The sequence below is a fragment of the Pezoporus flaviventris genome, unplaced genomic scaffold (assembly GCF_033815535.1).
Source record: "Pezoporus flaviventris isolate CSIRO_AGI_PZ_B2104156 unplaced genomic scaffold, CSIRO_AGI_Pfla_v1 ptg000002l, whole genome shotgun sequence".
Taxonomy (NCBI): Eukaryota; Metazoa; Chordata; class Aves; order Psittaciformes; family Psittacidae; genus Pezoporus; species Pezoporus flaviventris.
In genome coordinates, this window is record NW_026892550.1 from 37,220,615 (window position 1) to 37,765,497 (window position 544,883).

The following is a 544,883-nucleotide window of genomic DNA, read 5'->3' on the forward strand; positions in this document are numbered from 1 at the left end:
AGGAAATACAATGAAGTTTTCTGAAGAGCTCACAGTTCTCTTATGTCAAAACTTTTAATGACATTATCTTTCTAACTGTCAGTCATTGCAGTATTGCAGTGAAAAACAAGCTGTTACGGTTCCTCTTGAAATATTCTAAAACTCCAGCTTCTTGTCCTGAGGGTATGAATGAGATATCTGGTATCACTGAAATTTAGCAAAGGGCTGAAGTTCACCATTACTGATTAGAATAATCTATAAATGCCCAAAAAGAGCTGCATCAAATAATCCTTATCTGAATTCAACACAATTGCAACGATAAAAATATAAGATAAATAAAAAAGAAACACAAGAAAAGGAAATTAAAGGAAGAAATGTTTTTTCTTCATTTTGCTGTAAGCATTCTTCCTAAAATTACTGCTGATCTCCCACTCTTCCTTTACATGAAACTACATCACTGCAGCATATGTTGCAGCTCTGGACCAGTCTGGATTAGCAACAGCACCACTTATCATCAGATTGTGGCTCAACACCACAGTATTTGCTTTTATCATACTGAGCAAAGGCAACATGACTACCTACCTCTACCTTTGAATGTAGATTTCTGCTTTCATCTTACTCTATTAAAACAAAAAATGTATTTACTGAGTATTTTTCATATAACCTTTTTAACTATATAACTATATGTGCTACTAAGTACTGAAGTTAGAGAAGGTAAGTATATGAATAGCATATTATGTTGTAAGTGCAGGGGAAGGAGGTTTGTGGCAGTCTAATTTCTGTGGTTATTTAGCCGCATGCCTGACTGGCCAGAAAACCGTATGACATCCGAACACACAAGCTTCACAATGTCAGGCAAAGAAAGTTTGCTTGACAGTTTGATGGCTCTTATTTGAGACGTTAGTTGGTTGTTTCGATACACCATGGAAAATGTTGACTATCAGGGTCAAAGCAGTAATATAATTCAAAATTCAGTACGAATTTTAGCAGAGAAGGGGCAGCTTGAATGTGGCACTGATGATCTGTGAGGCAGAAGACATTTCTCGGTAACATTTTGTACTGGATGGTGCCAAAGTATGGCAGGCTTTATTTCCTATTGTACACAACTGAGAAATGATAAAGTGTGAATAACTGATGCCATATTAATATAAAGTCTTTTAAACCACCTACTGAAAATACTTACTTGTAGATGGGGACAAAGTCCTTTGTTGAAAGATCACAAAAAACATTGTACAAAAAATATAATCCAATTATTTTCCTTTATTGAGTATCCTAGACTGTATGCAGTTTGTTAGTCTAACACATTTGTGTCTATACCTAGTCCTGCATTTATGTAAATCCACTTACTTTAAGTAAGTTATTCATAGCTTCCCATTAATGAAAATGAAATCAGAAGAGAGTTCCACTTTTTATGTAAACATAGGTAAACATGCATCTGTCTACAGTGCTATGCTACGCATCAGTCCCAGTTTACTACAGTTGTTCAGACCCAAATTGTATTAATCCTTTCCCCACGCCACCAAAGGCAAAAAGACAGATAAATGGAATAAGACTTTAACCCTCTTGCTAATAAACAGCAACAGATGCATACTGAAGTAAGAACACTATGCTTCACTTTTGCGGTGGTGTGCCAGTAACACATCAGCTGTGCTATCAAACAAATTCTGCCCAGCCTGAGCATTAGCACATAACTCTTTCCCCTTCCCCCCACAAAAAGGAAATGTGTGATATTTAGAAAGAGAACAATGTGAATTAAATGTTCCATGTACCAAGCATTAAGAGCCCAGCCCAACTCTCTCTGAAGTCAACAGGAAAAATCTCGTAACTAAATGTTATGTTATGAAATGTGATGAAACCGGGCATAGTCGCAGTAAAGCCACTTTTAAGGCACAGCCTCTTTCTGACCTTGATTCTTACTGAAGGAGAATAAATCCTATATGAAAATGAAAAATCCTGTCTGAAATCAGTTCAGACAACATTAAACTGTGTCCATACACACTCAATAGCTGATACTGCTTTCATCATATTTTGTCAACCGCCATGGTAGTTAGGACTGATACTTACCAACTTGCTTAAACATCTTTACTTCAGCACAGTGCTTCTATAAAAAATGCTTTGGTGGCCAAAAAAAAATAACTGTTCTAAGCAGGTTATCCTTATTGGTTTTTTTGTTTGTTTTCTACTTTCCTTTTCTGCAAAACTGGCAGTTCTTCAGGACTCCATGCTGTTACCATTCACATTCTCGCCATTTATTGAAAATCTGCCTGAAGGCTGAATTCACAAGTATGGCAGTAGCACTATTTATTTACAAGCCTTTTTTACAATGCTATTAGAATTGCAGCACTAGCACAATCTAAACAATTTATAGAGTGAATTGAGAACCCTAGCTTGTCCAAATAAAACATTTGACTGAAAGCAGGTAGGACAAATGGCTCATGACCCACTGGGAGGATGTGACTAATGTGTGGCTGTACCACTGCCCATTGCTGGATACAATTAAAACAGGTTGCTTTGTATCTCTGGCCCAGAAACTGCTAGTTATAATCATCACTTCATCTAATTTCTTGATGTAAATATTTTAGGGAAAAACATTCATTTCTTTATTTACTTATGTGGTTTAGGGGTACTTTTTTTCATCAGGTTATTCTATTTCTGCATCCAATAATACACAATACGTTATTTGTGCTTGCCCTGGAAAGAAGTCCCAAAAGGCTCTAAAGTCCACCACAGAAGAGCTGATCAGGGCTACTAGTATTACTGCATACTACACAGGCACTGAGTTGTATCCTCCTGCAGAAAACTTCAGTTAGCTGGGACTGTAGTGAATTATTTACATCCTGCTCTCTATTTTACAATTCAGTTAACCCCAGGGAGAAATAAAACTCCACCCCTCCACTCCCATAAATAAAATTCTCCAAACCCTCTTTATTTTCCTTTTCTTTTTCCTATTATTTGGGCTGCTCATAACTTATGAAAGTTTTCACATAACATCTGTAATTTCCCTTATATCCCTGTTCTCCTGTGCTCTCCTCTAAATCAATGTGCAATTTGAAATTTCTGGGCACCTTGTATGATTTTCTCTCCTTTCACATCCTATTGACCTTCCCTGCAATCTTTTGTTTGGCTAAGTCCACAGCATCATTTCACACCTTCAAGGCCTCAGCTGGGGCCAAGAAGCCTCCTACTTTCTATTTAATGGGGTTTTTTTCTTCCCATTAAATGAATGTGACACTGTCAGAATATTTCTTTCAGCTATATTTCTGTAACTGCTCTGTTATACCTTGGTTATTGCACCTCCCTTTCCTCTTTCACTGCTTTTTATCAATGCCTAAATTACAGTTTCTGATGGAATCCACAGAAGCTTTTGTAGCTATGCACACTCTTACCAGACATTTGAGCAATTAGACCTTTGCTCGTTCATGAAATCCATAGAAATGGGCTGTCTGGATAGCAAATGTAAGTAACCTAAACTGGATAAATAGATTCAAACATCACATTCTGTCAGAGACATGTGAAACATGAAGAATTTCTTCACTTATGGGTCTTCTATTGTGCTAAAAATCTGTTTAGTTCAACTCTTTGAATACCTGATTTCAGCACTGACAACATGAGAAACAAAAAGCAGGCTCAGAATCTGCCATTATTACAAAGCCTCAATAAGTATTTCAATTTTGTCTTAAAGAATGTCTTTCAGGTACTCTGTCTCCAAGGCAGTGCAGAGATGGCTGCTGGCAGGAAAGTTTTTAATTCTGATTCAAATTGACAGTAAAACTTCCTCACAGTTTGGCAAGGTTGAACACTGTGGGGGTTTAGTTCATATTCATCCTTCCTCTGAAGAATATCTGCATACAGCATTGTCTAGAAAAGAGCTGCAAGCAGATTTTTACATATTTTAAATTGCAAAACATTTAAAATAACAACCCTCTCCAAACAGCCTTTGGGCTTTTTAGGTCATAAGAGACCATAGAAGGCATTTATAGAATAACCAGAATTTCAGCAGCAATAGATCAAATGTTAAAGATTAACTGATTAATTAAGCAACATCTGTTCTATTTTCATGATACCCCATCATCAACTTGGCACCTCTTTCTTATGCACTTCTACCAGTATTTGCTATTTCAAACATGAACATGGGCAGGAGATGCAGAGATGGTGCACTACATGTAAGGGAGAGGTTTGATTGTATAGCCCTTACTGTTAGTGATGTGATTGAGAGCCTCTGGGTAAGGATTAGGAGGGCTGGAAAATAAAGGAGATGCTGCAGTGTATATCTATTACGCAACACCCAATCAGGATGTAAGCACTGCTGAATTACTCAATAAGCAATTTGGAGAAATTTCTAGATTGGTAACTCTGGTCCTTATGGGAGGTTTTAATTTCCCAGACATCAACTGGGAATATCATATTGCTGTGACGAGCAGGTCTTGGAAATTCTTGAAGTTAGTAGAAGGTAACTTCTTGTCACAGGTACTCAGTGAGCCAACTAGAAAGATGCCCTCCTAGGCTCGCTATTTGTGAATAGGAAGAACTTGTGGGGGATGTGATGGTAAGTGGATGTTTGGCTACACTGCTCATGAAATGGTTGAATGCATGCACAGCAATGGCAACATGGTGAAAATAGAAGGAAAGGTTATTTCTGGGAAAAGCCTGGGTAAAGATTATAATTGTTCTCCAAAAATACATTTTGCCTTACAGTAATCATTACTTTTTCTTGCCAAGAACTTTCTAGGTTATGAGAATAACAAAAGTGGAACTTAAATACACAAAAATAAATCCCTCAAAACAGATTATATATGCGATATATGCAGCACAGATATGTATTACAACGTTTAATGGCAAAGTTTGAAAAGAAAAATAATTATGTGCTGGAGTTATTCATATACTATAAAAAGCTACTCAGTTGTTTGAGTGCTTTTACAAGTAAAGGCTCTAGTTGTCTTTGGAAGAAAAAAAAAGGATATATAATACCTGAAATGCAACAAATTGCTTTGAAAAAATATTTCCTATCATTAATCTGTATTCAATAAATGAACATTCCATGTATGGCTGAAATAAATACATAATAAAATATTCTAGTAGGACAGCTAAAGCAGCAAGCTAATACTCTGCTCTGTTGTTCAGTTAGATACTTCTTAGATTACCTGCTCAAAAGTTGTTGCTTAGGAGCTGCACTTAGAGCAATCCATTAGTAATAAGAGTATTTATGGCAAATACTGTCTATGTGCCATTTTAAGTGTTATTCTTGTTTAGAAATGCAGAGACAATTGATTTATGAAGTGTGAAAGAATCAGTCCCTTATACTAACTCATAACTATGAGTTAAGAGAATCAGAAAGTGACAGCTTATGGTAATGTACTCCATATCCAGCTACTCAAAAAAACAAATTCTACAATCAGATTCCATTTTTTCTGTCAACAGCCAAAAGCAAAACCAAATCCAATACAAAATACAACTCGGTAACAACTTGTTCCGTATGCTTGCATAAAACCATCACTGCCACTTATTACTCTTTTGAGGTTTATATACTGTCTAAGCTATAAAATGTGGATATTTTTTTCCCCTTCAGGCCCGCTACTTTAGTGGAAAATAGTAGACATTAAGAAAGGGAGTGTCTCTAGCTCTACTGAAGAGACTTATGATTATTATCATAGGATCATAGAATGGTTTGGATCGGTAGGGACCTTAAAGATCATCTAGTTCCAACCTCCTCTGTCATGAGCACGGTCACCTTCCCCTAGACTACATTGCTCAAAGCCCTGGCCAACCTGGCCTTGAACACCACCAGGGATGGGGCAGCCACAGCTTCTCTGGACTACCTGTGCCAGTGCCTCACCACCCTCACACTGAAGAATTTTTTCCTATCTAGTCTGTATCTACCCTCTTTCAGCTGAAAGCTATTCTCCCTTGTCCTGTCACTACATGTACTTGTAAAAAGTCCCTCTCCAGATTACTTGAAGGTTTCATTTAGGTATTGAAAAACCATGATAAGATCTCCCTAGAGCCTTCTCTTCTCCAGGCTGAAGAAGCCCATTATTATAAAAATTGCACTTCCACTTTCATTGACTAAATTGAATTATTCCCTAAGTCAAATCATATTTTCCTGTCAGTCCATTCTGTCTGTCCTTCAAGGTAAATCTGGCGTTAGTTTTAATATTCCTTTAGACTATTAGATGAGAGTTCTAGGCACTGAAGCTTACCATGAGTGGGTAAACTTTAAGGCAATATAGTGATAATGATCTTTACTTTTTGTGATGAGTGGCTGTAGAAATATTTGGCGCACTAACAGAGAATATTTATTGGCATTTTTAAACAATGTCACCTGTCCTTTTTCTTTTTTTTAGAGGACTGATTTCTACCCAGATCGGCTGAGTTAAGTTTTAAGAGGCTTCCTCATATAAAATCTGCAGTGAAAACCTGTCTGACAGCTTTTATGAACTTCCTTTTACAACTTCAAAACCAGGAAAACACACATCTGTAAACACAGACTAGGACATTGCTAGAAGCTAACAGTTTGGATTTTGTCTCTTCACTGTCAAGCATGACTCCGGGGTATGAAAGAAAAAGCAAATAAGCAAATTAGTAGTTAAAAACCAGTAAGTAATCAAGCTTAAAACAGTGTATCTATCTGATGCAGTTTATATATAAAGTGACTGAATTATTAAAGGGAATAGTCAATGCTGCATTAAAAAAAAATAAATGCCGAGGTGACAAAATGTCATATCATACCAAGTTATTTAAGTTTGTAATGTCCAGAAAAGACTGTAGGAAAGTGCAGAAAGACCTAAGCAAGAGAATTAAGATAGCATGATGGAGTATTCAATACGCACACTAAAGAGCAGACACATTTAAAGAAATATATAGATAACCCATGCAGTTTAATGGTATCCAAAGAGATGTGCGTGTTACTACAGAAAGCCCAACAAACTGCATTAAAAAAATACTCCCCAAATCCTAGTAGTACCACAGACAATACATTTCTATGAATAAACAGCAGAGTCTTGCCTGGTGTACTCTGCAGGTACTGAGCACCTACCCTGTAAAAATATGTATTAGAATCAGAAATAATTGGTTATCGACAAAGAAAAATGAAAGGATGCTGTAAGGATTTGTACTTTACATCAGGAAGAGGACATAAAGTATATCATGTATATAATGAGTGGAATACTGAGCAAGTATCTCTGACGTGTGGCAGGAGAGTAAGGATATACAGTCAAACAAAAAGAAAGTAAGTTCCCTACTGGTGAGCTGTATTTTCACACAAACAACTAAAACTAAGGAACCTATTGCCAGAGGCTGTCAGATATCTACCAACGCGCATGTCCTGGGTTCAGCAGCAGCAGTCATTTTTCTCCTTCTTAGTAGCTGGCGCAGTGCTGTGTTTTTAACTTTTGGCCTGGGAACAATGCTGATAACACCACTGTTTTCAGTTGCTGCTCAGTAATGTTTAGTCTGACCAAGGACTTTTTGAGTCTCATGCTCTGCCAGGGAGGAGGAGAAGCCGGGAGGAAGCAGAGACAGGACACCTGACCCAAACTAGCCAAAGATGTATCCATACCACAGCACGTCATGCCCACTATATAAACTGGGGGCGGTTACCTGGAAGGGTTAGATTGCTGCTCAAGTGAGGCTGGGTATTGGTCGGCGGGTGGTGAGGTGTTGTATTCTCTTCCCTTGTTATTTTCTCTTATCATTATTATCATTGGGGTAGCAGTAGTGGTTTGTGTTGTACCTTAGTTACTGGCCTGTTCTTATCTCAACCCGTGAGAGTTACATTCGTTCAATTCTCCTCCCCATCCCACCAAGAGTGGGGGGAGGAACAGGGAGCAAGTGAGCAGCTGCGTGGTTCTGGGTTGCCGGCTGAGTTTAAACCGCGACAGTTCTTTGCGGCGCCCAACGTGCTACTCGAAGGGTTGAGATAACGGCAGATCTGACCAGAGTTTGTCTAATTGTATTTGTGATAAGCATTCATTGTTTTGGATTAACAGTCACATGTCACAATGCTGATTTATTGGCTCTCAAAGTTGTTACTCTTAATCTCGGAGTTTCATCATGTCACACCTTACTTACAGATAGTATTTGCTGTTTTAGTATCTCTTGGCTGTGGGAGGCTTGGGCTAAAGTTCTAGGAACCCGCATCTCTCTGTGCTGCCCAGGCTACACTGCAGTGGCTATTCACAGGCACGATCCCACTACTGACTGGCACAGGAGCTGGATAGATCAGACAGATCATCTCTCAATTGTTTGAACTCCTGAGACAGTCTTTCCACAGCTGAACTAATGGAAGGGGTGAGATTGTCTTCGAACTATCGGAGTTTATGAATCATTCCATCCACTGTTGGTGGTACTATGTCATTCCCGGTTATTGGCGCAACCTCGTTTTAATATATATATGTGTATATATAAAATTCTGCTTGATACTTCATGTATTTTCAGACATCTAATATTTAAAATCATCCTTTATCTTTGCTAAATTACCTAAATCAATACAAAATTAAGTGCAAGAAAAATACCAATTCACATAGTTTTTGCCAGTAATACACAAGGGACTGTTCAGCTTCTCACATTTACAGCCATTGAGGAATTTGGCTTTAGAATGACCAAGGGATGACTGTAGAATGTCTAAGATTAGTCTCCACTCTCAAAGGGCTTTGCTGAACCGGTTGAGTACTATTTTTGCTGGAAGTAACAAGTGGTCAGTAGATCCTTGGGTTTCAATCACCACAGCAAACAGAAGAGAATACAGCCTGCAGATACAGGATGTCAATGTGACAGACGGCAGTCCCTACACTTGTTTTGTGCAAACTCAGCACACTCCTAAAACAAAGCAGGTGCACTTAACTGTACAAGTTTCTCCAAAGATATACCGTATTTCGAGTGACGTTGTGAATGAAGGGAGGAACATTACCCTGGTGTGTTTGGCCATGGGGAAGCCAGAGCCTTCCATTTCCTGGAGACACATCTCTCCATCAGGGCAGAGATGCAACATACATATGGCCTCATGATCGAGGGGTGGACTTAACAATGGACATTATTGCTCAGGTTATTCACGAGTGTGAAACGTGCTGCAATTAAGCAAGCTAAGCAGTTAAAGCCTCTTTGGTATGGAGGACGATGGCTGAAGTACAAATACAGGGAAGCCTGGCAGATTGACTATATCACACTCCCACCAACCCGCCAAGGCAAGCACCATGTGCTTACCATGGTGGAAGCAACCACCGGGTGGCTGGAAACATACGCTGTGCCCCATGCCACTGCCCGGAACACTATCCTGGGCCTTGAGAAACAGATTTTGTGGTGACACGGCACCCCAGAGAGAATCGACTCAGACAATGGGACTCATTTCCAGAACAACCTTATAGATATTTGGGCAAAAAAGCATGGCATTGAGTGGGTATATCACATCCCCTACCATGCACCAGCCTCTGGGAAAATCGAACGGTACAATGGGCTGTTAAAAACTACACTGAGAGCAGTGGGTGGTGGGACTTTCAAACATTGGGAAACACATTTACCAAAGGCCACCTGGTTGGTCAACACCAGAGGATCTGCCAACAGGGCTGGCCCAGGTCATCAAGAACTTTTACATATTGTAGAGGGGGATAAAGTTCCTGTGGTGCACATGAAGAATTTGCTGGGGAAAACAGTCTGGGTTACTCCTGCTTCAGGTAAAGGCAAACCCACTCGTGGGACTGCTTTTGCTCAGGGACCCAGATACACTTGATGGGTAATGTGGGAAGATGGAGAAGTCCGATGTGTACCTCAAGAGGATTTGATTTTAGGGGAAAAGCTAATGAAGTCAATTATATGCTGCTGCCTGCTGTGTAATACTTTTATAGCCCATCAACTAGATGTCTTCAGGTCACCAGCGACTGGCCCTGACTCCCCTCCGACCATCATCCCAACAAAGAATGAACTTTGATGAAACTAGACGAGGTCTGCGGTATCGTCAGCAGGCAACGATCCAACACTGCACACAGCCTCTCCTGCTCTGAAAGACTGTTACAAGAGATGGAGCCCCACATCATGGACCAGATGAACTCAGCAGCTTTATAGGGATTGGTCCATGCATCTCTCTCTTTGTGTGTGTATGGATGTATACATATATATATATACACAAGAGTGGTGATATATTGAAAATGTGGGATCTGAGCATGACATGAATGGTATGGAATACGGGGTGGATACTGTCCTGGGTTCAGCAGTAGCAGTCATTTTTCTCCTTCTTAGTAGCTGGTTCAGTGCTGTGTTTTTGACTTTCAGCCAGGGAACAGTGCTGATAACACCAATGTTAGATAACAATGAAGGGTTAGATTGCTGCTTGGGTCAGGCTGGGCATCGGCTGGCGGGTGGTGAGCAGTTGTATCCTCTTCCCTTGTTATTTCCCTTATCATTATTATTGTTGGCGGTAGCAGCAGTGGTTTGCGTTATACCTTAGTTACTGGGCTGCTCCTATCTCAAACCTTGCGAGTTACATTCTTCCGATTCTCCTCCCCCTCCCTCTGGTAGCAGGGGGAGGAAGGGGGAGCGAGTGAGTGAGCAGCTGCGTGGCTCTGGGTTGCCGGCTGGGTTTAAACCATGACAGTGCAATAGTTAGACTGCAAATTTGCATTCCACTAAAGTATCAAGTGGCAGCATAAGACTGATAAAGATCTTGGAAAGGACATTAGATCTGTTACTTTACAGACTTGGCCAGTCTCTAAACAGAGATCAGAAGCCTCAATAAAGGAGAAATCTGCCAAGCTCTTACAACTTTCCTTGAAGGACCAGGCACTGCTGTCACTTATTTGATGAAGAGCCTAAATCTAAATGACAAGTCTTGTATTCACCAGAGGAAAACTCAACTTGAACAACTCTCTGAAATTCCTAACTCTGTCCATAGGGTACACCTATGGACTTGCAGTTTTACCCAAGCATGGCAGAGCAAGAAATAGTCCCCAGAGTATTTTATTATTTTAAATATTGAAAACTAGCTTCTTGATACTTTTTCTAAACAACACTGCTTTTACCCAGTGCAGCCTCAAAGGAGCATGAAACATAATTTCTATAGCAGTCTCAAAGGGAAAAATTACAAGACCAAACAAAACCAAACACAAAACAAAAATAAATTAAAAAAAAGCAAACCAAAACTTCAGAGTAGTCCTGTCAAAGAAGTGACAACAGAAAAAGCAGTCAGGGAGAATAGGGAGAAAAGGAGCTGACCCACCTACAGATGCTGAGCTCTCATACCACTGTTAAACGAAGATAATTACTGCAAGTCACCAAGTGTCCTACAGCTTCTTTTGTGGTGGTGTTTTTAGTCTATATTGGAGTCAGTCTTGAGTTCAGGAAATGTAAGCAAGAGGGAGAACCACCACAAGCAGGTCTTCAAGTATCTGTTACATTGGACTTGGAAAATCAACCACACTTTTCTACTTAATCAGCTGATGGCATTGAATTCTTTATTCCATGTATCACATTATACTTTTTCCTTTTAGTCACCTTTCCTAAGGGCTAAGATTCTTGAACATCATCATATACACTGCTAAAGTAATTGCTCTAGGTGTACAGGTTATTGGGTAGGTGCGGTCCAGCTGCCTATTGCACAGAGGGAGGCCCAAAAGGTGTCCTAAATGTGAGAAGTCTTGAGATTTGATAAAAGAAGCCTTCACTTTGCTTCCAAGTAAAATATAATTACATATTCTTATCACCAGGGCATTGGGAGACATTAATATTTCCTTTTGATTTTCAGTCCTGTGGAGAACTGCTAAATGTCTTCATTAAGATGTAATAATAAATAGAGCAGCCTTTTACCAATTATTATTTCATTGTTGTGTTTTAAATATTAAGCATGTAAAAGTCATTTCTGGCTCTAGTGTAAATATATTAAACTAAGAAAAGAGGGAAGACCCTCATTCAAGATCTAACCCTACTTCCTATCCTAACTTAAGTGGGAAAGATGGGCATCTTCTCTGCTGACTAAAGGAGGATGTTATCAGGCAGCTTTTCATATTCTCCACTCAAATGATCACAATTCAAGTTATCAGAGGAATGTGTATGACAGCTTGAAAGCTACCCTCACTTTTCTGCACAAAACTGAGCTGTGATCACTAATCAGGAAGGGAAAAGGTCAGAAGGGAGAAGCAGAGGGCAAAGTGCCTAGTGTTGGCTCTGTTCAATAGGAATTCTCCTGACTCGGGCTGGTCATAGTGCTAGTTTTAGGACTGCTCAGTGCAGCATACAGCAGTCACAAAAGAAGTGCAGGCACAGATTTATCAAACACAGTAAGTTTTCCTCTTTAGATGTAGTTTCTTTGCCTTTTTTTCTATGTTACATCTAGAAAATCAAGCTTTTTATTGTTACTAGGGACAGAAGGTACACTTTTTCCCGAAGAGTGTTTAACACATGAAGATCAGGAGTTGTGTACTCCAGCATAAAAACAGGGTCAGAATAATTCAGTGATGAATAAGTAACAAAGCATCCATGAAACCACTCGGCATTTTGTCTGGAATCAAAAACCAGAATTTAACAACAGAGTCTATTTTCTCCTTTGTCATCAAAAGTTGAAGTGTGATTTTCCCATTTTGGTATTAACTCCAGTCTTAAAACTTTATTCTTTTTCACATGTATTGATATTGTGAAGTATATTCTCAGTATATTGAATACTAAACACACAGATGTTACTATCTGTTATCTTATTAACCACATATTTCAGGCGTAAAAGTAAACGGGAACCTCACTGCAGGGCAGTAAGATGCACTCATGTAGAAATTCCTTTGTTCATCTGTTTCATCTTCCCACCTCGGGGAAGGAAATCTTTGCAAAAATGGCTGCCATCATACCCCCCATCTGTATGATGATCCCTAGGGGAAAAAGTATGCTTTGGGATATGATCCCACAGTTCCACATGAAAAGTTTGATTGCGATCATTCACCTAACGTGCCAATACCAGGCTAACCAACCAGCTCTCTGGATGTGTTGAGGTTATTTAGAGTACTGCGAAGACCAAACTAAAAGCTTTGAGAGAAATAATGAAGAACAGATGCACTCCATGAAGCTATTTTTAATACTTCTTCAAAAATAGCTATAAAGTCATTTAAAATCAGACTCCATTATAATTGAGAAACACACAAGAACACCTTCAAAAAAAGTGATTTTTTTTTTTTTAAAAGATTGATTTTCACATGCATGATAGATTCCTTTATTTGAATTTGAATATTTTGCTATTTTGGATAAAAAATTATTCATCTTATTTGGGATTGCTGACATTAAAAAAGAGCTAAAGAAACTCAAATAACATATTTTTAGAAAACCAAAGCAAAGTGAGATTAATTACGAATATTCAGCTATAAGATCTCAGATTTCTTTTGTATTATTCTTAACATCCACTTTCTGTCATTGCTGGTTTTGCCACTTTTCTCTACATCAACCCATGACTCATTGTTGCTCGCAAATCTGAAGCATTTAATTTTAGACAACGTTTGTCTTCCGGGAATCAGTCATAAATGACTATAAAACCAGACAATCTTTTAAGCCAAAAATGTCACCTCCCTTCAGAGATGTTCAGCCTTATTCTCCATGCTCTTATCTTTCTGTTACTCCATTAATTTCTGCAGAGGTAGTCTCAATTCAGATCAGCCTCAAAGAATAATCAAGTCCATAATTTCAAGGCTTAGCAAAGAATACCAGTTAGCTAGGAATAATGGCTTTAAACTATTTATTTGGTCTGTAGTAATGATCTATTATCAGCAAATGCTATTTTAAGAGATTTTGCACCTCCTGCAATAGAAATTACTAAGTCTCAAACCAAAGCGATAACATAAAGAACAGTAATACTCAGGTTTATTATTTTAAAAGTAGAAGCAAGATGTTAAGAGTGGGTTAAATGTGTATGGTGACTCCTCCAACAATTTGCATATTTGCCTTCTAAATAATTTTAAGCTATGCTGTTTTTCTTTCCCCTGCTTTGAAACTGAGCCAGTGATTTCCTGGTTTACTGTGATACCCAGCAAAAAACCCACTGGGATATCACAGCTATTGTGGAGTTCTGCCAAATGAGTGAGCCCACACAGAATGGCCCAGGTCAGTGCTGTCATAGGAAATTACATTGATGGCTTTAAAAAAGGTACATTTTTATCACATTGCAAAAGACAAACTGCACATGTGGTTTCTTTGACTGTATATATGGTGGTCAGGCTGGGTGCATAAATACATCATGAAGAAACAGAACTCCATGAAGACCAAGGCCAGAGCATACCTTTACTTTAGATCCCATTCATACTAGCGCATCACAGGTTATCCTGGGTGGTATGATACATCCTGATTTTTCTTAAGAAAGCATCAGCGTCTTCACAATTTTAATGCTCTGAGACTATAAGAAAGAAGACAGGCTGTGTTTCAAGAGGATTACCTTACAAAAAGGTAATCCTTGAGGGCCATGGAAGACAACAGAGGAAGAAGTAAAAACTCTGAGGGATGGAGGGAATGTCATCAAAGCATATCCATTGAGGTTTGGGTCTTCCACTGCCCCAAACAGCTACTGATGTGGAGATATCAAAGCCAAAGTGGTGACAGGGGAAGAGAGGACAGAGGAAGATACATAAGAATGAGGACAAGGGATATGGGGAAAAGGAATAGTGGGCCTAGGGAGAAACATGGGAACAGGCGAAAGAGCTCAAGGCAGCAAAATTACAGAAATCAGAAATTAAATGCAATCAATGAGGGTTAAAGTGAAATTCACAAAGAAAAGAGGATCTTTAGAAAGGAGAGGCTGAGAAGGCAAGGAGAGGGATTTGCCCTCTACATGAGAAAGTGGTAGGAATGCACAGAGCTCTTCCCAGGGATGGACATGAGCCACCTGACAATTTACAGGTTAGGATTAGCAGGCAGACCATCATGGGTCACATTGCAATGGGCATCTGCAGCAAACTTCCCATTCAAGAAGAATTAAATGCAACTGGTTGTTAGCCTATGTGAAAACCTGCGAGCTCTTCAGAGGCTCTAGGTATGTAGTCTTGTGACCAGAGTACACTTAAGCTTCCAATTTAGTCACCAGGTGAATACATTAAAGTCATAAAAGAGATGGCTACTGGGTATACAAATATGCTGCTTTTTCTGTGTGGGCTTTTTTTTTTTTAGTAGTAGTCAGGCACACCAAGGCAAACTCAGACCTGCTCCAAATGTCTTTGCAGCTTAATGGGAATCTTTCCATTGGCTCCAACAAGATCTGAATAATAAATATTGCACCAAAGATGTGCAAGGCAGGCTCATTGTGCACTATATTCATAACAGTGACATTTTACTGAGCTGCAATGGGCCATGAGTCATGTACTCTGAGATGTAAGAATCTGAAGACAAAAAATTTTGTACAATAAGGAGGGGGAGGAGGCATATGAATGTTGTGCAGAATAACCAAGTTAGATTCCTCCAAAAGCCACAGAAACCAAAATATTATCCAGCCACAAGTGCATTCAAGGGTATGACAGCAGTGAAATTTTAAAGACCCAGTAAATTAGGAATGTGGGAATTGCCCACCCAGCCATCTGGGATAGTTATGTCTTGCAGTATCTATTCTGAGGTGAAGAAATTATCGCCTGATAAAAGCCTCTTGTTTTGCAATAGGTTCAGCTATAATCTATAAATTTGCTAAATATAGTCCTGTACAGATTCAATATTGTAATGTACATGACCAAGTACAGCTCTGTAACAACTCCTTAACCACAGACTCATGCATGTAACCACTAAATACAACTATTTTAGTGAACAGGATCCAACTAAGGCTGACGCTGCCTCAGATTTCTTTTTAATATTTCAGGGACTGAATCAATCCATGAAGTGGTAAATGCTCTATCCCTGGCAGTGTTCAAGGCCAGGCTGGACAGAGCCTTGGGCAACATGGTCTAGTGTAAGGTGTCCCTGCCCATGGCAGGGGGTTGGAACTAGATGATCTTAAGGTCCTTTCCAACCCTAACCATTCTATGAGTCTACGATTCCATGATCCCAACATCCATAGGCAACATCCCTTTGTCAACTAGGCTGAATCTAAGTTTCTCTGACTCATTCAGTACACACTTATAACAGTGTACAGTGAGGGCTGGCTGCTCTGTAACCAGAGCACGTGGGAAGTTGGGAGCCAAGCGTGATGCCCAGCCAGTAAGGCAAGCATCTTGCCAGCCGGGGCCTAGCCCTATGGTACCCAGGCAAGGTGAACAGGGCAGGACAGATCCAGAACGGGCAACCAGGCTCAACCAAGAGTCCAGGCAAATTCACGGTGACAAGTCAAGGCTGAGGTCAAGACAGAAAATCAGTCTTCAGGTTAGCGTCTCAACCAACACAGCCCATGGCTAGACAGGGCAGGGCTGTGGCTGAGCCAGAAACCAGCAAGTCTTCCAACATCGCTCAGGTGGGGACTGGAATGAGGAAAGCAGGCTCCTGGGCCCATGGCAGGGTGTAGGCAGAGGTCCAAGGTAAGGCTGGTCAGGATCGTCAAGGTCTAGGAGTACCCCGATAAGTCCATTTTCCTTCAGCAGCAGCATCTGATCTGAAGATTGAAAACACAGTTAAAATTTGCATGTAATGAGCACAGCTTATTGTTTGTTGGACACTTCAAATCAAAAGGCTAAGAACAGCGATGACCACACTTAGGAATAATAACCAGAGTGACCAGTATTAATTTAGTGTTCATTTAGCAGTGACAGATTTGGGACCATCTTTGTGATCATCATGAACTAGGAAGAAAGCTGACATGCCATTCATGTTTCACAAAGGTTGCTTTGGTGTGGTTTTTTTTTTCCTGATGCTTATAAAACATTATGAACTACTATATATGACAGAATTGCAGTTTTGCAATAACTGCTTCTGTTACATGCATAAATTTAATCTTAAATCTGCATATTTATACTTCACTTCTTCAGTTGCTAAGCATATAAATGTTCCATGAAATTTTGACCCTGCTGAAATCGATGATCGCTGTAATTCTCCTTTATTAGAATTAGGTTTTCAGGTTTTCATTCCTTAGTATTTTACTGAAAATCAATGGATAAAATAGGCAATTCTTGCTACACTGACTTCTGGCTCAAGGTTTCGTTAAAATATTGTTAAAATATTAGACAGATGGATTAACTGAGACCAACCATTACCCCATATAAATTAACCCTACAAATACAATGAAAGCCCTCTTTCACACATGCTACTATAAAGCCTTTGTTAATAAGAATTCCCCTTCTTGGATACTCAAAATGAAGTATTGTTCATTGCCATATGGCTCGTATTAAATACAAGCAAGCGAACAAAAACACAGTAAGTCTTTGACATTTTAATGACCATAGATCAGCTACTCCTACCAGAAGCTGCTCTATTGGCTAATTATACTCCCTGCAAAAAGAAATTAACTTTGTTTCAAACCTAATTTCAGCTTCTGCCTTTTCCCACTAATTCTGAGTTCAAATCTTGATGCTGGAGAAGATTATATGCCTTAGCCCTTGAAGACCACATCTAAGATGAGGGTCCCCTTGGCATAGTTAGAATGCAAAAGAAAGCTCTTGAATAAGACTGATTACACAAGACAGAAGGAGAAAAATGCTGAAAGTGAAGGGACATCACAGTGCCTCCATTTCAGGATATGGAAGAAAAGGTTTTCATAGGATCCATGCTGGTGGTCTGCCTGGCTCTGAGAGCTGGTCAGTAAAATTTCTCACAAACACAAGCTTCCCAGTAATCTTAGCCTTTATAATCCAAGTGAATTCCTGAATGGTGCCAGCTCCTACTGCTATCAGGAGCATTTCTAGGTTTGCAGTAGTTCATAGGATCCTCTCTCAATCTCCATTTGAAAAGTAGAAATTTGCTACTGAATATAGATGAGACAGAAAAGATCTTTCCAGTACAGCATTGTGTTAAATGTAAATGACTTATCTTTTGAAGGACAGACTTAGGAAGCACCATCTGATTAAAGAAAAAATTGGTCCATACAGAATGGGAACAGAGTAATTAATTTAAGTCATATGAAAGTTAAGAGAAAGACTGTGGCATACAGCAAGAACAGAAACACCACTGGATTGCTGTCTACCATGATGTCAGAGTACCAGCTTATACTAGCAGAGATGTCCTGTCAAATGAGGACAAAATCACAAAACAATGTTACTACCTAATTATGAACATTCTCCTGATATCAGGCCACTCACAGTTGCCACCTTCACTTGTAGACAGTCCATATTATGTGGAGGGAAACTGACAAACCTTCATGCATGTACACACTGAGTCTGAGTACCATGGATTTATGGCAGCGTATCACAGATATGAGAAGTGGAGTAAGATTAAAACATTTCTCACACTGCCACCCTATTAAAATATTTTAAGGCTCTAGGTGATCCCACATAATTATTTGGAAAGAGGACAGATTCCAAGAGAGAAAATAGACTCTTTTCAGTAATTCAAAGCCACGCAAACAGAATGATTTTTCTAAATAATAATGTTGAGAAAACAAGGCATAGATGATATGTGAATCTGATGGTGATGAAGGCAGCTGCACAGACACATGACTAGGGCTGCTAAAAGCTTGGAACTCAGGTAACATACCAACAATTCAAACAGGGAAGTCTGCTGGCATCGTTCTCTGTACCCTTACGTTCACTCTTACAAATACACACAAAAAGACCTATTAGCTGCCTCCCCAGTCTCCTCTGAAAGATGATGTTGACAGTTTTTTTCCCATTAAAAACCTTATGTTATTTTAAGTAAAACCAAGGTAAATGGAAAAGATTACATCTGGACTTCACAAAAGTACTAAAAAGATAAGCATACACCTCCAAAGGAACACAATGACTTTCAGCCACTGAGTTGCTCTGCATGGAATATTAGACATGATGGAGGAAATGAGCACAAGAAACAGGTAGGTATGAAACTGGCAAAAATGAACAGTGATCTGTACTGAAAGTGGAACTACTTGAATGAGGGACAATTCTTAAAGGAGGCCCTTCAAGGGTCCATTTTAGGGTGAGTCTTTTCTTAATATTTTCATTGATGAACTGGAAACAAAATATATATATACTAATAAACGTTTGCTGATGTTAAAACCTGGGAACCAGCACCAGTCTGGCTTAGGACCAGAATATCATACACAAAGAGCTGTGTGACCTTGCAGACTGAAGATTAAATTTTAATACTACAAAATAGTGTTATGCACTTGAGGGCTGCTATGAAATATAGACAACCGGAAGCAATATAGGAAAAGGATGGCCTCACAGAATACCCAAGACACCCATTTGATACATCTGTGAAAAAGCCAACTGAAATCCTACGATGCATCAGGAAAAACTATTTTCAGCCAAGAAAAGTACAAATGCCATTGTATAAAGGACTTTCGACATTGCAGCACAAATGCAGTCTACACCTTCCAATCATCTATGCTAATAAAAGATACATTCAAACTGGATCAGATGCAGAAATGTCTTCCAGGATAATCAAAGTAACAGAGAGATTCCCTGTCTTCGGGGGGGGGGGCGGGAAACAGAACTCAATTATGACAGCACAACTGCATTGGGTTTGCATGGCAAGGTTTTGTCAATGGCAGGGCTACAGGAGTGGCTTTTGTGAGAAGCTGATGGAAGGTTCATGTCCAATAGAGCCAATGCGAGCTGGATCCAAGATGGGCTTGCCATTGGCTGGGGCTGAGCCCATCAGCAACAGTGACAGCACCTCTGGGATAACAGATTTACATGTTTAAGAAGAGAAAAAAAAAAAACACCACCTGATGTCATTTCTGAAACCAGAGCTGAAGACTACACTTCATGACACTGAGATCACTGCAGGCCTCTTTCCTACGTCACCTATTATGATCCAACATTTTAACCCACATATGCATACGCTTTAATGCACATATGCATATGTAAATGCATAATTTACAAAGTAATTATGGACTATGGTTGGCATCACAGTAGGTGTAGCCATGAAGTAAAGAGCTCTTCTGCTCCAACTTCGCGTGACTGAGCAAGTGAGAAGAAGGAGTAAAATGCCTTTGCTCAACTTCTCAGTAGTTGACATTTAACATTTGTTTTTTTCCCCCACCTAAATGTCTGAGCTTATTTCAAGTCACCTTATTGAATAAATACACTTACATTTAAACAATTACCTTTTTCTACAGCTAGGTCACAGAAAACAAAAATACAGGACCAGTCCCAGTTTGTGGCTGGAGTGGAAGAAACAGGCACTGCTTGGGCATCCACTCTTGTTTGGAAAAAGCAAATAACATCTGCTGTCATCTAAATCGCTTTGTATATTTTCTCCTTTGTAACAGAGACTGTGACTAACTTTATGAAAGGATTCAAAATAGCTGATAAAAAAACAAAATAATAAAGCTGCAATCCTGCTGCACTGCTTTCACATTCTACAGTCTCACTCTACAGTCTCCTCGTCTTCACACAAATAACTGATTTACCCAATAGTAACTGGGAGAAACTAGGATTCTCTGGAAGATCAGCTCTTTGAAGCTTTAAAAAAGCCTTTTTTTTTTTCGCATTTCAGTAATTTAGAAAACATATGTGGATGTAATATAAATGTCACAAAGCATAAGCACAGAAAGATAACGATGAAGAATGTACCTATAATAAACAGCAATGTACACGGGTTAGCGTATATACCCCTTAGCTTGTAGGAAAGTTGCCGTGTGAGACATACATGTATGTACAATAGTTAATGTATATCAGAATTATTTATTACATAACTTGTTTGAACAAATTAGAAGAAATTTAATAAAGGATTTTTGAAACTATTTTCTGTAAAAAAGCTTGTTGTTTTCTTGATCCTTTCCAAATATTCACCTATGTCTATGTGAACTGGAAAGCCTTCAGAACTCTGTAATGAGCAGGAGTCTTCTACTTATATATGCCACAAAGTGACTTTATGAAGAAGGTTAAATGTTTATAAGCATGACAACAACAACACAGAAAATTAGAACATTTCATATTGAAAATCAGGAAAAACAAAACACCCTTTATAAAGCTTAAATTCTTTAAATGTAAGACACATGCTCAGCTAGAAAGCTACAAAGTTAATAATTGCCTTAAAGAAAATGCTATTCCAAAGGCTCAACGAAGTCCTATAATGCTTCAAATGAATAGTTATGAGAAGGAAAACCAGACAAATTGCATGTAAATGTCCCTCACAAAGCAGAACATTGATTTATTAGCACATTACCTTGTCTATTATAAACAATACAAAGCAATTGCATTAATCTGCTTTTAAACTCAACACATTACTGGAGGAAGGAAAAAGATTATTTTAGATTGAAAGTATTTGTGCTCAAATGCTCTGAAGTACTATTTATGATTCCTTGAGAGTCTATGTAGGCAGTGACCATCTAGGCATTGGTCTCATTTAAAAGGAAATTAAATCAGAAACAAGGAGACTGGTTATCAAGACCTATGGACTCATGTGAGCAGAGGCTTTTGAAGACATGCGAGTCATGCACTGAAACTGCTTGAACAACATCCCTCTGCAGAGCGGAAAAGAGGTATTGCAATTACAGCAGTAAGATCAGGGTTGACATTTCTGGTTTTATGACAAGAACTCATATTTCTTAACAAAGTTTTCTTTCTCCTTCCCTCCTCTCTTGTCAGTATCCGAAGCCATAAAAAATTAGTAACTCCTACTTTGAAATTAAGTTTGGTGCAAAGGCAGATTCTTTCCAGTCCTTCCATTTGAACTGAATTACAAGACAGAATTTATCAACTGAACACTTCAAAATAGGCATTTGAAAAAGTCCACAGTATTAGTTCTCCTTTTTGCCACTTAGTAGCATGAAAGGGGGGAAAGTCAGAGAAAACCAGCGCACACATCGTTCACTATCCTGACAGTAAAAGTCCAGCATCAAAACAGATTTATAACACTGTCTTTGTAAATGCAAGGTCATTTGCAAGTCTTCACTTGCATCTTTTAAAATCTTTACTAATGAAAACTATGCATCCTTTTCAACATCAAGAAGGAAGGAATGAAAAGGCAAACTGAATTAGTCCAATTTCCATGTATTGCCAGAGTATTTTTCACAAACATTTATGAAAAAAAACCAACAAAACAGTTATTTGAGGAAAATGCTTTCTTACAGATAGATCATTTGTTACAGATGCAGAATACATTTTTTTATGAATTTTTTAGATCTGATCTTGCCTCTGCTGTTCTGTCTCTATCATAGGATCTGGGAGCACCTGTTATTTCCTGGGTTCAAGCACACATGCCTGTTTCCACAGCAGCATATACATTACTGCTTACGTGTGTGTTGTTTTCAAAGAGGAAGGCATTTAATCATATGGTTGAAAGGGTGTCACAGCATACTCCCCTTTCTTAGCGTCAGAAACCTACATGTGTTTAACCTGACCTTCTGACCTGGGGAGCATTTCCTAATCATGGGAAAGTAAGAAGAATCAATGTTTATAATAGGTGCTACTGCAATATTTTGGATCACTATGCTGGCACTTCTCTCCCAGAAATATAATGTTTGTTTCACATATATTATTGCAAATATATATATATATGTATGATATATATATTCTTTATCCAGCTGGAGCAACGGAGCAATGCACACCGATAGGTAATGCTAAAAAAAGTTGATTGATGTGTTGCAGAAGTGAATCTAGAGTACTTTCTCATGACTGTCTCAGTATCTCTATATAAAAGGAATGCAAATATTTCTGTCACAGTAAAAAGATGATAAACAGAGAAGACTGGAAACTATCACTTCTCAAAATATGCTAATAAACCAAATATCTAGAACTGGTGGGTTTGTAACAGCTACTAGTAGTGATTATCTAAATAGAACAATTGATTAGTATAGACAGAGCTGCTGAGACCTGGGATTCAGGTTGAGAATCCCAAGGATCTATGGAATGCCAGTTATACTGTGAGCCATCATAGCAGAAGGGAATGGTGAGAGTGGCAACAGTATGTTATCAACAGATTCAGAAAGACACAATTTCATATGCTGCATTTGGATGACCAAATATAAATTGACAAAGGTCATTCAGATCAGGGATCCAAAAGTATTCAGATTAATCAAAGCATTTATTTCACGTGCTGGTAGTTACAGAATCTGGTTTTCAGACAGAAAGGGACATTGACTGTTATGTAGATCTTGACGCCATAAACTATAAAAAATGGGTTGAAAGGAAAAGAGGAAGATCATAGAATAGAATCATAGAATCATAGAATAGTTAGGGTCAGAAAGGACCTTAAGATCATCAAGTTCCAACCCCCCTGCCATTGGCAGGGACACCTCACACTAAACCATGTCACCCAAGGCTCTGTCCAACCTCCTTCGACCTGCTCGTCACGCTCCTTTTGATGCAGCCCAGGATACGGCTGGCCTTCTGGGCTGCAAGCACACACTGCCGGCTCATGGTAAGTTTCCCATCAACCAGCACCCCCAAGTCCTTCTCCGCAGGGCTGCTCTGAATCTCTTCTCTGCCCAACTTGTGGCTGTGCCTGGAATTGCTCCGACACAGGTGTCGGACCTTGCACTTGGCATGGTTAAACTTCATAAGGTTGGCATCAGCCCACCTCACAAGCGTGTCAAGATCCCTCTGGATGGCATTCCTTCCCTCCAGCGTATCAACCGAACCATACAGCTTGGTATCATCGGCAAACTTGCTGAGGGCGCACTCAATCCCACTGTCCATGTCAGCGACAAAGATGTTGAACAAGACCAGTCCCAACACCGATCCCTGAGGGACACCACTCATTACTGGTCTCCAACCGGACATTGAGCCATTGACCACAACAATTCGCATGCGGCCATCCAGCCAGCTCTTTATCCACTGAGTGGTCCATCCATCAAATTGATGTCTCTCCAAGAGACAAGGATGTCCTGTGGGACAGCCTCAAACACTTTGCACAAGTCCAGGAAGATGAAATCAACTGCTCTAACCTTGTCCATCAGTTCCATAGCCCCATCGTAGAAGGCCACCAAACTGGTCAGGCAGGATTTCCCCTTAGTGAAGCCATGCTGGCTGCCACCAAACACCTTGTTGTTTTTCTTGTGCCCTAGCATGTCTTTCAGGAGAATCTGCTGCAAGATTTTGCCAGGCACAGAGGTGAGACTGACTGGTCTGTAATTCCCTGGGTCATCCATTTTCCCCTTCTTGAAAATGTGGGTTATATTTCCCCTTTTCCAGTCACCGGGAACTTCACCTGACTGCCATGATTTTTCAAATATGATGGACAGATAAGATAGATAAGAAATTCTAGATCATATGAAGTTAATAAAAAAGTGTATTTTTACCTACTGTCATTGCAACAACACATTTTCATCATACTTTTAACCTTGCATAATATTTATTGCTGCTAGCATATGAAACAGCCAAGCAAGATGATTTTTACTGGGACTCAAGATAACATTTATTTCTTGAATAATGTTGGCAGTGGTAAGAACTAGCACAGAATAGTACAAGCTGCAACAGAAGCATCTATTTCCTTCCACTACCCCACTTTTGGGTACGTTCTTAGGTTAATAATTTTGAACCTATCTATGCCCTACACCTAATCTCAGAATATTCGTACCTCAGATACCAAAACATCATAGCCTATATTGCTACATTGCTAGCAAACTCCATTGTCACTATCTGAATCAGGGGCCATCCTTAAGTTACTACTGCAGAAAGGGTAGAATTTTAGCAATGATTTTTCTGGATACTGATAATGGCAGAACCTTTCATCTGCACATCATAATTCAGAGCTGGTGTAGCAGTATGAATGTAGTTCAGTAAAAGCTAGCCTCTGTGAGATGAATACCACACTGCAAATATGACAGCATATTTCAAAATTGAACAAAGTCACAGCTTTCCAAAGTTACCCTCCCTATTGACAGGGAGTTTAACAAATATGAAGTGAACTGTTTCGCTCCGTTAAGACATATTCCTCCAGGATGAACTCCTGCTTTATAACCCTTTCTTAGCACCATCAGAGCTTTGTAACTCCTGTATCTAACTCCAAGAGCCAACAGAGCATCTCTTTTCAGCATATTATACACCTGAAACTAAGAAAGGGAGTTAAAAAGTATCACTTAATCTCAAATAAAACTTCAATTTATTCAAAGGCTATTTAGTTACAATATGCCAGCAGAGACCTATGTGAGTTTTTACAAATTTGATCAAGTTTTGACAAACGCAAGTAAACAAAAAGGATGCTTTCTACATAAATATTGACAGAAAAGTACATAAACCTTTTGGAAAAATAGAAATCATATATGAGAACTTTTTTTTTTGCATTCCCTACCCATCATAATTTTTTGTTGAAACCACTGTAAAGATAACACAAGTAACATAAAATCCTGACCTCTGTAAGACAGCAATTGACTTCTTGCAAGGAAATGACAGACTGCAGTCTAAGATTTACCAGTGCAAAAAAATTTTTAAACAGTTCTTTTTATCACCCAAGTTGTCTTGTCCTAGTTAAGCCAGAAGTGTCACAACTGGAATATTTAAGATATACATTCAAATTACATGTTTTCTTTATTCTGTCCCAACACTCAGAAAAAAATGATTCTTGCTCAGTTTGCAAATAATTGTCTCAGGTCACCTTTGTGCATGGTGCTTTGTTGGAAAACCAAGAGTTAACGACAGCCCTTGGGCCTTTTTAACAATTTTTGAAGGTGAAAAATACAAAGGTGAATATAGATAAAAGAACAGCATTCCAGAAAGACAATGTCTCCTTTAGACATGCAAGCCAGTGCTGAAGTTCTAGTAGAAATAGTAGCATGGGATTCCATGGTAATGTTTCAGTCACTGTATTATTGTGATCTGCTGTAACTGCTATATTCATATATTCACAGTAGTGAATTATGCTGCAGTTAAAATCATTCACTATCTGGATGTGTCTTAGGGGACATTTACCTCATGGCTGAGCTGTTACCACAATTTATATAGCACACATACCTGCTTTTAGCTCGTTCGGATAACAAAGCAGCCATTAAATGGGTTTTTAGCCTGACACAATCATCCATTCTGATACTCAACTCTTTCATACTCAGCACTAAATACCATTGAACTGCTATTTTTAAGGCTCTGATGAGAATAATAAGGTATCACCTCACAAACTCTGTTTTGTCCTCCAAGGGACATGTATTTGAGTAAGGGTAACATAAAACAGACTCTAAATCAATCCTGAGTTAAGGGCCAAAAAGCAGGAATCCAATTAGTTTGTGGGTGAAGTCTTACATCTCCATTTGATTTTGTAAATACATAGGAGTTTTACAGATACTTTTAGAGAAGTGGTTAGACTACCTGCCCTCTTCAGAGAGGCAAATATATCTGTACACAGACCTCTGTTTGAAAAAGAACTTGGCTGAGCTTGTGGTTGTAGTTACCTTACACCCAACCTTCACACAGGTTGTTTCATGGATCAGTTATCTTCTGAAGAAAAATTATTTAGGGAAGTAAACACAGACCCTCTCCTCACTCTTCTCAAGCACCTGTGCAAAACTCACTCTCCACCCTAGCATTTTCTGTTTGCACATCATTTTTTCACTAAGCTAATATCTGCTTAAAGGAATGGTATTTAGGGAGTCTCACAGAATACCAGCCACTTGACTGGGTCCACTGATGTGCCTCATGCATGCAGATATTTGACAAGAATTGCATAATAAGCATTATTATTTGGTTTCTGCAGACCAAAAAGGGGAGTCCATCCTTTTGAAAGCCACAATATACCTGTATTTTTAGCATTTTTACTTCCAGAAGGAAGGACAGATTTACCAGGGGAGCACATAAAGGAGCTACAGTTCCTGCTCAACCCCATTTGCTCTACACAGATTGATGTGCTCTCCATGTCGTATGACAGAGGATACGTTGTGCTGTTCAACAGCACCCTTATTCACATCCTGACTGCATCCAGCTCTGATGCATAGGAGTACTGTGTGAACAGATTGCTTTCATGACAGTTTTGAAGGAGCCAGTTTGAATTTTAATTTTATTTTTAACTATCCTGCAAGTGATGTCTACAATCTAAGACACAACTGTCTCTAACATGATGCCAGTGTAAATAAGTGGACGGATCTGAATGGTTATCTTATATACCTTTAACGGGCAAGGCATGACCCTGGAGAGATTCAGAAACCCAGTACTGAGTTAGCAAACAGTCTTGTCATTTCTTTTTATCTCCTGACTTCTTTCTGTTGTGCTAACTGCATAAAAATGGGATGAATTTAGGAAACTGCTCAAAAAAAACCAAAAACATGAAGGACACATGTGCAGCTTGAATTCTGGATTCCTGGATAACCAAAATAGTCTGATTCAGAGGACTTGATAAGCTTTCCAGTCATCCATTTCACAGAAGTACTTGAAGTACTTTTTAAACACTTCCAATTACAATTGTGTGATTCTTTTAGCCCTTTGCACTTACACTGTGAAATACTCAAATTAAACAAGATTAATTATGTATATTCTCTTTGCACAGGATGATGCTTATCTCAAGTGGTATAATTGGCACGTTGGTTACGTGTACACCATGTAATGCAGTGTAATACAGACATACAAAGCTAACAGGAAAAGAACACAATCGTGATAATTACAGCAGGAGTGTAGACAATGCGGAAGGGAGGAGAACTTGGAGTACAACTATCTTCCGGAACAAAACCTCCTTTAGCTTCCATGCTTGGGCTTCTCTTAACAGCTTTAGCGTACTTTTTACCAGTGAATAAATCAAAGTGCCACACAGTAACTGTCTTTGAGAGACACAAAAAGATGTTTGTATCTCATTACTGGATCCTACTAGAGCAGCTTTCCTTTAATCAACCAATTCCAACTCCTCTACTAGACAGAAGCCCAAGTCTTCCTGAATAAATGGCCACCTGATTACACAGTCTCTGGGGCCTTATTGCTCTGCCCAGATAGTAATTACCCCATCAAGGTTTCCATGACAACTTTCTTTGTTCATGATGGACCCCAAGTAAAGCCATTCATTTAAAATGATAGAACACATTTTGGTTCAAAGCTAGATGCAATGAACTTTCCATCTTATTCTATCTATTCCAATGGGATACTCACAAGGGATTCCCAGCTTCTTTACCACGTGTTACATTCTCCACTGAATTACAGCTCCTGCAAAGCGTAATCTGCTTTCCATTTGCGGAACAGTTCAGTGAAATCCAAAGCTACTGTCAGGACTGAACAGGAGAGAGGAAATAGATAAATCACATGGAAATAAGATTACATGCACTGACTATATGTGTGTAGGAAATGACAGATACCACATCATTTACGCACTTCTTTCCAAAAGCTCGTGGACTCATTCACAGCTGTGCTTCATCCCATTAGAGGCAATATCATACAGGCAGAAAGAAAAAACCCATTCTGGGGAAGGATTCCTGAGAAAAGCAAGGAGATGGCAATTAGCTACAAATTGCTTACTTAATTAATGAAGAATAAAATGATGCCACTAATTAATCTTGTGATAACAAACTGATTTAAGAATCTCTGATAAGTACTATTCTTAGTCAGAAATGCTGCCATGTTATACAGTATTTTATTTGCTTTAGAGAAGATGAAACTAAGATAAGAGGATAATGCTCTTTCTGATTTATAGAACTTCATTTTATATAGAACTGCTTGTCTCCAATTACCATTAACAGCCATCAGGTTAAATCACCATCTTTATTTTAAAGAAAAATAAATTCTTTATTTAAATTCTTAATTTCTCTTGCAACAGAACTGTCCATTTTGTGCATGTGGGATTTTGTCTCATACTGCAAAACCCACTGATTAGGATTATGATACTATGCCTATAATTGCTAATATGATGAGGGTGCAGTCAACTGTAGGGCAAACACAACTGTCTGCATTTGTGCTTTATAGCTGTTTTCAAGTGTATGTACACACCATGATAACTGTGTAATGATCCTGCCTATTTAAAATTATGTTTCTGCTGCTTTAGTTGACTCACTCTGGATTTTTAATTTTTCTTCTTCCCGCCCCCCCCAGTGAAGTAAATTAAAAAACTTTTACATACAATGTCAACTGAAATGTTATGATGGGAGTGAAGAGGAGAAAAAATATATTAGTCATATCACAAAGCAAAGTTCACTTATTAATGGTGGACATGAGAAGACAATGGCAAAGTTAAACAGTAGCTTGTTACAAAGTTTACAGGTCAAATTTTATATAATTTTGTAATGCCTCTCACATAACTGGCTGAGCATGAAGCCTGCTTTGTACAGGAGTCCCTGCCTGCTCTGTTGGGCAAAATTAAAAGAAATACTGAGAGGAAAATTTATGTAAATGGTAAGCTTCGCATAGCATGCCTGTTCCACAGATCTTGAACATTCTGCTGTTCAAGAATCACTATGCAGACAGCAGTGCTGGGCTGCACCAGCTACCAGAAACCTCTTAGCAGTCAGGAGACCATCAGGGCAAGGTAGAGAATAGGTATCTTCTGAAAGTTTTAATGACAAAGATGAGTTTCAAGCAGGTACTTTGTTCTACCTCCAACTCCCATCTGAAGTGCAAGTCTAAATCTCTAGGTTCTCCTTAGTTCTGACTTAAGAAATAAGTCACTAGTAAGTCAATTAAGACACTGCAGTCTTCTCAGCCCCATCACTCTCCTTTGGATTCTTGGCTATTAGCCCAATTGGTACTTCCATCAAATTTGGCCCCTAACAGTAAACGCTGCTGTCCTAGTAAAAAGTCTGTATAGTATTAAGAAGACTAATTTACAGGTTTTTCTTAGGAAACCTGCCTCACTGGACAAGTCCTTCTCTTTGAATGACCAAAATTACTCTTGACCTATTCTTTAACCAGACATACACAGCAAGTGCTTTTCTACAGGGTTTCTGAGATATTATTCCTCAATTATATATAACCATACTGTTTGACAAAAAATGTCAAAAAAAACTATTTCATTCAATGGTTTAATGCTAGGTGGTCAGCTAAAAGTCACAGGAGTCTCTACACATCAGAACAAGAGGTTTTGCTACAACACCCTAAAGTACAGATGCCTACATTCTTTCTTAGGCAATTAAAATAATTACTGATCATAATATGATGCTCACATACAATAAGGTATATCATATGGCATTTTAAAATACGCTGGAATTAACTCACTAGTCAATGCATCTCTTTGGAATGTCTTATGACATTGCGTGGATGTGAACATCGGCCCTGGAATATCCACATGGTTGAATATTTCTGGGTGTGGCAGTAATACCTTTGGAATCATTTCTTATTTATGTGTACCTAAGTCCCTCAACTTGTGCAATTGCTCAAAGCTTTGAATAACTCCCTATCCTATGCTCACAACACTTTTATGCATTCTTTCTGCAGGTCACATTTTGCCAACTTCTTAAATCACTGACTGTAACTTGTTTAAGGGATGAATTACACCATAGAGTTTACCATTCCAGAGGACATCCTTTCCTTGTCTGACCATAGTAGTGTTTTGATGATGATCAGGGAAGTAAGTTCATGGAATACTTTCAGTAAAATACTACAGGAAGCCAGCAGAAAACAATTTTAGCATTTTGAATTCTGTTAGGAGGCACCATGCTTAAGCCCTATGTTGATCTGTTTAGATATCAGAGAGATGATAAAGTAATGAAAAATGACCATGACCATGTTTTAGTTTTTGGAAAATTGTAAAAACTGTAATTGTAAAATGCTGACCTCCGTGAGAATTACATTTGAGAATGAAATAAAGAAAAGCAATGGAGTCAATTACTACACAAGGTCTTTTTCATTCATGTTGCTATATACTATAGTTTGGTTTTGTTTTAAAATTCATGTGTATTATATTGCTGAACTATAAACTGCTGCAAAACCCATAACAATGAGCGATGAGTTTGCTTATAGAAGTCTGATCCTGAAAGGTCTATTGAACCTACAATTCAGGTTCCTAGAACCTTGCAGAAGGTATCGAAGACCCAAACTTTTCTAGCAAAAGGGAATTTGCTTTTAGGATGTTTGATGCTTCAGCTTAAATTCCATGCTGTTGGCTGCACCAACACCATGAGGGCTTTATACATGACCGATGATAGAAACTGAGCATATTGCTTACATGGTGTATTTAGGTGCTAAAATGGGTAGACAAACACTCTAAAGACACCGAGACTTTAAACAGTTTGCATTAAAAAGTGTGGTTTGGAATATATATTTGCAATATGCAAGATTTATTTCTTTATAGCTGAGACCCTGCAATCCATCAGTCAATGCTTATACCTTGGTAAGAGCACATCAACATAAGAGAACAATGCACCATGGTCTAATTATAGCAAAAGTGGTAGTTCAGCAAGAGTTCATACAAGTCCTACTTGCAACATCCATCCCCTATTTACTGCTTTTCAGTACTATCCTTTTCCTTAATTAATTCCCTCTAGTGTCACAGAATTATTTGAATGATAGAACCAATATAAGAAGTATTTCTATAAGCTAGCCCTGGCAGTGTAACAAAAACAAATAAATGAGAGGCAACTGCAGATCGATGAGCACATTTTCTATGATGAGGTCCCTACCTAGCTTCCTCCCTTTCTTTTTCAGTGGAAATTCTACACTTATCACTTCTAATAGGCAACAGCAACAAAAAAAGAAAGATAGGGTAAATAAAAAAAACAGAAACAAGTAAGGGGAAAACATGGAAATTATGCAGGAAAGAAGCAACTATGTCAAGTTATACTACATTTTGGGGGGCACTACAAATTCCTTAAGCTATGTCCTGCTAAACAATTCAAAACCTTAAACCTACTTTTCCCAGTTATACCTGCTGAAAACTGGAAGCAGAAATGCAGGTGTTAAATGGTCAGGTAGCAGGTACAGCTGAAACCCTGCAACTCATCAGCCAATGCTGACACCTTGGTAAGAGCGTATCTACATCAGAGCACAAGCCTGTTAAGAAGAAGTCACACAGCTTTTACCGCAGAGTCACAAGCTTCAGTACACATTGGATTTTTTCTCTCTTACAATGGTAAGCTTTTTCATTTAGAGTTGCTTGGGTTTTTAATCTGCTGGGATGTCTAATTTTTAAGAGGTTTTATTCCGTTTTGCTCTGAGAACAGTGGAAAAATTGAGAGCTTTGTCTAACAATAGCTGGTGTATTTCTCTTTTTGCTAAGCAATAGCTGCTGACTGGTAGTGGTACTAGCTGGGTTGTGTTGAGATGGAGTGCTGGTTGGACTTCTTTATGAACTATGAAAAAATATTTAGGTTGTGAGGGAGCTGAATGGTAAGAGCTGGGTTATGTGGCTAAAGTGTAGCAACTGGCTCTAAATATAACATAAAAATGTCTTGTTCACTGAAATTATTTTGTAACTAGTGTTCTTAAGCTTTAAAAGTATCTTAAAAATAGAAAATGCTAACCATCAAGTAGTATTTTTAGTGTAAATACAGAATAAGAAGCAAAACGAGTGAAGAGAGAACCACTGCCCTGTAGTTCAGTGATGCAAGTTGGAGAGTCTGTTTGTTGCAAGTGTTGAAATTGATGATAAACATAAGATAGTTGCTGGTCTTTGAACTAGAAAACTGATTTCTCTGGATGTGGAGAGTTGTATCTATGCAATACCTGATGAGACTCTTATCTTGGCTTTTTGTGTGGTAGTATTTGGTGATTTTTGGTAGTGGTGTGAGGGGTTTTTTTTGGTGGGTTGTTGTTTGATTTTTTTTGCTAACTGGAGATCTTTTTTTTAAATGCTTTTTCTTATTTTGGAATTTGGGGGGGCACAGAGGTATTTTTTCTAGAGTCATCTTGGCTAGCTCATACTAATTGTTAAACTTGAGAGTCCCTGTAAGGGGTGGCACATTAGCTTTCAGGACAGAGGCAAAGCATGTGTATTTTTTTGCCAGTACTTTATGGAAAACAAAATGAAAACCCAAACCAAACCAAAAAACCCCCACAACAAAACAAAAATCCACCACAAAAAAAAAATCAAAAAAACCACAAAAAAACCAAACCAAAACAAAACACCCCAAACAAACCAACACTTAGAAGTTTATACTGTGCTGGTAATAAAGTTGGTGGCTTGCAAAGCTGGCATACTGCTACGGGTAGATGACGAAATGCAGTGATAGGGATATTCATGAGTATACTGAAACTAAGAGCAATGGGTGTTTGTGGCTTGTGGAAAGTAGTACATACCAACAAAGACTAAGCTTAATTTTATAACAGGAAACACTGATGATGCTAAAGAGAAAATCCTATTGTGAAAGGAGCATTCATTATTTCTTGGGGCTGTTAACCTTTTGTTTGCTTTTTTGGTTTTAGTTTGGTTTGTTGTTTTTTTTTCTTTTTGGGGGGGTGTTTTGTTAGTGTTGATACTAGAGCTGTGTAAATTACTTACATATATTTTGCAAATCTGTACAAAAAAAATTTGGGCCTTAGAGAACTGATGTTGGCTAAAACATGAGTAAGAAATATACTTGCTTCTTGAAGCTGAAGACGCATTTAAGTCTCTTGTGGTGTGAAGTCCTGGTCTTTTAGACATGCTGCATTTGCAGCTTCCCAGCGGAGTCTTTAGTAATTCAGTTACTGTATTAGGGGCAAATTCAGCTGTGATGTGAAAGCAGCAGCAAGCTCTGGGCTGCAGCAGAATTAGTCATGCTTATAGACAGAAAGCTAACTTATTTGGGAACAGACTGTGCTAATGCAACACAGCTCTAGGCACTGAAGCTGTTAGCTGAGAATGGCACAGTGAGAATACACCAGGTTGTGTTACTAGCTAGAAGTCAACAGCAGAAACCTACTGTACTGTTGCACAAGAAGCCGTATGGAGTGGAAACAACCAAGTAGATCTGAGGGAAAAGCCTTAAATATGAGCACAAGTCCAAAGTCAATGTTATAAATCTTGGAGGCAGCACTAAAGTATGCTAACCCCAGCTTTTGTTCCTTTAAATACTTTGTGCTTGCTGGGGTGTCCAGAAAAATGCAAAAAGATATGTTTCTTACGGAAGCTGCTAAATATAATTGGATTTTTCACCCTAAACCATGTACCAAATACTCATATTTGGGGACTCTCACAGCAGTAATGACTAAAAAAGTTACTATTTGAGAATGGTTTACCTGTGAATGTAAACTGCTTCCTCTCAGGAAGTTAAAATACAAAAATGGATTTACCCTGTTCCTAGAAGAGTCTTGCCAGTCAGTCAGTTATAGCCAGCAAGTCTCTGTTTCTAAAGACCAGATAATAGGAGTATGATCAAATTGCACAACTTTAGACCCTGAGGAAAAAAGAGAGAAGGAATTAAACTGAGTTGCTTGCATACTGACTCACTGTAGCCTAAGCTGAAATGACTCAGAGCCACTGTTTTCCACCCCTCTCACCCCACTGTCTGTTGGGGGAGGAAACCAAGGCATATATACTAAATGAAATGTTAATGTCATCAGTCAACACTTGGTGAATGCATATTGTTTCATTATTTGTACTGACTGTCACCCTGACATCTGGTGAGAGCAGAATGTGAATTGTTCTATATGCTAGGACAAAGCCTTGCTGTTACACTGCTTTTATTTTTCTGTATTGGACCAAATTGGTTTTTTTTCCACTTATTGCCTCCAGTGGCACCCATTTGACTGTACATGCTTTCATGTGCCTTGTCTGTATGCTGTATTTTGTACATATACAGGGAAGGTTTTAAGGTTAAAAATGGCAGATTAAAAGAAGCATGATACCCATAAATGACAAAAAAAAAACATAACTAGAAAAATTAATCTTGTACCTAGATTACCTGACTCAAAGAACTACCCTACCGGAAGTAAAACTGGATTAGACCTACTAACTCAAAGGTTCTGCTTTTGTTGGGGGAAACACTTTTGGAGAGGTGTTCACACTAGCAGTCCCTTAGAGGAGTAGAGTCTTACAGGAAGACTCTAACTTCCTGGGATAATACATTCAGCTGAACTGTGCCTCACTGCTCCTTTGAACATAAACAGTTGTGCTTCCAAGTAAGCTAGGCAACTTGCAGTATTGCAGGCTTATGGCGAATGTAACTGGTAGGTACAGCAAATGGTCCTATATAAATCACAGTTCTGTACAACTGCAGGACTAACAAGTAATTTAAATGGAAAATAGCACAGATATTCTGTGTTCCAAGCCCTAATTTATGTGGGAAGGATGATTTCCCTATAATCAAAATGGAGCAGAAAGAACTAAGTTTGGCTTTCAGTAAAGTACTATTGCCACCTTAAATTAATAGTCTACTGCTAGCTGCCAGATCTAAACAGTGGTTCAAAATGCTGGATTACAGCAGTACCAAGCTGTGAGTTTGCATTCTTGTCAAGAGCAGCTATTGCAAGGCTCACTGAATTAATGCCAAAATAATATTAATCTCTATAGTAATACACATAACTAACTACAAGTGCTTTCACAGCAAGATTACTGTGCATCTTCACTCATATTCTGTTTTAAACATTCACAGTAAAAGCAACCTGGAGCCTCCAGGATTCCTCAGGAAATATGTCCTGCAGTATCCTGATAAGCTTTTTTTTTCCAGTGACATTACTTTTCCTCCACCACCTCCTACTGTACTTTCTTCTTTCATCCATCCTGATGTATATAGCCTACCCTGCAGAACTGCAAGGGGAGCTGGCGGGGATCCAGGACAACCTGTCAGCACAGGCAGCAATGAGGTGGTGACTCAGCAGAGGCACTGTGTGTCTTTGCGGTCTGCTGCAGCACTACTCACTCCCAGCCTTCCTGGAGGCAAATCTTGTCTTTGACACTGAATGTGTCCACAGCTTCCACTCGTCCTTATTTCGGTGGAAGGGAGAATGTGTCCTCCTCTGAACCTGAAAACACAGAGCTGCCCTACAGAGGCTAATAACCCAAGGAACAGAAGCCTTGTGTGATTTGAGAATTATTTAAGGCTTAACCTGAGAAGACTGCTGGCAGTTTTTTAAAGCAACTCGTTAAGACTCAGATCTTCACTTAAAGTGCAGTATAAAAACTGTTTTAAAACAGCATCATTTCACTGCATTTGTGCCAAACTGAATTCTGTACAACCCAGCATAACAGCTGACACATACAAAAACACATTTGCTACACATGCTGGGATTACTTAGAGTAAGATTAAATTATCTGGTGTTCAGAAACAAGCTGTCTACTTTTAAAGGGGTTATACTGAATGGTATAAAAGGACATCAATGTGGCCAGTCACGTATTATGATACTATTTGGTTTGCCTTCGTTCTTCAACTGCCTTTTTAACGACAAGAATTTAAATGGCTCCCTCTTGCGGCAAGAAAAATGCAGCATCATGATCTTTGGCAAAAATTAGTTGAAGAGAAAATAGGAATTTATATATTTACAGTTACCTTTCAGTTGCATATGCAGCAGGGTAGGGGAAAATAGAACCGACTGCACCCCATCATACTTGTTAATGCAAAGTAGACTTTACTGTGTCTCACAGAGATCTGTCCTTATGTCTAAGTCTCTGGAATCTCTCAGCACAGAATATCTGGATTGCATAGCTTAGTTTTATTTCTGATGGTTTTCCACATGTGAAAAAAACAAATCTGAACTTTGTAAGGGGTGGGAGGAAAACAGTCAACTCTGGAGGAAGGCTATGAGCACAACAGTCAGTGAATGGCAGTGAGGAAGCATAAACTGAATTTCAACAACCTTGCAAGTCTTTCTTCCTTCTCTTTGGTATCTACTAGCCAATAAAGCTTTCACTTGGGCTTTTAAGTCATGAAGGCTTTCTTCACAAAAATTAATAGCTATAAAACTCTGAAATTAAGAACTGAGACTTTGTCATAGTATGGGGCATACTTTGGTAACTTTGGATATAAAGCCATAATCTTGGAAACTGACACACTAAGGTTTTGGTGACCTCAAGGGGCAAATTAAATGTGTACACAAGATGTATCTACCATAGCAGCTGAGAAAGCAGGTCTGAAAAGCTTTGTTTCAAGACAACAGACTCCAGATCTGTGGTTTCTCATAAAATCTGTTACTATAAAGATGTAAATTAAAAAGAAGAAAGGTAATTTTTCTTAGTAGGACTAATCATACGGACAGCTTTAAAGCTTGATAAAGCTACTTGGCCGATTAATCTCTTGAGAGAATCTCCTTTTATCCTGATTCAGAAGGCTGATGGTACAGACACAGGAGGCAATGTTTACTGGTTGGAAGGAGGCTTTAAACTACTGTATTGTAAACTCTGCTTCAGTTGCTTACCTTTTGTCATAAAGTCTTCCATGTTACAGCCTTACTGGTTGTTAATAGAATGAATGATGGTATGACTACGGATATCAAATTACATATGCTTTTGAAATCTAGGACTTGAAAAGTGAGAACAAATTATTTGGAGGTAAATGCACACAGGTGGAGTTACTTTTTCACAGAGGAAAAAAATAATATAGCACACTGAATAACCATTCAGAATCTTAGTTTCTCTTCTAAGGACTCGTATAGTGGCACCGCCCAGTCTGTTTCCAAATTTCAGTGAACTGATGAGAATGGACTTAAGAGTAAATGAAAGGGTTAAAAACCTAACCTGTGTACTTAACCTCAAAATTGCTGAACTGAAAACATCTTATCAGCTGCTACCTGGCACTAGATACATCTAACCTCAAACATGCAAAATTAGTTTTCTGAACATAACCACCATTATGATCTTAATGGAATCAAGCTAACTGCCTCGTATTTCAAGCCTGCCTGGATAGGATGAGGCAACTGACCATTTTATTACCTATTTCTCTCAAAGTACTCATTCCAAAGCTGGTTGGAAGATACCTAGGAAAGGATTATAAATTACAGTATATACACATACATATAATATTTTTAAAAGCCCATTTTATCTTAAATATGGCAAAACACTGCTACTCTTAACCAATAATCTAGTGGCTGGGGTACCTGCCTGGGAAGTGTGAGAAACTTGAGTTTCTCAGTTGGAGAGGTTTTAATATCTTCCCCTCCTAGATCTTGCGTCTTTCTCTCCTGGAGTATCACCACACTGCAGGCTCTCTAATAGCTTGTGTGGAGAAAAGAACACACACAAAAAAAAAACCAAACACTAATCAACTGATCAATAAACTTAAAGGAGCCGTCTTCCGTGAAGTTGTAAAGGCACTCCATGTTTGGCTGTTGAGCTTGGACACTGATATTAAGAATAAACCAATATGAGTATGCTTCTAGTTCACCTGCATTTTGCCAACATAGCTTTGCCTTGTGAGATATCAGCATTCCTAAAATGGGGCCACTACAAGTTAAAAAAAGGTTTTGTTTTCTTACTGACCTAAAATAAAGGAAGAAGCTGTCATGCTGACTTCATTTACTTGTTTTGTAGCAGAAGACTAATGTAGCAGGAACACACACTTGAGACTCTGGGTTAAGGCATGCTTGGGCTATTCTTCCCATGTCACTTTTAATGATTGTGCAAACGGTTTCTTTCAGTAACCCCTGAGAGAAGGGCATGATAAGCATCTGCAAACCTATAGGTTAATTATGGAATTAACCTCACCTTGCAATAGGGAAGCTTATCCTGAAATAGTAACGGGTGACAGAACTTGGAACTTCTTAACTTTAATACTGAGCTGGGAAATACTGGTGCATTTGGTGTCCATTTGCTGTATTTGCAAATGGTGAACCCATTTGCTGCATGAGGTTGGAATGTGGGTAAATTAAGCTTGGGCATGTAGTAATAATTGTGATGAGGCTAGGGCAGGTATGCCTTCGTTCTAGAAAGCTTTTCACCAAGCTGCGGAGGAAGATGTCATTCCTTCTGGTCCCATTTTGTCTAGCCTCTAGTACAGTTAAGGTACTAGAAATCATGGAGTGAGACAAATACTCAAACATTTTCGCAAAGAAACCTCAGGGCACTACTTCTCATGCTTTTCAGGAAGAAAATTAGGCGTGGGGTTTCTGAGTGAGCTTTAGTACCTCATTTCTGTTTAACCTCAGGTGCTGAAACATAATCCATCCCTTAAGGTTTGGATTTGAATCTTAATATTCCTTTGTGCGCACGATTTCAGTAAGCAAACAGTTTAATATGTAGATTTAAATAACAGTCCTTCCAGCTGAAGGAGCCCATTTTGTCACTGGTTGTCCTGCATCCACACAGTATCAACCCATGGTTTCTATACCATGTCATAGATGCCCTTAAAATTATCAAGCTTTTGTGTTGGTCATATAACTCTCAATGTCAGCAGTGGTTTTCAAAGGCACTATTATCTTATTCCTAGACCTAAGCTAATAGTCTATTCTGCAAATATTTACAGCTTTAATGGACTGCAAGATAAAACCACTGAAATTTATGCCATATATACATCTTTGCTGAACACACATTGCATACCAGAAAGAATTCCTGTAGCTTATGCTTCTTTAAACATACCCACTGCAATCCAAGTTAATGAAACAAAAAAATGAACGTTTATATATAACCAGCTTCCCACTGCCTCCTGTGCTATTGGCGTTCTAGGCCTTTTCCTATGCAAAGCACTTCAGCAGTATACTTAAATTGAAAGGATGTTGCATAATATGATCATGTGCTTTTCTAAACTGAGGAATGTGTCCCTCTTGCTGCATGTTACACACTGCTGCCTCGATTTGCGCACTGGAACAGAAATTACATGATGACATTTTTATATTCCTGGCAGCTGTCAAATGCTGAAGTGCAGGCTGAGAGGCCTGGTTTTTGGTTTGCTTTTTTTCTCTCCGTCCTTTTCCTGTGTACTGAAAAGTACTATTGCTTCCCCTCTTTTGTATATCTTTAGTTCTGAACAATTCCATCTGATTCAGTGTAACTTTTTATCAGTGTCTCACCCCAATATACTAACCTAACTTGTATTACAGGAATCTGCACGTATTATGTAATTAGGGTAAAAAAAATAAATAATAATCCAGTCTTGAAAGCGTTTATGGGCAGTCCTGAGGTGACCTAGCCTACCACTGAGGACACGCGGCTGTTAGGTCCCAGGGCTTATCTCTATCACCCACCTCCCGCCATAGCCGTGTGCGCCATCAAGAGCTAACCGCGTTCCTTTTCTCCCCACCTCACTCCCCCCTCAGACGCTGTGGTGCCTCCTCTGGCCCGGGGCTAACCAGCCGACGGGATACCGTTGTACCCCCCACTAACCCTCTTCCTCTTGCTCGCAGCTCCGTGCAGGCGCTGATGCCTAGATACAGAGCTGCGCACCGCCGTTGTAACGGCGCTTATTCACCTTGCAGCAAGGTGTCCCGGGGGCACGGAGACGCTGTGCCCCACCGTCGACCCGTCCCCACCACAGCCCAGCCGCTGACGTTAACGGCCCGCTGCGTGACCGACCGGGCGTGCGCCCACGCCTCACCGCTCTGCGCACGCGCGGAGTCGCGGGACACGACCTCGGAAGCGGCGGGGCGGGCGCGCGCGCTATGCGGTCGGCGGGAGCATGACAGGTGGCGGGAAGCGGCGGCCGCGCGGCGCGGCGGGCCCGGCCGGAGAGCAGGTGGCCGTTAGCGGGAGAGCGCAGGGCGGGGGTGGCTTGAGGCGGGGCGGTTGCTGAGGAGGCCGAGCCTGAGGTGCCCCCGGGGCTGGGGGCTTGCTCCAAGGCCTGCATGGGGCCGGGCGCTTTGTGAGAGCGCCGGGCCTGTGCCTCATTGCCCCTCGTTCTAGTGAGCCCCGTAGACTGCGGAAAGGCCCGGAGCCCTTCGTTCTCCGACGCGGGAGGCTCGCCTCTATACCCGGGCTTCTCACTCCCACCGCGGCGTCCCAGGTGCGCTGTAAACAGCGACAGCCTCAGTGTCCAGGGTGACCGCGGCAGGAAACGGGTGCTGCTGGTGTAGTTACCTATCTGATGGCAGCCTGCTTCGGAGGTGAAATGTACCTCATTGTACTGCCCTAGCAAGAGAAAAGAATCCTTGCTTTTCTTCATCATGTTCTTTAAACCAAGGGCAGAATGAGTACTACCAGTTCTTAGAGCCTTACATGGGATGAGTAGTTGAGGTTGCCACTGGTGTGTGTGCCTGGATGGATCATTTCCTAGCGTGTTCATGTTACATCACTTGTTTTAAAACAAGTTAAACCTAAAATTACTTTTAAGAGGCTATGCTGTAGATTGCACCAGCTCAGATGCTGAATTGAGTAGTCCAGATAGTGCAGACTTGGAATATTTCTGTAGTGTCATTTAACCAGATGTGCCAAAACAGTATCCCTACTTCCAGCTCTCTGTAAAACACGTGGGTTTATTGGATGCAAGTTGCCGTGTGATTGGAAACGGTCCTTTCAAAGTCATGTAGAACTTAGATGAAACTTTGGTATTGCTTAGTCCTTTGCTTGAATAACTAATTGAAGAATGGGGCTGACTGAAGAATAGGGTTGTAAATAAGTAACCTCGAGGACGTTAGGCTTTGTTAGCAACTATAGAGAAAAGGAAATTACTAAAATAAGCTTTGCCAGAACCGCCTGGTGATTACTGCTATGACTGATATGACAACGATCCTAAAACGAAGTGATGAAGAAATAACAACCAGGGGTCCCAAAGCCCACTGCCACATTTTAGTGTGCATGCAGGAGGGCTTCTCTAAAAGTATGATGTAATGTATGTAATTTCATGAATATCTATGTTTAAGGACAATATAATCACAGCCTGGTTGATGCTTGGAAGAGACACACTTGGAGGAACTATCCCCCATGTCTCCCGGCGTCCCAGTAAAAACCTGCTTGTCAACTTAAAACTTTGTTGGCGAGTTCCTGGAGATTTCCCCGAATCACTAATAAAAGTGCTTCTGTTGATTATACTGGCCCATTAATATCAAAGTAGCAGTTGGCAGTGTTTAGTGCATGTTTCCAGATAACGCGCTTTTGAGGGAATCTGTCCAAAATAGATGTTCTAATCAGTACATAAATGGTTTTAAGTAACAAGTGTGACTTAATGCTCTCAATCATTGTTCCTTTTTTAATACAGAAGCTTTGTAAAATCCTTTGGTAGAACTGACAGAAAGCAACTAAATAACTTTGGGTTTGTTGATTTTTAAACCGCAGTGTGAAAAAAATGGAGATATCAAGAAGAGAAGGTCAAATCAGGCAGATACCGCTGACAGTCTTCATCAAGAAGCAGAAACATGTTATCGGCTTACGCTGCCTGAAGATTTCTACCAGTTTTGGAGGTTTTGTGAGGAACTAGATCCTGAGAAACCAAGTGGTGGGTTTTGAAATTTTTTTTTTTTCATTTTCTGACTCATTCTCAAAACCAGTCTGAAAACAGGCCAACTGGAGGTGCTCAGATGCTTTCTAATCCCAGAATCACAGACTGGTTTGGGTTGGAAGGGACCTTAAAGATCATCTAGTTCCAACCCCCTGCCATGGGCAGAGACACCTTCCACTTGACCAGGTTGCTCCAAGCTGCATCCAGCCTGGCCTTGAACACTGCCAGGGATGGGGCAACCACATGTTCTAGTGTCCCACCACTCTTAGAGCAAAGAACTTCTTCCTAATGTCTAATGTGTATCTCCCCTCTTTCAGCTTAAAAACATTCCCACTTGTCCTGTCACCATATGCACTTGTAAAAAGCCCCTCTCCAGATTTCTTGTAGGCCTCCTTTAAGTACTAGCAGGCTGCTCTAAGGTCTCCCCAGAGCCTTCTCTTCTGCAATCTGGAAAAGCCCAACTTTTGCAGCCTGTCCTCATAGGAGAGGTCCTCCAGCCCTCTGAGCATTCTTGTGGCCTCCTCTGGACTCACTTGAGCCACTCCACCTTACACTTGTGTTTGGGGGCCCAAGAACTGTACACAGTGCTTCAGGTGGGGTCTCATGACAGCAGAGTAGAGGGGCAGAATCGCCTCCCTCGACCTGCTGGTCACACTCCTTTTGCTGCAGCCCAGCACACAGTTGGCTTTCTGGCCTGTGAGCACACACACCAGTTCATGTTGAGCTTTCTGTCAACCATCACCCCCAAGTCTTTCCCCTCAGGGCTGCCCTGTCCCTTTCACCCCAGCCTGTAATTGATACTGGGGGTTGCCCTGATCCAGCGCAAGACCTTGCACTTGTCCTTCTTGAGCCTGATGAGGTTCACATGGGCCCACTTCTTGAGTTTGTCCAGGTCTCTCTGCATGACATCCCTGCCCTCCAGCATGTCCACTGCACCACACAGCTTGGTGTTTTCAGCAAACTTGCTGAAGGTGCACTCAGTCCCACTGTTTCTGTCATTGATGAGATATTAAGTATCTACAGACCCCTGAGGGACACCATTTGTCACTGATCTCTATCTGGACACTGAGCCATTAAACACTACTTATGAGAAGTGTAATAACTGAACTCTTAATCTAAGTAGAAGCATGTCTCAGCTTTCCTTGTCTGCAAAACAGAATGTTTTTTCAGATTTCTGGAAGGTTTTGATACCTTGGTGACATAGGCCTTCAGTTTAGGTATGCACCCACCAGAAAGTGAACCACTTCATGCTTTGCTTTTCAGATGCACTTGTGTCAAGTGTTGGACTTAGGCTGGTTGGGCCATATGATATTCTTGCTGGAAAACACAAAAAGGCAAAATCAGCAAATCTGGACTTCAATCTTCATTGGAGATTCTTCTATGATCCCCCAGAATTCCAGACTATACTTGTTGCGGATAGCAAAACACAGTATCACATGGGATATTTCAGGTATTTATATATGCTCTTGCTGGTGTTTTTAGGTCTAGCTTTTTTTCCTCTTTTTTTTTTTTCCACAAGACAAGATTTTAGGGTTTTGCACTATGACCAAACAATTTCTCTCTCCTGTAGCAGGATATTAACACATGGGTTGGTATCATGTAGTAAAAAGGATCACAGATACTGGAGTTGAAGACTAGATTTAAATATTTATTGAACTAGCCCCTAACCCTCATTAACCTTTAACTCTTGCTATGATACCTAGGAAGTAAAAGTCAAACCTTATAATATAAGGGGAATGTGTGTTCTCTCTGCAAATATCGATACAAGTTCCTTTCAAAGCCATGCTGTAAGGCTTTAGGGCTTTAGATCTAAGGGTGTTTGATGTTAGGTTTCTGAATGAGACGGCAGCATGGTGAGGAAACAAATTAATCCCACTTCGAAATATGAGAAGTGAACACAACTTGACTATTTGTGTGGGTTTTTTTCATAAATAGGGATGTTCCAGATGAGCTTCCAGTGTGGGTTGGTGCAAATGAAGCTAAGAAGAGCTGTGTGATTTCACAAGTTGGTGATAATGTCTTTGCTGCAGTCAAGTAAGGTTTTTTGTTTTTTTGTTTTGTTTTGTTGTTTTTTTTTAAAGGGTAGAGTGAAAGAAACTATTAATTGGGACACAAGAATAATGCAGCTAACCTATTATATATCCTTCTTTCTCAAGAAATCCTCACTCTTCTGCTCATGCTGGCAAGTCCTAAGATACTCTCAAAAGCATTAATAGGCTTCTAGAACTTGTTTTGTTTTTACAAATATGTTCATTATCTCATTCTTTACATATATTGGCAAGGATATGCTCTATAGGAAAAAAAATTGCCCACCAGGTATGTTAAAATATTTTGTAAGTAGAAAGAGCATCTCAAACAGTGGTGAAGGAAACCTGGCTATTGTACTAAATGAGTATCTTGTAGCTGTTGTTCTTGCCTACAGAAAAATATGTAATTTTCATATATAATGAGTAGCTACAAGAAGTACCATTTCTGACCTGGGGCAGGGTAACATTTATGTGGGCATGTAATTCAGTATGATTCATGAAGGTTTAAGTGGTCCTGCATCATGAATGTAAACAAGATTTCATCAACTGTCAGTAAAAAAAATGGAAAGCTAAGGACAGATGTGTCAGTAACTGAAGAACAGCTTCTGCAGAAGAACCCGTGGGTACAGCAGAGTTAAATGAGGACATTTGTTTTGAAAGCACCATTGATGAACCTCATTAAATATGTATTTGTGTGTGTGACTTGGATGACAAAACTGAAGCAGCAAACTGAGTTCTTAAGATAGTAAGATGAACAGCCACTGACTTCAGGAGAATCTTGAGCACCTGCAGATTGCATGAACTGTATTGTAATGCAAAAAAGGTGGGAAATGCCAAAGTACCATCTGTGACAAACTTGTTTTTAAGAGGCTTGCATTCCCAAGTCCCATAAACCCATGACTGCCGATCTTCATTATAAGATTTGGAGGTTTAGTGATTAGAAGGCTATATGTTTGTTTTCTGTTAAGCTCTTTTAAGATGTGTTTCTTCTGTTTGCAGATTATTTTTGTCAAAGAAACTTAAGGAAGTGACTGATAAAAAGAAAACTGCTATTTTGAAAGACATAGATGAAAAACTAACAAGAACAGCAAAAGAGCTGGGTTATTCTCTGGAACAAAAAACAGTGAAGATGAAACAGAGAGATAAGAAAGTATGACTTTCCTCATCCACTGGAGAGAATTAAGTTCTGTTACACTTCTTAATTTACTTGCTTGTTTCTTTTATTTACTTTTTTATTCAATTCCTTCTAGTCAGTAGGGATGCTTTGTTTAGGAATTTCCAGGGCTAATCAGCGCTTTCAAACTTTGAGAAAGGGGAGATCAATACAAGTGTTGCAAATAATAGGATTAAATCGGAACACTTTATTCTTGTAAACCATAGCTTGGCATTCCCATTAAAACAAAAGCCAGGGATATAATAAAAGAAAACTATAACAAAGGGGGAGCATGGAGAAAACTGCTTTGAAGTGAATATTCTTGTAAACAGTTGAGTTGGATCTGTTGGAAGCAGAACCATTAAGGATGATATGGATAACAGAGGTTTTTGCATACTTGTCAGAAATAATTATAGTAGGAAGTGACTAAATAAGTATAGTATGGTACTACACAGGTGACTACAAGGATTTCTAGATTTCAGGATGTGACTGAAATGGAGTTTGCAGTTCTTTTAAACTTCAGTACTCAAAAGTAACTTCCATACAAATTAAAGAATTCCAGGACATAAAATTAACTTCATGTCGTGAAGCCTGGACACTGTGTTTAGGTTTGACCACCAGCAGTCGGGTGTTAATGCTGTTTAGTAAGGTGAGAAGTTTTATGTCACATTTTTAACTTAGAGCACTGTATCCCATTTCCTGTCTCTTTAGGTGGTGACCAAAGCATTTCACGGAGCAGGCCTAGTTGTTCCTGTAGACAAAAATGATGTTGGATACAGAGAACTTCCTGAAACAAATGGTAAATATCTTGGTTACTCTATTCTTTGCTTTACTGAACAAGCCTCAGTCATAAAGCTACTATGCAAAACCAAAACTGCATTCATATTTCCTCCTGGAAAGAATATGAGTGATTGGAGTAAAGAGCAGAAGTCTTAATGCTTTGAGTTCAGGTATGATTTTTTTTTTGTTTTTAAATGACTCAGATGGCAATCAATGAACCATGCTAAATCTAAAATAATAATTCCTAAAGGAGTAGTTTAGATGCCTTTCTCTTTTGTGTTGGCACAGCCATGCAGGAAGTAGATCCAAAAAACAGGGATTTGTGGATGTGTTTCTCATCCTCTCCTCCCAGTGTTCTAACCGGAATCAGTTCGTTCACACAAGTTCACCACACAAAAGCTTGTCTCTATTATGGGAAACTGGGACGGGTGGGCATAGGGCAAGAATGAGCAGCGAAGGAAAGGGGGGGAAAGCCCTTTTACCAGCAACTCAGGGTGTGCCCAATTGGATGTCATGTAAGTATGACACACAGGTATGTTTTTCCCACAAAATACCTCTGTGCAACATTAAATTTCTCTCTCTAAACATCTAAATATTTCTGCTTTTGTGTTTTGCAGCTAATCTGAGGAGAATTTGTAAGGCCATTGTTGATGCTTCTAGCGATGAAGAGAGGCTGAAGGCCTTTGCACCCATTCAGGAAATGCTGACCTTTGTTCAGTTTGCTAATGATGAATGTGACTATGGGATGGGCTATGAACTGGGTATAGACCTGTTCTGCTATGGATCACATGTGAGTACCACAGCAATCCTATGTCACAAAATTACCTGGTGGTTTGTGCATGGACTGGGAGTTGTTTTGTGTTGTAGATCTTAATTCCCAACTCTATTGCATGATTGTCCCCAAGAATCATGGAAGCCTACAAGAATACTCTTGATTTGTGAAGACTGTTTAAAAAGTCACACTTAGGAGATCATACCATGTTAAATTTAAAATTGCTTGTATGAAAGCACAATCTTGCAATTCACAAGCATTTAAACAGCATTTAATTGTTGTGATTTGATGTAAGACAATGAGTTCTCATTTGAGTCCTACAAGTGCAGAATGTTTGACCCAGAGACATTGAATAACTGTAGCCTCCTGTCCCCAGCTGCTTGTGTAGGCACGAGTGCTATATTCAGCTAGGTCAGGAAACAGACTGATGTGTGTAGTAACCCCAGCTGGATGAATCTGAACCTCAGCCAGCTGCTTGGCTCCAGGGAGAGTTGCATATGGCTGTGTAAGAGACCTCCCAGTGTGTGTCTTGTTCTGGCTCTTTTGGCAACAAATGTCATAAATACGCTGATGGATTTACCAGCACTTAGTCACATGTAGAAATTACACTGAATGCTTTTTGTGTGTGATTAGCCACTGCCCTAATGAAAAGGGTCATGCCTGTAATAAATCCGTAGCTAGGAAATAATGTACAAAGAAGCTTCAGCATCACTGTGGAAGAATGGCTGGTCATAGAAAAACCTGTGAAGAAGAGCTGCTTTTAATAAAAACATGATTGGCTAAGGGCTGCTCCAAAGTATCATGTAGAAAGGTGAAAACCTCGAAGTGCTAAATATAGGCCCAAAAAAAAGCTGTCCTAAACACCAATTAAAATACTTAGCCACTGAAACAAAGGAAAATTCTCTGATCTTTCCACACAGTTAAATTACTGATGTGTTTCTTAGGCTTCTTGCCCTGCAGCATTTGAGAATGTGTTTTGTTTTCCTCTGATACCCTACTTATTTTAGACCCTTCAGCAATTTGCTGCTTCTGCTGCTTAATTCCTTTGTACATCTGAAGGGGCAGTGAAGACAACAGTTATTTCAGCTGGCTGAGTAGATGAAGACAAACCCCTGTCTTTGATGCTTTGTGCTTCTCGGCACATGAGATTAACCAGTGACCAACTCCTGCCATGATAAATTTAAGTCTTCACAGTGCTGCAACATATCCTGAGATTTATCTTAGGCAGTGGTTTGAAACAAAAAGCTGTAATTTAGTAACTTTTCTAAAAAGAGAAACCTTCCTTCATTTTCTAGTTTAGTAAACAAAGAAAAAGCAGTGACTTCACACACAGCTTGCAACAGTGGTTTGGCCTGTCTGTAGATACTTTGAGCTTATTGGTTCTGGCTGTTCCCTTGCTTGCAGAGCCAGAAGGAACACCCACACAGTAGCTGCAGTGGAAGACATGGGAAAGAACCTCTTCCCCCTCAAATGGGAGATAATAATGGTTACAAGTACAGTAACTATCACAAATTTTAAATACTCTTGTTCACTGGAAGCACTTAAATGGCTCCTGTATGTACCATCCTCATCCCCTTGAGCTGTGGAGTGCGACAGGATGTGGGGCTTTAGTCAGAGGCTGGGCAGCTGTGGGCCTTAATGCTTGTTGTCATCTTGTGTGCTGCTGAAAATGTATGTCCATCTCTCTCTCCCTTGCAGCAGTTGAGGTAACCCAGCTTGACCTTTCTGTGGTGGTTGCTGATGTAGCATGTGTATGTGCTCTGAGTATTGGCTTTGCAGCTGAAGAGTGCAGCTTGCCCCAGGCCCAGCCTGGAGGCTCAGTGCCTGTGGCTGCGAGGGCAGAGCCACTGACCGCCGGCCGCTCTTGTTTTCCCTCTCTCCCGCAGTACTTCCACAAGACGGTGGGCCAGCTGCTGCCCCTGGCCTACACGCTGCTGCAGCGGAGCCTGTTTGCCGAGATCATTCAGTCGCACTTGGCCAACCGGCGGGAGGAGCCGCTGGACCAGCTCGCTCCCTGACCCGGGCGGCCGCCTTCTTTGTGTCCCTGTCCGTGTGTCCGTGTGTCCGTCCGTGCTCTTCTGTACGGCGCGGCCGCGCCCCGCGGTCAGTAAAGCTTTCCGAAGGCAGGCTGCTCCCTGTGCTGCTCTGAGCGCCGCGGGGTCAGGCCACGGCGGTGGCGCACCGTGCGCATGCGCGGAGGGCAGGAGGCGGGGAGGAACATGGTGCAGGGCAGCGCTGGGGCACCCTCCCGGGAGCAGGGGCGCTCCACAGCGCCCGGCTGCGGCAGCCTCGGGCCGGAAAAGCGGTGGTGCAAGGAGCGCCGCTTGTGCTGGGCTCGCTGCTGGCCGTTACGAGGCACGGAACGGGCTTGCCGCTGTTGTTACGTTTCCTAGAGACACGGGGGGGGGGGGGGGGGGGGGGGCGGTCCTTCCATGCATTGGGTGGATGCGTTGGTGCAGTAGAGTTGCTACCGGCCACTTGAATCTACCCAGCCCCGTTTCTTTGGTACAACTGAAGTCTGCCCCACCAGGCAGGTAAACCTTCGGTGTTACAGCAGCGTTCCCTTCTGCGTGAAAACAAACTACTAAATCGGCTCCAGCAGCTGCATCTGGCTGTGGGTTACCAGGAATCAGATGGGATTAAAAACCAGCTAACTGATGTTACCAGCTAAATCAAAAAATCCACTGCAGCTGAGAGAAAGCCACTCCCTGTTTTCACTAATCGGGACACAATCGAGATCAAAATTGTTTCTAAGCTCCTTGGTCTGCTGCTTATTTCCTGCTACTGCACATAACAGTTTCATCCTTGAGCAAATGCTTGAAGTAACAGTCAAAAACCAGGGGAGAATAGTGCCTGCTCTCTTGCAGGCTGCTAGTATACAGTGACCTGTCCTGTAGCAGGTCACATCGCTGCTGCTGACAGCAGCACTGACAAGGATCACAGGCTGGTAGCAACATGCCCATATTTCAGAGCTGTCACTATCTTTTTAAGAAAACGTTTGTACTTCCAAAGGTCCCTCCCATCCAGCATAAGCTAATTCACAATGCAGGCTGAGTTCTGCAAAAGTGTCTGCAGTTTTAAATGAAAAATACAATCACGTGCCACATCTTCTTTGGTATACTTGACATCCCCACCCTTTCACTCAGCATAGAAGTGTTCCATTTATTCAGACAGAAGCACTAGCATATATGGACACTTCCATGGGCCCAGAATTTCATGTTTTATAACAGGAGGTACTTCCTTGAAACTTCAGTCTTGCTCCTCCTTACTTTTTAGGTTCCAAGTATAAACGACCTTTATATGAATGCCCTGTAACTCACAGAAGTAACAAGAACTTTTTTTTTTTCATTTGCTTACTGGTTTTGTATGTAGAATTTCTAGTGGTTAACTTTTTCCCAGGGAAAACAAATACAGAAATCAACACACATACTGGTGGTGAAAACAACAGCAAAACATGACAGAACAATAAATGGTCATACAGAAGTTTTTAATGTTTGATTAAATCATCACAGTAATCAGAATTTTTACTGCAATGATATGCAGCTCTACCACACTATTATAAATAAAAACATTAAGATCAATATTAAATACAGCCCTAGGCAACATCACAGATTAACAAAGAATGCATTCTTCATGAACCAGTAACTGAACGGTTTAAAGAAAACCTAAAAAATGCTGACATTTCCCCTCCCATCCACCACATTCATATTTTTCCAAATTGGTAACTTGAGTAAGGCGCTGGAAGCTGTACGGTTGAGAACTTTGTGTTGCACAGCACAGGCAAACAGACATTATTATAAGAACCTCTTAAGCATGTTTTAAATGTCAACAGGGAAAGCGCAGCAAGTAAGAAAAGAAAAGAGATGCACAACTGCTGTGCAGCACTTTGCATCCATACTGAAATTCTGGGTGTGAACTGCACTTCAGGTGGTCTGCAGAATCATATGGACAGCTGTGTTTTATGAGAACATCAGGCATAGCAGAGGTTTCAAAGTGGTTTAAAACAGGGTTTATAGGTGTAGTGTGTTTATTCTTACAATGTATAAAAAAGTAAAAGACACCAGAACTCAGCAGCATGGACAACTTGCAGAGTTGCCTCTGGGAATGGCCACATCCTACTCATTATGTAACTTCCTCTGCAAAATTCCTTCAGGAACTGATTCTGAACCACAGACACTGACTTCATGTGGAGGAATACAGCTGGTTCTGCCACCCTCCCACCTTAACACAGCTCAATGCCCTGTTTCAGGGGCCTTCTTAATACTGGGGCTGATAACCACGAGCCCACTGGCACATTTTGCTTCCTACTGGTTCCCATTGCTGCACGAGATGAGATGATGGCTGTAGATGGCAGTTTTATACTCAAAAAAATTGTTAAAACAGCAGAGCACTTAAGCACAGGCATTGTTTTAGATTTGCCAAAAGTACCAGAACGCCAATTCAGTATCTTATGTTTAAAATCTACCATGTACTTGCAAATAAAGACATTTGTGGTAACCCTGCTGAATGCCTTAGAGATACCTAGGATTGTTATTGTGGACTTTTACCATTTATATGCTTACAACTTTTGCAGTCTTGGGAGTGTAATTGTTAAAGAAGGAAATTTTACCTAATCCCATACTCTAAAGCATGATTTTTGTCAGCCGGATTTCTTGATTCTCCCCCTGCCCCTGAGGCTCACAGTATATTGCCTTTTCTCCTCTGCATGTGCTTGTGGTGGCTTGTTATAATGACTATGAAACAATCTAGTGCTGGGGAAAAACTTAGGGACCTGCCAGTTCACCTGCCAGCATGTGTGCTGCTGCTGAATGGTAAAAGTCCTGCCAGAGTTTCAAGTACTAGATTAGGTTCTGCCCCGCTGCTCACCTCCTGTAGCTATGTATCATTTACACCTCTATACACTTGAAAAAGAGAAAAAGTCAAAAGCAATCTAATACTTACAGTTGCTTTCCTGCTATTATTTTTAAACCCTGCAATTTTTAAAAATAAAATTTTACTATTCCTCTTCCAGTTACCTGCTACTAAAGGGAAAAGGAAACCTCAAGGTAACGGCAGTGAGAGTTGTATCTGAAAATGATCTTGCGTGTGTTGGATCATAAAGAAACCATTTTGTTTCAACCCTTCATCTAGTTGTAAACATTTGTTAATCCTCTGTTCCATGCAGAGGATTCTGAATTATTCTACAAAATCACATTAAAAAGGTAATTAGTTATGTGAGATATTAACTGATTCATATTTAATAATTTTTAATCCATAAAAATATAAATAAAGAATGGGAAAACCTCAAGAAAAATAATATACATTTAGTGCAAGTTATGAGTTACGTTTCTTCCTACCATGTCAGCAGTGGAACAGCTTTTGTGGAGAAGAGAAAAATAAAAATGACCTTTCTCAAATTTTACGGGGGGGGGAAAGATCTCCAGTGTTGTAGCATGCAGTTTTACCAGATACACGTATACAGAATTGTTCCAGCTCTTAACTAGTAGAATAGCAGTATTTATCCTTATACTGCACACCATTGGTATATATCATGTGTTTTTAATAATACAAAAATTGCATAAGACCAGGTCACATTATTGATATTTTCTGCAGCAAAACCAGTATCTTCATTTGAAACACTCATTTTGCCCGGTTTTAGTTTTTCTCCTACCCCAACGGCACATGGGTTGAAAGGAGCCTTGCACAGTTCTCACAAGGTATTACCTGTTCAGTCTGGTTTTGTCGCAGTGCATCTGTACCGCCCCAAGCATTTCATGATGTACAAACTTACACGATTAATGGCACAAGAAAAACCTCCCTTCTTGTGATCAAACCTCAGTAACTCACAGTACATCTCAATATGAGAATCAACTGCTTTGAAAGGGCACACCAATTTTAAAGAGGCTTTGTTACGGCTCAGGAGAGAGAGAAATAAAGCTCTTCTGGAATGTAGAAAGGTGACATGTAATAATTAATACATTTCATGACTTAACACAACAGTTTCAATGGTGAAAAGGGCAAGACCTTTCAGTTTCCGTAAGATGGCTCGAATCGGAATGATCCCTCCAGAAACAGGGATTAAGAACACATCTCTTCAATGCTGAAGTACCAGGCTGGGGCTGGAGAATTGTGCCACCTCGCACGGCTCACCCACTGCACTATCATGGCAGACCTGACATCTCGGGACGCATCCAGTGCAGGACAGCAGCTCTCCCTTCCCATGCTCCCATCAGCCTTCCTCCTCCTTGCCACATATTCCCCCAGACCAACTCCTGATTTCCAGCAGCACTGTCACACAAAAACCCAGCTCTCATCTCTGATCTTGGAAGCATCCCCCAGACTAAAGTGTTGTGCTATTCAACAAATGAACCTCCTCTTCTGTTTCCTCTCTCTCCTCAGCTATGGGTTTCAGTTGAACATTATTGAGGCGGGGTCTTGGTTTGCCGTCTGGGCCATATGACGGAGGATATCTTTTTTTGTTATAATGCCAAGGAGGCGCCTGAAAAGGACAAATGGAAAATCGGCATTAATCCAAGCAGGAAAAAATAATAAAGCAGAACAAATCTGTAGCCAAGTCCTTTTTGTTGACAGGAATAGAGCAGAAGTAAAAAGCCTGATTTTCTTATTCAGACAAGAACATTTTATTAACTGAAATACTGAGGAACCACCCGTTTGTTAAAAGACAGCAATGCTGAGACACTGTATTGGATGGTCTCTGACAGCTGTAGTCTGTTTTGATGAAATATAAGCAGAGCCCATGACAATATTTTAACTTTTTGTGTCTACAAAAATGAAATTTTGATTAGCGTATGCCAACAAAAAAGTAACAGAAGAGGGACAAAGAAAAAAGAGGCATGAAAAAAGAAGTGATATTGATCCTGTTTCATAAGGGAGGCATGTTCCAACCTAGCCATCACAAGTAACATACCACTTGATGGCCCAAAATCCTGAGAGCAAATCAAACTCCCCTTCCCTCCATTTGTAATTTGTAATGATCCTGCCAGTCTGATGCACTGGCTCAGGCTGAACGTATTCATAGGAGCACACCATATGGGCCACAGAGGTTTTGTAAGACAAACATGTTAACCAGGGTTTGGAGTTCACTGCTTTAGAAAACAAATTGAGAATAATAAAATAGAATTTTCATTTTCCAATTCTGACACTGTGCTCTTATGACAGGGTCTTCATGGCTTTAGAATTGTAACTCTGCAAAATACCAAGAAGGTTGAGACTTTCCAAAAGGATAATATCACAGGAGAAGCAAAGAGCAGAATGAATGAGCTGTTGCCCTCGTTACTGTGGTTAGTACATTTCATATTAAAGGACGCATGAAATACTTGTGAAATATTAGCATAAAATGAGAACATAATTAGCATGTTTTGCACATAAGCAGCTAAACTTGGTGGGTATGTTTAGTAGAGAGGTAACTAGAAACCCATGTCCAAATTAAGACAAAGTCTACCATCTTGCTAAGGTTAGTTCACAACATCATGGTTAAAACAGTATCTATCAATCAATCGACTGAAGTCAACAGTCAGTACAGTAGCTGCCACTTGGTGGCTTAGGATATCAGTGAACATTTTATAAAGGAGTACATGAATTGCTGCAGGGAACAGCAGCAGAATCACAGGACTTTACATAATATCACAGAATTCACTAAAAATAAGAGTACTTTTAAAAATACCACATTGATCAAGGGGGATTACAGGGAAGATCTAATGCTGCGGTACATTAAAAACGTGCTGGGTTTTGCTTCTCAAAAGACAAGACACTTTGCTATCTGACAGCTATTTAAAGCTGTCAAGGTCAGAAAAAGAAATTGGCATATATGAAAATCTTAATTTCCATTATTAGTCACGGAAGAAGTATTCCTAGCTGTGTGCTTTCCCACCTGGGGAAATCAGCAGATCAACTATGTTACCTCAAGCACAGAAGTATCAGAAAGTCTATTGTTTAGTTTCCTTTAATGTTGTGACTAACAGTACACCCATATTAACAGCTTCATTTCTACCAAAGGATTTTGCACATGTTGTTTTATGGCTTAGTAGAAAGGTTTAGCGTAAGATGATTTCATTGTTCATCCGATGTCATAAAAGCCCTGAACAGTTCACAAGTTTCATGCTTCCTGACTTCTAATGTGTCTAATTATGAGATCTGATATATCTAATCACCAAGGGTTCGACGTGCTGCTTTAGTTGCTCGAGATGCTCTAATATGTTCTTCTTTGTGATGATCCCCAAGACAATCCTGAAACAGATCATGTTATGCTAATAACTGTGTGTGAAATCAAATAAAAAAAAGTTCTATAATGAAAAAGGATTAGAGCAAAATAGAAGAAAAAGAATGGTTGCAGGAAAGCTAATGAGATGATTCAATGAAAAATGATCTGAAAGTCAGAACCCCTTTCCCAGACTTCTCCCAAAATGCTGAATACAACTGCATCTTCAACCACCCCAGAGTAATATGTTTCTTGTAGCAAGTACATGGCTTCTCCCTTCTCCCCACTTTTACATCTCTTCAGGTTTTAAGAGGCCCTGAAACAAAAATCTCTTTATTTCCTTGGTTTAGTAGTTACTTCTCCTCACACATACCGATATTATTCAAAATTTTAACAAAGCATAGTAAATGAACACATTAGTAACTGTGTAAAGTCACAGCAGTTTAGGTTTGAAGCTGCTTTATACAGCAGTGTTACCTGGTATGCCTACAAACAGACAAACTCAGACAAATTTCTAATTCTTGACAGTATAATCAAGAGCAACTTCCTGGAATGTGTATTCTGGTACAGATACAGGAAGAATGAGACTCAGTCTTTATGTAATTCTCTGTCACCAGCACCAATTTCTGCACGGTTCCTATTCCAGTCTGGAGTGGAATCAGTACATTGATGTGTGTCTTTACGTGGGGATGTTCAATTTGCAGGGAATTTGCCAAAATATAGGTTAGTCCTTGCTGTCCACATGGCTGTATGCCATGGCAAACTACCCCTAGTGCTTTACTTATATGATCTTTCAATGGACAGCAGGCTCATGGAACATCACAAGGTCGCAAACTGAAGCAGGATAACAAAAAATTAATGTCTGAAAACAGCAAATTATTAAAGCCATCCATACTAGCTGCTGCTTTATCATAAAACAGTTAAAAAATTGAAGTGCAGTTTGACATAGCTTTGCACAATTAGGCTTTTTACAGAGCTGATTTTAACATCAATGTCAACGTTCGAGCACTTAACCATGACAGAAACTAAGAAAAAAATCATCATAGTAAATACTCTTCATTGAAGTTCTATCAGTTCAGTTTCCCTCCCCAAAACAAGAATAACTGCGTGCCTGCACTGATTGTCAGATCATACATCCTCTCCCCATGTGAGAAGGGTTTTTAAAGTCACCTATGCTTCTGAAAGCATGCACTTGCCGTTCAATACAGGGATGCATTGAAGAGAAAAGCAGCAGGAGAACATTTAAAATAAATTTGTTTTAAAATACACCTGAGAAAATAAACTTGTAAACCAATGTGGTATTTGAGTATTTGCCACTTATAGCAGCTATCCTTTTGCCCACAGCAAAGGAAGTCCCATCCCTCTTTAGGTTTCTTGAGTTTTTCCCATTGACACTGATCCTAAATAAGGTGGATTAGCAGACTGTGTTTCACTCCCCAGGTGCCTTCAAAGACATGCTAAAGAGAAAGCAAGACACTGTGGTAGGAGGTGCAATGTGTGTCAAGGAAAGCAGAATGTTAAAGGAACAGCTACACAGAAAAAGATCATGTAAAAGAAAAAAAGTAGTAGTTTAGATAAGAGACACTTATAATGTTATAATGAACATTTATGTTTCCATGCTTGGGGCTGATATATTTAGTAGGTAATCACATGACAACTCCCTATAGTATCATTACAAACATTCTAAATCTTAAAATTAGAATAGAATCATAGAGTAGTTTTCTGGAGATGCTTTGAAGTGTAGAAACAAAAGGTGCACATCGAAGTTCCAGAACTAGCAGCAGTTGCTTAGTTGTTAGTATTTTGAAACCAAGAGCTTGGTGGTAATCACCATCACTGAACTCCAGAAGAGGAGACAAAGATTGAATCATTATCTCCCACTATTTTTTTTTTACAAACCCAGGTATTTGTAGCCGTTCAACAGCAGACACATTGCACAGAACACAGATAAAAACAAGGAAGTGCAGGCCTTGGACTGTGTACCACACAACTAAATTGTCTTGTGTGGTGCACACACATGTGGAGGGGTTGTGTGTCCTCCACATGTGTGTGCAACAGCAAGCTGCACACACAAAACTTGCTGAATGTGAGTTTTTAACAGAACATCTTAAAATAACTGAGATCATCTGCCTGCTTAGATGGAATATGAGGGCGAAGTAAGAATTTAAGAGCTGTGTCACAGCACAGCACCTTCTTAGCGAACAGTTAGGGCCCTCAGTTGCAGTACCAAAATTAGGGGTTCCAGTACTGTCATCCTGGAATATATCCTGGTTCAAATACTCTGATCCTGGAACTGAAAATCAGTGTATCTAACACAATGAACAGCATTGCTGCCACTTAACTTACCCGTTGTGTGTTACAAGGCACTGCCTCAGACCCAGCTTCCGGAAAATATCCACCACTATTTCCATTGGGGTGTGGTCTGTCACGGTGAAAGGGCTCATATCTAGTATGCTTCTAAGTTTCAAAGGCCGAGGGCTTTCTGCTGGAAGCGATGGGGTATGCTGGGCAAAACAGACCCTGGAGCTGCCAACAATCCCTTCCTGCTTCTTTCTAGCACTTTCTTTAAGAAAAAGAGGGAGGGGGGAAACGGGAAAGGAGGAAGAATTTATATTCTTGGAGTAAGGTAAGTTAGTGCAAACAGACAGATCAATCAACACTACCTGACTCTGATCTTATTCTCTAGATGCTGAGACTCTGATATACGCTATTTTGATGTGTTTCCATAGCCCTAATGAGTGTGCAGAAATCACAAAAGCCATCTACCATACAGCTTTAGCCATTCTTCAGCTACTACCTTCCTCACTCCAATAAATAACTTTTATTTACTATAAAGAGGTGGAAGGACTTAAAGAATAACGTGCAGGAAGCACACAGCTGCTAAAGAAACTGTCAAGGGGAAAGCCAATCTCAGCTGACAGTTCCCCTGTCACGATTCCAACGGCTGGAATTACTGTGGATTTGAAACCAAAGAACTCATTTCTGAGCACTCTGAAAATGTTGTCTTCTTGTTTACAATGAATTTATTTAGATTCTGAACTGCCTCTGCCTTTTCACACCTTCATCACTTGGGTGACAACAGCTTCCCTCCCCATACCTAAAACTTTTCACACAAGGACTCTCTTAAGCCAGACAAAATCCAAGACTAAGCAACTTGCACCATGTGATCTCAGCATGAGCAGCTGAAATGAGTCCTACCTGTGAAAGTGTATTATTAGATGAATGTTCTGCTATTACCCCTTTAACTCTTAGGTAAATGCAAACTTAAACCAGTATGATGTCTGAATCACTTCTCAGTTTTGGATGCTTCTGTGCATCCTACGCAGTGTAATACTATGGTATACACAGTATTAAGAGCATAGGCAAAAGTTTTACTGAAGTAAACAGTGTTGTGTTCACAGAACTTTTGTGGTTTTAAAGTTTCAGGAGACTTCTGTTTCTCAAGTGTCTGTTAAAGAGATAATTGTCAATGTATGATTTTATGAATAAAAAAATAATAAAAGAAAAAGTAGTTTATGATGCAATTTCCATCACTGAGTTCATGCACCAGAAGTTACAGTTTTGTAGCGTTTCCTTACATAACAGTGATTTTTTCCTTTTGTTATGATAATGTCCTCAAAATCCACAGCATTTTTCTTAGCGGTGCACAAAGCACTGTCACAAGGGTCACACAAGTTCTAATACTCACCCAGAGAATGAGGGCCCAAACAGGGCTTGTTTGCTCATGTGCAAACTTCCCATTACACAAATTGAAAAGCAGAAACCTAAAGTAATAAATATTGCGCTTATCTCTCCGTAGTACAATTTTAGTTGTAACAACTGTCACAGAGAAGTGCAGCGTATGTTTAAATTTAAAAATGACTTGAACATTTTTAATTCCCCCAGAATCCTGCTATTTGAAAATGAGTATTACCCAATTTTAAAGAACAGTGTTAGTGCAGTGCCACCTGAGGAAAAGAGGTACTAGCAGGCCAGGCTGGATGAGGCTTTGAGCAACCTGGTCTGTGGAAGGTCTCCCTGCCCATGGCAGGGGGGTTGAAACTGGATGATCTTTAAGGTCCCTTCCAACCCAAACTGGACTGTGATTCATCAAAACCAACAAAAATACTGGACTAGATGATGTTTTGGCCTACTTCAATATGGTGTGGTTTTATGACAAAGAGATTAGTATTTTCTCCACTTCAAAGCTTGCCATTGAAGGTAGTCATATACCTCCATAAAGAAACAGCCATAAAGTCATATACCTCCATAAAGAACAGATTTTGCAGGGTATCTGAACCTGAAGTAAGTCTAGTAACATACAAAGTAAATTGTGTTTTAAGCTATAAAATCATTTAAATTGGTATATATAATCATGCAAGACTGTTAGATAATTACCTATTGCAATAGTTAAATCTCTTCTTAGAGCAAAGCCCACTAGTCTCTGCGATTCTTTTGACATAATAACAGGAAAACCATTATAGCTGGTTTCGTTGATCAAGTTTTCTATGTCTTCCACTGTCATATTATCCTGCGTCAGAACTGCTAAAGGTGGGTCGCTTCTTCGAGGTCGCATAACGTCAGCAGCCAGTGTTGTGTGAGTAAATTCTTCCTTTGCATCCAAGAAAGGATATCCATTCAGTCGGATGTGCGCCTCATATATGCCTTCCCTACCAAAGGCATCTCCTACCCACTTACTGGTCATGACTGCAGCCATTAGGGGCACAATATATTCCAGACCTCCTGTTAGCTCAAAGACAATAACTACCAGGGACACAGTCATCCTTGTCACACCACCTGCAACAAAAAAATGGTAAATGGTAGCCAGTAACATTCTGGTATCAAATAATGATGAATTCAGAATTTCCTGCCTTCCCATTGAGGACTACAAACATAACTTTGTCATTAAAGATCATCTGACACGCACCATTATGTATACTACAAACAAAAGCAGACAGGAAAAGTGAACAAAAAGCTGTCAGAAGTAAAAAAAAGAGCTTTAGTTCCTAGAGAGAATTAAAGGATTCAAAAAATATGTGCAATTATTTCATGTAAATTAAGAATAAAAGTGTATTTCTCCACACCACGCCTACGTTAAAAATATTGTGAAATTCAAGGAAATCCAGTAAGGTGAGAATATGGTAAAAGAATGGAACGAATGCACGGAAGTCACAGGTAGCAATTCAACAGCTATGTTGTCCAAAGGATTAGGATATTAATGCTGTTGTTGAATCATAAAACCTAAAGAGAATTCTGAGCTGACAAAAAGAAATGTCTTTGACAATGAGAGAAGGAAGGGATTGTATTTCTCTTTTGTTAGTACTCAAGATGTTTTTTCTGCCAAGGTTTCTCATGCCATATCTTAATTTAGGGAAAGAATATGTTCTTTCTTTCAATGCATTCAAAAGTGATTCAAGTTGAACTATTAAAAAAAACAAACAACTTCTCAAAAAACTGCATTTGTACCACTAGTTTACTTCATCACTCAAATGCATTTTATGTTAAAGAAAAGGTCTTCCTTTTGTAGAATCTGTACTAATAGATTTTAAGCTTAATTTCTAAAGCAATGAAGTTGTGAGGACAAGAGAAGGCCTTCAAAAAACCTGTCCTAGTTTAGGTGCCCAACTTCAGCCTCTTTCCATGAAGCTGACTTTCAACAGTTTGTAAATCAGACTTGTTAAAAACCCCTCAAGCTGGACTCCCCAAACCATCGGAAACCTCTGACAGTTTTGTCTGGATTATGAATCGCAAGAACTTTTTTTGCACATCGTGTAGGTGTGGCAGCTGATCATGCACCTCCTTGTAATAATTTCAACAGTACCTGACTTTGCAAATCCTCTACTTCATACATTTCATGAAACCGGTTTTTCAGACTGGTGTGGTCGATACCAAAGACAGAAAGCAAACACTGCTGTTTAAATGCTTATCAATTTAAATTTCACATGTTATTCCTCAGATCACAAGGATCTGAGTCTCGTGTAGAGATGTGAATGTCTTATTCTGAAAAGACAGAAGTCCATATAAAACGGTGTTCCAAAACTGCACATTTATATCTCCTTTCATTCCTTAACCACTATTTTGGCAACATACATATAAGAAATCAAATACTTATTTGTTACATTTTACTTACCTAAGCATGCAGCAGCACCAACCATGGCATAAAGACCAGGCGTAATACAGTCAGCTCCAACTTCACACCACTCCTTGAAAATGAACCAGTCATGGTGGTAGTAAGCCAGCTGCTCCACTGCAATTCCTACAATCCTTCCTGCTATTGCTCCAATTGCCATGCTAGGTATGAACAACCCAGACGGAACCTGTAACAAAACCAGAAGTACTGCTGTCATGCTTACGGGAACATACCTGATGCATCATTTTACAAGCTTGGTGTTTTTCCAAGAGATACAAATGCTCAAACTGTCAGATTAGAACCACCTAAACTGACCTTGCAAGGTTTGTAAAACTTGCAACTATTGATACCTCTGATCAATTTCTGGCCTATGGAAGACTAGCATTTAAAAGACACACCAGATTTCTCTTACCCATTGACTAACGTGGAAAATAACTTCAAATGACAGACTGTAACATCTTCTAAAACATCAACACATAAGAAACACAATGATATTGTTCTATCAGTTACAGAATGACAGAATGGCTGTGGTTGGGCCTGACCACTCCAAGTTGTCTATCTGTGCTCAAGCTGGGTCAACTACAGCAGGCTGCCCGGGACTGCAGCTAGTCAGGTTTTGTGTATCACCAAGGATGGAGTCTCCACAAGCTCTCCGGACAGCCTATTCCAGTGTTCAACCACTCTCACAGTAAACAAGTGTCTTCTTATGCATGCAGTTACATGGAACAGCAATGTAGACTGAAAAGTTCAATAAAGCCAGTTTTAACACAAATCCTGCTTAATGAACACATTTGTGTTAAGACATGACTGATAATGACGCAGTTGCAAAAGCCATGAAGAGAGCCGGACAAGACAGAAAATGAAGGCATGACAGTTATATGTCATTCAGAAAACTGCCACAGCTTGGAGAGAAGCTGAAGAGAGCTCTAAAATGAACAGAAAAAAAAACCATGCTGCTTTGCAATGGAGAAGAAATTCCCATTACAGTCACAGGACCAAAGCCTGCTTTTTAGTCATGACATGCAATGCTGGAAAGTAAAGAAACTACCATTGGCTCCCTTGGACAGTCTGCAGTAATGATATCCATACAATACATGAGGAGAGAAGATTTAAAAAACCAAAACTACAAGCTGATCAAGAGGTATGGTCTTTTCTCCTTCCATGTAAAAGGACTAGGAAACCCGAGTGGTTATGTTTGTGGTTTATGTCTCTCAGATATTTTAGAATCATCCTTACTGCTGAATCGGGCCCATACAAACAGCCATCCATGCACCCCGTTACTGTTCCCTATTAAATTTAGGATGTTTCTGTTCAGCTGAGAAAAAGGCTTATATACTGTTTAATACTGTTTTCTACATTACTTGCCTATTAGTCAACAACAGAAAGACCTTTTTAAAAAGAAATACACATTAAGATTTCTATACACAAAACTACTAACTTTGTGGATGGAAAATGAGAAAGGCAATAATTAAATTATCACAGCAGATGATCCAGCCACTGCATTCACACTTACCTTGATACCAAAGGTGAAGACTGTCATGATTATTTTAAATATGAGTGCTAAACACAACTGCCATATAGCTGAATAGACTCCAGTGCCTGCTGGACGGTCAGGAATATCATCTACTATTTTGCTCGCATTCATGTCATTTCTGTAGTCACACAGGGAGGAGGATTCTAACGGCCCACAGTCTGTGAAGAGCTCTTTAATAAGCTCACTGGTGTTTAGCCTTGTATATGGATTAGGAAATGCAATGACAGCTGTTATTGCTGCAACAATAATAACCTCCAGGACAGGATACTTCCCAAATTTTGTAGATTTGCGCCGACGACACCATGCAATATTTGCTCGGATGAAAAAAGCTCCCCAGAGCCCACCAAATACTCCCAGAAGAATAAAAGGAAGCAGTTCGAAAAGGTACCAAGGAGTGTGATATTCCACATAAAAAAGAACTAGGCGGCTATTACCAAAAGGATTGATGGACCTTAAAACAAATGCAGCTACTAAAGCAGCAAAAAATGATCTCCATAAAGTTTTCAGTGGGAAATAGTAACTGACCTGTAAAAGGCAATACATGAGAATTATTAGTGATTCAATTAAAAATACTGGAAAGACCATTTTATGTATGTTTTACAGTACTGCTACTGACATGGTAAACGCTAAAAACCCAGTGCTCTTACATTATCAGTTATTATTCTCAACCCTTGGAGCACTGGCACTTCAGCACATACTACATCTTTTAAAAGCTTGACAGCAATTCATACTTACATCAATACTAAAGCACTAATATAACCACTGCTGTTTTACGACTGTTAGGAAATAATGTGTAGTAATTTATGTTTGAAAGCTTCTCTGTTCGTAAGTATCTCTTCCGAGCATTCATGAGAACCAGACTGTGTACTAGCTGCCCTCTCAAATTTCCTGCTAATGCTGTTTCATCTCCATTCAACCTACAGTGAAAGGTTTCTGGCAGATGTTATTTTTATGAAGTACAACTAAAACAGAAGAAAATACAATCCTTAAAACAGAACTTGTAATTTCATACTTTCAGCCCCACACTGCCCAATTTGAATTTCAAAAGAATTTTCTTCTGGAAGTGTTTTTTTTGCACCAACTGAATTCCTCAAAACCCCCATAGGATACAGCAAAATTTACACAACGGGATATTTTGCTTCCTTTTTTTCAATGTACAGACTTTTAGTTTTCTTTAAAAATGCCGATGATCTAAATAACGTTCTTGCGTACTTTTAAAATAACTAATGAAAACTAATTTAACACAAAACATTTCTTGGAGAAGAGAGTTTGGTTGCCTTGGCAGTCCATTTTATGGCATAATTGCCTTTTAATAATTAACGTCTTCAATTATCGTTAGTGCCTGAAACTTTGAGAGAAGTTTAAAAACGTTTAAAAACTTGCTTCCTACAACTGTCAAGCAGGTTTCGAAAGCCTCCTTCAAAGTGGAAAAAAAGAAAAGAAAGAAAAGCCTGATTTTTTTAAATACACTCCTACAGTGAAAACCAGCTGGATCTCTATCTGTACGCAAACTGTAATTATTAACTGACTCAACCCTTCTCCAGAAAAAATATAATTGAGAACAAAGCAAAGCTGACATTCATCCAAAGAAAAGAAACGGTATCTTTAGGACTTTGTTGGTAACAAGACTGTTAACTTTGAAAAGAAGGTCCAAAAATAATTTCCTTACTAAGAAAGACTCCGCAGCTTAAAGGAGTCCAAGATTATTCATGCTGAAGAGATTTTTTAAAGTATCTATCCTTCAGTGCCACCTCTTGACATACCTCCTCCAGACTGAAAAGGACTCCACCAATTGGGGCACCAAAGGCTACAGATACTCCCGCTGCTGAGGCAGCTGACAACACCTGGAAAACAATGGTGAGGGAGTTTTTTACAGTCTGTGAAATGCTTTAAACATGAAGACCAGAATCTCATTACATTTACCAATTTCTTCTGTATTTCTATCACGGACTCACAGACTTGCTAACAGAAAAGCATCAAGTACATGTATCAGAATGCTCGTAAACTCTGGCCAGTCACCGCAGCAGCCACTGACCAGGTAGGAGCCATAACTAAGCCAAGGACACTGCTCAAAGCCTCCTCAGAATAGCACCCAAAAGAGTCTATACTTCAGTATGAAATTTCTGATATCTCATTTTCAAGAAACTCTAGTAAGCTTTCCCTGGACTAAAACAAGGAATTCCACTGTGTCATAAATTAAACAAGCGGAGCAGAAGAGCAGGTGGGACAAACATGGAACTTCTTTTGGAGCTCAAGAGGAAAAAAGAAATTGTATGATCCCTGAAGCAAGGTCAGGCTTCACAGGAAGGTTACTGAGCCGTGATTCATATATGCAGGAAAAAAGCCCACGGAAGGCCAAAGCTCAATTACACTTAACAGAATCCCAGAATACAAGGTTGGAAGGGACCCCAAGGACCCAACATTGAAACCAGCCAGTTCTGTGTCAAATAAAAAAAAAAAGGGGGGGTGGGATTTTTTAAGTACATTAATAGCAAATGGAGGTTTAAAGAAAACACTGGACCAATACTTGTTGAAGATGGTCATCTGACTAACAGGAATTAGGAAAAAGCATAGGCATTCAATGCAGTTTTTGCCTTAGTCTAATAACACTGACAGACCTCGGGCTGCCCAGTGCCCTGAGTCAGAGGACCACAAGTGCAGGAACAGCAACTTTCCATTTGTGGACACTGAAATTACAAGGGACCAGCAGTATCACCTGAATGCTCATAAATTCATGGGGCTTAATAGGATTCCTCCCAAGTCCTAAAGGAGCTAGCGGATGTTATGGCAAGACCCCTCTCGATCATATCCCACAGGTCTAGGGAGTCTGGGCAGGCTCCTGCTGACTGGAAACAAGCCAACGGTATTCCAACCTACACGAAGGGTGCTGAGGGAAAACCCAGGGAACTACAGACCTGTTAGCCTAACCTCAGTTCCTGGGAAAATTATGCTGGGTGCTACTAAAAGGCATTTACAGAATAATGCAGTTATCAGGCATATAACTAATGTGCTATCCTTCTATAAGGATCCACACACCTAGTGGATGTACTGTCTTTTTATTTAATAAGGCTTTTGATACTGTCCCTCACAGCATCCTTCTGGACAAGTTGTTCAGCTGTGGGATGAACAGGCTGGGTGAAGAACTGGCTGAATGACAGAAGACTAAATACTGTCTTATAGAAAAAATATTGTCCTTTAAACAAACCAGTGTAAATACATAGAAATGCAATACATTCTAGAAATGCTTTTACAAGAACTTACCTCTCTTTTTTTAGCTTCATTTGTGCTGTACTTTGGAAAGAGGTAAGAAAAAATATTCCCACAGCAGCAGGCAACATGTACCAAGGGACCCTCTTTTCCTAAACTCAAACCTGATGCGACAGCCAAGACTAAAGTAATTGTTTTTATCATCAAAGTCCACTTCCCCAAATAACCTCTGATGATGAAGCCACTCAAAATAGTTTTTATCTGGAAGAAATAAAAAATATCATCTGTTATTGTATTCTGCTTTCTTCAGAAAATAATTAATTTCATTACGTTAGCTACTTAAGTTCAAAAATAGCCTTTTCATCAAATGGCTACCTTTATCACACTTTAAAACGTATTCATATTGCTACATTGAGTCCATCTGGTTGCCAGAGGCTTTCCATTTGCAACTTATTCTAAAACACTGTACAATAATATAAAACATGATTATCAATTACATTTAGCGGAAACTTACTCTGCACTAGCTTCTAAGACTGCATTCATTGGTTTATGACATAACTTACATGCAAGTTGGAAAACTCCCAAAGAATAAACCTGAAAAACTACACTCAAGATCATCTATTGTAGTAATACCACATTTGCACCCATTTTACCCCTCTCTGTTTTCTCCTTATGTTTTACCATCTCCACATAAAAATTTACCAGTAGATTCCTTGACATAAGGGTGGAAAAGATCAGGCTTTTTCAAACAGAAAAGATGTGCCACTTGTCTAAGGTATTACTTTGCCTAACAGTGTCGTATTATTACCCTGGAATACATGCCCAGATACAGCAAATAATATAGTTATCACAGGAAAGGACAACCTGTCTATAAATACAATGTACACAGAACACTGGGCAGCAGTGACTAAAAGCAGAGGTTAGCTAAATTTGGAAACCAATTTAGAATGAAATCTCTTCTGGAATAATGGCACAGAATTATTCCAGGCTTATTCAGAGACAGGATTTGTCCTTCAACTTCCACAATACACATACATAAAGAAGTATCTACAGAATTACTAGACTGATCAGACTTTGTGTTTTTCCCTCCCATTCTGTGTATAGTACAGACAGCAATTCTAAAACCAGTAAAGTTTTGAGGATATTACACATTTCACTGTGATTGATGGTGTGATTTTGAGTTAAGGCAATTAAAGCCAGTGCCACAATACATCAATTGCTGCACCAAAGGAACCAAATTCTGTGAATGAACAGCTACTCTCTTATCACTGTTGGGCGGGTAAGGATTTGGGTCAGGTTTGGAAATCACTCTTCAGAAGTACACTCTCTTAAGCTAAATGTGTCCTTAAAAAGTAGTCCACCCAGAAGCAAGCAGCAAAATCTACAAACTCAGGAGATTCTCTGAAATTTGGAGTACTTTTCTCAACAACAATTAGCACAATTAGATTATTTCAATTTGAATACTTGTATTTCATCAAAGTCACAGGGCGCTCCCTCTTGCCTTCCCTCTGACCCTGCAGGAATTTTCACATCAATATGAAACATCTACAACAAATATATTAGATCTCACCTCAGGTATCCCTGAGCCACAGGCATAGGGAGCAAATACTTTCACCAGAGAAACTGCTAAGAAGGCAAAGCTCAAAGCCCAGAAAATGTACATAATATAGTTCATTATGTACGAACCCGGACCCTAAAAACAAAAAATCAGAATATAAATTTGAGCAAAATCACCACATAAAGTAGCCCAAAAGTACCCTTGCTGCATGTACACTTACGCACACATTTTGAGGGATGGTAATTATTACCAAGCCAAGAGAGAGTTTTGTTTGAAAAGCATGAAGTCATGACACACATCAGAAAAGACTGGCTTATACAAACTAGAAAGTATTCTAACACTGCACCTTAAACAGAAAAAGTAAACAGCACAGTCTGGGTTTTATTTATAGTTATTAGCTGCTAAAATCTACTGAACACCGGGTAAATATTCTTTATTTTAAAAAATGTGGGGTAAAAAATAAAACTAATCTATTCTTAGTTATCACAGAACTCCACAATTTTTTTTTTTTATAGCTATGATCAGGAATAGAAAATCTTGTGAAAAAAAGCTACAGTTCTACAGTATCATAACTTCCTTATCTCTGCAACACTCCAAGCACCCTTGCAGTGCATGGAATGCATATTTACACTATAATCTATTTAAATGCTAAAAAATGGAGCAGACAGTACAACCCAAATCTGTTCAGTACCATTAAGCTTAAGAACATTATTTTTCTTTCCATGCTGAGGCAAGCTGTTGAGCAAGGCCATCAAAGAACAGGTATATACTTACTTCTGCTTGCCCAATTATTAGTTCTGCCCACGTTTTCCACTGTGGACATTTATCTCTCTCTTCAAATGTGGTCTCATTGGAACCCCAACAACACTGTTCATGGTTAAACCACAAAGCACTAAGGCAAATGCCTTCCTTTAAGTCAGTCATCCAGTCAGCAGCAATGTCAATTAATCCTGCCAATGCCCCTGTCATAGAAACAGCTCTGTATTAATATTCTGGTACGCAGGAATAACACACACAGCTAAAATGAAGAAATGTGCTGCTATTAACTGATGTAAATTTAAGTTACAGAAAACCTAAACAAACAGACATTTAAATATTACTGATTTGCAGGAATATTTGTGATCCAGTAAGATTAGGATTTGCTGAAGGATCTATAGCACCTTGTGCATTTCCTGAGTCAAATGCATCTTTGATTTTTCTTTGATTTTTCCTATGCCAGTTCTCCAACAGTCCACTGAAACTAAATAATAAATAATTCTTACCTTACCAACAATAGTTTTAGAACAACATAAATCACCAAAATAAACACTGATGACATTCATGTGATCCACATAAAAAGACTACTGAATTCTGTAACATGGGGAGGGGAAAAATGAGGAGACAGTACAACACAAATCCATGCCCTAACCTTAAGACCACTCTTTTTAATTAATTCTTACTGCAGGTAACAAACAGTATAAATACTTAGCAGTTCCTAACCTCAAAGCTTAAGAAGGATTCTGTATTGTACATGCAGAAAGCTTGCTGAAGAGTCCCCAAAGAATAGGTAGCAGTATACTGAAAAACTACTTCTAAAGTCAGTATTTTTGTGAACATGTACAACTGTTAGTTATAATTACCTATTTTTAATGTATTAATCACTACCAGAAATAGCTGTATAGAGACAGCCACAATTTACTTGTGTAGTAGATTGGTAGTAGAAAATTACCTCTGATTTACTAATTCATATTTGCTAATCTTGACAGACCCTCAGTTTGAGATCCTGGGCCAACTAAAGTCAAGAGTCAAAGGCAGTATTTCAGTAGGACAAAATTTCATCCAAATTATTTAAAATTACATAAACGTAAGATCTTACCATGACTTAAATCAAGGCTGACCAATTTAAGATTCACTAGACACATTCAACAAAAAGCAAGAAACTGAAAAACCTGGAAATGTTCAGAATTTGCTCTTTGATGCTCAGAAACATAATAAAGTACTTTTAATATACATAGCAGCTTGGGGGGTAGAAGTACAACACAGCACATTCCCAACCAAATTATCATAAGCAATTTACAGTAATTACACACTCCCAGATTGAACATTCAGAGCTATATAAACATGCTAAAACTTTGCATATATATTAATTTATATGTGATTTGTGAAAGTGATTATGCATATATCTAAGTAGTAATTATACAGTTACCATGCTATACTCTGCAACTAATCCAGGGACTAATCTGCTAGGGGAAACCAAACCGAACAAAACATACACACACAACCCACCACCCCCCCCAAAAAAACCAAACTCATAGCTGAAAAAGCAATCTAGATCAATTAATACATTTTCACAAGAAATCCCACAGGAAAACAGCACAATTTAGCAGAAAGGAAAACATCGATCTCAATCACACAATTAAAGACCTTTGATAAGTAGGTAAAAGGTCAGTAACTCTGAGAAACTCTCACTAAATTCAGTGCCAATTTTGTTTCCCTTTTGATTAGTAAACCCGCCCCTCAAAACACTAAAGCCTGTAAATCAACCTTTTCCTTCCCAACCTTTTTCCTTCCTTATGGTAAGCAGTCTGAACCAGCTCTCATCCAGGTTGGGTGGTAATGCACACATGAAAGACGCAGTAACTATACTTGCTGACAGATGTAAGAAAGAAACCCTTTGGTTTTTAATTTACCTGATGCCAAACCAGTTAGTGTGACTACCAGCCATCCTGACCATGCATCGTACAAACTTTTTGTCATCTCCCATGCTGATTCTTTCTTCTTGCTGTTAATCTGCAAAGAGAAATCATCATGTATTTGTATGTGTTTCTGTAATATGAATAGGAGGAAAAAAGTAAGTATGACATACAAACTGTATGATGCAAGCTACAGGTAAGTAGATCCTCTCTTTAAACTACATGCACTCTCATTGTATGTAGTGTTTTACAGCTTGGTTACTCAGACATCAAACAACTGACACAGGAAAGTAAATGTTCTTCATTTAAAAATCTAAATACCAGAAAATGCATTATTAGGGTAAATGAACAATTTACAGGATACATATCTAAAACATCTAAAATTGAAGAGTTATTTCTCTCCTAAAACTTATTTTTTGCTGTACCTTAAATAAACAGGGTAGTGCTAATAAGCTATTCCATACAATTCAAATTCCTAAGCTTCAATTCCAAATATATATATTTCTGTATTTGTCTAAAAATCACACAAAACATATACTAACAATCACACATAAACTCAAAAACTGGGTAACTACACAGTAATACTTCTAGACAACTCTTACTAATGACATCTAAAGTTACTGTACTAAAAAAAAATGGTAATTCATATTTTAGCCTGATTTCCTTTATGCACTTGGCTGAAATTTGTGCATAACTTGTTTATGTTAAACCTTTATGATGTAATTGGATCCTATTATTATGACTTTTTTATACTGTAAAAGGGGGGGAGACAGTATGTGCAACAAATAGGGAGAAAAAAAGAAAAAGCCAACCAACAAAGTGCAGTATTAGACAAGGTAATCTGAAAAAAACCAACATTCCTAAAGCACTCCTAAAGGGCTGGAAAGGACCTTAAGATCATCTAGTTCCAACCCCCCTGCCATGGGCAGTGACACCTCACACTAAACCATGTCACCCTAGGCTCTGTCCAGCTTGGCCTTGAACACTGCCAGGGATAGAGAATTCACAGCTTCCCTGGGCAACCTATTCCAGTGCCTCACCACCCTTAAAGTAAAGAACTTCTTCCTTATATCCAATCTAAACTTCTCCTATTTAAGTTTGAACCCATTACCCCTTGTCCTATCACTACAGTTTCTAATGAAGAGTCCCTCCCCAGCATCCCTATAGGCCCCCTTAGATACTGGAAGGCTGCTATGAGGTCTCCACGCAGCCTTCTCTTCTCCAGGATGAACAGCCCCAGCTTTCTCAGCCTATCAAATAAATAAATTTTATAGTTTCCTCTGAGATTCTCAAACTTTTTTCTTTTTTAATAAAAGTTGTTTCTACAGTAGCATGTCTTTCAAAAACTCATTCCTTCTTCTTTCTACATCTTTGATTACATACATGGCCAGAGAGTCTCCTGTCATTCAGGACATATTTATAAATTTCACAGTAGTCCTGTGGCTATAAACTGAATTGTCTTGTCTGACTTTTCTGTCTCAGACATTAAACTGCCTAAGAGCTTTGAGACTTCACCCCAGCCTGTTTCCCAGGATTTGGTCAGGCCCAGCATGTTATCCAAAGGTATATCCACTGGACACTGACCTACACACCTGCAGTGTAAAGACGGCACTGTGTTAATTACTGCTTTGACATCAAATGGTAAAATGAAGTATTCCACGGAAAACACCTTCTTAGTTTTCATTAAAAGCATTCAGGCAAGGTACATGTTCTCAGATGCAATGTCCAAGTATCACTCTTCCTTAGAAAAGCACTAGATAGTGTAATTGCGGATGTTTTGTTTTTTAAACTAGTGTAGGATTATTTTTTTCAACCATGTCAAAGTAAATCAGCATATACACCCTACATTTGCTTCCACAAAGTTAAAAATGGTGTTTCCAAAGAAAGCAGAATAATGCTACAGTGTTGTACATGAAGGAACCTCTCCTCTGCCCCTCTACACACAATTCAATCTTTATTAATTTTGATAAGTTAAAAATATTCTAGGAGAAATCACATCTCCAGATCTGTTCTGGTTTTAAGGTTAGTTAAGGTAAGTATCCCAGAAGTTTGGCAGTAAGGTTCTAAATAGCATATTTCCTCTTAAAATTCTATTAAATAAATTTATTACATGAATGACAGTATCAAGAATGTTACTGACTAAAAAACCTAGAGTCCATTTCATGAAAGAACTCATTGCAGAGTGCACTGATAAAGATGAATGGTCTGAACTCTCAAGAAATCATGAGACAAGAAAAGCAAGTTCTGTGATGGGAGAGTAGAAAGGACATTTAATATACATACTGAGGCTACTTTTTTGTTAAGCATATGTACACCAATATAAATGTTTTAGGTGTGAGAATTTTCACTTCCCATAATCCAAACAACCACCACACTACACTGCATTAGCACAGATACATTTGTCACGATAAAAGCAGCACACATCGGTGCTTACTTTTCTGTACAAGTATTACCATAAGCACTGTTGTACTATAACAAATACATCTACACTGGAAAATCGCCTTAACTATACTAGCATGAAAAAAAGGCAGTAATGTAAAAGTGTCACCTGGATGACAGAGAGCTCTTCACGCTTTAATTAATTACCATTTCCTTTCCAAGTTGTAATACCGGTGCAGGACTGCAGGTATAAATGAAAAGGTGCCTTTTTAATAGCACTGTAGTTCTACCTAACGTAACCACTTACAAATTTAAAGTATGTAAATATTGGTATGTGTTCCTGGATCAGACCTGAATTCTAAAATCCAACAAAAAACATTTTCCAATTACTGTTACTGATCTTAAGTACCCGTCTATGCCTTTCCCTGTCTTTGCACTTCTCTCGAACCCAGTCAATGGTATGGAAGTCATCGTATGTTCCTACTCCAGGAATTGGTTCATCCAGCAGATCCAGTAAATGTGTTGAACTGTTGATATTTCCTCCATTTGTCATTGTATAATGAGTTCCTGAGGCAGAGAAAAGGCAGGAATTAATTAATGCTGCAATAAACAAAGTATTCTAATGTTCACAACACTACTGCATATAAAATTTCTGAACAACTAGACACTTCCCATAATATGTGTATTTTACTTCATGCAGGTCTCTCCATGTTTGATGTCACTATTCTTTTCTGTCACTTATCTGCAGGTTAAATGAATGTACCAGTCAAAGTGGGTTTTTTACTTTGTGTGCAGATTCCAGAAAAACTTCAACAGAACAGCAGCTCTGACACACATTTAACTTAAAGTTTAGTTCAGTTTATAAACTACCAGAGGAAAACCTCTTTGTAAAAAGGCAAACCCAGATGATTATATATGAAGTTCACAGCACTTCCGTAAGCCGCTAATTATTTTTACATAACCACACCACTGATTACCAATCTTTCCTACATGTCTAATTCAAACCCAAAATACATTATCAAAAGATTATCAGTGCGGCTAAAAAGTAACAGAAAGCCAAGAAAATATAAAAAAAAAAAAAAAAACAACAAAAATTTCTAATTTTACTAAAAATATATGTATATTGTTTATGGTTTTGATGGGGAAAATTCAAATTTTTCCAAAATCGAAGATCTGCATTTTATTTCTCTTTCTCTGGTATTACCTGACAACATGGCAGTAATAGGTATGACCTCATTAGAACAGTTGTTATCACAGCTTACAACCATTTTAGCCAGTTGGTGTAGCGGCAATTCAGTCATCATGGATCCCAACTCTGTGGGTGCTTCATCCCTGGCAGTGTTCAAGGCCAGGCTGGATGGAGCTTTGAGTAAACTGGTCTAGGCAAAGGTCTCCCTGTCCATGGCAGGGGGTTGGAAACAGATGATCTTTAAGGTCCCTTCCAACCCGAATCATTCTATGAGTCTATGATTGTATAAAGCACAGAACAGGCCTCGGTCATGAAAAGTTAGAAATACTGTATAAACTGTCTTCTACTAATCCATCATCACCAGCTAGTTCCTTCACAAGCAGCAATCATAGTAACATCCCCAACAGTATTTTTTTAAGTGATCAGAACAAGAGCAAATACTAGGAATTTTTCCCTCTTCACAAGCAATCAAGAAAGTTTTGGGGGTTTTAAGTTTTTAAATGTCAGCAATTCTGTAATACCTTAGCTTTTTTGAGCTCCTGTGCTGTATTTGTAGACCCCAAGTATAATTTTCTGCTGGATGGTTGCCTAAATACAGCATGGCTACCATTTGCTCACCCAACACAAACTGCTCCTGCAACAGCAATTGCTACAAAGGGAACATCTATAACGAGGTTAACAGATAATGATTTAAAGAGCAATTACTCTCACTTGTTTGCCTCAGAACAAAATAACGTGGCAACAGCATATGGCATACCACAATAATCTCTGTTCTTAAAGATGTGGGCTCAGGTGGCCAAGACTTCTACCAGTTCACTCTGATGATCTTCAGTTCAGACTTCTAATCAGTTCACAGGCATTAGAATTCATTTCACTAGACTGACCCACAGATGGCTAGAAAGGTGGGGCAGGGGACTGAGTTGGGTTTTCTTGTTTGTTTTTTTTTTTGAGTTTTCATAATTGCAAGCTCAGCTTCTAAGTGCTGTCAGCAGGTATTTCCAAATTATCAAAAAAAAAAAAAAAAAGATTTTCAAAGTGCCTATCTGCAAATTTCCAAATACTGCAAAAGCCAAGTTTACCAGCACAAGCTTTCACCAACAACGGCCAGACTTATGCACAGGTAAATTGTGTCTTTTCCCTTTAAATCTGTGAAGTCTGAGATCTAGCAGAAGCAGTGTGGCATCTGGCATTATATTCAGACCCAAAGGCGTGCCTCAGCCATCTACTGCTTGAGAGACTTCATCTATGCCTGCTGTGGTTACTCTGACATTTTCTTAATGGTGAAGACAACAAACACACAAGAAAATAATACCAAAATCCTGTTAAGAATAAATACAATCTTAAATTTTCAAGACACACAAACTAATGTTCATTACATATACACATAACATATAGAAAAGCTTGAAAGTCTATTAAGATTACTCTTCTTTTTTTCTTCTAATCTTAAAGTAAGAGAATGCAAATGGATGAAAACAACTCCTCAACAATGCTAGTAGCATTCTCTCATAGACAGCTAGCCTGGTTGCTGTCTTTTTTAATACTGTTTTTTCCCCAGTCTATGCCATACCGAATTTTCCTTCATCTACTGATCATAGATAAGACCTGTAAATCTCTTCCCTGCTAGTCTCTCTTAAGGCAGATGCAAAGAAGCATTACCTATGGTTCCATTAATAAAAGGCTAACAACAACAAATTAAATCAGATTTGCTAATACAGGTGATTGTGAAAACCTTGCTTTAGGGTAAGGGTTTCAATTCTCTTGCCATTTCCAATTCTCGTAACTAGAAAGGAAGTGTAAGATGCATGTCTGGCTAGCTGAAAGAAAAAGCTGATCTTATGGAAGAGGTGGTAACAAAATTCATATTGTAACGATTAGTTTAGGTATCAAAATTGAAAGGATAACGGAAAACATTATGAAAATGTTATTTTTACATGAAATTAACCTCCTTCTCAAAGCAATGGGACATATATTAAATTCAGCCACAGTTTAATTATTAATCTTCTACAAAGTTACAATGTGAACAAGCAGTTTCCTGAACCTAAGGAAAGGAAAAACTTGCCTTTGTCCCAGGGGAGTTTTATGCCCTGCTATATATGAAGAAGTACCCAAGCTATAAGGAACATGCAACCCTATGCCACAAAAGCAAAGGAGAGTTGAGAGTTATAAATATATCACAAACAGTAAGATACGACGTTATGCATATCAAGGTGCTGAACTGGAATTCTCTCCAGGGAAACCACTGCACTAGACCTCAAGCAGAACTTTGAACAGACTGCAAAGAATGGTCATTGCCTGGATACAATAAAAGCCCCAAATGAAACTGTGCCATGTTCCTACTTTGTCACCAAATACTGGAATATAAATGATTACTGTATGATGGGGAGGAGACAGAACAAGATGTGAAGCTGAAGAGGTGGTTTTGCTGAATACAGAGCTGCCAAGAATGCCTGATGCAGCTGAGTATCTATAATCTCATACCGAGAAACCCTGCGTCAGTGTGTGGTAGAAATGCTACCCTATAGAAGACCATGAAGAGGACAACTGTACAAAACCCAGTACACTGTATCTAAGATGAACACGTCTGACAGCAGTGGGAAGAGGACATTCTCCAGCTAGTATTATGATCTATGAAGCAGGAGAATTTAAGCAGTATACCTTTACCAATACTCAATACTTTCCTAAACTTCCACTTTTTTCTTCCCTTCCTTCTCTAGTATTTCATGCAGCAAGACGCTCCTTCCAGCTATGACGATAATGATTCTCATCAGCATGAACTGGCATTTGTTGCCAATTTCATCATTGTTATTAGATTTATTTTCAACTCAATAGATTTTGTTAGAATCCTTACCATAATATAGATTTCTCATCACATTCTAACCTCCAAGCAGGAAATCATCATTACCCTGAAAAACTGCAGCATTTAGCAAATGCAGCCTTCTAGACATTTCCAATATTCAGAGCGTATTTCTCCTTCCTTCCTCCCAGCCTTTCCTCGTCTTCAAGTTTCAAGACTCATTCTCAGGCTACAACTCAATGCAAGTGCTTTTCATCAAAATCCAAGCTGCCTTAGTCTTTAAAAGTAGAAAAAGTACCGAGCACACAAGGTATACAGGCACAGCCTCTAGCTGTGGTAAGAGAACACCTCCAGTTTCTGTATGCACACTTGTGAGCCATTCTACAGCTGTCAGAAAATGAAGTCATCTTTTTGGTACGTATGAGTTTGCTTAAGGCTTTATTAGACTGGGAAGCTGAAGTGGCAGGAAGAACTTTCATTATTATTCCAAACTAACCCATGTAACTACAGGGAGGGAAATACGAATATACTGATCCTTTCAGAGGCTCAATACAACTCACAGAAATCCTTACAAAGTAAATTAAACACAATCTTTCCAGGGTAGCTAGAATCCCTTTATTAGCACACTGTTCTCCAACAGCATCTTTAACAATCCTGTATGCTCACCACGTAACTAGTGAGCTGCTGCAATCACAGACTGCAAGCTTCTAGACAATAAAAGTCTAGAAAAAAAGACAGAGAAAAGAGATTGTCTCTTTTAGGTGGTTCAGTCACTGTAGGTCTTGCCTGAATTGCCTTCTAGGAAAGCAGCTGACTTTTGTTATCCTTCCATGCATGTAATTCCAACCCTTCAGTACAATCCTTCCTCAGCAATCAGCTCTGGTAGTGCTGAAGAATTGCTTCAAGTGAAGTTGTTAAAAAAACCCACCAATGAAAAACTAACAGTAGAACACTGTACTTTGGGACACCTGACCAGAATGAAGTACAGCAAAACCAAACAAAAATGCTACATGGACAAAACCGGAATAGAAATAGCAGATTCCAACACCATTGTTGTTGGTGGTTTTCTTTGCGTTTTGTTTTTTTTTTTTTTGTGAGAATGAAAAAATACAATCAAAAAATTGCTTGAGAGGACAATAGGTCTGACAGAAAAAGTAGTCCGTACCATATTGCTCTCATTCATTTCCCTCTGAACATGAAGTTATAGTGCATGTTAGCTCCCAACACTGACCCAACCGCCTGCTTTGCTTAGCTAGTCCCTCCTGACATAAAGCAGGAACACAGAAATTACAGAACTAATATTTTGCTATACATACACAAGCTGCTTTATGTATTATGGATTCCTCCTTGCCTTATGTCCCCCCTAAGGCAAGGAGGATCTCTTCTTTCATATTCTATATACGTGCCTCATACAAGCAGTCTTTAATCTTGATTGATGTTGGAATGATGATAAACATGACAAAAAGCTGATTCATGTAGCATTTTTCAGGTGCCATGCACAGCATTTTCAAAGGCTGCCTCACCTGCTCTAGTAGTGATCTCCTACTCCTTTCTCCTTTTGCAAATCAGTAGTTTCCTTTCAGATTTGAAAGCTACCCTGGGCAACATGTAGCTGATGAAAGTTGTGGATTTTAAAACTACTTGGTAAGTTTTTAGCTAATTCATTTAAAAAGAAAAAAAAAAAAATCACATCAGCAAGGACTTACCACCTTTAAAACACGAGCAGACCACTACTGACTATTCAGTATAGTTCGAAAAATTTCACAATAAAACATTCTAAAACACTAACAAAGCAAAACATGAGTTGCTGACATCCATACACTGTTGCACTTTTCACCTCTTAGATTTTATGGAACAAATCCCCAGTGAAGGAACCTAGCAGATCACAAAGATCTTTGGGGCCCTACTATCCTGTCCCTGACATGAAGAAATGAAGAGTCAGTGGACCTCTGTTCTCACTTCTCCTTGATGTTCTCTCTTCCAGGGAGGCAGTGGGTTTCACACACCCTACAATTTTAATTAGATAGCTTTCACTCTCTACGATTTTAAAAATCCCACTGAAAGTACACTTAAAATACCTTGAGTTAAAGAAGTAAGGGAGCTAGTGCTTCAGTTAATCTAAATACAGTTTCATGCAAGAAAGGGGTTTTGCAACATGTTTGATGCTCCTGATTCCAGCGTAACTGTTTTAAACAATCCCTCCCAACTCTTTCCTTGTGTGCAGCGTTTTTTCTTACATAAATAATGAGAAACATCAAGATATAAGAAAAATGCTGCATCCTAGGTAACCGAATGATGCACAACAGATTTTTATGTGGCTCTCCATCAAGTGAGCATCTGAATAATTAGCCAGTATCACCAAGAGAATAAATCCACACAGTTGCAGCCTCCATAGCAAATAAGGTACAGAACAAGACACGAATATGCTCAAGGGGGTAACTAGAAGAGTTAACAAGAGACAGTAATTTCGAGACACAGTTTAAGAGCCCTTCTATATTCTATGCAACACATAATATACATGTTATTATTATACGTATAGGACGTATATTTTAAAGACACCACTGTGTCAAACTGAGCATATATGAGCTTAATCCATTGTATGAAATGAGACATAATCACAGACTAAGGCTGACCTGATCTGCTGCCACCCAAACAGGAGATCTTACTCCCCCTATTTCTCCCTGGTCCTGGTCACATACTCCCACTCTCCCCCTTGGATTAGCTCTGTCACCTTTGGATCCGACTGCACAGTAAACCAAGCAAACATGCTAATCCAACTAAGCAGATGAAAATACCAAATAAAAGATCTACCATTATATAGAACAAATCAAGCTTCTGTGCTGTCAGAGGAGAAACAGCCAATAGGAGAGCAAGAACTGAGAGAAGAGGTAGGGAATGACAAGTTCACCCTCTTTCACAGTAACTGTCAGACTAGTTATACTGAAATACATAAATGCACCCTTGGGATCTTGTTAGATTTTAATTACATCTTTCTGCTGGAAACCATTCAAAACTTCTATATAAATATTAATATCCAGACATGATACAGTAATATCCATTTCATAGAGCTCAAAACTCCCAAAGGTGGCTGTGTCTGGAAACACTTCAGAGTTGTGAACACAACAACAGATAAACAATGTCGACATTTGAGTTAGCAGCAGAGCAATAGTAGGACCAAATTTCTCAAAGGTATTTCTCTACAAGCTACATAATTTCTAATGCTTACAGCAAGAATACCCTAGTTTGCTGCTGCTCACATATCTATCCCTTTTTCTAGGCAGTGCACAACCACACAGCAGTCCCCTCAGCAGCCATCCTTCCGGCTGGCAGCAGTGCGTGTTTCGTTTGTGCTACTCTGAGCACTGTGAAAGGAGAAGGGAAAAATAAATGCACCTCTGAGAGTGAAAATGAACCTAATCAGTTTATACCAAAGGCTGAAATAAGCTCTCCCTGACACGACCATCCAAACATGCTGAGTGTTAAAATCAGCAGGGGCTGCAGCTCTGCGGAGGCCAGATACTAATCCAAGGCTTTGCTTCACCCGTGTGTCCTTGGGTATTAGGTGGCAAGGGGAATGGAGGTGGGGAAGCACCCTGAATGCAACTCACATCATAAGGATCATTTACGCGCGTAACAAAGAAGATTTGTATACAGGAGATATGTGCTAGTGCCTCTGCTGCTTTCTGTCTCCCTATTCAGACATCAAAATACAAGGCTTTCAATTAAAAAAAAAAAAAGACAAGAAACAGTCATCAGTTATTTCAATTTGCCTGTAACTGCTCAAAAAGAGTCATTAAGCACCGTTGTCTTTCCCTGGCTAGAAGCAATTGTTAAACCTCAGAATCAGGAGCACAGCACACCAGGCCAGAGTGCCATCATTCACTACTGTTGATGATTAAGAATTTTAAAGTCTTTGTAATCAAGTAATACATTCTTCTGCATAACTATGAATTTTCAGCCTCTCCAGTTGGCTCTTCTGAACTGCATCAAAGGCTTACAAGCACAAACTGGTCTCTGTGCTACAATAAAAATGCATACAAAAATTACAAAAGTATATACACATGAACTGAAAAAGATCAGCTAGAAAAACATCGGATAGGTGGGAAACGGGAAAACTCAGAGCACACTTTGAAGAACAGGATAAAAAAACAAATGCTTTACCAAAGTACTGAATAACAAACCCCTCCTCTCCGATTCTCCTACCAAACAAAAAAATAAATTCTGTGTTTACAAATAACCCTCAAAAAAGCAGGAGTTAAATGAAAGTTGAATATTAGCACCTCAGAGTTAAACCAAGACTTTTAAAGACTTGAGTCTCTACTGCAAGTGCACAGGAGTCTGAGAAGGCAGCAAAGCAAAGGTCAAGTACTGCTCAAGTACTGTTATCAGACAGATAACCTGTAGCTACCTACAAAGAACCACAGTTACATCTCATGGCACTTTCTGTTAATAACCAAAATAAAATCTGTTAAACTCATAACTGAAAATTCCTATCCCCTTTTTATACTAGAAACCTTAAACCAAAGGGCAGCAGAAATTCAGTGCCATAACCATGCTGAGTTTCTCCAAGTAATGCTTTTTCTCAAAGCACTCAATGTTGGACAACTATAATCATCTTCATCACATTTTCTGTCACGAACATGTAATTAGTCTAAAACTCAACTTTATTCCTCTTCCTCTGCTACCAATAAAATTTCAGGAATGAACTCCACCTCTAAGCATGTGTACGCAACTTTCACACCCATTTACTTCAAAGGTCACACTAAGAATTCCAGTCTTTTAATGGCTTTTGATTTTTTATTAATTCTTAAACATGAGGCTCATAAGATGAAATGCAGCCTAAAGCACAGAAGTATAACTTTTACCACGTAGAGGATATGACCTGATTCAGCATGTCTCTGACCCAAAGTCTTAGTAGGATATTATCGTATTATATATCCTCTGCCCCATGGCTTACCACAGGCAGGTGAAGCGGTTTCCCTGATGTTACTGTTAGTAGTATAGTCTAAGCAATAGGAGTCGCACCTCCATAAAGTGGTGACTGGTGCACAATAATGGAATTATGAGTTATCTTTAAAAAAAAAATTAGGTTTTCTAAACCTAAGTAATCAGTAAACTTACTGTGCTCTTTCTATGTGTAATTTTCACATCTCCCAGCTACCGACTCAATCGCAGATTATTAGTTGACCAGCATTTCATTAATGTTGCTTGAGGACCTTCAAAATCTAAAATCTAAGATATGCTTATGTATATGGAACAAATAAAGGGGAGATAACAACCCTCATAAAAGGAAGTTAACAACCCTCATGCTGAAGCTCAATTTTTGCTGCTGGTAGCTCACCACTATACTGCTACTGCTCACATTACAGACTTCTAAAGAATAGCAAAATGAATGCTTATTTAGGAAAAAAAAAAGGGGGGGGAGGGGAATCAAAGAGTGTGAGCATGTCTGCCAATGGCTGAAGACAAGCCAAATGATGATTTGGAACTTTCAAAAAGCAAAAATGATGAAAAAATAAATCAAAGGGCAAAGAACTGAGCTACACAAATGATTTTTTACACCACATATACTCCAGTATATGGCTATTACATAAAAACTTCTTAGGAAAAAGTGTGTGTGTCAGTTGCTTATAATATACGCAATCCTAAATCAGGACTTTAAAACCATTTCTGAGGAGAGAAGTAGTACTTTCAACTCTTCTAGTTACCAGAAGATACAGTAGAAGTGAACTGTGTTCCTGCAGTTTCATGTAAGTGTACCAGGGAGGATAAGGAGGTCTGGAACTATGTATTTAGTACCATGTAAAGAGCAGCCTCAGGACAGAGCAAGGTAAAGGAACTCCTGATAAGAATTATTCTATATCTTTAATTTTTTCAAAGAGGTGATGATGATTAACCATCATTAAAAGATGAACACAATAAATATGTATTTTAAAATCTTCCCATTTAATGTTTCACCGCATATCTGCGCTCAAAAAAAAAAAAAAAAAGCATCATCTAAATGCAAAACAATGGGTCAGGCTTTTAATAATAATGTAATAATGTATTATAATACTCTGTATTTCATCCCACTGAATGTTAGTAAAGGCCATTAATTAAACCTCAAAGACCTGTAATGATTTAAACCCTCTTTTCATCATTGCTGAGGTACAGCCACTTCGGGTAAGCCACTGCAGTCAATTAGTGCAACAAACGCTTTGATATCACAGAGCAGTTTTTCGTGACGTGATCATTACTCTGCAGGGCAGAAGAGCTGTCAGTATGTGAATAAGGGGGAAAAAATCCACAGGCTTCAACAATTAAGCTTGTTTTCTCAAAATATCTTAATCCATTTTGTCTTGGCTTGTTATTAAAGTGCTCTGAAATCTGCACAAGGGGAAAAAATTCTTGGTAGTATCCTTTTCTAGACCCACAGATAATAAAGAAATGTCAAGAATTTACTTTAAATTTTTGGTTTTGTCTGTTAGCATTTTAAACCTTACTCTGATAGCTGGATGACAGTAACAGATTACTGTCTGTGGTGTTGTGAATCAGCACAAAATACCCACTAATTTTGATTCAATCTATAGAGCAAACTGGTCTGGAGACTCTATTTTCATGAGTTATATGCACTTGACAAATTAAGATTTGCAAGAGATTATGGTAACACTGTTGGGGTTTTGTTGTTTGCTTTTTCTTACTCTAAACTCACTATAGCAAATGCAAGAAGTACCAGTAACACTGGTTTTGAAATACAGTATTAGAATATAGGAAGTAAAAGCACTAACGGAATTCAAGGAAACTGCAAAAAGGAACAGGTCATAACTGGGAATTCTCTTGGCTCCAAGGGTTGTCATCACAATGGGAACACTCAGCTGAACCTTCATCACAGTATTTGTAAACTGCATGTTGAATAGCAATACTCCAATGTGCCAGACACTATTTTGCACTGCAAATCTCTGCTTTTTGTATTACAAAATCAACTACAACCTGGCAAATTCCAGGAATATACAGCTGATCACATTTCAATATCTATAATTTGCGAAATCTCAAAGTGTAATATCATGGCTGTTTGCAGTTTTCATATTTAAATCTACCTACAAATCTAAACCCACAGAGCGGCTGAAGTTGGCAGGGACCTCTGGATATCACCTGGTCCACGTCCACCCCCCGCTCAAGCAGGGCCACCTACAGCTTGTTTCCCAGGACCATGTCCAGACAGCTTTTGAATACTACCAAGGATGGGCATGTCATAACCTCTTTGGGCAACCTGGTACAGTGTTCAGTCATTCCCACAGTATAAAAATGGTTCCTGATGCTCAGAGGAAAGCACCTGTGTCTCAGTTTGTGCCCACTACCTCTTGTCCTGTCACTAGGTACCACTGAAAACAGCCTGGCTTTGTCTTCTCTGCACCTTCCCTTTCTGTATTTGTAGAGCATAGATAAAAAGATCTTCAATTCACACCTTGCAAATGTTCAAAGAAAATACCACCCTAAATTTCTTAGGAGTGACTCTAAAATCTGAGTTAGAAAACTATCCAGCACTTGCTATATAACAATGACTGGGGCAAAGAAAAATTTGCTTGTCTTAAAACAAATCATATTGGAACTTACTGATATTCTTAAAATATGCTGAAAAACATTTTAAGAATCATAAAAAGCAAACAATTAGCCTTTTACGTAAACTACTAAAACACAGATGAAAATTCCAGATGAACATAAAAAGGTGTGACTGTTGACAGAACATAAAGGTGTGATTACAGAACATAAAGAGTTGTGACTACAGAAATAAGACTTTACAAGGAGAGGTGAAACAACACACGAAGATGGAGAGAAAAAATAATTCTGTGTAAAGCATCTCTTTATTCTCAGCCTGCCTCCTCTCTAATGCCATCATAATGTCATAAATGTTGATAACTTTCTAATTTTAGATTAGCCAATTTAAACAAAACTCAAGTGAGAATGTTCTTCATTTACTCTTTTAAACACCAAGGTATAACCATAAAATACAACCAAGAAAAAAAACAAACTATTTATATCGTCAGAATCTGAATGCATAATTTTAATTTATTCCTACTACAGCTTCTCTCAGTACAAACGCAAATCTTCATAGAAGATTGTTTTCAATTTGCAGTAGGAAACAAAAGGCAAGCTCAAAAAAGGATTCCTTCCCTGAACACTAACAACTGTGTTTTCTCTTTAGATCTGTTTCCTTGCAAGCAACAGTGTAAAGAACCCACCACAAAGCTCCAGTTTCTTAAGAGCTCGTCGGTATCGGCTTAACTGACATGTTACAATTGTCCAGCTTTGCCTTCAGGTAGCAAAGACGTCAACAAAGAGCTAAGTCCAAAAGCACGTATGTACAGAAACTTCAAAGCTAGACAAACACAGTTCCTATTCAAGTTAGTGAAAGGCATCAAAAACATCCTACTTATTAAACTCTTGCCAATCTGGTCATGGTCATTCACAGCCGCAGTGCTGGGCTGGGTTTGGTTTGTTTTTTTTTTGTGTGTGTGTGTTTTGTTTTTTGTGCACGAGATCATTTTATTGATTAAAAAGCAAAAAGAGAGAGGAGAGACTGCCACATAAGGAACATGGAGTCAGAGGCCAACGAGCTGTGAAGCAGGGGGGATCTGCCGAAAACACAATCACTGACAGCACAGGAACCACGCAAAACTGAATCCTCACCCTACAAAAGGCACCGGGATGGCAAAACAAAGCAATGTGCTAATTAACAAGCCTCTACAGCTCTGCTTCAGATCCGAACAGCAGTCCCGCACGTCCAGATATGCTAACAAGTCGCTCCAACGTAAATTCGGCATACCTCGTTTGTGCAACTCCCTGAGCGGAATGCCGTCTCCTCCCCCGCCATCGTAGGGCAGATACGGATCGGAAAAGGCATCCATGGAGATGACGAACCGCAAGCCCGCTGGCGGGCTCAGAGGGGCCGCAGCATGTCTCCCGCAAGGGCGGCCGCGGGGGCCGCTGCCATGTTTGCCCGGGACCCGGCTGCGCGCCGCCGCCCTGGCGCAGGACCGGGGCTTCGCTGCCGCTGATGTCACCGCTGGGCGGCCGCAGCCGCTGCCAGTGGCTGCGCGGGCGGCGGGCGCGGCCCCGCTACCTGCGCCTCCCGCTGCGTGCGGGTTGTGCCATCTGCACAGGAAAACGAAGCCACGTATCCGACCGCTGACAGGAAGAAGCGGCGCGGAGCCCGTTCCCAGCTTACGGAAGAGGTACAGCCCTCCGGTGCGCGGCTGCCTCCGGCCCCTTCGCCACCCCCGCCTGGGCTGGCTGTCAAAGGGTGCTGTCCCGAGAACAAGCACACCGCCGGCGGGACGAGTTCACCTGCACAGGTGAAGCTGCCAACGCTGCAGCCTCCAACAAGTGAGCGGTAGGAAACCGGCTCCGTTAAAAAGGCCAACCTCCAACTAAAGACATTCGCCCTCCCTTTGTTCACCTCTCTGAAGCCACACGAACCGAGGCTTTCTAAACAGTTATAATCACATTGTATTTGGAAAGGATAATTCATGAATTCGTGTATTACCCTGAGGGGGGACGGGACTGATTCCTGATGATTTTAGTTAGTCTTTTCCAACATCAAAACGATTACCACCAAGAAAGTACAACATAACCGGCTATCAGCCGGCCGCTATGCTCTGCTGCCAACTTCCCCTTCCCTCCCCCTCCCCCCCGTTGAACTTCTAATTTAGTGAGGAGCAGATCTGAACACAGGTGATCACAAACGTTAAATTTAATTACACAAGGCCTAGCTGGAGGGCTTAGAGCAACCTGGTCAAGTGGAAGGTGTCTCTACCCGTGGCAGGGGGTTGGAACAAGATGATCTGTAAGGTCCCTTCCAACCCAAAGCATTCCATGCATGATCCTACGATGACTCTACGATCTAACTAAAACGGGCCAGTGTCTTCTATATTTTTGTGATGATCATGCCGATGTTACAACTACATAACATCCGTACTCCTATTAAAAAGCTTAGGGGGGAGGAGATCAACCATAACACAAATCCCTAATTCAGCTTGGATTACATTACACATTTACAAAACATTTCGAGTCCCTGAAAAGCCACAGCCTCAAAATAGGCAGCAACCCACATGAATGCTAACCAAGGCATCCATGTGACACAACATCAAACAGTAACTGTTACAGCTTTGGCAAAACCCAAGCACTTCACATAACCAGCATCTAAAGACAGGAAATCTCAAACTGACCACATAATTGCCTGCTCTTGAAACAGCTGTTATTATATATTGTATCCATACATTAACATATGTTGACTGTATGATCACATACTGCTCCTATTTTGCACTTACTGATAAGACAACTATTTTATCTGAGGTTTTCATAGTTAGTTTAGTCGTATGGAAACAAGTAAGACATGAATAGTTTTTTCTTTTCCCTCCAGCAAGTAATATAGAACTACTGTCTCCTCAGTCATTACAAGTGTTCTGCTTCAGTAAAATGTCATGCATTAACCACACTACCACTTCAGCTGCAGAGATTCATTTTTGTCAAAATACATAAAAGAAAAAAAATGCTCTGAAAATGGATGTGCAAGTCATTCACCATACTGCATCCGTGTAACAGTTCTCTGTGTGTGTATGCACACAAACGCACACGACTGACATTACTGAGGGGTCCTCGCTGAGTCTGTTCACCCTTGGTGAAGCTGAGAATACTGCATGCCTGCAGCACCAAGGCCCAGCTTCAGTTTCACTTAAACAAGACACAAGGACAGAAATTGATTTTATTATGTATGACTTTTCCCTCGTGGAATTGTGACAGACAACTACTTTAGCTTTCAAATACATTAGTTTCTTACATAATTTTCCAAGTATGGTCTTGAAAAAGTTACTTATTTTAGAAGCCAATGCTACAAACTGTGTACTTCAAATAATCTTTTTGAGCACAGAGTAGGGCATAAATATTAAATTTACTTCACAGATTTATCAAGGTATTAAATCTTAAAAATATGGCTCCAGTACAAATGTTGAAAATGCCGGTATCTTCACAGATGTGAGAATAACATGGGGAACAAAAGAGCATGCAGCAAAATAGGTTTTAAAAACTTACAGACTATCTATGTCCAAGACAAGGGGAACCCCTGAGCCACAGTTACTTAGTTCTAAATTACTGGTGTCTTCCACCAAGTTAAACAGGTATTTCCATTTCCTGTCTCTATCCAAGGAAATGCTCCCTGAAGAGTGGCCTCATACAATCACCTTTTTAACAAGAGCAACAGAACTTTAAGATCCTGAACATCCAAAAGTGGGTTTCAGAACTGTGATGCATTCTCACCATTTGTTTTTGCCTCTTAAGGAAACAAACCCAAGTACCTCTGAACTTTAAATTATTCACATGATTTTGATCTAAGGAGAAGTACAACAGAAATCCCATAGCATTCTCAACTCCTTATCTCAACAGCACTTGCAAAGAGTCTGTAATATTATTGTAAGGCTCTAAATAAAGTCATTCACAGCAGGAAGAAATATAACAACATTTGTAAACTGAATAAAGAATTAGTACAGAGTGAACTGTGAGTTCATTTTATTGTATGTCAATTATAGAAGACAACACTATAAATTCAGCTTCATATTTGACAGAATATGAAATAAAGGATATAGAGGACTTGTATTAACACAGTATAGAAGATCACCAGCAGTTTAAGAGTTTGATGTGGTTACTGAAGGCCTGGAACATCTCAGAACTGATTATAATAATCAGTCACAGCAAAGAAATGTCTAACTTGTTAGCCTAAGCTTGTTCACTGGATTAAGGCAAAATTTCTACACAAGTCTACAACTCAGTCCGAGTTGGAAAACACAAAGGGTACAACTAGTTGGAGGGCATAGCTAATGAACTTTAGATATGAGGAAAAATAATGACAGTCTGCAGCATAGAATGGATACAACTTATTATATAAATTTCAGGAGTCCAGCTAATATGAAATTACAACTCTTCCAAGGTCACTGCCTACAGACTGGCTGCCAAATACAGTCCTTTGTCTAGTCTTAAAAGGCAGAAGTAATTTTCCCTTCTCAATTATCAGTAGCTTTTGTTCTCATTGTTCATAACCACTACCACTGTGTGTATACCCTTTCTTAAAATACCATGAAAGGTGAGTGGTTGTTTCAGGAGAGACAGAGAAAGATACTATGCATACTAACCTGACCTAGTTAAGCCAAACTTTAAAAACAAACAAGCAAAATCTAAAAGTCTATACAATTTAATCTTTCCAACTTTATCTTTTTCTACCTGGTCTGAAGTACTGTCTGACTTTATCTGTCTGACAATTTTATATTCAAAATGGTATGTCAGTTATTTCTGCTGTGAAGTTCATCAAATTCCACAACTGTAGTTAGTGAAATGGTGTCTCTTGTTAACTACGTGTTTTGGGTATTATGGAGTACATAACATTATGAACACTTGCTGTAAGGCCAAAACTTAGTTTTACAATAGCCTTATTTTCAATGACTGAGAATCTCTTAAAATGGCCAATTTAGGACACAGAAGAGCTCCTGCCCAAACAGCACATTTGTAAAGCAGTTTCCTTTCAAGAAGATTCCACCACAGTAATTATAGACTAAGGCCTCAATCCCAGAAATCCTCCATGCCCAAATAACTTCACACATCTGAGTGCTCCCATCATTCTCAACATGCACATACTGTTGTACACCATCACTTACACACATCTATCTTAACAGAAAAGGGCTTTAAGTCCATTGCTCAAAAATATCATAATATATATGGGTGACACACCTTTAAAGCATACTAAGAATGAGGAAAGACACCTTAATCCTCCCTCCACACCTTATATTTTCCCTTTTAGGGAGAGAGAAGAAACATGCTTGAAGTATCTGAAAACATAAGAAAAAGTCAGAGGTCAGACAAAACACATACAGCTAAGCAAAGGTGTCTTGATGTAACAGAACAAGGCCAGTAAAAAGAGGAGTATCACGGCCGTGTGACAGCCTGCTTATCTAAGGATGGAAGGAAGATCTTAATTCTGAAGTGCTATTCCACCATTTAATTTTATGAAAAAGCAAGCCAGGTTTAAGGAAGACAGCCAAGCACCTTGTTACATACAAGCCAAACATATTCTCCCAATTCCCTCAATTACTTGGTTTATTTTGGTGACCATCTAGTTTCACTGCATGAGGTAGTGAAAATTAAAATTGTGTCTTCTATGAAATTCCAAATGCAAGATTGGGGATGCTGAATGATTTCATTTAACAAGAGATGTCAAAAGTGTGTCTGAAGATTACAAATGTTAGAATGACTCATACAAAAAGACTTTGGTGTCTCTTAACTGTCATTTTTCTCTCCTATTATTATTCAAAACTAAAGCTTCTCCTTCAGCAGAGCTAGAAGATAATGTTCTCTTAAAAAATGCTACATAATAAGAGCACTCCTCAAAACAGGTACCACTCCAACCATTCTGAACAGAATTTAACTCCTATGCACCCACAGTTGAATGTTGGGCCTGGAAGCATCCATTTACAAGTATACACACAGTGTCTCAAAACCTACTGTGTCCCATTCCTCTTCCTTACATTCACTTTCTTTCCAGCTTTATTCTCCTGCCTTTTTTTATCCTCCCAATTTTTTCTTTCATTTACCCTTTTCTTAACCCATGCAGCCAAAATTAAGCCCAGGTCTAATCCCTCTACCATCTCGACACCTTTTCTTAACTTGTGTCAGTTTACTAATCTTGCAGCCCTTAGCTCAGACATGGCCCAGGATGAAACAAACATTATAAAGAACTCTGTGTTTGATCAGTGGTGTTGACAAAAGGCTCCCAGCTCTGTATCAGACTACATACAGAAGACTCCATTAAGCTATTTCCGCTGCCACCTCATCAAAAGCCTCAGTAAGGCAGACAGACAATGGCAGGAAAAATTTCAGACCAAATACAATGTAAAAGCAGAAGTAAACAAATTTACAGCATATGTTGTTAAATAGCTCAAGGCAGATGGGATTTAAACAAGACAGGAGTCAAAAAAACCCAGAGGAATGTGCTTAAGAGTAATACACAGTAAGATTCTTTTTCTATTTGCATTTTATTATACAGAAAAAAAGTACCTTCTTAATCACAGTTTCTTTTTTCGTAATTGCTTGTTTCCCACAAATTAGTTAGTTAATTTTGCTTACAATCATTTCACCCAGCAGAGAATGCTTTATTCCAAGATGCTGAGTAATATGATTGTTTCTTCACTGGCCAACCACAGGTTCTTGAATTATGCTGCTACAGTATTATGTAACTTCCAGTGGTGCTTTTACTCACTGCCCAGACACTGAAGATGGTAACTAAAGTCAAATCCAACCAGCCAACAGAATGCAGCAGAGCAGGTCATGCAGCCACAAGCATGTTGTATAACCAATTCTAGGACTGACTTCCCCACAGCATGGCTGAAACCACTGTGAATCAATAAAATAGGAGTAAATGCTCCCCACTGCCATGCAAAACTGTAGGGCAGGAGAAGAAAGAAACAGAACAGGAAATAATGAAATCATGATGCAACACTAACCCCCAAAATAAAAAATAAACTGAAAAAAACACACAAGCCTTTGGTCTCTAAAGACTGCTTTGGCATCTCAGCTCAAAACACTGAAGGCAAGACTACTCTTTTCAGTTGACTTTTCGCTTCTTTCTGGGGTTGTCCATCAAGCTCTCCTTGACCTGTAGCCTAACAACGCTGGAAGAAAATCCCTGACATCTGCAAACTACATATAGCTATCAACTGTAAGAGGTGGTGGGCTTTTTGTTTTCTTTTTTCCTTTTTTTTTTTTTCCCCTAATTGATCAGCTTTACAGAGACACTAAAAATATATATTTTGTTGTACTAATCAGAAAGAAAAAGCAGGATAGTTTCTGCAAACAAGTTGCTTTCTCTGATTCTAAGAGCCTCTTAACTACTTCCTACCTTTTTTCTTTTCTTTTTCTTTAGAGTAGACTTCTACTAAAAAAGTAGTCCTGCTGCTTTTTCACCTTTGCATACCTGTCCTTTCCTTGCACTCCTATCTGCTAAAACTCTAGTTATAACTTACCAACAGGAAAATTTGGCATCCTTAGTAGAAAGTGATCCTGGCTTACTCAGCAGCTTTCTGAAAGTTTACTTCTCCCTTTCCTAGGACTATTCAGAATTCTGCTAATGCCAGCATTATTTTTCCTCTTATCTGAATGCATTTAAGGAAGTGGGTTTTATCTGCTATAGACTACTCTTATTCTGGTTTAGGACTGTTTATTTTTGGCTACTATTTCCAACTTGCTGTTCAAAGTATGTGCAGGAGATAAAATTACAACACCAACATGTATTCCTCCCTAGACATCCTTATATATTAAGCTTACTTTCTATCTTCAAGAATATCTTCTCCATATAAGCTGTGTGAACATAGTGCCAACAGCAACATTGTATGTTGTTAATACATAATACTGTACTTTGCCAGGCATATTTGAATTCCATGAAACTGAGCTCTGTACTCAGCAGAGGTCAGAATAAAACCGGCTACTCCGTTTCCATGACATATCCATATTCCAAATACTGTGTGAAGTTCTGATCCCTTCCCTTAGTTATAGAAGACATGAAAAAAGGCTGAGAAAGGGGCAGTGAAAAGGCTCCAAAGCATGAGATAGCTGCAAGGTCCAACTGAGCAAACCAGAAGTCCTTAGCCTAGAAAGGAGATAACTAAGGAGGGAAAGAAACAAGCAGCGTAAGAAAACCAATTTTCACTACCTGTTTCCAGTAATAGAGCTCTAAAGATAGTTATTGTTTTAGATGATCAAAACCTTTACAAGTGACAAGAACAAGGACAACAGATTTGTGTTAAAGTATACATTATATACAGGCATAGCAAAACACAAGCTATAAACAATTTAATACCTCACACTGGTCATTAATAAATATACCTGCTTACTAATTTCCTGTAATTAAACCATTGCTTTGAAACTCGAGATTGTAATCCATAATTCTCTCCTCTTAGAAGTGGGAGAGAGCCTACCACCTTTCACAGTGACAGCCCCATGCTGTCCAGATGTTAACCCTTGTTATTTTCTACCTTCAGATGGGCAATGCATGACACACCTTATCAGACTTACAAGACTGTATTTGGCAAGACCATTAAGTCATCCTAGTTTCAGGTCACCCTGTCCTAGTTTCATATGAAACCTTTTTGTATCAAAAGCAGTTTCATTTCAGGAGGCTAATAATACCCCCTAAGACCCTTATGTATCAGCAGAGATTTTTCACAGCTGCAACTATCAACAACAGCAAAAAAAATACAAAAATAATAAAAAAAAAGCTTAAGCTTTTTATTCTGCACAAGGGTGAGTGACAAGGAAGTCCATGTGTCAGTCGCTGCTAAGACAATGTTAGGCGAGGCAGGACTCTGGCAGTTGTAACTGTTCTCAGTAGTATTTATATCTGAATTTAGGTTCAAAATAAAGAAAAAAAGGTGGCTCTTCACATAAAATATAGCTAAGCTGTTAGAGCTTGCCAAAGGATAGTGTGGGCGCCAAAGAACTTCAACAAAAAGTCAGTGGAAGAAAACCCCACTGATAAGGACTAAAACTCTAAAAACCACCACTTGATTAAGAGGCTGTCAGCTATACAAATCTGCTGTACAAGTACTCAGACGCTTATCACATACTCTGTTTTTACCCTTCCTTAGGCACTGACTTTTGACCCCTGTCAGAGACAGGCTGCTGAGCTAGGTGGATTTGTGGTTTGACCCAGTACAGCTGTTCCAGTGTTTCAGGGACATCATGATACCCTCTTCCAGAATGACATCTTTGTTTAATCCAAGCAGATGAAAAGCTTTCACTTCACCATGCTGGTAACCAAGAATATTCTCAAAGGTAGAAAACAAGAGTGTAGCCTGATATCAGTTTGGTTTAAATCTCATATGCCTCCTTTGGTTGACTTGAAAAAACAAAGGTAAAATGAATAAATGAAATATTAAAACTGTAGTGAAAATTGTTTCTTTAGTACCTGGAGACTTTATGGTCATATTGGATTTAATTATTTTATTGTACAATTCAGACTCTTCTTTCTACATACCTATATATATATGCCATCACATTTCCTCTGCTTTCATCCCTTCATCTTAATGCTATTCATACATTGAGCCTGGGAGAAGGACATACTTAGAACGCTACACCAGGCTGTCAAATTGAGGATAACTGCCTTAGCAGCATCTGTTAACAAAGCTAGCATGCTTTAAGCATTTCAGCAATGCTGCAGAAGGAAACCAAAGAAATTATATAATATCGGAAAGATGGAAAGAATAAATTACTAGTAGTACGATTCATCTTCTTCCTGAGCAGCTGACTGGAAATGCACATGCTTGTGTGTTTTGCAAAATGATGAAACCTAATTTAGTAGATGGACAAAATTAACATCATGCATTACTAATAAAAAAAGTAAAAGAAAATGTGGTTCTGTGTTGTCACATATCCTGTGTTTAGCTGCATTAGTAGCATGGAGCATACACAAAGTGTCTGCAGCTATATACAGTTCTACAGGAAAAAGTAAATTATAACCAGTTACTGACAACTTAACTAGTTAAAATAAACTATGCCCCACGATTCCCCTTGAGCAAGTAATGTTATTTTATGCTTCAATTTGTATGGCATAATTTGAGAGCAAATATATTCCTTACTGAAGGAGAACAGTAAGCCCATTAATGCAAATATTCCTAACCTGGAAAATAGGTTGTATGTAACTTAGGAAGAGATATGTCAAACTGTCATAAGGACTGTGCAGTCAAGTCAGTTTTATACCATATGCATGGAAAACACAAGCAATGCCAATGGTGCAAAATGATTTTGAAGACCCTTCTTAGTATCAGTTGTGGACAACAGGAAGAATCCGTTAATGCAATTTCAATGCATAAAAAATATAACAGGAACTTCAGCTCTTTATGCAGGAAATAAGTTATTTTATTCTTCTTTGTATTCTTTCTTGTTTTTAAAACCTGTAATAGCTAAATAGAAGCAAGCATACATGTGAAAGAACATTCAGGTACTGTTGGAAAAGATAACTATGTCTAGATCTTGCTTGAACAATTAACATCTGATGTGGTATGAATTTCTTGATTATATAGAACCAGCCGCACTTGTTAAAAATGACATTCTGTTTGCCAAATAATACCATAATATTAGTTCCCTATATTGTGAACTAATATATATGTGATGTATTTTTAATGTCAGTATTTAGGGCATTGAAGATTGACTGGTTTGGTCACTCAGTTTAAGCAAAGGACTAACTCCTGCGTAAGGCCAGTTTAGGACTGCTGCAGTGTTTCACACCATGACCTGTTGGCATAGTCTTTTTTTTGGTGGCACTGCTGTCACTGCAAGGAGATAGTAGCAGCAGCTTTTGAATTACCAATTTACAGGTTGTCATATTAAGGTTAACTATTGCCAATTTTATGTTAACACCATATGCCAGACTGTAAACTGTCTCCACACTGAAGTCACAATATAAGCAACTAAGCTCCTTCAACTGAAGAAGGAATCACTATAGCTATTGAAAAGAATGCCAAGCACATTCAGGACTCAGAGTCCCACAGGAAGATCAAAGTACCTTGAGATGTGAACACCAGTGAGATCATTTGTTTGCAAACCGTTTTTCCTGAAAATACGGTTTAATCATGATTTCAGTCAGTGCCCTGAAAAATTTTCAGTCCGACATTACCAAAATCTACCTCCTACTGAGCCTGCCCTACACTTAAAAGACATAAGAAAAAAAGTGAACACTGATGCAGTCCTCTCTCGCATTCCCTAAACAGCCCTCAATCATGAGTAAAATTATGAAGAGCTCTCAGTTTCACCTCACTGGTTGGCTAACCCTGAGTCATAAAAGGAGAAAGTTTGAACTTTTGAAGACACTTGTTACAACCTTCAAGCCCCAGCCAAAAGCCTAGAATTGTGTGTCTCAAACTTCAGAGACAGGCACAAGACAATACTGAGAGAAAAAGAACGGATTAGACGTTTCATCTTCCTAGTCATATTCCCCAATTAAAACATTAGTCTGATAATAGATGTAAATTCTGGAGATTTCACTTCTGGTTAGAAGGAATTCTTTTTTTTTTCCTCTGTTAGTGATGGAAAACGAACTATCCTAGTGTAACTGATTTTTAAAAACTAAATAGCATAGATCTCCTCCTGTGAAATTTAAACCAGTAAATATTAGCTTACATGGCTTAACTATTAAAGACCCGATAGCTCTTCAGTGGTAAGTATAACATGTTTAAATTGACCTAGCAAGAAGCAAGGCAAACAGTCTAAAAATAAAACATAGATAAGCCACAATGAAAACAATCTCCACATTGCTTGCATGGAAGTTCATTGCATGTACAAGCATTGGTAAGATGTCCTCCCTACAAAGAGGCAGATACTTCTGTTACCAGTATAATGTCACCATACTTCTCATTAAACAGCAGTTTAATAAGAAAAAAAAACTGACTTAAGTACCATACAGAGATTAGCTTGGATAAGCAGCAAAAGCAAGTTTTGATCAAAGCTGACAGGTAGTATTTCTTCCAGGCAGGGCTTTGGTGCAAATCATTCAAGCTTCCACATGCACAGCAGTTTAATTATCTAGCATGTTAAAACACACACTACAGTCAAAAGGATTTACAATGTCATTATACTTATTTGTTCTCCCTAATGCTGCCACTAAAAGTCTGAAATTTGTGCAAAGAAAATGGCTACTGGAGAATATAACAGACATATGATATACTATATATATTTATACATAAGAATACATTCAGTATATAATACTACATATTCACAATTTCTGTATTCTCATATGACACAATAAAGGAAAGTCATATATATGCTTTCAGATGTTGTCAAGAGAAAGAAGATTGTTGTACATCACTGTTTTGTAAGATAATGGTGAATCCTCCACATGGAACTCCACAAAACCACTTAAATTGCTAATCAGAGATAACACAAAAAACGCACATCTCTATCAACTAAATAAAAGTCTACATCAGACCTCCTGAATACCATTTTTAGTTAACAGTCACTTGTTTGGTCTCCTATAGTATCAAGGAATTCCCTACATAAGACAAGCAGCGTATATATCACTAGTGTTCTTTCCCAATGTCATCCCATTTCTGCATGCTTTCAAGAAAAGGCATATTCACCACTGAGTAACAGCCCCAATGGCTTTATAAGCCTCACTTAAGTACTTAAGGGGTAATGTGAATGGCAATACTGTGCTGGCTTTACAGAACTGCTGTCCTGACAGCCAAGGGACTTATGAAGCCTACTGAAAAAAGCAGACTCCTTCCATTAATCTACTGCCCTCTGAATGAGGGGGGAAGACAACAATTACTTTAGAAATTCCGTAATGTTAGCTTTCTATCTGCATAATGTATGTGCAGTTTATGGTTCAATTTTCATTAGCCAAAAAAAAAAAAAAATTCTTAATCTTCATTTTCTGAAAAAATTCTGAAATTCTGTATTTTATTACATAAACTGTAAATTTACATTGAATATTATTGTCCATGGCAACTTATCCAGATTGGGTAAATTCATCTCTGTGCTCATTTGTACTCCAAGCTTATATTCCGCAGCTATGCAGCTTTCAGTTTAACTACATCATTTCCACAATCATTTTAAGTACAGATACATTAATGCCATTTTTGGTCATGTTGCTAAGAAACCAGGGTTACAAACTCTTCCAGTCCTACAGACTTAAAAATCACAAACTACATGTTTAACTAGAGTTCCTCATTTTGGAAGGGCTCACCAGCTAATGCACAGAGCTAGCCCTAATGCTCCTGGCATTCACATCATGCTTGGGAGCGCTTGCTGTATTGAGAAGCATGGGATCATCTAGTTACTGGGATAGTCTGCCCTTCCTCAGGAGGTAGAACAGATTCTGTATAGTGAATGCATCTGAACTTAGACTAGAGTAAACAAAATACATCAATAAAGACATGATTAGAGGATATAAGTATTTTAATAATAATTAAAACAAACAAAACAAACAGTTGATGCTAAGTGAGTCATAGAGGACTGTAAAAAGGACACATGCAGTCCAGCAAGAAAGTGCTTGGTCCTGTCAAAATTTGCTTATTTAAAAACACATAAGAAAAAGCACCTTACATACTTGGAAACCTAAGGAATGAGAAACACTGATATTCACCTCCTACATGGAAGTTTATTTAAAACTTTTTTTGGAATTATGTTCTTGCCACTTTGAAATAAAAATTTACACCAGATTCTGAGCTAAGATATTTACTATGATTTTACACAATTCGCTATGATTTACAAGAAATACCTCTTATCAAGCAATCAGAATTGGATCTAACATCTATTTGCTAATGCCTATTAGAAAAAAATTCAACTCCAGGAAAAAAAAACACAACTTAATATTTATGTTCTAGTGCACATACTAATACTTCAGCGTAACAATGAGAGAGGGGCTGCTGGCATGTGCAGCAATTAGCATTGCTTTTGACAGTGCAAACAAAACAACGATCTCATCTGTTTGGATTCAATTTAAGGAACTAATTTCACAAGAAGGGCAGAAACTCTTTGTTTTATTGCAAATTAATTTCCCCTTCAAGCCTGAAGTGATGGAGAGGATTTATATAAATGATAACCAGAGTAGCTTCAGACTTCCAGCACAAGTTGCAAATATTATGTTAAACAAGTAAGGCACTCACTTTATTAGAGGTGCCAGATATTCACAACAAAATATTACATATGGAAGCCAGCTGTTCACTTAGTAATTTCCAAACTATTAAATGCCTGACTTCATCGTGCTGGTGTTCCCCAAGTAATTTGGCAGAAGACATTTTTATGTAGACTGAAGATGTCCTGGCTCTTGGTACCTGTATTGGTATACAAGTTAAATAACTGCACATTCAAGATATATCTGATTAGATAGAAGGCACAGAGACGAGAAGAATGCTTACAACAATACGATGCAACTACCTAGTACAATGCCAACATCCAATTGCTAAGTATGGCAAAGGGAAAATGCATGAAGGAAGAGACCTTGCATGGAAGGACAGGAAACAGTGATAAGAAAACTCAAGATGCTGAGTTTCATTTTAAACAAATTAAGAGGAAACGACAAGAGTATATATTTACCCAAGTTTACCATCTCAAACAGAAATTACTGTCTCTCCCTCCTTCTGTTCCCCTCTGACCATTGGTAGGAGAACGTTAACGCTTTCACTCCATTAACTGTTAATTAAAAAACCAAACAAAAACAAGGAGGAAGAGCTTCCCAGTCCTTTCTCCTTTGTATTACCTCAGTGCATTTATCAGTACTCACAGTAGAGAGCTTTCTTTGCAACCTTTCACCTAGCTGTAAGTTCGACTCACATGGTGTTATCTGTTGCTTTAACACCACCTCTACTTTAAAAGTTTTGTCTCCATTTTACAGATCTGAAGTCAAACCAAGTTGAAACAAATTTATCTCTAGAAGTAATGATTTAAAGAAACTGACAATTTCTGCCCCAAAGAAATATTTAAGACAGTGATACTTGCAAAATCCTGCTGCAGCAGAGAATGGACAGGTAGCTGCAAAACAGCCATCCTTCCCCTACTTGACAGCAGGTTTGTAATTTGTCAGAAGTTACTATCTGCCTTGTATCAGAAGTCAGCCCATACAATGTAACTATTAGGCAAGCACACTGAAAAATGCCCAGTCACTGTCAGTGTTAAGGCATCCCTCTGAAGAGCAGATTAGGTAAAGAGAAACATTAGTTAGTAATGATAAAGGGTTAGTTTTGTTTATTAAAAACAAGAAGAAAAAAAACACCACCATGAAACCACAAGAGAAAAAAAGAAAATGTTAAGCTGAAATGAATATTAACTTACCAATCGATGCATCACCATCCAAGAGGTTGTCATCTTCTGAGGTCTGAAAGTCCATAATTACACCTGCGCCATCTAAAAGCTCCTCATCACTGCTTGCACTAGTTATACTGTTGTAACTATTTCGATAGTAGCCTCTATGAAACAGCTGTTCAGACTCCATTTAGCTGCTTTATGACCTATATAAAGAAAATCAGTTATGTTCCATTTGAATATGCTCAAAGGATTGAGAAGTTTCTATCAAATAAAATAAAAGTTTATTTCATGCTTTGAGGAGCATATAGTAAGGTCACAATACTACAAATTACAAAAAACATAGCAGTAATACAGAACATTTTACACAGAGAACATTTTACACAAATCTTGAGTAATTTTTTTACTGCATGATACTTCTTCATCCCCTTCCTTGGGCTCTCCTTAGCCCAATGCCATCATCACAGAAGTATTTCAGTATTAATGATTTATTGTTATATTTGATGCATATTGAGGGCACGGCTAAAGTCTGCTTAGTCTTTAATTACTGTACCAAGTTTGGAAGTCACATACAGTCTTTTCATCTAATAAAGACATTTTCCTGTAATAGTCTCAGCAGAAATATTTATTGGAGTATAAAGCTGGAACACTATAAATGTTTTGTGTTTTTTTTTTTTGAAGATACAATTTCCTTTATGTTAAACTCTACAGCCAGAGTTAATCTGACTGCAAACCTGCTATTCAGATTAAGCGAAATAACTCTCCCTTTGGATGTCTTTTAAATCACATTAGATAAATGTCACAGCAGTGGATTACAGATACAAAATCTTTCAGTAACTAAGAAAATGCTTTCAGATTGGGGCTACAGCGGAATGAAGTTTTCATCAATTAGTAACTGACAAACAAACCCAACAGACTCTCCAGAGCAGTAACAAGCATACCATGAAGAATCCCTGCATCATGTCTCCACAACATGATTTTACATGCCAATTCCTCTGGCATACACATGCCTCCACTCACACAATAGGCATGACACTACAGGCCTTCTCTTGTTTTGAAACACTTCATGTATCCTCCTGCAGAAGTATTGCTGCTGACAGACCTCTCCATCAATCAAGCAAAAGTTGTAACACAGAATGGTCTGGGTTGGGTTTGGGTCCTTAAAGATCATCTAGTTCCAACACCCCCACTTACAGGCAGGGACACCTTCCACTAGACCAGGCTGCCCATCCAACCTGGCCTTGAACACTTCCACGGATGGGGCAGCCACAGCTTCTCTGGGCAACCAGTTCCAGTGCCTCACCACAGTTAAAGAACTTCTTACTAGCATCTGATGCAAATCTCTCCTCTTTCAGTTTAAAGCCATTCCCCCTTGTCCTGTCACTACAAGCCTTTGTAAAAAGCTGCTCACCACCTCTTTTGTAGGCTTCCTTTAGGTACTGGAAGGCTACTAGAAGTCCTGTCTGTAGCGTTCTACCAAAACCATTCATTTTGAGGACCCTAACCAAGATTTTTAAGAACTGTACATTTATTCGCTGCATTCCCAGAGAGTCAAGTACCCCAACTGCTTCATATTTGACACAGTGTTACACTGTCTTACAGCAGCAGCAATGGCAGGAATGCAGGAAAATAAGACCATGAGAATGTTAACTGTTCAATAAGCTTCATGTAGGACTCAAAGTTTGCTTCTTAAGAGCATGTCAGTCACCAATTTTTATAGCACTAATAATGGGGGGATGACACAACTTACGTCAACGTACAACAAATTTCCCTGCATGCCTTTAAGAAAAGGGTTTGTTTAACAAAGTAGGACACAATATTAGGGGTGCACGACCTTCAGCTGTACGCAACATTCAAGATAATTTAAAATGTATGCTCATGCACCTTTAAGATACTGTAAGCAGGTGAGAGAGATCTGCCTCACTTGAGAGAAGGAAATGGAGTGATGTAGACACAGAGTAGACTCCTACTCAGAAACAGATTGTTGGGAACAGCAATAGTAAAGAAAAGGAAGGCTACTGCAGTTTTCTGCACAGTCTAGTACCTCAAGCATTTTTCTACTCTCAAACACCAAATATCCTGCTTATCTTTGAAGCTCTACAAATAAAAGGTCAAGCAGAAAAGCAAGTCAGATGAGGGAACCACTTCCAGTGCAGAAAAATGCCTCTGGAGAACACAGGAGTAGAACAGTAAGAAGTCTGATTTACAGGATGTTTGTTGTCAGGTGATCTGACTAATCTGTAGATCTTGGATATGCGCTCTGTTGTCCATAAAAACACTTTTCTGTATCTCAAAGGAGCGGCAGGAAACAAAGGCATCTCAAGTTTGTTATTTCCCCAGGAGGAAATTGAAAACTTAAAAGTAATCCTCCAGATTACAAACCTGATTTAAATAGTTGGAAGTAAATAATCAAACCAACCAAACAAAACTGAGAAGAATCTTGAGAAACCCAAAAGCCAGCATAATACTCAATTTTTCTGTTCATTACAACTGACCTTCCACAAAAACTAATCTAGGCCAGTGTCCTGGGTTCAGCAGTAGCAGTCATTTTTTCTCCTTCTTGGTAGCTGGTGCAGTGCAGTGTTTTGACTTTCAACTCAGGAACAGAGCTGATAACCGCGATGTTTTGGTTTGGCCAAGGACTTTGTGAGCCTCATGCTCTGCCAGGGAGGAGGGGAAGCCAGGAGGAAGCAGAGACAGGACACCTGACCCAAACTGACCAAAGAGGTATTCCATACCACAGCACGTCATGCCCAGGATGTAACTGGGAGTTAGCCAGAAGGGCTGGGAGTCTGCAGGGTTGGAGGAGGTATCTGTCGGAGCTTGGTTGGACTGGGGGGGCGAGTTATCGGTCGGCTGGTGGTGAGATGATGTATTCTCTTCCCTTGTTATTGCCTTTATCATTATTATCATTGGTGGTAGCAGTAGTGATCTGTGTTATACCTTAGTTACTAAACTGCTCTTATCTCAACCCGTGGGAGTTGCATTCTTTTCGATTCTCCTCTCCGTCCCTCCGGGAGTAGGGGGAGGGAAAGAGGGGGGGGAGTGAGTGAACAAGTTACCTGACTGGGTTTAAACCACGACAGCCAGCACCTAGCGAGATAAATGTTAAGCAGACAAAACAAAAGCAAATGAACTCAAAATTAAGACTACAGTCTTCACAAATAAGAATGTGTTCTACAGTAGAGGAAATGAAGTGATAGCAACAGAAAAGTAATATCTTGATTTTTTTTTAATTGAAGAATTTTAAACATTTTAACTGGTAACAACCTTCCAAAGTGATTTTTATAAAATAGTCAGGAATTCTATATACATCATCTTATTAAAAGAAGCATCCAACTATTATACTCTTTAAAAACAGATAAATAATGTGGCAGAAACATTCCCCACCCACACTTCAAATAAAATTTTAACATATCCCATATATGGGAATATATGTCAGAACAACTGCCCAAAAGATGGAAGCAGTCAAGAAGCTCTGAATGCTTAATTTCAAACCTCCCATATCATGTTAACCCAAAATAGTGCAATGTCATAATTTCTATTTTTTAAATAAGCCTGTCCTTCAGAAAAAAAATGTAGAGCTAGTAAAGAACAGACTTTTACAACCATTTTAAAACAAAGACCATGTTGTGGCTACTTTTTTATCCTTAGGCTCACCAGTGCCAAAATTATACTCCCATTTTCATCAGAGAAACAGCATATATAGCCTCTATTTATTTATTTTGCCTGTCAAGATAGTTAAGCAAGATGAGAACATCACTCACTTTCCAAACTTCAGGTTTGGAAAAGGGGTGAATGAACTGAATGAACTCACTTTAATTTTTAGGTCAGTAGGAAACTAATTCATAAACAGGCTCAAAAAACACACTTCAAACCAAATACAGAAGGGAGGATGAGTGAAATAGCAGCCTTCCTGAACTCTCTCAAGTCAGCTTAGAGTGTCCTTAAGCAAAATTGTTAAGGACACTCAAGAACACAAACTGTTTAAGAATTAGGGAATGCATATGCTAACCTCACAAAAAATAAATATACTGTAGCACTCAAAACTTATCCAAAACTAAACTAGTTTCAAGAACAGGACTACTCTTACTGCAGTCATTTAATGAGATGACCAACACTCTTGGTTAACTTTTAGGTTATATTTAGAAAAAACAAAGTCATAAAGGAGCACTGGCAGTTAACTGAAGCTATTTGAGTTAAAAAAAAATTATCTGAGTTTATGTAGTAGGTTCTCTTGGAGTAGAAAATAAAAAGATAGTTTCTAAAAATATACATAGGTAAAGCTTAGTCTAGTTCATGCACAGCTAATCCCAAAATAAAATTACATTTTTTGGATGAAAGAAACAAATATTATTTAAACAAGAAAGGAAGCAAAGACAAGCCCAGAAACACAGACAAAACTACATGAAAAGGTAATACTTGTAAAGCACAAAGACAATCTTAGTCTTAAAACTGTATTCATATCTACTTTCTAGATTCTACTGAATTTCACCACTCTCAGTTACAAAAGCTTAACAGGGTTTTTTACTTATACAATACATACCAATACAGAATATCACCACTTTATCTGATCTTCACAAAAGCAGAATCAATAATAAATACCCATGTTTGATAGCACTTTTAATCTTCTCAGCTTTAAAAAAAAAAAAAAAACAGAAACTGCCAGCCTAATTACAGGATGAATACTGAACTCATGCTTTTAGTCATATGATTCCAAACATTAAGGGTACTGGACTTTAGTTTGTATGAAGTACTCAAAACTACCTCATCTCTGTTCTCTAAAATGTCTTAACCATGGCTATCCACAGTTGTAGCAGTTCAAGACTTACACCACCTGGCACAAAGATATTAGCCTACCTGATGGGATTGCTTCTTTCATAATCAAATTACTAAAGTAAATACTTTTTAATTGCTTTCAACCAAAACTGACTGGATTCGCTAAAAACTCAGATTTAATCTTACTAAACTAACTTCATGTATTGATACACGATAAATGTATGATACATCATAGAAAAAACTCTGCCATCAGAGCTGAAGTGCACACAGGCACACCAATAGCTAGCTACACGAGTGGCAGGGTCTTTAAGGGGGTTTTAGGTAACAATTTTGGAAGAAAAAAAGAAAAAAGCTAAGAACATAATCCCTTAGCATGAACTTGAACTAAATATAAAAGCAAATATAACTCAAAAGCATAAGCTTTATGGGCAAATAACAATTCCCAACCAAGTCATGGTAAACAACACACGTATTTATGTGCAGTTACCTTTTATGTACTAACGCATTAGCTTAGAAACTAATATATAACTATAGCTGCAAATACTAGCTCCAGGAAAAAAAAAAGGTGGAGAGCCTCCTTAGCAAAAAAATCTATTATGCTCCTTCTGTGATCATATTCAGGTAAGAATAACACGGATATTTTTTGAGACAACTGAAAGGTAAACCCCATACTCCTGAGGGGCAGCAACTATGACTTTAGGTTCTGTTGTAGACAACGTAGCTTTTGTCTGTGGAGTCCTTGGCCATGATGCTCATTTTCTGTTTGATGAAAAGACACAGCAACAGTATGCAATCTTCTCTTTACAATTTTTAAGATTTTATTCCTTTTTAATGAGGACTTGCGCTGCAGTCATCTGAGGGTTATACAAACAATGGAGCAAAGCTTTTGCACACCACCACAACAACCAGAAATCTTTTTTCGTTTTATCTTTTCAGAGAAATGTACTGAACTGTCTTTAGCTATGCGCAGAGATTCATAAATTCAGGGTCACACCTGAACTAGGTAGCTTTCAGATAATTTCATTCAAGTTCAAGGCATTTGCATCTGAATGATCTGAAAGTACTCAAGGAATGAAAGAGAGAGTTTAATATAAAGGAAATAAGAGCATCATAGAAAGGAGGCTCTGCAAGCCAAGACAAAGAGCATATGAGAGCAGACTCCAGCAATAAGAGAAGCACATGAAAAGTATTCATTCTTGATATGCAAAACTGTAATTTGGGATTTTTGAACTGTAACCTGAAAAAGGACCACTATCCCCAGTTTAGCTCTAAGCATCTTCTCAATAACAGCAGCTATCACAGATTTTTAAGGTCCTTGCACTGAATTCCAGTTTCTTTATGAACGCACTAAAGCCCCTGAGATAAAAAAAAAAAATAAAATCCTATAGAGCTCTCCGAAACAAAGCACAGGCAAAGGACCACTGCTAATGAAATCTTGTGGGGACCTCTGGTGGTTCCTGCTTGCTTACTTACTCACCCTACTCCTGATTTTTAAACTTCAAGGAAGTGAAGGAAATCCCAGCTAATGAGGTACTCTGGTCAGAAAGTACAAACCTTTGGTCATCAAAAAGTAAAAAAAGCTGAAGGCTCTTCTTGATATGTGTAACAAACAGATAAAGTGACAAGTGTGCTATATAGAGCTATTCAAACTTGAAGGCTAGGAACTGTGACAACAGGCCTGCTCTCTGCCTGGATCCTCTTGAGCAACAGTGTTAAGGCAGCAAGGCGACAAAGGACTGAAGTGATCTGCAGTCAACACCTAGCCCTCGCTAATGGCTGACCTTCTTGGCTAGACTAGACATAAGCCACCACATCTTTGTAAATACAGCATACCCAGTGTTACTGTTTGCCATCCTGGTGATCTTCAAAGGATTAAATAAATAAATAAATATGTGGAGAGACCTGTGAACCTCTGATATTAATTAATAAGATTATTAAAAAACAGAAACAAGCCACTAAAAAAAAATATACACTTACAACAAACAAACAAAAGGCAGTGATGTACAAAGATGTACAAACACCATCAAAAGTGAAGCATTCATTATGTCAAGTGTGTGAGCAGTTCTGAATGCACAGAAGTTCCTTTCACTTGAATATTCTCCTCTCCAGCTGTAAAATCTAGTGGGCTGTTGGGCAAATTGAACTTCTAAAATGATGTGTACTTTGTCAGGGTCTACAAATGGTAGACAAGTTTCTGGCAGGAGACTCTGGAAGGAAATTATTACTGTTAAATAGAGGTATTAAGTTGAAAGCAAGAAACAAGGTAGGTATTTTGAGGCAAAAAGAATGTAGTTTTGCGGTAGATTTTCAATTTTGAAAATTACAGAACAAAGATTCAGTGATACTTTCCTAAAAGGCTTCTAGCTAACAAGAGTACACCAGAATGTCAGATAAGTTACATGGAGACAAGGCCAGTTCACTGGGTTCATAGATCAAACTTATTAGAAATAACCCATCCTCTACCTATTCAAAAAACAAAAAGGTTTTTTTAAAGTTTGTTAGAAAGGAATAAACATTGAGATTTGTATAACTATGGTAATAACATGAATACTCCCATGCACAGGTTGTTAGGTCTCCCTGAGTGTTCTCCAATCTTATAAGCTTTGTCAGCTAAGTTAAAGGAATATTCATGTACTGGCACAAAAAGAGAAGAAAACTGGTAAGTCTATAAAACTCATATTAATTTTAAATGTTTAGTCATTCTTGCAGTTTTCCATATGAGAATAAAAGTTTTCTGCGAGACAAGCAGCAAAATGTCAAATTATCTAAAAAGCCTTCAGTTTTCTTTCATAGAGAGACCCCCTTTGGAAATTTGTAGATTCACTTTTCAGATCAGAAAATGAGCATGTTTGGAAGCATATTGAGAACTGCTTTCTTCCCCCAACATGTACACAAAACAAATTATTAGCAGAAACCTCAGGGGAAAAGCTGCAGTAAATCAAGAACTGCTGAAAACACACAAAAAAAAAACAACAACCAAATCTGGAAGACAACGCTAATTTGGAGATAAAAGCGGCAGGAACTCAAACACAAACTTACCTTTCAGAGAAAAGAGTACTTGAATTTTAACTGTCAGGATGTCAAAATACTAGGTCAACTCAGTAGCTCTATCTGTAATTTAATTTTTACTATTTCAATTATTCTTCATTATTCTTCATTACTGTACTGCAGTATGAACACACAAAATGCGCATTTGAATATTTCCTCTTTCATCAACTCTTTAGAGAAATTTATCAAAATATACCAAAAATAAGAAACAAATTAACAACAAGGTTATTTTTATCAAAGTGTCTGTGCTTTAGGACTGAACTTTTTAATTTACTATTCCTCCTTTCCCTCCTATGGAACCTGCTCCTGTAACTGGAAAGTCTAATCAAAATGCTTAACAAACAAAAAAAGCTCAATGTCTAGGAAGTTCAAGGGGATATAACTGACTAGACTCTCTGCAAATCATTAATAACAACCACTGGTACCCACTGTGAAGTTATGAAGTCTCTTTCCACTGATTTTCAGGAACACACATTCAAGATCACTTACTACACAATATAAACAAATCAGGACACTTTAGATGTAAGCAGATTTACAACTATTTTAACAGCTTTGTCTAGAATCCCAGACAAGATGTCAGGAAGCCAGGGAATTACTTTGTCAACTCTCTTCTCTCTGATACTATTTATCTCATGTTATCTCATCATTAAGTGTAACCACTATCTCAACATTGAGTTTTTCAGTTTCTATCTTTTTAAAGCAGAGAATAATTTTCAGTCTGTTCACAACCCTCTTCCAGAATTAACGTGCATTGTTTTGCCTAAACGTTATTCACTCAGATAGCTTACAAAAGCCTTCAAAATTCAAAGACAAGTTTCAAGTTTAACACCTAAGAAAATTTATGATTGTCAACTTTCTCATATTCTGAGCATCTTCAGTTACCAGAGCCTGGCACATAAGCAAGTAGGAAGTATTGTGTAGCAGAGCCTGAAGCTGCATACCTTATTCATGAGCACAGTTAAAAAGATGGCCTGACACCTGAACAGCTTTAAGGAGTCAGCCAACGCAGAACCTGCACCTTCATGTAATGACAGAAGGGAAAGACTGACAGTGGGAACCCAGTACTGAGAACCTGCTCTCAGAGGACACAGGTCTAAAGTCGAAATCTTAGTCTGGGGAAAATAAGCACAGAGGGCATATAAGCAGTTTCACATGCATGATCACTGCTACTTCTGATCACCTTCAGAGATTACTGGGTTACTGCTGCTGCCAAGGAGGTGCCAAAGCAAGAAGTTTTGGAACAGACAACCTAAAGTCTGAGAACTAGCAAATTAACATTTCAAACAACTCAAATTGGCACCATCATTTCTGGCACAAATCTCCCCAACAGCAGAGCTTCTTTTTAACATTTTTATTGTGACCTAGTTAAAAACATTCCTACGGCCAAATTATTGTAAAACTTCACCCTGAAAACTTGATCTGCACAGTAACACCTAGCCAGATGCATATGAAGTCGCTTAAATAAGGCGGGGGGAAATCTGAGTGTTCCTAGAATGCCTTCTGCAATGGCTGTGAACACAGAACAGTTGTCCCAGCTTTAGTGCTTACGTTCAAAAAATGCAACTCTGCTGTTCAAATACCAAGCTAAGACACACAGCCCCCAAAGCAAAATGTGTGAGAAAAAAAAAAAGAAAAGCCAAAGTGTATATTCAGTGAATGAGAGAATATATATTATGCAGCTAGATGTAACTGTTCATAGAATAAGCAGTGCACAGCACGTTGTCACTTGCAGGTTACTGAAACACCAGTTTGTGACAAACATTATGCACGGAAGAGAACACAACAGAAAGTCCAGTCACAACAGAAAGATGCAGGCATACTCATAAAGAGGCTCACAGCAATGTAGTGATGAAAAGCAAAGACCAATAGCTTCAAGTGTCTTTCGCAGCTGAGGATTTGGACAGGCTTATTCTTATTACAAGTCAATATTAAGCAAGAGAGAGAAGAGATTTATCCCAAGATTATTTTAACTTGCAAGTATGGAAGGGATACAGAGAGAGAACAGTGGTACTGTAAACCACTCACAGAGAGGATGATGTAAAGATTTGGGCAAAGACAGCCTCAGGAATCATAGAACAAGGAAAATATATTTGTAGAAATACTGCAATACACATTATGCATGACATCTACTATTGTCAGGCAAAGAATTTCTAAGACTGACACACCAATACTAAACAGAAGCAAAGAATGAACAAGCTCTGGTTTTCTAGACACTATACACCTTTTATTTTCCCAGGTGGTGCAGACAGATGTAAAGTAAATTTTTTTCAAGCTGTGAGCTTCAACCTACCTGCAGCTTTCCCAGAGCAAAGCTGCTTTCCATTTTGGCAACCTACAAGTACTGAGCGTCAAGTTTACATCTGCTTGCCAATCAAAGAGACATCAACTCTAAAGCAGTTAGCCAGTAAAAGACTTTATCTTTGAAGAAAAATGGTAGTGACAGTTGGCGAGTTCTCTAAGGGCTTATTTTACTTCACAAAGGTATGTCTCCTATAATGCACAAATCACTTCTTTCAATTTTATTTTGCTGCATATTGAAGTTACCTTAAATAAAGAAACAGTACTTGTAACTATCTGCTTTCAAATCTGTCATGCCAACACGTCCTTCACTCAAATAGATGTTTTTGCAAAGCAGCATCTATGTTGCCTAGGGATACAGAAGAGAAATGCCTTCACAGGTCCACCAAGAAAGGCATTTGAAAGCAAAAAGCACCAATACACCTGACACTTATTAACAAACTTCATTTCTTTCACAAACTCTCCACCATGAACCTCTGAGGTCCCATAACCTTAAATAGGAGGTACAAGTCCAAAAACCCAAATGACTACCTTATAAGGATTATTTTTCCAAAAAGATTTTTTAGTGTATATTCTAAGAGTTTAGCACCAGAAATGTTTCTAATTTGTTTTAAGCTGGTTTTAAGGCCTTGTTTTACCTAGTTTAGTACTTTAAAGTGTGACACAGCAAATTTACTAATCGACATTATTTCACATGATTTTCTACTGTCACACTTGTAGCTGTTCATTTTAGGTGAGAACTGATACATATTTGGTTTACAGTATGTTTCACGTTTCCGGATAGGGAAGGATTCTGGATAAGTAGAAAGGATAACATGAACAAACTCAATCTTCAGTTCCAATCTCGCTGACCTGCACCCTCTCATTTAATTAAGAGGCTCCAGGAGCAGCCTACCACCCCCCTCCCTTGCATAACAGCAGCCTTACTAACCAAACCTGTGAGCCAACTCGAAGCAAGCAGCAGCTTGAGCTGAATTATTACTGCTAACACTGTTTACATGAGGAGACTCTGGATCTTCGAAGCTGCAAAGCACCTCAGTTTACGTGAATGAGAGTTACCACACACGAGAACCGAAATCGGGTGACAAGAGACCACACGCTGTGTAAACTTGCGGGGAACTGCCCCTCACCCCGGCACTTCCCGTTTTGGAGGAGGAGGGCAAATTATACTGAGGGTCCACGAGGAACCGCCATTTCTGACCCTTCCCGCCTCCCGGCCGCAGGACGAGGCGGTCTCGCTTGCGAGAGAGCAACAGCCGTCCGCGGGCGGTCCGTGCAGCGGGGGCTGCCTTCTCCTTTCCTTTCCTCTCCTCCCCCCATCCCACCAGGGTCGGGCCAGAGCCACCACCTCAGCCGCGCTCGCCCTGACAGCAGCGGGCAGTGACCGAGGGGCCCACCAGCGGCCCCTCCCGTCACGCCGCGAGAAGGCGAAAGCCAAGTCAAACCTAACCTAACCGAGCCCAGCCCAGCCCGCCCCGCCCCTACCTGTCCTGCCGGCGCCGCCTGCTGCTCCCCAGGGAGGCGCTGGCTCATCCTCCCGCCGCGGCGGGGCGGAGACGCCGCGGACACCGGCTCGGCCCCCGGCCCCAACGGTCGCTCCGGCAGCCAGCCCCGCCCCTCGGCCGGGGGGGGCGGGCCCCGCCCCTCGGCCGGGGGGGGCGGGGCTTCCTGCCGCGCACGCGCTTCACCGGTATCTCTTAGCGCCTGCCAGAGTTAGGGTCACCGCCGCCACTTCCGGTTCCCTCGCGGGTCGCTCGCCCGTGCGCGCGGAGGGGCGTGGCTTGCCGGCGGTCGGTGAGGAGAGCGGCAGTTAGGCGCGGGCCCGGTGAGGTGAGGGCGGGGGGGAGTACTGCGCGTTTCGGAACAGGGAGGAGGTGGTTTCCCGCCGTACGTCGCCGCGTCATCTGGCTAAAACCAGGAAGCGTCTAAGTTTCACGGGCGCTACGTGACTGTAGGGCCACAAGAGCTCCAAGTGGTGTGTATCTGCAGCTGAAATGGCAGATCTCGGGCAGAGCACGTAACTCCTGCGTGCTATCTACATGAGGAGGGTGTGAGGCGTTTCAGTGCCTGCCGAGAGACTGAGGCCAGTAAAGAGTTTACTGGCCATACATCGACAGAACAGAGCTTCCAGTAAAATACTGTGAAAGGTTTGATGAGGTTTTTGGTTTATTTTCTTTTTTTTTAAAACGGAACATGATGGAGTATCTGCAGGTTTGTGATTTAGCCCCTCTACTCTTACTCTCGTGAGACCCCATCTGGTGGGGGATGTGGACCTGCTAGAGCAAGTCCAGAGGAGGGCCGTGAAGATGCTCAGAGGGCTGCAGCACCTCTAGTATGGAACAGGCTGAGAGCTAGGATTGTTCAATCTGGAGAAGAGAAGGCTCTGAGGAGACCTTATTTCAGCCTTTCAGTACCTAAAGTGGACCTACAAGAAAGCTGGAGAGGCTTTTTACGAGAGAGCATGTAGTGACAGGACAAGGGGGAATGGCTTTAAATTAAGAGAGGGGAGATTTAGATTAGACTTTAGAAAGAAATTCTTCACTATGAGGGTGGTGAGGCACTGGCAGAGGTTGCCCAGAGAAGCTGTGGCTGCCCCATCCCTGGCAGTGTTCACGGCCGGGCTGAATGGGGCTTTGCACAACCTGGTCTAGTGGAAAGTGTTGGGGACTGGAACTAGATGATCTTTAAGGTCCTTTCCAACCCAAACCATTCTAGTATTCTAACAAAACCGAACAGTGCTTCCTGCTGTGCACACAGGGCGACGTACGAAGACAATCAGAGTAAGAACGAAAAGGATCGTTGTGAATCACAAGCCGTTACTCGCACATGCCGTTAACCCGCACTCTGGGGAGCGGAGAAGCCACAGGGGCCCTGAGCACCCCGACCCTCCTGAATGCCTCCCCCAGGCATCCCGCCCCGATGAGGTCCCTGGGAAGACACGTACCGCTGTAGCCAGGCTGCGCGGTCTTGTGGGTCATGGCTGGCCCGGGAAAGGTTTACAGCTGTTCCCGTTTTTCCCCCTGGAACGCGAACTCACACCGCTGCTGGACGCCCGTCCCGCTTCGTGGCGCGGCGGCCGGCAGACCCCGCCCGTCCCCTGGCTCGTGGCGGCGCGTTACTAGGGTGACGTGCCGCTAACGCGGGAAGGGCGGTCAGGCTGATCCGCTGCCCCGCCTTGGGGCAGGTCTGCCAATGGGGGCTGAGCTGAGGGGCCGGCCCACCAATGAGACCTGAGGGGGCGGGTCCGCGGCGGGTGTGAGTCTCGGCTGAGCGGCCGTGGCAGCGCTGGTCGGGTGCAGTAGGGAGGTATGGCAGGAGTGGGGAGGGGGTCGTGGGGCCAAACAGGTGGCGGGTCTTCACTCTCGGTCGCCCTGGGGCAAGGTGGCTCTGGTTTGTTGCCCTGGTGGTAGTCTTGCCCAGTTGTGTAGGGGTGGCGGCCTGGCGGGGCCCGGCTGAGGCCTCTCTTGCCGCCGGGCTGGGGCTGGCTAGCGCTGTGCCGTACAGCTTTCCTTCTGCCCAGTTGCGGCTTGGCCGTGTGGTTCGGGTTTATGGCCCTGTTTTCTTCGTGTTTAGTGGTCGGGTTGTCTTGGGGTATGACTTACGCCCCGGCGCACGAGCCGCTCTTCTGCGTGTCGGTGACGGACAAAATAACTTCTGCCCAGGGCTGGAAAAGCCAACGCCCTATCAGCGCTGATGTCCTTTTTCAAGATTCGTATTTCCCATGCCACGGTTAAAAAGAGGCCATCTAACTCGCACAAAATTGTAAACCCTCTTTGAACTGTACCTTCTCGCCCACAGGCTGCTTATCGATGGTTTGTATTTGAAGAAAATAGCGTGTAGTAGGAGCCCAAAGCTATGCCTAATGCAGCTGGCTTGGCTGTAGTAAAGCATAGGTTGTGTCATAAATAAACCAGGGATAGAGAGAGAATGTAGTAAAGTCATGTGAAGTTAAAATTATGTCCTGCCTGCTAGTTTAAGCATTGCCCTAAACATAATATTGCTGTTAATACTGAGTATGTGCAACTTTACACTATCTTTCTGTACTTGGAGGCAAAAATACCTGTTTCCAGTCAGAATTAAGGTCACATGTTAAATAATGATTTTAAGCTAAAGGGGGGGTCTCTTGAATTCAGTCCATTTTTTGGCTTCATTATCATGACTAACTTCCAAAATAAAAGATCTAGTGCTTCTTAAGAAACAACGTGTAGGGATTCCACACACACACTGTTGTAGTTCTTCCAAGTAAAGGCAAATGAAAGATTGTTAACGCGGTGCAATAGCTCTGATGATGATTGTGTGCTAGCTGAATCAGAAGTTATGGCACTGACTGTGTGCCTTTTTGAAAGATAAAACACTTTTTTTTTTTTTTTTTTACTTTATAATGTGTCAAGTTGAAAGATTAAACCTGGTTGCTGGTTTTATCAGTACAGCCTTTTTTCTATGCCAGGTGAGCCAACTGTACCAAAATAAAATTAAGAATAAGAGTAGACGGTTTAGAGAAAAGCTGCAAAGCATGTAATGCAACTGAAGAGACAAATGGTTTGAATATACCATGACCTAGCAGGCTAGGTGACTTAAGTACAGCTAACCAAATATGTTCTGTGGGTTTTTTTTTTTCCTAGTACCCAAGAAAGAATGCCTTAAGAAGATAACTATGGATAAGTATATTAAAGTTCGAAAAATTGGAGAAGGATCTTTTGGGAAAGCATTTCTTGTCAAAGCTAAAGAAAATGGCCAACAGTATGTTATTAAAGAAATTAACATCTCAAAGGTGAGTGATTATTGTTAATTCCTGACCCTTTTTTTTTTTTTTTCATTTCTTTTCTGAGAAAATCATTATTTTCCTTCTGTAGATGTCAAATAAGGAGAGAGAAGAATCAAGGAGAGAAGTCGCTGTATTGGCTAACATGAAACATCCAAATATTGTCCTGTACAGGGAGTCATTTGAAGGTAAGGTTAATTAACACATTAGAATGTGAAGTAACGATAGCGACTGTTTGCGCACTACTTATTGTATTTAATGTGTTTTCTCTTTAATCAGTCTTTTTAATACTTCCATTACTTGGTTCCTTTGAATTGGTTTGTTTTTTTTTTCCACAATTCCCCTGCACAGTTTAAAGTAATTGTAGTTTTTTTAAAACTGCAACAATTAAACAGAAATTTTCATGCCTCTTCCTTACATGCATCAGTTTTGGTTGATGCTTTAATGAAAGGGTTATGATGTCTTGTTTCTCCACAGCGTAAGTCTCCTTGTGTAGATCCTAACAGCTTGAATGCTTGTGTGTGTTAAATATGAGTACAGTCTGAATTTGGGTATTGATAACCTAGCAAAAGTGATTTTATATCAAAGTCTGATATCTTAGAATGCAGTCTTCAGTAATTGTAATCATATTGCTGCTTTCAGAGCTGGAAGAATAGATGTGACTTTATTTCATCAAGCTATGAAGGATGGAGAAACATAATCCCACGTTGGTTTCACTGTTGTCATGGTTTAAACCCAGTCAGACAGTTTTTTCACTCACTTCCCCCCCTTCTTGCCCTACCCCTACTCCCGGAGGGACAGAGAGGAGAATCAAAAAGAATGCAACTCCCACAGGTTGAGATAAGAGCAGTTTAGTAACTAAGGTATAACACAAATCACTACTGCTACCACCAATGATAATAATGATAAAGGAAATAACAAGGGAAGAGAGTACAACACCTCAGCACCGACTGATACCTCCTCCAACCCTGCAGTCTCCCAGCCCTTCCGGCTGACTCCCAGTTACATCCTGGGCATGACGTGCTGTGGTATGGAATACCTCTTTGGTCAGTTTGGGTCAGGTGTCCTGTCTCTGCTTCCTCCTGACTTCCCCTCCTCCCTGGCAGAGCATGAGGCTCACAAAGTCCTTGGCCAAACCAAAACATCGCTATCAGCTCTGTTCCCAGGCCGAAAGTCAAAACACAGCACTGCACCAGCTACCAAGAAGGAGAAAAATGACTGCTACTGCTGAACCCAGGACAACTGTGAATGTCTGTGGAAATGAGCAGAACAGATAAAATATTCCAACAACCTATCATATAAGTTAAAATATTATTCAAAACCCTATTACTTGAAATACTATTCAGGAACACTGCTTTCCTTCTTTTCTGCTGACTGTCTTATGTCTTTTGGAGGCTTTTGGTTTTTGTTTGTTTGTTTGTTTTTTCTACTTATTAAATTAGAATTTGATGCCATAGTTTTATTGCACAGCCAGAGTCTTCTGCTTTATAAATTCACTCTTCTGTCTTTTCTTTAATAGAACTATGTTCTTTAAGACTGCCTTTTTCTTTTCTTTGTTGTTCTTACAAGGTAGATCCTGTAATCTGTAGTTCACAAGAGTTCATGTTGGATCTTTATTGCTAAAGCACTTTGACTTTGAACATGCTGATATGGTTTATAAATGAGAATTATTTCAGCAACAGGTCTGCAAGAAATCCAGGCTCCTGTTTTTTAAAATAATACCAGTTACAAAGCTTAACCAAGATAAAAACCACTGTAAACAAAAAAAAGAAAAATCCTGGGTTTGCTGTTTTTGAAAAAAGATTTCAGAAGCATCCTGTAGGAGTGTGTTTTAAGTGACTTAGAGTTAAAATTAATTACATCATCTATTTAGGTTTTTTAAGTGCCATTGCGAGCTCATAAGAGTTTTTTCTTTTGAGTACCAGAATTGATTGATTTATGCATTTATTTAGCTCTTCTCAAAATCATTCCTAACATGTGAGTAATGTAGTTCTTGTGGTTTTGCTAACTTGCAAATTGCTTCTGCCTAATCTTTCTTTTTCATCGGTAACTGGAAAAGATTGCATTGGAGAGCAAAGCTGTAACTTTGAATTAAATATATATATATTCATACCTCCTAGTGGAAGCTTGCATAGGACTTTTGGAAGTCTCTCCAAATTTCACTCAAAAATGACAATTGTTTCCATCTGTCACTGTCTGCTGGAAGTTTAACTGGGAAATGAGCTGTATGTCTGGTGTGAGTGTTGATGATTGCCATGTTTTTGCACTTAGTATGAGTAGTAGTACCTTGTCCAGGTAAAACTCCAAGAAAGAATTAGGCAAATAGTGGCAGATATCTAAATTGGAAGTTAAGATCTCTAGGGTGGGGAATCTATGGGATGTTTGAAAGCACAAGAAGAATGGGTTTATATTGCAGTCAGTGACATATTTAATTTCATAGTGGGCATTGGTTCAGCAAATGTCATTTTTCTTCTCTCCATAATAAAATAGTCTGATGTTGCTAGAAATGGGAAACTTCTGTTTTACAACTCAGAATAATAAAAGCATTTTTGCTTCAAGTTAGAAAAAAAAAAAGACTAATAAATGGTATTTGAAGCTGCATGTGAAAAGGTTAATTTTTGATTGCTTTTCTGTGACTGCAAAGAAGATATTAGGAGAGTTATGTTAAAGCTTGTTGTAGGGTTTTTTTGTGGTTTGCTTTTGTTTGTTTGTTTGGGTTTTTTTTTGTTTGGTGGGTTTTTGGGGAGTTTTTTTAAGTAGTTTGTGTTTTATTTTACAGAAAATGGCTGTCTCTACATAGTGATGGATTACTGTGAAGGAGGAGACCTATTTAAAAAAATAAATGCCCAGAAAGGAATCTTATTCTCTGAAGATCAGGTAACAGCAAACTGCTGCTGTAGTGTTTTGGTGAATGATAATTTTTCGTAAGTTTTCAATTGTTTTGGTTCAGTTTGGTAGATATGGTTGGTTAATCTAAAAGGAGGTTCTGAAATATGATTGTTGTTGCCGTTGGTCAAAGTAGTCTCTTAAAGGGTGGGAGGGGAATGTAGCTGAAAATTATAGGTATGTTATTTGGGCTTTTCTATGTGTAAGATGCTCCAAAAAAAGTTGGATCTCTTGCAAAGTAAACCAAATCTGAGAAATGAAAAATACTGAAGGACACCATAATTATTTTTAAAACTTTTAAAATTAATATTTTTTTAAGATATAATGGCATGAGGTTTTTGTTTTGTAATACTGATTTTCATTTATCAGAATTACAATAATATTAAATATGGCAATATGAAGTTGACATGATTCAAAAGTTTATTTTTCTATTAGGAAAAAAATTAATATTGTAAGTAGACCAGCAGATTTTCTACAATTCTGGGTATAAAATCATTTGTACTGTGGAAGAATTTAATTTGGAATAAATAAGAAGTTTTTATGTGCAGTTTTGTTTTTGGTTAAGTGAAAATAGATTATGTAGGATACCTTTTTTTTTTTTTTTTTTAGTTCCAATTTGGACTCACTTTTACAGGAATACCTTAAAGTGGAAAAGTGACAATTACATCTTGCATTTTACTGTAGTTTTGACATGTGTGTACTTCTAAGCTGAGAATGTGAAACCAGTATGCACATGGAAAAGTTCTTGCCGTTGGTCACTTCTGTATTGTGTTTTCTACAGATTTACAAAAATAAAAAGGAGAATTTTGGCTCGTTTATAATATTCTAATTACATGTTGTTTGTTGCTTTTCTCATTGAAATCTGCTTTGTACCTTTTTTCAAAAGGTGGAATACTTAAAATTATTGTATGATAAAATAAGTGTTGCTGTAAACATCAGCATGGCTTTCTAAAACTGTTGATTAGCTGACTGCAACAAGGCTTGTTGTAATGGTTGCAGCAAAAGTACAATGTTTAAGATGCAAATTCCAAGTTTCAAACATTTTAGTCAATTAAATTCATATTGCAAATTTTTGTTAGGCTTATAATATGTAATGAAACTAGTAGCCTCAGACTAAATATCTAATTTTAGTAATACGCACCTTTCATTAAAATGTTTGCATTGTAGTGACAGTACTTTTACATTTTTAATTATTCTGTGGTATAAATAAAGACAGGTTTGTGGGAAGAGGGTAAAATCTTGAGTTATAAAACTGATTTTATAAGATTTTTATGTAACTGGGGAAGTTTTCAAATAAATATGCTGATGTTGCCTTTTATGTGTAGATTCTAGATTGGTTTGTACAAATCTGCTTAGCACTAAAGCACATACATGATAGAAAAATCTTGCATCGGGACATAAAGTCACAGGTATGTGGGTAACTTTTTTTTAAATTGAATTTACTTTCAAAGTGATTACATTCGTATCTTGCTAGTATAAGTTGGCAAATTATGGAAAATAGTCTTTTAACGTAAACACTTCTAACACTGGAAACACTTTTTTTCCTCAGAATTATCTGGAGGAGGTTTATATGATATATGATATAAATATACAATATGAAAAAATGGATGTGGCTATTTGATGAAGCTGCATGAATGTTATTCATGTTTCTGTGTGGGGACAGAAGAGGTCATGTGTTAGAACAGTGTTTAGTGTGTTTAATTTTGATCAAGTAGGACTTGAGTAAGTCTGGTGGTTCACAGTAGGCAGTAACACTACTACTGCTTGTGACTTCAGAGTGATTGAATAGTAGAAAACTTTATGCTTTCCAAAACATATTGAGATCAAAAAGCTTGTAATTGTATGAATGTTTTAATTCTTCTTAAAATTTGTATATCAAGAATATATTTTTAACCAAAGATGGAACAATACAACTGGGAGATTTTGGGATCGCCAGAGTTCTTAACAGGTAACTCATTTTCAATGCAGTTTTCTCTGATTTAATTTAAATTGCTTTGATCTGTGCACATCACGTGAGTTAACTAGTTAACATTCATTCTTACTTTTTTAGTACTGCAGAGCTGGCTCGCACTTGCATAGGAACACCATACTATTTGTCTCCTGAAATATGTCAGAACAAGCCTTACAACAATAAAAGGTACTAATAAGCATTTAATGAAACGTTTTTGGTCAGGAGAAGAAAGTGAGTTCTAGAAATCAGAAGCTGTTTTATGATGATGAACAGTTGTTAGTTCATCTCTTAGCCAAGAAGGTACCAAGACTCATTACACAAGAGGGACCTTAGTAGGCATGTGCAGTGCAAAGCAGTGTGATGCAGAGATGACTTAGCTTAATGCTTTGAGTTCTAGATCTAGCCGTGTTTTTAATTATGGCTCTACTTTTGCCTAGCTATTTGTGCTGCCTTAATTTATGTAGTACGAATGTGATACTGTTATGGATGAAATCACAAACACAGTAATTGAATTCTCTAAGCGTGTGCATAGATAGGCGACTCAGCTTGCTTCAGGTAACAAAGTCATACTGATTCCTTGCTTATGTTTGCTGTCCTGGCAGTAGGCTATATCTGGTAACAGTGTCCCTTACATTTTAATGTAATTAAAATGGTCATTATCAAGTTAGCCTTACACTCTACTAAGTTGCTGCATCTATTGCTGTGAGTGACTTAGACTAATTTCAGTTGGTTTCTTAAGAGATACAAATTACAGTTCCTTGCCCCTTTTATTTCTTCATGGGATTTATTATCCAATTGCATTCTAACCAAATTCTGTAATCCTGTAATGAGTGAGGATAAAGTAAGTCAGTGTTAAACAGTAAATTGACTTTGAGAATTGCATTTGCTGAATTAGGTGGTGAGTTTTGTTTGGGTTTTTCATTTAATTCAGATGAAAAGGCCTAAGTGAAATCTGAAGCCAGAATATCCTCAGCTGGTTTTCAGTTGGCCTTATTTTTGGTGGTTGAATTCTTTTTTTGTTTGGGGGATGGAAGATGTATGTACAGAGGAGATTTTGCGTACTCAAAATGCAACCTTTTCCGTTTCAAAGATAGACTTCCCAGATGTAAGTTGCTTGGCAGTATTATACCCACAACTAATTCTTGGGATACATTCTCTTCTTGATTTAGTGATATCTGGGCCCTTGGTTGCGTTCTCTATGAAATGTGCACACTTAAACATGCGGTGAGTAGAAACTTCTTGATTTCAAACAGAATATTTTTTTCCTGATATTATGCAAATGTATGTCAGTTAATGAAAGCCTTTTGTGGTGGCTGTTTAAAATAACCTTCAGCATTTCTATCTCCTCTTCCTATACTGACCAGCATTTTCCATCTCTGTTTTGGTTTACACTGATCTGTTCAGAAATCTTAGCATTGTATATTTTGTTCACGATTGTAGGTTTTTAATGAACTGTATTAGCTGAGTAAGTTGTTTGGTATTGTAATAAGTGATACTGTGGATGGTGTTCCTTTCTTTTAAGAAAGTTGACATTTTCATTGAAAATCTGAATTTGGACTGTCAGCTTTTGTGCAGGTGGATTAATGCATTTCTGTTTAGAGCAGAACTATTTCTTAGACAATATCCCAAGCTCGGAGGGTTGGCTTTTGTTTGGTTTTCATTTCGTTTTCCTCTGTGTATGTGTTGTTTTGAAGACTGTATCTTTATCATACATTTTCCAGTTAGGAAGAAAAGGAAAAAAAATATTGTTTTTAATGTTTTGTTTCAGGTTTTTTTTGGGAAGGGTATTTTTATTAAAAGAAAAAATATTATAATGACATGAAAATCAGGAGGGATTTAATGTCTAACTTACATAATTTCTTATTGCTTGCTCTTTTCTGTGGCAGCAATGCTAACAGTGTTTCCTTTCTGTGAGTTGATGGCTGTAGGTTGTTTTTTGTGAGCTGGGTGATACGCACTGTTTTTATTGTCACTAAAAATTGAAATGGTGTGCTCTGTTTGGATTCCTTTGGGTTTTACACTGAATGAATGTTAATGCTCTACATTCTTTCATTTGAAACGTGGCTTCTAAAAAGGTCAGAAGGCATGTGATGGTTGAAAGTTTTTTGGGAGAGGAGATCAAGCAGAGAATGATACAATTATTGTATTCTTAATTACATATCATTGTCAGTCTAGATCTGAAGGGAAATATTTATTTGTTAGCAAAAAGTATATCTCAATGGCATATCTATTATGATGTATTTTGAATTGGAATACTTGGCAGCAAGTTATTTTCAACTGCTGATATAAACTGTACATAGCCTTCAAAATTTGTTTTGGCATATTGAGGCAAACATACCTTTTCGGTTTTGTTTTCCTCATCATCTTTATATACAGGCTTGCGTTTGGACAGACAGTAAGTAAAATGCAGTCACTGTTTTCTTTCTTGCATGATACAGTTTGAAGCTGGTAACATGAAGAACTTGGTACTGAAGATAATATCTGGACCTTTTCCTCCTGTTTCTACGCATTATTCCTATGACCTACGTAATTTGCTCTCACAGTTATTTAAAAGGAATCCTAGGAACAGACCATCAGTAAACTCCATATTGGAGAAAAATTTTATAGCCAAACGGGTTGAAAAATTTCTCACACCACAGGTATGGAATTAGTTTTAATTCTAGTTTTGCTAAAGGCATCATAGGACTTCTCTTTATTCTAATATTAACATACAACATAAGAAATTGGAGTAATGGTATTCCCAAGAGCTTTTATAGGGATGCTTTAGGTTGAGGAAAGAGTTTTACTATAAACTGTAAAGAAAAATCTTAAATTATTTAAGTATGTAGACAGAGAAACAGCAAGGAGGAAATGAATGCAAAAGCAGACCTCACTAAGCATAAAGGATTCTAATGGATTCTAACTCAAAACTAAAGTGATTTCACAAAATGGCCATATATAGTTGGATCAGTAAGAAATTTCACAGGTCTGCTACATGTTGCGGAAAGCATCAGCTTTGTTTTACTCTAAACCTTCCTCCTTATATTCAGTCATACCACACTTATAATGGTATTATCATTTGCTGTCCTTGTATGTTTCTCTGCAAAATCACATGTGGCATTCTAGACCTGTCACATTGCATCTCAGTCATCTTTTTATAGGTTGTTTGTTATTTTACTGCATCTTTTCAACACTTTTAATTATGTTTGAGCCTTTTTAATTTCTGCTTGAGAAATGAAACTCTTTGAGAATGATACTCTTGAGGTATTGCGTTCAGAACTGCCTACAGTATTTGAGATGATGGCCTGTTAATGTTTGGTCTTTGTCTAGACTTCAAGTAAGGCTGTTTTCCACACTTTATTATGCTGTTTCGATATGCCTGATAGCATGCCCTATCTGTTGTTCTTGGATATCTCTATAGACAACTTCCCATCTTGAAAAGGATAGAGAAACTTATAAACTGCAAACATTTTTAAAGGACTGCTTTTTGACACAAGCTAACTGAGAAATTGAACTTTGGCAACTATACAGAAATCTGAAATGTACTATGCATAAAGCTATGTTGATACATTAACTTTCTTCTAGATTCTTAGCTAGCTCATAAATGAGGTAACACACCACCCAGAAGTCAGACTAAATCAATTCTTCAATTATTTGGGTAAATGCACCAAAAATGTTTGAAAACACTGAATCCAGCTTCCTATTCATGTTTGTGATACTAAATTGAATACATAAGGTTGAGTATTCATTTAAAATTAAGATACAGTAAATGCTATTAGATGCTTACTGGGAATGGCAGATTTCTCTGAAAATGTGTTTTTCTTATCTTCAGCCATAAGTACTGCTGGCTAACAACTTCAGTTCTTTGTTTAGCTTATTGCAGAAGAATTCAATCACAAAATCTTCCAGAAGTTTGCCCAACATGCTGCACCAGGTAAGTGCCAGTGCTGAAAGCACTGGCAAGACAGTGTATGTGGTTTTGTTTTTACTTGTGGTTTTGGTGTGTTCTTATACCTGATCCTAGAAGTTTCAGGAAGAAAGAGAGAGAAGCAATTTACCTCCCTCCCTTGGGGAGCTGGGTGTATGTAGGGTACAAATGATAACTATGGTCCTGTACTGTTATAGTTGAGCTTTTTCCTCTTGCAGTATGCTATGCTTCCAGAGTTTAAGGGGACAGTGAAGACTACGAATACATAAAAAAATTTATGTCTTGCTATTGAGCATTTTTTCCACTTAGTAATGAGAAATGGGTGATGAGAAATACCATTTCCTCTAAAAAGGTGAGAGGTTTTGTTAGAGATTCCTGGATTAAGCCCTGACTTCAGACCAAAGCAGTAGAATTTCTGCTACTGGTAGGAAATTAGATAGCGGTTTGTTTTGTCAATATAGTTTTACCTTGCTTCATTTTCCTGCATTAGTTTACTCTACTTTTCCTGGATTTTTTCCACTTTTTTTTATTTTATTTCCTCATAATTACTTGAAGCTGTGGCAAGTGCTTTGGTGTCTTTCAACAATGTTCTGTGTTTCACTGCTGTCATTACATTCTGTAGTAAGAGAGCCCTGCTAACACAGAATCAAATCCACAATATTGGCATATTTTCAGGAACTCTACAGGGAAAACTTTATCCCTGAAAGCCACTGAAGCTCTTCCAGAACTCATCTTCTGCTGACATTAGTGTTGTAGTCTAGTGTTGTTAGTGGTGGGGAGCCTGTCCCTCCATTCTATTAGGAAAACTTTTCCCTGTGTCCATGACAACTGTATGATAGAGCATGGAAGCTGAAATAAACTTCAGTTCTCCAGTTTGAAGTATTGAGAGTGAAAGGCTCAGGGATTGTGTTTTGCTGTTATCAAGCATGAAAGTAAGCTGTTTTGGACAACTGGGTGTATTGCACTTTGCATCAGCTGATGTGAATGAAATGTTAGCAGTTTGCACTTTTTCCTCAGCTTTGCTGTTCCAAGACCTTGGGAAAGGGAAATATGGTACACTGGCTAGCCTGGATTGCTGTAAAAGAGAGTTGGATTTTTTGTTTGTTGTTTTATTTTGTTTTTTTTTTTTCATTTTAGCTAAAAGGCCAGCTCAAGAACAAATACTGGCTTCAGTTGCACCGGCTCAGAAGATTACCAAACCTGCTGCAAAATATGGAGTGCCTTTAGTGATGAGGAAGCCTTGTGATGTACCTAAAAAGCCTAATGATAAGAAGCCATTGGCTAAATCTAGACAGGTAAGAAGCTAAATTACTTAAACTGTTTTGCTCATACCTTATTTAAATGATATGAAAATATTATGTATTCCTTTTCAAAATGTATTTTATGTGGGGACATGTATCTGCAGAAGAAGTAGTAGTCATTCAAATGCTTGGTTTGCTTTATTACTGAGGTTTTTGTTGGTTGGTTTTGTTTAGTTGGTTTTAATAGAATAATTTTCGTATACTGCTGCCTTAGCTTTGGGTTTTAATTCCACTGCTGAATTAGATGTGCTTTGCATGTTTTCATTTCCTTTGTTGGTGTTGACCACTCCAAGAAATGTGGAAAGTCTTGTCAGGTATACCAAGGTCATTGGATAAGAATATTTGCATTTTCAAAAAAACAGAAAACTTTTTTTAGTCATTTTCAGCCAGACAAATTGTGTAATTGGAAGAGGAGTTTCCCAGATTTAATTTCATAAGTTAATGAGAAATAGTCTTCTGTATACCTTCATATGGTATTTTCAATCTTTCTTGCTGTAGTTTTCTCTGTGGTACTTATTATATAAAACTCTTCTTTCCTCCTTCTCCCCATGGCACTTCAAGCAACATAATACGAAGATCACTGTGCATCTGTCAAATTTGACAGGTGGATAGAAAATTTGAGTTATAAATTACCCTTGAGGTTCACAAATTATTGGAGGTATAGGCAAAAGCTTATTGATCAGCAAGCTTTATTGGCTTGTGATACACAATTTGAAAAAGCAAGAAGGGAACAGAATTCTTGTGTGTGTTTATGAGACTGAGGTTTTTATGTTTTAAGGCTTGATTGTGCAACTGTCTCCTAGTCTGCTGCGCTTTATAATCAGTATCACTAGCCAACAGTGATCTAGCTTGCACAGAGACTCAAAGCGGCAGGATAGAGACTGAGGAAATATCCTCTTGCTGCATCTAAGAAGTCAGTAGTGCTGCAATTTTAAGACCTAGTGTGTGTGGATGGTACCTAGTGACAAGGGATAAGATGCAGGATAGAAATAATGGCTATGGTGTGATAAATTTTCTTCTCTTTGCTATTGTTCTAGAGTAGTTTGAGCTTGCAGCTCTCAACTGGCTTTTCAGAGGAGCATGTATTAATCATCTCCTGTATTTAGTGATATTAAATTGTTGTAGTTGAACTATGTTGACTTAAGTCTCTAAAGGCTTCTGTCTTCTGAAATATTTAAAGTACTCATTTGATAGGATTTTAGGTTGCCAGGAGAAAATATTCTGAAACTTTTCATGTTTCTGTGTCGGGAAAAAAAAAAAAAGGGTTATAATATTAACTATCACTGTTTTGAGAAGATTAGAATAAACAGCATGGTTTATTATGTATAGCTGCTTCTTTGTGTAAGGTATTTAATAGTGGCTGAATTCTCGTCTTCCATAACTAATGAGAACTTTGATTAGAGTTACACAAGTGGAAGAGCCTAATGATAATGTAATAAATCTGTTCTTTAAATAAGAGAATCTTAAAGTCTAGAGACCTTCAAAGACTTATAATGGGAAAACATTGTCATGCAGAATGGTATTGGTGGAGAAGAAAAATTAAGACAAAACAGTGTTAAAAATTACTGCCTTCAGCTTTTGAGGCGTAGCTTTTAGTAGAGGATGAGCAAGTACAAAAGCGTTTACTTCTATATCCTAACAGTTCTTTTCATTTAAAACCTCCTGAGTAATTATTTTAAACCACATTTTGGACATACTAAGTTGTGGGTTTAAGATGCAATTTTATTTTTTCTGATGACAGTTTTTCTTGCATTCTGGCATCATGCTGTCTAATTTGAAGTTTCACCTTTTATTCAGGCTTTTGCAATGAAGAAAATGAATCCAGGAGAAGAAAGGAGGAAAATGTTTGAGGTATCATGAAATTATCTGTTAATTTTCAAACTAAGCAAAAGCTAAGTCCACAGCAAGAATGACAAAGTAAAACCTTCAAACCTTTCCTCCTTATCTATCTTTTCCAAACATTATGTAACTGTACTTTTCTTAATCTTCATGGACATATACCAGCAGTTGGAGCACTAACCTATCTTGATAGAGATTTCACAGATCATAGCTCAGTAATAAATACCAAATTATATGCTTATTTTTCAGGAACCTTCAAAAAAGAAAAAGTTAGAATTGCCTGAAAAAGAAAAGCGCCAGAGAGATCAGGTAGACAATATTCTTGAAACTTTCTTTTTCCACCCATAGTAATTTTAATGAAATACCTTGTGGTGTGGTGTGTTATCTGTTGTGTAAGAATATGGAGTAGTTCAATTTCCCAGTTACTAAAAATGTTTAATCCTTACACATTGCAGATCAGTTTACTGAAGGCAGATGAAATGAGAAGATCAGAAAAAGAAAGGGTAAAAAATGTTTAAAATGTGTTAATAGTGAAGTTCAATTTTTACCTAGTGATTCCTTGAATTTTGTTTTCCTGTATTGTTTTCTTCTTCAGATGGAACGAATAAACAGAGCCAGGGAACAAGGATGGAGGAATGTGCTTGGTTCAGGTGGAAGTGGTGATGTTAAGGTTGGCAGCAGATGCAGAAATGTGGTGTAGTCTGATCCCCCACCTTTGGTTATCTGGCATGGTCTTCTCTTTTCAGAAAGATCTGCTCTTGGAGGTCAACTCTTGGGTCTGCCCATTATTAATCTGTGGATAATTTAAGAGAAACTGTATAACAAGATTCTCTTCCCTGGCTTTTTGGAGATAATGTGCAATTTTCATTTCAAATACTTACTAAATTTATGAATCTCTTACCTTTCTGTCAGTAATGGTTTTCATTCACCACTTTCTTTTGTCCACTTCTGCTTTTGCTACTTTTCCTGTGCTGAATCTGTGCATGAATAGCTTTTTTCACATTCAAGTTTGCTCTTGAATTTTTTTGTTGAAATCTTTTTCCAGGTTCTCATCTTATGATAATGGGCCTCTTCTCCAGTATTAAACACCTGCTTCTAAGCATTCTTTGTTATTTAGCAACACAAGTTGATGGGGGGGGCGTGCTGAGGGTGAGATGTGTTTTCTGAAAGCAGTGAACTCTTTAGCTGTTCACTTACTACATAATGTAGATAATGTACATCTGACTCCTATGACGGTTTCTTTTGTTGCCTGTTCGTGTATGTCATAGTTTCATGGGAACGTAACTGTTCTGTCTCCCGAAGTTAGTTGAACATAAAGGTCTGAGTACTTTCATCAGACAGAGCCAGTGCAGGAATTGCAAGTATTGCTGTGTAAATCTGTCTGACAATAGAAAAAGGATTAAAACACAGCTTTTTGTTGTGGTGGTAGGGAGCCTTACAAAAATAGTTGGCCTTCGCAGGTTTAGTAGGGCTTTTGTAAAAAATCTCTGAGCAATAGAGTCAACGTGAATAGATGTTTTATTTTCTGTTCGTTGCACAAGAATATGAAGATTACATTGATCACATTTCAGTAGTTGCTTATTAAATATATTATTTCAAAATAGACATCATCTTTAGATGTGTACAACACATCACATAATAAAGCATAGTTAAAAGCAGACTTAAGCATACCAGACTTTAAAGACTACCAGGTACTGACTTAATGGAAAAGTCAAAACCTGTCATTTGGTTCCTATGCCATCCTTCTCTTTTTCAGGATAAAACTGTCAGGCACCGATACAAGCTTCCATACAACACAAGTAGATGAGCATTGTCACATTTGGATGAGAGCTATGCATGTTCCTGAAAACAGTTGTATGTCTATTATATGTATCATAGAGAGCTATTGATGGGTGTTGAGCAACTGAAACTCAGAACGTGAGCTAGATTCCACTCTCAAGTATAATCTGTTCAGGAACTTCTAAGTAGGCAATTGTAAACCTGTCGCATGTGCACTCACATGCTTGAATTTATTTAAAATACTTTAGAACACACTGGAAGGAACATTGACGCTATTGTTCAAACAGATTCCATAGATTCACTACCATGGGCTATTTGACCACTTCCTTCTGGTGTAAAGGAAACAATTTTATGCATGTGCTGACAACCTTAACCTTATTTTGCCAGTTTCACATTTTCTGCATCCATCCTTGGCTACTACTCTACACAGCTGCTTGCAACATGTTTTTTATTATTTTCACATGAATATTCTGTAGGAATTCTAATTGTTTGAGCATGACAGATAATTTGCATGAAACATCTTAATTCTGGTGATAAAACCAAATTATAGGTTGGTAATGATGGTGATCCTCAGGTAGATCTGCACTTAATGCCACTTGCCAACTGTGCTTAACTGTTTCCAACTTTATGGAAAAAATGGGGTTTTGTTGCAGAACTTGTTAATGTTTTTATTCTGCCGATGAATTGAAAGTTGGAAGGGCTTGTTAAAACCAGTATTTGAGATTTCCACCCTACCCTTTTGATTTCCAGGCACCATATTATGGCGGTGGAGGTGGTGTTGGTCCGTCTCCTGTGTCTTCCAGAGGACAGTATGAACACTATCACGCTATTTTTGATCAGCTGCAACAACAACACGAAAACATTAGAGTAGCTGAAGTGAGGGAAGCCAAATTGAGGGCGAGACTACAAGGCCGGGAAGTTTTTGAGAGGTATGGCTACATTGCATTGGAAGTTGCATGTGGTCTGCTTCAGATGAAAGTAATGAAAGTTGCTGTACGTATTTATCTACAGAGGAATTCCACCTGGAATACGTCCAGGAGTTCCTAAGGGGCCTGCAGGTCATCACCATTTACCTGATGCTGGTGCAGTTAGGAAAAAAATGAAAAGATTGAAGGAGGTGTCTAAACAAGCCAATGCAAACAGGTTGGACTGTGATAATCCATATGTCCCTATGTGTTAGATTCTTGTTCTGTGTCTTGTTTCATTTAGTCGGACATGTTTCAAAATTACTTTTAGCCATTGGTACTGTGCTGTCTGTTTGTGTGTTAGTCCCCTGCAGACTACAGTTCTTCTAGAACCAATGGAAACCTTGGCTTCCTCAGTAATGGAAAAAGTAGATTACTATAAACTGTAACTAAGCTGGATCTCAGCCAGAATTCTTGGCCTAATGCAGTTGCACATAACATCATAAGCCTCCTCCTTTGCTTTTTTCATAGTTCCACTTTTTGTGTTACCTGCTAAGATGCTTCCATCTCATGCTAACTGCCTTCTCTGCATCTAAGTGTTTGACTGTCTAGCACAGAAGAGTGTCTAGAATGCTCGTGGAATTCTTAGGTACTGCTTATTTATCAGTAGAAAACTCCTAAGAGTTTTCCTCATTGAGATGCGAATGTAAAGTGTTAGAGTGGGGTGCAGCTTCCAATTTGGTGATGCTTCTTCTTTGTAGTTACTATAAACTGAGTATTTTATATATAAAAGGGTAGCAAATGAGCACTGGGTTGGTTTTGTTTTGTTTTTTTTAATTATTTCATTTTTTTAAGTAGCTTCTTCAAAATTTCTTTGGCCTTCTCCGAATCTATTAATAATTGCCCAAAGAACTGTGTCTGCACTTGTGATCAGTAAATGGGAAAATATATTTTTTTCTAGAAGTTTAATTCATGAGTGTTACTAACTTTCTTAGAGGGGCAAATTTTCTCATGCATTATTTAAACTTCTGAAAATCCAATGATGTATGCTATGTAGGAAGAAATAGATGGAGATAATATTAAGAAAAGGAAGTGGCCAAAGAAAATGTTTATTCTTCTAAACTAATTTTATTCAGTTTTATGTTTTAATATGATATATTTTGCCTTTGTAGATATTTTTCTATTTTAAAATTTATGGCAATAACACATTTAACACCAGTGCTACAGTTTTGCAAGCTACAAGGTATATTTTGGTTTTTCTAGTCATTTGGGCTCTTGTGAGCTAATTAAAATTCTTCCTGGTAAAACCCAGTACTGGAAGGTGTATTTTACCAGCTGATGTAAATGCCTATTTCCATCCTGCTCTATTTATTCTCAGTGCTTGGCGCAAAGTGCCGCAATTTTATTTTTTATTTTTTCTTCTATTTATAAACTGGATTACGTTTAGTCTTAAATTGAGGTGCTGTTTCTTAGCATTCAAAATGTGGTATTTGTACTTTATCATTATCTAGAAGCCATTTCATTCTTACAGCTACATTAGTAGTACTTCCCTCCTGCATTTTATTCTTTCAGCTAGAGATGAAATATGAAGATAAGCATTCAGGGTGTTTAGCTCACAGAATATAAATAACTGCAACTTTGTTAAGGTGAAGTAATTTAGAGTGTATGTTAAAGAAGTGGAGAAATCCTCAAGTTTCAATCTTTCTGCTGTAGAGCTATGTATATTCAACATCAGCAATCTTAAAAAAAATGTGTCTCGGACAGAAATGCAGCCCAGAAGAAATCTACTCGAAATGTTTTAGCAAAACAAGTCACTCAGCTTCAGAGTAGAGAAAACCATTTTCATAAAATTTAGTTGAAATAAGTTTTTCCTGTGAATTTGGTTTGAGAGAAATAGGTTTGGGTAGTTTTGCTTTGGACGCACCTCTCCTGAAACTGTAAGCTAAACTTCAGCTATTATGATGTGGATTCAGGCAGATTTCAGCATTCAACAGTTGAGTTCATATGCAGTTAGAGTAAAAATCTTGTGGTGAGTCAAATACAAAGATTATCAAGTGTTTGTTTCTTTACCAGTACCACCACAGGGATCATCTTGCCTTTTTGGAGGAGCTACAGTGTTTGTTCTATTTCATCAAAGTAGTTTTATCTCTATCTACCTCTTAATGAATTGAAGCATATGAAGACATTTCATTTCCTTGTTGCTTGGGAGAGTGATGAGGGCAGAGAAAAAACAAGATGCAAGGATATCTAATTAGTGTGCTAATTCATTAATGAATTACTAGCAATAGCTCCTTTTTTCCAAAACAATTCTTTCTTTAACTGTCTCAGCCTGATAGGTTATTGTTATCAGTTTATTCCAATTTCTTCCTGCCTGTTACTGGACTCCCTCAGTCAAACAGGGCTGGGGGAACTTTGGAAAGAGGATTGCCTCATCATTCTGCCTCATCATTCTGCCATCTGTTATAATATTTTACACAATTTCAGTGTTGTTTGTTTGGGATTTTTTTGTTGCTTTTTGTTTTGGTTTTGTTGTTTTTGTTTTTTTTTTTAAATTTATGTACAAGAAAGCTTTCTCAGAGTTCACTTGTAACCAAATTGTCAGAAACTGCTTCATCTACAGAACAATCCTATGTGTGTACTAGGAGACTTGCCAGATGCTCAGTTACAGTAACTTGAACATAGCCTTCTTGTCTAGCCAAGCAGGTCCTTGACCTGGGGTGGAACATGTATAAAAAGCCATCTTGTTCTAGTTCGTTCTAAGGTTGGAAAATTCCTTCACCATATCTTTAAAAAGAAACAAAAATCCCTCCAAGTTACACACACGCACACCCCCAAGGAGTTGCTTGAACACTCTGAGAATACTAGTGATGTACTAATTATTTAAGTGCTAGAAGCCTTAGTCCAAACATAGGTCAGTCTTGAGAGACTTCTGTAGTATTGACCTTACTGATTGGTTCATGTGATGAATTCTTGCTCGTTGATGAAGGAAACCTGGAAGAAGTAAGTCTTTTTTTCACAAATGATGACAACAATGAAACAAGCTGAGACATTTTCAGAAATAATCACACTGAGATTGTGGTTTGGCTTTTGTTTTGGGCTTGATGACCAGGGTCTAGAAGGATAACATGATGTTGTTTGTTTGTTAAAATTGTTCTTCTAACTTATTTGAGCCTATTTTCCTCCATTTTGTGGAAGTCTGACTTGTATCTTGGCTGATGAAAGGCATTTTTTGAAGATGCCTTACTTATAGAAAGTTACTCTTTTTTTGTGTGTGTCCTAGTTAGAATAAATGCAGGTGGGGGTTGAGTCTTGTATTTCATAGCCTTTCATCTTGCTATGTGTTGTAATTACTCAGGCATAAAGGATGGATAGCTGCAGATAGAGCAAAGCAAGTTGAAGAATTCTGGCAACGAAAGAGAGAAGCCATGGAAAACAAAGCTCGAGCTGAGGGACATATGGTATGGAATCTGGTCTTTCTATATGTATTACTGTTTCAGCATGCTCTATGAATCTTTGAAGTAGCATAATAACTATAAAATGCTGACTAAATAGTTTCTTTAAGTATTAAATATAAAATAATGGGAGGTAAGTTTTTTTGCATTGTTACTGATTTTATTAAAATGTTACTGTGCAGTACATTTCTTATTACTGTAAACTTACTAAGAAAGGAAATTACTTTGGGTTTGCATGTGTCTAACTTGATATTGTGAATTTTAGAAAGTCATTTACTTTTTTTTCTGTTCATAGCTTTAAAGTTTTGATTAAAATTAAACTTCATGTATCATTCAGTAGCTTGAACCTAAAATGAATTTTGATTAAACTGATGCATTAGTGTGTTCTACAAAAACCTTCTGTTAATTAAGAAGGTATAAAGACACACATCTTTATCAAGGTTGATATTTCTAAAACCCGTACTCTTTAGAGATTAGCTAGTGGACAGTGTCACAAAATGTTCTTTTCTCTTGTGCTTGCAATTCTAAATTCAGTATTCCTTTAGGAAGTTTGTTTTGCAGAAAAAATATCTTGGAAATGACTCATTCGCACTAGGACTTTGTGTGGTTTAACTGGGTGTTTTGTTAATGTAGAGAGTTCTGCTTTTTGAGTGCTTCTCCACACTGTTCTTATAGAATGCAGTAGCAATACCACTGTTAGTCGCTGAAATTAAACTGACAATGCTGGCGGCATTCCAGTGAGATGAGACCAACCTCAGATGTATAGTAGTATCTTCTGAGTTATATCTGAGTATCGGATCATGATTTACAGCCAGGTATTTGTTTCAGGGATTATTTCACTTACAGTAAGCAATTCTTAGGTACTTTGATTCACTGCTTTGATGGTGAAACATTCTGATAATAGTATAGATGTTGCAGAGAACGAATCTTCCACTTCAAAACTGGTTCTGTTGGGTTTTTTTTAAACTTCCAACACCAGTAAATTTGAAAAAATAATTCTTTTAAAGACTGCCTTGTTAGGTGAGTCCTTAGTAGTACCTGCTTCCATTTTGTTCTTGACTTTGTTGGCATGAATATGAATGTACAACATCGATTAATGCAATATACTCAAGTATTCAGGTTAATGTTTCTTGTGTTTCTCCAATATATCCAACTGAGCCCACATGTTTTAGTTTTACCTGGCTGCTGTAATAAAACGGGGAGCTTACTGACCAGTTGTAAATTCCAGATGTTTGACACAGCTGGTAGCCAGGGTTCCAAATTCATGTACTGTCATTTGCCATTGATAGAATGAAGTTGCTAAGAACTTCTGCTATTTGTGCAGGAAAATGGTTTGACTAGTTGGCAGTAGTTTCATGTAGGGATGGGCCTATTGCCCAGACAGTGATGATCTGACAGGAGAAATTAGTAGTAATCATCAATTAATATGCAGCTCTTTGTTGTAAAAAGACATTTAAGCCAAATAACTTGCACTGAGCTACCCTGCTTCTGTTGAATATAGTTACTATCAATTTTAATTTTCAATTGGCAGTCTAAAGTTTGACTCAGTTGAGTTAATGATACTTTCAGTCATCTATTCTTGAGACAGCTGGTGATTTAATTTGCTATTCACTGTAGCTGTGTGGCATTGCAGGACATGGAGTCTTGGTATTTGAAAACTTTTAATATAGGCAGATGAGTAAAAGTTTACAATCTACAGAAAGAAAATCAGTTCCAAAAAAAACCCCAAAATCTTCCAGTTTCTTTCTTTTTAAGAGCAGTGATATAAATCTCCATCAGTTTGATGAAAATACCTAAACCAACTTGAATGCTAAAATGAAGTTGACCTCAGCAGTGCTAGTTAGCTTTTGTAAAACTCAGGAACATGCATTAAAAATAAAAAGTAAACCCAAATACTTTCTAAAAAGGTGAATATGGGAAATACTGCTTTCCATCTTGTATGATTTGATCGATTTGGTTTCTTATAAGTGAACAGTTGTTGGATAAAGCAGGTAGTTTTACTGCTCCAGCCACCTTAAATTTGATACCATTAAATGGCAAACAGGGTACACTGCAAAACGTGGCAGATATCTATGGAGGCAGGCCTTTTTCTGCAAGAGGAAGGAAATCCAGAAACAAGGAGGAAGAGGTATGCTTGCCGCATGTTTGCCACTTTGCTCATCACACAGATAGCACTGTTTTGACCTTGACTGTGCCTAGTTTCCCTGCATGGTTCCATCTGTGTAACAAAATAAAAGGACTTAATAAATCCCTAGGAAATACTTTACCATTGAAGTTCTAGAGTTCAGGTGTGTTTGTGTTGGTGTGTTTTGGGGTTTTCATTTTTTTTGATACATCAAGTTGTCTACATCAGTCTGTCTCAGAAAGCTTCTTGAATGTGCGTACATACAGATATGACTTGGTATATCTTAACCCTGTTGTGATAAATATAACCATTCTTAGCCTTCAATGATAGAAAATGAAATTACAGCTTCAAATTGGGAAACATAAGTTCCAGTTTTCTTTATTTTCATTAGATGAGGGTTTTTCCAGAGATTATTAAATGCTAATAGGGTGAGGGTAATAGTGTGGGGTTGGGTTTTATCCATCCATCTTGGTTTTTTTTTGTGGAATTTTATGTATTTTTAAGTTAACCATACTAGGGACAGTTTCAGTGTAATTGAAACTTAATTCCATTTTTTCCCTTAGGAGTATTTGGCAAGATTAAGACAGATTCGGCTACAAAATTTTAATGAACGTCAACAGATTAGAGCTAAACTTCGTGGAGAAAAGGTTTGTTTTGAAAAATAATCTTAAATACTTATGGAAGGTGGCTGTGGGATGTACTTTTACTTCTGAAGGAAGACTTTTCTCATCAGCAGTTTGAGATGTATAGACATATATTTTTGACATTTGATTCTGTTCCACACTTCCGTCTCTTCTTGCAGAATATGCAAAATCTGTTTGTTATTTCAGTGATGGGGGTACAACTTCAGTGCTTGTAAACTAACAGTGTTTTAAAACCAAGACAACAGAAGGCTACATCTGAATTTTACACTTAAATTTCTCATCAAACCAGCACATTTATATTTATTTGCTTTTAGTTAAAGGAACTTCTTTAGAATTCACTTTTTGACAATGCTCACACAGAACGCGTATGAAACGATTATTTTCATGTATTCTGTAGCTGGTGTATTGAAGTTGGACACTGCTGGCATGGGCTCAGTTTAATTAATAGACTTTTATCAAACCTCACTCTTCTGAAGTATGTTCGTAATAAAATCAAAATAATATTTTCACAAAGTACATTCAGAACAAGCACTACTTAAGGTGTCAAATGAATAATCCAGGGCAAACTTGGAAGCAATCCATTTACTTGTTTAAAAAGGTTTCATTTGAGGGCCAATCTGCATAGTAAATACAGTCCAGAGTTTGTTTCCATCTTTTCATTAAATTGCTATATGATCTTGTACTCCTGTTTGTTCTTCCCCTTCCCATCTGTTCGTCTTCATATTGAGTGTTTGATTTCCTCAAGTGATTACCTGTTTGTATATGCACATTCTACTTTGTGATTTCAAATAAGAGAAATGTTCCTGCCCTGCTTTCCCCTTGCACCTTTAAGCACCCATATGTATCTTATGCATAGTAAGTAGACACAGAATGCAAGAGCATGCCCAGTACTATCCTGTTTCTTTGGATCACTGTCCCAACTAAACAGAGTTCTGCCTTGCTATAGGTTCTGGAGGGTTTTCTAATGCTAGAATAATCTGGGGGTTTTGTGTATTACTGACTTTTTGTGTATGTATCTCACTGATGAGATGCAAGAGAGTCAAACTCAATCCTTTGATTGAGGTGCAAAAATTCTTCAGTTTATCAAGGAGGAACCCATGTCCCTTTAAATGTAAAAGGAATGATTGGGAGCAAGAGTCACGTAAGTTTCTACCTGAGAAGACTGTATAAACTTCATAAGATAGCCTAGTGGCTAAGTCTGTCATGGGACCAACATGGGCTGTTCTCCTAAGTTTGTCTTATGGAGCATGAGAAAAATCAAGGTGTTGCGAGTCTATGAAATTACTGTAGAGGCTGTGAAGTTTATCACTAGTACTGACTCACATAAAATGCTAAACTGATGCACCATAAACCCATGCTTAATCTTAATTTCCCTCTAAAGAGGCCTTCTAAATAGTTTTTATTTTAAATAAAAGGTATGCACAAGTTGGTCATGAGCAATAAAAACCTGTCAGAACCTCTGTGTAGCTCTGTCGGTCTGTCCTGTAAGTAGGAATATGCAGAAGCCGTGGAAAGAAATAAGAGAGATTGAAAACAGAGATTTCAGAGGTAGATCTTATATAGTCTTGTTACCGTATTCCTCCCTCACCCATGCCACCTTCTTTGGAGCACATACAGTGGAAGAAGCTGGAATTCCAAAGCATCAGACTTTCTTGTACACCTTATCTGCAGGAAGAAGCTGGAATTCCAAAGCATCAGACTTTCTTGTACACCTTATCTTCAGGGCATGCAACAGTAATGAGGGGTGGCAGGTGAGAGCCCAGCATTGTTAGGTCGTTTCCTTTGCAACATTAGGCACATTACTTTATTCCTGGCTTGTAAAAGCTTCGTATTTTTTTAAAACTAGCACCCCAACCCACACCCCATCAGAACTAACCAAATAAATTAAAAACTCCCACAAATCTCAAAAGACGAAGTTCTGTCCAAGTAGACATTCCATTTGGGTGAGGAGTTACCTTGTGAAATCATGACCTGTGTTTGTCAAAGTCAGTCTAAATGATCTAAGTAGACGCTTAATCACTCAGCTTTTAAACACAGGAATTGGTGATAATTCTCTGAGGACTCTTACTTTGTAGAATGAAGCTGCCAGTTCTGATGGACAAGAGTCAAGCGAGGAAGCAGAACTGAAACGCAAAAAGATAGAAGTACAGAAGGTATTTGTGGGGCGGGAGGAGATAGAACTTGCTGTTTTCAAATGTGTTTTCTATCTCATGAAGTTTCTTACATTTTATTTTGCTATGAGTAGTATTGTAGTTTGTTCATACATCTGCTACAAGAGGTTTTTATTTTAGCTATATCAAGGTAACAACTCTTTTTTTATCTCAGTAATTTTAAAATATGTTGTGATACAGTATAGCAAGTTTATGGATTTTTTTCCTTAAGCTTAAGGAATAAATATCTGCCTTTAAGATTTATCTCTAGGTTAGCTGCAGTCCTAAAGGCAATTTCGTATGGCTTTTATAGAGAGGTTTGATACTGAAAGGCAAAGTAAAATGTACCTTAAATAACAACTGTATTTGATTTAAAAGAGTAAAGGAAGGCAAAACTGCTAACATGTGCTGGCATAGGCTACATGTGGTTTGGAACGTGAGCTGTATACCCCTGTGGTGAAGTATATTTAAAGCAAAGGTGTTTCACAGAAATTCTATGTTTGATTGGAACTTTGTTTCCTGTGGTGTTCTTACATCAGTAACTATCTCTACCATACAATCCATAGCAAGTATTAATCTATTCTATGATTATTTTTTTTCCACCCCATCATCTTTAAAGTGCGATGTAAAAACCAGCTAACCTTATGCCTAACCTTAAAACTATAGGTGAAAAGGTAACTGAAGCTTTTTGTGTTTATATTGAGTAAGTTTGTGAAGTTTAAGCTGAATATTTAATATTTTGTGATTAATGCATTTGGCTTCAAAACAAATTTTGTGTAGAGGTTCTAATTTTACATTACTGTTTTTAAGATTAGTATGTACACTAAAAGTAAAACCATGCAAATCAGGAACTGTAAGTAAATTTTGAGGAACTGCCATTATCTTCAACATAAAAGATCAGTTGTTACACTTGTGTGGCGAGTTCAGTTGTCGGTGGAGTCCTCTCTTCACAATCTCTGCAGTAATAAGAGAGAAAGTACGATGGAGTAATCCAAGAATGTGTCTCTTTTTGGAATGTTCCATGGAATGGGGTACTAAAGCTTTTATGATTTCAAGTTGGTTGGTTTTGCTTGTTTGTTTACTATAGGCCCAAACAAAAGCTCGAGCTGCAGTTCTGAAAGAGCAGTTAGAGTGGAAGAGAAAGGAAGCATATGAAAGAGAGAAAAGAGCCTGGGAAGAACATGTAAGAAAATAAATCTGTTATATAGTTATATAAGTCTAAGTATGTAGTGCTATATCTTCGTATAACTAAAATCCTATCCTGTGGTTTTTTCATGCTTACATAATTGTGTTTTTTCTCTGAAACTGAGAGAGCATTTGTCAATCAGAATTCCCCCATTAGAAGCCTAATCTTAAGTATACTTGAATGAAGAATTTGGTTCAAGAATTTAAGAACATCAAACCTCAGAATCATTAGGATCACCTTAAATGTTTTATTAATGATCTGTAGGTTAGCAAAGTGTACTCCATCATATGATCATAGAATCAACCAGGTTGGAAAAGACCTTTTAAGATCATCAAATCCAGCTGTTACCCCAGGACTGCCAAGTCCACCATTAAACCATATCATTAAGGGCCTCATTCACACATTTTTTTTTTAACACTTCTGGGAATGGTAATCCCACTGCTTCCCTGGGCAGCATGTTCCAATACTTCATCACCCTTTCAAGGGAAGAAATTTTTCCTAACATCCAGTCTAAACCTACCCTTGTACAGCTTGAGGCTGTTACCTCTTGTCCTATCACAGTTTTACTTGGGAGGATAAGATACCAGCCACCTCCTCACTCCGTTCTCCTTTCGGGTAGCTATAGAGAGTGATAAGGTCCTCCCAGTCTCTTTTTGTGTCTGTGTACTGTGGAGTGACAAGTCCAACTAGCTATGTGTCACTACAAAAAGCAGTAGGTGAAGTTGTTAAAATTGAAAAAGTTCACATGTGCAGTTAGCAGGTGTCTTTTGTATGAAAGCATGGCATTATCGTCCTTTTCTAAAGCTTACATGAGTATATTTGATCATTCTGGGTTTAACGTGCAAATTCTTGAAGTTAATTTGTTGATTTTTTTTATTTTTTTTTATCCATACAGCTGATAGCAAAAGGAGTAAAGAATCCTAATGTGCCTTTTCATGTGGGAGCTGCAGAACACAGTCCTGTGCATGGACTACAAGAGCCTGAACCAGCTGTTCCTAAACCACAACTTCCAGCAAAGCCCAGTACACCAGTCATCTCCATGACTTCTGCTTTGAAGGAAGTTGGTGTGGTAGGTACTTTTGCTAAGAGGGTAAAATTAATACAAAGAATTGATTTGAGAAAGAAAAAAAAGGTTTCTTAGAGGTAATTTTTCATTATTTAAGTCTATTAATATTTTCAAGATTATTTTTTTATGACATACTCTTTTAATTTTTATTTTATGCTGCTTGAATTTAAAGGATGAAAATGCAACTGCTATCCAGGAAGTTGAGGAGGAAACAAAAAAGGCAGGTTTTGCAATTCAGGTATGTTGAATTGCATTCAGTTTCATTTTTCTTTTCCTTTAAGAAAGGTACTATTTTAAGTGATATATATTGGCCCTTATTTCAGAATAAACGTGAAATACTGAGAAGATTAAATCAAAATCTTAAAGCTCAAGAAGATGAGAAAGATAAAAAGGAGTGTCAGAATATCTCTGAGTCAGCTGGGTCTGAAGATGGAAAGGAGCAAGAAGGTGACCAGCCAATTCTAGGAGATCGCAAAAAATGGAAATCTGGAGCATCTGAATTGGTAGTTCCTCTAGCTCAGTTAACAATGGAAGATTCACTCTCTGGAACAGATCGTAAGTACTTTTGTTTGCCACCATGATATTAGTAAATCATTTTACTATGTGTAGCATCTGTTTTATATAAAGCAAGTACTCTTACCTTGTTAGCACTCGTATGTCATCTGCCCCTAAGAAATGAGTGGTTATGTATTCCCTTGGATATGGAGTAAGGGACAGGCTGAGTAATTAAATGGCTTGCAGGAGATTCAGCAATAATTTCCTAATTTCAACAGTTATCTAATTAAATGCATGTTTACTTTCTTTGAACTTTCTGTAAGTGACATTTAAATGGGCACTAATTTAACAGAAGCACTGCAGATACATGAAAGTTTCTTACAATAAAAGCTGAGGGTTTCCTCAGTTTATATCTGTTACTTCTGTTGTGCCCCTAGCTTTTTTCTTCTTTTAAATCAAGCCTGTCTTTTCCAATTTTCTGCATTCTCTGACCTTTTGGGGGGAAGACTTTTTTTCCTGGGTTTAGTGTGTCATATTAAGGGTCTGTTTCACATTGTAGAAATAAAAATCATTAAGAATGTGACAAGCTTACTTCATAGCATAATAGTTTTACACAGGATGTTGAAAGATCAAGAAGCTTCTTTTGCCCTGTTCTTTGTTGCTTTATATGCTCTGTTTTCCTTGAAGGGAGAAATAACAGAAACAAACGTCAAAAGGTTAGCAGGGTGAAAAACTTTCTAGTTTCCCATTTCAGGTAAAGTTAAGACCACCTCATGCCAGATTTAAACAGGTTGGGTTTTTTTCATTTAGTTTTCTTTTGGAGCACTTGAATTGCTGAAAAGATCTCCTGCTGCTATTAAGTTGCAGATGTTAATACTCCTACTATTAAATGGAATTGGCAGAAAAAAACTGTAGACTTACGAGCACAGCCTTTAGGCTGTCTGACATGGTTTGAGGTGACATGAGTTCTGACTTTGTAGGTTTTAGTTTTGTGGAGGTTGTTTGTTTATGATATAGAAAGTGAATAGAAGTTTCTCATTTCTAAATATTTCTGTATTTGTGTTTGTGTCCCAACAGGTCAAACTCTGGGGGAAGTAATTAGATTAGATATTGGTGAACCCCACAGAAAAATGTGGGGCAAAAGCCCTACTGATTCAGTCCTGAAGATCCTAGGACAAGCAGAGTCACAGCTGCAAACTGACTTACTTGAGGAGCTAGATGTAGTAAGCGGTAAGCACAGCTAGTAATTATCTGCACAGCAAGTGTAGGGAGTGCCAGATTGACACTTAGTCTACTGAGAACAATTTTGAAGTTATAAAAGCATATTCTGTCCTCTCTCTAGCTTTCCACTTCTGGATGTTGCCTCAGTTCTAAATGTCAGCACAAAGTGATACTGGAAGACACCAAAATATTTCAAACTCAGTGAAATGCTAAGAAACTAAGAAGGATGTGCTTAAAGGGAAGGATTTTCATTTTGTTGAAAAGCCCTGGAATTTGCTTATTGATAGAAACAACCCTGCTTTTTAAAAGGATATTATCAACTGAATATTGGATTAGATAGGTCCTATAATCTTCTTGTTAGCATGTGACTTACCATATAATCGGATGATTTTTTTTTTTTTTCTGGTCAATTCTTGCCTTTTTTTTTCCTTTCCAAGGGCAAAAGGACTTAAGCTTATTTCAAGTATAAACTTGTACTAATGATAGTGCAGCAAGTAAAAAGCAAATTTTAATATTTCTAGCTTTTCATAATAGTTACAATAAAAGCATGCAGACTATTCTGTTCTCCTTTAAAGCAACCAAAATTCTCAACTTTCCTTGTATCCACATTGTAGTTTATTATCAAACTGTGTCAAAGCACTGTTTAAATAATAGAATAATTTTGTGTTAGGTACTGCTGAACTTCTTGAAGGAGGTCATCAGTCCTCATCGGAGCAGAAGGAAGAGAAAGCTTTTCCTGCTGTTGGAGCTCAGTCTTCAGTACCGGTTGGTGTCACAGAGTCTGACATGACTGTACCGGAAGAATCTCAAAATGCTGGAGCTACTCAGGTGCAGAACAAACCTATTATGCTGGATGGTAAGTAGTTTCATTAGTAATTCTAATTACAGACTGTTTTCTAGTTCAGTGGAGGAAGTAATGATCCTGTATACTTTTATGTCTTCCCATAAGTAATGTGCAGGTCTTCATTAACACCTTCTAGGTAGGACCGAGTGCTTTCTGTGCCTATGTTGTAATTTGATTCACTAACATATTTTGTAAATTTCCAGAAACCTTTTTTGTGTGCTTATAGAAAACTCTAGAACACAAGTGGAATTCTGAAGTGCTTCATATTTTTTTGTTGGTGGGGAGGGGAGGATTTTGTTTGTTTCTCCCCATCAGTTGTGCTGGAATCTTTTCCCCTGTATGACATCCTGTGCTGACATCTAGGGGAATGTTAATGAAGTTTTTAGAAGACAGAGTTTGTTGGAGCTTTAAGACGCCCTTCTTATATAAGGAAAAAACTTTTATCTCCAGGGTTACAAAACTTCAGTTTTCTGCAAAATATAGAAAATTATTAAAGCTGAAGGTTTTAAGTGTAATCTTAAAATGTATATTCTCTCCTGTCCTTTTGTTTGGTTGTAATTCATTTTTAATGAGGTATATGACTTAATTTTAGAGCCTGATGATTTGGAAGCAGAGATGTTGGAAGAAACGGAAGACAAAAAGCACCAGAGTAAGGAGAGCAAGAAATTTCCCATCACTGTTAATGAAGTGTGGGTAAAAGAGAAAGAGGATAAGTAAGTGCTCTCTTCTTCTGATCCCCCTCCCTCCAGTTCAAACAACTAGCTTTAACTGAGTAGGATTTACATGCATCAGTTAAAATGTTATGCTTAGTAAAGCTTCACTCTTGTCTGCCATGTTAGTTTTACTGCCCTTGGTGACTTTTTCAGTGGACTAATGACTATTTTTACATGGTGTTTCCCACGGATGTGGTATTTTATAATAGGGGACCACATGACAGAAGAAATGAGGCAGCTTCTGAGAAACTAGCGCTTGACAAGGTGCAACCACCAAAAGAAGCTCAAAAAGGTCAGTTGAAGTCTCTTCTTTATCATAGCTGGCAGTGTGGAGTACTTGAGCCATCCCTTCTCATTTCCTCACTCATCCCAAAAGAGCAGGTTTTCTACTTTCATTTTTCTTTTTTAGTTCTTACTTCTAAAAAGCAGATTTCTCATAGATTAGGAAGACAAATGGTGGATGTTATTTTTGCTGCTTTAGGAGGAAACGTAACAAAGCTACACTGTGCATCAATGAACAGGACAGTGGCCCACACTGAGACTTGAAAGTGAATGTCAAGTTTCTGAATGTTAACATCCTTTTAAAATGACTATTTAAAATGTTATGGAATCTGATTATTTACTTAACACTGTTGCTTTGTTTATCAGTCATAGCAAATTAATATTGAGCTGCAGCTTGGATAAGAAAAGGTTTAAGCAGCTGCTAATGATAATCTCTTATCTTTATTGCATAGAAGAATTGCTTGCTCTTAGAGGTCTTTAACTTCAGAAGGTCTGCATACAGAAAGTGCATTGGCAATATTGTGAAGTATCAGTGATACTATTGCATCTATTTATGGGTGGCTTAAGCAAACTGGGGTGTTTTCAGTGTTTGGGCAAATTATGTTGAGGTAACTTTGAAGAAATCTAGTATAAGGCAAAAAGCAACATGAAAATGGATGACACCATAACTTCAGGCATGGACTGGATAAGTGAGAAACTAGAAGGCTTGAGAAGACAACAGGCTATAGCTGAATGCTGTATATTCCCAAGAAGTTAAAATGGGAGGAGATTTTAATACTTTTACAGTGCTATCTATTTTCCCCTTTAATTATACAACAGAAGTTTAGTTAGTTTTATACACTTTAGTTACCTTTTACTTAAGAGTTTGGGGGTTTTAATCTATTTAGATTTGTAATAGACTTCTTTTTGCCACATCAGAAACTTGTTCCAGTGATTCTCTGCAACCAGAACCCTTATTCCAGAGGGTAATACAGCCCACAGCTGTACCAACAGACTCGCCAGTTCTGTCAGCTCAGTCTTCACAGGAAGAGCCTTTTGTACCTCGTTCACATTCCATATCACCAGCAAAAAATAAAGGCAAAAGTTCATTGTTGATTGGACTTTCTACAGGGCTTTTTGATGCAAATGACCCAAAGGCAAGTTTAAAAAAACTAAATACTTGTTTTTCTGTAGTAATGTTATTCTAATTTATTTCTGAGACCAGAACAGATGGCATAACTGTTTCAGCAGGTGCTTGTGTTTGTCTACCTATGTCTGCCCTGCAGTAGGACTGCTGTGTTCATTTTTATCAGCAGGACTTGAACAGCAGTGAGAGACTCCAGTTTCACCATTTGGCATTCTGCGTCCAGGTGTTCGTGGAGGAATGCCACCACTTCTCTGAGACATAACTGAGGGAGTTCATGAGGAATTTCCTAACTTTCTGCTTTCTCCCTTTTGTGCAGTTTTTAAGACTTAAGCTGCCTTGTCATCATAAACATCCACACTGAACAGATCAGCAGAGGTATCTTATAATTTCTTGCAACCAGGTGATTGCGTTTTTTCCTACAGGATTTAATCAACCAGCACAGGTTCTGGCTGTGAAGCAGGAAAACTGAAGAAGAGGGAATGGAACCAACTGCTTCTTGAAGTTGTTTCCTGATCAGCTACATAGGGTTGAGTGGCAGCTCACAGTCTATGAAATGAGCATAGGATGGTGGAATGTGGTTTTGATATGAATTTAAAATGTTTGAAGGACAGTTACGGAAGTAGTAGATGAAGCAGACTTCTTAAGTTACGTGCAATACTTGCCTGGGTTCTAAAGTGGAAAGTGCATAAAAGAGCAGCTGCTTTTTGGAGAACCAGTGGTGGCAAGGACTGTCTGGAAAACTGCACAGCTGTGTTGTGATCAGTCAATATGTAGTAAAGGATTTCCTGGATGGTGGAATGCTGGATAAAGAAGAATGTTTCTTCTTTCGACTCCTAGCCTTTTTGTGAGTGCATGAAAGCTGCACTATTGATGATTGAATATTGAATAGTACCTGTTGGTTGATGCATAGCTAGGAAGCATAATATCAGGGATATTGCTGCTTACATGTGTGGGGAAAATACGGCTTATTGACAAGCTTGCATCTGTTCTCATAGATCCATATAGTCACCTAAATGGATTTTTTTACTCTAATTTTGATTCCTCAAGAGTTAGTCTGTCATTAATTTCCCTAGTTCATGAAGCTGTTTATCAGGCAATTAGACAATGATTACAGAAAAGCCAGCTTGTGAGCAGGGGGAAGATGAACATTCTTTGTACCCTTACAGATTTAGAAAGTAGTGGATATGCTTTATAATGAAGTGCTTAAGTGTATCAGTATGAACTGCTTCAGTATGAATCATAGAATCAGACAATGAATCGTACAATAGTTAGGTTTGGAAAGGACCTTAAGATCATCTAGTTCCAGCCCCCCTGGAGAAATACTAAAACGTAATTAAAAAATATTCCTTTCTTTGCTACTTAAAATGGTCCTAAGCTGTAAGTGATTGGCACATATACATTGTAAAAAATTTAATATATAGATACGTTATTTAGCTAATGCAATGTTCTTTTTCTTTTGATAGCCGTCAAGGTAATGAATAAATCTGCACAAACCCAGGATCTGTATGTCAGTTCTGGTGTCCTTAAAGCTTTTCAATCACTGTAACCTGTAGAGGCAGAAGGAATACTTTTCTTCTAGCTGAGAGGCAAAATGCAAGATGTCAGATTTTCAACAGCTAGAGTATCTGTGCTGGACACATTGTTAGTTTGAAATTGATCTACAAAAGAAAAAGGACAAAGTCTCATGTTCAAGTATTTTGTAACCTCAGGCTGTCTTTAGTATTGCTACCAAGCAGGTTCTCTGTTGCCTTTGCAGCTGTTGAGAACATGTTCGCTCCCAGATCTTTACAAGCTGTACAGAACCTTAGTCGATGTTCCCAGTGTAGCAGATGTGCGGCATCACCATAATCTTGAAATAGATGATACGGAAGATGAGCAAGCCAAAGAAGGACCCTCTGATTCTGAGGATATGTGAGTGCATCAAGTTTATCAAGTATTTCTACAGGCATCTTAGATCCAGAAAATTTTTAGTTAGACACTAATGATTACACACAGTATGCCAGCGTGGGGATTTTACCTGAAATTTTTAAATCCTGTATTGAGGCACCATTTACTTCGAGTCCTGTTCTAGAGAACTGAGAAGCTAACGGGATGTACTGCTTCCAATAGCTGTCTGGATTATGCTCCAGATTCCATCCACGGTGCTGTTCCATCTGGCTTCTGCACCTTGTGTTCTGCTGAAGCAGATCAAAGTTTATGGCTACCACTCTTCTAGAAATAAAATTTTACTTTCTTGAGTATTTCCTTTATTTATATGTTCTGGGAAACTCGCTCACCTACCTTCTCTACTCTTTGAAGCTCTACAGGGACTTCAAAATCTGACCCTGGCTCTTGACTGTTCCCTGCAGCTTGGGATCTGGTGCCTATTCTGATAAGCTCTAGATCTCTTTTTGTTCCAGACACATTTTTATGTGGGTTAGCAATGTTATACTTACCAGGGTTCTATAACAGTGTACAATACAATGATTTCGAAGTTATCTTACTAATACGTTACAGCACATCTTTTTACAATGTGGTATCTGTTTATCTAATCCCTATTCCCTTGCATGATACAGTGGTATCAGTGCTGTAATCATGTTGGACTGAGGACACCCATATTTGCATGCTTTCCCCCAGCTACAATGGCTTTCCAGCTTGTTGGCTTAACAAAAGAAATGAGCTTTTCTTACAGGGTTGGTCTTATAAAATATGAACTTCGTGAATTTTATATCGCTTTCCTTTAGTATGTTTGAGGAGGCAGATCCTGATCTGCAGGAACTCCGGGTGTCAATGGAGCAATTGCTTAGGGAGCAGCCTACTGAGGAATTCAGTGAAGAGGAGGAATCCACTTTGAAGGCTAATGTCATCGAATGCATAACAAATGGTACAGAGCTGGATGAAGGAGATGAAAATAACCCCAGCAGTGAAAGTGCACTTAATGAAGAATGGCAATCTGGTATAATTTCTTTACACCTATTTATTGATGTTAGCAATTCAAACGTGGAAGAATGTTTTTGCATTGTATACTTATAATGAAATAAAGCTGTAGTTAATAGGTTTGATACTGAAGTTTAAATACAATAATATTTAGATTTTCAGTGTTGCAAACTAGATTGTCTATTTATTAGGCAGTGATTGGAAGACACTTTTTCTCTAGTTGTCTAAAACTTCAAGGAAGATTAAAGACTGTGCAAATCATATGTTTTGAATAATTCAGGACCGCAATGTAAGAGTGCAAAAGAAATGGCAGTTGACATGACTGGAGTATCTGGGATCCAGCTTACATTACAATGAAGTAATTTAACAGGCAGTCAAAAGGAACATGAAATTATTAATCTTCTTGTTAGCCCAAAATAGCTATTAATGCAGTCAAAAAAAAAAAAAAAGTATGAGTGCTTTTAGCATTTTGCATTAGCTATACACTATGGTGTCCTGAAATCTCAGTTCTGTCTTTTAAATTCTGGTTGAGATAGAAGTGGTTTACTACTGGTATAAAATAAAGCACATTTGGAAATGTAGTATAAAAAGATGTAGAAAATCAGCAACTAATCTAAAACACAGCTTTTGTGTAATTTTGGTTTGTTGATGACAATTTTAAAGAAATTGAAAATCTGTGACTATATCTGCAAGATATTACCTGTATAATACATTGCAGTAGTATTTTAAGATAAAATAAATAGCGTCTTTCATTTTTTGACAGTGCTGCTGTTACACTTCGGTAACATACAATACCTCTGTTTCTGTGATCCTGCTGTTGTTGCAAGCATTATGGTTATTTGGTATCAGTGTCCCACTTTCTACTTTCACAGCATTTCATAAGAATTGCAGGTTTTGTTTAGTTGGGATGAGGAGGAAGGTCTTCAGACCTCGGTGGAATGGACAGCACTCAAAACCAAATCTGGTCAAGATCCAGAAGTTAAATATAGGATTAGAAGTCGTCTAATGAGTTTTTAATCCGTATACAATTTTTCATTCTTTTTATTTCAATTATAGTTTCTTATGGGTGTATTTGTTCACATTGTGAATTGGGAATACAATTTGGTCAGGATTATACCTTACCCTAGTCACATAGCAATTGAAAGTAGCACTAGTTCTTAATACTAACTCACAAATTCTGTGACCTACCAGGCAATACTATTTGATAATATCAAATATCAAAAGATTTGATAATATCAGCTCTGAAATCTAAAAAGTTGTATATTTTTTGTATATTTTTTTCCCTGGGTAGGTAAGTCCTTTCGTAATTCAACTATTTATTTAAGAAAGTATTTTTCTTGGGTGAAAACAGTTGGCATTTTATAATAGGATTTCACATAGGGATTCTGTGGGATCCTATTGCATAGGGATTTTACATAGGGATTTTTAAATAGATCCTTTTTTTGTTAAACTTAATATTTGACTTACAATAGGTTATAAATTTTCTGTAGCCTATAAGCAAAATCATGTTGATTTCCCTCATGTACTGGCATACTGAATTTGCTACGCAAAGGAGATGCACCCAGAAAAGAATGAGGGACTTTGTAGCTAAATTAGTACTGGTTTTTTAGACTTGCTTCAAAGAACAAGATGCATCTCAGTGCAGAAATGAAGTAACTGATTCTTAAGACATGTGTTAAGACAGCTGCTTCAGAAAGGACCTCTTCTCCCAAGCATGGGACAGCCACCAAATCCTGCATCAGTTCCACCTCAGAAATAATGTGGGATGTCTATATGGAACTTGACCTAACAACATTGGTTTGCTAAATAGAAGTCTGCTTTAAGACCATACCTTGTTTTCCTTCAGTAAAATACCCTTGTGGGTTTTTAGAGGAGATAGCTAGAGATTCAGAATTTCTTAGCTGTCAGGAAAAGGACTGTTCCTACTTCCTTGCAGTTGTCTAGCGTTCCTGAGCTTACCTGATTGCATTACATTTAGAGGCCTGTGTGGATAATCGTGTTTAGGGACACAGAAACAACATTAAGAATGCAGAAAAACAGAGCAGTTTTCACTGTTGTTTTCTTTCTTCATAGATAATAGTGATGGAGAGATTGCCAGTGAATGTGAAGAATGTGATAGCATCTTCAGCCATTTGGAAGAGCTGAGATATAACCTGGAATGTGAAATAGGCTTCGATAAGTTCATTGAAGTTTATGAGAAAATCAAGGTTTGTAGAAAATATGTTAAGAAACACGTACCTAGGGCTGTTTACTGCGCCAGTGACTAACTGCATTGTGTGACTAGAATTGATGCTTATGTCTTTAATCTTTTATTCTGTTTCAACACACTAAAATATTAACCAAGAAAATGCCATACTATTGAATTACAGAGAAACTTTGGGTTTAACCGTGAATTGCGTTTAGTGAATCTGAACTACTTAATTCTATGCCCATTTTCATTTTGGCAATGTGGATTGTCCTTTCTCCCAGGCTATACATGAAGATGAAGATGAAAATATTGATATTTGTTCATCCATAGTTCAGAATATTCTTGGAAATGAACACAAGCATCTATATGCCAAAATACTTCACCTAGTAATGGCAGATGGAGCCTACCAAGAAGGTAATCTCTGGCAATTACAGCTCATCTTGCGCTGTTTCTTGGTCATACACTTTAGGTTCTGACATACTTTTAAAAACATACCTGTGCTTTGTTATAGTGATTGGCTAAATTGGTAAAAATACTCTTTTTCACAAAAGGTATTCTTATTCCTGCAATAAAACATGGCAAAGTTTGATATAGCACGCTACTCAGTCTGATTTCACAGCACATACACATGCAGTCAACTCTAACAATAGGTGTCTAGGGTGCACCTACTGCACCACAATAGGGAAGGTGCAGTATAATTATTTCATATCTGTAAAATAGTTATGCAAACTGGGAAGATGGAAGTCTAGAATAAAACTTTCAGAATTAAAAATAATTTATCTTAATTACTTAATTTTTAGCTAAATAATATGGTACTTCTCCAAAACTATTTTTAATGGCTTGCAATGTTTCTGAAAAGAAAATTTCATGTTGCTTCTTCTCCTGTAACTGTCATTTTCAGAAAAAACCTGATGTGGAGGTACCATCCATCTTTGTTTTCAACTGGCTCAGTGATACATTTATTTATCTTGCAAGCCCTGCCTAGCATATCACAGGTTACTAGGCACACAGTTAGTTCCTGGACCTTTCAGGGTCACTCTGTGAAATATCACACATGATATTCAATGAAAAATGGTTTTGGTATGGTTCTTTTCCTCTTATGTCAAACATTTAACTGCAGTTAGGTAATTTTAGATTTCTAATGATGAAAGTTTTCACTGGAGAGGTTAAAATGAAGAAATCTAAAATCTCAGTTATTTTTCTAGAAATCAGAATCATTATACATTGGTTTTAGAAATGTGTGCAATGATGTGCACTATTTAATGTGTTTCATTATTGAGAAAACATTCTAATACATGTTAACCAACATTTCTGCATCTTTTAAGATCTTTTACAAAAGTGTTGCAGTAACAGTGAATAAAGGGTCAAATAAGATGACAGCTTTCTATGAGTTTTATATATTAATGTATCAGGGGGAAAAGGTCTTAAAAACTAGTTTTATAAAGATAGTTAAAAAATTGCTAATACAAATTGCATTTTCCCAATTTTATTTTGCAAATGATATAGAACCACTCAGTAAGAATAAGCAATGCCATGTTCGTTGTATGCTGTGTTATAGAAGTATGACACAAAAGTGTCTGAAAAATATTTTTTTAGCAACAGTTTATTGATTTAATGACAGACTTGGAACAATGTATTATAGAAGTTAGTTTTTCAAGTGTCCAAAGGACTGGCAATATAGAACAAGAAGAAAATGGTAACTCTAGTGTTACCAGTCTCTTGCCACTTTACCTTAAGGCTATTTTAAAACTAGTACTAAAAGGCTTAAATGCTAACTTGCTGAAACACTGGCATACCAATTGAAAACTAAGTGAACCCTATTAAAATGAGCTTTCATCTTGCAAAATGCAGATTAATAGGTGGCTATTTTTAATAGCTTCAGTTCCAACTCTGTTTTTCACAAATTGGTGGTAGCATACAAAAATCTATGTGAAAGTAGTTCTTTACATTTCAGACATTTAAAGTACATGTAGTACTTTAGTACTGAAGTAACATAAACACTACATTTAAAGTAGTTCTTTAAATTTCAGACATTTAAAGAAAAAATGTTATACTAAGATGAATAGAGGACAAGTGAGTCACAAGCATGTTTGTGGGCTTCTGTCTCAAAAGTTTTGTACTCTTCAAATAAGAAAAGCTAGGGGGGGAAAATCTATGCTGCTCTTTACTAAGGATTGTTCTAACTGAGGCAGGCTGCTTGAGGTGAAACTACCTTAAATTCACTAAGATGACATGTTGCTCAGTGTTTGCACACAGAGTGCTTTCAAGGCAGTTTGGGTAACAGTCACCTCCTTGGTGACTGAGTTGGTGAAATCTGGTACTACTGCTTACTAAATTGTGGTTTCTAATCTGTTTTGTAACCCCAGCTTGATCTGCTCTGTGTGTTTGTTGTTCCTTTTCACCCCGTCTCTCCCCTGCTCCTGTTTTTTACAGATAACGATGAATAAAACCTGACTCAGGAAACCCCCTAATGTTGTACTACATAGATCAGTGTTTGAAGCCTGCACATCTGAATAACAAATTTTAATGGAGAATGTAATATGGGACAGGAGAAGCAAGACTTCAAAAAAACAATGTCAGTTGTATGAAAAAGAGGTAAAACATGCCTTTTAAAACTGAGACATCTATACACCTGTGTACTCGCATATGCAGTCATTAAATACTATAGATGCCCAAAATTGAAGAAAAAAATGAAACTAAAAAAACCCCCCTCAACAAAACCAAAAAAACCCCAAACCTCAATGTCTGAAATTCCAAAAGAAATATAGAAAGGAATACCTATAGATATTCTGATACGAAACTGAGACCTATAATGTAAAAACAGCTTCTTGCCATATCAACAGTTGGCTGGTACAGTTAAGCAATTGGAAGCATTGCTGTGCTGTGGAAGTACCCACATCTACCTGTTCAGTTACATATTTACAGTAGCCTCTCTTTATACCTACATAAAGAAATTATTCCATTTTTATTGACTTTTGGGGTTCTGTTTTAGTAGCCTCTTGATCTAGTGGCCCAGTCTTGAGTATGTCACCTTTTTCCTAATTAAAAAATTAGTGTATTTTGAGGCTGAAAGCTGCTGTCACATCTGGAACATCTTAATGGTGTGTCTAAATCAAGGCAAACTGGTACTTCAGTCATTTAAATGTCTGGGAATTTTTTGTGATTATAAAATTCATTTAGAACTAGAATACTTTTTTCCAATATTTTTATCTTCCCTGTCCCCAACCCCTTCCCAAGTTCCCAAGTATTTAGCTCTTTTGACTTTTGTAATCAATGATAATATATTCTGCTGTTGAAAGGAGTAGTTCATTTTCCAGTTTGTTTTTAAATTCTTCCTGTTACACTCCTGGCTCCAGCAGCCGTGGCGGAAATGAAGTACTGCAGCACAAGTGCTAGGTAATAGTTCTTATCTTTGGGCTCATGTATCATAGCTTGCTTTCCACCACCCTGAAAGAAAAAACGGGTTTCTTCTGACCTGCATTTCCTTGTTTCTCCTGTCAAAACAGTACTGTGTGGGGCAGACATTAGGTATGCTGAAGTTCTCCAGTCATCTCCAGAACAGCTTTATTTGCTTACCCACACAGTAAGTCTCTTGTTATAAATCTGATGAACTATCAAACTTCCAACTGCACTGTTGGAGAAAAATAAAGATATTTTTAATTTTTTTTCAGCTACAGCCAGTCACAATCTAAAACTGCACAAGTTCCTTTTCCACCCAAGCATATATATATATATATATTATTTTGAGCTGTCTAAATACATACATGATTTTTGTATAATTGTTTTATGGTGTTGGTATTAAAGTTTTGCCCACTTTAAAGTGGTTTGTTTGTTGTTTTTTTTTAAACATATTGAATTCTTAAAGTTTGGTCTACCTCTGCTTCAACTGTATCCTGGGAAGCTGCAATGCGAATAAAAAACAATAATCATAAATGCCTTTATTAGATTAAATTTATATATCTCCTCCTTTACTTGCTAAACACCTCTTGCTTCATCTGATGAGAAACTGTGGTCGTTGTTGGAAACAGAGCTGGTTCTGTCCTATGCTGCTTCGCTTCTCCTGCCCCTTCCTTCTTTTGCTTTAAGGTTTTGCTTTGGGTTTTTTGGGGGAGAGAGGGTTTGTTGTTTGTTTTTTGGGGGGTGTCTTTAACTTCCAACAGTAAATTTGAGGGGTTTTCACTAGGCTTCTCTTCCATTCCAATTTCACTCCTGAATAATCTATGCAGAGAAATGATCCTCATAAGCTACATCATCCATGACATTTAGCAAATATGCTCTGTAAAGGCTTTAATAAAGAATGAGTTTGCATTATTTTCCTTTTTCAGGTTTGCTTTTCAAATCATACATTTCCCACCTTTTGGGAGAAGGGAAGAGCCAAATCTTTTAGCTTTTAGAGAATGTACATTAACCATATAGGAAGAAAAAACTACTAATGGCTACATTCTGCATGCTGTGCGTTTGAATTTTATCAAGGTGAAACAGCCTTGCTGAAGTTAAGGGTTGGAGGGGTGTTAAACTGGAATCATACCATAATTGACATGCTTTATTTCTTATGCAGTGCACTTGCTTGCTTCTGGTAAAAAAAAAAAAAATGGAACTTGACAGACATAGAGCTTTTCATCAATTAATGGTTGAGCACAGCTTTTCAAGAATAATCTTCACACCTGCCACCCAATAGTGGACAGCCTTGAAATCCCTCCAGAGCTAAATTAAAACGGACACAGTTAAGTTTAGCAGACAAACTTAGTAAGATCGCATTCAGTATACACACCCCCAGCCTGCGCCAGGTGGCAGCATAGCAGCGGGCGCAGGGGTATATAGCACTCGCTTAGTGGATAACAAGCCTTTTTTAGCCTTTTACATAGAGCTCAGTTTCTCATCTGTCGTTCATGCAGTCATTGCGCCCCTCTTCCTGGGGGATAGGAGAGGGCATAGTTTGTCCAGTTTCCCCAGGTGACCAGATGCAAATTTACATGAAACAAAATAGGACCCTTTTAGCAGAGATGTAATAGTGCATGGGATTTGGCTCTTACCTTTCTCCCAGCCAAGGGTGGATAGAAGCGTGCCCTGATTACACTGCTGGTTTGGCTTTTTTCTCTCCACCAAATGCACCTCATCAACACTCAAATGAGGTCCGGCTCTACTTAGTTTTATTAACTGCAGTAAAGCAAAGATGAATATAAACACTTGAGTTTTCAATCCTTTTACATGGTTTTCTTCCCAAGTAATTGTGTGCTTTCTCAAGTCTTATTGTAATGCTTTTTCATTTGTGAGCTCTGTAGACTAAAACTTAGCATAAAACTGAAACTAGGGGCTTCTATTCCCAGAACATTTCTCCTTGCTTCTTTTATCACAGCAGTTTCGATGGAGCTGTTTGCAGAGTTTAAGTTTTAAAATCCATAAAGAGCTTCTTCCTTTAAATTAAATGTGTGCATTAATGCAGTACACAGTTCAGATGCATTTCCAAGTTGGTACGTTTTCCAGCTGAGCTGATGAGTTCATCAATTCAGATAGTAGCACTTTGAATGGTTGGTTTGTGTAAGAGTCTTTAAAACACTTCTTCAGCAACTAAAACCTTGATTGAACTACTGCTGTAGATATGTTAATGGTAGTTACTTGTGAGACACATATACAGGCATTCAGTCGCTCCTGCTAAATTGCTTGCCTTGAGCACCTCTGATGTCGTGCAGTCTTCCACAATTTTATTTCCAAGACATTTTTAAACCAAGATGGGATTCAGCTACTTCCATTAACTCTCTTTTTAATGACACAGCTTAAAAACTCACAGAGCCAAGGACTTGGGAGTTTTTCCATGTCAGCTGCACAGCAAATGCCAAAAGCAGGCGGGCTGCACAGTGGGACACCTCCAGTGAGGCAGCATTTGCTGGGCTCCAGGATGGCTGTGACAGCTCTTTTACAAGTCATCCCTGCAGCTGACTGTATCCAGTGTGGGGCTGGAGCGTTGGTGAGTCACTTCTGCTCAGGGATGGATGTTCCCTTAGGGACCACAGTCAGCCAGGAGAAAACACAGTTTGGTTTTAAATAGCGATGTGGCTGAAGCTGATGCAGACATGCTCTGAGGATAATGGAACCATCATCATCAGGTCTTTGATGTACCATGGTTTTTGCTGTATCCTGCAGACAGTCCTGACAGTAATCTCCAGGGGAAGAAATGAAGTATGCATTTTTGTTGTACCCTTGATATAGGAATAAACTTCCCACAGACTTAATTTTTAGACAAAACCTCTGGAGTACATTTTAAATCTGTAGCAATACTTCAGGGATGCTGTTCTTTCTATCACCTTCCCCACCAGCAATCGAAAATTCTCACTGCTGTTTGTTTTATTACTACTAGAATTATTTTAAATGCTATCAGAGTAGTTTTGCAAAAGTAAGGTATGCAGCCTTTTTCTGAAGAAGTGATTGATTTGATGTGGATGCAGAGAGACAGAAAACCTGAGACGCCATTAATGATGAGCTAGAGCTGTACTGTGGAGCTATACCAACATGGCCACTGCTTAAAAAGTCAGGCTCTGTTTTATAAACTGCTGTAGCTCTTGTACTGCTCTAAATTCCATTTCTTTCTCCCTACTGGACTGTAACAACTCTCAAGAAAGATGTCTAGAAGACAGTAATAAAATGCATCTAATTTGCTGTTACTGCAGCACCCTTAGTTGATCCTTTCCCACTGCCGTTAGTTTTGATAACTTACATGCAATATTTTAGTCTTGCTCTTCAAGCTTTGCCAGATGAAATCAAAAGGTGAAGATGATGGCAGTTTAGCTTCTCAATAGAGTAAATTTGGACTTAATGCTGGATATACTTTCAGGGGTTTTAATTCTAAGAAATAGTATATTTTATTTTTTCATGTTTAACTATTTTAATTTGTTTCATAATGTTTTATAACAGTTTTAATGTTTTGCAACATATTAAAAAAATTAATATGTTTAATAGCCTTATTTAGTAGATCTCTATTTTACTGTTCATACAACAGATATATGGAGAATTATTTCCACAGCAGTAAAACATCTCCTATGGGATTTTTGGCTATGAATAATATACCATTTTTTGTTTCAGCTGTTGAAAAGCCTGACTGCAATAAATTGTATATCCTGTTCCACCCTGGACTTTAGTACATCGGTTAATGATCACAGTGCCCTGAATAACTTAGCTCACTGTACTCAGTTCACTGCTGTGCCTCCTTTCCTCAGATGACCACTTCTGCCTTCTCTACATTGGGCAATCATGTTTGACCAGGAAGAGACTCCAGTGAATTCTGACTCTTAACAGACAGCATGGTTAAGCACTGCCAGTTGGGAAAGGGAGCACAGTTCAGCTCTGGCCAGCAACCTCTGCTAACCATGCAGTGACACTGCAGTAACTAGTTAACTAGTCTGCTCAGACCAGTAAGGGATGGATTCTCCACCATAAATACCAGTATCTAGCCATATATACAATATATAGTATCTAGCCATATATACAATAGTGGAGCATGTCAGATGGATGAGCATGTCAATGGATGAGCATGGTTATAAAGCCTCCCTCCTCCCAGTAAAACTTAAAGCAAGCTTGAATCAAATCCCAGTGTGATCTGATTATCAGGACCAGCAGAATAAAACATGTGCCCACCCTCATGCTTTGGCACAAAGCCTAACGCCACTGATTAAACCGCTGAGAAGGTGGGTTTGAGCCAGGTCACCAGACTCTGAGCTGCAGCCAGTGAGGGTATGAATGCATCTTCTTATTCTGCCACAGTGAAAGCAGTCTGTATCAGAACGATGGGGTACAGCAGATGGATCTGTAACTTAAACCACTTTGTAATAGTTCCTAAAGCTCATCTGTCAAGAATGGTGCAAGGCTACTTGGGCAATTTTAGTAAGAGAAATTTATGTATGACCATATGATGTGAAATAGGCCTACTGAGGAGAAAAAGCTGTGTAGTGTATAATGTTTATCTTGCATTAATCAAGCCATAATGTACTTACTTAACAGTGCTTTTGTTTTCATTTGATGGCAAAACTCCCCACAGATGTTTTAGTCTGCTTACAGCAGCTAAAAATGTGGGAAATGTGTAACTGAAATAGTTTCTTTTAAAAAGTCAGATAATTGTGAAATTGCCTAGCTTATCATATGATAAACCATGGGGACTTGTAAGAGGGATCACTCTAACCCATAGTATGAAACAGGTCAGATGCCTTCCTATAGACACTAGCTGTGATAAAGCTGTGATAGCTGAAAGTCAGAAGCCTTGCATACAAGGCATGTTAAGACATGGCATGTCTCTCTCTCTCCTGCCCCTCAGTTCTGCATTTCTCTCTTAGTGGCATCTGAAAATTGTGCTGCTCGCTCACAGTGACACTGCTGTTCATGGAAACTGCAAGTACCTTGTTTCTGGAAACCAAACCCTGATGCTTTTTCAGCCTTGGGGGACTGTATTTCTCTGTCATGGCATAGCAGAGAGGTCAGAAGGCTTTGTGATCCTTGGACAGATCATGAAGTGAAGTAAATTCACAATGTAGAATAACAGAATAACCTGGGGGGAAAAAAGTATGTGCTGGAATCATCTGGGAGGCTTTTATGCATACTAGACAATATATTCTATGCTGGCTTTCTATGACTACGTTTACTGGTACCAAGGTCTAGAATTAGCCAAATAAAACAGCAGGGAAGCCTTCTCTGTGTTTCTTGCCTCCATTCCTCACTAACATTTTTACATTCACTCACTCTCTGCTAATGGAAGCTGGGGGAAAAGTGCCGAGTACAGGACTAATGACATGAAGAAAAACACTGAAGGAAGCAGCAGGGAGGCCAGTGTTTCACCACTCTCCCTTCCTTGCCCAGGAACATTTCAGTGACCTCTTGACACCTCCCCTGGGAAACTTTAAATTGACAGGAGTATTTGCCAAGTAAATACAAAAAATGGCATTAAAATACTATTGTTTCTGACTTAATCCTCCTGAAGTCGGTGAAAGCAAGTTAAGGTTCCCGCAGCAGCTATAATGCACTAACCTCATTCTAGATGGAAGCATATGTGGACATGTAACGGGATTGATTAAAGAACACTTCCATGCACTCACTAGTATCCACTTGGGAAACAAAATAAAAATGCCAAAAATTAAGTTACAGTTTATTCCTGGATTATCCTGGTATTTTGGTTAAAACTTCTGTTTCATGTTATGCAACACTACCTAGAGTCAAAACTTCATTAATTTGTCCTATGAAAACATCAGGGGAAGGCATTTCATGTTGCTATACCCTGATTGTTTATTCTGCCATGTTTTTTGCTGGGGTGAACTACTCAAGCATGACTGCTGGGACTCCTGGAAAATACTATTCTGGCTTCATTACCTGCCAACTGCCAATTTTTCTTCTGAAATCTGACAGTCAGGAATGGAGGGATATCAGAGTATGCTGTATCTCAAGCATCTCCATACTATTTCTCCCCATACCTAGAGAAAGCATCTGCTATCCAGCAACACTTGCTGGTCATTACTGTCTCTGATCGTGCTCATTAGCAGTATTCCAGGAGACACATCACTAAACTGGAGAGCTGTGGTTCAGTTCTTGGAATGATCCCTTTGCTTACTATTGCAAATGATTCATTATTAATGCTAATTATTTCATTTATCCTGCAGAGATAACTGAATCTATGCCCCTCATTACCTCCCCTCTTCATCTTGCCTTCTCTTTCCAGTCTTTTTCGCAGTCTTCAGTATATGATGCAACTCTGCTTCCGTACTCCCCATCCCTGTCATACAAAAAAGGAACAGCACAATTAACACCATAAATGAGAACACTTCCATAATGCAGTAACAGGAACATGCTCACTAATGTGAACTACCACATCAGATCACACCTAGCACAGGCCATTTGCTAACAACTGTTTTGAGCACAGCTGCCTGAGCTATATTTAAGGATTATAACAGGGATTAAAAATACATCTTTTTTCGTGTAGGTCTAGAGAAGTGTATCCTTAGAGAAGAAGAGTGGTAGAACAGCACTGGCAGCTTGCAGCAATGCTTGCAAACAGGTTTTTGGCACGCTCAGCCATTGTCAGAGCTTGGTCACGTTAACATGCAGAGAGTTGCTGTTCGCATTTTCTGGGACATGTGGGAAAACATTACTTGAAAATGGGTTTGTCTATAGCTCATATAAAGTGCATATTTAAGAGGTATTTAAAGGCTGCTTCTTAGCTAAAGGGATGGAATCCAGCTGCCTGTTTTCTTTGGCCCTGAGAGTCAGTTTGATATGATTTACATTTTCAGAGCTTGCTTCACAAAGAAAGAGCTAGAGGGTTGGTTTGGGGCCTTTTTTTTGGTGTGTGTTAGTGAGTAAATATTTTACAGCCCGAATTCCTGGTTCCACAAAATCAGTGACTCCAGGCTGTGGGACAGTGTAAGTAAGCACAAAGGCTGGAATTTATTGCTAGTAATGATCTATGAGATAAGATTTTCAACTAAGGCAGTGCAGCGAGGTCTCTTGCCAGATGTGTGGGAGTGAAAGTGACACAAATCTCCAGAAAGAAGAAATGAAACTCTTTGGCAATCACAAAGTGATAATGCAGCCTTGTAGCACCAGCAGCCTCAGAGAATTCATTTGGCATCCCAATGGCTTTATCAACTTAAAAACCAAGTCCCAAGCTTTATAGAAGAAATAAAAGTAGTGCCACAAATACTCCATAAATTTATCTCACTTCCTTAATCTTATTTTGAACAAGGAACGTTGGGTGGGGGGTGGGGGGTGGGGTGTTCTACATTCCTCTGTTTGTAATGTACTGTGGTAGCAGAATGATACTGATTCTGGGGAACTTGCCCCTTTATTCCCTTACTTTCATACCAATATAATTCAAAACTTTCCTTCAGAGTCAAGCTACATTGGAAATCCTTGCTTTTTGCTTCTAAGATACCACAGACAAAAGCGACGGTGTGCAGATGGGGCAATGATCACATCCAGACATCTGCTGACATCGTTTCCCAGGTGTACTAGAAGTTGCAGCTAACTGAGGCTGCAAAGGAGCTCCTGTACTTATCAGGCAACACAAGAAGCATCATCTGCTCTCATGGGAATGCAACTTCCCTTGAAGCTGAGGACACATACCAAAAAGGGAGGCTTCGGTCTGAGGCTAAATCTTTACCATGGTACAAGGATGCTGCTTTTACTAGTTTGGAATGGAAATTTTAGTGCACTTTAAATGCTGACCCACATTTTAATTTTTTTATATCCTAATACCCAAACTCTTACAAAACCCATCTCATCACTCACGGGTGATACCACAGCAGAACTGTTTGAGTGTGACAGAGATGTTTGAAAAGTAAACATGCTGATAATCTACTTGCCTGTCAGCTAGCTCTGCCCAGCAGGCAGTTTTAGTAGGAAAATGCTATTTTAAGGAAATAAATCCTTTGAAAAAACTAGCTGAGCATGCTTTTAAGAACCAACATGACAACTCTTTTTTTTTGTGAACTATCAAACTATTGCAGCACTCAAAATTCTAAGATGGATTAGTTTAGAATTTAAACAAGCTAGCACATTCTTCGTGTAGATTTTGTTCTTAAAACACATGACTGTCATATGGAAAGCTGTCACATATTTATCCAGGAGCATCTTACCAGACCCTGCTCCTAAGCCTGAGAGTGCAGCTACATTCAGACTGTTCTGGAACAAAACCCAAACCAAGTCTCACTGCAGAGGAGAGGGAGGTGAAGGGAGTATGGTGCTTTTCAACAGGTTTCCTGATTTGCGCAGTAGGAAGAACTGCAGGACTTGTCATAAAACACACACAAACCACAGTACAGACATATCATTGCTGTTACTATGCAATTCTCATGCTTTAGTGACCACAAAAGCACAAGGGGTTTTTAAGAGTTACTCTTCTGTAAGTGTACTTTCAGTCACTGCTCTTAGAGTAAGACACCAAGAATAAGGTGTTTGTTAAAACTTGCAGGAATGTCTGAGTTTTCATTACGTTGTCATGCAGTTGCCCAAAAGAGAAATAACATCCCTTAAATCACATCTGAGAGAGCCTATGCTCTAAGTGGACTTGAACATTTCTCATCTGGAAAGACTAAAGGGGGTACTTAATATGTGTTGAAGATACATTTGGTGTGAAATTTGAAGAGGTCTGCCTGCTACTTTTAGAGGATGCTTTTCTGAGGATAGGACTCTGAGGATCTGGCCAACGATGTTTGCTCTAGGAGGGTCCATTTGAATGCAGGACCCCTCTAGATAAACTAGCACAGTGCTGTGGACTCTTCCCTGTGCATGAAACTTACTGACTGGCTTTGTCTGTCTGTCTCACAGGATTTTAGAGAGTAATGCTGCAGTGCATTCTAGAAACAACAAATGCATCAAAAAGAATCAAAGAACTCTAGACCTGACATGATGGATACAGGCTTCTCCAAACACCCACACTGTCCCTCCCTCCGCATAGCCCATGTGCAGAAGAGCGTCCGACGCTCCTCAGCAGTCCAGCCTCCTCCTAATACTGTAATTTTTGGTTCACATAGTATACGTGCCAAGTACCCAGTCTCCAGACATGCAGCTTCTTCCAGACACTTTGGTAGTGAGGTGTGGTAATTAAGTAAACTTCAATGAATGTTGAAGATCCTTTATGATATTATGGGTTTACTTACTTAAAAAGGAAAATAAAGATGTTTGAGCCCTTTAACTCGTCTCATCAGTCTAGAGTCAGTAACACAGTAATTCTACTTAAACATTTATACAATTATTGGGTTACTGTTCATATGAAACAGCTTTACCCTGTGGCTTGTACGTAGCCTTTGCAAGTGGAGAAAATATTAATAGCTTTTTAATAGCTTAAAATTTGCTAATAATAGAGCAAAGTATTAAAATGGCGTGTAAGTATTCCAAAAAGTCTAGGGCAGCTAATAATTCTAAAACTATATCCCAAATCTCTTATGAATCTTTGGGAGACCAGATCCAAATAGAATCAGGAGACATCTAGAAAAGAACTGAATGGAGAATCTGGCATGCTGTGTCTCACAGGAGTCTCCTCTGAGGACACAGCACTAATTCTCAAGAGGCAAAGGAGCACCAGGACCAACTCTGCAGCCTCACAGATGGGGTCTGCGGCTTATCAGCTGCATGCAAGGAAGGAAAAAGGTAACCTGATTTTGGAATAAACTTCTTAGGAATGGAGTCTTACATTTCTGTACCTCTGCTAAAATCTTCAGAACTGTGCAACCTAGTTCGATTTCTTTACATGAAAATTCTCCTTTGCTTTTTCTTTAACCTTGTTTGTAGTAAGGCCAATTTCAAGCTGGCTGATTAATGAGAGGCAGGCACTGAATTCCCATCAGTGCAATGAACCTTTAAATCAAGCTCTTGACCAACTACACACACCAACACCTAACTGCATTTCTCCAAGGTACAGCAGTGGACACTGCAGCTAGGGGTTGTGGATCATAAGCCCAGTGTTTTCTTGTGACTAGCCTGGTGGAAATGTCTTAAGGTGACAAAGACCTTGCCTAGACCCTGAGAATTTGTAACGTGTTTATTCTTCAATGCCGCAGCCACTTCTGTTGCATATTCCCTCATTGCAATGCAAATTATTACAAAAGCATCAATATTTGCAAAGGTACAACCCCAGCTTAATGTTTTCAGAGAGAGCTAGTTCAAAACATTAATACTAAAATGACACTCTCCTCAAGAAGGCTAGATGCCTAGGACACAGAATAAAGATGTGAAACTAGAAGCCAAATGTGTACTGAAACCACAATTACCCATTTCTCCTGCCTCCTCACAAATACAGTACCAGCAGAGATCCTTCTGGCAAGATGCAGAAGCCTTAGAAGTACTTTTGTATTACAGTCACTGATCTGGTTCACAAGACAGAAAGTGCAGCAGGGGCAGCACAAAACTCATTTTGCAGCAAATTGACCGGGTCAGTATTAACCACACTGAGCTCCATGCTTAGAATTCCGCTAACAGTGACCAGGTTGGGAATTTAAAGCTGGCACTAACTGCAACACAGACATCTTGTTGCAAAAAAGAATAAAAATCAAACAATCCGAAACAAAATCGCAATTCCCTCAAGCCCCCCAAAACAAAACCACACACAATCCTCAACTCTTTAATGAGAAAGGAACAACAGAGATTGCAGTTGGCTGCACTTCACTACCTGCTGTACTCGCCAATATAAAGACACCACTATCAACATGGGCATCAGCGATAAACTCTTAGTAAATTGACGGCAGTGGAGATTTTCTGTGGCTTTCGAAAGGAAATCACCACCGCATCTCCAGAGGCAAGAATATTGTTCCATTTTATAAGGAAATTAGATGAACCTTTTTGGTTGTGGACATTACAATGGACTAATGTGGACATTACAAGAGCAGAAACATCATTCTCTCTGACAAAAAATAGCTATAAAAATAGTTTAGTACCAAGAATGTGTCTTAAAACAAAAGCATGCTTACACTTTCCAGTACAAATAATGTTAAAACTTAGTCCTGAGCCTACAAATACAAAAAATTCATACTATGACTGCTACAAGACAGTATCTTCTGTTTTATTTCCTTTCTGACAGGACATAATACCTCTTGTTCCATGATTCTTATCACCTTTTAGTCTTTTGTAGTCATCTCAAGATTTTAAGGATGGAATTCACAAAAAAGTGAAATACGCCTTCAGATGTTTATTTGCACAGGCCAGGATTTCTCTACTCAGCAATCACTCAGTTTGATTTTATGAATCTAAGTATACAGACTGCTAACACGACTTTTTTAGGCACATGGGTTATCCTGCCATCAGGGTCACAATCTTCAGGGACATTTTGTAGTGTTAGAATGGAGCTTGGACCTGTTTTCACTTTTTAGAACATTTTAGTTCATTTAATTGCTTTTGCTCTTTCATGAATTAGTTTACAAATGTCTGTACAAATACACTGCCTCACATTTTAAAGACAGATGAAACACTGAGGTTACTTGGAAATGTGGCAGGAATTGTTGCAGTATGAGTCAGGGAGGATTAGGAAGTATGATTGTTCTGGCAGAGAGGGCTGAAGACGTGTAGGCTGGTTGGCATACAGAAGTAAAAGAAGGTACTGGCAGTAGCGAAGGAGGAGAACAGAAGACAGTGGGTTTATTGCACTAAGGATGCTGGATATGGAACACAGAAAAAAAGGAAGAAAGCAGGTGTTACCAGTTCTGCTACTGACGTTTTGTCTTTTCCTGTTCTGCCTATCGCCCTTTGCTTCTTCCTTTACCCAAAGGCTTCCAGATGAAGAGAAACAACATATGCTGGGGGGGGGGGGGGGGGGGGGGGGCAATAATCAAAACGGTTGTGCCTGAAAACCAACTTCAGAAGTACAATTTATTACAAAATTATACTTGTTTACTTATGTTTTCACAAATAGGAATGAATACTAATAGACGTAATCAGAAATGTGGGGATTTGAGTAACTAGGGAGCCTCTTCCTTCAAATCCATGTTTTTAATGGTCCTCTGGCCTGTGCAAACTCTCCTTTGCATCAATAACTTCATAAAAGTTGTGTAAGGAGCCAATGAACTGTACATAGGAATGGACCGGTTTCAAGAAAGGAGGTCTCCTGGTGTAAAAATGTGCAAAGTGTACAGTTCCCTGCCTGTGGCTGGGAGTGAGAACGAACAAACGCTTCAGTGTAATAACAATCTCGTTCCTTTCAGTCCTGGCGTCAGGCTATTCCAGCCGCCCCGAGCCAAACACCTCATCCATAAGAGGGCAGTGGCACACATCAGCACGCACGCCCCATTTTACATAGATTATACTTGTTTGAAAATTAACTGCTGCTGCGCAGGAAGTACCAGGTTTATCGGTTACTCTTCACAAGGTTTACTGCTTTGGCTCGTATTCTGCAATAGATCTAGCATTTCACAGAATAGACATTAAACATTATCAAAGACCAGCCTTGATAAAAGACTGATCTTTTCATCCTGCTTCCCTGAACTTTCATCTTGCTTCCTTGATGCACCACCTGTACTGTAAATTCCTCTCCTGTTTTAATACATATTTTACATTCCTTAGGCAGCAAACAAAGTTTAGACAACAATAACTGTGTTGCTTACAAAACTGTGCTGGAAAGAGTGGCAAATTATTACCTTGTACCCTTGATGAGATCTTTTGGAATAGCTGTGGCCAATAGGGAAAACCAGTTGTGAGATGAACTTTCGTTTAGATTTAACAAGTCCCTGGTTCTACACGTACAGACTATCCTTCTTTCTGTAGCGGCAGCACTGACATGGCAAGACAGAGAAATACTACAAGACATGGGAACATTCTTAAGTATCAGATGTTTATAACCTTCTCTTCTATTTATATTGCGATACTCCCTGGAAAACACAGACACAGACCAGAACCCCATCTGTATCAGTTTCCCTGAACTCCAGAGTCCATGGGGGAGGAAAGTTTATTTCTTAATGAACTGTATATATTTAGCACATTCAGTATTTCTCCTAGAAACGCAGAAATCAAGACAGAAAAGCCTGTCATGCTATCAACTTACACAAACCTACACAACCCATGGAAGAGAAAAAAGCTTTTTATATGCAGACAAAATTCAGTAAGAATGACAACAAACTTCAACAGCTCAAAACCAGACAGAAGAAGGAAGCTTTCAGATTGCTTCCCTTTTGATTTGCAGCTGACAAGATGATTAGGTTGAACTTACACACTTCCAGGTTTTTTTTTCACCATCCATAGACAAGGTGATTCATCTGATTTAAGAAGTGTGTGGCTTAAATTCCTTTCACTGTTTTATGGTAATTTGTAACTACCTCAGTATTTACTTCCCCCTTCATTCCCACAATCCTGTATAGAAATATTTCACCCGAGACGCTTCCAAATCAAGCACTTCATACCCCCCCCAGCTCAGGTATGCGCGTCAAAAGAGACACGCACCAATTTGCGGCAGGTCCTGACCTCACCTGATGATTTAATTGCGCAACGCTCACAAGTAACTTTGTGTCCTCCCGAGGGAGGCACGCACGCCGGGATGAACGCTTCATCCCGCCTTCCACAGCGCAGCCTGCGACGGGCGGAGAAACCAGGGCTGCGCCCGAGGCTGCCGCCTTGCCCTGCCCGTACCCACCGCCACCCGGAGGCGGGAAAGGCCGCGCCCCTGCTTCACCCTGTCCCACATTGAGCTGCACCCTCCCAGCCGGGAGCAGAACCCGCACAGCTGGGGGACGTGCCCGTGTGCCCCGCCGGTAGAGGCCTCCCCACCCCACACAAGCCGGCTCCGCCTCAGGAGCGTTTCCTTGGCCGGCTCTGGGCACCCCGGCTCCTCCTTCCGTGGGGCCTGGCAGCCGCAGGCCTGATTCACCACGTAGGGCGGGATTAGCTCTTCGACCACCACAAGCTCTTCGCTTTCCCCACAGCCGACCCCAGCCCCAGGTGCCTGAACGGAACCCCCTCACCCAGCAGGGCGAGGAGTGCCTCCCCGGGCGAGGCAACAGATCGCCAGTCCCGGAAAGCGCCCACCAGCCACCCCACGGTACTGGCAAGAGGGTGGTGTGAGGGGGGCTGCCGGCCCGCTCCCGCCCCCAGCTCTCCCGTGAGAGGAGGCACCGCTGCTGACGGAACGCGGCCAGGGCCGGGCCGGGGACCTCCCGTCCTACCCTCAGCCCCCTCAGCGGGGCGGTGCCGGGCGGGGCGGTGCCGCCCGTCGCGTCAGCCCTGCGCTGCGGGGCGGGGAAGGGACGTGGGGGGAACCGAGCTCAGCCGGGTTTTGGCGTTACAGTGGTGGGAGAGGCACTGGTAGCGGCTCGTTACGGAGACAAAGCCGGGGCGGCGCGGCCCCTCCGGCGCCATACGGTGAGATCCGGGTGGGGGACGGAGAGGGGCGGTGCTCGGCCTCCCGGGGACCCTCTCGCGCCCCTGAAGGGTGGCTCGGTTCGGCGGAGGGGCCGCAGGCCCGACTCCCTCTTCCCTTCACCGTCGCATGGCGGGGTGACAGCCCTCTGCCCCGGGGCTGCCGCCGCCTGCCCCCCGCCCCGCTGCCGGGTGCGCCTCCTGAGGAGCCGTGTCCGCTCACCCCTCTCCCCGGAGGGCCCGCGGGGCGGTGCACGCCGCCTTCCGGGGTTTGCCTGCTTGCCCGCCCGCGGATCGCTTTTAAAGGGGGGAGTGGGGAATCTGCCGGCGTGGTGCAGAGCCTCACAGCAGGTAGGTGGAGGGATGAGCGCCTCGACACACGTCCAGCGCCCGCGGAGCCTAGCGAGCTGCTTCCCCAGGCCGGCGGTGGGGCTGGGCGGAGACGCGAAACTTCGCCCGGAGCCCGGCCTCGGCACCCCCCGGGGGTGGGACGGGGCTGCGCGGCCGGACGAAACCTCCCTGTCCCTCCGGGAGCACGCTCCACAGCCCCGGGCTGGGACTGCCTGACCGCGCCAAGTACGCGGGCACGTATTTGTGGGCACTGCCGAGCTCAACAAGCTGTGTTCTCCCTACGGAGCAGTCTGGGGTGACTTCCTGCAGAATGATGATTTTTAGGGGGCTTTTGGTGGTGGGATGTTTTTCCCTCCCTTTCCTAGCCACTCGCTATATACACTTAAGCTGGCTGAAAGCTTTCCTTTGCTTCTGTGGCTGCAAGCACATTAAACACATTGCTTGTATTGTCCTAGCGATATGGCAGTAGCACTTCCTGCTGTAAATCACTTCGCGATAGTTTTTGAAGCGCTTAAAGGCGGCACTGTAATGAACCCTCTTGTTCAGTGCCTGTGGTAAGCCTAAAACCCTGTGAGGTAGAGGCTGTTTCCAGGACTGATGTGAGTAATGTGCTGCCATTACTTTTCACAGAAATGATAGAAACATGATCTGCTATTGGCTTGGTCTTGACATAAATGTAATTCCCCCTGCTATGTCCTGCTGCTGTACACTTTGTTGTTTTGGACCCAGTTGTAATTGCTTTTGCCATCTTGTTGTAAAAAATAGCCGATTTCAAAGTGTTCAGAGGTACAGGTGTATTAAGCAAGAACTATGAAAAGTAAGCTTTATTATAATGCTGTACTGAGGATAGCCATTCATTCTGGAATAATCTGATGAAAATAAAATCACCCAAGATTAAAATCTGTGGGGACTTGAATTTAAAACCCTTAGCTCTTAGCTGATTATTTTAACTATGGATCTATTAATGTAGATTGTTATTGTTATTATGATGTAGTGTTATTTTGATGTTTCATTTATTGCATCTACTGAATTAGTCAGGGAGCTTTTTTTTTCTCTTTGTATGAACATCTTCATGTAAAATAGAGTTTTTCTGCCTCTTTTTCCCATATTAATACCTTTTTTCCCCTCAAAAAATTTCAGAGCATGGTCAGAAGAGGGATGGATGTAACATGATATCCTTGGAGGGCTCAAAACACACACATTCGGTGAAGATTTGTTTTTCTGGCTAAGTAATACGAAGAAAATGGATGAATCAGCTTTGCTGGATCTGTTGGAGTGTCCTGTTTGCTTAGAACGCCTTGATGCTTCTGCAAAAGTCTTGCCTTGCCAGCACACGTTCTGTAAACGCTGTCTGCTGGGCATTGTGAGCTCCCGAAATGAGCTGCGATGCCCAGAGTGTAGGACTTTAGTGGACTGCAGCGTTGATGAACTGCCCAGTAATATTTTGCTTGTTAGACTACTGGATGGCATCAAACAGAGGCCTCGAAAACCCAGCACTGGTGGTGGGACTAGTAGCACAAATGCTTTAAGGGTACCCATCAACACTGTAGCTAACTGTGGATCAAAGGACCTGCAGAGCTCTCAAGTTGGACAGCAGCAAAGGGTGCAAGCACGGAGCCCTCCTGTTAGGGTAAGTACTATGTGATAACCATGTTTTGTTGCAGTCACATCTTCACTGTTCCAAAACAGTTGATAGCCTCTACGTCAGGATAAAGTCAGTCAGAGAGCAAATACAGCAAAACAAAGTATTTTTGAGACTTGCTGCAGAAAACATTAGTGTTCTTATCGTATTGGTTTACTGTTACGTAAATACCAGTAGTAATACTTCCTTATTAAAACTCTCAGTTGTTAAGGTAAGAAGAAAAGCATCTCAATACCTCAACTGTCTTATTAAAAGGAAGACAAGTAGAAGATCATTCATGTGGAAAGCTTAAATAATTGTTAAGGATAAACATTTGTGAAAAACACTTGCAATTGTTCTAGCTTTGTCAACTGCAAGATAAGAGATTTTGTCTCTTGCACTTTCTGTAATGATTCCAACTACCAGTAAATTTCTTTTGAATTAGATGTAATGAATGTTGAAACATGACCAGGGAAGTCATGTTCTTGTTGAAGTTGGTAGAGGTTTTGCCATTGGCTTCTAAGGAGCTACATTTTTATATCTCTTCCTCTTAAAAAGAAATCTTGGCATTACTGTGGTCTAGAAAGTTATTTGTACTCTCAGTCTTCACCCCCTCTTTAATTAGGTTTTCTTCAAAGTATTTTTTCTGAGTGCTTTGGAAAATCTAGGTACTGAGATGGGAAGAGATTGCCTTCTGTCTGTACTCTTCTTCCTTCCTAGGATCTGTGCAATCTGTAGACTCTATCATACCTTATAATCAAGACTCAGTAGCCTCATTTATGGAGACTGGAGACTGTATCGGGTAATAGTTTTATGAGATGACTGCCCTTGCTCTGTGTTATTTAATGAGAAGACAGAACAGCTTCTCTGAAAGGTCTTGCTGCCCACTTTGTGAAACTTGCATATTCAGAATTCCTGTGTTTGGAGTTTCTGAATGGTTTAGGTGGTTTCCTTCTAGGAAAGTTTAGTTTATTTTCAAGAAATATCTCAAGATGCTCCAACAATAGGGCTTAAAAATGTACTTGGCTGGACTAGTCTTGATTTTAAAGTATACCTGAATGATTTTGTTTACTTACCCAGTGAAGGAAGCATTACACTGATTTGTCCTCAGTTGTAGTTACATGATTGGAATCTAAGATATCAGATACACCTCTTCAGTTTCCGTGAAGGTTTCAAATGCAGGTGTTCAGTTTGATGGTATTGTTTTCCTGGTTTGGTAGGGACTCTCACTAGTCCTTTACCTTAGACTGTAAAATAATAATTATCATGCCACTTCCTGTTATTGACTTTAGTTCTATATGTAGATTACTTAGTGAGGGAGGAGAGAAGATGATGGGGGAGTGGGTTTCGTAGTTTGTTTGGTTTTTTTTTTTCTTTCTTTTTATTTCAGAAGGTCAATCTTAAAATACCGCAAAGAAGCTTCAGCAGTTTCTGGTCTTCTCCAGAATATTAAGGTGTTTATTGTGATACCATGCATTTGCAGAAGTTCTTCAATGTAAAACAAAACAAAATACTCATTTATCTTGTTCATATATTTTTGTGTCAACCTTTGCAAATAACTGTGTAATTTCAGAGACTGCTTCTCCTCCAAAGAGATTTCCAGTGCAGCAATGTACTGCATGTGTGAATGACTGCTTCAGAGTTTCTCAGTCTTGTTAGAAAAAACAACTTGAATGTGGAATATTCTCTTTTTTTAAAAATGTTCTATAATATCCTGTTGTGCAACATCTGCATTTCCAGATGTTGCACAGAGTAGAAAGTGGTAACATACGGAATGTTGCTTCATTTTATTAGTTACGCTGTACTGTGTGCCATTGAAATTGTGACCATGTGCGTACCTCATGTAAATAACTGAAACTCGGTGTATTATAAGTGATAGATTTCAGCATTTTACAGTAAGTCTTCAAGTGTCTTTGTTTCTGGGGTTTCACAGGCATTCTTGTATCTTCTTTCCTTTGGGAGTCAGGGAAGGATGATCATCTCATCTTTTGTCCACTGTGTCTTGAGCCTTTTTTACTAGGAAGGCATACTTTAAGAACACGAGCCAACTCTGAGGGGTAAGAAGGGGGAGAAAAGTAGAACTTTTCCCTTTTCTACATGAAAAGTTGGGTTTAAAAAAAAAAAGTCCAGAACCCAAAATGCCAATTTAATGGACAGTGTTGAAGTAAATGCCCTGTTTGTTTTGCTAACTATACTATAAAGATGGTTGCAAATACAATTCCTTCCTGGGAATTGGAGAGGAAAATCTGTTTCTAGATGAGTGGCAGAGTCAGATTTCCTAAACTAATTTTGCTGAGGGCAACCTAGTAAATGAAAGTTGCTATTACGTTAAATGAAGTGAACATGGATGAAGGCTGTCAAGTCATAAACATTCTGCTTATACCCTGAAGTAATACTAAGCTCATAAATGCCCTTTCAGAGGATGCCATAATTTTCAGAAAAGGTTAATGCAGCATGTACTGAAGCGTGATTTCCTGAACTGTATCAATGACTGTGGAGCTGCCAGCCCTGATGTTGCACAGTACTATGTATATTATGTTCTCTATATGTATGTGGTGACACATGGCAATAAACAAACAATGGCTCCTGGAGTCCTAAAACTAATGAAGCTGGGTGGGTGGTAGGGGTTAATAAATTCTGTGCATCTCCCCCACTGCAGTGACTATGTTTCTTTCCTTAACCTCTGTAATCTTTCATCACTGTAACAGCTGCATTTTCTCCCTGCAAGTTCTTAACTTCCTTCTGCTGCCTGTGATTTTGACGCATAAAGCCTTCTGTGCCTTTTTCCAGGTATCGGCTGGACAAAGGCAGGATATACTTCTTTACCTGATGGAAAACTATTTGGTGATTGCCCAGCTCTTCTGTTCTAACTGGGAGAACAAATAGTAGTTAGGCACAAGCTGCAGCTTGTGGATGCTAATTTAATGCTTTTCTCTTTTGTTTATTTAAGTGAAAACCTTGCCTATGTTGACAGCTTGGAAGAGCTGTGAGAATCACAGTGGGCTGTCAAATCTGCTTGGGACTGGTCGTCAGGAGCAAGTTATTGAGGGCTGCGGAGGGACTAGATGATCACATGAGCATGGCTCGCTTCAAAAGAGCATATGAAAATTTTAGGGTACTTCCTTTCAAGTTTATACTTGTGTTATTCAGCTTGTTATTTTCATGAGGTATTTCAAACAGGTATTGGGTTCCTTATGGTAGTTTTTCAAGGGGATACTTACTGTAGGAATCTTAAACATAGATGTGTGCATAAATTGGTAGATGTTGGAGAGGTGTTTCTAGTTCCTCTGCTAGAGGATAGGTTTAAGATGATACATGTTGAACTTTTCCCTTGAACTCTTCTGCAAGTTTCTTTATAGTCCAAGTTCCTGAAATCAGGCCTGTCTTCCCAGCAGATCCTTGAGTGGAGGTGTCAGGATAGCCTGAAATCTTATCACTGTTAAAAGTATTTTTTAATAAAGTTTTCAGCTGTTCTCTGGGCCAAGAGTAGGCAGGAAGAGATAAACAAAGGATTCAAGTGATCTCTCTTTCCAAAAAAAAAAAAAAAAGATGAATAATTCAGAAGTTGGCCATGCCTAATAGATTTGATGCTTATGCTGAATAAGTATTGATGGTGTAATTTCAGTGTATTATACTGTATGTGAGTGGGAAATCTTACTGAGAAATGTTACGTGGAGACAATGGGCAAGTCCTACAGCTTTTCCCTTTTTCTTTGCTTTTATTCTGGAAAGCTGATAGAGACCTCTGGTGATACACCACTTCTGGTGAAATCTTCTTGAAATGAAGAGAGTAAAGGCACATTAGAAAATGCCAGTTTAGCAGGATTCAAAAACCTGATAGGGGCTGAAGCAAGTGCTGCTGTTGTAGTCACAGCACTCACTGGCCTGTGATCCTGTCAGAACAACTTAGTTGTCAAAGAAAAATGTCTTGGATTAGAAAACACTTAATGATTAGAAAACAACAGTGGGACTAAACTGTGTGTTCATAGATCAGCAACTTAATGAAGGATTGAAAACAAATATAGGGATTGCCAATCATAGCACCAGGTTTAGACTGGAACAGATGTTTGTTGTTTCTGAGCAAGAGTTAGCAGAATAAAAGTAGTGCACAGATATGTCCCATCAGTAAACATCTGGCAGTCAGGTACTCTTAGAAGAAGCTCACATTGTGGTAATAGATCAGATAGTGAAGTGTGCCACTTTGGGGAAAAAGTGGTTGTAGAAACATGTGAGAAACAATAGGTGATGTAGTTAGTTTCATAGTTGGTATTTGTGATGGTAGGCTGGAGAAGTGTTAGTTGATGATAGCTAATTTTGAAGATTGTGTTTGTACAAATTTATACAAAATCTTTACTCCTTATTAAAAAAAAAAAAAAAGAAAAGAAAAAGTGTACCTTATTGTGTGTAGTTTTAGTCGGGTGTCCTGCATGTTCCTGCATTCCATCCTATAAAAGTAAGGAATGTCAAGGTGCAGCTTTAATATGTGAATTATCTTAACTTGAGAAGTTGGAGACAGGTGCCTATTCGCATTCTGGAGTGATGATTGGAAAACATTTCAGGAAGTCTCTCTAAATCATGTGTGCACACTTTTGTTTCCTCTCATGCTTGCTGAAAGGCCAGATTCTGCTTTTACATTTACAGTTGCTTGTACCGTTTCAATTACTTCTCTGTTGCACTTTTGTATCCCATGTTAAACTAGAGAAAAATTAATGGAGATTATACATATAAAAGGAAAATAGACTGTCTATCATGGTGCTAATGTGTTTCCTCATAGGGGTAAGTAAGCAAAGAAGGAGGATAAGCAAAAAGAAGAATTGTCTCAATATCCAAAGGCATTGGAGTAGGATTGAGAGCTTCCGTGCTCAGTTCCTGGCTCTGCCACAGACGCTCTTTATAACCTTGCACAGAGTCATTCAGAGCTCTTTGTGCCTCTGTTTCCCATCTGCAGATATGACTGATAGTACTTCCTTTGTTTGACTTGCTGTTTAAACTGTATACTCTCCAGGGCAGAGATTGACTTTTTTTTGTATTTTGCATGTATCTATAGGGTGTTTTACAATGGGTCCACAGCCTCAGCTGAGGACAGTAGATACTGCTGCTAGCTGTTTAAAACATTGACATCCACATTACTGGAGAGCTGTTCATAGCCCATTTCCTGTATCAAAGATGGTCCATTGTCTAGTGTTAGATTGTTAAAAGGATTTAATTTTGTTTGGATTTTTAACAGGGAATCAGATAAATATCTCTGTGAGGAAAAGCCAGATACTTTAAAAAAAAAAATTATGGAAGCTAGTGTTCCATTCTTCAGCTAGAGAAATTTGCATCTGACTGGCACACTGGTCTGTATATTCAAATGTGTTTTGAGAAGAACAAAAAGGATATCTGAATGGTGTTGCTAATACAGAAATATTTAATTCCATACTTTGAACCTCGATAGCCATCTTTAGCCTGCCAGCTAATATTAATCTGCTTGATAAAATAGCTGTGAAACCAGTGTAATCCCTTTATTTAGAAAATAATTAGGTTTTGAAGTAATTTGATTTATAAACTAAAAAACAAATCCACAGTATTTAAGTGTGATGCTTAAATCCCTTTTTGTTTTGTTTCCAATACCCTTTTTGTGTGTGGTAGTGGAAATTACTGTTGGATGATTGCTTTGTTTTCAGGTGGAAGAGGAGGGCTGTCTGTATTTCCCTTCATTTTCCAATTTAATATTCTTCCATTTCTATAGACTGCCTGCCTGAAATAAAATGGTCTCTTTTGCTCCACTTTAATTTGGCTGGTGAGTTACAGGTTATTGGACTACTCAAAAAGCTTTGATCATTCAGAAAATTTAAACTTCTGCACAAAAAGGAAGTCTAAGGCCCTTACTTTTAATGGGCTTGTGAAGGGGAGCAGGTTTGGGTTTTTTTTTAAGAAAATAAAAATTGTATCATTTTTCTCTTATTACCACAGAAATCAAATACCTATAAAACTGCTTTACATAGGTGGTCCAGGGTCTGGTCAGAAAAGTCAGTCAGCAGCACTATTACTGTGTGCCTGTGTGCATAGTGTCTGGCTTTCTGCAATGGGTACCTCTTGTTCAGTGGCTTAATCGACATCCTGTATGGTAGGAAGAGCTGGAGGCTCTTTGGATGATTTTGATGGGGTCATCTAGAAATCCTTCTCCTCCCCTCTCCTTTATCTGAGTGAAATGGTTTTCACGTGGTACTTCCTCTTCTTGTCCCTATTTAGTGTGTGGATAGCAACTGCAGAAAACAGCGTGCCTGAAACTGCAGCTGTGATAATAAAACTGGAAATACTTGTCTTTCTTTTGGTGGACTTCCCCTTACAGTGCATTTGGCCTTCTCCTTACGATATGCTTAACACCTTCCTTGGTCTTTTCTTTGGCTCCATCGTTGTCCTTTATGCAAACATTCTCTAGCCTCTGATCTTGGTGTACTGCTTCCAAGAAAAAGAAAATATATATTTTTCTTCCCTCTTGTGTCCAATTTGTCCTTGACTGTGTCAAACATATGGAACATAAACTAAGCAATAAGAGAGAAAATGTTCTGTTGAAGTATCTGGACTACAGACACTCTTGTGGTATTTATGACTTAATCTGCAAAATGAATGAAGAGCATAAAATGTAGGTTAGTATTACTGTGTTGCTTAGCCTCCTTTGGTTTGAAAACTTCTTTAAATCATTGCCTGTGCACATCCTAGTGTAGGCAAAAATGTGTTTCAGTAATCAAAGCTGAAATATCATCTGGTCACCCATGCTCATAGAAACACCTCATTACTGCGTGTAGGAAGGAAGAGTATGCGTCTGTTTGCTGCATCTCAATTCATGTCAGATGCCTCTTTGGAAGTAGACAGAAAAGCTCATCTCACAAAATCAGCATGGATTCTTGGGTTCTTTACACTAGGTCAGTTTCTTTGCTTTTCTTTTTACATCACCAGATTGGAGTCTTCTTGGAAAGCAGGTTTTTTTGAACCAAGAATGGCTGCTTTGAGGTGAGCTGGATACATTTTACGGAGTGGCCCTGAGGTGGAAGAATCGCACATCCAAGTGCTCTTTCCTTTACCACTTACGTTTCCTGAGTATAGAGGGGAGATGGCAGGACTGTCCTCTGATCATAAGACTAAACGTTCTAGTTAGAACCTTGCTGCACTGAGAGTGTATGAAGAACCGCTTTCATTTATTCTGATCCCATAGGTATTGCCAGGGCTGCCATGCAGTTTGGGCACAGCGACTCTAGCTGGTCTTGGTCAGCACAAAGGCAAACAGTTAAGTCTGTTTTCTCTTCTCCATGTTCTTAAACTGTGGGACTCGGGAAGGTGTTCTGGAAATACGGGGAATCACTCCAAAGAGAGAAACCGAGTCCAGTATTTTTCAATTGAGTGAGGGGAAGATGAAGCAGAGTCAAACTCAAGTCTTCATGTTTCATTTACAGATACTGTTGCCAAAGTGTCTCAGAATCTGAGCCTGCTGGGTACATGAAAATCAACTGTGGCCCATATGAGCAACCCACCATGGAAGTAATTTATCCCTGTACCCTCAGAAACTTAGGACTGTGGCACTCATTTGACATTTGTGGCGCTCAAGCACATGATTTGTTATCCAAAGTTAAGGGTTTTTTTGTAGCCTAAGAGCATGTATGCTTCAGAATTCTAAATTAATTTCTTGCCTATGTCTTTGTTCCTGTCTTATGTTGCTCTTTACCAATTCCTCACCAGCACCACCTATACTATAGTATAAGCACTTAAACTCTCAAGTATAAAAAAAGCAGAACCTGAAAGCATGTCTGATCTCCTGAAATTGAGAACAAAATTCTTTTGTGTGCATGTACACATGCTGTCTCTCTCAAAAGTAATTTTATTTGTAAAGGTGCTGATTTGCTAAGCCTTCCACATAAAACCTAAAATATGGTTTGTGTTTGTTTTGGTCTGTTTTGTTTTTCTCTTTAATTGAACTGAAAGTTCTGGTGCTTAACTATTATTTCTACCTCCCAAGTTGGCATGATTCTTTGGAGTATAATACAGATTGTCTGGTTTTATTTTCTGTAAATGTGCAAAGTATAATTTTACAGTTTCTCAAATTGGAAATGCCTTTTGATAAAAGGTATTTTGATATTGCTTAAAAAACAGTACAGATAGCATTCTCCTCCTTGCTAGAGCAAAGGGAGTGCTGCCAGTGTTGCACAGAAGGTAAGCCAGGCAGCAAGAGAGTGTCCTGTTGGTCTCCTTAACACCTGAAGCAGTCCCCAGTCTTTAGTGTTTGTTTGTTAATAAAACTGATTTTGTTTCATGGCATCAGTGTTGCATTAAGGTGAGGTAACTGATCTCCCTTCTGTAATGGAAAAGCGTGCATATTACTTCTCTTTATGCCTTCTGCTCAGCACCCAAACTTTCAAAATACACATGTACATTAAAAGCTTTTTGAAGAGCTGAAGCACTGTTTTATCTTGTGTGAAATACAGTTTTACAAGACAAGCTTTTGAAAAGCTCTGGTTAAAGACAAAAGTACTTGCTCCTACCACACTTTGATGCCGCTGAACTCAAGAAAAGGGATGTAGTTTTACTTGCACAGAGGAGTGAGAGGATCAATTCTGAATAATTTGCAATAAGTCTCTTCAGTTATTCTTTATTAGCTTGCTATCTTATTTCTTTAAGTTATAATCTGCATTTTATTTATATAAAAATAATGAGGCACTTCTGACTGATTCAAAAGTGTTAAAATTTAAAGCATTCAAAGATAATCAGATGACGATCTGAGTTGGCATATATAGGGCATAGCCATTCTAGAAGCTTATTTTAAGCAAATCCAGTAAAGGTGAATTCAGTGTGCTGTAGTAATGGGCCTCTGAGTGAAGATGAAGCTTTTAGCAAGCTCCCAGCTTCAGAATGAAAGAAAATATCACCGTCTCATGGACCTTCACTTGTTCATGTATGCCAGTGCCCTACTACCTCACATGGTCATCTTTTTCATAAGCTAGATGAAGATCTGAGAGGAGACTGATAAATCTTATCCGCACTACCAGAGTTAAGCCATTTTCAAAACCTGTTTAATTTAACACAGTTTTAAATCCACAGCCTTAGTAAGTTAACAAGCCTTTGGCCTTGCCACTGGGTTCTGTAATCCTCTTAGATTTTATGTTAAGCGGGGGGGGGGGGGGGGGGGGGGGAGGAATAGTCAATAAGTACATGAATAGGTAATCTTTCAGAACACACATAGGTCTTCCAGAAATAAGTGTTGATATCTAAACTGAGTTTTGAAAGGTTGAGAAGTACTGATTTAAGCTTCTGTTAAGTGTAAGACACACTACCACAGTATCTACAACTTGAGGAAAAAGTTGAAAAGACTATCACTTTCTTTTGTTGGGGGAGGCAGGGGGGGATAAAGGAGGTACATATATACGTATATATATATATGTTTTACTTTTTTGATGTATTGATTCCTGCTTTGCATCACAATAAAATTAGGTTAAATTTAAAATATAGAATAAGGTAAATAAAATAACAGTTTGTTTCCTTGACATCATGCATATGCAAATTTAAAGCTTCAGTGTGGTTGCATCACAGACTATCTTTGAAAATCTTTCAGATAATCAGTAGTCTGTGGACCAGGATTTAAAAAAGCATTAATGTAGATAATGTGGTATTGGCCACCACTGCAGTTTGCATATTACTTCTATTCCATTTTGGCTCTTCTAGTCCTGTTGCACTTAAACTGCATATGTCTTTTGAGCAGAGCTCCTGAAGTAGTGGAGCTGGAGGAAGGGAAAGAAAACCAGTTTATAGTGGAAGAATTCAGCCTATCATGAGGATCCCTGCCAGACATGTTCACACAGCATCAGAGTAGGAGCAGAGGAAGTGGACGAGGGCTGCAGAGCAGGTGCAGGAGGTGCCAAGGGTGACCTTGTGTTTGGAGAGGGCAGCAGAAGAGCTGAGCACACAGCGAGTATGAGGCAAGAAATCCATCACTCATCTTGTTGAAAGGATGGGAGAAGGACCCTGGGAGGCTGAAAAGCAGAGAGTCTTCAGTACCATGAAGGTCAAGAAGGATAGTGAACTATGTTGAAAGAAGACAAACTGTGGCAATAGATTTGGAACATTGCAATAGGCAATTTGGAGAAAAAATGATGGAGGAGGAAATCAGGTTGAGCAGATGAGACTTTACTTACTGGAATTGGAGGCCTGGTGAGGAGGAAGTGCTAGAGGAACAAGTTGAAGAGTTAGCTTGATGTTTAGGGAGGTTTTGGAGAACATCAAAATAGAAAAGCTGATATGGAGGAGTTGGCTAGACAAGAGGTGAGAACAAAAATGAAGTGTGCTGTCTCACATGCCACCTATTTTCCCCCAGTATGTGCGTATTTTAATTTTTAAATATGCTATATTTTATTTTTCATTGTTTATTTTGAACTAGTGAGTTACGTGCTGTGTGACGTTTAGAATATTTCAGTCCCAGAATAGTTGAAGAGCTTCCTATTCAGGACCGCACAGATTATTTCTGGCATTTGAGATTCTTCATAGGATTCTAAGCATGTCAGGTTTATTAATAACCAAACTATTTTCATAGTTCTTACAGACCCAGTAGAGGTACAAATTTAAATCTTCCATTCAGTGAACTCAAAATGAATGTAGGAAAAAGGTGGGCTAGTGTCCTAGGAATTGCTTGGAAAACAGGAAAGAGGCTCGTGAACTCAAAATGAATGTAGGAAAAACGTGGCTTAGTGTCCTAGGTATTGCTTAGAAAACAGGAAAGATGTTCAAAGAATGGAAAATGAGAAAAAGAAGAAAAGAGCATTTGTGACTATTCTGATTTGGTAGCATTTTCTTTCACCTTGCTCTCACATTTTCTCAGTCTTTTGTATTGTCCTTCAATTAGTAATAGCTGAAAGTAAGGATGTAAACATCCTGCAGGCATTACAGACTGAGGCTACAATCTTACATAATATTCTTTTGAATTTAATCCTGACAGATAAGAATGAATTTTGTGTGGCAGGTACTGCAAGCAGAATAATGTATTTTCAGTATGTTCTCCGTCCCTTGGAGCAGCTTACCCTTCTGTAATAAAAGGAGAACTATCTTTCCTAGAATGATGTTTTCAAAAATACATGATTTTTGTTTAGTAAGGGGGATTTATTTTTACTTTCAGTAGTAAGTGGAATAGGTTTTTCAGTGGTGAAATAGAATAGCTAGTGGGCTGTTTCTGGAAAGAGATTCCCAAAGCAGTTTACAATTTCAGTATATGTTTATCTTCTCATACTGAAACATGTGGCCCCAGAAGGAAACATAAAGGTCAATGAGAGCTTATTTCTAGCTTCAGTCCTGTTGTGGGTATATGCTCTTTACTCAGGTAATCATACTTTTTTCTTATCTTCAATTCAGAATTTGGTTCCTTGCAACCCTTGCAAAGGAGCTGATGTCATTTATGCCTCCCTATGTATTATTTTACCAGCTCCCTACCTTTAAAAGGAACAACATCAAAGAGATCAAAATTTATTTGAAACTGCATAGAAGAGGAACTATTTTTTCTGCACATTCCATACAAAGGTATGGTTTTATTTCTTTAAAAATAATAAACCACTAAATACTATGATGCAGTTAAATAGGAAATATTAATAATTACTTACTTAGCAATTGTTAGGGAGATTTTTTTAATGTAATACTCATGTTTCAGATTTTCTGAGCTTACACTAAAGGAACTGAAGAAAAAAAGGGGGTATGAGTTAAACCAGCACAACTGCCAGGAAGTGTTTGTGCCGTGTTTTTCCTGCAGCAATCCCAGAATTCTACGTGCAAACTGAGATGCCATTTAAAAAATATTCTCTGAGTAAAATATTCTGTAACATGGCAACCTTAATCCTTTAGAGCTTTTGAAATGTCTGCAATGCATATGCAGTTAGGCTATAGCGCAGTTCCCAGTTTTTTGATGTTGATGGGAGTTAGGAGAGTTCATGAGATTGGTTGATGAAGGTTATGCCTTTGGGTTTTGTAGACTGTGGTTGGTCTGAGCGGGCGTATCTCTTTGTCTTGAGGGTACTGCTTAGTTCACCAATAAGGAGCTTAGATTAGAAATGGTTAGAAAAGAAGAAATAAAATTATTTTAGAGCTGATTTTGTACTTGCAGTAATGGAAGGGAATGGTTTTATAATATTCAGAGTCACAATCTTCAGAAGAAATTCCTGCATGTGAAAGTTTTCATCTGCTTGCAAGGGGACTGTAGTGCAGCTTCACTTAGATATAGTCAGATTGAAGCCCAGTCACACAAGCCAGGCTGAAGTTCAAGGTACTTTATTTGAACCAAACAGAAGCACTAACTTGGTTGTTGTAATTAGACATGTCTTCTAGCTTAAAAAATGTTGTAGGCTACTGCACAGTAACCACAGCATATTTGATGGTTGGGTTTGGTTAGTCTCACCTACATAGTAAATGGAAAGCAAAGTATTCCAAATCATATGTATCAAGCAAACGTTAAATAGTTGCCTCCAGGAATTCATGTGTTTTGTTTGCTTAAGATACCTTATGATGTTGGAGAAATACTCTTCATGTTTAAACAGATAACCTCACCATCAGATTCGCTTTAGTCTTGTTTAGGGAATTGTGGTGCCCTCTCTTCTAACTGCTTTTTACAAGGTAAGGTTAGGACCCCTTGTCTTCCTAGAAATAGCATCTAATTCTTAGGAAATCAAATACCTCTGGTTCTTTAAACTAGAGCATCAGTAAGAATTTATAAGATTTCAGATAAGCCAAAATCAAGCTATGCACTTATTTTCTAGGTTTAAATGCATGAATGTATTTAAAATCTCAGATTTGCATTCTTTCTGTGTGTTTCATTTTTTGGGGAAAAGGTACCTTCAGTTCAAACTTTGGGTAGAGCGTGGCTTTCTGACTTGGGGAAAACCCATTGTACAGAAGCACTAAACCCTGCACTAAACAGAATTCAAATGGCAGGGCTTTGTCAGCACCACAACACTCTGTTTTGGGTGCAGACTCCCAACTACTGACGTCTAGGCTGAACATACTGTTAGATGCCAAATGGTGCTTTGTTTTCAGAGAAAGTGGTTGATTTTCATTAGGATAAATGAATCTGAATGTCTCAGTAGTGGTACACAGTAGATGAAATAGCATTTGATTTCTGCCGAGTTTTGAAACAAGAATACTCTTGCAGATTTCTTTCTTCTATTCAGCATATTAAGTTTAATGGGAGAAATCTGTCCAATGTGGTCTTATGTAAACACTTGCTGTGTTTATATTTTTCAAAGTCTTGTAGCTATAGAAATAAAATTGCAGTTTTGAACTTTGCTATTAAAATATACATTGGAAAATATTCTGTTGGAGCACAGAAGAGTGTTAATGGCTTCCATGAAAACAGATCTGGTAGAAATCGAGTGTGGTAGATATCCTTCATTAGAAGGACATTGGTCTTAATGTTCCTGTGGTAGCTGAAGCAATAGAAACAGCTGCTAAAGGCTCTGATCAGCATAATAAATCTACAATATGGGAGATGACCCTGTGAGGATTGATAAAACTCACCATAAATACCAGAGCTGAGTCATTAGTTAGTGCCTGCATTAAAACGGATTTTCTAAGAGAAGGGAGGGGAAGAAGCAGAACTGGGCATGAACCATCTAGGCAACAGATGACACTCTAGAGAGCATAGGACTTGCTGGTAGCACTAACATTGCAAAGTATGTGGGTGCTGTTTCCTGATTGTGTTATTATTAGAGAATCATGACCTTACAGATGTTCTTGGTAAACACTGTTTTGAATTATCCTTTTGTCTTTCTAATGGAGGTAAACCAGCAAGGACCTGCCGATGTTGGCTAGCCATTCAGATCAGGGGCTAACAATTACTTTGTATTTCATCTCTGGGCTTTTTGTTTGTCTTTGCACACAACATTTTCAGAAGACATTGGGAGAAATAGCATTGGATACAGAAGTCCCCTGTTTTTCTGTTCTGTAATTTTTTGTCACTATGCAGTAAACCTACTTTTAGTGAATCACCTTAATTAAGGTAATCCATCCTGTGGTTCAGTATTGAATGTGCTGTGAAGATTGGTACTGGTGATCATAGTGGCTTAATCATGTAGACTTTTGTCCCCCTTTTTAAAACTGAAGTCATTCCACCCTGTGGGAATAAAATGTTCACTAGAAAAGGGATTAAAACGCAACTGCCAACATCCCAGGTGAGTGCTTGGGTTATTTGGCCAGAGAACTGCTTTACTGTCCTTCCAGTGGTGTAAGAGGCTAAGGGGAGTCCATGCTGAGACATCTGTGTCTTGGTGGTTGCACCTTGTGTCATGCTGGCTCATGTATTGCAGGTACTTGAGATGCTTTTTAGGAAAACAGCACCTTGTTTGTGTCCCCAGTGAATGAATTGGTGAGATGAAATTATCCTGAATGTATATTTTGTCTAAAAAGCACAAAATTAAGCTTGGCTTGAAGTGTGGTTTTCCTCTAGCTTTTGACTATCAGATGGGAGCATAATATTTGTTGTTTGTGTTGGCTTAGCTGTGATATTTCTGTTCTCATTTCTCCTCTGTAATCTAAAGATGAGATTAATTTAGGAGAAAACAGTTTGTTTCTGACTTCCGTTTTTAATCAGAAAATAATATCTCTTGGGATAAACTTTCAGATGTTGGAGCATTATTGTTTTGAAAGAAACTAATATTTATCGAAGCATAAATTGAGTTTTTTCACAGGTTAAATTACTTTTGAATATTACATTTCAGATTAGCTGTATCTATGAGCTTGTGGGGATTATACGCCTGCTATTGAGTTTGAAAGAAAAATAATAAAAATAGTAATTTCAGTGTAATTTCATTCCCTTAAAAATAATAATAGCTAGCAAATTGCATTGAGATGCCTGTGAACTTCAGTTTTTCATATGACTTTGCACATTCTATCTAGGCTTTTGCTTTTTCCAATTTGGTGTTCTCTTAATAAGAAATGAATTCAGATATGTTCTTTCTAGGTGATAGAAAAAAATGTTTAAATTTTGTGTTCAAGCAGCAAGTGTTTGAAACCCTGAGTAGTGAATCTGTGTTTGAAAAGAATCTCTGAGCAGTGTAATATTCCTTTGTTTCTTTTTTAAAAAAAAAGCAAAATAGAGCCACAGTCCTCTACCTCCAAGGAGAGAGAATAACTGAGGTTGTACAAATACAGTGTTATTGAGAAGTACAAGTACATGCTAGTATTATGGCTGTAGATGAAGACACTTCTATTTGACGCATGCAGATGAGGACATAAAAGTGACTGTAATGTGCTGTATAAAATGTTGGCACTACAAAGTTGAACTGCTGGTGGGTAGAAATCACCCCTGTGCTCTCTTTTCATTTTCTTCATTTACTCTATGCAACATTTCAAGTAAAAAAGAAAAAATGGGTTTTTTATGGGCATATTTTACTGTTTGCCTTTTTTGAATAAACCTTTGCAGTGTATCTCTTGTTTTGTTATTTATGTAAATTATGTATTGCTTGAGTTTAGTTTTTTTTTAATATCTTCTATTCAAGGTGCTGCAGTGATGATTGTCTTACTATAGCTATAATGATTCCTAAACTCATAGTTTGTGGTGTTGTCAGCCATTTAATATAATTTTGAATTTAGAAATGCAATCACCCAGCACAGTGTGCACAGAAGGGCTGCTGGGTTGGCTTGGCACCCTCTGGTCTAATCTACTCAGGAATAATTAGTACAAGCATTAGAGATAGTTCCAGCCAGGCAGCATTAACACCAAGTTTCTAAGAAACCTTTTGCGTCTAGTTTTGTTTCATTAGTATTGGCAGGGATAGAAGCAGAGGAGTGTGCTGCCAAGGTTATTACCAGTGTATGACCCAGGCTGTTCTTGGCTGGAGGTGGAACCTAAAACACTGGAGTCTAGCTTACGTAAGTGCTCTGCTTTAGATGCTGCTTAGACCAAGGGTGTCAAATTTAGGAGAAATGCTTACTGCAAGCGTACTTGTGCTGGAAGCTTTTCTGAAGTGAATCGTCTTCAAATGGACAAGATCACTGAATGCTCAGCATATCCACCAGTATTTTCCTGTATATGCTTCTAGTGTTTGGATTTTTCAGTTTGTAACAATAGCACTGCAATGAAACGTGCCACCAAGGCATATCAAAACTGCTGTGACTGTCAAAAACTAAATGCAGCCTCCAGCACTTCAACAGTAAAAGTAAGCTGTTCACCTGTCTTTAATCTAGTGTATTGCTGAGATGAGAAAGAACTGTTAATAAGCAGTAAAGTCTTTGTGAGTACAGACTTAACAGTAGTAGATTTAATGATAAAACTTATTAGTTGAAGCCTTGCCCCACACTTGCTGTTGTTGAAATTCAGTGTGCTTCCATGGCAATTATTGGCAAGAAATCTTATTTAAATAGTGTTTTCTGAAACTTGTTTTAGGCAGTTTTTTGCAGCAAGCAGATGTTTATCCCACATGCTGTTCTGCAGAAACCTGTTGTTGCAGTGAGGTGGGCGACAACAAATTTGGCTCTCTGACCTAATTGTGTTTACATTCCTACATCCTTTTGCTAGATTGACAAAAGCGTGGCTGTTGAGATGCTATATGCTGCAGCTTTCATTTTGGTTTCCCAATGACTGGTATGCCAAAAGTGACCCACTGCAAGTAGCCCATAGGTAGCACTGAAAAAAGCAGCGTGTCAGAAATCCTGCCTCTCCACAGCTGACTGAGCTAATTCTGAATTGTAGAGGACTCTTTCATTGGTGTTCACAGTCTGAAATCCTCTCCTAGAGTTAAATGGCTATGCTAATGATTTCTTCAAAAGTTATTTTTTCTTTAAAAAAAAAAATTCCCCCCAAATAAGGCAGTCACATAAAACAAAAGCAATGAAAAACCTTACCCAGTATTTCAATGGCTTGAATACTTCCCAAAATACATTGATTTTTTTTTTTTTTTTTTTTAATTCTCAGATTGTGGAACTGTGGACTCTGCTGCTTCAGCTTCTGGAGGGTGGGCACTGCCCACCCTGTTATGGGCTGAAGAGGCAGAAGGCATTTCCACCCTCTTGGTCAGGGCATGCCAGGAAAAGAAAAAATAAAATTGACTCAATTGCAAAAGGTCAGTTGAAAATGAACAGGGAGTCAGGCAACTCCCAGGGCTGATTGGCTTTTCTGCTTCAAGGTGATCTGCTACATTTAGTATTCTTTAAGAATAAGTGCCTTCAAATCAGCATGAGGGAGTGGTATTCTTTCCTTATTTCTCAAAGGTAAAATTGAAGTTCTATGTAATGCTCAATGTGTTGATCATAGTAGTCACCGCTGGTGGCAATATGCTAAAATTCTGATATAATACAGTGGAAATAGATATAAGGTAGTAAAAAAGCGAAGTTCTCAATCAAGCACAAAAGCGTGAAATGGCAATAGCTAAAGATCATCTGTAGACTTAGTACTGCATTGAAGGTGAAATGTTATCAAGTCACTTGTGTGTCAAGCAGGTCTGTCATTCACAGTGAGAATAGTATTTTTGTTGGGTTTTTAGTTTTGGGGGTTTTGTTCATATCTTTTCTGATTTTTAAAAAAATCTCATCAAATTTAGAGGGCACAGTTTTAAGAAAACAGATTTTAAATGGATGCCTGGCAGTACTTAACATTAATCTAATTTCCCAAATGAAAATCAGTCTCTTTGTTTAACTGAAATAAATGGTGGAAGAGAAAGTGGTGTCAGCATGCTGTCTGGGTGAACAGGAGTCGGCTGTAACCACCTTACCATTTTTGGTTTTCAGGATAACTCATATTTGCTTTCAAACACTCTGTTTCTATACAGCAGTAATTTTATTTTCACTATTCAAAACTGACTTAGAGCCTGTTTTACTATAAACCTTTTAAAAATATAAATAATGTAAAATAATGTGAGATTAAATATTTATTGGCAAAGAATATGTTCTATGCTACTATGCAGCTTCCTTACAAATTATGTGGGAGAGAAATCTCTCATAAAAGAAAACCTGATGTATCACATGCTTGGAGAGCTTAGGATTCCAAGCTGCTGTAGAAATTGCTTCTTTCAATGGTATTTCTGAGTCAAGAATTATTTGGGAAATTACTGGGACACGAACTATGGGCTGTTCTGTAGTTTCTACCCCTAAGTTATTGTGGGGTGTGGCAGTGATTGCCTATGTATGTTGCTGCCTTCATCTTGAATGGAATGGCCTCATTTATAAGTTAATATGGAAGAGCCTGGAACAACAGGTAGAATTGTAGTCTGTCCTGGGTTCAGCAGTAGCAGTCATTTTTCTCCTTCTTGGTAGCTGGTGCAGTGCTGTGTTTTGACTTTCAGCTCGGGAACAGAGCTGATAGTGATGTTTTGGTTTGGCCAAGGACTTTGTGAGCCTCATGCTCTGCCAGGGGGGAGGGGAAGCCGGGAGGAAGCAGAGACAGGACACCTGACCCAAACTGACCAAAGAGGTATTCCATACCACAGCACGTCATGCCCAGGACGTAACTGGGAGTGAGCCGGAAGGGCTGGGAGACTGCAGGGTTGGAGGAGGTATCGGTCGGTGCTTGGTCGGGCTGAGGGGGGGCAAGTTATCGGTCGGCTGGTGCTGAGGTGTTGTATTCTCTTCCCTTGTTATTTCCTTTATCATTATTATCATTGGTGGTAGCAGTAGTGATCTGTGTTATACCTTAGTTACTAAACTGTTCTTATCTCAACCCGTGGGAGTTGCATTCTTTTCGATTCTCCTCTCTGTCCCTCCGAGAGCAGGGGGAAGGCAAGAAAGGGGGGGGGAAGTGAGCGAACGAATTACCTGACTGGGTTTAAACCACGACATAGTCTTAACTGTAATATATAAATAAGGAAAGAGCCACCGGATCCATCAAGATTTCAGGTCTATGTTACTTGCATCTTAACCTAAACACAGCTCTTAAAAATGTCTGACTTGAGTAGTAGTAGGAAAGTGTTGGTTTCTGCATTGGCAAAATAAATATTTGTTGTTTCTGTAAGGGTATCAGTGAAGTGAAGATACTGATACTGCTCTTGCAGGAGGGTTGGACTAGATGATCTTTTGAGGTCCCTTCCAACCCTCAGGATTCTGTGATTCTGTAGGATTCTGTGAAAATTAGTTCCAGCGCACATGTTCTATACACAACTGTTGAGAAGGCACACAAAGGTATTATCAAGTAAGAATTTTTATTTTCTTATTAGTAAGGCACTTGGTAGATAAACTTATGGCAAGTCATATTTATTTTATAGAAGAGGTGATGTGGGTATTCCCAGGTTTTTTGCAGGGGAGAGAGGCAAGAAGTAATCTTTTGTTAGTTTCACCTAAGACTGTCTGTGTTTTAAGAATCACCATTTCTTCCTGGTTTCTTTTGTCTTGCTGTTGAACTTTCCATTCAAGTCTGCACCCTTACTAGAAACATTATGTTACCAAAATACTTTATAAAATACACTCATGAATTGGATTTCCATTTAGCTCCTGTTTCCAGCAGATTGGGAGATGAGGCCCATAATTCTCAACAAGCACATTCAAATAGAAGAAAGGGAGTTAGATTGAATCTGATTTACAAGACTCTCTTGTAGTCAAGATGCATTTTACATACTGTTCATTTGGTTTTTAACTTTCCTTCTCTGCTAAACTCTCATACCAGAGTAGTTTATCTTATTGTCCATTGCAGTAAGTATAGCAAGCTGTGAAAATAACATGTTGTTTTCAGAGGTATGGTTGAAGCCCATTATTGCCTTTCAAACAAATAATAGGCTGTACCAGAAAGTTGTTTTCACTTCAGTGTGTGTGTGAAGGTGGAGGCACAGCAGCACTATTGATATACTCCTGTATTTAGTAGTCAGTATATTCATATAATCATAAATATTGGTATATTTATGTTTATATATTAAATGTTAAATGTCAGCCAATCTTAAATGTACGAGGTACCTCTTAATACATTATTTGTCCTATACTCTTTCTTACCATTTTTGGCAGTTTTCTCCCATGGTGGGGTTTTCATATGTGTATGGAACTTTTTAGTGCTCCATGTGCTCAGGATCTTTGTAGGGTGCTTTTTCCTGGTGTTCTTTCACTGTTTGAGAAACCAATCTAAATGAGTCACCATCTCCAGTATACTTTTTGCTGTGGTAAGCTCAAGTACATGTACTGAATAAATGCCATTTATTTTGAGAGCAAATAATGAAATGCGTCATGAAATCAGATAGCTCGGTCTGTTTATTGAAAAAAATGCATTTTTTTATTTTATGGGCAGATGAAAAGAGCAACACTGAGCAAACCTAATCTTTGTCCAGTGCTATATCCCTCAAACTCTTTCATGGTGCTTGTATAATGTAGTTCTGTTTGTTCACAGCTAAGGTTACTGTTTCAATTTTAGCTTCTATTTGTCAGGGGCTTTTCCTTTGCTGATGGACTCACGCTTTTTTTAAAAAAGGCAGAATAAACGTACTGCTTTGGGGAAAAAGAATCAACTCCAGCTGAGTTTGCTGAATGAGATGACCTTGTACTACAGCTTTTGAATGAATCGAGCGGTGTTCTTTCAGTTCAGGTTCATGTGATCAAGGTTGCTTCCTAGCCCAGCCGTACCAAAATATGAGGGCATGAATTGGTAAAATTTGTATCTTGCAAGAGAGAATATTCTAGGTAAGCTGTGGAGGTTTTGTAGCTTTTTGTAGGCTTGTATATGAAGTTGTACATTATGGAAAAGAAAGAAAAAGTTCATTTTTTTGCCCTTAGTAATAAAATGCATTAATAAACACTGTCTTGTAGTTAAGACTGTGAGATACCGTTAAGTTCCAGATCTTAAGCTGAATATATGACATTGGGCAAATCACTTAGTCTCTCTGTGGGCTGAATCATGGTCCTTGACAGGTTTATCTGTGGCAGTTTAAACTGTTACCACTCCTGCCTTCAGTTGAAGGTTGTTGACAAAGTCAGTTCACGCTAATGGGAAGGTTGTGAACTATTCCTGCTGATGAAGTAGCACACCGGTTTCTTCCTGTCCTCCTTACCAAATGGACAATAGTCTTCAACAGGAAAGTGGAGTACAAAATAATATTTTAGATGCTGTAGTAATTTCTTCCAGAGAGGGTGAATTACTCTTTAGTTCTTGATCTGTGAAATAAATAGAATACATTTTTTTTCCCTTCTCTTGCCTTTTTTCCAAAACTTTGTCCACTGTTAATTTACTTTGTACCTAAGATTGAGGGGAGTCAGAAATCATCTTGTACTGTATTTAGGTATTGAAAGGAGGAAACATTCAGGTACCCTAAAAGAGAAGGAATACATTTCTGTAGCCTATGCAATTGAGTTTCCCAATTGTAATTTACAGAAAGCTTCCTGAAGTAAATTATTTTTCATTTAGTAACTACATGAAATGTGCTTTCTTTTAGGCTAAATTTTTAACAAAAAAATATACATTCAGAACAGATCTTAAAAGTAGTAGAGTTTTACATAAGCAGGTATTTGATACTGAAATTGTAAATTACTGATTGTGTTAGTGGAGTTGCATTGCTACGGCAGTGAAGGAGATAACTAGTAGTAGCAAACAGAAGTAGAGCAGGTTTTTTGACATGATTTTTTTTTTCTAATTGCATTTTGAGACCTAATTTGATTTTTAAAAAAATATTTTTTCAAGTTGTAAGTGGAGCAGATCTCTTTTCTGTTGGATATTTGTCATTCAAAACCCCCTGCATCTCTCTTTCTGTTTTTTAATGAAATGAGTGCGTATAATTCGTATACTTACAAAACAGTTGCTAACACATTTAAATCTCCTTTGTGGGTGTGATAGATAAGAAATCTCAAACATAGAAGTACTGCATATTGATGGTGTTTACACTAGAATGCTGTGTGGTAGTTTTCAGGTGATATATGTTGCTCTTGAACTGTGTAACACAAGAAATTCAGCTTGCTTACATATAAATGAGTTTTTAAAGATTGTATCTAAACAGTTGTTGAAATGGAAATCATTGTACTGATGAAGCTGAATGAATAGGAGTTTCCAAATGGCAAGCAGAGCATTAAAAGAACATAGGCAAGTCTTGGCAAAATTGGTTGCAACCCCCCTGTGGATTGTAGCAATATATATCAGATTTTTTTTAGCATAAATTAGATTAACTGTATAGGGTGCTGTGTTTGTGATTTTTTTTTTTTAATTAATGTTTAAGCATATCATACATTCACTAAACTGAAAAATGGTCTTATTTTAGCTGTATGTGTACAGCTTTACTATTATGCGGTTGAGTATTCACCTCAAAATTATAATTAAACTAGCACACAGTCTTGTCCTTAGCCTTTTTCGTGTGCAATCCTTAATTACTTGCATTATGTTATCTTATAATACAGTTGTTAAAACTTTGGATACACGTGTGTTTTGTTTTGCTTAGATCAACAAAACCTTAATCAGTTTCATGAGAAGTACATAGTAAATGACTGCAGAGCGTGCTGTGGATTAAGTATAGTACCTTACAGTAGTAGTAAAATTTCAAAACGGAGATAATTTCAACATTAAGTTTTCTGTATGTTGTATTATGTAAGAGAATTCAGCTTCTCTGCCTGGTTAATTTCTTGATCTTTTTAAGAATTTAGCTGCAAAAATTTAACTTTATAATGAGTGCTTCCTAAGATGCGTGGTAAATGTACAGTTTTCTTCTAACTTGTATGTTACCTATTTGTACAAATAGGGTATTTTTTTCTTGGCATAGTGCTTTTGGAAGGCCAGATATTCTCAAATTAATCTGTAATAAGCATGATTTACAGAGCTTGATGCTTTATTTTGGGCTAGTTAATGCAGCTTGGAGGTTAAATACAGAAAGAGTTGAAATAACCAATTGTGTACATTACCACATTAGTTGCAAAAATTCTGTAGTATATTCCTTGCTAAAAGTATGTATGCATCATTTCAAAGTATGGTGTTAAAGATGCCATCAGATTTCACTCAAGAGATCAGAGAAATCACAAGAAGCATTATGCTCTGTTGCTACTAATAATCATGACTGATAAAATTCAGAGGCTTTGCTCTCCTTATTGAAGTTTACCTATTAGTATCTCATGCTGTTATGAGTAACTACAAATATCTACAATAGGAATAGGAGCAAATGTTTTGGTTTGCTCTAGGCAAATTTTGATAGAGAAAATGTAAACCATGAGCTGTGGAATCCAATATTTTTATTTAAATTGCAGGTGAGATTTTTTTAAGCTCATTTGCTTTTTGAAGTAAAGCCCCTAAATCACCAAAATTGGAGATTTCTGGATTCCATGAAAACGTTTTCAGCAATGCCCATATTGGACTGCAATATCTAGCAGGCAAGTCTAAAGTAGATTGACTTTTTCAGTTCTATTTTGAAGTTTCAATTTGTTCATTATTGTAAAGTGTCCTGACACAATACACTTTATTTTTACTTCTGCCTGGTGTTTTGCTTCAAAGAAGTACCTGATTTAGTAATGGAATAAAGCAAACTGAAGTGAGTTCATCTTTTCCAGTTCTTATTAATTAGACATTCTTTTGGTTTTAGTTTACAATATTTGTCATCTGGTGGTAGCCAAAAGCCTTTCATTAGAGATAGTTATAAAAGATGTGATACTTAAATGAGAAAACTGTATTAATTGTCTGTAGTTCTCACAATCTAAAAATTGACTGCAGTTTAAATCACGCTAAATAGAATTACTATTTGATGGAATGTGCATATGTTACCTTACATGTGGGGTTGTGCAGAAAAGAATTTGTAGATTTTTTTTTCCTTTAAATTCATTTTTGGTTGAAGGTGCTCACAACATGTAAGCCATATCAACTTCTAAAAGCAGTAGTGTTTAAAAGGAATTTAGTCCTCCCTCATCCCCATGCTGGAAAAAGGACTAAAACTTTAAGTTACTAGCTAGGCACAGTTGTCTTTAGTTGCAGGAGTGACTATAATCGCCCCCAGAACCTTCCTCCTACACATTCTTTATTCTGCTTTACAAGCATTTAGACTTGTGCACATCTAATCCCAAACGTTCATGTGTGACCATAGATATTGTATTTGTATTGTAATTGTAAAATGTAATTTTTCCTTGGTCCCTATTAATCTGCAATAAAGCGATGCCCTCAAAGAGGGTGACTCACATTGTTGTGTTACAGTACTAAAATGCTGATCAGTTTTCCAGAAAGAAAACTCATGGCAGAGCAGGTTTCTGCACTGCTAGCAGCTGGGCTGTAGAGAAGATGCACACTGTTAGGCTGTTGACTGCCTTACCTCTGAAGTGCCTGGAGTTTTTCACTGTTGCATCTAAAACATTAAAGCCACCCTTACGTCGAGTTTTAGTGAGTATGTAGGAGGCTATTTGAATTTTTTTCCCTGAAGACAGTAGTTCAAATACTCATGTCAGAAGGGGAATTGGTCCCCTTTTAACTTGTGCTGTTATTTGTTGCCCTCTGATTGAAGAGTAGGATGGCAAATATTGCTCATTCCAGCAGGCAGCTGGATGGCAGACGAGCAGCTCTGCTAAACTGCCAAGGGTTTCAGCCTGAGGAATGAGGAGCAAAGCCGTAAATGATTTGGGGCAGTCTTTGCACCTATTTGTTTGCAAAAGTTGAGATGTTCTGAATTGCAGGATGGATTGTGGGAGGGCCCAGTTTAAATCCTGATGTTAGCTTCGGTGGCTAGAACCAGCTAACATGGTTGAGTGAAACTCTCTTGCTGGTGACTGGCAGCTGGGTTATTGAGATTGAAAAAAAAAAAACAGAAAAGGATACAGAATGAAAACCATGTTCAACATACCAGCTATGATTTTATAAGAGAAACCTCTCATTTTCCACAGCAAGCAGTTTGACATATCGAAGTACCTCATTGTCTGATTTGACATGATGTTGTAATGTTTCCAGTGGCAGTTTTCATTGCATGAGACTGTGAGCTTTTTGAGCCATAGAACTATAAATAAAAGAAAAAGAGGAAACAAAAAATTTTTTTTGCTAGCATGTAGCACAGGCACAGGAAGGAATATCTGGTGAAGTAAAAGAAAAGGAGAAGAAACAAATTTTCCCTCCAGGGTTGCTAGTTCACAGTAGATGGTTGCAATCCTGAATCTCTTCAGTCTTTCCATCCACATGCTCTAGAAACCTTTTTTTTTGGCAGTCATTCAAATTGTGCCTTTCTCACTGTGTTGACGAAACTGTCAATGAGAACAGTGTTAGTAATGTTTTGTATCATTTTGTAACAGTAAGTTTTTCCTATTTGCATGTAGTATCTATTTGTAAAAAAAGATAATTCAAACCACTTTAAGCTTTGTATCCCCACTCTGTATTTCTGGGTGCTAGGTTTGATTATCAAATTATATTTAATATGAAGGAGTTCTAGGTTAGTTAAAATTTTGAGCTCTTGCAGCTTCCATTCTTCTGTAATCTTTAGATGCTTTCATATTTTATCACCAGTAAAACTACTTTTTTACTATTTTTACTACTCCTAGGCAAAGTACTCTGGTCAAGGGCAATTTTATTAGTCCGTACTGCTGGCTGTGAAAATGCCATTCATGTATAATAGCAGAGGAGACTGAAGGTCATTTGTATTTTAGACTCCTAAGTTAAAACTATTCTTTTCAGGTACTTTCCCAAATAAATTTTCAAAGAAACATACTGTATCTCTCTATACATGAGGAGTGGTTTTTAAAGGAAAGATCAGTCTCTGCTAATGCTGGCTGAGCCACATCTGTGTTGTGGAAGCGGGAGGTTTACCTTTGTCCCTCAGTGCCAGTGTATTAGAAGTAGCAATAGCAACAGTGTGACTATGTTGTAAAAACTCTATTAGTGTATGTAAGGGTTATATCCCTACTGAATAAATTCGGGGTTCCTAAGGAAAGGGGGTGAGTATATGAAATCACAATATGGGCTGGTCTGAGATGGCTGGAGGAGCAACTCTTTTCCCTTAGGAATGTATGGTGAAATACTGATGGAGATACGGGAGCAATTAGAAAGAAGAAGTGATGAGAGAAAATAGAAATATCCTTAAATTATGTATTTTAATGTGGTATTTCATTGTGTCTATTGTTAGTTCACTAAGTCACTTAACTACTTTTGATAAGTTTATGGGTAAAAACTCAGTCGGAGTGCCACATGAATATTTGTCTCTGCTCATTCTCCCAAGTCCGAACAATTTCCTTTTAATTTTTTTTCCCTTAGACTGAAAGAGTGTATATGTTCTCTTTTAAAGACCAGAACAAAAGTGGCAGGAAAAAATAAGGCAATAATGAGTAGCAATGTGTTACAAAAGGATGAATGACATTCCTAAGGGAAACAAAGTAGGAGGGCAGGGCAGAGGTCATTTAAACTCTGGACAGTAGCAGCTATTGTCTACTGGGAAAAAACGAGGGCCAACAAAGAAGCATATTTCTTCTAAAGAGCCTATGTTCCCTGCAATAAATATTCAGAGAAAACAAAACAACCTCTAACCTTCAGCATTCTCCAAATGCTTCCTTCTAAGACTCAGGGCCCTTAATGCATCTGCAAAACAGAAACCTATTTCCAAGGAAGTTACATTTTAACTGCGTAAATTTATTTGTCTAGTGTATTTGACTACATGCTTTGAGGGATCTTAATGGAAAGTTGCGTGTTTTCTTACTCATATGTTAAAATATTCCCTTTTTCTGCTGTGTCTAAAACATGCTTCGTATTCAAATAGCACAGTAGGTCTTTATTGGAGAAAGCTGCTGGTCTGCTTTTACTATCAAGCTGCTAATGAACTAGCTTGTACGAAAATAGGAATGAGTACTAGCATACTAGCAGCATTTGTTCACAGAGAAATGCATGTTCTGTCTGGCTTCTGGTAACATGGGCTAACTCTAAACTGTAATCTTACATTGCTTATTTGATCTGAGAAACAGAAGAAAAAGAGTTAGAATTTCTTTTTTTTAAGGACATAAAATGCACTAAATCTGCCATAGTAGAGATGCTGTAGTAGGACTCCCATATAATAACAAGCAGTTTTTTAAGATGAGTCTGTGTGTGTTGCCTTAAGTGTAAATGTATGTCTGAGCATTTCTAAATCATCACTTGTGATTTCAAAAAGCATTTTGCAATTTATAATAACACAGTCATTAACTATTGCATAAAATACTTTTTTTTCAACACTGATTAGTTTTTCTTGGATTTCCTGAGACAATTTCCTTTTTTTTGCAGTAACCGGAGTCCCACTGTACATCTGGAGATGGCTGATTTCTAATTCAGAGATCCTTTGAAATGCTAATATACAAGCAGTATACAGAAAATAGCTAGGCTGACGGGCATTAGCTTTTCCGTTTTCAGTTGCCTACCTCAAATACTGTAATCCTAACTATGAGTCAGACTTCAAAATACTCTTGTCAGAATGGGAGAGTATTTAACACAACAAATTTAAATAGCCCATTGAATTGATTTTTTTTTTTTTGAACAACACTAACTGCAGTAGTTTTCTGGAGTCTGATTATTCAACACTGGAAAGCACAGTTGCAGAGCCTTCAAATAGGATGTGGAGTGTGAGAAATGCATATATTTGCTTTTTACTTTATTATCTTTAACAATGATGAAGTTTACCACAGTTACAAAGTTTTTAACTTTTTCTGTTTAGACTTTAAAGTTCAGGTTACACCTGAGGTTGATGGAAGCACACATAAAGTTGGCATGTAAGCCCCATCACAGCATTTTAATCAAGTCTTAGCTGCCTACATGAGGGAGTGGAGCTCAGTTTGCCTTGAGGAAAGACAGATTGCTAGGGAAAGAGAATAAGCACAAAACAAATTTCAGTCAGTAAAAGCTGCATATTGCAGCTGGTTTCTCCTGGGCCAGATGTATTTGTATGAGATTATCTACAGCTAACTGAAAATAAAGTCTAAGTCAGGAGAGAATGGATGTTACCAGGTCTTAAATCAGGGGACAAATTCTATAATCTGCTTTGTGCCTGTGGGATATAAATGATGCTTTGTTCTAAAAAATTGTGTTTGAGTTCTTTTAATCATACAATTTCTTGTAAGCCGTCTTCCCTCTTTCTCCAAGATGAGCAGGGCAGCTGCAGTCTGGACTTTGATGGTTGTCTTACGCAGCTGGGTCTGCTTGTTACTGTCCTCGTGCCCTCTCAGCTAGGAGTTTTTTTTAGGGAGGCTGGATTTGTAATGCTATCAAGGCACATAATTTTATTTAACAAAGCGAGTATAAGATAATGGGCATTCATCAGTGAATGAAGGAAAATGGTCAATGTGCACTGGAGTAATCTGGAAGCACAGCTGTCTTTTCCCTAGAGAGTACCAGGTGAGTCACATTGCCTCAGTTTGTTGTGGAAGCTTTCATTATGCTGTAATTGAACTTTCCCTTCACTGGCTGATGAGTCTTTGTTCAATATATTGAATATTAGCTAATGGTAAGCTGCAACTTTCAAAACACTGCACCAAACTGAAAGAACTAGTCTTTTTCCTTTGCTCTTTTGGCTAGGGGAGATAGGAGACCATCTACATAGTTTCTCCAATTGCGTACATGTAACGTTCTTGAAAGGCATTTCAACTTGAAGTCTCCTCTGGTCAGGAAGGTTGCTTATTTTCATTAGACTAAGATTTAGGCCTGTACCAACACTGCAGTGACCTGTGATAACCTTTTTATGTCCTCTGTGTTAACTGGTCCCACAGTATTTGGGGTTTTCTGATGTCCCTTATCACTTGTGTCCCTTACTAGCTAACTGGAAAAAGGATGCCTCTAGCTGGCCAAATTGTCTATGTCCTCAGTGAGTGCCAGCAGCCACAGAGAATCAGGCGGAGGATGGCACTAATGTGGCAGTCTGCCTTTTAATGTGCCTGCTTGTTTTAATGCAGCTTGATAGAGAGGGGAGTGGAGCTCGCCAAGACCGTAGGGATTCCTTTTCAAATGTAACCAAGCTAAAAATTGCCTTTGGCTCCGTAGCAGACATGGAAGACTTCATACAAATCAGATTTTTTCTGTAAAGTCATGATTGAATCTTAGAATTTTCATCCCCATTATTAAGGTTTATATTCTAGCTTGTGTTTAGAGCAGATGTTAACAATAACAATTACTGTTTAGAACAAGTTTCTGAAGTGTGTGTGGCTTTTATTATTGTTGTCTTTGGTATTTTAAAAGAAAATCAATGACATGCTTTTGAAATACATGCTCATTTGTAATGATGACAGTCCTGATTTGTAAAACACATTTCCTTCTGATATATCTTATGTTAAGCTTCTGTGTACAATAGCCAAAGACTCATGTTGCATTTAAACAGAAGTCTTTCTTATAGTTAATTTTAGGGGCAGTGTTACAGATGTAGATTGAGTTGCTGAGGAATACTTTTAATCATCTCTTGTGTTTAAATAACATTCCACATAGAAGCTTTCATCAGCTGCAAAGAGAATTTAGGAAACCAAGTTGTACTGTTTTACACATCTGGAGAAGTTTTACTTGTAACTACTTAGTGGTATATATGCAGAGGCCATTTAAGTCTGTGCTGTGTTTGCCCACAAAACCAATTTAAGTACAGTTCTAGAAATGCCTTTTTTAAAGGAGGGGAGAGGAGATGTCTGACCTGTCATAACATCTAAATAATTTAATTAGAAAAGCCATCTGTCAAACCTTATGTTACTAAACTATTGAGCAGTATAGCTCTACAAAAACAAATGGGAACATGTATTTAGCACTCCAGATTGAAAGTTTGGGAAGCACAAAAATAGGTGTGATGCAAGGAGCACTGGAGACACCATCTTGCTAAGGTTGGCTATTTTTACATAGTGCTAATTATTTACTGTTCATCTGGAAATTGAAACTAAATATAAGATGCTAATGTAGACTTAAAAACTGTGAGGAAATTAAATTTGAACACTTGAGTAACGAGTTAATAGGTTTCATTTCCTTTAGGCAATGTCATAAATTTGCAGTGTATTTTGTCTGATGCATAGATGATAAATGAGGTTTGCAGAAGTATGTGCACGCCACACAGCAGAGTTCTTAGAAGCAGCATGGTGTCATGCTCATTTTTTCTGAAAGGTAGAATTTTGTTTGAAATGCAGGGTGATCACATTAATGCCTAACAAAAATGGAGACATGTTACAGGGAAAGTGCCCTGATATGCACCATGAGAGAGTTTTCTCTGTGTTCCCCAAAAAGCCCCATCAATACAAAGCAAAGGCATGCTTTAGAAATTATTTTAGTTTTATTATATACGGACCTTATATATTCTTTTTTTAATATTGCCAAGAATCTATGATAGATAATCGACATACTGTTAAAAAAATTCTTCTGTTTCTTCATATTCTGTTTGATATTGTGGAAGAAGAGCTGTAGTAGCCTTGCCTTTGTGTCTTAAGCTGTGTTTAAATAGAAAATCCATGGCTGCCTCTTTTATGTTTTGATTTCCTCCTTAGTCTGCAAAGTTTGTGAGTTGAATCCAGGGAACTAAAAAAAGTAGTTTCATGTGGAAAGTCTTACAGTGTTAGTAAATAAGGATTTCTGTTATGATCATTATCACAGAAAGTTATTCCTTTGGCCTTTCCTTCCTAAATTATATAAAGACTGTTAAGGGATCCAGAAAAAACTTAAGTCTATTAACAGGGAGGATTTGAGTTGCCAGTAGAGGATACAAAGCATACTTTGAAAGGTACGCGGCAGTATGAGGTTTGCTTGTTTCTTGTACTCCAGGTCTCATAAATAATGTTAAAGACTACTTAGTCTTTGTTACTAGCAATTCAAAGTATTCAGGATGATGGAGGTGGCCTTCCAAGCACATGTTTGAAGAAAACAAAAAGTCAAGGTTGGAAGTAACTTTAATTAAAATTCCAGATTTTGAAACTGCAGTGTTATCTTTTTGGCTCTTTTTCCTAGCTAGAAGAGTTTTAAATTTATTTGTTAATCCATCAGAGCATATATTTAAGTAGCTGTCAAGCCTAGAGTTTTGAAATAAATACCAACATCAGAAGACTGAACGCACAGAAACTGGAATAATGTGACCAAATTATGGAAGCACATGAAAATTGGCACAAGTGTAAATATTCATATGCCAGTTCTGTGTAAATATTGCAGAGCTGCAGAGTTTGTGCTCATATGACTTGATCCTTCTTTGATATTGGGGTGATCTTTGATGCAGTGCAGTGACATTAATGGTAACATTAATGTAACGATTCTGATTTGGTAAATCCCAGATTTCAAAATACCTTCTCAGAGTTTGCTTCCAATATAGAGAAAACAGGAAATATATTTCTTTAACTGTAGTTACATGCAGATAGCTGTAAGCAACAGTTTGTTGTATCGGAAGGATTTTTAATGCATTTAGGAATAGATCTTCACAGGCTGTATTTATTCTCAAAGTCTAGCTGCTGTCTCCACCAGGATTCATAGCTGGTACAGATGATGAAATAGGATCAGTGTGACTTTACTTGAGAAAAGTTATCTGTTTGGAAATGTGAGAAGACCTTAAATAATATTCAAAGGAAGAGGAGAGCAAACAGTGATTATGTGTAATTTGCTGTCAACTCTTTGAATAAAATTTTACAAGAAGCTTAAAAAAAAACCCACAATATTTACTCTTTAAGCACTTAATATAATATAAAAGAAGAAATGTCTCAAACTGACCTTCTTCAGTACAGTAGTCTTACTCGGAAGATCATATACAGCTTGTATTAGCCTAATGTTAGTTTCTAAAAATACAGATAATTATTTCACTCTACGGAATGTATATTGAAGTATAATTCCCTAGTCCAGGAATTCAGTCCTTTTGAGCTGTCATAGTGAAGTTCAAGACAAAGTATTGGTTGCTTAAAAATAATAAAGTATGTTCAGTATAAGCCACCCCTGATGTAGAAGTTTGGCGATTCAAAAGGGCTACTTCCTCACAGATGAAAAAAAATTGCAAATTTAGCAAAAATAGTCTCATACAACAAGTAGCAGAAAGAAGGAATAGCCATTAACACAAATGAAAGTTTTATGTAATCAGAAGAATGATGATAAATAATGAGCTAAAGTTACCATAAGTTAGACAGGTACTGTAAAAGGTACCTAAATCCTTGTAGCATGGTAAGCCAGTGGAAACCTCCTAAGGGAAGGGATAAATTGTTCATCTGTTGACATTTTCAGTTTAAGACTTGGTGGCTTTCTGGAAAAAGTGATTTTCTGCATCTCAGGCTTAATGGGCCCTTCAGAAACAACCTTAAATGCAGGCTTTCAGGCAGTGCAGGGACAGACTTATAAGCCAGTTCTGCTGAAGGCAGCAAATCTTGGACAGAATGTGTCATGGTATACATCAGTATTTCTATACTGTACTTTCCAAAACTGTGTCTGGGGTCATATCAATTCCTAAACCTCAGCCAGCCTACAAAGAAAGAACAAGAATTGAGTGAATAAAAATTGGAATATCAACAAAACTTGATAGGAAGGACAGTTAGGAGAAACATGGGGGGTTGTTGCTTACAAGATTACTTGTTTCATTTTGAGCTAAAGTCAGTGGGTTGGAGAATGCTTTGCAGGAAAAGTTGAATGCGTGCGACAGCGTGTGCATTGGCCTAATATTAGTGTTGTACCATATGCGAGTTTTTTACCTACATGACTATATGTTCAGAACTTTTTATTCAGGACAGCATTTCTGTGTCAGCACCAAGTCACACTAGTGTGCTGAGTGGAACAATTACAAAGCTGAGGGCTGTGTCAATGCATTTGCAGTTTAAAGGGGTTTACTGTGTGCTCAGGTTTCTTTTAAGAGTTGTTGATCAGTTTGATTCTATGTAAATATGGTACAATCTCATGCAAGAGCTGAGAAAACTTCATTAGTGGTGGGCCTTAAAATTCAAGCTGTCCTACCAAGGTGACAAAGCGGTGGAGTTTTCAGTTTGAGTATACTGCTTGAGGAGTTGTTTTCCATCAAGCCTTGCTGAAGTCTGAATCAGAGATCTCTGAAGCAGGATGACTGAATTCTCCTTGCCAAATGTATCTCAACCAGTTTAGTAGCATGAACAGTTAAGACAGAGGGCTAAAGAGCTGTCAGTCTTTCATTACCCTACCTGATTCTTAACTCTTTGGCTCCAAAGCAGTGCTTTCCCATAGTAATGCATTATGATTGAACCACATAATTAAAATACTTTTTATCTAAATAAGAAAGTTGTACTCCTTGTAAGTTGTTCTTGAAAATTTATTTGTGGAACATAGTTATTCTGTGTATTCCCTGTTAATGTAAGTAGTTAGCTATTAATTTGCTTACTGTGGAGTCTCAAAGGCAGGAGGAGGTCCTTATGCAGTAGAAGCTTACAGACTCCTTAAACTTCCAGAAGTTAAAATTGCTCAAGAAGTGCATGGGTGCAGTCCCATGGAAGAGCTTACTACCTCCTACAAGAGTTTCTGGTGTCTAGTCCCTTCTTGTTAGTGATTTTATCTGAGCAGTTTTGCTATCCTTTGGAGGCAGATTTGGGGAAGAAATCTATCTGGATGTCATGGAATTAACTTTCATTGAATAACATGGCTGGAGTAAGAACTGTTTTAATTATTTCAAATACAACACTGAGATCATGGCATGTATCACATTTTGCAACCAGACAACTGAAAACTTATTCAGGTTGGGAAAATTTTGGCTATATCTATATTGGCAAATAATCTGCAGTGGGAACGGATCCATAGAAAAAAAAAAAGGTGGGTGCTAAGGACTTGGTGGCTACAGCCTGTATTGTTTCAGAGGTAATACTTTGAGTGGGCTCTACTCTGATTCCAGGGAATGTTGGAACAGTAAATCGCTGAGCACATCTTCCTTTTTAGTTTTATCAAAAAGTAGTGCAGTTCATATGCTTTGACTGCCACAAAATAATAAAAATGTGTACAATAATCTGTCACTTACTAAACTTGGTCATACATATAGCTGCTTGATTAAAATCCTTATATAAAGGTATCCTGCCCCTTTACTCTGCTTTTGTGAGACCTCACCTGGAGTATTAGGTGCAGTTCTGGTGTCCTCAACATCAAAAGGACATGGAACTGTTGGAACAAGTCCAGAGGAGGGCCACGAGGATGATCAGGGGACTGGAACACCTCCTGTATGAAGACAGGCTGAGAAAGTTGGGGCTGTTCAGCCTGGAGAAGAGAAGGCTGCGTGGAGACCTCATAGCAGCGTTCCAGTATCTGAAAGGGGCCTATAGGGATGCTGGGGATGGACTCTTCATTAGGGACTGTAGTGATAGGACAAGGGGTAACGGGTTAAAACTTAAACAGGGGAACTTTAGATTGGATATAAGGAGGAAATTATTTTCTGTTAGGGTGGTGAGGCACTGGAATGGGTCTCCCAGGGAGGCTGTGAATGCTCCATCCCTGGTGGTGTTCAAGGCCAGGTTGGACAAAGCCTTGGGTAACATGGTTTAGTGTGAGGTGTCCCTGCCCATGGCAGGGGGTTGGAACTTGATGATCTTAAGGTCCTTTCCAACCCTAACTATTCTATGATTCTATATATTTTCATTTATGGCATGAGCACATAAATAAAAACTATGAGCAGATCTGATAGTTAATAGTATAAAATATAAATAATCTCCGTTTGCTGGGAAAGGAAAATGGTCACTTTGATTGAGCTGGATAAAAATATGGATTGTTTCGTTTGTGTTTATATCACAGACAAATGGAAAAAAATATTTTCCTTAACTATTCTAAATACTAGAGAGTAAAATAACCCCAAACTTGTATAAACTTGTTTTTCATAGATACAAAGACTGGTAAATTGTGGTACAAGTCTAAGAGATACTTCAGAAGTTTTTTTACAAAATCATCACAAAGTTCTTGGAAATTTTGGAAAGGCAAAAGGCTTTTAGGAAAACACATACAACAACAGGGTAGAATTGCTATAAAATTGTTGTTTGAAGTAGAAAGGATGTGTGTTTTGAAATAGAAGACTACTTTCAAGAAACAGCTTTCTGCATCTAATACTCAAAGCTTACCATTTTGAGGCAGTGTCTACCAAATACAAAAAAGATGGGGGAAGATTTCCCAATGAAATCATCTCTGAACAGAGGGATTTAATCTGTGTTATGACAGCACAGTGATGATCAGCTTGTTACTTTCAAATTTCCTCTTCTTTCTGTGGTGAACAAAAGCGGTTGCTGATAGACAATTCATTTAAATAGTTTAAATGCTTGTAGTTTCTGTGGCATGGTGAAATCTGTTCAGTTTGCTGTAACCAACTAATAATATGTCAACAGTGCAGATGGACTAGCGGAACAGAACTGCTGTAAGCAAACATAGAATGACTAGACCTCTTTGGACCTAAGTTCTGTTAGTTTTTCAGTGGCAAAATACTGAGAGGTGAACAGATTATCCTTTTAAAAGGCTTGTAAAGGTACTGTGACAGCAGAGGAGAGCGTGGTGATGCAAGGTATGGCTAGGAAGAGTCTACATACCAATTCAGACGTGATAAACTCAAGACCTGTGCATCGGTTTTGTTTTCTACATTAATTAATTATGCTAAAATTTGAATAATATTAATTTGAGCAATATGAAATGTGACGCACGGTGTACTCTGGCATTGTGGGTTCAAGCCTCTTCTAGGTGCAGAAGGCAGAAGCCTCAGTTGCACCATGCTGTTTGCCTGCTTTTGCAGTCTGGCTGAAATAACTGGGAGGTGCAAACTCCAGCCTGTCACTGAACAAGAGATAAATGTTGAAGTGGCATTCTTCTGGCTCACTCAGCTCATTTATTATACAGAAGCACATACAGGAACATTTATCTTGGGAGAAAAAAAAAAAAAATCATCATTTCAGCAAGGATTAGTTGCCTTTTCAAAAGACCAACTTCAAAGCTGCTTCAAGTAGAATACCATAAATATGTTGTTTGGAAAAAGAAAATATTCCAGGAGGCTTTGAGGCATGAAAAATTTAAAGGATAAGTAAAAATGAATAGCAATCACAGTTTGTTGCTTAGTCTGTGCATGCAGCAAATGTGTATTTGTATATACTACAGTGATAGGCATGGGGCTGTTTGAATTCAGGATATTCAAGCAATTAAATTGATTCCAAAAGAATTTCAAGCGGATGAGGGGGTTTCAGGAGAAGGAAGACATGGTACTGGTCCCAAATCAAGTGTAGCGAAAGTCCCTCCAGATTCTGGCAAGAGTTTGCAGGGAGTACCTGAGAAGTATGTCTGACAGTGATGTGTTCGTTCATAATGTTTGACAAGCACCTGGACATTTACAAAATGGTGGAAGTGATGGAAAATAAACCTAACAACACTTTCTCAGCAGTTGGTGAAATATCAGATGCTACCTCAGATTTTTAAAATCCAATTCAGATAGGAGAGCTGTGTGCGGTTACTCTTCATGGTAATTTTAGACCTTGCCCTGTTTTGGTGGGGAGCACATTAATGCTTGATCAGAATGGAACGCAGAACATGTTCAGATAAAAAGTTGTGCCTGTCGAACTTGATAGGTTTTCATCAAAAAATGCAGCAACCTCTTAATTTGCAACTCTGTGTTTTCCCATTGCCCAATTTTTGGCAGCAAAGTATTTGAGAGATTAAAGGAATGTTTCTTCATGCTGATCTCACCAAGAGAAATCTTACCAAGTCACTCCCTTATTCCGAGTAATTTGCTGGCTTTGCTCCTTCTGTATCATGTTCAAACTTCTCACCTTCAAAGCTTAGTAAAAGTTTGCTCTTGGCAATCTCATTTCTCATTTATTCTTTTCATTTTTTTTCCATCTGTCTTCTCACCTGGAATTCCCTCATCTTTTCTTGGTACAACAAGTAAACATACTAATTTTCGCATCACAGCAAGGGGAGCTTGTTTATATTCATTTTCAAAGTGTAAAAACCCGTAGAACAATACAGAGCATTACTCTTAAATTTTTAATGTTGTTGATAAACCCTCTGGAGCTTTTGATACTTGTGTTAAAATATCAGCTCCCTAAAGTAGGGACAGAGCCTCCTGTGTTCCAGTGCATAAACGAAATGTTCCAGTCTTCTGCTCTAAGTAGACTTTTTTAAAGTGAGCAAACTGCGTTTGGTAAAATGATTTGTAAAGTGGTGTTTCAAACTGCAGATTTGTGAGAGAATTTCATATGTGGTCAGTAAAATAGATCTACTTTTCCAGCATTGATGGCTTAAGTTAAATGCAAAAATGAAAGAGAAGATAGGTATTCTGATTAGCCATATGAAGTCTGGTAGACAACATAGATACTTGTTTCTTGCCATTACTTCAGTATAGCACAGCTCAGTGGTACCACATTAATAATGGAATCCCTCCTAGGTGTTAGCAATAATACCTTATGGTGTTATGTAGACTCCCTTTTATTTCCTTCTAATGCAGTGAGGTTTTGTGTTAATGTGTTAAAAAAAAAAGCAAAGAAAAAGAGAATGTATTGAATAAAAGGAGGGAGGTGGTTGACTTTGTCCCTATATCTTTATTAACAACTACACATGCTGCAGAAATTCTCACCAGCTGTCATGAACAGTATGTCTGCCATACTGACTATATAGACTAAAGCAAGATGTTGTTTTGTGAATGTTTTGTTGACTTAGGTTTTTTCCCCTTCTGGTGACTGATAAAATTTGTAATAGAGTTAGATGGTGGTTCAGCGAGTAAGGCAGATTCCGAATGATAACAGTTGCAGTTATTGATGCTTCACTTGTTTGTGGAAGGGTCTGTGGCTTCTCTGGCTGCCTCCTGTTAAGTCAATGAGAAAGAAGAGTATTCTGAGATTACATAAAAATTTATATTTAATCTAGATTTGGAGCTCAGAATGGCACATGTCTTGCTTGGGAATCAATTATTTTGCTCTTTAAGCAATTGCATATATGGCTTTTGAGGGGAAAGGTAAATTTCAGATAACTGTATTAGATGAATAAGTAGGAAGTTAGGCAGCAGGAAAAGGATGTCAGAGATGTCCAATTTCCATCTTGTGTGGAAACTAAAATGAAGAGTGAAAAGAGAAGACTACACAATAGCCAGGTGAGAATGAATCTGGGGAAAGTATCTAATGCTTGGATGTGGTCTGTATTGTTGGTAGTTTTCAGATGGAGGGGACTCTTCTGTGCACAATGTTTTGTGATTTTATGTTCATGTAACAAACAAGCAAAAGAAAACCAAGTGACATTTAAGAATCTGTATTGGCACAGGCAAGTTGTCACACTTCCAAAACAGATTTTGGGTGGGGAGCAAATAGTTACAGAAGGCATTTTACAGGATGACTAGGCAAAATGAGGCGTCTTGTTAAATACAGAAGTACTAATCTAGCAATTGGGTATTTTGAACAGTTGAATAGTTCTGTATTCTGAGCTTCAGTGATATATATCTTAGAAAACTACCTGAGACATACTATTTCTGAGTCTTTTACCAGGTATTTGACAGGGTCTTAACCTGTGTGATTTATTTTTTTTAATTATTTGCTTGCTGCTTTTCTTGCTAGATTTTTCCAATTTACTTCTCTGCAGCAGTGGGTCGGTATCTACTGCATCTATTTTCTAAAGTGTTCTTTAAAAAGATAGGATTAATATCTGTGAAGTAGGTTTCTTGCACTTTCATAGTATATGTAGAGAAAGTAGAAACAGCAAAGCTTTCCAAAGCACTTGACCTACATTTGTAACTCTGAGACGTTCATAGGGTTTTTAATGTTGACAAATAGGGTATGATTGGGGAACACTGAGTACATTTTAACATCCCACCCCACACTAAGCCTTCATCAGGGATGTACAGTAGTTAGTGGCAGTTCGGAGTAGGACTAGTAAGCCCACTACCTACTGTTCTTGTAGATGTCTGCTTGCCAAGAGGGGTGGGTGTCTTTCTTTTTCCTTCTTGGAGCATGCAGTATTCTGGCCTTAGAAGCCATAGGTGATGTTACATGAAAACAGGATGCATTAGAAAGTACGGTGGTAGAAGAGTTTAGGTGGAATGGAATGAACTTAGGCTGCATATGAGCTTGATGTGCCTGAAGAGATGTGGAGATCCACTCTGCTATACAATGGCACTGGGACAAGAAAAAGTAAAAGTTTGATGGAGACATCAAATGCCAATGAGCCATAACATGCCTAGAGAAAAACAGTGGGAACAGTAGCGTTTTCAGATTGACCAGTAGTGTTGGCCAGTTTATAAGAGCAGATCTTTAAAGGAAATTGTTGCTTTCAGAAAGAGCAGTTTTCACATAAGAACTGTATATTAGCTCTACATAGTGAAGACTCTAAAGTTTTGTTTAGATTCTTACAAGGATCTGGTTTTTTCAAAGCAAAATGGTTTTGTGGTAAGCAAGCAAAAGGTCCTCATGCTTCTTGGGTTTTTTTACCCATGGAAAGAAGCAATCTTAACCTGTCAAGTGCGTATAGTTAAAATATTTGGGGACATGTAGTGTGCAGTGTATAATTGTTTTCTCATCTTTGCTTTTTCCTAGTTTTTACTTGTTTGGTTATTTTGAGAGCTTAGTTTGGCAGAAAGCATTCACAATTTTCTTTACTTAACAAACCTTGGAAAGTAGCTGAGAACTCTGCATTTTGGGGAAATGGGGCAAGAAGAGGGGAAAGAAGAGCAAGTGGCATTTTGAAGACACTTATTTTTTAGTTTGAAAAAAGTTTTCAGAAACATAGGTATTGCACAGAAAGGGACTGGGCTAAGTGCTTTTAGAAAGCTTTGTAAATGTCCCTTTCTAACCTTCCATGTTATTAGTCTGATTGCTTAGGCCTTCAGGCGACATTTCTAAATTCCTTTCATTCTCCTGTATTCCAGCTTTTAATTCCAAAACAACCTTGTGGGAGACAGTTGCTCATACTTACATTAAACAAACTCATATTTATTTCTTAACATCAGACAAGAAAAAAAAAAGCCAACATGTTTTCTTCTAAAAGCTGTTAAGACAGAGGAAGCAAAAAGGACTTTCATAAGCTGGCTATTTTAAGTAGGTCATTAATAATTTCTCTCAAAAGAACACATAAAAATTGTTTTTAAGAGGACACAAGCTACCCTTGTATTGCAGAATACAGGGTTTCTCTTAGCTTGTGCTGGGGAGTTCTGCAAGTTACAGCGAGCAAAGTTAACTGATAAAGTCATCAAAAGAGTCAGGCAAAGGGCTCTAGGTATAGTTGGAATTTCAACCTGCGTTACATGGCTGAAACCCGGAAATTAAAAGAGTATACCCTGATGTGTCACACACTGTTACATTTATAGCTAGTACTGGTGTTAACAGTTACCATGTATGAACATTAGAGAATTACCGTAATCTGTGATAGTTAGCTAGTTGCATACACATTTTAACTTGATGGTTGAGTTAAATATTTAAAAATGTAATCCCATTTCTTCATTTAGCAAGAACCTAGATTTTTTCCTGATTGCAGTTGCTCAGCTTTTCCAGAAGTATAATAAATATTTTGGCTTGATTGTGGTTTTTATCCTGCATCCTGTTTTTTCCTGAAAGCAACCTTTCTTCAAAATTATTACTCTTATCTAGGTCATAGTTAAGTTACACATGGGTGGGTTTCAAACCTGGTCTCTTTCATCAGGGTAATCTGGCTAGCTAGTTTCGATGCACAACTTCTCCTACTTTTATTAAAATCAAAAACTATGCCAAACTGAGACTAACCGTATCTGAGTCTGGCATTTCGAAACAACTACTTTTTTTTTTTTTTTTACTATTTTAAGGAAAATATTTGGTTATTTATGTATGCTGAGAAAAGTGAGATTTGTTACAACTGTATCATTGGAAACTATTAGAAATGAATATACGTACCAACATCACCATTGCTCACTTCCTTTATCTGGTGAGCTGTAATATAGAAGATACTGTTTCACTGTATTCAGTAGAGCAACAGTAATTCATATCAGATGATACCAGGGTTTGTTTTTATGATTATTAGGGCATACTGGCAACTTGATACAGCCTCTTGACATAAAAATATATTACGTCATTCAGATAGCATTAACCTCAGAGGCATTTTAACTAGAAATAATTTAATTTGCACTGATGACTTATGCAGTCTTCCAAGATAGTTCTGATGTTAGAGGTATGTGAAAATGATTCCACTAACAATCTAGTGTCAGGTACAGATTAATAATACTTGAGTTAGCCTTTCTTTGAGCAAATCTTTGTATTGTTCTGTAGATGGGAAAAATAAATGCAGGGAGCCAGTGTTTAACATTCGTCTTGGGTTATGGAGATATTTTGTGTTCTGAAACTTGGAAAGAATTGGAGTGACTTAGTTTCAACTGTTGTTGCCTCTAGGTAGGTGTGTTTTGCAAAACTTAAGTATTTAATTTGTTCAGGTGAAAGTAGTATACCTGTAGCTTAACACAGGGAGCATGTTTCCTTTCTTTAGAAGGAAATCCTACTGAAGGAAATACAACTTTTAATATAAGCAGTTTAAGAAGGTCTTCAGTGAAGTATCCTTATAAGCTCTGTCTCAAAATATGTGAAAATCTAAATGCAGATACAAAAAGAACAAAGAAAGCTGCAACAAAGAAAATGGAACTAGACAGATTAGATGGCTTTAAATTAAGACTTGAAAACAGGTGTTAGAGCCAGCAAGATGAAAGAGACATGAAAAAAACTATAGGTGCAAAAGGGGGTGTTCTTGCATGTAGAACTGGACAACTTGGTAAAGGCCAAAGAAGGCAAGAAAGCAGAAATACACATTAGCAAAAGTAATAAAGATGCATCTGAAAGATTTGAGTCAAGAAGGTAGCTTGACTGAACGTGAAATAGAATGGACTAGAAGATTAAAAGAAGCAATGTTGTCTTTCAAAAGGTTTGTATGACTGGGAGTTTAAAGAGGAATTCTCAGGTATACCTGTAGCTACCGGAGAATGTATTAATGCAGAGTTCACTCAACCCAGATCTGCCTTGCAAACAAGTCGGCTGCAGCATATTAACAAGCTCCTTTCCTTATATAAAGGCAGCTTTTATTGGTAAAAAGGTAAATAGGGGACGGGGTGGGAGGGAGGCTGATAAAAGCACCTCTGTAGCACTGGACTTTCTGTACTTACAATTGCTGTGTAACTGGAGATTTTTTGTAATAGTTTCTCATTTTGTCCAGGTTGTGAATATGACTGATTTGATGTGGGATGGGCATGGAAAGAAAATTAAAAGATAAAGAAAAATTATTTTTCTGTCTTTACTTGTAAGAAAGTTGTAAATAACTGATGATTATTAGAGATCCTCTTACAACATGGATAAAAATAATCATAGCTTCCCATTTTTAGATATTCTATAAAGAAAGAACTTATTTAGGAAAGCAAGGCATAAAAACTGTCTGAGCAGGCCAGCATTTTTAGGCTGATAGCACTTTGGTTGGGCACATAGACAGTTACAGAAATTTTTTTGTGTCTGTCCTACTACTAACACAAGCGGTACCTCCGTACAAAGGCTTCCTGGCCTCCTGAAGACACTGTGTCTAAGAACCTCAAACAGTTGAAAACAGCATTGATATTCTGGGTAAATTCAACTGGTTCACAGGGAAGCCTGGCCACATCCCAGTCTTACAGCCAGAGAATGGGGAATGCCTTGCTTGGAAAACTGACAATCAGCAGCACCGCACAGGGAAGTTTGGAAGGAAACAGAAATGCAGATGACCCAGTATCAGTTCCATTCATTTCCTTGGTAGGGGATTTACTATTTTTGCTGCTTTAGCTTATGCCGGTTCTCCAAGTGCAGTAAGTTACACAGTGAACACTGTTTTACGCCAGTATAAGCATATTTATGTTTGGGCTTCTGCCACAGAAACTTTTCAAAAGGAAATCAGATCTCATGTTCCTGTGCAGGCATAAGTTTCTCTTGGCTTAAGCTTATGAAAAATACATACAGTTGCATACTGTCCATTAAAAAAAATGAGTGAAGTTTGAAACAAGGTGACTGAAGACTAAGTATAAATCCAAAGAGAAAAAATTGGAAAGTGAAATCTGTAGGTTTCTAGGACAAAATATCTGAGTTTGGAGAAGAAATTTGACCCGAACCTCATCTATATATATGTGAGTGCATATGTATATGAGGCTTATATATATATGAATGCATATGCATTTTTTCATGTGCTTGTTAAGACATTTGTTTTGATGTTGTCATATATTTATTATTAATCTTATTTTCTTTAAAGCAGTCTGGCATGTGAAATGTATGTATATCCATGACTTAGCTAAAAATTAATTTAAACAGTTTGTATATCAGCAGTAGAATTAGAAGTTCAAATATTTTTGCATAAGGATTTTGCATAAGGACTGAGGAAATAATTCTAAGAATCCTAGTTTGTGTGGAGTCTTTGAGTTTTATATTTTAATTTCCTAAAATGTTTTTCGTCTGGTTTTCGGGTTTTTTTTCTTTTTTTTTTGGGTTGCTTTCTCAAAGAGCTGGCTGGGTAACTGGCAACTGCAAACCTAAGGGTAGGCTGCATAGTTCTTCTTCCAAATCCTTCCTTTCATGTTTAGCCAAGTGAGAGACACAGAGTGAAATGTAAACTCCGGCTCAGTATATCCTCATGGCCTTCTCTCCTGGTGAGCAGCCTGCGGGGCAGAAGGGGGGCTGAAGCCACCCAGGGATGCTAACCGCAGCGGCCTGGGAGACGCCGGCAGTGAGCTGCTGCTGCCAGGTTGCTCGGAGGAGGAATGTGAAGATGGTGCTCGAGGGCCCTTGATACCGAACCCCTGAGACGGTGCTCCTCATCCCACTGCTCCTTCTCATTCCATCCTCCCCCGGGGACAGAAGGAGCATCCTTCCATTTAACTGTTTCCTTTTAATTCCCAGCAGTCTGAGAAGTAAGTTTGTGTTATGTTTGAAATTACAGACTGGAACCATCTTTATTTAGTTTGATTTAATTTTTCATTTTTATTTTATTTTCAAGCTTTGCAGAAACTCAACCTATATACTGGAAAGGAACTTCCCATGAAATATAAACAGGTGTTTGTACATTCAAGTGAAGGTTGTTTGAGGAGGCTTTTTGATAAACCATGTCAATGCAGTATCAAGGTCTAACAATTAAATAATGACTAATTGATGAGTTTGACCACATTGACATGATCTGCTGTGCTGACACTCCTGGTTTGTTTTGTTTTTTAAAAAGATATTTTTTTCCAACTGTATTTTATACTTGCAACTAATCTTTAAGTTACTCCTCAGTACAGGGACATAGAAAACTTTCTCCTGGGACAAAAGGGTGATTCCCAGAACTCCAGCTATTTCCTCCAGTGCTAGGGAGAGGCATATGTCTTATAGTAGCCATAATTGCTTGGGGCCTTTTTTCTGCCAAGTAATTCTTTGGCTCCTGATCACTGAAGGTCTGTAAGTTTGGGGTTTTTTTGTGAGTTTGTTGTTTGGGCAGAAATGAAAATGTGAGCAGCACCCCTCTCTTGTGTAGAGATGTGTTTCTTTTTGCTTCCAGCCATCCCTTTCCATTTCTCTCTGTGCTCATCTTTACTACATTTATACTGCCTGCTCCTTTGTTCTGTCTATTCTGCAAAGAGCATGTAGGACTAAAAAATACATACAGTATTTTTTTCATTCTTCTGTTGTGGCCATGAATTTTCCCCTCAATCAGTTGGGGCCCACAAATTCTCTAGTTGATGTTTTATAGTCTTTTTCCCTATCCAGGTTTACACAGAGTATGCTTAGTGGTGTACCTTCTGCACTGATGCAGTGAAGTGTGAAGAAAAATATTGTGTCAGCCTGAAGATCACAAGGTTTTGTGAACATGTGCTAATATAACAGTTTTAGTGACCATCACAGATACAATAGAATGAACTGTGATTTTCCTGTACTCATCTATATCTATGCATATACATACTGTGTTCTTTAGACTGTTATAGAAATAAAATTATTAAATAAGCTAATCTTTAAGATATTATTTAGCTATTCATGAAATTATTAATCTGTTTATAAAATCATACACAGAAATTAAAGACATTCAAACAAACTGGATTGTATTGAAAGACAAAATTTTAACTGTTAAATGTGAAATAAATTATCAAGTACTCTGTCTTCTGACTGAGACAAACTTGAAGTGGTAATTCCTTCTGAGAATTTCCTGGCATTGTGTGTGATATTGCAAGTGCAATTCCAGTTTACAATCTGAGCTGGTAGAAGATTTGAGAGTCTACCATGGGGATGGCAGTAAAGATGTGAAAGACGCTGCTCTGGTTGACTATAAATGCTGTCTTTGATATGGAAATACTGTCTTAGTAATGCAGGTTACTGCTGTTTACATCATGAAGCAGGTGAGCTCCCCTCTAGATATGAAAAGTTGGAGGGAAAGAGTTTTGAAGGCAGTAGCCCTACTAGAGTCATAGAGTTTTGTGGCTCACTCTTGTAAAATGTGGAGGTACAGACTGAGCAATTAAAAGTAATATGTGCAGTGTATATAAGGAAGTATGACACACTATTATGTGGTAATCCTTCTGACATGCATTCAAGAGCTGCACCAATGACCTGTAGTTTTCAGATATTGCAGAGGAATCAAGGGAAGAAAACCCAAGGAACAAGGAAACACACTTTCAACAGTTCCCCCTCTTCTTTCCCTCCCCCCCCCCCCCCCCAGTAGTTCTTTTCAGTTGTGCTTTTAAATAAATGGTTAAATTAAAAGGGTTGTTCCAGGATGAAATATCTCACCCTTAATAAAGTGAGATTTCTTTTCAAGCTGGAAAACACCTCCCTGATGCCCTCATCCTTAGCATTCTGTGCTTGCAAAATAGGTAAATTGAGGAGAATATTAAAAAAGTCAGGCAGAAAACATGCCTGAAAGGTCTTACAGCAAATTTGTTATTCCAGTGCTGTATTGTCTTGCAGCATTTTTCTGACAGGTATCTCAAGGAGTCAGGATGCTTTCGAGTTTGGATTTTTGTTGGTGTTTTTTTTTTTAATGCTTAAGCTTAGTGAATTAGTACACAAGGGTTAAAGTATTATGGATTTCTGCTTCTCTTGCAACACTGTAGCATTATTGGAAATAATGAAGTTTAGGGGCATGTTAAGACTGGATAGAACTGAAGCTCTTCCTACACAATTGGATAAAATCAGTAGAATCATTGCAATAAAATAATTTTACTGTGTATAATTCTACTTTGCAATTTTATGGTTTCATTCGTAGTCTCTCACAGAATGTGATACAAATTGTATTTAGTAATACTCATCTAGTTGTAGTGATTTTATTTTTCATTTTCTTTTCAGGGTGTACCTCAGTTACCATGTGCCAAAGCATTGTATAACTACGAGGGAAAAGAACCTGGAGATCTTAAATTCAGTAAAGGAGACATCATCATTTTGCGTCGACAGGTGGATGAAAATTGGTATCATGGAGAAGTCAATGGTATCCATGGCTTTTTTCCTACCAATTTTGTTCAGATTATTAAACCTTTACCTCAGCCTCCGCCTCAGTGCAAAGCACTTTATGACTTCGAAGTAAAAGACAAGGAAGCAGATAAAGACTGTTTACCATTTGCAAAGGTAAAAACGGAATAAAATTATTTTCTTTTGATAATGTCACACACTTGGATAAGAACAATTAAGACTGTTCTGTGGTCTTGTCTGTATGTTTTTTAGTGGAGCTGCACATATTCAAAAAGGTAATTCTGCAGGTATTTCTTTTATGTTGATTAGTTTTGCCCTGCTTCTCTTCCTAAATTACATATAATTCATCTCAGGTTTTATTTTTGAGAATGCAAGTTTTCATAATTGCAGTAGTAATGTTCTTAATTTATGAGAAATAAGCTATGTTATGAATAAAGTGTTCCATCTTCTAAAGAAACTCATTTTAAATTGAAGTTGGTACTACTTTCAGCTTTGCATTTAGTAAGTGACATCTAGATACTAGACAAAAAGTACTACTCAGCTTTGGCATTCTATAATATTACTAATTGCCGTTTGGAAAATACGATGTTTCCAATGTTATTTCTATTGTAATTAATTTTCTGTCATGCAGAGCATGTAATGATACAGAGTTTTAATGGGAAGTAGAGCTGTTAATCACTTTCTGATTCTCCAGTTTATCAAATTGGACAAGAATCTCACAAGAACAAATGCAAACTAATTGCTTCTCTACCAGTTGATGCCTATTGAAAATGAAAGGGACAGCTACAATTCTAAAAGCGATATTAACATTTGGACAGGCAATGGTTATCACAGCACAAAACATCAATACTGTTGGGGATGATTGGCATTAGCTTGCATATTTTGATTAACTTGTTGGCAAACTTGGTTACTGTTAGTTTGGTTTTTGGGTTTGTTTTTGTTTGTTTTAAATCCCCAGTGCTGCTTGAGTAAGCATATGTTTCCAAATATTTTAACTTGCATATGAAGCAATTATGTATCTCCAGTATAAGCAAGAGCAACGTTTAATGTGCACATAAATCCTTTCTTTATGTAATGTTCTCAAAACCATATCTAGTCCAAATGCTCCATGTAATTGTGAAAGAAATTGTATCATTTACCAGTGTTCTTAAGTACTTAAGTAGAAAAGCAATTGTCTAGGGAAGTTTAGGTAATGAGTCAGTTGATAAGGAAAAAGATTGTGGTTCTGTTGATTAATGCCAAGGACTTAAAAGAGGGCTGATGAATACCATGGACTGAACATTGCAGGAAGTCTGGCACTAAGCATGAAGTCAGATGGCTGAGATGAGCTGTGGACAGTTAGCTGAACTCTGACAAAATAGGGAAAAGAACGGCTGGAACTGACTTCAACCCCAAAAGTGTTCCTGTTACAGAGTGCCTTCTCTGTGTTCTTGTCCTTGCACTGCCTTCTCTGATTGCTCGTGCGTTATGGAGGGAAATGAAATTAGAAGCGTAATTAGATCTGGGAGACATAATCACTGCATGTTCACACAGGATGATGTTCTGACTGTAATTCGCCGTGTGGATGAAAACTGGGCAGAAGGAATGCTGGCTGACAAGATAGGAATATTTCCAATTTCATATGTTGAGGTGAGTGAAGTTGAGTACTTGGTAAGGTTGTGCCCAGTGTGTATTTTATTTTCTAAAAATAAAAATAATCGGTACTCCTGATTGTTGTAAAATAACCTGAGATATAAATACTCAGACCTAAAATAATTTAAGGTCTGTGTGCTTAGTTTGGGAAAGTTAATGACCTCAGCAGTTGAACAAGTGATTTTTACTTAGCTGTTTGATACCTGTTTTCATTGAATGGAATTGGAATGAGAGTATTTGGAGGCAGTCACTGTGTTTTCTTGTTAATAGTGGAGTCGTGCAGTCAATCACAAGCCACACTTAAACACAAAATGAAAGCAATCAGCCAGTCAGAGAAATAAAATAGTAGGCTTTGCACTGTCCCTAATACCTGCCTCTCAAAACCAAATTAGCACAGCTAGGAAGTCAAAGAACAGGCTGTTGGTAAGCAGGAAAAGCATTGATTTCCACATCCAACAGACCCTTATTTTAAACATTCTGTATCTTCCTGCGTTTCTCATATATGATATGACAAATTTACAGAAGTAGCAGCTGAGAAAGTTTCCCTAGCCGTTTAAGGTTTAGAGTTGAAAGCTGTATTTTCTATGTAGGAAGACACAGGTCATTAAGAACTCTGTTTACAGCTGCAACAATGATTATTAAAATTTACATTATGGAAAGATACAGAAGTTTGGAATAGTATTTGTCTTTTTCTGATAGGTACCTTACCAAGTATGTGCTATGGATACTGGGTAAGATGCACTTCTTGCACTGACAAGATTTTATTTAAATGAGTGAGGCAGAATGCTGAAAGAAAAAAGTATTTTCCTATAGCCTGTGGGATGGGAAATATGTACCTCAGGTCACAGAAGAAATGTGTAACCATACTAAGAATAAAGTGAGGTTTTTGAGTTGGATTTCTGAATGAGATGGGAACCATTTAAAAAATGACTCTGTTCAACCAACATAGAATTTATTCTTCTTAAAAGGGAAAGATGTATATGCATTTTTATAGGTTGGTGTAAGGACCTGTACATCTGGGGATAGGAAACGTTAAATGACTGGGAAAAAAAACAAAACAGCAAAACCAAAAGGGTTTCAACCTCCTTAGTGCAGTTCTGGCTTCAGTTTAAGAAGCTTTTAAAAGCCAATTTACAAAGTTCTTTCCCCTGGCTATTCACTCCTACCTCCTTGCAATTACCTGCCCCTTCAGCCAGAAAAGCTTTTTAAAACTGTATCACTTAACTTAGCCAAATTAGAAAAAGCCCTTTCCTAGGGCTGCCACTTTGGCTAACTAACTCACAGCTCCTTTTCCATCTCTACAAAAGTTTGCAAGATAGAGATATACTCTTGAAAACAAAAATATGTAAAAGTAGTAGTCACAAAATACATTTCACTGTTAATGTTTTCAAATTCCATCAACTATGAAAATGTATTTTCAGTTAACCCTTTTAGAGTGAGGACTTGTGTACACACATGCAAATCCCCACTAAAATGATATGGGAAATCTAGAATGATAGATAATACCCAAAGAGATACTACAGATCAGGTAGGTGGGTTTTTCTTCAGTATATACTAAACTGAAACACATGCTGTGGTGAAGAGCAGTGAGATATGCAGAAAACTGAAAACTCTCAAATTTGAATTTTGAAAAACCTGTTTTCTGAGATTATATAACTGTTGTTCTGGAAAATATACAGACAGCTGATACAACCAAGTATATCAAACCATTCTTGGCTATGTTATTATTAAAGACACTGAAGATGAGAAGCAATAAATATTTTTGAGTATTTTTAATCTGGCATTTTTAGTTGTATTTTGCTGTATTTAGTTGTAATCATAACCTATTTTTTGACACTGCCTTGTTAGTCCACATCTTTTGTTTTTTATTGGTTTTGGTTTTGTTTTTTTTAATGTGAATTACTAGCTGCATTTACTGATAAAATCTGAGATATGTTGAAGACCATGAAAAACACTGAATCTGTCTGAGTATAGTTGAGGACAACTTTTTACCTGGAGGAACATTTTATGATTCAGTGTTCCCTAGTCTGCTCTGTTCTTTTACATTACTTTCTTAATAAATTTGTAGCAATAATAAAAGCTAAGACCAAAAACATTCTTAGAGAATTTTTAATAGTGATTCTGTTGAAAGTGTAATTTAACTGACTCACAAAACATTCCATCTTTACCCGTAGACACGTAGCACTGTGAAATAGTTACTTCTATCTGCAAATGAAAAATACATAATTCATACATTGCAAAAATTCTATTTTCTAAGAAGTGCTAAAACCAAGCAAACCCTCTAGTTTTACTAGAGTAAGACCTAATTAACATATCTAAATTACTAGACTTTTAACTGATGGAATTTCAACACACTTGCATTAAAAGCTGGTCGACCAGATTCTTGTGCAGGGATGAAATCAAATGCAGTGAGTCTAGAAAGTGTATAGTGAAGTTTATAACACTTATGTTTATCTCCATTCCAAAAAGAAAGATTAATCAGAACTAAAGAGATACTACTATTTTTCTGTGTAGAGTACAGTTATGGCTATAATACACATTTGTTGGAAAACTTTGAAATTTTGCTGTGGTTTAACACTTAGTAAACACACTCCAAATCTAAAAAGTATTTAAATTTTTACAAGTTATTCAGCACTCGTACAGAACAACTAGAAAAACATTAATGTCCTGAATAGAAAAAGAAAAATCGGGGAAAAGAAATCACTTTAAATCAAAATGTCAGTAGAAAATAATGACAGCTTTTTTTTTTACCCAAGTTGGCATGAACAACTGGGAAATACTCTTGTATTAATCCAGCTCCTCTAGCTTTATTTATAAACAATCTAATAGAAATGTAGGGGAGGAGGAATTCACTACAGTGAATATTTCGATTTTTTTTTAAAGGTCGTTGTCACTTTATACAACTCCATCCATCAGTTAAGAGGACATTTTAATCAATGAGAACATAAGATTTTATGTACTTAGTGTGTCAGGTTTAGTTTTTTTATTAGAATCTCCTCTTGTTCTAGACAGGAGTGTTTCAAAACATACTTGTCAGTTAAGGACAAAATTTGCCTTAGTTCCACTTACAGACTTTACTCCTTTGTTTCCAAGTATATGTGAAAGTGAAATGTTGTCCAGAAATTGGAATTTTGACTAATAATAGTGTTGGTAATGTGTAAAAAATAACTCCTTGACCTATGGTGATGTAGTAAAATAGCATAAATAAAAACTTTGGATGAACGTGGATGGAAAGACCGTTTGAGGGAGAAGATGGTGTTTTCACTTCTTTTCAGAAAGTGATGATATTTGAATTCTAACTATCTACATGTGAGTGAAGAAAAGCTGATTTGTAAACTAAATACAGTAATTCATAAGAGATTTTAAAATAGGTCTTGCATGGTAGTCTACTTGATAATTTCTCCAGATGGCTGCAAGCAGGCAGAAACCTATCTGCTAGCCTCAACTCCTACCGCAGCACTGACACACGGCTTGGTCTTGCCCCTATTTGGAAAGTTGTGTTTCCTGGGTTTTTGTGGTAAGGGGCATTGGATTTCAGGCTACCTGTTACAGCAAAAATTTTGTTGAATGAAAAAAGATAAATGTGATTATAAAAGTTAAAGAAGTTTCTGATCAAATACATCTGTGCAGGAAAACAACTGACATAGAAAATGTGGGAGCAGACACAGGATGTCTGCAGAAAGGAATGCTGTCTTGAAACACGTCATAGCGTGAGTGGGATGCATCCCCATGGTGATTTTGAATGGTTGCTAGCCATTTCATTGGAGAACGCATGCAAGTTCCTCTTTTCTCAAGGAAGAAGTAAACTGCACCTTGCAGAATATTCTGCAACTGTTGCTGGCTTCAGGTTACTTCTAGAAGGCCAGTTATCAGTTCAGTTCCATGTTTAGTTTCATGCTGCTGCCCTGTGCTTGCTTCTCTTCATAAAAAAGCTCAGTACATTGCTTATAATTATATCAGACAAAACAATCCCATGGGCAAGCCTTAACTTTTCTCTAACCGGTTGCTCACTCTATAGAATGCTCAGATTCTGCAGGCATTAACAGCTTCAGGAGATAAACGTAATTAGGTGTAGCAGGTACCTTGGGGTGCTTTTAGCAGAGTGGCTTTTGGTTTTGTTTTTTTATTCCTGAGTGATCCGTTAACTTTTTTGATTAGGTATTCTTGTTTTAGGAAGAGTACTGCTTTTCTTTCTCTGGTCTGTGTGCAATTTGTGAACAGGCTCTTTGGAAAATAAAAGGGTAGGTTAGATATGCATAGAAGTGGTTGCAGCCATTGAAGAAGATATAATGGAAGACACGGATTCTCAGGAAGGACAGGAAGAATTTTGATCTGAGGTGCAAAAAACAAAATGTAAGACATGCATAAAGTGATTATTCTTTGAAAAGTGTGTGCTTTCTTCCATGATGAGAGATAGGACCCTAACAGATTGGGTAGCAGAGAAAGCTTTTTTTGGTCCTGTTTTCTACTTGTTTCAATATACTTCTCTGGACTCCTATCAGTGATCTGTGATAAAATTACATTGTTTTCACTGGTCTGTTAAAGGTATGTTTGCTCTACATTTAAAATTTAATGAATAAAAAAGTAATTACCTCAGTAATGAGCTTACAGGTTAATTGGAGAAAGCTGTATGGTTATGTCTTCTGTAGTACACAAGTAGTAAAAAATCATTTTGTCTGTATGATCCATGTACAGTATTAGCAGGAAGGAAAATCTAGTGTCTACCTTTTTCTTTTCTTTTCTTTCATGTTTCCTGCTGTGACATTGTCTTCGGCCCTTCCTGTTCTCTTCATCTGCCTTCTAAAGGACCAACAATAGGAACATTTAGGAAAAAAACCTAGGTTCTCATCTTCGTACCCTTTTCCAAATCCCACATTATGCCGTTCTTCCACTGCAGTATATTCTGAGTAGTTCTGATTCTTCAAGCATTTCACAGTTTTCCTCTCTTACATCCTAATAGGTTTTTATGTCAGCCCCTCATTGTTCTGGTAGCTTCAGCTTTGAACTTTGTCTGTTTCTTTTGAATATGCATGGAATTTCCTTCTGGATCTCATCTTTCAAATGCCTTTGGAAACCTTTTCTATATTAAAAAAATATGAATAAATACATTCTTTATTCTTTTGTACCACTTCATATATAGCTACTTGTCCTCAAATATAAAGGGAAGAGTTCAGAGTATAAGCTGTTCTCATTTGTGGGAGCTGCATTTAAATCAGTGTCGATGATATCATGATTAATGATATCTTATTTGTCTAGTAAAGTTATGACGGGGTAAAATGCTACTTTAAAACTCTTCATAAACGTAGATATTTTAATACTTGTGTGAAAAGGGATAAAATAAATACAAGAAATAATACAGTGAAGAATAGAAGTAGTACTTCCATGGTTACTAATTTCATTCTTTCATCTTGATGTTCTTCACAGAAGATTTTTCGCTTGTTCATAATTGGCTACGCTTATCCAAGTAACCGTATTCATATTTAGTGGTACATATTAATATTAGTTAACTTGTTCAGCAAACTGGTGCTGGTGCTACTTCAGCTCATGAATAAATGAGAGTTCTAACATTATTACATCCAGTAGGTCAAAAATATAAAAAATATTTTGTGGAAATAAAGGGTTTGAGAAAAATGTAATTTAGTAATGACCGATTTGTAGAGTAGGGCAGTATGTCACAGTTTTAAGTTGCATGGTTTAAATTTTGTTATGAATAAAAAGAAATAGATATTTCTGTTATACTCAGGTGTTTTTTATAAATAAAAAAAAATACTAATGTGTGGCTTTCTTTTGTAGTTTAACACAGCAGCCAAACAGCTCATAGAATTGGATAAGCCCTCAGGTTCTGCTGTTGACTTTGGGGAAGGTACCTCTGGGGCAGCCCACAATTCAACCCAAAAGCACACTGATACCAAGAAAAACACCAAAAAACGTCACTCTTTTACCTCCCTCACTATGTCCAACAAGTCTTCACAGTCTTCTCAGAATCGCCACTCAATGGAAATTAGTCCTCCTGTCCTCATCAGCTCCAGCAACCCAACTGCTGCAGCCCGCATAAGTGAGCTGACAGGACTTTCCTGTAGTGCCCCTTCTCAGGTAATTTACATGAAATCAAACATAAATCATGTGTGCATGTTCTTTTAATAACTGTGAAGGCTTCTGATCTTGTCCAACTACTCAAATTATTACTTGTATGTAATTGACATTAATGTACGTTTTCAACAAGTTTATCTTCCAGCATGAAAGCATTGAAGGGCAAGTGTTTTATAACGCTTCTTATACAATAATAGCAAGTATTTTTGGTCTTGTAAGCTAATTTTTTTCACAGTTGTTAATTTCATAAGTGCCACAAAGGTTTTTATAAAGCTGTGGAAACTAGAAACTGGAGTGATTTAAGTGCTTAGGTTTTTTTCTAGACTTAATATAATACTAGGTATTAATAAATAAATGCAAGTAAAAGCTAAGTTCAACTTGAAAATTACATGAATTCTAGAAATGTACCATATTAATCTGATTGTGATAGAAACATTTATCTGACTATTTATTGTTAATCTCCTCAAAGCTTTTAGTTACAAGCTACAATGGTTCATGAACAATTGTCTGTTTCACAGAGAGATTACATTTCAGGAGAAGAGGTAGTAATGCAGACTTTGAAGTGTTGTTGTCATTTTATATGAGCTGGTAATATATTTTATTTTCATGTCTTTGGGATCTGACAGCCTTTTATGGAAAAAAATGAAAACCAACGTTGATAAAAGTGTGTTTTCCATGGCTAGTTCAATGTATTTCCAAATTTTCTGAAACATGGGGGTGGGGAGGGGAAAGCAAGCAGTGTGATCCAGTACTGTTCGTATCAATAACAAAACATTGGTTCTAAAGTTACAGATCAGTACTGGTATTTCTGACCATGAAGCATACAGCTGTGCCAAAACCAGCTTTTATGAAACTACTCAGAACTGACCCTGCTGGGTGTTTTTTTCTTTGACAGGTTCATATTGGTACTACGGGGCTAATTGTGACTCCTCCTCCTAGCAGCCCAGTCACAACAGGGCCTTCATTTACCTTCCCTTCAGAAGTTACCTACCAAGCTGCTCTTGGTGTAAGTACCACTCAAGAAAACAGCCTTCCCATTGATTTTTGGTCTGTACAGTCTTTTTTTTTGTCTTGAGTTCCGATCCATTGATTTAAAATAATTGTACAATGATTGTTTATGTGACAGACAATGGTATATATTGAACTGCAGCAAAAGCATTATTGATACAATAATGTTTGCATCCTGTCATGCATATCCATTTCTCCAGTTTTCCTCTGTCATTTTCCTGTAGTAAACACAGGAAGCCCACTTTCTTCCAGAACAGTGTTTTTTTTCAACAGGAGTAGAAAAGAAGTTATGCTGGGGGGAAGATTAGGAGAAACAAGCAAGATCTTATAAAAATACATCAACTTGAGACTACAGTTGCCAGATATTTGTCTTACTTAATATTACCAATATTCTCCTAAATAAGTTTCAAAACTCTGCTTTCTCCTCATTAGGATGACTTTAGTTGTGTGTATGCCTGTGGCAAATGAAGAACTCATCTTAGGTTCGTGGAGATCAATATGAAAAACTGTTGCAAATGGCCATCTTTTAAAGGAAGGAACTTTTAAAGGAAGGAATACATTGCAGTGCTCTTACCTTTGGACAAAGAAAATAACATTATCTTCAAAAAAGTGCAGGATTTCATTTTAAAAACAACTGAAAATTCTTTTTCTTAAAGCTTTGTTTGTGGTAGGGGAGCTCTGGAATGCCCTAAATCATATGGCACTTATGAGAGCATCAGCTTAACTGCAGGTAAAGATTGTGGATACCAGTTTTCAGAGATTTTCAAGGGAACTTTATGAGCCTTTATTTTGATCATAGGAATTCTTGATATCCAGTTCTTGTTTTGAGTCCAAAAAATGTGCCTCTGACACTGGGGGTGGGGGAAGGAGGGGACACGCAGTTGAATAATAAATCTCCACTTAAAAACAAACAAACCAACCAAACACGACAACAAAAAAAACTCAAAAAAAACTCAGCCCCCCCCCCAGCAAAGTACACAACCCAAACAAAAACCTCCAAGACTTGAGCTTGTTTAGGTGTCTAATTATCCTTGCAGTCTTTAAAGCAAGTAAAAAATAATGAATAGTTTCGCTTCTAAATGTGGTTGGTTTTGTTTTCAACTTTTGTCACTTGGATCATTGTATACATTTGTCTGCAAAATCAAGGGCAGAATTGTCTGTGTTCTACTATCAACTTTTTGTTGTTTAAGTAAATCCTTAGTTGTGGCTTGGTTGCAGCTGAGAGGTTACATTCTGACAGCTTTCTTTGGGACTCGTAAGTTATGTTTTCTCAGTCCTTAAAATTATGATGCTGTTATTCTCTGAATTATCTCTAGTTCTTCCTTCTGGCATGGTAAGTGCATTCCAGAACTGGGTGCAGTGCTGCATGGTCTTTTTCAGTGATGAAGTGTTGATAGTATGACCCTTTTATCCTGTTATTCTGATGTTTAGATCTTGAGAATTTGCATCCATTCATTTGGCCTGAGTGTAGCAAAAGTTTACGTTCAGCCAAATATCCATTATGATCCCACAAATTTTCATTGTCATTAGTGATGTACTAATTGCTCCCATCCAAGTAAATGTTATTTCACAATCCTTGTTCTTCAGACAGATGACCTTATTATTGACAGTTATACAGACAGTATGCTTTTGCCCTCCCTTACTGAGTAACACGGGTTGTGCTGTAGCAATTCAGTGGCCTTTTATTGTTAACAACTCCTTCAGTATGTGGGTCATCTGTGCAAACTGAATGCTATGGAACCAATTAATGGAACCAATTAATAATCTCCTTATATTTAGATGCATATTTTAATGACCCAGAGCAGGAAGGGACCACTGGTGGTCATCTAGTCTGCTCAAGCACAGACACCTAGAACCAGTTGCCCTGGATGGTATACAGACAGCTTTTGAGTATCTCCAGGGATGGAAACTGCACAACCTCTCTGGACAACCTGTGCCAGTGCTCACTCACCTTCACAGTTTACTGATTTTCAGACTGAATCTCCTGTGTTTCAGTTTGTGTTTCACTGAGTACCCCTGAAAAGAGCATAGCTCCGTCATCTTTGTCTCTTCCCTTAGGTACTACACTGATATTCCCCTGAGCCTTTTCTAGGCTGAACAGTCCTAGCTCTCTCAGCCTTTCCTCATAAGAGAGATGCTCTAGTCCTTTGATAGTGGCTCTTCACTGGACTCTCCTTTATGTCTGTGTCTCTTGTACTGGGGAGCCCAGAACTGGACACAGTACTCCAGGTTTGGCCTCATCAGTGCTGAGGAAAGGAGAAGGTTTGATCTCCTTTGACCTCCTGGCAAGACTCCTCCTAATGAAGCCCAGGATACCATTACCCCTTTTTGCAATAAGAGCACATTACTGGCTCATGTTCAACTTGCTGCCTACCAGGAAGGACCTTCAAGTATTTTTTACTAGGATATGAGGTGCACATCTACTGCTAGAAACAATGAGCTGGTTATATGCTAATCCATGTAATCTTTTATACTTCTTTTATCCAGTCCTTCAGAAGGTACCTGTGAGAACTGACCAAACAAAATCAGTCTTGGCATATTTTGTGCTCTTAGGCAGAATAAAAGTCTAGCTAATGTATATGCTGCGAGCATTGAGCAATTGATTTGATTTGTGGCTGAGAGACATTTTGGAGATGATGGGGTGGGCAGGATTCAAAGCATCATTTCAGAAGTTCTGACAGAAGTTGCCTTTTTTTTTCTCAGTAACAAACACTTTTGGTATCAAGAATCAATAGTTCCTTTGATGCCAACGTGGAAACACGCTTTATTTTGGTGCTGGTGCAAAGTCATTAAACCATCTCGGGTGTTTTAATTGCATAAGCTTGTTCAAAAGCGCTCTCACCATTGGTCCCCACAGGAATTAAATTACAGCACTAAATGCACCATGGAGTGAAACTCCTGCCACATGATCGTTCTGTATCCTGGAGTGCTGCTTTCCTTTTGTGATAACCATGTTCCTGGTTATGTTTCCAATTAGGCATATAATTCCCATTGAGAATCTGAATTATTCTCTGCCACCCTCTTTAAAAGCCAATAACCTTCTGTACATAATGTTCTGTTTCTTCTTGACTTGTTTTCAACGTGACTAAAATACAAGCTGGCAGCTCAGGCTAGAGTCAGGTCGTTCTTGTGTACTTTTACTGTAGATGGTATTAAATGATGCAGTTTATAGTCACAAGCTGTGAAGTGTGTCTTTTAAGTCCACTTTTCCTCTTGCTTCATGAACTCTTGTTTTAATTTTAGAAACGTGCAAAATGGTTCTGACAGGTCAAGAGAAAAAGTCATGTTCTTGTTTCTAGATGTTCAGCTTCTGGAAATACCCTCCCTGACATTCTGAGCATTAATTTTAAGCCATGGAGCAGTTGCGGTTGTATGATTTAATACATCAGAAGTGGTTGGCTTGAGACTATTTGCTTTTATAGTTTTTGCTTTTATAAGTATAAATTCCTGCATTTCTCTAAGCTTTTCAATTTTGGCTTTTACTTCATTTCTGAATACTAAGTAAATGACAAGGAAGTTGAATTGGCACAGGGAGGGTTTCTCTTTAGCATGAAGATGATTTAAGTGGATCTTCTTCCTGCCAATCATTTTGGTACTTATAACACTATTTAAAGTAATAATTGATTATTCTTTGAGAGCAAGCCATTTACACAAGTTCTTTTACTTCTTTGCCAAACTATGATTAAGGGAGAATGAGGAAAACAGAGAGGATGAGCATGATTCCTCATCAGTGAAGAAGAGAAGGATATGTTCCTTTGTGGTAGTCCTGAATTTATGCAGCTTTGCTACATTTATATGTCCTGAATCTAGAAGGAAAGGAGAGTTAGTTTCTTCTCTTATCTTCTGTAAGAAAGACTGCTTTTTTTATTGTTAAGAGGAAATATTTTGAGCTGTCTTGTTGGGTAGCAAGTTTCTCTAAGACAGTTGAGATGAATTCCTAGAGGAGCCTGTGATTCATCTGTGTACATGTTTAGGATCACATTTTAGTTTTACATTGTTATTTTGGGAAATACTATGGTGGTTCAATAAATGCCAATTTTATTTTGTCCATAATAATATTTTGTAGATGCTATTTGGTATCGAAAGTTTTATGAAGTAATTTACAGATTTGCAGCCAAAATCTACACAAATAAGACTTAGGAATAAGAGTGTTTTTGTCAAGTTACCTTCTACACTGTCTGCTTCATGTATCATTTAAACAAATTTGCATTCAGAAAACCTGTGATAAAGTTTTCTTTTACAGCAGCAGTTCTTTCGCCAGCAGCATTAATTCTTGGTTTGTGTTTTGAGGTTTGATCCTTTGAAATTAAAGAAGCTATGAACTGAGACAAACTTCTCACAGCTGAGGCTTTTGACTGTGATATTATCACTTACACTTCTCTCTGGGACTTCAAACCACAACTTTGCCCTTTAAGGGGGTATTAATTGGTCTGCTCTTCTTGGCTGCTAGCATTTTTGAACCTTGTAGATACTTAGTCTATTTGGAGTTCTTCATAAAATATAAATAGCAGATGTCAAGTTCAATAGTTGTTGGGTGAAAATATGCATGTATAATTAGGTCAAGTTCATTTATCTGGGAGGAAATTCTTGGACGTGATTTATAAGGTAGATACATAATGGAGGAGATCTAGTTGAAAAAACTCTTACAGCAAGTATATGATCTGAACCATGATATGGGAAAACTGAGACAAAATATACCACAGCAGAGTTAGTTACATCCAAAAGCAGCAGAATTAAAACAGAATGTAGCAACAACAGATAACTTACCTTCCTTTCATTCTGCTTTTACAGTCTCTTGAAAACATAAAAGTATTTTGGACTGCAGTTGACCTGCATATATGATATGATATCCATATTGCTACTTCTGCAGGTTGAATATGTTGACTTTGAAAGGGTGTCTTGGTACGTGCAGTTAACTAGCAGAAATAGGTGGTCTGTATTTAGATGGTTTACACGTACTTCCGTGCTGAAGGCTTTTCTGGTCGTGTTCTCTTGCCCACACACAGAAAAATTGGCCCTCTATGGTAAAGCATATAAGGTAGTCTGAATTCTTATTAATGAGGTACAAGCTGAGGGTTATGGTATACTGATGACATTTAGTGCTCTCTTATGTAGTTCCAGATGATTCAATGTTGTAAAGCAGTCAGGAGGACGTTTATATAAGAACTGTCTGAGTTGTAACCAACAAAAATTCAGATCAACTTTTGTTGGGAAGAGGAAGCAGGTGAAAGAAATGATGGGGTTTTATAAGAGAGCCCTGTTCTTGATAACATATATTTATAGTTTAGGAATTTTGTTAAACATGAGCCTTAATTTGTTAGCCCTCAAGGGATTTTTCAAGTTGTACATTTTTTCCTAGACCTTGTAGGAGTGAAGACAGCTACTGAATGTTTTTTTTTTCCACTGCTGTGCCTTTTGTTATGTTTTGGATGCACTGATTGTTGATCATCAGTGGGAACACAACCTAATTAAAATTAAACTTAGTAATATGTATGTGTTTCTAGAATGTGAGTCTGGATACTGTTTGAAGCTTTACATAAATAAAGTATCGAATTTACGTTTCATCATCCAATTAAAAAAAAAATATTAGCACTTCCTTGCTTTTTTATACGCTTGAAAAGACACCTGTCTGAAAAGTATTGCAGAAACTTCTGATTTCCTGCCTTAACTACCTAAAATAAAATGCTCTGAATTATTTTGATAAGCATCTTATTGAATCATGTGCGGTTTGCATATATTCTGTCACAGAATGTTGAATATGGAAACCATCAAAACTAGCTTGTGCTCTGGAGGTAGGTATGTTTCTCAATAGCTAGAAAAATGTTTATATGTAAGAAAAAATCTTGAAAACTTGGCTGGAGCGTTTGGACCTATTTATCCAGTTGTAGCAATGCAAGCTGAAGAGCTTTAGTCCTCTGAAGTCTATAGGGTAGTTTATTTAGATTTCTAAATACTTGCCAAGTCGTTAGGAGTTTAATTGGGCTGTGGCTCACTGCAGGTTTCATTACCATAGTAATAGACACGGAGAGGGGAGCAGAAACTGAATAAAGCAGAATGATCTAGAGCTGGGAAGGTGCCTTTGCTGCAGCTAAAAATTCAGTTTGTGTTGTATGTTCAAATGCATAAAATCCAGCACCCAGCATTTATATCTTTAGAGATGCAGGAAGTGCAGAATCGTGACAACCTTGATATTGTGCAAAAATAGGTTTAATTTTACAGATTTCCAGCTAATCATCTCCTAAGGTGGGTTTACAGCTTCTACCATGTATAAAGGAGTCTAGATGACTAAAAAAAGACTTTATATTCTGTAGACGGGTTGCATAGAAGTTAGATGCTCATGTTCAGATTGGGTTCAAGGAAGACATTTGTTGAAGCTGACTGGGAGGGAGGAAGTAACTTCTGCTGTAAAACAACTGAAGGAGAAAAGCTGGTGTTGCAGTATGAAGTATCAAGATATTTTAGAAAGATTTTTGTATGGATGGGGATCTAGAATATGAAGGAAATGCAATTGCTGTTCCTGTGAATAACTGAACTGTGTGTACCAAAGCTCTCCAGCAGATCATGCCTGCTTTGTGTTGGATACAGGAGGTCTAATTTGGTCTTAAGAAATTGTTAATGTACAATCTGAAAAAAGCTTTAAATAAAAATAGAAATATTTCATGATAAACCATGCACACATAAGGGTAAGAATTTTGACTGAAAAACTGGAAGAGTTAGTCAGTTTTTCTCTAGATTTGAAAGCTTTAAATCATGCAGCTCTTTACCGTGTCTTGATAGAGTAGGACTAGTTCAGAGAGCTGTTAACAGTTTCACCAAATGTAGAGAGGTAATAATAGCACAGTGAACACCTGAAACTTATTTTCCCTCAAGGTTTTTGCACAGAAAAACAACAACAAAAAAACCCTTTAGAAATAGGGTGTTTGAGGGGAATTAAAATTACTTTCCATTATGTAATTTCCAAACTGATAATGTAACGCTGTGCTTTTATATGCTGATGTACTGGACGAGCCAGGCAGTAGTTCAGGACATTTTGTTAATTTATATTATTGTCAGGTGTTTTGTTTCAGTATTAAAGATTGTGTTCAGTTGAAGGTTATGTTTGAAACAAATTCAGTTTTAATTTTTCAAATGTTGGAGGTTTTTTATTACTCTCTTTTCACGTGTTGTAACAAATAATTATTTTTGGAAGGGGGAAAGGAAAAGTTCTCCTTTTGTGAGAGACTTTTCCCAGGAGTGTCAGAACACAAGGTCCTAAAGAATTGTCTGAGGCTTTACAGAGCAGAAGGTAACAATTGCTCCATTGATTCTCAAAAGGCATAGAAGCCTGTAGGCAGGACCCCCATTACGATCTGCCTGTAGAAGAACTGCACCTTTTTACTGGGGTGTTTGTTAAAGATTACCAATCTTGATAATACTGAATTTCAAAAGCTAACTCTTTAAACTGGAAGAATAGGAGAAAGTGGTAACAATAGCTCAGTGACTGTGGTCTCCTATTGTGCTGGCTTTTGTAACCCATACATCAAAACAAAATTTCCCCCAGAAGGGTGGTTTTGGGTGCACTGCTGCTGAATTGTATATTATGTTTCAGCTTCACGTTACAAAAACAATCATGTTTTGAAGTACAGGCAGCAGTAAGAGGCAAAATCTACCTCCTGGAAGGCTTCTGAATTTTTGTTGAGTCCTTTCCTATAGATGTTATAACTAGAAACAGTGTTTTCCATTTTTCCTGTGCTGAGAAATTGCTTGCAATTTGCTTAATTAGCTGCCAGGTTTTCAAGATTTTTAAACTGGGAAAGGAGAAATACAGACAAACGTAACTGTCCATTTGTATCATACCAGTAGGTAAAAGAATACTGAACTTGGCTGTTTTACCCCATTTCCTTAGAATATCATGTGCCTTTTTTTTATTTTTTCCAGCTGATTCAACTCATCAAACAATATTGATCATCTGTGTCTATTTTTTTGTTCTCATAAAATCAGAGTATGAATCCCCCACTTCCGCCACCACCTCTCTTGTCTGCTGCAATCATTGCATCGGCTTCTTCTGGACCTCAGTCTGCAGGTGTAATACAAAGGCCTACATCAGCATCAACTGACCAAATGGCACATTTACGACCACAAACTCGTCCAAGTGTGTAAGTAAAGTTGAAACATTTTGCCAGTCAGAAAAATGGAACAGGATCAGTAACTTTGAACGTACTCATATTATGCCAGCTGGCTGTGTTCTGCTAGAATGCCCAGAAATCCAAACATACATTTAGAACAAGAGCAACAAAACATACATATAGGTGATACCCTGAAACTGCCTTCATGCTGAGAGTTTTTTATGTCTTAAATGAATATAATCAGCTGTTGCTGTGTATAGAAAGGACTCACTTCAAAAATATAAAGTGTTTATCATGCAGAAGATGAATGGATCCTTGAGTTAGCAATGAAGACTCTGTAACTCGCAAGTGGCAAATATTGGAGTGAATTTACTCAAAGTTTTCTGTTATGTATGGTATGAACAAACTATTCTCATTTGGCATAACTTGGCCAAAACACCAAGTGCTGTATTTCATTTAGACTGCTGTATTAACATGTCATTATCAGAATGGTTGTGTAAGTTGCAATTGAAGTTTGACTTATGATTTTACAGTTCACTTAATTAGTGAGTTGCAGTTGGGAATGAAGGTAAAAAGCTGCTAGTGAGCATTATGTCTTCACAGTTGTAATACAAGTAAGCGTGTGTCATCTTCTGGGTGAAAATATTTTGTATATTAACATGTGCTGCTGACAACATCTTTTGTCTTGGAAACTTCTTTGTGCGCAGCTTGGAGAATAAGAACCATAAAAGAAAATAAAATTCAGGAGTGGCTGAACCATCTAAATAGGACATGTTTGAATAATACAAGGACTGTTTTTGTTCTATGTCTTTCTTTATTTTCCCACCAGGTTTCCTCCCACTCCTAAAGAGCAGGTGCATCTTGTATAGCACCTTGTCTTGTATAGCATATGTAACGTATGTCTTGTATGGCAGGTGTGTCTGGATTTGGGCTGGTTTTTTGGTGTCAAGTATTCTAACACTGCTTCTTATGGATTATTGTGCTTAGTTGTATTTAATCAAGTACCCATCTCATTTGTTCCCATCCTCCATCTTCAAAGGGTTGCTCTTAATCAAGATACTAATGAAATTTGGAATGATGTAACCAACAGGGAAGTTAATGAACACCAATTAAAGCACCTCAGTTCCTTTCCCATAGAGCTTCACTATGTGACTTTGTGGATCCTCCCTAAATCGTGTACCAGTGAAACCTTTTGTTGCTAGTGTGTCATATGTTGTCTTTAAAACCTATTTTGGACTTGCTTTACCAAGTATCTACACTACATTATCTGCAAAGATGCTTTAAAGGCACAGTTTTCTGGGTGGACAACAAGGAAACAAGAGAAATGAACTTTACAAGTGTGTAACTGCTAGCTACCTTACCCATAGACTTCAAGTTCTAGTGACATCTTTCTTTTGGGCATGCAGTTGCACAGGGGCATTCCAGTTTTGCAATCTGAAAAGTAGTTCTGATTACTGATTTTTTACTCCCAACTAACAGAACTTCTCCATTCTCCCCACCCCTTCACAAAAGATACTGGCATGTCACAAAGTGCAAGAGATACTAGAAACAGGTGGAGGGGGAGAGAAGTGGGATATGCTGGGATCTGTAGTTGATAAACACCTAATTAATTAAGTTCACTAAGTTAATTAAGAAAATGAATAGCCTTATTGTTCATTGCACTGAAGTGCAGTTAGGAGGATATTCTTAATGGTCATTGTTTCCCTTAATATTGCCATAACTTCTGTTTTAATATTGTAACAGTGTGACGGATCTACTAATACATAACCCTTTCTGCCGTGCCTTCTCATCTCTGAACTCTCTCTGCCAGAAAGTGATGTTTTCAATTGTTTTAGGTTTATCAAGTGCATCTACTTTCCTGTCTTTTAGGTATATTGCTATATACCCTTACACTCCTCGAAAAGATGATGAACTGGAACTGAGGAAGGGAGAAATGTTCTTAGTGTTTGAACGCTGTCAAGATGGCTGGTTCAAGGGAACTTCCATGCATACAAGCAAGATTGGTGTTTTTCCTGGGAATTATGTGGCTCCAGTTACAAGGTATATTTTTATACAAGTATCTAAATAGTTTATCTATTTTAGGGTCCAAAATGATTTTGTTATTGTACATAATGCTAAAATTGAGTAATAGAAGAGCTGCAGGTTTTAGTAGCCAGCTCATTTTTAGTTGTCTTTTAGCATCTTGCTTTTAATTTTGGCAGGACAGTGACAAGTACATCACAAACAAAAGTTCCCATGTCTACTGCTGGCCAGACGGGACGAGTGGTAACTATGGTCAGCCCTTCCACTGCTGGTGGAACATCACAGAAGCTCCAGGCGAATGGTGTGGCAGTGAACTCCAGCACAGTACCCACAGCTGTGGTTTCTGCAGCGCATATCCAAACTAGTCCGCAAGCCAAGGTCCTTATGCACGTGACGGGACAAATGACAGTCAACCAGGCTCGCAATGCAGTTAGAACAGGTAAAAATCAATTGATAAATAAAATAAAGCTTTTTATGTTTGGTAGGCAAACTGTGTTGTCTGTCTGGGCAAGTCAGGATATGCATAAATATCTGCTGGGCTTTCTAAAAGTATCTTTTATGTTATTTTTAGAGTTGAGTGCTTTCTGAAATGACAATATGTCTCTGAATTGTTGAATCTTTAATTATTCTCCTCTAAGCAACTGTGTGTACTCCTACTGTTGGGAATTTATCTGCAAGTATTTTAGGTGGAATTTGTTATTTCATCAGTATCTGGGATGAGGATGTTCTTGGATCTTCTCCAGTCACACACAATTCAGGTAGTAATAAAGTGATAAGAACACCTGAGTCATAGCTTTTTGTGTGTGTGTGTGTGTTAACTGCATAACAGCTACAGATTGCTCTAATTTAGCATTCACTTTTAAATTATCTCCTAGCATCTTTGAAGGCCTTTAGCATTCATTCCTCCTTTTTCAGGTCTCTGGTTTAGGGTTAGTCTTTAGGTATTCCAGTTTGTTCTCTAACCTTGACTGCAGCCTCTTTCAGCTTTGACTCTGAAACACTAAGGCTATACTGGCTTCAAGATCTATATGATTTATGTCATAAAATTCTGTATATCTCACAGGTATAACTCTGCCTTTACTGTCTGGGGCAGGCCACATCACAGTGAAACATGCCTTCTTGTTGTTTAAGCCCAGATCCAAAAAGATTGTTTTCAAGAGTTTTTGTTTACCAAATCCATGCACTCCTCTGTGGATTTGCCAGGCTAGGAAAATACCACACAACTGGAGCCTGATCTGTTCCAGTTACTCCTAGGGCCTCAAAAGAAAAGGGAAAAAAAACCAACCCAAACCTCCATTTCAAGCTATCCCAGTATTCCCTCTTTCAGCCTTGAATTTAGGGCCTAAGATCTCATGTTGAGACAAAGGTTTTTTTTCACCACAAGGCTCTTATTGGCAGAGCAGAAGACAAAGCTGCAGTTGCAAATGGTATTGTTAGCCCCTTAAGGGTGATTTATTTCTTGCAGTCTCGAGATCCGTGAATTAACCCACCATCTTCAGAGTCATGCATCTCCTAAAACACTGTTCATGTTCAGATGTCAGTACCAGGTTTCCTTTTGGAGGAGGTAGGATATGTACGTAGATATTTTATTTCCTTAGTGCCATCTTCCTCCAGTCTGATCTTAGGCTGGAACAGATGTGATAGTCCTCTGTAAAAACTCTATTCTTTACCTTTAAAAAACAATAACCAGGTGCTATTGACAGCTGGTAAGAGAAACTAAGCAAAGCATCTGCACTTTCCTGCCTGTCAGGCATAGGTGGTTTCTAATCTGAATTCTTCTTTTGAGCTGCCTTGAAGTTTGCAAAGTGACAACACAAAGGAGAAAGCTCCTGTAGGCTCCAGAAGTCTTTCTTGAACCCCCATTTCTGCACTGCTGTCAAGACAAATAACAACTTACAGTTCCATTCAGCTGGAAAACATGACAACATGCTTCCCAGCTTTTCAGGTCCAAATGGAAAATTCAGAGGGGCTGCACTCTCTTCACGGAGAACTTAGCATAGGATTTTGATCTGAAGGTATACTAATCAGTTACAAATACAGATCTGTCCCTTATAAGGGCCTGAGAACTGAAGCAATAATGGCTGCTTTATGTTCAAATCTTAGAGAACTTTGTCATCAGCATCTGAAACGTGATCATCTTGAGCTTTCTGTACCTTCGCTGAGTGTTACTCTCTTCATGAAGCATCATAGATCAAGGCTGCATTTTTGCAGGGCTGTTCTTCAGTTTCAGTTTAACTCAGGACTTCGAGGACCCTTCTTCAACTGATCTTAGTGAGACATGGCTTTACATCACCCTTGCTAAAGGGGTCTGCATTCTTTGATTGAAAGGAACTTTGAAAGATGTGCATGGTCCTCAAGAGTTAGGAAGGGTCTATTATAGGGGAAGAGGTTATATATCGAAAACCAGACATAGCATTTTGTGGTGCTTTCTTTTTAAGAAAAAACTTGTGTTTCTTATAATGGAGATTTTAACTGGGTATGATAATACAGGATTGTTATATCAAATTTGTGAACTTTGTCAGTCTTCTTTAATACACTGTTGATGCAATCTAACCAAATTACCAAGGGAATTTGTAGAAAGCAGACTGAAGAGATCAAATGCCTGAGGCTTCATTCCAGGATATCACTTATAACAAACCTGAAACTCTAAGCAGTATCTGAAGAATCAGAGTGAATGGATATGTTTGAGATTTACATGCACCAAACTCCAGAGAGGTCCCCTTGTTAGATACTATGTTTCAGAGTATTTGAAGGAAAGAGGCTGTGCAGCACTGGGATGCCGCATTTTGCCCCATTCTGTTAAGATGTTTGCACTTCATTCTACCCAGGGCTGCAAAGATGTTGAAATGATCCAAAAGCTTGTGTGGCTGACAATGTAACTATAATAGCAATGTTGTTTCTTGAGAAGGATAAATTAGTTAATGCAGAGCTCTGTGGTTTGCAGCTAGGCAGCAGCCCAGGTTGGTGTATTCAGCCCTGTGCTGTTCTGCAGCTTCCAGTGTGGATGTTCCTTTTACTTCACAGGGGTATGAGTAAATCCACTTCTATATTTAAACATCCCAAGAGACAGTAGCTTACGTTTTCAGAGAAACCAGTCATAGCAGTAATTGCCACTGTACTTATTGTTTGAAAGACCCACTAAATCTGTTGTGGATTTTGTGAATAGTTTAGGGAAAACAATCCAATTATATTTTTAGCAGCTTCTATAAGGAGTGTTTCTTCCTACTTTGTTTTATGTGCCCTGACAACTACACAGCATATTAAAAGGAACAAACAAGTTCCAGGCTGTATTTAGCTAGCTCTTACAAACTAAAGTGTAATCTTCACTTTGCATCTCTCTCTGTACATGAAGCATTTTACTTAGCAGCTTGGACTTCTCCACAGTAGTTGCAGTGCTGTTATTCTGTGCATACTGGTGCAAGTAGGGTAGCATATGCTACTTCTTTATTCTGGTGAGACGAATTTGATGCTGTGTAAGATGTCATAGTAATACAAATGGGAGTTAGGAAGGTGGGAAGGAAGCTTTTCATGACTGATTAGATATAACACAGTAACTGTACCTCTCTTTGTGTGTCTTGTGAAATGATGACCTGTCACATTTTATTCTTTTTTCCTAGTTGCTGCACACAATCAAGAAAGACCTACGGCAGCAGTCACACCCATACAAGCACAGAGTTCAACATGCCTTATTCCTGCAGCTGTGATCATTCCCCACCACTCTGTTGCCTCCCAGCAGCTCCAGCCTCCAGCAAATAGTGCTGCTTATGTCACAGCTGTGAATGTGAACCGCTCAACCATCCCACTGGCATGTGCTGCAGGTTCTTTGAATTCTCCCAACATTGCTGCTTCATCTTTGGAGGGAGATGTTAGTGGAAGAACTGTGAACACTCACACTGGAGCTCCTGCATCTCCAGAGAGTGCTCTAGCAGCTGGTGGAAATGCTGCTGTCAGTAAAGCAGACAAGGATGGCAAGGTGGGTAGAGAATAAAATCATTCCCTTGCATTCTGCCATTTTCATCATGCAAACTTTGAGATCCATTTTTTTTCCATGCATTTTGTTGAACAGCAGCACTGGTTTTTAAGACTGAGTCTGAAACTCAGGCAGCCATTTTGTGACTACAGCCATGGGCAAATATATCCTTGACCACACAAGAAAAATCTAGGGTGGATTAAAATACAGAGCAAACCTTGGAGAAGGGTTAAAATAGGGTAGCAGGTTCATGTCTTAAGCAGGAGAAACAAAAGGTAAATGGATAAAGTTCAGAAGAACTAGTAGATTGACTGTTGGAATTTCAAGTATTTTGTTTTTCTTTACCTGCATTCAGTTTCCTAAATACTTTAGAAAGATGTATGGTTAGCATAGGTTATCAGGAAGTATCTGTAAACTAATAAGCCTGTAATTAAAACAAACCCCAACAACAAAATAACCCACCCAGACAAAAACCCTATGAACTTGTGGGAACATACAAAAAAAAAAAAATCAGTCTAATAAAATAAACCTAATATTTAGTAAAAAACATTAGTTTTTTAGGTTGCCTTCCTGATTAAGCAGACACACAGAGAGATTATGAAAAACTCATAACCAGCACTGTTTATTGGACAAAGAAAAAAAAACACCCAACTCTTGTCTTTTCTAAATGTAAATCAGTAGTCTGTAGTGATTCTGCTTTCGGTCTTCTATTTGAAGTATTTTCCTCTGTGTCTAAACTTATTCTCACTGTCCAACAGCCATGTGATTATAGTATATCGTAGGCAGAAACATTCCTTCAACTTTATAACTGGTTTTGTTTTACAGTTGTGGTGTAGTTAGATTTTTTTTTTCTCCTTTTGACAACATTTTTTTATATCTCAAATGTTTTAGGCTTTACCTTACTACTCTTCAGCCACACGCACTCCTTAATGAAGTTTATGAAGGTTTTAATCGTAGGCTGTACACTAATCTCATCTACTTCCTATTTTTTTTTTTTTGTTGAATATTGTTGAATGGGTATACCTGGAACTTTGTTTTAAAGTTACTTTAGTCATAGCCACTGAAATCAGACTGAGGTGCCCTTAGGCAGGACTTTTAGAATCATAGCATGGTTTGGGTTGGAAGAGATATTCTATGTTTTTGACAGTATGTTCTACAGTTCAGGGTTAAAGATGCTAACATATTCTTTGAGCTTCTCTTTTTCTTTCCCATTTGCTAGACTTCAGTCTTAGCTAATATAGCTTGAAGTTATTGGAGACTTGGATGAAGGACTGAGGATTTCTCATTCACAGTTTACCAATCTCAGTGCATCTCAAGCTATAATACAAATCTTCACTGCTCATGGTTTTCTCATTCTGTGGTTAAATAGCTTATTTTTGTCTCAAGGGCTTAAAATCTGGCACCTCTCTTAAGCACTAAATTCACTCAGTCAAAGGGTTGGTAAGAAGATCACTGCCACACCCCTTAAAAAAAAGACAAGAAACACAAAAGCTACTTGAATAATTCTCTCCAGGGTAAATAATAGTCTTCAGGGATTCCTGTCTGGACAAGCAAAAAGAATGTTTACAATTCGTCCCTCTAGCAGAGCAGCAAAACACAATACATTCTCCTTATGGCAAATTTCTGTTAAATCATGAAGGTCTTGTCTTAGTGAGGGAGGATAAGTAAAAGACACTTTATCTAAACAGCAGCTTCCAGGGCAGACTTTTCTCCCTGCTTGGTCTGAAATGACTCTTTATGTCTTCCTAGAAACTTCCATGTTAGCAAAACGGTTTACTTCTTAGATTCCCATTGTGGGAATCTAACTCCTCACACTCCTTTTTCTAGACAGGCCTTTAGGTCACTGGCATTGGCTTTTAAGGTAAGTCTTAATTAAAGCGAAAGGACTTAGCTGGTTTATGGTCTAAAAGACTTAATGTTTTTCTCTTTAGAATTGTAACAATTACCTTTCTCTTTCATAATCTTTGTAATTATCTTTATTAATTGTGCAGTCTCAAATGTCTCCTCTCTGATTACCATGCCAGCTATCAGACAGAAGTGTTCAACTCTTCATGGGAGACTTTTGTTCTAAAACGAGGCACTGCTTTGGTTTACAGAAAGAAAAAAAAGGTTTGCTGAAACTACTTTCTGGAGCATCCACCAAACGGAAGCCCCGATTGTCACCTCCAGCATCACCAACCCTGGACGCTGAGCAAGCAGCTGCAGAGCTAGCCCTGCAAGGTGCAGTTGGGCCAGAGCTTCCATCATCCAGCGGTCACAGCAAAGCTGGATCCTGTCCCACCGACAGTGAGGTCTCTGGGCTGGCACAGGAGACACTACATCGGAAAACAAGTTCCCTGGATTCCTCTATTCCTGTAGCACCGCCGCCTAGGCAGCCTTGCTCATCCCTGGGTCCAGTCCTGAGTGAATCCAGGCCTCTTGTCTGTGAAAGGTAAATTATCCTATATAGCTAGTCTCAGGCAAACCAAGGAACTCTTTGACATTTACCATGTATATTAGAACTGCTGCAAAATGCTGAGATACAGCATTTTATAGCAAGAGGAAACTTACTTTTTTAATGGTGCTTTAAATGCTTATCAACCAAGGCTCATGTGTATGTTTGTTTACCTTTTGTGTTACTTTGAGGTTTTGGAATGAATAGACACTCAAATACACTGATCACAAGTTTGGTATGAGAACTGAGGTAGATAAAATGCACAACATGAACACATTATATTCTTGCATTTATGCATATTGGGTTAGTTCTTTGAGATTATTAGCAGTGCATAATTGCCAGCCTAAATATATGGTGAATGAGATCCTTATCTATGAGTAGGCTTAATATGTGATTTCTTCAGCTGTTGCAAAAATACTTTTACTATGCAGATGCCCTGTTACTGTGCACTCCACATAGCAAGCTCTAGGGCAGCCTCTGTGTCCTGGCAAGTGAGCCTGAAAAACATACAGCTGTCTGGACTCTGAAGCTGCCAGGCAGTTGCTTTAAAGTTCTATCGCTTTTATTTTGTGTCCACCTATGATTTACAGATGTCTGAGTCCTCAGTAGATTGTGCAGACTGCAAAGGAAGTGACAGTTTTCTAACTACTGTCTCTTTTTATTACTCCTGGTAGTAGATAAGCAATATGAAAAGTGTCATAAGATTTCTTTTGCAGTAGCTACGGGATTGTGTAGCATACGGAAAAAAAAAGCAGTAGAGTTGCAGCTCTAGGACTGAACTGATTTATGCTGACTATTATAGACTTTGTTCTGGTACTATTAACTCATGGTGTGTGGGCATACCACTGTATTTCCAGAGGCTCATTGATCTTAAGCTATATCTGTGTATTAGAAGCCAGGCAGTGTATAAAGTTTCTATTTTGTCTTTTATTTTACTTCTGTCATACCTTTAATAATTTTTAAAAGGTTGATACTGTTTCTATGCCATTTCCTTGCAAGAAATTTCTATTTTACACTGAATTTTCGAATTAGATTTACACTTACAGATGGAAAATAAAACATGACAGAATTTTCCTTAAGAATAGCATATTTTCACATTATTGTAAGTCTGTTTGGGACAGTAATATGGTTTTATACTTTGTGAAAATAACACCAAACTAGTTCTGGAGTGACCAGTGGATATATGTGCAAAGCTATTTGCATTCTTACAAAAAGCAGTTTTTTCACTACTGTGATGGATTTTTTTTTTTCCTCAGAACTACTTACAGAAAATGATGCTTACAGTTACCTACAGAAAATGCTTACTTACTGATCTAGTAATAACATACACTCAAACATTCTTTTTAATATATCTGTGTATCCTTACTATTGTTTAATTGCTAACTGCTACCGGGAAAGTGCTATCGCAAGATCATCCTCCCTGGTAGTCATGCAGAATTGTTACTTTTTGGCCAGTGTATTTAAACAGAATTTCACTTGGGTTCCCTTTGTCCTTTTCAGGGCAGGGTTAGTGTTTTTCATGCTGATGTGCTCTTGTCATGTTTCCATTTACTTAGGCCAAACTGCTTAAAATGTTTTGCTTAATAATACTTGCTACTTACATTGTACTCAATATCATCAAAGTAATTTATAAGCATTAATTAATCTTCATTAATGTGGAAGCAGGGGTGGGTAAGAAGCATACTGATGATGCAATAATTGGTTGAAGAGGAAAACATTCATAAGGATAAGCTCAACAAAAAGATGAAGAACAGAGAAATCTCCTGCTAAAGTTATTCTGCTCTTACATATCACAATTCCAATTACAGGCTACAGTGTGTTTGGAAAAAGAAACAGTACTGTCTATTCTGACTATGGCTTTGCAGTGCAATTATCAGCATTCAAGTTTTATTTTCAGAGTTGACTAGAGGATTTAGGAGTGTGTTTCTGTTAATTATCCTACATGAATTAGGAGCAAAGGTAGCTGGCTCAACTCTGTAAAGCACCTGAAAATGTTCCTGGTTTGGATACCGAGATTTCCTGGAAGTCCTTGCTTCCTTTAACATGCAGTATCAAATTTTTACTCTAATCTCACTGTTTCTCCTTTCACTAGAATTGTAAGTAATCCTAGAATGTGTCATTCCTGTAAGTTCTACAGAAAATTAGGATTAAAAATGGTGAACTTGTTTCCAGTCATACAGAATATATGGATGGGCATTTGATTTGTTTGCTAGCAGACAAGCTTTTTGGGACATGGATTTGCAGATGGATACTTCATACCAGTGGGCATTTCACTAAAGGAGGGGAATATGATACGTTCCCTTCTATCTTACTATTGCAGGTCTTCTCTGTAGTTGCCATTCCTATATACGCTCTTCTCCTATGAGCTAGGTTTTTGCTTACTGCGTTTCCTGGTCTTCTATATGTTCCTTGTACAGAAGGAGCAAAGAAATCAAACAGAAATTTCAGCCAAGCCTTGCTTCCAGTTTGGAGCAGTTTGGAGAATTCCTGCACCTGAGACACTGCAACAGTGTTTAGTCATTTCTTCTGATTCTCCAGCCAAGGCATAAGTTGTCTGCAGGCGCTGGGATTTCCTGTATTGATGCAGTGCACTGACAAGGCCAAGGATCACTGTCTTTTCATTAAAAAGATAGACCAAACACCCTGTAATTCCTGGGGGGAATTACATTCATACCATGTTATGCTATGAATACACAGTAATTTGGTTATCTGAGCCGTTTAGGTTTTTTTGATAACAAGAGGTAAAAGACTGTTTCAAGCTTTTTTCATGAGCTTTCTCTTTTAGAGGGAACACTGATTAAAGCCTTAAGTTTTACAGTAAATATACAGCACTGTAATAACAAACTTCCCAGCACCCCACAGTGGTGTTAAAGACCTGAAGTTGAACCTAAATACACTTCTCTGCATATCCTAAACTAGAATATGAATCCTTTATCCAGTTACGGTGAAGGAGAGCAGTAATTTTGTTCTGTGATTTAAGTGACCCTTTTTTTATGCACCACAAAATGACTGCTGTAACATCTGCTTCCAGTGAGCAGGCCAATGGCTTTAGAGGGCAGCAGGTCTTACCACATCTGATGGGTTTAATGCTGTTAAGTAAATACTACCCTAGGTGGGTGTTGATCTGCTGTAGGAGTCAAGGCACATACTCAGCAGACAGGAGAGAGCTGCACAACACCAGGGCACAGGTGAGCTGAAAAGTACAAATTAAAAGTGCAAAAAAAGGAACTCAAGCAAGAAGATAAAAAATAAGTATGAATTTAACTTGTGCAACAGTAGTAATTCCAACTTTCTGTGTATTCCTCAACTGAAATTTTCTGCATGTGACAATATATTTTTATCTACTTGGTGATTAGAAAACCACAGGTAACTGTGCAAAAATAAACTGCAAATAGCTGGGAAGAATAGCAGTATTTTTGTGTCTAGAAACAGTGTAGAAAGGGAAAAACAAAACAGAAACAATGTAGAAAGGGGGAAAAAAACAAACCAGAAACAATGTAGAAAGGGGGAAAAAACAAACCAGAAACAATGTAGAAAGGGAAAAACATGGAAGATACAATCTTTTTCATGTTACTGAAAAGTGTGAGCAATGCCAGTATTACAAATGAAAAGTAGAAAGGTGAAGACAGACCATGGCCACCACCACCACCCCCCCCCCACCACCCCCCCCTTGCCCCCCAAAAAGATATTTCATAAAAACAGAGGGCAAAAACACTGCACACACATTAGGAATAGCAGGAAAGAACTGATGGAAAATATAGTGGCTGCTTCTCGGAAGCTGAAGTACTTCTTTAATACTAATATTTTATCACTTGCTGCTTAAAAGTATTTAGGATAATATTTTGAAAATTAACAATACCATAAGAAAATATAAAGAAGAAAATACATACTGTGTGGTTTAGGTGCATGTAAAGTATTCTAGATTAGGTGACCACGAAAGGGCTGCAAATTTGACCTTCAGTCATTGCAAACATTTGCAAATACTGAAGAAGGAGATAAACAAGGAAGTTTTAGGAGATTCAAACATGTGGGAATGAACATGTTTTTCCAAAACACAGGTCATACTTAGTAAATGTGGCTATTTTTCTCTGGGGACCTGGCACTGAACTTTTGAGCTGAAGCATAAGTTTTTTACTCTGGATGAAATTGGTAGTTTTAGCAGTTTGTTATAGATGATGAACTAGGAAATGGAAAAATAGCTTCTACATAATCATTTAGGGTGATCTGAATAGACAACACTCATCACAGAGAATGTGTGATGAGTCTGGATCTGATCACCTCTAACTGGGCAAATAGTATTTGTAAAATGTGGCATAAATTTGGTGTCTGATTGTAATAAAAGAAGAAAATGAGATTTAAGGGTGCAAAGCCTGCTGGGTTTCTTCTCATCAAACATTGAAAAATACAGTAAAATAGCATTTTAACACCAGGTGCTTTGTTTTAGACATTAGATTACAAGAATGGATATCAAAATCCTCAGGAAGCTAAAAATTAATGAGAAGTACTTAATTACTGCAGGGTTGAGGGAGCTCAAAACTGTGGAAAGCTCAGGAGAACAGTAAGTTCTTTTGCGTATCAGGTGCTTAAGAAAAATTGTGGAGTTGACTACTTTTTTTAAATGTTTATTTTTAATATAGTACAAATGTGCCCAAATCAGATGGCATGTGTTCTAGCCTGAAAAGTTTCCAAGATAAATGAAAATAATTTAAAGCAGCAGTGCAAATTAATAGGTTTTGCTAGTTGCTTCTTTTTGTTCTGTGCCTGAATAGCCTTCTCTGACATAGTAACATCTTAAACACACAGTTGTAAAATTATGCCCAATTACTGCTGTGGATGCTTTGGTTGTTGTTGAGTCATGCTGACTGGAACAGTCTGAAGTTTATATCCAAAAATACATTTAAAATTTTCTCCTGTTACTTAAATAGTGTCTGGATTTTTACAGGAATCTTAGTGAAAAAAACTTGATAGGTGATATATACATTTGACTTGAATTCATTATGTTGCTATTCTTATTTCCTCTTCAAGATATACTTCTGTTACATATTGAGCAAACAGTTCTAGGCAGTTTCCTGTTTTCATAAGTTTTAACTTTTACAGGAATATTTTCTAGAGCACTGGTTTAAAAGAGCCTAAACGAAGGTTGTGTTTTTCTAATTACACAGGTACAGGGTTGTGGTATCCTATCCTCCTCAAAGCGAAGCTGAACTTGAACTTAAGGAAGGTGACATTGTTTTTGTACACAAAAAACGTGAGGATGGCTGGTTCAAAGGCACTCTGCAACGAAATGGAAAAACTGGCCTTTTCCCTGGAAGCTTTGTGGAGAACATTTGAGAAGATCATTGCAAGAGCTTCAGATCATACTGTACTGCAAAGTAGCACAAATATTTTACCAGAAAAAGCACAGTCATGAAATATTTTCAAATGACTGTAATGTAAACAAAAACCTACATATTTTTACAGTGTCTATAGCACAATTACACCAGCGAACAAAGAAGATGAAGGCATCTGCTGGTTTTATCACTTTGGGTTCTTAAGTGTGATGTGTGCCTTGTACTGTCTGATTTATTATATAGAGGAACTTTCCCCCCCCCCAAGTATGTTACATAAATGAACAATTGTTTACAAGGCTGTAACTAATTTATTCTTGTTTTTTTAAACTTGAATTTTGTGTAATAGCTCAAATTCTTGTGACTATGATTTTAACAAATTATTAATTTATGAAAGAATAACTAAGGGGAAGCTGGATTCTCTCCTTATGAGCAAGCAATTATATCTGATAAAGAGCCTCCCGTCTATCCTCTGGACATTTTTCCCCTGCTGTGTCTAACAGTGGAGTAAGTCTCTGTTTTATGAGTTAATGTTGAGTGGTGGTGATGTGGCGTCAAATAGAATTTGCCAAGTGGGGAAAAAAATGTGTATGTTGTTGTTTGGACAGATCAAAACAAAAGTCAGTGGTGTTCTTGAGTCTAGTTCTACTTCCTCATAAATCACCCAAGTGGAGTAATGTTTCCAGGAGGCAAAGATGTATATGAACAACTGAATAAAATTCAACCATCTCAAGGTTAGGATCATCTCAAGGTTAGGAAGGAAGAAATTTGGGAGTGCCAGTAAGAAATTCCCTATACCTTCTGTTTATAGTAACTTGGCTATTTGAACAAAGCCTAGCTTTGGATATTTGGCCAGTTATTTGGGCATTTAGCGCTCAGGATCCAAGAAAATTGGAAAGAATGTTAAAGCCCAACATTTAGAATGATCATATCTTGCAAGCATCGTTTTGATAACTGAAAATAAAAATAAAATTATAAGTTGTACTTAATGTCTAAAATTGCCTAAGAAGTGTAATTTGCTATTTTCTTCTCAAACTGACATGCATGGCCAAGAGATGTTTTAAAATGTCTGAGCAATAGTGGTGGTAAGTGATGCACTTGTGTTAAAGTAAAAGGCTGTATGAAACACTGTGAAAACTTTACTAACTTCTTAACCATTGCTACTTTGGTATGTTCTGACCTTTTCTTTGTCTTGCATGTGTTACTCAGTTCCTGCAGTACTTATAACTGTGCATGGTTGGCGTTTTTCACTCCAGTTCCCCGTTGGTGGGTTATTTTGCTCTGAAAGTTTCCCAAAAGCCACTTGACCAAAACTAGTGAGCAACTTGTCTTCAGCTAGAGAAGATGTCCAGAGTTTGAATCATTAATAAAATATTTTAATGTCCTTGCAGCTGATGGATATAAAGAATGCAGCCAGCAAGAAAAGCATTGTTAGTATTTCAGGGTTTTGTTAGAGATTTGACACTGGTGAACACACACGCTACTGAGCTGAACTTGTTGTTTTTTAATTTGACTGTTTAATTATAACAGTTTAATAGAGATTTTTTTGTAAGACACTGAGCACCGTCATCTCCAGTTAAATCTGATGTAATTTGGCTGTTACTCAGCACTTTACAAAGCAAAGCCAGTAGTGTGATTCAGTGTCGCACAGCACACAGAAACAGTGATAAAAAAGAACACAGTGATATGTTAAATCCTTCTAGTGTTTGTTTTTTGAAGTTATAAATTGAAAAATATCAAATGTTAGTGACGAGGAGTTCTTGCAATATCAGGTAATATCATGATGGTCTTAAAGATAAGAAAAAATATATCTATAAATATATATAGTTGGACATGACAGCATTCCCAAATTAAACATCTCTCTGAAACACTGTATAATTCAGTTTTTGCATTTTTAAATATTTTTAAATAGTTTACTTGAATATTCATGTAATATATAAAATTTTTGTGAAATAAATTTTAGTTAGAAGCTGATCTCAGCTTTTGTCAGCATAAATTGGCACTAGTGTGTCATAATCTTATTTTGGAAAATTTAGTGCATTTTATATTAAAGACTACTAAAGGTTAATTTTTTTCTATCTCTACTATCCATATTTTAAGCTAAGTGATTAAGGTACCTCTATTAATAGAATTTCATGGTGTAAAGTCAAAAATCAGCTGTTAATCCAATAGTTCTGTTAGATGGAATACATTTTCAATTAGCTTTTTTAAACTTTAAGTAAATGTGTGTAAAAAGGGCTTATTACATAGCAGTGCAACAATGACAAAAATGCAGTTTATCATGCCTTTTTTGTGATGTTTTAGGGATTATTTTTTTTGTTTTGGCTTGGGATTAATTCAGTGTAGAAACAGACAAACCCTGTGCATTTGCTTTGTGTAATTCCATAAAAAATTTTGTAAGGTATTTTATATCTATGTTTGAAGTCAAGTGAATGTTAAGTGTTTGATTTACTATGTTAAACTTCCAATCCTAATAAATATTTTCTTAGCAAACAGCTAAATCAAAATGTGTATGCAAATATTAAACATAAATTACTTATAAAGAATTTGACAATAAAATTACCAGAACTTAATTTCAGAATTCATAGGAGGATATTTCTGCTCATAGAGGGAAAAGTCTTCAGATTCCATAATGTTAGGAGTTTGGAATAATGACTATAATGCAAAAATTGTAGAGAGAACTGAAAGGATCTGACTGATCTTTTCCATCTCTTCTCCATATTTCTGTAAGTAACTTCAGAAGAGGTAGGTAACTTCCATCTTAGTCTGATTGTGACTGACTAGTTCGGTCTTGTCAACAGGACATCAGGTTCATAATCATTATGAACTGCTTTCCCTAAAGGAAGAAGTGTCTAGCATAGTGGATCTGCTGTGGATATTGAGAGTCCCCAGCCCTGAGGGTGAAGCATCTACCTGAACTTCGCTGTTCGGTGGTAAAAGACTCATTTGCCCTGTAGAAGTTTGCTGTGCACAGTAGTCAGACAGTAATTGCCTAACTAGGAGATCTTCTTGATTTAAATACAGTTACATGTCTACTATATATATGTGACTGCTATGAAAATGGTAGAAAATTAATCTTTAAAGTGTCTGCAAAAATATTATTCTCTGAATGTTTCAGCTACTGTGACAGTCTCCTTGTTAGTTAAGACTGAGCAGGAACTAGATTCTGGAGCAGTGAGTGATGCAGCATTAAGTCCTCTCTGCAAAGAAGGAGCATCCAGTTTAACTTGCCTTAATTAGGGGGAAGGGAGGCAACATGATTTGTAGAAATGCAAACTGGAGAATACAGAAAAGCAGCTTTATTTGTTTTTCAGAGTTGAGATCTGATGTCAGTGCATCTGTAGGAGAAAAGTACCCACAAACATCACGGCTGTGAATAGAAGTAAGACTGTTTCTTTGCGTTGGGGTTTTTTGCTATTGTAATTATTGAGTCATTCTAATATGTGGCTAACATTGGGTTTGCCAGAGGTGCCTGAAATCTTGTTCACCCTCACTTCATTACCTCTGCCTTATAGCAGGAATGACAATTACGATAGTTTTGCATAGGCTTAAAAACATGGCTTCTGAGCATTCTGGCTTTTTTTCACAGGGCTGGCAAAATGTTATAACTGGCTTGTTCTTTCCAATAGCTTTAAGCAAATGTGTTTAAAGAGGTATATTGACTTTTATGAAACACAAGAATCTACTTGTCTGGTTTAAAAGATTTGTGTCTGGCGTTACTAAAACTCCTACAGAAGACTTTTTCCTATATGTGCACAATAGATAGCAATGCCACTGGTTTCTGTTGGACGTGGCAATTCAGCCATATTCTTTGTATTAACATGAATCTACAATATGTGTACTTCTCAAATCACTCTCAGGTGCTTTATCCCTGCACTTTGATAAATGGTTAATAGTAAAGCCTAAACAGATTTTAAGTTTGACTCAAGAAAACCCCATGTCATAATTCTTTTTAATGACTTAATCATACATAGGCTGACATACTTGGAATATTTGTATATACATACAAAAGAGCTGAGAATGGTAATGGTGGATGGTGAGGATATGGACATTAAATGTGAGGAAAAAATGGGAGAGAAAAGGATTTGGAAGACCTGTATACAGGACCTGCATCTTAGGTAACTTGTTTGGAACTTATCTCAGTTACCAAATTCCAGCTCTGTGAAAGGACCTAAGAGGAACTTGGATGTTTTAAGGCTAAAAATGCAGCCCTCAGTCTTTACGTAGTCTCTTAAGCTTGTATTTGTTTGGTGCTTGTGTCTTAGAACAAGTGCTGCTGTGGTAGGTCCAAGCTGCATTGTTATTCTCATGTCAAAACACATGTGAAATCCAAGACTAGGCACCTGTATTCCTGAATTACCTGAAAGGCTTGATATGATGGGTATGCTTTGAGAACATATATGTATCACACTGAGTACTGAGTTAAAAACACAACATGAGTTGCAGGTTTGCATTAATAGGCAGGGGTAGTGTCCACTTTCCACAGAGTCTATGCAGTAGCACTAATATTAGACAGCTCTCTTGAGAAATGGTATGGATGCAATGCATTCTCCTTTCACTGTGTCATCCATATTGCTCTTACTTTCTAGGAGACAAACTTGTTGAGAGCCTTGAAGTTAGCAGCTGCTCTTGAAAACCTGAGGTCTCCCCTTTTGGAGCCTCAGTTTCCTCATTTGCCGAACTGACGGTTCCTGTTCTTGCAAGGTATGTGATGTAAAACTTGTTTTGAAAGGAAAGCCGGACTGGTTTTCAAGGAGTTGCAAATACATTCTGACGGATTAGACCTGCTCTAGTATATCTAATACAATCAGCAGCTGGAACAGCTAAGCCCTTCCCCTGGAGAAGTCTCCTAAAGACTTGATTTCTGTGGGTGGGAGACCTAGCTGATCCATTTTAACAGCTGAAAAGTGCTTTGATCAGAATCAGCCCAATGCAAGCAACGTAACAAAATGAATTTGCTACATCCAATCTGCAGTGTGCAAAAGCCATTCAAAATGTAACATAATGAGCATTTCATGCATGCCTATCAAATCTCAGCAGTACACTGAATACAATATTAGCAGATGTCAGTACTATTTATTTGTTCCTTCTACTGTATTCTTTCCTGTAAGCTGTATTATTTTCTGAAAGAGGAGTGACAAAATCAGTTTCTCTGCCATTCCTACTCAGTGGAATAGAGACAATTTAAGCACAGTAATGTTAGCCTCAGAATTCAATTATTCACACTTAGAACTAGCCTGTAAAAATTCTCCTTAGCACATGTAAATGTGTAGCACTCAGCTGCACTCTGCAGTACGATTTACCTGGCATGCAGAACTCAAAAGGCCTTCTGATGTTTGTATCTAGTACTCATTTAGATCAAAACCAATTCACAAGATGTGTCCAAACAGTGGCTACAATCTAAATTCAGAGTGGTGGGAACAGCCTGTGCAGGAATGTAGAGTGGAAATTTGGCTGGCACAGCAAGAAAAACACTTTCATTACAATGACATAAAGAAAATGTCAGGATTTTTAAATATCTGTACAGGTGTTTTCTTGCCCCTGCTGTCTGCTATCTTAGATGGAACACCATTCCACAAAGTAAATGGAGTTATGGAGTTTGATAGCCGTGCCCCCCCCCCCCCACGCTTTCCCATGAAGAAAAGCAATATAAGCCTTTAAAAATATCAGATTCTTTGGCATTAGAACACATGGTTGGATTCCCAATTACTGCAAATCAGTGCTACTTCATTGATTTCATTAAACTTTGCTGGCATACACTGAATATGCCCCCTACTGTTAAATAGTGAAAGAAAATATCTCATCTGCCCTAAAGGAATGAGTATGTCTGAAAGAAACTGAGCTGGATGGCTTTCATACTTGGAAAATACAGAGCTATTTGGGCTGTGTTATCCTTTTCTCAAAAAATGTTTGTCCCACTGGCACAGCTCAGGCACTAGATCAAAGATGAGGCTGTTTAACAGCACTGTAAAGCACAGAAGACTTGTTCGCTTTTCAATCAAACCCATAAATTTTCAGATCCACAATTGCAGAGTAGGCTTTGGTTTGCTAACAGCTGCTAGTCCCAAAATCTTTTGTGGTTAGTTGCTGCCGTATTTTCTCATGGTGTATCTGTGGATGCTTGGGAGAGAAGAGTCAGCAGCAGCGTGGCTTTAAAGTGGTCATTGACTTTGTTCTCCACAACAAGGGACGTGCCCTAGGTCAAATTTCTTATTTCAGCTGGTTGAGCTTCTCAATAAGCTGAAGAATGCTAGCTCTAAAAAGTTTACAGTTCAAAGAATTTTTCTCCACTCCTCCGGTAGGCAATCTCAGTGTGTCTTCTGAATACACGGATCAGGAAAATCTGCTTTTGCAAAGGTTTACTTTATGCATCTGTCCAACTTCTAAGTTTATAGTACACAAGTCATTATTTTCCCCTGCAAATCACTGAAATTCGTTGCATTCAGTCGTTTAAGATCTCTGACAATAATTTCATCCTCTGACAAGGATGAAATATAATAGTTTTTTAAAATAAAATGATACTGTGCTTTGTAAAGATCAACCTTTTCATGGAGGGTAAGAACACATACAAAGAGAGAAATGTTTTAAATCTGTTAATAAAATGGGTGCTCATCCTGCCTAGGCGTTCAGCATTCTTATACTTAACACATATTCCTTAATACAGAATTGGTGATTTCTGCTGCAGACTGCTAATACACAGAAAGGTGAAGTGTTCAGTTGAGAATTAATGTCTCCAGTAAATAGGAAAAAGATAACAAGAATTAGATGACCTTTGAATTCTGTCTGAAGAAAAACAGAGACTAGTTCAGGACCAACTTCTAGTTGTCCAGTTGTGCATGCTAAAATCAATCACTATTTAGAGGTCTGATACAGCTGTGCTCAAGAAAATGGCAGATAATGTTTCTCATTTGTTCTTTTTCTCACCTAGAATACTCATTGATAAAGAAATCCATGTTTAACCTGGTGTCAAATGCAGATGGAATTTGGCCATAACTGCAAAACTTTGCTTTCCTTGGTTTGGCAGTGTTAGTGAACACTTAGATGATCCAAGGAAAACTAAATACTAAAATATAAGATTCTGTCAGTAACATTTCTCAACTGTTCTCTGCAGCACAGGATCAGCCAAGCTTGAACATCAGTTTCTGAGTCTGGGAAAGTTGCTGTTCTCTGCGTAAAGATTGACGTGTCAGCAGCGAATGTGCCAGTGGGGAACGGGTGGGAGGAGAAACAGCCCTGTAATTAAAGAGATCAGTGAAACATTGTCTGGTCCAACCACAGCTATTTCTTTTCTTAACACTGATCTCTCCCTTAGTAAATACTGCTAATGCTCCTCTCCCACAGTAGGTCAGTGAGGCTTGTTACTGGATGTGACCCAGTAGTTCTATGTCTGGGAGAGGAGGACCATGACAGAGCTTAGCTAGTTGCATGTCTGTCCCCACAAGTGCAGGCGCAGTCTATGCTGATGGCAGGAACTGCTTTTGGAGCTGCACAACAGCCTCAGATAGCTAAACTAAGCTGTGAAAGCTGACTGCTCCAAGAGCAGTTACAGCTCTTCAGAGGTCATGCTGGTGGAAAACAATCAAGCAGTAGGATGTGTCTGTCTTTGTACTGGAATATATTTATGTTGGCAAATGTTGGTTGTGCGGCCTCCACGTAAGTGTGTTACTGATGAATGAGATGATGTGGGAATTTTTCCATCTGCTCTCTTAGTACTTTTGCCAATCTGTGTAACAGGTTGGGTTTTGACTGTGAAGTATCACGGTCTCATAGCTGACAGTAATAGGGCGTACTTGTGCAGCTGTGATTTAATTAGCCTACAGCCCTGGTTTTGTTGAGTAATAGCTAAATCCACCAGTACAAAAAGTGAGTTCTGCCAAGTACAGTTGCTGGTTTGAAGAAAAATTGGCAAACCTGTACTTTTGAGCTTTTTTGACTTTTATCATTAGATAATACTAGCAGAGGCTGGAACTCTTTCTAGTTGTTTGTGTGTGTCTGAAGATCTGTCTGCCTGTATCCGTCCATGATTTGTCTGTTGTCCAATGCTGCCAAAAGAAACGTGTCTAAGGAAATAGTTGGTATTTTTTTCACAGGCAAATACTAGATTCTGGTCAATTTCTCGTTAATGGTTTTTATTGAAAGCTTATTTCTCTCTGGCATTCAGAAAAAAAAATACAAATAGAAACCCTGTGTTCTTACATGTAAAGCGCTACTGACAAATCTACAATAGCTGATGGTGTCTTCCTTCTATAGTTAGTAACACAATGGAATGCTTTTGGAAGAGATACTAGATACTGAAATAGTGATTCCAAATACAAGAGAGGTCCCTAAGGCATGAATTTAATGTCTTGCTTATAACTTTAAATTACTTTTTTTTATATCTAGAACTAGCATGTCTGGTGGCTGATGTTACGCTCAACCATCTTCTTCTCTGTCTTTTTCACATGCACCACTTAACCTCGTAGGCCTTCATTTCATAAATGACTAAGGGCAACGCACTCTTATTAAACAAAAAAGTAAATGAAAATGTTGTTAAGCACTTCACAGAACAGGAATGGATTTAAACATGATCTTAAAAGTTAAATGTGTGATGAGGTGTTTTGCTGAATCATAAGGCAATGATACTTAGAAACTGAAGTTATTTATACTTTTCTAATCCAGCAAAAATAAATTAAATTAACATTTATTGACATTTCAAACCTGAAATTGGTTTCTTGGGTGCTGTAACAGTTAGATATGAGGGGAAAATACATCCCTTTGAAGAGCTCTGGTAATGTTTTCTGTTTTCTAATTTGAGATTTAAAAGCCATGGTTCTCTGAATCGGCTTAGAGAACTCTCTCTCCCGTCCCTCACACTGTGCATTGGTCACCATGGCTGTGCTTTGGTGTAGTCCTTTGGTATGTGCACTACAGCTATACTGACCTCAGTGGGAGTTTCAGGTGCTTGTGAGTTTTGCTGAATCAGGAACTTAAATTATGGTTCAGACCATAAGCAAATAATCTTAGAGACCTCACCAGCTGGATGTTTTAAACGAGTCCACTGACTGATCTGCTTATGCATGTCCAATGTTAGTTGTGTGGCATCTCCTCTCCCTTACTGCTGGAAAACTGCTCAAATCTAGGATGAGAAATTTATAGATGCAAAGTTAGAAATAAAATGAGCAAATGCTTTCCCTTTGAGGAAATGAAATAAAGTGCTAGGTGTAAGATGGACATTGGATCAGACACCTGATCTGTAGCAGAGGTGAATGGGTTTAGTTTCAGTGGCAGGAAGGCATCTGTAGTACCTGGGAGAACTACTTACCCCAGCTGTGAAGGAAAAGTTGAATGCTATCTGTGCTGACATTTTGAACAATGAACATTCAGAAGTGGGAGGTGGGAGAGGGTGATAATTTTCTAAAGCAGATGTGGGAAGCTCTTCAGTGTGATATGTCCATAGGGTTGGAGGGTGTGACACTAGTGCATATGCTTTTCTTTCTTCCTTTCTTCCTCATTTTTAAAAAGGAAAGTATTCACTTTGCGGAAGGGAGAGAGTGAGATAACTCTGATTCCTTGCCTTACAGGCAAAGTAAAACTGGAAGTGGATCACTGAGGGGGAGCACTAATTCTGGGAATGGTAGTGGAACCAATGCTAGATATCAGCTGCGCAAAGGACTGCAGTCATCTGACAAAATTACTGTGCCTAGGAACTGAATAGCTGCATGGAATTAACTAAAATATTTATGGTGACAGGATGTGGTAAAGGTATGAAAATTAAGGCAAACGTAATGGGGACTGTAGTGATAGGACAAGGGGGAATGGGTTAAAACCTAAAACAGGGGAAGTTTAGATTGGATACAACAAGAAATTCTTTACTGTGAGGGTGGTGAGGCACTGAAATGGGTTGCCCAAGGAAGCTGTGAATGCTCCATCCCCAGTGGTGTTCAAGGCCAGGTTGGACAGAGTCTTGGGTGGCATGGTTTAGTGTGAGGTGTCCCTGCCCATGGCAGGGGGGTTGGAACTTGATGATCTTAAGGTCCTTTCCAACCCTAACTATTCTGTGATTCTACGAACCTGTGTTTGTTAATGTCTGCAGAAAAGATGTGCCTTTCAAATTATACTGTAAAAAGAAATTAGGACCTGTAGCATTACAACACTTCATCCTCCAAAGGAAGATATATGGGTGAACACTGTCGTTAGTATTTGTATGGCTGTAGCTGCCATTTATGTGTTAATGTGGGTGTTCTTCTGAAAGAACTGAAACATGCTGTACTGGAATAAATGGATTTTATTATAGCAAACAGAGCTATAGAAGGATCTGTGATCCAAGCTGATGTTACATCTTTTTTTCTCATAGAAATTTTTCTACCAACTTGTGTGTGCTTTGCATAATGCATATGTATGTTACAGATAAACCCAGAAAATTCTTACTTATGAAACAATTATATCTAGAGGTATGAGATGCAAACAGCAGTGTTCCTGTGAGAGAGCTTTAGTCAGATGGCAGAATTGGGCTTTGTTTTGCATTTTTCATTTACACACAAGTGTAACTCTCCCAAGTTTGGAAACACTTGGGATGCTGACACCATCAGGCAGCATGCTGTCCTGTATGCTTTTTACTCTTGACAGAAACGAACTACTGATTTACTTCCTAGGCTGATAAAATACACAAGAAGTGGTTAGTATTAGTAACAACTGTAATTTCTCAGCTGGGATAAAGATCTCCAAATGTATTCTGCTTTCTGAGTTACCATGAGTGGAATATCTACTGCATCCTGCCCTTTGTAGCATATCCATTTTATTATCAAATGAATCTCTGCATGGTTGCCCTGCACATGCCAAGGGACGCTCATTAGAAACTGCTACCCAGCAATAGCTTGTCTCACATTCACATAAATTTGCCAGCACAGACACACACAGCACACTAATTCCACATACATGGGTTTTCTTGTCCCTCAAGGAGCAGTCTGTCTTGCCAAAACCAGAATGACCCACTTGTCAGCATAACAGATTTATTAACTTACAAGAATCTTGTTTTGAAACCTCCTGCTGTGTTATAAAGTTCCAGATGGCAAAACACAAGAGTGTGGCAGCAAGTATATTTGCTTATAGCCTCCCCCTTCACTGACGGACTTGTCTTTGGAATCATGATTTCTGGGTGTGGCAAGTACAGAAGTCTTAGAGCAAAAGGCTTCCGTTTACAGCCCAGAAGTGGAGTTCAGTGCCTTATTTATTTCCCAGCGTATTCCCCTCTAGCCCTCAAATGCTTAACAAAATAACAAGCCTGGATTAGTTAAAGCTACGAAGGTTGTTGCAACTGGATGTGGCCTTACAGCCAAAATGGGTTATAAAACATTTGCAGAGTTCTGCTAAAAATAGCTATGCATTGACTCGAGAAAATGCGGAGGTTGGATAAGGTCAGTCGACAAAACATTACCCGTTTCTTAGAATGGAGAAAACTTACCCACCATTAGCCCACATGTTACTCAGGAGATGTTGTTCTATTGTCTACTGGATGAGGCCATGCTGTTTTTTGCTTCTTACCCATTTGATTATCTGTGTTCTCCTTCCCTTTACTCCCTGGGCTATTTTTCTGCAGGATTGCAGCTCGTTTTTTCTCTTGCATCATTGTCATAAGGCAGTGGACCAATATGTCATAAGTAGAATTGCTCAACATCTATTTAACAGATTGTTTATTTACATATATTTAACAGCTTCTGAAGCTAAATGCACTTTGCCACAAAAAAAACCAAAACTGTTTCATAAAGCATTTGCTTTACATTCCAGCAAATGATTGATAGTCTAGTTTTTAGTAAATAGGATAAATCTTATTTGAAAAAATACAGGAAATAGAGTTAATGTCAAACCCGTTTTTTTTTCATTAAATACTTGGTTGTTTTTTTGAAACTCCTCCAATTTTCCATAATCTATTTTTATGTTTCCCATGAAACATTAGTTGAGCGACTCCCCTGATACAGGATGATGCCTTTCCAAATGGGGTTTGAAACCGTATCTGGTAATTCAGTTTTTGCAGGTGCAGTTCTCTTTCTACATTAAGGCTTAAAAGTGCTTCCACAGAAAAAGACAGTAACTAGAGAGTGGGAGATCTCTCCTTGGGGCTGTGCCAATATGGGGAGTTGACAGCCATTAGCCTCAATTAAAGAGGGGAGAACTGACATTCAGAGCAGAAAAACTAAGTGACTTGGGAAGCTTTAAAAGAAACTTGGAGCATGCCCTCTGAATCTCAGTTCATAGGGACATCCTTCCCCTGAGAAACCTAAATAGCCTATGGCTTCAGCATCCCATTTTCCTGCTGGATTTTTTTCCTTTCTTGATGTCATTCGGAAAATGAACTTAGACCATATATTCCTGGGAACAGAAGCTGTCATCTGTTTTTATTCTCGGAAATGGCTGGCATGTTTTTAGTCATAGGAAATTAAATTATAAACAAAATTTTACCACTTCCTTTTCTTCTAGTTGCATATCATCTGCAAATACATTCTTTCTTTCTTTCTTTCTCTTTTAAAGTGGTGGGCATCATGTGACGTTAGCTTCCTTAAACACTCATATTCCAATGGCTTTAATGAGCATTTGGGAGCCAGATGGCATACCATATTTTTTCAAAACATTTAAAAGCACGTGACAGACAATTCGTGTTGACGGGAGTGCTTCACTGAGGTGTCTGTAAAGCAAATGTGTTACTTGTTACTATTAGAGCAGAATAATTGTTTATGAAAGGCATCCTCAAATTCAACAATGATTCAATGAAGTAAACAGAAATGAATTATGCTATGTAAACACTGCACACTCAGCAGAAATGTTACCCACTTGGATAGGTTGCCTAAAATAATTATGATCCAAGTGGAAATGCATGATGCAGTGGGGTATTATACAATGATAGACACTGAAGTCCAGATTCAGGCAGCTTTGCTTGACAATCTTCAGCCTGTCAGCAACATGGAAAAGGCTATGGCTGGAGACAGTAAAGATGACTTTTTCCTGTAAGATGGAAAGAGAAGCATTCCTTCTCCTTTTGTCTACTAGAAAGAGAGAAAAACACAAAGGGAATAACCATGTAGAATAAGGAAAAGAATGTTCTGGTTAAGATTGCTGGAGCTGCAGGTACAGCTTAAAAGGTCATGCCTAATGAACCTCTTGCTGAAGAGACTCTTCTGGGACAAGATGCCAGCTATCTGGCTTTGGGAAAATAGCAGGGTCTTAGATAAAATCTTGGTTTGTACTTCAGCATCTTCTCCAGTTCAGTAGTTAAACTGCAAAAATTAGGAGGGAAATACTAGTTTGAATCCTCTCAGAATATCCAGTGTTTCAGTTAAATAACTCTCTGAAAAGTTAACCTCTAGCTTTTCTTTAAAATGATTTCAAACATGGGCAAAAGTACTTCATTCCTAAATTTTGGTTTTGGTTTTATTTTTCAGTGCTCCTCAGAACAACAAAAAAAGTACCCTACTCAAGCAATGATAGTGTAAGAGTTTTGTGTTTGTTGAAAGAATTTGGATGAGGGGAGGGACAGTGTATCTTTTGTCAAGAAAAAACACGATGTGTACAAACTAGATAAAGAGAGGGTGAACTCTGATAGAAAGGGGAGCTTGTCCACAGCAGGCAAGCTGTGGACAAGCTGCTGCCACTGCAATATGCAGAACACAGTATATTCTCTATGTTCAGCATAGAAAGAATACATAATCTTTGAGAGAAGATTTATGCAAGTGAGGATAAAACCAAAAAAATTGTTCTTAAAATATATATGTGAATTTTCCCTGTTCTGGAAAAAAGAAACTCAAAACAGGCTCCTATAGCACCCTACAGCTGTATCAGCCTGCATCATGTGGCTTTGAATCAGGAGAGTTGTTCATCACTTTTGCATTTTCGTAGCCAATATAGTTATAGTGTGTAAAATACTCATCGTCTAGGTTGATCTCCTAAACAGTTAGGGCTTTTTTGCTTTTTTCTTTTTTTTCCACCTTTGAGTAATTACTTAATTATCTTTTCTATAGAATAACCATATAGGATTCATAACAGAAGTCCCTTCTGGATTTTAGGGACAGTAGCTTGTGCCATCCTGGGTTTCTGCAAGGCGCACTGTTACCTGTGTGTGGTCAGGCAGGAGTGGTTACCAGACCTCTTAGAAAGAACTCAGAATTTTGATTTGTACTAGAATCTTATCATAAACTATGCCCTTAAAAGTCAAAACCTATGAGGAATGATTAAAAAACAAAACTGTTGAAATAAGGTATGCATTTTATATAATCAAATATTACGTGATCTGACATAGCCTGGCACGAGCAGTAGTTAATTCTGTCGAAGGATGCTAATTGCTTCTGATAATACTTGAAAGAAACCATTCACTGTGATAAATTAAAAAATAGCATAAGCAGTGATCTAAAAATGCCTCTTTTCATCTTTAATAACCTAATTCCTACCTCATTAAGCAGCTGATTGAGTATTACTATGATTTACTACTTTATTGGAAGGACATTAATAACAGTAAGGGCTTCTGTATGTCACAAGGAGATGAAGTCTTCAGTTACTCAGTTAAGTACATAAGCAGGATGAAATGACAGCAAAGTATTTCTGTGAGGAGATGCGATAAGAAACTAGATTTATTTTGGACAATCTGATAGAGAAAATTGAATGCTGGGAATTGAGTTCCTTGAAAGCTCTCCAAGTATTACTGTATGTGTTTCAGGCTGCAAAATGGGTAACAGCTGTAAAGAATATTGGTTTTGACATTTCCTGTAGTGTCGGTGAAGATAAAGGAGGTGAGCAGTCTCTGAGATATGACTGATTGTCACTGTCACAGTTGCCATTTATTATGGACTGCATTCAACACTCATTGCTGGCACATCATCAGCTGTAGTTTTGCCAGTGTAAGTCCTTATGTTTAGGATCACAGCTATTTGCAGTTATGGGGGGATGACTACACAGTCCCTTGACTTGCTGCTCTGTCAGTAAGTAGATGTGCTACATTAAGTTGGTATTCCTGTACTCAGTAAATTTGTGCCTCATTAGGGCTAACCTTGAAAACATATTCATGGTCACATAATGAACATATGCTAAAACAGGTGAGGCTATAGAAATGGTTTAACACTTGAGGATATGCCTTCAGTTTCCTGCTTCAAATAGCTTTTGGTCTCTTCCTTTTCATGGATGTTGCAAATTTCACAGTAGACACTAGGAGGAATCATGGAAGTATTTCACTTCCATGTGTCTCAGGCCTGCTACTTCCTGGAGGCTAATTACTGTGTTTTTAAAATAAAGACTTTCTAGAAGTTCTTTGAGCTTCTCATGAGAAGGGAGGTGAAGGACCAGCTCATGTTGCTTATTAACTGTGGTTTTCTATTCCTGAAGTATAGGCCTTTAGTTGAATTTCCTTACCCTAATGAGTTCAGTCCAAATCATTAGGTAGAATCTTTCCATCTTTAACCCCCCTCCTTCTTTCTGATTTTGCCCTCTTCCCCTGTTATCTTTTCCCCAAAAGCCACTTTCTTCTCTTTCCCCAGCAAAGCAAACTTTAAGACAGTAAATGTAGATATGAATAAATGGAGTAAATTTTCAGAAGACTGCATCACAAGACTAAAGCAGGCAACTGTTTGGACTTGCCTGTACCATTTGTGGTGATTCAAAACCTGAGACTCTGAGTAGTGGTATGTTGCAGCAGGAAAACCTTGACACTTTCTCTATCATAACGCAAAGGAAATTTTGGCTAGCTAGAATTTTTTCTGTTGGTCCTAATGCTGAGAGCAGTTTTCTGTATGCTTAGGAGCTTAAATCCAGTTGCCTTTGCTGAGGAATACTTCTCAAAAACTCTTTTCTCCCCATCAGCAACTGCAGTAATAGCTAAACATTCTTTTTTACAGGATAAATTGATTATTGAAATGATTGGCCATGGATCTTGCTTTGCAGCTTATATAAGTAGGTAGTGAATGGCAGTAGGGGTGAGACTATGTAAGGCAGAATAGGGAATTTAAGACTGCATTGATAAACGAAATAAAAACACATCATGCAAGACCCTGGACTTATTTATAAATGGCATTTAGCTATTTTTAAATGCTGTTCCTGAGACTGCTTCTATATGATATACAATTAATAAACTGCCTCTAAGAGAAGAGGGGGAAGGTTATTCAGTCATGAGTGTTCAAACACTTCTGCAGAACTCTTGTACCAGACTTCCAGTGGATATTATTAGTGCTTACAAAATACTCAATACACAAAAAATATCCTTTCTAGACAAAATGGTCAGTGGAGACAGCTGTGAGTGAGACGTGTCCTTCTGTGGTGGTGTCAGTTTTGCTTCTTTTCCAAATTACCTTGCTGGGAGATGATGATTGCTCTGTGTGAAGCTCTCTGCTGTTTTAAAAAGCTGTTTCTCTAAGAGGGACTGTACAGAAAGTGGTAAGTTTATTTCCTGAATAGCTGAGCTTTTCTACTTCTTCCTTGTTCCCAGTCCTCTCTGGCTTGGGAGCTCAGTACTTACAACCTAAACACTGATAAGCTCCATGACAGTGCAGTACTTACATGAGGAGTCAGATGTATGAAGGGCAGCAAGCAATTTTGAGAGATGCTGAGATCTTTGCTCCATCTGTTTGGTCCAAAGTCTGTTGATACACAGTAGGAGTGGCCAAAGCCTGTGATCAGACTGGAGTTGTAGACAGAGGCTAAATGGGTGATAGAATGTTTCTTGGAAGATGCTTTTGGGTGGTGGTGGTTTTGGGTGATGGTGGAGTTGTTTTCTTTTAATGTGTAAGGTGCTGCAGGGTTGCAATGGAAGTGAAATGTCTCAAAGCTTAAGCCATGCATGTCTAAGTACACATGGTAGTACAGTGAAACTGCGAATGGCTCATTAAATCAGTTATGGTTCCTTTGGTTGCTCCTCTCCTGCTCATTGGATAACTGTGGTTAATTCTAGATCTAATACATGCCAATGAGCGCCGACCTCCGGGGACGCGTGCATTTATCAGACCAAAACCAACCCGGGCCGGCCCAGCAGGTGTGAGGTGTCCCTGTCCATGGCAGGGGGGTTGGAACCGGATGATCTTGAGGTCCTTTCCAACACTGGCTGTTCTATAATTCTATGATTTTAGCAACTGATTAAGCAGCAATAATACAAGCTTCTCTCTGTTGCCTCTGTGATGCCTGACTTCTCACTAAAAACACCAGCAGTTCAGTGACAGTGCTAACTTAAACAGGGGCCTCACACTGAAGTGTGAAATAATACTAGTAGTGGGAAAACCTGTTTAGCCAGGAGGATAAGAAAACATTAGGTAACCTGCGCGAGCTTTGTTTTGTTCTGTCTTGGGAGGGTTTTTTAGAGGAAAGACTTTTCAAAGGGGTACTGTGAATAAGTTTGTTAACAGCAAAAAGTTTGCCCACATGTTTATTGAAAAAGTATGTCTATATTATACAGACAACTTCATGTTGGCATGAAAAGTTTGCTCTTACAACAGAAGAACAAATACAGCACAGATTTTGAGTTGCCTAGAAAAACAAAACAGAATGCAGGGTCATAAAAAGAAATAAATGTAAAAGTGTGGTCATCGGACCCTTAAATATCTGAACTGGTGTGGCTTGGAAAAGTCTGACAAGTTGCAAAATACTGGGAGGAGAGGGGAGTTTTTTTCTGTAATACAACTAGGTGGTTGTTTTTTCCTCAGGAGTTCATCTCAGGCTTTGTATCACTTGCCTAGAAGGCTGAGGTAGGTACAATGCCTGTGTGTATATATATAGATACATATATATGTATAATTAGTTACTAGACCTGATTTTCCCCAATGCATATCCCCAAATTCATTTCTGAAGAAGGGGGTGATTTAGGCTTGACAGGAGCAGTCAGTAACTTCAGTACTAAGCTGCCCAGGCAAATTAGAAAATCGTGAGGAGCCCTGATGATGTTGTTCTTCTATAGTCTAGAGGAGCTTGCTAGAGGTGAAGAAGGAAACCTCTTAAACTCTTCACTGGCTTAATTCTGTTCAAAGTCTGTGACTCCCACATCCCATATACATGCCCTCATCACCACACTCAACCGAGAGAGGTCATTTTTAATATGCCTGTTGAAAAGCAGAATAGTTTCTTGACTGAACTGTGGATTTTAATAGATGCTTAATCCCCAGGCTCTTACATCTCTGGACAGTAATCATCTGGCTGTAGTGTCAAGTTTCTGTGGCTCACTTTAATTTTTTGTAGTTGTTTCTATAAACTGAAACCACTTCACATTGACGGTTATGAGAGTCTTATTCAATTGTGAGAAACTGTAGTTAGTGACCACATTTCCAGTAAGACAGAAGATTTGAAAAGAGGTTTTCTTTTAACCAAGTGCTCCAGACAGCAGGCTTTTGTTTAAAATGGGACTGACCCACACACACAGCCAGTTCTCCAGCTGCTTTGTCTCAGGCCTTATGCAAAACCCATATAACATGGTAGGTATGCTTTCACAAGCAGTATAGGGATCAGGGTGAAAATGGTGCTGGACCTCTGAGTGGCATTACTCTTTCATGTGTGACTTTTGGAGGAAATTTAAGAGACCACAGTTTTGGGCACCAATGTGGTTAATGATTAGCACCAAATTCCTTTGTAAATCTAGCCTCAAATCCAAAACCCAGATAGCGGATACAGGGGATCTCAGTTACAGAAATGGCTAGTGGCCCCTGTTTTGTGATGTTATTCTTTGATTTGCATTTTCTGCTTTTAGATACATTAAACATCCTTTCCTGTTTGAGGATATTGTGGTTTTCCCCTGTTAATAGAGAAATATTTACTTGAAAGCAGTATCGCAGTTGTGTAGAAGAATGAAAACTCTCTTAGGAAGAGTGTTTTTAACGCCCGAATGCATTAGGCTTCAGGAAAGACAGCTGTATGATTTTGTGTATTATGAACAGGTTCCAAATGTGTGTATATGTGGTCACATAGAGCTGTACAATTGTTAGCTTGTAATTCCACATTAAAGCAAAGACAGGAATAATAATGGCCAGCATTGAACTAGCTGTTACAGCTCTGGACATGATGGATGGGGCAGTTCTATCAGATCAAGTTCATGTATTGCCTACTGTCCCCCAGAAAGGGGAGGTACTCAGTATGACACTGGTTTCTCTCTTGAGCTCCACTAGCTCATCTTGCTTTAATGGGAAATCAGTGTGAATAAACTGGCTCAGATGAAATCTGCTTAGACCATCTGATCTCATGATTTAACCAAGCATCTGGAAAAAAAAGCTAATGTCACTTTGGCCAAGGAATGAACAGACAGCTTGTTTTGCTTGTTTTAAAAACAAGTTAATTGACAAGATTCGGAGTCTTGAAAAGAAGATTTTACTTTGTCAACTCTAGAACAGTTTAAAGAAAAAATACAGTGAAATTTGAGCTTACCCTGTGTCAGCAAAGTCCTAACCCTACAGCAATGACCAGCTTTTCTGTATCTCTTACCAGGATGGGTCACGTCTCTGGATGAGAACACAGGTCACAAATAGGTTAAAGTCATAATTACTAACAAAATTTTCACATAAAATATGCCTGCTGCTGTCCTCATACAATATGGTGCTCACAGTTACTCCCTCTGGAGTATCTGCATCTTCAGAAAACACGCTGTATCACTGAGGGTAATTTTTTCCCTTTTGTGTTACTTTGCTTATGTGTATCACCTGAAGAAAAAGCCATAATTTTCCCTGTGAATCCTGTTCCTTAGCTATGCTAGAAAGCAAAAGTCTGAGTGAGAGAATATTCTGAGCCACAGTCTCAGCTCTCTATGCCTTCCCTTATTCAACCACTGGGACCTCTGGCTTTTCAGAATATGTCCTATTCTGAAATGCCATTGGGTCATAAAATCCCATTTACTCTTTTGAAAACAGAACCAGCTTGCAATATACATATAAATATACTTTCTAAAGGAAGCTAATTTTGTATAACAGCTTTTCTGAAAGGCTTTTTCTTTTTTTCTTACAGATGTTCATCTGTTTAGCAATGCCTAAATCTCCTTTTCCTTCTGCACGTACATAATGATCCATGGAAAAAGAATCCTACACAAATACAGGTAATGTTATTAAACTTTCTACAGCTCCCCTGGAACCATTTATAATCTGAAATCCTGAATAGCAGCCTTCAAGCCTGAACTGTACGAGGTTATGCTCCCACTGAGCTCGCAGAAAGTTCAGTGTTATTTGGACACTTGTTACTCTGTGGAACCTGTTAATAGTATTTCTCTCTCTCAGAAAACAAACAAAGGTAATTCAAAAGTGTACTCCCATACACAATTGTGATGGGCTTTACTATTATTTCTAAGGTGAAAATTTACCCATTGTGTGTGACTTGAGTCCACAGAAACCCCTCCGGCTTATCATCAGACATAAATGTTAACAGTATAACTGTTAAAACATAGCAGGTGTTTGCATTAGTTTAATTGCGTATCATGAAGCTTCTTTTGGAAATGGGAACTCACAGGTGTTTTGTATTTTGGGTTTATCTACCCTTTAAGTGTTTCTGATTTAACTCTACTGGTGTAGTGATGCCTCACCCAAGATACGAGTGATTTGGGGGCAAGGAAATGTGAAAAGTGGAGACAAAATCCTCATTCATCCATGTGTATGTGTCTACACATGAAACACCTCTTTGTACATGAAGGGGGAAACAAGGAGGGGACAGAAAGCTCCAGTTCAGAGTAAGGCAGCTACTTTGTGCCCCATATAAATTCTGGCAATGAACACTGCGGGTAGGCATGAAGTGTGGTACAGGTGGACAGTACAAGTTAGACAGATGCTGCTCGGGTACCTAGAAGTAAAACACATTTTAAAACTCACAGAATAGTTTGGGTTGGAAATGACCTTAAAGATCATCTAGTTCCAACCGCCTTGCCATGGGCAGGGACACCTCACACTAGACCAGGTTGTTCCGAGCCCCATCCAACTTGGCCTTGAACTCTGCCAGGGATAGGGCAGCCACAGCTTCTCTGGGCAACCTGTGCCAGGGCCTCTCCACCATCACAGTAAATTATGTCTCATCTAAGGGTAAAATGAAAGCATAAGGCCTTGTCCCTCTGTGAGCCGTGAGAAGGGAGGCATACACAGGGCCAAAGCCATGGCAGTGGGCCTGCCCGTGTGCGTCTTCCTCTCCAGAGTGTAATGCCAGCATATGCCCTATGCAGCGAGTACGCGCCTGGGAGGGTGCACGATGGGGGCCAGCACCTCTAGGCTCCCTCTCCAGCAGCTACACCAGTAGCGGCTTCTGCAGACGGGTGGTTTCTGTACATCATTCCGTACGCTCGTGCCGCCTGTGCTGAGCTCAGAACTGAGCCGAACTGGGACAGAACGCAAACACAAAGCCTCTCAGAAACCAGGCGGTAAATTGAAATACGCCTAAAGCTGTTTTTCCCTCAGACTGCTGTGCCGCACCACCTTCCCCACTGCGGGGACGGTGGGAAGCGCGCCGGCGCTTTGCGAGTGCCGGGAGGCGGACACCACCCCCAGCCGCCTTGCCACCGTGGCACCGGCGCGGCGTACTGACTACGCGTCCCGGCGTGCACCGCGCCTTGAACCCGAGGGCCGAGACGCGCCGGCAGCGGGACCGGAGCCGTGCTGAGGCCGCGCAAACGCGGTGGTGGGAGCGGAGCCGCAGGGGTGGTGGCCTTCAGGCGGGAGGAGCTTCGGTCGGGGAGGGCCAGGAGTGCGGCCCTGGGTCGGAGGAGGTTGGTGGGAGCCCACGAGACGGGGCAGGAGGAAGGAAAGGTTCAGTGAGAGTGTGGAGGCTGGGGCGGTGCCCTGGAGGGGCAGTGTGAGGCGGGCTGAGGCGGCCGAGGGCGCGCAGGGGTGGGCGGCAGGCGGCCCGGGCACGGGTCAAAGTGTTGTGAAAGAAAACGGCCGAAGAAGACACAGGTGGTACAGGTTTTTGTGTGCTCTGTGAGGCGACCTGGAAGAGCATGGTGCTCAAAGGGCACTTGATGTTTCTCCACCTTTCTTTGACCGAGGAATATAGTACCGTTACTGCGGGTGCAGTTTGTTTCTCCTAAGTCACAGCTCCGAAGAACCTGTATGGCTCCTCAGTGCGTAAACACATTGTGTAGTGCAGTGTTGGAAGCAGGCCTTATGCTCTCCGTGTACATACCTGGTTAATGCAGAAAGGACTTGACTTTCTGAGAGTAGAATCCATAAGGTTTTTCCCCTCCTCAAAGGGACCCGGAAGGATAGAATGACAGGTTTTAAAGAAGCTTTCTTCCCACAGGCAGCTTTTTGGGTCCTGTGTAGCTGAGCATGTTCAGAATTATTCAGAAAATACATATTTAGGTCTGTCAGCATTTATAAACAGCATAAGATGGTTCACTTGACATTGGTTGTGGGTGGAGGAGTTAGACAAGATGACTTCCAGAGATCCCTCCTAATCTGTATTATTCCGTGTTTCAGATAAGAGAGTAGGTGTGCCCAATGCTGGTAACAAAATATGAAGGAGGAAATCTTAGTACAGCTTTGCTGCAATGAGTAGGCAAGAGCTTCCTAGAGCCATTGTGGCAGTTCTGGAAAAGAAGAGCTCAGTTATGATGGAGAACACAGACTGAGACGTTGTTTCTAAGAAGAGAAATTCTCAATGAAACATAGGTTGGTTGATTGTGCCTTTAGTCTGCTAAGGCAGTAGGAGCTGTAGTTACAGGGGTGCAAACCCTCTTGATTCATCTCTTGCAGTTTAGCTACCTAGCAAAGACAAGCCAGAAGACTAGTCTTTCTGGTGAGGGAGTGGTGCCCGTTTTTGTCACTAAGGAATTGTCTTCACACAGGATATTTTTTTGTATGTGTTCTATCAAAAGGGCCACCACCTGAGATGCAGGTATTTAATCCTCTTACTGCTCTTAGGAAGGAGATTTCAGTTTGCCAGTGGAAGCAGACAAACACCTGTCCATTGTTACAGAAAAGGACCTTTCAGGTCCTGTCACAGGAGACCAAAAATCATTATGCCATTGCATGAGCTGATGGTGCCCTTGTATGCTTAACACTCTGTGCTCTGCTGGTTATCACATATCAGAAAGAGTATAATAGGCCTAATTAAGGCAACAGGTAGGTTGGCAGGATTAAGAGCTTGAACAGTCTTCAGTGAGGTACAGAATGGCTTCCATATCTGAAAGAGTAACTAAATAGACCTGAAGTAGGACATGAGGGGATGATATAATACAGAAGAGTAGCCTCTTAAGTTATGGACAGTAAGGGGATGATATGAGAAATGTGTAACAGTATCTAATCAGTAAATTAAGAACAAAAGGAAGTACTTTTCCACAAATAATGAAACTCATTGCCTCAGGATGTTATGGAAACTAAGAATAATTAGGTTAAAAAAGGGTTTATTCAAATGTATGGAAAAGAGAGTCATTACCAGTGCTTGGATTTTGCCTCTGGCTCCTCAGAAAATCCCAGAACAGCTGATTGGTTTCTATTGGTTGCAGGGTAAAAGATCATTCTACAGAAGTACTTTCTTCTTGCACTCCTTCCTAAACATCTAAGTGAGGTACTTCAGAATCCTTTCACATTTCAAAAAGCTTTTTTTCTTTTTTTTCTTCAAAGGCAGAAACAAACCTGGGGCTAGTGGTAAAACATAATATAATTTAACTTAGTATTAAATAATACAATATTGTGTAAATTTGTGTAAATACAGTAGTATCAAGTCATGCTCGGTAATGTTTGCAGTGTGGATGTCCAGCACAGATACTTAGGGTGGAGTGAGATGTTGAGGCTAAATGACTGTAGTGTAGTAATAGTGTTTGCAAGAACAGTACAATTATAACTTTTACGGGGCTTTGAATAAACTTCTGAATGATAGATTATGGCATTTAGATATATAAATCATATATTTCATCAACCTGTTAAGTTACCATAATGCTAGTATTGGTGTCCCTGCTCATGGCAGGGGGTTGGAGCTACATGACCTTTGAGGTCCTTTCCAACACAAACCATTCTGTTCTATTGAAATATTAGGTTGCACACATAATTTTGTAAGTAGTTCATAAATCGTTAAGAATTAAATTGCATTTTGTAGAAGTAGTGTCTTATTTAGTTCAAGTATTTATTTTCTGGTGAATAGAAATTAACACATCAATAATTCTATAATCTGATATTACAGAGTGCTACAAACTAGTAAAGGCTGTAATGTTGACAGGAACAGTGGTTATTCCCTTGCTATACTGACCTGGAATTCATGGTTTATTTGCAATAAATAAATAACTTGTGAATTATTTTTGCAGATGGGAAAGGTTTGCGCCATTTTTGGAGGATCCCGGGGAATAGGAAAAGCTGTCGCAGAATTACTGGCACAGAAAGGCTGCCACCTGGCGATTATTGGTCGAAATCTGGAAGTAGCCCAGGCCACTGCACATAGTCTTGGTGGTAAGTGTGCCGCTGCTTTGCAGTTATTTATTCACTGTTCGGTGCTTGGGCAAGTTGTAAAAGTCATAAGTCATTAAATAAACCTCATCGTTTAATGAGATGAAAAGGCAAATAAAGGTTGAGGAATTTGGAAGAAAAGCTGTACAATTTTGTTTTTGCAGCGTTCATTGGGAAAGTGAAGTATGTTGCCTGTTCTATCCACAAGATTCAGATCGTAAGATGAAAGGAATTGTTCAAGGTGACAACAGGGAGGTGGTATGAATTGAGTCATCCTTGGCTTCTGACCAAGCCAGAACTGAGACCAATCTGCTCATGCTGAACTTCTGATTTCAAAAGGCCAAAAGTTTAAAACAAGGAATTGTCACATAACTAATAAATACTTAAAAATTGTCTGTATTTAATTCTCTGGAGATTAAATAGGTTCCTCAAGTTATAACTAGTTCAACATCTGGTTTTGCAATTGAGTTGATAAATTCTGAAGGAGGTTTAGGAGCAACATACCGTCTTGACCTATTACCATGATGTGCCTTTATTTCAATATAGCAGGGCATCTGGCAATTAAGTGCGATGTATCCAGTGAACAAGAAGTCCAAAATGCTTTTGAGGAGATGCAGAGGAATTTAGGTCCTATTAACTACTTGGTTAATGCAGCTGGGATCAACAGGTTAGTTACTCATTACAAGATTATATGTAACTCTAGATGACAGCTTCTTATTGTAAAGTGCTAAGGGCCTTTGCACGTAATGTGTTGTTAATGACTACATCTGAAAACAGCATGAAGTGCTCACTGATGTTTTGTTCCTGATGACAGTAATGACATCTAAGATACAAGTTTCACTGTAGTTCCTGCATTCTGAGTTTGAGTTCCCCTTCAGTTATTCTTTCTTCCCTTTCTTCCCCCTGAAATAATCCAAAACAATGTTTGATACCACTCTGCAGAGGAGGCTTTGTTACCAGAAGCACAGCTAGCTTTTTTCTTGCAGTGTCACAATTTTGAATGCTAGAATGTATAGAACCGTATAAATCCCCGTTGATACTCCATTCATCAGTCATATTTTATTATGAGTAAATGTGATCATTGGGGTTGCACAGTGAGTTCTTTCTGGATTTCTTTTGTCTGTTTGTCAGGGATGGTTTGTTGCTGAGAACCAAGCCTGAAGATATGGTAGCCCAGATTAACACTAACCTTTTGGGAACAATGTTGACATGCAAAGCTGCTGTAAAAAACATGATTAAGCAACAGGGAGGTGCTATTGTCAATATAGGTAAGCTCCTTATCTGAGTTGAATTCTATGAACTAGTTTTCTAGGAAGGCTTAGCACGTGTAGCATATTAAAATGACACTTGTTGCAATTGACTTATTTTCTTTGTAATTATACATTCTGTATTTAGCATTTCTTTTATGAATGTTTATTCTTTTGTGTAATTTCAGCAACTTCTAAATGTAAAACCATCTTGTTTCAGTAATAAATGCCTCAGAGATCACATTTTATTGAATGAAAAAAAAATGTTACCATTCTTTATCATCTCTTTCGATAGCTAAATCTACCAGCTGCTAGTCAGTAGCTAAGAGTCAAATAAATAGGTACAGTTGGTTTCTTTCTGTTTTTTTGGTTTTTTTTTTTCTCCTGTGTAAGGATATTTTTTAGGAAGCATTTCATCTTCCTCTCCTGGTGCCTGTCAGCATAAGATATATGGATTCCACAAAAATCACAGATAATTGAGGGATTTGCTTATGCCAGCAGTAGGCTATAAAGTACATTTAGTAATGTACTTTTAATTCCTTTTCTTGTAATCTCATTTTCCATTCCAAATATAAAACTAAAATGATGAAGCTAGTATGAGATTTCAAATTAGTAATTTAATCTTCTCTTTGATGTTTATTTCTAGGCAGTGTTGTAGGACTTAAAGGCAACTCTGGTCAAAGTGTATATAGTGCTACCAAAGCAGGATTAGTTGGATTTTCACGATCCCTTGCTAAAGAAGTAGCGAAAAAGCAAATTCGAGTCAATGTGGTCGCTCCAGGTAAGTTTTGGGGGATTCCTACATCCTTGACTGTTTCCTTACATCAAGACTGCTGGATATTTGCTGTACTCTGAAAGCAACTTAAGACAAATCGCTATTATTTTTATCAGCTTTTGAAAATAAACGTTTTTAATGTATTGTTACAAGTTTAAAGTATAATACATTCTTTCACAAAACCCTCAGTCTTTTTAAGGTAGCACTGAGAAATTTGGAAGAGTGTCTACCTGTTCCTCTATCCATATTACACAATAAATGTCTTTTTTCTTTGTTCCTCCTTCAAAACCTGCCGTCCTTGCCAATGGAAGGATTAGAACTAATTATAGGCAACTGCCTTCATCTCTTGCTAGGGAATGCTTATACGTTATCAGAGAGTCATGAAAGACCATGAGAAGCTGGCATGAAAGCATCCCTGTCTCTCCCTGTAGTGAGAGTCTGGAAAGAAAGTTCTGTGAGGACAAGGCTGTGGTTTCACAAGATGATCTAGTCAAAGCAAATTGCCACCCATAAGGAAAAACCTTTTCTGTCTTTTCTGACTTTTTCCACTCACAGCTGTGTATTCTGCTGTGGTACCTCTGATGCCTTTCAGACCGCTACATAAACCAGGTTAGCTTGTGTACTAAGGCAGGAATAAGTCTTCATTGTTTAGTGAGTTGAGCAGCTCACTGAAGGGTCCAGAGCCATCATAAAGGGGCAGAGTTGTGCAGTGGAAAGCAAAATGGAGACTTTACCTTCTTGGTGGCAGCAAGAAAGCAGGTAAAATCAGCTCTTCATGCACTTCTTCATGAAGTGCAGCAGACAAAACTGAATCTCAGGTAACTGAAAATTCAAAGGACAGAAATGTCCTTTAAAAATGTCAAGAAATATTCTTCAAATGAGTGCTATAATAGAAATTATTCAAATGCTGTTGTAAGTTCTAAAATATAACGGAAACACTTGCAAGCTGTAGGTTTTGTTTTTTTTGTTGTGTTTTGTTTTTTTTTTCCAGAGATTCCATACTTGCGTTTTTATTGAGAATGTTTTGGTGAAATGAGTGTATTTTATCTTTCAGAAAAGTGATACTAAATATGGGCTTGGGACCCAATTTTAGTTACCCATTTTTAAACAAAACAAAAAACCCAAACCCCAAAACCAAAAGACTTTTATGGATCTGTGTTTTTTGATTATTACATCAGTGCTCCCAAAAACAGAAGACATTTTAATAGTTAGGTAAAAAACTGGTCTTAGCCATAAAATGATGTGGACTGACTTTGAAGAATGGTAGGTGGTGCTGAATCCTGGTAGTACATTTCACTTTGGAGCATTCTGGGGAAAATCCACTGAAGAATTTTAGTTGAAGGTTAGGTAACTCTTCAGATGTCTCTCCTGTCATAGGCTTTATTCGCACAGAGATGACTGCTCATTTGGAAGAAGATCAGTTGAAGCAAGCAATTCTCCTTGGAAGATTTGGAGAGCCTCATGAAGTTGCACAAGCTGTTGTCTTTCTTCTAGAGACCCCTTATGTTACAGGGAGTATTCTAGTTGTAGATGGGGGCTTGCAGCTTATGACTTAAACACTACCTTCAATAAGAACTGACTTTGGTAATATACGTATCTATATTGATCAAAGTGAGAGGGGTGAAAATCAGCTGAAGATTGATGTATGTAATTGACTTGACATTACTTAGCCGGAAGAGAAATTCAGCAGTGTTAAAGTCCAGTGTGTATATTCAGCTACCTGAAAGAGTTCATTTGGTATTATGAAGTCTGTGTGTGCGGTAAAAGGAGAGAGCCTGGAAAGAAAGTTCTGTGAGGACAAGGCTGTGATTTCACAAGGCAATTGTGTATGTAACAATTTGAAAAAGATCTGTTTTTTTACTATGGTGATAGTTTTAAGTAACATGCTGATACTTTTTTAAAGCGCTATATTTTCATGAAGTCATATTCTGAATTTGGGATAAAGTGGAGATTTTATTCAAATGATCATGTTACATTAAAGTTAATAGAGCGTGGAGGCATGTTTATTGGTTGGCACATGTGATTGCATCAAGCTCTTCATGTAGGGCAAAGACTGCAAATGGCATAATTTTTTATTCTCTTCAGCTAGTCCCTACAAAGTTTCCTTTGAGTTTTTGTTTGTCTGTAGCTAACACTACAAAGCCGTGAACTTCTGGTTCTTAAGTATACCTGCATTGCCTTTAGGACATTTAATTATATGCAGTATGCTTTTATAAAGACAAAACCTGCTTGATCCCTTTCTTGAATGTATGTATAGCACTCAATCCAGTAGCCCTTGTGTGTGTTTATATACGTTGAAGGACTGTTGCTTCATTGTTGGAGTTGCTGATTTCTGTAATATTCTGAGTTTGATCTGCACATGCACTGGTGTGAGCAATACAGCTGCAGACTTTGCTGCACAAAAGAATTTTCAGTGACTCAGTAGATGTTTAAAAAACACGTATCACTTCAAAGTGTGGAGTCAAGATGTTTTGCTGTGTATCTTCTTGAGCACTCAGCTCAACTGTTGTGTTGATGCTTTTTAATATGTATGTATAGTCAATAAAATAGCCATTTATTTTATTCAAAACAGCTTTTGAAGCAGAGTAATTATTCAGCTGTAAATGATTCTGACTGTTTCTCCTTTCCTGAAAAATTACCAAAAAGTTGACCTCAGGCTTTTCTATTGAGATCAAGTAATTCTTGATAATTGATGCTTTCATCATCTCTGAAGAAAACTATGAATGTGGTTTAGGACCTTCACTTTTTAGCTCCAGTGTTCATTGCATGATGATCCAGATGTTGATTCAGGTTTCGAAATTGCTTCCCATCTTGGCACAAACCAAAGTACAGAAAGAAGAGATACCATTGATGATAACTTTGTGTCTTTTTAAAGTCTGTTATTTTCTTCCTTTGTGCTGCTGAGAAATCTTGTCTTTGGGCCAGAAAACAGCGCATGTTCAAGCTTCTCGCAGGTATGTATTGAGAAATAGTATAAGGAATGGTTGTGTTTTCAGGGGATTTTACAGTTGGTTGTGTTACGACTTTGGAATATAAAATACCACTAAGGTAGTCCTTCCAGCAGTCCTTATCTTACTGTTATCTCTTTGTAGAGAGGTGGTGTTTGTTGCTGATGTTGTTTGCTGACACAAAGCTGTCTTTGCACCAAGAATGTAATTGCTAATTATATTTCTCTTTAATAGAATTGGTCAGAGAATAGATGGATTCTTTTTGAAAGGCACTGGAGGTGCCTTCAGAAAAAGGTGGGGAAAGGCAGCTGGTACTCCTGTTTTTACTAGTTGAGTGGTAATATGTCAGTAACTTGGCTGCTGCCCATACCTGTCCTTAGTATGTTGTAAGCAAAGCCTGTGTGACATGTCTTGACCGGAAGCCAAAGGTAAGAAGCTAGAAATAATTTCCTTGTAGTGAGTTCTGACCCTAATTGTTATTATCGCCTGTTTTTTTGAGTAAGGGAATGTTAAATAAGTTATTGTAATGACGTTTTTAGTTTATATGTGTGAATAAAACCTGAATTTTTAAAAAAAAAATATAAACCAACAAACCATAGGATATTCTATGTTTTGTTTTATATTGCTTCCAAAAATAATGTGTAATTGTTTTGCCTTTTCCTAGCCTTTACACTTACGTTTTCAGAAGCTATTTAAGAACAGTAACTCGGTCCTGAATGATTACTGGTCAACTTGGAGTCTATTTCCTTACCTATGTATTTAGGTCTGATTTTTTATATTTCCCCAGTGTGAATTGTTCTCATCTATCTACAGTGAATTTAGTCTGCTGGTTCTGACACCGATTTCCTTAGTTCTGCAATTATTTTAATTCCTTCATCCCTTATTACTTTAAGTAACTTTGTGCTACTGGAATGTACTGTGGGCTTCAGAAATTGCTGTCTCAGAACCCTTATAAATAGGTTGTAGTTTGCTAGCCCCAGCATAGGTGATTGTGGTGGTCTGTTGGCAGTCCATGTCCTTAGGAAAGAATGACTGCTGATTCACACCCTTTTCTATCTTTAAACAATTTACTGATACAACAGCTCCTTCTTCTTGGCAGCACTGCATCTTTAATGGTTTTTGGCAAGGGAGTATGTCAAATGCCTTTCAGGATTTTAAGCGTGCTCTATTAGATTTGCTTACTCTCATCTCTTTTTAGTCTTCAGAAAAACTCTAAAATGTTTATCAAACATGACTTGCCTTTGCAAAAGCAACTCTGACTTTCCTAGGTACGTTTACCCACTTGTTTTTATGGCTTTAGAAAAATTTCTGGCAGTTTGCTAAGTACAGAAAAATAAAATTAGTCTGTAGATTCCTGCATCCCTCTGGAAATTCTTCTGAGAAAACAAGTGATCATTTCACTCACTAAACTCCCAAAAGCTTGCTGTCACTTTTCCCATTTTCCAGTCATTTGATAATGAGGCAGTTTTAACCCAGAAGTTTCCTTTAGAATTAGGGAGTGATAGTCCCCAGCCCTGGCCATTTGTCACTCTTCCTCCGTAACTCTGCTGGTGTTTTGTTCTGAGGGTTAAACCCTTCATCAAGTTCCGCATGGCACCAAACTCTGATTCCAGGTTTTGTTCAGAGTTTGGGGACTTTTTTTCCTCTGTGGCCTTCCCTGAACACTTTTTATTTTGATCATCTGCTTGCCTTATTAGGCAGGTTCCTGTTCCTGAGGCAGTGTTTGGATGTGGATGCGCATTTGTAGATTGTTCCTGTATGTGCTGATCTGCCTATAAATTTTACATTCAGTGTTTGACTGCAAAAGCTGGACTGCTGTTTTTACAAAGGCTGGCTTTTAAATTCTGGTAGCTTTTAATCCAGGTCATCTTCCCTCTCCCCACAAAACCAGATCAGTTCGGTGCATGTATTTAAAGTCACACTGAAGTTCGGGGTGTACAATCTCAGTGTTGTCATCAATCATTGCATCTTAGTTTTTGACTTGTCTGTTTAGTTTCATGTTAGCATATTTCCTTATTTTATGATGTTCCTTTTTATGGAAGTCTAGTCAACTTGGTCAGTATTCTTGCAGAAATAGAACCACCCAAAGCCAGTCTTTGAAAATAGCACCTTGACTCAGCCAGAGGTGGGTGGCCCTGATCAGTTGCAGGGAAAAAGTATGTTAAAAAATCAATCCTAGCCAGTTCAGTGTGACATGTATCCAACCTCCTGGTAAGTGTTGTCTTTCATGATAGTTACACTGCTAGCCTTACAGATCTTGGATGTCATAGCTACTGCCCTCATCCTAATTGCGTGGCTAATAATATTGTCTAACAGCAGAGTTTACATTATAGGGCATGGAAATTGAATCCGTACGTGATCTGATGAGCTAATATATTGGTATGTAGTATTATGACTTTCCTATGTATTTTGTATCAATGTCTTGCTTATTTGTCTTGCTCCCATCATGTTTCTGGTATGCCTATTATGTCACTGTCCATCATTTAGAAACAGACAGGTCTTGTGCTGCTAGCATGTAAGCCAAGTTACATAGAAATGGTTTGAGTTTGTTTTTTTTTTTCCATGTGGGTGCTCCTGAGTAGCACTGTATGCTTGACTGGCTTACCATTGTTTCTCAATTGAGTTTGGGAAACTTCAGTCCACTCTCTTAATAGACATACAGAGTTCCTGTGATTCCATTCCTAGTGGAAGTGAGAGCATGTGCTCTTACTCATCTGATGTTTCTTCACCTGCTATCTTGCTTAAAATTCCTATAATCTTTTCTTAAATACATCTTCCTACTTTCTTCTTGTTGTTGTTTAGTATGAACTATTTTACAAACTCCCACTACTCCATGTTTCTGCAGTTCCTAAAGAATCCATACCCCTCTTCCTACAGCTGTTTTCAAGCATGCATTGAAACTTCATCATCTGCCTTTGGGAGCATTTTAAAGAAAGCTGCTACCCAGGTCTGGTCTTTAACTGAGTCCACATTTTATTCCAGATCTTTTCTCCTGCCCCACAATGGTACCTACGTGGCCTTTCACCATCTCCCAGAATTTCTTTTTGAGGGTGGCTGCTTTTGCAGCTGTCATTTAATTCAGCACACAGTCCTCTTGTACAGCAGCCCCTTTCTGATTCATCCAGAATTATTGATTAGGGTTTTTTAACTCAGCTGGATTCCTGCTTCAGAAGTGAAATCCTTGCTAAAAGACTGTGTGTGGTGGTATTTACTCATTTACATGCCTTGCCTTGTCACTGCCAGGTTAGGAAACTTAAAACCGTTCTGTTGACATTTGACTCAGTTTAAACTTTGTAAGTAGTGAGATTTGCATGTTCTGGGCTTCAGTTGGAGCACACTGTAGGCCTAGAAAGTGTATTGTTTTGTATCTCTTCTCTGCACTTTTCCAGTGTTTGGGAAGATGATGGACTACTCTCATGCTTCCTTTCTCCTAGATGATAGGTCATTGGAGCCTTCCTTCTGCTTATCATCTCTCAGGAAATGTGTTTGTAGTTTAGAACTTGCTGTAGTCCTTTCCTGCTTCTGAGGCATATATTGCAACTCATGGACTGGATGGGGCCCCGAGCAGCCTGGTCTTGTGGAAGGTGTCCCTGTTCATGACAGGGGGGTTGAAACCGGATGATCTTTAGGGTCCCTTCCAACCCAAACCAGTCTGTGATTCTATGATTATCATCAGTAGAAATTTCTAGCAGAACACAGACTGTTGGTGAGGGTTGGTTTGTTTGCTTGTTTGTTCTTTAAATATTGCAGCTATGAGTAGGAGCTGTTGTGAGCGACAGCTTCTGCAGGCTTTCTTTTATGGTAACACAAGCATATGAACTTTGCGGAGTTACTGCGTGCTGAGTGAGCGAGTGTTACGTCCATGAAGAGACTTCATTCTGGCCTCCTGAGGGCAGTCTATCCTAAGGCATTGCTACATTGGTGATGAGTTGGTTAGTCTATTTATATAGTTTCAGGGAAGTGCCTGTGTAGATACAAAATTGATGGCTGGCATTGTTGTTACCAGTTTTGTAAAATCAAAATCCTACTTGATCTGGTAAGAAATTGCCAATTTGGGTATGATGATGTCAAACACGTTAAGACAATACACAGGTAAAAGCTACTGAACCTTACTATCATCAAATGCGCATTGGGGTAATGTCAGTGGGAGCAGGGGGAGCAGATGTCACTGAGCTAACTGAGCCAGAGGAGCTGTGTGGATGTCACTCCCCTTGCTTACAGTGGGGCTGACACTGTTGAGGTGGCCTGGCATGTTGGCAGGTTTGGAATTGCTGTGTTATTTTGGAACAATTTGTTTAGGAATAGCTGCAAGCTGGTTCTATGGTACTGTTGAAGCGTGGCAGGGAAGCGGTTTGATGTTTTAGGAGTTCTTATTTGCACATCACCCTGCACTGTGTTTCTAATGCTAAATTCACTAAAAGTACATGTTGCACCTGTATGTTGGAGGCTGTATTGTAAAGAAATCTCTGCCTATATGCTGAAGACTTGACAAAAGCTTGAAGTTGCAGTGCTTCAATTCCTGATGCTGTTGGTCTGATTTTTTAGGCTATTTTTTCAGGTAGTTGGTAGATTTCTACTGAACATTTCCTGGAGGCCTATGAAACAATATAGACATTGCCTGGGTTTGTGTAGATGCCATTTAGTGTGCACATATGATTTCTGATGGTGAGATGTCTCTTGCAGCAGTAGACCAGAACTGCATCTGTTCTCTGCAGGTTCTTGTAGCTCTTTGTTGGAAGGCATATAGAACAGAGAGCGCCTGTAGTTTATAGTTCACCATCATTTTCACAGCACCAAGTGGAGCCTACGCTAAGCTTTCTGCTCTGCAGTGAAGCCATATTCAGTTGATTTGTAAATATTAGTGAGGTTAATTTACTACACATTTTTGCAAAGCTGTTTGCTAAGTTTTCTGTTAAATCCTTGCTTCTATTGGCAGCGTGGTGCCTTTTGCCTAGTGGAAAGTGGTTCTGGAAATTTACAAACTGAAATTGTTGACAGCTGCTGTTGTTCCATACCTGAAATGACATAAGTCACATACAGTTCGACCTCACTGGATTTCAAAACAATTGTGCTGATAGAATTACATTTGATTTTAGGCTTTTGTTTATTCTACATTAACATACATAGAATAAACATGAATTAGTAATTAGTCAGAGATTGTACAGCTGAGGTTAATACAGAATTTAATAAAACTTTTATTGTAGCTTTATTACAAAAATGTTTAGTGAATCTGATTCTGAATTGTTGTAGAAGGAAGTGAGCTAATACATTAATAAAACCAGAGTAGTCCGTTATACTATAGAGTAGTGCAGGGTGTTTTTTTTTAGACAGGCCCTTTCCACAAACGACTGCAACAGATACTCAGACAAGTGTTGCAGGTAAAAGCCATACCTAAAATCCACTAGTTCTCAGCCATACCCAAAAGCCACTAGTTCTCAGTCTGCAGTAAAAGCGAGGTATGTAGTCTGTTGTATGGGAAGTGTTCCGAGGTATTTTTCACCACCTTTTGCAGTAGCTTGGAAAGATCCTGTCTTTGACATTGTAGTTTTGTACCCGTGGTTCTCTGTGGAAATACTCTGTGATAGCTGGGCCAAAAGTTGGCCAAAAAAAGACTTGAGAGTATGTTTTGTTGTGTGTGTAAAACAGAACTGATCAGGCGAAAAAAAGCCCACCCCAGTCCTCTTAGTGTGATGAGATTTGCCGAGCTCCTGCTGTAAGCAGTGTAATCATTCTGAGCAGTGTCCGTGTGCTGTTATGTTTTTCTCCTTTCTCATTCTGCAGCTGCCTCGGGCCCATTTATGCTACTACAGAACCAGAAAGTGACAGTGGTTGTGAGACTTGACCCTTCCCCAGGGTTTACCTGTTGCACTGCAGTTTGACAAAGCAAACATTTCTGCTTCCTGATGGTGCTGGGCTGAAGTTCCTTAGTCTTCATCCACCATATAGCTGCTGAAATCACTGAGCACAGGTACTGTTGCTTGGAGTCTGGCTTTTTTGCTCAAGAGTGTTATGTTCCAAACACTTGATATTTTATTAGAGATTCAGTGCAGATGAGATTATTTAATGTATTAATCACTTCTGTAAAAGGGTGCGAACTGTGTCTTTAGTTCAGAATTAGAGTTACAAGCTTTAAGACATTTGAAAGAGTACAGTGTGCTGGCTGGAACAGACTGTAAATTGCTTGGGGCAGGAGCTGCGTTCTCATCTGCCTCGTGTCTTGTGTGCTCAGAGTTGGGTTTAGACAGAGAAACTGTGCAGGGGGAGGGATTTTTCTTTTAGCCAGCTCAGGAGAAATGGAGCTACATCTCAGCAAATCCTGCCTCTTCATGTACATCGGAGTTGTGAATTGGGTCTGTCATCAACGTGCATGATTGAGCAGGCTTTTCCAGTCCCTCTCTACCGTACCATGTGGGCTTGGCAGCTGTGTCAGCCAGCCAGAACATGCAGCCATCCCCTCAGCATCATGACATGATGGGTAATACAAGCTCATGAAGTACTTGCTTACGTATTAAATCTGTTTGGGCTTCTTGCAGAGGTAAGGATGTAGTTGCCCACATGTGGAGAATCAAGGTGTTTACTACATACAACCTAATTGCAATATAGAAAGCAGCTATGATGTATAAGCTAGGGTTTCAAACTGGACTATAGTAGATTTTGGTCCCCAGCAGCCAGTGGGCTGTGATGGAAAGAGATGGTGTATGTTAACTAAGGGGTGCTGGGGTTGTGAAGGTGCAGGATAAAGGTGCTGTGTGTTAAGTAACACTACCAGCTGAAAAACCCTCATGCATGTGGAATTTTGCACCTCGCTGTTAGTAATCTTGACAAAGGTGTCTGTCATCATCCTGAATGGAGTTGCACTGACTCCTCCATTGCTCTGAATGTGCTTGGAGTGATGAGCTTCCTAAATAATTTGAAGTCTTGCACAAAGCTAGGACTTCTTTTTTTGGTGCTATAAAATGATAAAGTACACTTTCAGGTCATACTATCTATCTTTGTAATTGGTGGAGAGAGATTAAACTTCTGAATGTTACTTTGATGCTTCCAAGAATTTCAGATTTCTGGCTTGGAAAGCATGTCATTTTCTTGTGCCACGCTTCTATCTCTGAATTTGTAAATCCAAACAGTCCCAGTAACTAAGTAACAGTACAGCTGAATGTTTTCATAAAAACAACTTTGCTGCTTAGAGATGTGATTTACTACTTAAGTGTGTCTGTACATATATACAGAGGCAAAATGTGATGATGACCTCATCTTCAACCAGCTCACAAGAGCAGTCTCAGCTTTTTCGTCTCTGGGCCAAAGACAAATTCACTGTAAGCAGGCAGGGCTCTACTGACTTAAGCTGCAGGATCACCAGTAATGTCAGTACTCACTCAAGTGCTGAGAGAATTCTGTTTGTAGTGATCAATGCTTGAAATCCAAGCCTAAAAGAAAAAAAAAGTATTATCTATCTTGCATCTTTGTGCAGAAGGGAAAGGGGAAGTGAGTCAATATTCAGGGTTTTACAAGTAGATCTTAACTTTTTATGGTTTTCATTTTGATATTGCCTTGTTAGAAGACTATTCTTAAACAAATTTAGCTGCATTCAGACTGTGCCTTTAGTTGTGAGTGATGTCATATTGCAATTTCTGGACACACAGAATAGACCTGCATCTTTTCTGACCTATTGCAAATCAAGTGCTTTTATTGGGCAAAGGTTTCTCAGAATTTATCTTGTTTAAACAAGATTCTGGGTCACAACCAGAATGTTCTGATAAATTCTGGTAATTTTTTTGGTGCTGTGTCTGTATGATAATATTTAAAATTTCTTGTACTGAGACAGTTAATAGTCTTTACCAGAGGAAACCTTTCTATTTGTGTAATATTTATTGATGTTAAACCCACATTACGTCAGCACAACAATCCAAAGTAATGATAATACATTTTTTTATAAATACAAATAAAAGGTGGCAAAATAATGCTAGTGAAGCTAAACAAAAAAGTCAATTAGCATGTCACAGTCGAGAAGAATTTGGCAAATGATATGACATACTTCCTCTAGAATAGAATCAGTTACTCCCAGATGACAGACTATGACGTTAATCTAGATTAACGATCCCCAAAACTGGTCATATCCTGCACCAGAATTGTACTACCATATGTGCTAATGTTTATTAGTCACTAAAACACAACACAAACTTTGTGTACTTACAAAGCAATACACGTATAGCAGTAATGCAGTATATGGTGTACACAATTACAGAATTAAAAAACCAAAACCCCTAAGTACAGGACTTCTGAATAACTGAACTGAGATAAAAGATTTCAAAACTTTTATTATAAATAATGGAAGATACCATATATGTGCTTCATATAAGGAATACAGTGTTTTCCTTTCATAGCAAAGTATTGTAGCTCGTACCATCACATGCTTGTTCTCCTTGTCAGGCCTAGTAATTCTTCCATCCTTCTCTCCCCTTCCTCTGAAATTCATTTGCTTCTACTTTAAAACTACCAAGTCACATCTGACTTAGGTTGGGCTCCAGTTCAGGTGGGTTTGCCTTGCTTTCTGAATGTAGCCTTCAGGCTTTTCACCTACGGCGCACAGACTCTACCCAGTAAAGAGCCTACAGGAAAATGACAGGAGAAGGAAAAAAAATCTACCAGAGACATGTGCTAAGTTAAGGGGGAAAAAAAGGCACAAATTTGATGTTGGTTTTGTCCGTCTTCATGTTCAACTTCCTCAGATCTGAAGGCTCTGTGGTGTATACTTGTCATTTAAATTCATATTGCAGTCTCAACCCATTTTTCACTTACTATACATTTCTAAAATCCTCAGGCACATCACACAAGCTTTAAACAGTCGAACATCCCACGCATACACTCCCTAGTTTCCAGCTCCCTTCAGAAATTCCAATTTGGGAATGGGAGCATTACAAGGTTACAGGCTGTGTTCAGGAAATCCACAGAGAGTTTCAGCCTCTGCCCTGACCCCCTCCCACTCCCTGCAGTAACCCACTGCAGTGGGTCATACTGACAGCATGTTTTCCCCATCTAGTTACCAATAGTTGTAGTTTGGAGGAGACTGTTATTGCATGTCAGCTCTTTGTTACCTTTAAGCTGTTAAGTTACTTATGCTCGACCTGTCTTGGCTGTGTGCTTGTAAGTAAGCCTCCTCCTGGATGGCAAAATCAAAAATAGAGAAGAACTTAAAACTGCAGTGTTGATGCTGCTGTACAGAATTGTCCACACTAACAGCATTTAAGGCAAAGTATTTTTTTTCCTTGTAGACTAGAAAGCAGTTTGCAGAGACACAGTATTTGCTTGTGTGTCTCTTTCTTGTCCCTTCCTGGTTTACTCTTACAATAATATTGCACTTGTTCACTGTAGCTATCAGAGTGCAGTGCTAGTTTAGAACTGTCAGCAACCACACATTCTGATTTTGTGATCGAACGGCCTCAAGTAAAACATCTTGCACCATTAAGGTTGTGTAACATCTACTTACTGCTTATGAAGGCATGTAGTGATAAACAGTGTTCTCGTCTGAAAAATCTGACTCTGATGTATTTTGGCCTTTATGAAAAGGGTTATTTGTAAGAGCTGAAGCAACTTAGGTATAAGGAATGGGTGAATGTGATTTGTTGTGCAATGTGTACAATTCCATTAATAATCTACCTATTCTAATTTGGTATAATGAATAAGAAATATATGCTTATTGTGTTTGTTGTTTATCTTTTGTACTTGAAGCTGTCTGCCTTTGCATAAAGTGACATAGGAGTATCATTGGTCAAGGCAGTGGCTTTCAGTGTTTCTGCTTTGAATGAAAATGATGGAAGTGGTGGTTGAATCTACAGGTCATCACTCTCTACCAAGCCAGACTGCATTGTCAGGTGGACTGGATTTGCTTCAGGCTGGAAAGCTGCTTTGATGTCTAGTCCTTGGTCACACAGTGCAGCGTATCTGCTGGCTGAGGGCCGCACCTTCTTTGGCTTGGTTGTCTGAGATGGTTGTTGCCACTGAGCTACAGATTTAAAAGGAAACAAAAAATGTTAGCCATCTTGAGCTGGACAACAAAGCGTGCCAGATCCAGCCTTTGTAAAGGAGATACTAACTTATGAGTAGCCAAAAACCACTGTATCAGAGGTGAGTTTGTTTCGTTTCTTGGTATAGTTTGTTTTAAACCTCAGCATCTAGTTTCACCTTCAAACACGGTATGTAAAAACAATAGTGCCCGTGTTTGTTACTTGGTATTTTTGGCATTGCTTCTACCTTTCCTCAAGTCACTGGGAAAGATTAACAGCAAGGGGGTTGTTTCTGTGCACTCGTATTCCAGTGACAGGCCTGTTCAAGGGTAATTTGTTGTATATAAAAGGAAAGAACCTGGATGCCACTGCCAGCCCTTGTATGCTGGAACATGCTGAGCCAGGTCTCCTCTTCACAAGTCCCATTACAACCCCACCACCACCAAAAACCATTCTTCACCATTCCTGTCTTTCCCCTCCCTCCCTTCCTTATTCTTGTTATGAAAACACTGGTAAGAGAAAAGATTCAGTGTGTGAGGGGCTGCTTTAGAACAAACTTGAGTAATTAAGCAGAAAGCCATAAAAACATCTACACTTCTGGTGGCTGTCATGTGTGTATTACAGACTGATGTACAAAGGAATAAAAAAGGTTAGGAAAGTGCTAGCAGAGCAATAGTAATAATGATCCACAGAAATAACATAAGCATGCTGTTATCTTTGTTAATTAGCTCTTCTTAATATACTAAGCAAAGACAGAAAGCATGCATGCTTGTTTTGCTTTAGGTATCTGGAAGATTCTGAAATATACTTTGACAGAGCATTTGTTGTCTTGATGTGGATCGTTATTATTGAGGAGAAACTATAAACAAAAGAAAGAGAGACCAAGGTAAACCATTCTGTGAACAAACTGAAACTTACACAACTGTTGCTTTTAGGGTAGCTACTGTGATCACAAAGAGTGAAGTCACTTACTATAAACATCCAACCTGGCAGTGCATGACACAATCCCAGCCTCATTCTTAGCTGAACATGTGTACCAGCCGGCATCCTCCTTTGTAGCTCCCTGAATAAGCAGGCAAATGTAGCCATAGTTATCCTGGTGCATGCTAAACAAAAGAAAATGAGAAAATTAGTACTTAAATTGCATACAAGTTTAGACTACTTTTAAATGTCATTATAAACTGACCCAGTCCTAGTTACAGATTAAATATTGTCCACTTTAAATTAATGTGAAACTTTGTCTGGAATTAGCAAGTGGTTGACAGTTTGGCAGCTTAATATCCCGCACTGAAGACTAAGAAGCAAAGATGCATAAAGTAACTTCTCTCTCACAATCACAGATTAAGATATCCAGAAATCTAATTTAAGTCATAGGGACACCAGAACTTTTTGGGAAGAGGATAAAAAAACCTCAAGGAATGAGGTACTGAAATGCTCTCAGTTATTCAGAAAGACAGCAATAACTTAACTAGTGTTCCATCAGGAATTAATTCCTTTTCTTGAAATGTGTCATCAGTTTGCTTTTAAAAATTCCTACAAATGTTACTAATATTGAAGACAAGTTTATAGATCTCAATATAACATACTGAATCTTAGTTGCTTAGCTCCGCAACAGTTAGGAATCAAGGTTTCTGCTGTGAAGCAGACAGCCTTTCTTAGGAGCCTAGGTTTTCACTAGGACATTACTAGAAGTCTTAGTTCTAGAAGATAAAAACTACTTCTCCACTTGCTTAAAGTGAAAAGATAGGTGTTTAATTCCAAGGATGGAAAAGAGAACTAACATTTTAATTCCAGCTCGGCCACCAAGCTGGCTGCAAGTCTGAGTATATGTCATAAATTATTACAATATCCAGGTTAATGTTTATGAGACGCTCTTCACAGAGCGTTCTTACGGCCTTCTAGGTTTTCATTTGTTTTACAGGATAGGTCACCATTGGAGTTTTAGATGGGGAGATGGTTCTAAGGCAGTCTCACCTCACTCGGTCAGTGTTGTATGTGAGTGACTCATTCTCCTTCTTCCAAAATATCTGAGGAGACGGCTCCCCCGAGATCCGGCACTCCAGCCGCACTGGGAATCCCTCAGTCACACCCGTGTTCTGTAGCTTCTCTATAAACACAGGTGCTTTGTGTACTTCCTTAGCTGTGAAAACAAAGATGGTGTCATGTTGACATTAGTCTGTGACAGTGCAGCTCTTCTTACAGCACCATGCTAAAACCAATAATGAAAGATCTAAGTGGCACGAAACCAAAGTGTTGTCTTCATTAATCACAAAGTCCAGTCCTGGTTCATCTGAAGGAAACAGTCAGATCAGGATTGTAACAGGGGAAAAGTGAGCACTAACAGAGCTGAGTGGTTCCCTCCTTCCCCAAAACGTTGAAATATGGAGTGTGAAGATCAGATAAACTGGCTGCTCTCTGCTTGTTAAGCAGTTCTCCTCCATACTCCCTAGAGGGATAGCTTTTAATTGTATGAAGGACTGCTCTACCTGAAGGCTGGAATGGCATCAGTCTAATATGCTGTGAAACACACAAGTCATATGGTACTGGTAGATATGGGTCTGCACAAATTGCTTTTAAAAACCCATTCATGCAAATAGCCTGCCTTGTCATCCCTGCTGTGCCTCAGGACAGCAGACCTCTTAACTGTGTGCCCAGGGCTTATGTGGCTGTCAGCTTATGCCACTACATAATATAAACTCTATCACATATAAATGTAACTTCTGTTACTAACAGGTTTCCTTTTCTTGGCCCAGTACCCCTCAGCCATGTCGCTTGACAGCACTTACACTGTCTTGTGTGGTGTTACCCTTACAGTTCTCGGGGTGGAAGCTTAGTGTGAAGATGTTACCTGCAACAATGAGCTCCAGGCTGAATGTGTTCTCACCAGCCCGATTGCTGGCGATGCATGTGTAGATTCCCGCATCTCTGGCTGTGACGGGCTCTATGATCAAGGAGTGCACACCATTCTCACGCACCAGCATTTTGTGAGAACTATCAGGGCGAATTGGTCTTCCATTCAGTTGCCAGCTTAAATCTGGAGTCGGTAATCCACTAACCTTAAGTGTGAACAGAATAATGGGAATTGGTCTTAGCCATACAAAACACTGGAGGAGTCCTGACTTGTTACATCAGAGAGGTTTGGGTTGGTTTGCTACTGCAGGTGTACCACAAGATTTAAAGATCTTTGCCTCAGTTGTATTCATTTACCTTCTGGCCAACTCCCTGAATTCCATGATGTCTTATGGGCGTGACTAAAAAAAGATCAGTGTTTAGATATGCTAGTAGCTAAATAATACTACATTGCAAAACAAAAGGCAGGGTGACACCTTTTGTCTTTTTTATTGCTTGCTCTTCAGGTGGAATGAGAAGATACTCCTTTCTTGATTAACTTCTGGGGGAGAGCTTACAGACAAAAAGATGCTAGCTGACTAACTATTGAAGTTCCATTCCACTTAGGTGTAACCCAGTGACAGCACCCTCTGCCCTGGTTAATGCTTGGTCTGTGTGAACAAGTTGTGTGCTTTTGGAAGCTGTGCCATTTGCTGTGGGTACTGTATGAAAGCAAACAACTTCTCACAAATAGATCAGCAGAAAGTACACAGAGTCATCCAAGCCTGAATTAATTCTGTTCAGCAAAGCCATAAATCAAGGTTATATTGTTTGAAACTTTAACGGAGGATCAAAACTCAAAAGGTCTTAAAACAGAGAAGTGCATTGTCCTTGTGGTGTGTGCTGCTTCCCTCCACACCCCTGCATATCTGAAACCTGAAAATCAGTTTTCTATGAGCTGTAAGATTTGCCTAGTCAGGCAGACTTTTATTGTCCACTTACTCATAAGCAGTGAGACCAATTGACCTACCAACAGCTGCTGAAACTGCCAGTAAGCAAAATAGCTTTAAAAAAGAATTAACTGAGGTTTTGAGTCGGGTACCATTCCCAAAAGGTCCCCACTACCCTCTGTGTGGTACTTGCCTTGCAATCCATTCTGCACAGTTTTCCTTCTTGAACAGTCAGGTCTCCGGGAGCCTGCAGAAAATGAGGCCGGAAGAATCGTTCCTGAATGGGTTCATTTTCATCACCACTGTCCCTTGATCGAGATCGTGGTCTTAAAATAACATAAAATAAAGGTAAATTAATTCTTTTTTCCTCTGCTAAATCAGAAGAACCAAAATCACTTACTTACAAGATTGCTTTGAATTTTAATTCACTCCTTTGACCCATACCATAATCAGTCTTTATTTACACATATATGCTGAGCGCTTGGCTCAGACCAAGTTAATTATGACACAGTAATTAACTACTTTCATTTAACTCACATGTTATGGCAAAATATGATCTAGAAGACAGTCTTGCTACAGAATAATTGCTTGTAGCAATCATTTATACATGGTAGTATTTTTGTTTAGTTAGTCCTTAAATAACTGAAATACAAATAAAGTCAGTAGGCCTTAGCATAAAGCTCAGTTCCTCATTTCTAGTGTCCTGTGTATGTAATCCCTTCACTGTTGCTGATGACACCACCAAGTGTGTGTGTAGTTCATTAATTATATTTACCTTTCAGGAAAAAAATAGCATCTAAAAGCTATCTCATCTCAACTGAGGAGAGACATCTCACAACAGACTATTTTTCACCATCTCGTGTTCTGCACTGCCAAAGACCATAGAGAAAAGTCTGGGGATTAAAGTGCTGTGGGTATTTATTCCTCATTTCGCAGTTTTTTGTTTGAGATAGTGTTGGACACTTTCAAAGCCACTAAACTGTGGTGTCAAAACAATGAGAATTTCATTTGTGAGCAACAGGGGAAAAAAGCTTCAGTCACTAAATTGTTCTTTACAAAAGTACTGTGAAAAGTTCAACAAAAAAGAAGAAGAAGGGAGAATAACTTCTGTCCCCAGAAACAGCATCAATCACCTTAAACCTCCAGGATATCATTTAATCCGTTGCACTGGCTGTTCTTGCCTATTAATTTAATCTATTAAATCTTTTTCTGAGTGGTTCCTCATTTAACTGGATTTTTCCCCAGCTGAAATCAGCATTATTCCACTTGTGTGATTTGGTAATCCAAGACTTGGAACTGAAACAGAATTTGAGATCAGTTTTTGTCCTTGCCTGATCAGCTCCAGTGGGTCCCATTCTGGAGCCAGCTGCTGCCTGCAGTGACATCCTGTTGCAGTGAAGAGGGGCTATTCAAGTGTCCTCCAGAGTAATTTATATCAGTGACACTGTACAGTGAAATTGTCTTTTGTGAATCTCATTTTCCATTACCTTTTGCCAGTGTTTCTGTGTCTGCAGGATACATGCTGCAGTATACGTGGCTATACTGTGTTTTACACTGCCCAGGGGCATTTCTTTAGGTTAAAATAATTCAGAACAAAAAAAACCTCAAACCTCCCAACAGTTACATCTGGAAAACAAGATGCTGTACTACTGTACAGCAGACAAACACTCCAGCTGCACACTGAAGGGAAGTATAGCTAAGAGTTGCCCGAATCTGGTGTATTTTGTCCTTCTCTGTTGTTGCCCTCTGTTACTGCTCTGTTCGTCTCTATAAAACATGTTTATCTGTATTATCATCTGTCATAAAGAGATAATTTTTAGTGATCATCACAGGCTTTCCATAGCTATAGGTAAAGGCAAATGTGTGCATCTGGGAAATCTATCCCATACTGCTTATCAACATAGAATGGATACCAAACTGGACAACAACTGACGATTTGCACATGCTGAAAGCTTGTGTAACTCTTGAAGTGCCCCGTCCAGGTCTGGAGTAGTTAGTATTTTTTTTCTACTTGAACATGTCTAAAGCTACTTCAGTAGCTGCTGTGTTACAGCTCATGAGCAAGACTAAGCTCTAGTTGGCAAATTCCTAACCCATTCTGCAGACATCCATGCCTTGTGTGCATGTAGGTGGCGTAGAGACGGAAGGAAGCAGAAAAAAACTGTGCTTCTGTCTTTTGGTACTTAAGACCACATAGAAGCAATGGATCTGGGCAAGTGAGTTCTACACAGTGTGGGCAACCCACAGAAAATTTGTCTTCATAGTGCTCATGTGCATCCTGCTTAGGTACTCCTGATAAAGCACCAATGAAGTACAAGTAACCGGTGCAAGGCTGAGCCAGACAGGTCAGCTAGCACCACAGAAGTGTGAAAGCCCATCTGAAAGCCACCACCTCACTGCTACAGGTCCATGGAAAGGCAGCTCTGATCAAAACGGGGGAGAAATTACAGAGTTTGTGGGTTTTTTGATAGCATGTTTTTGAATTGTGCAAACTGAGTCTTCAAATCGCACAAGTGAAAGGCAACCTCAGTCAGCAAGCTGTTCAGAGTCAGAAGTAAGTGATGTGTTTCTTTTCACCTCTTTGTAAATTTGCTTCTGGAATTGCAGACTTACTTTTTAAGCCTCTTTACCTTGAGAGGTGAAACTAAGGTTATTTGAATTGTAAAACATTTTGTGGTTTTCAAGAAACAACAAAATGAGTAGAGCCAAGTACTTCAGGTGTCTAGGAATGACAAATTGCAGGAGCCTGGAATACCCTTGGATTAGCTGCGTGTTCTTCAGAGCTGTGATGTGGGCATCAAATTGCAGGAACTAGTTTCAGCAATACTGATATCATGTACTAAATGTGGCCAGGGGAGACTCTGTGGGCTGCTGTGGTGCAATGCACCAGGAATGTGAGTGAGTGAGAAGCTGGGGAAGACTGACTGACCATGTGATAATGATCACTAATTTGGGGTAGAGAGTAAGCTCAATTTAATCCTCTATTTGAGAACAGGGGCAATAGGACTATTTCTTTTTAAAATCTTCCCTAAATCTTACGCATTTTAAAATGACTTATGTGGGGCTCTGGCTGCAGTGCACCACATGAGAGCTACAACACTGAGTGCCATCGTACCTAAGGGGTTGACCCACAGCTTAGTACACATCAGACAGCTCAAAAGCTCCATCCCTCTGGACAAAGTAATGCTAAGAAGGTGCTGTTTGCAAGCTAAGCACATTTCAGAAAAATACATCAAAAATGGAATAACAACTACAAAGAGTGCTTTGAAATGTCCATGACGTGGTGAAGATGACAAAACCCAGAGTTCTGCCAGAACACATTCTGTGAGAGATTAAAAGTACTTCAGGAAAAAGCCTGTCAACGGCGTAACAAGCCATAAAGTTCATTAAGCTAATAATTACACTTGTAAAAAAACCCCAACACTTGTTGCTCTCAAGCAGAAAAGCTGATAGAAATCACACTGTAAAGCCCAGGAGTGTCGCTTATGAAAAGTACCCAGAGATGCACGTGACAAATCCCACAGCTCAAGGGGAGTGCAACAGCATGGTCCATTACAGGCAAACAGCCAGTGCTGGGGGCTGTCCTGGGGGGTGCTTTACCTCATGGCCCCACTGTCCTTGTGGACACTGGGTGGTGGGAGGAGTGGGAAACATCCGCTAAGCAGAAGTGTGCTAAATGCTGAGCAGAAATGAGACCATCTGTAAGTAAAGGTATCTCCACATGTGGTAATTTTACAGGAAACAAGAATCCCCAATAATTACCCTACTTTTAATTAAACTGTTATATGTATTAAATTAAACTACTATATGTAAATCTCTTATTTATAATTGGTTACTCTACTGGACCCCCTGCCATAGCAATAGTATTATCTGCCTGAAGATAAAGTACTGGCCATAAGCAGCCTTAGACTTCGACTGCATTTGTAGAGATTGAAAAAAAAAAGCCTCCTCCATTACTACCCAAAGGCTCTGGCCACTGCAGAGACAGAGACACACGTTTTATCCTTCAGAAAGGTGCAGAAGTGTCTCTCTTCATACGCATGCTCCTTTCTCCCATGCCCATTTTTAAAGATGTTTCCCCTTTTTCACCCTGTGCACACTGATTCATTCAGTTAGAACCTGACTCTTTATGACAGCTTTTCCCTTCAGGGACTAGCAGAGACTTTTCATTTTGCACCATTATTTCTCTACTGGGCAGGACATGCTGGATAGATCCAGCTTTTCTGGGCTGCTCTCAGTGCAGCAATAGCAGGACAGCCCTCTCTATGAGCATTCTGGGCTTTGGGCTTAACAGGCCAAAACATGAAATGGGAAGGTGGTAGGATGCCTCAGTGAGGCACTAGGAAATGCGTTTGGGGCTGTGGGAAGCCCAGTTTGTTCTGTGCAGGAATAACACCAGTCTTTTAAACAACCAACCTTGCTTCCTAGTTGCCTAGTTATTGGAAGAGGGGGAAGAGAGCCTGGTTTGCATGCAGCAGTGCTACATACAGTTCATACTACCACCATGCTAATTGTTACAGACTCATTCTGTTACGGCACACTGACTGTGTAATTACACCTACTCTGTGTATTGCAGTTAGGCAGTACTGAGATTCTGTGGCCGCTGTGACCCGTAAGTGAAACACACCTTATCAGGGCAGAATCTGGAACTCGAGCCCTCAAACTCCCCTGAAAGCAGTTCTGTTTGGTACCCAAAATGAAATGCTTTTTTTTTTGTTCTTCAGTGTCTAAGCTGTGCTAAATAGCCTCATAAATGCTTTGGGTACTGAAAAAAAAAGTATTTGAAGTGAGAATTCCCTTATATGGTCCAAAACCATAAACCAAAGTTTCATATATGAATAACTGTAAACTCACCAAAGATAAGTTTAATTCTTCATTTCTGACTCAGAATTCCTTATAAGAACCTGAACTGAAATCCTAAAATATTTCTAATGTAAATCTAATAAACTTCCTTGCATGCAGTTATTTCTGCTGGTTCTTTCAATGAAGACTTACTAAAACCTGATGAAAGCAGAGGTTCCTGGTAGAGTCCTAGTCAGGAGATGTTTTAAAAACCCCTGTAAGTTACAAGGTCTTTCCTAACAGCTGATGGTACAATTTGCAAGGAGGGGCTATCAGTGAACATCACAAAGATACGAGGAGGAGACAGTGAAAATTCAAGATGCATAAACATCATGTCATTCCAGAGGTTGCCTGTGCAAGCTCTGCAGAGATTTTAAGACAGCAGAGGTCACATTTTCTTCCTGAACGCCATACTTTTAACTTACCTTCTTCCTTCACATTCTTTATCTTACCATAATAATTTTGCAAAAGGTTATTATTAAAAGAAAGAAAGAGAAAGGTGTCAAATACCTTCTCATATGTGGCTGACCAGAAGGTGACCATGGACTGCGGCCTCTTTGATTTACAGCTTGAACCATCAGCCTGCCTGTGCAACTTACTCTGCCCTGTTACAGTGATGGAGAGAACGAACATGAGAAGACTTAAAACATGAATTATTAATAAATGTTCAACCTGATCCCATCTTTTCTGCCCACCTGTTACAGAGTCTGTATTACAGTCTCTTCTTTCAAAGGGTCACTGACAAATGTTAGTCAGGACACCTTCTGATGTTAAACTATTATCAGCTTTCAATCTAACCCAGAACAGACTGGAACAATGGTGAATGTAACAGAGTCCTGGTACAGTGTTCCACCTGGAAGTTTTTCTTGTAAAAGGATGGTTGGTATCTGGGGCAACAGTGTCCTTAAAAGAGCTGTTGCTGTGGTTTGGAAGTTTCTCTGTGTACAGCAAGTGGACAGAAAGACAAAAAGCACAAGGTAGTGAAAATAACAACACTTGGTAAGTGCTGGCGGGTAGTGACAGAGCTGCTGTCTCCAGAGTGGATGGATCCACTTGATCGTGCAGGGCCACAGCTCAGAAAGCCCCACAAATGGAAAACCCAAAGGAACTGTATGAGTATGTAAAGCGCCCTCTCTATAGCGTGAACCTGGCTTAGGGGCAGGAATCACACAGTAGCACATGCTGCGATAGTGGATGCTGGAGACAGTTCAGCTGTCTCAGGTTATTTTCAGTGAATGATAACTAGAGCATGGGCTCTGTGGTATTCTGTCCCCTTTTTTGATTTATTTTGGTTTTTAGAAGACAGCTTGTCCGTCAACAAGCACTGATGGTAACAAAGTTGGGATGGGTCTAACTGACGCCCCAACTGCTGACATCCAGGGCTCTGAGTATTCACCGTGTAAGGGGTAAAAGCATCTGGTGGTATTAATAAATACACGCAATGGATGCAAATACCGAAGCTATGTATAAAAAAACTACTGTAGTAAAAGTCTATATACTTTTATTTAGCAATGTAATGATTTTAGTAACTTCTGAAGAATAGTAGTTTTAACTAGCTGGTTGGTAAATGTACTGGAGATGTATGTCTGTCTCCGTCCCTGGGCTGGTAGCCGTAAGGCAACAGCCACATCAGCTTTGCAGTGTGCTCCACTCCAAGCTGTGAGCTCTGCACTCGAGTCTGTCAGCGTAAAGGGTGACAAGTATTTTTGTTGCAGGAGTTGAGGGGTCGCAGATCACTGTGCATTAACAACTGGCCAGAGCCCAACAAAAACCAATTTCACTGCGGTCACAACTGGCATACAAATGGCAGTGACCTTTGTGTTACTGCTGGGCTGTTAGAAATGAAGTCTCTGTGTCCTGTTTTCATTCCCATGACCCAGTTAGTCCACAAGAAAAATCCTTGCCTTAAAATAAGCCATTGTGCATGATCTGTGGCAGTTTCTAAGCAAAAGGTTTTTTTTTTATTTTGCAAGACCATTGAAGACATCCAGAACAAATCTATTCCTATTTTAGGCTCCACTGCATATTAACCTTTTTCTGGCAGGTGATGAACACACGTTTTGAGGATAATTACTGCATATCTCAATATACAAAGGCATCACAAATGAAAACAAAAAGGACAGTAAGGAATTTGGATAGGGAACAATGAGTAGGAAACATGATTCTTTGAAAAGTCATGGGATAAATGGGAAGGAAACAAAGTGGGAAGTAATTTGCCTAGAAAGCAAGGAAAACCTGGACTGAGATCTGCGGATGTGTAGTGCACAGAAGAGGAGAGAATGGGATGAAAAGAAAGAAGGTGTAAACAGGATTTGACTGGAGCCCATCCAGTCCCTGGGAAGCTAGCAGTTAAGGGACGTCTCTGGTAACTAATGGCCCAGGCCAGGGTTTATGTTTGTCCAGGCCTGGGGGTCTGTTTGCTCTGGATGAGGTTATATGGCAAATTTTACTGCAAAACCCCGTGGTGTGCAAGAACCTGAATTCCACATTGCAGCACTTTATGTCACAGGCAATGGTGCCTACTGTGTTCACTGCCACAGACAATCCCCAAGGTCTGCCGACGAGCCATTTTGCAAAGTTAAGTCCTGTTGGACTAGTCCAGACAGTGAGGTGGCATAAACTGGCACAGCTTTAAGGAACTGAATCCTTTGCTTTAACAAAAATCAATTTCTATCTGTTAAGAATATGTCTTTTTGCTTTGTAGTTTGGTGGCTCCTATAGTAACAACCAAATCACAGCAACAGCCTAGCGAGTATCTGCCGGTGCATCAGAACTCTGATTTAGGCTCTCCTATATTTACATATTTCACTTTTCCTTAGGAAAGGTTGCCAAATTTGCCTAAGTTTGTGATAGCTCTGAGAGGTGGACAACTTTCCATTAGAATTGAGAAGGCCATGCCAAACTTATTTCCACTCAGGATGACTTAAAAGAATTGGAATCCAAATCTTTGAGTATGAAAGGCGAGTACATTAGCTCATAACCCTTCTTTGCCTCCATTGTACTGTTAAATGCATAGTAAAAGCAAGCAAATAGTAGAAGAGATAAGTAAGTTTGCCTGGGAATTACACTGTAAAGAAAGAACAGAATGGGCTTGGTGAAGCAGACAGATGTTTTGTTTAGGGGAGCCAGAGGAGAACACTTCTGGTTCTTCTCCAAAGGGGCGGAAAAGCAGATGCAGGATTTTGTCATTTAACAAGAGTGCTTTTTCAATCCCCAACCTAGGAACAACACAAACCCAGCTCATTTTATTACATCCAAAACCCCAAGAACAAAGTAGTGTCGTCAGTGACCAGAATCAATTACCTAAATCAGTGTTGTGCCACCGAATGAGCTTTATCCAGAGTAACAAATGCCAAAAGGAGGCTCTACCTACTCAGGGGCAGAGGACAGTGCCCGAACACAAAGGCAGTTTATTCACCAAGTTCTCCAAGGTTTGGGTTCACACTGTAAAACTTACAGGAAGATGAACAGGATTCATTTTTTACCTTGAGCATGTGAATATTTATCTAACAATTTAAAACCTCCTGTGAATTTCCACTATTTAAATGGTATCAATTGTTCTAACACAATGGTCATCTGTAAGAGCTCCCAGCTTGAAAATTCCCTTGGCCATATGCATTTCTTCATTTCTGTTATTTGTATATGCATGAACAACATTTAAACTACCTAGATTTACGCAGTTTGTAGCATCCAGCCTCAAGCTGGGGTTTGTGGATCACCTGCGTGCACAACCCCATAGGTTTTCAAGCACGCTGCAGTGTGAATAGGACTGACAGTAAAAGAGCAAGGCAAAATGGCAGTGTCATGCTAAGTATCCTAGCAACAGTCATAACAGAGCACAACACTCCTGTTTAGATTAAACTGTCTCAGAGATACAGTTTATTATTTTACAGTGTGATTCTACTTGCAAGCCTGATCTTGGCAAGATGTTTGCTGCTACAGAAGAAAGTCATTCATTACATCCCTAACGTTACATTCCTGCCTTGGTTTCTCACTTGCAAATCTTCCCCCTCAACTTGATGTGCTGTAGGAAAAGCAGATTGAAAGTTACTTCACTAGGATGCCTGAACTGGAAGTATAGCCATTCCCAGCACACCTGGGGGTTCCTGTTGAAGACCTCAGCTCTTGCACTGGGTCTGCAAAGAACAAATAGTATTACAAACCCAGTAACGTTCCGTGTTTCAGGAAAATACTGTTTAAGACTCTGAGGTCAACACAGGAGACCTCCCTGCTCCATAATAAGTGCTAGAGTGTTTTGCCTTACAGAATTACAATCACTGCCTAAAGTAAACATGTTAAGGTGTATTACGCTCCCACTTGCTTCCAAAAGTTGGCCTCAGCTGGTGAGTAGTGTTAACAGAAGAAAAATGAAATTGCTGGATTAGGTTACTTGTGCTGGTAAACTGGATTTTTTTCTCCCCTTATAGTACATATGCTATCCATGCTCAGTTAGGCTTCAGAGATGTTATCAGCTGAAACAAATGGTGGAAACCCAGCACCCCTCCCCTCTGAAACCTCAAACCATAGGAAAAAGCCTGCTGTTGAGTTGCTAATCTCTTGGAGATAGAAAGGTCCCACCCTACTGATGCAAGATGAAAACAGAAATTTAACTTATATACATACTTTATGGTGACTTCATCATTTTAATTAAACCATGCATATGTAAGATGAGATCGTTTTCTGAAGATTTATGTCCAGAAGCCTGTTTGCTCTGAAGCCAAACCTTCATTTACCTGGGGGTTAGCAGCCATAATGGTGTAATTCCCATCATCATCCAGGGTGGAGGCTGCAGTATGCAGTGAGCAAGTTCCATCAGGTTCTCTTTGAATTCGGTAGTGATCACTTCGTTTAGAAATTTGCTTCCCGTCTTTAAACCAATAAATCTGCAGGAGAAAACAAGGCCTGGCTGATAAGGGTGGGTGCTCATTGTCATCATTTCTCAATTAATAGTGCTAACGAATCTGACCTGCTGACAACTGCCCCAGTAAACATGGAAAGCAAACCGGTTTGATCGACAGTAGAAGTGCAGAACCACACTCCATGAATCACTTTCACTAAAAGACAAGTTACAGATCAGCAATGGTTCAAAGAAAAGGACACAGCATGAACATTTACGAAAGAACCATACAGGTGCATAAGGGCCGTGGCCATCCCCATGACAGGACAGCCACTGAACATTTCAAGAGCTGAAAATAAGTGTCATGACTAAGAAAAGCTCTATTTCAGAGAAGAGGACTCAGTTTAAGGTTTTATTTCACTTAAATCTATGAAGTTGCAGAAAGAACCTAAGAATGATATTGTGCTCTTTTCAGAAAATAAAAATGTAATTATGGAAATAATTAATTCAGTGCTGAATAAAATGGAAGTCATGATCTCACTGTTGAAACACCAGTTGTGTCTCGCATCCATTACACTGACAGGACCAAAAATCCAGGAGGGTTTCAGCAGCTTGTGCTGGCAGTGAGCAGCTCAGTGTATGCATGGGCCAGCTCAGTGTAATGACATGACTAAGACCAAGAGGTCACCACAGTGTGACAGACATCTATAGAAATGGACAGCTTTACAAGATCATGGGAAATACTTCAAAGCAAGTCTGCGCACAGATAGCCATTAAGAATTAATTGTACGCCAACACCCATAGAGTTCCAAGTTGTACGGAACAGTTACATTATCTATCAAACAGAGGCCTTTTCCATTAGTTTTCATACATAAATTTAGTCTCTGGCTGACCCAAGATCTACTTGCATTGAGCCAAAGAAAATGATGTATGCAGAATAATATCTTACAGTAATCCATGAATTACACAAAAAAATATGTATCTCTTTTTAATGCCTCAAAGTTTAGGATTTGGTTTGTTTGGGTTTTTTTTGCTACATTTTAAAAATAATATAAACCTCCAAACTGAAATCTGCTGAAATCAAAAGAAAAACGTGGTGTGTGCAGGAAAACACACAGAGGAATATATGAAAAATGTTCTACTGGGAAAGCTGTTGTCAGCTCCCCAAACCCATATTTAAGGAGAACATTATTTACTTGCCATTTCTGAAGCTTGTATTATGCTGTAACATCAGTGGTGTTCAGCACTTCCTAGGTCAATTGTGCAGATACATGATTTTCACAAGGTTAACTTGTACAAAGTATAACAACTGGATCTGTCCTGTTGGCATGACTGCAGGGACTAGCACAAGGAAAACACACACATTTTCCTCAGTCTAGTTCTTGAAATGGGAATTTAGGTCTTACAGTAGGGGAAAGAGTGCCAGCTTTCTAGTCAAAATGAAGTGACAAAGCAAAGCACAGCTCCTGATAGCATTTAACACACCAGGTTCTCCACACATGCCAACGTTTCAAAGCTAACTTCACTCGCTTGTCAGGGGAAGTTAAGGGTATACTTTTAAATTTCACAAAAAGACAAGGGGGAATGTTTTGGAGGGAAGGAGTGGAAATTGCCCTTAAAAATTAATTACCATTTATGGTTTTTATATTAACAAGCATTATGTGTAACTAGAAATGATTTCATTTCCTCAATAGCTGGTTATACTTGTTTCCCATTTTGTCTGTCAGCAACCTTGCAGAGACTCTGTGGTGCTAACAAAAGATTTAGTCATGTCTTCTCATCTGCTGACAGAGCACTTACTGGAGATGCGAAAGATATTTGATCACTTATACACACATGCTAATGGGCGCTAGAAACAACATAGCTGCAAAAAATGAGTTTTAACTTGCATGCCTTACCTGTGTCATAATGTTGCTTGGAAATCTACTGCATTAAGTAGTAATTATTCAATAACAATGCACTTAGAAATATCAGGATGTATGCCAGGAATCATTATATGGAAATACATGCAAATATTAACTGAACCAGCTATCCAAACATTATGCACATGTTGTACAATACCTATTTCCACTATGCTTAAAAGCATTGGCATCACCAGATTTTACTTATGAGCAGTAAATTCTTACTATTACCTTTATCTGATGTGGAGTTAATAAGTAAAACACTACCACTGCTGGAGACAATGGCCCTTGCAGTGAAGTATTTTCTTCCTAGGATATCTTTGAATAAATGTACCATTAAGCTACGTAAGCACTGCACACTGCATCTGGATTGCTTTTATTTGCACCAGATTTTTAGAAACCAGCATGCAATGACTAGAAATACAATGGATACAGAGGACAAAAGGGTTGTGAGAGTTAAACTCAGCCATGTGAAGAGTGAGCAGTATGAGCTTTATGCAACATTCATATCTCTATTAACCTTTTGTATGAAATTGTCCTAATTCTGAAGGGAAATAGCCCTTAAAAACAAGAATTCCAGAATCCCTCCTGTATCACCACGGGTTCTCATTTTAGTGAGAAAATAGTTTTACATTACACTGAAGGCTATAACAAAAGTAGACCCAGATTTTAAAAGTCACATTTATGAAGACAGAACTTGCACATCAGTATTCAATTTACATGGCATGTTCAGGGGAAAAAACAATCAAGGCAATAACCCTGCTTAGAAAAAATCCCTTGTAATGAATGCCAGATTTTAGAAACACTACAGCCCTTCCCAAAGCCGTTCCTTGGCAGAGCCGACAGAACACTTAGAAGGGAGGAGCTTCAAGTTAGTAAATTATTTCCAGCTTCTCATTTGCCAAAGAAAAGAATTTATTCAGGGGCAACACTTCCAGCTTCAACAAATGACAGCAGAAGGGCAGCCCTCAGCCATCGACTGTTGCAAAATTGCTATCTTGGCATGCTCCAGCAGATGAGGAGGAGATGGAGCCTTTGACATTTGCAAAGCCCAGCTAACAAGTAGCCATCCAACAGGACTGAAATTGGTTCCATCCCAAACAACTTAACAAATCGCACAAAGCATCTGCAAGTGGATGGAATAAAGGGTCACAGGCCCAGGTGCAAAAGCAAATCACTTGTTAATATGTGTGCTTTCACGATGCAGAAAACCAGAACATCTTCTCTAAAGCAGACTGCATCCACATCAGATACTCCTATAATGCTGTGCTTTAGGGGAAGTACTAACATCATTGTTTCTTTGCTGTGCAATCCCTAACCCCGAAACAAGGCAAGTGAGGGAAAGGAGACATCCTCTTTCATCTGTCTTAAATCAGATTAAGATGGCTGTGAAACTACACCTTAATTGAAAAGTGTGAAAATCGGGCTCAGTTGACTAAGGCTGACTCATAGTAGGTCATCTAGCAACTTAGTCACAAGCCTCAGGCAAAAAGAGTATCCCTCCAACAGAATGCACCTCTAGCACGAAGGAAACAACAGGCCTTTCTATGCGGTCATCTCAAAAGCAATATTGGACATCAAAGGGTTGGTTTCAGTCAGACTGTGCTAATCTTCTCAGTGTGTGTCTCAAGTCTGAAGCAGGAGTGCTTTTCTGGTATCAGTATACTGATCAGCCCCACTTACTTTGCAGTGGTTCACATCATGTTGTGGTCTTGGAGCACAGAATTGGATTCCTTTCAGATGAAACCAAGCCAGAAAATGTGCTCCAAGAACACATCTAATGTGCTGCATCTGCTTCAGTCTGTGGGACGAGATGGGAGCTAGCCTGAAGTAAAACCTCCTGAAACGCAGGCAGGATGGATATCTCATTCTTCAGATTTGCTTCTTGTGCTCCACACTTCTTGTTAATGTAGATGTACCTCTCGTTCTCTGTTCTCTTTGCTGCTACCTGACAAAGTCCATTTTTCTTTTTACACTTTGTGCAGTGTCACACATCTAGATCACTGGACATGTAAAGACATTGCATTTATCTCTGCTCAAAATCCTAAATACCTGTAAGACTTACACTACATGAGAGATTTGGATGTGGCTGCTGCTGTGAAGATCTTATCTAAGAGATAAGGCATGTTTGATCTTGTCAAGAGGATAAGAGCCCCTATCCACAAGAGGTCACTGTAAGAGCCGCAAGGACCTCATGGGGAAGATACTGGTTTTGGCAAAGAAGCTGAAGCAGCTACTGCTGTTTTCTGCTGTATAATGAGTCAGTTGATTGCCAAGCAATTTGTGAAATGGTTAAACGCAAGCTACCAAAGGCAGGCACTCTTCCAGGCTACTGACATCATGCAACTGGTACTTTTACATCTACTCAAAGGAAATGCTTCCCAAGCCCAACCCTCCCTCAGAAGCTCATCATTAAAACCCCGCCATCATGTCTCATCTTGCCTTTGGGATGTATGGGAACTTATGGTATTTTATTATGCCTTCCTCTACTTTCAATAAAATTCAGTATGGTTAGAGATAAACTCTGTAAGCCCTGAAGAATGCAGAAATACTGTGTTGGATCCTGAACCACAAGCAACATACATTTGCATTAGCATGTTGCTGTGCTTGAGCTAATTACTCACATTAACCTGATGAGGTTGCTGCTTTAGGGACTACTGTGCCAGCTCGTATGAGGATTTGTAGCATTGCACTGCAGAAAGTAACTCTGAAAATGACAGAAGTATTACTACTTCTAGGTAAAATACTTGAGATGAAGTCTCAGGAGGGAGTAACTAAGAGCTGAAGCCTCATAGGAGGATTTTTTACTAGCATAAATCTAAATAATTCCACTGATGTCAAAGAAACTTGACAGTTTACACCAGCTAGGTATTTTTCTCGTCAAGAGAGAATGTCTGCTGTTCCTGTAAGACACAGCCCATAGGGTCCAGGGGCTGACTGTAAGTTACCAATACAAAACTCTTTAGAGCATTTCTAAAAACACTTACCCTCTTTTCTTACCTTTGGCTTTGGATTTCCTGCCACTCTGCATGTAAATGTGACTGGCATTCCCTCAAAGATTTTGTAATGCTTCAGCTTTATCTCAAAATATGGTGATACATTGTTATCAGTAGGTTCATCTCCATGTTGCACCTCATCGTCCGATTCTTCCACAGGAGATCTCTCCAGCCTATATTCAATTTCACTGATCAATCTTTGCTCAAAGCTGGAGACTTTATACTCCTGTCAAACAAGAAAGGTACATATTAGCATCTAGCTTCCACGTGTTGCTCAGCGAGATGTGTTCCTAATTCTTTGGGTTTTTTTATTCTACTGATCTTTGACAATCCATTAAGGTTTTACATATAAAAGGAAACTGTATCTTGTTGAAGAAAAACACTATAATCCATCCCTCCAATAGCTTCCCTATGAAACAATGATGACATCTGGTATAAGGCAAAAACTGCATTTCATGTTACCTTCAGGTCTAATTTATAAAAGGAAGGAAAGTCATTGGTTGCTTTCTTTTCATTTTTTAAACAAAGACTATAAGAATAAAAGTATTCTGAAGCAGTTCATAAAGACAAAAGAAACACATTAATATTTCCTTGAGGGTACAGGCAAATTTAGGGTGGGTTTTGTTTCCAGATGGCCAGAAGACCATATGGTTCACATCTGCTATTTGCATAGAAGTGTACCGGAGGCTGCACCAGGTTAAAATGATTTTGTTTACAGTTGTCTGTAAAAACAAGAAAAAAGAAAAGGAAAAGGAGAACATGGCAGCCCTGGTAGCCCACGATAGCTGCCTCTTTACAACTGTTGCGACGGTCCCCTTTGTCTGGCCAAAAGTATCACTTCTTTCTTAAAACCAAGATACAGAAAGAAGAGTGGAAAGCTTCACCCAGTGTAAACATGTACTACTGCTTGTTTAAATTTGCTATTCAGATACAAGGAAACATTACAGTGACATACAGAGTTATTTACCTTCTTGAGCTGTTTGCTCTTATCTACTTTGCAATACAAAAGTTCTGCTTTGAATCTCAGTGATAACAAAGATAATGCCAGAATGTAAGAAAGCTCAGAAGCAGAAAAATACAGTAATAAATGAGTCAAGGCTCTTGTCAGTCAGCAGAAATCCAGGCACCCTTGCAAATGACCTTTGGCCACTGTCTCTGACTCTTGTTTTATTTAACACAGAACACACGTCTCATATGAAGCCTCATTTCACATACCCATCCTATTATCATTACCTCTGGACTGGGAATGACATGCAGTCTTTCTACTGAGTGGTTACAGAACTAATCATAGGCTTCAACACCGATACAAAATGGAAGAGAAAAGCCTTTGTAAACTGCAGGTATTTTAATTTTTTCATTCCCTGAGAGTTTACGGTAAAAGTAAACCATGAAGTACACATGGTATATATAAAAAACAGCTAATTTGGATGCAAAGCAATTAGTATCAGAGTATGTTAACATTATGGCAGGATACTGGAGCACACTGTTACTGCAGTGAAGCTGCCTGCACTCCAACAATTAGGAACAACTTCAATTAGGAACAACTTCAACACCCTGAAGGGAGTGCAGCCCAAATCTCCCCAGGTACTAATGCTAGGTGACCTCTCATTATTAACCAAGAATAGCAGAAGGGCAAGGGCAAAGATAACAGAGGAAAAAAAAAAACAAACCAAACAATCAATGGACAAAAAGGCAAGACAGAAAAAGGTGAAAACGATAACCTTTTGAATATCCACAGGACTCACTACAGAAGCACCAACAGAGCGAGCTTCCTGCAAAGGCAGAAAAAGAGATCAAGAGGCAGAAAAAAAAGCAAGAGGCATCCATGACAATTTTGCAGTTTTCATCAGCAGAACATACTTTATGTGGGAATATAAGCAAACAAATGCTACACATTTCCGAGTGGCAACTCTGGCATCTGAATCTGGCCTTTCAAGCAGACTTTCTGTTGTGTTTTTGGTCTGCATCCAAAAAGTGCAGATTACACAAATAAGGAGAAAATGGCTTCAAGATAGTAGATGTAGTTTTTCCTTGAGAGACGTAAAGATCAGCACAGAATAGGACAAACAGAGGAGTTTAAAGAAGAGAGCAGACATTTGAGAACTCTCAACCTTATGGAAAAACTGAGCAATAGGCATGTGATCCTCCAGTTTACTCCACTGATATAGAACATATGACTCCTGTAATCAGAACTATCCTATCGGGTGCATATTTGTTGTCTTATGTAGGAATTTATTTTTTTCAAGACAATCACAGCCTGTAAAGAAGAAAAATGGAAAGGATTTTTTTTTCCTATGTAGAGTTTTGTGCACCTGTATAGCAGGATCTTCTTCTGGTTCTTGTATATTGAAGACAGTTGCAGCACTGTCTGCTCCCAGCAATCGACGAGCCATTTTTTCCTCATACGTTAATCTCTGAATAAAAAATAATATGGGGATAAGGGGGAGGGAAAAGAAATAAAACCAGTTCTTATTTCTCATTATGTACCACAAGGCAGTTAGACAGTAAGCAATGCTTTAGGTAATGTTACTAAAAGAGAGCAGCAATATGTTTCTAACAGCAATTTTCTACCACAGTTTGTAATGCATTTTTTTTGCATTACAAGTGGCTCTTCTGGCTTAAACAACCCTTGCCCTGATTCTGCCATTTGTTTCCATGCGCTTGCCAGGAACTTGGGCAGGATTGAGCAATAGGAACTGCTTAAATCAGCATGGCCATCAAAAAAGTGCATGCCAAATCATCCCCAGTCTTACTCCTAGTCGTTCTGCTTGATTTTTACATTAGAACCACACAGCAGGAAACTCTGCCAAAAATGCTAAGGAGATACTACTCTATTTGAGTATTTTGTCAAAAATAAGACAGATTTGTAGAAAAATACATTCTTTAAGGGTTTTTGTTTCTGTTTCTTCTTACTCTTTGGGCAATTGCAGGGAGAGCTTATAAAAGACAATTTACACTCAGAAGGTAAAACAAGTTAAAACAAAGCCTTAAGCGTGCAGTTCAATTATTTCATTATTACTTTTTCTTCTACATTCAATAACACGTCACACACTTAGACACTGTTATAAATCAGTGCTGCAAAAAAATGCCAGTGACTGAAAGGCAAAGTCATTACATGGTGACATGCCTCATTTAAACAGAAAAATGAAAGAATGGAAATTGTAAAACATTACATCTATTAACGCTTCCATTCTTACAAATTTCATTTAAATTAATTTTTAAAGTATGCTATACTGCGTCTAACCCAGCAGGCTGAAACTCATGAAAACTAGGTACCAGTGTGGCTTGGTTACAAATGTCTAAGGAAGTCATGAACTTTTTCTTCACTTTAATTTTTCCTGTGATTACTCCAAGTGCCCGCAGCCATGATTACGTGAACAGAATCACCCAAGACAGGAATCTGCAAGGCAAAAGCCTCAAGGCAAGCACAAAACCAGAGTTCACATGGTCCAAGCTCCCACATCATCTGATCACAGGGTTGGTTTTTTTTTCCCCTCAGGCCATGTGGGCCTTCTCAGGACATTCCATTCATTTGTCCAGGCCAAACATCTCTTTTACTTTCCAAAATAGGCATTGACAGTCATGCTTAGTCCACCTCCTTTAAAAGAACCCACAAACTTATACACTATGAAAGTGATTCTGCTTAATTGCTACAGAAAGCTGCCAAACCTGTGCAGTCAATGGAGAAAGGTAAGTACAGAAGCACTAGTCACTCTGACAGCTTTCCCTACTTTACTCCACTGACTTCACTAAGAACCAGAATCCAGCAGCTGTGGACTAGACAGTCTGTCTCAATCAGCTGTCTTGAACTACACCACCTCAGTCCACATCCTGGACATAGTAGCAAACCTATCAAACTTCTGAGCACGGTCCAGAAAACCTAAAGGCGACTACCTTCCAATGACACAAACAGAATCCCATGGTATTCTGATGATTTTGAAAACGTTTCATTGACAAGAAAGGGTTGACAGTCTACATTTAAAAAATGACTTTCCTCTTAAGAGATTCCTGTGTCAAAGACATTTAAATCAATGCCTTGATAACTGTAATCAAATCTTAGGAGATTTGCTTCTTGTAGCTCTGAGCAGGAAGAATCTGGTATGTTATCTTTTATGTGTATCTTAAAATGCACAAAAATTAATGGAGAACATTGAGGCTGTGCACTTCAATTGCCTGAGCTGTGCATTTCAATTGCCTGAGATGCCCATTTTAACTCCTTGACTCCTCAAGCAGGTTGTTAACTCCTGATAGAGTCTCTAAGTTAGTACTATAGGTTATTTTCTATTGTATTGGTCAAAAAAGTCCCACAGCTGCAGAATCTAATGATGCCTGATTCGTAATGGATTGTTTCTCATGATGAACTGTCTTGTACCCCTTTGATGTCCGCTTACCACTTAAGTCTTTCCCTTGTTGTCCAACAGCTGGGCAAAAGGTAGAATGAGCCTTGTCTGATCAAGAGCTCTGTATATATTTACTGGCCACTCAGTGATGAACATGCAAAGCATGTAGCCTCTGAGGCTGAAAAAGGTACAGACTGTGCAGGCTTATGCAAATTCATCACCTTTGAGATCTCCACTGCTTTGTTAGGTCCAAGTGAAATTGTCAAGCAAAAGGAGGAGCAACAGGTCAAAATGTACACTATAATTCCTCAGGGAAATGCAGCTTTGGAAATGCAAATAATAATAAATACATAAAATATAAAAATAATCTACAATAATTATTTTATATGCAGCATATCTGTGAAACTGCCCATGATTCCCACTCCCATTCCCTGGGGTATTTTATGTTTTTATACCGGTTGCCCATTGTTCAAAAGGTCTTCCTTGAAGCGAAGTTTTCTTTCCAGATCCTGAATTACAGCATCTTTTGACCCTTGAATCTCTTCATCTGATGCTATCCTGGCAGTTCTGCCTGTTTTCTTGGGAAATCCCCTGCAAAACAGTAAATTCATAAGCTTTCCTGAAATCATTGGTATTTAGGAATTTATCTGGACCCACTGCTGTTGGTGAAGAAAACAACATTGTTTCTTTGAAATTAAAGGTCTGGTATCTTATTTACTATGCTATTCCTGCTGACTCACATCACTGATGAAATTATTATTTTAAAAGCAAAGTTAAAGCTAAGCTTTATACATGCATTACCTAAAACAGGACTCAGGATTCTGTAGCGGTGGCTGTAAACACCATACACTCAAAGGGGAAACTGATGAGCAATAAAGCAAAGTGAGAGGGAAAATGAAAGAGAAAGCATGACTAGGTAAGTGGGGATGGCAGATAAACTAGGTTCCTATGGAGTACCAGCTAGATAAAAGATTAGAAAGATGCAAGACGAGGCAGTTAATAATTAATTTCCTACATTATTTATTAACTCATTCCTTGTTACAGCTTTGCAGTACACAATGCATAACTTCATGTTTATTCTCATCTCTCTGATGTTGCCAGAAGGCAACATGTAAATGTTGTTTCTGTACTCTGGCGAAAAGGAAAATCATCCCTGTAAAGCAGTTTTCAGCAGCAGGGATTCACGGTGGAATAGCAAGCATTTCCCAGGGCTGAGCTATGCCTCATACCAGCCTACAAGTTACACCACAAGTTATGACTGTACTTTCAGGATGTTTCACTCCTACTTTCTGGAATGGCACAGGGAACCTTTTTTCCCCAGTCTGAACTGATATTTAACATTTACGGTAGCTCTTTTGCTGGAAATGCCCAACATTTCTACTGGAGATCAGCTGCTCTTACACAGTTGTGAAGAAATCAGCATTCTATCAGTATGTGAAACTTGTAGCACAGCTCGTTTCTCCACTGAAGTCACACATTATCATTTAAAACACTGACACTGATTCAGTGAGTTCTGGTTTATCTTTTTTTTTTCTCCACTTCAACTAAACAGGGCTCAGCCCATTACATGGGAATGACTTATGCAAAACATGAAATCAAACCAGACAAACAAACTCACAGATGTCGGAGATAGGGGAAAAAAAGAAAATCAGACTAGCATGTAAGTGGTAAACTTGTTTCCAATGCACAATTTCATAATTCAATTATCAACACCAAAATGTTAAACAAGAATCATATGGAGATAGCAAATTTTCTTGGATACTCTTGGTACTAATTTTCTACAACATGGCTAGAGAAAAGTCATTCTTCTGCAAGTGTTTTCAATGGTAACTTTTAGCGTTAGTTAAAATGAAACAATACATACATGCTGTCAAAAGCCAAAAAAGGAATTAAGTAAATACATTATGAGAAGACAATAACTGGAAACATTTATGTCTAAATTCCTAAAACATTTCATATTCTGTTACTGAAACTAAATTTAAAATGGGAAAATGGTTAAAAAAAATGCATTTCCCCATTAAATTGCAGACATTTGCCTAATGTCACAAACAGCCAGAGAACAACAGCCTCCCTCACCCTGGAAATATCTGGCCACTAGCTGGAGATCTAAGTAACCAGCAGAATAATTCCCTCGGCATTTAGCTGGGCATCTTCTCAGTCACAACTAAAAGAGAGAGTCTCTTCCACTCTGTTTTGGGGAAGAAGTCAGGAAAACTATCCTATCTACAGGGAGACAAGAGAATGCTAAGAGGAAGAAGGGGTAAGATCTCTTCGAGGAAGAGATGTTTCAGTAACTCAAGAATCTTGGGGATAGTAAATTTAAAGGAAGATATGGAAGGAAAATGAAGACGAGAAGGTGGAAAGAGGGCACCAGAAGATAACATCCCTCAGGAAGGTTGGACCAGCTACTGGAAGGCTAGTGGAAAGGTGGCATCTATCTCTCTGCTCAGTCTTTCCCTTCACCTTCCAGCCTTTGACCCCACCCAGCTCTGCACTGTCAGGGAACTGAATTTCACCACTTTTCAGATAAGGACACACACCTCCCAAAACAAAATCTGGCCAACTTCAAGGCAGCATATTTTAAACCTGGCTTCACCTTGAAGAAGCTTTGTACCAGCTTTTCATGGAGACATGCATCCTACCTTGAAAGCTCCAAATGATAAGAAATAGTTTTAATTTCACGTTCTTACAAATTTCATACCTGAGTGATAAAGGAAAAGGCCTGCTTATGCTTGGCACTCAACAGGCTGTAAAGGTGGAATGTGCAGTTTACCCAAGGAAGTCCCAACAGCTCATGAAAAGAGGGGGATGGGCTAAGTGCTCTGGAGTGGATTTCAAGTAACAAGTGAAAGCATTTCCTGAAGCATTATCAGTTATCTCTGAAAACAAAACCCCCAAAGTAAGCACACCCATTCTAAAATAGGAAGGAGTACTGAGAGAATTACAGGTCAGCAAGTTCAAAATCCATCCTCAAGATAAGAAAACAGTATTACAGTCCCTTTTAAAACAATGAGGATAATAAGGCAATGAAATTAGAATCATATCAAACCACACATGAGCATGCAGACAAGCAAAAAGAAATAGCTTTCATATAGTTCAGTTTGTAGCTTCTGTGTAAACCTTCAGGCTTATTGAAGTTCCCCAATAAATCAGGGGAAGAGAGTCTGGCTGAAATTTCTATTATATGGCTGCACAACTGTCTGAAAAAGCTATTCAGAGAGTATCAAGGATTTTTTTTTTTCCTATCAAACTGGAAGAATATAGACCAATGAGGTCTTTCAAAGGTCTATATGTACTAAGTTCAGTACTTAGTATTTCAACCTTAAGAACTGGAATATGAAATAAGAAAGCATGTTTCTCAAATTGGCTGCTCACGCTGAACTTGTGGAGGTTGCAGCTCATATGCACATAACAACTGCAATGATCTTCATAATTAGTCTAGAGGTGGCCTAATGATGATAAAACCCACAAAAAATATTCAAAGCATGACAGCATATAAATGTAAAATTAGCATTAACATATTCAGCATCTCTCAAGAATCTGTGAGGTTAAAACTTGGATGTGAACGTCATTATTTCAAAAGGAAAAGAAATTTAATTCTCAGACACATTAGCATGAACCATGAAACTTCATTGCTTTCCTTTACTCCTTGCTGTTGGACCCTGGATCCAGTTTTACCACTGCACTTCAAGAAAAAGACAGCAAATTGGAAAGTTTTAGAACAAAAACCCTTGACAGATGGTTTTAAAAGAACAGCTTTTGTGACAAGCTATGTCATATATGCACAAAAATAAAAAAACAAACCTATTTATTTAATCAGGAAATAAGGAGAATGAAGATAGAAAGGTGACTCAATCATAAACCAGCAAAAAATAGGTAGCATTCAATGATTCCCCATTCCATTGAGGATGATAAGAACTTGAAGAACAACAGGTCTAGCTTAGACAAAAAACACAGAACTCTCTCCACCCTCCAACAGTGACAGTTAAGCACTGGAAAAAGTCATGTAGGGAAGCTAAGGAATTTTATTAAAGGCATGCAAATATTCCAGCAATGGCCTGGGATCCCTGGTAGCTTTTAATAGGAGAGGCAGTCTCCCTGACAACCTTCCAGATTTCTGATCATGTGCCAGAACATCCTGAGTTTTGCACAGTGGGTGTGAAGTGTCATCCAAGACCTGGTCAAGGCAATTTGCCTGAAAAACAGATTCCCTTCCCTTCACTTATGTTTACAATGTAAGCAAGGTTGTTTAAAAACATAATGATAGAAGTGAGTATCAGTCAAAATTTCTTGAAATGCCTTTAGAAAACCTCTTTCAGGACTATTTCAAATTGGGACAAAAAAAAAAAAAGGGAATAGTAAGACCTCACTTGGACTACTGTGTGCAGTTCTGGTGTCCTCAACATAAAAAGGACATGGAACTGTTGGAACAAGTCCAGAGGAGAGCCATGAAGATGATGAGGGACTGGAGCACCTCCCGTATGAAGACAGGTTGAGAAAGTTGGGGCTGTTCAGCCTGGAGAAGAGAAGGCTGTGTGGAGACCTCATAGCAGCCTTCCAGTATCTGAAGGGGGCCTATAGGGATGCTGGGGGTGGACTCTTCATTAGGGACTGTAGTGACAGGACAAGGGGTAACGGGTTCAAACTTAAACAGGGGAAGTTTAGATTGGATATAAGGAAGAAGTTATTTACTGTGAGAGTGGTGAGGCACTGGAATGGTTGCCCAGGGAAGTTGTGAATGCTCCATCCCTGGCGGTGTGCAAAGCCAGGTTGGACAGAGCCTTGGGTGGCATGGTTTAGTGTGAGGTGTCCCTGCCCATGGCAGGGGGGTTGGAACTTGATGATCTTAAGGTACTTTCTAACCCTAACTATTCTATGATTCTAAGAGGTGCACAAGGAAAATGCAATTCTTCCTGCAGATGCTCTATTTCCACCCCCTCTCTACCATTTTTTTCTTTCTCTACTTTAAAATATGTACATAAATATACACACACACATACATACCCCCCACCAAATTAGCTCTGAAGACATACATTCTTGGGATGAATTTCAAAATTGCTACAAGGCAATGACAACAAACAGAAGATCCCTGGTAAATCTAGCCTCTAAAGCACAGATCCATTCAGCTTGAGAGACTGTTTGTCTGTCAAGACAGCCTGGCAGTAAACTTGTTCGAGCTGCTTTTGCAAATATTTTTGACCATCTTACATGCCCTTATCTGGATGCATTAAGATTTGTGCACTAAGTGTGTGACTCATCAGGTTTCTTTTCATCTTTTCTCAGGGAGAGTATCAAACAAAACATTCTGCCAATTCATTTATGTATTTGTACGTTCATACTTTGCCTGATGCAATTTTCAGAGTATGCTGTGATTATAAAGGTAGCAGGAGACAGCTGGAGAAGACATATTTCAATGTCTATCAGCCTTTGAGAATCAGGCTGCAATTCACACAGATTTCTGAGCACCTCAGAAACATGCATCACTTAAGTCACAGCAGGCCTGAACACAGACATAGATAAAAGCACACACGTCTGAATTCTTTTGGTCAAAAAGGGTGCTATGGAATTGCCAAAACTCAGTCATCTTAATTCACACAAGAGATTTTTGACAGCAGAGATTTTTGCAACCTTGGCTTGGCTCTCCTTAGTTTTGAATATCTGCCCTAACGTTTGTTTAGAAAGAAGGCCAAACCAGCAGTACTTCTCATGTTTTAATTACACAGAGTGCATGCTGGATGCAATTCCTGCTTTTCCTATGTACCTTTTACAGTGTAAACAAGGGCAACAGGCTGGCTGTTGTTATCCTTCCAAGAACAAATTCCTGTTTGCAGCCAATATGGCCAGTTTCACAGAAATCCAAATCAATTCTCTGGTACTGAGGTAATGAACAGTAACTTGATTTTTCCTTTAAAACTAAAGCTTTCCAAAAATACAGCTAATTCCTGCCCACTTAATACATTTTTCAGTTACTGTAAGAAAGTTACTACAAGCACTGTAATAGGTCACAAACTTTGAAGCTGCAGCTGCATACTAAAACCCTTTTAGTCTGATCTTGTCATGCATGCTGTGGAGACAGGAGTCAGCTCTGTTCAGCAATATGACACTACATTCATCTGAATTAAGGCAATGCCTGAGGCACAGACCTGACTAAGGATGACCTGTACTAAATGAAACAAAGGTAACAAAAGTTCAATTATTTCTACCACCCAAGGTGATGAAACTGCACTTGAAAAAAACTGTGCTTCCGCATTGGCTAGGATCAAGACTGATATGAATAATACGTGTTTCTGAGTAAGTCTGAGCCTTCTTGACTAGATAACACAGAGAACAACTCATCTACAAACTGCATGCCCACCACCAAAAATCCATTTTTCTAAAGCTTACCTTTACAAATGCATTTTTACTCATTTAAAGAAGTACTATTTTTTCATGCTCCTATTCAGTTCCTTCCCCACCTGAGCAAGTTATCCCTCTGTCTCATGCTGCATGTTAACACAGATAATGCAATTGTCATTTGCCTTTCAAGACATCCACATAGTTGGATACTGATTTTAAAATATACTTATTTCGTAACCAGTAATCTTATCTGAATTCCTGATTGTTAGCAGCTTCACCTGAAGTGACAGTAAAGAAGAAATCACTAAAGCACAGACTGCTCCTGAATGCAGCAAAGGTTGGCACAGTCCTCAGAGTCCTGAAGTCTTGAGAAGATCAGGTAGCTGCCAAAAAAGCAGCATGTGAAAAAAAAAGCTACACTGGACTGAGACAAGGTCATATATCCAAAATATTAACCTTTACTCCAGTTGATGAAATCATAGAATCATAGAATAGTTAGGGTTGGAAAGGACCTTAAGATCATCTAGTTCCAACCCCTCTACCATGGGCAGGGACACCTCACACTAAACCATCTCACCCAAGGCTTCGTCCAGCCTGGTCAGTTCTTTATCCACTGAGTGGTCCACCCATCAAATTGGTGTCTCTCCAACTTAGAGACAAGGATGTCCTGTGGGACAGTGTCAAACGCTTTGCACAAGTCCAGGTAGATGACATCAACTGCTCTACCCGTGTCCATCAGTTCTGTAGCCCGATCATAGAAGACCACCAAATTGGTCAGGCAGGATTTCCCCTTAGTGAAGCCATGCTGGCTGTCACCAAGCACCTTGTTGATTTTCATGTGCCTTAGCATGCCTTCTAGGAGAATCCGCTCCAAGATTTTGCCAGGCACAGAGGTGAGACTGACTGGTCTGTAATTCCCTGGGTCATCCATTTTCCCCTTCTTGAAAATGGGGATTATATTTTCTTTTTTCCAGTTGTTGGGAACTTCACCTCACTGCCATGATTTCTCAAATATGATGACCAGCAGCTTCGCAACTTCATTCGCCAGCTCCTTCAGGACCCGCGGATGGATTTCATCAGGACCCATGGACTTGTGCACGTTCAGATTTTTAAGATGGTCTCGAACCAGTTCCTCTCCTACAGTGGGCCCAAGGCCTTCATTCTCACAGTCCCTGCATCTGCCTTCCAAGACTTGGGTGGTGTGGTCAGAGCCTTTGCCAGTGAAGACCGAGGCAGAGAAGTCATTCAGAACCTCAGCCTTCTCCAAAACCTGTGTAGCCTGTTCTCCCGATAGCTTCCAGAGGGGGTCTACGTTGTCCCTAGTCCGTTTTTTTATTTGCTACGTAGCTATAGAATCCCTTCCTGTTATCCTTAACATCCCTAGCCAAGTTTAATTCTACTGTTTAAGGTCTCCACAACTATCAAGCACTGCACTTGGCTTCTACATTCACAGATATTTCTATGGCATTCAGATTAGCTTAAAATAAGAAAGTTAAGTCCTCTGAAGAAATACATCTGCAAACAAAGCTACAAACCAATGCTGCTAAGCAGCCTCTCTCCCTTTTCAACAGAAAGGTGTATGTACCAATTCTCTTAGTTAAGTTCACTTGCCATCTTACAACATTCTTAAACATCTAGCAAATACCATTTAGAAAAAGAACTAAACCACACGGGTACAACAAAATAAAGCAAAAAACTTTAAACAAAGATAGTCTAATGGACAGGAACACAAACCCTAATCTTGGCTGAAATTTTTCCAGTGACAGAAGTACTTGTCTTTATCTGCATTTTCCTGAGATCCAGGATAACTCCAGGTATGGCTGAACAGGTAGCATACAGAGATGAGGTGAACTCCCTTAGAAGCACAAAACCATCCTGACCCTCCCCCTCAGTTTGATGTTGGAATTCTTAATCAAGGTAATTTTTCCTATGTATCACTAGTTTCACATCAATCATACTGTAGGCTACCCCCATACGTTATGTACAGTTGTGACAGGCATAACTTACAGAAATGGAAGTAAATGTCTGGCCTACATAGGACAAAAATACAGTTCACTCTAAAATGAAAGCTGACATTTGTACTGGAAGACTGTTGAAAGCTGTAAGATAAAAAGATGGGGAAGTATAGCTTTTCCTCAGAGTGGTTGCCATCATTGCCAACTGACTTAAGGAACCTGAGGGTTACTAAAATATTTGCCTCAGTGCTATTTGAGATAGGATTCAATGGCCAAATCACAGTAAAGGCCCCTGATTCAAAGAGGAAAAAAACACAGACCTCTCTGATGTTGCTATTCTCATGACTCCCACATAATCTCACTTAAGATTTGGATTTAAGGTTCTAGAGATCATTGAAACAGAAATTAAATCCACTTGTGTAGGATGATAAAAGATGCTTATTTAATTACATTTTACAAGATACTTTAGACAATCTTCTCTTCAAAACAATGTTTTCTGTTCCGTTTTCCACTATTTTTCAGAAAGTTGTAAATCTAGAGACATATTCTTTCAGCAGTTCTGTAGAGTCAGACTTTTTCTGTTTGTGACTCAGGTTATTTTACTGAAGATACCTACTTTAAGAAAAACTCTTACTTTCAGGGAAAGTGTCTACATTAAGAAAATACGGTATTTTTTACTCAAGTACTTTCAAAAGGATATATGTATGGCTGACAATACATGGTTTTTATACTTGGAAAGAGATTCTATTTCTTCAGGTTGGGTGACTCCACACCTTTCAGTAGCAGGATTTATATTCTTGTTATTTAAATATTCACTAAATGCTGACCAGATCCTTCTCATGGGATTAATTTTGCTTTCACAAATGCTCTTGTAAACTTGCCAATGTATGTGCTAGCCTAGAATTTGTAAGTATACTTATTTCTTTTCATACAGATATAATTTTTTTCTATGAACAGTGAAGACCAGATTACAGCTCCTACAGACTTAACTGTGGACAAAACCACCTCAGTTCTAGGTCCGTCACATTAACTCTGCTCCCTGCAAGCCTTTTGTAACTGAAAGTTAACCTGAGTCCAACACATCCACCCACTTCTTTAGGTGAAGAAATAACTGAGATTTTTTTAAGAACAGCACCCAACAATCTTACTCCAGCCAAGTTTTACCTCAGAAATAACTGACAAGCGTTCCTAATGCCTTAAGTACATAATTAGGTACTTAGTTCCACTAGCTCTTCTCTTTTGTTTAATATCACTATGCTCTGGCCAGGGATGAATTTAACACACCTGCCCGATTAACAGAGAAAAAGATTATTCCTAAAGCTTGCTCAGCTACAGCCACCACAGTCACAGCTTGAAAATGCTGGTCACTACAAAGTGCCTAGAGCTTACTGGAAAGATGAGATATATTTTATTCAAATGAAGCAGTTACCATACAATTGTTGCAAATAAATACTTAAAATATTTAAAGGTGAATTAGTAGCTATTAATGACACAGAGCTGCCTTCCATGTTTCAGATGTCCAAATAAAATGGAGTAAATTCACAAGTAGCTATTCCCATGATACAGGCAAGACTGTAAGACTACATGTTATTAAAAAAAACCAACAAAAAAACCCACTCAAAACAAACAATCCCCCCAGTGTCATGTTTCCAAATCTATCAACTGGAAAGCATGTTTATCTGATCAACTGGTTTAGATAACACTGTCACTTCCACAGATACTGAGGCTCCAAAACCAAGGACAATATTAACTGTTAGCTGAAACATTAGCATCGTATTTACTGCTCACAGAGTACAAGGATGGAATAGTTAGAAACGTTTTGTCTGACCCCACAGAAAAAGAGGCAGAATCCTTCCTTGGATTAATTTATCTTTTAAGTAGAACAAAGATACATACACTGGAAAAGAAATGCCTGGAGAAAGCTGGTGGAGGGAAGGTCTGACTCCATGAGGAGAAATGAAGACTCTGTTGGTTTGTATGCAACCACTGTGCCTTCGATGTTACAGAAAATGTCACTGATGCTGCCTTTGAACATCTACAAAAATAATTACCTCCAGCTGCAATGCTTATTACTTTACCTTTATTCTACTCCTACCACAAAAGCAATCTGAGGAAAATAAGCATGATGCCTACCAAATACTAATTCTGAAGAGCAGATCTGTGATTGCACTAAGATTTAGTAATGAAAAAATTATTGAAATGTAGGAAAAATTTAGGAAAAAAATTCAACAGATTCCACAGTATATCAAGATGCTTAACTTCTAAAAAAAGTCTGTAGAATTTCCTACTCTGCCAAACAATGGGTTTTGGTAATTACAAGAGCCTCTGACAAGGCTAAATGTTTAGTATTTTTTTTCTTTCAGGTATTTGGCTATCAGTGTACAGTACCTACAGCCTTGGAGAGAGTAAAACAGCCATGGTAAAAAGACCACATAATCCAAATATGAACAGTGAATTACCAGCCCTGAAATACACACACAAAAAAGGCAAAAGGAGAGAGCCATGAAAACATTGAAAGCATACAGGAAAACTGTTTGGAGAGCATTTTATCTGCTAGAGACACTTGATACTAAAGGGCTGAAGTATCTAAATGCAATGAAAGATCCAAGTCTGCTTCCATTGATGCTGGAAATAAATATAATAAACAAAATAATACTAATTAGTTATTAAAAAAATTATTTTTGAATATCATTAAACTTTCAAAATATGAAATAAAAATATGATAATAAATCATAAAGTTGTTTTCTAAAGAGGAAATTCTACCACTTCAAACACTGTATTTGGAAACTCTATAGTGCAAAAATATACCTCCTTCCCATGAAAGGTATTTCTAACTGCCTAGGTAACATTCAGCGACCCACTATCATATTCTCCATATCACCACTATATGACTGATCTAGAAGAGACAAAGCTAAATGGGATGACTAGCATTTTAGATGCCAAGCTGAAGCAAAACTTTGAATGCTCTAATTTGTCCCTTGCACCCAGCCTGCACAGCACTGTCAGAAAGCAGTATCATCCTTTTCAATTTATGAATCTTTGAGATCATAGAGTACATGGCCAGACTATAGGCCGAGGTTATGGAATACTGTGAACGGCTCAAAACCTACATCTCAGAAAGACAAATGTGTTCAAGAAAAGAAGATTTGTGAGGATTAAGCAAAAGACAAGGAAAAAGAAAAAGCGAAGGTGGAGTTAAAAAAAAGGATCTGAGGCTATAGCACAAAGCAGAAGAGAGCAAAAGGAGTGGGGGGAAGGGAGGTAAGAAGAATTGCTCAGGAGCGGTATGAGAATGATGGGAAACAGAATTATTTACTCACCAAGGCACACTAGACATTAGTAACTTACACAGTAAAATGAAAAGGGAGAGGCCAGGGAAAAATTGGCATCAAAGATACATGACAATAGATTATTACTTTTTTTTTTTTCATCACACAGTACATCTTTTACCATGCTTTAATGTTATAATTCAATGACAAATGCTTATTGTATATATACACACATATGTATATATATATATAAATTATACACACATACATTCAGTACAGTTAACATGATCCAGCTCCCATCTGGACTACATTTCCTGAGGGAATGCAGGCCAAACAGCCAACCACCTCAACCTCAGCTCAGAGCCTGAGGCTGCTGCCTTGTCCTGGGGGAGATAGACACACCATCACATGCACACCCAGACTGGCTGCTAGGCTTGGGAAAGTGAGGGGCATGGGGAGGGGGAAAACATCCTTGCAGAGTTTTCTCTCTGTCCAAAGATCAAAGGGAATAAGAAATAAAACAGCTAATGCCTAAAATGAGAACATGTGTGCACGAATGTAGCACAACAGGGAATGAGGGACAAGCAGAGGATCAGACTGCTGCTGTCACCCTCAGAGCACACAGAATGGAACCTGAAAGAGAAACCAGTTCCTATCCAGAACTATATAGCTGTACTACAGATATTCTTGGAAAATCAGGGATAAATTCAGGCTTCTGGGGACTGTGCTTATCAGTCAAGCTGTCAGTAATTTAATCATGCAGCTTTCAGCAGTCAGTACCAATAGGGAAACTCAGCCAGTGCAAAGGACATGGTAAGACAGAAAATCACAACTATTATAAGTGCAAGGGAAAACAGTACTATTTATTAATTTTTCTCCTAAGCCTGTTTTGTGGCAAGAGTCCATAATGACCCATATGACAGAAATCAAGATAAAGAAATGCTTTTTAAAGCATATGTATGATTTATTACTTTGATATCTGTCTACTTTCTGCCTTCTCTTCCTTTTCGTATCTTGGACTGAAATAACAGAAGTCCCTGCTGCAACAGTCTGTAGCTGTGCAAGTCACCTAGATACATAGATCTGTTTAGACAAACTTCTAGACAAAGTTATAAATAAGCCTTGGACACAGCTATTCTCATTTTTGTTCTTCAGCATGTCTCTTTGTTCTCTAAGGATGGAATGAGAGTATAGTGCCAGTGGAAAGACAAACTGATCTATGAAGGGAGCTGACATGCTCCAAAATACTATTTTGGCCTTTAGAGAGGACAAAAGGGGAAAACAAGCATGCAGAGTTGTTAGGGGGAGGGATTCTGCTTGGTTTTATGCAGCGCTTTTCTAAATCCCCTCCTAAACACTTTCCTAAACTTCCTCAGAATAAAAACTAGCCAAAAGTCAATACATCATTACAACCACTTTGTTGTCAGATGTAGACTTAATACCTTATACTTTAAGTATCACAAAGCTATACAGATTTCTGAATAATGCTCTCTTTACTTGGTATTTCTCTACATGCAGACATAATAGGAACACAGACTGCAAATATCACTGCATATGTGACTTTAAAAGAACTGGGTCATGAGAGGAGTTTTCCTGGATCTCCTTCCACCATCCTAGGCATTTGCTACTGCTTTCAGATTTTCATCAACTCCAATTTAAAGTTTTGTGTTCCTACTCTAGGACTCTCTCAGAATCTCAATTCTGTGAGGGTTATATCCGATCTCTAGCACAGAGGCATTGGCACATCTATTGGAACATCTATTCACACACCTCTGTCAGGTGGTAGGTAACAGGGAAGTATCCCAGAAACATAAAATGAAGCAAGTGCAGTAATCTTCAGTACAATCTCCAATACAGTCAAACTCAAGGAGCTCATTAGCAGATACTTACGGAGGCGTCACTCCTTTCGGGAGGCCTAATGCATTGACAGAAATGGGTGGCGGCTGGGATGGCAGCATGGAGCTGAGAAATGCTGCTGGAGACTGGCTGGAGTTAGGAAATCTGGGAGTTGGAGACAGGCTGTGGGAAGGTGAAGAAAGGGAAGGAAGAGGAGGGGGTGGGGGAGGTGGAAGTGGAAAGGAATCACACACCGGATATGTTGTAGTTGGACTAAAGACAGGTGGAGGTGGGGGTGGAGGGGATGGGGAAGAAGGAGACCAGGCATACTCCCCTTCTGGAGCAAACTGCTGAGAGAAGGGAGGAACAGGCACTCTCCCAAACTGCTTCTGAGAAGCAGTTGGAGACATAGGAGAAGGAAGGCTGGATGTAGATGATCCTGAAGATGGAGTCACGTAACCTGAAGCAGGGCTGATGTTCTGAGCAGCAATGAACTGCTTAGGTCGAGCATAGTTGAAGGAACTGGAGGACTGCATGTTTGGGGAAGTATGAGAGTTAAGAATACTCATTGGCACAGGAGAAGTGACAGACTGGCTGGATGCAAGCTCCTGGAAGGAGGGGGGAGGAGGAAAGGAAGGAGAAGAGGGAGGGTGCTGGTAATGATCAGGTTGCTGTTGGTGACGGTACCACTGGCCACTTTCTCGCTCCAGACGAATTTGGTTCTGCAGCTGCTGTATTTTTATAGGGTCCCTGTAGGAAGGAAAAATAGACAAAAAGATGATCAGACATGCAGTGCTGGTTGAGGAGAAGACAAAAGTTCCACCACTTCATGGTCTAGGAAAATCAGAAGGCAGGGAAAGTTAAAAGTGCTTGCGTATCTTCAACAGCCTTATTTCCTCAGAGCTAAAACATGGTACACGGTTTTGAACTCAAAAAGGGGGAAAAAAGTGTATTCATTCTAGAATTTAACAGAACCTTCAGATCTTAAAAAAATGGTGAATTATAAGACAATTTGAAGATGCCTAGGATATTTTATTTCCACATAATATAAGTAACGGTAAAAATGTGTTGAAGTTCTTAACAAGGTTTGTTTTCATCTCTTGCCCGTTTCATTCAATGACTGTGTTTCATTAATAAGCCTCAGATATTTACCTAGTGACAACTTCAGCCTTGATTTCTGCTGCAGTCTATGCAGGCCAATTGGGCAGACCTAATTGCTGCCATAATTTTAATGAGGTACTTGGAGAGAAGGGACCAACTTCTGTGTTAGACGTATCCATGTATCTGAAGATGAGCAAATAAGACTTCCAAGAATCCCTTGTAAGCTAAGGAACTCAACTTCCCCTGTCTTTAGTCACACTTGTTCTTCCAGACTTTACTCTTAGCTGTAGGCCCTGAGACGTGTCTTAATAGGTACTGAAAACAGTTCTGAGGAGTTACAAATTGCAATACAATCAGCTCAAATGGAAATAATAATTTCTTTTAGAAATGCAGACATTCACCAGCAGAACAATAAAGACTAAAAAACTACTATGCGAGAGCAGTCAGAACTGTTAATTAAATAATAAAAGAAGCAAAATGTTCAGCAGTGAAGAAAACCAGACCACGCACTGGCTTCTTTTTTGTCCACAATACCGGCGTTTGAATGACATTGAAACCAAAATTAACTGTGTGGTCTATTATCTTAAAGTACATCAGACTGACTTGCTTAAAACTTGTCATCTTCCAGCTGGAAATCATAACTTTATCTCAATACTCCAGATGTCCACAAATTTTCAGCATATGCACATATACCTTTGCTGTATATTTAATATGGAAATACTTTATTATATACATGTGTGTCATTGTTTATGTATGATTTAAGTATTTTGAGCAGAAATTTTAGAAGCTATCTCCTTCATGCGCAATGTGTGAATGTACAATTCTGGCACAACAATATACTTTTGTTGGTAGCAACAAAATTAGAAATGGTAGTATCATCATATTTTCCAGTCTAAGATTAATTTTGATATTCCAACCATCCATATTTCCCAGAAAATGTTTTCTGACAATAATTCTGCTTACGATCTCGGGCCAAAGGAGAATGTTTATAGATAAGAAAATGGGGAGCAAGCCTGGTTAGGACAGAAAACTGAAAAAATCAGTTATTATTACATTTAACAGTTGGTCTTTTTCTTTTCTGTTATAAAAATGGTTCCATTCTAGAAACATCAGTCATTGCGCCAACAATACATATTTCAGTACTAAAAAGGAGATTGCATTTTCCTTTTTAATTAAATCAGCAACAAGAACATTGAAGTGTTGCAGCTCACTTGTAAATTTTATAATTCATTTTTTAATGTTGACAATAGAGACTCTAAATCACTATCAGTTTAACTTTTCACTCCATAGGACATGAGCTGAACCTTGTTCCTCAATTTTTGCTAAGTTACATAAAAGTCTCATTTCACTGAATGGGCTAAAGCAACACAATTTTAGTTCCCATCATCATGTGACTTTCTTGGCTGATGGCAGAAATACTTCAGATCACCTCAGATTGGAAAGAGGAAGTCCTCTAAGATTATTACTCTCAACTCATTCTGTATCTTTAGTCTACTTGCAGAGCTATTGTCTGACACCTCTAACATGATTTACAAATAAAACTTACTTTTCATCATAGTCACCCCCAATATTATTTATTTATTAGAGGGAGGCTAATGTTAAAAAAAAAAAATGGGGGATATTTAGTATTGTAAATGGTGTGCTGAATACAGAAGAAACTTTGCTGTCTCCAACCCTTCTATGTTTACCCAACATGTGCTGAAAGCAAATCAGTGTCTTGTCCTGGGACTTTTATATTTCCCCTGCCAAGTCAGATGGTGCTCTGCCCAGCCAACAGCATAACACAAATGACCATCTATGGCCCTATCAATGGTAAGTATACTACTACAGTGCCTGCCACCAAGCTGCTGCTGTACCAATCTGGGCAGCAGCAAAGATCAGTTTCAGGGTATGTCTACAAAAGGTTGGCAGGCAAATATGAGGTTTGTCTCTGCTCTCACACTACATTTGACTTGAGGCTACAGGACTATACATTCCTGTAAGTCAGGATTTAGTACCTTGGGACAGCACTAACCCCATTTGCAAAACTTCTGATCAATTTAGGAGGCCAGGCAAAGCAAGTGTATATCTGCTTGAAAAATTCACATGCAGACATAATCATCACATCAGTCCATGTAGTGAAAAACCATAAAGAACTTCTTAGGGCAAATTTTCATTCCAGTGGTAGAAATGCACGATCCTTGTCTGCAAAGGGATGTTCTCCACCTCGGAGCTTTTGATAGCAGATACTGCCCTATAATAGTAATTTCTTGAGCAGATGTATCCTAAGGATGTGTCATCATGAAGAAGAAAAAAGAAAAGAAAAGAATAATTACTTTGCAAATCTTCCTTTGCCATGACACCAACAGCAGTGGAAGTTCTACATAGGTAGGTCTTTGAAAGATAAAACTGCTGTACTACAAATACAGAGCCCAGCAGTCAAAATTAGGCAAAGGAATCTCTGCTATGTTGCCCTCATCAATAGGGAAACAAAGGGAATTTAAAAGAATTCAATTTTTGGATGAGTTTTCAGGAAAAATTAGTTTAATTGTAATGACATCCTCTTTCCAATTAGCTGAAATATGTTTTGTAATCCCAGCGTTTTAAAGGGCACACATGCTTTCAGGGAATACATCAACCTTGTTTAAACAATAGAGAATAAAACTTATTTTTTCATGAGGAGTCTTTGATTTTGCCTAACAATTAATTATAGCAATGTAAGAATGGACATTTAAAAGTAATTTTTTTTAGTAAAATTCAATCAGTGAATGGCAGAAGTACATATTTAAAAAAGTCATAACCAGGTAAAGCAAATACTGAGACATTTCAGCAACTCACTGAAAAGCAGACCAAGTAGTACATAAGTATTTTCAAAAAGTCAGCTTCACATTTCGCTTTTTCATATTTCAATACAGAGTATTTTTAACCAAGATTTTACATACATTTTCAGATGTTCTAATAGATATGCTAAAACAGTTAAAGAAGTGCACATGGGAAAGCAACAGTATTTCAATGGAAGCAGAAGACATTAGTTGCAACAGAGGTGAGGTTTCTGGCCTGCCTTGTCTGTAAGACCAGTTGCATGTGCAGGTTCAGTTCTGGGCACCTGGAATCTGCTCAATAAGGTGATGACTTTCAGAGTAATGATAGTGAGAAACATTTGAAAACAGCTGTTCAAAGGGAAGACTAGAGACATTAGGTTTCTTGGCGGGCAGGTACAGAATGTTATCTTTTTAAAAGCAAAACACTGATTGTATGAGAAAATAGTGGACAGAGATGATCAGAATCTCTAAGGATGCCAATACATACAGCATATTTTAACAGTTACTCAAGCCTTCAGTTTCTGAAGCATATATTTGGTTTAGACTATAACAGGCTTTTTTATCTTTTTATCCCATTTTCATAATGTTGTTTGTATTTTTTTTTTGTTTGTTCCCTGATACCTTCTTTGTATCACATTGTTCTGAAAATTAATAGAGCAGTCCTTGACTTTGAGAACTGAACTGGTAACAGCCACCATCAGGAACTGATGTAACTTCAAGTGCCTGGACACAGTACTATGGAGAAGGGGACAGAGACAGATGCTTCTACATCTCTGAAAGTCCCAATAGGAACTGGCTACTGGATTGCAGAGGACATTACAGCAGATGGCATTTTCTGGGATGCAGCAAATCCTGCATACTGAAAGTTTTCTGTCAGGCTTATATGCAGGTTCCCAATATTAGGATACCCACCAGCTTTATTTTAACTTAGATTTTTATCTAGGTTTGTGAAGAGCATTTAAAAAAAAAAAAAAAAAAAGAAAAAGGAACAATGTCCCTCTTCCAGGAAGCACCCTACTATTTGATTTGCAGTTTAATCTATAACTCCTCCATATAACCTGCTCTGTGTACCTTTTAAACATAGAAGTTTATATATAAGCCCTTCTATCCTGTTTATCTATCTTGGAGGGTTCTCCAAAGGTAGGGGGATGCTGACCAAGTCTTGAGGGAAGCAGTCATACACAAAATGAACCCTATCCAGGTAGTGTCTACCATAAAGCATGTTAAGGGCACTGAAGTATTCAGTGTTTTACAACACTATATATAAAGTATATCGAAATAAACCACCACAGGTAAAGAACCAAGATAAAATATTTTTTTTCTACAAGTTTCTTCAATTCCAGGTTTTGGCCCTCCTCATCTTAACAAAAGAAAAGGTACAAATAGAAAGTAGACAAAGAAAAGCAACTTTTGTTTGAAGGAAAGAATTTTATCTATCATCTTATCTATGGAAGAGCAGTGGGCTCACTTCCATGTCAAGTCATTCCTGAGCAAAAGCAGCCTGGCCCCTTCACAATCCTACCAGCTATCTGCTCTTTGAGAAACAGATGGTGCAGTTCTAAACCAAAACAGACCTCTCAAATGAAAGTACAGGAGTATTTTGAATGAAAGTAGTCAGAATTAACCACAACTTTAAAAGCTTGAGCTACTTTCCTAAATTAAGATTTGAAACCAATGCCAGAAAACCTCTATATTTTTATTTTGGCGTAAGAACAACTCACCTCCACGAAATCCACCTTCCAATGAAGGCCTAGCTTCTAACTTAATATTACTACTTCAGTCATGCCAGACCTCTACCAAAAGGGAAACAGCCACCATCACACTGTATTAAAAACCATGGGCTCTTCTCAGGTAACACTGACTTCCATGTCACCAAGTATGCATGCTTAGATGTATTTTTCTATGTATATGTTAATATATATAAATACCTTAAGTATAGCTGTTTATAAGGCAAAATTCAGGATGGGATTATTTTTTCCATAATTTATTAATTTATTAGAATCAGAATGTATAACATACAGTTGGATCTCTCTGCTCCTTGGCAGCCTAACTGGATAGCTGATAGGCATGGAAGGAATGTAGAATTAGAAGTGGTGCGAGCTTGGGAGCTTCTGTGGTTCCCGCACTTGATCAGATTCACAGTGCGCACATCTGTGGCTCCCAGGCAGCCGACATGGCAGACATGCCAGGTAGCTGTTAAGTTAGCTCTTAAACACACTGTTGAACTTGCTTTCTATAACCACAGCATTTGTATTTTACTGGTATAAATGATACTGTTGCAAATGAGTAATTTTCTAAACTTCCTCTGACAGTTACTATCTAGGAGACTGAAATGCACACACCAACTAATCCAATATTTGACAGTAGTCACTGGTATCTGTAATTGTAGTCTGATGAAATTCCTAACATAAATTAAGGTTTTCCTTAATAAGCTAGCAGTGAATTAATATCAGCTGTACTGAGAATAAATATGCAGAATATAAAAGTAATGCAGCTTTCAGGCTGCATTAATACAAATACATTTACTCAAGTATTAAGTTTCTTGATGCTGAACAATCCCTTATATTCTGAAAAAGAAATGTGGACTGTTTAAAATCCTGCAGGGCGTCACATTTATGCAAGACTGGAATTATCAGTTCCAGCAAAAACTGGGGAGAGAGATAGGGGATGCAGGGAACAACGATGCACATGACAACAAAAACCAGCACCGGTTTGGGTTCTACCCTGCAAACATTCAGGGATAACTTTTGTCTATACTAACAGATTTCATGGAAGATGCAGGTTGTCACTAATATTTACTCCTCATGCTGATTACCTAGAGAGCTCTAACTGGGAACCATCTCAACCAGCTGCAAACTGTTAACATTTTTATTACTTGCCCTTCAAAGCTTGACAATCTGAAAATGCAGATTCATGACAGATAACATTTTCCGTATTTCAGGTTAATATACAGGAGTGTTTATAATTAATTCCACTGTAACCTAATGCACTCTCAGGAAAACCAATATGGTGCAAGAGCTAACACAGGTACTGTATTATGAGCACACTATGAAACTAAGCTTGACTTTTCATCTGAGAGACTTCATGCACACAGAAGAGAAATGTAAACCACCTGCACTGTAGCTGCACTGTTTGTGAACTCTCTTGTAAAGAAAACATGCTGCAATTTGGCTGTTAAAAACTTTCCTGTCTATCCGAAAAAGTGGCAGTTGTACGTATGCCCGTTTTCCATTAAGGTTTGATTATCTGTCAAAGGCATCAAGGTAATTTCTGTACCGAGGAAACCAACAGTAGTGATAGTGCCAGCATTCAGCGAACACAAGCAATTCTTTTTGAGACAGGAACCATTTTTCATCTTTCTATACCACTGCAGGGACTTTTTTCAAAACATGCACCAGTGAGATAACACATTTAGCATGGGCACAGAAAGAAAGGAAATTGTGCTCTTGTGCACATTCATTGTTCCCAAAAGTCATAAAGACACAATACAGTTTCAGCAAAACAGCTGAACATGTACCTCTGGTAGGTTTAGATCATAAGAATTAGTCTGGCAGTCAAAAATCTGTCTGGCTTAGTAATTCAACAGTGTTATAAACTAGCACACAGAAAACCCAGTGGATGGATTTAAGTTAAACAAATGACACAGGTAACAAGTTTTACTGCTGAAGAAGAAGGATGTGTTACGTTATTAAAAGGTCAATTGCAACAAGGCATTAAGAGCAATACAGGTTTTGATTTAGAGCTGAACTGACCTGAAGTATAGGAAATCAAGACTTTGAATGCAAGAATGAACTGGCCTGCGAACGGAAAAAAGGTCTTCTGCCTCCAATTCTGCTATACCTTGTGGAAGGTTATATTCTGTGCTGACTGGTATATACTCAAAGAAAATATGGGGAGGAAAATAAATATATCCAAGTTCAAAAAACTGTACTAGCTTAAATCCAAAAGCAAACAGAAGATGGACAGCCATTCCTCTTCTGCTAGATACAGTATGATACATTTTCTCAGTGCTGCCACTGGAACAGCACATGCACAATTGTCTTTATTTATTTTAAAATTAATATATTTGATTAACAAGATGCTCTATAAATCATATTTTATCTACCACTGGCCACCAAAGTTGAAAGATTTTCTTATTTTTATGACTACCCACCAACAGTTACAGTGGCCTTAAAACTGGACCTTCATGCTTTCAATATTAACATGCAGTATCTGTCAAGTGTCCGTTCTTTGGGTTACACGTAAAGATGGCTGGTTTGTACTACTGAAATAGATACTTTTGTGAGGAAGAATGAACATCATAACAAAATCAACAACAACAAAAATAGAATAGCTACTGGATGCCCAGATATTAACACACTGACAGTTGCTACAAGTGTGCTTTTAGGAGAATTGAAAATTTAAGTATGTATTAAAACTTCTTGAATAATGTAAGGTATTTTTAGAGCCTAAATTCTAGGCTGTTTAACCACCCATTCTGTATTCACAGACAGTTCTGACATTTGAGCAGGTTCTTGCCTCATGTGAAGCTTGGATATTGCCATCTGACACATCAGTAGTCTGTGTTACTGAAACTTACTGGAGCTATTCTATTCTTAAAACACCGTATGAAAAGGAACTATTGGAAAGGAAAGCGATACATAAAACCCGGTATTTACATGAAATAAATATGTATGTCTGAGATTCTCTTACTACAACAAAGACTTAATGGCTTTACATGTCAGCACCATCTTAGTACCATACCATTCTGGCTGAAGTCCTTCTATACACAGAAAAATAACCCTGTCAACAACATACACTAATTCTTATGGAAGGAGGAGAAGCACCAGAAAATAACAGCAACTGCTAAAGACAGTAATAATCTGTCAGCCTGGTTCTCTAGAGCATTGAAAAGTGAAAATAACACTATAGCATTACCCACAACTTCTGTGGCACCTATTCAACCAATGCTATCCTAACACAATTGTACCTTGTGCTCAACCCAGTGCAGGACACTATATCCCTGTCATGCAGTTGGTAATCTCAATTAAAGTTATGCCAGTAAAAAGAAAAATACTTAAAAGGACAAATAACTCTGCACGCTGCAAACTTCCGAGGGTATCTAAAGTTACTGCCGTATTAGGGATCATCTGCAGATCTAGTGGGAGAATTTTTCCTCCAAGATGCCCTCTTAGATAGCCTTTTAAAAGCACTGGTGAAGCCCATCTCATGCATTAATTGAAGGAAAAACAGTCTTTCGTTGCTTCCCTGATATTGTTCTCTTGTCATGTAAAACCAGAACAAGTAACTACCCCCCTCCACATTACATGGCTGCTCACTCCAGCTGCAGTTAGGAGTTTGTTCAGGTATGGACAAACTGCTTCAACTTTTTCCCTCAGACAGGCTAGCTGACAGACAAAGCTCTGGTTAAGTAAAATACTCACTTTGTGGCAAAGAAACCTAATCCAAAAACTAGCTGAAGTGTCCTCAATGTTTGCATGTGTTGCAGCATCATGCATAAATATTTCTGCAAAGATTTGGCAAATGCTCAATCTATTAATGCCCTGCAGATACTTTGGGGGCTACACTCCTCACAGTGCAGAATGGAAACCCCACCACTCACCAGGGAAATAGCAGCAACAGCAGAGCCTAGTAAAATGAAAACACTTGACAGCATGACATACGTACCTTATATCAGCTACTGAATTTAGAAAACGGAAAAGAACTCTTTGTAGGCCAGGCTATAATATTAGACATAACTTTATCTGTTCATGTAGAGTGACAACATCTTTTTGGGTCATCATATTTTTTTCTTATCAGCAACTGGCATTGATTTCAGTGATATCTGCCTGATGAATACTTCTGTGACCGGTTTTGTATCACAAGCAATCTTTTAAGATGTGGATCTGCATTCACCTTGTGGGAATAATTTTGAGAATAAAATAGAGTTTACAGGGCACTGTCACTTCTTATCTAGCCAGACATGTGCTTCAGAAGTGTGATTTTTATTTATTTACTTTAAAAAGCATTTTCCTCAAAGTATAAGAGACAAGAAAAATTATGATACTCTAAATGTTGCTAAAGCACCGTTAGGTATGCAGACCTACTGACTACAACTGCATGATGAATATAATTATAATGAAGATGTTTTAGACAAACCCTTAGGACTAAGTAGACTGGCAGGCTTACTCCATGACTGAATACTACACCTTACTGTCATTTCCCCATTGCTTGTTCCAAAATAAAAAATGAATACCTGTCAGCAGAATTGCTGAGCAGAGGAAAAAAATCCATCCACAGTATGCAGATGTTACTGCAGCCAAAATATACTTTTAAATATTCAGAATATATTCTGCTCCTGAACAGATTGCACAGACCTGACCAGGAAAAAAATCACATTCCCCATCATCACAAGATGAAGGGAAACTTCATGTGTTTATCTTGAAATTACACAGCTGGACACAGGCCCTCAATTTGAATTAGCTTCTTGCACTGGCAACACACAATTTTAAATAGTATTCCCCTGTTAAGTAGAAGTGATTTTAACACTTTTTTAACTGCTAGCTAACTGTACAGTGTATTGTTCTGAAAAGCTTAAACGGAATACTTTACATATAAATGTCAGAGCAAATAATCACTTTTGTACTTTTGAGTGAAAATACATTCCATAAAGATGATTCACTTCACAGTACCATTTATTTCTTAATATATCAAGTAACCTTGAATATGGGAAACCTAAACAGGCCTTCCCTGAATTAAGCTGTGCCTTAAGTGATGCACAATGACACAAAAAAGAAGGAATCATACAGGTAAACTGCGTAATGATAAACACTTGCTATGGGCAACTGCTGTGCCAGTGGTTCTGAATGGCTGGTCCCTTCTCTAAAACTGTTTTGAATCTTGCCTACCTCTGGGTGAAAGGAGTCAGCCTTCTTATGCAGAGAAAAAAAAAAAAACAAAAAAAAAAACAGAAAAAAAGGAAGGACCAAGTTTCATTTTTCCCAAATAAAATGGTAACCAACATGGTGAGTAGCCAAAACTAAGGAACCATGTAGACTTCACTTCTAAGAAGATCGTAAGGACATATTTGCCTTATACTTTAGCAGGGATCAGAAGTATGCTTTTTGAAGCAAATCTCCCACTACCTTCACTTGCTTGTACTCCAGCCACATTGTGGAGAAGCCACTTAAGAACATGAACCTATTTCCTGTCAGGTGAAACAAATGCAACAAATTCCAGCCACCAATCGGCTTCAGTCCATGGAGGCAGACTAGAACTAGTCCAGAGTGAAAACACAAGCCCCTAAACTCAGTGACTGTGAAATGTACAGCGTAGATATCATGCCCTCAGTACATTTTTTTTGCTCTAGAGCCACTCTTGTTTGTATGTATTGCTTTCTGAGGCAGGCTACACATACAGAGTAGGCATATGAACTACCATGAGGTGTCTAGCTAAACCATACCACCTAGAAGGCTTTTAAAAATAAGTGTGCATACCACAAGAAATTCTGGCTTCATACTCATGCATATTAACATTTAGACGTATAGAGGCATCCTAGGCAGCATTTTTACAATGTCACTATTTTGTATGCTGCAGTACAGATTTTACTATTTGATTGCAGGCAGCTGACCTCTAGAATTTAATTAATTCCAGTCCTTCCTTCTGCCCTGCAATGAAAACCTCCCAGACAAAACAAACATATCTTTTTAAGTATCATGACTGCTTGGACTCCAAGCTATCCTTTACCTCACATAAATAGAAAAAAGATAAAGAGAGGGAGATATTAAAAAGAAACATCTTGTGGTTTAATAAACAATCTATACCTCCATATTGAAAATGTGCTTTTGGACTTGTACGTTACTTGAGAGACAGAGGGATTTCGACAGTACCTAAATTGGCATTACCAATACCCAATAGCACTACAGTCAGCATCAGCATGAATCATATGGTTCTTGCTGTATGAACCACAAAATTCCACACAATCCTCTGTTCCTCTCAGCAGTACTCAGACCCTGGTATAATGCTGGTCTGTCTTCAATTTTAATTCTCACTGACCTCTCCCACTCTAACTGCTGTCTTCTCCCTGCCTTTTCTCTTGGCCTGTCATTAACTCTCTACCACCCATTAAGAGCTCCAGAAACACTACCTAGGGTGTACCAAAATTCATTACTTTATCTTCTACCTCACTTCATATGTGAATTTCTCTAGAAAAGCATGCTTCACTCTTTGGAAAACACTGGCCTAAAATACCTTTTGTCCTTTGACTACTAGTTTTCTACTCTGAACTAAAAGATACTTATTCTAGGTGTTACAGCCCACATGACCCTTGTGTCTCTGGACCAGTTTACTGAAGCTACTCTGTAGTTACAAATAAAAATGATGAAGTACACTGATTCTGTTTCTCATTTGAAGGACCCCTCTATTCCTTTCCTGTTTCAGCAAGAAACCTCAAACAGCACTGCAGTGTTACATGACAAAAGCTTTTGGATTATTTGAGGTTAGCTAATTGATTAGACAATTCATGCAATATACAATGATAATTTTTTGCAGAAGAAGAAATGATTAAATGAAAGTCAAAAAGCTAGAGACATCAGATGGTATTGTAATATATTGTGTTTTGTGTCATAAAGGGCACAAGAAGACAAAGACATGTAAGTTCTCTAACTAGCTCTCTAACCTATGAGAGGAAGTGAGCACCCAGGTTTCCAGAAAGACTGAGCTGCTTTAGTATTTTTGTTTGGAGGAAAAAAGTTAAATTTCCCTATAATCATCCTCTGTGCATGCCAAATGTCTAATGAGCCCATGCACTTAGACATACCACACTAATTAGATTCTCACGCCCTAAAGGCAATGCTGTCTGAAGCTGTCCATTTTTTGGTCATTTCATAAACCTTCAGAGACTTCAGTTTTCCAAATGGATTTCAAGATTTCAATATTAAAGTTACTTAAATAATAACTAATCCACCTGGCCTTAGTTTTAAAAATGGGGAAATAAACTTTGCTAAGCAAGAATTGATAGCACATAATTCTTGCTGTACCCTGTCCAGGCAATATTTCACAGATTAGTTATGTCTGATCTCCCACACTAGGGAGAAATTTTGTCCTCAAGAGCCTAATACTAGAAATGGCATCTCATGATCCAAGGTTTGTTATTTTGTTTGAATTTGTCTTATGTTTAAAATCTGGTATTTGAAATCAAGAGCAATCTGTAAGGCAAAAGGCCCAGCTTGATTAACACACTTCATAATTGCAGGAAATGGGTTTTGACCCTTAGTTGACTCAAAATTTTTTCCCATGATTTTTTAGCAGCATGATCTACTTCCCCAATGGATCATTTAGAAGGAATGAGAAAAGATCTGCATACTTGGAAATAGCAACAGAATCTCACAATAATTTTGAAATCCTCCATATATTAAATGGTTTTATATTTTCAAAATAAGCTCCAGATGTGTAAAACAATGGTACTTGATTTGTAATAGGCCTAAAAGATCATTTGCCTTTTTCTTCTGGCCTTGCAGTACTTCAGGTTGCTGTCATGTTTCTCTAATTCTTCTAGTCAAAAGGAGACACACAAGAAAATGTTCTCATCATCTCATCTTTGGCATCTCACTTCCATTAGCAGTTCAGCTTCTTAGATAGCCAGCAAAAACTCCAGAGTGCAGTTCAGAGTGTGTAAATTGGATGCTAAATGTCAGAACGTATAAAGACTCACAGAAGTATCTTTAGAAGTCATCCCAATAAAGCACAGGCTTCAAAATGAAGACAGGCAACTCAGATTTGAGCAGAAAACATATAAAATGCTTAACACATCCTTAGTAATGTAGTTAAAAAGAACACTACCAAAATTCCTTCCCCTGCCCACAACTTAGTAGCTCATGAGTCAACTGCAGATCTCATACTACATTACATTGTTTCACAGCCACACTAGACTTAAAAATTTAATTTATTAATTTCAAGGTACCATTTTTTTCCACACGCATTATGTAGTTAACTATTATGACAGCTCTTATTTATCAGCATCTAACAAATGTACTCAGCTACTCTTAATGGGGAATATTCTTTAGTATCAGGGAGGATCCATAGTTCTAACACTACCACACCTAGCTAGGGTCACCATGTAGGAGTAGAATTAATAGAAAAGGTCAAACTGTTTAACATCATAATGAAGTAACATTATTAGAGTCAGGAAGAAATTTTGTGATTATTTATCAACACCATCAGCTGTAGAACAAAGAGTTGAACATAAACCAGGCAAAAAAAAATTACTCGCTAAAAAGGGGATTTGTTTACTCATTTGAAAAGTAGTCCTAAAGGAATGTCAAAGAAGGCAATCAACAAAAGATATGCCAGAGAGATTTTAAACATCACAAAAACGCCACAGTATCACACTGTATTCCATATGAAGACAAATGCAAATATTTCAGACTGGAATATATATGGCAAGATTGGTTAGATGCGAGGACATCTGCACTGCTAAGACTAAAAGGACTCGGATCAACATGAATAGCTTTCTTGCACTTTGCATTCTTTAAACAATCAGCAAAATAGTTCAATTAAAATGTTAAACAATGCTTTGCAGCGCAGAAATACATATGTTGCAAGTGTAAATGCTAAAAGATACCCTAGTGTCTTTCTACGCGCCAGAAACAAATCTGGTATTTACTTTTCCCAAGTCCAACCTGTTTTATTTCAGTAAGATACCCCCAAATCTTTTTATAATTATTTCCATTGCATATAAACATAATCTCCTGGTATTAGTAAATTAACTTGGCTAAATATAGCAAGGAGCACTCATGTTTTATGGGGCATTTTCTTTGGTATGCAGCTAATATAAATAAAACAAACGGAGCGAAGTTGGCAGTGTTCCACTGCCATTACATCACTTTTCCTTAATAGGAAACCTCTCTGCAACTTAACATCTTGCTTTAAACACTCGGAAGTGTCCGCACAGTCTTCAGTGAGGATCAGCATATAAGGCCAGTAGTTAGCTTCAAAGGTCCACAACATAGAGCTGGGGCACCAAGTACAACACTGAAAAGAGAATCTCTAATGAAAATCACCTTTAAATTGTCACCAAATGCAGAGCAAGGGAGTTGCATAATCTCTAACAAATGATATGTATAAAATGTACAAAATTCCAGTAAAATGTACATTATTTCAGTAAAAAGCAAGGGATGAAGTTCCAGTTTCCATGAGTTTACTTCAGTAGACTCAGGATTTCCTCTAAAAACCATATAAAGAAATGAATTAAAGAGAGAGGCCTAATCAACTGGTCAAAAGCAGGACAAAGACACAAACATCTACCATAGTTTCACTTGCAGCATACTCTTTGTGATCCTAAAAGGGACAAACCCCCTATTTTATGGTACCATCAGTACCATCCCATATCCCTATCATGACTTTATTTTGAAGAAATTAATTATTGAAAAATATTATATTAATTTACTAAGAGCCAGATGTTGCCAGGCACATATGTTGAGCTTTTCATTGCAAACAACAGGATGCTTTGATTGTACACAATAAAAATACATTAAATGTGCAGCAAACCCCACTGGACCTGCAAGGTTTTTTTTGAAAGTCTTTTTTTTGCACACGTTACTGAGACTGCTAGACTTTATTGCCTGTGTCATATATTGAGAGACAATAAGCAATCAACAGAGTACATGAAGAATAAAAGTGCACAGAGAAATTTATGTTTGTGCTATAATTAATGTAAACATAAATTCCAGTTATTGTATTTCTAATGCACAGCTGTTGAGCCAATGGTCCAACTCCTGCTTCAAGTCTGCCTGCAGTATTTGCTGGCATGGAATTTTATGGAGAACGTAATTTATTTAGGCACTGACATACACAGACAAACACAAAAATGTATTTACCACAGTACAAAAAGTCAGGGTAGGTCATTTTGTCCTGTGCTTTTTCCAAAAGAGCTTGAGAGGAGCTCACTGGTTCCTACTGCTTTTAGTTGCAGATGTGCAGCATACGGTCTTTAAAAATTTACAGTAAATGTTGTCATGTTTACATCAGTGGCTCTCAGGAAAGAAAATGTTAATCAAGGTAGGGTATGCAGCAAATAAAACACTATTAAGATGAAGTACACTCAATACCTCTGTGAATGTCCTCATTTAGGAATCACACAGGCCTACAATACGTTGGATTCTCTGTCCCACTTACTCAGCAAGATGTCCTCACATACTTGTGTGTACCCTTCCCTGTTCTTGCAGGCATCATAGAATCGTTTGGGTTAGAAGGGACCTTAAAGATCATGTAGTTCTACCTCCTCTGCCACAGGCAGAGACGCTTTCTACTACACCATGTTGCTCAAAGCCCCATCCAACCTAGCCTTGAACACTGCCAGGAATGGGGCACAACTTCTCTGGGCAACCTTTTCTAGTCCCTCACCACCCTCATAGTGAAGAATTTTTTCCTAATGTCTAATCTGTAGTGATAGGACAAGGGGTAAGGGGTTAAAACTTAAACAGGGGAAGTTTAGATTGGATATAAGGAGGAAATTCTTTCCTGTTAGGGTGGTGAGGCACTGGAATGAGTTGCCCAGGGAGATTGTGAATGCTCCATCCCTGGCAGTGCTCAAGACCAGGTTGGACAAAGCCTTGGGTGATACGGTTCAGTGTGAGGTGTCCCTGCCCATGGCAGGGGGCCTGGAACTTGATGATCTTAAGGTCCTTTCCAACACTAACTATTCTATGATTCTAATCTAAATCCCTCCACTGTCAGTTTAAAGCCATTACCCCTTGCACTGTCACTACATGCCTTGTAAAACGTCCCTCTCCAGATTTCTTGTAGGCCCCCTTTAGGTATTGGAAGGCTGCTCTAAGGTCTCCCCTGAGCGTTCTCTTCTGCAGGCTGAACAAGCCCAGCTCTCTCAGCCTGCCTTCACAGGAGAGGTGCTCCAGCCCTCTGAGCATCCTTGTGGCCTCCTCTAGACTTGCTCTAACAGGTTTGCATCCCCCTTGTGTTGGGGGCCCCAGAGCTGAACACAGTACTCCAGGTGGGGGCACAACATCCAGTTGTGATGGCCCAACAGTTTAGGACCCTTACAGCAGAAAGGCCAAGTGAATTAAAAGTTGAAAGTGTCCCTAGAATATGGAAGATCAATAGCTTGCTTTGTAGGCTGGTGTTAACTGTGGTTTTCTTTTGACGTCTGGGGGTTTTGTTTTAAACATAAATCTGTTCATTGCTTCAGAATAAAGAGCAGCCACCCAAAGTGTTCTGCTGGTGCAACAAAAAGGTCCAGGAACAAGCACCTAAAAGCCTGACCACGGCCTATACTGCCAGTGAGGAAGTCCCTTCCAAGATAGGGCTTGTGAAGACCTATCTTTAGTTCATAATCATGAAGGTTAAGAAAGATCTTCTATATGCACTGTACTTCTGAAGGACAGCTTCTGAACAAGATCTTTATGTTTGAATTAACTTTTTTAATTCACCCGTCCTAAAATTAATTAACTCTTAAATGGAAGTAAACCCAAAGTTCAGGTTACAATGGAGAAAAGCGATTTTTAAGCTGGTTAGTGTGCACAGTGAGTAACTGAAGTAAATTTCACCTCCATTGCTGGAACTATCTAGAGATTTCAAACAGAGGGCATCTGTGCAATATTAACACACTCTGGCCAAGCACACAGTACAGGCCTTCATTTCACTAAAAATTAAGACATGCAGCTGATGACTTGACTGCTTGAATGATAGAGGTATATATAACAATATTCACCTGACCAGTTTCATCATTGTGTACTGTTGCTGATCTGTGAATTGGCTACTTGCTAATTAGGGGTTTTTATTCTAAAACCATATGCAGAATTCTTAGCATCAGCCAATGCTCACTTTCTAAAATATCATTTTAGCAGTGGTTTCAGTTAATGCCTAGCTTTCAGGAAAGGTCAGGGAAAAGAGAGAAATCAAGTTAGACTCAAAACAGTTTTAAATAATATGGCAGCTATATTTTTCTAGCATTAATCACATCTTAGTTCCGATAGAACTTTACCAAAACCTACTTACTGGATGCCAAAATTCATGCTGAATAAGTTATTACAACTCTGTTAAGTTTCAACTATTGTACTGTGTTGCTTTGTCATTTTGGAAACCAAGAAAACATCTGCTGAAATGAGCTGTAATGGAAAAAATTCAACTGCAACTCTCTCACTCATCCATCCTAGCACTATTATTATGCAAGACAGCCTACTATATATAGCAGCCACAAGAGGAACTGATAGTCTAGCTGGGCATATACATGCCAAATCCATCATCTTTTTGTTTTATCACAGAAAACCCAAGCTGCAAGAGCTTTCCAAATATGTGTAAATGAATTCAGGATTTCAAAGCAGTAGCCTATGTGCTCAGGCACACAGACATTGCATTGAAAATAATGGGAGCAATGGTAATTAATAGCTCTGATAATTAAGAACTTTGGTATGAATATAACTTCAAACAAATCTGAAAATTTACATTTAGAAATTCATCAATGTATTACAATATTTAGTTTCAAATTTTAGTTTGTGATTTAAGAGTACTTTTTAAAGATGAATTAAGTATCTCAATAATTTGCTTTTATACAAATGGCACAAAAATACTAGGAGATGCAAAGATTTCATACCCAGGTTCCTGATAAGACCAGTCAGCAGTTACAGAAATGGAAAACATCTGATTAGCATTTGGTAGTGTGACTGAACTGAGTCAATCCATACTTTTCTCCCAGAAAAGTTGTCACAAAATCTAAAAATACTCTTTCATGTCAATCCTTATTAGCAGATTGAAGAAGTGAAAACACAGAATTTTCTTTCATCCTTAGAAGATACCCCTGTATGCAAAAGACTGTGGGAAAAATTTTGTGGATGTTAACCCAGTGTCCCTCGTGTCACACTGGAGTCTCTTCCAAATTTTAATTAAATATTCCAATCACAGGGAATGCTTATGATGGCACACAAATCCAGGTAATCTAAATAAAAGCAATGACTGACATCTTCTGCTTCAAAGATTGGAACAGAAAAACCTTCCTACTAAGGGGTATGGCAGAATTTCTCAGGAGCTCAGGAGAACTTCTTTTGTTAAATGACCATGGAAAAAGCAATAGTATGCAACTTGCAAAGATCCATGCACATTTACAATAGTTGAAATTCCAGGTACTATGGACATATTTGAGCATCTTTTATGGTTTACACTGTCTAAATTTGCTTTGTTACTGCCACTTAATGATTTGACTGCCTGAGCTACAAAGATACCAACTCTTCCCAGTAGAGAACTGTAGCATCAGAAGAAACTATACCATCACCAGTTAATAACAGTTTAAAATGTCTAGAAATATATAAATCAGAAGGTATTTCCTTCACCAGCTAAGTATCATTTAGTTTACTGTGGCTTAAGAAGCACCTGTACTAATTTTCTGAAGTAGCTTTAGCCTACAGTACTACAGTTTAGGAATGTTGCTTGTTCCTCTGTTTGGACTAGGAAACTAGAGGTGCAGCAATCAGCCTTTACAGGCAGAATTACACCAGAACACATACACCTACCACAACAGGTACTCCAAACTACTTATGTGTGCACACTTCTCTGGAGCAGAAACAGCCAAGTTTAGAGCTAATGAGGTATAACCAATTAAACTTGACACTTCCTAGAGATTGTTATAACTTTTTTTATTCCTAGCCATAGCCTGACTTGACATAGCTCGACTATGATGAACAACACTATTGTTTCTAATTGATTGCATACCCTTCAATTTTTAGGCCAGTGTATAAATTCATGACAACAGTCAATGTAATCCTAATTTTACCTGGGAACAAAAAAAAAAATCCAAATATGCGATAGATAAAAGAGTTATCAATAATGAGAATTTGATTATATAGAAAATTATTGCAAAACACTGGACAATATATACTATTATCACAGTGAAATGACTAACATTTTCTGGGGGAAAAAAAAAAATAAAAAAAGGCACTGAAAGGGTTACATTAAACCAAAACTATGATAAGTCTAGTTTAAACACATGCCCTTGTCCCCACAACATGTCAATCTGCACATCAATGCGCAATATTCATATGACAGCTATTTGTACAATATAAGGACTGGTAACAGGTAACAAGAATAATAGGCACAATCAGCAATTTACAGGAGCTTCCATGGAAAGCACTGGAACACTGAACTGCTTGTCAGACGAATCAGGAAAACTTGTTTTTCATATGTTGCACATCTTCCAAAAAGCCCCTTTCCCAGCTCTTCCCTGCATGCTGCACTTACCTCTATTATGAAAGCTGAAGTTACTCGACAAACCTCACCAGTAGTCAGTGGTTTTTACAAACCCTAAATTTTCCAAAACAAAGGGCAATTAATTGATAAACTAATCATATTGGTAGCTTCCTTGCTTTTTAAGTGACTCTTGACATTTTCAATTTCATGCAAAACAGTGCACAACCTAAAATAAAACTCTTGAAGAATACGAGGTAATTAAATAGAAATATTTGAGAATAATCACAACACCCAACCACAAAGATTTACATCAGTAACTCAGGAAGCTTGACAGCAGATTTCTATGATTCTTCCTTTATCATGAAGACCACCAATGATCCCAGAGAAACTATTTCCCCCACTCAGAAGCACATGAAGTATTATCTAATTATGGCTTTGTGGAGAATTTAATCACTTGGACAAGCTGCTTCTGTCTTGTATCAATCCCTTTATGAGGCTCTAGCACTTCTTACACATTTCCATTAATTAAAAATGGTACTATTCACATGTTTTAAAAATGTCTCCCAAACATTCCAGTTTCACTCCAATTAGTCAATCCTCTATTGCTCTGCATAATCAACTTTCCTTCACCAGTACTGGACATTCTGGCAGACATACTAAATCTTTTGGGGAAAAGTAAAAATATTAGGCATCTCAGAACTCTATATGTTAATACCAATTCACTCAATGCCCCCCCAACTTTCATCTACTACAGATCAGCTTCCTGCTTAAATGCATTCCAATTCTATTCTGCTCTGCTCTTTATCAATGAGCATGTTACTTCAAATATTAGCATTGCAAACAGTTCCTCTAATTCAGTACACTTACAAATATTCACTCAGTAAACAGGGCTTGTCTTTTGCATTTGTAGGCACTAATGCTTAAAGCACAAACATCTATCCTCTTAATCCAAAAAAGGACATAATATGAGTGCTGTGTTTTAGTTGCAAACTGATAATTAGCCTCAGGGGCTAGTGGAGCTCTTTCATAATTCATTATAATTAACTGTCCCTACGTCACTCTCCTTAGTTATAATCTACCGGCAAAAAAGCCCAAAGTTTGTACTAACAGGTATATTAACTGCACAAAGTTACAGCAGCACTACAAAACAGTCTTCAATGGGTGTTTAAAGTGAGGATAAAACAGCCTTGCCTGGCAGTTTGTAGCAGCAGGCTGCTGTCAGAAGAGGATGAAACCAAAAGTATTTTAATGCCTTCTGCTAAGAACACCCATGCTAAATCTAGCATTAAAGATATCAATACTTTTTCTGAACCAAACACTTCACCATACAAAGCCATACCCATAGAAAAATAACGAGATCCTTGCAAGAACTGTAGGAACGACTTGCTTCATCTCAAGACATGCATGGCAAAAGAACCTGAAACTGATTATAACGTTTGCACTCCCATGTTAATGCCCTGAATTACTGCCACAGTCTGTTAAAAACAGAACATCCACTACATGTGTGTTTCTTCAATCTAAACTTCTTGATACTTTTGGGAACCTGCAGAATCCTGGTGATCATTTGTGATAAGGAAACTTCCAGTGAGGTGTGACAGACCAGCTGGATATACTGAAGTTTGACAGGCAGTCACAAGACCCTGCTCTGTTTAAACGTCCGCTCCTGCTCCAGAAAGCTTTGCTTCCCCCCTTAAAAGATTCCTCAAGAGCTGAAACCGGGTCCCCAATCTTGGGCTAAGTCTGATGCATGTGGGTGGTGCTGAGCTTCACCATCCTGGGAATGGTTCCACCCTACATTGGTCCTCATACCACATGATGTGCCTTTGACATCAAGACTAGATTACTGCAGTATGTTCCAGCTAGGGCTGCAGAGAGAGGTCATGGTGCTGCTTGCAGCTGGTTGCTGATGGCAGCCATATAGTTTGGTGGGAGAGCAAGGGAAATACGGCAGAGAGATTCTGATTTCTGAGTCTTCTGCTTATTTTTCTGGGTATTTCATATGGTTCATATTCATTATTCATATTAATTGGGTCTTTATATCTAACCATTAGCATGACTAAAGTTTGAAGGGATAGCGGACACAGGAACCTAGAGTCTTAGAATCTGTTTATAACTTTTTTCTAAAAACCTCAGAAACACTTAAAGACACTGTTTTATGGACAAGAGGCAACCATACATCCAACATCAGAGTCAGCAGCTGGAAGTTCATTCTTTGTCTGAGAAAATATTTACACATCATTCTGGTTTTACTGTAACAGGCACTCCTCTTTTCTCTCCATCTATGTGGACAAATACACATGCAGCACTCATCTAATTCAGTTGCATACATATGAAAATAGCTTCTAACCTTGGCTTTTTTTTCTTTTCAGCTGAAAATTGTGTCCTATGAGCACAAATGTTCCTGAAATACAACTGACATTATTTTTTCCTTCTTAAAAAAAGAGTAAATTAAAAAAAAATCAGAGGTTTAAAGGGTATTTTAATACAAATCAGAAAACAGAAGCAAACATTTTCCAGAAATTCCTGATGAACAACTTAAGAAAATGTTAAACAGTTAATAACCTCAGAATTTCTAGCAGGAACTCCAAAGGCCACTAAAGATAAAAGAATGGAAACCACATGCAACATCCTAGAGACTCGTAAGACAACATAATGTACTTTCAATACAGTTTGAACTTCCGTAGTCTCACTTTATAAATTGGATTTCATATGTCTGCAGAAACTGATAGAAGAGGTGTCTCTCCTTTTTACATTACATACAGATCTTCAGATTTTTATAAAGATAGAAGAACTATGAAGATTTATAGGAAATCAAGACTTTCTCCCTAGAACATAGCCAAGAACCATGGCAAACTATTTACCGCCTGAAAAAATACGTTGCAAAGGTTATATGTGAAGGAATAAGCATGTCATTTGGCAAGGACATTGAACCTAGGTGTGCGAGAATTACAATGGTACATGAAAATTATCAGGTAGCTTTAGAAACAGAAAAACAGAATTTGGCAATGAAGAGTATCTGTTGTGGAAAAGTGTCTGACTCCTCACTGAAAATAATCTGCAGTTTATACAGCAAAATACACAGTCTGGTGGCTCATCAGTTGAGTAATACTGATGAATACTCCTGCAGCCTGGGCACTCTTTTTATGAAAATGTCTGAAAAACATTTGTAATCACGCACCAACACCTCTGTCAGTGCGGATATCCATAATCCCTTTGCATTTTCTTTGAGGAATTCTGGTTTTAGGCACCTCGGATTTGCACAGGAGTAAATGGCATCATCTTGCAACAGACTCACCATTAGTAATACAATACCAAGTAACTTATGCTTTCATTTAATTCCCTAAAAGTTTTGTCAGGAAACACAAGTCACACACACAAATACAGGGTGCATGAAAACACCCCATCCACAAAGTATTATGAGCTCCTCAGGGGTTTTCAAAGCCTCAATAGTACAAAAAAACCCAAAAGATCCACTAGACCTTTGGTCACTGCAAAACACAGCCATGAATCAGAATGCCCTCCTGAAAGCTTCAAATACTGAAAAGAAAAGCTGTGTATGTCAGAGCCAAAATAAGTACAGTGAGGTGGGCTGGAAGGAATACAGCACCACTGGGGTTCTGAGCAAGGAAATTCTCCTTTCATTTGTGCAAAACTTTCTGTGTTGCCTTGGTGAATCTGCTCTGCTAGCCAAAGTTAGCTACTAAAATTGTTTTGCACTTTAATAGCTGCTTTAAACAAATCATCCCCATGAGTCAGATACAGATTTTATGCTCTGTATGGACACACAGACATACATTCAGACACCATCTGATTCCTATACAGAGAGAAACAGATTTGCATTATCTCCTCACATAAAAAAAAAAAAATCTGTATTATCCATTCTTTGAAGTCAGAAACATGTATTTTACACATATCTGCATATTCATACACACATGGTGTTTGAAACTGAGCTGAAAGAAACAGTTCTGTTTCTAGTGACTATTTTCATACTGTAATTGAACCTCTCCAGAACAATGAATTCAGCCAAGGAGTGAAAAATATAAGACAGATGACAAAAGACGACAAAATCCAACTACAAAAAGAACATAATGGTCCCTTTTTAAGGATAAGTCTTCCAAGTTGTGAGTAAGGTGCAAAAATGGGTAGGAGCTTAAAGCTTGGCCTAAACCCAGCCGGTTGGCTCTCCTGAGAAAAGTTGCTGTAACACATGCAGATCTTGATTTAAACCAGATTTCTGTATTTGGTGTGGCTGCAGAACTGGGGTCATACTGTTTAAATGATTCTGTAGCAGAAGAAACACAAAAACCTCAAAATATTCCATACTCTTTTTTTATTCACTAGAGCCCAGGCAGAAACTTCTGATGAAGTTTCTTCAGCCCACCATATACTGCCCACGTTCATTGCTTGCTCTCAGAATTGGATTCATCCTCATCATAGAAGAGGAATTCTTTTTTAATTGCAATTTAAAAAAATTAAATCCAGATGAAAAAATTAACTCCAGCTGACTACATCTTCATCTGAATTCAAGAGGTTTAAAGCAAAATTCAATAATCTTGTAAATGCAAAGATTAAAACAAACCTGATCGAGACCATAAAAGCAAGGAGTTAAATACTGATGTGGTAAACTTCTTAAGTTTTCCCATTATTTGCATGTGTGCCTTAGGTACATTGCCTTAATGGGAACAGTAACATATAGGACAAGAATATCACTCTTCACTGTGAATCTGATGTGGTTAGTTGGTTGGCATAAATATTAACGTTACTAAAACAGATTTTTGTGTGTTAATCTATTTTTACATTTTAGCCTGGAAAAAAAATGTAACCATGTTGCCAATGAAAACCAAAAAATCTTTTCCTGTACATTTCTTCTGGCTGACACATCATGTCTGCAAATAATCGTCTTTCTCTTGAAAGCCTTCACTTTATACAGACCCAAAAGGACAAATGAGACATGTGCCATCTTATGAACCTTTACCAGAACCTGAACATTTAGGCAATGCAGTATTAGCAGCTCCAGGCACACGCACACACACAAAAAAATCAGCTCGTCCTCATTTTTAAGGCTGAAGTATGAACTCAAGCCCACATTGCCACTTCCAATTTGAAATATTCTATAGTGAACCATGATCTAAGATCACTGTTCAAAATGAAGAAAGAATCGTTTCTTTCTTCTCCTATATTTTAGACCAGCACATATAATGCAGACCATCTTCTGAAACTGATAACAAACAAAATCCAGAGCCCATTTCAAGGAAAAAATTTCAAGAGGAACATTTTTTGGTGACACAAATGAGTAAAATTCCCCAGTCTCAGAAAAATGTCCTGGGAAGGACCGGGATGAATTCTGAATAATTGCTACCAAAGGATGGTTTAGGATAAACTAAGTTAATAAAAGATTTTAACTCAAATTATCCCTGGAGATATATACACACTATGCAAAATAGAGAAAGCAGATTCAGCTGTTTCTTGGCTCATCTTGCATAGGTGGCACCTACAGGCAGAAAAAGGCCCAGCAATAAATGGAGCCCACTGTATTTATTTATTTATATAAAAATAATTGCTGTTTATCTTAAACTCCTTCCCTTTGTGGAAAGCGCTGGGGAGTGCCACACACAATACACTAATTACAATCACTTTCTGCTTCAATAAAGGAAATACAGACTTCCTGCCCTGGCAAGGCCTAGACTGTCCCAAGCAGGTGGGAGAAGGACCATGTTAAGTGTTAGACAGCAATGTGAAGAAACCGATTTCCTAAGTTTTCTATTTGTGTGCTAATCCAGAAAGTGTATTTCACACGTAAGAAGAACTATCATTGGTTCTCCTTCTATGACAATTATGATGGCATAATAAGCTTTTTTTTTTTTTTTAATTATACAAATACCAAATTGTTAAATGATCTGTAATGCTCCATGAAGTTCTGACACCTGTGGTCACAAAAGACGTCCTGCAGAATAAGAGGTTAAAATGACCCTTCTGGGCATACTATAACTTGGTTAGTAACTACCCTATAAGTATTCTTTCTAATTCTTCCAAATGCATCTATTATCACTACAAAATCATTGCTCAATATTGCTATTACTGAGTGGGAGCGTCACCCCAAAGGGAACTTTATTACTTAATCTAGCACTGAAATGCTAGCTCTTAAGAAAATGGGAAGATGATTCATGAATACAAAATTCCATAGGCATATTTTGATTAAACAGTATCCCCAGGATGGAAACTTTCCAGCCAATGATTATGTTCAAGAATATATGGGACTATCAATTAAGATACTCTACATAAACCTGAAATTCTCTTTGGAAAATAAAATCTTAGGGCCACCAACTCTTTTCAGGTTGGTAAAGGCCCAGGAGTCCCACAAATACTTAAAGACTCCTTTCTTGGACAGTAAACAGCAAATGAAAAGACATGTGACAATAACATAAAACATTTCATAAATTATGTAACTGATAGTGCATATGCTTATCTTCATCTTTCAGACAGTTTCTTCTCATTGTATTCCATGCACTTGTCTACATATTTTCATTTTAGAAACTCAGCTTTTTACAACCAAAGGTCTTTATCTTCATGTCTTTCATGTTAAGTGCCTACCAATATCCATAATCCGAGGAAGTTATTCTATACACAGAGAACACCTGTTTATATGACATCACACTCATTGATGCTTTACTCTCCTCCTGGGCACATGGGTCCACATTAATGTTGGCGTGAGTAAAATCACAAAGCTGCTACTTTAAGCAGAGCTGGTCGAAAAATTCATTTGCTGTCTGAAGAATGTAATAAATTCCCATCAAATACATGATTTTACAGGTAAGGTCAGGTTATTTTGCCCAGCTGAGGAAGAGGTAAGTTTAACAAGTCAAGTCTCTCATGGATTGTTTGAAGCAGAGTAATAGAAAGTAATTCTGTACAGGAGAGAAAGAAGGAATTCTGCATGGAAATGGGCTGACCAACATCCTCCCACAGGTCACTTCCAGCCAGACCACTCCCTTTGTCTTCTGGTGCCCAAAGGCCAACAGCTGAACATTACTCATCAGATTTACCACAGTGTCCTTACAGAAATGGAGTCATGCTGTTCTAACATAGCTAATGTAGCTGTTAGAAATGTCTGCTTCAGTCATATAGACCACAAAGTGAATGACAAAACTGCAACCACATTCCTATTTGTAGAGTGGTTAGACTATCATGCCCTCCACAACTGTTGCCTAATACATTCTTAAGTGCAGAGCAGAGACTAGTAAGTTGTGTTTTGTTACCTGGAACCATAGATCTCATGAATTACTTTACAACAATTGTAATTGTACAACAATAATAATTACGGTAGAATAACACTGCAAATTGTGTATGTCCCAATCATCACGCAATCTGCAAAGAGAAAGCAGTAGACTCAGGCTAGTAAAAAGTATAGGCCCACAATAACAAGTGGATGAGTGTCCAGCAAGGTGAGCTCAGCCAAGACAATATATCTAACTGTCCTGTTCTTACTCCCCAAAAAATAAAAAAATAGAATAACAATTTAAAGACAATAGAGAATTTTGTAGGACTTCATCAGGCTGGACAGGGCTTTAAGCAACCTGGTCTAGTGGAAGGTGTCTCTGCTCATGACAGAGGGGTTGGAACCAGATGATCTTTAGGGTCCCTTCCAACCCAAACCATTCTACGATTCTAAGTATGGGAACATAACAGCAGTACTTTTAAACGGAATCCCGATACATCAGGCTGCTTGTCATTACTTAAAACACAATTCAAATTTTCAGAACAGTTTTTCACTGAAAAAAAAAAAAAAATAAAACAGACTGCTTGGCTCTCACAAAGCTACAAGAAAAGTTGTGACATAGACCTGCCAACTGCTAATAAACTTTACCACACAACTACCACTCACATTTTAGGAAAACTATCAAATTTCAGTGTACAGTAACTTGATAATTCTGACTTTTTGATTATCAGGTTTGCCCTACCTTGAAGATGAGAGAAATGTTTTCATCCAAATGAGATACTCTTACTTCCAATAAAACCTTAGCTGTATATTCCTGTGAGTTTCAGAAGTTGTAAGAACATCTGTATGCTTCCTACCCAATCTTTGCAGCTTCTTTTAGTCAAACTCTTACCCTTTTGCCCCCACCTCTTGCCATAGTGTTTCTTCTCCTGTTCAGGAAGATTAGTACCAGAATATTATTTCACAAGTAGTCAGTACTTTCAGGTTTTGTTCCCCTTCCAAAAGCAGGATGCAACACAATCTCAGAATCCTGTTCTCACAAGTATTTGCCCTCTTTTTCATAGCAAAGTGGTTTAGATACAATCAACGGACATAGGCTGAGAGCCATTTAACTTTTTATATGTTTTTTTCCATCCTCTTGTTATCAGTTCTATATCTTAATCCTTCTATGTCTGGTATGCATTGTGAATCACAGACCAGCTCTGGATGTTTGGAAACTGCTGGGCTTCCTTAAGAACATCATTATAACTTCCTCCCCTCCCCAGAATACATCATATTACAATATGTAATACATCTTACAGAGTTAATTTCAGAAATACAAGGTTTGGTCCCAGGAATCATGGTTTCAGTTCAATACAGCCACAGAATGCCGTGGAAAAAGTTTCTTGACCTCAGAGCTTCATGAAACATCAAATGTGTCCGCTCCCATTTTTAGATGTATGCTCTGCAGTGCCATATTCCTTAATATAAAGCTGACCCAAATGTTCCAACAGCAGACATTGGTTTCTCTTTGATAGCCAGTGCATATCTCTGCTTTCCAAGTTTCTGTAAACACATCATTATAAGGAAGGCCAGTCTTACTTTTCCCAGCCTTCTTTCTAATTATGTGCCTGCTGCCAGGAAAATTCACTTTTTTTTTTTCTTTTTTGTCTTCACTACTAAAATTTAAACAAATGTCTGCTACAGACTTGGAAAAGAAGAAAAAAAAGAAACTCCAAAGCTGTTACTGTTATAAGTTACAAAGTTACTAAGTAACACCAAATTCCTTTTAATACTCGATGATAAACATTTGACCAAATTAGTTAGCTACAAGAGCACATCATTGCTGGGCCACCAAATATGTCTTCCTTGCAGACTAATGAATTCCACTGAACAAAAAAAACCCCAACCCCAATATCTGGTTTGAGTTTGGGTTAATTTGCTAAGAAGCCATAGCAAGTTTTCTAAACCATCACATCTCCTGCCCATTACCAAGTCTCTCCTCACCCAGGAGTATCAGAGGGTTCCTAAAGAAGTCTCCTACAAAGGAGGCTGCGAAAGCACTCATCTTTTACAGCTCTGTCATAGTCACTCGCAAACTAACAACTGATTTAGTATGTCTTGAGCTACAGAGCTCTACACCGCCGCCGAAGCATCCTTTCTGCCGCTGGGAAGACCGAGTGGTCGGCAAAGAAAGTGCATCGGCCAAACTCGAATGCACCTACAGATGATGTGCAAACTAACAGGGTAAGAAAGAGTCGCGCAAAGAAAGGAATACCCGAAAGAAACGCGGCCACCCCGACCCGCTTCCAGCAGGGTTTCACTCGCCCCGATCACCGCTGCAGCCGTGCGTTCGCCTCATCCGAAGACCAGGCGTCACGTAGGAGCTCAGGGAAGCACCCTGCCATCTTACCTCGGCAGCGCTGAGGCGGGCAGCTATCACATACCCGAGCGCAGGTTCCCGGGGGACTGGGGAGCTGTGCGGCGGGACCGGCGGGCGGCAGGTACCGGGCGCTATATAAGGGCGGGCGGGCGGGCACGCGGCGCAGGCCCGGCACCGAGCCTCCGCCGCCGCGTCCCGTCCCACTCCGGCAGCTTCACGTTAAGAGTCCCGGGCCACCCCGGCTGCCCGGGCCATGCGAGAGGCGGTACCGGGCTGCTGGGAGCGTCGGAGAAATGTGCGCCTCCCGCAGCGAATCGCCGTCGGGATCGTCTTTCCCTGTTGCCGCAGTTCAAAGTCTTAGTCCGTCTTCCCTTGGAGCTGCACACACCGGGCCTTTTGAACACACTTTTTGCCAAAAAAGGCTCGGGTTCCCGGTGGAAGCTTGCTGTCTTTCCTCCAGGAACTCGACACCCAGCGCCAGCAGAAAAGTCTGAGAAACCGCTGCTAAAGCAAGGGCGGGCGCTAAGCTGCCGGGGAGCGGCAGAAGGAAGCAGCCCAGGCCCGTCCCGTTGCCCTACTGCTGCCCCAAGCCTTGCCATGGCAGCTCACGCTGGCTTTTGTATAGGAAGTGTCCAGACTCCAACACCGCTTTTGTCTGCAGGACACAGCGGGGGGTGGATATGTGTTTCAGTGCGCACCTGTGGAAGGGATGTCTCAAGTTATACTTCTAAGCATTGTTAACACTTTTCTGCTCTTTTTAAATAACATTTATGCCACTAGTTATAACTACCAAGTCCACACGTTTTCAGGTTAAAATGTATTTAGAACTTTTTTTTTTTTCTTTCAGGAAAACCAAAGCACGCTATTGTGCTACGGTACATCAGCCATCTGCCTTAAAACGATCTCCTGTATCTCCTTCACCTGCCAAAGAACAGCACCAGAGCTCAGACAACATTTCCTGTACATTACCAGTTACCAAAATCATGCAGTTTTGCAGTATAATTATGCAAAACCATCCTGAATGTCAAACACTTACTGTAAATACATTAATTATTACTGCATATTCCACTAAGGGCATCATTTGGAGGTAAATACGTCTTTTTTTTTTTTTTTCCATAAGGAGATGAAGACTAAAGAACATATTTCTGTTGTCAGTTTGTGCCCTTCCTCCTAGAACCCATGTGGGCTGGATCAAGTGCTTTCTTACAGATTATATGCCAACATCAGTTTTATGAGTAATCATAGAACACAACTAATCGTTGGTAACATCTACTGAAACATCCACTTAAAACAGGATGGACAATCTCAAAAGATGTATCTCTAAAACCTCTATTCTCACTACTCTTGAACATCCTGGGCAATGGTGAAGAGAGTTCAGGGCAGCTGAAAGTAGTGGTGCTCCTCTTTCTTCTTTTACATCCACTTTCCAATCAGTGTGTATTACAGTCCAGTTATGGATGCCTGGAATCTGTTGAGTTTGCAGAAGAACATCCTCATAACTGTTTTCCTCCAAGTGGCATGAAGCCCCAAGAGGAGCAAGATCTGTATCTGAGAAATTTCATTCTACAGTGGACAATGCAGAACAAGGTGGCACTGAATCCTCCCTTGCTTTCTCAACCTCGTTTGCCCGTTTTCACTACCCATCCTTCTTTAGGACTCAGAACTCATACCACATCACCAGATGGCTCCAGAACAGGAAGAGGAATGCTGCCAACCAGGAAAAAGGGAAAGGGAAATAAAGCATCTCCCCATTACTAGAACAAGAGTGACATGCTGGATGCCGGCAGTGAGAAGGCTGTGTCACTGTACTGACACTGTTTCCAATTCTGGCACATGACTATGAGAAAGAAGCACGGTAGCTCATGCACATACTATTAAGATAGTACAAAGATAAAAAGAGTATCACTCATCACTGATCAGGTCTCTATATGATTTCAGGTAAATATGCTGGTTGAGGATAGTATTCTACGTAACGAGCAGAACACAGCTCAGCCAGTATCAACTACAGATAATCTAACACACAGAACAGAGAACAGACTGATACACAGTAGGAAAAGCCATTATATAAAAACAGTACCCAGACTTAAATGTGCCTTAACTGCACCTTCCCCTTTGTCTTCGATTTTAATGGAGTGAGTTAATATTGCAGTAAAGGCAACTGAGTTCTCTGAAATTTTCTTGTCACAGCTCTTAGATCACACATATTTTGCACATATGTTCCAAGAATTTGGGAGAAGAATTTTATGTCTATGAGTGTATGCTCATGTTCACTTCATGGGGATGGAAGATAAAAGCAAAAAGACAGCTTGTGCACATCAGCTCAGTTCAAGACATTTGCTTCACTGTGACTCCACAAGCATAACTGGGCATGGAAAGTGAAAATGAAGCTCAGCTTACTGGGAACCAAACATTAAGCACAATGCGAGATAAAGATCCAAAGAGAAAGGAAACAAAACCATATGTTTAACTTAATATGATCTGTGATTCCTTCTTGTAAACAACTTTGCCTATCATTCCAGCTCCATGAACATTTGTTTCTAGTTTAAGGAGTTTCCAACTGTATGTATAGCATGAATGGCAAGCTACAAATTGAGGGAAACCAATTTACATGTAAAAAGACAATAGCCTAAAACTCCAGTAAAGTCCTAATATTTAAATAAAATATTTAAAATGTGAAAATAATTATAATAACAGGTTTTGGAAAAATGCAGTAACAATTAATTTCTGTGAACTAATGGCAGTAATGGCAAATGCCATTAGTAAAACAGGCCAACACCAACTGCCCCAAGCTGTTTTTTTTGCTAACACCCATTCAAACTTGGAGAATCTTCACAAAATGAAGATTCACTTTTTATACCACCCTGTAAACAAAATGAAATTAGTACTGATTAGAGTATAAATACTAAAAAAAAAAAAAGATTACTTCAGAAAAAAACAGAAAGCTGAAAATGCAGAGAAAACCTTACATAAAGTAATTACATCCTCAGCAATCTGAGAGAAAATAGAGATAAAACAACTCAATGGACTTCTTGAGAGAGTCAATCAAGTTCTTAAACTACTACAGATTAATTTGTAACCTTTTTGCTTGTAGTGTATCTTCAGTGAATAGACACTTCTATTTCTTCTGTTTGCTCACTTAGTTCTTCTTCAGTATGATACGCAAAATTTTAGCATCCTAGCTGCTCAATAACAAAGACAATTAAAATTAAAAACTATGCTGGAGCGTGTGATTCTGACTATGCCAGTTAAGACCAGATCTCTCCAGTTCTTTAAATCAAACCAGGATAGTTTTCAAAAAGAAATGAAACAACACTACCAACAAAACCCTAAAAAACTCTGAGGTGTAGGAAGAAGTTGTGATAGAGATTCAAATGGTGTTTTCTACATGGGGGAGACATATGACCTGAGATTTTTTTTCTCTTAAAAACTGGAAATTAATTGAAGTATATAGGCATGCCTGTAAATCAACCCAAACAGTATTCAGCTAGCCACAATGGAGCTTTGCATCATATTACAGTTCAAACATCATGAAGCTCAGATAGAAATGGAAGTAACATAGACACTGAAGGACTACAAGAGAGAACTGAAAGAGTTTACAAGCTTTCAAACTGATTCATATGCAGCTCACTGAATTCAGTGATTTATGGAGCCAATTCAGCAACCTCCCTGTTTTTCTTACAGAAAGGAAATGCATCCCATTTACACTAGCTATGCAAAATAAGCTTTGACACGCCAACCATTGTGGATGTTCAGATTTTTTATAAAAAACCAAAAACAACACAAAAAAAAAACCAAAAAAAACCCAACAAACCAACCCCAAAAAATCCCCCAAAACCTCCATAAAATTACATCTCCTCCCATAGTGTACTTGACAACACTGGAAAGCTTTGAATGGGGATAACTAACCCAGGAACAGAACACTGATTTTCTTGGAACATGTGAGAAGGCCAGAATGCAAAGCTAGGTTCTCCTAAAAACAAAGGGGACTAACTACACCTCTGAAATAGAAAGTGCCAAACATCTGCCAGTCAAAAGCACTTCGCACTGTTTCAAATGTCTCTTGAATTCCAAATTACAAACATCCTGTACCACCTAACTTCACTGGTGTTGGCAGACACTGAGGTCCTAACTGTAAATTGCTTTGTTTGGTATTATTTCCTGTTGGTGAAATTCCCCCCGTCTGAACTAGGAGAACCAGCCTTTGCTTTTCTTAGCACTTCTGGAAAATAAAGGATCACATGTTTATTACAAGAAAGATTATTCAAGAAAACATTTCCCATCACTTTCAGTTCTGCCAATACACACTGTCAAAGTTATGTGTTTTACAGAGAGGAAACCATTTCTAGAGCCAACATTTGAAGACAAATCATACTGCAGTCTGCAATCTATTAAAACATGAATTAACAAAAATAAAATGAAAAGAGGATCTTTTCCCAAACTTTTAATTACACATAAAGGAAAACAAAAATTAGGAGTTTCTATACGTGAGACAATTTTTGTAAGAAGGCAGTTACCAGTTTAATGGACATAAATATATACACACAAGTGGTGATGAAGTGACTCATGCTTAAGTCTTCTTTGTTATTACACTAATCCACCTTTTGGACTAAACTGGCAAACACCTTCAGGGTACAAAATTCACAGAATCATAGAAGGGTTCGGCTTGATAAGGGAGATTTAAGCTCAGCTAGTCAAATCCCCCTGCGACGGGCAGGGACACCTTCCACTAGACCAGGTTGCTCGAAGCCCTGTCCAGCCTGGCCTTGAACACTTGCAGGAATGAAGCATCCACAGCTTCTCTGGGCAACAGAGTGCCCAGAGTTACAGTGCCTCACCACTCTCACAGTGAAGAATTTGTCCATAATGTCCAATCTAAATCTATCCTCTTTCACTATAAAGCCATACCCTCTTGTCCTGTCACTACATGCCCTTGTAAAAAGTTCTTCTCCACCTTTCTTGTAGGTCCCTTTAGGCACTGGAAGGCTGCTCTAAGGTCTCGCTGGAGCCTTCTCTTCTCCAGACTGAACAAGCCCAACTTTCTCAGTCTGTCTTCACAGGAGAGGTGCTCCAGCCCATACTGATTAGACTTACTGTGTGACCCCTGTGACAGCATGGAAGAAAAACACGAGCTCTATTAGGCACTTTAACAAAGAACTGGAACAGTGGCAGTTAAACAAGCACATAGAGAATTCAAGTATTCCAGTGGCTTCCTTAAAGCACCTAGATACTTTGGTACCCACATTCTTAGTCTGTTTTGACCATGAGCAATCCATGAGAATTTCCTGGCCTGCACAACAACTGGTATGGCAACGCATATGAACTCTGGAAATGCCTACATTAAATATACCAATATATAATCTAGAAAACAATTCACTCCTGAGACTCAAAAAGATTTTGACCCATGTTAAGCTGCCAGTTTCACCAACACACAAATGAGAACTATTTTGTGTAAGTTTCTGTCCAATTTCTTTTCTCTCCCAAGCTGGTTTCGCTCTGTATTTGTTTCCCAACTCTTGCAACTTTTCTTTGCACTTTCTTCCTCCCTCACACTACTGCTCTCTCAGATTCTCTATTTTTTATTAATGAAATAAATGACACTGATAACTTGCAATACTCTTCTGTCTCAACCAACATATCAGGATCTAGAGCAAAATAACCTTGCACAAGGCTTACCCTCTGTGGTTTCATTAGTGTTGTATCTATGATTTCTTCTTTACTTGATAGTAAAATTGGCACAACACTCTTCAGCTGTGATACTGGAATCACATTTGCAAGCGACACCATGGCTCTGTGACAAGCCTACCTGCACTTCAGAGGCTTAAACTGTTAGGAGGCTTTTATGAAGTCTCAGGTGGTTGCAGCAATTAGAATGTCACCCATAAATCCTTCCCATTTCCCAACTCAAATCTTAACACTATATTCTCTTCTTTAATACTACTGATACAGTACTAGTGAGTGTGTTATACCTTTCAATTAGTTACACTTTGGTAACATACAGCTGCTGTAATTGGAAGGCCTGTCAGGAAAGATAAGCTGTTTCTTCAGAGTCAGGCTTCTCCACAACGTTTAAAATGTTTTTCAGTAGCTGTTTATGAGCTGATCTGGTCATAATTTCAAGATCAAGGCATAGCTTACTTCCTTTCATCAGGATGTCAAGCTCATGGTGCATGTACTTGTTTGCTCTAAAGGCTGTGAATTTAGGAGACATTCTGCTACTAACGTTTTGAAACCAGAGCAAACCCTGCCAGTACGTTAAACGTTACTGCTCTTTGGTTTTCTCTGATCTAGCTTTCACACAGCACAGATCACAGCTGCTCTTTCAACTATTCAGTGTGTCTGTTGTGTTGATTCTTCCTCCTCTAAGTAAGTCTGAAGCAAAAAGGTAAATGGTGTCCTGTTTTTTTTCCCACCAGGAACAAGACCTTTTACATTCAGCCTATACAAGCAAGTAAAAAAAAAAAAAATTAAATTAAGATGTCCCAAAACACAGGGGATTAGGATGGCAGGGCATGAATTCCATACCTGTGTTTAAAACAGTACCTTACTTGCATTTCTGATATCCCAGAATATTTTCCCACCAGGTTATTTGTTGGGAAGTACTTTTCTATCAGAATTGTCAGGATGGTTTTTTAGTACTCATTGTCTTTCATTTCTCTCTTTCCCTACCACTATTCTCGACTGCAAAGACACCCCAAGTGTCTCAGTGGTGAGTATGTACCCCCCCTCTAAATGAGTTTCTAAGTTTTCATTAGAACACTGCCGCGGACAAAAATTCTTTAAGTGTTTTCATAATGCCTGAAATTACCTGCAGTGGGATTTCCCTTCCTCCCCCTTCTCCACCCCCGGCAGAGGGGAGCTCATTTGTCTTCAGGCTGCTAACCAACAGGGCTGCCAAAGACCCCTCCTTTATAAAAAGAAATCTATAGAGAGCTTTCAGAAACATGAGCAAATATGACAAACACAGCTTGAGCTCTTCGGCTTTGCTGGCAGAAGATTAGAGGAGGATAACGACAAGTTCGTGAGCCTCGATCCCCCGTATTTACCACTCCCAGAAAGCAGCTTCCTGCAGAGGCTGCTTCCCGCCTTCCCCCTGCTCCTATTCTGAAATCCTACAGCTCCAACTTCCTTATTTGGTCGCCGGGACTGCTCTTTGTCTGCCCGACCCCCCCGCGCCGCGCCGCGGGGCCACCCCGCCCGGGCCCGGGGCGAGCAGCCGCATCGCGGCCATGCCCATGTAAGGAGCACCTTCCCCGCGACCCGCCGGGGCAGACTGGCCGCGGCGCATGCCCCAAGACCCGACCCCGGCCTCTCACGGTCCCTCTCGGCCAACCGGGCTTTCCCCGAGCGCGGCAGCGGGGACCCTCGGGAGCTGGGCCGGTAGCCGGAGCCAACCTGCCTCTGGCTCGTCCATTACCCCTCCTTCAGCAGCCTCACCTCGCAGAGCCGGGGGGATTTCCCGGGCAACGCCGCTTTTTCAGTTGCCGCTGCAGTGTGTGCAGGACAAAACACTGGCAACAGGACAAAGGAACGTGAAGTTGCAAAGTTTCAGTGTAAAAATTCATGGATTCTTGTAATATTTTTCACTGTTCCTTAGAACAGGTTATGGTGTGTCCTTCGGGGATTTAACTGGCACTTTCTGCAGAGAAAAAGGAATCCCCCAGCACTGCTACCTATTTTTTAAAAATCAGGTATTCTGTCGTGCCACAAGAAGAAAGCAAGCAAAACTAGTTCTACTCCCAAAGTATCCCTAAACTCTTTCAAGTAGCATTATAAAGAGCAGCTCACCTGCTGGAAGCCAGTGTAAATTTGCTAGCAAAACACTCCCTGCTGGCATTACCGTTGCTCTATACTTACTTTTAGTAGCACATCAGGTACTTCATGAGAAAGAATTTGCAGTCTAGCTGTACAGGTATATGTAAGACCATCAGCAACCAAGGAAGAATACTTAAGTAAAAGAATAAGACCTGCTGGTCACTATAGGTTTTTGTTCACATCTTTTAGGTCTAGTCTTTCTGAAGTGGCATCTCACAGGCATTTACCAGATAGCAATTTTTAAAATAAATACCAAGGATCCTGCAGGAAGCAGTTTCTTTCTTTACATTCAAATGAGTAAATGGTAACAGTTCAGGAGAATATATACTGACTAGGTCCACAGTGACAACTGAAACAAACGGAGTTCAGATGCAGAGATATCTCTGGCTAAGGAAATTATTGAGCTGTGACTCCTTAAAAGGAATACCCTTCACAAAGTAATGATTCAAAATTAGTAAAAGAAATCTTGTGAGAGCCCTTTCTAAGGCAGTGTGACAAGAAACAGTGTTTTGCAACAAATTAAAGGAGAAGTTGCAGCTAGAAGTCTAACTTTGTAATTCTGCTTGGGAGTCTGAAAACATTCCTGTATTTCTCAACGTGGTTCTTTAGCATTAAGTTGTGAAAAGAAGTCCTTAAGTAATGCTGAAAGTTCTTCCATCATTGCAAGCTCCTGTTGATTTCTGGTTGAAGCAGAAAACAAGTACTAGACTGGAACAAAGAGAACACTGCATTAAGTCACTGATGTGTAGGGCAATAGTGACTGCTCCTGGGCACAAGTGCATGAAAAAAAATAATTAGGGAGAGTACAAAGGTGCCTTTAGAACCACCTTCCTATAGCACTCCTTCAGCTGTGCCTGACACATTAAGCCAGTTGTATTTTCAGCTTAACAGAAAAACGCCTCTGGTATTTTTACATTACATTCTTGCCCTCAACAGAGGCCTGACCAAGTTTGTTTACTTGTGAGAAACTCTCAGAAGAGAAAAACTTAAGGGAACAGCTTGATAAGAATAGCAGAATAATAAATATATTGACTACATTGTATTTACATCATGTACATGAAATACCATGCTAAAATTCACCTCAGGAAAAAAAAACAACATAACAACAACAACCAACTTATGGTAAAATAAGAAGCATAAAAGAATAACTACATAGAATTTATGGTCATAAAAATCTCTCAAGTTATGTGGTTCAAGATGAATGTAATTAGAACATTCATAACCGACAAAGAAAATGCTAAATTAAAATCCAAAATACAGAAATGCTTTAAGACTAAACTAAACAAAAGTCATAAGGGCATATAACTGTTAAACCGTAATGGAGTATCTCAGAGAGCTCGGGCCTCTCCACTGCTATCGGCTGCAGCAGTACTGGTTTATTTCAGACTGACTCCATCACCTTCAGCAGGTGTTCAGGCTACTGACAAATAACTCACTGCTGGTTCTGCACCGATTTACTGCCCAGGTCCTGTCATCTGACATCAGTTCTTCTGAATGGAAAGGATGATGCTGTAACAGATAATGTTCAGGGTGGAAGGACATATCCACCAACCTCTGAGGTGCTTTTGCTCTTGTACCGTATTTCCCTTCTGCAAATAGAAGTATGTCTCTGCTGAATGAGGAACTCACAATGTTCTAAAAAAGGCTATCTAAAAACTACATAAACACCTACAAAAGCCTAGGCCTCTGTCCTCACAGAAAAGCTGATCTCACAGGCATCTGTAAGTTACTACTCAGCTTTCAATGACAGTTCCAGACCTCTCTGGGCCTGGTCAAACAGGTTTCAAAGTACAGGTTACTCCTCCACATAGTTAAAATGTTACCATCGACCCCAGCAGCAATGCTTCTGTGGTACAGCATATGTGTTCCCTATGCCTTTTCTCATTTTGGTAGCTGCCAATTTGTGCTTGCACAATTGAATCCTTCCTTCTCCCCCAATGAACCCACTGACTCAAACTACTGCTTTAGAAATCCAGTGCACTGTATGAATTAGACTTCAGTCACCCAGTGATTCTTGTTGATTCTTTCAAGTAGTTTGAGTAGAATCGCAAGGCGTGACCTCTATTTATTTTTTTCCTTCCAAATGTCATATTATGTTCATGTTCTTTTTATTCTAATTCTTTATTCTAGATCATACTATCACTTCTATATTATCTACTGAATTTTCAGGTACTGGCCTCATTAGTAAAGAGTCCCCTGAAACTCCCTGAAAACTCCCTTTAAAAATCAGTGCTGTATTTGCTGACTTCAGTTTATTAGCTAAATAGACTATTTCAAAGTATCATCATAAATTGTTTTGGCCAATATTAATCTGTAGGCTTAATACATTTTTGTTTTCCTAAGCATTTTAGATACTCTTGAACAGATGTCCACGTTGAAACCAAGAGAGTACTGCTTGCTGCAAATTTATCCCAGAACATTCATGGAAAGACAGGCAATGCACACAGTGAAGTGTATAGGTACCCACAGGCAGCCAAACAGACACAGGCAAAGAATGATTATTTCCCAGTTTAAAATTAGCCTGCACAGTTTAGCTGACCATTAAAATATGTTTGCATGGAATCACAAGAAGGATAAGAGACAAGATATTTCTATCTCGGCATTTTCACCATGACAAGAAAAACAGACAGCTGACAGAAAAAGAACTCTACATTATGCCTGAACTTATGTTTAAATATTTAATCCACCATTGTATCATAAAATAGAATCATAGAATACCAGGTTGGAAGGGACTGCAAGGATCATGTGCTGCAACCTTTCTTGGCAAAGCATGACCTAGACTAGACAAAGCAACCAGTCCAGCATACTAACTGTGCAGAAATGCTTTTCATGATGCTGTAACTATTACACTAAAAAAAAAAAAAAATATATTTTCACAAGTATCACAGATTTCTGTCAACTAAATGTAAGTGGGAATCTAAAAGAAATGCTCCATTTTACTGAAATCAAAACCATTTCCTTAATACCAAGACTTTGGTCAACAACATTTTTTAATTACAACAACGTAAATTTATTATATGAACTGAATTATCATTTAATCTTAATGCATGTTTTTCTGATTACAGACCCATGTGAGCAACATTAACAATATATGTATATGAATGAAAACCATGTGCATTCATATCAAAATAGCGTTGCCAGAACTTTGAGCACAGAAGTACTAAAACATATCCTGGGGGAAAGGTGGATGAAAGTTACTCTGAAATACAATGCAGTTATGAGTGGTAAAAAGTCATACATTTGACGTATATTTACAGCAGCAGCCAAGGACAGTGCTCTTGTAGACAGCTGGGCACAAATTAAGGGAATTAGGAAGTACTATTCTCCATATGTAGAGTTGACATGCCCCATTGTTGTATTAGATCTGGAAAACATTTGCCAACATATTATCATCCAAATGGAGTAAATACACAGAATGGCAGCAGAAACCGCTGTCCCCTGCAAGTAGATGACTGCTTTCCAGTCTTGTTTTCAAGAGAAATATATGCTGCCTAACTTTGTTAAATGGTTAACTGCACTAGTATCACATACCTGCAAGTGGTAGATAGTAAATAAACAGAGTACAGTGAGAAACAGCAGAATGAAACACAGAAATGACAAGTTGATGCTGACTGTAACAGAAAACTTGGCAGCATTATTCCACAGTTTAACTCATCTCAGTCTGTTGGGCAAAACTGAAGATTCACAGATCAGACAGTGCTAAAAAGAATAAAGCAGCACTGCAACAAAATGAATCCAGCAGTACAAAATCATTTTTTGTATTAGCTCTCTTGGTGCACTCTACTAGTCAGATCTTCTTTTGTAGGAGTCATGTTTATTGGATGCTCAGGGGAAAAACTGAACTTTTGAGCAACCAAACCCCACTATAATGTAAAACAAAAAGACATGCATCGTGAAGTCTGGGGCTGTCAAAGCACAACATTTTACAGATTTAATTTTGTCCTTTAGAAACCAGGTTTCCTCTTCCTAGACATTACAACACATTTAAAGGGGAGGGGGAAGACTGCAAATTACTATTGAAATAACTGATCTTATGGGCAACGTGCTCCTAGTGGGAGTTCAGAATGACTTAGTGTGAAGATTTGTGGACAAGATTTTTATGCTGTGTTTACATTTTCTGGGAGCTTAAGAGAAAACAGTCTGAAATAAGCTGCAGCTAACATGCTACAGGAAATGAAGGAAGAGAACCAGACTTATCAAGAAAGATTTACATTTATATAATCATAATGGCTATGTTTTGGCTTAGAAAAAGGAATGCAATTGTTCTAAAATACACAGAAAAGCTGTTGACTGGTGCTTCTCCTTACCTAGTGGGTCATGAGCCACTCCAACGGTGTACACTCTATCAAAATGCTTTTTAAGAGAGCTCTTTCTCCATTGCATGGTACTTGGTTTACAAACCAGAACTTCCATTAGTACGTCCTCTCTTGATGGCAACCAAAGAGACAACAAACCAGCACAGTCCTCACCTATGCCAAAGGTGTTGGTGTGAAACCCACCAGAGCATTGTTCATGGTTCCAGGAGAAAGTGTTCAGACAGCTTGTTGGTAAGTAGTAATATGCTCTTCAAAGTATAGTGTCATCTTTTAGTAAAGATGTCCACAGCATATTAGTAGAAGAAATTGCAATCAGCTGCTTACTGCTTTGCAAAATTTCTGTTTATGCTGAAATAATTCATGGCAAACATCTAATAAAATTTTAAGTTCTATAGAAGGAAATTTTAGGTGCCTTTGAAATTAAAGTTTTGAACTCAAAAGTAATAAAAGGGGAATGTGCTTTTTACATCTTAAGGCTGTTCTAGCATTTGCACACTTCTGTAGAGAATCAGTTTACTTGGCAGAGGATCTTACTAGTGCCAGAAATAAATCTTTTTTTCTCTGCACTAAACTATGCCTACACTTGACTAGATCATGAGCTCTTTTATTTAAAAGTAAACAAAAAAAAAAAACCTTTCCTACCAAAAATCCAGCTTTGCACATGCTCAATATGACACCAACATTTCAGCCAGATTTTTTCCATTAGTCAGAAATCCATGGATCATACACGTAGGAAGGTGTGCTCTAGAACTGTGGACTGTTACTGGCTTAGCCGGACTTTCCTAGAAGTCCTGTTCTGAATCACAGAAGTAAGGCACAAGAATGGAAGGTAAGGGATTTATCTCACCTGCATTTGACAGGGCAGCTGGAGGAGATTCTGTATGAAGATGAGAGAGTAAAGGTTAAAGGGAATCATAGGAGTCTATGTAGGACTGCCTTGTCCTACTTGAGTTTATACACTTATTTTTACGTAACTTTTTGGTGATATGTATGGGTAGAAATGGATGAACAAACTTGTTCAAATTAGCTCTAACTTCAATTTTCACCCAGTCTTACATGCTTATCTTCCACAGAAATCCTTTGAGAGAGTCTGCACCATATATCTCTTTCTAACATTCTTACCAGTAAGAAACAATGTTTTACAATACATCAGGTATTCAGCTGAGATGAAAATAAACTGCAAAAGAGTATGGCACCATAGAACTTCATTTCCAGAAACAAAGTACTGCTAAGACAAATATGTTTACACTGCAGTAAGCCTGAATATTAAAAGATCCTACTTGAATTTGTAACTAGGCTTTACAGTTACAGCAAACTAGCAGAATGTGGTTAGAGTATCAGATAACATCTACTAACTGATGACACAGAGCTGCTAACAACTTTTAATACTTTCCCTTTTACAGTTTCAGTTAGGCCAAGAGAAAGGCCTCTCTGACATGAGTAAACAACACACATTTGTATTCCAGAAGCATGAGAAAGACTCTAATATGAGATTTGGTTGAGGAGTGTTTCATGGTCAGGCATGCTGTATCTTAACTAGAACTTTTAAAAAGGGAAAAGCTCCTTTGAGAGGATATGCCAAGAGAGCAGCACTGCACTAGGCAGCAATCTGGGAGACACCAAAAGTTCTGTGAACTTCTACAAGCATCCATTGTGAGAGCAAGTGCAATAGCAGCAGACACCCGTTCTTAGGTAGGAAGTGTAACTCATGGGATCGCCAGCTATGTTGGTGACTGATCATTTGCATATTTACTAATTCTACTGGTATCAACAGTATAGATGTTGTCTACTCTAACTAGCAAAGATAACTGGAGAGTCTTTTAAATTTCTTGAAGTAAATCTATCTTCTAGCCCAACAACTGCGCTACTCCAGAAGAATTATTTTGAAAGCAGTTCAGCACCATGTATTACATATAGTATAATCAAAAGATAAAAACCCCACCAACACCAAGAACCCACCAAACAAACAAACAGAAATAGCCCCCAAAACCACAGCAAATAGAGAAGGGCCACGAGGATGATCAGGGGACTGGAGCACCTCCTGTATGAAGATAGGCTGAGAAAGCTGGGGCTGTTCAGCCTGGAGAAGAGAAGGCTGTGTGGAGACCTCATAGCAGCCTTTCAGCATCTGAAGGGGGCCTATAGGGATTCTGGGGAAGGACTCTTCATTAGGGACTGTAGTGACAGGACAAGGGGTAACAGGTTAAAACTTAAACAGGGGAAGTTTAGATTGGATATAAGGAGGAAATTCTTTCCTGTTAGGGTGGTGAGGCACTGGAATAGGTTCCCAAGGGAGGTTGTGAATGCTCTGTCCCTGGCAGTGTTCAAGACCAGGTTGGATGAAGCCTTGGGTGAGACTGTTTAGTGTGAGGTGTCCCTGCCCATGGCAGGGGGGTTGGAACTAGATGATCTTAAGGTCCTTTCCAACCCTAACTATTCTATGATTCTATGATTTTTCCATGTCACAACAATAGTATGTTCCCAGCTGGAAAAAGGCTGCATTGCAGACATGCAGTTCCTATTAATAAACCGATACTTACTCACTGACCAAAACTGGACTTTCAAGAACAAGTCTGTCCTCCTTTTTCCCCAAGGGATGGTTGGTGCCAATAAAGAATGACTGACAACTGTATACTTCCCTTGAAAATTCTACTATTTTGACTAAACTAAAACCAAAATATACTTGCAGCAAGGCTTTTGCTATAATACTATATAACACGTATGGTTTATATTTGGAGAAATACAACACCTTGTTTAAAAACACAGCCCTTAAGATTAATATATACTAACATATGCTGACTTCCAACATTCTACTGTTGTTGACTTGTACTTACAGAACTAGCAGAATCTTTTTTGGAACCTGCCCCCACCCCAAAAAAATAACAACCCCAAAATATTAGGAATTCTATAAGGGGAGGGAGAGGAAATAAGAATGAGGCTGTTCCCCAATATATTCATTGCCAAACATTCTTGGATTACTTCTTTGCCAAATGCGAAAGTAAATCTTTTTCTGGGTTTGGCATAATGAGAACTCCCTATAGGTATCTTGTATAATGGAACACTGTTTATTTTGCTGCAGGGACTGTTCAGTTTATGGAGAGTCTGTTCTGAAAGAATTACTATGCTCCTTTTACAACTTTACACTCTGCCACTCTGTAAAATCTATACTTCCTTCAGCTTCTTAGGAGGAAAGGAAGGGGTATCTAATTCTAACATATTCCACTGTCTTATATGAAATTATTTAGTATTTAGATTTTTGCTGTAGGATACTCGTGCTAGAAGACTTTGTAAAAAGATGGTGTTTAACATTCCGAAATCAGCACTTACAGAAAATACTTTATAACATGATAGGTATACTCAGAAGACTACTTAATATCTGAATGTGTCTGGGCCCAGGGAAACACCAGTGTCTCTAAAGTCAATCAGAGTTTCTTGTATAGAGCTAAACTTTCATTATGATGACCTGTTCAAACTAACAAACTTAACTATATATCTCTCACTGAATGTTACAGACTTACAAGATAAAAAGGCATTCTAAATAACAGTTGTCTGTAGCTGTAATGAAATTTACTCTCCCTCAGTAGGTTTACTGCAATTCCTATAAATTATCCAAGTATTTCAATATTTATTATAGAAATATTTTACAAATACTTTGTGCATTAAAAATAAAATAACCAAAATGCCTTGCTCAATCATCCAGTGTTTGTAAAATAACCACCCTCTGCAGAATTCCTTTACATAAGTAACACTGGGAGGAAAAAGAGAGTGGTCATGGAAAAAGATTTAGCCATATTCATTTATAGGTAGCTGGGCAAATACTTTGAAGGATGGCTTGATCTCTTCATGCCAGACCCCAAGCACTCATCCAGCATCACAGGAGAAGAGCTCTCAGCTGATGTGTGGTTGCCGTGCCAGCTTTCTGATACCCCTAAAAGAGATGAGCATGCCAGAAAATTCAAAGAAAAATTATGGTGGTAGCAGATTTTACTTCAGCAGCCCTTGCTCATCCAAGAACCACATGAAACTGCTGCTGTGAATAAGAATATGAAAAAGATGGTGTTTAAATCCTGGGGATTGTTCATGGCACTCTAGGGACAAAGACTCAATATTCAGGTTTGTCCCAAGAGGCTTCTAGATTTCAAGCAGCAACAATGCTACATTAAGACTCTAATCTATGTGTGAGGAGATGAATGCATAAGAATTACAGAATCAGAAGGAAAAGTGACCTGAGAAAGTACTAAAGATAAAAAAATGGTGTCAGTCATGCAAAGAATGTGGGAAATTTGTTTTTACTGGAAAAATGTTGTAGTATTAAACTATGGTATACAGAGAGGTATAATAATATTTTTTTCTACATTTATTTAATATTTTATTTATAATGCAAAAAACGTATTTCAGATCTTCACTGAGTATGTGTAATCTTTATTAATGGGGAATGCTACTGTAAAGTAACTGACCAGCAATCCAGATGTAACACAGCTTAAAAGTTTGATGACACAAGGATGAATTTCCCCAATTAATTTTTGCAGAACCAGTTTTAAGCAGCAGTTCAGCATCCCTAAAAATGGGGCAACTGGAATTATGCACAAACATGAACATATTTCTACCAAGAGGCGTCTCAACCAAGGCCACCTGACTACCAGTGTTTTTTCTCAGGATCCCATAAGGCATATCCCAAAGGAAGGAACAACTCAGGCCTTAATTCTTAGGCAGTAAAATTGGAAAGGGAACTTCTCCAGTCTGATTATTCTCACTCTGCTGCTCTTATTACAACAAGAGTCACCTGGGACTAATCTGGAGTTTGTCACAATATACATTTGCTTCTTTGAAACAAAGTGTGATTCATGTCACAGTACTTAGGGAGTATTGTACATAAAAGCAAAAAACATATTTAAACTACCCTAGAAACAGAAAACAAACCACACCAAAATGAATCTTACCTTTGCAATGAATAGAAGATGAAGGTCTAGTGCAGCTACTGACCTCTGAACTATTTGCTGAACCACCTCCCCTTACCACTGGCTGGCCTGTTCCACTAGTACACAAGGCACTCAGTGTCTCACTGCTATCATAAGTTACTTTCTTTTCCTTTAATATTCTCATGCTTTAAGGATCTTTTGTCCCCCTCAGACCACCCTAGAGAAAAATATACAATTCTTTTCTGGATACAGTCAGCTAGGTAATTGCACTAGCCCATGTTTCATTAGGACCTTCAAAAAACTTTGCCTGTTTGCCTGATTTATTTACATCGCTATTTCCTGGCTCTTTCTTCTAAGAAGTCCTGTATAGCTTCCTTTACTTAAATACACATTCCAAAGAACACAACACACAGTGAAGTGAGGGAACAGTCCCATGTGTATCTAAAAGGTAATACAGTGGTTTTTTTTAAATCTCCCAGTAAGTGGTGAGAAAAATGCACCCTAAGTAATACTGCCAGCAGAATGGTAATAGTGATGGTATGGTTTGATGCATGGCGTGGGATGTAATTCTCAAGGAATACAATAAGCCTGATCACTAAATGTACTTTCTTATCCTACTTTAATCAGATATTGCCTGGACAGGATCCCATACATTCTGCAAAACAACATAAAAGTCTGGACTTTTGAACCAAGGAGCTCCAATTCTAGTCACTGCTCTAGGAGACTAAAAGTCACTTAAAGCCAGCATCAGAATAGCCACTAAACCAAAGCTGAATCACTTCAGAGAGAGAACTGGTAAAAGAAAAAAACCCACAACAGAACAAACCAAAAAAAGTCCTCCCACCCCCCCAGTCAAACCAAACCAAAGGGAAAAAAAACAATCTACACTTCAACAAAGCCTGAAGGAATCAACTGGCTTCAGGCCAAGAAATGCTAATGGAACACATATTAGCTGAGACGAAGTGAAGTAAGTTTCCAACAGTCATGAAAGTTGTTTAAGATAAATACTCATTGTACAGGGAAAAAAAGGCAACTCCACCAGACCATTCTCCAAACTCCTGATCTTGCATTCCTTGCACACTCTAATTCCCTTTAAAGCAATTATGAGTTTAGGCTATGTGCCAGGGTTATATAACTATGTCTTAAAAGACAAATATACAGTAGTACAAAGCAAAAATATGTACAGGATTAGGGGAAAAAAAAACCCCAAATCTAACAACCCAACCATAGCCGGACAAACAAAACTAGAAATTTAGAAAGAAAAGTACAATGATAATAGCTAAAGGTAAGGTACATTTTTAATGTGTTTCTCTAGAATTGGAAAATATTAAGGAGGAGGAAATTCAGAGTGAAGGGGGTACAACTGGAAAAGTTAAACAGGCTTGTCAAATAACAGAAATATTTGAGTTACGTTTCCTAAACTACTTTAAAAGGGAGTAAACTAACCAAATGCCATCTGAAATTGGCTGCATGCCCACCACTTTAGTTGACCTTAGGGTCAGTAAGGCAGAGGACAGACATAAGGTAGCATAGCTAAAAAATCAATACTAATATAGATAAATCACAGATGGAATTTATTATAGAGCAGCTGGAAATGCAAAGGAAGAACTCTGTGGATCCATACCAATGGTGTAACTTCAAAAAATATCCTCCAAGTATGAAACTGCTTTTCAAAACAATCAGCTTTAAGAAGCGAAGTTAGAAGTAGTCATACTATGGAAAACAGACTGTGCTACTGTGAGAGTCTGGTGTAATATTTTAGATTGGTTGAATAATGTTACCTTTTAGTAAGTCCAAAGAGACTATGTAAAGATCAATAAGTCACATAATAATCTAACATGTACATGACAGCATCCATGAACTGGGCAGAAAACAACTACCCAAAATAAAATGGGAAATTCTAAGCTGTTTCTTTCCCCATTTCTTTCCTTCTAATATATATTTTGGTTACATTTTTAGGTACAATTTCTTGTACTGTGCAAAGTTTTAAAGAATTACTGGCAACCTTTCAAGATATTCATCAATGTTGAGATTTTTATTCTGTAGGGAGTCATGTCAGAATGAACATGATAAATGTTACCATGAAGTACTGCTAGTGAGCCATTCCTGCGAGAAAGTTTCCTTCTGTACCACTGCACAGGACAGTCAGTCACATCTCACACAGGCTGATATTTCTACAGTCCCTTTGCTGTTTGCACCACAATTAACATTTAAAGGATTTTTATCAAAGGTGTACCAAAGCCACATTCTACATGAAGGATGCAATTTCACTGTTAGTTTAAACTGAACTAAATTCGGGCCGACACTGAGAGGGTAGTGAAGTTTGGGACTATTTTTCCCCTCATACTTTTCAACTATATCAGCTACCTAATTCAGCTGGCCATGTGGCTGCATAATTGCTGGTGCCTTCACAGTGAAGAAGTCATAAACTGGAGTTGGGAAAGACAGGCTTTTGCTTTTCACAGTAAAATATGGTCTTTGATGCAGCATAAGCCAGTCAACTACACCCTAAAAATAATATGAAGATACTAAATTCTGCCACGTATTTCCTTGGGCCATATGTAGTATTACACTGCAGATGAGGAGAGTCACAAAGCAAACTTTCACACATAAAAAGACTGGACAGATAATGCAAATTGAGAATATCTAAAATGCTTTTTAGAAGAAACTATAAAATTCAATGGAGAGCAAGTTGCCTGATTAGCAGGTTACTGGTATTTCACTGAGAGGACAGAATTACACCCAGTTAAGAAAGCCAGATCATTTCTGAATCTGACTATACTTCTCTTACACCCTTTTTTCTTTCTATATTGACACAAGTTCCCCCTATTCTACTTCTCAAAGTTAAAAAAAGCCCCTCTGACAGCAAGGGCACACATGCTCCATTAGATCTTGCAGTCCCACCTGAAATGGTGTAGAATGGTTTACCTAATAAACATTAGAGGTTACTAATCATATATTGAATTCACAAATCAAAACCAGAGAGGTGGATAATACAAGAATATATCAATGTTGATGTTGGTGAGAATTCAGAAGAACTTTTGAAAACAACAGAGCACATCAAGATTACAATGGCGCATATATAACACTTGGGAGACAGCTATAAACAACATCTGAAAACAGATATGGATTTAAACATTTTATGCTACTCCTCAACGACAATAAACAATACCTTTCAAATTCTTCTTTGTATGGATGGCAAAAAAAGGGCTATGAGACTATCGGATACTACCTTTTTGTTGTTTCTACAAGACATCAGTGGGATTTTAGAAATGTGGGCAGCACAAAGGTCCCATTCCCCTTTGAATCTTCCAACTAGCAGTCCAAGGAGTAGCAGCAGATTCCTGCTTGGCAAGACAGCCTGGTTTCTGCATTTCTGCTGCAGGGGGGAGAGGTAATTTGCACTCTCCCACCTACTTGAATAAAGTTTCCTCACTGGCAATGACCTTCACTTTGGGAGCACATTGCTAACTACACTGGCTGAGAGAACCCTCCCAACATACATGACTGCCATTCCACCCACCCAGCACCACCAGCTCTGTCCTTCTGCAGTCCCATTGCAACGTCTAGAAATGTCAGTTGCATAAGGCAACAGAAGACCCCATCTGGAAATAGTCCCCGTTGAGGCTCTTGTTTCTATAATCCACCCTTACTGAATACACTAATGAATTAAAACATACAACTGTGCTTGAAAATGCTCATCTCAACTCAAAAAATATCACTCAGCCATGCAACTAAGCTCATTTGTGTGCAACTGCCTTTAATCTAAACCACAGTTACCTCAGCTTCAAGTCACTGGACCAAGAGATCTGTGAGGCAGTCTGTCTGGCTAAATTTCCATGAGACAGGTTATGTCTCACTGCAAGGGAAGGGGGGAAAGAGAAGCAATCTTGAAGGGCTTTCAAGAGCTTCCCCAAGCTTTTCCAACTACTTGGCAAAGAATCCTTCAGGATATAGTAAGACTAAACTATGATGCTGGGCCAATTCATGAGAGCAATTCTGACCACAAATAAATTTCAGGGATATTGCTTCATACTCCTTCCAGAACACAGACTGATGTGAGTGATGTTGGTCTTGATATTCTGCAGGACACTGTCAAACACTTGTCTTGTTTACTTTCTTCCTTCAGGAGCTCTGTCTCTTAAATTGTGAAGTTGTCCGTCTGATGTAAGCTGTAGCTTTCCTCCCTTCCCACCTTGTGGCTGAGCTACATAATGTTTGTTGGTTGTTTTTTTTTTTTTAAAAAAAAACAACAAAGAGCTGAAAGAGATTTTGGTCATTATTATATGTGGCTGAAGATGGGCCTGAAACTAAAGCCCATCTCTGAATTCCCCTGGAGCTCAGATTCATAATTTTCTGTCTGAACTGTTTTCTTGATCCCTAGTATAGAGAACAAATCTGGGGGAAAAGTAAAAGGGAAGTACAAGAAAATAAATCAAATGGTACACAAATTATGGTAGTGAGACTGCTATAGCCCTGAAAATGAACAATGAAAGCATAGAGAGGAAACTCATCATGGCATTTTACGGTTACAAAGGCCATTTGTAATAAAAATCTACAATTTTTATGTAAATTTGTAGATCAGTTTGTAAAGTCTTCATAAATCAAAATGTGGTGGTTTTTTTTACAAACTGTGTTATTCCACAGTTACCCAATTCCACTAATTAGTAGTTTGGCATTGTTCATTATTAAAATGTTCTACCAGCTTTGACAATCTACTAGATAGTGGGTGAAAGTTAATAACTGCTTTTATTGAAAAGACGTTGATACAGATTGGTCAGAATCTTCCCAAGACTTTCAAACTCCTGCCAACACATTGTAACAGCCATACAAAACAAGCAGCCTTGCTTTAATCTTCATGCTTGGAAGATATAAGCAGACGTTCACAAAAAATAAAGATGGGCACCAGCTTAATTTTGAATGTGTAGGTTATGTCAGATTAATTAGAAAGTAAGCATAAATAAGCAAAGATAGTGGAACTGCCATTCTAGTTACTTAATACATTTTCCATTAAATGAAACTAAGCTTTAAACGAAGAGGGCATATTTGTAAATCCTGAATGTACTCTTGAAAGAACATACACTGACATTTTCCTCATTATGGAAAATGTGGATAACGAATTCATTATTTTGAGCAATATTTTTGCTTTTGACATGATTACTGTTTGAAGGAGAGATATAAGCTATGCTAAATTTATCTATCTAAAGTTATATGTCTAAGGTATTGGTATTTTTGTTTTCAGTTCAAGAGTGCTGAGTGGGAGCTATAAGCAACCCAAAATTAGCAAATGACCAATAGAACTGATTTGCAAGGACATCAAAAGGAAAGCAAGAAAATCAGTGCCCTTGATGTGGAAATAAAATCTGAGAAGAGGGGATGGTACATCATCAGTCTTCCCATGAGATAAAATCATAACATGGTTTGATGGGGTTCCTAGACACTAAAGTGCTCCTGGGTTCTGCACAGCAAGAATCTGAAACAGCTCCTAGGAGAGCTTCCCCCCTTATTAACCACATAGGAGATGATGCACAACTGCCCTCCTAATACAGGTGTCTTTGTGTGCATTAAGCAGTATGAACAACCCGTACTTCTTTGTAAGCAACCTCTTTCACATTGACTGGTAAGCATTTGCTTTATGTTAAATGCTGGAACAGTTTTTGCTGGGCAAAGAGTTTGTCACAAAGGAAAAGAAGTCCAGTAGTTTGTCAATAGCCATAGCTGCTCTGTGGTGCTTGCTAGCTAGACCTGTAATCTGCAGAGTACACTGTTAACATCAGACCTAACCTGATTTTGAGGTCATGAGATCATAACTTTTAAAAATCACTGTTTTTCCTGAGAACTTGGCTACTAAAATATTGAATGTAGTAAGTGACCCATTAGTTTGAGAACCGTTTTAAGTCTGGAAGCATTCGAACTTGTTACAAGCCCTAGCAATCAGATTAAGTTTAAAGTGCTTCATGGGTGGTCCTGAATAAAAATAAAGAACTAAAATAGCCTGACAATCAAGAAACTACAAGAAAGTATGGGCTTCCTGAATTACCTCCCTTAGGGAGATTGAACTAGGAGACAGGGAATTACAGTATGCTTCACTGTTAAACCAGAGCTTGGAATTTTCTAAAGGAAAGACAAACTAACAACTCACGCTGTGTGAAAATCAGTGGGAAGAAGAGCCTTAAGAGCCTCTTTCTAGTTTACAGTAAGTGCCCACAATCTTCCCTAGGATGCCTTTTTCCTTATACAAGAAGAAAGTCCATTCAGATTCTTCTCTAAAAGGCAATGCATGAGCGTTCTTCTTTATGTTTCCAAGCAGATTGATAAATAAATGCAAACAAATACATGTGCTCAGGTAGAAGAGTCTGGTTCCACAAGTTGGTATAATTCATTCTGAAATGCTTGATTGTTCTGTCTGGAGCATGCAGTGTTCTTCATCTGCCCAGGAAAGTCCTTTTTTTCATTGCCACTTCAGTAAAAGAAAGATGTTGTGGCAGCCTCTTTGTAGCCCTACTTTTTTGCTTTGTGTGAACAAGCAGGTTTAGGTTCATGCCTTTAAACTAAGAAAAACCCACTGCAGAGTACAGCTTGTACCAGTGCACGTGGGCACAGTGCACCAAGCACAGACATCCTACAACCATTGTATGGATGTTTAGACTAAGTGCTAATATAAACACTACATGCAATTGTACATATCCAATTTCTAAAAGAATTTGGTACTTCGTTTCCAAAACTGTAGCTTTAATCATAAAAAAAACAGATAACAGGCCCATTTGTGCAGCTGACCTCAAGAGCTCAGGATATTGCATACTGGTGTCTGACACAGAAACAAAACAAATCCCTGGTGATGGAATTTTGACAGCTAACAAAGAAAAAAATAAAATAAATAAAAATGCAAGTATTTTTGCATATGCACCAGGCTTTTGGTCAAGAGCTGGGAAAAATAGCATTTGCCATAGTTTTTGAGTACTTCAGCTATTTTACTTCAGATTGTACTGTTAGAATTTTTAACTTACACTCTGATGTCTTATGTAAGATTGATTTGCCTTAATTGAAAACAATGACAAAATTTATGAAGTGTCTCTTTGGTTTCAAAATCATCATAATTCTGTATGAATTATGATGATGTATCATGTGCATAGATGATAATATTTTCACTGCATTGTAAAGAGGTTTCTTAGTCTCAAACACATACAATTGGTCTTCGCACAACCTGATGAAGCTGAACATGCGGCTGGGGACAGATACTGGAAACTTTAAGTAGAACAGAAACATTCTTCATCAGTAATTTTAGGAATTTGTCTTTCCCCTCCTATTCAGTCACTTCTTCATCCATCCAAGGCACCACTGCTAGCTTCCCACTTCTCTGTTAATACAACTGTTTGTGCAATTCAACTCTCAGGTGACAGAAATAGCATTTCTGTTAAATTATACTTATTTCTGCCACCTCAGAGACACCCGATTTATTTTGGATTCATCTCTCCCAAATCAGTTACTAGTTGACATATGAAGCAAAACTCACAGTTGCATTAGAGAAATTTTAAAATCAATAACTGATACTAGAAGTACACAATGCAAGATTTCCAATAGCACTATCACCGCATGACAGAAGGAAAGATAAGCTCACCCTGAAGGAGATCTGTATTTACTAATTTTCATAGTTAGGGGGTTTATCTGGCTTTAAGTAAACAGTGGAAAAATTTAAGGAATCTGGGGAGAGGCTACTATGTTTGAAGAGACAAGAACTGAAGGGATGGGGACAGGACAGGGGATGGACAGAAAAAGGAATAGCACAGGACAACAGTGGAAAGGAACAGTGCTATTACACTACTCAGTCTCTGTGGAAGTTTCTACAACTCTCCTTCTTTCCAAATGAGCAAATATTCCCTCATATTTTTGCTGAAGCATGGGATGAAACTCAATAACAGAGTATGAATCAACTGCGGGTGTGTCTCTGGAGTCCGATTTTCTAGTATATTCATTATAATAGCTTTATCTTTTCAGTTACTAGACCTCAAGGGACTCTAAACAGCAACAGAAGGAGCACATGAACTCATGGATGTAGATCCTGGGCCAAAAGTCCTTTCCACTAAGCTAAAACCCATTTATATTGCACTGTTGTGAAACAAACAAAAACCAAAAGCAACTAAAACACTTCTCCCAGTACAGTTACTGAGCAGGAGGGCACCATCACTGGAAGAGCAGGGCTTCTGAAGCCACAGATTTACCTACAAATGTTTTAAGTTGGCATTACAGCTGTTAAGAACCCTTTTTTCCTTCCCCCCCCAAATAAAAAAAAAAAAAGTGCCAGTACAAGCATTTATGCAAGTACCTGCTGTGCCTGTGGCATTTCCTACTTTTCACCTAGCATGGCATCCTGGGCTAGGTCTTTCTCTGCTCCAAGGGAAGCAGCCCATGGGGCTAGGCTGGCTGAGGGGAGGCCAGAACAGGATGACAGCAACTTTGACTTATGCTTGTTGAAAGTGCATACATGAAACCACAGCCTAAACTAATCCTCTCACGTCTTTCAGTACTGGCATGCTGAAAGCAGGCCAGAGCAGAAGAGGCCTCCTGGAGTGTGCATCACTAATATTATCTACTACTGAGAATCCAAAAAGCCTATGAAAAAAAAGCAATGTAAGCAACAGAAGGCCAGAAATCTCTCAGGGTCCCAACCCTCTTAAGAAAAATAGGTTTGCTACAGTTAAAAAGCACCTCTTTCACTTGCTACAATCAAAATCTCTTGCTCTGAAATTACTCTGAGCGTTAAAAACACTATGAAAGAACAAAGCCGCACAGTGTACAATAAAAACATTCCTGAAACAAAATACTTTTCTAAGCTTTCCATGGAGTATTTCTGGGTCATCAGGTTATTACAACCGCCCACTAAAAATAGTAGCTGACAGCATGTAATTGATTGGTAAAGAAACAACTACTGTCTTCTCTCCTTCCCTGAGCATGTTTACAGTGATTTGGAGCAACCTGACTTGCTTTGGCAGGCTGTCTCAAACTGACTGGGCTGAACAAACCAGTTTTAAAGGAACAGCTTTGCTTTACCTGAAACATCTTTTGGCAGTTCCGTAAAACAAGAGTGTATCAAATGTAGTTTGCATATAGAGCTACCATGCTTTTTTTTCCTGAGAATACTGTTTAAGAATATTCTCTTACAAATATGACCTTTCAACTACACGCTGCCAAAAAACCTCAACATAATGTAGGCTCACTGCAGAAACTGCAAATGCACTGTCACAGTTTAATGTTTTCTGTGCTGCTTTGGCAGCCTTATTTTGTCATAAATAATGTTATAAAAAAATAATTATCACCCAGCAAGCTTAGATTAGATGACTACGAACAGACTTCTAGCAGACTGTGTGAAGACTGACCTCTGAGTGACCTTGTGAAACCAGCCTCATCAGTGAGACTTGCACTCAAGACATACTTATGATAAACAGATGACAAAGCTTAATTGAGCAAATGAAGTGAGCTGTGAAAACCTCATGTGAAGTGTCAAAAGAAGTGTCAGGCTTCTGAATGATGCTCAAGTTTCCTCCTACATACAGGATGAAACCAACCCGTGCAGTTATTATAGCAGCTAACTGTCTCTCAGTCTGGAACCAATGTTTTCCGATACTAGAGCAAAGGAGAAAAAAAAATATACAGTGATTCTTGATAGTTTTATGGAACAAGTCTGGCTGGGCCTTAGCTTAGTGGGTCTCCTCATCCATCAACTGTACAGCCAAAACAACAGTGTGTCTACTCCAGTGGAGAGATAGTGGGTTCCCCAGATCTGCTGCTGGAAGACAGTGATTTTGAGGATGCAGTTGTACACAGTTCTTGGCAACTGAAGCCAAGAGAGAAAGGTCAAGTGTTAACTGTGTTAATTGTTAACAATTGTGAATCTGTGGAGAATTAGAGGGGCACAACATCCTAATACTCTTGAAGCAGCAGTATGCTATATCATTTATTCCATCAATAAACCCGTGACCAGCTTCAGGGATGTATGTTCATCACAACTGTCAAATAAGAGGAAAACAAGAGCAACAACAACAAACCCAAATGTAACAAACCAAAATGACAGCAAAAGTATTTTCCAGGTAAATATCACAAAATCAAAAGTGAACTCACATTCAGCACATCACATACCTCTTGCAATAACTATCATACATTATCTCTATACTGGTAAGACTGAAGTTTCCTCTTGAGTACTAGAAAATATATTTAAGTGAAGGAAACTTTTAAAAGGATTATCACAGGAATCTACACACAGATATGCGTATACTCTTACCCACTATCATAACCATAAATGTAACCAATTTATATTTTAGATATTTGTTGTCCATAAAATAAAGGATTTGATAACCCTATTATTTCCACATTCTAGAAAATGTGTGTAATATCATGGCTCTGAGGACTGGTAAGGAATGTTAGCTGGGTTCTACTCCAACCGGCACAAACCCAAAGTATCTTTCAGGAACTTACTGATAATTACTATGCTCTGCAAATATTCAGAAGAGATTAAATGACTGGTATCTGAAAATCCCTTCTCCTTACTTCCATTTTAACATATATAGCTTATTTCAAAGGGTCTTATAAAAGTCTATCCCTTTCTAACCAAAAAAAAGAAAAGGATTTTGGAATACAAATAAGAACAAAATCCATTTCAATGTCTGGCTAAAATAAGCTACAGTATTACTGTGCTTTAAAATTTGTTTCCAAGAAGCTACACACACATAGGGTATTAAGTGGATGTGTGCCAGTAAAGCCAAAGAAAATCAGAGTCAAGTAATTGCAAATGAAAAGGGATCTGAAAGTTCATGTTTTAGACATTTGCGAAGTTTGACACTGATTACTAAAACAAAACTTACAAAAATACCTCTGTCTTCTCAGAATTGTTTTTGCATTTATATCAGTGGTAGAATACTCAATATTCTATGTTCATAATACTTCTCTTTTTAGAGAGAATGTTTCTCTCTCGTTCATTTTTTCTGAAGTTCAAGTGAATAACTCTTCTTCTAACCACAAACTGAAGAAGTAAAATAGTTGGGTTGTAAACCAACTGTTTTCTAACCACTTATGACAAATCCTTTGACCATATCTAGAAATAGATTCTGATTTATGGAGGATACTAAGTGGTATAAAGGCACTAATTAGAACCCATTACAATGTTTAGAAGCACATGAATTCCCATACATAGGAAAGCAAATGGGTACAGAGAACTCAAAGAACTTGCTAAATATTTTCAGCAAGGTCAACAAGCAACAGCCTACATACAAGGCTGATAAAGTTACTGTCTGAAATCTGGACTCTTAAAAATGCTATTCTGTCCTTAAATAATGCTGTATTGCATTTTCCATTGGCAAAACGTTGATGTAGTTTCCAGTGTTTTCCTGAAACATTCCATGGGTACATAAACATACAAGTGGTATGCAACAAGTTGAATACAAACAGCTATTTCCTATCCTTAATATTTCCTTTAATAAGTTACATTTATGTTGTCCAAATCCCCAGTCACTGGTTTCACAAGACACTAAAAATCATACTAGTACTTATCTGTTATTACATTTTAATGTCTGTCTGTAAAGCTTTGCAAAATATCATTATCCAGAGCATGGATTCTAAATGTTTCCCTCCAAAGATCACCTGATCAGGCTTGGCAGTCCAGAGCTTGATGTTGCACTGTTTAAGTATAAACTGGGATTTAGATGTGGCTTCAGCTGGGGTTCTTACTAAGTGCATACCTTTTCAGAAGGATCAGATTTCATTTTTCAAAGCTGTTCTTTTGTTCTGAATTTTGTTTGCCATAAAGAAAGGATATAACATACTATACCGATATCTGTTACAGAGAGGAAAGTATTTTCTAAGTTTTACTGCTTATGCCATTACTTATACCAATATTAATTGCATGGTAGTAGTAAAAGAATATAAACACATTAATCTACCTCACATTTTACCAGTAAATTTGGGGGATAAGAGGTCAACTACAAAAATTCATTAATTTCTAACTTTTTCAATATTTTTTTCAGAAAAGTTAAATGATATTTTGTGAAATGACCATTTGTTCTAGTGATTTGAAAGTTTGTTCTGAACTGGCCTTATCTCGTTTTTGAAAAAATGGCATCATTTTTATTTAATGGCCTAAATCCATGTCTATTGTTAGAAGCATCATTCCAGTGACCTTCAATGTTTCTTTCTTTCTAATTATATAAAGCTATTTTTTTTCTTAAATAAGGGTTAACTTTGCCTTGCTTTAGTAAGGCTGGTTCCTGGCAGAAATCAGTGAGGCTTGTTTGGAAAAGGATTTGACATGCCTGCTCTCTCCTGCTCAAAACTGGAAGAACAAACATACAAAACGCCAGTTACATCAAAGCCTGGGTAGCTCATCCACTCATATATTTGATGCTTACTCTAAAAACTAAACCAAAACAAAACCCTTTCCTTGTCCTTTAGCTACTTTTGATGAACTATACTTTATGTCCCATAACATTTTTTGCAGATTGTACAGGCAGTAATCAAGCAAAAGACCTGTCAGCATTTTAAGTTCCCATGCTCATTTTCAGAAGCATGTCTTAAATCCAAATTTTCAAACCTTTTGAGTTCCAGTTTGACAAATTTATGAAAAGAAGCTACATACCCTAAATGAAGATGATTTAGTTCTGTCTTTCACACGTTTTGTGTCAGTAACTTGCTAGCATGAACTTACTTTTCATTCTGGCAGTAGAACAATACATGGCAAGGCAATTTACAGCCTCCTTCAGTATCTTTTTTTTAATACTATCAGAGAACTGACAGGCATATTTAACATACTTCTTTACCAGTCAGCACAGAATACTACTCTGTGTTGGGTAACTTCTATTCCTGACTCAGGTTAGACTGAAATGAAATTCACAGCTGAGTTTTAACTATGAAATCATCCTGCTGTAGAACCATTTGTATGCTGATAACTTGTCAGAAATTACACTCTATGAGAATAGAACATGACTCTCCTATAGTAGTCCTACATTTCTTAACAACTGTCTTCTCTCTACAGCTGACAGCAGAGAGCCTTAAAAGAGATGCTAGTACCCCCACTGTAAGAAGGCTGACAAAATACGGAATCCCCTGCCAGACACTGCCAGCAACAAATGTGATGGTAAACAACATGGAAGCTTGAACAAGTAACATACTTTTTTTATAGAAGCCATGGTAGGTAGCCATGCAATGTCCTGAGTGCAAGAACAAGCTGGACTATCCATTGCTTTCCTTAATGAAACACAGAATCATTAGAATTTAAATATTTACTTTAGCCATGAAAATACTGTGGAGTACCTTACTTAGCTGCTGCTAATTCAGCAGTATCTCTAGTAACCTGTTTTATCTGTTTCTACACTTACCAAGGACAGAGGGGTTTTCCCCTCCAATTTTCCTCAACCTGAGAATTATTGTGAGAATAGTATTTAGCACTTCATGCTGTAAAGAAATTATGAATTATGTTTGGACAATATGAAATTCAAACATTCATGTTGGTAGCTTTCTCCAATAAAACACATCACTGCAACTACAGTCAATTATGAAATCCTGTAATTTAATGATGGAAAAAGTGAAGTTCTCTTGTGTCTTTCTACCACCAGGGACAAGAATTTATATAGGAAAAGTGAACTGCATGCAAAAAGTTCACAGAGCAGCATTAGAACTCCACAGTCTTATCTCAGTGGCTTAAACACCTCTGCTGTCTTAATTAAAGTTAGCAGTTCCTGATTTCTCATCCACACAAATACATGCCTTAGGAAAAGAGAAGATATATTTACTGATACTACAGCAACAGTCAGGCTGGACAATTACAATTCTGGATGTTTGTGACATCACCCCCACACCCTCAACACTTTGTTTTGAGGCAGGTGTTTTTTACAGAACATCCAATCCCCTGCTGTGGCACATCATCAAAATCTGCTTTGATTTTGATAAAGCCAGGATGAGACTTCTTACATGATCTCCATGGCTATGGATGTGGCTAGGATGTTTATGCACATGGAGTATTTTATGCACATTTCCGTGGTGTTTGCTGATAACCAGCACTATGTTTATGTGTTTTAATGGAAGCTGAAGGCACACAGTTCGGACTTCAGGGGCTAACTTGGCAGTTTCACTCAGACAAGGTTATACTAGATAACAAAGTCTGCAAATGTCACTGAAGTCCAGTTTAGACTGCTTGGAGGGTTAAGTAAACATGAGTAGTAAGGGGGCCAAAAGGGTCGTTGTGAATTTCTGTTACTAACAGAAAACACTGTTTATCCTGTATTACTTCAGGGAGGAAGAGTTTAATTCCCAGCGAGCATTATAAAAGTAAACAAAAGTTGAAGTATATCCAACTTAAAATTTTAAGCAATTTTAGGAAGCCAATAACATCTAAGCCAATATGACAACTATTTCCCTAAGTATTTAAAATACCATGGAAATTAATAATAATAAAAGATAAAATGAAGCACTTAAGAGGACTTCTCACTTCTGTGTAATCTACAATGACAATTTTATTCGGTAAGTAGTTATGAAAATCCACTGAACTTTAACAGTGCTCCAAACATGCATATTAATTATGATCAGTTGTCAGAAAATAAAACCAGACTTTTCCAGTAATGCTTGCCACTTCAGTATTGTAGGTTTGGAATATTTAATAAAATGAAAAGCATTCTCCTTTAACAGGCCACAGCAGAAAATGTTACTATGGAATTCAGAAAGGTGGAAAATAAAAAATACAAATACCTCCATCCTTCAGGCAAAACCAGAAACCAACTACTGCAATGAAGCAGCTCTCGCTTGAGGCTCGTTGAGCTTTCTCTCTGTTAAGTATTTCATTAATAAGTCATTTTTCTCAAAGTCAACGTGCTACCTGACATTCATGAAACTTTCTCTAAACTACAACAGCAGCAATCCATGCCATTCTGCTTTGCCTTTTGGAACTGCATGTGCTCTTGATGCTCCAATCTATTCAGCTACCAGGGAGATAAACTGCTACTGAGCCACAAAGTTGGGTTCTTCAACCAGATCACCATTTGCATACCTACTGCTATTCCTGAACACTTGAGAAGATTCTGCAGAAATGCAAGATATGCTTACCCAGTTCATGTTAAAGAAGCTGAACCAGAAAGAGGTGGCATTCAAGTACTCTGAGTGCAGGTTCTCATTAGGGTTCTAGAGGCTTTAAGCTCAGTGAAGTTTGTTTACTTTCATCACTGTCTTCCAGATTAAAAATATAATAAAATTGGACTGCAGTTGCCAACATAAATATATAAAAAAGAAATCCTTAGTTTAAGAAATCAGCTTGAGGTGGAAATATAAAAAGGAAACAGGTACAGATAGGAAAGGTGGGAAAATACCACAGGACTTGCACAATGCATTCACTGGCAAAGTACTTTGTGAAAGTTCATGAGATAACTCAGCTAAATTACTGTAAGATTTTACCATCTTTTAATGTTTGCCATATACATTGCACATGTATGAGAATACAGAAGAGTATTTTCTTCTGGATTCCAGGCCAGTCTTTAGCACCAGCATAACAAGCAGAAAACTACATAATGACAAAGTATCCTTCTGCAATCAGTGAGAAATCTTTAATATTATCCCTCAGATCAATTGCATGTTCAGATACATTTCTAATATTTTTATACCTCTACTTATGTATATCTAAAACTAGAACCAAGACTTGGCATACTAAACTTACATCTGCCACATCCACAAATTATCATCGGCCTGCCATTTGTATGGCAGGTCCTTGGGTGAAACAGTCAATTTATCAACAAGAGAATGTCTCACTTGGTATTCAATGAAATGGGAACTGCTGGTATACTTTTGTGTTTGTATATTGAGACCATACCCAGATCTGCATGGAGTGTAGAGTGAGATCTCCTTTTACTAAAGTCTTAATTACTATATGGGAGTTCCAAGAAGGCAGTAGAGTTTATAGCTGCCATATGATGCTTTTTTATTATTATTATGGAATTGCCACAAAATATAAGCAATTCCAAAGCTCAAAGTACAGATTTATTTATTTTAGAAGGCCAACACATTAACCGTTTCACAGACATATATTAAAAATGTAGTATTAAGATATAGAGAAGTTATGAGAAATTGTACAAAGTGAACGTCAGAAAATCAAAAAAGAACACGATTATGAGACAACACTATATTTGGGATTAATAGAGAAACATATAAAAATTCCCACTCAAATCAGCAAGAAAATTACTTAATTATTCAAACTGTAACTATGTTGATAACACAGTCATTTCAGGAATGGCCTTGTTATGTCAGTACCATTGAAGCAGACCAGTATAACCATTTAATACTACAAGGAAGAACTTGTAAGTTCACTAGAAATATTTTCCATAGTTTCTTTAAAGAAACCTCTTTGGTATGAATTTTTAAATTAAAAATATAGACTTCTACCCTGCCCCTTCAAAGTTTCACCCACTGGGAACTTAAGTACTTTAAACTGTATTTTATATATCTGTCATGATCCATATATTTATTTTCTCCAAGTAGGGAGCTGAATGAAACAGTTGCATTATAAACCAGAACTCACAGACAAGGAGTTTCTACATTAACTGTAACATTATTGTATTTGAAAGGGAAAACATGCTGTGAGTTTTCCCTCTGTCTCTGCTAAGAAGCCTTTCAGGCCTTGAGAAAACATGACAGTGCTATTAACACAAAACAGTTCTTATCCTGAATTGATGAACCTTACACTAATAGTGGGTCATATGCCAGAACTGTGAAGGATTTTCATCAGAATGAAAGAAGTGGGGAGAGAGAAAGAGAAGGCAAGAACAAGTGTGAGCGAGAAAGCGCATGAGCGACGCAACTGTGGGAAAGAGAATGAATGAAAAGTAACTTCAACCTCCAGTCTTTTTTTTCCTATTAAAAGTTATTTTAACAAAAGTATTTTAAGAAGAGAAATGTACAGAAACTCTTTCCATTAACTGCACTTTCTAAATTCTTAAGCCAAAGATTTTTCATGCAGTAATCTAAGCAAGAGAAATTTTTCCTCTGCATTGTTATTACTCTTTTCTCATTGCCATTTTTCACTGCAGAAATATATCAACAATTGCACCAGGATTTGAATAAACTATGACCCCTTGTACTGAATTGACTTTAATGAAATGAATGACAGAGAAAGAATACTAAGTATTTGTAACTTTTCAATACTAAGATACTTAAAATACCAATATTTAAGTTGTTGTGAACTTCACCAAGGATTTTTAACTTTGTAAGCTTCTTCACTCGGTTTTAGATATGTCTGGTTTTTAAACATAGGTTATATCTTTCAATTATTTTCTGGAAATTAATTTGTAAAAGTCTCTAATAGGGCAGAAGACAGATGTTACTGAAAATATAAACCAGATTTTAATGGCATTCTACCAATTTTCCTGAGTACATTTTCCAGCTGCTGCCATCATTCTCTGGATGTCAAATCAGAATACTTACAGTGGATTGATATTTATCAACTTTATAAACCAGGCAAAAATACAGACACTTAGTCCCATAGAGGACTGGGGAATAGAGTCCACGAAGCAAAGGTTATTTTGATTATACTTTCATTTGCAAACATGTTTTTCTCATCTGACTTTTGTTATTTTCGTTATTACATTTCACATTATTTCATAGGTTGCAATCTTATAGACAGTCTTCAAATCTTTGCTGAATCTTGACAGCTAGTGGAAACCCAAAAGAAATTTATGTAAAACTATTTTCTGACATGTCATTGAGTCCGCCAGATGTTTTAAATATTCTGGGACCTGTGACCTCCGAAATATGCCTACGAGTTTAGTGTTTTCACAGTCACATGAGAAACAGATAACTTGTAGATCTGATCAATCTGACTTCAGTTATTCTTCAGTCACCAAACAATATATTTGTTTGCATAAGCATATTATTGTTTTGTGTTGCAGGTATCATATGAAGTATGAAAAGCCTTCCCCTTCCCCCCCTCGGTAAAAAAGTGAGCATGGTTTTTGGACCTGTTTATGGTCAGTAACTAAATACGCAGCTTTTTCTTAGTATTTAGCTCACAAGTGACAGCTGTTAGGAACTACAAAAGCTTATAACTAGATTATGGCAACCAGAAATCAGTTTAGAGAGAGAAACCAAACACAAATGATGAACACCATCTGTCTTCATTTTGAAGCTTCAGCATCTACCTGCTACAGCCAAAGCGAGAAGTCCTGGAAAATGGATTTTTCTGCACAGAGGCAGAACAAAAGAAAAGTAGAGCAAAAAAAAACCTGTATCACTTCTCATCTCCCTTTATCCTTCTAGCCAGCAAAAGATTGTATTTTTACATTTTCAAAATGATGCGTAGACTAGATCATTATGAGGTCAGGGATGAAACAATACCAACGCAAATGGGGTTACATGTTATCTCCAAAGCCATGTAAATACGAAGTACATATGATGATTAGTCTGCAAGGATTAGCACACAGGCAAGCATTTAGATCAGTTTGAGAACTCTGTCCTATGATACTAAGAGAAACCTTGAACACTTCTACAGGAACTCTATATCCACAAACTACGCCGAGAACTTCTCAGAAAAAGCTGCATGTTAGAAGAACCAAACACTTGGATTTGCTTTGCTTGATCATTTCCAAGTATTAAACTCATCAATTATTTCAGTGAGAAGGAAAGAAATTAAAAACAACAAAAATGTTTTAAAAGTCAAAATATTACATCTCAATCCTATAACGTGTCATATTTTCAGTGTAAAAGAAAAACCTGAAAAACATACCAAAGTCCTGTGTGAATATTGTGCTGATGGCACACACACTTCCCATATTTTATAACTGATTCAAGGATGTTTGACTTTTCCTGTTAAAATACTGATTAGCTTTTATATAAGCAGGATGTACCATTAGTTGTCTCCACCTAATAAGGGTCAGAAAATGTCACTGCCAAAAGAAGATAGAAAAAGCCCTAGAAAATACATTTTTCACCTACCTTGAACCTTTTTTTTTGTTGGTATCAATTATTACAAAGAGATTCAGACTTCCATTGTTGCAGATTTTAAAAGGCTTGCAGGTCATTTATGATTACCCTTTAACACTATGTTAACAAAGGGATTGGTAAAAGGAAATTCCTCAGCAATAACTGCTACTGGTTTCGTGTCATCATATTCCTTGGTCTGAAATAGGCCACTGAAGTCACTGAAAGCAGAACACTTACAAACCCCCCATTTATTATTTTTATTTACAATTCCAAGTTACTATCTCTTCTTTGGTTTTCATTAAAGTCACCTTAGGAACTGGGGAAAAAAGTGACATTCTACTGCCTGAGCAGGCTGCCCTTAACAGCAGACTGACCAGCACATCATTTCAATATTCAAGTTATTTGTGACTATTTTGAGGAATATGAAAGAAATTACTGACACATTTTCATGTGACTGTGTCTAAATGAGAGTCTCTAGAGTTATAAATGTCCCATAAAACTGAACTTAGGATAACAGGAGCAAATGGATCATTACTATTCAAAATCAGATCCATTTGATCAGGATTTTGAGGTGGAGCTGGGATAGTTTTATATCTCTACAAGTTCATGCAGCTTCATTACAGCAGATATAACTCAATACAACTCAATTAGGGCATTTTCACACAGTATTATATATTTATACGTAATATTTTAACATACTAAGTACAGGCAATCTAGCTTTCTCAGCAAACTTGGGTCTTCTTTTTCACAAGAAAAATGGAGACTAAATTGTCTGCAGCTCTCTAGGAAAGAGCCATGCTTTCAAAAAGTGCTCTTTCAGTCATAAGAATATAAAGATAGAACAGCTTAAAGATTTGTAGGAAGATTCAGGATTTAGCATCATTATAATTTGAAGAAAAGAGTGATATTTTTTATTCTAATCCTCTCAGTGGTTGTGTTTGCACACTTTTTTAACAGGGAGCTGTCTCTACAGCTGCAGCATCCTATTACCTGTGTAATTTCTTCTCTCTCCTACCTGCAAATACCAATCTAATATCTTAGTATATTTTCCTCATAAAATCCTCTATTTTTATAAATAATTTGTTAGTAAATGACAAACCATGGGCACCTCATATACAGCATCCTGCCTTTTTGCAGTCATTCAGACTGAGGATTAAGAGGGGTTTAAGGCAGCACTTTCACACATGGGCTACATACTGAAATTAATATTTCATCTCTCAAAATTAGTCAAAAAAGTGATAAGTATCTAAATACTATACATTTATGGGGACACTTCTGAAAGCTCATCTGTGCATTATACCGATATTGCCTGGAAAAGTCCAATGCACACTAATAGCTCAGTATCAAGTAGGTGCCCGCGGGAGGGATCTGAATTACAGAAATCTGAGGGCTTTTGGTCTCAGTTCATCAGTTCTTCCCCTCTTGTCTACATAAACTCATCTTGCAAACAATGCATGATAAAATATTGTGCCTTTTAACCATATTTAACATTACTGTTCTCTAAATTTCATGTTAAAAGATATCTGCTATTGACCGCTTTCCCAGTTAATTCTATGTGCATTTTTTCCCAGAAATGTCTGTATATTATCACATTAAAATCTGTTTTAAATATTCCTAGCACCAGACTAAGGCAACAACTAATATCATTACTTAAGGATTACTTGAGTGTCTGTAACAACAAACAGCATTTTGTAGGACTGCAATCCAGAAAATAACTACAGTAACTCTCTGTAGCATGGCAGTTCTTGCACTGGACTGAATTGTGGTAAATCATTATTTTATAGCTGTTGGTTACAGCCACATTACCAAAGTGCAAATGTATTCTGTACTTCAAAAAGGTACTCAGTCTCTCCTTCTAGTTAAAATAACAACAATAACATAATAACAGCAGCAATAACTATAAACAACACTAAACAAAAAACAGTCCATCATTCCCAAATCTTTGCAGTTACTATCAGTGCTGGCTGAATAAACTATTTTCACGGAGTTCACAGATAAAGCTGTTAGGTAATTTATGAGTTAACAGAAGTTTGAATAGAGGTTCTTCAGGAAATTTAAAACTAGAGTCAGGTTTCATCAAAAATAATGCGCACTGATTCTGAAGCTTCAGACTTTCTACACAGCCAACATTACTTTAAATGTCTAAGTAATTAAAAAAATGTTACAATAAACATGTTTGCTGTTATGTCATTGCAAATATATGCTGCTTCTATCGTCAAATTCTAGTACTCCATGGACAGATAAAACTCCATAGATGAGCTCTCTTCAAGAGGGACCACTCTCATGGCCAAGATAGCTACTTTACTACTTAGCTAATTTTAATATAACTATTTTACTAGCTTTGACTTGGGATGCAGTTTCCCAAACACCGAAAGCTCATTTGAAGTCTCTGCAGCCAGACATTCCTTTTCCTCCTCCTGTTAGCACACTTTCCCTTTCTTAGGCTACCAGTATGCTTGGGAGCAAAACACTTGGCTGAACAGAAGGCAAGATTTCCATTTTTGATAGCAGGACAGACTCACACTGGCTTTGGCCAAGCAAAACATGTATTGTGACTGCAACGAAGATCAGGCTCTTGCACATCAAATGTTGTTAATGGCAAAACATAGGACTCTAGTGCAATTGCCCTAGGGATTCCAAGGTCATCCATTTGGACATAAGCAACTGAAAGCGTTCTAGTAATAGCATGCCCCTCACATCATTATGTACTATGCTCAACTCTATTTATATGACTTCTCTATGTTTAAGAGCAAAATAAATTTTGCACAAGTAGCAGTGAACATTATACAATAGGAACTCTATTACACAGCCTTCTTTCCTTCATTTAGGGCAGCTTCACTTCTGGAAAATCAAGCTTTGAGGTGAAATTTGCAGCAAAATGCTGCTCTGCTGGAAATTCCACTTCCTCTCTTCACAAATGAGTCTAGCAGCAGATATGCTGGGTACAGGACCACCTGGCTCACTCCACATCACACATCATCCTCAGCATCCTCCCTCCCATACATGCAATCACCACCATATATATTTTTTAATTTCACCACTCAGTCTTTCTACTTCTCCCACTCCTCCTTCTCATCTATAGTTGTCAGAGACTTCTTAGAATGACAAAGAGCAACAGAAAGAAAAAAGTGGTAAGTGCAGAAAGGGAACCCTGTTGGCTTGCTGCCTCAAGCATGTGGTTTTGTGCATTTAAAATCAGCATGACTGGTACAAGAGTATTCTTATATGTGGCAAGTTATCCTGTGAAAACATGTTATTAAGCAAACAATCTTGCTAAGCTTGAAGACCATATTTCATACTTCTTTTTTAACACATTTTTATGATTAATAAGCCCTTCTAATTGTTGGTGCAAATAAAAGAAAATAGCATTTTTGTTCCTTTGTCACACTCCAAAAATTCTTGAGGGAGATTGAAAAACAAAAGTCTGTGTAATGCTCAAATGAATCTATAAGTTAACAGTCAGTATAAGATCACTCTTGCATAAGTAAGGTATTATCACTAATTATTAGGTAAAAATATTTACTGTTTTTTTCAGATACTTCTCTCCTCTCCTTGAGCTTTTCATTTTCAGATTATAGTTATAAAAGAGCCATTGTAATCTGGCTCACAGTAGAATCAGTTACATGTTATATAAAAACATAATGTAAGAAATAATACAAACATTACACACCTACATATCATAGAATCACAGAATAGTTAGGGTTGGAAAGGATATCCACTGACTACACAAAACCAAAACCATTCAGAATAAAGATCACTAACCAGTACTGAAACGGGAATAGCATGCAAGAATCTCAGGCCACTGTGACATTCAGATACAGCGACTAGGAATAAAGAGTCCAGAGCAACAGCCCTACCACTTCTTTTTGGTGACTTTATCTTAAATCTTTCTACAGAATGTGTTATACATAATGCACTTCCCTTTGACAGAATCACAGAACAGTTAGGGTTGGAAAGGACCTTAAGATCATCTAGATCCAACCCCCCTGCCATGGCAGTATGAGAAAGAACACAGTTCTCTCCTGCATTCAGCTCGTTGGACATAAACCACAGAAGAAGATTGTCCAAGGGATAGACATGGTCATTGTCCATTGTCTAACACTGAATTGGCTCCAGGGAAAAATTTACTTTCGACAAATATCAAGTCTACAAGAAACAAAAAACCCAACAAGAAAACAATAAAAAAATACTCACAGCTTTGGTTTGGCAAGCACAGGTGGTGGCTCCTTTGTGGGTGAAAGCAAGACAGCTGGAGGTGGGATGGATTTATCACCATTTGGCTTGCTGTTAATCATTCCATTTACTCCATGAATGGGATGGACACCATTTGTTTTTTCCTCAGATGAATTGAGCTGCAGTTGATGAGCCTTCCCACCAGATCTCAACTCGGTATTGTTTGCTTGATGAGTCTCTGTATGTTTCTTAGGAGGAACCTCAAAAGAGCTAATTTCAACTGGAGGAAGTGGTGGGAAATGATGGAAATCATCACTGTTGGATTCTCTTGCCAGCAATTCATGAGTAGAGTTCTCTGAGTTGGCTAAAAGGAATCAAAAAGAATGTGTCTCCAAGAAGTCATAGACAAGGTACATGGTACATACGTGCTGCATTTTCATTTTGTTAAAGATGAAATCTCTTTGGCTGTCATTTTTCTAGACCTCCCATTGCTAATTTATACTGAATTAGTTATATGACTGGCTATTCACTTTCTGATTTGCTCCATGAAAAATGCATAATAAGGATCTTTATGGATATCTCCAAATCTATTTCTGGAATCCAGCCACTAAGTGAGATTGGCAAGTACTGACAACAGCAGCTGAAACAGCATTTCCTCTACCTGGAGTTTCAGCATCTTTTAAGAACAAATAATTTAAAAATGCCGAAGGATGTATGTATACATGGCATGTTTGCAATGGCAGCTGGGTGAGTGCATTCCACTGAAGTATGTATGTAAACATGTTACAAAAACATATCATGCCACAGTTTTTTGTTTTACAAAAGGCATATGCCACCTTTGGTAGCATAACTTCATCTGCTTTCGTTCTGCCTCTGCTACCATCTAGCCTCAGAACCTCACTGCTTAAAAATATTTCAGGCTTGTGGCAGGCACTTTAAAATTGTATTTTACATGAATAAAGATATTAAACTAGGAAATGGGCCAATCAAAACATTCAGTTTGCTTTATATGACTGCTCTGAGGCCCACAAAACCCCTGTCTTACAGCAGCTCTTTTCTACATGGGAAGGAGACTGGTAACTTCACAGGTAAATTAATTATCTAAGATCTATGATTAAAAATTCTTCTTTCCGTTCATCACATACCTGAGCAGACAGTTAGTTGTGCACTGCTTGTTACTGAACCATGTTCATTTGTTGCTGTGCATGTGAAAAGTCCTGAATCTTCAGGAAAAGTTTCTGCAATTACAAGGGTACATATCTCTTCTGGAAATAAACATAAAAATAAACTGCATCATAAACTATTTAAAGCACCATAAAATGTTTTTGCATTTATGTTAGAGGACACCAGAAAATGCTCCTTATACAAAGAAATCCTGTGAGGACTGCCAAAGAGCTTCCAACATACATGACTTTAATGAAAATCCTTTTATATACAAAACAAGTGAATTCACTAAGCTGTTTTCAAAGTGGCCTATCTTAAATAGTGATTCTGCAGGCACAAATCTCTGCAGTCATTTCACAACTCAGTATCCTCATTTTTATGGAGGATAGTACTAATTCATACAAATCTATGTACTGGTTTTCATACACAGTACCTGCAAGCTCTTTCTGGCCCTCTAAAACCACCAATAAGAATGTCATACTATTCCTTCTTTCCTGGAAGTTTTCTGTACTTAATGCAACATTTCAGATCAAACTCCATTCTCAGTAAAACCAGAAAGCACTTTGTTATCACTCTCAGTTAGCTTTCCTGTGTAAACTAGCCAGAAATACAAATTATGGATGCATAAATAGTCCTCTTTTGGAGTTTGGTAAGAGAATTTCTGTCTCTGCACAGCAGTGAGAATGGATAAATTCAAAATATGGCACAAATCAGCATCCCTAGGCACTGTTCAGAATGCTGTGACATAGATGTATTCCGTGGCTATTTGATTAATTCCAATAGCCAATTGGCTATTCATTCCAATTTGATATGTCACAGTATATGCTTTGATTATACCAGGATCTCAGTCAGAAAAATTACATGAAGGCCAGACTGTTCGTATTTCAGGTTGGGTCTCTCAGTAACGTTTTCTAAATCAATCCCATCCATTCATAATGCACATACTTAATTATCCAGGCATTTATTTTTCAGATTCTTCTAAGTCACTTCATTTTATCTCTACTTGTAATGGTATTTTATATATATATATATATATATATATATATATATATATATATATATAAAAAAAAAAATCACAGTATAGCCTTTCTAAATAATCCAAATATTTACACAACACACCTAGATATTTTTAGACCTGGACTATGCTGCATTGTGGGTTTCCTTAATTAGGAGTTTCTTTCTCTTATGCTCATTTTCTAATCTCAAACCCAATTCAGAGACGTTTTACAGAATTCAGTTTCATTAGAGAAAAATGGACATTTACATGGAATCCTACATATCACAAAATCAATGGAATATAGCTAATAAAAACAGAAAAGTGAGGGAAAATACTTCAGACTCCAATACATCTTGCATGAAAATTATTCTGCAGTAGAGGTTCAATAAGGCAGGCTTCACATCTTTTAGTTCAAAGAAGGAAAACATTGTCTAATTTTTTGGGGAGTTTCGTTTTGTTGCTTTAGCTTTTTAATTTTTTTTTCCTTCCCTAATTTCCACTGTGGAATGGCAGACTACTGTCTCCTTTAATAAAAAAGTTGAGGAATTTTCACAATTATAGATGAAAATGTATCCAAAAACTCCCTGTACTGGAAATGGTCTAAAAATGAATGACTAATATTTGGCACACAGCTGTTTCTCAGACAGCAGAACGTGGTTGGTTTTTTGTCTTTTTTTTTTTTTGGCAACACAAACCAGTCATTGTGTAGCTGCAAGAGGCATCTATGGTAATACTGTAGCACGTTGGATGTTAGCTGACCCAGATGAAGATTAATGACTCATGAAAGGTCTTATCAGGAAAGTAATGGGTAACACAAGCTAGTTTTTGAACTACTGAGATCAGCTTTTTTTAGAGTCTTGGTGTGTCGTAAGCAGTTGAAGCTCTATTGTAAACCACACGTGCCTACTCGTGGACTGAACTGACTCTGGGGATGCAATCTGATACATGCAGCATACTAGTTTCCTGTTCATTTAACAGCAGAATTCTGAAAGCTGGGTATTTCAGGTCTGCAAATCACTCCTCCCCCATGCTGAAATCTGCTGTTTGAATGAGGGCAAAGGTACTGCAAAACATAACAACCAGCAGAAGTCCTGTTTCCCAAACAACAGAGCTCATTAATGCATAAGGTTTCTTCATTTATTAAAGTATGTAAAAAGATCACACGAGAAGAGCTGATGTTCACTCTTCAGTGACACAAGAATTCTAATGGACTCTGCTCTGATGTGGTTTGTTTATGGAAGCAGCATATTTGTAAATTATACATGGTAAATTACAGTAATCCTTGTAACAGAAATTGAAAGTAAATTAATGATGAGACTAATCAGAGTTTAAAATTCAGTCTTCTCAGCCAGATGTGCAAGCTACTACACATTTGTGATTAATCATGAGAAAACTGGCTAAACTGAAAACAGACAAAAACACCCCTAAGAACTAATCAAAAGGCAGCTTGAGCAAAAAGCATGTGCAAACAACACATTCCCATTGTCTGTATTAATTTTTCTTCCCCAAAACCAAGAAATCACTAACCTCCAGATGCTTGCTAAAAGGCTTACTACAATGAAAAACATGGAAATAAAGTACTAACTTGACAAAAGAAGCATTCTTTAAAGATTACCATAACACATTCTGGATGCATAGTGCTCTGAGTATTTTTCTAGCTTTAAAGCCTGACTTTTGTTATTATTTTTTCTTTCTGTTCCTGTGCAAAGTAGAATTGGATGATGTGAAGTAAATAATGTCTGTTCTACTTCCCGGCAATCACCAGCTGACAAATAATTTCATCACAAAAATGCGTTCCAGAAAGCAGCTCTGAAATGCTGTTCTCAGGGCCTTAAAATGTATTTAACACTTGACTAAAGGAATACAAAAGCATTCTGTTCACTGAAACATGTAAAATGCTTAGGCATGCAATTACTTGACTATTTTGTCAGTTATCTAGAAAGAAAGATTACATTTTATGCAGTAATCCTTTCCCTTTATGGTTCATGAGTCCATTAAGAAGAATTATCTTTGGTAAGACAGAAGACTGTTGCATTTTAACAGATTTCATCACTGGTGATTTGCTTACTTCATAATGTTTCTATGTATTGAATTAAAAGTTGTTGAGTACTTGCTACATTTGCAGTTTCATCGCCAAATGTGATCATTAGTTTCCTCCACTGTAATGCACATATAGTCCTGGGAAGTAAGTATGGTCTTTAAATAATTGTTCATTAGGATGCAAAGACCAGAGCTATTTCTATAGCTGCAGGTTCAAAGCCATAAGTTTTCTGATATGCAAAGACAGGCATTAGTCAGAATGGTGGTTTCCTGGTAAAAATCTAACCAAACACAACCCTGCCATCTTGTAGACAACTTGTCTCTCCTTCTTCTCTTGTTCCCCTAGTCATCAGATGTTTAACTACAGCTTAATGGCAAAGCAAGTTACCATCAGGAAACTTCTCGTTTAGGTATCTGTGCATCTTTTATGCACATGAGAATGAGGAAGTGTGAAAATGGAGCAGAACTGAATATGCAAAGGAGCATAACAGATGACATTGCAGACCTGTAGATACCTTAACTTGCAATAACACACTGAAAAAATATTTATCTGTTTCTGATGATCATTATGGTATATAATTTTACTTAGACAGGCAGCTCTGCCTTATTGAATAGGCTTTATGCCACTCAAAAAATGAAGAGACAGGTTTTAAAAAAATACACAGAACTGCCTGTGCTTTAAGATACCTCAAACAGCACTTACAAAACGCTTAGAAGAAAACTGAACAACAGCAAATTTGATTCTGTGCAATATAATCCAGTTTTAGGACAGAGAGCCGCAGTTTTAGGACAGAGAACCCAGGTTACAGCAAATGTAATCAATACCCAAGATGGCTGCCAACTAGCTGGTTCAGGTACAGTGAATATAGTGAATATAATTTACTATACAGTGTATAGTGAATACATGATGATACAGTATGATACAATAATGACAGCATGGACTTTAGTCCCTAAAGCAGCATTCAGGTTTGAGGAGAAATCAAGCTATTTATCAGCATCAAGGAAAAGTTTATGCTAAAGCTTACACTAAGGCAGTTATGATACTGCAGTTGCCTAAGCCAGGTAGTCTGAAGTTAAGTCAGGTGTACAGATCGAAGCTGAAATCAATGTATTCAGCAGTGTAACTGTGATGACTAATGTATCCCCATAAGCTTTGAATATATTTACAACTGAAGATGAATAGCAGCATTTTCTAAAAAACAAATAGTGCAAAATCAGAGATTTGCTTTGAATTTGGAAGCATCAAGAAGCACGGAAAGTCGTGGTAGTCAGACTTAAGAAGGGTTCACTGACAGGACAAGAATTCTGTAGCTCAGAAGCATAAGTACAACTGAAAATGTAACTGAGAAGCAATAGCACATAGGTTGATCAGACCACCTTTAATGAAAGATGATTTTAGTTTATTTTCAGTTTTTCCTCTCCATTTGGCATCTTGAGCTATAGCTCATTGGAGATAGCTCTCTTCAAGCCTTTCTTTGCTGCTCAGCAGTGAGAGAGCTAGACTCCTAGTCATAGTCCTTTCGTTTTCACTAAAAAATGCAAGGATCCAACATGCACGCAGACCTACTGAAGTTTCTGTGTTTTGAATCTCATCAGCTATCAAAAAGCTGATTTTCTTTGTATGAGAGGGCAGTAAGGATTTCTGTAACATTTGCCATATATTTTCTGTTTCCAATACGCAGAAATATGGGGAGATTTCTAAGGGACTTACACAGCACTTCCTTATGCTTACTGGAACACAGCAGCCAGACAGGGAACAAGAAAGCACAATCCAAGAGAAGTGATGACTATCTTTTGAGATGTTTCTGGTGAACACACACAGTATCGTGCTTAGGAAAATAAAGCATGTATATGTGGCAATTCCTTGGCAATTTAAGAAAAATTACTTCATATAGTTTTCTTCTTACATGCCATTAGACAATTGTTTTAATGTAATTCAATACAGTTTGTGGCTGCCTCCAGACAGCTGAGTAATGGTCAAAATACCAACAGCTGGCAAATGACTCAATGGGATTTTTCATTCTCAGGCAGCCTGTTCTTTGAAGGATTCAGTCAGTATAAAGTCAAAACTTCCAAGAAAGAAGAAAGAGCAGGTAATTTGACAAACTGTGATGTTGGCTTTATGTAATATGACTAGCTATTAATTCACAAAGCAGTCTAGAGAGATTTGTGATGCAAACTGATTTCTGTCTAGACAGAAAAAGGAGTGCAAAACACATTAGGATAGATAGAATGTACCCAAAAAAAGTATCTAAAAAACCTCCCTTTGCTTCTTAATTTCTTACTTATGTGAGTTCATGGAACATTTTTCTCTTACATAATTAATACTGACCTAGCAAAAAGCAACTGATGTTTCTGAGCACTAGAAATTGTTTATTGACAGTTGGACTTTGGTTAACAACCAGCAATTAAAGTCAACACAACTTGTTGCAATTTATGTAAAAATCCATGGAAGCTGTACACTTGGAAAAATCTTTACAAATCATGTCCATTTTTCAAAATTCTAAATACTTATCTAGCATAGGCATGCTGGTTTCAAACCAGTGTTGCACATATATTCACCATCTGCATTGAATACCAGCTGTGTGTTTGCTTATGGACAACTTCCTCTGCAAGTAGTTTTGTCTGGCTTCTCAAGAGTCTGAACTGCATCACAAAGCAGTGCTGTACCTACTGTATTTCTGGTACCCACTCAACTTCCTGCTGTAGAAGAATTAAAAGCCTTCATGGCATCCTATAAAACAGTATTACTACTAATACACGAAACACTCCTCATCATTTATGTCAAAAAGAAATATTTACATTTTGCCCAAACTTTATTTACATTCCCTTTGCAAGCACGGAGTCAATTCCTACACAAATAAGCCAATAAGTGTACTGTCATTAATTTTAGTGGAGAGTAAGACAGTGCACATTATTTAATAGGGTTTAGTAGGAACTGATACTGCACAAATCTTACAGGGATACTATTTAGCTCAATGAATGCAGGGAGAACAAAATACCGAACTGAAACTCTTTCGTAGGTTTTGAGTAGCAGAAGGGTTCTTATAAATATAGTACAATGGAATTACAAGCATGAAAGAAAACCCCAAACAACAGACTGCTGTGAGGCATTTACTACTCTTATGTCTATTAAACTGCAGTGATACAGATACCAAAATAGTATTTTGAGATGCCTTCCTGCTCTTGCCTTGCCACCTACCTTGAGAGTGGTATAAGATACCTTGATAGTAAGTAACTTTTATGTACCTGGGAAAACTCACGAAATACACCTTTCATGTAAGGATCCACTAACTAGGACTCTTTAGAAGCCTTCAGCTATCCTCTCTTGGGGTCTGCAAGCTAAGCAGACATGGGAAGCATGTACCATCAACATGGTGGTACAGGTATGTTACAAGGCTGGAAAGGATATTATTTTTTTGACTCAGAATCCCACCTTATATTTCCTCTTTCATTTAGTAGTTATGAAAGGAAATTGCTAGGTTTGTGAGCTATCATAAATATTCTTACTTATTCCACAGTAATATCTGTCAGGCCATACAAACCTTGCAGCTAGCAGTTCTGAACATTACTTAGTTGCCCATAAAAAAAGACTTCTAGCAAGAGGCATAATATACAATTTCCTTTGTATTCAATTATTCACAGAATGGAATTTGAACCTTTTGTCTCAAACAAACAAGCACTTCTCCTTTCTACTAGGTAACAGTGCATTCCTGCTCTGAAATATTTTGTTGACGTAGCATAATACACACTATGTTGCCTAAAGAGGGTGAAGGGGCAAAAAAAGATTACAAAAGGAAGCAAACATTATTCAGGATTGTGAGTTTTGACAGAACAGTTTTAAATCCACTATTAAAAGCAAAACCCTCAGATATGCTATTAAATTTGGACTTTGTAGAAACTCTGTGTAGTTTCAGTCCTTTCAGATCCTTTCTATCATGTTAAAGGAGACAAGTGAATGCAGTTCAAGTCATTTTGTAGAAAAGAAGCTCCTGGTAATAGTGACCTAGATATACCAGGTACTATTCTCATAGCACTGGTAGATTAAATCTAGAAAAGATGATACTACTTGGTCAAGAAATAAGTTTCTCTGGGAAGGGGGAAAAGGTCAACCCATTGATCTGATTGTTTTGCCCTTTTTTAAGACAAATCTATTCTCCTTTATTTCTTTTCATATCAAAAGGATTGAAATGATATTGAAACTCTCCTTGAACTGTTCTGTACTGTAACTTACAATTTTTAAACCTTACAGTTTGGGTTATGATTGCCTACTGTTAGCACTTGGAGATTCTTCATTACAGGTTAATTTGGTTTTCTAGCACTGTTCAATCCTTCACATAGCTCACATTTCAAGCCTCCATTAATTGAATCATTCAGTTACATGTACTGGGCATCAGCTGTTACTAGAGGTGATGCTGCTGCACACAATTAAATATTAACTGTCAGGACAGAGCATGTATGCGTGTGTGCATGCACACACATGTGTGTATGTATATGCATATATGTATGATGGTCATGAAGTAAAATAGGTATATGTGTGTAGGTATATTTGTGAAGCAGTAAGAAAATTGAGTAACTGATAAAGAAACCAGGAGCTTTTTCCCTCTGCACCTCCTCTCCTTTCCACAAAAGCTAAGAGAAAGCTGCATTTCTCTTAGGATTAACCTGTCACTGCTGTTTTCTAGTCCATATCTTCATAGCCAAACTGCTTTTTGACAAACATCACTTAGCCGCTATGTCTGTTCTCCCTGCAGTCAGACTGCCAATGCAACCCCCCAAATTTCATAACATCCCCCCATTGCTAAGGTCCTTCAGTTCAGAGACACTCTTTGGGAATACCCAGGTCTTAGAAAACTTTTTAGTTTTATCTTTTTGCTCCATAATTAAATCTCTTTCCAAATTCAAGCATATTCAAGCAAAACCAGCCACCCTCTTAATGCAAGGCTCAGACCATATCACTGTCTTGTCTTCTACACATTGTTTGACTCAGAAGAATTAAAGAACATTCTCAGTTTTTTAGCATCCACTTATTATTGAAGAAACCACCACAGCATATAAAGATGTATAATAGGAAAATGAAGCAGCCAGAGAAAAAACTTTAGTTGGAAAACCCCTTTGCTTTCTGAAACCTAGGACTTTTACCTTGAGAATAGGCTAGAAAAATTCTATGTGCCCTTGTTTTTGAGGATCAGCTTTTACTTGTATTTAAGACAGTTCATATCTGCCAAGCTAGACTGGCCAAACTAGTATTTAGTGGTTGGGTGTTATGAAACTCTTGCAAGTACAATTTGGGTAATGGAATTTTGAGGGATTTGTTCTTTTTCCTCAGTGGTATGCAAATTGCTCATTTTCTGAGAACAAAGTTTCCTTCAAAGTTTAAGCTGTGAGTCTCTCCTTGAGGGTCTAAGTGGAATTTACTGTTTAACTAATAAAGGAATTGATGTAAAGGACAGTGTAGAGTAAGGAAGGTGTGATAAAGAAACACTGTCTTTATGGGGGTTTCATATTACCAATGCTCAGCAGAAACACTTTTCTATTTATGGCTTCAGTACAAACTCAAAGAGCCAGTGAATCAAGAGATTATTTTTTCATATGATTCTTACCAGGTTCAGTTGCAGATCGTGGCTCTGTATATCACATCATAAGGAGGGGAAACAAACATGAAAAATATTAGAGATTCCATTAATGAACAGCAGTATACTGAATGAACACATTATACTGAAATACTGTAGACAAGTACAGAATCTGTGCAGACACATTACAAAATAAGGAAGAGCTAAATTGTCTGTTGGATGCAGTAGTTCAATTATTTCTTCTAGCCATTACAATCACTGAAATGCGAGGAAGAGAGGACTCTATCCAAAACTCAATCCTGACAGACTATGTCACAATCTTTCCCCACCCTGTATGAATAGCTGCTTCAGATTACTGCCTGTGCTGGTTTTGGCTGAGTGTGGCTGTGCTGGATGTGCTAGAACTTCAATATGAACTGGAGTCAAAGGCAGCCAAGTGGTGTGCCACAACTGATACAGCTAATGTGTTTTACTCAATCCCTTTGGCAGCAGAGCTCAGGCCACAGTTTGCTTTCACTTGGAGGGGCATCCAGTACACCTGGAATCAACTGCCCCAGGGGTGGAAACATAGCAGGAACCAGCCAAAACCAGCACACCAGGCTAGGAGCAAGAGAATGAGGTCATTCCAATGATAAAGCTCATGGTTTGGTCCAAAAGGACCAGCGATGGAGATTGTAATGGATATACCTTTAAAATGTTGTAACCCATGATTTGAGTTGCATGCTACAGCAATTACTATAGCAGGAACCACCTGAGCCAATGGAGGACAAGCCTTACAATAACAGTGCATGTACAGCAGTGACCCAACCTCAGCTGGCTTTGCTGCCAAGTAACTCTATGCAACACACCACCTCTCCTGTCCTGAGTGTCCATCGTAACAGATGGAGCCCAAAATCATGCAGCAAATGAAGTCAACAGACATTTTGTGGGCATTTGTGGACATTTTACAGACATTTCACAGGGGTGGTCCATAGACTAGGGGAATGATACCTGTGTATTATGTCAAAGGCCGGGAAGGGGGTAGTGGTTACTAAGGATGTATTAAATAGCGTGAGACCTGAGCATGAAGTAAATGCTATGGAATAAGGGATGCAGAATGTGCTGAGTTTAGCTGGGATAGAGTTATTTTTCTTCATAGTACCTAGTATGGGCTGTTTTGGATTTTCACTGGACCCAGTGTTGATAATTCAGGGATGTTTTACTTGTCACTGAGCAGTGCTTACAAAGAATCAAGGCCTTCTCTGCTTTTTACCTATTAAACTGTCTTTATCTCAGCCCACAAGTTTTCTCACTTTTACCCTTGTGATTCTCTCTCCCACTCCACTGGGGGCGAGTGAGCGAGTGGCTGCACGGGGCTTAGTTGCCAGCTGGGGTTAAACTACAACACTGCCTTACTTTTTTGGAGAATTCTGAAGTCCGGAGAATCTTGAACTTCAATGCCTTGTCGAAACCACTTAACATGAATGGGAGGGAGTCCTCTGACCCTGCATTCCAATACTACGACTTGTCCCTCAGACGCTGTGGAGTTTTGCAGCTCCTGAAATATATCAATCACAATTCAAATGAACCAGGAGCATTTTGTATTCTTAAAAATAGTCTTTTCTTCCCTTTGTAATATTTCAACTTTATTTTATTGTGTCATTTTATTTTCGCAATAGCCATTTTCTGTAAGCTGTATTTCATTCTGATTAAATTTAATATATGAGATATACAGTTTAAAATGACTGAATAGATTATTTTCAAATACATTCTTAACATGACCAAAGATGGAAAAGCTGTAGGACTATTTAATTCCTGAGGTCATAATAAGCCAATAGTTGCAGTCTGACCTTTCATTTTTCACCCTTCTTCCACAACATGAAATTAAAATTCTGCAACTAACTACACATTGATTGACTTGGTCCTGAGAGAGTAGCTGTGCTGCTTTCAGGTCAACCTCTAGAATGTGGAGCTGTGTTTCCTGTGAGCCATTTATAACCAACCAAGCAAAATTAGATGACACACATGCTGTTAGGACATATTAGCTTGTGTATGGATGGCTTCTGAGACAGTATTATGGCTGGAAATTAATTCTTATGTATATCTGAAAAAATTCAGGAAGAATCTAAATCTTTTATGAAGAACTACAATGAGAGAGCAGAAACAGTATTTTAAGTAACAAAATTGACAGTAGACAGACACTATTTTTGCCTTTGTTAACTAACTTAAGATTACAAATCAAATTATAATAAATCAATTATTTTGTATTGTATTGGCTGTTGCATTCCCTTTCCAGGTTATTAATAACGTTTTAGGCTTCAGTGTAGCGAAGCATTTGAAGATAGGCCTAAGCTCAGAGTTATCCCTAGTTAGTCTATATAGATCTGTAGTTAATCAAATACATAAGAATTTTGTTCCATGGAAACCTAAAAATCTTTGGATTGTTACTTGAAGTTTGGATAGAAAGAAATTTACATCAGCCTGGATTAAGTATATTTTGTTGTTGTTCATATCCGGTTCATTTCTTGTGTAATTAAAATTTTGGTTTGGTATGTCCCAACTGGTTTAAGGCAGTTAATACTGGATTTCAGAGACAAGAGATATGAGGACTGGGAAGCAACAGTAGAGTTTTGATTTCTTTGGTAGTTACTGAATGAGGGCAGGATTTCTCCTGTTTCTACTCTTTCTAGAAAATTACCTTCCTCCCTATCTTGCAGTAACCACATTCTCTAATCCCTTGCACCTCCACTGTTCATTCTCCTGTGACATCTGCAGTACCAGTGCAGAATTCTGAGGGATAGAATCAGACCTTTATGATTTTTGCCATGAGAAAGGCATTATGATGCAGCCAAGCTAGACAGTTGTGGAGAACAAGGTTTCCTCTTCTGTCTAGGCAAAACTACTTGCTATTCCATATTAGCTTTCAGTCAACTATTTTTCTGAAGTTATAAGCAGAAATACCTTCTCTGCTTCATTTTTGACTTCAACAAGTTATGATGAAATAATAGTTACTGCTATGGAAATGATGTTTTGAGTAACTATGAAAATAATATTTTCAATTCAAGTTGTATTTTAGAGGTTTCCTACTGGACTACAGGAGTATGATATAAAAATAATTATGGATAAAACATACCTTTGTAAAAATGGGTGAAAAATAGATAGGCTTGGATCCATCCAGACGGTGAAGGCCTGAAGTAGGGCTTTGAACCTGCAAAGCAATGCAACAATGCTGTAAAACTGAAAGAATAATGGTTTCAATAATAGGGCCTGCATATATCTATGCAGTAATGCAAGCACTCAAATGTACAGTCTTATTATGGTGTTCTCGTTCTAGTTCTCGAGTGACATCACTATTTCAGATCTGTTTTATTTCTGAAATCAAAACACAAGCTCTAAAGGCTTCTGTACTTCCCATGAGAACTTTGTATCCAACTGTCTTTGCCTTGAAGTATTTTGAGAGTTTGACTCTTGTTAACTTCAAGTAAGCCCTTTGCACTGAAGCCTTTTTGCCTCTCCTGTTATTACATCCCTTGACTGCTGTAGTAATAAAAAAATCCAGGTACCTAAAAGCTTATCAAGTTTAGCCAAAAGAAGGGAAAAGAATTTACCCTGTACCATCTAACAGAGATTTTTATTTCATTTGCGTTTTGATTTATATGCAAACTCTAAGTCATCCACAGTGGCGTTAAAACTTAGTATACACTAATGAACAATGATTTCCTACATTTAACATCTAGATAGTAAAATCTAATTTTCTCTAGAAGGCCCAGAGAAATTACAGCAGTATTTTATTTAAGAACAAAATTTAAAACATTTGCTAAAACATATTGTAGGCATTCATTTGTACTATATTCTTTTGGATTTGGAGCAAGTCACTATTAAGTGATATACTCTGTAATTTTCATCACCATCAGATCTGTCAGCTGCTCACATGCTGTGTTGATACACACTGTGTAAAATCCATATGTATATTTTTATGCCCCATTTACTGGATATATACTTAATTAAAGATCATCATTCTTAATATAGTAACATAAGTTTACAGTTCAATAACATAATTCCTCAAAATGACAGAGTTTTTCAGGACTTACAAATGTTGAAATAAATTTTAAAATACTTTCACTAATTTAAAAATTGGTGTCTAAAAATACCTGCTGACTGGGCACAGAGATAGGCTGAATTACAGCTGTGGTGACTCCAGACTTTGGTGAAGAAGATCCTATTGTCAAGGAAACGGAAGTGGTTTTCTTTTGGGCCCTGAAAAAAAGGAAAACAGTAACACTTTATAATATCTGAAATCAGAATATGATAGTTTGTAACCTGTAAGCTACCTTGTATTTTCTACATCTTTAAATATATCATTATCAGCTGAAAAGATCAACATTGGAGGAAGCTTAAGTAGAACATGATCTCTCACTAATCTACACTTTCACATACAATAAAAAGTACTGATTTAAGATAGAAAATAAAATGCGTTTTGCTTCTTTAATTGCACGCCTCTGCATGATTGTTTTGGAGGCACATGGCTGAGTGATTACAAATGAAGATTTGGTTAGCTTACTCATGAATATGAAAAGTTGATGTCAGCAAAAGAGCTGTCAAGGTAGTACCAGACTTCCCTGACAGACCAAGCACATGAATACAATCTAGTTACAATGCTACACATTTGTATCACACAAGAGAAGAGGAAAAGACAAGACATGGACAAATATACCCCAGATGCTTATTTAGATCTAAAACTACCTCAGATTCTCCAGTGCCTCTTACCAAGAACATTAGAACAGCATTGGTTCTACTTCGCACACTTACTGTGGCATAGCTCCAGATTTTGATTTGAAAATTAAACTTTCACTTTCTGAATCCGTGGAACTGGCACCTGGAAAAGAAAGTATTTTCAGTAATCTCATACTTTTTTACTGATTTATTTAACTTTTAAATTCCAAAGAAAAAAACATGCTGCTTTTGCATTTCACTTTAAGAGCTGAGAATGCTCTGTAACAAACTATTGCAGTTTTTCATATATGATAGAGATAGAAACTATGTACATTAGACAGTTACAGAAATCATAACCAACTCTTTTTCCTTGGCTTTTAGCTGTCTTCCTCCATCTTGAAGGAAATACGGCCAAAAAAAATCTGGCTACTATTACTCTAGTGGAAATGTATAATTTTATTTACTTCAATGTTACAACTTGAAGCTTAAGCAAACATATGGCTTATATACAGATAACAAATCTTCAACCTTAAGTAAGAACAACTCAGTTGCTCAGACATTTTCAGACTAAACTTGCTTCCCATGATCTCCACAGTTCAGACTATTTATATTAACCTATACATAATATTTATGTACTGGTATTTCTTGCCAGGAAAGGCTTGATATAATGTATGTGTTTGGCAGTACCCTGTACTCACTTCTTAAAAAAAAAAAAGAAAGCATTTATTCCCTTTGTCTTAATTTTTCCAAAGAACAGGTACTTCACACAACATTTATTCTAAACATTTATGCAGGACACATTATTCCTCAAAGGATGTGTGTGTACATATGGATAGCTGTATTCTAATACAAATCATAAGGAATTCATAAGCTATATAAATAGTATAGCACAGACTGATTCCAATGAAACAAAGCTTGGACTGAGGTACCCAAGTACCCTATTTATTTTATTTTATTACAAAGTTCAGACTACAAAAATCAAAGCAACAAGTGGCACAGAAAAAGTAAGAAGAGAGAAGCAATGTCAAGTCTACAAAGTGGGTCTGCATGAAAGTATTCCTCATGAGCAAAGGATAAAGGTCTTGTGTGACTGGCCCTGCTGCACAGAAGTATGATGCGTGTCATCAAGACTATTAGCATGCAAAGTAATGCTTGTGCGACAGTCTGGTTTCCTTAAAGATCATGGGGAAGGAGCCTAACAACCTGGACAGCTCTCTTTCAAAGTTGCATGTTGTAAAACTTCAAGCCAGGACATCCACATAGTGAGACTTTGCTGAATCTCAAAGAAGGCATTGTTTTATTCACTGCATCTCTCTACCTAGCTGTTGCTAGCACAAGTGTTGCTTCTGTTATTGTAAGTTCACACAGTATTATATATTTGTACTATACCTGAGCATTTCTGAAAGTATGCTTCTGTAAGAAAAGTCTTACTAGAATCTGTAAGAGTCAGAAAAGTCTTGGGGATTTTGCTATTATATCCCAATGTAGGATGACAAAGCTCTGATATTAAAAGAGCGTTATGAAAGAAACCCTATAAATGCACATCTGTTATGATTTAGCTAATAGATAGTGAAAAGTTTATTGCTTTTTCAATCAAAAGCTATTAAATCATTTTGGTATGGTATTATTTAGGTTTGTTATGGCTATTTGTTATATTAATTTGGTTTATGCTTTCAGTTAATCATTTAAATTAATTTTTATGAGTTACAAAACTGGTAAAATAATGTTTGAAAATGCATGAACTAAAATAAGTATTCAATTAATATAATAATGTCTAAAATACAGTCCTCTAAAATAAAAAGGTAATAATTTTACTTATGGTTAAGTCATTTAGTTTCCTCAGAGAAAATAATATTTGAATTATGACTAATTTTGAAATGAGGAAATATCTTGACAAGTGCTAGCAGTATATACTGGACAAAACCAGTATGACTGACTTTTAACCCAACCTGAAGTCAGTGTACCAAGTATAAAGAATTATATCCTGCCCCTCTACTCTGCTCTTGTGAGACCTCACCTGGAGTATTGTGTGCAGTTCTGGTGTCCTCAACATAAAACAGACATGGAACTGTTGGAACAAGTCCAGAGGAGGGCCATGAAGATGATCAGGGGACCGGAGCACCTCCCGTATGAAGATAGGCTGAGAAAGCTGGGGTTGTTCAGCCTGGAGAAGAGAAGGCTGCGTGGAAACCTCATAGCAGCCTTCCAGTATCTGAAGGGGGCCTATAGGGATGCTGGGGAAGGACTCTTCATTAGGGACTGTAGTGACAGGACAAGGGGTAACGGGTTAAAACTTAAACAGGGGAAGTTTAGATTGGATATAAGGAAGGAATTCTTTACTGTGGGGGTGGTGAGGCACTGGAATGGGTTGTCCAAGGAAGCTGCGAATGCTCTATCCCTGGCGGTGTTCAAGGCTGGGTTGGACAGAGCCTTGGGTGACATGGTTTAGTGTGAGATGTCCCTGCCCATGGCAGGAGGGCTGGAACTTGATGATCTTAAGGTCCTTTCTAACCCTAACTATTCTATGATTCTATACTTACACATGACTAAAGACAACTCACTTGGGGCAGCCACATTTATGTGCACTGGAAGGAAGTTCAGAACTGAGGCAGGGATTACTGCTATCATGAAAATCATTATTGGTATTTCCAGTCAAATCTTTGTTTTACAGAGGGTATTACTTAAAAGCCAACCACATGACAAAAGCTCTGCTTGTTCGTCTTTTTCCATTCTTTACCTTTCCTGTACCTTAAAGAAATGGCAATCTACCCACTGATTCTTGGGACATTCCTTGAAATACCTGAATTAATATGATGAGGTGCTCTAAATGTGTTGCATTAAAAGGAAGCAGAGGAACACCATAAAAATATCACCAAAGCAAATGTAATGTTAATATACAGAACCAAAACCAAACTTCATCTGAGTTATCTTTTCCTCTGTGCATCAAGTATCTTATTACGTCACCTCTTACCTTCAATGAATATTTCAGCTGATGTACTATCTGCACCAATGGAATTTGAAGCCACACAAGTATAGCGTCCAGTATCGTCTTCAAAGGCTTCTGCTATAATTAGTGAATGAAGTCCTCCGCTTCCAGAACGGATTTGAATGTCAGGGGAATTCTGGAGTTCTTTTCCTTCACAGAACCATCTGCAGCCCACACACATTTAGAAAGACAAAGAAAAAAGAACATAAAGGATTGGTTCAGGCTCATTGCACACAAGAAGACATTACACTCTGCTGCAAAAATCTAAATTGCTACTGAAATCAGCATATGGTGTTTTGAAGTGTTTAATGACATTTGCAAAGAAATAACCTGCTGGAATAAACTTTGTTAAAAAGGTAGTGAGACATTTCTGAATGCTAAGGAAATCATACACACCTATAATTTAAAACTGTTCCCCGTCCTGTTTTGGGAGAATTAATGCTTTCTGTGTGTCTTATGTACTGGCTTGCTTTGACCGCAGTCTAATTAATTCCATTTTAACTCACTACTCCATTCTTCCTAATACTCATCGATTCTCCACACAGGATGTTTGATTTTTGTCTGTCATGCCCAGTCACCCTAATATAATCCCATGGTACAGCTTCCATATTGCTAAACTTGAAACAGGTTTACTTTTGCCTTGGATCAGGAACATAAACTGGTTTTCTAGCTCTGGATTTTTATGTATGTACGAAATGCATATTCCACTACCAAAAAGATATGCCCCAATGCCAAATACGCCCCAATACCAAAAAGATATTGCAATAAAAGCAATGGGTTTACGTACAGGCAAAACAGACACTTATCTGGGGTGACTTATGACTAGGCAAAAGTACAACCTATTTTGTTTACATGGGGTCAGTCAAGCATTTTCCAGGGCAGGCTGCCTGAAGAGCTAGTCCATGTTTTCAGCACACATTGCTGCCATGAAGGTACCAGCTCCCACCTTTATTCTGTTTGATTCCTTCATACCAGCTAGTCATAGTCTCATAGGCTACTCCCTGAGCTGTCCATACCTCTAGCAGCCCAGCAAGAAGAAGTGGATAATTCTTTACTTACAGGGGCTGCTATTCAGTTTTAAGAGGGGTGATAGATTGCTAAGTCATTAAAGGAAAATCATTGGGACAGCCTTCCTTCCGTTCTCAAATTCACTATATCCTGAAAACAAATTTTGCCAGGTCCTTCTGAGCTTGTTATTCCTGCTCCAGTCCTACAAACTCACTCTGATCTTTACCACTTTTCATTCCTTTCCTCTTATCCTATAATATAACCTGCACTTTTCCATGTTCTCTGTCCTCCTTTCCCTCTCCTTCCTCTGCCATCCCCAAATTCAAATCTTGCTGTGGTGAGGACAAAGACAAAAGGAAAAATTCTTGACAGCAAGCTTCAAAAGTGATCTTTCATTCTTCCCTCACCCATATATTTTTAATTTCCTACTGTGGGAAGGATTAAAAAAAAAAAAACAACAAACCTACATCCACAGAAATTTAGGAAGAGTCAATTCAAATTAAAAGATGATTTTTTAAAAATAATTTGGAAAGATACAAAACATGCCAGCCAAAAAAAAAAAAAATAAAATGACATTTTTCCTTCAGTTTGTAAAGGTTTATGAGACAATTTTTGCAGTTACAATCCAGTAATACTTCAGAATCAGTCTTTATTTTTCCTCTCTAGGAAATTACATTCCCCCTGACCTCCTTCAAACAAAATAACCCCAAGGAGTTACACAATCCCCCTCTACCTATTTAGGAAAACCATGCAACACTACAGGATGACAGATACTACATAGTACGGTGAGGAGTCTTTAGAAATAAAGTGCCTCATTTTTGTTGTTCTTTTTTTATTAGTAAACTATACGTAATTAACAGAAGTAAAACATGTTATAAAACGTTCTAAAAATACTAGATTGTAAAACTTGAAATTACATGCTTATTTTAGAATGCAGAGTTAAGAAACCTAGTAGATTTACACATAAGACAATTCTCCTTTTTAACAGTCACAACTGTGGGCAAACTCTCTGTTTATGAACAATAGATCTTTTATTCCTGAAGGTGAAAAAATGTTGATAGTGGCATTAAAACCATATGTAATTGTCTTCTGTAATTAAAAGACTAACAAATTCCTTTTCTGTCTTCTGTTATGCCCAGATAGTGCACACAGAAAGTATCATCTTTGGAAGGAACTAACAAACTTCCATTTGTTTACTCAGCAGACCCTTTTGACCTACTTTTACAACTATTGGTCTTGGAGACAAATCTGTTCTGTCAACTTGACTGCCAAAATTAACATTTCTTCCCCTTCCTCCCCTCCTTTTCTTTCTTGTCACAAGTTCTCCTTTTTCTAAGCATAAGGACCTCTGCTACTACTTCTGCTTATTAGACCTTCAGAGTCCTAACCTCTGTGCAGCCTTTCCAAAGTTACATTTTAAATGATAGGCACAAGAGAGAGGTTAATTCAATTTCTAGACAATCAGAGACAAAAGCCTGTAATATGAGGCTCTACTTAACCATTAGTTCTATTTTCCTTTCCTTTCCAGAAACATCCTGCAAAGGAAAACCTCTCCTTCAAGCCTAACTGTTTTCTCAGATAGATCCCATTCAAGTTTCATGCAAATTGTATGGCTTTCAACTGTCTCCCAACTTCCATGCTCGCAAAACGTTTAAGAAACTGTGATAAGCATATGAATTCAAAATAAAAGTTCTTTTTTGGTCAGATGATGTTTAATAAGCAAACTGTTTTATTAGAAGAACAAGTTCTCCACTGTCCCTTGATTCATACATAGATACAGTCAGCCTTAACTAGTGGATCTGTTACTCAACACTGGTTGGGACTGAGACTCATTGCATCACATCAGTGACATACCACTGAAAACGAGTCCTGACCTGCTACATCAGACACTGTCCGCCACAGGGAAAAACGCATAAGTAAGCAATTCAATACAAAATTACCTCAACCATCATTAAGGTGATGTCTGATGAACGGGAAACAGGCCTGGTATGGGACTGCACTGTTTATTGTGGAAAGAATTCACCTTTACGATGGGCAAGAGCAGAATTATTTGAAAGGAAGAACACTGGAATACACTTAGATATAGTCTTTTTTCTAGTTGTGGCTTTTTTTTCTTTTCTGCCTATGTGTTGATAAACAGAGAAGATTAATTAACATGACTTTCATTTGGAGATGACATCAAAATTAAGTTAATGAGAAAATACTCAACTGAAATACTTGTCCTGCAATAACTTGCTAACAGCCAGTCTAGTTCAAGGGAGTTTGTGAATTAAAAAAAGGGTCAGGAGATAAAAATAAATGAAGCATTTTTTTCCCAAACACAATTTGAATTTTAGTTATCCATCTTTTGTGTAGTATGGGCTATTATAGAGCACAAAATGGCTACCTACAGGCCTCCTCAGCCTTACTGTCATTATACTTGGAATAGGCATGGTAAGAGGATTTTCAGGTCCTAAGGACTGAAAAATACTCAACAACAAATCTTTGAAGCATTCTCTCTTTCTGAAGAGGGATCACCAAGCAAGCAACAAATCACTATCAAAGGGAGACTGATCCAAAGAAACCAGGAGAACTTACGGCTAAACATGGAAAACCAGCCACAAAGCAAAGTATTACTTGCTTTTGCAAGCACAAAAATTCCAGCTTTACGGTAACTAGGGCAGCATTAACTCATGTCAGGCTACTTCAGCCTACTGATCCTCTTGGGCATAAGAGGATTATTATCTAGCTGTAAGAAAGCAATAACACTTCTTGAGAGCCAAAATACCCCAACCTAAATCAAAACCAAAAGACACTGAAAGTAACAGAGGAATAAAGGTGCTGCAGATGCTTTGCGAGAAAAAGAATTCCCTGTAGAGAGAATATGGGTTTTAAACACATCTATTTCACAGGTTCTGGATTCCAAGTACAAACATTATCTACTCATCTCACTATCCCTTCGTTATAGGTTCTCAATATTGTATAAAGTGTGCAGATAGAAACAAACCAGGCAGAGACACCAACAAAAGGTTTAGCATATGTGTGTATGTATCAGTCCCCAGAATAATGCTCAGGCTTGCATCCTAGGTATATTCCTGCAGGCCATGCTAGCATTCATGCAAATGTGTAGAGTGTAGAGAACTCTCCCCTTAAAAGAGAAGAGACATTACTGTAAGATATCAGATAAAGGCTGGCAAGAAAAAAGTCACATGAAAGTAATACCCATTTCATGTAACTGGAATTCATTTTATTAGTCATTAAAGTGTCTTGCCAAATTTTAAACACTGAATTTCTCTGTTCTTTCCTATGTTCTTCATACTCTTTCCTCCATTTCTCTTCCTGCCTGCAATTCCACTGTACCACTTTTTGCCTTGCCTTTTCTTAACTTATACTTAGTTTTCACCTACATTGTATCTGTTCTATGTTAAAACAATAGCAATTAAGCATTTAATGCAGACACTGAAACACAATCACTAGACTGGAAAGTCAATACTCCAAGGAAGCAAACCAGAGGGATTTTGGTAGCAGGGGTACTACAATTGAGATACTCATTTTTCACGCTTCAAAGCCTACTTGGCTATTCCACTGGCTACATTATTGCATGACAGCAAAACTAGAACAGCCAACAAAAAGGGACAGCCGGATGCCAGGTAAGCAGCAGTTCATGCACGCTGACATCAAGCAGCAATCACACAATACATCTATCTTTTTCAGTCATTTTCATGCCCTCACAATCCTCCATGCTTGGAAATGCATATGAGCATGTGTGTCTCGGATTTTAATGACTGCGAACAAAATATAAACAGAGTTGAACAGTACACTGACTGAGTAACCACCAGGGCCTTAAGAAAAACAGCTCAAGGTTCTCTCTAATGCATAATCCTGATGGAACTTGCATTTTTTGAGAGTCACTGAGGAAGAGAGAGGTTTTCCTTTCTGCACACTCTTAAAAGTTAATTTAAAATGGCAGCTGTAGTGAAACTTTAAGATATAGCCTTGGGGAAGAATTGTAATAGGGAACTCTGACCACTACAAAAAAGTGCAGAGAGATAAGCTATAAATTAAAAAGTAATTTTATCCTTAGTGGTGTTAAGTATTTCCAGAAGAAAAGTTAAAATGAAATACTCTGACGTTCCTGAACTGTCAAGAGTCAGCATTTCCATCACAATACTGTGTAACCTCCATTTTTGTTTTTCTCCATTGAAGTTTAGCAGTCCAACACTTCCAGACTGTAGAATACTACTACATAAAGAATTTAACTTGATTTTTAATAGAAATCAACTTTGCCATGTAAGATTTAGATATACTGCAGTAATCAGATTATTCAGATGCTTGTTCTTTGCACGTTACTCAATTTTTGCACAATATATAATTATTTGTATACACAATTCATAAAAGTCATCAAAAAAATACACACATACTTAAAATATTTGTATTTTGTAATCTTGAAAGAAAGTTATGATCTTAATGTAGATGCTGCTGCTTTGCCTGAACCCTGAGTTAAGCAATTAGAAAAAGGCTCTACATACTGACAACCACAGAAGCCAATCTTTTAATTATAAAAAGTGTTATAAACAGTATACATTATATATTTATTCAGAATTTAAGTCATTCTTCAGGTGTTGCACAGTGTTCTCCAAGCTCTCACACATTTCAGTGAGGACTTCACATCCAGCTGAGTAAATTGCATGATTAGGTACTTGGGGACCAAAATTGCCCTCTCAAAGTGTAACAGAAAATGGCAAGAGAACATCAAATGGCTGTTATTTTCAAGACACTCGTCAACATTTCAGCTTGTCCTTCCTACAAGTTAATTCTGCTCCCTCTGAAGTCAAGCTTTGCATTGTGCAAGGATGCAAAAAGGAAGGTGTGCAGAAGGTAATAGATGTGACCAGCTGAGTTATGGGCTACAAAGCTTCCAGGAACAGTGAACAATGGATTCTTGTCACTGACTGCTGGCTTCAGCAACTCCAAAGCTCATGTTTTTAGCTTATTCCTGTCATTAGGAAAATTCCTTCCCTACATTCCTGTGTAGGTTTTCCACGTTTGTTTCTGTTCATTTTACCTGTGTGATAAGGATTCTGCTCCACTTCAGCATTTCTTCTGGGGAAGTAAATGGAAAATTAGTTTGAGATTTCGACAGCTCCAGACAAGATACTCAGGGTTACAGCCCGTAGCTCATATCATTCTCTCCTTGGGTACTGCACTGTTCCACAGCCTTACATAGCTGGGCACAGCGAATTATGGAAGAAAAACTGTATTGCCAGACTTGACTCAAAACTAATTGCTTGTCTTAAAATCACAGGATTAGCTTTAAAGTTTGTAATTCTTTGGGTTTTTTTGTGTTTGTTTTGTTTTGTTTTTAAGATTGTATCTTGTCCCTTTGCAATTGTTGGCCTCATTTCATAGCTTTCAAGTGAAGAAGCTTTTAAAGAATGTATTTATGATGGAGGCCTTTAATTACCCAAATGATACATTCATGCAAGAAAACACAAAAGTGACACTAGAAAGTATGAAAATTAAATACAACACTTAGCAAAGCAAAGATTTATAATTGCCTAACTTCCCATATAGTAAATCCTTTACAGAATGTTTTCAGATTTTTTGTTGGTTTGTTTGTTTGAGAGTTTGAGAGACAGAAAGTCTTAAAAGATGTGGCCTTGGTATGGGAAAAGCATAAACAGTAATTGATATTTTTCTACATTTCTCATAATCTGAATACATACCATGGAAAACTACAGAAGAACGTAAGAATGTAAAGAAGAATGAGATAATAAAGCAAAACCGTTCTAATTCAGTAAAATTTCATCGTTATGCACTGCATACTTCTGTGTTAACCCTGCTTTCTTATAAAGGTCTAGAAACAAATGATGTGATGAAGTGTCTGGATGTAAGGGAAAAAATGGTGAGACTGCAAGGATATATAATGAAGACATTTAATGCTAATTTTTTTCTTTAAAGAAATCAGAGATAATATAACATACAGACAGGAGGTACTTGCTCTATGATTTACTTGGATATGTAATCCAAAGCTATTTAATCGTGATTAATAAACATCTCTGCCGTAACAGGCCGCATAGGAGGCTAAGGTCATGTTCCCTAATGGATACTCACTTCTTGCAGGAGTAACTTTTTTTAGAAGTGGATATATTCACCATTTTTTTAGAATTCTGATTATAAAGAAAATATCTAAATACTTAACAGAAGAACAATAAAGAATTTAGCAACTTTCTTGCTGAAGTGGCTTCAAAGCCTCCTAAGTACATTTATGCCATACAGCAAAGAAGCCAGGGAAGTGACTTCTTGTTGACAGTACTGTGGTGCTGGGCAAATGATATTTCAGAAACGCACCTAATGGTATCCAAATGAGATACCACATTTCAGGTAATCCTGTTTCATCATGCAGAACAAAGGCATCTGTGCAGCTACATTTATTCAGTAGGAACAGCAAGGAGATCGTATTTCTTTAACTGGCTAAAGAAGCAGTCAATATCAAAGAAAAAATCTGTATGTTTCCCCTCTCCAAACAGGATGAACAAATATCTTATGCTTATAAAGAAATTTCTTCTAAAAAAATATTGCTTATGTTACAATCAGTCTTCATATATGAAATAACAGAATGCTGAACTTTATGCTTAATAACTTATTTTCTATTTCTGAAGTCCAAAGTTGAAAGCCTACCTCATATCCTATTTTATCTTTGCCCTCTGCCCCAAATGATTTATCTTTCTTCCTTATCTCTGTCCATCACCAAAAGACAAAGCATCTTCTCACTCTTGATCCTAACTGCATGTTTTCTGAACACAGAAGCATTTACCAGGTGTAGGTGTAACCCATAGATTTCACAGGCAGTTTCAGAAGCCTTGCACAGAACTTTATTTTCTGTATTTGGGTGCAAGCCCATGCTATAAATGTGTCATTTTCAGAAGCAGCAATTTAACTGACAAATCGATGTGGATTGATATTTTTGTTTGTTCTATATTTAGGTAATCATCGGATCAAGAAAGAGAGAAAATAATGTGCAATTTAAGGATGAGTTATGTAGTGCAAACTGCAAACCACCTTTTACAACAAGCATGGTGATCATTTGCCACACATACAGCTAGTTATTTAAAAATAACAGTGCTTTCTCATTTCATTGAGTAGCTTCTCTAAGTGAATTTGGGCATATATAGATTTACAAATTATGTGTCTATGTTCAGATATGTAAATAAAAAACACAAGAAAAACCGCAAGAATAATTTATATGTAATTTAAGATACCGAGGTTGCCACACTTTTATCTGCAAGACATTTTTGAAGGCTGTTGGACTCATTAGATAACTGCAGGTAAAATGTAACAAGATTTTCCACAGCAGTCATTTTCTTCAGAAAAATAATCTCATTACAGAACAAGTGATTAACAATGCTTAATGTAACAAAACTATATTTAACGTAATAATTTCTCTACATCATCTCATACAGTTTCTTCACTCTCTATTTTCTGCACCATTATTTTGTACTTCACAAATAGTAGTGAGCTACAATAGCCAGTTATTTATATATATATTTAATACACACATGTGTATAATATACACATATATAAACATACACACACATGTTTTTTTCAATATCACTAAATACAAGATATGGCAAAATAATTGAACAGTTGCAAATTATTAGCCCTCCTCTTAGGTTTGGAAAACGGCTGTTTGTTTCTTTGTTCCATAAATACAGTAGTAAAATGACCTGTAGCCTCTCTGTGTTTCAGAGTTAATTTAATAAAATAAATTTAAAAAAAAAGGAGAGGAGAACCCCACAACCCAAACCCTGTGAATACTAATGGATCATAATCTGGTTTGCAAACTTCAAAATTATTTTAAATGCATTAAAAAGGAAAGGAAAAGGGAAGGAAAGAGGAAAATTCTTTGGCGTTCTGATCTTTCTACAAATGCCATTCTCCATAACAAGTTAGTAAAACCAAAACAAAAGCCAAAAAGCAGGACGGCAGATACAGAAAAAGTACTTCAGAAGACTTCACACTAAAATCAGCAGGTGCTCCCAGCACTGACGGCAAGAATGAAGGAAAGTACAAGTTCAAATTGAAGCAGCAAGAGTACATACAGTGAGTATACATTCATTTCATTCCTTAACATTCCATAAAACTTTCTCATTTTGTCTTTTCAGGTTTCATATTTTGATGGAAGCTTCTTTTGAAATATCTTGCACATTTCCACCTCCACTGCAATGTAGCCAATAGCTTGTTGCCAATGACAATCAATGTGTAAGCTGCTTCCATGTATCAAAGCATGAAGACAGAAGAGCTTATAAATGTGAAGAAAGAGGAACTGCAGGCATAAACCAGCTGATTGCAGTTCTGTCCCTAATATTACTGTAGATGCTTTAATTATTTTGTTAATGTAAAGCAGGTTTAAATGATCACCAGTTACAACCCTTTGTTTTCCACACTTTTATACGTTTATATTCTCAGAGGATTATCACAGAACTGTGAAATGCTCTATACAGGATTCAGCACTGGAAACACGCACTGTTTGCATTTAAGTAGCTACTGCATAGGAGCCCCTATAGTTTTAGGGCATTCAACGCCAGACACTGAGCAATAATTTCTTTCTTTCTGACAGATAATTAAATTGACTGGTTTTGTACAACTTCCTTCTTGGGCCTGGAACATCTTACCCTGAAGTCAAAGTGTGGTAGACATTACCCTCATTTCAGATTGTTCCACTAATTCATTTGTCATTAAGTCAAGCAGACCCCTTCTGATTGTGTCTGTAGTTGTGCCAGCAGAAAATTATTTATTTGCTGTTTTGTTTCATGCAAAGATTATAATCTCTTCCCCAAAAAGTCAGAATATTAGATTTCCAAAGTGGAGATGCTCTTCTGTTTTTTCACCCTGGGGCTAAAGGAACCCTTTGCTACACATGGAAAATACATACATACAAACAAATTTTCCTCCAAAGATAATCCAGGAAACTCTGCCTGCTTTATTTTCTATCAAGCATCCTCAAATATCTGTTTAAACAAAGTTACAGAAACATAACCCATACATTTTAAAAAGTAGTCTCCAAATGCAGCCAGCTCTGTACTGATAATCAATAATAGGGGAAACATATGAGAACAGAATTACAGTTTAGTGCTTTAGAAAAGCCACACATATTACTATTACAGATAACATCCCTGGTTTCATATGGGCTGTTCTCAGACTCAGCATGTGGTGGAACAGCCAACTTGAGCAGCATACTATGCCTCCCTTATTTTATTCCACTGTTTCCTCCCTTCATCCATTTTTCCCATTCTGTTAGGCATACCCTCATGTGCATTTTCAGGAAGAACACTCACCATAATTTTCCAGAGTGTTTAGCACATGGTGTATCTTGCTAAACATAAGCATTACACAAACTGGTAACAACAGTCTAAACAGGATCTAATGGTTCAGAACAGCAGTTCCCACTCATCTACAGTGAACATCGGCAATCACGCAACGAATGTTCCCATCTCTGAAATAGGTGAATAAAATGAATCTCTAAAGAAAAGCTCAATGAATAGCACTTTCAGCCTCAAAACTGTAATTGGACATGAGAAAATTAGATATGCTTTATTATTGAGAAACTGAGGAACTTTGTCCACTGTCACCAAGGAAAGGTAAGGGTAAGGTCAGAACTCAGCTCCCACTGCCAACCCTAAAACCATGTCCATGCACTGACCAGGTCTCCAGAATAAGAGCAGGTTCTGACCTTGCATTACCAAATGTACTGTTAGCCATAATATTATTATACAATCTTTTTAAAAGCTAGCAGATTGGAACAAAGAGACTGATGCAAGTTATTCTAGCACTGCATGGAAATCAGTAGTGGAGTTTCATTTGCCTGCTGTTGTAGAAAAATGTTACATGGCCACCTGCCATTAACTCTGAGGGTGGTTATGCACCTAAGTCTCCAACATGTGCACTAAATAACGTAACTGTGTTCACCGAAATTGCAGATACTTGACTTATACACACCTAGGTTTACATCAAGTTACCACTTCTGGTATTCGATTGGAAATTACCGTGATCATGGAAGGGAAGAAAAGAAATAAAATTAAAAGTGGTGAAGACAGTTAAAGCAGGTTAAAAAAAAAAAAAAATCAAAGAATTTAATAATCACATGTAAAACGCTGAACATTTTTCAGACCCTAAGAACTGTTGAGGCTTGCAGGATTAACACAATTGCTTGTCTAGCTGAAATGGAATGCGTATCATCTATAACTGAAATGCCTCTCTTAGCCATCCCTTCTAACTGTATATTCCTTTGACCAGAAATGCATTTTGAACTAGTGTGCTGCAACTGTTTTGCCAATATGGGGAGGGGAACCTCTTACAGAGATGCCCAGCATTATCTTACAGTGGAATAATGTTATAAACTTTGAGGGAAGGACTGTAAAGAGTTAAAAGTAAAGAAAAAGATGGAACGTTATAAGGGTAAAATTGCATTTACAAAGTTGAAATTCTATACATAAGGTAGATTGCATTTAATACGATTGCAGTGAGCTGGTTAGTGGCAAGTTCCTGGCTGGCGATACACATTTCAGATGAAGCAGTAATGCTTCTCAAAACCATAATACTGGGGAAGAAGCTGGGAAGTATTTTAGACCAATTGCTTTAGTTCACAGAAAAAAAAACCAACAACATTAAATCATGAAACCTTAATAACCTGGAAATCAATGATAACCAAAAAACCTGTCCATCCAGGGAGTGTAGCCTAATTCATATTGAAAACACCAAAGTGGCATTGGTGGAACTTGTAGGTTTACCTGGAAAACTGGCAGATATCTTGCTGGAGTTAAGAAAGGTAGAAAGCCATAACATATATTGCAATCACCGTGATTTTTATAGGCCCATTTAACTGATGCTTACAGAAGACAGTTATTTAAATTATTGTGACTGAATAGATAAACCTTTTTATTTGCATCTGTGGCATTAGCTAAACTAGACCAGATTAAATACAAAATGAAACCCTGCATAATGAATACAAAACTGTTTTATTCTTATATGAATACTGTTCCTACTATCATCTCCCTTTTTCTTACTTCCCAGTTACTTCCAAACTAGTCAGTAAACACAACTTTGCTGACCAGAAGATAAATCACTTGATTCACACAGGTCAGGTCAGCGACTTAGTAGCTGAGAACAAGGGAAAACAGCTGTCAGCAGTTTTGTCAGTGCCTTGCAGTAAGTATGCAGCAGTCAAATCTAGCCAGTGAGGCTCAGCCTGCAGAGATGGGCATCATTCTGCAGAGTGTCAGAGGATGTAGAGAACAAGTAGCCCAGCACTGACTACAGTTTTCAATATGAGCAGCAGCCTTGAATGGCTGGGGTGTCAACAGAGGAATCTGCCATCACTGAAGCATTCAAAATTAGGATGACCTGTACTCACAGTCTGTTTCATGTATTTACCGATAACAAGAGTAGCAACTGTATAGTCAGAAGAGATGGTTTGGCTGAAGACAGTGACATACAGCTTAAAGCTCTCAAAAATTTTGATTCTGATCATTACACTTTTCAAGTCCTAAACCTAAAACAAAGTCCTCATGGAAGTGTCCTCATGTCCTCAGGACCATCAGGAAAATAAGATCAAATGAGGTTTTCATATAGTTGTGTGAGCTACCCAACAATGGATATAATCAAAAGTTCAGAAAAAAAACCCCATGTCTTCTTGTTTTCCAAAAATAAATCAGTGGTAAGCACTTACATTTTGGTTCTTGGGGTTTGGTTTGTTTGTTTGCTTTTTAATCAACAATTTTCTAATATTTTCTTGTTCATAAATTAAATCAAAACGTTGTAAATAAAGAGTATTCTGCATTTTGGAGTCTTGACAATTTTGTGGTTTGAATGTTTTTCTTTAGTAATGCCTAAAACAATAAGCAAATGCAGAAATTCTGATCATTCAAGTTCAATTCTTTTTCTTTCTATATAGTGTTTTCTTAAGTTTTACCTATTTTGAACTTCTTCACTTTTGCTTGACAGAAGTTAAAGAATCAAGTCTCAGAAATAACGCAGCTAATTTGCTGCATTATTGCTATTTAACCATTTTTAAATGGTTAAGTTTTTGGTGAAAGTTTTTCTTAACTTATGGACGCAGTCTTTGCCAAATACGCTGAAGTCTACTTCATACAGCTAATTCTTACTATTTTGCTTGCATTCTTTAATTTGTAATTCAGACTCAGTGACGCTGACTACTTTCTTATATAAGTACAACTGGAAAATTTTGAGAAAACTAATTAAAGAGAAATTCAGCAGAAGAAATTACTGAACCTAGATCTGAGGTCACCTGTATAATCATTGAAATACAACAAACAATCTAAAAATTGACTTTTTTTCAATAATAGTTTAATATCCATAAGAGACAGAGAACTTCAGACCTTTTGCAAACACATTTGTAACATGTTTAATAGTTTCTGAGCCTACAGGTCTGGACTGAAACTGAACGCTTTCTGAATTATTTTCCAACATTAACTAGCATAACACTGCATCCGCAATACTGATTATACCTGTTCTGATTCATAATGTAATATTATCAAATACATTTTCCACAGTTGCTGGTGAAAAAAAAAGAAAAAGAAAAAGGCCTGATCTCTGTGTAACAGCTACCATTTTTACAAGTAACTGTACTTCTCTTTGCCATGCTGTTTCCTTATATCCTACCTCAGAGGTAAGTACAATAACAGACATCGCAAAAAGCTCCCATTGAAACAGCTAAAATAAAATTCAAGACTCTGGACTCCCAGATAACATCTGCGGTGTCTTAGGACAGATTTAGAGTGTGTTATATGAGAAGGTCTAGCTGAAACAGCAGATAAGAGGAAGGAAAGGGTGGGGGAAGGAAAAGTGCCGGTCCTCAAAGCCTCAGTTCTCCCAAGGCAGCAAAACTTATGCCACCATTTCCTCAGCATCCTTATACATAGCATCCCTTTACAGAAATTACGTAACAGCCAAAATGTGACCAACTTGGTTTATGCAAATAGGTACCTATCATTAGGTGAACTGCTGCATTCATGTGCATTTCAAAATCCACAAGGACTCTCTTTAGAGGAGGATTACATTCACCACTTAAACCAGACATGAATCGCAGGTATCACCTTTGCCTGATTAATAACAATTAACTTATGCTACCTGTTCAGCTATCAGTTAAAAGTACCTTTACACACTCTCACTAGCTACAACACAGCACGGTTCTCACTTGAGACTTTGATTTCAGGCTTATCAGACAAACTTATATCCATCATTGACAGCTATCAATACAGTATGATCCAAAAGTGTGCATGTATCCTTGCTTTGTGTCTTGGTCACTGCCTGTGTATCTATGGCTAGTGACTGCTTACTCCAAACATTCATCACTTTCAAGATTCTCCCCACCTACCAACATACAGTGGTATAGCCAGCCATGCCTCAACACCACGCCTCACAGCCGTTATGAAAACTGAAACATGAAACAGTATCAAAAGCAGGTTTTACTGGAAAATCAAAAATTCCACAGGAATCCACAGATTGACAGTCAACACTCAAGACTGCTTTAAAGTCCACTCCTTTTTGCAAAAACAAGGATTTACGTATGCTTGCTGTGGCCCATGTAAATCCTGGAGCTCCTTGATCCTTATTTCCAGTTCTTCTGCATCATGCCTCTTTCCACTGCTTGAAAAACTGACTAAAGAGAGAGGATCTATTTTACATATGAGCACTGCAATGCAGATTGCATCAGCATTACAGTCAGAAAAAACATTTAAGTAGTCATTACATTTGAGAATAATGACAAATGTCAATCTAGTCACAGGTTAATACCTGCACACCCTCAGCAGCCCTAACAAAGCTGGCCTTGAGATGCGTCTCAAAGAACAGAATTCCAGTCTTTACATGAAGACACAGAGATATTCCCATCTTTACTATGTAGCAGAATCTTACCACCTCTGTTTCAGTTGATCTGAGGGGCTCTGGAATTTGTCGAACATGGGCACCATAAAGGCTATGTTTCCTTTTATTTTTTTTTCTTGTAAAAAACCTGTACTGTTTCTTCCACACTACAATTAAGATTGTCTACTATAAAACCAGTTCAGGTTGCTTCTACATATTTCATGTGCATTAACAGTAAAACTGAACAGTGACACAACACATTAACATAAGAGGCAGGAATGTCAAGGCCCTGTAGTATACATTTTGACCTCTGGTTAGTTCTCACAGCCGTTATTCTGAAATACTAATAGCTTTCCCATCTGCATTGTGCACTTCAAAGCTACAAAAAGCTGCATGTAAATTTTAAACATTTACACTGTAGTTTCCATGAGGCAGAAATTAACTAACAGTGATTTGTGAACCCTGGGTAAAGGTTGGGGTTTTTTCTTCAGTTTTGATCCTTTTTTTAAGCTAAGAACAAAGTTCACATGTGCCCTGGAAATTAGAAAGACAAGCAATGTTAAGCAAGAAACTAGTTTGAAAGGATATACCCAGCTATATGACTGATCACTCTTTTTTGCTTGTTTCTGCCAGCAAAGTTTACTGTCCCAATAATCAAAGACAGTAAAAGCTTATCATTGTTGTTTACTGAATTTGCTGTTCTAGAATAATACTTATATGTTATTTCCAGATAAATTACTGTGTATGCGGAACTACTGTAGGAACTGTTCTGCATCTTTACTTCATCTTCCAACCAGTGGCAACAATAAACAGTAGCTTTCAATGGTATAACTTTGGTCTGTTTTCTACATTTAAAATTCCATGGACTTGTTTTACCATTTAGAAAGTATCTATACAAAAGCAATTTATCATCTAATACTCACATTTGAAGAAGATTTGGATGAAAGTCATATATCCAGTGCTATGAATCACTTTATGGGAGAAAGGATATAATGAGAAGAAAGAACTATGAGAGTACTGATGGAAGAACAAGCTCTGATAACCTATTTCAGAATTACAACAGGAATAAAAAGAATAGTACGAAGTGCCTACAATACAGGTTATCACCATCTCATCCCTCTGATTAGGGATACACCTTGTTCTTGATGATTACAACAGTTTATGAGTGTTTAATAAGAATCTTTCATTCCTCTTAAGAGCAGCCCAAAATGCTAACTGTGAGAGAAGTAATTAAACTGTATACAATAAAACGGTCATTGTCCTTCCCTTTTACTTTTCCTACGTTCCATAATGCCTTTGGAATGGAACATATTTACCACGATTTATGGAGATCTTCCCTTATCTCTGTCCTTCTTCCTCTCTCTCAAATCAGGCCACTAATTACCCCGTAATATCCAGAAGAATTCCTGAGATACATTTGCTCTCATTTAAGAGAGGCATGTTTGTATTCTGTGCAAAATACACAAAAGAGGCCATTCCTCCTTTTATTCAAAGGAACATTAAAAACTATTTGTTTTAACCTTGACCTTACCATTAAATACAATGATCCCAACCCTCAGCCTCTAGGCAATTAAAAAAAAAAAAAAAAAAATTGTCTGAGTACATCCAGCCAACAATTTCCACATTAAAAAAAAAAAAAAGAGAAAAAAAGGTCTAAGTTGGAGCCATGTGGTCTCAATCAGGCAGTAAAAAACTCACTGTATTTTCTTAAATGCACAACTCCAGTATGCCCATAACCTCTCTTTTAAATCATCTTAACCAGATCTGAATCACACTCACCACAAATGATTCGGTGGCCCTGGAATGTGCTGGGGTAGACAGAGTTGCTCTGCAATGAACACATTTCCCACTTCTCTAGTGCTAAGACAATAGTCTGCAGCAAAAAAAAATGTTCTTTAAAAAGTTAAAGCCAAGACAAAAAGTGACATCACAGTTCAATCATTCAAGGAAAAGGGAAAAAAAAATGCAACTACTGCCTAATAAATCAGTGCTGTGCACCACAGACCACAGCGAGCCAATGCAGCCAAAGAACAGCTTTTCTTGCTGAAGCAAATGGAGATACCACAGGCAGCTGGCAAAGACGTGTAATTGTATTCACAGGAGCTATTGAATCCATTAAGCAAGCCAGACTTGGAGAGGTTGGTCAATTAAAAAAGCAGAATAACCACGATTTCAGTAACAATCTGTGCATCCCCTTACACTGCACTTCAGTATTTCTTACCACAGGCTACCACAACTTTTTGCACAGATGAGTAGGTATATGGCATGTTCTTAAAAGCTTATAGGCAGGTCAGATCAAAAAATCCCTTTGAGGTACCTGCATTACCTGGATATACGCTGCTAGCCTTCTCCACTGCTCCCTCAAGCAAACAGGAACAACAAGTACCAGGCACCTTGGCTTACTCAGCACATTTTGGAAGGAGTTCCAAAATATTACTTACACCTAAAGTTATAATAGAGGAAGGGGAATGCAGTTTCTTGAGGGATCATACAAGTCAAGTTTAAGCAGCAAATGGGCAAGCTTTCCTTGACTAACTGCAAGATTTTTAAATGCCACTTCTCTAAAGGTCCGTCTGCAGCCTGGAAGATTTCTTTCAGTTTTAATCACCTCAAAAACTAATTTAAACATGCAGCCAAAGTGATGCATATATAAAACAGGAATAGGCCAGACCCAAGATATTTTGATCCAGTTATTAACCTTTTCATACTTCATGGATGTTGGAATCCAGGGGTTTGGTACAGGTCCATCTCTGAACTCATAGCCAAACCTCACATGTCAGCAGAAAATATGCTTTAAAATATCAAAGGAGAAAAAACAGCATAAAAATTTTTCCACCACATCAGTGAGGAAAAATGTCATTATAGCACCCATGTAAATTGTGAAACTGAAAGCAGCTGCTGAGGCAACCTGACATGGTGCCATCAGCAGGGGGGGAGCCCAACTCAGGAAAACACTATTCCATTTTTAGCTCTGAAAAAGAATCTTCACTAGTTCTAGTGTGCAATTCCAGTCCAGTGAATAACTTGCCATAAATAGAGCTTTAGTAGCTGCTATAGAAAGAAGTGCCTTAATACATGGCAAACAAAATGCGTACTAAACATCCCCAATATCCTAACATATTGCACACTACCCTGCTGAGCACTATTTTGCAGTTGTTTCATAGTAACAGAATTTGGTGGATCACTTTTACCAATTACCACACAGAGTATTCTTCCAAATGAAGGGAGAAAGAATGGAAGAGCTTTTGTTATGAGTTCCTGAATTGGAAAAAAAACCAAACTTGCAGATCTCAGACAAACAGTTAATGGACTATGCCTGCTATACTTGGCACAATCACCCATTTGCTCATTCAGCATATTTTTCATGTGATTAGATTAACCCTGATAACCAGCAGTTAATCAGGTGGTAAAGGGAGGGTACCCTGTTGACACAAAATAGGTGAATAACTATTTGAAGTACCTGATGAAGCCAGAGTTAAGGAAAGAGAAAAGAAAGCTTTCCCCTTTTCAGCTCTGTTGTTATACATTCAATCATCTGGTCTTTCCCCCTTTGTCAAATTAATTACACAGTTGAACTTTTGGATTTCAAGGGTTTGTTATTTATCACTTTATTAAGATAACCCATGCAGCAAGACATAATAGCATGCTGATAGCAGGGCTTATCAGTAACTTTAAAACAAATGGGTCCCAACAGTGAATTTCCTTTGACAGCTAGATGGCATTTCTGAAAGCAAGGCATTTGGGTTAACCTGCCGTTGTGCTGATCACTATAAAACTTTTTCTAAAGACAAGACAGGAAGATATAAAAAAAGGATCTTGAGACAAAACAAACCATTCTGCTAGCAAACTTAAAAGGCAGCAGTATTAACACTTCTATAAAGCAAGACCAACTAAATAATTTTGTTTATTGGAAGAAAACCAAGTTTCTTTTTGCAATTCCTCTCCTCAATCTGAGTCATTTATGCAAGCATACACTCTTTTCTACTGTACATTAGCTTTCACTTGCATGCCCTAGAACAGTAGACCCTTAAAGCTTTTTGTTTTTAAACACAGATTCCCCTGGCTCCTAATGCTGTGGAGGGGAGGAGGAGGTGTGTGTGCTCTGAATGAATGCCAATCATTTAAAACAAGTTTATTTTTGGTTCCTATAACCTGAACAGTCTTAGGAAGCATCTCATCCCTTTTCACTCCCCCATGCCCCTGAACTTCAGTTCTATTTGTATCCTCTGTGATACTTCCCAGGTTCAGATCTTGCACTTAGAGCAAACGGGTTACTCTGCTAGTTAAAGTTACTCTGTACTATATGTGGTTTAAGAAAAAAACGATTTACAGACAACCTGATAATAAAGACATTTGGAAATTGTACAGGTACTTAGGAATTTTGCTAAAATACATAAATTCTTACAGTGCTTTATGAAAAGGGAGAAATGAGGAATATTTTACTGCTAGGCACTATTCTGAAACCACCATAACTGAGCACACGCTGTATGATTCAATCATGTACTTTTCCCCCTTCCTCTATTGTAGTAAAACAGCTAGAGCACCTTATTGTTCCTTGCATCTTTATACACATTTAATGCTGGCACTTACCGTTGCAGAAGAGATGGAACCCACCCCCTCAAAAAAGCTGGCCTCTGGATCCTTTATTTCTTGACTACCCCCATCTCTTAGCTTTGCTGTTCTAAATTCAGCCTAGTTCGCAGAAGAGCACAGAAAAAATTAATAGACAGCCAAGTTGACAAATTCCAGCCACTCACGATCGGCAGTGAAGACGTTCTCCCTGGTTCTGACTGATTCCAAAGAACAAAGCCTGCTGGCAATGAGGAAGCGGAGTTTAAGTCCTCTGGCTTCAGTCCAACTGTCGCTCTTGCTTTTGCTTCGGAGTACGTGATAGTGTTTGTATGAGCTTGTAATGCATGTAAGAGATGGGGGCAGGGGAGAAAAGAGGGTGTGTGTAAGGGGAGGAATGCTAGTCATATCCAAAAATAACATGAAGGAAGTAATGTAGTGATCCGTCTCCCCTCATTCTCTGCTCTTATCACATGTACTGAGAGTGTCTCTAGCCCAAGATTCTGATCTCAAGAGTAGGTACAGAGAAAATTCCAATGTGACTTGCAGCTCACTTGATTGCACTATTAAACTGTAACTGAAGAGCTCTATACTTACACAAGGCCACGTCATGAGACGCATGATTTAGTAGCAATCTACTTGATAATAGCAAAGCCAGAGCGCATTTCACACTGTGCATTTGTTTGCAAACTGGAGAGAAAAAACAGAAACAGCTACTGAAGTTCATTACATGTCAGAAAAAACAGCATCACATTTGCCTTTCCAGAAGTTCCTAAATTCCAATTGCAGGTATTTCTAGGCACTGCTTAATGTGATTTTTAAAATAGCAAATGTTGCAACTTTACAATATAATGCTGAAGAATAGAAAAGTCTCTACGTAGCTTATTTTCACCCTGCTTTTTCAGACATTTTCCTAAACAAATTCCACATTCAGAAAGTACTCTCTGTCAAAAAGAAAATCAACAGCCGCAACACAACACAAACAAGAAAACCCCACAGAACAACAACAAGAAGTAATTAAGGCTTCCTTCCCAGATAATCAGAAAGTTATAATGTAACTATTATCAGGGGGGTTGTAAAAAGCTTTAGAATATTGATTCCAGTAATTGTGGGGGTTTAAAATTCTTAGCAATCATCATGAATAAGTGAACAACAAATTTAAGGCAAAACACTAAATCATTAGTGATAGTCCCATTATTTTTTTTTATTACTTATATTTAATCTGGACTCTGTTGAATTAATATGATGACCCCTAAAACTACCTATACACCTAGAAGCACTCCCTGTGATTAATTACAATTTCAGGGGTATCTTTATTGTACCCTGTAGGGCTTCAATCTCAAGCAAGTGCACTCAAAATATTACAAACATAATACCGTTTATACGTTTAGCATACTACACCCATCAAAGAGTAGTACTTCACAGAGGAATATTAATTTCTAAAATTTTTAATTAAACCATGAAAATAAAAAGAAGGTCATAGCAATTCTGGATTTAATGAATGTTCTGAAATACTAACTCTCACACCAGAAATCAAAGTGGGAAAGGGAGAAAAGAGAGAGAAATTAAGACTCATGCATGCCAGTTTCAACAATGACAGCATAAACCAGCCATTTGGTTACACAAGACTTTGCTCCACAGTGTGTAGATCAGACCTAGTATTTTTTCTGGACCTCCCTTTTTTTCCTAAAGGAAAGACTAATGGAGCTTTGGATAGGAGCTTAGGTTTTATAGAACTGATATAATACACTTCCTTGTATTCCCATTGCACAAAAGAAACTACAGTACTTTTCCAAAGCCAGTAGCAAAAACAATTGTTATGATAAATTTTAAAACTACAAATACACTCTTATGTTGAAGGTAAATCTCAGAAGCCTATAGAAACCATCTGGAATTAAAGGAAGTCATGATGATTTAAGTTTGCCTTCCTGCATATTCACTAGAGACTGAATTTCAATATATTGTAAAGCCATAAAAGTTATAATAAATCCAAGTTCCGTATCAGGAAGTTCACTGAGCCCTACTGTGATGTACTTTTCTGTGGGTACTTTACTCCTTGGTAGCATTACAGAGCTTGGCTGCCTTTACTGTCTTGAAGTTTGCCAGCCCAAATTTAACCTGACAGTTTTCACAGGCAAGAAAAGATCAAGAACAGATAAGATTACCTAAGGGCTTTTTGTCCACACCTCATCCCATCTTGAACATCAGCTGCACTGAATTTGCTGAATTGGCTAATTACAGTTCTAAGTTGAAAAACATACGCTTCACGTGGACAACAATAAGCCCATACTGAGTTTATTTGCAATTGAGTCTCCAGATGAAGAAGTTAGTCCAAAACTCAGTCTTAGTCCAGACATTTCAATTTGATTTGCTATTACGAAAAAGCACAGTCCTAAAAGAATATGGATTCAGCAAAAGTATAAAACTACAAAATAAACACAAAAAAAGCAAGCAAACAAAAAATGTGGAGAGCTGTCACCTGCTTTCCTCTGTCTGAGCACTTCTGTCATAACCAGACCCAAACCTGTGACGCTGCTTTCAGAAGAATCTGAAACCCAGACAACCAAAAACTCAAATGAGATATGATAAAGTATGGTTGAGTAGTTCAGTATCTGATATTCCACAACATTTATCCATCAAACGAATCATTACTAATATAGATATGACATTCTTGTTATTCTCGTCATAGATGACAAAGACGTGGCACAAAAAAATACCAGGGATTGTTTTTTTTTGAGTAATTACTGAATTAAAATATTGAATTTTTCAGGGGTCTCAGCTGCATAAATGATTTGTTATTTATGCGTTGTTATTGAACATCGTTATTTAACTCAAACATAACGTAACCCTATCCTGTTTATGAAACTTGCGACAACTGTATATTTGCTAACTTGCAGTTTCGTGCTCCAGATAACATTTTCTATATACAAAAAAATCAGCTTCAGGTTTCAAATTCTGATGAATATTTATCAGAATTCAGTTGTTTTTCAACTGTTTTCATTTCTAGTTAAGGAAGGAAGGAAGGAAAAGAAAAGATACCTATAACAGTTTTTTTCACTGAAAGTTCAATCTCGTTACACAGAAATGAGACACTTCGTGGTAGTGACACTTTGACTGGTAAGATACAGCTGTCATAAACTGGTTACTGCTTAGACCAGATGGCTATAGTAATTCCTGAAGCATTAGACACATGCATCAGAAAACATAATCAGCAAAAAGTAATAGAGATTTAAAAGATTCTTTAAGGATTGAATGAGTAATGTCAGAGTTGACTACAGGTAGTAGCTTCTAAAAAGCAAGATTTTCTCATATTACTATACGGTAAGGCCCATTCAGAGAGGTTATGGCAGACCCACCGGGCCAGTTTCCATGAAAAAGCCATCATACTGATTTTTTTTTCCTCCCAAAATTATAGTATAATAAAATAAAGCCATGTATTAAGAGGAAAAAAAAAAAAATTGTTTTTGAGCAGTTACTATACAGCTCAGGTAAACTGGGCCATTGAACAATTTTAGTATCTTGTACTCTATATATACAGATGTGTTCCCACTATCGCCTGCATAAATCTGGTGTTCAGCAGTAAAAATCACACAGTGTTTGGACATAGGGAGCACTTGCAAAACAAGGGCTATAATCTAATACAAGAAACAAGACCTGCAAGAAGGTAGAACACTAAGGTCAGACAGCCTGTATTTTCCCAACTCAAATATTTTCCTTTTAGTATCTACATATCCTAAACCTTTCAAATGATGACCCATGCTCTGTTTATCTTGGATTCAGAACACATTTAAAGGTTTTGCTTTTTCTGTCCATACCGCCTCTCCATGGTTCCTGTCTCTTCGAACCCAAAGTATGCTCTTTCCTGATCTTCACCCTCTCCACTCCTCCTGCAGATTTGTGTTTGAAAAAGGGGAAGTGTTTCTGTGGCATAGGTTTAGAGGAGCTTTTTCCTCCGTAAAGATGATGTGTGGAGTATCTGCATGTTCTGAAATTATTCATGTCAAAAAAGGACCCAAAGTGCAATCAGACATTTATGAAAATGAGACTTACTGTATTGTTCCCAAGTCTTCTCCGTCTCTTAGAGGAATAATGTAATAACTTCCTCCCTTCCCAAAAGGTTGAATAAACTTTTACAGAAAATATCGTCTAACTCAGAGGAAATTAAAAGTGTAATTACGCTTTCCTTTCATGAAATCTTTCTTATTTGAAAGAAAAAAGTACATACATAATTCTATTTGTATGGCCTCTAGTGTTTCTATTTACATTGTTAACTCACTTCTACATAAGCAGCAGAGATGCAGAACAAGGTATTAGGAACAGCCTTATAGGCTGTGAAACATAAAGGGATGTGTTCAGGTGTCTCAGAATAAACTAATTAATGAGATCTCTTCTGCACAACCCGAGGTCAGAGTGAGTATGATACCTAAACTGAAATTTCAAAGAAATTACAAACTTTTCAAACCCAATACCTATTAAAATGAACGTTACGTACAAGCTACAGCCTCAAGCAGAATGCCCTCAGGTTTAGTATCTGTATCACACTGACCGTGTGCCTTCAGAGAAGTTTGTTTTGCCAAATTCTTTACAGCTTCATCATAACATAAAGTGGCAGAAATATGTATTTGTTACTACTACACAAATAAAAACCCTCCCCATGTGCACTTAAGCCTGAAAGTCAATCAAACCACATGAATGATATTCCAGAGCACTGGAAGAATGTAAGAATCCTGCAGAGTTGGCATCTCTCATTTAGATGTGAACAGGAATTCCCCAAAGACGAAAAGGCCCAAGAACCATTTTAATAACTATTACTTTCCAAATCAGTTGCTACATCCGATTTCAATGAACATTTGTTTACTTTTAGGGGGGAATCCATGCAGGCATCCCAAGCCGAAACAAGTCAAATGGCTGAAGTATTTGTTCACAGAGTTAAAGTATCATCTACTTCTTTTGTTTGTTTATTGAATCCATTATAATCTCAGGATAAGTATATAACAATCAGCCCTGAAATAAGTTCCATTTAAATTGCTAAGGGATTAAATATAAAAGCACCTTAAAAGGATGCAAGAACTAGGATAATGGTAGGGTGGAGTCGAGGGGAATCAAGCATTTCTAAAACTCAACTCATCCACTTGTTTAATTCACGCATTGTCCATATGATTCATACACTGGGGTTATTTTGTTTGAGGCTATAGCTCATGGAAATTATTCTTCTTAACTGACACAGAGTTTGAGTATCTCATGCTTTCTCTGATGCTTCTATTTATCTGCAGTTTTAGTTCATTCTCATGTTGAGAGAACATACAAACAGAGTGTGGAAATGGGTAATGATTCTCCATGACATTTTGTCAGAAAATAAAAACCTAAGTACTTCTTTCTGGATAATGCACATACTTATTTTTACAAATAAGTGAACACTTTCAGAGCATTCAAGCAGAAAATTATACTCTTCCTTTCATAAGAAATTATAAATCCAGAGTAGAGCTAGAGAAAGGTGTCAGATTTGGTTGTAAAAAATAACAAACTACTCCTAAAACCTGCTGCAGCTCTTGTAAGGTAACCTTCAGTGTCCTCCCTAGTTCTACCACTGGTCTCTCTTTTTTTAAGTTTTTCCTAATTTTATTTTATGTCATTATGTCAGGTTGGACAGAACCCTGGGCAACATGGTCTGGTGTGAGGTGCCCATGGCAGGGGGGTTGGAACTGGATGGTCTTGAGGTCCTTTCCAACCCTAACAATTCCATGATTCTAAGAAATAAAGTGTAGCTAAGCTGGGAAGGAAAGACCCTATGTTTTCTCATGTCTTAAAGGTTGAGTTCTTGAACTGATCAAGTTTTTAACTGACAGCAAGGGAACTGCCATACACTGAAAGACATATAACAGTTTTTGAAAAAAAAAGTTGATTTTTTTTTCCATCAAAACCCTGCTAGACTATAAACATCCTGCCCTCCTCACCATACAATAAACCCTTCTGTTCTCAGTGAACAGCAGGTTGAGAACCAGCAACCACAAAGCTGTAAAATGGGAAGAACAACCTCTTTTTAATGAAACACTGATTAGCTTAAGCCAAGTGAAAAATGCTGCATTTTTTCAAGATGTATTTACTAAGCAGGAGAAGCATCCAGCACAGTTGACAGTCAGCCAGCATTTTTAAATTTTCATAAAGAAAGCAGCTAAACTGAAGAAACAACCCTTGTGCAGGGTTCCTATGTTAATCAGTACTTGAGAAGTTCTTACAGCCACGATACTGAGACTGTTTTCATAAAAGCCCATCTGACTCCTCTGGTATACTAGCAACAGAAAGCGTGAAAAGTTTGTACCAATGCTTTACGTTAGAGAAGGGGAGCATTTAAATAAGCCAAAAATCCATGTCCATCTGCAAAGAGATAAACAACATGTATATCTACTTGTTTAAAAAAAAATCTCTTTCTGTCACTATTGGTCTTTTATAAGTTACAAAGGTGGCCACATTTTTTTCCTTTTCAAGCTTTTATAACAATTAATTTTGAGAGATACTCTATATTAAAAAGCTGCATTTTTCTAGAAGGTTAAAATGTTTTTATTATCAATGAAACAGAAAAAACAAATTATGTTTGATAGAGAGTAAGGACTAGAAATAACTTGGGAATTAATATTTTTCATAAAGGAAGTATTAGCAGCAGAAAATGAAATTAAAAGCACATTTAAATAACCTATCCAAAGTATATCTAATTATTTCTCTTTTTTTTAAGGAAATCTCATTTGTTTACATATTCTTTACATATTCTTTAACTTTGGAGTCAACATAGAAAATTTTTTAAAATAAACTCTGCAATGTCTCTAAGAATTATTTCCAGAAGTTATTTTGGCACAAACACTGAGGATTAGGTTGGGTGGGGGAAAACTTCCCAATAGATCACCTAGCAGAGATGCTGACTGGACCATAAAGGGGTCCCAGTTCACACATCGCCTGGAACAGGCCTCCCTTGAACATCAATCAATGCATTTTATACAGAATCAAGCTTGCTCTGGCTGTTTGGATAGCTGTGGAGTGAAGGCTGAGTTTTACCAGTCTGCCTGCTTCACCTACTTCTGGGACAAATCCCCTTTCATGATTTGAAAAAATCTTAAAAATGCTATTCAAGCGGATTAACTGTGCAGCAGTAATTCTTCAAAAGTAACTTGAGGTAAATCACATATTTCTATTCCTGAGTCCTGAGGAAAATGAGTTCAGGAAATGAGCTCATAGGTAGATTAAAAAATAAAATAAAATGAAGAACACCATGCCCCCCCCCCCCCCAACAGCAAAAGTCATGCTTATCACACAGTGCTATTCCCCTTTTAATGCATTGCTGAAACCTTGAAGAAGGAAGTGTATGTGAATGCTGATACATGGATTTGGTAGTGTTTCTAGCCAATAGTAATCAAAGCTGTACCCAACTTTTTTTTTTCTCTCCTTAATGGGATTTTAAAATTCAGGTTTTTCTGCAGACCCTCAGATGCTTTGTGCTATGAAGTACCTCGAGCAGGTTTTGCTCACCAAAACACTATTTTTAAAGTATTTAAAACAGTCAGCCCTTTCAGAAAATCAGGTTATTTATTAAATATCAGGCTATTAAAACACATAATTTAAGAAGCAACATGCAATATACTTGTTTTTTGTTAGTTGTTTCTCTGTTTAAAAATATATATTCCAATGTAAAGGCTATTTGTTGTTACCTCATGCCCTTTAATTGCTGATCCTCCCAGCTTTCTCTGGGTGTGTTAAGGAACCTAACTGCTTCTTGCATGTAGTTTCCAAAACAGCTGTGTTGTTTCATAGTAGGTCCTTTTTTTCCATTTAAAAGTTATACCTGATTTCCAGGCTTCTGTCTAAAAAACCTGCTAATTTGCAGTTTAAGACATATGTACCTGAACTGCCCCTTCTTCAAGTGCATATTGTCTTTCCCAAGGAACATCATACAGTTACCAGTAACTGTAACCATGTTTATTCCATGTTAATACTTATAAAGTATTACCTCTACCCTTGAAGATTTTTTTCTTTCAGATCCACCCCTCATATGAAGTTTGTCTCCCTTTGCAAAGCTAAATTATCCCAAATTCTGGATAAGGTTTTCCCTCAGGCTCTCTTTACTTGCAGTGGCACAGAGCACTGTTTTATAAATGCTCCTTAAACACTACCAGTTAGTTTGGGCCAATTCAGAAAATGATTTCTTACCTGTATCCAATTCACCTAATACATACAACATTTTAATTTTACAAGCAATAAAACCCAGGCTATTCTTCAGGGAAGATTTCTTACAGATATTTGTAATTTATGTTTATGCCCCCTTAATACATTACAAAGCTGTGTTACATAAATCACTTTCTCTTCCCCATAAGAGCATCAGTGTCAGCCCTCAAAAGTGCACCTTGCAATTCCAAAACATCGCTATCAGCTCTGTTCCCAGGCCGAAAGTCAAAACACTGCACTGCACCAGCTACCAAGAAGGAGAAAAATGACTGCTACTGCTGAACCCAGGACAGCCCCCTAGCTACCAAACATTATACACTGTGTTGACATCAATACTTCTGCTCTAGCATATACAAAGGTGACACTACAGGCAGTTGGACAAACAAAATACTAATCTTGTGTAACAATTTACACCAACAAAGAAGCCTTAAACTCAGCAGGTGTATTTCTTACTTTAACAGGTTATTTCTTACTTTAACAGAAACTTTAAGTAGTTAGCTTTGAAATCTCTATTTCCGATAAATTCTGTTTGAAACTGGCCTCCAGTTCATTATGCCAGAAAGAGACAGAAATGTATCTGAAGAGAAATCAGGATTGGAGTGTGGCCACACTAAGGAAATCACTTTCAAATGCTGTGGAGCTACATCCAGAAGGCAAGCTTTCCTGAACAGTTGGGATTCTCTAAGATCATGGTTTCTACAGAAAAAGGCTGTCTAACCCTCTGCTGCTGACACACTTCCAGTGCTATTTGTGCAGTGAGCTAGCATACATGGGGTTAGCTTTTTCTACAGTCCTTTGAAATCCCATGCTCTTAAAACTGAGGCTATTCAGTTGAGTTTTGTGTTTGTATTTGGTAGTGTCAAGATGAAAGAACAAACAAAATCACTGAAACAGGAACAGTGCCATGTCTTGATTATAGGTTTTACATTTTGAAGAGATAAGCTTTCCTAACTTCATTCCATGTAAAGTATCTCTATGACAAAGCTGAGCTTGTGAAGTATTACACAGAAGGAAGTTTCAGGATACCTGGAAAAGAGTTCGTGAAAATGTAATGTACACATGCCTGGGCAATTAATATACACAGTCCATCAGAGGAGCTTTTTGAACTGAAGCTTTTATATGAGGACAGTCTCATCCATAGAAGGCCACTTCTTGTAGATCAGCCATAGACATACCAAAGACTAAGCATATCATTAAATGGGAGAAGCTGAGACACCTTACCTCTAGTGCACTATGCCTAAAGCATGTACCTTACACCCACCTCTCCTGCTGTGCCCTCTTTCTAAATGGCCCTTTAAAACAGGACCCAGAACCCTTATCGCTTGCTCACATCCACTCCCCAGAGATGTGCTTTCTCACCTGGGTGGGCTTAAGTAAAGTGTAGGTAATGCTGTCAACTTAGAAGACTACTCCTCAGCCCTAGTAGGTACAGCCAAGGGGTGAGTTACAGCACTACGGGCAGCTAGGCCAGGAAGTCTGAAAACCGTGCAGGAAGAATGGAGGTACCCGCCAGGAGGCCACAGTCTGCTCTTTAACTGTCTATAATGCATACTTAATATCCCTTTGGCTTGCATTTGGAGTTGAGCTGTTATTGACATGCTGTTTTCCTTCAGTTCAATGTTACTTGACAAGGTAGTTGCACTCTGTTCATATGCAAAAGTATGCAAGCATGAATAACCAATATACAAAAATAAAAGCAGAGAGACCGCATGTGTATTTCATGCTAGAACCCAATCACACTTCACATCATTCTGCAATGCAAGCTCTGAGCTAATTGCATGGCAAGCAGAATTTATAGTGAAAAAATGGATACTCCATGCATACACTGTCACAAATGTCTTAAGCAGATATACTGCTGCTCTCCAGTGCAGTATTCGTGATCACTGCATACCTTCAACAACAGCCTCACAAACTGGATGGCAAACTGCCCAAGCAGATCTGGAAACACATTCTTAAAGTTTCACTCTTGCAGCATGCCCAGCTGCTCTATAGCAGCTGATGAACAAATGCAAAAAGCATCCATAAAGCATTCAAACACTCCTTGCTCCCTCACAGCTTCACTGTGCACAAAAGGGTTAAGCTAGGTTAAGAGGACTAATGACTAATGCAGCTGGCAAGAAGTTCTCTTTCCCCTCTCACAGAAAAGCTGGCTTTTGTTTCTGCATTCAGTGAATGAGCTCATGCAGCAATACCTGTTGGCAAATCCAGGCTTGTTGTATTGTTAAGATATATACAATGTTGCCAAGTCCTTGATGTCTTCACAGATCTTTGCTATGTAGATAGGTATGCCAGGGACTCAGCAGATCATTAAGCCCACACAGGGCCAGAAGTAACATCCCATTGCCACATGCCAGTCAGAGCTCTTGGGACACAGACAGAGCATCTGTGTTTGCCAAAGTTTGCTCACAGCCTCCTCTTTGGATACTGCTGAAAATGCCAATTCTCCATTTAAAATGTAAGGCATTTTATTTTAAGCATGCAGTAAATTCATGAAAAACTTACCATTCCTTTCCCTTCCCTTTGCTCCTGCCTACTCCTATAACACATATCACTAATTTTGGTTTCTTACTGCTTGTTGCAGTGATCCATGCATGTAGGAAATAGAAATAAATTTACACTTATTTGCTGCTTATATACTTACACAATTCCAAACACTGGCCCCTTGACTTGGTGAAAGCAGAAAGATACCGTTATGCACAAGCCTCAAACAAAAATTAAAGCTTGCTAGGCAATAATGCTCCATTTTCTATAGATGGTTTACACACTTTGTAAAGTAGCCAAAAGCACAGGCAAGTCAAGTCTGTCTGTGCCACCATGGTTCCATCAACAGCTTCTCTGTTCCAAGGACAGCTATGTGTACAACTGAAGTACTGGACAAAAGACTACAAATACTTTGAACTACTTAAAGGTCATAATATGATCCATTTAAAGAACCTCAAACTGCAGTCTTAATTTTGCAAACATTATGTTGTCTGTGTACTAAAATTGCAGGTCTTCCCTGTAAATATACATTCAAAAGCAAAGAAGCTTTTCTGGTTTCCTTTCCATGTTCCAAACTACAAAAGAGAGACTAGAAAAACAAGAACAGACACCTACCAATAGGTAAGATAGATAGGTCACATCCATTATTAAACTTGTATCATGAAGTCAAGAGGTTCAAGAACTTGTTTTATGTTACAGCTACAGTTGACATTTATTCTACAAGAGGCAACTACTGAAATGGAACTGCAAAATGGGTATCTCTATAGCAAATTCTTAGTAGCAGCTCATAGTTAATGCTGCATTCCTTTTAAAAAGGAGGACAAGACTTTTCCTTTCAATATGTATACAGATTGTAAAACTGCACATGAGATTGAACTATTTCTATGAAATAAAAGTCATTTGCTTTCTGTTCACATTGCTTAACAGGAACAGAGCATAAGAATATTTTCTGCTGATACAGAACCTTTTTTTTTCCCTCAATCCCACTTTTGGTAACCTGAGAAAAAAATTGCTAAAACATAGAAATGTATGTTCTGAGGTCTCCACTAGAGAAATGAGAGGAATAATTTTGATTTTAATCTGAATTTAGTTCTAGTATTTAACAACTACTTACACTCTGGACAGAATTTGTTAACACACACAGGAGGCATACGATTGTTAGACACAGACTGTAGGTGCACTAAAGCTAACTCCATCAGTAGTTATTACACTCTTCCATTATATTTCACACCTCTTTTGTAATATGGATTATCATGGAAATGTTCTAGATAACTCAGCTCACTATCACTGTAAAGCATATGGTAGTACTGTTGACACCAACCCCTAGTCAAAGAAATACAAAGATAAGCTTCCCAAATGTCAGATCCTTCTAAGCACCTAACTACAGGCAAACATTACCTCAAAGCTAAGCAGGTAAATATAGACCTCTTCATCCAGGTGATTAATTATGAACAGCTGCTTTAAATTCCTGAAATCATCAGCATGCTACTGAAAACAAGCAGTTTGAATTTCCCTTTATTAACATATAGTCACTAAAACCCTCTTTCAATGTGTGATGACTCCCAAAGGAGGAAGCAAACCACAGAATTATACATTTTGCTTTAATATTTGTCATTCTATATCAAAACTTGGGAAGAAAACCCTAGACATCCAAATGTCAACTGAATTATGGAGAGTCAGGTGGGGAAAATATCCAGACCGTACACTAGAGCGCAGTACATAGGTATCCAAGCAGTGTCTGTCCCACTGCCGAACAAGGACAGTATAGCATGAAGGTGTTATGCCTCAGTCCCTTCAACCTGGCAAAATGGTATCAACAAGTCTCTGAAAGTCTAGTGAAATTAAAAAAATGTGTTAGGTATAAAGATCAGTATGTTCACAGGTACATTACACACAAAATCAAGGCTATAAGGAGTATAAAGTGAACTACAAAGGGCTAAGAAACTTTCTTAGCTCTTTGTAGAGCTTAGAACTTTGGTGTTCTCCATAAGTATAGCCATGAACTAATGAATGTTTAGGATGATTAGGAGAACTAATGAATTTAGGATGAAACTAAAAATTGAACTAAACTCAGTACACCTGCTTGCAGCTTTCCTTTCTAAGAGGTGTCACCTAGTATTTTATTTCTCGTAACATGAGCTAATGGGAATAGTAATTCTAGAGATCAGACTGTCATTTTTCAGTCATAATTAGAAAGGAAAAAGGTTGATATTACAACAGCTAGAAGGATAATCAAATGAAATGTGACAATACATACTGACCTTTTTCAAATACAATGCAACAAAAGCTATATATATTAATTACTATATTGGACATGTTTCATTTTAACATGAAGACTAAACACCAACAGTTTCCATTAGCATCCTTGAAGTATTCCTTGAAATGGGTGCTCTCCTGTTTAGTAATAAGTAGCAATTCACAGCTAGCTAATGTTACCATACAATCAGCCAAAGATGTCACTATTAAGAAACACACAGATAGATAACAAATTATTTGGCACTAAATCAGAATGCTCTGTAAGTTCTCTGCTGTTCTTACACCATAAATGCTAACTCCACAGAAAGTTGATTTACTGCGATGTAAACTGTCTTTTGTAAAATGAGACTCTAAGGGATCACCTTAAAGTACAAAAATACCTTAAAAAATAAATATCTAAACCCACAGGAAATAATCAGAGGAAAACTGACTAGTGACACTGTCTCCAAATGCGAACTACTTTCACAAGAGAAATGGGAACTGCATCTTGAGCTCCCCTGAAGGAACCATCTACACTAGCTCATTTTGCTTGAATGACGAGCTCACAGGACAGTTCTGGCTAAGTGGATACAAAATCGTAACCTTGACAGTTAAGCTTCACTCCATGATCTTCAGAACAAGCAATTCCACAGTCATTAAGGAGTTATTACAGCATAATCAAATTGCATTTCATTTCTGCTGGTGTCACTTTGGACAGATGCTCTTGCTCATCCTGAGAACAAAAAAAATTGTGCTTGAAGATGCAATGAGCAATTGTTAAAACAAAAGGCTTATTTTCTCTTGTCACCAAACTAATTGAATTACTTGACATCAAAGTTTATTCATAAATGTGTATCTGCTTTATAAGCTTTGACCTGTAAAATATTTTATTAACTGTAAATATTGAAAACATAACATCTCCTGGCTTACTCATGGAGGGAAGAGAAAGAATCCTCCTAGCTCCTGCCAGCGTAAAATGTCAACTTAAACTATTCAACTTAAAATATTCTCATGTAAAAGGATATTTAACTTACAATAAAAATTTGTGAGGGATTTAGAAATACCTTCAAATATTCATGTGAGAAGTGTGAGAAGTGACAATCACAAAACCAGTCAAATAAAATACAAACCAGTCTTTCAAGCGAATTTTGCCTGCTTGGACTGGTCAGTTACATCAATGGAGCTTTTTCTAGAGTATGCCCAGCAGAACTTTGTTTTACATTCTTATCACCTGATTATCTTTCCTACTCTTCATCAATATTCATGTTTATCAGTCTAAGACACATTCTTCACTATTTCACAGAATATGCAAGTCAGTTTATTCCTCCAGTGACCTGCTGTAGCCTGTGAGATGCTTCAGTGAAATATCAGACATGTCACCATACCACAACAGTTGGGTGAGAGACACTTTCATTTACGCTATTCTATGATCACAAGATTTGCTTACCTACGAATTGCAGTATTGCTTGTATTTATTAATGTATTTTACTGCAAAAGTTGGGAAAGATGACTATTCTAAAAACTGTATAGCGTTTTCCCTCCCTGGCTGCAATGATCTGGCTGTGAAACATGGAGTTGGTGTTATAGTTTGGTTTTTTTTCTTTACTGTAAGAGCATGCATGCAGAAGGATGTGCATCAAATTAACACTTCTTTTTCAGCTTTCCGTTTGCTCTTCAGATGACATTTCAGTATGTTTTTATTAGCTGTGCACACTTAAAATTAAGTGCTTCCCTATAGTTTTTAGGTAGGTGTGTAAGAAATTAGCATAACAAAACTCAGTGCAAAGCCTTACAGAAGATGAAACAGCATTTACAGCATCTCCAGTTAATTTGACTTCACCTACTCACTCATTCCCTTGTAGATTTCATCCACTCTTGATTTTAACACACACTCTCACGCCCACATATTTACAAGCACCAAGACATGTGTTTAGTGGTCTGGCCAACATCACTTCTCTACAATGTGGAAAACAAGGGATGCTGGCTATCAAGTTCTCAAGTTTTCTCTAAGTTTCTTCTTGATTAGCAATAATGTTGTTATGGAAAGTCTTTTGCTACAAGATTTTTTCTTTTTGGGCTAACAGAAAAAGAAATAGCATATTCTACAACCTCGTTCCCACCTTGTTGTCTTAAACTAACAAGAGGCTTTCGTCTTACTGAAGTAAAACCTTTTGGGTTTGATAGAAGCAACGTAATCTTTCATTTGCTCCACTGGGAATTATGTTCTTCACTATCATTTCAGGCCATTCTTTTAAAATATGCATTTCTATTCATGCTTCATTCATAGCAATCCTAGAATTTGTCTCTGCAAGAGCAATTTCCATAGCTGATAACTCTGCTTCCCTACCATCTCTTACCCCTTAAGAAGATCCCAGTCCTATACTGCATAGACGTTTGTTTATCAGGATTGATAAAACAAAAACAAAACCTGCTTTCAAAATCCTACCAGTATGGTTACTGCTGACTGATATTTTCCCAACCAGTCTGTGCAGTGTGTTTTGAAAACACATCTAGCCTATATTACCAGGGTAGGACCAGGAATATAACAGCCATTCAATCTGACAAACAATTTACTGCACTATAAAAGTACTCACCAGACAAAACTACACAGTCTATTACTAATACATAGTGCCAGAGTAAGTAACTCCTGCCTGGTAACATGCTTACGAAGTCAACACTACCCCCTTTCTCCCTGTAGTACAGAATCTGACACAGCCTTTCTTCCTTGACTGCTTTCTGAAGACAGAGCTTCAAACACTCCCTCAGGCCCAGCCATGCTGTGGGACTTCCAATTCCCTCTAGAAAAAAAAAAGGGATGTATTTATGGACTGAACATTATTACTTTGAAAAAGATAACTAAGAAATAGGCAATTCTTACATATTACAATAGTGGTACTGACCTTAAAAATATATACACACAAAAGGCAGAGTAGCTTCCTTCCAGTTGAGGCCTCAGACCCCTCTTGGGTCATAGACTTCATTCTATAAAATGGATGCTAGAATCTCTGTTACTCTCATTTCCTCCCTTCAAAACAGGAAAAAAAACCCAACAACTTTAAGTAGTGAAAATTTTCACAGCATTCAATGCCTATTCCACATAATATCTAATATTCAGCTGGATTTCAGATTATTTTATAAGTTTACTTCTACTTCTCCCCACAGAAAGGCTTTTATTTGCTGGGTTCTAAATTTGAGGCAAGAAATATCTAGATCACAATATTAAACAGCAGTATTTGGCCGCTCCTGGCCAATAAAAGCACAAAGACTATTTCAGGTCTTCCAAACGAATGTAGGGCTTTCTAGGAATAAGATAATTGGAGCTCGCCAGCACCTGTTACTACTGTTACTTACAGGGGATATCCAGAAATAATAACAGCTATCAGCCAATTCTCTTTTAAGCTCAAATGCTGCTTCTTCTGTATTTTCAAATACGGCAGCGTGATATATACTCAAATCATAAAAATTCCTACAGCTCCAAAAGACACATTTACTTCAAGTATGCGGTGCTTATTCACTGCAATTATTTTGGCTGAATTAGTATATAAGACTATAAAGATTTAATCTGAGACATGACTGCATGTAATAAATAGTTCTAATCAGAAAGTAAAAAAGGACATTAAAATACAAAGACCTAACAACTCACTATGGATTTTTCCTTTTGTACATCTTTTCCAAGACTGAAGTTGTTAGTAGTTTCTGCTGAGCCCAGGGAAAATGTTAATTCATGATAACTACCCATTTATAAACTGAATCAACTCTCAGTCTTACAAATGCAGTCCTCCAAGCCCTATTTATGCCTTTGGAGCTTAAGAAAAGCACATGAGAACGTTTTCACTAAAAATAAGAAAAAAGGAAAAGGCTTTAATAGAAATGTTTAAGTATGCAATGACACTTGCCTTTTTTTTATTTCAATGGCACAGGAGCTTTCTGTAGCTATGAAACTATAATGGTTCATAAAAAATCAATATGCTAAGTTCCCAATACATCCAAATAAAGAAGTAAACAATGGATAGCTTAAAAGAAATACCATGGAAGTTAGTTATTAAGATCCTTGATCTAGGGATATTGCATGATCAAATTCCTTTCTTCTTCTGTAACATCCATGCTTAAGAAAAACAGAAGTTTGTCTACCTTTTAATCTCATTTTATCATTCTGCTGGTATGCTAATCTGTCATCAAGATGTGGAAATCAGTGACTACAAATGTTAATTAAAATAAAACAATTCAGTTTTGATCCAAACAAAGCCATGAAGTTCAGAGCTTGAATTTCTGTAAGCATTCTATGGAAAGGTCAAGATCAAACATGTATAACTGCAATACACAATGATATAATTTTTGAGTAGCCATAGTGAAGTACGGAGAATTACCGCTGTAAAACGACACACTTTTCGTATTAAAGGAATCACTTGATATCTCGCTACCACATAGACCAAATCTGTTTTGTCACTTTATTTGAGTGACTTTAAACATCTGTCTTTCAAAGACCAAATGTATGCAATTCTGGAACAAATCAGCTGCAGCATGATGACCCTCACAGGGCTACTCCAGGAAAGAATACGAAAGCACAAACTGCTTTGTGAACAGTGTTTTTACTTTACTTGCAAGGAAGCTACTGACTAATTTTCTGCATATTCTTAATTTTTCCTGTCTTTAAACACTCAGTCATTTGTCTCCACATACCTAAGATTGTTATGGGGAAACATATGAAAGAGAAATAATCTCTAATGTCATAAATCACAAACATACATGTTAGAACTCGATCACCCTAAACTTTATGCCACTTTTGGTTCCCTAAAAGGCATACTTTCTGGCTCAGTTTTATGGCTTATCTCTTTGGATGCTCTAAGTATATTCTATATTAAGAAATATATCCTAAATTAACAGAATGTGAAATGAAAAATGAGCAATAAAGTATTTCATAGTGTATTCTTCTATCCAGAGTGAAGTAAAGGCACTTGAGCAACAAAATGCAGAATTAAGAGGCATTATTAGGAGGCAGATGTTAAAATCTTATAAACAGGGGTAGTGAAGAGCCTTCTGGGTTTTTTCTCCAGTCACTGCCTGTTTATGAACAAGAAAAGGCAGCTGAATGCAGTTTCACTAATTGGTCCTAAAGACAGCAAGGACTTTAAATAAAAGGCACACATGAATTCTTACTGAAGTGATGAATAAGTTAGGATAATTAAGAGTATAATTTTTTGTAAATATAAGTCATTGATAACAAAAAATTAAAATGCTTCCTACCTAAATTCTCCCCGAAGCAAGCCTCAGCACTTTGTAATACTTTCCTGTCATAAAAGCACTAAGTATTTACAATTTGCAGATGAGATCATACTCTAAAAACGTTCACGTCAGTGAAATGGGGAGGGGGCTGTCAGGAGAAGGATTTGCAATATGGTGCTATTGGCGTGAACAAAGCTGCCCTAATGTGCCCTGCCTCTCATTGGCCACTCCACACCACTGGAACAATATTTGCTGGTTGCTATGTAGACAGAAGTCATTGCCAATTCATCCTATTAACAAGACTGAACCTGGTTCTGGTTGATAAGAGTGGTTATTGTTTGAATAAAAAATGTGCTGATAAAATACTCCCCACAGGTAAAACTTACAGTTTTTTATTTGCACATCTCTGTTAGTCTTGCTTTTCAGCAGGTTTGGAGGAATGATTCCTCATGTTTTCCAAAGGGTACAAAGAATTTGTGGAGTATTTTAATAATTTCAACCCACAGTTTAAATAAGAATTCTCAGTTTTACAATTTATTATTTTTTTTTATTTATTTTTAAAGTCAGCTGGAGCAGCTGTATGTCTGACAAGCTGACTTTATGCATCTTGTGCACAATGACTGAGGGTTCTGACCTTTCAGTATTACATGTGGAAAGAAAAAACATTACATATTACATACAAGCCTGGTAGGTTAAAAGCATTGCTAAGAAGTTAAGCACTCAGATGTTAGCAAATGCCAAACTGCAAACAACTACTCTTGAGAGAATTCTTTGAGCAGATAATGGTGTTTGCGAGAAGAAAGGATGGGACTGTTTGTTACTGGGTTTCATCAACAATTGCTAGTGGCACAGGCAGGGCAAGAGTGAAGATCAGAGGGTTTGAAAGGGATCCATTCTCTCTCCACTTGTTCCCAACTTGATATCCATGCCCATTCCTGTTCCATCTCTTCCATAGCTTTGGCTTCAAACAACATTCAGACTTCTTTATTACACAATGCCTACCTAGTTTAAAAGAACTATTAATACGCGGTGGCCTCTTTTGTTTCCTTTCACATGAATATTTCACAAGCATCTTCAGATGTGAGATAAAAGGTGTTATCATTGCTTCGCAAATGAGATTAAAAAAATACAATCTGAAACTTTTAGGAGCTGGTTTTTCAGAGAAGAGATCATGTTGTACGTATTTAAAGCAGCATTTCTATTACTTTCAGTTGCAGCTAAAATACTGACTTCAGTACCTCAAATAGCATGCTTAATTATCAGTGTTCAATCAACATGTTTTCCATCTTGAGAACAAATAAGCTAAGAATCCTACAAAAAAAATAATCCTTCCTTGATTGCATCCTTCATCTGATGAATAAGATTGGGATGGGGGAAATGTGACTACATAGCTAACACTGTAAGGTACTATTTAAAGTCATTGACTTTAACTTCAGTAAGTCTTCATAATTGAAAGTATTTTTATGTTTCTTGGAACAAGGCAACAAGGTAAATTCTATCATACAGCATCACAGAAAGATACAGAACTCATCAGAACCTTCTAGTCTACCATGAGAACTCTTACTAAATATCCAGAAACACAGCTGAACACTACTGTCCTCAGCCATCCTGGTCCCACTCCTTCCACATCTAAGCTTTTTGTCTAGGCAGCCCTAATCTGTGTTCTTCAAATTTCTTACCACAGGCCCAGTGTTATCCTGACCTCTCATTTAGTTTTCTTTGTACTCCACATCCTTCCATCTATCACTACTGGATTGCAGTTCCAGCCTCCTTATTCAAGCATTGCATCCTTCCCTCCTCCCCCAGTTTTCAAGGGCTGATCAGCTCCCAGTTTGTTCACAGCTCCCAGTAACAACCTCTTTGGTCAATCAGTTCTGATCTTAAATGCACCATACACTCCTGACCAAAGCTTCTCTTCATGCTGTCTGCTCTTACATTACTGGAGAGCATATAAGTCCACCAGTCCATGACAGCTTTAGGCTGCTTGGGCTGTGCTTCAGAGAAGAACACTGCCAGTATGAACATAATCTTTGCTTTAGGGTAAAATTCCTCAAACATGGAACCATCTATAAATCCAGGAAGAACTGCAGGTTGCAACTTGGCCAGCTCTGGGTGGATTTTCACGGGAGTGGCAAAAGGTACATCTCTAGCACAAAGGTTGCCCTGTATCAAATTTCAAAATATGCCCTAAAGAAATGGCAGGATAACACATATACTACTGGGCAGCATGTTCTTTTAAGTCAGGGAAACCAAACACCTAATTTTCTGCTCATTCCTCTCTTAAAAAGAAAAAAAAAAATCCCACACCCTTAGCTGTCACAAAATCCTTCCCAAACCTTTTAATTGGTTGGGACTTCTGAAGTTACGGGATAATGCAGCCATAATCAGCAGGTCTTCAAAGGATAGAAACAATTAAGGGAGGTGTGGATGCCCCCAAAGAAATAATTTATGATACGATGTCATTACAGTATCTGGCATCATGAATCAGAATGCACACAGTACTAACATGACTGACGCCGATTCTTCCATGCTATCCATGGCAGAATTTCTGCATGGGACCGGCAGAAAGAAGGGATCCCACATTCCCTCCAATGACATCTTCTGTTGCAACATCCACCCTTCTCCAGAAAGAGATGGCATTAGACTGCCTTGATGGAAGACAATAGTTGTGGGTCTGAGTCTCAATTCCCTCTACCCCACTGGATCCTACCAGTTCCTTTTTAAGTCATATGAATATTGAGATTGAGTCTTTCACTTACACAGGAAATTTCACCCCCACAGTTCATATGGCAAATGTTATAGAAGGAGTGAAATTTCACAAGCATTATCAACTGAAGTGCACTTCCTGAAATGGAAGTTATTTAGTACATAATAACAAATTGTGATAGCTTTGCCCCCATAAATAGAATGGTGGCCAACTCCTGAGCAAAAACATATTTCCCTGTTTAAATTCCAGCAGCATACCTTTTTCTGTACAATAAATAACAGTTCTTTTAAAGGTCTGTAAGTAACCAAAATCCTTTCAAGGTTGAATTGAAATCCCTCCAACGATTGAGAGCCTTCCCCTTCCTCCCCTCCCATGGCCCCTAGTGCTATATAGATGCATACAATGGTCTCTCCACAAGGACTTAAAAAAACCCCATTCAACTCACTTGCTAAAACAAACAGGAGACACAGAAGATAATTGTGGGACCCATCACTGCTCTTTTCAGGATTTATTACTGACACAGACTGTGCCAAGAATCAGTTAAGTGAAATACTGCAAATACGTTATTTCAGTGTTTGTCTTTACAGTGACACATTTGCACTAGAGAGTCATGAATAGCATATGCTGTTCTCTAGTATACATTCCAGGATACTATTGTTCACTAGTAATAAAGGTCCTTCCTCAAACAATGGTACTCTGTAGTTTTCCCCTCTCTCTGTCCAATTAAAGTATATTTTAAATAAATACAGAAAAAGTTAGACTGCAGGCCACTTTTCAAACAAGAAGCCTGTTCTCTAAGGTGACAATCTAATACTAGAAAGCAGTGTGAAATCCAGCTAGTGCCTCTAAAAATATAATACTTTGCAAGTTACTCGATACCTTCCCTCTCCCAGAGAAAATTTCCTGTTCTGGCTGATGGCCAAAGAGATTATACAGTAAGAGCCCGTATCCTCTTGCCTTTCATTATCTAGGCAATATTTCATACTATTACTTTGTAATCAAAATACTTCCTTTCTAGCCAATATTTGGCCCTAACACGGATCAACATTTTTTTCCACCGGTAATTTTAAGTAGCTCTCTGAAGAAAAACATCACTGAATCTCAGCATTTCTTTATTTTGCCTTCATGCTGTGAGAAAAAAATCAAAAGTATTCTGTTAGATCTATGATGACTACTCTCAAAGGGTTCTCAGGCTATAAGGTTTCACAAAGCATAAAATTAGAAAAGTGAAAAGGATTCAAATATTAGGTTGAAAGATAGTTTAAGAAAATAAAAAGTAGGCATACCTGAAGAACCATTTATAGAAAGAATATAACCACATACAAATAAGAAAGGCCGTTCAGATACATTTAAAAAACTCACAATAATTATTTGCTGGTTTTCTCACTTCAAGTTTGCCTCCTGATTTCTGGGAAAAAGCAACAAAAAAGCACAGTTCTGCTTTGGGAACAAGGTACGAGAACTTGCTGGGTTTACTGAAGTTACACACGGTGTGTATAATTTGCCTTACTGGAAGAAATGTGGTTTTTTGTTCACCATGTAGCCAATAGAGGAGTTTGCATGAGAGATATGGTGTGTTATGATAGACTAGATAGACGGTAGACTATCATCTTTACAGAATCAATACGTGTTTGTATGCACAGGCACATGCATATTTCCTACCAAGGAGCAGAATAAAGGAGTTCTGGATTCTAATGGTATGTCTGGAATGGGACATGATGCTCTTGTTACAACCTCCACAGCTAAGCACAGATGTCACAGTCATTCTCTACAATAGACTTCATGAAATTCTATACCACAGATGAGATGTGGCTGTTGCTGGGGGGCCATGGAGCTACAAGAACACAGTAAATCTCAAGTCCAGTGAAAACGGTGAATCTCCCACAAGACTGGGGGAAACAGTAACAATAACCATGTTTGCACCTTGCACCGATCTCTATCCATTCGACGATGCCTTGTGCTTACAGCTTTAACTGATATTTGCCTGGTTTGTATCTCAGAGATATCTTTGTGCTCTATAAGAGGAAGATCTCACAAGGTCTGTTGTACTACAAACTTCTTTAGTTCTGTAACCTAGTTACATCAGATAGAAGGCCAAGCTCTTTTCTGTCCACTAGTTTGTTCTGCCTCTCAGTTATGTCTCACTGATGCCCGTGTTTCAATACAAGGGTTTAAGACTTGAGAAATAAGTGGAAAGTACATTAGTCTGTCAGACTCTTAAAATCAGTCTCCTAGTTTCCTATTAACTGCAGTGCCTTTATGATAAAGGGTATTTTGAAATTAGAACTGGTTGTGCAATATGCTTGCTTCCTTGAAGCTTAGAAGTAAGATCAAACTGTTAAAACACAGAAATAACAGTCAGGAGCCTTCTTGTCCCTGGCTTCATCTCATTAAACACTGATGTACTTCAAAGCCAGCTTAGTATACAACCTTCTCTTACTTCAGTTAACTAGCAAATGAGAATTTGACACATCACAGAGTTATTATCAGCTTTAAACAAGCTCCTCTGGAACAGAATCCTTTTCTACATATTGTGTCTTTCTATTTATTCAGGACCTGTGTTTAGTGAACTTTTTAGTATAGAGTTTCTTGCATTATGGGCAGTACTAAACCAGTGATTTCTCCCCACACACAAAAAACCCACTAGTAACATTAATAATAATTTAAAACTTTCCTGAGGTTATTATGTAGAAAGACTGCATCTGTCAGAAATTAATCTCCCTGAAGCCTAAATGATTAAATTAAAAGATTTTCACATTCCATTCTTCAGTGAGCCAAGAAAAGGTTCAGTTGTATTTTACAGAATTCACTGAATGAACGTAACAGAGCAACTGATTTAATTGATCTTAGGGATGAAGCTATCCTGATTCAGCTTATGCAAGAAAGTTTAATTTTAGAAGAATACCAGATGTCTGCAGTATTTTAGAAACCTTACAGTTCTCCTCCTTGCTTTCCCTTTGGCCCACAGTACAAGGTCTTTTGGGGAGTCAAGATGAAATATGCCAGATTGAACATTCGATACTGTGTGTTTACACAATTCTGTTCAGGCAGTTCTCTTCATTTTTACTTTTTAAAAAACAGCCACAGTAGCTCTTTAAATTGCCTTGCAGGACTTCAAATAGATGGCAGTCAAATTCACAGTTATTCATATATTTTATTTTGGAGGCATAATGCCTCAAAAAATACTAGCAATGTGCTAAGTACAATGAAACCTACATTCACTGCAATAAATGTGAATAATGACTACTTGAAGACTTTACAAAAGCATCTCACCTTACAACTGAAAAAAATAGGATCTTTGCAGAATTTAGCAGCAGTATGTCAAACACTACTCCTGTATTTTAATTTTCAGCATGTATGATTTGGTAATCTTCAGTATGTCATGTGATTTGCCCAATTGTTGTTGGGTTTTGGTTTCATTTTCATTAAAGTAAGAAAAAGCAAAGAACAGTTCTTTATGGTCCAGTGAGTGAATTTCCCTTAGATTGACAGTCATGTACCTTCCTCCTGAGAAGATTATGCTAATTATTCACCTCAGAACAGAGACCAATAAAGAAACTCCACATTTTAAATAGCCTACTGTCACTTCTAAACAAAGGTGTAAATAATTATTTTCTATCGAATAGTATATCCGTTTTAACTTGCCACTGAAATCTCTTCTTGTTCAGATAACAGGTATTCAAAATTATCATTACACTTTTCCAGACTTGAATGAAAAGTTCAGTGCCACGTTTCCATCTTCAAGATGCACCTAATACACATAGGATGGATAGTGGAATAGCATTTAAAAAATCGTAAACCTCCACCCCTAACCCCTAATATCTCTGGGATTTAATTTCAAATATTCAAAGTTTTAGATGAATCTTTTCATCTTTACTGATTTTTTTAATTCAGTCATGAATTTAGTCACTGTGTTTTGATGAACAATGAGGAAAACCGCCTTTTTGTTAAAAGAAGCTTATCTTAGATACCTCCTATGTGACTCAGATTGAGAGAGATAACTAACTAGATGGCTTCAATTGTCAGTACAGGGAAAAGCACTAAGAAACAGTTCCAGTAAGTATAAATGATCAAACAACAAAATAAATCCAATATAATATGGAAGACAAAAATAAAATGGTAAGTATGAAGCTATTCCCACTCTTCACCAAAGAGTACTCACAAAAGAATTCTTGATTAGCAATAAAAAGAAGCAGAGTTATTCTAAGGAAGGACTGAACAGCAATTTGATGAAAGACTCAACACATGTATTACAAACTTCAGAGTGAAGGCAGACCTGTTCTATTTTTGGGAAGACAAGAGAAATCATCATCAATCTATGGAAGTGGAATACAGCCTCATTTAGATGTAACTACATAGACTAGTTCAGCTGAAGCAGTTTAAAAACAAAAAAAGCAAGACACTACAGAGGAGGTACAACTAGTCAAAACTGCTAATTGTATTCTAGTGGAAAAAGGATAAGTATGTTGGTGAAACACCTTGCAACACATTGAGGAACTTCCCATGTCTAAGTGATACTCCTGCAGCTGAGTTTCCATGGCCTGCTTCAAACTCTACATTGTACTTGAAAAGTAGACTGAATACAAGGGAAAAAAAAACCTCAAACACCCCAAACCAAACTAGAGTTAGGTTCTGGATGTTATGGTGGGACTATCCTATCCTGTGAAAGATAAAATTTTCTGAATAACTCAGGGAAAAAGTAGGGAGAGATGAAGACTCTTGGTAGACAGATATAAAAGGGTTACGAAGTCACTTGATTTCTCAGATACTTGAGAGATACCTTCCCTTCTGTGAAAAGGAATTGCTATTTCTTGAAATACAGGTTTTAAGAAATTAAAAAGGACATAGGCACAGATACCACTATTAAATGTTCTTCCACACCAAAAAAAAAGAAAGAAAGGTATCACTGCTTTTATTTAGGTAAATGATCAAAGTAAATTTCTAAAGCAGAATTCCCCATTAGTAATATACATAAAAAAGCATAATAAAATACTTCATCTGTTCTGCTGTATGTGATGGTCAACACATCTTCCCTGCAATATTCTATCTGTAGGTTAATTACTAGATATAAGTAAAGGACTTTTCTGTTGAAAGTAAATACATAAGCACATGGTTGGCACAAAAGTCAGCCAGATTGTGGTAGTCCTTCTAAACCTGCTCCTGGGAAGCTCTGTATCTCAGTTTCAGCACTTATGAGCAGGAGATAAGCATAGATTTTTGTCTACGATAGTGGGAGACCTTACAGAGATGTCAAAACTAGATTGAAGTAGCAAAAGAAAAAATCTAGGAAGGGCAGGGCCTGAGGCCTCTCCAGCATTCCTAAGCAGTGGCTGTTCCTTCAGTTCTTTCATTTCACCCATAAATAGCGCGTTTACATGTACTGTTGCTTTCTTGCACTGCCAATTCATAGAATGCCTTAGGCATATATGGGAAGATACAGGCACAGGGTGGGTGGTTCCTCATATCTCCCACTGTCAGACATTTGCATTCCAAGAATCTTTATTAGGTGTGTCAAGAGAACCTTTCTAAGGAATCACAAGTTGCTTATTTCAGTCCTGACATTCCTTATCTAAGGAAGCTATTGCAGTACTCTTCACTGGAAAACACAGATAAGTGCCTAAAGTGCAGCTATAGTGTTTCCAGCTACCACTATGCAAATTTCAGTATATATTAAATACAGGATTTTCACTGAGCTGCTTTATTCTTATCTAGTAACTTAGGAAAAGCCTTGAACTTTTTAAGGCAGCAAAGATCAACCGGGCTATTTCCAGAACAATGCTTCTTACTTCCAGCTTGTGTCTCAAAAACTTCTGCTGGCTGCAAAACTTTCAAATTCCATCTTCCTTCTCAATCCAAAGCATGCAATTTCTATCCTCACGTCATACACCCGAACAACAGTTCTTCTGAGGACAAAAGCTGTGAACAAACATAATATAGTGGGCCTGCTATAACTATTAAACTAGGGAAGGCGTTCACTGAAAGCCAGCTTCTGCATCAGTTTATATAGGAATTTGCCATGTGTCTTATGCCAGTCCTGGGTCCTGGAGCGACTTTGGCTGCAATATCACACTATGTAAGGTCACATGCATCCAATTTTCAGATTGTCCCCCATACCTGGATTACAGCAAGAGCAGTGTTTTCTGCATCCAACAAGAGATTAATTTAACTTCATTTAGATTTAGTTATCTTGTGTTTGTTTTTGTTTTTTTTTCTTAAAGGAGGTAAGGGGGGCTTCAGTCAGTCATACAGAAATCCTCTGAGAATAAAGAAAGATTTGAGGCTGAAACTCTGAATCACCAGCCTCTGAATCTGCAGTCAGTAGCATGTCCTAGAATTGCAATGCCTAGCATCTGTACCAATTCTTCAGTTAACTGCAAATCACCATCTCCACCTACTTCCTTTATAGGTACAGTCCCCCAAAATTACCACTCATGGGTTTTGTGGAAAACAGGCTTTTATAGATTCTTTCTGGCCATATGGCAAGCCTGAGGAAGCCCAGATATAATCAACACTCCTTCTGTCCCAACCCTCCCTAATTAAACTTGAAAGTCCTCACCAGCGGCAATGCTCTTTTGGAAAAAAGGCAGAAAACATGCAGTAATAGTTACCTCTGTAATGCTACAAACATTTTCCCTTATTCTTCCCTGTGCAAGAGACTCACTGTATCAACATCTTAAGCAAATCATAAATTGAGAACTATATTGTCCATCTCTATGGTCCTAACGGACAAATGATTGAAGTCTTTAAATCCAGGCAATGTAAGTTATTTATTTTTAATACAGACTGTTAACACACAAATGCTCTTTGCAGTGTATAGGAAAGATGCATTAAAAAAAAAAAAAAAAAAAAAAAAGAAAATAAACATTCTATCTTAGATTATATTATACTGCTTCTTAACTATGATCCAAGCTCTCCCTAAATTAACATCTGCAGAAGAACTCCTTCTAGCAGCAACCATTCACAAACATTCTAGGGGAAACCACACAATACAGAGCAAGTATTTTCCTTGCTGAGTTTATTTTCTTTCTAAATTTGCTTCACTGATGACTGGTTAAGTATAATCATAGTGTAGGAGACAAAAATCCATATTTAAGAAATCAATTCAAGTGCAGAAACAGAAATTGAGAGAATTTCCTCAAAAAAACCCTGGTTTGGAATATTACACCAATCTATAATATACCAGCTATATTATATTATACATTGTAAAAAAATTAGATGACTAAGCTTTGTGCATGAGATATCTCGATGAATTTAGGAATGTAAATCCCATTCATTCATGATCATGAAATTTACTTTCTGAGGGCTATCCACACAGTACTGTAAGATTTTAATTTTCTACAGATTAATCAGAATTAAGGCAGAGCTTAAAAAACACCATTGCATTTCCCCACTTCTTATTAATGTCTTCAGTTCTGCATAAGAACTTCTTTGGAGAACTTTGCCTTTTTCAAAAGTACTAATACACTCAGTGTTAAGGGCAAGCAAGCACCATGGTAAGCACAGGAGCCTGCTGATTAAACAGCTGTTATGCTGTTTAGCTATAACAGCAACAGCTATAAATTTGATCTAGAAAATCCAGTCAAACCCGTCACCATCTTGAACCCTTTGAGCCCCACACTGGGCACAAAAAAGAACTGTTGTGGTTTAACTCCAGCCAGCAGCTAAGCCCCAACCAGCCACTTGCTCACTCCCCTCACAGTGGAATGGAGGAGGGAATCAGAATAGTGAGAAAACTCGTGGGTTGAGAAAAAGACAATTTAATAGGGTAAAGCAAAAGCTGCACATGCAAGCAAAGCAAACCAAGGAATTAATTCACAAATTCTCATCAGCAGGCAGGTGTTCAGCCATCTCCAGGAAAGCAGGACTCCATCACACGTAACAGATACTTGGGAAGAAAAACACCTTCACTCCAAACATCCCCCCTTTCCTTCTTCCTTCCACAGCTTTATATGCTAAGCATGATGCCATATGTTATGGAATACCCCTTTGGTCAGGCAGGGTCAGCTGTCCTAGCTGTGTGCCCTCTCAACTTCCTGTGCACCCCCAGACTCCTCGCTAGTGGGGTGGGGTGAGAAGCATAAAAGGCCTTTACTCTGTGCAAGCACTGCTCAGCAATAACTGAAATATCCCTGAATGATCAACACTGTTTCCAACACAAATCAAATATATAGCCCCATATTAGCTACTGTGAAGAAAACTACCTCTATCCCAGCCAAAACCAGCACAGTATTTAACGGAAGCATCTGATTTTATATATTAGAAATAGGAAACGTGAAAAGTCACTTTTATATCTTACATTTTTTAATCTACATAATTTCATTCCTAATTGGTTCAGAAAATATTTACACTCAGAACTACCATAAAAACACACTTCCAGGAAGAAGGGAGCAAATCAGAGTAAGCTTTGATGAGCACATTCAACTAAGTGGGAGAACTGATCCCAGAATAAGAATTCTTAGCCAGCATATGTTTTAGGCAAACTGTACTGGACAATAACAGAAATTCACTCTTCAAACACTTGAAAATTTATAAAAAATTAACTTATTATTGGTATATTGGAATATTTGGTAACTCAAACCATGCATATTGCCATACTTCTTTTTACCCAAAAAAATGCTTTAGGTGGAAATAATCACGTCAATCAATTTGTGCATTACTTTTATTTAAATAACTTGGGGTTTGTTTAGGGAAACTAAGTCAGTACACATTCAAGCTTTTATTTTATAATTGTCATTAAGAGATCCACATTTCTACTCGATCTCTGGGCTTAAGCATGGTATTACACAGAATAGCTTTGTGCCCACTCCTGGCATTCACAGCCCAACACAGGCATGCAGGGTATCTAACTGTAGCCATGAGTTACTACAAGCAATTTTACCTTCAAAAACAAAACCCCAAACAAATAAAAACCCCTTTCTTTTTCTTATACATCACACAATGGCTGCTTGTCTTAAACAGCAAAAACATTTATTTACCTGACTGATAACACAGTATCTGTTTTTACAATGTTCCCTAACTTCACAGTGAGCAGGAACACATACCTATATACAAAACAGAGAATAAGAATTTTCATTATTGATTTTGCAGGTATTTGAGGCAATGCCATTGTATTTTAACTGGTGCCATTTTGATTAAATGAATGTACTTGTTAAACTAATCAACAGAGAATTTATTTTTTGCTGAGGAACTGGGTTGCACTTTGCTATTTCATTTTCAGGAGGAAACTGTGTGAATTTTGCACTTGGCACCCTTTGAAAAGTTTACATGAAGACAGCTTGTTTTCCTGCACGAAAATGTGTGCTTCAACTCCTAAGGTTTTAGGGTGGATTTTTTTCCCCTACCTTTTAAAAACAAAGCTGTCATAACACATAAAACCACACCTGACCAAAGAGACCCACCTTCTCCGTCACAATCAGCTATATGGAAAGCATATACCAAGGATAACAGATTTTGACAGCATCCGATGCTGTACCTGGCCCCTAATTATCAGTGTATTATTATTTTATACATTTTACTAACATGTCACAGGGGAAAAAAATATAATGGGAGATTGAAAGGATGCTACCTTGTGGCCAAAGTGTTGGCCACACTTCTATCAAGCTTGTTATCAACTTGTAAATATCAAGATTAGTTTATAGGAGTAGAAGACCCTCAGTTCATGTTAACTCAGTTAAATATACACCTCAGCTACTTACAGGGTAAATACTTAAATGGTCTTCCTATAAGCAATGATTTACTATTACACAGGGCCATGTGCTATCTTAGTGACCACATTTTCTGTGATATTAAAAGCATTCATAGTTAGCTATGGGTACCTGCCAGTTGTACCATAAATGACAGATGGATTCTATTTGCCTAATCTTTTTCCCTTGGCTACCTGAAAAGCAAACCCTTATCAAGTAAGGCAAGAAAAACACAATCTATATCATACAAGCTGTTTATAAAGTAATGAAATGCTTACAAATGGCACTGCATAAGTACAAGTCTTCCTTATTTTTATAACAGTAGTGCATGCATGTACTCAAGTATACATTATTAATAAGGTGGAACAATTAATCATTTGAAGCAGCACGTGTTAAGACTAAAAGAAACATTTCTGCCATGAATCTGTTATGAAGACAAGTCCTTTAGAGGCCTTCTAGTCCTCTACTTGCTTTGACCTGCAGGCAGCTGAAAACCCCCAGTGTTTTAGGGGAGATTCTACCTGCTAATTACCTCCACCCTCAAAGCATTTTAACTTACTACCCTTTTCCACAGGAAGTCTGACCTATTTGACTTCACACTACTCCTAATCTTGAGTTTTGTACTTATCTACACTGAATAGTATCACACTAACTGTAGCATATGACTTCAGGAAAGTAAGATTATGTTCTATTATAAGCACTTTGACACGCGGTACTGCAGCACATCAGATAAAATATTTCTATACAGGCACTCACCCCTTCTGCAACTTAAAGGTATCTTTGTATATACAGGTAAAATTATCAAGTTGAATTACCCCTCATAATTTATTTCATAAAATAGTATATCTTCTCTACCCAGACTACCTAGGTGTATATTTAAGAAGTCTGCTCTTTTTCTGATTTACAGAAACATGTCATATGGATATCGATTCGAGTTTTCAATGCTTAAGCAAGTCCCTTACTATTTCAGTTGTTTGCAATTTGTCACTATTCCTCTTGATCAATTCTCTTGTGAGTCAGCTCACACAAAGCAACTGACAGTAGCACAAGGCAGCAATAAAGTCCACTTCTTGCAAGTGGAAGCTTTCTACAGCCAAAAGCTAAACCACACTTAAGTGTCTAAGTGGACAAAACTTCCATGAAGGTTTATTCTGTGCAAAGCTAAACTTTGAAATTGTGTTCATTTTGCTACCTTAAACTAAATGCTCTGTCCTCACTACAGAGCTGTAGATTATTTTTCAATATCCAAAAGTGTAAAAAAAAATTAAAAATCTTTTAATATTCAGTTCTTTCCTAAAGCATGTGGAATGTGAGAATTCGTGACAACATAGAGTGTTTTGTGAATAAATAACATGGTGAAAAAAACATTATAATGTCTCAGATATAAACAAAATAATTATTTTGCATATAGTGATCTGCAAAGGTTTTGTAAAGTTCTGCCTAAAGCAGGAACAACAGGCAGCTTTCATCATTGAACATCATCATCACCTTGAACGTCTCTCCCACACACTCTAAAAACCTACACAGGATTTCATTCTTTTCTTCCTTTCTACCAGCTTCCCTACTAAAGTGATAGGTTTCACTGAAAGGAAGATTTTTCTGAGGGTTTGCAGAAATAACAGGTCTATTTGCTGCTGTTCTTGCACTACACACCTCAAAATGTGATCACAATTGTGCAAAATATATTAAGTTAAGGAAATAACTTTCTGCTCTCTTTACATCTCTGTGCTCAGGGAAGGAAATACAGACATCAAGGAAGGACTTGCTCTCTTAACTTCCTGTGTGACAGCTAGCAGGGGGGCAAGGGAATTTCTTTTACTCCTTCCTTTACTTTTGCATGGGCTCAAAGCACAAGCCCATGGCCTGTTAAAGGATCCACATTTACAGTCCACTTAAAGCCCTGTCAAAATGTAGCACTTGTTAAAAAGAAAGCACTTTCCAGATGGGTTCTAAAACTAATAAAATATGCTCAATGTTCACTGCTGTCTAGCAATGTTTCTGTGTTTGGTCTATTATAAGCTTTTAGGCCATAGCCTTCTCTACCTCCCTGAAAGCCCAGCAGCTCTAATTGCCCTAAGTCTAACATTTTCAGCCATCAGCTACGAATGTTTGCAGATAATTCTTTTTGGTTGAATTCCATCATCCAGTCTCTAAAGTGAGCTTTCACATTATCAAGAATGCATTTACAGAGTGTATTTCAAACATAACAAAGTTTTTTTTTCTTAAGAAAGAAGTTTTCAAGCATCATTTCAAAGTGGTAATTGTATTTACTTCATTTATATTTATAAAGCCACATATTGTACCCTACAAAGGTATGTCCTGTTTAAATAATAGTTATTAAACTTCTATAATTACCCTTAAGAAACTTAAACAATCCAAGATGTGGTATTGCCTTTAGGCAAATGAGCAAACATGTCAAGCATAATATTTTAAATAGGATTTGGAATAGCACTGCATACCTGTTGAACACTGATAAGTAATGATGCCAGAATTACTGACTCCAAACACTTCTCTCTATGGAAAGCCTCACTAATCTGTTTCTCTTCGTATTTCAATATGAATAAAATAGTCCACTCCCAAAACACATGGGTTCAGGCCCACCTCTGTTCTACTTAGCCTCTAGATTTAGTTCTAATTTTCAGAGATTGGTACTTTCAATTAGTCCATGACAAGCAGATTGCTAAGGTATTTCCTCATTGTCAGACTTCTTGGCTGTTGATGCTTATACTGGAAAGGCCCAGAGACGATATATAAGATTTATATAAATAAATGTTGAAATATGAAATAAAAGAAGCCTCTTGGAATACTGCCTCTGGCCCGGTTTCAGTACCACTTTTGTGGGAAATCTGTATTTTAAAACTACTTCAATTAAGCTTAGCTTTTAAACTAAAAAAGTTGAACACAAACAAAGCTAGTTCAGTGAAAGAGCTTTCTGAAGACATGCGGTGCCTTGTTATTTTAGAGTTCATCCAAGTCTCATTCAATTCCTATGTAAATAAAAGGCAAAAGTTCTTTTATATTTTTCATTTTGCAGACAGCAGCACCATTTGTCTTATTTTTGCAGAGTAATTTTTATTAATTTACTTTGAAGCTTTTCACATTAACCGTCAAGTGTAGAATCAGTTTAAATTGTATTTTGATAACATTTTCATTTAGTCTTTGAGTCTTTTTATAAATACTAGTAAATACGTTATTTATTCATGGAGCACTAGCAAAGAACTTCAGATCTGTATTCTTTTACTAAAAGGCAGACAAAGCAGAACAAAAAAATAAAGAAGTGAACTGAGATGCCTTAAACTTCAGGTAATATAATCGGAAATACACCAGAGTCACTGGCATTCACAGATAGAGAAAAATAAAAGTAACTGAGCTGGAATTCTCTTTCTAATTCCAATTTGAAAAAGAACTCTCCCATTGTTTTTACAATTGCCTTTTATCATGCCCATCTTCCTGCACCAAACAGGTTGCATTTATTCTTCCTATTTTCAGGAAGGAAAACCAAACAAAGTATGCAATTTTCTAAAACAAAAGCTACAGAAGATATTTCAGCATTCATGAAAAAAAAATACTAAAATTACAGCTCTGAAGAAAAAGTCTGGTAATGCCCAGAGCCTGTATAACAAAGATGAGGAAACACATATATCATGTAGTCAAAACTATTCTACAGAGCCCAGAAATAAACAAAATGTTAAGAATAACCCCAGTGTTCAGGATCCTCCTTGGGGCTTTTAAAGAAAACAAGCAAGCAAACAGACCGTGTTTCCCCCTGGCACCCTCACCCCAACCACACATTCTTTATTTCAGATCTTTGAATATTCATTTTGTAACATCAATGGATTTCTTAGCCTAAGTTCTCTTGCAACCTGTTTATTTCATAAGACTTTCATAAATTATCCTGTTACCACTATCTGGACTTTGTAAAGATCATTTCACCTAGGAAAGAGCCTGACTCTCCAGATACCTGTTTTAAATACCATACTCTATGCTTTTAAACAATAAAGCAAGACAAAACCAAAACACATCCAAATAGAACATTTGGTCATCCTATACTACAAGAGTACCCTAAACGCTGTTTTCTTTAGTGGGATGACAAATATTAAATAATCCATTCTTGAACATCACTGTGGTTCTAAGGTAAAAAGACCACTACTTAGGAGGTGAGAAAACTGATGCACTCACACTAGCATTTCTCAAGATATGCCACACTGTTTTTGAAGGCAGATTAGTACATGATCTAAATAGGCCTTGTCTTCACTGTATGTTTTGTTCCAGATGCAGAAAATCTTGATATGTGGACTTTCACTCCACAAAGTGAATGGAGAATGGAAAAGAAAATATTTGAAAGATGCATGTCATCTACCTAAAACCTGCAGGCCGCAAATTACTCAACGCAACACCATAAAGAAGCTCAACTAGTTTATTAATACAGGGAAAATATAAAGATAACAGTAGCAGGCCAGCCTACGTCGGAAGAAGTGGCCAGCTATATCTAGAAAAATCTCTCTAGAAAAATCTCTTTTCCTGGGATTTCTAAAGCGTTAGGCTCACCTAACACAGCGCCTGACAATGGACAAGCCTGACCTGAAATTACTGAAAACAAACAAAAAAAAAGACACAAGAAGAATGGCATAGCATGGTACAGTAAACCAACAGTATAAAAGGAAACAAATGAAAAGGGAAGAAGAGTAGCAAGGGAAGAAGAGGAGAAGGGAAGAAAGGAAGAGAAGGGAAGAGTAACAAGGTCAAGAGTGCAATAGCTATTACGTTGACTTGTAAATGAAAAGAAAAGCAAAAGTATGGAAGATACTGTTGATTTAAGGAGGAGTAAGAAAAATACTCTTGTGACAAGAATAATGGGGATGTTGACAGATATTATCCAGATACTATACCTTACTTTGAATGCAAATAAAACATTAAATGACAACACGTTATTGCTGAGCAGGTTTCTGAAATGAATGTACTACAAGATTAAAATGGCTAACAGATTTCTATTTACACTCAGCAATATTATATATGCTGTTTTTTACTTTCAGATGATCTGCAATGCTCCATACACAGAGGATTACATTTTTGACCCAAGGAACTCCTTAGGTACACGAATCTTCCTCCATTCTTAACAATTACTCTGTCTTTGCATAAGACTAGTAAGAAGACAGATTAGCAGGATTCTACTCTGAAATGATAACTAGAAGACTATTGTAGACTCCTGCATAAAAGTATGCTTATCAGGCAAAACAGTTTCATAAAGAAAACCAGTCAGAAATCGGGGAGAATATAAAAAAACCTTTCTATTTGGGAGCAATTTAAAAAGCTAACTCCATAAACTACTGCCGTTAGGAAATATATAGAAAATTTTGGAAACACTTCTTGTTTTACAAAACGTTGTGTAATAAAAGAACCACTGTTCCTTGCCACAGTGTTCTAAACATTAATAAACAATCATAACACTGTGAAATAATGGAATAGAAACTATTGTACAAATTAGGGAATTGTTTAGATCAATTCTTACTGTAAAATATTACATTTGGTAATAAACTGAAATAAACCTGCCGCTAATATACACAATAAATAGAAAATACAGTAGACCAACAGACCACAGTTAATGTGATAGAACTGCTGTGCTTACAGGTTGTTAACATACTTTGCATATGAGTTTATTGGAGTTAAAATGAAAAATGTCACTTCATCCTAAATCTGTCAATACCTGAATAAAAGCTATTAGAGACCCACTAAAGCAACCAGGACTCTGATAAAGCTGTAAGATTGCTAAAACACCTGGAGAAACACGTAAGTAGATGAATGTGTTAAAAGAAAAAAAAGGGGGGGGAGAGGAGAGGCACTTGGCTATAGTTACAGTATTAGTTATGAAGTTTGACAAGTTTAAATGACAATTTTCAGTAAGAAAAATTAAGAAAAACAAACCCATAAATAAACCATTTGTATAGTCAATACTACCTCTGGAACAAAGTAATACTGCAGTTTCTTCAACAGTATTGTTACCTTTTTCTACCCTTTCTCGGAAAGTAGTAAGCTTCATTTTAAAAACACAGTCACGGGAGACGTGAAAGTCACATTACACCTCAATAAAATATCTTATATTTACTGTATAACAGATGTGGCTGTTAATGATTTTCAAGTCACAAGAGCCTTCTCCTGCCACACAGATCACATACTAATCCTTTTAATCTTTTATAAAGTACTTCTGCAGTCACTGTAGTTACCATGATACTTATAAAGCCTAAGAAAGTCTGTTGTCAGAACACATTAGGCATCCTATTGTTCAGAAGCAAGTTTAGCTCTTGGGCTTTTTTTTCCATCTTAGTATGGCAAATGCTTTAAACAAATAAATCATAAAATACCTTCACTAAAGTTTCCATTTTTAATAACCTAAGTATGCATTTAAACTCATGAAAATGCAGGACATGAACCACCTGGTTTTAAACTATAACCTAAATAGTTAAGATTTTACAAATGGAGAAGTAACAGTTCTGAAGATGACTTATTAAAGAGCTAATACAAAAAAAGTGAGGAACACACCTAAAAACCCCAGATTGTTTCACACTAAGAATACTCAGGTTTGTCAAATATGTTCCATTAGCATATATACATAAATAGCTACTCATACTTGATAAAAAAATAACTGGCATTAAAGCCTTGCATTACAGAACTAGTAGAACACCCATACTTCCCACCAAGGCACTAGTGTTTCATTATAATTAAATTTACACAATAAGAAACATGAAGAAACAAAAACAAATGCTACCTCTAAACCACAGGTTTCTCATCTGAAATCAAGCACTTAGTAAAGAAGCAGAAATTACATCTGTGACACCCTTTACATTTGCAAAACTTAAGAACCTACTAACTGCTGCTTAGTTCACTCACTATTAGTTTATACACCTGGATTTCCACTCAGCTGTGTAGATTTATGTTAAGCATTACTTAATCTGACAGCCAATGTTCTTTGCAGCTGTGCTTGATAGGAAGACTATGGTGGAAGCATAATTTATTGCATGTTTTTGGGCTTTGAAGCTTTTAAAGGCTACAAAATTGGGTCAATTTTGTGAAGTATTGTAGAAATTGTAGAAATCAAGGCAGTTGGGGTTTTATTACAAATTCAAGCATTGTACTTAGTATTTGTTTCTATATTTCTAAGAGCAGTTCTATATTACATGTAAGTAATGTTTCTAGGTGGTGCTTTGGGGTACCTGTTGCAGAGAAATTCAAACAACACTTAAGAAAAGGGTTATAACGAGAGCAAACAAATTCCTTAAGGCAAAGAAACCCTGTTCTTATTCTGTAGTATGTGGAAAGTGCTTTGCCTTTTTTTTTTTTTTTGTCAATTTGTTACAGAAGAAAGAGACTACTTTGCAGAAAACACTTCAATACCTGTTGTGCTACAGAATCTGGGTGAACATGCGTGAATACTTTTATCACAGCTCACAGCTCAGGGTAGGTCTTGGAAAATACTACAATTACAGCTGACAGCTCAGGGCAGACCTCAGAAGTAATTAAATATTCAAATTGTGAGGCAAATGCTGAAGAGCTCTAGGTCACTCACAGCTGGGATTTGCTTAAGCTCAGTGTTGAGTATTTTAAGTACTGCACTGCTGATGCACTTTGAGGAGAGCTACTGATCAAGACAATAGTTTTGAGAGCAATATAGAAAATTTGTTTCAGCTTATATTTTATATGCTTCAGACCTTCTTTAGAAAACAGGTATCCTAGAACTTCTCAAACTACCTAATACTTTGCTAAGTCTTAAGCTGGCATCTGGGTTGTTTAGTCTGACCAGTGACTAAACCTTCATTGTTATGTATGTGATTTTTTGCTAGTAGTGATACTGGGAAATAAAGGGTTAACACTGTGCCTGCTTGCTTAAGCAGTTGCTGTGCTTGGTGAAGCAGAACCGTAGGAGTCAAAGTAGCTAGAACAGTGAAGCAGAATTGTAAGAGTTACAGCTGCTAGGCAGAATTATAGTAGATAAGATTCATAACTTAACATTTAAGACATTCTTGTTTAAATAGTATCTTTAGCAAAGAAAAGGAACAAAAGATAGCCAGAGTAACAAAATTTGCAAACTTGACAAGTTTCTGCTTTAAGATACGCAAAACCAGCTTGTACCAAACCTGAGGTTTGGATAGGAGCTGAAACCCTATTGAGTCTGTGTGAAAACAAGAGATTACTCGCAGTGATGAAGAGGAACTACAGGCCTTCATCCTCACGACCCCCTAACGACCACCACCAGGAGGCACTGCGCAGGCGCACCAATGGGACGAATGTCAGAAAACTAATTATAATACTAGACAGGAATAGGTTTTGCGTTTGTATTAGGCGTGAAGCAATCTCATGTTTAGGTAATCATTATATGTAATATAAACAAACTGAGTGGCAAAGGCAAGGTGAGCATGCTTTTGGAGGAGCAATCCCCATGCGCCTCAGCGCTGAATAAAAGCATACCTACTTCACAACTCTAACAAGTTGTGGAGTCTATCCGCGTATCAGTAGAACTAGTAAGTTAGGCATTGAATTTTGATGAAATATAGTGATTCTTGAAATGTAACTGTTTTCTTTTGGGATTCAATCCTAAGATTGTAGTTACAAGTTCTTCTGTCATAGTTTAGTTATTTTCCTCCTGCAGAACAAAGCTACTTTATTCAAGTTTTGTCACTCAAACCAGAATACCAGTTTTATTTTCTATATGATGCAGCTATGAACATCCAAGGAACTTAAGAGGCCTTCCCTGTCACATAGCCTTCAAATAAACACCTTGTCCTTACCCTACATCTGATGATTTCTTTGTTTATAATAAGATTCTGAAACCTTGTTATCCTTAGCCTTACAAGAAGGGCAACAGGTTAAGGCTGGCTTCTAGCCTGACTTTGGATTTGTTGAGGACTTTGAAAAGTTTAGGTCCAAAAAAGCAATGAAAAGGGAAAAAAGCCAGTTATAAAGATTATTGGGATCCATAATAAAATGTGATGAATACAAAACCACCAAGCTAAAAGGTCAGAAATACCCAAGTAGTTTCTCTGGAAGACCTTTTGCTCTGCTGTAGATCTCTAAATTTCAGCTGTGCTCATTACTAGGCCGGACAACTTCTTGAGTGCTGGGAAAAATAACAATCTATTCAGTGCTTTTCTTGTCACCATTAAACTATTGTTATTTCATCATGACTTTAAGAACTACAGCTTCTGCTTATTTTATTCCCAGCTGAGACAAAAAATAAAAATCACAATCATTCTCTACTTTTATCACACTTAACATACAGAGTTCCAAAAACATTATTTGCAGCGGCTATGTTATTGGAACTGGCTTTTCTGGGAAAAATCAGAACAACTGAAGCCTGAATTTATTGCTTAGTGTAATAAACACAGAGTTTATTGCTGTGTGTGAATGTAGAGACTGTGGTAATCCTGGCTCATGACCCTCTCTGCATCTCCTGTTCAGCAAGCTTTGCACATGCCAAGTGGCTTCTCTTACTCCTCATAGACTAGGTAACTGTTCTGCTTGTTCTATAGCCCTTCTTTTGGCAGCAACATTTATACCCATTTCATAGAATCATAGAATCATAGAATAATTAGGGTTAGAAAGGACCTTAAGATCATCCAGTTCCAACCCCCCTGCCATGGGCAAGGACACCTCACGCTAAACCAAGGCTTCATCCAACCTGGACTTGAATACCATCAGGGACGGAGCATTCACAACTTCCTTGGGCAACCCATTCCAGTGTCTCACCACCCTCACAGTAAAGAACTTCCTCCTTATATCCAGTCCAAACTTTCCCTGTTTAAGTTTTAACCCATTACCCCTTGTCCTGTCACTACAGTCCCTAATGAAGAGTCCCTTCCCAGCATCCTTATAGGCACTCTTCAGATACCGGAAGGCTGCTATGAGGTCTCCACGCAGCCTTCTCTTCTCCAGGCTGAACAGCCCCAACTTTCTCAGCCTGTCTTCATATGGGAGGTGCTCCAGTCCCCTGATCATCCTTGTGGCCCTCCTCTGGACTTGTTCCAACAGTTCCATGTCCTTTTTATGTTGAGGACACCAGAACTGCACACAATGCTTCAGGTGAGGTCTCACGAGAGCAGAGTAGAGGGGCAGGATCACCTCCTTCGACCTGCTGGTCACGCTCCTTTTGTTGCAGCCCAGGATATGGTTGGCTTTCTGGGCTGCAAGCACATACTGCCAGCTCATGTTCAGTTTCTCATCGACCAACATCCCCAAGTCCTTCTCCACAGGGCTTCTCTGAATCTCTTCTCTGTCCTACCTGTAGCTGTGCCTGGGATTGCTCTGACCCAGGTGCAGGACCTTGCACTTGTCATGGTTAAACTTCATAAGGCTGGCATCAGCTCACCTCACAAGCATCACATCCCTCTGGATGGCATCCCCTCCCTCCAGCATACCAACCAAACCACACAGCTTGGTGTCAACAGCAAACTTGCTGAGGGCGCGCTCAATCCCACTGTCCATGTCACCAACAAGGATGACATATGTATTCAGCAGTTTTCACAAGATGTTTAATATATTTTACATCTTTTTCTTCTGACCACTTTCTTCAAAACCAGTATTTTTTGATATTTAAATCTTTTCAGTTCATATGCTAATCTCCATCGATTTTTCCAGAGATATTACAAATCCGAAATTCTGTCTAATGAAGCAGTTGTCGAAGTACTGTGCTCTAGAAAACTAGATTTTTTTATTACCAAAATACAAGAGAATGGTCAATGGTATTGTATCATTGGTGTTTTGCCTTTTTTTTTTTTCCCCTATCCATACAAATTTACAGAAACGTTCCTGAAAGTGGAACAAACAGCAAACATTCTTCACTAGCTCTGAAACACCTCATCAGTTTTAAATAGGCTTGTCTTTCCTACTGCAGCATATTGGCTATTTACTGGATACTCAGGATATACCACAAAAATCCCTTTCAGCTCCAGAAAGAGGAGTAATGATATTCCCAGGTGATAACAGCTAACTGTTTTAAAGTTTCTAGGAATGTTATTATAATTTAGAATCCAGTAATCCCCTACTAATTTTTCTGCATGCTTTCCTAACTTCTAAAGGAAGGAACCCCCTTCTTTCCCCAGGATTCGAGACAGGACTTTGGCGTCTTACCCAAACAGCAGCCAAGTATTTGCCATGTCCTTACACGCTTATCCCAGTCACTTAACCGCCTTCGTTCTATGGGCCCCGCAACAACGCAATAGGCGAAGTGCTCTATACTTCCCCCTTGCGCAGCTCCGCGCCCAGAAGATATCCAGCCTGCGAGAACCCTGCCCGTGCTGTGTGCGAGTGACCTCTTCAGACAAGTCAGCGTCATTACAGAAAGGTCACGGCGCAGAATTGTATTGACAAAATGAGTAGTTTTTGAGCTACAACTGTGCCTCTCTTTGATATCCATAATGAAATGGAGACTAAAGTGGAAATGTATTTTTAGGAAACGTCAGAAAAGTGATTTTTACCAGTAACTAACTTTAAGTATATTCACAAATCTCCTGCTGCCAGATAATTATTAATAATTACTAACTAAAACCAATTCAAAGGTGGACCATAAAAGTACATTAAATCATTTTTACTCCCCAGAATACCTTTTGTAACTCAGTAGGTCTGAAATATATGTTAAAAGCATAATAGCCTGATGGTAGTTGCACTGGGTTTGTGTAGTAAGGTTTTGGACAGGCTACAGGCACGGCTTCTGTGAGAAGCTGTTTAGAAGCTTCACCATGTCCAATAGAGCCAAGATGAACCAGCCGATGGCCAAGGCTGAGCCCATCAACAATGGTGGCAGTGCCTCTGGGATAACAGTTTTAAGAAGGGGGAAAAGTTACTGGGCATGAGCAATTGCAGCAGGAGAGAGGAGTGAGAATATGTGAGAGAAACACCTGCTGACACCAAGGTCCATGAAGGAGGGGGAGAAGGAAGGAGGCACTCCATGCATCAGCACAGCAGTTCACCTGCAGCCTGTGGTGAAGACTATGGTGAGGAAGGCTGTCCCTCTGCAGCTCAAGGAGGTCCACGGTGGAACTGATATCCACCTGCAGCCCCTGGAGGATCCTAGGCCAGAGTAGGGAAATGTGTCCCAAAGGAGGCTGTAAGCCTGAGGGAAGCCCGTGCTGGAGCAGGGTCCTGACATGACAGTGACCCCATGGGGGACCCACACCGGAACTCTCTGTTCCTGAAGGACTGCACCCCATGGAAGGGACCCATGCTGGAGCAGTTCAAGTAGCCCATGGGAAGGACCCACATTGAGGAAGTTCATGAAGGACTGTATCCTGTGGGATGAACCCAGGAGCAGGGGAAGAGCATGAGTTCTCCCCTTGAGGAGGAATGAGTGACAGAGACAACGTGATGAACTGCCCACAACCCACATTCCCCATCCCCCTGTACCACTGTGTGGGGAGGAGGCTGAGAATTCGAAGTTAAGCCTGGGAAGAAGGGAGGAGTGAGGGGAAGGTGTTTTTAAGATTTGGCTTTTATTTCTTATTACCCTACTCTGATTTGACTGGTAATGAATTAAACTAATTTCCCCAAGTTGAGTCTGTTTTGTCTGTGATGGCAAATACTAAGTGATCTCCCCATCCTTATGTCAACTCACAAGCCTTTCACTGTCCAGCTGAGGGGGAGTGACAGACCAGCTTTGGTGGCATCTGGAGTCCAGTCAGGATCAACCATAGTGGTTAAAAACATTAAAGCCAGCAGAAACAGTGTTTCATTGTAGTAAAAGGGTATTGTCTCAGACTGACTCTCAGTACCTAAATGGGCTTATTAATGACTTGATAAGTAGTATGCTGGAAAAAAAAAATCTTCCTCTCCCACTTTCTTAGCAAGAAATTTTCTTACTAAGTTTGAGGTTCAAGCTATGGAAGTGTTTTCAAAATTCACACAGTAGAAAAACTAAGCTCCTTTGAGGTAATAGGTATCATGTTGAATTCTCACTTGTAAGAAAGCCAAGTAAGTTCAGGGTTTTTTTTCTTGTAGTTGCATTAGCTGTAGATATGAATTGCAGAGCAACTCTTTCTTCCTGTGCCATCTTCTGGCATAGAGATGAGGCATGTGCTTTTGTCTAGTGACTGCAGATGGAGTTTCGGGTGACTTGGTCAGGTTAAATATCTAACCTACAGATGGGTAAAATTAAGTGACAAGGTCTTTACTATTGATTAGCAGGTTGGTTCTAGGTTTTTTTCCTCCAAGGGTCCTCTGTCAGCTGCTATTACTCTGTTTCACAACTCAAAATTACCAGTACCAGTATGTTAGTTGTCATATTACCTAACCCAACAACAACAAAAGAATTACTAGAAGTTAACAGCTTGTCTTGCCCTAGCGTCCACATCAGGCAGGCTGCAATATCTTATTGAGAGGGAAAGAAGAATCTAAGAGAAGAAACACAAGAAGGAGGATTCCCTGCCTGTCATAACTCTGTGACTTCTTCAATTCCCCTTTCCTGTTTCATGAAAGTCTGAAGAAGAACTGGAAGTCTTTTGCACCCGTAACTGTGATTTTTGTCCTTTTTTCCAAGCAGATATTAGAACAAAGAAAAACAAAAAAAAAACAAAAACAAACCCCCAACCAAACTACTATTAATGACATGACTTGGCTGTCATATTGCTTGATGGGCATTACAAATTTAAGCATTACAATTCTATTTTTGGGGTAAGCTTCCTGGCCTTCTGGCAATGCTCATAATATAAGTCCTCTCTTTAGCATAGATTTACAGCTTGTCCTAGTTTGTAAGATCAGCTGGCTTCCATTGTAGCACAATCTAAACTTGAGTACATAACCAACGTAGTCAGTGTGTTAAGGTACAACTTCTTCCACTTTATATATAAAAAAAACTGAACACGCTTGATGTCTCTATAAATGATTGTTTGACCCCATAAAAATTTCAGTTTCTCAATATTCAGCTTGTCTGGGATACATTTTACTGGACACTCAGATAAGGATAAAGGCAATATTGTTGTCTTCAACAGCCACCAACAAGACCCTCTGGAGCTACTTCCTACAATGTAATTTTTCACTGTAATGATTTTTCAATGTAAATTTTCATGCATATATAAGCACATACAGCCATAACCTGACTTTTCAAAGCTGTAGTTTTTCAATCTTGTTGACTTCATAGCAGGAGATAAGAAGAAATCTAAGGCACAACAGATGTTACAGGAAAGTGATTTATATGTTCCTTTAAGGAAATGTGAACTTTTAAAGAATTATGTTGTCTTCAGATGTAACTAAACTTATAGGAAGTTCTCAGAGTGGAACTATGAATTCCCTCCCGTCCAAATAGGACTTTTTGGACAAAATTTTCCTTTGAGAATATCAAATATGCTTAGTTGACTTTAAACCAAAGTAGGTTGTGAGGAAATATATAAGCTAGAGGTACAGTCTACCTCTGTGTGTGATAAGCAAGTGTATCAGCACTGTCTCAGACCTGTGAAGTGGCAAAACAGTGTGCAGTGCTGGATGACTTTAATTTCTATTGGTTTTAGAAGGAAAGGAAAACAGTGGAAAGAATTATGAATTAGTAATAATAAAAAACCCAAAACACCTAAACCAAACTTATGCAGCAGTTACTTTCATGTTTTGTCATCGAACAAAAGCAAATACAAATAAACATCTCTGTAAATATTTGAAAGAAATTTTGATATGGGTTCTTAATGTCTTCTAGAAATGTCTTACACAAGAGGATATTTGGCTAGGCTTAGAAAAAATCAGGTTATCTCATAGTATAGACTCCAAATCCCATTGGTATGGTGCTTGGAGACACTCTAATTGACAGAAAACCAGTATCAATTGCCTGATATATGCTCTTCAGGGGCAAATTGCGAGCCTTTTACCTAGATTAATGAGGTTACCAGTCACACAAAATCTTATCAGAGCAAATTCCATTCCTAATTTTGCAATATGGCTCTTGAATCAAGGACTTCATTTCCAAGCAGAAAACAATGAGACACTCGAGAGAACTAACGAGATCAGAATCCCCATGCACTAACACTGCATGATCCGCTGTTCTTACATGACTACCTTTAAGCAAGTCCACTATGATACCGGTCCTTAGTTTATGTTCTACAATCAGAAGATGATGATATCCGGTGACTTAGTTAAAAAGCATAAAAGGCATGCACATACCTGACATCAGGGACTGGATTGCCAGCAACTCTGCACTCCAGCAATACTTTGTTTCCTTCAGCAATTTCCTGGCTCCGGAGCTTCTGAGTGAATTGAGGTGGTGAAAATTGATTCTCTGCAGTGTTGATGAAGGGGTAGCAAAGGACTGTTTCACTCTGAGTGATGCTCTCCCTTTCAGAAAAGTGTTCTCCATTAAGATGAACTTCAGGTAATTTTGCCTCAGGCTCAGCCTCTTGATATGTCTTGTCAAACTCCTGGTTCATGGAGGTACTTTCAGCTAGTTGCCTCTTTTTAGGAGACAGGTATCCACTATCTGGAGAAGAAGAGTCCCCATCAGGACTTCGGCCTCTTGTCTCTGATGCCTGTCTAAATATAGGTGACAGTTCCTCTATAAATGTGGCAGCTTTGTCACACAGCTTGCTCCTGAAAGGAACTTCTCTCTGGGCTGATGAGTCAGACTTAGGGCTTGTCTTAGGTACACCTGGACCATTATCCTTTTTTGAATGTTTCAGGCTTTTAATGAAGCTGGGACTAGCATTTAGCAAAGGTGAGGTGCTTGCTTGCTTCCTGGAAACTGTGATAAAACTACCTGCTGTTTGAGGTGTGCTGGGTTGCTCTTTCTGATTGCTTGGGAGAATATGACTTGCAGCACATGAATTCAGACTGCCTGCTTGAGGCCTCTGTAAAGCATCTTGCTCATGCAGTTTGGTAGCTCTGAAAGAAGCAGTTTCTGAAGTGCTAGAAAGAGAGGTGTTGAAATAATGATTAAAGTCTGGTGCTGCATTCTGATCCTCCTTCATGGAATTGGCAATAGCTTCCTGAGCTATGTCAAGGCTCTTACACATCTCTTCCTGGGTAAGGAAGGCAGAAAGTTCATTTGAAAAGTCCCCATTCTGTATGTCTGACAGGGAATCAGAGAAAAAGTCATGGTAAGATGAAGCTTCTGACATATTTTCAGGATATCCCTTGTTGATGCCTCTCTCTGCACAGTAAGCCTCCTTCAGCATTAAAGAAAGAGGTAATGCCTGCCCACAGCTTCTGTCTTGCATGCTGGAAGACACAAATGCAACTCCTTAATGAAAAAACTTCTCAGTGAAAAACCTCGGTTATATCCTCGTTCCCATAAGCTAGACACAAAACTGGGAGAAGAGCAGAACACAACAGTGCATGAAATAGTTACTGTAAACCTTGGTTTCTATTAGAATGGGCCAGGGCTGCAAATTGTCTAGGTGGAAATGAGAGCGCTCAAGATCATATTTCTCATGCTTCTTCCTTCAGAACTATGAAGCCATCCTTCATATATTGCTGAGCACAAACTCAGTTCCACTGGAGCAATTTGAGTGATCTGTTATTTCACATCTGATGTATTATTTCACATCAATGCTATTACACTTAATTTTTTTCTGGTTTTAGGCTTATGATGATCTGGGGAATATAATTACTTTTCTCTTTGCTATAACACTGCCTTACAGGTGCTAAACCAGCAAATTCTGAGAGGGAAAAATATTGTAGTAGTTGAAAGCATTACGAGAATCTACACACAGATGTTTGGATTAAAATCTCCCAAGTTATCATTTCTGTTTAATGTTGGCAAGTGTTTAATATTATTTTACTTCTTGTGCTATTGTTTTTAAATTGTTACCTTTCAATACAATTTAGTAGCATTTTCCTTAACACTGGTAAGTGGAATCTCAAACTATCACATGCTAAAAATAAATCACTAAAGAAATAGATTTCACAACCTATGTACCACCCTGCACCATATAAGTGTATAATATATATTCTGTACCAGTTTCACAAAGTACAGAAGCAACTATACATCTCCAGTTTTTCCACATGATTTCAGAATGAGGACGCATGTTCTCTGTCTCTGTAAAGGCAGAAAAAGCAGGAAACACGACATCAGGGAAACCAGTCTTTTCCCAAGGGAAGGATCTGCCTGAAACTCTCTCTTTTAAATTTATTTGTCCTGCTGGTCACTAGATTGTAGGTGATCTATCTTAAAACTAATTGCTGCTTCTTGCAAAGCATTTAATTAAGTTGAACATCAGTGGTTTTAATTAACCCTGAAAATTTTCCTTTTTATCATAGTTTCTATGAGATTCATTTGGTTAATCTGTACAAGATTTTAAAAAATACTATATATTCTCTCAACGGTCCAAAGTATTTCCTCACTGATCGATAAGCGGCTTGACAGTTATGAGATGTACTTGGATGTATTTTACATCAGCTCATGCAAGCTCCAATTACCTTTAGTCACTTCACCGGGGCTTACCCAGCATGTAGTCTTTAACTGACTGATAGATTCTTGGAATTCTTGGCCTGGCATATGCATCTCCTGATGTGCCTGCTTCTCTTGCCAACAGATTACAACTCAATACATAAAAGAGAAGTATGAGGAAAATAAAACATTTTAGGATTTTATGTGTTTTTATAGAATACCACGATAGGTTTATTCTTTGCTGGGATTACATCTATCTTTCATTTGTGTTTACAGGGCAACAAATTTAGCTGCCATGACAATCTCTTTCAACAAAATCTGAAAACGTATATACAGTATAACTGACTACCACATAGCAGCTTTAAAGAATGAATCTGAGAAGCCAAGCAAACAGTTGGTCTAGAGGCTCAGCTGTTAAAGCATAGACTGGATGAATGCCAGGAAACAAAGGGTTAAACCTGGAGGGTTGCTGTCTTCTTCACCTTATTTTTCAGCACTGTATTCAAATGAACAAAGGGGCTAGTTTACTGTTTAGGTAACTCATAAATATCTGTGTTCAAATGACATCTTTATTTAAATCTGATTTATACTGGTTCCTAGCTTGATCACATCTCAAAGGGATATATTACATATTCACATAAACTTCTCTGACTTTCAACACCAAGTTGCTCTGGTGTTTCAATGGTTTACAGTTGAGGGCAATCTTACCAATTGCTAGTCACCCAACATCATGATTAAAATGAATGTAATATGAATTAGCATACCTCCCCCTTATACTCAGCTTTATCATTAGAAAAATATAATGGCTATATATAATTATTAAAGCCCAGTGTCTAAATTTAAGTAAATCAATCTGTAGCTGTGTGTTTAGATAATGACTAATTTAAAAATGTTCTGATTACTGGCAATTTCTAATGCTGATAAGTCTTCTTAGTGAGAAAGGTCTGGTGCCTAAATAAGGATTTATATGTCTAGCTTTAGACAGCTGAATGGAAGCTTCCAGTTATAAGACTTTTTTTCAGCCACACTGTAATACATAAAGCAACTATTCTTTTAGAGCAACTTGTAACCACAGCAAACTGGAGATGAAGTATCACTAACCCTATCAAGTAGCATATAAGATCATAATTAGAAATTTCAAGTGCTATTTCCAGCTTCTCCAAGCTAGACTACAAAGTATTTATAACAGTTTTCATCATCATTACTCATTAGGTAACCTAGAAAGGAATATACTATAGCATTTAAAGACACAAACATAAAATACAATGTTGCATGCAGATCAGTGTTTAGCTACACTTCCAGCATTATTATGTATAAACCGTTCTGGAGGTCCTATTTGTTATATGTTTAAAAATTACTCACAAGTAAACACAGATTTTAGTATTATGCTATTTAAGTATTTGTTCAGAAAATAATATAGATGCTCTATGGAAGAACATGGTAAATAGTAAATTCAAAATGTACTGGATTATAATAATCTCAGAAAACATTTGAATAATTAACCAAATTAAGGTATTCAAGAGATAAATAATGAAATATGGAAAACCACAGAAAATCAAAGGACTCATTACAAGAGAAGTATACACATCCTGAATTTGTGAAACCTGTCCAATGAAAATTATTACTTAAAAAAAATATGACCTAAGGCCAATCTGATCAAAGAAATAATATGAAGGAAGATACATTTATCTAGCGAGATCTTTTAAAACAAACACATATTTTTCCTCTGACTTTTGAAATCCTGCAAAATTACTCCCCAAAGTACAGTAATTAAATTTAGCAGAAAATACAAGACAGACCTTATAATGAACAGACCAATACGCAGAGTCTCAAGTATAATTAATAGCAGGTAAAGATGGCTTTTTTTCTTTCTGTATCTAAGTTGGCTTGAAGTTGCTCCAGCTATTCACTAAAGATTGCTTGGTCCTCTGTAAGCATCAAGAAGACTGTGGCCTGTGTGTTACATCTGTCCTCTGTGACTATGTAATTCTTACCCCACTCATCTATATTTGGTAACTGAACTCATGTTTCAGCAGACTGACACTATCTGGAATTCCAGTAGAAGCAATGTTAGGCCTGTAAGAGGCACACAGTTCTGCTGCACTTACTACTCAGAAATTCAGAGAACTTAACCATTTAAATAAACATTTTTTGTTGTATTTAACACAGTATAAACAGGCTGGTTTAAAAATATTAATCTGCGATTTTAGGGTGTGATTTTTGATCACTATTAAAGGGCCCGCCTCCACAGGTAATAGAAAACACAGTGTGTAAAACTTAATTTTAAACAATAATTTCTTTTCTATGGGATTCTGTATTAACAGTTTTTTATTTTTTAACAAAATTAGCTAATTTTATGACTATAAATAATTGGATTTTCTATTAAAAAGCATTTAACAGCTTCCTTGTGCACCTTAAAATCTTCCAGGAAAAGAAAAAAAAATTCCCACAGGGTCATAGAATCATTTAGGCTGGAAAAGACCCTTAACATTTTTAGAGTTATCAGCCAAAATGGTCCATCTTTTTTGTAGTAATAAATAATTATTAACCTGTAACCACACACTACACTGTATAAATTTACCTACTGAATTTTCACATCTCAAATGAAGTAATCCTACAATCAGAAAAGAATTCTCCATCTATCTCCCTCAGAAATGACACACAAAATCCCTGGAAAACATGCATGCTTTAAGAAGACCCCACAGTTACGACACATGGATTAATACTGAAAAAATTAAGATGTGTTTCTAGTTTCTATGGCCTTGTAGAGTGTAATGAGTAACACAGTCAACTCTCCCTTACTGTCTTTGTAAGGAAGTACTTTCACCTCATTAAGAATTCCTGTGAGAGTTTTGTCGAAGGGAAGACTTTCAGTCCAAGAGCACAGTTGTACCTTTTCAGGCGCATCATTTCCTCTCATACCCCATGAAAAGAAGAAGCAAACATGAAGACTGCTGGTATAATCTACAGACTCTTTCACGTAATTTCCAGAAATAAAAGCAACATGTGGGTGGGATTGTTTTTGCTAGACTGCAGCCTACTGGGAGTCAAAGTCCCTAGAAGAAGAGATAGGAGAAACTGTAGCTCCAAAGAGATGTTACAGATCTCTGTCCCGTCTGTCAGCACCCATTGTATCTGCTCTCTGGTTTGAATTAATTTTGTGGGCTGGCACTTGTTCTTAGTGCAAGGTCTTCCACATATTGCCTTGCATTCTTTACTGAAGTTTATTCCTTGGCAACAATAGACTGGCAGTGGGCCCACCCTTGTGATGGAAGTGCACAAGAGACTCATAGCTCCTTATCAGTTCCAGGCCAATTTAGGCATTACCAAGTACTAGTATCATACATTTTATTTCCGGAGTTAATATAGTTAACATATTTATTATGTATGTTAATATATAACATATCATATATGTTATTATAGTTAATATATTTTTCTTTACATCTTCATACAGCCAATCACTGTCCCCTAATCAGAGCTTCAATAGATTCACTGTTGGATTAGAAATACTTACTGCACAATGTATATAAACCTCATTCTCCTGACATGGGATCCTTACCATGTGGTAATGAAATTGGTAAAAAGGTTTTTATTTCAGGTTATTTTACAGTGATTTCGGTGTAAAAGTGTGTCAGATAAAAACAGAATTGTCATTCTAAAAATTCCAGACTAACAGCTGTATACAAAAAAGGAGCTGGTCATCTAAGAGTTAACCACTGTATGCCTAATTTTTAAGCAGAGACCCCACACAGTGGGATCCAGGCCCTGTGTCAGGCACCCAGCCTCTCCACTAAACGCATAAGAGTCAGCTACCTTGGAATGGGAGCCAAAAATAGCCTGCATATAAACAGCAACAAACTGCCTTGGGCTATCTTCAGCATTTTCTACAGGGAGGGTCTGGATGAAATCTTGGTTCTTAGAGTTATGTTTGAATTGTTACTTCCGTGAAGAAAATATACCTGCCTGGATACACCTGCAGGGATCATTTTTAAAGGACGTGAGCCTTTATGAACACAGTTGCACTGGTGATCTGTGTAAATCAGGTATGCCTATTACTTTTTGTGCAGCATGGTAGAAATAATTGCTCCAGAAGTGAAAGATCTGTGTTCAATATATTCTACTGGCTTCAAGTGTTAATGAAATACTTGTCATAACTTGAATAATGAAATACTTGTCATAACATGCATAAACTCATTATGGCAGGGTTTTATACAGCTATATTAATCCTTGAAGAAATTTTCTCCAATATCATTCTACTAAGACTTTGGAAATGCTTACATCCTTTGACCTGTGATTAATCTCTTGGAAATTTACTTAATTTTTGATCAAGACCTTCCATTTTTATAGCAAAAATAATGCCTGTGCTCCTTTACAATGGTGGTAGACAGCAGGAAATCACTGTAAGCAAATGCTATAGAGACTAAAACTTTGGAACAGTTACACACTTTGAAAGATTAACATGTGCAGTAATGTGCAATGATGTAGTAATTTAGTATTTACATGTAAAATGTAAAAACTATGAATAGCATACAGACAAGATAAAAGTATTACATCCCCCATTCCTACTACAGTACCATGGAAAATTCAACCGATGAACACAACTCCATGGACAGAATACTTTCACTACCAATAGATTTGATGGAGCATACCTAGACAGGTCTACTGAAAACCCAGTAGTAGTTTCTGACACTAGTCAGCCCAAGTCATTAAAAACCTCCTGTCATAAACTGTAAAGCTATTCTGCTTGTGCAAGCTTTCCATTCCATCTGATGAAGATGCGACATGGTGCAAAAGCTTTTAATTTCTGGCTAAAACCAAAATATACTAACAAGCATGGGTCTTTACCCTAGTAATTTGTGTACTTACCTGAAAAAGCAGAAAAACACTGTAACGGTCCCTGTTATTTTGTACCTTGCTCTAAATAGCAGCAAAGTAAAATACAAGCAGATAGGCAATCTACAAGACCTAAAGTCAAACAGCTCTTCAAGTAAGAATCATTAAGAGCTGTTTCTACTTTAAGCAGCAGAGACAGATATAACCCCCTTTACTAGCTGCCACAGAATCTTCCACTTATTTTGAGTCACTAACAGACATTTTCTTTTCCACGTCTAAAAGTTAAAAAAATAAATAATCTGGCCACCTGTGCCTAAACATAGTTGGTCACTGCCTTGCTGTAGTTTGATGCTATGCATGGCTTTGGGTTGGTTTTCGTTTGTTTTGTTTATTTGTTTTTTTTCTTAAGTATCCAAACATGTTAAATTTTGCTTGTAAATATATTTGTAAATAAATTTATTACCTAGTTAGAACTAACCTGTGTTTTTATAGAGTGCACTAGAAGTACCTACCTGCCATATATATATGAAAGTGTTCAACAGTGAAATAGTCAGGCAGTGTCATTGGTACTCAAACATCATCTTCCCAAGTTTCTCAAGAGTTTCTCAGGATCTTCCTAGGAGGAAACTGCAGAAATGCAGCACAAAAGCTCATATGCCTTCAGTTTTGCTATCAGTGGTGCTGGTACTTGGTCTAGAAAAAATACAACAGTTGCTAAAATTAAACTGATAAAAGATTAGTAACACTAACCCAGTCTCTTCTTTTATAGAATACTTCATCTATGAAGTGACTGAGGGGCTGCAAGTAACAACAGTTCAATAAACTTAAGAATATCACAACTTTTCAGAATTACCACAGCTGTGAATCGGAAAGGAAACCATAAAATGGAAAGGAAGGCTAATTGGCAACTCACAAAGAACTAATACTATTTCTTAAACTGGGTAAGAGATAACTGCTTCTCAGTCCAAGATATATAGTATCTAAGGCCTTGCTGAGGCAACCTGTATTTCAGCTTCGCTTACCTCAAGACTACCAGAACACTTGCAATACTGTTCTCTGTCAAGATGCTGTATTTTTAAATCTATAAGTAGCCAGACGGGTAAAAACTGAACTCATGAACAAACTGCCACTTTACTGGTGATGCCATGAGTATCCCTTAAAATCTCAACAGAATTTTGTTAGGAATTTGCACCCCTGTGCGCACTGTGATTAATACACTTCCGCATTTAGGGCTGTGAAGCACGTTGTGCTCTCACAGGATTATTGCACTAAGACAAAGAAACTTAGAGCAAAACTATCTGATCCTTGCCAACAGACACTGTGCCTAGGATAAAGATGCCCAAGTTACCTGAGCCGGCAGTGGCTTGGACTAGGCAGTGCTGTCAGCCGGCCTCCGAGGTGCCTTTAGGCAGGCCCCAGCGTTCATCGAACTCTTGTAGATTCACGATGCTGTTTACACACACCTTTTTCTGAGCCTGACTCTCGTCTGTCCGAGCCTTTCCACTCACAGGCCCATGTCCGCCATCAACGGCCCAACGCGAGGCGCTGTGGGAGCGGGACGGGAGGCGGTCAGCGCTGAGGGAGCGGGCTCGGTGCGGAGGGAGCGGGGCCGGATGGGGTCAGCGGCGGGAAAGGCGAGGCGGGAGCCAGCCGTCGGCTGAGGGGCGGTGCTGCCGTAGGTGAGGAGGTCCCGGGCAGACCCAGCGAGAGCGGCTGTTTCATGTGGGGAGGCCGGCAGCCCCTCGGGGTGAGGGGTAGGCGCCGCGAGGAGAGGGCGAGGAGCGACCTGTGGAGCTCGTTGCGCGGCTGAGGCGCCGCGGCTGTCAGTCAGGGTGCGTTGCTGTGGAGTGTGCCGTCAAACTTTACTGCGGGGGGCCAGCATGTACGGTAGGCCCTGCACTGTTGACACGTTTCTTACAATTCCTCGTCAGAACAGAGAGCAATCTGATTTACAGGTACTGATACTTTCGTGATAAAAGTCTTTAAAAATCCATATAGGCTAGGCTCACATCTGTGCAGAAGGCCTAGAGAAGAATCGCTGCCTGATTCCGTTAAAAACCGTAAGGCATGTTGTAAAATAGTATTAAAGGACAAGAAATGAGGTGTCAACAGACTGGAAATTGACAGTCTTCTGCAGTTAAGTAGAAAGCCTATTTCGAGTTTTAGCACAGGGAAATGTTATAATACAGTTGCTGTTAAAGCACAAAACCTCAAGAAATCCATTTCATGTTGAATTAAGAAACACATTGGAAAGGAGCGAAAGTTGCAGACGACAGGACTGAGACAGTCTCACAAGGGTAGAGACAAGGATAAAATCTGGCAGTGTAGCACATAGCAATATGGTTGAGATTGAATACTGCGGCATGCAAAGATTTCAGATTGTAATGTGTGGGGTTTGTTCATCAAGAAGTTTGGGGGGAGGGAGGCTCTCTGTGGCTGTCCTTATGTGAAACAATACTCCTTTTGACTCTGTTGTACTCTGTAGGTAATGGGGGGAGGTCAGTTGTATTGTTGCATGGGATTGTGAGAGAGAAAAGGGGGCTGGGTGGCTCGAAATGGTGTCTTGTTGCAACGCTTGAGGGGAGGGGGCTGCGACGGTGAGGAGGCTGGCAGTGGACGCTTCTCGAAGCCTCTGGCAGCTTCTCGAAACTTCCCGAAACTTCTCGGTAATGAGACCCCTGCAACAAAGGGAACCAATGGGGAAGAGCCATGTCAACATCCGAGTGAGGAGGGGCGACAGCATTGGCTGGGGCCTTGAACCGGAGAAGATAAAGGACCGCCTCCCAGGGACCGCGTGTGCGCGTCTTGGGCGGAGCTGAGGACTCCCCGGCGCACCCAGCGCTGTTTTATCTGCTATTGCTTACTCAGTTTAATAAAATTTATACTTTAAACCAAAATTGGCTACAATATTGATAACAAGATTACATGATAAATTTAAGAAATCTAAGAACCTGTGTTAATGTGTCAGCTCGGTGTAGTCCTACATCATTTTCTAAGGAAAGAAGTGAAGTAAATTGTATTTAGAACACTCTAGTGGAAAATCTGTGTCATGAAAGTTAACATTCAAACTTAGACAGATACCTCATATTTGAAAGAAGAAAAGCAAGCCTTGTTAGATACTTAATTTAACCGTCCCGTCTGCACAAAGGAGAGTTAACGCCAGTCTTGTTCTTAAAATTGAGAGTTTTCTTTTAAGTACTCCACATTCAAAACCTTAAATTTGTTTAGTTTCATTTAACTGGACTGCTTGCTTCAGCTGTTACTCTTCTAAAAGTTTATTTTGTCCTGTATGCTTTAAATGTTAGTAACATTAATGTGGCTTTACCATTTCTTTTATTTGGTAAATTAATCTCACTTGGTAAGTTAATTCTCTCTCCCTGTACCAGAAAGTTATCCGTCTATGCCGTGTTAAGTATGTGCTTCAGTCCCACTCGCATCAGCTATTGCCTGTATATGTCTGTGAAAAATAAAGTTTGAACAAATGCAATTTATGTATTTTTAAATAAAAACTATTTGCACTTACACATACCATAAAATGCTCACAGCTGAGCAGTGAGAAAAATGCTTTATAGCATCACATGGCGTCTTTTTATGTTGTACATAATAAGTCTTTGTCAGTGCAGCTCAGTTAGACTTTCCTCTTCATGAGGAAAATGATTTCCATTAGATTAATTTTAGCTGCAAGTGTAGAGTGCATATTTTGCATGTATATATTCAGAGCCTGTCATGCACGCAGATTCCGTCTTAGCATGTGCAATGTTTTTGATCTGAGCAGGCACAGACAGCGCTGAAGTTCAATACCAGATTAAAGCCTCTTTACAAGGGGATTAACTTTAAAAAAGGAATGCACCTCTTTCAACAGACTATGAAATGCTGATCTCTAGGAAAATAAATATTTACTTCTCTTTTTCCTTTTATCATGATACAGCTTTGCATTGCTTTACCTTTTTAACAGCTATTGCAAACTGTCTTTTGAGTATGCCAAATATATTCCTGCGGTTTGTCGGAAGGCTTGGCCTGCCACCTAAAAACATGTTGGTGCAAGACAAGGTTAGACAGCTGTGAATTGCAGCCAGAAGTCATAGTGCTAAACAAAGACAAATTGGTAAGAATGTGACATCCATACTTCTGGAAAGAGGAATGAATGCTGAAGGAGGACCACTGAACAGCTGATTACTTCCGCTGTTAACCTCAGAAGGGCTCAATTTAAAAAAAAAACACGTTAAAACACAGCTGGCTATTTAGAATGAACTGCTGAGAGATTTGTCAGTCACTAGCTTCTATTAGAGAGACACTTAGCTTGGGGTATTTTTGGAAAGAGTTTCCATGGAGTTGAAGAGACTTCAGGCCTTTTGCTTTTTTCTGATTGGCCAACAGACAGGTGCTGAAAAAGGTGGTGGCAGAAATATTCCAGACATGGTGAGTATCATATGGACTAGCAATGGCAACTTGCTTTTTGTTTTGTGATAGGCTTTATCATGTAAAAATGTAACAGAATTTTTCCCTTCTCTTTTCCTGATGTGAAACATAAAGAGGTTGAAAATACAACCAACTGTATTTACAGTTTGGGAGTGGTGTATTCTAACATAGTGCATGTTCAATGGCTTAAAATTAAAACTATTTTTTTCTTCCTGGGTGAAGTGTTCTACGTTTGATTTACAAATGCATGCTTTATGTTTCAAAAGCCTATGTATTATTCCATTATAAAGGAATCCTTTACTTGTAGAGGTAGATCATGTAGCAAACATATTTTTAAAATAGGTACTTTTAGGAATGACATAAAGCTAGCCTCAGAACATGGAAGAGAGAGGCTCCTCGCCCTCTCCCCATATTGCCTACCCCTCACCCGGAGGGGCTGCCGGCCTCCCCACATGAGACAGCCGCTCTCGCTGGGTCTGCCCGGGACCTCCTCACCTACAGCAGCACCGCCCCTCAGCAGTGGCAGTGAAAACTTCTGTGGCAGCAGTGAGAATCCTTGTATTTCTTCATTTGGGAGGCAATTTATAGAGCTTGGAGCCCCAAATTGAATCCACTGGTTCTGTGAAGAATTTTGACAGAGTATTGATTTTGTACTTACAACTACATGGCTCTCTAGGCATTACAGCTTCAGACGCAGTGACTAAACACTGAAGGGTACAGCCGTGGTATTCTGGCTGATGGACTGGAAAATGGAGGCCCAAGATTTGTAAGTAAAACAAGCTGTTAAACACAACATGAAATTTATGGAAGGCATTGAGCATTTCTTAACTAAAATTTCAGAAATACTTTATACGTACATTGATTTATCAGTAGATTTAAAGGCAGAAAATCATTGAAGAAAACCAGAAAAGAATGAAAGATGAAGAGGTAAAAGAAGAGGAAAAACAATGGAAAAGCCTTTGCATTGACAACCGAGTTAAACAGAAATTTAGGTCTGGAGTTAAGGTTGTAAGTTAAAAGATTTCCTGGAAATATGTCAAAGTCATTCTGCGAAATGTACTTCAGAAATGTCTGCTTTGAATGACTGTTTTCATATCTTGAAGGAACAATCTATAGGTAAAGGTAAGTGGAGCTTGCAGTGTGCACTTGCAGCCCAGAAAGCCAGCTGTATCCTGGGCTGCAACAAAAGGAGTGTGACCAGCAGGTCGAAGGAGGTGATCCTGCCCCTCTACTCTGCTCTCGTGAGACCTCACCTGGAGTATTGGGTGCAGTTCTGGTGTCCTCAACATAAAAAGGACATGGAACTGTTGGAACTCCAGAGGAGGGCCACGAGGATGATCAGGGGACTGGAGCACTTCCCATGTGAAGACAGGCTGAGAAAGTTGGGGCTATTCAGCCTGGAGAAGAGAAGGCTGTGTGGAGACCTCATAGCAGCCTTCCAGTATCTGAAGAGTGCCTATAAGGATGCTGGGAAGGGACTCTTTATTAGGGACTGTAGTGATTGGACAAGGGGTAAGAGGTTCAAACTTAAATGGGGAAAGTTCAGACTGGATATAAGGAGGAAGTTCTTTACTGTGAGGGTGGTGAGGCACTGGAATGGGTTGCCCAAGAAGTTGTGAATGCTCCATCCCTGGTGGTGTTCAAGGCCAGGTTGGACAGAGCCTTGGGTGACATGGTTTAGTGTGAGGTGGGGTTGGAACTAGATGATCTTAAGGTCCTTTCCAACCCTAATTATTCTATGATTCTATGATAAAGGTAAGTGTACATTTTTTTTGTGGTTTCTTTGGGGCGTATGGCAGGAATTAATGGTATGAAGACTGGAGAAGAACATGGTAATAACCTTTTCCTAATGCAATGACATACTGTTTTCATGCTAACAGCAAAGTTTTTGTGTGCAGCTCAGATCACTTAAAGAAAATTAGTTTGTGGGAGAGGCATATGCTGTATTTGAGGAGTTGTCTAGGCACAGTAATTCATCAGTTTGGCATCAACCAAGTTTTGTGAGTAGTTTTTCTTGATAAGCGTATTGCAGATTATGTTGGGTCAGCTGAGTAACAGAAGAGGAAAGATTGCTTTAAATATGCTAAGGCACACAAAAGAACCATATTGTGATTTTTGAGGGTGTTCTTACTATATCAAACTTGCATATCTTCGTTTGTTTCTGTTTCATCTAAAGTCCTATCAGTGATGATGAACATATATTCTTCACATGATGAACAGTAAGGTGTAAAAAAAGGTCCATGAGTGAGTGTGTATAATGGCCTCTTTTCTGCCTAGTACTCTCCCTCCACAACATCAGTCAGGGGCACTGGTACTGTATCAGGTGATTTGTTGCTGTTATGTGGTTGCCCAGACCTAGAATCCATTCAGTTTGGGACTATTGACACTGCTTTATTCAAGCTATTTTGATGAGCTCACTGATACACTCTCGGGAAATGAAAGGAAATTATAAACAGCTTGCAGTAGCCTTTTGTTTGATCATTTTCTTGTTAATCATTTCAGTTCTTATACAAACCATCTGCTTCTTGCAGCTTTCTGTTTTGTTTTCAAGCTGGATCACCTTACAGATAAAGTTTCGTGTATCATCAGGTAACGTAGAATAACTGGGAGAGTAACCCTAGCAATGAAGTTGTGACAAGAATTAGCAGTGGGCTGACATCAGTAACCACCTAACTCAGATCAGCAGCTGCCTCTGGTTTATAAGACTGGAAGTCTGCAATGATATGGGAGACCAGGGGAAATGGTTGCTGCACATTTGCAATCAGAATATACATGCATTTTCATTTCCAAGTACATATGCTGATTTCTGTATGCATTGGGACATCTATGAGAATCACTGGCACCTGATTTCTGAAAGTTTCTTTCATAATGGGAAAGAATCTTAAAAGCAAAAGTATTGAATGTGACCCTCTTTATGGCTGGCTTTTATTGTTTTTTTTTTCTCCCCAAGGCAGAAGTGTGAAAGATCTAAGAATAGCCATTGAAGCAGTGAGAAGAATCCATTCACTGCTGGATAAACAACATGATTTACTGGAGACAACAGATTGTCAGAGGATTGCCAAATGCCTTAGATACTTTGGATTTGAGAATTTGTCAAACAATCTGGATTTACCATAGATTGTGTCTATAATTTTTTTTTCATTTTTCTATCTTTTCTATATTTATTTGCTGCTGCATAGTTGATACTCTTTCTCAAAATAAGTTACAATAACAATATTAGCAGTGAAACACTCAATAAAGACTTACTTAAATTGCAAAATCAAGAACTGTAAAGTTCAGAGATGCACTATTTATAATTGCCTGTACTACCTGTTGTAAGCAAATAATGAAATGAAACTTAAGATTGTCTTTCCTGAATTTGAGAAGTACAAAACCTCCATAGAAGTCCTCTGTAACAGTATTATAAATGTAATTCTATATTCTTTACAAGGAAAAAGTCAGGAACAAATTTTATTACAGGGAACTGACTCAATAACGTGTTACCACCAAGGCTTTAACCCCTACACCTATGACATTGCTACCATTTACAAATATTCCTAAACGTCAAGCATGGTGTGATTGACTGCATATCAGGTAGTGGTGCTTGATACCTTGAGATGCACTTTCTCTCTGAAGCTTGTAGGCTTTTATAATCAATTTGTTTCTCAGTGTCCTCCAGAAGTTTGTTCAGATTTATGTGACTCTCCAGCAATCCAATTCCATTTATGGGATCAGTAATCCTCTCTGTAAATGATGCTGTTGTTTCTAAAGTGCGACTACCCCTACCCCTTAGCAGACCAACTGCAGTTTTCTTTACTCTTTTGCCTAATTAAAATTGCTCCAAACAATAAAGGGTAAAATTCTTTTTCTGCCATTTAGCTTTTAACACTGCCTATCTAGTTACAGTGGCTGTTACTTTTTTTACTGTCCAGCAGCTTTCTAGTTGTGCTGTTCAGACCCAAAATTTTCAAATTACTTCACTTTCACATACTTCACTTGCATCAGAAAAGCTGAATGGTGAACAGAGATTAAGTATTTACTAATTAATGCCTTTCTGTCCCACAGATTGTGCTTTATTTGACACCTTTATCAAATAAGCTTAAATTTAATGCTGTTTCCTTTGTAGGTCTGGAATTCCACATTATTAGCTGAAGAATAGGTTCTACCACCACCATTGTGTTTTAAAGGCGTGTTAAAGATTATGACAAAGGAAAGATAATAGAGGTGGACTGCATTCTAATATAAGATAGTTGGAAATCTGACAAGAAAATATCTGACTTTATCACGGAGAATTTCAGTGTGACAGCAACCATATTCATAACTGTTGATTCAGGATATATTCTCATATGTAAACTATATAAATTGATGAACCCTTGAAGGTATTTTGGTCTTGTGCAAGCATATCACCTCCCTGAGAGAGTATTTCTACAACAGCCTTTGCCAAACTTTGGCAAAATATGAACCACAATCTACGATTTTTTTCTCATGTACTGAAAGATTTTTCCTTTAAAAATATTTATCTGGAAATATAACATTCATTTACCCAGGAAAGCAATATTAGGAACGTATTCATTGTGTTGTCTTTTTTTATGTTTTGAACACAATGTCTGAAAAAGAAAACAGCTCCTAGCACTGGATCACCAGTGATAAAGGGATCATAGTCCAGGACACCCTGTTCTGACGTTATTTTCACTGAACATACGATAACTTTTTGAAAAGAGGAGAAATGTCTTTCCTATGTAATCAATAAGAAACATGCAGCAGAGAAGACACATTCACATTTTATAAAATATTCTTTCACTACATTTGCAAGCTCAGGAGGGTAGCAAATGGCACCTTCAGGTGTATGCTCCCAGAAACAGTACAAAATTAAATATAATTGTCTGCAATATCCTAATGCTAACAAGTGGAGTTGCTTTGAAATTCTGTGCTTCAAAATGGCAAAATACATGGGTGTTAGCTCTATGTCAGCTTTGATTCTTGGAAGTTAATACACAAATACTGAAACCTGCTTGAAAACTAATTCAGCCCAAACTCAGATACTGGCAGGGTCCTGAGTGTACTAATTGGTGTTAACTGCCCTGACCAACCTCATCTGGAACTTCCTCCTACACTCCCCAATCATGGAACTCCATTTAAGCTCCATCTGGTTGCAGCTGGCTTGTTTTAGCCCTATTCCTTGGTTACTCTGTGGGGTTCTTGGGTTGCCTTTGGTCGCTTTCTATCTTTTCTTGGTGGTGACTGAGCTGTGATTAGGATTTTTTTGCTGTCACAGCCCTGTGTTGTTTGTTTGCATGTCTCTGATGTGGCTGAGCTGTGCGGTTGCTTACGTTGCCCCCTGCTCTGCCAGCTTGGCCACTGGCCATGAGTGGCCCTGCACCTCCTGCTCCCCAGCAGCTGCAGTGATTGTTGTGGCTGTATCGTAATGAACTTCAGTTACAGTGCTTGATTTGGTTACAGCATGTTTTCCTGTAGCTGCTAGAAACATAAATGTAAATTGTGTTTTTCTTTAGGTACTTCATAAGGCTTTCCCAGTTTTTTGCTGCTGTATTAAATGAGTACAACACCAAAACAGAGAACTTTGGCTGGTTCCTATTGATTGATTGTAGTATGGCTGGTATGAAATCAGAATGCAGACTTCCCTTTTTAGAAATTGGTAAGTAAATTGTATAAGCAGACATACAGTGCAACTTCAACAACCTGCTGTATGGATTGCAGGAAGATTCGAAGCGCAATCTGTGTGTTTATGTGTGGGAAAACATATTTTCGTGTAATACCAGTTTGTGTCCTCCACCCAGTGTCCCAATAAGCATTTTGCTGCTGTTCCTGTGTTTGCATCTACTTGACAGCTTTACTCTGTGATAATCATGAGCTTGAAAGAATAAGGCACATTTAGTGTGGTTAGTCTGTGCGCTTGATGCATGCGTAGTATAGGAGTAATCGGAGATTTCAGTTGGCTGTTACTGGATTCAGTACTATCTGTACTGAATTGATACAATTGTATTTTACTTATGGATAGAATTTAGCCCAAATTTTGGTGAATTTTCATTAGGGCTTAAAGCATACATGTTTTAACACCAAAGCTAATTCAAATTTTTGAGCCCTATGTGTTGTGTTACATAAATTTTGCAGCTTGCCATGCTGGCTGAGGAAAGAGGCTAAGCAGCAAAGTATAGAATTATAAGTGTAAGTATTTATTTATGTGCATGAAGTATCCCAGCCAAACTGGAGCATGCTGAATGTGGTTTTACGCAGGGTTCTTATACCTTTCAGGTGTTCGGATATAGCACAATTTGACTAATCACTAACACAATACACAACTGACTACTAAATGCAGTAAAACTTTACAATGCAAGTATGTTTCTGCAGTGTTATCATCTGTCAGCATTCTTGCTGCTTATCCATTGATCCAGATGTCCAAGGGGCTAGGATGCTAGCATTATGTTGGGTATCTAGAGGTAGTTTTTATCATTCTTGAACAGCGCTAGAAAGCGAAGCCCTTGTTTCCAGGGCTGGGCTGTCTTTCTGGTGCTTGTGGTGGGGTGGGTCGTGTCCCTTTAGTTTGATTTACTTAAGCATGAACAATACCAAAGCTTCCTATAAAATTCCACTACCTCATTACATTGCAGTGTATAATGTAAAATAGTATATGTTAACAAAGTTAGTACAATTTCATACTGTAAAAACTGATTGATAGAGTAGCTGGGGAAGGAAATTTTCAGGGAAGTTGTGGGTACAGCCTTTTAAAATAGAGGTTTCTAAAGAAACAGAGAAATAAAACTAGCTAAAAATACTCCTGTATTCCTCTAAAGTTATTCTCAGAATTGCTAAAAGGTTCAAATCTTTAAGAAGCACCTACTCAAAATTACAGGTGGATGGGAACAGAGACTGTATATGCAAAGTGGAAAGATTTACCAGGGTGGAAAAGGATCTCAATCATTAAAACATTTGATGAAGAACATGGCTGAATTTTTATTTAATATAAAGGAAGACTTCATGATTTTGGATGTTCTTTTGTAACTTCAAATTTATAGGTAGTGCTCAACGCTAGTATGAGGAAGCTCTTTGTGTAGGTTAGAGAAGAATTGTGTGTGCAAATATGGTTACACCTACATTTTATATCATTTCTATTTAGACTTCAGAAAATGTCAATGCAGTATGTATGTAATTAAAAGGCTTGTAAGGAGACATGTCATAACCAGGATGGATATATTTCAGAAAATGCAGATAAAATTCTATACATAGTTTTATTACTGATTTTGAGGATATTAATGTGCTTGAAAAACATATAGGGAATCTAATTTCAAAACAGCCACATGAGAAAAGCATTCTTATTTTATGACAACAATAACAACTTTTCAATTTGATGTCTGATTCCTTGTTTCTCATTATACAAAGGATAAAGACAGCTGTATGCAATTTAGGAATGATCAACAGATTTTATACCTGTAAAGTTTGTTTCATGCCCTTAAATTTGATACTGTATCTCAGATTGTCTTTGCTAGGAAGATATTTGGGCTACTGAATATAGACGATAAATGTTTGTTTTCTGTCAGTCATGAGGCTTTCTGGTAGCTTTTTATTCCTTCTGTAAAGCAGAATGAATCTTGTGCCTCTTCATATAATATTGTAGTTGCAATCAGTGTGAATTTTTAACTAATGTCTTTAGATATTATTGGGGCTTAGCATGTGTCCCCATCATGTATGCACACAAACACATGTACCACACATACATATAAACACAGTGGGCCATATAGATCAAAAGAGTTAGAGGAACACTGAGCACTCCCTGGGTGATCAGGAAGAATGCCCTTTAGTGGGGAAATACGTACACCTCTGCATTGCAGATCCCACCTAGCTGGGCCTGTACGCTTGGCCTGTCAAGTGGCTGGCCACAGGTCCTGTTTTTTCCCAGTTGCCTCCTACGTGGGCACACATGCACATGGAAACAGGTCTCTCTGTTGAGCCTGAGACCTTATGGCCTAGCCAGTATTTGACCTGGACTCCCCAGTAGACAGCTCCTCCTGAGGTCTTGCCTTAGAGATGTATGTGCCTGCCTCCCAGGCCACTTCACCTGCTTGCCGACAGGTCTGGCTTTATAGTCCTTAGGGACTGCACACTGACTTACATACTCTTACTCACTCACTCCTGTTCTGGTTACACAGACACATAGAGCACTGTGATCCATGGTCTGATGGCACTTGCTGGCACTCAGACCTCCATACCCATACTTGTACACAGAACAGGTAGCCTCTCATCCAAGAAGGGGATTAGAAGTGGAATTTAATGAGCAGACAAGACAGCCAGTGCTGATTAGGTGCAGGTGCATGACTAGACAAGCATTCTGTCCATCAACCTGTGTACATGCAATCCCTCTGGTTTTTCATGTATTTTTGGCATCTCCCTTCCCTTCTCCCCTTGCCCCTGATATCTCTCTAGTTTCTTACATTTGTATTCCTATAAACTGAATTGGAAAGCTTCAAAATCCAGCTGATCTTAAGAAATTGAGCTGAGAGAGTTGGCATTCAACCTGGAGAAAAGAAGCCTCCACGGAGACTTTGTTGTAGCCTTTCAGTTCTTAAAAGGGGCCTATAAGAAAGATGGGGAAAGACTTTTTAGCAGGGCCTGTTGCAATAGGATGAGGGGTGATTGTTTTAAACTAAAAGAGGGGAGATTAAGGCTGGATGTGAAGAAAAAATTCTGTACAATGTGGGTGGTAGAATATTGGTACAGTAGAGGTGGTGGATGCACCATCCCTGGAGACATTTAAGGCCAGGCTGATGTGGTTCTGGTCTAGTTGAAGATGTCTCTGCTCATTGCAGGGGGGTTGGACTAGATGACCTTTGATGGTCCCTTCCAACCAAAACTATTCTACGATTCCAGAACTTTAGCTTGTTCATAGTAACTCTATTTTAACACTAAGCAAAGATTTTTTTTTTCTTCTATATCAAAACGTGCACTTTTACTTTTCTCCTTTAATTTTCCGCTGTTTCTTTAAGAGACCTCTGAGAAATGTGATGAAAGTTCTATGTCTGGTGTTAGACCAGACGAGCAGAGGGTTCCTTATGGCATGGCCTTTACGCTTATTACTGTTTGAAAGGTAATCAGATCATTACTGGATTTCTTATCAATAATTTCTGTACTTTGTGTTGGTGCAGTAAGGTTAATGAAAGAAATTAAAACATTCAAATGTATAGCTTAATCTTTGGGTCCACAGTTTTTCCCATTCAGACATGTATTAGTTTTACCACCATCTGTATTGAATTTAGGGCTAGATTACAGAACCAGTTGAGGCACAATTTATGCAAAATTTTAATTTACGCAATAATTTTTAAAGGAGAGGGCTTAGCTTAGGATAGGTGATTCCTGGCAGCTTCTAGTAAGTGTTGGGGAAATTTTATTGTACCCCTTGAGGTGAATTAAAATACGCATTTGCACTTAAGTATAAAGTGATTTAATGGACTAAGCGTTGGACAGAGTTGTACTGCTGCGGTTCTACAGGGAGTTTGCAGAGATGTAGCATGAGCTGATTCTTTGTACCTGCATGCGCCAGCACCACTCATATTGCAAATCAATATTGTAACATTTCTTAGCTTATCACCAAGGCAATTGGTTCTGCCTTATATAGATTTGTTCCACCTCTGGCCTTCCTCTTTCTGTTGTTTAACCTGGTTCTGGAGTTAGGCTTTCCCACTGCCAGGACAAGGTCATTCCTCTGTCTCCAATTACTATTGCTGAGCAGTTAAAAATGTAATTTCCCCTTCATAAGGTATCTCAAGTTAAAATTCCTGCAGCTGTTTTTCTGTACTAAATGCTTGATGATTTTAGGTATTCTGATTGATGCTTGAAAAAATGGCTGTCTCCGATCCTCACCTCAAGCATCTATCTGTACCCTTTCTCTCTTTGCCTCATACGTTATGTAGAGAGAGCTAAAAGAATGTGTGTGGTGGGTTGCCTGTGACCAACTGCCACATGCTTACACAGCTCTTTTCTCCCTCCCTCAACAGGAGGGGTGAGAAAATAGGATCAAAAAGCTTGTGTGTCAACACATAGACAGGGAGACTGCTTACCAGTCACCATCACAGGCAAACCAGACTTGACTTGGGGAAAAGTAATTTAATTTATTTCCAATTAAAATAGATTTTGGTGGTGAGAAACAAAAAATAAAACTTGAACCAACACCTTCCCACCCTCCCCTTCCCCTTTGCAAGTCAACTTCATTCCTTCACTCTTGACTCCTCTGTCCTTCCCTGTCCCCTAAGTGGTACAGGGGGATGAGAGTTGAAGGTGTTAATCAGGCACCTGACTAGCAGTTTTTCTTGACACTTGTCCCTTCCTCAGTGCAAGTCCTTTCCATAGGCTGCAGTCCTTCAGGATAAACCTGCTCTAGTGTGGGTTTTCCACAGGCTGTGGTTCTTTCAGGACACATCCACTGTTCTGGCATAGGGTCCTCCATGGGGGGAGGGCCCACATGTTTGCACTAGTGTTCTCACTTCTCCTCCCCCACCTCCTCATCACACCTCTGCCTGAGTGGTGTTTTTGGTTTTTTGTTCTTAAGTAGATTTGCGTGGAGGTGGCACCAGGTTCCCCAGGAAAGTGTTTGATCTGCCTTTTAGTCAGGTGAATAGCAGACCTAAAATACACTTTTCTGAACTGAAATGCATTATCCAGAGAGACAGAGAATTGAATCTAAAGGTCTGTCTTCAGGACCTAACTGAAGTTACATTACTAACCTCTTGAAGAGCTGGGCTAAGGATCGTCTCCCATTTAATTTGAGGAAAGGAAATAAAGGGTTCCAATTATTTCTCGGATTGTTACCTACCATAGAAAGAGAAAGTGTGTTGAGAGGAGGGAGTAGGGGCTTATCTTGGCTAGCTAAACAAAACAATTCTGATATGCTGGAGCACTGTGGGTGCACTAACTGTAAATGATAGTGTTTCTGGAATCTGTAGAGGTTTCAAAGGAAAGGCAGGATATGGAAAAGGCCTCTGATCTGCTTATATGACAAGTGTTACATGTCAGTTGTCTGCTGGCTGTCAAAAACTTACCTGGATCCCTGAGACTATTTACACATGTAACCCCAGCAGTTTTCTGTTCTGAATCCTGTACAAGTATCTGAGCTGAAGAGGAGCAGGGCTGATCACTTCTTGCCAAGCCAATTTGATATGTAAACTCGCGTTTCCTGAATGTTGTTTCAACAGCATGGGGGTACCCAGGTTCCCTTGTGAATTGAGGCTTTGCAATTTTAAACTGGGTGATAGAGGTCCAGTACTGTTCCCACTAAAGGTTTTGCTGCAAATGCTAAAAAGCAGTGTGTCTCTTGGTTTCTTTTTATAAGGAATTTCCTACTTTAAGGAAGCAGGCTGATAGAAGAATAGGTTGTGGTGTGTAAAGGAATAGAAATAGGAATTAGTATTTTCTCCACCGTATATGCAGCCAATATTAACAGTATATTCTTAGAGCAACACTGGCTTAGTAGCTTTGGACCATCAGCTGAAGCTGCTGTGATTGAAAAGCATGTTTTGGTGGCAGCAAGGAAATACTGGCAATACGCTGCAGTATCGTGTTCCGCCACGCAGTTCTTCCAGCGCTAGGAAACGAAACCTGAATTCGGCGGCCTCACCGCACCGGGAATGGAAACCGAAAGCTAGTGGTATGGGCGGCGGGGCTTGATCCGGGGCCGCCCGGCGGCGACGCCTGAAAGGCGGGTGGCTGTGGAACTCGGCCGGGGTGCGGAGCGGGCAGCGGCAGCAGGTACTGTCTCGGGCAGGCTCTGTTGGAAGTTGTATTTAGATTGCCTTTAGGCTGGGGTTTGGGGCTGAGACTGGGATTCGGATTAGGGCTGGAGTTGGGTTTTATTTTGAGGAGGGTGATTTGCTTGGGTTTAGGCTTGGTGCTCGAGCTACGTTTCAGCATGTAGAAATGGACAGTTCATCCCAGAATGGTGTTCTCGAGCCTTTGATGTAGCTTTTTCAATTTAGATAAGAAAGTGAAGAAAAGGCTCAGGTCTATTGCTGCCTTGACAAAAAGTACATAGGCAGGTACACAAAAGGTGGTTTTATGCAGCTGTATGTATATAAATAGTTACATTGTGTGAAAACTGTAAAGTTATGTTAAGCACATCACTGTAATATAGCACACTGTATTGTATTTTCAAAGTAGATAATGAAAATGTTTTTGTTTCTATGTAATTTTGTTTGGTGTGGGCTTAAGACAAGGTGACAATCAGAAAGAAAATTGCAACTTAGTTTTGAGTTCGTGAAATCTGAAAAACAGGTTGCACTTTAGTTTCTTTTGTTAAAGAGGTTATTTTAGATATCTAAAAAAGACATCTAAATAGTCTTTTTATGGTCTCAGGAAAAAGAAAGATAAACATATCTGTGGCATATGAGTATTTGCAATGGGAGATGCTACCGCAATGAATACTGCATGAGGCCATTACTTGAGAAACTAGGGAAAACTAAAGTTGATAAGAACTGATCTGATGTGGTAGGGGTTGTGTAGGGTATCCCCAGCTGCTTGTTCTTTTGCTCAAAGGAACTGAACATTGTGACCTTGTAAGGTGGGGTGTTATGCTAACAGTTACAGATGAGTTACTCAAGATTTGAGAGAATCCTACTCTTGGCAGGAGGGAGAGGGGGATAATCGAAAATTAATTAAAGAGTGGGGTTGATACCAAACAATGGTTACTCCCATCACACAATAAAGATGTTGTGGCATTCCTAATTGTGACTAGACTAGTATGAATGGTGTGGGTACTTGTGGGTTGTGCATTCAAGTCACTTGAATGAGGGAACATGGATCATTCATTGGAGTGTGCCATGTAGATATAGCTAATACAGCAAATTATGACCAACCCCTCAAGGGTCCTTTCAGGCAAAACCCAAAAGAGATACGTAATTCTCCTCTTCAGTAAACTTTAAGAAAGACAAAAGCTGATGTTTTCCTTATAACTCATAAAAATACATATTGAATTTTAAAGTGAATAAATATCTCAACAGGATGTTCATGAAATGCTTTCTTTAAAGTTTTATTCCAGCGTGTTTAAGAAGTAGATAGTGGCTGAAGCTTCAGAGCATACCCTGTTCCCTGAAAGTTATCTCTTGATTAATTAGAGTTTTCATCTTTTGAATGCCAAGATCTGTGATGGATTTCAAGAAAGCTGTTCATAATGCTGCAAACGAGAATGCTCAATATGACAATATGGATAGCGGGTGTAGCAACAGTGAGAAAACTGGCTTCATTCCAGCAAAGGAAGACAAAGAGAGTGGGTGTACAAGTGACATTGCTGGGCACGATGAGCCTGGTGACAAAACAGATGCAGCTGTTGAGCGAATGCTTAAAGAAGAAGAAGACAGAGAAAACGAAGCTGAAGACATAGACTACAGTAAGGCTTACGATATCGTGACAACTGAAGAAGTGACAGAGCAGGCATTGCAAACTGAAGGCGAGGAGTTCAGAATTCTCCATCATAAATGTGATTCCCAAAGTCCTGGTGAGGAGCTGTTACTAGCTTATGCTCATGTCCTTGGCTTTTATTGCAGGGTCTTAACTTTTGGCTCTATTGTAATTAATAGATGAGTTATGGTTATATGGTTCTATCAATAACCATGTATGTGTTTATTTTAGGAATAAGAAAATGTCTTGAATATCTGAGACTACACATGTGGTCATCCCTATCAAGAGCTGCGTAAGTACAGTGGGATTCATGGAAAGAAATTTAATAAATGGTAATAAAAATGGTTTCTTTGAATTAAATAGATATCACAGTGTAGTACCCCTCAGAGAAAGAAGCTATGTGCTTATCCCCTAGGTTTGTGGAAAATCATGTGGAAGCATGTTTAGGATTCCACACTTCCTCCACAGGAAGGAAGATTCCCAATGTAACAGAAAGACTGCCCAAAGAGTAGAGATTGTCTGCACATTTTGGGAACTGATCTACAATTTTATCTGTAGCTACTTATTTTTTTTTCAAATTACCTATCTTTCTTTTTTTTTTTTTTTTTTTTTGATCATCTTTCCTCATGTGGTTTAGGTCTACTTTTACAGTGTTTAAAACAGTTTTTCAACAAAAATTTCCATTTCATATATACCTGCTGTGGTTTTGTATGTCAGTTCTCATGCATGATTTTCTGCATTTCCAGATTCTGGTTCCTTTCCCTGCTTGATATGGAAAAGTATTAGCAGTAGCAACATTCACATTGACAGCGAAATGTTGCCTCTGCATTCTGGAGTTGACTTGCTGAAGAGATTAGTATGGATTAAAGGCAGACAATTTACATGTATAAGATGGAAGTTTACATAGGTTTTCTTCATAGAAGGCTACTCATTGCATCAGATAACAAACTGGGCCTGTAAGCCAGAGGCTGATTTTCCCAGTGGAAAGGAAAGCTGGACCTTCCCAGGTGTGGATCCAAGGTGATGTGTATCAGGCATTTTTGACAGCCTTGAAGAAAACAAGCATGGTCTTACTGTTACAGTGTGGCTGTTCCCGTAAATGCATTAGTATTGTAACAGACAGTGTAGTATGTAATAGACAAACATGAGAGCAGAGAACCTTTACTAGAAGGTCTTGCTTCTTCTTCATTTGGACCTGCAAAGTTCTTCTGACTCCTTGGTTTGTCCTGGGTAAAACATTGTACCTATGGGGTTTGATGGATTTTGAAGAGCTGTAGAACACAGTCAATTCCCAAGATATATTAAAAGCTGCTGAGGTGCTGTCTGTTTATATTTGCCATCTCCAGTGCAAACGATTTGTTTCAAGCTTGAACTAAGACTGGTTAATGTAAATTTTATCAACTTTCATAGTTTTCTGAAACAGGAAGTGGATGAATACTTCTTTTAATTCTTTAGTCTCTTGAAGAAATGCATTGTGATTGGATTCTTCTTGCTATTAAGGTATTTTTCTTGCCATAAACATTCCTTGGATGAAGGAAGTAGTTGTCATTGTCATGATAATTGTTGATAACCCACTTGCTATTTTTAGCTGGAAACTCAGGGAGGAAGGTTCTCAAAATATATTTTGTGGTTATCTCCTGTGGGGTATTTCTTGGAGCAGACAACACTTTCCACATAAGCAGGCGCAGACAAGAGGTGCCATAGGAGTCACAAAAGCCTCGGATACTACATAAGTGTCATGAGTTGTAAAGGAGACAATTGCTAATACATTCAATAACTGAAAGGTTTGTAGGCTAGTTAGGAGTAACCCTAGATCCAAGAAAGATGGTTTGCTATTGATTTAATTTATACATTTAATCTTTAATTGTTTTAATGAACAAAAACACTTAAAATTTGCTAGTAAGCAAATTTCTTCTGTCTCATGTCCGTGACTTTTCTTGGACTAATGTTATGTGTATGCTATTTCTTTATCTTTCAGCTATGTCAGCCTGTTAAAAGACTTTGTTGAGTCTGAATTCTTTGTGATAGATGGGGATTCCTTACTACTTATGTTTTTAGATGAGAAAACACAATATCTGCACTCCTTCTATAGAATTGAATGCTTCCTGCAGGATTTCACTGAAAAAGGAGCAAAATATGTCATTGCTTTCTTCAAGGTACTGAAGAAGTAACATTTGCTATTTAAACCACTGCACTCCTTCAAAACCATATGCTTGATTCTAATCGGGATTAGGAAACTGCTCATTGTGTCAACAAATGTAACCAAATAATTTCATTGTTTTTATTTCCCACAGGATGCAGAACAGATGTATTTTCCGTATCCTTATTTTCTTTTTTTACGAACTGCATTAATAGAACACCTGAGGCATAACACAAGCATCACTGTTCATACAGAATTTTCCAATTGTTTATCATCCCAATGGGAGATTTTCCTGAAGAAAAGCTATCCCTACTTCATCATTGTATCTGACATAGGACTGAGCTCTCTCCAGACAGACTACTTGTCTATTTTAATTGCTCATTCACTGTCAAAGAAAATCAACGTTGTGCTTGCTTCAGGACAGGAGTATGATATTCTTAGAGTTTATGGATATCATGTTCAGAGTGTGTATAAGCACAAATTATTTTTTGTAAAGGTAAGTTACACAACTTCTTTGTCAGCTTGCAATAACAGTGTTAGTTCTCCTTAACAGATTTAATGAAGATATATCAATGTAATTATTTTACATACTAAAATTATAAAGCACTAATATGTTTCTTTACTGGTCTTGAAATCCTTAACAGGTAAGGATTTGATGGCAAATTCCTGCCCTGTTCTCTATCGTCTCATTTCACATTCCTGTTCACTTAAGACAAGATAGCCTCAAATACAGCCTTTTCCTGATCTTCAGTACCACATGTCTTAGTTGACTTGTAATATGCTAGACACAGACTAGCATCTAGAGCAGAGATGTGATTTTGTAAGATTTTATTTAGAATAGATGTTTCTTGAAGGCTGAAGATTAACATGTCTAAATTGTTTCTGTCTGTGGCTAGTAGTGACTGATGCATTGTATTTGTTTACTTTTGCATATAACTGACTTCTGCACTTCTTAGTATGGACAAGATCTGCAACGTGCCTATGGAAACCTAGTCAAGTGCAAAGAATCATTCATGTGTCTATATGGTCATTTCAAGCTGAGCCTGAATAGCATACAAAAAGAGGTAACTTGACCTCTTTGACCTTTTTTCTTTTTTCAGCTTGGGCTGGCTGTCCTCCATTCCTTTACCCAAAATTCTCTACTCACCAGAACTGGGGACTCTCTTCCTTATCCTGAAGTAACACCCTGAGTCTGAGAAAGTCTCCTTTATGCCCAGTCTTTTTCACAGCAGCTTGAAACTGTTTCTTTCCTTAAAGTTCATTCAAGTAGGAAGGTTCAGCTGGAAACTGATCCATGGGGTGCTGCTTAAGGGTAACTGGCTTGCAGAAGATGGGAACCAGGCCATTTGGCAGAAATCACCATCTGGTCCAGCAAGACGATTTTTTTTCAGTCCAGAAAATGAGGGCCTTGAGGGGCTGAAACAGAGCCCTGCGCAGCTAGGAGGAGGCCCCAGGAGTCAGAGACTGTCAAGGCTTTTGGTGCCCTTGAGGACATGACAAAAAAGGGCTGTTTTTACTAATGTTTGTGCCCACGTTTCCTTCTGTAATTTTCATGTCCTTTTTTAATCTTCTCTGGTGGATCTTAGTAAAGAATAAGACTTGTCCTTCTTTTTGTAATTTTTATTATAGCAGTCATGTGTTATTCATAATGTTATGACAACAGGTTCACCAGAGTGTCCATCTGTTGAAACAATTGTGGCCTGAAGGATCTGACATTCGGCGTGTGGTCTGTGTTCTTGCTTGTGCTGTGGGATTAAAAATATACAGCAACATGTTGGAAAATGCAAGTAATTCCATGGGAACAAAGAAAAAGCAATCAGCAAGAGTAAGAATTTTTTCAGATATCTTTTCAGCATAGTGACTATATACATTTTGCTAGCAGGAGAGGTGACTGTCCTAGACCTCAAGGTGAAGAGGGATCCAGATGCTTCTTTTGTTGACTATACTCTCTAAGTGGTCTGGTTTAGGTAATTACTGTGGCCACAGCTTTTCCAAAGGAGCATGGTCACTCTGTGGGTGGCACTGTGCCCGCTGCCACAGTGACTACTTCTGGGGAAAGCTTTACCTGACTAGCAGTTATTCCCACAGGGAATTTTACCTTAGAAGATAGTTGTGCTCATTGTTTTTCGTTTCCTAACGCTCAGTGGCATACTGGCTTTTACAAAAAAATAACCTTTTCTTCAAGGTAGCAGGATGTTTCAGAAAAACACCTTTCTTTCTACCTGTCATGGAATCATTTTTGAGGCCACATACTACAAGCCTTGTATTTTCATCAAATTAACACAGATGCAATATCAGTAGTATTTTGATAGACACTTATTTAGTGGACTACAAGGATAGCTAAAAGTGGATTTTTATACAGACTTTTTGCTGTGCAGTTGAGAAAAGAATACAGACCTATCTCTAGACAGTAGCCTTTATTCTTAAAATAACATTTCTAGTCAGACACACTGACAGTTGTTTTTGTCTTGATTTTCATAGTCATAGTCTTTTCAGAAAAGATTTTTTTTTTATATTATTAACTGAATGTTCAGTTTGACTTAAGTGAATCCACTAATGATGACAATGCACAAATTGTTTAAATATGTCAAAATTATTAGCTGCTTTAAGCTGCTTTAGAGGTGAACACAGTTAGTTTACTGAAGGATGTGGTCAACTTTTTATGTGTCATCTCTCAACAGGGAAGAAGTAAACCCTTATCTCCAAAAGAAGCAGCTGACCTCTGTAGAATGCAATGTCTTGCAGTGACTTTTCTTCTTCATATGCCTCTTTCACAGAGAGCTCAGATTAGGATCATGAAATCATGCTGGACTAAGCAAGTTTTACCATTAATAAAAATGGTATGTGTAGCACTGTCTTACTTCCCTTGTCATCGGGTGCAGTTGTTAATTCAGTTTTCATTTTCCTTTATATGCTAATTTAGTCATTTGAGGAGATCAAAGAGCATAATGTATCTGCTGAAAACAAGCCTTACCTAGTTCAGGAATCTTGTGAGCCTCAGTTCAGAGGGGTTCGGAGAATGTTTGGGGTAATATGTTATACTTGACCTCTCTTTAGACCTCTCCAGTTAGACAGTGTTAGTGTTAGGCTACTGGGCTAGATGGACATTTTGGTCTCATCCAGTATGAGAATTTTGATGGCAGGCCTTTTTCTTGTTTAAAGTTAGTTATTTTAGTGAAGAACAGTGAAGGCAGTTTCGTTATTGCAGAGAAGTCAAGTAGCAGTGTGTTGTTTTTGCATGTCAGCAGAACCAAGGTAGTTAACCCTGCTTTGGAGATGCTGTGATCTCTCCAAATGAAAAGGTGCTCCCTAAGAATTAATTCTTTGTTTTATTTTAACAGCAACAATTGTGTACGCATTTTGCTCTGACACAGCTAAGCAATACAAAAGATTGGAAATTGGATTTAACTTACCTGCCTGACTTAAATGATGATTCACTGCTCATAAATCTTGCATATTATTACGAGGTCGAATACAATAAAGGTATTTATCTTTGAACAGTTTAGTTATCTAATTTCAGTAAGCTGCAAAATGAAAATGAAACTGCTTGTACAAGCAGAAGTGAGCACAGTTTTCTAATTACCCATGCAATAATGGATACATTTTATGGCATAATAGGGAAACTTGTTTCTAAAACCAAGTCTAGAAAATCACATGTGAAAGTGTCCTTCACCAGTACTCATTTAGAATGCTTTACCATATCTTATCTTTGAGGTACCATCTGGACTTAAGCAGAGGAAGAGTCGTATAGCATAGGCAGTAAGAGCTCTGGATCACTGTTATTAAGTATTCTCAAACATTTGTTTTTTTTAGCCAGCTTTCTGTCTGTTTCCTTTTGTCTTAGTTGCAACACAGAATGGAAACCAGATACTATTCTCTACTGTCACTGTGACACTGGGTAATATTTTAAATTTCAGATGAGATTGATTCAGATAAAATCATATATTGGCTCATAAATACATGAATCTGGGAGCCGGAGCTTTAAGAACACCATCAGGTGTGTTAAGATTCACAAAAAAGTTACAAAATCTGACAGAGCAAGGAAGTAGGGAAAAAGTAGCAGATGTTCTTAGCAGAGTAATTCTGTTTACCTGAAATCCTCTGGCATGAGTTTGTCTGATAGTAAACCATAACACTTTCTTTATGTGTCTAGTCACAAGATGTCCTGTATGTACTTCAATAAAGCAAGTGTAAAGGAATTTTTAAAGGAAATATAAATTAGGACTATGAAATGTAATACCTGTTATTGGGCACTAAAAGGAAAACTTAAGGTCCTACCCTGCAGGAGGGTGCAAGAAACTCTTCTTTAGCTGTGGACCTTGCAGATATTTAAATGTGATGTTTTTGGCAAAACACATCTTTTTGGTATATTTACTTAGTTATACCCTGGGCTATTAAAAACTGTGAATGCATATCATTCTGTTCTAATGTGTTCTGACGGCCAAAGACATTGAATAAGACTGAAGTCTGTGTCTGGTGCTGCATAGGTGAATAGGTAGGCTCTGTTTGAGGAAACTTAATTTTTAAGTGCCTTTTGTTTTTTTCTTTCCCTCTTTCTTGCTTCCTTGTGCAGGATTTAAGTTCAAAAAGGAATTGGGGAAAGATGTGGAAGATGAATACCAATGTTTATGGGACACTGTAAGAAAATTGGCTGTGAAATACTGTCTTGGAGATGCTTTCCCAATACGAAACAGCTCCCAACCATTTCTTGATCAGAAACATACGTTTTTTACAGGTACTGGCAACTCCACATATTAGAGAGTTAGAAGCATGATCTTTGTTGCTATCACTAAAAGTTCTAGCAGTAGTGATCTGATTTTATCCTGATCACAAATCTTATCCATGCTTCATGGATCCTCTCCTCCTTCCTTTCAACCCACTAGCAAAACTTACAGCTGATGCCAAAATGTGATGAGGCCTTATAGGTAAAATTCTGACTCTAAAGTAGACAACACAAGTGTTGTTACTGATTTCAGTAGGAATTTGGCTTAGTTCCATGATTGCTAGCCCAAATCTATTACGAAAAACATTATGATAAGTGTAATACAAATAATAGTAAAAAGCATTATAATTACTCATAATTAAAGTAACGATTATGTGCAGGAAGAATGCCTCTGAAGAGCATCTTTGTGTATGTTCATATAGGATTATAGAGATATTGGGCATAGGAGCAGCAAACTAAGTTAAATAAACAATTGTTACCCTTATGGCAGTGTCCAGCCATTACTGTAGCTCACATTACAAGCCTTGAGGATTGTAGAAATGTGACTTGCCCATAAGTGTGTTAAACTAAACCACTATCCTTTTTAATAGCCTGTAATTGGGGAACTGCAAAGTTGACTCAGATTGTTTTCTTCCCTCACTTACGAGATCTGTTCTGAACATCTGAAAGGAGTAGATGGAGATTTTTGCCTGATATCTGACATTTCCTGAGAACCAGTTTAGTTACAACCTTCAAAAGTCTGGTTTCATCTTTAGAAGGAAATTCAGTAGAAGCTGGAATATATATTACTGAAGTTTGTGGGTATTCTTCTGCTAGTTTCAAAGTGGGCAAAGTGGACTCAGTGGGCAAAAAAACACCAAGTTTCTTTGTTATCTTTGGGATATTAAAACCTCTTCTGGCACAGCATTTGTGTTGCCCATTTCTGTGCTTCTTTTGGATGCCTTGGAGACTGAAGTTGTGGCTAGACTTCAAATGTGGGAAGGATGAACAATGCTACCTGTCATCTCCAGTCATCTAATGCAAGTGCTTTTGAAAGTGCATACATATTTAGGAGACTGTGGTCTTTATGGAATTAGTGCAGAAAGTAGATGCCTGTGAGATGGGATGGGTTATAGCATTCAAAATATTAGTGTGTCTAAAATGGATTATGAGAATATCTGCTTGGAAGCATAATGATGTCTGCTTCTTTTTTCTTCCCATTCTTGAGAAGAAACAGAAAAAAGGGGAATTAGTGAAGTGCTGCTCCCTTGTAGCAAATTTTGCTTTATAGACTTTATAATGTAACTTGACAGAATTTTCAAGTATGATATGCAATTAGATGTATTCTTAACTAAACAATTTTTTTTTTTTTTTTTTTTTTAACACTGTAAAGTGTATGACAGAAAAATTCCCAACATTGGACTAATCTCAGTGAAATCTGATCTTGTCGAAGTTTATGCTGGGGATGTTTTGAAAGACCTACCTGTTTTAAAAAGGTACATATAGGAGTTTTATTCTAGTGAAATAACATTACACGCACTTATTTTCTGCTTCCCTGCACTTTACATCCATATTATGCTCGATTTGCACAAATGTAGAAGTGCTTTTGCTATGACTGGGTAAAATTTCACATTCACATGTACTGCTGTAAATATTAACAGATTCAGAACAAGAATGGAGAAGAGTCAGTATGTCCGTTTTTTCCCATACTGTTATTTGCGTTATATTTTACATTAATATTTTACATTATTTGACTCTTATTTTACATTTTGTAACTGTTTTTCTAAATGTACAGTTCATCTGTGAAAGGTCTTATTCTAAATTGCAAAGTTCAGATTGATTTCAGGAAAAGACAAACGTTAAATAAAAATACTGGAAAAGAAGAAGAGATTATCCTTTGCACTTGATCTCCTGCTTGTGGAACTGGTTTCTGTGCCGCACAATGGGTGTTGTTTACACAGCATGCACGTTATCTAGTTGCATTCTGTGATTGATCTGTATGAAAATAAGTGACAAACTGGGGTTTTGCTTTGTTTGTTAGTAATTATTTCTGAAAAACTGAGGGAAGACAAGCCCTAGAAAGCTGAGTAGTATTCAGGGATCACCGTTTCCAAGCTCAGGAGCAATGCATCCTGACAAAGAGGAAGGTTGCCCAGAGAAGCTGTGGATGCCCCATCACTGGCAGTGCCCAAGCCCAGGATGGGGTCTTAGAGCAACCTGGTCTAGTGGAGGGCATCCCTGCCCACAGCAGGGAGTTGGAACTGGATGATCCTTTCCAACCCAAACCATTCTATAATGTCAATATATTGACACAATATATTTAGAATAGAATTAAACTCTGCATTGGTTTTCTGCTGCAGTAAAATTGTCTTTTGATAAATACACTTTTTTAATGCTTTGAATGTTTTATCAGAGATGCCAGAAGACACTTGTAGTTTATGCTCTGTTTAACGTTTGTGTATTTTAGCAACGATCCTGCAGTTACTTCACTTACTAAATACAAGGAATTTGATGAGCTTCGTCACTGGCATTCTGGCAGACCTTTGACTGAGGAATATGAGCGAGTATGTTGCACTGCTGATGGTAAGAAAAACTAACACAAAACCCATGTGTCTGTGTTGGCTAGAACAATATTGTGAAGGTTACTGTGGTTTTGGAAAGGACTTCTCATTTCAGATAATATTTGCAGCTCTACAAATACTTGCCAAACCAGAGCTACTGCTATAACTAAATGCTGATGTGCCTGTGCATTGTCTATGCATTGTGTATTATGTTAAATAGGTCTAACAAATATAACAGAATGAGCACTTGGGCTAAGATGCTCATGATACATTCCCTTTTGCTTGTAAAATGCATCACAGATTTATATAAGCAAACTATAGACATGTGGAGTTTAATGTTTAAATATATGGTTTGGGTAATGCTTAGTAAGCACATCCATACAGATGCAAAACCTGCTCAAATGTTTGCACAGTGCCTGCATAGCCAATCTTATCTTCTGAGAACAGAATTAAAATAAAGAAAAGAAGTTGTGGTTTAACCCCAGCCAGCAACTAAGCACCACAGAGCCACTTGCTTACTCCCTGCAATGGTGAGATGAGAGAGAGAATCAGAAGGGGAAAAGTAAGAAAATTTGTGAGTTAACAACAGTTGAAGACAGTTAAAGCAAAGGCCACGTGTGCAAGCAAAGAACACAAGGAATTTGTTCACATCTTCCCATGGATTTCGGGTATTCAGCCATCTCCAGGAGAGCAGGGCTCCATCACGTGTAACAGTTACTTGAGAAGACAAATGCCATCACTCCAAACACCCCACCACCCTTCCTTCTTTTTCCCCCAGATTTATATGCTGAGCATGGCACCATGTGGTATGGAATATCCCTATGGTCAGTTGGGATCAGCTGTCTGGGATATATCCCCTCCCAGCTTCTTGCGCACCCCTAGTCTCCTCGTTGGTAGTGTGGGGTGAGAAGCACAAAAGGCATTGACTCCGTAAGCACTGAACATGAGCAACTAAAACATCCCTGAATTATCAACACTGTTTTCAGCACAAATCCAAAACACAGCCCCATACTAGCTACTGTGAAAAAAATTAACTGTATCCCACTGAAACTATCATGGAAGTAAATAAAAGTTGTTTGTATTATGATTTTTCACGTTATGCACTACAGTTCACTGTAAATGTTTTCCAGGTTGTGATGCTAAAATCATGGACTTAGCTTTTACCTGAATATGCACATGAAATGAAGTATCTGATACTGTATGTACTAACAAGTACACAAAACTTTCTCTCAAAGATGTTCCTATCATGTATTGCGTCATATGGTGATTTAAACTGTGAAAAACCTACCAGGGTTTGAGAAGTCATGGATTACTGTTGGTAGTTCCAGTACTACTTATGGTTTTCATTCAGTGACTTAGAAATGTTGTTTCCTGGTGGGCATTTTTACCACTTGACCTGTGAAATCAGGGTTCCATCTGCTCATCGTTCTGACTGGATGAATTTTTGCCTTCTTCTGTGCACTGTGATTTCATTGGGAAGTTTGGAGAGCGTAGGCTGTGAAATAGTAGTTAAAGCACCTTCTGTAACATTGGAATTGAAGGTTTATGTCTATTCATTCTAGCTGAAGAGAGGGCCCTCTCTCTCCTGTGCCTTGCGTGTATGTGCTAAATGCTGGCATGTATCACCTCAGTGTGTCTTACGAGAAACAGGAAGATCAGAAACCAAATTATCATTTTGAATTTTAGGGCAGAGAGAAGTACCTAGGCTTGAGTGTGGAAGTATGATAGAATCATAGAATCATAGAACAGTTAGGGTTGGAAAGGACCTCAAAATCATCTAGTTTCAACCCCCCTTGCCCTGGACAGGGACACATCACCCTAAACCTATGTGCTCAATTCAGTATCTATCTTCCATTGGCTAGCATAATTGTTCTTCCAGCAGCTTTATTTATGCTCTGATGATGGACTCTTGCTTTCATGGTGAAGACTTCACTTTCTGATCATCTGAATTGCCTTCAGAAGACACGTTTCTATTTTCACAGACTGTGTGAGAAGCCTAGGCATTTTTCTCAGTTATGTCTTTCCAGGCACCCTGCTTGTGAAGTTTTTCAGTATTTTAAGCCTGTGCCTAATGTAGTTTGAATTTGAGTCTGTTGCTTGTCTCTCAAATAATTCAAAGTACTGTTCAATTTTAGTGAGTCTTAGTTGCCAGCCTCTTTCAAAATGTGGTTTTGGCCTTTAGGTCAATGAGGAAATTTTAGGAAATTTATCCATTGCCCAAATATCGTTTCTTGGAAATGGATTAGGCTGCAATTTTGTCAGAGCATTTCCCAATCAATTACATTTGTTTGCAGCGAAATCCAAAGATCCAGCAGAAAGAAGACAAATTCAGAAATTACAGGCTTTTCGTCATTTTTACGGAAGCACTTTGGAAGACACCGCTTCGAAACTTATTGTACATCAAGAGGATGTGTCAGGGAGTGCTAATGCTGCTATCAAAAAGACACAAAAGAAGCATGTGAGTATATTCAAGTTGCCCTTTCCAATCTTTTTTCTCTTATTCAGGAAGGGATTTCTACTATGATTACCACAGTTGAAGTTTTATGTTCTCAATGCACTGGGAGTTCTTAGTTGAAGAGGTTTAAATTGCTTTTGTAGTTCAAATTTAATTAGCTAATTGGCGAACGTATTTCTGTTCCTATTTAGCAATAGTCATGAGTAATTATATTTTATCAGGCACAAGTAAATAAAAAACAAATAAATAGATAAGAACTCTGTAAAGGCTGAGAGGTTTTGGCTCATGGCCAATATAATGTGGAGTGAAAGAAAATGAAGTTAATGAATATAATTTTACTGTAAGAAACTGTTGAGGAATACAGGAAGAAACATTATCCAGTCATTCATTTCCCTGCACTATTTGGAAACATTCTCTGTGAAAAATCCTGTGGATACTGCAATTAATCCTAACTAGGTGAACATTTTCAGACATCACAGGGTATGTAGAATGTACTTGCATACTCATGAACAACAAATACAGAGCAAGAGTAACTTGAGTACTATTTCATAATAGCCTGTACTATGGATTATAGATTATGGGCTGTCAAATTACCTGTAAATCTGTATATAAAATAACTTTAGCTGCAAGTCAGGTTGAACTCTTAATTTTATTTAATTTATTGGAAAGCATCTCAATACAATGAGAATTACCTATGTATAAATTAAGACAACTGCTATTTGATTTTTCCAGATTTGTGCTTTTTTTATGCAATTTCTGAAGCTTTATACTGACTTAAAATTAAGCTTTTTTGAGGACCATATATTGGGATTCAGAAATTGTACCTCCTTCAAAATGAAGTACTACTTTAAATGATTCACAAAACACAATGAATCACACAGATTAATTGAAAACTGTAATGTACCTGCTATGATTGAGTTTATGAATTAGCTTTTTTAGATGATACTTGCACACAGTGATGATTATTCTAAATAATTTCATGTTATTGGACAGAAAAGTAAAGCAGAAATAATTGCAGAGGAAAACAACAGGCGACTAAGAGCTAAAAAAGAAAAGAAAGAAGAGGAGCAATGGAAAGCCTTGTGTATAAGAACTGAAAAAGAAATAAAAGCAGATGTGACTGGTGGAATAAATAATTTGGAGAAGCTTCTCAAGACCCTTAAAAGTAAATCTGTGAAGTTCAGTGTAGAAATGACAGGACTGTCTGCCTGTTTAGAAGTGTGGAAGGAACACTGCAGAACTCAAGGTATGATAGCCAAATTAATGTTCATTATTCAGCTTCCATTCCCTTTCACCAAGAGTGACTGACTTTGGACATTCTCAGCTGGAATAAAGATGTGTAAATACAGCCCTCTTTCAGTAGCATGGAAGGTGGTTTTAACAGGCTCTAGTCCACTTTTGCAATTTGAAGATCCTTTGAGTCAGCTGTAAAGTAGCCAATGAACTTAGATTGTAGATATTTTTCTGTTTTGCTTTGTAGACATTGCATACATAATTAATTTTATTGTATATATCTTTAATGATTACGTATCATGCACACTAAAATGCATCTATATTGCAGTAGACTAGTTAGCTGAGGTGGTTAGTTTACAGTCTGATGACAATGTGTATGGAAATCTGTACTGCTGTGGTTAGTGGCCTCCTGTTTCGCCAGAATTAACCTGTTCAGTCCATACACTCAGTCAGGAGGGTCCAAACACACACTGCTTTATATGTGTTGGGGGAGCATTGTAAACACTGGAGTGAAATATGTTGCTAATAAGATTGACAAATGTGTTGGTCAGGAAGGTGAAATGGGGTAGCTCAGTTATTGCATAGATGTCAGAAGTATGACTTCCTTTTATAGCTGAGTGTGCAGAAGCAGATAGAATTATTTGGGTGGTTGGTCTTCGGTAGCACTGCTTTTTAGAGGTGGGTAGTCTTTAAATAAAATTCATTTTTTTAATTGTCATAAATTTGGTTGCATGGATGAGGTCTGTCCTAAAAATACCTCATATTAGAAAATTCTCAGTGATAGGATCAGCTTCCAAATAACTGTAGATTTTGTTTTTTTTTTTTTAAAGGCAACAAAGAGAAAGATTTAGGCAAAGCTGTTCAAGTCATGAGGAGAATTCATATTCTCCTTGAAAAATACCAAGATATGTTGGAGAAACCGCATCTAGAAAAGCTGACCAAATGTCTTAGATATCTTGGATTTGAGAATTTGGCATGCTCCCTATCTGGCCAGGTAAGTTTATAGACTGTAATGATTCTCCTATAACAGGATCTGTAGCTGAATATCAATAGTGTTTTCTGAAACATTTGAGTATAGAAGATCTTTATTGAGCTTATTTTATTTTTTCATTGTGCCGTAGATTTGGGAATATCTATTCTTGCTTCAGATAGTAATCATCTTTAGTTCCATGGATCATTGCTCTCCTTGATGTGGGAGCTAGCTGACACAATAGAGCACTTCCCCTTTAGTAAACAGAACTTTATATGGTTGCAAGATTAATTTGCAGCCATTGAAACAAAACCTTTCATACAAACAGGCATTAAGATTTGCTCTATGTTATGTCTGCCTGAGGCCTTAGACATCTGAGAGGTACCTGCTGTTCAATTCATCACATCAGCTGAACTCTGCATGTTAAAATAACTCTTAAAGCTAAGTGATGAGCAGCTGCTCTCTAACTGCCCAAAATGTGCTACTCTAGAGAAGGAAATCTTTGAGGCTGCAGTAGCTGAAAACTATTTTGTTTGTTGTTATGGTATTACTGATCACCTCTGAAGGAAACAGTTTTAGATGCTACATTGCTTGTCCTTCCTAGTACAGCTGAAACCACCAGCAGCTATACTGAATGTGGCTCAGAAGTAATTTCTCTAAGTACTGACTTTATGCTTTTCTACATGTTAGCAACCTGCCCACTGGCTGATTTAATGCTAAAAGTGGTTTGATACCTTTGTGTGTAGATGGGATGTTGACAGGGAGAGAGGATGCTTAAATGGCTCTCAGGCAGAGAGCCTCTCTCACAACCTGCAGAATATGAAGGCAGTAGCAAAAGGAAGGAAAAGTGCAGTGAACTGTCAGACTAATACCAATCATTTCAGTGTCTCATTTTTCAGGCACAGTAGAGTTCAGAATTTTTGGAAGCTTGTTTCTGAAAAGTGTTTATCATCCTTCCTTGAGGATCAGGACTGAGGTGAGGGAGGTGGTGATTTTCTTGTAAGAAATTTTCTTCTTTTTAGGAATGGAAATTATTTTTCTCTTTTTCTATGTAAATTCAGCTAGTGTACTATGATTGTTTGCTATTGGCAGCATAGTTATTGTAGGGGTGTTTGGTGTCCCAGATGTATTATATTTCAGGATTTAGGATCTGAGGTCTCAAAAGGTCTGTTGTAAAGGTTTGTGGTGATAGAAGGGATAAGTTGGCAAGTTTAATGTCTTGCTTGGAAGGGCTAAACATCAATCAGTGGATTTTGGATCTACTTTTGGTTTCAGCTACTTGTTTCTGATGATTCTAGATTAGATTTGCCAAGTTGGGGGAATTTTAGGCATAACTGCAATTTCTGGAATAACTGTAAACATTTCTTTCAAGAAATTGAATTAAGTTTTGAAATCTCCATCCTTGGAGATAGTAAAATCTCAGCTGAACACAGCCCTGAGTGACCTTGTCTAATTGCATCTGCTTCTAGCAGTGAGTTGGATTAATTTACACCGAGACATCCCCAACAATCTAAATTATTATGTGATTCTCATCTTTTAGTGTATGTTGTACATGTAATACTTTTCTATACAGATTTCAGGATCAGTTTTTGTAACTAGGCATGTCCCTGAATATTAAATTTGGTATTTTTTAGTGTATACAGGCATTGTTAAAAAATACAATTTGGGCTTACACTCAGCCTTAACGTTGAATTTCCTTTTGCAACTGTGATTCATTGCACAAGGGGTCAGGGCAGGCTGAAGTAAAGAGACATAAATATATAATGAGAAGGCTCTAGCAGGCAATAGCTTAAAGAGGCTGAGCTTTGCCTGCTAGCCAGGTTTGTTACCTCTTCTGACAAGAAAAACACTATCAGCACTAGCTATGGAAGACATACAATTTTTAGGACATAGTCTCCTTTGAAGAGATACAAGCAAAACACTGACATAAGGCTATTATGGTGTAGGTTTCTGCAAGAAATTATTTTGAAGTCACCTGCACTTCTGTATTTTTTCCAAAGCTTGCAGAGTTCCACAAAGGAAAAGATGTGCCATTTTCTCAATCTCTTGCTACCTTTCAAACCAGATTGAATTTTCATTTGACCTTATAGGCAGGAGAAACTAATGATAAGAAGATTAGCAACTATGCTATCGAAGTGGGTCCAGCTCGCTTTCAGCTACAATACATGGATTATTACTTGCTCAGAGAAGAGAGACATGATCCAGATCCCCGAGTGCAACATTTCATACCTGACACATGGCAGGTAATGAGAGGCAAACTTTTAGCATAAAATTAATGGAAGTTACCTTTGCTTTTTTTCCCCAATTTAAAAATACCTATTATTATACTACCTGTTAAAAATAGTGTTGTTTAACAAATTTAATTTTTCACTAAGTTTAACAAATTCAGTAGATCATTTTGGACTGCATTCCTGCCGTGGTTTAAACTCAGTCAGCCACACAGTCTTGCTCGCTTGCTCCCCCCCCTTTCCTCCCCTCCTGCTTGCGGAGGGATGGTGGGGGAGAATTGAAAGAATGTAACTCCCACAAGTTAAGAACAGTCCAGTAACTAAGGTATAACACAAACCACTACTGCTACCACCAACAATAATAATGATAAGGGAAATAACAAGGGAAGAGAATACAACCACTCACCACCCACCAACCAATACCCAGCCCGACCGAGCAGTGATCTAGCCCTTCCAGGTAACTGCCCCCAGTTCTACATCCTGGGCATGACGTGCTGTGGTATGGAATACCTCTTTGGTCAGTTTGGGTCAGGTGTCCTGTCTCTGCTTCCTCCCGGCTTCCCCTCCTCCCTGGCAGAGCATGAGGCTCACAAAGTCCTTGGTCAAAGTAAACATTACTGAGCAACAACTAAAAACATCAGTGCTGTTCCCAGGCTGAAAGTCAAAACCACGGCACTGCACCAGCTACTAAGAAGGAGAAAAATGATTGCTACTGCTGAACCCAGGACGATTCCATATTCTTTCTACACTGGGAGCTTTTCTAAAGAGCTTTGCATACGGAATTCAACGTAAGAAGTGCTGAATCCGTGGGATTTCACTGCTTGTTACTCTATTTAATAGTGGTAACACCTTATAATCGCTGGATAGTCTTTGACTATTCATCCTCTGTTCATTTTCCCCAAAGAATTATCTGTAGTCTGACTTAAGAAATAACTTTTCTGTGTAAAGCAGAGTAAGTCTAACTCAGATTTTTTTTTTTTTATCACTCGACTGGGGAGGCCAACTGAATTTGCTCCATCTCTCCAAAACAGTTGCTTGAACACCAAGTTATAACTTGGCATATGTACTGATAGAGAAAGATAGTGTTAGTACTATTTCTGTACTCTTCTGTACCCCTTCCCCCCATCCTTTCACAGACCTGGGTAAAGTAGGAGAGCATAGGGGATGACAGTAATAGGGAAGGAAACAAATTAGTAAATGCTGTATAGGAGCAGAAGGGAGATTTGGACCATATTGATGTAACTGTTGTAATGCAAGAAAACAAATACTGCCTTATATAAAACAAGTTTTTTACTGTGAGGCTGATGAGGCACTGGAACAGGTTGCCTAGAGGACTGGTAAGTGCTCCGTCCCTGGCGGTGTTCAAGGCCAGATTGGACAGAGCTTTGGGCGACATGGTCTAGTGTGAGGCATCCCTGCCCATGGCAAGGGGGGGTTGGTGATGATCTTAAGGTTCTTTCCAACCCAGACTGTTCTATGACTCTGTAATAATGAAGTTTTTGAAACTGAATTATACATTGCTTAGTTAACTGTTTTATTTTTTTAACTTGAATATATCCAGGTTTGGATTCAGAAAGTTTTGGTATCAGTATTTCAGACCAAATAATTGAAATAAACAAATTAGAGCCTGTAGTTCCTCCTTTTTTTTTTTCTTACTATTACCAGTGTAAGAATAAAGAGTACAGTCATAAACCAGCCAGGTTAACTCTGACTTTCTCTAGTCTAAAATCTGTATATAAAGTCTATGCGCAAGAATAGGAGATGTTTTCATCGAAAGAGCTGGTTTACTCAATAAGAACTTCCTAGCAAGATTTTTTGACATAAGTAACTGCTTTTCTTTTAGCGGGAGCTTCTTGATGCTGTAGATAATAATGAATCTGCAGTGATTGTTGCTCCCACTTCATCAGGAAAAACATATGCATCATACTATTGCATGGAAAAAGTTCTGAAAGCAAGCAATGAAGGAGTAGTTGTTTATGTTGCTCCTACAAAGGTAAGGCTGCATCATCCTACTACATGTTCTATATATATGACTATGATATTTCTCAGTGTGATTCTAAAACTGTTTGAGGTAGCTTGTAACACAAATCTTGTTGCTACATTTTTTTTTCATTAGAAATGGAATCTTTACATTCTGTTTTACGTGTAAACACCATGTTTAAAAAAAATCCTAAAAATGCTTAAGCTGATGTAGAGTTATTGTTTATTAATATCTGAGTAGCTAATTTAAGGTCAGAAACACTAATATATACAGAAGTGCTAAAAGTAGCATTTTAAGTAAATACTGAGAATGCCTCAAAACCTACCAACATGGTAAAGTAATATTTGAACAGAACAACTACCCATCGAGTCAAGCTTTTTCGCAGTAAATTCACCATTAGATACTTCAAGAGACAATTTATGAAATTGTAGGCAGTGGGATATTTTTTAATGAGTTAAAAACCAATTTTTTAATAGTTAAAAACTGACTGAAGTGCTGAGGCCCACTGTTTTGATTTCATCCAAAACTTATTTTGATTGCAGTGGTGTGATTTTTAGATAGGGAGTTACATGCTATTACATAACAATCTCTATGGATTATTGTCTTTAAGCAAAAATGTCAAGCACCATATCTTTTTAAAGTTAACGTTGTTGACAGTCTAGACTTAATAGAGGATTACATGGTATGTATTATAGTCTAGTATGTTAATATTGGTACCAAAATGGAATGCTTTTATATGTCTCAGAATGCCATATGTCTTTAGAGATACACTCTTTTTTGTTAATGACCTGCTTTCTTTAAGGCTCTTGTAAACCAAGTAGTAGGAACTATATACAGTCGGTTCACCAAGAAACTTCCAGATGGATTGGTAGTGTGTGGAGTCTTCACACGAGATTATCGCCATGATGTCGTGAATTCTCAGGTATCTTTTTATGGGTGTTTTAATGCATAATAATAATAATGACATATATTGTCTGGTTTCTGAAAATGTTAATTCTAATTACAACAATTGTGCCATTACTAAAAACAAAGTTTAGGAAAAATCTAAGCATACCTGTACTGCTTACCAGAAAGTTTCAGTGTATGGCATACAACCTTACCTATTCGTCCTTAGGGTGCATGCAATTGATAACTTGCTCTGGTTAAAAGGAGAAACATTAAAATCCTTTGGTTGCCAACACACAGCAGATGCCTTACAGGATTCCAGATAGAATACATCAGTAATCCCTTGTCCACTGGTGTAGTCTTTCCATCATAGAAGGTCACTAGGTTGGTCTCTCTTGTAGTGGAGAGCCCAGAAATGAAGTCCAGGTGTGGCCTCATCAGTCGTGAGTAGAGGGGAATCCTGCCTTGATTTGCCGGCAACACTCCCCCTAATGCAGCCCAGGATGCCATTAGCCTTCTTTGCTCTAAGGGCATGTTGCTGCCTCATGTTCAACTTGGTATCCACCAGGACCCTCAGGTCCTTTTCTGCAGAGTTGCTTCCCAGCTGGATGGCCTCCAGCATATGCTGGTACATGGGGTTTTTCCTCCTCTGGTACAGGACTTTGTACATCTCCCTGTTGAACCTCATGAGGTTTCTGTCAGCACATTTCTCCAACCTACGTCCTTCTGGATGGCAGCATGAGCCTCTGGCATATCAGCTGCTCCTCCTAGTTTGTCATCAGCAAACCTGCTGAGGGTATGCTTTTCCCCATCATCGAGATCATTAATGAAGATGTTAAACAGGATCAGACCCACTATTGGCCCCTGGAGTACAACTCTATTTACTGGCCTCCAGCTAGACTTTGTATCACTAATCCAACTTCTAAGCACAGCCTCCCAACCAGTTTTCAGTCCAACACTTTCATTGTCTGCTAATTTGGCCCATTCTTCAACAGCTCGTCTATTGGGATCTTAACAGGTGTTGTCAAAATCTTTACTGAAGACAATATACAATGCTCTCACCTCATCTACCAAGCCAGTCATTTCATGATAGAAGTTTTCCAAGGTTGGTCAGCATGACTTCCCCTTGCTGAATTCATGCTGAATGCTCATGATGACTTTTTTGTTCATGTTCTTTCTTGTACTCCATGCCTGGAAGTTATTTCCAGGATTAGTTACCATCTTCACAGGGACTGAGGTGAGACTAACTTGTCTGCAGTTAGTTTCCTGTGTCTTCTTTCTTGCCCTTCCTTAAGATAGCAGTGACAAATCATTAATGTAATTTTGCTTACCTTGAAATCAAATACCTATGCATGTTTGTAAATGCTTTTTAAATACAGGGTCTACTTGTAGCTGATTAGTCAATTTACTTGAAAACAGTGCTTTACGAGTATTTTTCTTAGATACTAGTGACCGTGCCTCAATGTTTAGAAATCTTGATGCTGTCTCCTCGTTGCCAGAAGTGGGCCAAACGGATACAATATGTTATATTTGATGAGGTAAGCATCTTCCATAGTAACCAATGTAACAAATTTATGGATAATCTGGAAGAAAAATGCCAGTGACGCAGTTTTTAATTGCATACATTATTGCTGGCAAAAAAAACCAACTTTCAGGAATATTATTCCAGACTTAATTACTTTTTCCTGTTCGCTGATTGTGTTTATATGCTTCAGTGAAAGAACTTAAAACCCTGTTGGTCCTCAGGAGGACATACATTTCAGTCAAAGCTACCAGGAGCTTCCTTTATTTCTCTCAAGCCATTCAGCTGGAAAACTAAAAGCCACCACTGTATAGTCTCAGTGGCACAAATAGAACGTTGCAGACTGGGATCGTAGCAATTTCGCATCATATTGTATTTGTCAGTCATTCCAGGGGAAAAGTCAATGATTAATTTTGCTAAATTTAAAATTTCTACAGTATTCTTTCTTGTATATAAAATTAATTGCTAATAATGCCAGTGAGTACCTGGGATACAAACGTAGTATTGAATGTAGTATTGAAATTTTGCACTGATTTGCTACCTAGTTAAGTCTAGAAAGGGATTTACTGGACATTTGATTTGGGTCTTGTGGCCATTCGCTGCAATATAAGAATTACTCAGTGTTGATCTTGCCAAATTTTGGATTTTTGCAAAACACAAACCAACCCATGTTCTGGGTGCCCTTTGATAAGGAACTTCTTATTTTCTCTTAATCCTTTTTCCCAAAACCATAGGTCCATTGTCTTGGTGGTGAAATTGGAGCAGAGGTTTGGGAGCACCTTTTGGTAACAATTCGATGTCCGTTTTTGGCACTCTCTGCTACTGTCAGTAATCCAGAACACCTAACTGAGTACGTGTGGAATTTTCTTGCTCACAAGAGCATATTTAAATCAGATATGGTGGGTTTAGTTAGAGAGATAACTACTACTGGGAGGCAATTGATTTGGAGTTATATTGCTCTATGTATTATGCTACTGTTACTCCCCCAATTGACAAAAAATGGTACTGTAACTCTTAACTGCGTAATGAGAAAAAGTGCCACTTGTTCCTTCAGACCCTATAATTGAGCTGTGCAGGAAAATTTTGGAGGCTTTTACATCTGTTTGAATTGCCAAAGCCTGATAAGACTATTTGTCCATCATCCATCAAAGAAGACACCTGCACTCTCTTTCTCTCTGTGTATATATATATATATGTATATATACATATATGTGTATGTATGTATGTAATGGTGTTATTGCATGTTTTTTATTTGCATCCTGGGAGAAGCTCAAGATCATTGCACTGAAGATGGTGACAGGGGGACTGGAAAATACATAAGAGAAACTGAGCAGACTGTAGATATTCATCTACTGTAGCTGTAGCAGTTTTCTTAAAATACATTTTGCTACTTTATTTTATGTGCACTGTAGGTGGTTACAGTCTGTGAAGAGGTATTGGCAACGTGCCGAGAATAGAGTAAAAAGAAGCTCTACAAACTCTGAGAAGAACTTTACGAGAAAGTATAAAGGGAAATCTAAAGTACAGGAACAAAAGCAATCATATCGTGTTAGACTAGGTGTGTATCAGAGTATTTTGTAACTATGAAATAAATCCAGCTAAAACTTTATCATGGTGTGTGATCTTAAGCATATTTTGTTTTGATTTTTTCTTTTAAGTAAAAATAAGTCTTGCAGGATTAAATACTTGCCTTTTAACACACTCAAGTGCATCATGACAGCATTTTTGTCTCTTCTCAGTTGTGTATGAAGAAAGATACAATGATTTGGAAAAGTATGTGTGTTCTCTAAAGAGCGGGGATTTTCTCATTGAACACTGTCATCCATGTGCTGCATTAACAGTGAATCACGTAAGCATAATACTGGGATCAGCATTGCGTAGCAACTGTTACATGGATTCCATCAAAATAATTCCTTTATTTTTCTTTTGTTTAAACTCCTTGAAGATTGAGAACTATGGTATTCCTTCAGATCTTTCCTTGTCTTCGCGAGAGAGCATCCAGCTTTATGACACAATGGTAAAAGTCTGGCGAGAGTGGCCAAGGGCCCAGGTGTGTATACACAGCTGTGGGCAAAATGCATCAAAATAAATTCCTAACAAATTACTGCCGTGTTTTATATTAATGTTGTTTTCCAGGAGCTAGATCCTGAGGAATTTGTCTCTTTCAAGAATAAAGTAGTAATAAAAAAGGCGGATGTGAGGAAATACGAACAGGAACTGAAGAAAGAACTTAGCAAATGGATTGCTCTTGGCCAAAGACAGAAGGTAACAGTTGTTACTGGGCACTGTCTTAAGGTTGTGTACACTTCAATATAATTATAATAAATAATAATAATAAGTAATACTATAATAATGGGAGTTTCTTCTCCCATAATTATTATTGATTAGCTACTGCTGTACTTGAAAGATAAGCACTAATATTTGTGGCATTTCCATAAGCATTTTCGAGGTGGTATTTTCACAAGTTTTCATGGGAATCAGACTTCTGATACTGCTGTGAGATTTCAGTTCCTTATTCCTTTAGGTACCTCCTGCAGTTGGTGAGAATATTATTCCATAGCTCTGCTTCTTCAGTCTACCTTTTTTTTGCTACTCATTTGAAACCTTTTGTGTAACCACAGACAGTATGTATGTTTCCATGTAAAAGATAGGAATTAAAACAGTGAGCAAAAAATCAAGTCTTTAATTGGAGGTCACCTATTCCTATATCATAAAAAAGAATATGAGGTGGTGGTGATTTGATAACAAGAAGAAAATAAAGAATATCTGGGAAATACATATTAAAAAAAAAAATTCATGAAACGTGACACTTAAATGTGAAAACAGATCATAATCACTATGTTAGTGATACTTTATTATTTGCATTGTGATGGTAGCCATGAATGCTACAATAATTTGCATTTGGAGTTCTCACCAAAGTCAGTTGATAATTTGCAGACTTAGACTGTAAACAATATGTGACTATTCCAGTTCTGAATAACTGAGTAAAATAAAAAGAGCTGATAGAAGCTGACAGAGGAAAATGAGGGCTTCGCATTTTTTAGCCTACAGTCAGAAGGTTCTGCCACTAAAATCTCCACAATACTACTATGGTCAGGTGAATCGGCTGCTGGACCACCTTAAGCCAAAACCTGTGGATTGCTCAGAAAATGAAAAGTGGAAGCATTTTGCAAGCTTTGTTAATAAATTACATGAGATGGATAAGTTGCCAGCTATATTTTTTATGTAAGTATTTACATTGCATGTATTATATGTGTATTGCCTATATTCAGAAAAACAGGTATTGGACATAAGCATTGATATAGCTTGGCATATGCCATTTGTATGGTATTTGTTACCTTTGCTTTAAAACCACAAAGTAAAGGCCTACAAGCTCTATCAACCTGTGTATATTTATGGTACTAAAGGTTTAGCTGAAATTGAAGCTGTGAGCATTTAATTACTGTGTGGAAAGGGTAGAATCCATTCATGGATGTCTGAGAAACTTACAAGAACCTGAATCACATTGCAATGAGAGTCAGATTCTTGGTTGCTTTGCCCCAGTGTAGTCAGTAAAACTTTTGGAAAACATATGCTGTTTACTTAGAGGTGCAAATGGAGTTATCTGGGGGTGGTCTTGGTAGAGAAGAGGGTGGAATGAGGTTCTATTAATGTGTGTTTGTTACATGGTGGTGGTTCCACTGCATAGCCTCTACCAATATCACTTTACACCTAGTGACATGCATCAGTCAGCCTGCTGTCCACATATGTGAGGTGTAACATCAGACACACAGCTCTGAGCCTACTGACAATACCATTACAGTTAATGATACTGCTCATATTAGCAAAGTAGGCACATACCTCAAGGTTGGACTTACTGAAAAGAAGCTGCTTATCAGTAAACAGTTGTCTAGCACATATTTTCACTGTAATAATGCAGAGAAACAATCATGTAAAAACGGAAAGTGTTCTCATCTTGGTATGAAGCTGTGCTCTTCCTTACACTGGACGCTAGGGGTAGAATGCTCACTGCCATTCCAGTTCTTACATGCTTGACGCTGATAAAAAGGCATTTCTGAAACAGCTCTAGAAAGCAAAAATCAAAAAGTGAATGCACATATTAATGGCCCATCTCAAATTACTCTAGTTCCTGGTAAAATATTTTTATTTCTTTTTCTCAGTGACAGCCTAATTGTAAATCAGTGTTATGGCTAATTTCAAGCTGAAACTGACAGTTCTCAAGAGGACTTTTAGATATTTGCAGTTCCTTCAATAAGGAATAATTTCAGGGCTGCTGTATGAACTGCAGCATCATTTTGGGGCACTCAATAGGAAGTGCCAAGATGCTTCTCCATAGGGGAAATGGACAAGTGCCTTCCCCTCATCTACCCTAGAATGATGGGTCCTTAGAAATTCTTGGTGATAAGAGACTTTGAGAAGAGTAAAAATATCCTGTCCAGTTGATAAATGATCTTAGTGAGTCAAGAACACATCTCAGACCAGTGAATATGCAGGCAGAACCTGGTGGTATCAAACTGGAGGATGAAGTACAGAAATCTGTTCTCTAAAGGTCTTTTAAGGCACAGGGGTAGTGTAACAGCACTTGACAGACCCTCCAGTGTCTTTGTAGTTAGACAAAGACAAGAATTAGACAAGTAAAAAAACCCAACCAACCAACAACAAAAAAAAAATCTCTTCAGTTAAATGTCCCAGTCCTGAGCAATTATGATGAAGGGGATAAGTAGCTCTCACAAGCAGCAGACAGTGACTTGGAGATTCATTGGTGCTGGTAAGCTTTTTCTCCCTAAGCTGTTACTGATGAATGATCTTGCAAAGCAGTTATCCGATGTGGTGTTATGTTAGCGTAGTTAGTGGAGACTCCTGAGAGAGCAGGTATCAGAGCTGTAGAAGCCAAGCTGCAATCACAACTGATGATGGTAAAGAAAAAACAGTAGTTGAGTTCTCTTTTCTTAAAGCCACCAAGGAAAAGAAGAGGCTGGCAGCACTTTAGTATTCTTTATGGCTGAATAAACTCAACAGTAGAAATTAATTAGAACGTCTAGTCTGAACTTCAAAGGGAAAAAAAAGAAGAGTTTATGGCAATTAACTATTATTGAGCTCTGGCATCTGTGAAGATGAGAAAAGCTGAAGTAAAGAGAGATTATCTCCTAGCCTTAAAATCTGTATTTGGTCTTTGTGGCTGAAAGGATCAAGTCCTTCAATTTTTGTTCTTGCTCTTGGTGACTGCCAGAGTTGAATGACTTGTGAATATTTTAATGGACTAGGGTGCACCCTTACCCCATATGTTGCCAACACCTTGTATGATGTTAGTTAACACGACCTGCTGCTGCAGCAAGAACAAAAAGATATTTTTTGAGGGTGAAGCTGGAGAAGTGTTCATTCCAGTTAAACTCTAAACAGTCCAATACTGAAAAAGTTATGAGGAAGAACAGTTGTGTAGAAGACCAAGACAGTCGGGCACTGATTCTCAACTTGGGTAGTTGAGAAGAATTAAAATAACTTAAGCTGTAGCTTGCTTTATATGAATGTCCAAGTGTTCTGTTTAGGGAAAGGTAGAGTTGAGCATACTTTCTATAAATAATTTATTGGCAGAACCGTTTTACATTTTACCACTTAGTTTTGGAATAATAGTGGTTTGAAAGTGAATGCAGACTATGATTTGGACATGGAATAGAATCTAATCATTAGAAGCATATCCCTGACTATTGCCAGATGATAAGGGTCACTGCATACTATTATAACAATATTACATATAAATAAAAACTTTATTAGAGTTCACCTAGCTGATGTATATTATTTGCTTTTAAAGATTTAATGTGGATACAGTGGAAAGTGCAGCCAAGAGTGTATTCCTTTATTTGCTGAAAAAACAAAAGCTTATACAAGGCTCTAATATCGAGAAGGAAAGAAACCGATTAAGGGCCGAACTACAAAAAGTGAACAAAATGGTAGGAAAATTCAACCCTGAGTAAGTATTATAACTATATATTATTAAAAAAATACATATTATGATAGAGCGTCATTTTGTGATAACTTGTTTCTGGGGAATGTACCTCTCAGAAGCACATTCATCCATCTTACAGTATAGGAGTCCCTGTTCTTCTCTCTGCTCTAGCAGCCCACGCAGTAGGAGTTGCTGTGTGGCAGGTTTCAGTCGGCAGTACCTAGCATATTGTTAGGCACCAGGAAGATACCACTGTTGCTGACATTGTGTAAGGTGCTGGCACTACAACATACGAGCCAAAGAGAGAGACCTGAGCATATAAGATTGAACAATTTGGATTAATTTGCTCCTGAGATATGAAGACACCAGAATGGCTCTTTCCCTTGGCAGTAACTTTTGTCATGGAGCTCTTAAAAACCCTGGTGCTGGGTCAGCCACTGTGGGAAAGTATTTTCATAGTTCAGCCTTGCCAAGACTGGTTAAGGTGGTGGATCTCTCAAGTATGGCTTCACCTGAGTGGGTAGATGTTCTTCAAGTATTTGTCAGCCTTTTGTTTGGACTGTACCGTATTTGTTTCACCCGTAACATTGAATTTTCTTGATTTTCTGACCATAGAGTATGCATTTTTGTAAAGTGTTTGGCAATGAAATAAAGCTAATAGTTATCTAGACTGTCAGGAACAGAAAACATCACGATTTTGTTCTAATCGTAACAATTTACAGTGTATTCTTTGGACATAATATCATGAAAGAATGAACTTAGATGACTTTAATAAAACTTGAAAATCCAGCGGGAATTTAGACACATATTTAGACACATATTTAGACATTGAAGTAGCTTGAAAATCTGCCTCTAAATAGTTTTCCCTCCCCTCTTTTCAAGTACTATTCTAAATCCTTATGGCCCATGTCATTATTGGTAATAAATCCATTGCATTTCTTTTTCATGTTTAATTCTTCTACTATGCAATTTTGATAGCTTAATTTGCTGAACGAGATGCTTAGAGTTGCTGTCTTCATCTTCCTTTCATTTTTGTGTATCACTGTAACTCCCCTCTGCTTCACCCAGAATTACTTGCTGTTTTGCATACAAGCCACGATAAAATGAAGCTGTTATCAGTAAATTAACAGATCTACCTCCATGTTTGAGCCTACAGTTTAAAAGGGAATGAGTCTGAATCTTTCAGTACCAAAGAATATTTTAAAAGTGAGGAATGTATGTGAATTACAGGAAAAAATATTTTATATTGTATACAGGGATACCAAAAAGGTGAACCCCAGTAAAATGGAAAACACTGTGGTGCTTTTGTCTAAAAAAACCCAGTTGGAAAAAAGACTTAAAGGGCTAACTGATATCCCTTCTTCATGTACTTATGCTGATCCTAAAGCAGTGGATGAAGATGTAAGTAATTCACTGATCGTTATAACAAGGTTATGATTTTGTATGTCTAAAATGCATGAATTTGTGAATAAATACATAAAACTCGTGTATGATGCAGTTGTACTTTATAACAGTACGTGTCAAGTTCATGAAACATTCTGAATAGTTCCATTTACATTTTATTCAAGGTATCAATCTTAGATAACTTGTATGTTATGTATGGACAAATTTCATTCTGCCATATAAAAAGATGTTGACTTGTCTCTGTGCTAGGAGTCCTGGGATGTATGCTATTATGAATTGATTTCCATGAACTATTAGCAGTGCAGTTCTGTTACTTGTTGATTCAGGTCTCGGACTCGTATTTTTCTGACTGAGCCATCAGGAGAGGCTATTTGGCACCTTTGTTCAATTATAAAAACATTTTTAAGCTCTTCATATCTCATAGAAATATTAATTAATTATTTTAGGTTCTTAAGGTTCTAGTCCCCAAAAGGCAACATTTTCTATGCTTTTCAATGTGTTTATGACCCCTGAGGAAAGAAAAGGTAAGAAAGGCACTGAAAATCTGCAAATGTCCATCAGAAATACTAGTGTGTATGTTTGTATACAAATAATTAAGGAATAATTAGTGAAAGAGATTCGTGTGATGTGGTTTCCAGCAGCAGTGGGTAACTGGGCCTTGGTCCAGGAGATTCCCTCAGGTCTAAACTTCCTGAAACATGACTGTGGTTCATATAGCTCTCTTCATGGCTAGGGTTTTTTAATTAAAAAAGCAATTGTGATATATAGCTCTTAATTTGGAGAGAAGGTGCTCAAAATTTTGATGAAGTGTCTTGATAATGCTTTTGGCTCATTGTGGTATACCTTGAAAGACGGGAAAATTCTGTGTATTGGGACCAAACTTGAAAATGCTCATGATTCCTTATGCTAGGACCTTGGCATCCCAACGGCATTTTTGAACCACTGTCAGCCAGCAGGGAAGGAGCACTGCTTCCCACAGTTGCACATGGGTAAAGTCAGTGAAGAAACAGCTTGGATTATGGAACAGGTGACACTTAGCTGTACAGTGAAGTTCCAAAAATACTGGAAAAGCTTAATTCAGTGCTGTTTCTGATTTTGGGAAAGGGAAGCTTCTAACTGCATTGTGAGATGAGATGGTGATACTGAGCAGGGATGACAAATGAGCAAGAGTATCAGCTTCACAAAGTTACTTAGGAATTTGTTCTGATAGCTATATTTCTCTATAGCACTTGGAACTTTATCAGAGAAGGCTTTTTTATTAACACTTGGTTGTGGTTAATACTATTCTTTTTATTTGTAGACTTTGAGGAAGATTTTTTATCGACTTAGGTTTGAGAGAAGAGGTTATCTGCATCAAAGTTTGGCACTGAGGGGCATTGGGTATCATCATGCATCTATGGCCAGTAAGGAAAGACAAGTAGTGGAGATGCTTTTCAGGATGGGATATATCAAGGTTGGTAAACTGGGAACAGTTCTCCTTATAGCATGTTAGTTTCTGCACATACTTAATGAAAAAAATATAGTTTAGCTTTCACCAGTGGTAAAATATGTTGCATTTACTTTGTCATGCTACTTTAAAAAGTGTTGACTTCTGTCCACAAACGATGGCCACACTATTTCTGATAAAGGCCAGGATGCTCACTTGGAGTATTGTGTACAGTTCTGGTGTTCTCAACATAAAAAGGACATGGAACTGTTGGAACAAGTCCAGAGAAGGGCCATGAGGATGATCAGGGGTCTGGAGCACCTCCCGTATGAAGACAGGCTGAGAAAGTTGGGGCTGTTCAGGCTGGAGAAGAGAAGGCTGCATGGAGACCTCATAGCAGCCTTCCAGTATCTGAAGGGGGCCTATAGGGATGCTGGAGAGGGACTCTTCATCAGGGACTGTAGTGACAGGACAAGGGGTAATGGGTTAAAACTTAAACAGGGGAAGTTTAGATTGGATATAAGGAACAAGTTCTTTACTGTAAGGGTGGTAAGGCACTGGAATGGGTTTCCCAAGGAAGCTGTGAATGCTCCATCCCTGGCGGTGTTCAAGGCCAGGTTGGACAGAGCCTTGGGTGACATGGTTTAGTGTGAGTTGTCCCTGCCCATGGCAGGGGGGTTGGAACTTGATGATCTTAAGGTCCTTTCCAACCCCAACTATTCTATGGTTCGATGCTGCTGGCCTTCTTGGCCAACGGGGCACAAGCTGGCTCATGTTCAACTGGCCACCAGTCAACACTCCCAGGTCCTTTTCCACTGAGCAGCTTTCCAGCCACTCTTCCCCCAGCCCATACCATTGCATGGGGTTGTTGTGGCCCAGATGCAGGACCCAGCACTGAGCCTTGTTAAACCTCATACTATTAGCCTCAACCTGTTGATCCAGCCTGTCCATATCCCTCTGTAGAGCCTTCCTACCCTCCAGCAGATTAACACTCCCACCCAATTCTGTGTCATCTGCAAACTCAGCAAGGGTGCATTTGATCTCCTCATCCAGATCATTGATAAAGGTATTAAACAAAACTGGCCCCAGTACTGAGCCCTGGGGAACACCACTTGTAACTGATCACCAACTGAATTTAATTCCGTTTACCACTGCTCTTTGGGCCCAGCCCAGTTAGCCAGGACTGCCGAGAGATGATTGAAAATAGCTTGGAGAGCACTTCCATCAGCTCCCTCAGGACCCTTGGGTGGGTCCCATCTGGCCCCATAGACGTATGTCCAAGTGGTGTAGCAGGTTGCTGACCATTTCCCTATGAATTATGGGGGCTTCATTCTGCTCCCCCTCCCTATCTTCCAGCTAAGGGTATTGGATACCCAGAGGACAACTGGTCTTACTATGAAAGGCTGAGGTAAAGAAATCATGAAGTACATCAGCCTTTTCCTCATCTTTTGTCACTATGTTTTCCCCCCGTATCCAAGAAAGGATGGAGATTCTCTTTAGCCCTCCTTTTGTTGTTAATGTAATTATAGAAACATTTTTTACTGTCTTTTACTGCAGCAGCTAACTGAACATATTAAATGCACTCTATAGGATTATAGTATTTTGTACAGACTTCTGGAATATTTGAATTTCTGCTCAGTTTCAATATTTCAATTTGTATTCCATGAAAGATGTGGTATAAACTTTCAGGATACAAAAGTTTGATATGCATATAGAATAGCTATATGAACTATACTAAAGAGTCAAATTCATGTATGTTCATCACTATGTTAAATTCATCAGGTTAATATTTAGCTATATAAAAAATAATAGTAGAATTCCTGTTGAGATAAGTTGGATAACACAGGTAGTTTTGTTTTCTATTTAAATGGATATTGCTATTTCTAATAGAATTACTCATGTTTGGTATCTTACAGGTAGTCACAGCTACTTCATCTCTTGCTCTAGGAATCAACATGCCATGTAAATCTGTTGTCTTTGCTGAAGATTCTGTATTTTTAGATGCCCTAAATTACAGACAGGTATGGAAATAGAATACCTACTTTTTATTACAGGAACAATATAAATGTAGCTGTCATCACACACAAATTCAGAAAAAACATCTTTTACACATGCTTCTGGGTATGTTCTGAGTTGCAGCTGTTCATTTTGGTGACTTCACTAATGTTTGGAAATGCCAGCCCACAAATAATGGATGTAGTCTAAAGACCTATTTCAACAATGAAAGTATTACAGTTGCCCAGTGAATTAAAGGAATAGGTTCAGCTTTCAGTTGTGGGAGCCAGAAAGACAGAAGCTGTTTTGTTCTAGCCAGAGTTTTACAAATGCGTGAAAAATACACTATAAGAACATGCAGTGGGGATTTAATCAGGAAAAGAAAGATTGTTGACTGGATTAATTAAGTACATTTGAGTTCTTTCCATCTGGGAAGTCGCACTCCACACAGTGCAGCACAGCAGTGTGTAAATGAGGTTGCAAATGCAATAAAGCAGAATGGCTCCAGTCATGCCGCAAGTTTACTGGGTGGGCTGAGAGACTCTAAGCTCTTCATTTCCTGCTCTTGTACTACTTTGCAACCCTGCATTTTCATGAAGTATTGTTAGTTTGCCTCTGGTTCAGGTGGCTGTATAGGTCAGATACAGCTGATGGCAGGTAGCTGTCAGAGTCAGCGTGAGTGGATCTGTGCAGTAGCCAGACCTAAATGCATCTCCCTTCTGCTGCACATAAATGATATGACTCCAGCTTTGTAACATCATCTGGTGCAAGGGCAAGTCCCCACAATGGACCTGTCCAATAACTATTGATCCAGGCAAGGGAGTACTTCCTTAGGAAGCTCCTCTGTACTCCTTTTTCATATTCTCTGCTCTTTATTCATACTGGCACTACCCTTTGCCCCAAATCTACCCAGAAATAATTCAGAGCTAAATGTAATGTGAAAACAAATGTGGTGTGTAGGTACAAATTTAAAACTTACCTTGGAGAAATATGAATATTGAAAGGACATGTGAGAGAATGTAAGTATCTGGACCAGTGTTTAGGTCTTCTATCAAATAGTTTAAGAAGTAAACCACCACATTTGTATAAACCAGCTGTATTTGAGGTACAGCATATTTTGTGCATATTATTTTAATAATTCTGCATAAATGCTTTGTTAAGACTGCGTAGATGATATCAGCATACACAATGTAGCTATATTTTATGTTAAAATTAATAATATTGTTATAGTTATTAATTATTTTATTCTTAGATGTCAGGACGTGCTGGACGACGGGGATATGATATGATTGGAAATGTGTTCTTCTATGATATCCCAATGCCTAAAGTTGAAAGACTTATCAAATCCAACATACCTGAGTTGAAAGGCCAGTTTCCTCTGACTATTTCCTTAATATTGAGACTGATGCTGTTGGCTGCGAAGGCTGATGACAAAGAAGATGCCAAAGCAAAGGTTTAATTTTTTTTTCTTACTAGTAATTTAATGAAATGTCTCCTTAACATGACGAGAAAGTTACATACTTCAGAAGTAAGCAACCTGCCTCCAATGACGTTGCATACTCTGCTATACTGCTTCTAGTATCTGTGCCATCTTTTCCACAGTATTGTATAGTCCACTTTTATGCATTTATTCTTTGCAACAGATATTATCATCATGTCATCAGAATGCTACTCTCAGGAAGGTATTTATTTTAGTAAAAATACCTTCCTGACAGTAACTGTTGTTCTATGCAACAGTTGCGTTAACTTGGAGAATCAGGAAGTCTTCCAATACTTAAAATTTCAGCTTTATTTGGGGAAAAAGTGTGAGCATACGTTTCCATAGGGAAAAGGGGAGCTATGAAATGCTATCTCAATTGAAGCTATGAGAAAATTTGATATGTTACTCACTTGCTTAAATTTAACTCATTTGTTACTAACTCTTTGGAATCAAAAAGTTCTTATTCTTGCCTCTTAATGCAGTGATATAAGTAAGCAACCCATGACCATGATTACAAATTGGTCAGAGATCTCCTCTTGTAATTATTGAGGACCTCTTGCCTCCACACAATCTGGTTTTTTACATCCACTTCAGACATCTATTTTCAAGGACCTACTGAATAAACACAGACATAGGTCTTAAGATAACAAAGTACATTGGTAAACTTCTATGTTAAAATATTAAAGTGATATTAAAGTGATATTTAAATCCTTGTCTTCTAGATCTCTATATGAATTCTACATAATTAACTTTACAAATCTTAGCATAAATGTAGAAAATAAGCACACGTTTGATAGATGATGGACTTCTTTCACAAGCATTTCCAGGAGTTAAGCATTCAATTTACATAAAACTCCAGCATAACCCCACCCAGCATTTTTACCCTGGAAACCTTTGAAACAAAGATAAAAGCTGGATATTATATTTCTTTGCTTGTTACAGTATCAGCATTTCCTTGGATTTCTAAATTATCTTCTTATGTTTGTTTGACCAGGCATTGTCAGTGTTGAAGCACTCACTGATGTCATTCAGAAAAGAAAGATACGCTCAAATACTAAAAATCTATTTTATGTTTTCCTTGCAATTTCTGATCAAAGAGGTAGGTTTTAACTCATTCTCATGAAGGAGAGCTCTTAAATCTACAGATTCTTATTTGTGTTAGTATGCTTTTATTTGAAGATCCATATACTTTATATTTCATAGCAATAGGCTACTTCTTTTTAGAAATTTCAGAAAATGGATAAAATTAGAGTGCTTTATATGTGAGGTTAATTCTGAGCTACTTATGGAATAAACTCAACAGGAAAAGTTTTGTGGTGTGGTTTATGTAGTTACAAATTGATTAGGCAAGTAAGAGCCGTGTGTTTCTATTGTATATAAAGATACGTGCATGTGAAACAGCAAGGGTTTAAAGCATATTAAGGATGACACAATTTCCATAATGTTGAAAGAAATTACATCTGTAACAAAAATTTAGAGAAGACTGTAAATTACTGGTGTATCTCTCCATAATAATACTTTAACTTTTGATGGATACCATTTTGGAAAATTTTTATGTATGACTCCATTTGACTTACAGCTCAGGACTACAGGCAGTGGGACAAATTGATGACTTGTTTTTTAGGAAGGACCGATTTTTGCCTTTCAGTGGCAATTGCATGTTCTCAATAGGTACCCATGCACTAGGTTGAAGGCTATTCTTTTGAACGCCACCATTCTATATTTCTGTCATATCCAAGGTCACCCTTCACAACTAAGGGTGTTTTGCTTTTAAATTCAATAGGGCTACTTGGATCAAGAAGGTAAACCCATAGGATTTGCTGGACTTGTGACACACTTGTACTATCATGAACCTTCAAATTTCGTTTTAGTGAGCTTTCTTGTGAAAGGTTTGTTCCACAAATTGTGCCAGCCAATTAAAGGTAAATAGTAGTCTCTGCATTTTAATTGTAGTCTGTGGTGGGCTCTCCAACCCCAATGGTTCTGAAACTTGCCTCATTGCTGCTACCATCTTTTGCTTGCCAAGCCTTCATCCTCATATCCTTGGCCTCTGTCCCTACACACTCAGCATATGCTCATGTTTCTCATACATATGGCGATGTTGGTATCATGAACCTAAATGTATCGTTTGTGAAACATTCCGGTAAGGTAAGAAAGAATGCTATATGTAGAAAAATCAATAATTGTGACTCCAGAGCAATATTTGAATCTTATAGACAATAAGGTGGATGACCACTCCGAATACCAACAGATTAAAAAAAATTAGGTACTACTAATGTCTCATTACATGAGTCAAACACACTGTGTGCACTGAGATGTGCTGTGGGATATGAGCATATAAGAATACAGTATTTATTTGTACATAATTTTAGTTGCTTAATTATCTAGCAGAGTTTTTTGTATGTAGTGAGTTGATCTTTAGCCAGCATAACCTCTGTCATGACAATGGCAGCTGGGAAGAGAACTCCTGAATAGGAGGTACTGGGTTTTGTTTGGTTTTTCCTTAAAATTACTATTATTTTCCTTTTCCACTTTCATATTTAACCCAAAACTTTTCTGTTCTGACACAGGTTCAACTGTTTTTTCAGAAAATGTCCTGGAAAAGCTCGTGCTCATTCTAGCCAACCTCTTTGGGAGAAAATACCTTCCAGCCTGCGCACTGAAATACAAACGCACATTTTGCCAGTCAAAGGTAGATGAAGCTTTGGTCTTTACTGCAATTTGTGCCATGTTCCACTTCAAAGCATTTGTTTCGTTTTGTCAGACTAGTGTCATTATGGATGTACAGTAGCCTGGAACGCCAGCAGCTGGATGCCTGCTCAACCACTCTCTTAATACTCCATCTCAACAGGATAAGGAGAGAACATAGGATGGCAAAACTCTTGCGTTGAGACAAAACCAGGCAGACCACTTACCAGTTATGATCATGGGCAAAACTGCCTCAACTTGTGGCAAATTAATGTGTTGCCAATTAAAATGGGGTTTAGTAGTGACAAACAAAAGTTTAAAATTTCAGCACTACCTTGCCCCTTCCTTCCCCAGGCTCAACTTTGCTTCATTCCTGACTCCTTCACCTTCCCCACCCCTTCCCCAAGCAGTGCAGGGCTGATGGGAAATGAGAAAGGAGGAGCTGTGGTCAGTTCTTAACTCTCTCTGCTGCCTCTTCCTCCTCACATGTCACTCTTGCTCCAGTGTGAGTCCTCTCTGTGGGCTGCAGTCTTTCAGAATAAACCTGCTCCAGTGTGGGCTTCCCAGAGGCTGTAACTCTTTCAGGGCACATCCAGCTGCTCTGGAGTGGAGGCCTTCACAGGCTGCAACGTGGATATCTGCCTCAGCATAGTCCTCTCCACTGAGACGGCTGCAGGGAAATCTCTGCCCCACTGTGGTCTCTTCCGCAGGCTGCAGAGGAATCTCCACTTCGGCACTTGCAGCACCTCCTCCCCTTGCTTCTCTGTTCTTGGTGCTGACACTGCTGCTTCTCATTCTGCCTGTTTGACATTTTTTACCCATTCTTAATGAAGTTTTCCTAGAAGTGCTGCACCTGTGCCTGGTGGGCTCAGCTTTGCCCCATGTTGCGGCCATTGCAGCTGGCCGTGTCTGTCGTGGAGCAGCCCTGGGCCTCTTCTCACAGTGGCCTGCCACAAACCATGTCTGTTGTTCCCTCCCCCCCCCCCCCCCCCCAACACCTTGAAACTTACACACAATACAAATAGCTAGAATAATGAAGAATGTACTTACCAGATAAAGAAGTCTTCATTTAACCATGGAAGTAACAGTGAGTGTCAGATTAAAATGAAAAGTACCAGTTTATTCAAGTGTTTCAGTGGTGATAGACGATGATACAGTTACTGTCATGATACTGCAAAATGTAAAGGTATAAATGACACACAGTTTCTTTATACAACTCAAGTACCTCTTCCCCAAATGGCAGTTTATTACTTCACTTTTGTTAGCTCTGTCTCTGACCAGGGAGCCTGTAGCTTTGTGAGACCCAAAAGGACACCAGCATGCTCTGTGGCATGTAACACTAGGCTTAGAGCTTTCCAGAAATGGGACAGTGTTAGTAGGGTCAGCATTAACATTAGTTATAGAATCATAGAATAATTAGTGTTGGAAAGGACCTTAAGATCATCAAGTTCCAACCCCCCTGCCATGGGCAGGGACAACTCACACTAAACCATGTCAGCCGACGCTCTGTCCAACCTGGCCTTGAACACCGCCAGGGATGGAGCATTCACAACCTCCCTGGGCAACCTATTCCAGTGCCTCACCACCCTAACAGGAAAGAATTTCCTCCTTATAGCCAATCTAAACTTCCCCTGTTTAAGTTTTAACCCGTTACCCCTTGTCCTATCACTACAGTCCCTAATGAAGAGTCCTTCTCCAGCATCCCTATAGGCCCCCTTCAGATACTGGAAGGCTGCTATGAGGTCTCCATGCAGCCTTCTTTTCTCCAGGCTGAACAGCCCCAACTTTCTCAGCCTATCTTCATACAGGAGGTGCTCCAGTCCCCTGATCATCCTCGTGGCCCTTCTCTGGACTTGTTCCAACAGTTCCATGTCCTTTTTATGTTGAGGACACCAGAACTGCACACAATACTCCAGGTGAGGTCTCACAAGAGCAGAGTAGAGGGGCAGGATCACCTCCTTCGACCTGCTGGTCACGCTCCTTTTGATGCAGCCCAGGATACAGTTGGCTTTCTGGGCTGTGAGCACACACTGGCGGCTCATGTTCATTTTCTCATCAACCAAGACCCCCAAGTCCTTCTCCGCAGGGCTGCTCTGAATCTCTTCTCTGCCCAACCTGTAGCTGTGCCTGGGATTGCTCTGACCCAGGTGCAGGACCTTGCACTTGGCGTGGTTAAACTTCATGTTACGCACAAAGTTAACCCACCGTGGGTACACGCAGAAAGTGAAATGTTTGTCATGTGCTCCTATTAGCTCTTCTAGGCAAAGCCTTTAGATTTCTGGAGGACACAGCTATGGCTGGAACAAGGGAAACTTCTTCCAGGTAAAGATGTTTCTGTGGCCAGTTTCCAGCAAGCATTCCAAGATGAAAACTTATGAGAAGTGGCTGGTACTGTAGCTAATGGCAGCCGTGTCTGTCATGTTGGTAGGGAACCTGTTGAACACCAAGATATGGAAAACAAGAACTGGGAAGGGCAGCCCTTCAAAAATCCCTTTTTAGGGAGCTGAAACACCTCTAATAAAACAGTTTGTGTGAGTAAAAATCTAGGAATTTTATACTTGATGTTTGTCTTCCATGCCTTTTTCTGCATGAAATTCATGTTTGTCTTTAAGATCCATCAATTCTAGATGGCTGGGGAGCCTGACAAGCTGGGTAAAGCTTGGAGCTGTACTCTTTCCTTCTTCCTACTAATATGCTATGTGTGTACAAAGACATTCTATATGCACCAATTTAGAACTGATGCTTTCAGAGAAATAAGCTGAATTAAGCAACAAATGGCATGTTATTTCAGGTCTTTCTAGAAGATCTGCCAGAAGACTTTGCAGAGGCTGTAAAAGAGTACAACACAAAAGTGGAGGAAAATTTTGCTCATTTTCTTCTGACAACTGCCAAGCTGGCAGATATGGAACAAGAATACAGACTTCCACTGTCAAAGACAGGTGGGAATTGAAAAATTAGTGCATGTTCATAATTTGTGAAATTGATTGCATTAGGAAATTTAGGTTCTTATTTTGTAAAGAAAAAGAACTGTGATTTCAGACATGCTAATAAAGAGATACAATTTCTATTTTACTTTTGTTTTACAAGCATTATAGATTGTTGTATACAGAAGCTTTGTATAGGAAAAGGTTAATTTTAGTTGGTATTTTATTGTTTTGTAGGGGAAATAAAAATCAAATTGACCTTTTTATAAAAGGAAAAAATATATTAAAGCCCTTTTATCTAATCATCAACACATTTGCAGATCCTCAAATGCCTGCTTAGAGTCTTATAAAGGTTAGATTTTCAACATCTGAACAGCCTCAAGGTTGAAGAAACAACTAAAGACTATTTGTTAATTCAACTAAATTACTTATGCCAGTGATGATGTTCAATAACCAAAGCAGCATGAAGAGGCATGACTATAAAATTACTATGCAATATGGATTGCCATTGGGTGAAAAATATCACCTACTACATAATTTCATGTTAATTTCTGGGAGATATAAAAGCAGTGTAATACACCACTCTCCCATTGCCTAGCTCCTCTGAAAATAACAAGCCTTCAAAAAAGTAGGAAAGCACTTTAATTATAACAGGTAACTATTTATTCATCCTCTTTTTTTCCTACACTGGTGGATTGATTTTTTTATTCTCTGCTCTGTACAAATGGCAGAGACGGAAAAAAAGAGGAAAAAGCCCAAATCGCCTTACAAGCTACCCTATCTTGCCATCTACTTTGAGTTTCAAGTATGGTGATAAGTGGGTGATAAAAAGTTCTATAGTAAAGCGGATGTCAACTTAATACAAAGATGAGGCACTGGGGAAGATAAATAGATAAGGGGAATGCAAAACAAGACTGAATACAACATACTGCTTGAGATGGTAAATAGCAGTGATCCATTTCCAGTACTGACCACTGGAAAGTGCTGCATCATGGTATAACATTAGTAATGCTATACTGAAATCCCATTTTTTCATATCAGTTTAAGATTGCTTATTTTAACAGTGGAGGGCCTAACACCTTGATACGTAACCTGAAAACAGTAGGAAGTGAAGAGAAGAATGATGGAATGCCAGATGAGAGAAGCAAAGCATGGACTGCCTTGTATTACATGATATATATTCCTTTGTCTATGTTAGTGTTACTAATGCTACTTTTACCCAGGATATGAGCTATGAAAATTGTATTTCCTATTCTTGAATAGGAAATTCTAACTTGAATGTTAAAGTTTCTTGTTTAAATGGAGGTGTTAATATGGTTTCACTCTCATTTCATTACAACAAGCGTAACTACAGCATAGTTACTATAATACAAGCAGAAAAGACTGTAGGACAAGGATTGACAGTATCATTATTAATATGGAAAGAAAGAATAAGTTTCTGTTTAGGAAAGGAAAATCAAAAGTGCAAATATATAGAAGACAGGTCTTCTATAGACAGTGACTGAAGTTACAGGCAGACCATAAACCAGCTGAAATTCCGTATGTCGTAAAACCAGAAATCCATAATGGGTTGCATAAAGCAGAGCAAAACATGTGACCTTCACATACTTAAGCCCTCAGTTAGAATATTCATTCTTTAGAGCTCTACACTTCAAGGAAAACGTTGGCTGGGTGTCCAGAGGCTAGCAATAAAAAAATATTATTAGATGTCAAGCAATTAAGACATGTGCATACAGGTTGAAAAACCTGTTTTTCTTCAATGTAGGACAGAATAAAAGATGAAGGTAAAATAAGTCTTCTAGAACTAACATTCTCTTTGGTTTTGGCGTAACTTTGTGCTGTTAGCAATTTTGGCTACAGATGAGTCAAGGAGAAAAGCTTAAGTTGCAAGGGGGGATTAAGGCATAATCATTCTCACCATTAGAAAGTTCTTTCTTATATTCTGTAATCAAGTGTGTAGGCATTCTTATGAACAAAAGAAATAAACATCTGTCAAGAAAGGTTTAAGTTTAGAAGATTAACAGTATGTCCTGTCATTATCTACTGCCTGAAAAAATTCTGGCTTTTAAAATTGATTGCTGAAAGGGAGCTTGAGTCTGCATAGCTTACCTTGTACTTGAAACTTTGTCTAGATTTTACATCCAAGAGTTGGCATGGCTCTGAACTAGCATCTTACTTGATGGACACCACCAAAAGCATATCTGCCATCTCACCTTTTGCGTGTGTTTCTGGAATGGTTGATAATGATCTATTTCTTGGGGAGAACATTAATAAAGTAAGTTATTTTTTCATGGGGGGCAGAATTTTAGTATAGGTCAATAAAAATAATTATTACAGTCTTCTTGCCTCTGTAATATGGTGACCCCATGCTCAAGTGTCACTTTAGGAGAAACAATTTGAAAGGTCTCAAAATCAGCACTGAGTAGTACCACATTATTACAATGCAAACCCACAAATAGAGGGCCTCTGTTCCTTTCAACTCCAAGACAAGTAAAGTACTTTAATACTATATCAGCATGTTTATTGCCAGCTTGTATTTTCCTGTGGTCATCTATATGGGCCATGTAGCATTGGGGAATCATCACAACTCATATTTCTGTTGTAGAAAAAATGAAATTTCTCTGACTGGGGATTTGAAATTTGCCTTCATCCTTAAAATGTTCCATGCTTAAGGTTGACTATTATATTCAAAGCTTCAGTGAGAGAATCTAAACATATTATCTACACATGGAAACATCGTCATCTAAAACTCAAGAGACGTCCAGTGACCCAGTCAAACTTTAAATGACTTGGAATGACTCAGAGCTGCACTAGCAGTGCAAGACACTTTACTGACAAACTCTCCCTGTGTCTACAGCCTACATGTTCTTGTGCAGATTTTTGGAGTGGTACAGGATTAGGAGTGTGGAATTTCCCAGCTGTGGTCTAAAGGTTTGACAAAATAGGCACGTAAAGAAAACCACAGGTTTTCATCTATTCAACAGATACTTTCTTGTTTTTCAGGCTCTCTTACGTTCCCTCGGAATTAATGTCACAAACTGCCCCCTTCTTTATTTGAAAAAGTATGATAATCAAGGAAGGAGGCAGCCACTCAATGCATATGCACTGGACTTTTATAAGCATGGATCCCTGATTGCATTGACAACTGATAACTGGTATGTACTACCATTTTTAATACGGTGAAGTGGCAACATCGTTTACAATAGGGTAAACAAGTACATCTTTTTGTTTTTAAAGACTTCTTCCTCCAGGACTTAGGGATGGAATAGCTTTAAACCTGATTAGATTGGTTGACTATTTTAATGAGAATAAAACATATACTATATGCAAGTCCAATGGCATTAACTGTAAAGTATTAGCTGGGTATTCAAAACAGTAGCATAAATGGGAAGTCTTGACTTCAGTGATGCAGGTTATTTTGACAGGCTCTTTGGAAGTTTTATTTAATCAAGGGTTTTTTCTTCACTATGAAAGAGATCAGCAAAGTCCCTAAAATGGGCAGGCCCAATGCAGTAGTTTGGAAGATGGTAACATAGTAGCAGAGAGATGTCAAAAACTTGGTCAAATAATGAAGACAGAAACAGATTAAAGGAGGAATTCAGTGTTAAAAGATACAGGCAAAAGAATGTGAAAGAAATTAAAAACTTCAATTAAGGAAAATCTAGAGCATAAGGAATACAGGAGGATCACTTTTGTTTTTGACTCTCACTAGCCTGTTGTAACCTCATTCATTAAATCCCTCTCTTTATAAAACTTTTAGCTTGCAGTTCTTAATGAAGCCATTCACATACCTGTTTCATTCCCAACCACAAGTTCCCTCTCCCAACCACTCTATCTCAACTATCTTTATTTTGCCTTCATGCTCATAGCCAGTAACTTATATTTATGAGCAATGAAATGCCACTTCACTCTGCTCCCTGAGGGTGCTGTTGGGAGCATATAATATTATCTGCCTATTTTGTAAACTCTTCAAAGCATTTTCTAAGAATAATTACAGTACCCATTCCATGTACTATTGTGGTTACAGTAGCAGAGTTTGACACTAATGCCACATTAGGAAGAGGTAAGGAAATACACATTGTAGAATCACATTCTTCATTCTACCAAGCTGACCTACTGGAAGGTTCTTCCCATGGCAGAGGGGTTGGAACTGGTGTTTAAGGTCCCTTCCAGCCCAAACCATTCTGTGATTCCATTATTTTCAACACAGTACTAAGGAACTAGTTTGTCAGTGTCTGAGGCCATGGCATATGCTCTGCATCCTTACCCAATGTACATGACAGGGTTTATTAAAGAAGAAACAGCATGTGCATATCCATGCTAATTTTGGATTTTCTTTCTTCAGGTTAAATGAAGGAGATGCTTACTATGCACTCAAGGAGTTTGTACTCATCATTAAGTCTATTGGGTATGATAAACTTGTGGTTTCTACCATACAATAGGTATTTCATCTTTAAAGCAATTTAAAATTAAATGTCTTCTTTATTTTTTTTTTAACCCCAGCACATCACTGAGTGAACTGTGTGATGATCCAGATGACAACGTTCTGCTGGCATTTCAACAACTGGGTGAAATCTATGCAAAGAAACTGCAGTGTATTATCTGAAGATAAAAGGGGGGTGTGTGTGAGGAAGCAGCAGTACATAATAGTCTTATCACACAGATCAGCTGCCTTTTAAGTTAGGAAGTGACTAGGTCAGAATCATCAAATATGTTTTATAATCAAGTTTTAGTAATATCCAATACTAGTAATACAAAGTTTACTTCAGAAAATGAACCTTCATATATTGACATTTTAAATAAATAATGACTAAGTAACTGTTTCTCATAGGTTAAGAAATGAGGTAATGGCACTTTTTTTTTTTCCCCAGGCAGTGATATGCATGTTAATGTAGTTCTCAGAAACAAGCTGAACAAATGTCGCAGTTCTGACAACTGGTGAGATTAGCCTCTCAGTAGGACAGCACTGGAAACTTTCAGCATATTTGTGAAGGATGTTCAGCAATTACTTTAGCAATCATAATCAAATAGATTGTTTTAATTATATTCCAAGGTTTCTATGAAATTCTGAAGTAGTACCTTCACGAATCATTATAAAAACTTTTAAACTAGTCTGCAGTTTTAGTCTACAAAATTTAAGTATAAAGAGTTTTATATCAGTACAATGTAGTATGATTAATAAAATGTTACAACCATATCTAGAATTGTTTCATTTTTAACCCAACCTGTCCACAAGAGTCAAAAAGATTCAGGATACCTCTACCATACTGGTCAAAAAGTCCCTTGCAATACAAATTACTGAGTTTAGTGAAATATATTTCCTAACTATTCTCTTGGGTTTTGCTGGAAATAAGAGTTTTCAACAATATTTTCATATGTCGTGGTTTAAACCCTAGCCAGACAGCTTGTTCACTCACTCCCAGTGAGTGGTGCCAGGCTGGAAGCAATCGAGGTCCCGTTCCCCCCCCCCGGGGGCTCTCCTCTCCCTGCTCCCAAAGGGATGGGGAGGAGAATCGAAAGGGTGCAACTCCCATGGGTTGAGACAAGAACAGTCCAGCAAACAGTGTACAAATCACCACCGCTACCACCAACTACAACAATGATAAAGGAAAATAACAAGGGAAGAGAATACGATACCACCGGCCAAGAAAGCGAGTTCCACCCGGAAGCCCCTGTCCTTCCGGGTAACTCCCAGTTACCCCCCACCCCGGGCATGACGTGCTGTGGTATGGAATACCTCCCCGGCTAGCCCGGGTCAGGCGCCCCGTCTCTGCTTCCTCACAGCTTCCCCTCCTCCCTGGCAGAGCATGAGCCTCACGGAGTCCTTGGTCAGGGTAAACATCACTTAGCAACAACTGAAAACATCGGTATCACCAGCACTGTTCCCAGGCTGAAGTCAAAAGACAGCGCTGCACCAGCTACCAAGAAGGAGAAACATGACTGCTACTGCTGAACCCAGGACATCATATTATTACTGAAAACTCTTCAGTTGAACACTACATTTTAGTGTACTTATAGTCTGAAAAAATATTACATACATACTAATGCTCAGGTAGCCTTGGAGAATTAGGCTTTATCAACAGTCCTCATTGTCATGCACAAATTTATAGTGATGACCAAGACAGTGATGCAAATTATTCTCTGTTGATAATGAGCAAAATGTGCATTAAGGACAATTCAGAATTCCATTTCTTCAAATTACCTCTGGTGTTTAAATGATCATCGATGAAGTCTGTAACCTGAAATCTCTTTAGGCAGCATTAAACTACATGCAAGATGGTACATACTGGGGGAGGGAAACCTGTACGTAATCAGGTAGCGCAGCTTAACTACCATCAACTGACTTCAACTTCTTCAGTGTTTTTACTGTGTGAAACAAAATGATGACAGAAATGGATCACAGTGGTAGAAAAAGACTGATCTAACTCTGCCTGGAAAATAAAATTTACTCAAATTATTCTTTACTGTCTGGCAAGTCATGCCATATGCAGATACATCTTCTACAGCTCTTCCTCAACTAGGGTAAAAATGGCCTCATTTATACCTTTCCATGTTCATGTTTCCCAAAATAAATGAAGTAATCTTTTTAATTGATTAATTCAATTTAATTTTAATTTAATTAATTGACCAAGGAATAAAGTCAGAAATTGGTCCTACTGTGTTCTCCACTATTTGACCAGTAAGCGTGAAATCCTGGCTGAAAAACAAACTTACTAGATCTGTCACACTGTACTAATTTTATATGCTGAAAATCGTTATGGCTCTTAAAGCATCAGCAGTATATGGAAAGCACCTCACTCCTGTTACAGCTTTTAGTAAGGAGTCGATTAAGTTACACTGACCAAGGAATCAACTTGTGAAACTTCAGAAAATCAGCAATTCTACTTATCTGTTACCTGGTGGACTATAATTTCTGTGACCCATAGCGAGAGAAACAGCTTGCTTACCATTTACATGCCCTGGAAAACCTGAATGCTGAGTTATCGGGCACTTAGACAACAACTTGCCATGTTTGAAAAGCAGTCCTAAGACTGTACTGAACTCACATACCAACAATTTCTGCTCTCAAAACCAGTCTATCATAGTCTATTTGCTTTATGGTAACAGTGTCTTCTCACTAAAAGATGAGGTATCTGCTTTAAAGTTAACTTTACCAAACTCTCATGAAACATTACTAATAGAAATGAACAGACAAGATGCTGTCTTAAGAAACTCAATAGGGTTTCTGAATCACCCTTACTCATTAGGATTAATTTTTTGTCCCTGTAGCAGAGAACAACCATTTTCTACAACCTGGCAACAAGTTTTATAGGTGCCTTATCTGTCTCTAAAATTGTTCCACTTTGAGATCAACCTCCATCCATGGCACTGGGCCATTATCATGCTCAGCCTTTGTTTTCCAGTGATTTAATGCAACACCCTTTTAACGCTTCTCTCCTACACATGCAGAACATGACAAGAATGTCTACTGCTATAGAGCAATACTTAGCAGAAAAACTGACATACAGTAAAACTTAAGAGATGAACATAACAGTAAAACCAACAACAGAGTTTTCAGCACCTTCCTTACTAGAAGGCAGATGCAAAAGGAAGATAGTAAGTTTTATAAATTCTAGAAACCATTTTTCAGCACTTTTAATGGAGGAATGCACTGCCACAGAAAAACTGAGGCAAAGAACTTAACTCAAATTAACTTGAAATGAGGCCACATTTTCTAAACCAAGAACAGTATTTCTAAGTATTCTGTCATAGTATGTATATTGGTAAGCTTTACAGAGATTTAAACTTAAGTAATATTTTTCTTATGAAGTTACGAAGATAACTTCTAGTTGACAGTGAAAAACTCTAAAGGGATATTAAACATTAAAATGGTATTTTTGCCCTCACTTCCCATCATATTTCAAAGACTAACAATTCAATGAGATCATTAATACAGTGAGAAATGCTGTTTTCCTTTTTTTCCTACGATTACACAAATTTTAAAAAGATTTTTGTGGTTTAAAAGCTACATCCTCCTAACACTTTCACCAAACAGCAAGTTAAGATCTTGCCCACTGACTCCCAAACTTGCCGAAAGCAAGTGAAAACTACTTGTGACAGTTTTTTTTCATAAAGGCAGCATTTCCAAGGTACAGCTGACACGCTTCTGC

General features: G+C 38.3%; 7 protein-coding genes and 1 long non-coding RNA gene across 29 annotated transcripts; 5 read left to right on the plus strand and 3 right to left on the minus strand.

The window, feature by feature from the left end:
* Positions 1–13,657: 13,657 nt before the first annotated feature.
* Positions 13,658–14,711, minus strand: LOC133275367 (uncharacterized). The gene is made up of 2 exons (XR_009745483.1): positions 14,213–14,711; positions 13,658–13,734 (listed from the first exon to the last, which is right to left on the minus strand). It is a non-coding gene; the product is annotated as an uncharacterized LOC133275367 (long non-coding RNA).
* A 17,142-nt stretch (positions 14,712–31,853) lies between these two features.
* On the plus strand, positions 31,854–48,788 carry LOC133280404 (histone PARylation factor 1). 2 transcript variants are annotated; one of them, XM_061475086.1, is made up of 8 exons: positions 31,854–31,884; positions 41,869–42,028; positions 43,295–43,481; positions 43,967–44,065; positions 45,058–45,208; positions 45,923–46,010; positions 46,609–46,781; positions 48,650–48,788. In XM_061475086.1, exons 1-8 carry the CDS (start codon positions 31,882–31,884, stop codon positions 48,779–48,781), a joined length of 993 nt encoding a protein of 330 aa, XP_061331070.1. In that variant the 5' UTR covers positions 31,854–31,881; the 3' UTR covers positions 48,782–48,788. The 2 variants fall into 2 exon arrangements, with proteins under 2 accessions (XP_061331070.1, XP_061331064.1); XM_061475080.1 differs by lacking the exon at positions 31,854–31,884 and adding an exon at positions 40,205–40,333.
* Positions 48,789–51,972: 3,184 nt separating this feature from the next.
* Positions 51,973–112,398, minus strand: CLCN3 (chloride voltage-gated channel 3). 6 transcript variants are annotated; one of them, XM_061475256.1, is made up of 14 exons: positions 112,284–112,398; positions 99,245–99,420; positions 72,829–72,986; positions 70,038–70,137; positions 68,143–68,330; positions 67,381–67,503; positions 65,865–66,071; positions 64,367–64,447; positions 62,583–63,128; positions 61,070–61,256; positions 59,338–59,736; positions 57,307–57,523; positions 54,914–54,989; positions 51,973–53,241 (listed from the first exon to the last, which is right to left on the minus strand). In XM_061475256.1, the coding sequence occupies exons 2-14, from the start codon at positions 99,402–99,404 to the stop codon at positions 53,083–53,085; spliced, it is 2,601 nt and encodes an 866-aa protein (XP_061331240.1). In that variant the 5' UTR covers positions 99,405–99,420; positions 112,284–112,398; the 3' UTR covers positions 51,973–53,082. The 6 variants fall into 6 exon arrangements, with proteins under 6 accessions (XP_061331240.1, XP_061331232.1, XP_061331251.1 ...); XM_061475248.1 differs by lacking the exon at positions 112,284–112,398 and adding an exon at positions 110,825–110,970; XM_061475267.1 differs by lacking the exons at positions 54,914–54,989; positions 112,284–112,398 and adding an exon at positions 110,825–110,970.
* Positions 111,624–292,234, plus strand: NEK1 (NIMA related kinase 1). Of its 9 annotated transcripts, none has more exons than XM_061475173.1 (35): positions 111,629–111,749; positions 113,962–114,110; positions 114,193–114,289; positions 116,881–116,978; positions 118,313–118,396; positions 118,868–118,935; positions 119,038–119,124; positions 120,108–120,162; positions 121,377–121,577; positions 122,791–122,851; positions 123,983–124,140; positions 125,944–125,997; positions 126,235–126,294; positions 126,441–126,488; positions 126,581–126,655; positions 128,515–128,693; positions 128,776–128,907; positions 132,025–132,127; positions 134,166–134,249; positions 134,810–134,893; positions 136,966–137,043; positions 138,128–138,223; positions 139,122–139,295; positions 139,465–139,530; positions 139,616–139,847; positions 140,865–141,017; positions 141,679–141,864; positions 142,445–142,565; positions 142,775–142,857; positions 143,766–143,983; positions 145,730–145,884; positions 146,697–146,908; positions 148,963–149,096; positions 149,359–149,491; positions 151,511–151,767. In XM_061475173.1, the coding sequence occupies exons 2-35, from the start codon at positions 113,994–113,996 to the stop codon at positions 151,522–151,524; spliced, it is 3,900 nt and encodes a 1,299-aa protein (XP_061331157.1). In that variant the 5' UTR covers positions 111,629–111,749; positions 113,962–113,993; the 3' UTR covers positions 151,525–151,767. The 9 variants fall into 9 exon arrangements, with proteins under 9 accessions (XP_061331221.1, XP_061331157.1, XP_061331184.1 ...); XM_061475181.1 differs by lacking the exon at positions 111,629–111,749 and adding an exon at positions 112,533–112,645; XM_061475200.1 differs by lacking the exon at positions 134,166–134,249.
* Positions 166,669–248,154, plus strand: SH3RF1 (SH3 domain containing ring finger 1). Its single transcript, XM_061475099.1, has 12 exons — positions 166,669–166,888; positions 168,377–168,866; positions 214,874–215,149; positions 216,527–216,622; positions 222,419–222,718; positions 223,611–223,721; positions 231,704–231,858; positions 233,698–233,868; positions 234,030–234,289; positions 237,468–237,823; positions 239,917–240,251; positions 245,417–248,154. The coding sequence occupies exons 2-12, from the start codon at positions 168,480–168,482 to the stop codon at positions 245,583–245,585; spliced, it is 2,616 nt and encodes an 871-aa protein (XP_061331083.1). The 5' UTR covers positions 166,669–166,888; positions 168,377–168,479; the 3' UTR covers positions 245,586–248,154.
* Positions 267,080–274,504, plus strand: CBR4 (carbonyl reductase 4). Of its 4 annotated transcripts, none has more exons than XM_061475328.1 (6): positions 267,080–267,151; positions 269,775–269,916; positions 270,460–270,580; positions 271,045–271,181; positions 271,807–271,941; positions 273,313–274,504. In XM_061475328.1, exons 2-6 carry the CDS (start codon positions 269,775–269,777, stop codon positions 273,489–273,491), a joined length of 714 nt encoding a protein of 237 aa, XP_061331312.1. In that variant the 5' UTR covers positions 267,080–267,151; the 3' UTR covers positions 273,492–274,504. The 4 variants fall into 4 exon arrangements, with proteins under 4 accessions (XP_061331312.1, XP_061331320.1, XP_061331324.1 ...); XM_061475336.1 differs by lacking the exon at positions 267,080–267,151 and adding an exon at positions 267,159–267,239; XM_061475340.1 differs by lacking the exon at positions 267,080–267,151 and adding an exon at positions 268,960–269,041 and having other exon boundaries at positions 270,463–270,580.
* Positions 282,730–477,521, minus strand: PALLD (palladin, cytoskeletal associated protein). 3 transcript variants are annotated; one of them, XM_061475141.1, is made up of 22 exons: positions 477,366–477,521; positions 473,346–474,395; positions 408,225–408,403; positions 405,350–405,416; positions 404,692–404,797; positions 403,674–403,748; positions 401,957–402,098; positions 400,592–400,615; positions 391,933–392,052; positions 390,809–391,151; positions 321,030–321,725; positions 308,035–308,170; positions 305,552–305,653; positions 304,961–305,011; positions 303,244–303,465; positions 298,239–298,388; positions 294,016–294,110; positions 288,857–288,989; positions 287,733–287,940; positions 286,859–287,024; positions 285,857–285,990; positions 282,730–284,883 (listed from the first exon to the last, which is right to left on the minus strand). In XM_061475141.1, exons 2-22 carry the CDS (start codon positions 474,392–474,394, stop codon positions 284,711–284,713), a joined length of 4,371 nt encoding a protein of 1,456 aa, XP_061331125.1. In that variant the 5' UTR covers position 474,395; positions 477,366–477,521; the 3' UTR covers positions 282,730–284,710. The 3 variants fall into 3 exon arrangements, with proteins under 3 accessions (XP_061331125.1, XP_061331136.1, XP_061331145.1); XM_061475152.1 differs by lacking the exons at positions 390,809–391,151; positions 391,933–392,052; positions 400,592–400,615; ... (5 more) ...; positions 473,346–474,395; positions 477,366–477,521 and adding an exon at positions 350,659–351,120; XM_061475161.1 differs by lacking the exons at positions 321,030–321,725; positions 390,809–391,151; positions 391,933–392,052; ... (6 more) ...; positions 473,346–474,395; positions 477,366–477,521 and adding an exon at positions 350,659–351,100.
* A 20,387-nt stretch (positions 477,522–497,908) lies between these two features.
* DDX60 (DExD/H-box helicase 60) lies at positions 497,909–541,930 on the plus strand. Of its 3 annotated transcripts, XM_061475115.1 has the most exons (37): positions 497,912–498,292; positions 498,427–498,487; positions 500,174–500,351; positions 500,490–500,831; positions 501,292–501,399; positions 501,999–502,160; positions 503,017–503,175; positions 503,677–503,818; positions 504,909–505,070; positions 506,431–506,533; positions 507,505–507,620; positions 509,893–510,056; positions 511,047–511,299; positions 512,117–512,280; positions 514,347–514,499; positions 516,328–516,477; positions 517,268–517,387; positions 518,793–518,888; positions 519,607–519,722; positions 520,285–520,430; positions 520,612–520,721; positions 520,818–520,922; positions 521,009–521,137; positions 521,970–522,097; positions 524,682–524,840; positions 526,073–526,217; positions 527,521–527,673; positions 529,563–529,667; positions 530,894–531,094; positions 532,116–532,220; positions 532,905–533,043; positions 533,692–533,813; positions 536,601–536,748; positions 538,866–539,008; positions 539,737–539,888; positions 541,079–541,141; positions 541,237–541,930. In XM_061475115.1, the coding sequence occupies exons 1-37, from the start codon at positions 497,929–497,931 to the stop codon at positions 541,337–541,339; spliced, it is 5,469 nt and encodes a 1,822-aa protein (XP_061331099.1). In that variant the 5' UTR covers positions 497,912–497,928; the 3' UTR covers positions 541,340–541,930. The 3 variants fall into 3 exon arrangements, with proteins under 3 accessions (XP_061331112.1, XP_061331099.1, XP_061331106.1); XM_061475122.1 differs by lacking the exon at positions 518,793–518,888; XM_061475128.1 differs by lacking the exons at positions 536,601–536,748; positions 538,866–539,008; positions 539,737–539,888; positions 541,079–541,141; positions 541,237–541,930 and adding an exon at positions 536,071–536,200 and having other exon boundaries at positions 497,909–498,292.
* Positions 541,931–544,883: the final 2,953 nt, after the last annotated feature.

Excerpts from the sequence above, each read along its gene's own strand:
- PALLD (XM_061475141.1), bottom strand. The coding sequence starts at position 474,394 with ATGCAAGACAGAAGCTGTGGGCAGGCATTACCTCTTTCTTTAATGCTG. Across the intron at positions 392,053-400,591 it reads ACGATCTGCAACTGAACCTG|AAGAGATATGTACCCTTGTA; the intron begins GTAAGAATCATA and ends GTTTATTTCCAG. Across the intron at positions 305,654-308,034 it reads TTTTGAACAATGGGCAACCG|AGATTAACGTATGAGGAAAA; the intron begins GTATAAAAACAT and ends TTTTTTATTCAG.
- CBR4 (XM_061475328.1), top strand. The coding sequence starts at position 269,775 with ATGGGAAAGGTTTGCGCCATTTTTGGAGGATCCCGGGGAATAGGAAAA. Across the intron at positions 271,182-271,806 it reads AGGTGCTATTGTCAATATAG|GCAGTGTTGTAGGACTTAAA; the intron begins GTAAGCTCCTTA and ends GTTTATTTCTAG. Across the intron at positions 271,942-273,312 it reads AGTCAATGTGGTCGCTCCAG|GCTTTATTCGCACAGAGATG; the intron begins GTAAGTTTTGGG and ends CTCCTGTCATAG.
- CLCN3 (XM_061475256.1), bottom strand. The coding sequence starts at position 99,404 with ATGGAGTCTGAACAGCTGTTTCATAGAGGCTACTATCGAAATAGTTAC. Across the intron at positions 67,504-68,142 it reads TAATAATTGGGCAAGCAGAA|GGTCCGGGTTCGTACATAAT; the intron begins GTAAGTATATAC and ends TTTTGTTTTTAG. Across the intron at positions 63,129-64,366 it reads TCCTTTTCAGTCTGGAGGAG|GTCAGTTACTATTTCCCACT; the intron begins GTATGTCAAGAG and ends TGCCTTTTACAG.
- DDX60 (XM_061475115.1), top strand. The coding sequence starts at position 497,929 with ATGCCAAGATCTGTGATGGATTTCAAGAAAGCTGTTCATAATGCTGCA. Across the intron at positions 501,400-501,998 it reads TGAATAGCATACAAAAAGAG|GTTCACCAGAGTGTCCATCT; the intron begins GTAACTTGACCT and ends TTATGACAACAG. Across the intron at positions 517,388-518,792 it reads ATGATGTCGTGAATTCTCAG|ATACTAGTGACCGTGCCTCA; the intron begins GTATCTTTTTAT and ends TATTTTTCTTAG.
- NEK1 (XM_061475173.1), top strand. The coding sequence starts at position 113,994 with ATGGATAAGTATATTAAAGTTCGAAAAATTGGAGAAGGATCTTTTGGG. Across the intron at positions 114,111-114,192 it reads AAGAAATTAACATCTCAAAG|ATGTCAAATAAGGAGAGAGA; the intron begins GTGAGTGATTAT and ends TTCCTTCTGTAG. Across the intron at positions 118,397-118,867 it reads ATCGGGACATAAAGTCACAG|AATATATTTTTAACCAAAGA; the intron begins GTATGTGGGTAA and ends TTGTATATCAAG.
- SH3RF1 (XM_061475099.1), top strand. The coding sequence starts at position 168,480 with ATGGATGAATCAGCTTTGCTGGATCTGTTGGAGTGTCCTGTTTGCTTA. Across the intron at positions 223,722-231,703 it reads CCTACCAAGCTGCTCTTGGT|AGTATGAATCCCCCACTTCC; the intron begins GTAAGTACCACT and ends TCATAAAATCAG. Across the intron at positions 237,824-239,916 it reads AAGCAGACAAGGATGGCAAG|AAAGAAAAAAAAGGTTTGCT; the intron begins GTGGGTAGAGAA and ends TTTGGTTTACAG.
- LOC133280404 (XM_061475080.1), top strand. The coding sequence starts at position 40,277 with ATGACAGGTGGCGGGAAGCGGCGGCCGCGCGGCGCGGCGGGCCCGGCC. Across the intron at positions 42,029-43,294 it reads AGATCCTGAGAAACCAAGTG|ATGCACTTGTGTCAAGTGTT; the intron begins GTGGGTTTTGAA and ends TTTGCTTTTCAG. Across the intron at positions 46,011-46,608 it reads AGAACTTCCTGAAACAAATG|CTAATCTGAGGAGAATTTGT; the intron begins GTAAATATCTTG and ends TGTGTTTTGCAG.